Source organism: Phyllobates terribilis, unplaced genomic scaffold, assembly GCF_046119375.1.
Source record: "Phyllobates terribilis strain yellow unplaced genomic scaffold, ASM4611937v1 Scaffold_14__1_contigs__length_39327217, whole genome shotgun sequence".
Classification (NCBI taxonomy): domain Eukaryota; kingdom Metazoa; phylum Chordata; class Amphibia; order Anura; family Dendrobatidae; genus Phyllobates; species Phyllobates terribilis.
Genome location: NW_027362774.1, coordinates 18,174,055 through 18,663,222, shown reverse-complemented (window position 1 = coordinate 18,663,222; position 489,168 = coordinate 18,174,055). Strand labels below are relative to the sequence as shown.

Genomic DNA, 489,168 nt, shown 5'->3' with positions numbered 1-489,168 from the left:
AGAGCAGTATTATAGTAGTTATATTCTTGTACATAGGAGCAGTATTATAGTAGTTATATTCTTGTACATTAGAGCAGTATTATAGTAGTTATATTCTTGTACATAGGAGCAGTATTATAGTTGTTATATTTTTGTACATAGGAGGCAGTATTATAGTAGTTATATTCTAGTACATAAGGGCAGTATTCTAGTAGTTATATTCTTGTACATAGGAGCAGTATTATAGTAGATATATTCTTGTACATAGGGGGCAGTATTATAGTAGTTACATTCTTGTACATAGGAGCAGTATTATAGTAGCTATATTCTTATACATAGGGGGCAGTATTATAATAGTTATACTCTTGTACATAGGGGGCAGTATTATAGTAGTTCTATTCTTGTACATAGGGGGCAGTATTATAGTAGTTATATTCTTTTACATAGGAGCAGTATTATAGTAGTTATATTCTTGTACATAGGTGCAGTATTATAGTAGTTATATTCTTGTACATAGTGGGCAGTATTATAGTAGTTATATTCTTGTACATAGGGGCAGTACTATAGTAGCTATATTCTTGTACATAGGAGCAGTTTTATAGTAGTTATATTCTTGTACATAGGAACAGTATTATAGTAGTTATATTCTTGTACATAGGTGCAGTATTATAGTAGTTATATCATAGTACATAGGAGCAGTTTTATAGTAGTTATATTCTTGTACATAGGGGGCAGTATTATAGTAGTTATATTCTTGTACATAGGTGCAGTATTATAGTAGTTATATTCCTGTACATAGGAGCAGTATTATAGTAGCTATATTCTTGTACATAGGAGCAGTATTATAGTAGTTATATTCTTGTACATAGGAGCAGTATTATAGTAGTTATATTGTTGAACATAGGGGGCAGTATTATAGTAGTTATATTCTTGTACATAGGAGCAGTATTATAGTAGTTATATTCTTGTATATAGGAGCAGTATTATAGTGGTTATATTCTTGTACATAGGAGCAGTATTATAGTAGTTATATTCTTGTATATAGGGGCAGTATTATAGTAGTTATATTCTTGTACATAGGAGCAGTATTATAGTAGTTATATTATTGTACATAAGGGGCAGTATTATAGTAGTTATATTATTGCACATAGGGGCAGTATTATAGTAGGTATATTCTTGTACATTAGAGAAGTATTATAGTAGTTATATTATTGTACATAGGAGCAGTATTATAGTAGTAATATTCTTGTACATAGGAGCAGTATTATAGTAGTTATATTATTGTACATAGGAGCAGTATTATAGTAGTTATATTCTTGTACATAGGAGCAGTATTATAGTTGTTATATTGTACATTAGAGCAGTATTATAGTAGTTATATTCTTGCACATAGGTGCAGTATTATAGTATTTATATTCGTGTACATTAGAGCAGTATTAAAGTACTTATATTTTTGTACATAGGGGCATTATTATAGCAGTTATATTCTTGTACATTAGAGCAGTATTATAGTAGTTATATTCTTGTACATTAGAGCAGTATTATAGTAGTTATATTCTTGTACATAGGAGCAGTATTATAGTAGTTATATTCTTGTACATTAGAGCAGTATTATAGTAGTTATATTCTTGTACATAGGAGCAGTATTATAGTAGTTATATTCTTGTACATAGGAGGCAGTATTATAGTAGTTATATTCTAGTACATAAGGGCAGTATTCTAGTAGTTATATTCTTGTACATAGGAGCAGTATTATAGTAGATATATTCTTGTACATAGGGGGCAGTATTATAGTAGTTACATTCTTGTACATAGGAGCAGTATTATAGTAGCTATATTCTTATACATAGGGGGCAGTATTATAATAGTTATACTCTAGTACATAGGGGGCAGTATTATAGTAGTTCTATTCTTGTACATAGGGGGCAGTATTATAGTAGTTATATTCTTTTACATAGGAGCAGTATTATAGTAGTTATATTCTTGTACATAGGTGCAGTATTATAGTAGTTATATTCTTGTACATAGTGGGCAGTATTATAGTAGTTATATTCTTGTACATAGGGGCAGTACTATAGTAGCTATATTCTTGTACATAGGAGCAGTTTTATAGTAGTTATATTCTTGTACATAGGAGCAGTATTATAGTAGTTATATTCTTGTACATAGGTGCAGTATTATAGTAGTTATATCATAGTACATAGGAGCAGATTTATAGTAGTTATATTCTTGTACATAGGGGGCAGTATTATAGTAGTTATATTCTTGTACATAGGTGCAGTATTATAGTAGTTATATTCCTGTACATAGGAGCAGTATTATAGTAGTTATATTCTTGTACATAGTAGCAGTATTATAGTAGTTATATTGTTGAACATAGGGGGCAGTATTATAGTAGTTATATTCTTGTACATAGGAGCAGTATTATAGTAGTTATATTCTTGTATATAGGAGCAGTATTATAGTGGTTATATTCTTGTACATAGGAGCAGTATTATAGTAGTTATATTCTTGTATATAGGGGCAGTATTATAGTAGTTATATTCTTGTACATAGGAGCAGTATTATAGTAGTTATATTATTGTACATAGGGGGCAGTATTATAGTAGTTATATTATTGCACATAGGGGCAGTATTATAGTAGGTATATTCTTGTACATTAGAGAAGTATTATAGTAGTTATATTATTGTACATAGGAGCAGTATTATAGTAGTTATATTCTTGTACATAGGAGCAGTATTATAGTAGTTATATTATTGTACATAGGAGCAGTATTATAGTAGTTATATTCTTGTACATAGGAGCAGTATTATAGTTGTTATATTGTACATTAGAGCAGTATTATAGTAGTTATATTCTTGCACATAGGTGCAGTATTATAGTATTTATATTCGTGTACATTAGAGCAGTATTAAAGTGCTTATATTTTTGTACATAGGGGCATTATTATAGCAGTTATATTCTTGTACATTGGAGCAGTATTATAGTAGTTATATTCCTGTACATTAGAGCAGTATTATAGTAGTTATATTCTTGTACATAGGAGCAGTTTTATAGTAGTTATATTCTTGTACATTAGAGCAGTATTATAGTAGTTATATTCTTGTACATAGGAGCAGTATTATAGTAGTTATATTCTTGTACATAGGAGGCATTATTATAGTAGTTACATTCTTGTACATAGGAGCAGTATTATAGAAAGTTATATTCTAGTACATAAGGGCAGTATTCTAGTAGTTATATTCTTGTACATAGGAGCAGTATTATAGTAGTTATATTCTTGTACATAGGGGGCAGTATTATAGTAGTTACATTCTTGTACATAGGAGCAGTATTATAGTAGCTATATTCTTATACATAGGGGGCAGTATTATAATAGTTATACTCTTGTACATAGGGGGCAGTATTATAGTAGTTCTATTCTTGTACATAGGGGGCAGTATTATAGTAGTTATATTCTTTTACATAGGAGCAGTATTATAGTAGTTATATTCTTGTACATAGGTGCAGTATTATAGTAGTTATATTCTTGTACATAGGGGGCAGTATTATAGTAGTTATATTCTTGTACATAGGTGCAGTATTATAGTAGTTATATCATAGTACATAGGAGCAGTTTTATAGTAGTTATATTCTTGTACATAGGGGGCAGTATTATAGTAGTTATATTCTTGTACATAGGTGCAGTATTATAGTAGTTATATTCTTGTACATAGGTGCAGTATTATAGTAGTTGTTATGCACACGCCCGGGCTAAGCGGCGTGTGCGTGGGATTGGTAGTGATTCCACTGGACCGTGCCGGAGAGTGAATGCCTGGAGGGGCGTGACTAAGTATTCACCCGATCCGACCAGGGTCGCACGACGGCATACGACGCCAGTGCACCAAGGAGGAACCGAGCAGAGGGACCAGGTGCTACTCCAGGACAGACCCCGGACACGGCTGTTGACCCACACAGGGGAATACAGGAACAGGCTGGTAGGCTGGCACACAGACTGGTATGCAGGCAGGCGGGTATGCAGGCAGGGGGGTAAAGGCAAGCACAGCTAGAGTGCAGACAGGGAGGCACTAGCAGGTAGGAACACAGGCGGGATAGGACCCAGTACACACCGGGACTCAGGAACAATACAGGCAGAGGGTTACAGGCAAGCACAGCTAGAGTGCCGACAAGGCTGAGCAGGGAGGACAGGGCTCTGTTCACACGGAACAGACAGGAAGGGAAAGACAGAGCCAGATACTCACACAGTACTTGCAGAGACAATAAGCAGGAGTTAGGTACGAGTTCAGACTCTGCAGAAAAAGGAAGGGAACGGACATAGAGGCAAAACAGGTAAAGGACAGGAGAGAGTTCAGACTGGAACTGAGTGTACGGAGGAGACCGACACTGCAGAGGGATACAGGAGCGGGTCTGGGAATACGGCCCCCAGAGAGGCGGAACGAACAGGCAAGGAGCGTGTTCAGACAGGACAGACCAGACGCAGGAGCGGGTCTAGGAAATCGGCCACTAGAAGGCGGAACGAACAGGCAAGGAGCGTGTTCAGACAGGACAGACCAGACGCAGGAGCGGGTCTAGGAAATCGGCCACTAGAAGGCGAGAGGAACAGGCTAGGAGCGTGTTCAGACAGGACAGACAAGAGAACACAGAAAGGAGTCAGTTCAGACACGGGAGCTGAAACCGCAAAGCAGGAGACATACAGGACTCAGTTCAGACACGGGAGCTGATACCGCAAAGCAGGAGACATACAGGACTCAGTTCAGACACGGGAGCTGATACCGCAAAGCAGGAGACATACAGGACTCAGTTCAGACACGGGAACTGATACAAAAAGCAGGAGACAAGAGACGGGACCTGGCACCTTCAGAGTGCAAGCACACACTGAAGGAAACACTATGCTCAGGCAGGGATAGAAGGGAGCTGCTGAGCTATATACCAAGTGACAGACAGCAATAGGCTGAGGACGCACAAGGGGTGTGACCCACAGCAGGTACAAAAGGCAGGAAGTGATCGGGCGCCGCCCTTAAGCAGCAGAAACAGACACAAACAGACAGCATGGAGGGAAGCCAGAGAGACATTCTGGACAGGAGATCAAGTGCGCCCTCTTGCACAGTGGGAGATGGACCACCATGCAAGGACGCCGCCAGGTATGTTACAGTACCTCCCCCCTTACGCCCCCTCTTCTTCAGGCCTGCCAGAATCTTCCGCAGGGAATTCGAGGGCCAGTCGTTCACTGGGTTGGAGGGGGACAGAGACTTAAGGGTAATCTCTGCTTCGAGGTACATCTTGTCAAGCTCACAGGAAGAAATAGACGGGTTATCAGGTACATAATGAGGAAAAGTCACTGTCTCTTTGTTATCTGGTGGTACCCCGGAGGATTCAGGAAACAACTGGAGGTCCTCCGCCGGGTCAGAAGAGTGCAGAGGCTCAGAGAAAACAACTGCTTCAGAGTACACTAGGTCGGACTCACTGGAGGAAGCAGGCGAGGTATCGGGTACCGAGTATAGGAAAGTCTCTGTCCATTCACCACCAGGTGGCACCCCGAAGGGTTCTGGAGACAGCTGGCGGTCCTCCGCCTGGTCAGAGGGGTGTAGAGACTCACGGGTAACCTCTGCTTCAGAGTACACTAGGTCGGACTCACTGGACGAAGCAAGCGAGGTATCAGATCCAGGATATAGGAAAGTCTCTGTCCATTCACCACCAGGTGGCACCCCGAAGGATTCTGAACACAACTGGAGGTCCTCCGCCTGGTCGGAGGGGTGTAGAGACTCAGGAGTAACCTCTGCTTCGGAGTACACTAGGTTGGACTCACTGGACGAAGCGAGCGAGGTATCAGGTACAGAGTATAAGAGAGTCTCTGTCCTTTCGCTACCAGGTAGCACCCCGAAGGGTTCAGGAGACAACTGGAGATCCTCCGCCTGGTCGGAGGGGTGTAGAGACTCGGAGGTAACTACCACTTTGGGGTACCCATTGTCAGGCTCACAGGACGAAGCGGACAAAGTATTGAGTACCGGGTGTAGAGAAGTCTCTCTCCATTTGTCATCGAGTGGTATCCCGGAGGGTTCAGGAGGCAACAGGGGATCCTCCGCCAGGTAGTAGAGGTGCACAGACTCTGAGGTAACCACAGCTTTGGAGCATCCTTGGACATGCACACCGGTTAAAGAGAAAGAAGCATCTGATGCCGGGTGCAGGAAGTTCTCCTGTGTGGAGTCTGGATGGGCAGAAGTCTCTTCGGCCAGGAGAACTGGTGCACTACCCACGCACATTACCCATTGGGGTTTCTCCGGGATACAGGGAGATGAAGCTTCAGTAGGGACTTCAAGGTTGGGGTCAGGAGGTCTCAGGGAGGACAGACCCTGGCGTGACGGCTTGCCTCTAAGTCTAGCACGTCTGGACTGCCTCTTGAGGTTGAGAGAAGTATTCCGGAAAGCGTAGTCACCCTGTGAGGATTCTGGGTGGGCAGTAGTCTCATTGGGCTGGAGGACTATTGCGCTACCCACACACATTACCCGTCGGGGCTGCTCCGGGATATTGGGAAGTGAAGCTTCAGCAGGGGCTTCAGAGTTAGGGTCCTCGAAGACCATACGAAAGGCCACCAGGAAGGCCTGCAGGTCAAGGATGACAGGATCCCATGCTTCCCATAGGGGGGTGACCCATTTCAAGGCATCACCCGCTAGGTAGTCAATCATAAAGGCCACTTTAGCCCAATCGGAAGGAAAATAGAGAGGGTAGGCCTTAAAGTGTAGCATGCATTGCTCCACAAATGCACGACACTGTCTTGGATCCCCATAGTAACGTGGCGGATCCGCAGGAACGAGGGCTGATAGATCCATCTGGACGGGTGCGTAACTCGCCTGGAACTCAGCTAAAGGGGGAAAAAAAATTTATTTATTTTATTTTAATGCATGTATTCGCTGGAAAAACTTCTCAAAGAGCGAAGGCCGTGGGGCTCAACGGGAACCATGGCCTGAGCATGCTGTTATGCACACGCCCGGGCTAAGCGGCGTGTGCGTGGGATTGGTAGTGATTCCACTGGACCGTGCCGGAGAGTGAATGCCTGGAGGGGCGTGACTAAGTATTCACCCGATCCGACCAGGGTCGCACGACGGCATACGACGCCAGTGCACCAAGGAGGAACCGAGCAGAGGGACCAGGTGCTACTCCAGGACAGACCCCGGACACGGCTGTTGACCCACACAGGGGAATACAGGAACAGGCTGGTAGGCTGGCACACAGACTGGTATGCAGGCAGGCGGGTATGCAGGCAGGGGGGTAAAGGCAAGCACAGCTAGAGTGCAGACAGGGAGGCACTAGCAGGTAGGAACACAGGCGGGATAGGACCCAGTACACACCGGGACTCAGGAACAATACAGGCAGAGGGTTACAGGCAAGCACAGCTAGAGTGCCGACAAGGCTGAGCAGGGAGGACAGGGCTCTGTTCACACGGAACAGACAGGAAGGGAAAGACAGAGCCAGATACTCACACAGTACTTGCAGAGACAATAAGCAGGAGTTAGGTACGAGTTCAGACTCTGCAGAAAAAGGAAGGGAACGGACATAGAGGCAAAACAGGTAAAGGACAGGAGAGAGTTCAGACTGGAACTGAGTGTACGGAGGAGACCGACACTGCAGAGGGATACAGGAGCGGGTCTGGGAATACGGCCCCCAGAGAGGCGGAACGAACAGGCAAGGAGCGTGTTCAGACAGGACAGACCAGACGCAGGAGCGGGTCTAGGAAATCGGCCACTAGAAGGCGGAACGAACAGGCAAGGAGCGTGTTCAGACAGGACAGACCAGACACAGGAGCGGGTCTAGGAAATCGGCCACTAGAAGGCGAGAGGAACAGGCTAGGAGCGTGTTCAGACAGGACAGACAAGAGAACACAGAAAGGAGTCAGTTCAGACACGGGAGCTGAAACCGCAAAGCAGGAGACATACAGGACTCAGTTCAGACACGGGAGCTGATACCGCAAAGCAGGAGACATACAGGACTCAGTTCAGACACGGGAGCTGATACCGCAAAGCAGGAGACATACAGGACTCAGTTCAGACACGGGAGCTGATACCGCAAAGCAGGAGACATACAGGACTCAGTTCAGACACGGGAACTGATACAAAAAGCAGGAGACAAGAGACGGGACCTGGCACCTTCAGAGTGCAAGCACACACTGAAGGAAACACTATGCTCAGGCAGGGATAGAAGGGAGCTGCTGAGCTATATACCAAGTGACAGACAGCAATAGGCTGAGGACGCACAAGGGGTGTGACCCACAGCAGGTACAAAAGGCAGGAAGTGATCGGGCGCCGCCCTTAAGCAGCAGAAACAGACACAAACAGACAGCATGGAGGGAAGCCAGAGAGACATTCTGGACAGGAGATCAAGTGCGCCCTCTTGCACAGTGGGAGATGGACCACCATGCAAGGACGCCGCCAGGTATGTTACAGTAGTTATATCATAGTACATAGGAGCAGTTTTATAGTAGCTATATTCTTGTACATAGGAGCAGTTTTATAGTAGTTATATTCTTGTACATAGGAGCAGTATTATAGTAGTTATATTCTTGTACATAGGTGCAGTATTATAGTAGTTATATTCTTGTACATAGGTGCAGTATTATAGTAGTTATATTCCTGTACATAGGAGCAGTATTATAGTAGCTATATTCTTGTACATAGGAGCAGTATTATAGTAGTTATATTCTTGTACATAGGAGCAGTATTATAGTAGTTATATTGTTGAACATAGGGGGCAGTATTATAGTGGTTGTATTCTTGTACATAGGAGCAGTATTATAGTAGTTATATTCTTGTATATAGGAGCAGTATTATAGTGGTTATATTCTTGTACATAGGAGCAGTATTATAGTAATTATATTCTTGTATATAGGGGCAGTATTATAGTAGTTATATTCTTGTACATAGGAGCAGTATTATAGTAGTTATATTCTTGTACATAGGGGGCAGTATTATAGTAGTTATATTATGGCACATAGGGGCAGTATTATAGTAGGTATATTCTTGTACATTAGAGAAGTATTATAGTAGTTATATTATTGTACATAGGAGCAGTATTATAGTAGTTATATTCTTGTACATATGAGCAGTATTATAGTAGTTATATTATTGTACATAGGAGCAGTATTATAGTAGTTATATTCTTGTACATAGGAGCAGTATTATAGTAGTTATATTCTTGTACATTAGAGCAGTATTATAGTAGTTATATTCTTGCACATAAGTGCAGTATTATAGTATTTATATTCGTGTACATCAGAGCAGTATTAAAGTACTTATATTTTTGTACATAGGGGCATTATTATAGTAGTTATATTCTTGTACATTAGAGCAGTATTATAGTAGTTATATTCTTGTACATTAGAGCAGTATTATAGTAGTTATATTTTTGTACATTAGAGCAGTATTATAGTAGTTATATTCTTGTACATAGGAGCAGTATTATAGTAGTTATATTCTTGTACATAGGAGGCAGTATTATAGTAGTTATATTCTAGTACATAAGGGCAGTATTCTAGTAGTTATATTCTTGTACATAGGAGCAGTATTATAGTAGTTATATTCTTGTACATAGGGGGCAGTATTATAGTAGTTCTATTATTGTACATAGGAGCAATATTATAGTAGTTATATTCTTGTACATAAGAGCAGTATTATAGTAGTTATATTATTGTACATAGGAGCAGTTTTATAGTAGTTATATTCTTGCAAACAGGGAGCAGTATTATAGTAGTTATATTCTTGTACATAGGAACAGTATTATAGTAGTTATATTCTTGTACATTAGAGCAGTATTATAGTAGTTATATTCTTGTACATAGGAGCAGTATTATAGTAGTTATATTCTTGTACATAGGAGGCAGTATTATAGTAGTTATATTCTAGTACATAAGGGCAGTATTCTAGTAGTTATATTCTTACACATAGGAGCAGTATTATAGTATTTGTATTCTTGTACATAGGGGGCAGTATTATAGTAGTTATATTATTGTACATAGGAGCAATATTATAGTAGTTATATTCTTGTACATTAGAGCAGTATTATAGTAGTTATATTATTGTACATAGGAGCAGTTTTATAGTTGTTATATTGTACATAGGGAGCAGTATTATAGTAGTTATATTCTTGTACACAGGGAGCAGTATTATAGTAGTTATATTCTTGTACACAGGGAGCAGTATTATAGTAGTTATATTCTTGTACATAGGGGGCAGTATTATAGTAGTTATATTCTTGTACATAGGGGGCAGTATTATAGTAGTTATATTATTGTACGTAGGAGCAGTATTATATTAATTATATTATTGTACATAGGAGCAATATTATAGTATTTATATTCTTGTACATTAGAGCAGTATTATAGTAGTTATATTATTGTACATAGGAGCAGTATTATAGTAGTTATATTCTTGTACATAGGGGGCAGTATTATAGTAGTTATATTCTTGTACATAGGGGCAGTATTATAGTAGTTATATTCTTGTACATATGGACAGTATTATAGTAGTTATATTCTTGTACATAGGGGGCAGTATTATAGTAGTTACATTCTTGTACATATGGGCAGTATTATAGTAGTTATATTCTTATACATAGGGGGCAGTATTATAGTAGTTATACTCTTGTACATAGGGGGCAGTATTATAGTAGTTCTATTCTTGCACTTAGGGGGCAGTATTATAGTAGTTATATTCTTTTACATAGGAGCAGTATTATAGTAGTTATATTCTTGAACATAGGTGCAGTATTATAGTAGTTACATTCTTGTATATAGGAGCAGGTTTATAGTAGTTATATTCTTGTACATAGGGGGCAGTATTATAGTAGTTATATTCTTGTACATAGGAGCAGTATTATAGTAGTTATATTCTTGTACATAGGTGCAGTATTATAGTAGTTATATTATAGTACATAGGAGCAGTTTTATAGTAGTTATATTCTTGTACATAGGGGGCAGTATTATAGTAGTTATATTCTTGTACATAGGTGCAGTATTATAGTAGTTATATTCCTGTACATAGGAGCAGTATTATAGTAGTTATATTCTTGTACATAGGAGCAGTATTATAGTAGTTATATTCTTGTACATAGGAGGCAGTATTATAGTAGTTATATTCTTGTATATAGGAATCAGTATTATAGTAGTTATATTCTTGTACATAGGAGCAGTATTATAGTATTTATATTCTTGTACATAGGAGCAGTATTATAGTAGTTATATTATTGTACATAGGAGCTGTATTATAGTAGTTATATTCTTGTACATAGGAGCAGTATTATAGTAGTTATATTCTTGTACATAGGAGCAGTATTATAGTAGTTATATTATTGTACATAGGGGGCAGTATTATGGTAGTTATATTATTGTACATAGGGGGCAGTATTATAGTAGTTATATTCTTGTACATTAAAGAAGTATTATAGTAGTTATATTCTTGTACATAGGGAGCAGTATTATAGTAGTTATTTTCTTGTACATTAGAGCAGTATTATAGTAGTTATATTCTTGTACATAGGGGGCAGTATTATAGTAGTTATATTCTTGTATATAGGTGCAGTATTATAGTAGTTATATTCTTGTACATAGGGGTAGTATTATAGTAGTTATATTCTTGTACATAGGAGCAGTATTATAGTAGTTATATTCTTGTACATAGGGAGCAGTATTATAGTAGTTATATTCTTGTATATAGGAGTAGTATTATAGTAGTTATATTCTTGTACATAGGGGCAGTATTATAGTAGTTATATTCTTGTACACAGGGGGCAGTATTATAGTAGTTATATTCTTGTACATAGGAGGCAGTATTATAGTAGTTATATTCTTGTATATAGGGGAAGTATTATAGTAGTTATATTCTTGTTCATAGGTGCAGTATTATAGTAGTTATATTCTTGTACATAGCGCAGTATTCTAGTAGTTATATTCTTGTACATTAGAGCAGTATTATAGTAGTTAAATTCTTGTACATAGGTGCAGTATTATAGTATTTATATTCGTGTACATTAGAGCAGTATTATAGTAGTTATATTCTTGTACATAGGGTCAGTATTATAGTATTTATATTCTTGTACATTAGAGCAGTATTATAGTAGTTATATTATTGTACATAGGAGCAGTATTATAGTAGTTATATTCTTGTACATAGGGGGCAGTATTATAGTAGTTATATTCTTGTACATAGGGGCAGTATTATAGTAGTTATATTCTTGTACATATGGACAGTATTATAGTAGTTATATTCTTGTACATAGGGGGCAGTATTATAGTAGTTACATTCTTGTACATATGGGCAGTATTATAGTAGTTATATTCTTATACATAGGGGGCAGTATTATAGTAGTTATACTCTTGTACATAGGGGGCAGTATTATAGTAGTTCTATTCTTGCACTTAGGGGGCAGTATTATAGTAGTTATATTCTTTTACATAGGAGCAGAATTATAGTAGTTATATTCTTGAACATAGGTGCAGTATTATAGTAGTTATATTCTTGTATATAGGAGCAGGTTTATAGTAGTTATATTCTTGTACATAGGGGGCAGTATTATAGTAGTTATATTCTTGTACATAGGAGCAGTATTATAGTAGTTATATTCTTGTACATAGGTGCAGTATTATAGTAGTTATATTATAGTACATAGGAGCAGTTTTATAGTAGTTATATTCTTGTACATAGGGGGCAGTATTATAGTAGTTATATTCTTGTACATAGGTGCAGTATTATAGTAGTTATATTCCTGTACATAGGAGCAGTATTATAGTAGTTATATTCTTGTACATAGGAGCAGTATTATAGTAGTTATATTCTTGTACATAGGAGGCAGTATTATAGTAGTTATATTCTTGTATATAGGAATCAGTATTATAGTAGTTATATTCTTGTACATAGGAGCAGTATTATAGTATTTATATTCTTGTACATAGGAGCAGTATTATAGTAGTTATATTATTGTACATAGGAGCTGTATTATAGTAGTTATATTCTTGTACATAGGAGCAGTATTATAGTAGTTATATTCTTGTACATAGGAGCAGTATTATAGTAGTTATATTATTGTACATAGGGGGCAGTATTATAGTAGTTATATTATTGTACATAGGGGCAGTATTATAGTAGTTATATTCTTGTACATTAAAGAAGTATTATAGTAGTTATATTCTTGTACATAGGGAGCAGTATTATAGTAGTTATTTTCTTGTACATTAGAGCAGTATTATAGTAGTTATATTCTTGTACATAGGGGGCAGTATTATAGTAGTTATATTCTTGTATATAGGTGCAGTATTATAGTAGTTATATTCTTGTACATAGGGGTAGTATTATAGTAGTTATATTCTTGTACATAGGAGCAGTATTATAGTAGTTATATTCTTGTACATAGGGAGCAGTATTATAGTAGTTATATTCTTGTATATAGGAGTAGTATTATAGTAGTTATATTCTTGTACATAGGGGCAGTATTATAGTAGTTATATTCTTGTACACAGGGGGCAGTATTATAGTAGTTATATTCTTGTACATAGGAGGCAGTATTATAGTAGTTATATTCTTGTATATAGGGGAAGTATTATAGTAGCTATATTCTTGTTCATAGGTGCAGTATTATAGTAGCTATATTCTTGTACATAGGTGCAGTATTATAGTAGTTATATTATAGTACATAGGAGCAGTTTTATAGTAGTTATATTCTTGTACATAGGGGGCAGTATTATAGTAGTTATATTCTTGTACATAGGTGCAGTATTATAGTAGTTATATTCCTGTACATAGGAGCAGTATTATAGTAGTTATATTCTTGTACATAGGAGCAGTATTATAGTAGTTATATTCTTGTACATAGGAGGCAGTATTATAGTAGTTATATTCTTGTATATAGGAATCAGTATTATAGTAGTTATATTCTTGTACATAGGAGCAGTATTATAGTATTTATATTCTTGTACATAGGAGCAGTATTATAGTAGTTATATTATTGTACATAGGAGCTGTATTATAGTAGTTATATTCTTGTACATAGGAGCAGTATTATAGTAGTTATATTCTTGTACATAGGAGCAGTATTAAAGTAGTTATATTATTGTACATAGGGGGCAGTATTATAGTAGTTATATTATTGTACATAGGGGCAGTATTATAGTAGTTATATTCTTGTACATTAAAGAAGTATTATAGTAGTTATATTCTTGTACATAGGGAGCAGTATTATAGTAGTTATTTTCTTGTACATTAGAGCAGTATTATAGTAGTTATATTCTTGTACATAGGGGGCAGTATTATAGTAGTTATATTCTTGTATATAGGTACAGTATTATAGTAGTTATATTCTTGTACATAGGGGTAGTATTATAGTAGTTATATTCTTGTACATAGGAGCAGTATTATAGTAGTTATATTCTTGTACATAGGGAGCAGTATTATAGTAGTTATATTCTTGTATATAGGAGTAGTATTATAGTAGTTATATTCTTGTACATAGGGGCAGTATTATAGTAGTTATATTCTTGTACACAGGGGGCAGTATTATAGTAGTTATATTCTTGTACATAGGAGGCAGTATTATAGTAGTTATATTCTTGTATATAGGGGAAGTATTATAGTAGCTATATTCTTGTTCATAGGTGCAGTATTATAGTAGTTATATTCTTGTACATAGCGCAGTATTATTGTAGTTATATTCTTGTACATTAGAGCAGTATTATAGTAGTTAAATTCTTGTACATAGGTGCAGTATTATAGTATTTATATTCGTGTACATTAGAGCAGTATTATAGTAGTTATATTCTTGTACATAGGGTCAGTATTATAGTATTTATATTCTTGTACATTAGAGCAGTATTATAGTAGTTATATTCTTGTACATTAGAGCAGTATTATAGTAGTTATATTATTGTACATGGGAACAGTATTATAGTAGTTACAGTGGTGGCCAAAAGTATTGGCACCCCTGCAATTCTGTCAGATAATACTCAGTTTCTTCCTGAAAATGATTGCAATCACAAATTCTTTGGTCTTATTATCTTCATTTAATTTGTCTTCAATGAAAAAAAACACAAAAAGAATTGTCCTAAAGCCAAATTGGATATAATTCCACACCAAACCTAAAAAAGGGGGTGGACAAAAGTATTGGCACTGTTTGAAAAATCCTGTGATGCTTCTGTAATTCGTGTAATTAACAGCACCTGTAACTTACCTGTGGCACCTAACAGGTGTTGGCAATAACTAAATCACACTTGCAGCCAGTTAATATGGATTAAAGTTGACTTAACCTCTGTCCTGTGTCCTTGTGTGACCACATTGAGCATGGAGAAAAGAAAGAAGACCAAAGAACTGTCTGAGGACTTGAGAAACCAAATTGTGAGGAAGCATGAGCAATCTCAAGGCTACAAGTCCATCTCCAAAGGCCTAAATGTTCCTGTGTCTTCCGTGCGCAGTGTCATCAAGAAGTGTAAAGCCCATGGCACTGTGGCTAACCTCCCTAGATGTGGACGGAAAAGAAAAATTGACGAGAGATTTCAACGCAAGATTGTGCGGATGGTGGATAAAGAACCTCGACTAACATCCAAACAAGTTCAAGCTGCCCTGCAGTCCGAGGATACAACAGTGTCAACCCGTACTATCCGTCGGCGTCTGAATGAAAAGGGACTGTATGGTAGGATACCCAGGAAGACCCCACTTCTTACCCAGAGACATGAAAAAGCCAGGCTGGAGTTTGCCAAAACTTACCTGAGAAAGCCTAAAACGTTTAGGAAGAATGTTCTCTGGTCAGATGAGACAAAAGTAGAGCTTTTTGGGAAAAAGCATCAACATAGAGTGTACAGGAAAAAAAAAGAGGCATTCAAAGAAAAGAACACGGTCCCTACAGTCAAACATGGCGGAGGTTCCCTGATGTTTTGGGGTTGCTTTTCTGCCTCTGGCACTGGACTGCTTGACCGTGTGCATGGCATTATGAAGTCTGAAGACTACCAACAAATTTTGCAGCATAATGTAGGGCCCAGTGTGAGAAAGCTGGGTCTCCCTCAGAGGTCATGGGTCTTCCAGCAGGACAATGACCCAAAACACACTTCCAAAAGCTGGAGACTTCTAAGGTGGCCAGCAATGAGTCCAGACCTGAATCCCATAGAACACCTGTGGAGAGATCTCAAAATGGCAGTTTGGAGAAGGCACCCTTCAAATATCAGGGACCTGGAGCAGTTTGCCAAAGAAGAATGGTCTACAATTCCCGCAGAGCATTGTAAGAAACTCATTGATGGTTACCGGAAGCGGTTGTTCGCAGTTATTTTGGCTAAAGGTTGTGCAACCAAGTATTAGGCTGAGGGTGCCAATACTTTTGTCCGGCCCATTTTTGGAGTTTTGTGTGAAATGATCAATGATTAGATTTTTGCTTCATTCTCTTTTGTGTTTTTTCCTTGCAAGCAAATTAAATGAAGATAATAAGACCAAAGAATTTGTGATTGCAATCATTTTCAGGAAGAAACTGAGTATTATCTGACAGAATTGCAGGGGTGCCAATACTTTTGGCCACCACTGTATATTCTTGTACATTAGAGCAGTATTATAGTAGTTATATTCTTGTATACAGGGGAAGAATTATAGTAGTTATATTCTAGTACATAAGGGCAGTATTATAGTAGTTATATTCTTGTACATAGGAGCAGTATTATAGTAGTTATATTATTGTACATAGTAGCAGTTTTATAGTAGTTTTATTCTTGTACATAGGGGGCAGTATTATAGTAGTTATATTCTTGTACATAGGGGCAGTATTATAGTAGTTATATTCTTGTACATAGGGGGGCAGTATTATAGTAGTTATATTCTTGTACATAGGGGCAGTATTATAGTAGTTATATTATTGTACATAGTAGCAGTTTTATAGTAGTTTTATTCTTGTACATAGGGGGCAGTATTATAGTAGTTATATTCTTGTACATAGGAGCAGTATTATAGTAGTTATATTCTTGTACATAGGGGGCAGTATTATAGTACATATATTCTTGTACATAGGGGCAGTATTATAGTAGTTATATTCTTGAACATTAGAGAAGTATTATAGTAGTTATATTCTTGTACATAGGAGCAGTATTATAGTAGTTATATTCTTGTACATAGGGGGCAGTATTATAATAGTTATATTCTTGTACATAGGGGCAGTATTATAGTAGTTATATTCCTGTACATAGGTGCAGTATTATAGTAGTTATATTATTGTACATAGGAGCAGTTTTATAGTAGTTATATTATTGTACATAGGAGCAGTTTTATAGTAGTTATATTCTTGTACATAGGGGGCAGTATTATAGTAGTTATATTCTTGTACATAGGAGCAGTATTATAGTAGTTATATTCTTGTACATAGGAGCAGTATTATAGTAGTTATATTATTGTACATAGGGGGCAGTATTATAGTAGTTATATTATAGTACATAGGGGCAGTATTATAGTAGTTATATTATTGTACATAGGAGCAGTATTATAGTAGTTATATTCCTGTACATAGGAGCAGTATTATAGTAGTTATATTCTTGTACATAGGAGCAGTATTATAGTAGTTCTATTCTTGTACATAGGAGCAGTATTATAGTAGTTATATTCTTGTACATAGGGGGCAGTATTATATTAGTTATATTCTTGTACATAGGGGGCAGTATTATAGTAGTTATATTATTGTACATAGGAGCAGTATTATAGTAGTTATATTCCTGTACATAGGAGCAGTATTATAGTAGTTCTATTCTTGTACATAGGAGCAGTATTATAGTAGTTATATTCCTGTACATAGGTGCAGTATTATAGTAGTTATATTATTGTACATAGGAGCAGTTTTATAGTAGTTATATTATTGTACATAGGAGCAGTTTTATAGTAGTTATATTCTTGTACATAGGGGGCAGTATTATAGTAGTTATATTCTTGTACATAGGAGCAGTATTATAGTAGTTATATTCTTGTACATAGGAGCAGTATTATAGTAGTTATATTATTGTACATAGGGGCAGTATTATAGTAGTTATATTATAGTACATAGGGGCAGTATTATATTAGTTATATTCTTGTACATTAGAGAAGTATTATAGTAGTTATATTCTTGTACATAGGAGCAGTATTATAGTAGTTATATTCTTTTACATAGGGGCAGTATTATAGTAGTTATATTCTTGTACATAGGAGCTGTATTATAGTAGCTATATTCTTGTACATTAGAGCAGTATTATAGTAGTTATATTATTGTACATAGGAGCAGTATTATAGTAGTTATATTCCTGTACATAGGGGCAGTATTATAGTAGTTATATTATTGTACATAGGAGCAGTTTTATAGTAGTTATATTCTTGTACATAGGGGGCAGTATTATAGTAGTTATATTCTTGTACATAGGTGCAGTATTATAGTAGTTATATTCTTGTACATAGGGGGCAGTATTATAGTAGTTATATTATTGTACATAGGAGCAGTTTTATAGTAGTTATATTCTTGTACATAGGGGGCAGTATTATAGTAGTTATATTCTTGTATATAGGTGCAGTATTATAGTAGTTATATTCCTGTACATAGGAGCAGTATTATAGTAGTTATATTCTTGTACATAGGAGCAGTATTATAGTAGTTATATTCTTGTACATAGGAGCAGTATTATAGTAGTTATATTATTGTACATAGGGGGCAGTATTATAGTAGTTATATTCATGTACATAGGAGCAGTATTATAGTAGTTATATTATTGTACATAGGGGGCAGTATTATAGTAGTTATATTATAGTACATAGGGGCAGTATTATAGTAGTTATATTCTTGTACATTAGAGAAGTATTATAGTAGTTATATTATTGTACATATGAGCAGTATTATAGTAGTTATATTCTTTTACATAGGGGCAGTATTATAGTAGTTATATTCTTGTACACAGGGGGCAGTATTATAGTAGTTATATTCTTGTACATAGGAGCAGTATTATAGTAGTTATATTCTTGTACACAGGGGGCAGTATTATAGTAGTTATATTCTTGTACATAGGAGCAGTATTATAGTAGTTATATTCTTGTACATAGCTGCAGTATTATAGTAGTTATATTCTTGTATATAGATGCAGTATTATAGTAGTTATATTCTTGTACATAGGGGTAGTATTATAGTAGTTATATTCTTGTACACAGGGGGCAGTATTATAGTAGTTATATTCTTGTACATAGGAGCAGTATTATAGTAGTTATATTCTTGTACATAGCTGCAGTATTATAGTAGTTATATTCTTGTATATAGATGCAGTATTATAGTAGTTATATTCTTGTACATGGGGTAGTATTATAGTAGTTTTATTCTTGTATATAGGAGTAGTATTATAGTAGTTATATTATTGTACATAGGGGCAGTATTATAGTAGTTATATTCTTGTACACATTAGAGCAGTATTATAGTAGTTATATTCTTGTACATTAGAGCAGTATTATAGTAGTTATATTCTTGTACATTAGAGCAGTATTATAGTAGTTATATTATTGTACATAGGAACAGTATTATAGTAGTTATATTCTTGTACATTAGAGCAGTATTATAGTAGTGATATTCTTGTATACAGGGGAAGAATTATAGTAGTTATATTCTAGTACATAATGGCAGTATTATTGACGCGCCCCTGGGCCTGAGTCGTGCGGCATCGCGCGCACGGGGGCTTACCCGGAGCCGGATCAGATAGGGGTAGTAGTCTCGTGGCGGTGACCCGGTCCGTGCCCAGGGAGTCAAACTGAGTGGCAGTATTTAGCAGTAGATGTTAGAATGTTCGACTACGCCACCCATGGATTGCGGTTATGAAACCGCCGCTGCAGGGCAGACAGCTGAGGCTGGTGTTGTTTGTGCAGCTGAAGATGGGATGACTCCCCACGGGAGGAGTATTGCCTCAGGGCAGCTATTGTAGAGTTGATGATGGGGGTGATGGTGCGGATGTCCCAGTACTGGTGGTGCAGGTGCGACGACGAAACACGGAGTCTGGTAGTGCAGTTTCAAAAGCTTTACTCACAGTTGTTGCTCCGGTCACTTTGGCCAGCAGTGACCAACCGAGCCGTGCTGCGTCCACCAGGTACGGGACTCGGCCAACTCCCAGGCAGTTCCGGAGCGTGGTCCTGAGCTCCCCTCTCCTCCTTCCTACTGGCCGTCCCCACCAGGGATCCACCTTTGTCCGGCTCCCTCGGGCCTTCTGGTGGTGAAACTTTTCCCGGCTTCCCTGACCCTATACGTGGTGTGCCTTCCTGGTGGATGTGGTGAGGGGTCGTGCCAAGACTTGACCACGACCTCCGGTTCCTGGTTAAGGATAATTGGCCTCCACCAGTTTGGGATCCGGTACCCTGTTCTGCCAACCCTTCACCCGTTTTCGTTCTCTTGTGGGATCTCAGGGTTCCCTCTATGCTTGCGTCTCTGGGCCTTTCTTTGTGTTTCTCCTCTTCTCTGTTCCTTCTTCTTCTTCCTTCTCTCTCTCCCTCTCTCAGCTTCAGGCCTCCACTCCAGGCCTGGCTCTGGAGCTGGGCCCAGACTGAGCCACAGCTCCCTGTCAGCCCTCTCTGGCTGAGCTCCTCTCTGAACAGACCCTGATCCTAGATGGTGCCCACCTTTTATACTCCCTCTGACACCCGAGCCCTGGTGACAATGCAACCAATGGGCTCCTACCTATGCCCAGAGTCCCTCCCTTGTCTGCTCCTACACCACTGGGATGTTCCTTCCCCCCCCACTCCAGCCAGGGACAGACGCTGTCGTACCTGCACAACTATCTGGTGGGAGTACTGTTGTTCTGTCCCCCGGAAATGGGGTGTATGTGGTGCATGCAGCTAACTGAGCTCTGTTCCACACTCCATCCTTACCCGGGAGTGGAATACCACACCTCTGGTTCGAGGTGCAATACCCCTGTAGCAGCCGAGTCCTCGGGGTGTTACATTCCCCCCTGGTTAATCACAGCACGTCCTCGGACTGGAAAAGAGCAAAAGCAAATTAAGACATACAAAAATTTTTAAAGTGTACACTCACATGTAAGACATATTAACTATGAACTCATCCCTTTATGGGAGGTACTCTGTTCTTCTTTTAACGTTACAGGTATAAACATTACGGAAACATTATTAGACTTTCTTCACACTTATAAAATACTATAAACTCTGTTAGCATAATATAAAACTTTTTCATATAAAACATTCTTGACCAACACGTTCTTGATCTCTGGTCACCGTGCAACTTATGACCAGGTAAAGGGCAACAGTCACTAATCTTATAGTAGAAAAAACAGTTCCTTATAAAACCAGTAGGGGGCGCTTCAAGAAGCGCAACTATTTACAGGGTGGCCGCTCTCAGTCCTCGGCCAGTGGGGATAAGGGAGTGGCTGCTCACAGTCCTCAGCCTGATTAGGAATAGGGGCACACAGGTAACAGTTCCTTTTGATAACTCCACACTAGTCCCAACGGGGACCACACTTCAATTAGCAGCAGTTCACATAACAGTTCTTGTAACAGTTCTGGTACCCTGACGGGTAACTATATACAGCTCCTTTGTTTATGCTACTTCCCTTCAGTAGCGGTGTCCTCTTCGTGCTCCTTCCTGAGGGTAGTCTTCAGACCCGTCCGGGTCCTCTTGATCTTCCTCATACCGTATCTCCTCCTCAGTCAGCCGGTGTACGTGGAGGGCGTACGGTCCTTTGGCACACTGATGCCGGGTGAAGGTGACCTCATCACCCGGGTAGAGGTCACGACCACGGTGTCCCTCCGGCAGGTGGCTCTCAACATCCCTGCGGGTGACAAAGACGTCGCCGGGGGTTCGGTGGTCTCGTATAAAGCCCCAGCCATGCTCCAGCTGGAACTTTATTACGGTCCCGGTGGCGCGGGGACCATGGGCCGTACGGGGGTTTCGTCGGGCCCGGCGTTTCTGCTCCGCGCTTTGGACCTGCAGCCGTTCCTCGCGGATCCGCCTCTCTCGCCGTTCTCTCCCAAAGACCTCTAGCTGTTGACGGCAGCACTCCTCACGCTGGGCTGCGGCCGCCCGGGTCTCTTGGGTGAATCCCATGAGGTTTTCACCGGTGGGGTCCCATGCAAATTGGGCCTCCTCCAACGGGAGCGGGACAATTTTGGCGGGTGCCGGTGCCGGGATCAAAGGCTCGCACAGGGGTCGTTCCTTCCGGAGTCGGGGGTTGACGTACTCCGGTGGCCACACGAAGGGCAGCCCGTCCGGGCTGGTATGTTGTGCAAACAGATCTTCGCCCAGGGGCAGCACTGTGGAGGTCGAGGGCGCTGTGGGGGCAGCGGCGCCCGGAGGTACTTGGCCTTGCGTCCAGGCCGGAGGCATCCTCTTTGGATCCAGGTATGGCACCTTTGGGGAAGATGGCGCTGGAGGGGCAGCGGCGCCCGGATTCACCAGGCCTTGCGACCAGGCCGGTGGCGCTGTGGAGGTAGAGGGCGCTGTGGAGACGGCGGCGCCCGGGGGTACTCGGCCCTGAGACCAGGCCGGTGGTACTTCCTGCTTCGCCGCGCTCAGGGTTGAGGCGCGTGACGTGACAGGGGGCGTGGCCGCGGCTCCTGCCGCTTGAGGCCTAGCTGGAAGCAGTGGCGGTGCAGCGACGGGCGTGGTAGGTGGGACTTCGGGCTCTGCGACGGTTAGCCGGGGCAGGCTTACGGCTACTGGGCACGGGGTGATGACGTCCCCATTACCTGCTTCCATCCCTGCGGCTCCCTCCGCGGCGTCGTCTCCGGCCTTCGTCCCTCCTGCACCATCCTCAGGGGCAGACATACTCCACGTTGCGGGTGGCGTCCTCTGCTGGCGGGTTCCAGCCTGCTGGACCATCTCCCTTCTCCACTCGGCCAGTGCTTCTTGCTGCACTCGGGCCATCTTCCGGGCCAAGGCCTCCAGCGCGGTCTGTGCACGCTCCCGATCTCTGGGGAGCTGTGCCAGGATCTCCACCAGGCCTTCTGGGGTGGCAGCCTGCAACAGGTTCCGGACCACAGGGTCGGTGCTGCTCGACTCTTCCTCCATCTCCGGGTGCGATCTGTCCAGACTCCTCCAGGCCGCACCCATCTTCTCTGTTTTGTTCCCTATCCGCCCCCATTGAGGGTGGTCCCGGGGCAACTTAGTGACAGTCAGTTCCAGGGGCAGCCCTCCCACGCTGATCGACATTTCCATTCTCACAGTCTCTGCTGGTGGGGGCGGTCCCTGCTTTTGGCGCCATTCCTGGACCTGGCCCACGATGGGAGGTGGCCTCTTGCCACCCTCTGGCATGCCCATAATGGCGTCCGCTCTGCCAGGGTGGGAAATCGTCTCAGATGGCGGGAATCGTCTCTTTATGGCGGGAAACTCCGTGGATGGCGGGCAAAGGCTGCAGATGGCGGGCAAACGGCGGGAAATTACCCGAGATGGCGTCCGATGGCGGGGACCCTCTGGAATTGGCGGGAGACTTCTTCTTACGGTACATGTGAATTTTTCTTCAGGTACGCAGTACCCGGTGGTTGCGGGCACGTAATCCTGCCGACTACGCCAAAAGTTGACGCGCCCCTGGGCCTGAGTCGTGCGGCATCGCGCGCACGGGGGCTTACCCGGAGCCGGATCAGATAGGGGTAGTAGTCTCGTGGCGGTGACCCGGTCCGTGCCCAGGGAGTCAAACTGAGTGGCAGTATTTAGCAGTAGATGTTAGAATGTTCGACTACGCCACCCGTGGATTGCGGTTATGAAACCGCCGCTGCAGGGCAGACCGCTGAGGCTGGTGTTGTTTGTGCAGCTGAAGATGGGATGACTCCCCACGGGAGGAGTATTGCCTCAGGGCAGCTATTGTAGAGTTGATGATGGGGGTGATGGTGCGGATGTCCCAGTACTGGTGGTGCAGGTGCGACGACGAAACACGGAGTCTGGTAGTGCAGTTTCAAAAGCTTTACTCACAGTTGTTGCTCCGGTCACTTTGGCCAGCAGTGACCACCCGAGCCGTGCTGCGTCCACCAGGTACGGGACTCGGCCAACTCCCAGGCAGTTCCGGAGCGTGGTCCTGAGCTCCCCTCTCCTCCTTCCTACTGGCCGTCCCCACCAGGGATCCACCTTTGTCCGGCTCCCTCGGGCCTTCTGGTGGTGAAACCTTTCCCGGCTTCCCTGACCCTATACGTGGTGTGCCTTCCTGGTGGATGTGGTGAGGGGTCGTGCCAAGACTTGACCACGACCTCCGGTTCCTGGCTAAGGATAATTGGCCTCCACCAGTTTGGGATCCGGTATCCTGTTCTGCCAACCCTTCACCCGTTTTCGTTCTCTTGTGGGATCTCAGGGTTCCCTCTATGCTTGCGTCTCTGGGCCTTTCTTTGTGTTTCTCCTCTTCTCTGTTCCTTCTTCTTCTTCCTTCTCTCTCTCCCTCTCTCAGCTTCAGGCCTCCACTCCAGGCCTGGCTCTGGAGCTGGGCCCAGACTGAGCCACAGCTCCCTGTCAGCCCTCTCTGGCTGAGCTCCTCTCTGAACAGACCCTGATCCTAGATGGTGCCCACCTTTTATACTCCCTCTGACACCCGAGCCCTGGTGACAATGCAACCAATGGGCTCCTACCTATGCCCAGAGTCCCTCCCTTGTCTGCTCCTACACCACTGGGATGTTCCTCCCCCCCCCCACTCCAGCCAGGGACAGACGCTGTCGTACCTGCACAACTATCTGGTGGGAGTACCGTTGTTCTGTCCCCCGGAAATGGGGTGTATGTGGTGCATGCAGCTAACTGAGCTCTGTTCCACACTCCATCCTTACCCGGGAGTGGAATACCACACCTCTGGTTCGAGGTGCAATACCCCTGTAGCAGCCGAGTCCTCGGGGTGCTACATTATAGTAGTTATATTCTTGTACATAGTAGCAGTTTTATAGTAGTTTTATTCTTGTACATAGGGGACAGTATTATAGTAGTTATATTCTTGCACATAGGAGCAGTATTATAGTAGTTATATTCTTGTACATTAGAGAAGTATTATAGTAGTTATATTATTGTACATAGGAGCAGTATTATAGTAGTTATATTCTTTTACATAGGGGCAGTATTATAGTAGTTATATTCTTGTACATAGGAGCTGTATTATAGTAGCTATATTCTTGTACATTAGAGCAGTATTATAGTAGTTATATTATTGTACATAGGAGCAGTATTATAGTAGTTATATTCCTGTACATAGGTGCAGTATTATAGTAGTTATATTATTGTACATAGGAGCAGTTTTATAGTAGTTATATTCTTGTACATAGGGGGCAGTATTATAGTAGTTATATTCGTTTACATAGGTGCAGTATTATAGTAGTTATATTCCTGTACATAGGAGCAGTATTATAGTAGTTATATTCTTGTACATAGGAGCAGTATTATAGTAGTTATATTCTTGTACATAGGAGCAGTATTATAGTTGTTATATTATTGTACATAGGGGGCAGTATTATAGTAGTTATATTCTTGTACATAGGAGCAGTATTATAGTAGTTATATTATTGTACATAGGGGGCAGTATTATAGTAGTTATATTATAGTACATAGGGGCAGTATTATAGTAGTTATATTCTTGTACATTAGAGAAGTATTATAGTAGTTATATTATTGTACATAGGAGCAGTATTATAGTAGTTATATTCTTTTACATAGGGGCAGTATTATAGTAGTTATATTCTTGTACATAGGAGCTTTATTATAGTAGCTATATTCTTGTACATTAGAGCAGTATTATAGTTGTTATATTATTGTACATAGGAGCAGTATTATATTAGTTATATTATTGTACATAGGGGCAGTATTATAGTAGTTATATTCTTGTACATAGGAGCAGTATTATAGTAGTTATATTATTGTACATAGGGGGCAGTATTATAGTAGTTATATTCTTGTACATAGTGGCAGTATTATAGTAGTTATATTCTTGTACATAGGAGCAGTATTATAGTAGTTATATTCTTGTACATAGGAGCAGTATTATAGTAGTTATATTCTTGTATATAGGTGCAGTATTATAGTAGTTATATTCTTGTATATAGGTGCAGTATTATAGTAGTTATATTCTTGTACATAGGGGGCAGTATTATAGTAGTTATATTCTTGTATATAGGAGTAGTATTATAGTAGTTATATTCTTGTACATAGGGGCAGTATTATAGTAGTTATATTCTTGTACACAGGGGGCAGTATTATAGTAGTTATATTCTTGTACATAGGAGCAGTATTATAGTAGTTATATTCTTGTACATAGCTGCAGTATTATAGTAGTTATATTCTTGTATATAGATGCAGTATTATAGTAGTTATATTCTTTTACATAGGGGTAGTATTATATTAGTTTTATTCTTGTATATAGGAGTGGTATTATAGTAGTTATATTCTTGTACATAGGGGCAGTATTATAGTAGTTATATTCTTGTACACAGGGGGCAGTATTATAGTAGTTATATTCTTGTACATAGGAGCAGTATTATAGTAGTTATATTCTTGTACACAGGGGGCAGTATTATAGTAGTTATATTCTTGTACATAGGAGCAGTATTATAGTAGTTATATTCTTGTACATAGGGGGCAGTATTATAGTAGATATATTCTTGTACATAGGAGCAGTAGTATAGTAGTTATATTCTTGTACATAGGGAGCAGTATTATAGTAGTTATATTCTTGTACATAGGAGCAGTATTATAGTAGTTATATTCTTGTACACAGGGGGCAGTATTATAGTAGTTATATTCTTGTACATAGCAGCAGTATTATAGTAGTTATATTCTTGTATATAGGAGCAGTATTATAGTAGTTATATTCTTGTACATAGGGGCAGTATTATAGTAGTTATATTCGTGTACACAGGGGGCAGTATTATAGTAGTTATATTCTTGTACATAGGGGGCAGTATTATAGTAGTTATATTCTTGTACATAGGGGCAGTATTATAGTAGTTATATTCTTGTAGATAGGAGCAGTATTATAGTAGTTATATTTTTGTATATAGGGGCAGTATTATAGTAGTTATATTCTTGTACATAGGAGCAGTATTATAGTAGTTATATTCTTGTACATAGGAGCAGTATTATAGTAGTTATATTTTTGTATACAGGGGCAGTATTATAGTAGTTATATTCTTGTGCATAGGAGCAGTATTATAGTAGTTATATTCTTGTACATAGGTGCAGTACTATAGTAGTTATATTCTTCTACATAGGGGGCAGTATTATAGTAGTTATATTCTTGTACATAGCGGGCAGTATTATAGTAGTTATATTATTGCACATAGGAGCAGTTTTATAGTAGTTATATTCTTGTACATAGGAGGCAGTATTATCAGTATTATAGTAGTTATATTCTTGTACATAGGTGCAGTATTATAGTAGCTATATTCTTGTACATAGGGGCAGTATTATAGTAGTTATATTCCTGTACATAGGGGCAGTATTATAGTAGTTATATTCCTGTACATAGGAGCAGTATTATAGTAGTTATATTCTTGTACATAGGAGCAGTATTATAGCAGTTATATTCTTGTACATGGTGGCAGTATTATAGCAGTTATATTCTTGTACATAGGGGGCAGTATTATAGTATTTATATTCTTGTACTTAGGAGGCAGTATTATAGTAGTTATATTCTTGTACATGGTGGCAGTATTATAGCAGTTATATTCTTGTACATAGGAGCAGTATTATAGTAGTTATATTCTTGTACATAGGAGCAGTATTATAGTAGTTATATTCCTGTACATAGAGGCAGTATTATAGTAGTTATATTCCTGTACATAGGGGCAGTATTATAGTAGTTATATTCTTGTACATAGGAGCAGTATTATAGTAGTTATATTCTTGTACATGGTGGCAGTATTATAGCAGTTATATTCTTGTACATGGTGGCAGTATTATAGAGTTATATTCTTGTACATAGGGGGCAGTATTATAGTAGTTATATTCTTGTACATAGGAGCAGGATTATAGTAGTTATATTCTTGTACATAGGAGCAGTATTATAGTAGTTATATTCTTTTACATAGGGAGCAGTATTATAGTAGTTATATTCCTGTACATAGCAGCAGTATTATAGTAGTTATATTCTTTTACATAGGGAGCAGTATTATAGTAGTTATGTTCTTTTACATAGGGGCAGTATTATAGTAGTTATATTCTTGTACATAGGAGCAGTATTATAGTAGTTATATTCTTGTACATAAGGGGCAGTATTATAGTAGTTATATTCTTGTACATAGGGGGCAGTATTGTAGTAGTTATATTCTTGTACATAGGAGCAGTATTATAGTAGTTATATTCTTGTACATAGGGGCAGTATTATAGTAGTTATATTCTTGTACATAGGGGGCAGTATTATAGTAGTTATATTCTTGTACATAGGGGGCAGTATTATAGCAGTTATATTCTTGTACATAGGGGGCAGTATTATAGTAGTTATATTCTTGTACATAGAGGGCAGTGTTATAGTAGTTATATTCTTGTATATAGGGGGCAGTATTATAGTAGTTATATTCTTGTACATAGGAGCAGTATTATAGTAGTTATATTCTTGTACATAGGGGCAGTATTATAGTAGTTATATTCTTGTACATAGGGGGCAGTATTATAGTAGTTATATTCTTGTACATAGGGGGCAGTATTATAGTAGTTATATTCTTGTATATAGGGGGCAGTATTATAGTAGTTATATTCTTGTACATAGGAGCAGTATTATAGTAGTTATATTCTTGTACATAGGGGGCAGTGTTATAGTAGTTATATTCTTGTATATAGGGGGCAGTATTATAGTAGTTATATTCTTGTACATAGGAGCAGTATTATAGTAGTTATATTCTTGTACATAGGGGCAGTATTATAGTAGTTATATTCTTGTACATAGAGGGCAGTGTTATAGTAGTTATATTCTTGTACATAGGGGGCAGTATTATAGTAGTTATATTCTTGTACATAGGAGCAGTATTATAGTAGTTATATTCTTGTACATAGGAGCAGTATTATAGTAGTTATATTCTTGTACATGGGAGCAGTATTATAGTAGTTATATTCTTGTACATAGGGGGCAGTATTATAGTAGTTATATTCTTGTACATAGGAGCAGTATTATAGTAGTTATATTCTTGTACATGGGAGCAGTATTATAGTAGTTATATTCTTGTACATAGGGGGCAGTATTATAGTAGTTATATTCTTGTACATAGGGGGCAGTATTATAGTAGTTATATTCTTGTACATAGGGGGCAGTATTATAGTAGTTATATTCTTGTACATAGGGGGCAGTATTATAGTAGTTATATTCTTGTACATAGGGGGCAGTATTATAGTAGTTATATTCTTGTACATAGGAGCAGTATTATAGCAGTTATATTCTTGTACATAGGGGGCAGTATTATAGCAGTTATATTCTTGTACATAGGGGGCAGTATTATAGTAGTTATATTCTTGTACATAGGGGGCAGTATTATAGTAGTTATATTCTTGTACATAGGAGCAGTATTATAGTAGTTATATTCTTGTACATAGGGGCAGTATTATAGTAGTTATATTCTTGTACATAGGGGGCAGTATTATAGTAGTTATATTCTTGTACATAGGGGGCAGTATTATAGTAGTTATATTCTTGTACATAGGGGGCAGTATTATAGCAGTTATATTCTTGTACATAGGGGGCAGTATTATAGTAGTTATATTCTTGTACATAGGGGGCAGTATTATAGTTACAACCTGTCTTGTTAATACATTTAGATATGATTAGGAGTTTATTTTTGTCATCCATGCAGTCATATTGTCATGTTAAAATATATTTTTGTCCATTTCCTTCCTTTATCTCCCAGTTTGTCCAGTTCTCCCTGTCTGACATCTTCTCCGTGAAATATTCTACATAACAACATAGAATTTTAGGGAATGTTAGGACTTTAGTGACAGGTTACAGCTACAATGACGAGACTATTACTCTGGTTGGGTTCAGTTGTTCATTATTTGGACACATTTCCTTCCTCTTATTACAGTATTATATGTGGCAAACTCGTCCCTGCAGTTTTCTTTCTTGTCCATTCAGTAGATTTACTTCTAATGTATATGGCCTGTTTTACACTGGAAATAGACTTTAGTTTTTTGTGCAGTTTTTTTTTGGATAATGCAAAGTAACTCGTATGGGGTTACTCAATATTTTTCTTTGAATCCATTTCTCTTTGGCTCTAAAAACTGCATGAAAAATTGCACCAAAAATGTAAAAGCTGCATATTCTTAGGTTATATTCAGGGGTCCATGTGTGTTTTTGCAGACTGAAAATATGTATGTATTAAAAACCGGTGGCCTCTTCTTGCCGGCAGTTTTTAGCAAAGCCTCATACATTGAATTTTCAGCTTGTTAAAGGATTGGGGAAATTTTTCATGCATTGACTTTCTCGTCTTGCTGAGATTCCTCCTGTGCAGTCTTTTCTTCCAGCATTTACATTTATGTTACATGTTTCCCCTGCTTTTTAAGCCACAACCTAATGCCAGATTTTACCGTTAGGCTATGTTCACACGTTGCATTTTTGCACATTTTTTTTCTGCAGGTAAAACCTGCTCTCTTGGTAGTAAAGAAGCTTCTTACAAACAACAGGTTTTTCTGCATTTTTGCAACTTTTTGTGGTTCTGCTACATTTTTTTTTTAGCACAGGTGAAACGTATCATTTGTTGACAGTACATTTAGCAAAGTTTGTTTCATTCACCCAAAATTTGTCAAAAACACATGGTTGCATTTTTTGAGTTTTTTTGCACTTCCTCATTGCTCTGTATGGTGAAAAAATTCTGCAAAAACTCTGAAATAAATGACATACTGCAGATTAAAAAGACGCAAATTTTTCTAATTGAGTCAGGGAGAAAAAAACAAGCGTTTGCATGAGATTTCTGAATTTTTTGATGTTACTGTACAAATCAGCTTTTAATTTGCATAAAAAAACAGCTAAAAAACCACTGCAAAACAGCAACGTGTCGACATAGTCTTGGATATGTGCACAAAGGTTTTTTAAGAAGTTCTTTGGAGTAGGTTCGCTTGAAAAAAAATTCTGAAAAATTGCCTAAAACGTTTGAAAAAAAAAAGTATTCTTTTTTATTTTCAGGTTTAGATTTTGAAAAACAGCTGTTGGGAAAAAAAAAGAAAGTGCATGTTCTTGCTGTAATTTGCTTTAAAACGCTGTCCAATTAAAAGGCTGCAAAAACACTTTAGGAAAAAAAAACTGTTCCAAATTCTTCAGAAAATGAAAAACTACTCCAAAAACTCTCCTAAATATTTCTTGACCATCTAATTAAAACTCTGTGTTTAAAAAATGTTGCATTTCACTGAGATAGCGGAGTAACGTTGCGTTAAACTTTTACAAAGTCGCAAAGGATGAATTCGCCTGAAAATATCTGGATGATGAAAATCACACCCAAATGATAGAGAAAACCCAAAAACCGGTGAGGACTGAAATACTGGTGTAAAAAAATTGCACGATGGCCTTGATGAATTACGCACAAATATAAAAATGTTTAAAACCCAAACTTAAAGAAAGCGCAAAAAAATGAAGAATTTCCTTTTTTTCAAGCTTTTTTCACTTTTTTTCTGCTGCTGTCATGAACGTTGTCTTCAGTTTCAGAGTAATTTTCGATACTTTTCTGTGCCTGTTCTATAATGCAGAAATGCATGTGATGATCAGGCAACTGTCCGGACAAATTGATGCCGGATTATTTCAGTTTTATTTTAATATAATTTCATTTTCAATTGAGTAAAAATGTATAAAATGATGAAATCTGAGGCTTCTTGTCGGGGACAGCGTGTTCATGGTATGTATCGTCCTGTTATCTGTGTTTGGCACAGATTTTGTTTTTGGCTGGAGAAAGTTGGAACACACGGAGGATTGCACAATGGGGGGGTGTAACGCAAAATGTTGGATTCCTGGACATGAAATGAAGGGTCACCTGCTGCTGAAGTATCGCTGTGACCTGCTGTGTACCATATTAACATACACGTGATACCTAGTAAGCACACATCCACATGGGATGGAGATGCTATGTATTTCTAGCAGTTTACAGAAGCAGCAAAGTGGGTGAGATATGACCAAAAATCATCAACGGGCAGCAGAATTTTTTTTCCATAGGAGTTGCCTTTCAGTACGGACTTTTAAATCCACAGAATTTCATTTTCTGATGTGAAAAGAGCACAAATCTGGAGCAGATTTTCCTCAATAAAATGCATTTTGAAAATCCACAATGGCAAAAAAAAAAAAGGCTGCGGATTTCTATGCTGAAAAGTTTCAGGATTTTGCACATTTTACCCTTTAAATTTTAGAAATTTAAGTAGTACTGGGAGATCTGACACTACAGATGCAAAATGATTTACTCAAAGTGAAAAAAAAAAAGAAGCAAGTCTTCATCTTATGGGCTCATTCACATGTCAGGTTTTTTTTCATGTACGAGGAAAACTGACCGAATTTTATCACTGATTTAGTTCCGAGTTTAATTAGTTTTTCTCCTACGTGAAAAAAAAAAAAGTTTCTCCACCTTCTCCTATCTAACAGTCTATGAAAATGTGACCGCACACAGACAGTCCGTTTTTTTTCATGGACCCACAGACTTGCATTACCGGTTTTAAACTGACACTTGGATCAAAATCAGACATGTCTCTGTGATTTTGCGCGGACCACTTGATGTGCGAAAAATCATAGTTGTGTGAATGAATCCATTCACTATGAAAAACACAAATAACACTCGTTTGCCAGAAACGGACGTCTGAATGAGCCCTTAGGGTAGAGGTCAAACCAAGTCCTGCAATATGGCTGGAAACTGTGGCAGATTTTATTTTTTAAGCAAATACTTGATTTTGTAGGAGAACAGCTGTTCCATGGGAAAAACTGAGTGTCAAGTCTCGGAAGCTCGGATTTGCAAGTAAGAAATCTGCAAAATTAAATTATTTTATTAGCAGTTTAAAGGGAACCTGTCAGGTGATTCATGCTGCCCAAACCCCGAGCTTGGTGACTGCAGCCAGATATATGCTCCATCTTCACTCTAAAAAGCCCCAGCCGGCTCTTCCCAGCGCTGCGAGAGGTGATTGACAGGTGAAGATAGCGATAGATTGGTCAATCATCTGCAGCAGCGCTGGGAATAGCCGGCCAGGGGCTGTGCAAGATTAGTCTCATCTATGCCTTTAGTACCTGGAAGGAACTTTAATGTAAATTTTCTCTGAACCCCGAACATTTCAGAGAACAATAAACCTGGCAGCAGTTGTGCACCAGTATAATTCATACTGCCTGCGGTTTGGGCAGGATGATTCACGCTGCCTGCGGTTTGGGCAGGATGATTCATGCTGCCTGCGGTTTGAGCAGGATGATTCATGATGCCTGCGGTTTGGGCACGATGATTCACTCTGCCTGCGGTTTGGGCAGGATGATTCATGGTGTCTGCAGTTTGGGCACAATAATTCACTCTGCCTGCGGTTTGGGCAGGATGATTCACGCTGGCTGCGGTTTGGGCAGGATGATTCACTCTGCCTATGGTTTGAGCACGATGATTCACGCTGCCTGCGGTTTGGGCACGATGATTCATGCTGGCTGTGGTTTGGGCAGGATGATTCACTCTACCTGCGGTTTTGGCAGGATGATTCACTATGCCTGCGGTTTGGGCAGGATGATTCATGCTGGCTGCGGTTTGGGCAGGATGATTCACTCTACCTGCGGTTTGGGCAGGATGATTCACTCTGCCTATGGTTTGAGCAGGATAATTCATGCTGCCTGCAGTTTGGGCAGGATGATTCACTCTGCCTGTGGTTTGGGCAGGATGATTCACGCTGCCTGCGGTTTGGGCACGATGATTCATGCTGGCTGTGGTTTGGGCAGGATGATTCACTCTACCTGCGGTTTGGGCAGGATGATTCACTATGCCTGCGGTTTGGGCACGATGATTCATGCTGGCTGTGGTTTGGGCAGGATGATTCACTCTGCCTGTGGTTTGGGCAGGATGATTCACGCTGCCTGCGGTTTGGGCAGGATGATTCATGCTGGCTGCGGTTTGGGCAGGATGATTCACTCTACCTGCGGTTTGGGCAGGATGATTCACTCTGCCTATGGTTTGAGCAGGATAATTCATGCTGCCTGCAGTTTGGGCAGGATGATTCACTCTGCCTGTGGTTTGGGCAGGATGATTCACGCTGCCTGCGGTTTGGGCAGGATTATTCATGCTGGCTGCGGTTTGGGCAGGATGATTCACTCTACCTGCGGTTTGTGCAGGATGATTCACTATGCCTGCGGTTTGGGCAGGATGATTCATGCTGCCTGCGGTTTGGGCACGATGATTCACTATGCCTGCGGTTTGGGCACGATGATTCATGATGCCTGCGGTTTGGGCACGATGATTCATGCTGCCTGCGGTTTGGGCACGATGATTCACTATGCCTGCGGTTTGGGCACGATGATTCACTATGCCTGCGGTTTGGGCACGATGATTCACTATGCCTGCGGTTTGGGCACGATGATTCATGCTGCCTGCGGTTTGGGCAGGATGATTCATGCTGGCTGCGGTTTGGGCAGGACGATTCACGCTGCCTTCGGTTTGAGCAGGATGATTCATGATGCCTGCGGTTTGGGCACGATGATTCACTCTGCCTGCGGTTTGGGCACGATGATTCACGCTGCCTGCGGTTTGGGCACGATGATTCATGCTGGCTGTGGTTTGGGCAGGATGATTCACTCTACCTGCGGTTTGGGCAGGATGATTCACTATGCCTGCGGTTTGGGCACGATGATTCATGCTGGCTGTGGTTTGGGCAGGATGATTCACTCTGCCTGTGGTTTGGGCAGGATGATTCACGCTGCCTGCGGTTTGGGCAGGATGATTCATGCTGGCTGCGGTTTGGGCAGGATGATTCACTCTACCTGCGGTTTGGGCAGGATGATTCACTCTGCCTATGGTTTGAGCAGGATAATTCATGCTGCCTGCAGTTTGGGCAGGATGATTCACTCTGCCTGTGGTTTGGGCAGGATGATTCACGCTGCCTGCGGTTTGGGCAGGATGATTCATGCTGGCTGCGGTTTGGGCAGGATGATTCACTCTACCTGCGGTTTGTGCAGGATGATTCACTATGCCTGCGGTTTGGGCAGGATGATTCATGCTGCCTGCAGTTTGGGCACGATGATTCATGCTGCCTGCGGTTTGGGCACGATGATTCACTATGCCTGCGGTTTGGGCACGATGATTCATGATGCCTGCGGTTTGGGCACGATGATTCATGCTGCCTGCGGTTTGGGCACGATGATTCACTATGCCTGCGGTTTGGGCACGATGATTCACTATGCCTGCGGTTTGGGCACGATGATTCACTATGCCTGTGGTTTGGGCACGATGATTCATGCTGCCTGCGGTTTGGGCAGGATGATTCATGCTGGCTGCGGTTTGGGCAGGACGATTCACGCTGCCTTCGGTTTGAGCAGGATGATTCATGATGCCTGCGGTTTGGGCACGATGATTCACTCTGCCTGCGGTTTGGGCACGATGATTCACGCTGCCTGCGGTTTGGGCAGGATGATTCATGCTGCCTGCGGTTTGGGCAGGATGATTCATGCTGGCTGCGGTTTGGGCAGGACGATTCACGCTGCCTTCGGTTTGAGCAGGATGATTCATGATGCCTGCGGTTTGGGCACGATGATTCACTATGCCTGCGGTTTGGGCACGATGATTCACGCTGCCTGCGGTTTGGGCAGGATGATTCATGCTGCCTGCGGTTTGGGCAGGACGATTCACGCTGCCTTCGGTTTGAGCAGGATGATTCATGATGCCTGCGGTTTGGGCACGATGATTCACTCTGCCTGCGGTTTGGGCAGGATGATTCATGGTGTCTGCAGTTTGGGCACAATAATTCACTCTGCCTGCGGTTTGGGCAGGATGATTCACGCTGGCTGCGGTTTGGGCAGGATGATTCACTCTGCCTATGGTTTGAGCAGGATGATTCACGCTGCCTGCGGTTTGGGCACGATGATTCATGCTGGCTGTGGTTTGGGCAGGATGATTCACTCTACCTGCGGTTTTGGCAGGATGATTCACTATGCCTGCGGTTTGGGCAGGATGATTCATGCTGGCTGCGGTTTGGGCAGGATGATTCACTCTACCTGCGGTTTGGGCAGGATGATTCACTCTGCCTATGGTTTGAGCAGGATAACTCATGCTGCCTGCAGTTTGGGCAGGATGATTCACTCTGCCTGTGGTTTGGGCAGGATGATTCACGCTGCCTGCGGTTTGGGCACGATGATTCATGCTGGCTGTGGTTTGGGCAGGATGATTCACTCTACCTGCGGTTTTGGCAGGATGATTCACTATGCCTGCGGTTTGGGCAGGATGATTCATGCTGGCTGCGGTTTGGGCAGGATGATTCACTCTACCTGCGGTTTGGGCAGGATGATTCACTCTGCCTATGGTTTGAGCAGGATAATTCATGCTGCCTGCAGTTTGGGCAGGATGATTCACTCTGCCTGTGGTTTGGGCAGGATGATTCACGCTGCCTGCGGTTTGGGCAGGATGATTCATGCTGGCTGCGGTTTGGGCAGGATGATTCACTCTACCTGCGGTTTGGGCAGGATGATTCATGCTGCCTGCGGTTTGGGCACGATGATTCATGCTGCCTGCGGTTTGGGCACAATGATTCACTATGCCTGCGGTTTGGGCAGGATGATTCATGCTGCCTGCGGTTTGGGCACGATGATTCATGCTGCCTGCGGTTTGGGCACGATGATTCACTATGCCTGCGGTTTGGGCACGATGATTCATGATGCCTGCGGTTTGGGCACGATGATTCATGCTGTCTGCGGTTTGGGCACGATGATTCACTATGCCTGCGGTTTGGGCACGATGATTCACTATGCCTGCGGTTTGGGCACGATGATTCACTATGCCTGCGGTTTGGGCACGATGATTCATGCTGCCTGCGGTTTGGGCAGGATGATTCATGCTGGCTGCGGTTTGGGCACGATGATTCATGCTGGCTGCGGTTTGGGCAGGATGATTCACCTGACAGGTCCCCTTTAAACACTGCTGCAGTTTTTTTTGGATATTAGCAGCAGATAACGTTCAGCATCTGCACACAGAAGATACACGGGCGGCTGGTTAATCTTTATCTAGTATATCTCTCTTGGCCTCGTGATTCTGGGGGAGAACGGAGAGTGATGTACAGAAGCAAACACATGACTGCCCTGCGTAATCGGCGCCCAGATGGCATTACACCAGGATAAATAAACTGGTGCAAAGCAAGGAGACTGCTACCCTCACCTCCAGTCTATTTCCAAATCATCCCCAGTTCCCCTTCACCCCACCTTTTTGGGGTAGACATGATATTTTGATCCCCTCTTATTGCAATGTTGATGCGACCAAAAAAAAACGTAATTCTGTGGTTCTGATTTTCATTACATGTCGGATTAATTTATTTTATATTGTGATAGGTCAGACTTTTTCGAATGCAGCGATGCCAAATATGTGCAATTTTTTTTAAATTGCTTAATATTTAATGGGGCAGAAGGGTGGGGGAGGGGTGATTTAAACTTTTAGATTTTATTTCATATTTTTTGAAACATTATTTTTAAATTTCTAAAGTATTTGTTAGTGCCCTTAGGAGACTTAAACCTGCATTCATCCGATCACTTGTACTATACACATGTCTATAAGAGAGAAGAGGGGGTGATCCGAAGCCGTCAATAAAAGGGACCAATCTCTGTTCAAGATACTAGATACACATCCACAATCAGGGCAAAACGTGGACACAAAAGAATCCATTTGCCACTATAAGCAGACTTACAAACCCTAAAAACTCAAAGCACTTTTTTTTTTTATTTCAGTGCTGGAGCCTTGTTACTGACAAGTTTTTCTTTATTACAATCTTGTGCTGCCATCTAATGGCCACATCTTGTATTACTATCTCATTTCACTACTGCAATATTGAAATATTATAGTCTATTGAACAAGCGATCAAACAGGTTTACAAAAGTACAGTAAAAAAAACAAACAAAAAAGTATTGCAAAATAAAAACAAAACATACAAATTTGAATAGCCTCATTTTTCCCCAGTTGAAATAAAAAAAAAACATATTTGGTGCTGACGTGTCCATAAAAGTCTGGCGTATGAAAATATTAAATTATTTAACCTACTGTATCATCAGGACATCAGAAAGAAAGAGAATGTAAATGTCACAATTGCTTTTTTACGGTAGCTGTACCCCTGTGTCACGGGTGTGTCAGATGTAACGGACAGTCGCTCTGCATCTGGCTGCAGAAGGTCACTGCATTTGCCATTGCAGACGTCTTCTCAATCCTTCTCACTTTTGGACCCAGCTGCAACCTCCCTCCTGATCTGATTGACACACTCTGGTCTGGGTGTTTATAAACTCTCAGTCTGCTTCAGGGAGTCGCCAGTGATATTCACATTTTCCCTTGTGAAGGCTTGGATCTATAGCAGTCGGCTAGCTTCCTCTCTGGTGCCCTTGGAGGACATTTGGTGTTCTCTCTGGTGTCTGCTCAAGCTAAGTTTTTCCCCCTTTGTTTGTCTCCCTTGTTGTCTTTAGTTTATAGTGGGGACTGACCTCTGCTCCCCCCCCCCATCCAGGGCCTAGCTCTAGGGATTTACAGGGCTTAAGTTTCCTGCTTGGCGATTGGTGTGGAACCAATATAGGTATGGAAGGGTAGGCCGGGTGTTATTAGATCAGTCTAGGGGTCTCCACTCCCCCTTTCTCTAGTGTCTGGGCTCCCTTCCCCTCATCCCTTTGTGTTCACTTAGTCTTTACTACACTGTGCGTGACATTCTGCCAAAGAAGCAATAAAAACTGATCAAAATGTATATACTGCAAAATGGTACTGTTAAAAACTACAGTTCACCATGTAAAAAAAACAAACCACCTCACAACTCCTTTAACTGAAAAATAAAAGTTAAGGGTCTCAGAAAATGGTGGCACAAACCACATTTTTTACTTAAAAAATAAAAAAAAAAGTTTTTATTTTTTTTGACCACTAAAATAATTATATAAGAAAACTACACAAGTTTGGTCTCGCCGTAATCATACCCACCTGGAGAATTGTGTTGTCAGATCATTTCTGCTGCAAAACAAACATCGTAAAAACAAAACCCAAAAAGACAATGGCGTGATTGCATTTTTTTTGAGACTTCACTGCACTTAAAATTTTTTATTACATGGTAAAATGAACGGTGTCATTCAAAAGTACAACTTCCACTGCAATAAACAGAACCTCATCCCACTATACAGACAGGATGATAAAAAAAAAGTTATGGCCCTTGGAAGAAGGGGAGGAAAAATGTAAATGAAAAAATGAACATTTTATGATTATTAAGATTATAATGGGACCAGTCTGCACTCTCTCCCCCTGCACTGTCTCTCTTGTACTTTCTCCCTCTCCCCCTGCACTGTCTCCCTCTCCCCCTGCACTGTCTCCCTCTCCCCCTGCACTGTCTCCCTCTCCCCTTGCACTGTCTCCCTCTCCCCTTGGACTGTCTCCCTCTCCCCTTGCACTGTCTCCCTCTCCCCTTGCACTGTCTCCCTCTCCCCTGCACAGTCTCCCTCTCCCCTGCACAGTCTCCTTCTCCCCCTGCACAGTCTCCCTCTCCCCCTGCACTGTCTCCTTCTCCCCCTGCACTGTCTCCTTCTCCCCCTGCACTGTCTCCTTCTCCCCCTGCACTGTCTCCTTCTCCCCCTGCACTGTCTCCTTCTCCCTCTGCACTGTCTCCTTCTCCCTCTGCACTGTCTCCCTTTCCCCTGCACTGTCTCCCTTGTACTTTCTCCCTCTCCCCCTGCACTGTCTCCCTCTCCCCCTGCACTGTCTTTCTTGTACGGTCTCCCTCTCCCCCTGCACTGTCTTTCTTGTACTGTCTCCCTCTCCCCCTGCACTGTCTCCCTCTCCCCCTGCACTGTCTTCCTTGTACTTTCTCCCTCTCCCCCTGCACTGTCTCCCTTGTACTTTCTCCCTCTCCCCCCTGCACTGTCTCCGTGGACTGTCTCCCTCTCCCCCCTGCACTGTCTCCCTTGTACTGTCTCCCTCTCTCCCTGCACTGTCTCCCTTGTACTGTCTCCCTCTCCCCTGCACTGTTTCCCTCTCACCTTGTACTTTCTCCCTCTCCCCTGCACTGTCTCCCTTGTACTTTCTCCCTCTCCCCTGCACTGTCTCCCTCTCCCCCTGCACTATTTCCCTTGTACTTTCTCCCTCTCCCCCTGCACTGTCTCCCTCTCCCCCTGCACTGTCTTTCTTGTACGGTCTCCCTCTCCCCCTGTACTGTCTTTCTTGTACTGTCTCCCTCTCCCTTTGCACAGTCTCCCTCTCCCCCTGCAGTGTCTCCCTCTCCCCCTGCACTGTCTTCCTTGTACTTTCTCCCTCTCCCCCTGCACTGTCTCCCTCTCCCCCTGCACTGTCTTCCTTGTACTTTCTCCCTCTCCCCCTGCACTGTCTCCCTCTCCCCCTGCACTGTCTCCCTTGTACTTTCTCCCTCTCCCCCCTGCACTGTCTCCCTTGTACTGTCTCCCTCTCTCCCTGCACGGTCTCCCTTGTACTGTCTCCCTCTCCCCCTGCACTGTCTTCCTTGTACTTTCTCCCTCTCCTCCTGCACTGTCTCCCTCTCTCCCTGCACTGTCTCCCTTGTACTTTCTCCCTCTTCCCCTGCACTGTCTCCCTTGTACTTTCTCCCTCTCCCCCTGCACTGTCTCCTTCTCCCCCTGCACTGTGTCCTTCTCCCCCTGCACTGTGTCCTTCTCCCCCTGCACTGTCTCCCTTGTACTTTCTCCCTCTCCCCCTGCACTGTCTCCCTTGTACTTTCTCCCTCTCCCCCTGCACTGTCTCCTTCTCCCCCTGCACTGTCTCCTTCTCCCCCTGCACTGTGTCCTTCTCCCCCTGCACTGTGTCCTTCTCCCCCTGCACTGTCTCTTTCTCCCTCTGCGCTGTCTCCTTCTCCCCCTGCACTGTCTCCTTCTCCCCCTGCACTGTCTCCTTCTCCCTCTGCACTGTCTCCTTCTCCCTCTGCACTGTCTCCTTCTCCCTCTGCACTGTCTCCCTTTCCCCTGCACTGTCTCCCTTGTACTGTCTCCCTCTCCCCTGCACAGTCTCCTTCTCCCCCTGCACAGTCTCCCTCTCCCCCTGCACTGTCTCCTTCTCCCCCTGCACTGTCTCCTTCTCCCCCTGCACTGTCTCCTTCTCCCCCTGGACTGTCTCCTTCTCCCCCTGGACTGTCTCCTTCTCCCCCTGCACTGTCTCCTTCTCCCTCTGCACTGTCTCCTTCTCCCTCTGCACTGTCTCCCTTTCCCCTGCACTGTCTCCCTTGTACTTTCTCCCTCTCCCCCTGCACTGTCTCCCTCTCCCCCTGCACTGTCTTTCTTGTACGGTCTCCCTCTCCCCCTGCACTGTCTTTCTTGTACTGTCTCCCTCTCCCCCTGCACTGTCTTCCTTGTACTTTCTCCCTCTCCCCCTGCACTGTCTCCCTTGTACTTTCTCCCTCTCCCCCCTGCACTGTCTCCGTGGACTGTCTCCCTCTCCTCCCTGCACTGTCTCCTTGTACTGTCTCCCTCTCTCCCTGCACTGTCTCCCTTGTACTGTCTCCCTCTCCCCTGCACTGTTTCCCTCTCACCTTGTATTTTCTCCCTCTCCCCTGTACTTTCTCCCTCTCCCTTGTACTTTCTCCCTCTCCCCTGCACTGTCTCCCTCTCCCCCTGCACTATTTCCCTTGTACTTTCTCCCTCTCCCCCTGCACTGTCTCCCTCTCCCCCTGCACTGTCTTTCTTGTACGGTCTCCCTCTCCCCCTGCACTGTCTTTCTTGTACTGTCTCCCTCTCCCCCTGCACTGTCTCCCTCTCCCCCTGCAGTGTCTCCCTCTCCCCCTGCACTGTCTTCCTTGTACTTTCTCCCTCTCCCCCTGCACTGTCTTCCTTGTACTTTCTCCCTCTCCCCCTGCACTGGCTCCCTTGTACTTTCTCCCTCTCCCCCCTGCACTGGCTCCCTTGTACTTTCTCCCTCTCCCCCCTGCACTGTCTCCCTTGTACTGTCTCCCTCTCTCCCTGCACGGCCTCCCTTGTACTGTCTCCCTCTCCCCCTGCACTGTCTTCCTTGTACTTTCTCCCTCTCCTCCTGCACTCTCTCCCTCTCCCCCTGCACTGTCTCCCTTGTACTTTCTCCCTCTCCCCCTGCACTGTCTCCCTTGTACTTTCTCCCTCTCTCCCTGCACGGTCTCCCCTGCACTGTCTCCCTCTCCCCCTGCACTGTCTCCCTCTCCCCCTGCACTGTCTTCCTTGTACTTTCTCCCTCTCCCCCTGCACTGTCTCCCTCTCCCCCTGCACTGTCTCCCTTGTACTGTCTCCTTCTCCCCCTGCACTGTCTCCCTTGCACTTTCTCCCTCTCCCCCTGCACTGTCTCCCTTGTACTTTCTTCCTCTCCCTCTGCACTGTCTCCCTCTCCCCTGCACTGTCTCCCTCTCCCCTGCACTGTCTCCCTCTCCTCCTGCACTGTCTCCCTTGTACGGTCTCCCTTCCCCCCCTGCACTGTCTCCCTCTCCCCCGGCACTGTCTCGCTTGTACTTTCTCCCTCTCCCCTTGTACTGTCTCCCTCTCCCCTGCACTGTCTCCCTCTCCCTTGCACTGTCTCCCTTGTACAGTCTCCCTCTCCCCCTGCACTGTCTCCCTTGTACTGTCTCCCTCTCCCCCTGCACTGTCTCCCTCTCCCCTGCACTGTCTCCCTTGTACTTTCTCCCTCTCTCCCTGCACTGTCTCCCTTGTACTTTCTCCCTCTCCCCTGCACTGTGTCCCTTGTACTTTCTCCCTCTCCCCCTGCACTGTCTCCCTCTCTCCCTGCACTGTCTCCCCCTGCACTGTCTCCCTCTCTCCCTGCACTGTCTCCCTTGTACTTTCTCCCTCTCCCCCTGCACTGTCTCCCTTGTACTTTCTCCCTCTCCCCCCTGCACTGTCTCCCTTGTACTTTCTCCCTCTCCCCCTGCACTGTCTCCCTCTCTCCCTGCACTGTCTCCCTTGTACTTTCTCCCTCTCCCCCTGCACTGTCTCCCTTGTACTTTCTCCCTCTCTCCCTGCACGGTCTCCCCTGCACTGTCTCCCTCTCCCCCTGCACTGTCTCCCTCTCTCCCTGCACTGTCTCCCTTGTACTTTCTCCCTCTCCCCCTGCACTGTCTCCCTCTCTCCCTGCACTGTCTCCCCCTGCACTGTCTCCCTCTCTCCCTGCACTGTCTCCCTTGCACTTTCTCCCTCTCCCCCTGCACTGTCTCCCTTGTACTTTCTCCCTCTCCCTCTGCACTGTCTCCCTCTCCCCTGCACTGTCTCCCTCTCCCCTGCACTGTCTGCCTCTCCTCCTGCACTGTCTCCCTTGTACGGTCTCCCTCTCCCCCTGCACTGGCTCCCTCTCCCCCGGCACTGTCTCCCTTGTACTGTCTCCCTCTCTCCCTGCACGGTCTCCCTTGTACTGTCTCCCTCTCCCCCTGCACTGTCTTCCTTGTACTTTCTCCCTCTCCTCCTGCACTCTCTCCCTCTCCCCCTGCACTGTCTCCCTTGTACTTTCTCCCTCTCCCCCTGCACTGTCTCCCTTGTACTTTCTCCCTCTCTCCCTGCACGGTCTCCCCTGCACTGTCTCCCTCTCCCCCTGCACTGTCTCCCTCTCCCCCTGCACTGTCTTCCTTGTACTTTCTCCCTCTCCCCCTGCACTGTCTCCCTCTCCCCCTGCACTGTCTCCCTTGTACTGTCTCCTTCTCCCCCTGCACTGTCTCCCTTGCACTTTCTCCCTCTCCCCCTGCACTGTCTCCCTTGTACTTTCTTCCTCTCCCTCTGCACTGTCTCCCTCTCCCCTGCACTGTCTCCCTCTCCCCTGCACTGTCTCCCTCTCCTCCTGCACTGTCTCCCTTGTACGGTCTCCCTTCCCCCCCTGCACTGTCTCCCTCTCCCCCGGCACTGTCTCGCTTGTACTTTCTCCCTCTCCCCTTGTACTGTCTCCCTCTCCCCTGCACTGTCTCCCTCTCCCTTGCACTGTCTCCCTTGTACAGTCTCCCTCTCCCCCTGCACTGTCTCCCTTGTACTGTCTCCCTCTCCCCCTGCACTGTCTCCCTCTCCCCTGCACTGTCTCCCTTGTACTTTCTCCCTCTCTCCCTGCACTGTCTCCCTTGTACTTTCTCCCTCTCCCCTGCACTGTGTCCCTTGTACTTTCTCCCTCTCCCCCTGCACTGTCTCCCTCTCTCCCTGCACTGTCTCCCTCTCTCCCTGCACTGTCTCCCTTGTACTTTCTCCCTCTCCCCCTGCACTGTCTCCCTTGTACTTTCTCCCTCTCCCCCCTGCACTGTCTCCCTTGTACTTTCTCCCTCTCCCCCTGCACTGTCTCCCTCTCTCCCTGCACTGTCTCCCTTGTACTTTCTCCCTCTCCCCCTGCACTGTCTCCCTTGTACTTTCTCCCTCTCTCCCTGCACGGTCTCCCCTGCACTGTCTCCCTCTCCCCCTGCACTGTCTCCCTCTCTCCCTGCACTGTCTCCCTTGTACTTTCTCCCTCTCCCCCTGCACTGTCTCCCTCTCTCCCTGCACTGTCTCCCCCTGCACTGTCTCCCTCTCTCCCTGCACTGTCTCCCTTGCACTTTCTCCCTCTCCCCCTGCACTGTCTCCCTTGTACTTTCTCCCTCTCCCTCTGCACTGTCTCCCTCTCCCCTGCACTGTCTCCCTCTCCCCTGCACTGTCTCCCTCTCCCTTGCACTGTCTCCCTTGTACAGTCTCCCTCTCCCCCTGCACTGTCTCCCTTGTACTGTCTCCCTCTCCCCCTGCACTGTCTCCCTCTCCCCTGCACTGTCTCCCTCTCCCCTGCACTGTCTCCCTTGTACTTTCTCCCTCTCCCCCTGCACTGTCTCCCTTGTACTTTCTCCCTCTCTCCCTGCACTGTCTCCCTTGTACTTTCTCCCTCTCCCCTGCACTGTGTCCCTTGTACTTTCTCCCTCTCCCCCTGCTCTGTCTCCCTCTCTCCCTGCACTGTCTCCCCCTGCACTGTCTCCCTCTCTCCCTGCACTGTCTCCCTTGTACTTTCTCCCTCTCCCCCTGCACTGTCTCCCTTGTACTTTCTCCCTCTCCCCCTGCACTGTCTCCCTCTCTCCCTGCACTGTCTCCCTTGTACTTTCTCCCTCTCCCCCTGCACTGTCTCCTTTGTACTTTCTCCCTCTCCCCCTGCACTGTCTCCCTCTCTCCCTGCACAGTCTCCCTTGTGCTTTCTCCCTCTCCCCCTGCACTGTCTCCCTCTCTCCCTGCACAGTCTCCCTTGTACTTTCTCCCTCTCCCCCTGCACTGTCTCCTTTGTACTTTCTCCCTCTCCCCCTGCACTGTCTCCCTCTCTCCCTGCACAGTCTCCCTTGTACTTTCTCCCTCTCCCCCTGCACTGTCTTCTGCACCGTCTCTTTTACTGTCACTTCCACATTATGAGCAGTAGGTGGCGTAAGTCGCCCAGTGTCCCATTACGCATGCGTCCTCCGCCGTAGGCCACGCGTGCGCAGTGCGGTATCAGCTACAGCGAGGAGGAGAGGAGGTGCTGGATTCTCTCGCGAGGAAGGACGCCATTATCGCCCACAAAACACCACGAGAACTCGCCCCCAAACGGTAACTGGGGACCAGCGATAGAGCTGCCGGCTCATGGGGCTCCCGAGGCTTCCCTGCCGCCCTCCCCGGCTCCCCAGAGTCCGCCCGCCGCTCCCGGGGACCAGGAAAGAGCAGGGAGGAGGGCGGGAAAGCAGGCCTGAGGCGGGGGGGCAGTGTGTGAGGAGAGATGTGGCCGAGGCCTGGTGCTCAGCCCTCACAGCCGCCTCCGAGGACAGAGGCCGCCGTCGTGCGTAGGAAAGCGGGGAAGAAGCCCGTGTGTGGGCGGGAAACGCCTCCGGTGTGGGGGATGGAGCGTCCGCCACGGAGCGGTCTCTCATAGTAACCGCTCACCCATAGTAACCGGTGACTGCCGCGTGTGGTCACCCATAGTAACCGCTCACCCATAGCAACCTGTGATTGCTGTGTGTGGTCACCCATAGCAACCGGTGACTGCCGCGTGTGGTCACCCATAGTAACCGCTCACCCATAGCAAACTGTGATTGCCGCGTGTGGTCACCCATAGTAACCACTCACCCATAGCAACCGGTGACTGCCGCGTGTGGTCACCCATAGTAACCGCTCACCCATAGCAACCTGTGATTGCTGTGTGTGGTCACCCATAGCAACCTGTGATTGCCGCGTGTGGTCACCCATAGTAACCGGTGACTGCCGCGTGTGGTCACCCATAGTAACCGCTCACCCATAGCAACCGGTGACTGCTGCGTGTGGTCACCCATAGTAACCGCTCACCCATAGCAACCTGTGATTGCTGCGTGTGGTCACCCATAGTAACCGCTCACCCATAGCAACCTGTGATTGCCGTGTGTGGTCACCCATAGTAACCACTCACCCATAGCAACTGGTGACTGCCGCGTGTGGTCACTCATAGCAACCAGACAAATATGGTTCAGTCACCAGTAGCAACCAACATCTAGCAGCTGTCGCCTTTAGCAACCATTCATGTAGCAGCTCTAGCGCTGTTGCCCTTAGCAACCAGTCATGTAGCAGCTCTAGCGCTGTTGCCCTTAGCAACCAGTCATGTAGCAGCTCTAGCGCTGTTGCCCTTAGCAACCAGTCATGTAGCAGCTCTAGCGCTGTTGCCCTTAGCAACCAGTCATGTAGCAGCTCTAGCGCTGTTGCCCTTAGCAACCAGTCATGTAGCAGCTCTAGCGCTGTTGCCCTTAGCAGCCAGTCATGTAGCAGCTCTAGCGCTTTCGCCCTTAGCAACCATTCATGTAGCAGCTCTAGCGCTGTTGCCCTTAGCAACCAGTCATCTAGCAGCTCTAGCACTGTTGCCCTTAGCAACCAGTCATGTAGCAGCTCTAGCGCTGTCGCCCTTAGCAACCATTCATGTAGCAGCTCTAGCTCTGTCGCCCTTAGCAACCAGTCATGTAGCAGCTCTAGCGCTGTCGCCCTTAGCAACCATTTATGTAGCAGCTCTAGCGCTGTCGCCCTTAGCAACCATTCATGTAGCAGCTCTAGCGCTGTCGCCCTTAGCAACCATTCATGTAGCAGCTCTAGCTCTGTCGCCCTTAGCAACCAGTCATGTAGCAGCTCTAGCGCTGTCGCCCTTAGTAACCAGTCATGTAGCAGCTCTAGCTCTGTCGCCGCCTTTAACAACCAATCCATTCCAGCTCTCAAAGACACTTAGAAAATGAAGTCAGTGGTCAGATTGGTTGCTAGAGGTAACCATTTTTCTGTGCTTCAGTCTTGAGAAGTCTCTTGGTGACTGATTCATATTTGGTTGTCAACATTTGCATTGGAAGCCGCCTCCAAGGAATATAACTGAATTTAGGGAAGGGCAGCGCAACATGCAGATCCCAAAGGCTCGTTGTGCTGTTACCTCTACATTATCATTGTGGTCGTGCTGCAATGGAAGTTGGGTGCCACCTTTCTTTGTTTTTATTTTGTTTTTCTGCTGTAAAGCCCCAATTGATCAAGACAGGCATTTTGTTTCAGGGCTGTGGAGTTGATAAGCCAAACCTCCGACTCCTCAATTTTCATGACTCCGACTCCCTCATACACTTTAGGAGTCGGAGTTGGTCCATTTTATACTGACTCCGACTCCACAGCCCTGTTTTGTATGCCAGGCAAAAGTCATTGAGACGTGAGCAAGAGGCAAAAATGAGGCCGGTCAGTGGCCGGTGTGCGTCTGTCATAAGTTGGGCAGCTTTTGTGGTGCAAATGATGGATTTCTTGAATGTTCTTAGCCACGCCCAATCCTGCCTAAGCTCCACCCTCATTTGAAAGCATGGGCAGAGGTATCAGGGACTGGTGTAAATGGCAAAAAGTTACTAATTTTGCGACCTTTCAAGAACTTTTAGGTTATGTTCACATGTTGCATTTTTGCAGTGTTTTTTTTATGCAAATTTTCAGCTGCGTTTACAGTACCAGGAAAGTCTGAGATTTCAGAAATCTCATGCTCGCGCCTTGTTTTTTTTTTTTTTTTTTACTGTTTTGCAAAATGCAGCATTTCACTTCTTTCAGCATTTGCAGTTTTTTTTCACCGATATAAAGCAATGGGTAGTGCAAAAAACGCAGGTATCAGGTTTTTCTACATTTTTTGTGCCAAAACCTGCTGAAGTTTAAGTAGATTATTTTTTTGCACTAAACTTTATCAGCATTCACAAGAAACAGATGAACACTGACAAAAACACAGCAAAAATGGCACACAAAACGCGGAAAACCTGCTTTTTTTGAGGTTGCTTTTTTAATGCCAAGAGAGCAGGTTTTGCCTGCAGAAAAGAACGCAACTTGCGAAGATATCTTTGGGCTATGTTCACATGTTGTGTTTTTGCAGCATTTTTTTCCTGCAGGCAAAGCCTGCTCTCTTGGCATTAAAAAAACAACCTAAAAAAAAGCAGGTTTTGATGAGTTTGTGCTGCGTTTTTGTCACGGTACATTTGTCTCTTATGCTGATAAAGTTTAGTGCTTAAAAAAAACTGATTAAACTTCCCCAAAAACACAGCAAAACCAGATACCTGTGTTTTCTGCTGCAGTTTTTGCCCTACCCATTGCTTTCATTGTGTGAAAAACACTGAAAAAGTGCTGAAAGAAGTGACATGCTACTTACAAACGCAGTTCTTCGACGAAATAGTCAGGAAAAAAAGCAAAGTGTGTGCATGAGATTACTGAAATCTCATAGAATTTGCTGGTACTGTAAAACGCCGCTGAAAATTTGCATAAAAACGCTGCAAAAATGCAACATGTGAAGATAGCCTAACACCTGACCTCTGGCAAAATTGCTTGATGATTTAAGATCTGAGGCAATATTTGTGATGTGACATAAAGTCTCATACAAGACTCACAACCAAAAATAATCCTAATTGTCTACTATGTTATAGTTGTGATTTGTGTGTTAAGAATAATAACCAGTTCACACCCGGGTTGCACGTACGTAGCATGCAGTAGTGGCTTGCGTTGTGGTCTCTGAAGACGAAGTTGTGTGTGTCTTGCAATAAATATCTAGCCAGTTACAGTCGTGAGGACGTTGCCGATCTTTGGATGGGAGACTTGCAAAGAGACCTTGTGATCTTCATAACATACCGCTGAAATCATGGGGAGCCCTGAACTTAAATGGCGCAACAGCAAGTAGCCGACAGCTAACAGCATTTATGGTTAGTGTCCCCAGTCTAAAGCAACCATCGCTCCACCATACCGCTGCACGACCAGCTCTACGCTCACCTACTGTATCCTCACCCATCCCTTGTAGACTGTGAGCCCTCACGGGCAGGGTCCTCGCTGCACGACCAGCTCTACCCTCACCTACTGTATCCTCACCCATCCCTTGTAGACTGTGAGCCCTCGCGGGCAGGGTCCTCGCTCCACCATACCGCTGCACGACCAGCTCTACCCTCACCTACTGTATCCTCACCCATCCCCTGTAGACTGTGAGCCCTCGCGGGCAGGGTCCTCGCTCCACCATACCGCTGCACGACCAGCTCTACCCTCACCTACTGTATCCTCACCCATCCCTTGTAGACTGTGAGCCCTCGCGGGCAGGGTCCCCGCTCCACCATACCGCTGCACGACCAGCTCTACCCTCACCTACTGTATCCTCACCCATCCCTCATAGACTGTGAGCCCTCGCGGGCAGGGTCCCCGCTCCACCATACCGCTGCACGACCAGCTCTCCCCTCACCTACTGTATCCACACCCATCCCTTGTAGACTGTGAGCCCTCGCGGGCAGGGTCCTCGCTCCACCATACCAGTGCACGACCAGCTCTGCCCTCACCTACTGTATCCTCACCCATCCCTTGTAGACTGTGAGCCCTCGCGGGCAGGGTCCCCGCTCCACCATACCGCTGCACGACCAGCTCTCCCCTCACCTACTGTATTCACACCCATCCCTTGTAGACTGTGAGCCCTCGCAGGCAGGGTCCTCGCTCCACCATACCACTGCACGACCAGCTCTACCCTCACCTACTGTATCCACACCCATCCCTTGTAGACTGTGAGCCCTCGCGGGCAGGGTCCTCGCTCCACCATACCGCTGCACGACCAGCTCTCCCCTCACCTACTGTATCCACACCCATCCCTTGTAGACTGTGAGCCCTCGCGGGCAGGGTCCTCGCTCCACCATACCGCTGCACGACCAGCTCTACCCTCACCTACTGTATCCTCACCCATCCCTCATAGACTGTGAGCCCTCGCGGGCAGGGTCCCCGCTCCACCATACCGCTGCACGACCAGCTCTACCCTCACCTACTGTATCCTCACCCATCCCTCGTAGACTGTGAGCCCTCGCGGGCTGGGTCCTCGCTCCACCATACCGCTGCACGACCAGCTCTACCCTCACCTACTGTATCCTCACCCATCCCTTGTAGACTGAGCCCTCGCGGGCAGGGTCCTCGCTCCACCCTACCGCTGCACGGCCAGCTCTGCCCTCACCTACTGTATCCTCACCCATCCCTTCTAGATTGTGAGCCCTCACGGGCAGGGTCCTCGCTCCACCATACCGCTGCACGGCCAGCTCTACCCTCACCTACTGTATCCTCACCCATCCCCTGTAGACTGTGAGCCCTCGCGGGCAGGGTCCTCGCTCCACCATACCGCTGCATGGCCAGCTCTACCCTCACCTACTGTATCCTCACCCATCCCTTGTAGACTGTGAGCCCTCGCGGGCAGGGTCCTCGCTCCACCATACCGCTGCACGGCCAGCTCTACCCTCACCTACTGTATCCTCACCCATCCCTTCTAGATTGTGAGCCCTCGCGGGCAGGGTCCTCGCTCCACCATACCGCTGCACGGCCAGCTCTACCCTCACCTACTGTATCCTCACCCATCCCCTGTAGACTGTGAGCCCTCGCGGGCAGGGTCCTCGCTCCACCATACCGCTGCATGGCCAGCTCTACCCTCACCTACTGTATCCTCACCCATCCCTTGTAGACTGTGAGCCCTCGCGGGCAGGGTCCTCGCTCCACCATACCGCTGCACGGCCAGCTCTACCCTCACCTACTGTATCCTCACCCATCCCTTGTAGGCTGTGAGCCCTCGCGGGCAGGGTCCTCGTTCCACCATACCGCTGCACGACCAGCTCTACCCTCACCTACTGTATCCTCACCCATCCCTTGTAGACTGTGAGCCCTCGCGGGCAGGGTCCTCGCTCCACCATACCGCTGCATGACCAGCTCTACCCTCACCTACTGTATCCTCACCCATCCCTTGTAGGCTGTGAGCCCTCGCGGGCAGGGTCCTCGTTCCACCATACCGCTGCATGACCAGCTCTACCCTCACCTACTGTATCCTCACCCATCCCTTGTAGACTGTGAGCCCTCGCGGGCAGGGTCCTCGCTCCACCATACCGCTGCACGGCCAGCTCTACCCTCACCTACTGTATCCTCACCCATCCCTTGTAGGCTGTGAGCCCTCGCGGGCAGGGTCCTCGTTCCACCATACCGCTGCACGACCAGCTCTGCCCTCACCTACTGTATCCTCACCCATCCCTTGTAGACTGTGAGCCCTCGCGGGCAGGGTCCTCGCTCCACCATACCGCTGCATGACCAGCCGTACCCTCACCTACTGTATCCTCACCCATCCCTTGTAGATTGTGAGCCCTCGCGGGCAGGGTCCTCGCTCCACCATACCGCTGCATGACCAGCCGTACCCTCACCTACTGTATCCTCACCCATCCCTTGTAGACTGTGAGCCCTCGCGGGCAGGGTCCTCGCTCCACCATACCGCTGTACGACCAGCTCTACCCTCACCTACTGTATCCTCACCCATCCCTTGTAGATTGTGAGCCCTCGCGGGCAGGGTCCTCGCTCCTCCTGGATCAGTCGCCGTCACGTTTTGCTAGAGATCATTGTAATTGTTTATGTATGTAAAGCGCGATGGTATAAATGGCACTATAATAATAGATAATAATAATAAAGACTCTAAGGGTATGTGCGCACGATCAGTATTTTGTGCAGAAATTTCTGCAGCTTTTCTGCACCTCTTGGCAGCAAAAACTCTGCGGAAATTCCACACGTTTTTGCCAGTGCATTACATAGGAAAATACAGGCAAAAACGCACAAAGAAATTGACATGCTGCAGATTCAAACTCACATGAAATCCTGTCCGGAAAATTCCTGATCATGTGGACAAATCTTCAAAATTCTCATAGGCAATGCTGGCATAAGGATTAACATGCATTTTTTGGGCCAATTCTGTGCGGAAATAAAACACATAAAAAATGACTCACCGTGTGCACATAGCCTGCCCCCCCTCCTTCTGGTGTGTATAGGGGTCTCCTGACTCCCCTCCCAACAGATGATGTTGGGGGTCATAAGGATCATGCAGTCGGCATTTCAACGGCCAATCATTTTGTCTTTAGGGAAGATAAGCCTCTGCCAGAGAGGAGTTTGGCAGTGTCTTTTTCCTCTCTTCTCATTAAAAACACATGAACGCTGGGCTGAGTGTCAGGAGAGATAGCTGTCTGCCAAACGAATGTCCTGCTGACAGCTATCTCCAGTGTCTGGACAGCTTAATGCTCATTTTCTGAGTAATATAAGTGCATGCATTAAGGCCTGAACTTTCCGCAGCGGAGGCTTCTAGAACCGGGCCCACGACTTAGATGTAATATTAGTGCAGAAATACACTCACTATAGGTTTTTTTTTTTTTTTGCTTTTTTCTTAAGCCCACTACTGGAGTGGGTACAAATAAAAGGAAGAGCAGTTAGAATCTGTTCACATCTGCTTTAGGAAATTATGTCTCTGTTCCGTTCAGAAATGGATTTCACGCATCTCGGATGCGAATGGCAATCAAAGGGCTCTCTTGACTAATAATATTGTCTGTCATTTTAGGGGAAATCTAGCAAAGAGCATAAATGTAATTCATGAGATGTCCCTGCGCTCACAGCAGCTACTTTGTCATCTGTACTTGTGATACATTTTAGCAATATCTAGTTTGGAGCCAGCACATCTGCAGTAGAGGAGTGTCACTGAAGAGCACATTCCTGCGCTGAGATGACATAGACTGGAGGCTTTACACTCTTATTGGTCAGGGTAATATAAAACCTGTTGATTCTGTCTGGGTTTTGATGATTTGGAGAGATCTCAGCCCGGAATCTCATAAGATACAGAACACCTGCAGCTTCCTATTCACAGTATTCTCAGTCTGGAGGTGCGAAATGTTTGACTTATTGCTGCCGAGGGCTCAGGGCCGAGATCTGTGTCTGATTAGACGTCCGTTTCTCTGAATTGCTGGGATTTCAGCTGGAATATTTTCCTGGAAGTCATCTCTCTGTGATATAATCTCAGAATAACTAAAGGATGTACATCTTGGTGGAAGTCTGAAAATCCAATCCTTTATTTCTTAAATATTATCTGGAGCTAATCTTAAATTTGACTACGCAAAATGCTTCAAAAAACAAGGCAGACCTTTTATTATAGGCTCCAAAGCCCCATATTTCCCACCCTGTTCTTATAATGTAGCGTATGATCATCTGTGTCCAATCTCAAATTACATTGCAGAGATCCCTGGGAAGTGTGTTTTAGTTGGACGGACGGTGACACGTGCGGTGTTGCACTTGGCAGTCGGTGTCTGGTAGCTTAATATTCAGAGTGAAAACAATTACTGAAGAATGCATAGATCTTTTATTTAGACCTGCTGCGGATACATTGAGCTGCGATATCTCCAGGCCGCCCAGAATATACTATAGCACCACAGCAATCAATGGAAACGGCAGGTGTAATTCGATAAAGGTACCAGATGTGGAACGTACAATTCTTTGCTCCAGATTAAATTCCTACTGCGCACCTGCTTAGAGGAATTGCACAGCAGAGTTATTCGTACTGTCGATCTCCTGCTCCTACCATGCATTGCCCATTTGATGCTGGGAGTCATAGTTTGACATCGGGTGCAGACCACAGCTTTAGGCCAGGTTAAAACAGCGGAATTGTGCACTGCAAATCCCCATAAAAAGTAGATGAGATCTTCAAAATATGCACTTGAAATTGCCTGCATGAAAATGTGAGCAGATTTTGTTGCAGTAAAGTTGTGGATGTTAACTTTTAATTTCATCATTCAGTGAACAAGATGTCCATACGCACTAGGTGAAGAAACCAGACGTCCGTGCTCTGTGTATAGAGAGCGGCTGCTGTAGCCGTGCCTCCTGCACTGACTGACAGCCGGCCCTAATGCTGTACTGCTGTCAGTCAGTGCGCGTGGAGCGGCTACAGCTGCCTCTTTCTATACACAGAGCAGTGACTGAATTCATGCCAGCGCCGCCCCCATGACTGAAACCGGAACGCTACCGGGAGGAATAAAGTGGGAGGTCTAAGCGCTGGTGCCGGGCAGGTTCAAAATGCTACGAATAAACTTGCAAAATACTCAGCACTCAAAATATTCAGAAGTGATGCTTTTATTTATAATGCAATCTAACAACATTTTATAATGATCAGTATGGACTGTTGTCACTGGTATGTCAGATGTAACAGACAGTCTGCACCTGGCTGCAGAAGATCTCTCTTCGTCAGACGCCTTCTTACATCTGTCTTACTTTAGGACCCAGCGGCTACCTCCCTCCTGCTCTGATTGACACCCTGGCCTGGATGTTTAAATACTTTGTTTGCAACAGGGAGGCGCCGGTGATATTCACACATGTTCCCTTGTGAAGGCTTGGAGCTATTGCAGTCTGCTTACTTTCTCTCTGGTGCTTTGGAGGATATTTGGCGTAATCTCTCTGAAGTCGGCTCAAGCAAAGTTTCTCCCCCCTGTGTTTGTCTCTTTTGTTGTCTTTAATTTATAGTGGGGACTGACCAGTGCTCACCCCCCCCTTCCCTAGCCAGGGCCTAGCTCTAGGGATTTACAGGGCTTAGGTTTCTTGTTTGGCAATTGGTGAGGAACCAATATAGGGACGGTAGGGGAGACAGGGTGATATTAGATCAGCCTAGGGGTCTCCACTCCCCCTTTCCCTAGTGTCTGGGCTCCCTTCCCCTCTTCCCTTTGTGTTGCACTTAGTCTTTCCTACACTGTGCGTGACAACTGTACAAGGATGTCATCCGTGTGCGATATGTGTTTTCCACCGAGCCATAGACTTGTTTTGTAATTTTTGATCCATGATACCAGAGAAAAACGTTCATGAGAATAGCACAATAGATTATAATGGGATCGTGTTCTAGCCGTGAGAAAATGGGCGCAGCACGGACGTGTGATTAAGGCCTTAGGCTGATTTTCTTAAAGGAAGAACGTTTTATTTATTAAGAAGGAGAAGTTCTTGTTTTTAGTTGGACTTTAAGTCTTGTTTGACTCCATTACATTTTTGGTCACTGCACAACATATCTGGAATATATCTAAACTACAAGTTATGGTTTATATCTCAGAAATCTTCCCCCACGGTATCCAGCTGCGATGATCAACAACCTTCATAGGGTTCGGATCCATCCACCATCATCCTAACACGTTTGAAGTCCTCCCAATCCCTGATATCTGTGTAACTCCATAAACTGGGCCAGATGGCTCGTCCCAAAATCATCTCAAATTCCTGAGCTCTCTTGTGGTGTCTGTCATAAAGTTTTGAAAAGTTTTGAAGAGCTTTCAGAAGTTCGGTCTTCCAGACTTGCTGGTCGTGGTGTTCCTGTTTGTGGATGGGTTATTCCAATGGGAATGTCTTACAGAAAGGTAAAGGAATGTGTTTGTCCATCCACAAGTTGTAATTGCAAACTTGGGAGACAGTGATCAACAGATGTGCTAGAGGTTAGTTTTCTATTTATGGGATGTGCAATAGTGTATTTCAATAAGGGGCGATGCACCAATCTGCTGACCATCAGTAGTGCAAGCTGCAGATCTGAGGGACTTCTGCTGCTTATTCCACCACAAATGTCAGTTTTTTTCACCAGGAAAATCGATCACATAAACATATTAGTCTTCCCTCACATACACATTTCAGGTGCCTTTTTTTCCAAAATTGTTTGGATCATAAATACTATTTAAATGGAATATGTTCATATGTAGACATTTTTTTCTACATGCTTCTTATGTTTTAGCTGTTCTAAAGAGTAGTGTATGGAAAAAATGCATGAAAAACACCTAGAGCAGGCTGCATTTTTAAGAAGTGACACAGACCCAGCAAAGTGCATCGAAAGTGTTGAAAAGCCCCCGGAAGCACGCTCTGTCAGGTACTTTATACCTCCCTGACGACTTCCTGCAAACATCTGGCTGCAGGATTTATTGACAGCTTTATGTGTGAAACCGTTGTTTCTTCACACCATAATCGGATTTTCACATTTTAACCTGAATTTTGACATATAGTTACACCTAATCATGTGTCTTGCAAGCATGTACAGACCAAAAGTTTGGACTTCTCATTTAAAGATTTTTCTGTATTTTCATGACTATGAAAATTGTACATTCACACTGATGGCATCAAAACTATGAATTAACACATGTGGAATTATATACTTAACAAAAAAGTGTGAAACAACTGAAAATATGTCTTATATTCTAGGTTCTTCAAAGTAGCCACCTTTTGCTTTGATGACTGCTTTGCACACTCTTGGCATTCTCTTGATGAGCTTCAAGAGGTAGTCACCGGAAATGGTCTTCCAACAATCTTGAAGGAGTTCCCAGAGATGCTTAGCACTTGTTGGCCCTTTTGCCTTCACTCTGCGGTCCAGCTCACCCCAAACCATCTCGATTGGGTTCAGGTCTGGTGACTGTGGAGGCCAGGTCATCTGGCGTAGCCCCCCATCACTCTCCTTCTTGGTCAAATAGCCCTTACACAGCCTGGAGGTGTTTGGGGTCATTGTCCTGTTGAAAAATAAATGATGGTCCAACTAAACGCAAACCGGATGGAATAGCATGCCGCTACAAGATGCTGTGGTACCATGCTGGTTCAGTCTGCCTTCAATTTTGAATAAATCCCCAACAGTGTCACCAGCAAAGCCCCCAACACCATCACACCTCCTCCTCCATGCTTCACGGTGGGAACCAGGCATGTAGAGTCCATCCGTTCACCTTTTCTGCGTCGCACAAAGACACGGTGGTTGGAACCAAAGATCTCAAATTTGGACTCATCAGAGCAAAGCACAGATTTCCACTGGTCTAATGTCCATTCCTTGTGTTCTTTAGCCCAAACAAGTCTCTTCTGCTTGTTGCCCGTCCTTAGCAGTGGTTTCCTAGCAGCTATTTTACCATGAAGGTCTGCTGCACAAAGTCTCCTCTTAACAGTTGTTGTAGAGATGTGTCTGCTGCTAGAACTCTGTGTGGCATTGACCTGGTCTCTAATCTGAGCTGCTGTTAACCTGTGATTTCTGAGGCTGGTGACTCGGATGAACTTATCCTCAGAAGCAGAGGTGACTCTTGGTCTTCCTTTCCTGGGGCGGTCCTCATGTGAGCCAGTTTCTTTGTAGCGCTTGATGGTTTTTGCAACTGCACTTGGGGACACATTCAAAGTTTTCCCAATTTTTCGCACTGACTGACCTTCATTTCTTAAAGTAATGATGGCCACTCGTTTTTCTTTACTTAGCTGCTTTTTTCTTGCCATAATACAAATTCTAACAGTCTATTCAGTAGGACTATCAGCTGTGTATCCACCTGACTTCTGCACAACACAACTGATGGTCCCAACCCCATTTATAAGGCAAGAAATCCCACTTATTAAACCTGACAGGGCACACCTGTGAAGTGAAGACCATTTCCGGTGACTACCTCTTGAAGCTCATCAAGAGAATGCCAAGAGGGTGCAAAGCAGTCATCAAAGCAAAAGGTGGCTACTGTGAAGAATCTAGAATATAAGACATATTTTCAGTTGTTTCACACTTTTTTGTTAAGTATATAATTCCACATGTGGTAATTCATAGTTTTGATGCCTTCAGTGTGAATGTACAATTTTCATAGTCATGAAAGTACAGAAAAATATTTAAATGAGAAGGTGTGTCCAAACTTTTGGTCTGTACTATATATATATATATATATATTTTTTATTTTTTTATTTATTTATTTATTTATTTTTTCTATGAAAAAAAAATTAATTTCCTCTATAGCTCTGCTTAATTAAAATATTTCCAGGTGATGTATTTCCAAATTATAGGGTATCTGTAGCATAGAAACCTATCTGAAGAATTTAATTAAAGCTGTTTCATGTAGACTTTGTAATCCCCAGCAATCTCCATAGGAAGCAGTTCTTCACCGCCAGATATCATATGGGACCAAAACTAACAATTTCTGGGCAGTTCTTTTTCATTTTGCCCTCCTTCACCTCCCGGAATAACTCTTACATGTTCATAAAAAAAAATTAGAAAAATGAAATGGGATCTTTTTGTAAGGCTAAACAGACTCTGGGCTTACCGAAGCCTCAGTTTTTCATTAGAGGATGTCAGCATTGATCCTCTGGTCTTGAGACCACAGAGGTGAGGAACATTTCGGGTGTCTGGTACCGTACCCAGTCTGGTCACACACAAAGCACAGGGGAACAGGCAACACTTTTGGCTATTGAGAAATTTCTACTTCATGTGGATGAGTGCTTAGTTTCTGCTCATAAAAAAGTACTGTTCTTTTGCATCCAAAGCATTAATTAAAATTGTGGAAATAAGATAATGGCTTTTGTAATACGGAGCATTATGCTTGCACGCAGGTGTGTATGCGTATGCATTCAATACAGACCCATGTAAGTGAATTGACCAGTTCACAGGAGCGATTTAAAAAAGCACAATGAACTAGAATTGTCAATTTTACACACATGGTAATTTCACTTGTACTGAATTATATACCCATCCTCAATAGTTTGTGAACTTGGTCTTAAAGTGGTTGTTGCATCTTCTTTTTTTTTTCAGGAGCACATTGCTTTTCTGCTTCTTGGTTCCTACTTGGTTGGGGGTGTGTGTGCGTGCCCCTCTGTATTTGACAGTTTGGACTAGTGTTTTTTGACATTATAGCACCACTTGTTCGTACTGTGCAGTTTCCCATGTTGCAAGCAGAGGTATCTTTACCTCTGCAGCACAGAAGTGTCATGCTCCTGAATTCGATCCCTTGAGTTTGTGTTCTGTGGTCGGCTTCTGTTTCTGCCGGGCCACAGGAGACGCACCTTTTCTCTGGGTGTCTGGGCTCTGCTTTTCTGGCTGCAGTCTGCTTAGCTCACACAGGTGTTTTCATTTGTGTGCCGATCACCTTTTGGGTGCAGCTTTATATTCTGTCCCCCTGCTGGCATTTCCTGCTGGTGACAGATTCATTTGAATGTTCTGATATTCTATTGATGTTTATAGCTAGTCTGTGAGATTCCAGCTAAGGGTTTTCGCTTTTCTGTTTCTTTGCTATACTTTGCACCTATCTTCTGTTTATCATTAGGAAGTAGACAATATATTTGTTAACAGTACTTGCTTCATTCTGTCTTTGGTATTTTGTTATTTACTTTACTCACTCTGGGATCTTTCTATTACAGCACACTTCTCTTCTTGTAGGTAATTCACACTCTGTTCTGCCCTCGGTTTATTTAGAAGGAACATGAAGCAACTCTTTGGCCTTTTAAGCAGATTAGGCCAGAGCTGCCATCTCCTATTCTATTGTTAGGTCTATCTCTGCACTCGCAGGCTCAACTAAGGACTGTGGAGTCAGGATATGTAGTCTGTACAGGAACCGGCAGGGTCAATTGCAGTTTTTAGTGTATAACCTATTTTCCCGAGTGAGTTGCTGCACAGACATTGCTATTCTAGGAGCTGTTAGGAGCATTCAGGGTGAGCCGTTGTCGAGTGAGGTCGCCATCGCATTATCTTAGGGTGCCAACCAGGGTCAGAGTATGGCTTTTACCAGGCTGAACAGGGATCTGTCCTGTTCAGGTACATGACCCCCTGGTATGTAAGCTACCTATGTGCTTGTGCAGTCATAACAAGAAGGAGCGCAGGAGCACTGAACCTACCCGGCGGGAGCACTGAAGCTACCCTGCGGGAGCACTGAAGCTACCCTGCGGGAGCACTGAAGCTACCCTGCGGGAGCATTGAAGCTACCCTGCGGGAGCACTGAAGCTACCCTGCGGGAGCACTGAAGCTACCCGGCGGGAGCACTGAAGCTACCCGGCGGGAGCACTGAAACTACCCGGCGGGAGCACTGAAGCTACCCGGCGGGAGCACTGAAGCTACCCTGCGGGAGCACTGAAGCTACCCGATCCAGTGATCCTGCCATCTTCAGAGCTTGCAAGTGCCTGCTATCTGCCTAGGAAACTGACCACCTCTAATAGACTACAGGGGTAGCCGGTAACCTAGTCATCAAGCTGTCAACTATAGAATAAAAATAATTCTGTTTTCTGAGAACGGAGATGATTTTTAATAAGAAGTAGATTGCAAAGTTGCTTTGCATTTTTACCCATTTAACAACAAGAAAAAACACCTTTTTTTGACAGATATTCATTATTTTTATTTACTTTGGGGGAGCGGTATATTTTTGTATTAACCCTTTGATACATTTATTGATGCACAGCTCACTTTTGCTCCTTTGACTTACCACGCGCAGTATTAAAGATGGTTTACATGGTCACATCTGAGGTCCGTGCATCATTCGCCTCTTTTTTCCCCACCAAAATGAAAACTGGAGGAGGTAGGAAAACCTTTCCATCGCTGAATGGTTTCCCTCTGTCCATGAGCGCCCGGACCTCAGAGGCCGTCATGTAACGGGCCCGAGTATATTACTATGTGAGTGAGCTAGATGGATGCAGTATGAGTTGGAGATGGATTTGGCGTCCTGAAGTTTGGCCGGCAATTCCAGCAGCAAGTTATCTGCAAATAAAATAATGATTTATCTGCTGCGGTAAAGTTCTGACCTTCAGGGAATCATCAGAGGAAACCGGGCTCCTAGTATCGTGGAAGTACCATGGATTGGAGTGACAAGCGGACATTTTGCTGCTGTGATAAAGCTTAATTCAATTTGGCTGTCTTTTTTCCTCTTATTAAACATATTTGTTGTACTAAATTATTAACCCATTAGTGACCAAACACGGTCTTAACGGCAGGCGGCACCAGTCCCTATTCTGCAGCAATTTCCTCTGATATTGCAGTTTGTAACCACCTCTCTCTTCTGGTTTTCAGCATAGAAACCTAGGCAATGCCCCCTGTTTCCTTTTAGACATGGCAGTCCTATTCCAAGTGTTTTCCCAGAATAGCAGAGATCAGATTTACCTAAAAGTTACAAAAAGTTCATAGGTGATCTGAGGACAAATGATGTAGAAAAAAAAAAGTGGAAACAATTCCATACATGATACTTTTTCTTGTGTAAACATTTCATAAAAGCAAATGACCTACTTGTAATAGCTATTCACACAACTGTAATAATCTGAATATTTCAGCAGGTTATTTTAGTATGAAATTTGAATATTATATAAAAAAAAATAAAATCATGATATATGGGTGAAATTTAGTATAACTTTTATTCTAATCATTGAAATCCCTGTTGTTTGTATGTACAGGAGTCCAGCGCGCAGTCCTGATCTGCATGCAGAGATAGCTGTCAATCACTGTCACACAGGCATGGCTGTCAATCATCGGTTAGGACCACCCAATGGACTGAGCCATACAAACAGGGATTTCAATGAATGAAATGCAAGTTTCACGTAAACTTTTCCCACAAACCTGTCGGCTCCTCCTGTGCTAAAACATGTCGCCTGTAGATCAAGAGACCCTTTAAGAAAAAGTCTTAAAAATCACACAATAGTTTATATGTACCCCTAAACATAATATTACTTCTCCCACATGCCAGGGTGTTTCCCAGGACTGAGATATTGATAATCAGATTGGTAGGGGGTCTAACATCGAACTCCCCCCATTTGTCATGCCACATTATACAGAGCTGATTGATGGTGGTGTCGGGTCCCTAATGATAAGATTCTGATGACTGATCCTAAGGACAGTTCATCAATATCTCAGTCGCAAACAACTCCTGTAAAGCTCGGCCATTACACGGTTAAATAATGGTTCTGGACGGCGTTGTCTATAAACATCAGGATCGTCTTTTTCCTTCAGGCGGTCTGTGTTCTTCTTGAGCTGCAGCTGCCGATGTTACACCAGGAGGTTCTGGGGGTCTGCACCGTACCGTCAATGCACATTACCTGGGTGGGGAGTGAAACCTATCCATGTAAGCGAAATAAATGTATTTTGAACGTCGCTTGTGAGCTTTGATGCTAATTACACAAGAGTGGATGCATTTCTCCAGTAATGAGGTTCATCCGATAGCCAGATCTCGCCTTTCCAGTTACCCCTGGAACTGAACACATTCACCCCACTCGCCTGTCTCCACAGAATTACACTTATATACAAAACGCTTTTTAATCTTCCAGGAAGGTTTGTAGCGATATCAATTAATTCGCCAAATAAAACAAATCGGCAAAAATAGGAAATTAATTTTTTTCTTCTTCTATTAATTAAAGTACAATCCCTTGAATCGCGGACGGCGCTGGCTCACAGTTGTACAGACGCGTTACATGAAAGCAGAGATACTCTCTGCGTCAGTAACAGCCGGCTTTTATTCCAAGCTAAATAACATCTGATTTGTACAGATCTGTGTTTTCAGCTATTGACCTTTTCACGGTACATGATCATTTCTCCGGTTCTCTGCTTTGCCGCCACAGGGCAGAGCTTTCAGTTCTTGCATTAAGGATGCTAAGAGCAAATACAATTGATACGTCAACACCGAGATCTATTCTTACTGACTGTGACGTTTCCTTTTGACTTTGTGACGGGCCAAACACATTGATTTTTAATATTTTTCGATGGTTTTAAATTGTTTGCAGATGCCATGGTTTCAAAATTGCAATAGATTATATGTCGGTGGTTGGACGATAACTACTGATTTAATTTTTTTAAGCAAAGCACAAGGGGCTCGGGTTAGGTATTTGCAAACTGTAGAAGTGAACATTCAAGTAAACCATTCTGAAGAATTGTTGGTATAAGGCTTTGTGCACATGGCAAAACCATGTACATTACTGCATACATATGACAGACCACTGTATAGCGCCTGTAGGGCAGGATATTTATGCTGTACAGTATGTGACTATATGTGGACTATACTGATACCTGCTCACCTATCAGACAACCGATGTTCCTCTATCCTGCTAACAGTGCCCCCGATTGGTCTCCTATACGGCTCCTGGTTCCTCTATGATGGTGGGGAGCTTCAGGTGACCACTGCAGCCAATCAGTGGCTGAAGATTGTTGTGGGGACACTTGTCAATAGCATTGATGAGCTTTTTTTTTTTTTTTTTTTTTATTGTTTGTTTTATTTTTTTAGGAGGATTATGGGCCCATTTTTAAACTAATAAAAATTAGTGGACAATTCCTTTAACGGTGGCATCGTTTTGTGAGTAACGCCAAATCTCTGAAATAAACTTCAGTCTTGTTGGAAGTATAAGAAAGGACTCCTACTTTTACTTCCAGCTGGATGCATTGCTGGCTTTGGCTCATTAAATGGCTTTAAAAGCTGCAGTGTTGTTTTCTTCCCAGTAAGCTCTGTGCGTGAAATAAGGGTACATTCACACAGAGTACCGTATTTTTGCGGACTATTAGACGCACCGGACCATAAAGACGCACCTAGGTTTTAGAGGAGGAAAATAGAAAGAAAATGTAAGCTAAAAATGTGGTCATGATGCCCTGTTAAGGGGGAGGGGGTCTGCTACTGACACTGTTGTAGGGATAATGTCCCCCAATTCTGTTAATATCCCCCATCCTGGTACATATGGCCCCCTCCTTCCTGTTATATGTGGCCCTCATCCCCATCCTGATAGGCATGGCACCCCTCATCCCCATCCTGGTATGCTTGCCCCCCTCATCCCTCTTCCTGGTATGTATGCCACCCTTCATGCCTCATCCTGGTATGTATGGCCCCCTTCATGCCTCATCCTGGTATGTATGGCTCCCTTCATACCTCATCCTGGTATGTATGGCCCCCTTCATCCCTCTTCCTGCTATGTATGGCACCCCTCATCCCTCTTCCTGGTATGTATTGCACCCTTCATCCTGGTATGTATGTCCCACCTCCTCCCTCTTCCTGGTATGCTTGGCCCCCCTGATTCCCATCACGCTGCACACAAAAAAATGACTATACTCACCTCCTCTCTGCCCCAGTGCTGCGTCCTGCTCTGCTGCTGACAGGGATCTCCCTGTGTGAGCCGCGCATGACGTAACTGCTATGTGCCCTCACACTGTGAGATGCTGAGCCGGAATAGTCACTGCTCCCCACGCCGGGACTGTGTGCATGGGGAGCAGTGACCATTCACTCTCCTTAATAGCGACGGAAGCAATGGGAGTGGGTTGTAGTGAATATTCATGGTCTCTAATAGCGGGCACACAGACCGCAGAGCCGCTGCAGGAGCCGCGCTGGAGGTACAGTGTGCACGCTATTAAGGAGAGTGAATGGTCACTGCTCCCCATGCATACGGTCCCGGCGTGGGGAGCAGTGACTATTCCGGCACAGCATCTCACAGTGTGAGGGTACATGGCAGTTGCGCGGATCACACAGTGAGATCCCTGTCGCTGACAGAGCAGGATGCAGCGCTGGAGGAGAGAAGAGGTGAGTACAATTGTTTATTTTTTTTGTGTGCTGCGTGATGGGGATCACGGGGTGCCAAGCATACCAGGATGAGGGATGAAGGGTGCCATACATACCAGGATGAGGGATGAAGGGTGCCATACATACCAGGATGAGGGATGAAGGGGGCCATACATACCAGGATGAGGGATGAAGGGTGTCCTACAAACCAGGATGAGGAATTGGGTGCCATACATACCAGGATGAGGGATAAAGAGTGCCATACATACCAGGATGAGGGATAAAGGGTGCCATACATACCAGGATGAGGGATAAAGGGTGCCATACATACCAGGATGAGGGATAAAGGGTGCCATACATACGAGGATGAGGGATGAAGGGTGCCATGCATACCAGGATGAGGGATGAAGGGTGCCATACATACCAGGATGAGGGATAAAGAGTGCCATACATACCAGGATGAGGGATGAAGGGTGCCATACATACCAGGAGCTGCGCTGCAAGTACAGTTTGTTCGCTATTAAGGAAAATGAATATTCACTGCTCTGCACGGGCATGGGAAGCAGTGAATATTCATTTTCTTTAGCAGCGGGCACAGTGTAGGCTGCAGCAGGTGGCTACTGCCTCCTGTGCCCCGCTTCTCCACCGCTGCCGCTCCCCTCACATCCCCCACCACCCACAGCCACAGTATACAGTACAGACCAAAACTTTGGACACATCTTCTCATTTAAAGATTTTTCTGTATTTTCAGGACTATGAAAATTGTACATTCACACTAAAGGCATCAAAACTATGAATTACCACATGTGGAATTATATACTTAACAAAAAAGTGTGAAACAACTGAAAATATGTCTTATATTCTAGGTTCTTCACAGTAGCCACCTTTTGCTTTGATGACTGCTTTGCGCACTCTTGGCATTCTCTTGATGAGCTTCAAGAGGTAGTCACCGGAAATGGTTTTCACTTCACAGGTTTGCCCTGTCAGGTTTAATAAGTGGGATTTCTTGCCTTATAAATGGGGTTGGGACCATCATTTGTGTTGTGCAGAAGTCTGGTGGATACACAGCTGATAGTCCTACTGAATAGACTGTTAGAATTTGTAGTATGGCAAGAAAAAAGCAGCAAAGTAAAGAAAAACGAGTGGCCATCATTACTTTAAGAAATGAAGGTCAGTCAGTGCGAAAAATTGGGCAAACTTTGAATGTGTCCCCAAGTGCAGTTGCAAAAACCATCAAGTGCTATAAAGAAACTGTCTCACATGAGGACCGCCCCAAGAAAGGAAGACCAAGAGTCACCTCTGCTTCTGAGGATAAGTTTATCCGAGTCACCAGCCTCAGAAATCGCAGGTTAACAGAAGCTCAGATTAGAGACCAGGTCAATGCCACACAGAGTTCTAGCAGCAGACACATCTCTACAACAACTGTTAAGAGGAGACTTTGTGCAGCCGGCCTTCATGGTAAAATAGCTGCTAGGAAAGCACTGCTAAGGGCAGGCAACAAGCAGAAGAGACTTGTTTGGGCTAAAGAACACAAGGAATGGACATTAGACCAGTGGAAATCTGTGCTTTGCTCTGATGAGTCCAAATTTGAGATCTTTGGTTCCAACCACCGTGTCTTTGTGCGGCGCAGAAAAGGTGAACGGATGGACTCTACATGCCTGATTCCCACCGTGAAGCATGGAGGAGGAGGTGTGATGGTGTGGGGGGGGCTTTGCTGGTGACACTGTTGGGGATTTATTCAAAATTGAAGGTATACTGAACCAGCATGGCTACCACAGCATCTTGCAGCGGCATGCTATTCCATCCGGTTTGCGTTTAGTTGGACCATCATTTATTTTTCAACAGGACAATGACCCCAAACACACCTCCAGGCTGTGTAAGGGCTATTTGACCAAGAGGGAGAGTGATGGGGGGCTACGCCAGATGACCTGGCCTCCACAGTCACCAGACCTGAACCCAATCGAGATGGTTTGGGGTGAGCTGGACCGCAGAGTGAAGGCAAAAGGGCCAACAAGTGCTAAGCATCTCTGGGAACTCCTTCAAGATTGTTGGAAGACCATTTCCGGTGACTCCCTCTTGAAGCTCATCAAGAGAATGCCAAGAGTGTGCAAAGCCGTCATCAAAGCAAAAGGGGGCTACTGTGAAGACCCTAGAATATAAGACATATTTTCAGTTGTTTCACACTTTTTTGTTAAATATATAATTCCACATGTGGTAATTCATAGTTTTGATGCCTTCAGTGTGAATGTACAATTTTCATAGTCATGAAAATACAGGAAAATCTTTAAATGAGAAGATGTGTCCAAACTTTTGGTCTGTACTGTATCTATCTATATATATATATATATATAATATATATATATTACATACACACACACACACAGGGTGGTCCACAAGTAGGTGGACAGAAAGTGTAATACGGTTATGAAGGGGAGATTTATCAAACACTAAATTGCAGCCGCCTGTCTGGATCATCCTCCAATAAACCATGAATTAGACGTGGACGATCAGCTTCCACCCAATAGATTTCAGGATTCACATGATAGAAGCTTGTGAAATTCCCAATTCCAGAGAGGCTCTTCTGTGGACTTTTTTGGACTCTGAACAAGTGTTTCAGCAACAAGTTGTTTATTATCTTCTGTACAGACTGTTTTGGGTCGACCAGTTTTTGGAGCATTAAGGCTGTGTGCCCACGATGCGTTTTTGGTGCATATTTGCAGTGCGTAAACGCTCCAGAAAAGCATTGCATACCTTATCCCATGACTTCCTATGACATTCTGCAAGTTCTGTGCACATGGTCCGTATTTTTTCTGCGCAGATTTTACTCGCACAAAAAATACGGACATGACCAATTGTGCGTTTCTGCATGCGGATTTGCCTATACAGTGCTTTGGAAAAACGCATCAAATACGCGTCAAAAATGCATGTAAAAACCACATGCGTTTTTCTGCCAAGGAGATGCAGAAATACTCAGGAAAATTTCTGCTTCATTTCTGCATCTTTGGCACTAAGTCTAAGGATTGAGCCGGTGGCATTGAATTTGTCACGAATGCAGTAAATGGTTTGTCTCTTTGGTGCTTCAGTACCAAATGTTTCAATCCAATTTGCTCTAACGGTTTCAGCATTTTGAGATTTCCAATACTCTGTTAAAATCCATTTTCTTTGATCTGTTTTTACATTATTTGCCATTATGTGTTATCTGAATTATCTGAAAAGAAAACAGATTTGGGGGAGATCTATCTGTGAAACTGGCTCAGTTTCCCTTAGCAACCAATCAGACTCCACCTTTCATTTTCCAAAGAGTCTGTGAGGAATGAAAAGTGGAATCTGATTGGTTGTTAAGGGCAACTGAGCCAGTTTCACTTTACACCATGTTTGATAAATCTCCCCCTTCATAACCTTATTACACTTTCTGTCCACCTACTTTTGGACCACCATATATATATATATATATATAATCTCTATCCAGAAGACATTCGGGAGGAATGACAATACGGTTTATTCGCAACATGTTCCGAAGTTGAACCATCAGAGGAATCGCTGTATACTGTTGTTGTTTGGCTATAGCATGGCAACATTGACTCCCAATGAATGTGAGAGCCGGACGATGAAGAAGAATAGGATCAGTATTAGGTGCCGGAGATTCTTGGTCCTCGCACATATAGAAAAATAAAATATATAAAGAAGAATAAGTGGAACTTTGCTTTTTTATTAAAAACTGTGCGCCCAAGGTCATAATCGTATTTCAGCAAGGTGCAGCATAATAGTGTTGGCCTGAAGTTTCCGCCTTACCTCATCCTCTAATCACTTTTGACTTGGACTCGGTGCTTTCTGTTTTATGTTCTGCAGTTCATTTTCGGTACAAATGAGTAAAAAGCAACAACTTCTATTTAATGTTGAGGAGAACATAAGTTGTGAGCTCCATAGAACAAGCTTTCCTTCTCGTTAAAGTGAGATCCAGGCCCAGCTAAAAATGATATTTACATGTTTTATCAACTGTCCCGTAGGAATGAGTAAAGACGTAAATCTTGTCCTTTTATTAGATAAAATATCTGATTGGAAACGCAGGACCGGGGGTGATCCGCTGATCGCTCATGTGAATGGGTTCATGTGACACAGGACCGGGGGTGATCCGCTGATCGCTCTTGTGAATGGGTTCATGTGACACAGGACCGGGGGTGATCCGCTGATCGCTCATGTGAATGGGTTCATGTGACACAGGACCGGGGGTGATCTGCTGATTGCTCATGTGAATGGGTTCATGTGACACAGGACCGGGGGTGATCCGCTGATCGCTCATGTGAATGGGTTCATGTGACACAGGACCGGGGGTGATCCGCTGATTGCTCATGTGAATGGGTTCATGTGACACAGGACCGGGGGTGATCCGCTGATCGCTCATGTGAATGGGTTCATGTGACACAGGACCGGGGGTGATCCGCTGATCGCTCATGTGAATGGGTTCATGTGACACAGGACCGGGGGTGATCCGCTGATTGCTCTTGTGAATGGGTTCATGTGACACAGGACCGGGGGTGATCCGCTGATCGCTCATGTGAATGGGTTCATGTGACACAGGACCGGGGGTGATCCGCTGATCGCTCATGTGAATGGGTTCATGTGACACAGGACCGGGGGTGATCTGCTGATTGCTCATGTGAATGGGTTCATGTGACACAGGACCGGGGGTGATCCGCTGATCGCTCATGTGAGTGGGTTCATGTGACACAGGACCGGGGGTGATCCGCTGATTGCTCATGTGAATGGGTTCATGTGACACAGGACCGGGGGTGATCCGCTGATCGCTCATGTGAATGGGTTCATGTGACACAGGACCGGGGGTGATCCGCTGATCGCTCATGTGAATGGGTTCATGTGACACAGGACCGGGGGTGATCCGCTGATTGCTCTTGTGAATGGGTTCATGTGACACAGGACCGGGGGTGATCCGCTGATTGCTCATGTGAATGGGTTCATGTGACACAGGACCGGGGGTGATCCGCTGATTGCTCATGTGAATGGGTTCATGTGACACAGGACCGGGGGTGATCCGCTGATTGCTCATGTGAATGGGTTCATGTGACACAGGACCGGGGGTGATCCGCTGATTGCTCATGTGAATGGGTTCATGTGACACAGGACCGGGGGTGATCCGCTGATTGCTCATGTGAATGGGTTCATGTGACACTGGACCGGGGGTGATCTGCTGATTGCTCATGTGAATGGGTTCATGTGACACTGGACCGGGGGTGATCTGCTGATTGCTCATGTGAATGGGTTCATGTGACACAGGACCGGGGGTGATCTGCTGATCGCTCTTGTGAATGGGTTCATCTGACACAGGACCGGGGGTGATCCGCTGATTGCTCATGTGAATGGGTTCATGTGACACAGGACCGGGGGTGATCCGCTGATCGCTCATGTGAATGGGTTCATGTGACACAGGACCGGGGGTGATCCGCTGATCGCTCATGTGAATGGGTTCATGTGACACAGGACCGGGGGTGATCTGCTGATCGCTCATGTGAATAGGTTCATGTGACACAGGACCGGGTGTGATCTGCTGATCGCTCGCTCATGTGAATGGGTTCATGTGACACAGGACCGGGGGTGATCCGCTGATCGCTCATGTGAATGGGTTCATGTGACACAGGACCGGGGGTGATCTGCTGATCGCTCATGTGAATGGGTTCATGTGACACAGGACCGGGGGTGATCCGCTGATTGCTCATGTGAATGGGTTCATGTGACACAGGACTGGGGGTGATCCGCTGATCGCTCGCTCATGTGAATGGGTTCATGTGACACAGGACCGGGGGTGATCCGCTGATCGCTCTTGTGAATGGGTTCATGTGACACAGGACCGGGGGTGATCCGCTGATCGCTCATGTGAATGGGTTCATGTGACACAGGACTGGGGGTGATCCGCTGATCGCTCTTGTGAATGGGTTCATGTGACACAGGACTGGGGGTGATCCGCTGATCGCTCTTGTGAATGGGTTCATGTGACACAGGACCGGGTGTGATCTGCTGATCGCTCATGTGAATGGGTTCATGTGACACAGGACCGGGGGTGATCCGCTGATCGCTCATGTGAATGGGTTCATGTGACACAGGGCCGGGTGTGATCCGCTGATCGCTCATGTGAATGGGTTCATGTGACACAGGACCGGGGGTGATCCGCTGATCGCTCATGTGAATGGGTTCATCTGACACAACTGCTTTAATAAAGCGTGACTTGGTTGCTTTTGGTACATTGTACCCTGGACCTCGTTCGCTGCTTTTTGGTTCATTTCTAGTATAAGCATTGTGCAGTATGAATCCAATTGTTGCATTTTCCTGTTGACCAATTATATTCGGGATTTGTTGTGGTCTAATATTATCTTCCATACCCAAACAACGCCTACCCTAAGTACAGACATATTATAGATATGCCTCATAGAATATGTCACAGTCCATTGATTTTCTGCCTTAAATCCTTTTTCCTCCCATCAGCCATGTTTAGGTGATGCAGGTGTTATTTCCACATACTCTGGTCACCTTGTTCCTTTTTGATGCCATTAATTACTGTGTTACCAAACTCAAGGGAAATGTTTTGTTTCCATTCCCCCATAGGAATAATGATCTGCAAAACAAAGCTTAGCTCGGCTCGCTGTCTGTCTGCTCCATTTGCTGTTCATGCTGGCAAGTTGTTTCTCAGAAGGTATTAGACCTCCTGATTTGCTTCATTTCACAGTGTGATAGTAAGAGAACATCTGCTCTGCATGTATGGTGCATTTATATTAAACCTTTCTGCATTTGATCAGCAGCGATGGCGAGTATGCTGCTCATTCTTCATCGTTCTGTGTCAGCAAACCTTATCTGTATCATGAGAGCAGCCAGCTACCAGACCATGGATGTGAAATGCAAACCCCCAGACCCCTAACTCTTCATTTTAGCAACGCTCTAAACGCCTTTAGATCTGTACAACCATTCATATACCTGACACTGCATCCACGCAGCCCCCTATAAGCTAATACATCTATGCAGCCTCTGTACAACCAACGTTGCGTCTGTGCGGCCCCTGTACACCTAACATTGCACCCATGCAGCTCCTGTCCAACTAACGTGGCATCTGTGCAGCCCCCTGTAACCTAACGCATCCATATTGCCCTTGTACACCTAACATTGCATTCCTGCAGCCCTCTCACATCCGTGCAGTCCCCTGTACACCTAATGTTGCATCCCTGCAGCCCTCTCATATCCATGCTGCCCCCTGTACACCTAACGTGGCATTCGTGCAGCCCTCTCACATCCGTGCAGCCCCCTGTACATCTAAGGTTGCATCCCTGCAGCCCTCTCACATCCGTGCAGCCCCCTGTACACCTAACGTTGCATCCCTGCTGCCCTCTCGCATCCGTGCAGCCCCCTGTACACCTAACGTTGCATCCCTGCAGCCCTCTCACATCCGTGCAGCCCCATGTACATCTAAGGTTGCATCCCTGCAGCCCTCTCACATCCGTGCAGCCCCCTGTACACCTAACGTTGCATCCCTGCAGCCCTCTCGCATCCATGCAGCCCCCTGTACACCTAACGTTGCATCCCTGCAGCCCTCTCACATCCATGCAGCCCCATGTACACCTGACGTTGCATCCCTGCAGCCCTCTCACATCCGTGCAGCCCCCTGTACACCTAACGTTGCATCGCTGCAGCCCTCTCACATCTGTGCAGCCCCCTGTACACCTAACGTTGCATCCCTGCAGCCCTCTCACATCCGTGCAGCCCCCTGTACACCTAACGTGGCATTCGTGCAGCCCTCTCACATCCGTGCAGCCCCCTGTACACCTAACGTTGCATCCCTGCAGCCCTCTCACATCCGTGCAGCCCCCTGTACACCTAACGTTGCATCGCTGCAGCCCTCTCACATCTGTGCAGCCCCCTGTACACCTAACGTTGCATCGCTGCAGCCCTCTCACATCCGTGCAGCCCCCTGTACACCTAACGTTGCATCCCTGCAGCCCTCTCACATCCGTGCAGCCCCTTGTACACCTAACGTTGCATCGCTGCAGCCCTCTCACATCTGTGCAGCCCCCTGTACACCTAACGTTGCATCCCTGCAGCCCTCTCACATCCGTGCAGCCCCCTGTACACCTAACGTGGCATTCGTGCAGCCCCCTGTAACACTAACGCTGCATGCGCTTTTTTAGTGCTAAGCCATTTTGATCTCAATAGGGAATAACTGTAGTAAAAATGCTTCTTCCCCCGTGGATGCTACAGCTACAGTCATACCTAAATGTTAGATTGGTGGGGTCTGAATGCTGGGACCATCACCGCCAGGACTCGGCACTAGAGATGAGCATATTAATTTGCATGAAAATGAATTTTATTTGAATTTTGCAAAAATTAGTTTTTACCAGAATGTTTTTTTTTATATTTCCTTCCTTGCAAAATCAGCAAGATGGCGGCTAATACTCGACGCTGCCTCCTGTTTGTCCCTTTGCCCCCGCAGCCCTCCCATCAGGTCCTCTGTACCTCTTATTTTCCCCTTTATTTGTCGCACACATCCACTTTGGCCGCTTGACTTCACGCTATGTCTTCCAGTGCGTCTGGGCTTCTGACGTCCCTGCGCCCTATGACATCTGAGGGCTAGGCGTATCAGAAGCCACAGCCTGGAGCCAAGTGGCCAAAGAGGATGAGGAAAGGATGGCCGATGTGACAGGTGAGTATCATTTGTATCTATCCCTTGTAATAACATCCTACATTTAGTATGCTCTAGGGGCAGGAGAAGACCCCAGAGCATAATGAGGAGCATTCAATAATTCACATTAATTAATTTAGCTGTGAATCGACTTTCCCTTTAAAATCCGTGTGATATTCTGAATCTGAATCTCCTCTCTTCTGGGCACAGAAACAGCCAAGTGAGTGGGAAGCCAGGAACAATTGTAACAATTAGTTTCTGTGTTTTTGAAGTTTCTCATTTAGACACATGAAGTAATTTGCAAAAAAACTGATGTGTGACAAGCTGTTTATTCCACTAGATGGCGCCATAGCTGCTCTTCTCTATGATGCTTTTTTGTTGTGCTACCTAATGTTTGTGAAGTATGGCAACAAAGAATCCTCTGCATCTAAACATTTGCTAGTGATTTCCACAAAACATCGAATAGGTAAAACTCCCAAATCCTTTTAATGACCCAAATCATTTTTTTCCTGAGAGGCTCTTTAAATTTTAAGTCATTTTTTTTTTTTTTTTTTTCTTCTTCTGTGCTTCCCACTAATTCTTAGTATGAGATCATGGACGGCTTTGATGAGTACCAGTCCTCATCCCTTAAGAGCATAACAATATGTGCATCCAGAAAACGGGTGAAAGGCTGCACAAAGTTTTGTTTGGAATCTTTATTATTATCATTTTTACTTTTCCCCAAAAAATTACACACCATAAAATGCTCCGAACACTTAATTTAAAATCTGATTTTTTTTTTTCTTTCTTTATTTAATTACAATAGTGCGGATGTTTTATGTGCGTTGCCTCTTTGAACCCCTCTTATCCTCTGCCATTTTTTTTTTTTTTTCTTCATTACTTTTAATGAAAGGTCTCTGGGGTTCCTGGCAAAAGCTGCAAAGCTGTTCTGATAGCAGTAAATAGCCGAGGTTTGCACAGCTTTGTGCTGTCATTTAATAAGAGGTGAGTCTAATTACTTTTGCAAAAAAAAAAAAAAAATCACTGGATATTTCCTGGAAGATTATCATACATTTTGGATTATTACAAGGGGGTTTCACACATCTTGTTTTTTTTTGGGGGGGGGGGGGAGAAATGCCATTGCAGTTTTTGGAGCAGTTTTTGCCAGGAGTGGATTAAGTGGGAAGGAGAAGTCCTTTCTTTATATTTCCCAAAACTGGCGACACAAACTACATTTCCACTAAAATTTCTACATTTTGAGCTGTGTTTTTTTTTCCAGCAGAAAAATAAAAACTGAGTGGCCAGATGATAGCCAATTCTGTCTCAGTGAAATGGTTAACCAGGGTCCCTACTTTTTTAAGGCAGTGATGGGGTTAATATCTGAATTTCCTAAAACAGTGAAGAGAATCCCCATTGGACCAGGGCAATGCCAGGGTTCATTTTAGAATCTCTTGTTAGTGAAAAGCAAGGAAGGGGTTAATTTTAGGATCCCTGTTGGTTGAAGGCCGTGAAGGGATTAATCCTTGGTGAAGAGCAATGAGACATATTATCAGAGGAGTGCTGTCCATGGTTTCAACAGATAGCACTCAGCCATGTCATTCTATGGGGCTGTGCACATGTCCAACTATTTCCTCGGACCGAGTAAACCTAGAAAAAAAGATCACAGCATGCACAATTTGCCCAAGACTTGGATGGAACTCGCCCATCCAACTCTATGGGTCCGTGGAAAAAAATCGGGCTGCACTCGGATGACATCCGAATGCAGTCCGATATTCAAGGACTGACATAATCAGAGTCTGATTAGAATAATTCTTGGGTGGAGAGAACACGGTGGTGTGTCCGTAGCCTGCCTCACCTCTGAAGGACCCGGCAGTGTCCTGTAGTATCAGACTGATAACTGATCGTCCTGCGCTCAGCATAGAGGATGGAGATGATGGCACCGATCGAGCACAGAGATTCAAGAACACTCTGCCTGATCATTAATCGAGGGGCATCTGCACAGGACGACCGCGCAGCTTGGAAGGATCAGTGTTCTCTGGTTCCTGTCGATATTCCATAAACCTCTGTATCTTTGCTACTGTTAATCCCAATGTAAACTTCTAAATATTCCGACTACTTTGGATTTTCCTCTACATCGTAGTGAGTCCTCCGCCTTGGCTTCATTGGCTCGCAGGTCCATGTCAGAGGGGGGCATTTGTGTATTTTCCTGTCTGTATGAGATACACAACAAGCTCAGACTTTCCACAGAGCTTTTGATGTCTGCTGATTTATTGGACAAGCGTTAGTGAAATCTATTACTTGTTACATTTATTATGGCAGGATTTTTTTTTCTCTTTTAAATTAATCCCTAATGTGGAATAAAATAACAACAAAAAAAAGATTCCGTCTCCGCGTCTGTTTCCAGTTAAGTAACTTTGTGCGAGTGGTATCTGGACTGTGTCCGCCGTATACAGCTCCATTGAGTAAGTCAAGAGAATTTCTAGGGGGCCAGGCTGCTTTCTTTAAGAGCAAATTCGAGTAGCGTGGCCGACCATGCCGTGGTGGGGTACCTGATACACCTGTTATCACTCTGGCCCTGTTATTTCATCAAGTCGTACAGCAATCGCCTCTTTGATCAGCTTCAAATACGATTATGTGATATATTTGGCAGCACTTTAAGCTGCAGGATCTGGCGTTAAGTGGGGTAGTGTCAGCAGCAGGCTGATTTATCAGCCAAAAAAGCAATCTTTGGAATTGGGTAATTAATGACGTTATGTAGAAATATAGAGGTTGTGCCTCATGAAATGGACCTGGGAATGGAAAGTGTTCGGCCTTTATAGATGTCACAATCCAGATGGGATGTGTAATTAAAAGGTAACTGCTCTTTAAGCATAATTCATTAGTATGTGTGAATATAAGAACCTCTGTGATATATCTTATCCGAGAATTCTGCTTCTTTCTCCACTTATGAGACACTTCGCCCCAACTCATCGTCCACTCTGAAAAAACAGCGCAACTCCATTTTATCTTTGCTAGCGCAAACTATTATACTGTATAGAGAGGGGGAGGAGGAAGAAGAAAACAAGCAGAGGGAGACACAGAAAGATCATGCTGAGCTTTCTAACAAGTCTTCTACCTCTCCCCAGAACTGGATTCACATCTACACAGCACAGTACTGCTGTATAACGGCTTCCATGCTGCTAACTAAGAAAATAAGAATAGGAAGACTGGTCTGAGCTTTCTAACAAGTCTTCTACCTCTCCCCAGAACTGGATTCACATCTACACAGCACAGTACTGCTGTATAACGGCTTCCATGCTGCTAACTAAGAAAATAAGAACAGGAAGACTGGTCTGAGCTTTCTAACAAGTCTTCTACCTCTCCCCAGAACTGGATTCACATCTACACAGCACAGTACTGCTGTATAACGGCTTCCATGCTGCTAACTAAGAAAATAAGAATAGGAAGACTGGTCTGAGCTTTCTAACAAGTCTTCTACCTCTCCCCAGAACTGGATTCACATCTACACAGCACAGTACTGCTGTATAACGGCTTCCATGCTGCTAACTAAGAAAATAAGAACAGGAAGACTGGTCTGAGCTTTCTAACAAGTCTTCTACCTCTCCCCAGAACTGGATTCACATCTACACAGCACAGTACTGCTGTATAACGGCTTCCATGCTGCTAACTAAGAAAATAAGAATAGGAAGACTGGTCTGAGCTTTCTAACAAGTCTTCTACCTCTCCCCAGAACTGGATTCACATCTACACAGCACAGTACTGCTGTATAGCGGCTTCCATTCTGCTAACTAAGAAAATAAGAACAGGAAGACTGGTCTCTTCTTACTAGCTCAGATTCAATTGCAAATTAAAAGATAGAGGGGAAAATTGGTGAAAAATGTAGGATATAAGTTCCGATAATGCTGAGAAATAGCGTTATCCCTCATGTACACGTGACAGCGTATTCTGAAAAGTTACTTGAAAGTACAATTACTTTTGGCTGACTCACATTTGTTCTACCGTCTCTTGTCTGGTATCCAGAGAATTAAACCCATTATGTTTTTTTTTTCATATCAGAGTACGGTTTTTAACTGTTCTTATTTTTGAGGTCTGTGGAAAATAACAAATTGTACCATTTCATATAAGTAACAAAGCCGTCGTTGCGATAGAAACATTACAGTGATTTTTTGGTTCCTCCCTGGCTGAGGATTTGGCGCTTGGTTTCGTGTGCTAGACAGCTGTTCGGGAGTGAGTGAGTGCGCCCCGGCAGAATGCGGGTAATCTCTCTTCACAGAAGAGGAGCTCGCATTAAACCTCAGAGCCAGTTCTCCTCGTTCTTTCTTGTTATCTCCTGGTGCCAGTTTCTTCTCCTTGCCAGCGTAAGGCGGCTGAAAATCCCGTGTCCTGGAAGCTGCTCGCTTGCTGTTGCCAGTAACCAATTGGCCTGAAGTTTGTGTTAGCAGAAATCATTTTATCGGGTAAATATTAGGAGTCGGATAATTATATATATATACATACACACACATACATACAGCTCTGGCAAAAATTAAGAGACTGCTGCCCAGTTTTCTCTACATGTCTGACTTCCATTCCAGTGTCAGTTGAATTCCAACCACCGTCCACCTCATTCTACTTGATGTGCTTCTGATTAGGTGATCACCGGAACCAAATCTTATGTAACGAGGGAAAGTATAAAAAACACTGCTGTGATCTTCACAATCCACTTGGAATAGGACAAAACAAGTGCTAGGAATAGCCCAAAAGTAATTAGAATGAAAAAATAACTTTTCACCATGCCAAAGGAGTTGAAAAGAAAAGTCTTGAGTGAGGAAAAGAAGGGCTCAATTCTGGCTTTACTAGCAGAGGGATACAGTGAGCGTCTTGTTGCCTCCATCCTTAAAATTTTGAAGACGGCCGTCCATTACAACGAGGTCAAGCAGCAGACATTGGGGACAACAAAGCTACAGACCGGCAGAGGGCGAAAGTGACTCTCCACTGACCGGGATGACCGTCATCTTATTCCAATGTCACTCAGCAACCGCAGGATGACATCAAGTGACCTACAAAAGGAATGGCAGCCGGGGTGAAGTACACGGCAAGAACAGTTGGTAACGGGCTCCTAGAGGCCTCGAGTCATGTAAAGCTAGAAAAAGCCTTTCATCAAAGAGAAGCAAAGGAGAGCCAGGCTGAAGAGTGCCAAAGACCATAAGGATTGGACCATAGAGGACTGGAGTAAGGTCATCTTCTCTGATGAGTCTAATTTTCAGCTTTGCCCAACACCTGGTCGTCTAATGGTTAGACGGAGACCTGGAGAGGCATACAAGCCACAGTGTCTGCACCCACTGTGAAATATGGTGGAGGATCGATGATGATCTGGGGATGCTTCAGCGAGGCTGGAATTGGGCGAAGGACGTATGAATCAAGCCGCATACAAGGTTATCCTTGAAAAACACTTGCTTCCTTCTGCTCAGGCAATGTTCCCCAACTCTGAGGACTGGTTTCTCCAGCAGGACAATGCCCCATGCCACACAGCTAGGTCAATCAATGTGTGGATGAAGGAGCACCACATCAAGACCCTGTCATGGCCGCCCAATCTCCAGACCTGAACCCCATGGAAAACCTCTGGAATGTGATCAAGAGGAAGATGGATGGTCACAAGCCATCAAACAAAGAAGAACTGCAGGAGCGGCATAAGGTCACCCAAAAGCCGTGTGAAAGACTGGTGGAAAGCAGCCAAGACGCATGAGAGCTGGGATTAAAAATCATGGTTATTCCACCAAATATTGATTTCTGAACTCTTCCTGAGTTAAAACATGAGGATTGTTGTTTCTAAATGAATAAGAACTTGTTTTCTTTGCATTATTTGAGGTCTGAAAGCACGGTTTCTTTTTTATTATTTTGACGATTTCTCATTTGCTGCAAATAAATACAAAATTTTTAGCTTTGAATTTCGGAGACATGTCGTCAGTGGTTTATAGAATAAAACAACAATGTACATTTTACTCAAAAATATACCTAGAAAGAGAAAAATCTGAGAAAATGAAAATTTTGCAGTGGTATATATATATATATATATATATATATATATATATATATATATATATATATAAACAGAAAAAACTGACCGGCACTTCCAAAACAAGAAATAGGTGTGAACAGGTGCTTATTAGGAGCAGATATCTCCATATACAACTAACAGACAAAGTAGCATTCTGTAACGCTAAGTATGCGAACATGAAATATATGAAACATGAATACCATTACACCTGTAGAAAATAGAAATAAATTAGAAATCTTAGCGCATAAATTGGCCAATTCATGTGTACCTGGTAGCCGCGATAAGGCGTTTCTCAAAATACCAGGAACCCATCAATGTGAATTCCTCTCTTAAGAGACATCCATCTGCTTGTGTGTGGGATAATAAGATCCTGCTGTAATTAAAATCGCCTGTGGCATAGAGGCAGAGTGCTCAGTCAAAGCTTATATATATATATATATATATATATATATATATATATATAGAAACAGAAAAAACTGACCGGCAGCCATCTCCATATACAACTAACAAACAAAGTAGCACTCTGTAACGCTAAGTATGTGAACATGAAATATATGAAACTTGAACAGCATTACTGCTGTAGAAAATAGAAATAAATAAGAAATCACATTGACAGGGTCCTGGTATTTTGAGAAACGCCTTATCGCGGCTACCAGGTACACATGAATTGGCCAATTTATGCGCTAAGATTTCTCATTTCTATTTTCTACAGCAGTAATGCTATTCATATTTCATATATTTCATATTCGCATACTTAGCTTTACAGAGTGCTACTTTGCTTGTTACACATTATATAAATATACATATATACATATAAATTAGTATAAAAATATTGGCCATTGAAAACATACAGCTGCTCCACCCCGAGCATAAGAGACCGCTGTCCGCTGAGTGTATTTGGGGGAGTCGGGAGAGAGCTGTCGGCCAAGTGTTCTTGTGCTAGCGAACATCTCCACGTGATTTATCGCAAGCGTGCGCTAATCAGTTCCATTTTATGGACAAAAATAGGTCACGTAAAAGCAGGCGGAAATTTGTGCATCCGTTGGGATCTGGCCTATTAATGAGATAACTTCAAGTAGCTCTTGTGTAGGAGTTTACAGCTTATTTGATAACTTTTGTAGCACGGTAGCAGGTATCAGGTTTTGCTGCTTTTTTGTGAAAAAAAGCAGGTACAGCAGTATGTGAAACCCTTTTATTTTTATGATTTTTCCTAAGGTTAAAACCATAAGATCTTGGTGTCATCACATGAGATTTGCAGTACAGTTTAATTAAATTAGTGATGCATTAAAGTAAACATTGGCTGATCAAGGTGTGAAATTGAATATTACCTGAGCAGCTTATGGGAAAACCAAAGTGTGAAAGTAAACAGTGTCCTACAAACTCTGCACTGCCAATGTATTAGGTAAACTGTTCTTGATCAGTTCACATCCCCCAGCTGTTACATTTGTAATTGTGTATTTTTTCATTAACTCATTTGAAATTTTTTTGTTCAGAATGGTCACTAAAAACCCTTTTCCACTAAATAACTTGATCAAATTGCCCTTTTTGTGATCTTTAACTAACAGAGATGAGTCATTGTGTTTATGTGACAATATGTTAAAGTGCATCATTATTTTTTTTTACACTTCTATATGATGGATATACATGGATGTTGGATTTGGTGTAAATGAAATATTATTTAACTATTTGTATTTTTTTCTCTTCTCACAGAATCAACGAGAACTTTTGTGCTGTGTTGCAGCAAGGAACGATTTATAAATGATGTCAGGACAGGACCTGGCGGAAGTGGTCCAGATAGCGGTAGAAGATTTGCAATCTGATCATCACCCTGGTGGGTTATTATCTCTGATTAATGGGGCATGTACAGAATGTATGAGATGTGTCCATGTCACTTTCTACCTACAGGACAATTGGGTGAAGTCTAAAATATATAAATCTTAACTTGACGTTTTCATCATACAAAGGTGTGAGCTGCAGCGCCATCTTTTTTTCAAGAGAACATTCACACACGGCTTAATTTTTGTGGATTTTTCACTGGGTTTTGTTGCAGCTTTACAAAGTGTAAATTACACAGTAGAAATCTGCAGCGTAAATTGACTTGATGCTGATTTCAAATATTTTTAATCAACCTATATTACTAAATAGTCAACCCCAAAACAAAACCAGTTTTTACAAATAGAATAAAATAGTATACTTTTATTGAGTTACAAAATGGTTAAAACAGTAATTCTAATAGGTGTACAATCAATGAAGATCACAAGAGGGTACAATACATCATCTTAGCCAGCAGGGTAAAGTAAATAAATAGATATGCCACAGCAAGTTAGTATGTCATAAAAATGTCGAGAAACCAGAAATCCCATAGAGCAAGTGCTCAAAAGGGGTGTATGGTGCACTACTGGTGCCAAGTTATAAGGCTCTGAAGCTGTAAAAGGAACTTACCCATGGCGTGGATGAATGACCGACTGTGAGCGTCGCCCCGACGCGCGTTTCGCGTGGTGTGCTTCCTCGAGGGGGGCACCTTATAACTATCTATTAGAATTACTGTTTTAACCATTTTGTAACTCAATAAAGTATACTATTTTATTCTATTTGTAAAAACTGGTAGTGTTTTGGGGTTGACTATTTAGTAATATAGGTTGATTAATGATGTGTGTTATAGTACACCCCTTCCATACATGGCATTATGAGTATTAAGTACACCCATAGCGTTTGGTTCTATGTTTATAGATTTCAAATATTTGTACATTTTTTTTTCTGCTGTTTTTTTTTACTCAGAGTTCGGATGAAATTTATTAAATTGCTTGTGCAGGAATTGTAGAAGGGGCCGATCGCTGCGTGCACACTATGTCTTAGGCGAGACTTCAAAGTTGGATATGGGCAGGAAGAACACTTGTACCTACTTCTACTATTTGTGAATATTCTCGGCACTTGTTCCATATCAAATAAACTACATCCGCGGTTTAATTTTCTTTGGAGCACTGGCTGCCGGCACATTTGTATTTAACATCCAGATATAACTCGTTACGGTTCCCTTAGTTTACCCATAAACCATTGTTCAGATTGATGTTTATTAGCCACTAAAGCGACTTTTTTTTCCACTTTCAGTTTATTTGTAAGTTGATTAAAGTGACTTGTGTGCAGTTCAGACCATCCACTGTAGCCTTCACCACGTCTCCCCGCAGCATGTCAATGGCCTTGTCTCATTTCCCTGCCTGCTTTTAAGACGTCTCAAAGATTTGTGATGCAAGCCCTTATCTCATTCCCAAGCAGCCATTTCAATGTAATTTCAAAATCCGCATTATCTGTCGGCGCAGCTGTAGGAAGAAGCCCGGTATGAGAAGGAGAGGTGTCATCACCCCCTATATTTTGGGGGGGGGTAACCTTGTTTGGTGCAAATGGAACAGTTGATGTCTCTATAGTTATTTAAGATTTTCAGAAGTTTAAGAAAAAATATTTTAAGAAACCGTAATGGAAGAAAATTCAAAATTATCCACTTTTTTTTTTTTGTCCTCAGGTGAAGCTTTTATTTTGCCCTGACATACCCTTTAATAAGTTGTCTTCAAAACCTCCCATTTTTATTGTTTTAAAGTCATGGCCGAAAGTGTTGGCACCCTTGAAATTGTTCCAGAAAATGAAATATTTTTCGCAGAAAATGATTGCAATTTCACACGTTTTGTTGTACACAGGTTTATTTCCTTTTGTGTGTATCAGAACAACACAAAAAAACTGAGAGAAAAAGGCAATTTGGACAGAATTTCTCACAAAACCCCCAAAAATGGGCCGGACAAAATTGTTGGCACCATCTACTTAATATTTGGTTGCACCCTTTGTCATAAATAACTGCAATCAGTCGCTTCCTATAACCATCAGCTTCTTACTCCTCAGCTGGGATCTTGGACTCTTCTTACAATCTGCTCCAGGTCTCATATGTGAAGACGTCTTCTCCCAACAGTAATTGTAAGATCTCTCCACAGGTGATCAATGGGATTTAGATCCGGACTCATTGCTGCCACTTCAGAACTCTCCAGCTCTTTGTTTCCATCCATTTATGGGAACTTCTTGAAGTATGTTTGGGGTCATTGTACTTCTGGAAGACCCACGACCTAGGACGCACACCCAGCTTTCTGACACTGGGTACTACATTGCTACCCAAAATTCTTTGGTAATATTCAGATTTCATGATGCCTTGCTCTCAGCTACGGCACCCAGTGCCAGAGGCAGCAAAACAAACCCAACACATCTTTGAACCTCCACCATATCTGACTGTGGGTACTGTGTTCTTTTCTTTGTAAGCCTCATTCTGTTTTCGGTAAACAGTAGAATGATGTGCTTTACCAGACAGATCTATCTTGGTCTCATCAGTCCACAAGACGCTTTCCCAGAAGGATTTTGGCTACTCACGTCATGTACATTTTGGCAAACTGCTGTCTAGCTTTCTCTGTGTCATCTGTGGGGTCCTCTGGGGTCTTCTGCCATAGCATTTCATTTCATTCACATGCGGATGGATCGTTCACGCCTATACTGATGCACCCTGAGCCTGCAGGACAGCTTGAATTTCTTTGGACCTTGATTGGGGCTTATCCACCATCCGGACTATCCTGCGTTGCAACCTTTTATAAATTTTTCTCTGTCGTCCACGTCCAGGGAGATTAGCTACAGTCCCATGGGTTGTAAACCTCTTCATTATGTTGCGCACCGTGGACAAAGGAACATCAAGATCTCTGGAGATGGACTTGTAACTTTGAGATTGTTGATACTGTTTTACAATTTTGGCTCTCAAGTCCTCAGACACTTCTCTTCTCCTCTCACTGTTCTCCACGCTTAGTGGACACAGACACAATGCAAAGATTGATGCAACTTTTCCCCTTTTTATCTGGTTTCAGGTGTGATTTTCCTATTGCCCACACCTGTTACTTGCCGCAGGTGAGTGTGAACGAGCATCACATGCTGGAAACAAAGTTGTTTGCCGACGGTTTTGTGTGAAATTATTTTCAATTTGCCCTTTTTTTTTTCTCTGTTTTTTTTTTTTGTGTTGTTCCAATACACACAAAGGAAATAAACATGGGAATAACAAAACAGGTGTAATTGCAATAATTTTCTGCGAGAAATATTTCGTTTTCTGTAACAATTTCAAGGGTGCCAACACTTTCGGCCATGACTGTATATACATCTCTCCCATTGCACAGTGAGTCGAGAACCAGCCATATCATTTGTCTTTTGACCGGCAACGCTCTTCCTCGTCTACCACGTTAACATGCGGCTCCAGTTCACCCGAATTGTCCAGATTCAATGGGGATAAAAGTGATTGAATTTTCATCTCACCCCGAAAGAAAAAAAAAGTCAACTCAAACATTTTCTGGTTTTGTCGACTTGATGTAAATTAAATGGAATTCCATCAAAATCCATAGGATTGACCTGTAGAAGCGCTGATGTCTGCTGATACATCCATGTCAGCCACTGTCTGATCTCGACGTGCGGTCACCGACTGTCTGATCGCATTGTCTTCACTTGTATATTCGCTCGTTGGCCGGGGGGCCAGATGAGCGGTCGCTTGAGGAGAAACAACAGACGCTTGGATTTTGAGCAGATGCTTGCAAGAATCATTTCTTCTTTCTAGGTTTTGTATACTGTTTACTAATTGATCAGTCTTAGCCAACAGGATCGGCCTCGTCTAGAGCCAGAAGAATGTCTTATCGCACGCCATCACCCCACCCGTTCTGTCATCTGTAAGACGTGGCGTGTGTTTACAAGCTGCCTCAGGACACATGGGGTCAGGGTATGGGGGTCCGGGTATGGACGCTGCAGGCTGACCCCGCTCCCCGTCCTTCTGTCATGATAACCCTTTCATTTTCTTGATTTATTTATCCTTTTATTCTTATTTTACAGTTGTTCTAGAGAATCATGAAGTCACGGAGGACGACCTGTCGCCTTCCCTGAAACGACAGCGCATAGAAATCAACTGTCAGGATCCATCCATAAAGGTTTTTAGTCTTCAGCACATCTTCCCTTCCCTTACATTTGCCTCTATGGCAATAACTATCTCATCAGGTCGGCTACAGGAAAGTGCGACTCCAGAAACACTTGAGTGGTCCGCGCTATCCATTGTAGTGAATGGGAGTTATGGAGGAGCCCCGCTTTCCTGTGGCCGGCACAGATTGATGAATATTATTAGCTTTTCAGATGGGAGTGCCTCTATAAAGTCATAAAATCAGTATATGTACAGATGTCTCTGCAAGAGATGACGTCTATTACTCGGTCGGCCTTTATTTTTCTAGCCATGGGATACTACATTTCTGCAGTAGGGTGGCCTGAGATTCAAGAAACATTTGTGTTTTTTTAATTATGGTCTTTAATGGGTCTTTAATGACCTATCCCTGTTCTCTTTTCTGGCTTCAGGTTGAAGGAAAATGCAAGTTCATCAAGTTCAACCTATAATCTAACATGTTGATCCCGAAGAAGGCAAAAACTCCCATGATGCCGATGCTAATTGCCCAATATTATGGAGAAAAATAATTTCCTGACTCCAGATATGGCAATCAGACCAATTCCCTGGATCAACGTCTCATAGGATCCAAATTGCTAGGCAGGTTTCACACATGCATAGAGGGAGGACGGGACCTCAATGTACAGACCGGCCGCAGGTCTCCTGACCCCAGTCCAGCAGTTTTATAAGGTCAGGAGACCTGCGGCCAGTCCGTGTATCCCGGTGCATACTCAGACCGCGATTCATGGATGTGTGAGATCGGCCTTATTACTTTCTATTAATATAGTTATTTTTTGTCTCTTCCCACTTTTGGCCACTAGATGGCAAACATGCTATTTTTCAGAGGCTTATGCTTTGGAATTACCTTTCTGATGCAAGTGGTTTCTACGCCGAGGTCAGGGATGAAATTCCTTTCTTTACCTACATTTTTCTGTCAGCGAGTCCGTAAAAAAAAAAAAAATGAAAGTGAATTATGCCCCAGCTTAATCTCAGAACAGCCTATATTTCTGAAAATTAGACATCTGGATTATACAAATATAATATTTTAATATAGGTTTTTATTTTCACGGCGTTGCAGGAAGCATACTATGACTTACACTTGTAAATATTCTTAATCTGGGCATTAAAGCGTTCAGTTCCTATGTGATAAACGTTACGTTCTGCTGGGAGGCCATAAGGGATAGATGCAGAGAGATCCATAGGTCGCTGATGGAGCTTCATCTGTAGTTTTGGGTGAAATCTTTTGCAATCTGCTAAACTGAGGTATTAGTCTGCAGTGACTGGGAGCGATGTATGTTTTTTCTCCAAAAGCAGTGACAACCTTCAAAGTTTCTTCCGAAAAAGGGCCAGGACACGCTCGCTCCTGAGTCCTTCATACCCTGAGCTGAGAATTCACAAGTGATACGAACACAGGGAAACCCCTCTAAACAACCACGTCTTACAGTAGATTGCCCCCTATCAGAATTTTTTTTGCAAAGGGTTTTCAGTTCCTCAATATTTGCATACATTGCCCTCTCACCCCTTGCAATTTTTTCTCTACAAGTTAGGCAAGTCATCTGAAAGGGGATTCACATCACCTTTATTTTCTGTTCCCTCCTGGAAGTTTACGTTCTGATTTTGCTTTTTTTTTTTCCTTTCCAGTCCTTTCTGTTCTCCATCAACCAAACGATCTGCCTGCGACTGGACAGCATCGAGTCCAAGCTGCAAGTTCTCGAGGCGACTTGTAAGTCCTTAGAGGAGAAGCTGGACCTGATCATGAACAAACAGCCCACCCCAATCCAAGTGCCCATGGTGGCCGGGTCGCCCCTAGGAGCCACTCAGACGTGGAACAAAGTCCGATGGTAGGAAAACAACTATAAGTCTGTAAAAGTGTATTATTGGATAAGTTCTACCTAGCGAGGCCGGAGCTCGCATGGTCCATGTCTTATTGTGTACCATCTTATAGACACTCGTTCTGGACTATTTTTTTCCCCTTAGTATGTGACATTTTGGATCTAATATAGTATGAACCATGTATAAATCTTATTGTTGGGTCTCATTCTCCTAAGCTTGCCTGATAACGCCTACATATTACACAGCACCGCACAAAAGTGTAATAGAAACCCTGTGTAACTTGGCTGAAAATTAAACCTTAAATATTTCTCTAGGAAACGTTCTTTATATGAGAAATATCTATCTGTACCAATCCCAAAATACTGTTTTTACATGCGGTGCATAATTTGAGACTCTTCTCATCTATGTCCTGTAAGGAAATCGTCAGATGGGGTTTAATTACCTAGAAGGAGAAAAAAACGGCAGGACCAAATATTGAATGGGACTATTCCCAGACATGTACCAAATATATGACGCCATATGGGAGCACAGTGGCGTACGTTAGCTATTGATTCCTATAGTTAAAAAAAAAAATTAAATTGAAATTATAATACGTTTTTTATACTCTGTAGGGAAGCACAGCAGACTGCACATAATATAAAAACCAGTGTGCCGATACATATACCAGCCCAGGACACGTTGCACAGAGGCCTATGGATATCCTGGCAGCTTCAGCACAGTGCGTACAAGCTAAAAGAAAGGAGCTTGTACACACTGCACCACTGACTGACTGCAGCAGCAGCGGCGGCTGCTCCCATTGACATCGAGCTGTAAAAAAAAAAAAAAGAAAAAAAAAAGGCAATATTAGGGGAATGGCGGGGCAATTTTAATAAATAGTAAAGGACAAAAATGTATTTTTTTTACATTTTTTTTTACAAATCCTTTCCAGTTATACCCATCAATGAATATAGGAGTGACCCTTAAATACCTGGTCTGTAGAACGAAATACCATCTTTATGCATTAATTTTAAATATGAGACGCTAAAAAGACCAGGGGTATATCAAGTGATAGATCAGGACAAAGGCTGTTTTAAGGCAAGCGGAGCGTTTAATGTGCTCCATCATGAAAGATTGAGCCTCTAAAGCCAAAATTACTGTAACTCTCGCTGCTGGTTTCCCCTAAGGGTCCGTACAGAAATCTATGTACATAAAGCCATTGTCCTCAGCCATGCTGGTATTTTGTAAGTCCATAGACACTTCAGATATTATTTTTTTTGTATATAAATACCCGTTCATGTCCTGACATTGTCCAGTAAAGAGACGTTCATTACCTGTATTTACTGTTAATTCTTTGCCTTACGGGCAAAGTCCTGTAAGTACAGAGAGGCCTCTTCTATCACTTCACTCGGATCAGCCTTTAATAATAATAATGCAGGAGGGATCCTCGTCCAAGACGTAGAAATTACCGACATGTCAGAGACACGTGCAGCTTCTGTATTACCTTATTAGAGGGATATAAGAGGGAGAATGACACAACAATGTTCCCCTTCCTCCCAAAATAATAATCCAAACTTTCCTAGAAGTGACATGAAAGAGGCCGGCCGCTGGTAAGAGGAGCACACATCGCCTCCATCCTGTGACAGCCATTGTGTGCCCCAACTAGAACATTAGTAGGACACAAAACCAGGTCACCCGGGCAGATTCGTATGACGAATCAGCTTCCCCCTTCTAGGGGAGATCTTTTAAAATGAATTTAAATGTCAAAGCCGTCATTTTTAGGTACAATTGTTGCTGCTTGTGCCGAGTTCCTCGGCCGTACATACTGCTGAACAATGGAATGTCTGATCCATATGATACATTGTATTGCACAGTAATGTAACTGGACGTGTAATCATTTCCTGCTATCTCTGATTGTGTATCTGTGCATTCATTTCCAGCGCACCCCTCCCTTCCTGTACGTGTCAGGGGAGAGCTTTTAGTTTTGGATTTGGCCCCAGCTTGTTCGCCTCCTCAGGGCATTTGTAAATTCAGCTTGTATTTCAACTAACAAAATAATAAAAAATCCAAACACGATTTGTAAAGCGAAATGCTTTACTAATAACTTCTCTTAATACCAAGAAAAGCGTCTGACAATATGTAACGCACCCGGGCAGGTGGGCGCAGCGAGCGGCTCTGAGAATTGGGTTTTTGCAGCCGTCGTTGTATAGGATCAGCTGGGTTTTGATGTAAGCTTCGGATCCTGCCAATTTGTAACTCTCGAGCTCCCGGTTAGCTGATACTCTCTCAATACATTGTATCCGGGTTGCAGATGTGCAATTATATTCCTTGTTTAATTTAGATGCGACTCATTGCCCTCAAGGAAAAACGCTTAAGCCACAGCTGAGCTCTGCAGATCGTCGCATCCAATCTGCCTGGTGCATTTACCCATGAGGACGGCCATGTCCAGGTGCTACGTGGCCCATATATGTCTTTGGGGACGTGCCGCGGTCTAGAGACTACCATCATGGCTGAGTGCATGGTCCACATTCTCACGAGCTTTGGTTCCTAGACCCTCGGTGTTATCCGCAGCCCTTTCCATCATCTATGTAATTGGCAGGTCGGCTACTCACACATTGATGGGGATCTGCTTGAGAGCCGTTCTTCTGAAGTTTTACAAGTTTGTGTATAAGCAGATCCAGACACTTGAAGCATTATTCATTTTATGAGCAGAAAGACATCAGTTCAGGATCTGCTGGGAAATGGGATGAAATAATGATTTATTCATTTATTTTTCCTGGTCGTCAGCTATTGTTCACTACTGGCAACTATTTTCCATAGGTTCAGTCCTTGCTGCCTGGTTATGGTTTATTGCCCATCTCCTAGAAGATCGTACATTGCACGTGACCACATAAAAGAAAATACGAGAGTCAAATGCAGGTCACGGCGGTCACTAACGGCCCTGTAAAAGCGTCCCACGTCATTAAACCGTGCCGTTTAATTGCAGCATCTTTACACCCTCGTTTATTTCTCTTCCCCTTGTGTGTGATAGGAACAAATAATGTTTTATATGCTTTACAGCCGACCAATGAAATGCCATTATGGTTCTGTGAACTGTTTTCACAAGATTTTCCCATCCCCAATGACCCGCACAGTTGTCCCCATGCTATATATTGAGGAGGCGCTGCATAAAACCTATCGGGGAGGTTTGTTATGCTAAGTGCATCAGAATTCTGGGGCAATTTGTGCCGTTTAGGGGGATGTCAATTTTGGCAAAAGTTAAAGCATCCAATAGGCGGTGAAAGTTTGGACTGAACAGTCCAGAAATGCCCCATATTTACCAAACAGCGGGAGCCACTTTGTTAAACTTAGGGCATTTTTAGACTGTCTGCTCTAAGTTGACTGTCTAAATATTGACTGCAGTTTTTCTTCTGCCCGGTGGGCGGTGTGTCCACCCATCCAGAGCTGCAATGTCACTATGATGAAAGTACGCCATAACCTCCACAACATGTGATGTCGCTCCTCCTGGACCTTAACCAGGTCACCTTTGGGCCATTTTCCCATTTTCTAACCAGGCATATTTTGGGGATTTTTCATACATGCAGTTTTAAGAGCTCTAATTTTTTTTTCTTGTATGGATATTCAAATAATTCTAGCTTTTTTTTTTTAATATATATTTTGTGATAAATTAGGCCTAATTTTTGTTATTTTCACATTTATTTTTATTATTATTTTTATTGATTAAGGCTGAGTTCACACGATGCGTTTTTCATGCGTTTCCGCGGCGTTTTTGCAGTTGCGTAAACGCCGCGGAAACGCATGAAAAACGCATGGTAGAAGGGAAGCAATGTTCCCCAATGGAAATCCGCATGTGCTGTGCCCATGATGCGGATTTTTCCGCAGCGTAAACGCTGCGGTCAAAAATCCGCAGCATGTCAATTAATTTTGCGGAAACGCTGCTCTTTTGCCGCCATTGACTTGCATTAGACCGCATGGAATCCGCATCACTGTATATGTTGATGCGCTTTTCATGCGGTCTAATGTGCGGATGGTACCCGGGTGTGGAGGAGAGGACTCTCATCCAGACCCAGGTACCATTAAAAAAAAAAGAATAAAATAAAAAATACATATATTCTCACCTTCTGACGGCCCGCGCTGCATCCTGCCGGCTTCCCGGGCACTTCGCGGTTGAATGAAGAAGGACCTTCGCTGACGTCAGAGTCATGTGACGGGTCACGTGACGCTGACGTCGGAAGGTCCTAAAGTCTTCACTGCCGGCAGCCGGGACCGATGAAGCAGGACACCGGGGACCATCAGAGGGTAACGTATAGATTTATTTTTTATTTTTTGACATTCACACACTATATAAATCCATGCCGGTTGCATGGATTTATATAGTGTGAAGTTGACAAGCACTTTCCAAGTGATGCTAAAATCGCTTGGGAAGTGCTTGTCAACCCGCATGCGGAAATGAAAGTGAAGACCGCTTCATTTCCGCATGTCCCTGGCAGGAAACCGCATGTACAATCCGCATGCGTTTTTTCCTGCCAGAGAGATGCAGAAACGCTCAGGAAAAAATCCTGAGCATTTCTGCATCGTGTGCACATACCCTAAGACTGGCAGCAGCTCTTTTTTTATTTATTTATTATTATTCTTCTTCTTATTATTTTATTTTTACTTATTTATTTTCCTGGCAGGTGCGGGTCTAGTAACAGTGATTCAGACCGGCAGCATCTCTTTATTTATTTATTTATTTATTTATTTATTATTATTTTTAGATTTTTACTTATTTATTTATTTCCCCGACAGGTACAGGCCTAGTAACAGTGATTCAGACCGGCAGCATCTCTTTATTTATTTATTTATTATTATTATTATTATTATTATTATTATTTTTACTTACTTATTTATTTCCCCGACAGGTACAGGCCTAGTAACAGTGATTCAGACTTGCAGAAGCTCTTTTTTTTTATTTTTTTTTTATTATTATTTTTATTATTTTTTTCTGCCTCATTCATTCATTCATTCATTCATTCATTTTACATAGGTTGCCCCCCCCCAAAAGGTCAAAAATTGAATACAGTTTTCTTTATCTGTAGAAATGAATAAGAGGAACACTAATCTTCCAGCGCTTGGTTATCTGCTTCTGTGCTGAGCTATTCCCTGTGTTTGACCTAACTGGCCTGATGGAGCCTGAACTTGACCATTATTGTGCTAAGACTGCTCTTCACCTTCTGATATTGACCTTGAATCTGATGTGCACCTGTCCTTTGCTTTCCCAGATCTGTCCACACTACGTCTGGGGACTTTCCTGTGGATCAGAACATGGATAGCTGAAAAAATAAAGCCCACAGCTCCAGGATAGCCATCCATATAGTGGTCATTAGAGCTGTTTTCTGCTCTGTAACCCTGCGCCCCTTCCACTATGTGCATAGCAGCATTCAGCATGTTGGGGGAGATTGCATTTGCGGACAGGCTGTGCTGGACCTTGTAGTGAGAGGACCGCCAGACTCGTAGGTGCTCGTGTCAGCTCTGGAGAATTTGGGCTCCTCCTATGCAGTTTGGATGTAATGAGGCTTTCCTGGCCGCCCGGCCGCCCGCTCTTCTCTTCGGAGGCCAGCCCTAAACTTTATTAGGATTGTGTAAACAATTAAATTCATTTTTCCATTTTTTTTTTTTCCTTTCTTTCATGGTCCTTTTATTTGAGAGCTGAGTGACAATGACGGGCCCATAAAACGAAAATGTGCTCTCCTGCCATAGTGCAGAGTGATGGATCCAGTGACTAACCTCCTCTGTGTCCTCCCCGGGAACAGCTGGCATTGTCTCCCATGGAGAGAGAGTGTTGTAGACAATTTATCTGGCAGTGATGACGAGAGATAAACCGCAGGGGGGAAATGTGTTTTACTTAAAGATGCTTTCAGCTCTAATAAAACTCTTTAAGAGGAGAAATTGGTTGATTGTAACGCGTTTCACTACAGACTCGCCTGGAAAAGCCACTTTCTGCTGGGTCCGAGCCAACAGCACGGTCCAGCGAAAAGCTCGACTCTCCTGATTCTTGTAGATTTTAGCACTCGTCAGACTTTAGAAAGTGCCGGACCTTAATCTGATGGACGTCCACACTCCTTGGCTATCCATAGGGGTGTTGATATGGCTCTTACGTCTTCGGTTCGGGCTCTATTGCTGCGCGTTGCTTGGCTATGAAGGTGCAGCTGTGATGAGTGATAACCTTGGGAGATGATGGGTGCTGTTGTCCGAATAACAGCTCTTGTCCACCCTGGATAAAACACTGTTATGATTGCCTTCATGATCAGTTCAGTACAGACTTTTTTTAATCTTACATGGGGTAATATAGTATACAGTTATATGAAAAAGTTTGGGCACCCCTATTAATCTTAAGCTTAATGTTTTATAAAAATTGGTGTTTTTGCAACAGCTATTTCAGTTTGATATATGTAATAACTGTTGGACACAGTAATGTTTCTGCCTTGAAATGAGGTTTATTGTACTAACAGAAAATGTGCAATCTGCATTAAAAAAAAAATTTGACAGGTGCATAAGTATGGGCACCCTTATCATTTTCTTGTTTTAAATACTCCTACCTACTTTTTACTGACTTACTAAAGCACTTTTTTTGGTTTTCTAACCTCATTGAGCTTTGAACTTCATAGCCAGGTGTCTGCAATCATGAGAAAAGCTACTTAAAGTGGCCACTTGCAAGTTGTTCTCCTGTTTGAATCTCCTCTGAAGAGTGGCATCATGGGCTCCTCAAAACTACTGTCAAATGATCTGAAAACAAAGATTATTCAACATAGTTGTTCAGGGGAAGGATACAAAAAGCTGTCTCAGAGATTTAACCTGTCAGTTTCCACTGTGAGGAACATAGTAAGGAAATGGAAGAACACAGGGACAGTTCTTGTTAAGGCCAGAAGTGGCAGGCCAAGAAAAACATCAGAAAGGCAGAGAAGAAGAATGGTGAGATCAGTCAAGGACAATCCTCAGACCACCTCCAGAGAGCTGCAGCATCAACTTGCTGCAGATGGTGTCACTGTGCATCGGTCAACTATACAACGCACTTTGCACAAGGAGAAGCTGTATGGGAGAGTGATGCGAAAGAAGCCGTTTCTGCAAGCACGCCACAGACAGAGTCGGCTGAGGTATGCAAAAGCACATTTGGAGAAGCCAATTTCTTTTTGAAAGAAGGTCCTGTGGACTGATGAAACCAAGATTGAGTTGTTTGGTCATACAAAAAGGCGTTATGCATGGCGGCAAAAAAACACAGCATTCCAAGAAAAACACTTGCTACCCACAGTAAAATTTGGTGGAGGTTCCATCATGCTTTGGGGCTGTGTGGTCAATGCCGGCACCGGGAATCTTGTTAAAGTTGAGGGACGCATGGATTCCACTCAGTATCAGCAGATTCTTGACAATAATGTTCAAGAATCAGTGACAAAGTTGAAGTTACGCAGGGGATGGATCTTTCAGCAAGACAATGATCCAAAACACCGCTCCAAATCTACTCAGGCATTCATGCAGAGGAACAATTACAATGTTCTGGAATGGCCATCCCAGTCCCCAGACCTGAATATCATTGAACATCTGTGGGATCATTTGAAGAGGGCTGTCCATGCTCCGCGACCATCAAACTTAACTGAACTGGAATTGTTTTGTAAAGAGGAATGGTCAAAAATACCTTCATCCAGGATCCAGGAAATCATTAAAAGCTACAGGAAGCGACTAGAGGCAAAAGGAGGATCTACTAAATATTAATGACACTTTTCTGGTGAGGTGCCCATACTTATGCACCTGTCACATTTTGTTTGAATGCAGATTGCACATTTTCTATTAGTACAATAAACCTCATTTCAAGGCAGAAACATTACTGTGTCCAACAGTTATTACATAGATCAAACTGAAAGAGCTGCTGCAAAAACACCAATTTTTATAAAACATTAAGCTTAAGATTAATAGGGGTGCCCAAACTTTTTCATATAACTGTATAAGCACGTCCCGCAGTTTGGGGTTGTTAAAGGGGGTCTCTGGTTGTTGGCCAATCCAATGATTGTTGGACCATCCAGCAAATGAGGTATTTGATGGGTTACCTTCACTGTTTACATCCATATATTAACAGCTCAGAAAGAGTTATAATGTCAGCCTTTTCATCCACTTAAAACAGAATATTCCCATTATCACAGAATATTAGGTTTTTGTTTTTAGCATCGCTGATCCCTTAAATGACACGCACCCGAGTGACACAGCTTCCTACATGGGAACCATTACTTAAATTGTGGGCTGTATTCTGTGTAATTGGATGCTTTGGTTGGATCGCTTTCCTTTACTACTTTGTCCCATATGTGAACTTTAGCTCTAAATCGTTCTCTAATCCAATAGGATGTTGCATTACTGGGAAGGGTCTGTAACGATCGAGAGGCCCCTATGACGACACCGACGGTATAAGCCAGATCTGCTGTTTGTATTGACCCCCTGAAGATCGTGAACCTTTTTACTCTGTTTTTTTTCTCTTCTTCGTTATATTAATGATCATTTCTGATTTTTTTGTAATTTTTTTTTTTTTATTTTCTTGGCCCTTTAGTGGATTCCAAGTTTTGAGAACAATCTCATTTAGTTGGGCGTAAAAGGATGGCGCGGAGAGCTTCGCCTGTGAGTCAGAGCGATACGGCCATGTGTAATCTCTGCGAGATTATATAGAACAAACAGGAGATTTCAATTCTTAGAAGTGGGACAGGATTGTGCTTGGCAGAAAGTCAACTGCTTACTATCCGTTAGAAAATCAGATTCCTTGGAAATTAAAGGCATATTCTTCTTATTCTGCAGAATTTTCTATTCTTTCGTCCACTCGCGTTGCAGAGATTTGTGCTCTCTAAACTTGGAAGGGACCACCACACCAGGACAATCCATCCTAGCGTGCTTAAAGGGGTAACTGTGGCTGTTTTCAGAGACCGAGTCTGTGTGCAGAATCAGCAGTCCGCCAATACATGTACTCTTCGCGTCGGGTGCTGTATCTGTGTTTATCCCCCACTGCGACAAATGTAAGCCATTTAAAAGTAGCTTTAAGTTTTATAAGTCACTACTTAAAACTAATTGATCAATATTTTTTATTTTGCCTCATAACTCCTTGAGTAGACTGCTTATAAAATGGACAATATCCTTAAAATCTGAGCCAAAATTTGCATGTCACGTGTGTATTTTGTCTTGGATGTCAATGTGGATTTCACTGTTTGCAGACTTTGCAGAATATCAGTGGTGGAAAAAAGAAAATAGTTTTGTTTTTTTTCTTTTTTGCCTTTTGGGGGTGAACCCATGAAGTGAGATTAAAGGAGGACGAATGATGAATTGCATTGGACACAATCAGTGAGCGGTTTGATCATCGCAGCGGTTACGTTCATTTTCTCATTATCGTGCTTGGCCTTTATGATAGAAATCCCAGGGTGTGGATACCTCTGTAATGAGGAGATAAACATAATCACTTTTTTTGGATTGGTTTATCTCTCTAATTGCATGTTGATATCTCTCCGCTATTTCTTTGCTTTAACACATTACACGGCCAGTAAAAATCTGCTTTTATGTGATTTTTGCTGAACGTCTCCATCCAAAACCCCTGAATTTTCCGTCTTTAAGGCAGATGACCCATTCATCAGGTATCCTCTCCGTCCTATACATGTGAAATACGAAGCCGTGTTTTATAGAGGAAAGAGAATTTGCAGATTTTGACACCATAAAGCGCCCACGTGTTTATTTCTTTCTTCAATAGTAAATAAAAGCCTTCCACAAAGTCAGTAATGGTATTGCAATGTGTTCTCCGGCATTCCTCCTCCGACTGCTGAAGAGATTTAAAGGGTATTTTAGGTCACTCTGCGCGAACGCTTCCCTTCCTTGCTGCAGATCGTCAGCGTTTCCCTGATATCTCAGGCATTTTCCTCCAAGCGATGTGATTTCCTCCTTTTGGATCGGTTCAGGAACCATTGAAGCTATTTTTTTGTTGCACGGCAGGCTTTTATTCCCAGTAAAGGTCATTAAGGGTCAGAGCTGCTCCGCCTGGGAGTTTTGCATGGTTTTCTCCATGCTAAACAAGATTATCCACATCATTTGGAAAAATTGTGTTTTTCGAGATTTCTTCCTGACATTTAAAGGAGTTTTGTATCATATAGCATCAGAGTTTTGTGGAATTACCTTTACTGAAATGTGTTTTTGTTTCCTTCGCTCCAGGACATTCCTGGTACAGGACAAGCCCTTCTGACCAATAAACATTTCTGCTTTCTCTCACAAAAAAAGAGAATCGTTTCTTTTCTAGTCAAACAAGGTAAAAGGTTTATATCCAGTTTATAACTTGATTGATTGCTGTGGGTCTGAGAATCCCGAGAATAGGGCTCCGCCGCTCTATTCATATTCTGTGTGACGGCCGGGCTGTCTCGTTCTCGGTAGCAGTGAATCTGAGCATGCCCAGTGGTCAGACCTTAGAAATCAGTATGTTTTAAGGGATAACTTATAATATTGGCATCAACCCTTTAAATCGACTTTTGAGTAACTCCTTCCCAATATTTTCCAGAGTTGCCTTTATCTGCCATCGGCTGTTGACGGTGCCTTTATCTGCATCGACTGCTGACGGTGCCTTTATCTGCATCGGCTACTGACGGTGCCTTTATCTGCATCGGCTGTTGACGGTACTTTTTATCTGCATCGGCTGCTGACAGTGCCTTTATCTGCATCAGCTGTTGACGGTACTTTTTATCTGCATCGGCTGTTGACGGTGCCTTTATCTGCATCGGCTGTTGACGGTGCCTTTATCTGCATCGGCTGCTGACGGTGCCTTTATCTGCATCGGCTGCTGACGGTGCCTTTATCTGCATCGGCTGCTGACGGTGCCTTTATCTGCATCGGCTGCTGACGGTGCCTTTATCTGCATCGGCTGCTGACGGTGCCTTTATCTGCATCGGCTGCTGACGGTGCCTTTATCTGCATCGGCTGCTGAAGGTGCCTTTATCTGCATCGGCTGCTGACGGTGCCTTTATCTGCATCGGCTGCTGACGGTGCCTTTATCTGCATCGGCTGCTGACGGTGCCTTTATCTGCATCGGCTGCTGACGGTGCCTTTATCTGCATCGGCTGCTGACGGTGCCTTTATCTGCATCGGCTGCTGACGGTGCCTTTATCTGCATCGGCTGCTGACGGTGCCTTTATCTGCATCGGCTGCTGACGGTGCCTTTATCTGCATCGGCTGCTGACGGTGCCTTTATCTGCATCGCTGTTGACGGTGCTTTTTATCTTACTCGTCTGTGTCGAGCCCTGGTTCTCCCAGGAGTGAAACGGATGTGACAAGAATATTGTAGATTTACTTTGGCCGAAATGTTTATTTAGCCGAAAGGAGGGAACGATTATTACATCCATTATCTCGTTGTGACATTCGCTTTAAATCCCCTTGTACAATCTGCACTGGATCTGCCGTTCCCTGCTCTTATATCATCTGTTTGTGTAGCGGCAGCCGCGGTGGTGTGAAAGTGTTTGTGGGGGCGGCAGAATCTCCGCGTACAGCTCACACCCTCCACATACTGAGGGTCATCGCTGCCCAGACAGATTCCCAGGACCTCTCGTTACGTCCCAATTACCACAATCATTACTATTATTCCCGTTATACAGAACACTTTTGTTAGCTGCAGTTGCTTTCTGTTCAGCTCTTACAATTGTTTTCTCTTTTTCACTGCTGGTAAATATTGGATCGTCCAAACCATGACGTCAGAAACCAGAACATCGCTGGACTTGTGATCCTGAACCCAGAGCCCGCGAGCCTGAGATTAATATCTGATTCACACGGCACATTACTGTAGAGTCTGATTAGAACTGTGGCACTGTTAAAGGGATTGTCTTATAAAGACATCATAGGGTCAGGGGTCCCCAGTCAGGTGCCTTATTTTGAAAGGGTCTTTCTTTTAACAGATACTACTGCAGATAGTAATTTTTGGGACCCATGTATGATATTCGCAGGGTGACAGGGAGGTCATGGCCACTGATAACACAGGATGAACCAATCACAGTAGTCAATTTCACAGCTCTCCTCCTCCTGTACCATGACTCATAACTCCTCTATATACAGTAGATAACGTAGGATCCACCATTCACAATAGGTGATATCACAGCTCACCTCCTCCTCCTCCTGTACAATGACTGATAACACCTCTATATACAGTAGATAACACAGGATCTACCATTCACAATAGGTGATGTCACAGCTCACCTCCTCCTCCTGTACAATAACTGACAACACTTTTATATACAGTAGGTAACACGGGATCCACCATTCACAATAGGTGATATCACAGCTCACCTCCTCCTGTACAGTGACTGATAACACCTCTATATACAGTAGATAACACAGAATCTGCCATTCACAATAGGTGATGTCACAGCTCACCTCCTCCTGTATAATGACTGATAACACCTCTATATACAGTAGATAACACAGGATCCACCATTCACAATAGGTGATATCACAGCTCACCTCCTCCTCCTCCTCCTGTACAATGACTGACAACACTTTTATATACAGTAGGTAACACGGGATCCACCATTCACAATAGTCGAGGTCACAACTCACCTCCTCCTCCTCCTGTATAATTACTGATACCTCTATATACAGCAGATATCACAGGATCCACCATTCACAATAGTCGAGATCACAACTCACCTCCTCCTCCTCCTGTATGACTGATACCTCTATATACAGCAGATATCACTGGATCCACCATTCACAATAGGTGATGTCACAGCTCACCTCCTCCTCCTCCTCCTGTATAATGACTGATACCTCTATATACACCAGATATCACAGGATCCACCATTCACAATAGTCGAGGTCACAACTCACCTCCTCCTCCTCCTGTATGACTGATACCTCTATATACAGTAGATATCACAGGATCCACCATTCACAATAGGTGATGTCACAGCTCACCTCCTCCTCCTCCTGTATAATTACTGATACCTCTATATACAGCAGATATCACAGGATCCACCATTCACAATAGTCGAGATCACAACTCACCTCCTCCTCCTCCTGTATGACTGATACCTCTATATACAGCAGATATCACTGGATCCACCATTCACAATAGGTGATGTCACAGCTCACCTCCTCCTCCTGTATAATGACTGATACCTCTATATACACCAGATATCACAGGATCCACCATTCACAATAGTCGAGGTCACAACTCACCTCCTCCTCCTCCTGTATAATGACTGATACCTCTATATACAGCAGATATCACAGGATCGACCATTCACAATAGTCGAGGTCACAGCTCACCTCCTCCTCCTCCTGTATGACTGATACCTCTATATACAGCAGATATCACAGGATCCACCATTCACAATAGTCGAGGTCACAACTCACCTCCTCCTCCTCCTGTATAATGACTGATACCTCTATATACAGCAGATATCACAGGATCCACCATTCACAATAGTCGAGATCACAACTCACCTCCTCCTCCTCCTGTATGACTGATACCTCTATATACAGCAGATATCACTGGATCCACCATTCACAATAGGTGATGTCACAGCTCACCTCCTCCTCCTCCTGTATAATGACTGATAACTTCTCTATATACAGCAGATATCACTGGATCCACCATTCACAATAGGTGATGTCACAGCTCACCTCCTCCTCCTCCTGTATAATGACTGATAACTTCTCTATATACAGCAGATATCACTGGATCCACCATTCACAATAGTTGAGGTCACAGCTCACCTCCTCCTCCTCCTCCTGTATAATGACTGATACCTCTATATACAGCAGATATCACAGGATCCACCATTCACAATAGTTGAGGTCACAGCTCACCTCCTCCTCCCTTCACAGTGATCTTTGCACACGCTCATTCATGCTTCAATACAGAATATGGGCTCAAAGTGTTAATTGTGACTAAAGTAGCTGTGGATTTCCTGAAACAGAAATATATATTTAAAAAAAAAAAACAGCGGCCGGTGTAAAAATATGAAAAAATCATTTATTTATAATGCAGATTGTGAAATGGGAACAAAACATTGCACTTTTTTTTTAATACTTGTAACTCAAAAACCTGATTAAACAATACTTGATTATCTGCTAATGATGATGATTCCCTTGAAGACTTTACTCCTCACATGATACAATGGAGGCTGACCGAAAGCCGCTTTTGATTACATTTTTTTGTGAATATTTTATTTATTCTGTTTTTGCTTATACCATAAAAATGTATCAAACCATAACAACGCCTGATTTTTGGCTTCTCTGTAGCCACTTCTGACAAACAGAAAGGATTTCATGCATCTCAATCCCAGCGTCTCTTTTGTCCTTCGTCAGACTAGAAAAATACCATTAATCAGCAAAAAGAAAAAAAATACATGGCTGAAAAATTATCTGTCTACCCCCCCCAAAAAAAAAATCTGCTGCGAATCTGTACTTTTGAGGGAGAAAATAATTTAAACACAGGCAGATGGAATAGTTTGGATAGGGTTTTGTACGGCTTGAACGTGGCCCAATTTATATGCAAGTATGCAGCGTTGTATAAAATATGTAGGGTGCACGAGGGGAGGGTGAAATTAGGTCATGAACACTCAGATACCTGGAATCCGAAATGTGAGAGGAGAGGAGTTCAGGCCAGAATTGTACATTGTTCCTTATGGCAGTATCCCGGCTCGGGGAGACGTGACTTCACAGGCCTTTATACTGCTAGCGTAAGCATTTACATCGGAGTGTTTAATATAGCCTTACAGTACATTTCAGCGGTATAACGTAAGCATTCTTTGCACTACTCGGTCCATGGGGACGATGAGCAAATACAGGAACCAAAACTATTTTATACAAAGCATATTTGCTGATTGAGCTTAAAATTGAAAGAAGCCGAGGAAAGGGTTAAGGCCCCCATACACATTAGACTAAAATCGTCTGAACCTCGGGATCGGGTGACAGTCTGATGTTTATGGCAGTCTCCCGATTCTCTCCGCCAACAGCATCCCATCATTGGAAATTTGATGTAGAGATAAGCAGCTGCTAGAGGATTCTGGTGGAGGAGTCTGGAGGAGGAGAACAGAGGAGGCTGGAGCAGGAGGTCAGCAGAGTCTGGAAAAGCAGGACAGGAGGGACAGAGGAATTTGGAGGAATACAGAGGATTTTGGAGGAGATAGGAGGACAGATATCTGGAGGAGGACAACGGAGACTGGAGGGAGGGGGGTAAAGGTGTCTGCGGTAGGAGAAGAGAGGACAGACATTTCTGGAGGAGGGAGGACAGAGGAATGAGGAGGAGGGAGGACAGAGGAATGAGGAGGAGGGAGGACATAAGTCTGGAAGAAGAGAAGGAAAGCCGAGTCTGGAGAAAGAGTGAGGACAGAGAAGTTTGGAGGAGGACAGAGGAGATTGGAGTCTGGAGGAGGACAGAGGAGTCTGGAGCTGGGAGGAGGATAAAGGAATCTGGGGAAGGAGGACAGAGGAAATAGGAAGAGGGAGGACAGAGGAGTCTCGAGGAAGAGAAGAAAAGCAGGGTCTGGAGGAAGAGGGGGACAGAGAAGTTTGGAGGAGGATGGAAGAGACTGAAGTAGGAAAAAAGAGGACCGAGGAGTCTGGAGGAGGACAGAGGAGATTGGAAGAGGAAGAGGGACTACAGAGGAGTCTGGAGGAGGCGGGAGGACAGAGGAGTCTGGAGGAGGCGGGAGGACAGAGAAGTCTGGAGGAGGCTGGAGGACAGAGGATGCGGGAGGACAGAGGAGTTGGGAGGACAGAGGAGGCGGGAGGACAGGAGTCTGGAGGAGGCGGGAGGACAGAGGATTCTGAAGGAGGGAGGACAGAGGAGTTTGAAGGAGGCTTGAGGACAGAGGAGTTTGAAGGAGGCGGGAGGACAGAGGAGTCTGGAGGAGGCGGGAGGACCGAGGAGTCTGGAGGAGGAGGACAGAGGGTTCTGGCAGGATTAGATCGCTCATAGACTTTTTGGTGGTCACACTGTACTTTTCACCATGATCAGTATGTATGACCCATGGAAACGTTCCAGGTAGGTGGGATCAACACCTTTAAGTATAAATAATGATTATTTGGTACCTCCATCCTTCTTTTTTTAAATTTGCAAATTAACAATAACATTTTTTTTTTTTTTGCTTTTGTGATATAAACTTACCCAAGCATATTATGACCGCCAAGAGGTCAAAAGGAACCTCCCGGGGACATTATAACTATAGCTCCTATGGATGCCATTAAAGAGAAAAACAGCCCCTGTGTCTCCATATTAGTCACTGTAGGAGCTTACGTGGGTCTGCCAATACCCCGCAGGCACACGGAAATACATTTTTTAGTTATACCAATATTAGAGGGAGGTTCTGATCATAGTTTCCCCTTTTAAGAAAAAAAAAAATCAAAACCAGTCGACCGCTACCTGACCTTGTAAATCATCATATTATGAGTCAATTCTGCTCCGGAAATGCATAAGATCTTACAGTTTTCAATCTGGTGTTTTTAAGAAGCGCGTTAACATCCAAGAAAATATGTGGTTTCAAGAGTTTGGAGATTACGTTAGTCTTGAAATCAGAGCAAATTGCTGTTTTATTATCAAGGAAGTTGATTTAATGGCGAGTTGCAAATACGTTGACGGTTCCATGGAGTATATTAAAGTTTCACAAGTTGGAGTTTGTTTCATTTTATAGCATCAGATATTTGTCAAACATTTCCATAAAACACCTTTTACAAGCGTTTCTCTTTGTGGCCTTATTATTAGTGGAACCCGAAGCGCGTCCATGTCATAACGCAGTTCTGAGTGCAGAATTACCGACCCCCAAAGTCAAAAGAGACTGAACTCCATGCACAGATCAAGGCCAGGGGGAGCAGATGCCAGAAAGAGAATTGTGTGTCCGTATGATGTATGTGTTTTGTGAGCTTTGGCGTAATCTATCTTTCTCCATGGAACGGCTCTATAAGCCCCGCTTTATGTCCTTTTCTTACACATCTCCTCCTGCCCGGAGCCAGCCACACATTTGTAATATTCAACATCAGTCAGGAAATATGTTTTTAATTTGTCTGTAGTGCATTGTAATCAGCAGAGTTCCAGCCTTTTACCTCATCATTGTGGTTCCTTATATTACGTTGTGGTTCAGAATTAACCATTTGGGTACCAGCCCCGTATAAAGGTCCTGTAGGGTATGTGGTTGACCCTAAATCAGTCTAGTTCCGGCTTATCTGTTAGTAACGATAATATTGTTTTTAATTTTCTGTAATCCAAAAACATCAGATTTGGAACCCAATTATTGCCCTATTTTACAGGACAGAAGAAGTGGCACTGTGCAGTGTATATATACAGGACAGGAGGAGTGGTACTGTGCAGTGTATATATACAGGACAGGAGGAGTGGTACTGTGCAGTGTATATATACAGGACAGGAGGAGTGGTACTGTGCAGTGTATATATACAGGACAGGAGGAGTGGTACTGTGCAGTGTATATATACAGGACAGGAGGAGGGGTACTGTGCAGTGTATATATACAGGACAGGAGGAGGGGTACTGTGCAGTGTATATATACAGGACAGGAGGAGTGGTACTGTGCAGTGTATATATACAGGACAGGAGGAGTGGTGCTGTGCAGTGTATATATACAGGACAGGAAGAGTGGTGCTGTGCAGTGTATATATACAGGACAGGAGGAGTGGTACTGTGCAGTGTATATATACAGGACAGGAGGAATGGTACCGTGCAGTGTATATATACAGGAGGAGTGGTACTGTGCAGTGTATATATACAGGAGGAGTGGTACTGTGCAGTGTATATATACAGGAGGAGTGGTACTGTGCAGTGTATATATACAGGACAGGAGGAGTGGTAATGTGCGATGTATATATACAGGACAGGAGGAGTGGTACTGTGCAGTGTATATATACAGGACAGGAGGAGTGGTACCGTGCAGTGTATATATACAGGACAGGAGGAGTGGTACTGTGCAGTGTATATATACAGGACAGGAGGAGTGGTACCGTACAGTGTATATATACAGGAGGAGTGGTACTGTGCAGTGTATATATACAGGAGGAGTGGTACTGTGCAGTGTATATATACAGGAGGAGTGGTACTGTGCAGTGTATATATACAGGACAGGAGAAGTGGTACTGTGCAGTGTATATATACAGGACAGGAGGAGTGGTACTGTGCAGTGTATATATACAGGACAGGAGGAGTGGTACTGTGCAGTGTATATATACAGGACAGGAGGAGTGGTACCGTGCAGTGTATATATACAGGACAGGAGGAGTGGTACCGTGCAGTGTATATATACAGGACAGGAGGAGTGGTACCGTGCAGTGTATATATACAGGACAGGAGGAGTGGTACTGTGCAGTGTATATATACAGGACAGGAGGAGTGGTACCGTGCAGTGTATATATACAGGACAGGAGGAGTGGTACTGTGCAGTGTATATATATAGGACAGGAGGAGTGGTACCGTGCAGTGTATATATACAGGACAGGAGGAGTGGTACTGTGCAGTGTATATATACAGGACAGGAGGAGTGGTACTGTGCAGTGTATATATACAGGACAGGAGGAGTGGTACCGTGCAGTGTATATATACAGGACAGGAGGAGTGGTACCGTGCAGTGTATATATACAGGACAGGAGGAGTGGTACCGTGCAGTGTATATATACAGGACAGGAGGAGTGGTACTGTGCAGTGTATATATACAGGACAGGAAGAGTGGTACTGTGCAGTGTATATATACAGGACAGGAGGAGTGGTACTGTGCAGTGTATATATACAGGACAGGAGGAGTGGTAATGTGCAGTGTGTATTTACAGGACAGGAGGAGTGGTACCGTGCAGTGTATATATACAGAACAGGAGGAGTGGTACTGTGCAGTGTATATATACACAACAGGAGGAGTGGTACTGTGCAGTGTATATATACAGGACAGAAGGAGTGGTACTGTGCAGTGTATATATACAGGACAGGAGGAGTGGTACTGAGCAGTGTATATATACAGGACAGGAGGAGTGGTACTGTGCAGTGTATATATACAGGAGGAGTGGTACTGTGCAGTGTATATATACAGGACAGGAGGAGTGGTACTGTGCAGTGTATATATACAGGGCAGGAGGAGTGGTACTGTGCAGTGTATATATACAGGACAGGAGGAGTGGTAATGTGCGGTGTATATATACAGGACAGGAGAAGTGGTACTGTGCGGTGTATATATACAGGACAGGAGGAGTGGTGCTGTGCAGTGTATATACACAGGACAGGAGGAGTGGTACTGTGCAGTGTATATATACAGGACAGGAGGAGTGGTACTGTGCAGTGTATATATACAGGACAGGCGTAGTGGTACTGTGCAGTGTATATATACAGGACAGGAGGAGTGGTACTGTGCGGTGTATATATACAGGACAGGAGGAGTGGTGCTGTGCAGTGTATATACACAGGACAGGAGGAGTGGTACTGTGCAGTGTATATATACAGGACAGGAGGAGTGGTACTGTGCAGTGTATATATACAGGACAGGAGGAGTGGTACTGTGCAGTGTATATATACAGGACAGGAGGAGTGGTACTGTGCAGTGTATATATACAGGACAGGAGGAGTGGTACTGTGCAGTGTATATATACAGGACAGGAGGAGTGGTACTGTGCAGTGTATATATACAGGACAGGAGGAGTGGTACTGTGCAGTGTATATATACAGGAGGAGTGGTACTGTGCAGTGTATATATACAGGAGGAGTGGTACCGTGCAGTGTATACATACAGGACAGGAGGAGTGGTACTGTGCAGTGTATATATACAGAACAGGAGGAGTGGTACTGTGCAGTGTATATATACAGGACAGGAGGAGTGGTACTGTGCAGTGTATATATACAGGACAGGAGGAGGGGTACTGTGCAGTGTATACATACAGGACAGGAGGAGTGGTACTGTGCGGTGTATATATATACAGGACAGGAGGAGTGGTACTGTGCAGTGTATATATACAGGACAGGAGGAGTGGTACTGTGCAGTGTATATATACAGGACAGGAGGAGTGGTACTGTGCAGTGTATATATACAGGACAGGAGGAGTGGTAATGTGCAGTGTATATATACAGGACAGGAGGAGTGTTACTGTGCAGTGTATATATACAGGACAGGAGGAGTGGTACTGTGCAGTGTATACATACAGGACAGGAGGAGTGGTACTGTGCAGTGTATATATACAGGACAGGAGGAGTGGTACTGTGCAGTGTATATATACAGGACAGGAGGAGTGGTACTGTGCAGTGTATATATACAGGACAGGAGGAGTGGTACTGTGCAGTGTATATATACAGGACAGGAGGAGGGGTACTGTGCAGTGTATATATACAGGAGGAGTGGTACTGTGCAGTGTATATATACAGGACAGGAGGAGTGGTACTGTGCAGTGTATATATACAGGACAGGAGGAGTGGTACTATGCAGTGTATATATACAGGACAGGAGGAGTGGTACTGTGCAGTGTATATATACAGGACAGGAGGAGTGGTACTGTGCAGTGTATATATACAGGACAGGAGGAGTGGTGCTGTACAGTGTATATATACAGGACAGGAGGAGTGGTACTGTGCAGTGTATATATACAGGACAGGAGGAGTGGTACTGTGCAGTGTATATATACAGGACAGGAGGAGTGGTACTGTGCAGTGTATATATACAGGACAGGAGGAGTGGTACTGTGCAGTGTATATATACAGGACAGGAGGAGTGGTACTGTGCAGTGTATATATACAGGACAGGAGGAGTGGTACTGTGCAGTGTATATATACAGGACAGGAGGAGGGGTACTGTGCAGTGTATACATACAGGACAGGAGGAGTGGTACTGTGCGGTGTATATATATACAGGACAGGAGGAGTGGTACTGTGCAGTGTATATATACAGGACAGGAGGAGTGGTACTGTGCAGTGTATATATACAGGACAGGAGGAGTGGTACTGTGCAGTGTATATATACAGGACAGGAGGAGTGGTAATGTGCAGTGTATACATACAGGACAGGAGGAGTGTTACTGTGCAGTGTATATATACAGGACAGGAGGAGTGGTACTGTGCAGTGTATACATACAGGACAGGAGGAGTGGTACTGTGCAGTGTATATATACAGGACAGAAGAAGTGGCACTGTGCAGTGTATATATACAGGACAGGAGGAGTGTTACTGTGCAGTGTATATATACAGGACAGGAGGAGTGGTACTGTGCAGTGTATATATACAGGACAGGAGGAGTGGTACTGTGCAGTGTATATATACAGGACAGGAGGAGTGGTACTGTGCAGTGTATACATACAGGACAGGAGGAGTGGTACTGTGCAGTGTATACATACAGGACAGGAGGAGTGGTACTGTGCAGTGTATATATACAGGACAGGTGGAGTGGTACTGTGCAGTGTATATATACAGGACAGAAGGAGTGGTACTGTGCAGTGTATACATACAGGACAGGAGGAGTGGTAATGTGCAGTGTATATATACAGGACAGGAGGAGTGGTATTGTGCAGTGTATATATACAGGACAGGAGAAGTGGTACTCTGCAGTGTATATATACAGGACAGGAGAAGTGGTACTGTGCAGTGTATATATACAGGACAGGAGGAGTGGTACTGTGCAGAGTATATATACAGGACAGGAGGAGGGGTACTGTGCTGTGTATATATACAGGACAGGAGGAGGGGTACTGTGCAGTGTATATATACAGGAGGAGTGGTGCTGTGCAGTGTATATATACAGGACAGGAGGAGGGGTACTGTGCAGTGTATATATACAGGACAGGAGGAGTGGTGCTGTGCAGTGTGTATATACAGGACAGGAGGAGTGGTACTGTGCAGTGTATATATACAGGACAGGAGGAGTGGTACCGTGCAGTGTATATATACAGGACAGGAGGAGGGGCACTGTACAGTGTATATATACAGGACAGGAGGAGTGGTACCGTGCAGTGTATATATACAGGACAGGAGGAGTGGTACTGTGCAGTGTATATATACAGGACAGGAGGAGTGATACTGTACAGTGTATATATACAGGATAGGAGGAGTGGTACTGTGCAGTGTGTATATACAGGACAGGAGGAGCGGTACTGTGCAGTGTATATATATACAGGACAGGAGGAGTGGTACTGTGCAGTGTATATATACAGGACAGGAGGAGTGGTACTGTGCAGTGTATATATATACAGGACAGGAGGAGTGGTACTGTGCAGTGTATATATACAGGACAGGAGGAGTGGTACTGTGCAGTGTATATATACAGGACAGGAGGAGTGGTACCGTGCAGTGTATATATACAGGACAGGAGGAGTGGTACTGTGCAGTGTATATATACAGGACAGGAGGAGTGATACTGTACAGTGTATATATACAGGACAGGAGGAGTGGTACCGTGCAGTGTATATATACAGGACAGGAGGAGTGATACTGTACAGTGTATATATACAGGACAGGAGGAGTGATACTGTACAGTGTATATATACAGGATAGGAGGAGTGGTACTGTGCAGTGTGTATATACAGGACAGGAGGAGCGGTACTGTGCAGTGTATATATACAGGACAGGAGGAGTGGTACTGTGCAGTGTATATATACAGGACAGGAGGAGGGGTACTGTGCAGTGTATACATACAGGACAGGAGGAGTGGTACTGTGCGGTGTATATATATACAGGACAGGAGGAGTGGTACTGTGCAGTGTATATATACAGGACAGGAGGAGTGGTACTGTGCAGTGTATATATACAGGACAGGAGGAGTGGTACTGTGCAGTGTATATATACAGGACAGGAGGAGTGGTAATGTGCAGTGTATATATACAGGACAGGAGGAGTGTTACTGTGCAGTGTATATATACAGGACAGGAGGAGTGGTACTGTGCAGTGTATACATACAGGACAGGAGGAGTGGTACTGTGCAGTGTATATATACAGGACAGAAGAAGTGGCACTGTGCAGTGTATATATACAGGAAAGGAGGAGTGTTACTGTGCAGTGTATATATACAGGACAGGAGGAGTGGTACTGTGCAGTGTATATATACAGGACAGGAGGAGTGGTACTGTGCAGTGTATATATACAGGACAGGAGGAGTGGTACTGTGCAGTGTATACATACAGGACAGGAGGAGTGGTACTGTGCAGTGTATATATACAGGACAGGTGGAGTGGTACTGTGCAGTGTATATATACAGGACAGGTGGAGTGGTACTGTGCAGTGTATATATACAGGACAGGAGGAGTGGTACTGTGCAGTGTATATATACAGGACAGGAGGAGTGGTACTGTGCAGTGTATATATACAGGACAGGAGGAGTGGTACTGTGCAGTGTATATATACAGGACAGGAGGAGTGGTACTGTGCAGTGTATATATACAGGACAGGAGGAGTGGTACTGTGCAGTGTATATATACAGGACAGGAGGAGTGGTACTGTGCAGTGTATATATACAGGACAGGAGGAGTGGTACTGTGCAGTGTATATATACAGGACAGGAGGAGTGGTAATGTGCAGTGTATACATACAGGACAGGAGGAGTGTTACTGTGCAGTGTATATATACAGGACAGGAGGAGTGGTACTGTGCAGTGTATACATACAGGACAGGAGGAGTGGTACTGTGCAGTGTATATATACAGGACAGAAGAAGTGGCACTGTGCAGTGTATATATACAGGACAGGAGGAGTGTTACTGTGCAGTGTATATATACAGGACAGGAGGAGTGGTACTGTGCAGTGTATATATACAGGACAGGAGAAGTGGTACCGTGCAGTGTATATATACAGGACAGAAGGAGTGGTACTGTGCAGTGTATATATACAGAACAGGAGGAGTGGTACTGTGCAGTGTATATATACAGGACAGGAGGAGTGGTACTGTGCAGTGTATATATACAGGACAGGAGGAGGGGTACTGTGCAGTGTATACATACAGGACAGGAGGAGTGGTACTGTGCGGTGTATATATATACAGGACAGGAGGAGTGGTACTGTGCAGTGTATATATACAGGACAGGAGGAGTGGTACTGTGCAGTGTATATATACAGGACAGGAGGAGTGGTACTGTGCAGTGTATATATACAGGACAGGAGGAGTGGTAATGTGCAGTTTATACATACAGGACAGGAGGAGTGTTACTGTGCAGTGTATATATACAGGACAGGAGTAGTGGTACTGTGCAGTGTATACATACAGGACAGGATGAGTGGTACTGTGCAGTGTATATATACAGGACAGAAGAAGTGGCACTGTGCAGTGTATATATACAGGACAGGAGGAGTGTTACTGTGCAGTGTATATATACAGGACAGGAGGAGTGGTACTGTGCAGTGTATATATACAGGACAGGAGGAGTGGTACTGTGCAGTGTATATATACAGGACAGGAGGAGTGGTACTGTGCAGTGTATACATACAGGACAGGAGGAGTGGTACTGTGCAGTGTATACATACAGGACAGGAGGAGTGGTACTGTGCAGTGTATATATACAGGACAGGTGGAGTGGTACTGTGCAGTGTATATATACAGGACAGAAGGAGTGGTACTGTGCAGTGTATACATACAGGACAGGAGGAGTGGTAATGTGCAGTGTATATATACAGGACAGGAGGAGTGGTATTGTGCAGTGTATATATACAGGACAGGAGAAGTGGTACTCTGCAGTGTATATATACAGGACAGGAGAAGTGGTACTGTGCAGTGTATATATACAGGACAGGAGGAGTGGTACTGTGCAGAGTATATATACAGGACAGGAGGAGGGGTACTGTGCTGTGTATATATACAGGACAGGAGGAGGGGTACTGTGCAGTGTATATATACAGGAGGAGTGGTGCTGTGCAGTGTATATATACAGGACAGGAGGAGGGGTACTGTGCAGTGTATATATACAGGACAGGAGGAGTGGTGCTGTGCAGTGTGTATATACAGGACAGGAGGAGTGGTACTGTGCAGTGTATATATACAGGACAGGAGGAGTGGTACCGTGCAGTGTATATATACAGGACAGGAGGAGGGGCACTGTACAGTGTATATATACAGGACAGGAGGAGTGGTACCGTGCAGTGTATATATACAGGACAGGAGGAGTGGTACTGTGCAGTGTATATATACAGGACAGGAGGAGTGATACTGTACAGTGTATATATACAGGATAGGAGGAGTGGTACTGTGCAGTGTGTATATACAGGACAGGAGGAGCGGTACTGTGCAGTGTATATATATACAGGACAGGAGGAGTGGTACTGTGCAGTGTATATATACAGGACAGGAGGAGTGGTACTGTGCAGTGTATATATATACAGGACAGGAGGAGTGGTACTGTGCAGTGTATATATACAGGACAGGAGGAGTGGTACTGTGCAGTGTATATATACAGGACAGGAGGAGTGGTACCGTGCAGTGTATATATACAGGACAGGAGGAGTGGTACTGTGCAGTGTATATATACAGGACAGGAGGAGTGATACTGTACAGTGTATATATACAGGACAGGAGGAGTGGTACCGTGCAGTGTATATATACAGGACAGGAGGAGTGATACTGTACAGTGTATATATACAGGACAGGAGGAGTGATACTGTACAGTGTATATATACAGGATAGGAGGAGTGGTACTGTGCAGTGTGTATATACAGGACAGGAGGAGCGGTACTGTGCAGTGTATATATACAGGACAGGAGGAGGGGTACTGTGCAGTGTATATATACAGGACAGGAGGAGTGGTACTGTGCAGTGTATATATACAGGACAGGAGGAGTGGTACCGTGCAGTGTACATATACAGGACAGGAGGAGTGATACTGTACAGTGTATATATACAGGATAGGAGGAGTGGTACTGTGCAGTGTGTATATACAGGACAGGAGGAGCGGTACTGTGCAGTGTATATATATACAGGACAGGAGGAGTGGTACTGTGCAGTGTATATATACAGGACAGGAGGAGTGGTACTGTGCAGTGTATATATATACAGGACAGGAGGAGTGGTACTGTGCAGTGTATATATACAGGACAGGAGGAGTGGTACTGTGCAGTGTATATATACAGGACAGGAGGAGTGGTACCGTGCAGTGTATATATACAGGACAGGAGGAGTGGTACTGTGCAGTGTATATATACAGGACAGGAGGAGGGGTACTGTGCAGTGTATATATACAGGACAGGAGGAGTGGTACTGTGCAGTGTATATATACAGGACAGGAGGAGTGGTACCGTGCAGTGTATATATACAGGACAGGAGGAGTGATACTGTACAGTGTATATATACAGGATAGGAGGAGTGGTACTGTGCAGTGTGTATATACAGGACAGGAGGAGCGGTACTGTGCAGTGTATATATATACAGGACAGGAGGAGTGGTACTGTGCAGTGTATATATACAGGACAGGAGGAGTGGTACTGTGCAGTGTATATATATACAGGACAGGAGGAGTGGTACTGTGCAGTGTATATATACAGGGCAGGAGGAGTGGTACTGTGCAGTGTATATATACAGGACAGGAGGAGTGGTACTGTGCAGTGTATATATACAGGACAGGAGAAGTGTTACTGTGCTGTGTATATATACATGACAGGAGGAGTGGTACTGTGCAGTGTATATATACAGGACAGGAGGAGTGGTGCTGTGCAGTGTATATATACAGGACAGGAGGAGTGATGCTGTGCAGTGTATATATACAGGACAGGAGGAGTGGTACTGTGCAGTGTATATATACAGGACAGGAGAAGTGTTACTGTGCTGTGTATATATACATGACAGGAGGAGTGGTACTGTGCAGTGTATATATACAGGACAGGAGGAGTGGTGCTGTGCAGTGTATATACAGTACAGACCAAAAGTTTGGACACGCCTTCTCATTTAAAGATTTTTCTGTATTTTCTTGACTATGAAAATTGTACATTCACACTGAAGGCATCAAAACTATGAATTAACACATGTGGAATTATATACTTAACAAAAAAGTGTGAAACAACTGAAAATATGTCTTATATTCTAGGTTCTTCACAGTAGCCACCTTTTGCTTTGATGACTTCTTTGCACACTCTTGGCATTCTCTTGATGAGCTTCAAGAGGTAGTCACCGGAAATGGTCTTCCAACAATCTTGAAGGAGTTCCCAGAGATGCTTAGCACTTGTTGGCCCTTTTGCCTTCACTCTGCGGTCCAGCTCACCCCAAACCATCTCGATTTGGTTCAGGTCTGGTGACTGTGGAGGCCAGGTCATCTGGCGTAGCACCCCATCACTCTCCTCCTTGGTCAAATAGCCCTTACACAGCCTGGAGGTGTGTTTGGGGTCATTGTCCTGTTGAAAAATAAATGATGGTCCAACTAAACGCAAACCGGATGGAATAGCATGCCGCTGCAAGATGCTGTGGTAGCCATGCTGGTTCAGTATGCCTTCAATTTTGAATAAATCCCCAACAGTGTCACCAGCAAAGCCCCCCCACACCATCACACCTCCTCCTCCATGCTTCACGGTGGGAGCCAGGCATGTAGAGTCCATCCGTTCACCTTTTCTGCGTCACACAAAGACACGGTGGTTGGAACCAAAGATCTCAAATTTGGACTCATCAGACCAAAGCACAGATTTCCACTGGTCTAATGTCCATTCCTTGTGTTCTTTAGCCCAAACAAGTCTCTTCTGCTTGTTGTCTGTCCTTAGCAGTGGTTTCCTAGCTGCTATTTTACCATGAAGGCCTGCTGCACAAAGTCTCCTCTTAACAGTTGTTGTAGAGATGTGTCTGCTGCTAGAACTCTGTGTGGCATTGACCTGGTCTCTAATCTGAGCTGCTGTTAACCTGCGATTTCTGAGGCTGGTGACTCGGATAAACTTATCCTCAGAAGCAGAGGTGACTCTTGGTCTTCCTTTCCTGGGGCGGTCCTCATGTGAGCCAGTTTCTTTGTAGCGCTTGATGGTTTTTGCAACTGCACTTGGGGACACTTTCAAAGTTTGCCCAATTTTTCGCACTGACTGACCTTCATTTCTTAAAGTAATGATGGCCACTCGTTTTTCTTTACTTAGCTGCTTTTCTCTTGCCAGAATACAAATTCTAACAGTCTATTCAGTAGGACTATCAGCTGTGTATCCACCTGACTTCTTCACAACACAACTGATGGTCCCAACCCCATTTATAAGGCAATAAATCCCACTTATTAAACCTGACAGGGCACACCTGTGAAATGAAAACCATTTCCGGTGACTACCTCTTGAAGCTCATCAAGAGAATGCCACAGTCACCAGACCTGAACCAAATCGAGATGGTTTGGGGTGAGCTGGACCGCAGAGTGAAGGCAAAAGGGCCAACAAGTGCTAAGCATCTCTGGGAACTCCTTCAAGATTGTTGGAAGACTATTTCCGGTGACTACCTCTTGAAGCTCATCAAGAGAATGCCAAGAGTGTGCAAAGCAGTCATCAAAGCAAAAGGTGGCTACTGTGAAGAACCTAGAATATAAGACATATTTTCAGTTGTTTCACACTTTTTTGTTAAGTATATAATTCCACATGTGGTAATTCATAGTTTTGATGCCTTCAGTGTGAATGTACAATTTTCATAGTCATGAAAATACAGAAAAATCTTTAAATGAGAAGGTGTGTCCAAACTTTTGGTCTGTACTGTATACTGTACAGGAGCGTTGGTACTGTCGAGTGTATATATACTGTACAGGAGCGGTGGTACTGTCGAGTGTATATATACTGTACAGGAGCGGTGGCACTGTCGAGTGTATATATACTGTACAGGAACGGTGGTACTGTCGAGTGTATATATACTGTACAGGAGCTGTGGTACTGTCGAGTGTGTATATACTGTACAGGAGCGGTGTTACTGTCGAGTGTATATATACTGTACAGGAGCGGTGGTACTGTCGAGTGTATATATGCTGTACAGGAGTGGTGGTACTGTCGAGTGTATATATAGTGTACGGGAGCGGTGGTACTCTCGAGTGTATATATAGTGTACGGGAGCGGTGGTACTGTCGAGTGTATATATAATGTACAGGAGCGGTGGTACTGTCGAGTGTATATATACTGTACAGGAGCGGTGGTACTGTCGAGTGTATATATACAGTATATTGTACGGGAGTGGTGGTACTGTCGAGTGTATATATAGTGTACAGAAGCGGTGGTGTTGTCGAGTGTATATATACTGTACAGGAGCGTTGGTACTGTCGAGTGTATATATACTGTACAGGAGTGGTGGTACTGTCGAGTGTATATATACTGTACAGGAGCGGTGGTACTGTCGAGTGTATATATACTGTACAGGAGTGGTTGTACTGTCGAGTGTATATATAGTGTACAGGAGCGGTGGTACTGTCGAGTGTATATATACTGTACAGGAGCGGTGGTACTGTCGAGTGTATATATACTGTACAGGAGCGGTGTTACTGTCGAGTGTATATATACTGTACAGGAGCGGTGGTACTGTCGAGTGTATATATGCTGTACAGGAGCGGTGGTACTGTCGAGTGTATATATGCTGTACAGGAGCGGTGGTACTGTCGAGTGTATATATGCTGTACAGGAGCGGTGGTACTGTCGAGTGTATATATGCTGTACAGGAGCGGTGGTACTGTGCAGTGTATATATACTGTACAGGAGCGGTGGTACTGTCGAGTGTATATATGCTGTACAGGAGCGGTGGTACTGTCGAGTGTATATATACTGTACAGGAGCGGTGGTACTGTCGAGTGTATATATACTGTACAGGAGCGGTGGTGTTGTCGAGTGTATATATACTGTACAGGAGCTGTGGTGTTGTCGAGTGTATATATACTGTACAGGAGCGGTGGTACTGTCGAGTGTATATATACTGTACAGGAGCGGTGGTACTGTCGAGTGTATATATGCTGTACAGGAGTGGTGGTACTGTCGAGTGTATATATACTGTACAGGAGCGGTGGTACTGTCGAGTGTATATATACTGTACAGGAGCGGTGGTACTGTCGAGTGTATATATACTGTACAGGAGCGGTGGTACTGTCGAGTGTATATATACTGTACAGGAGCGGTGGTACTGTCGAGTGTATATTTACTGTACAGGAGCGGTGGTACTGTCGAGTGTATATATACTGTACAGGAGCGGTGGTACTGTCGAGTGTATATATAGTGTACAGGAGCAGTGGTACTGTGCAGTGTATATATAGTGTACAGGAGCGGTGGTACTGTCGAGTGTATATATACTGTACAGGAGCGGTGTTACTGTCGAGTGTATATATACTGTACAGGAGCGTTGGTACTGTCGAGTGTATATATACTGTACAGGAGCGGTGTTACTGTCGAGTGTATATATACTGTACAGGAGCGGTGTTACTGTCGAGTGTATATATACTGTACGGGAGTGGTGGTACTGTCGAGTGTATATATAGTGTATGGGAGCGGTGGTACTGTCGAGTGTATATATACTGTACGGGAGCGGTGGTACTGTCGAGTGTATATATAGTGTACGGGAGCGGTGGTACTGTCGAGTGTATATATAATGTACAGGATCGGTGGTACTGTCGAGTGTATATATACTGTACAGGAGCGGTGGTACTGTCGAGTGTATATATACAGTATATTGTACGGGAGTGGTGGTACTGTCGAGTGTATATATAGTGTACAAAAGCGGTGGTGTTGTCGAGTGTATATATACTGTACAGCAGCGTTGGTACTGTCGAGTGTATATATACTGTACAGGAGCGGTGGTACTGTCGAGTGTATATATACTGTACGGGAGCGGTGGTACTGTCGAGTGTATATATAGTGTACGGGAGCAGTGGTACTGTGCAGTGTATATATAGTGTACAGGAGCGGTGGTACTGTCGAGTGTATATATAGTGTACAGGAGCGGTGGTACTGTCGAGTGTATATATACTGTACAGGAGCGTTGGTACTGTCGAGTGTATATATACTGTACAGGAGCGGTGTTACTGTCGAGTGTATATATACTGTACAGGAGCGGTGGTACTGTCGAGTGTATATATGCTGTACAGGACTGGTGGTACTGTCGAGTGTATATATAGTGTATGGGAGCGGTGGTACTGTCGAGTGTATATATACTGTACGGGAGCGGTGGTACTGTCGAGTGTATATATAGTGTACATGAGCGGTGGTACTGTCGAGTGTATATATAATGTACAGGAGCGGTGGTACTGTCGAGTGTATATATACTGTACAGGAGCGGTGGTACTGTCGAGTGTATATATACAGTATATTGTACGGGAGTGGTGGTACTGTCGAGTGTATATATAGTGTACAGAAGCGGTGGTGTTGTCGAGTGTATATATACTGTACAGGAGCGTTGGTACTGTCGAGTGTATATATACTGTACAGGAGTGGTGGTACTGTCGAGTGTATATATACTGTACAGGAGCGGTGGTACTGTCGAGTGTATATATACTGTACAGGAGTGGTTGTACTGTCGAGTGTATATATAGTGTACAGGAGCGGTGGTACTGTCGAGTGTATATATACTGTACAGGAGCGGTGGTACTGTCGAGTGTATATATACTGTACAGGAGCGGTGTTACTGTCGAGTGTATATATACTGTACAGGAGCGGTGGTACTGTCGAGTGTATATATGCTTTACAGGAGCGGTGGTACTGTCGAGTGTATATATGCTGTACAGGAGCGGTGGTACTGTCGAGTGTATATATGCTGTACAGGAGCGGTGGTACTGTGCAGTGTATATATACTGTACAGGAGCGGTGGTACTGTCGAGTGTATATATGCTGTACAGGAGCGGTGGTACTGTCGAGTGTATATATACTGTACAGGAGCGGTGGTACTGTCGAGTGTATATATACTGTACAGGAGCGGTGGTGTTGTCGAGTGTATATATACTGTACAGGAGCTGTGGTGTTGTCGAGTGTATATATACTGTACAGGAGCGGTGGTACTGTCGAGTGTAAATATACTGTACAGGAGCGGTGGTACTGTCGAGTGTATATATGCTGTACAGGAGTGGTGGTACTGTCGAGTGTATATATACTGTACAGGAGCGGTGGTACTGTCGAGTGTATATATACTGTACAGGAGCGGTGGTACTGTCGAGTGTATATATACTGTACAGGAGCGGTGGTACTGTCGAGTGTATATATACTGTACAGGAGCGGTGGTACTGTCGAGTGTATATTTACTGTACAGGAGCGGTGGTATTGTCGAGTGTATATATACTGTACGGGAGCGGTGGTACTGTCGAGTGTATATATAGTGTACAGGAGCAGTGGTACTGTGCAGTGTATATATAGTGTACAGGAGCGGTGGTACTGTCGAGTGTATATATACTGTACAGGAGCGGTGTTACTGTCGAGTGTATATATACTGTACAGGAGCGTTGGTACTGTCGAGTGTATATATACTGTACAGGAGCGGTGTTCCTGTCGAGTGTATATATACTGTACAGGAGCGGTGTTACTGTCGAGTGTATATATACTGTACAGGAGTGGTGGTACTGTCGAGTGTATATATAGTGTATGGGAGCGGTGGTACTGTCGAGTGTATATATACTGTACGGGAGCGGTGGTACTGTCGAGTGTATATATAGTGTACGGGAGCGGTGGTACTGTCGAGTGTATATATACTGTACAGGAGCGGTGGTACTGTCGAGTGTATATATACAGTATATTGTACGTTAGTGGTGGTACTGTCGAGTGTATATATAGTGTACAGAAGCGGTGGTGTTGTCGAGTGTATATATACTGTACAGCAGCGTTGGTACTGTCGAGTGTATATATACTGTACAGGAGCGGTGGTACTGTCGAGTGTATATATACTGTACAGGAGTGGTGGTACTGTCGAGTGTATATATACTGTACAGGAGCGGTGGTGTTGTCGAGTGTATATATACTGTACAGGAGCTGTGGTGTTGTCGAGTGTATATATACTGTACAGGAGCGGTGGTACTGTCGAGTGTATATATACTGTACAGGAGCGGTGGTACTGTCGAGTGTATATATACTGTACAGGAGCGGTGGTACTGTCGAGTGTATATATGCTGTACAGGAGTGGTGGTACTGTCGAGTGTATATATACTGTACAGGAGCGGTGGTACTGTCGAGTGTATATATACTGTACAGGAGCGGTGGTACTGTCGAGTGTATATATACTGTACAGGAGTGGTGGTACTGTCGAGTGTATATTTACTGTACAGGAGCGGTGGTACTGTCGAGTGTATATATACTGTACGGGAGCGGTGGTACTGTCGAGTGTATATATAGTGTACGGGAGCAGTGGTACTGTGCAGTGTATATATAGTGTACAGGAGCGGTGGTACTGTCGAGTGTATATATAGTGTACAGGAGCGGTGGTACTGTCGTGTGTATATATACTGTACAGGAGCGTTGGTACTGTCGAGTGTATATATACTGTACAGGAGCGGTGTTACTGTCGAGTGTATATATACTGTACAGGAGCGGTGGTACTGTCGAGTGTATATATGCTGTGCAGGACTGGTGGTACTGTCGAGTGTATATATAGTGTATGGGAGCGGTGGTACTGTCGAGTGTATATATACTGTACGGGAGCGGTGGTACTGTCGAGTGTATATATAGTGTACATGAGCGGTGGTACTGTCGAGTGTATATATACAGTATATTGTACGGGAGTGGTGGTACTGTCGAGTGTATATATAGTGTACAGAAGCGGTGGTGTTGTCGAGTGTATATATACTGTACAGGAGCGTTGGTACTGTCGAGTGTATATATACTGTACAGGAGCGGTGGTACTGTCGAGTGTATATATACTGTACAGGAGTGGTGGTACTGTCGAGTGTATATATACTGTACAGGAGCGGTGGTACTGTCGAGTGTATATATACTGTACAGGAGCGGTGGTACTGTCGAGTGTATATATAGTGTACAGGAGCGGTGGTACTGTCGAGTGTATATATACTGTACAGGAGCGGTGGTACTGTCGAGTGTATATATAGTGTACAGGAGCGGTGGTACTGTCGAGTGTATATATAGTGTACAGGAGCGGTGGTACTGTCGAGTGTATATATGCTGTACAGGAGCGGTGGTACTGTCGAGTGTATATATACTGTACAGGAGCGGTGGTACTGTCGAGTGTATATATGCTGTACAGTAGCGGTAGTACTGTCGACTGTATATATACTGTACAGGAGCGGTGGTACTGTCGATTGTATATATGCTGTACAGGAGCGGTGGTACTGTCGAGTGTATATATACTGTACAGGAGCGGTGGTACTGTGCAGTGTATATATAGTGTACAGGAGCGGTGGTACTGTCGAGTGTATATATACTGTACAGGAGCGGTGGTACTGTCGAGTGTATATATACTGTACAGGAGCGGTGGTACTGTCGAGTGTATATATGCTGTACAGGAGCGGTGGTACTGTCGAGTGTATATATACTGTACAGGAGCGGTGGTGTTGTCGAGTGTATATATGCTGTACAGGAGTGGTGGTACTGTCGAGTGTATATATAGTGTACGGGAGCGGTGGTACTGTCGAGTGTATATATACTGTACAGGAGTGGTGGTACTGTCGAGTGTATATATAGTGTACGGGAGCGGTGGTACTGTCGAGTGTATATATACTGTACGGGAGCGGTGGTACTGTCGAGTGTATATATACAGTATATTGTACGGGAGTGGTGGTACTGTCGAGTGTATATATAGTGTACAGAAGCGGTGGTGTTGAGTGTATATATACTGTACAGGAGCGTTGGTGCTGTCGAGTGTATATATACTGTACAGGAGCGGTGGTACTGTCGAGTGTATATATACTGTACAGGAGTGGTGGTACTGTCGAGTGTATATATACTGTACAGGAGCGGTGGTACTGTCGAGTGTATATATACTGTACAGGAGTGGTGGTCCTGTCGAGTGTATATATACTGTACAGGAGCGGTGGTACTGTCGAGTGTATATATACTGTACAGGAGTGGTGGTACTGTCGAGTGTATATATAGTGTACAGGAGCGGTGGTACAGTCGAGTGTATATATACTGTACAGGTGCGGTGGTACTGTCGAGTGTATATATACTGTACAGGAGCGGTGGTACTGTCGAGTGTATATATACTGTACAGGAGCAGTGGTACTGTCGAGTGTATATATGCTGTACAGGAGCGGTGGTACTGTCGAGTGTATATATACTGTACAGGAGCGGTGGTACTGTCGAGTGTATATATGCTGTACAGTAGCGGTAGTACTGTCGACTGTATATATACTGTACAGGAGCGGTGGTACTGTCGAGTGTATATATGCTGTACAGGAGCGGTGGTACTGTCGAGTGTATATATACTGTACAGGAGCGGTGGTACTGTGCAGTGTATATATAGTGTACAGGAGCGGTGGTACTGTCGAGTGTATATATACTGTACAGGAGCGGTGGTACTGTCGAGTGTATATATACTGTACAGGAGCGGTGGTACTGTCGAGTGTATATATACTGTACAGGAGCGGTGGTACTGTTGAGTGTATATATACTGTACAGGAGCGGTGGTACTGTCGAGTGTATATATAGTGTACAGGAGCGGTGGTACTGTCAAGTGTATATATACTGTACAGGAGCGGTGGTACTGTCGAGTGTATATATGCTGTACAGGAGCGGTGGTACTGTGCAGTGTATATATACTGTACAGGAGCGGTGGTACTGTCGAGAGTATATATGGTGTACAGGAGCGGTGGTACTGTCGAGTGTATATATACTGTACAGGAGCGGTGATACTGTCGAGTGTATATATACTGTACAGGAGCGGTGGTGTTGTCGAGTGTATATATACTGTACAGGAGCTGTGGTGTTGTCGAGTGTATATATACTGTACAGGAGCGGTGGTACTGTCAAGTGTATATATACTGTACAGGAGCGGTGGTACTGTCGAGTGTATATATGCTGTACAGGAGCGGTGGTACTGTCGAGTGTATATATACTGTACAGGAGCGGTGGTACTGTGCAGTGTATATATACTGTACAGGAGCGGTGGTACTGTCGAGTGTATATATACTGTACAGGAGCGGTGGTACTGTCGAGTGTATATATACTGTACAGGAGCGGTGGTACTGTTGAGTGTATATATACTGTACAGGAGCGGTGGTACTGTCGAGTGTATATATAGTGTACAGGAGCGGTGGTACTGTCAAGTGTATATATACTGTACAGGAGCGGTGGTACTGTCGAGTGTATATATGCTGTACAGGAGCGGTGGTACTGTGCAGTGTATATATACTGTACAGGAGCGGTGGTACTGTCGAGTGTATATATGGTGTACAGGAGCGGTGGTACTGTCAAGTGTATATATACTGTACAGGAGCGGTGGTACTGTCGAGTGTATATATGCTGTACAGGAGCGGTGGTACTGTGCAGTGTATATATACTGTACAGGAGCGGTGGTACTGTCGAGTGTATATATGCTGTACAGGAGCGGTGGTACTGTGCAGTGTATATATACTGTACAGGAGCGGTGGTACTGTCGAGTGTTTATATGGTGTACAGGAGCGGTGGTACTGTCGAGTGTATATATACTGTACAGGAGCGGTGATACTGTCGAGTGTATATATACTGTACAGGAGCGGTGGTGTTGTCGAGTGTATATATACTGTACAGGAGCTGTGGTGTTGTCGAGTGTATATATACTGTACAGGAGCGGTGGTACTGTCGAGTGTATATATACTGTACAGGAGCGGTGGTACTGTCGAGTGTATATATGCTGTACAGGAGTGGTGGTACTGTCGAGTGTATATATACTGTACAGGAGCAGTGGTACTGTCGCGTGTATATATACTGTACAGGAGTGGTGGTACTGTCGAGTGTATATATACTGTACAGGAGCGGTGGTACTGTCGAGTGTATATATACTGTACAGGAGCGGTGGTGTCGAGTGTATATATACTGTACAGGAGCGGTGGTACTGTCGAGTGTATATATGCTGTACAGGAGCGGTGGTACTGTCGATTGTATATATACCGTACAGGAGCGGTGGTACTGTCGAGTGTATATATACTGTACAGGAGCGGTGGTACTGTCGAGTGTATATATACTGTACGGGAGCGGTGGTACTGTCGAGTGTATATATAGTGTACATGAGCGGTGGTACTGTCGAGTGTATATATACAGTATATTGTACGGGAGTGGTGGTACTGTCGAGTGTATATATAGTGTACAGAAGCGGTGGTGTTGTCGAGTGTATATATACTGTACAGGAGCGTTGGTACTGTCGAGTGTATATATACTGTACAGGAGCGGTGGTACTGTCGAGTGTATATATACTGTACAGGAGTGGTGGTACTGTCGAGTGTATATATACTGTACAGGAGCGGTGGTACTGTCGAGTGTATATATACTGTACAGGAGCGGTGGTACTGTCGAGTGTATATATAGTGTACAGGAGCGGTGGTACTGTCGAGTGTATATATACTGTACAGGAGCGGTGGTACTGTCGAGTGTATATATAGTGTACAGGAGCGGTGGTACTGTCGAGTGTATATATAGTGTACAGGAGCGGTGGTACTGTCGAGTGTATATATGCTGTACAGGAGCGGTGGTACTGTCGAGTGTATATATACTGTACAGGAGCGGTGGTACTGTGCAGTGTATATATAGTGTACAGGAGCGGTGGTACTGTCGAGTGTATATATACTGTACAGGAGCGGTGGTACTGTCGAGTGTATATATACTGTACAGGAGCGGTGGTACTGTCGAGTGTATATATACTGTACAGGAGCGGTGGTACTGTTGAGTGTATATATACTGTACAGGAGCGGTGGTACTGTCGAGTGTATATATAGTGTACAGGAGCGGTGGTACTGTGCAGTGTATATATACTGTACAGGAGCGGTGGTACTGTCGAGTGTATATATGCTGTACAGGAGCGGTGGTACTGTCGAGTGTATATATACTGTACAGGAGCGGTGGTGTTGTCGAGTGTATATATGCTGTACAGGAGTGGTGGTACTGTCGAGTGTATATATAGTGTACGGGAGCGGTGGTACTGTCGAGTGTATATATACTGTACAGGAGTGGTGGTACTGTCGAGTGTATATATAGTGTACGGGAGCGGTGGTACTGTCGAGTGTATATATACTGTACGGGAGCTGTGGTACTGTCGAGTGTATATATAGTGTACGGGAGCGGTGGTACTGTCGAGTGTATATATACTGTACAGGAGCGGTGGTACTGTCGAGTGTATATATACAGTATATTGTACGGGAGTGGTGGTACTGTCGAGTGTATATATAGTGTACAGAAGCGGTGGTGTTGAGTGTATATATACTGTACAGGAGCGTTGGTGCTGTCGAGTGTATATATACTGTACAGGAGCGGTGGTACTGTCGAGTGTATATATACTGTACAGGAGTGGTGGTACTGTCGAGTGTATATATACTGTACAGGAGCGGTGGTACTGTCGAGTGTATATATACTGTACAGGAGTGGTGGTCCTGTCGAGTGTATATATACTGTACAGGAGCGGTGGTACTGTCGAGTGTATATATGCTGTACAGGAGCGGTGGTACTGTGCAGTGTATATATACTGTACAGGAGCGGTGGTACTGTCGAGAGTATATATGGTGTACAGGAGCGGTGGTACTGTCGAGTGTATATATACTGTACAGGAGCGGTGATACTGTCGAGTGTATATATACTGTACAGGAGCGGTGGTGTTGTCGAGTGTATATATACTGTACAGGAGCTGTGGTGTTGTCGAGTGTATATATACTGTACAGGAGCGGTGGTACTGTCAAGTGTATATATACTGTACAGGAGCGGTGGTACTGTCGAGTGTATATATGCTGTACAGGAGCGGTGGTACTGTCGAGTGTATATATACTGTACAGGAGCGGTGGTACTGTGCAGTGTATATATACTGTACAGGAGCGGTGGTACTGTCGAGTGTATATATACTGTACAGGAGCGGTGGTACTGTCGAGTGTATATATACTGTACAGGAGCGGTGGTACTGTTGAGTGTATATATACTGTACAGGAGCGGTGGTACTGTCGAGTGTATATATAGTGTACAGGAGCGGTGGTACTGTCAAGTGTATATATACTGTACAGGAGCGGTGGTACTGTCGAGTGTATATATGCTGTACAGGAGCGGTGGTACTGTGCAGTGTATATATACTGTACAGGAGCGGTGGTACTGTCGAGTGTATATATGGTGTACAGGAGCGGTGGTACTGTCAAGTGTATATATACTGTACAGGAGCGGTGGTACTGTCGAGTGTATATATGCTGTACAGGAGCGGTGGTACTGTGCAGTGTATATATACTGTACAGGAGCGGTGGTACTGTCGAGTGTATATATGCTGTACAGGAGCGGTGGTACTGTGCAGTGTATATATACTGTACAGGAGCGGTGGTACTGTCGAGTGTTTATATGGTGTACAGGAGCGGTGGTACTGTCGAGTGTATATATACTGTACAGGAGCGGTGATACTGTCGAGTGTATATATACTGTACAGGAGCGGTGGTGTTGTCGAGTGTATATATACTGTACAGGAGCTGTGGTGTTGTCGAGTGTATATATACTGTACAGGAGCGGTGGTACTGTCGAGTGTATATATACTGTACAGGAGCGGTGGTACTGTCGAGTGTATATATGCTGTACAGGAGTGGTGGTACTGTCGAGTGTATATATACTGTACAGGAGCAGTGGTACTGTCGCGTGTATATATACTGTACAGGAGTGGTGGTACTGTCGAGTGTATATATACTGTACAGGAGCGGTGGTACTGTCGAGTGTATATATACTGTACAGGAGCGGTGGTGTCGAGTGTATATATACTGTACAGGAGCGGTGGTACTGTCGAGTGTATATATGCTGTACAGGAGCGGTGGTACTGTCGATTGTATATATACCGTACAGGAGCGGTGGTACTGTCGAGTGTATATATACTGTACAGGAGCGGTGGTACTGTCGAGTGTATATATACTGTACGGGAGCGGTGGTACTGTCGAGTGTATATATAGTGTACATGAGCGGTGGTACTGTCGAGTGTATATATACAGTATATTGTACGGGAGTGGTGGTACTGTCGAGTGTATATATAGTGTACAGAAGCGGTGGTGTTGTCGAGTGTATATATACTGTACAGGAGCGTTGGTACTGTCGAGTGTATATATACTGTACAGGAGCGGTGGTACTGTCGAGTGTATATATACTGTACAGGAGTGGTGGTACTGTCGAGTGTATATATACTGTACAGGAGCGGTGGTACTGTCGAGTGTATATATACTGTACAGGAGCGGTGGTACTGTCGAGTGTATATATAGTGTACAGGAGCGGTGGTACTGTCGAGTGTATATATACTGTACAGGAGCGGTGGTACTGTCGAGTGTATATATAGTGTACAGGAGCGGTGGTACTGTCGAGTGTATATATAGTGTACAGGAGCGGTGGTACTGTCGAGTGTATATATGCTGTACAGGAGCGGTGGTACTGTCGAGTGTATATATACTGTACAGGAGCGGTGGTACTGTGCAGTGTATATATAGTGTACAGGAGCGGTGGTACTGTCGAGTGTATATATACTGTACAGGAGCGGTGGTACTGTCGAGTGTATATATACTGTACAGGAGCGGTGGTACTGTCGAGTGTATATATACTGTACAGGAGCGGTGGTACTGTTGAGTGTATATATACTGTACAGGAGCGGTGGTACTGTCGAGTGTATATATAGTGTACAGGAGCGGTGGTACTGTGCAGTGTATATATACTGTACAGGAGCGGTGGTACTGTCGAGTGTATATATGCTGTACAGGAGCGGTGGTACTGTCGAGTGTATATATACTGTACAGGAGCGGTGGTGTTGTCGAGTGTATATATGCTGTACAGGAGTGGTGGTACTGTCGAGTGTATATATAGTGTACGGGAGCGGTGGTACTGTCGAGTGTATATATACTGTACAGGAGTGGTGGTACTGTCGAGTGTATATATAGTGTACGGGAGCGGTGGTACTGTCGAGTGTATATATACTGTACGGGAGCTGTGGTACTGTCGAGTGTATATATAGTGTACGGGAGCGGTGGTACTGTCGAGTGTATATATACTGTACAGGAGCGGTGGTACTGTCGAGTGTATATATACAGTATATTGTACGGGAGTGGTGGTACTGTCGAGTGTATATATAGTGTACAGAAGCGGTGGTGTTGAGTGTATATATACTGTACAGGAGCGTTGGTGCTGTCGAGTGTATATATACTGTACAGGAGCGGTGGTACTGTCGAGTGTATATATACTGTACAGGAGTGGTGGTACTGTCGAGTGTATATATACTGTACAGGAGCGGTGGTACTGTCGAGTGTATATATACTGTACAGGAGTGGTGGTCCTGTCGAGTGTATATATACTGTACAGGAGCGGTGGTACTGTCGAGTGTATATATACTGTACAGGAGTGGTGGTACTGTCGAGTGTATATATAGTGTACAGGAGCGGTGGTACAGTCGAGTGTATATATACTGTACAGGTGCGGTGGTACTGTCGAGTGTATATATACTGTACAGGAGCGGTGGTACTGTCGAGTGTATATATACTGTACAGGAGCAGTGGTACTGTCGAGTGTATATATGCTGTACAGGAGCGGTGGTACTGTCGAGTGTATATATACTGTACAGGAGCGGTGGTACTGTCGAGTGTATATATGCTGTACAGTAGCGGTAGTACTGTCGACTGTATATATACTGTACAGGAGCGGTGGTACTGTCGAGTGTATATATGCTGTACAGGAGCGGTGGTACTGTCGAGTGTATATATACTGTACAGGAGCGGTGGTACTGTTGAGTGTATATATACTGTACAGGAGCGGTGGTACTGTCGAGTGTATATATAGTGTACAGGAGCGGTGGTACTGTCAAGTGTATATATACTGTACAGGAGCGGTGGTACTGTCGAGTGTATATATGCTGTACAGGAGCGGTGGTACTGTGCAGTGTATATATACTGTACAGGAGCGGTGGTACTGTCGAGAGTATATATGGTGTACAGGAGCGGTGGTACTGTCGAGTGTATATATACTGTACAGGAGCGGTGATACTGTCGAGTGTATATATACTGTACAGGAGCGGTGGTGTTGTCGAGTGTATATATACTGTACAGGAGCTGTGGTGTTGTCGAGTGTATATATACTGTACAGGAGCGGTGGTACTGTCAAGTGTATATATACTGTACAGGAGCGGTGGTACTGTCGAGTGTATATATGCTGTACAGGAGCGGTGGTACTGTCGAGTGTATATATACTGTACAGGAGCGGTGGTACTGTGCAGTGTATATATACTGTACAGGAGCGGTGGTACTGTCGAGTGTATATATACTGTACAGGAGCGGTGGTACTGTCGAGTGTATATATACTGTACAGGAGCGGTGGTACTGTTGAGTGTATATATACTGTACAGGAGCGGTGGTACTGTCGAGTGTATATATAGTGTACAGGAGCGGTGGTACTGTCAAGTGTATATATACTGTACAGGAGCGGTGGTACTGTCGAGTGTATATATGCTGTACAGGAGCGGTGGTACTGTGCAGTGTATATATACTGTACAGGAGCGGTGGTACTGTCGAGAGTATATATGGTGTACAGGAGCGGTGGTACTGTCGAGTGTATATATACTGTACAGGAGCGGTGATACTGTCGAGTGTATATATACTGTACAGGAGCGGTGGTGTTGTCGAGTGTATATATACTGTACAGGAGCTGTGGTGTTGTCGAGTGTATATATACTGTACAGGAGCGGTGGTACTGTCAAGTGTATATATACTGTACAGGAGCGGTGGTACTGTCGAGTGTATATATGCTGTACAGGAGCGGTGGTACTGTCGAGTGTATATATACTGTACAGGAGCGGTGGTACTGTGCAGTGTATATATACTGTACAGGAGCGGTGGTACTGTCGAGTGTATATATACTGTACAGGAGCGGTGGTACTGTCGAGTGTATATATACTGTACAGGAGCGGTGGTACTGTTGAGTGTATATATACTGTACAGGAGCGGTGGTACTGTCGAGTGTATATATAGTGTACAGGAGCGGTGGTACTGTCAAGTGTATATATACTGTACAGGAGCGGTGGTACTGTCGAGTGTATATATGCTGTACAGGAGCGGTGGTACTGTGCAGTGTATATATACTGTACAGGAGCGGTGGTACTGTCGAGTGTATATATGGTGTACAGGAGCGGTGGTACTGTCAAGTGTATATATACTGTACAGGAGCGGTGGTACTGTCGAGTGTATATATGCTGTACAGGAGCGGTGGTACTGTGCAGTGTATATATACTGTACAGGAGCGGTGGTACTGTCGAGTGTATATATGCTGTACAGGAGCGGTGGTACTGTGCAGTGTATATATACTGTACAGGAGCGGTGGTACTGTCGAGTGTTTATATGGTGTACAGGAGCGGTGGTACTGTCGAGTGTATATATACTGTACAGGAGCGGTGATACTGTCGAGTGTATATATACTGTACAGGAGCGGTGGTGTTGTCGAGTGTATATATACTGTACAGGAGCTGTGGTGTTGTCGAGTGTATATATACTGTACAGGAGCGGTGGTACTGTCGAGTGTATATATACTGTACAGGAGCGGTGGTACTGTCGAGTGTATATATGCTGTACAGGAGTGGTGGTACTGTCGAGTGTATATATACTGTACAGGAGCAGTGGTACTGTCGCGTGTATATATACTGTACAGGAGTGGTGGTACTGTCGAGTGTATATATACTGTACAGGAGCGGTGGTACTGTCGAGTGTATATATACTGTACAGGAGCGGTGGTACTGTCGAGTGTATATATACTGTACAGGAGCGGTGGTACTGTCGAGTGTATATATGCTGTACAGGAGCGGTGGTACTGTCGATTGTATATATACCGTACAGGAGCGGTGGTACTGTCGAGTGTATATATACTGTACAGGAGCGGTGGTACTGTCGAGTGTATATATACTGTACAGGAGCGGTGGTACTGTCGAGTGTATATATACCGTACAGGAGCGGTGGTACTGTCGAGTGTATATATACTGTACAGGAGCGGTGGTACTGTCGAGTGTATATATACTGTACAGGAGCGGTGGTGTCGAGTGTATATATACTGTACAGGAGCGGTGGTACTGTCGAGTGTATATATAGTGTACAGGAGCGGTGGTACTGTCAAGTGTATATATACTGTACAGGAGCGGTGGTACTGTCGAGTGTATATATGCTGTACAGGAGCGGTGGTACTGTGCAGTGTATATATACTGTACAGGAGCGGTGGTACTGTCGAGTGTATATATGGTGTACAGGAGCGGTGGTACTGTCAAGTGTATATATACTGTACAGGAGCGGTGGTACTGTCGAGTGTATATATGCTGTACAGGAGCGGTGGTACTGTGCAGTGTATATATACTGTACAGGAGCGGTGGTACTGTCGAGTGTATATATGCTGTACAGGAGCGGTGGTACTGTGCAGTGTATATATACTGTACAGGAGCGGTGGTACTGTCGAGTGTTTATATGGTGTACAGGAGCGGTGGTACTGTCGAGTGTATATATACTGTACAGGAGCGGTGATACTGTCGAGTGTATATATACTGTACAGGAGCGGTGGTGTTGTCGAGTGTATATATACTGTACAGGAGCTGTGGTGTTGTCGAGTGTATATATACTGTACAGGAGCGGTGGTACTGTCGAGTGTATATATACTGTACAGGAGCGGTGGTACTGTCGAGTGTATATATGCTGTACAGGAGTGGTGGTACTGTCGAGTGTATATATACTGTACAGGAGCAGTGGTACTGTCGCGTGTATATATACTGTACAGGAGTGGTGGTACTGTCGAGTGTATATATACTGTACAGGAGCGGTGGTACTGTCGAGTGTATATATACTGTACAGGAGCGGTGGTGTCGAGTGTATATATACTGTACAGGAGCGGTGGTACTGTCGAGTGTATATATGCTGTACAGGAGCGGTGGTACTGTCGATTGTATATATACCGTACAGGAGCGGTGGTACTGTCGAGTGTATATATACTGTACAGGAGCGGTGGTACTGTCGAGTGTATATATACTGTACAGGAGCGGTGGTACTGTCGAGTGTATATATACCGTACAGGAGCGGTGGTACTGTCGAGTGTATATATACTGTACAGGAGCGGTGGTACTGTCGAGTGTATATATACTGTACAGGAGCGGTGGTGTCGAGTGTATATATACTGTACAGGAGCGGTGGTACTGTCGAGTGTATATATGCTGTACAGGAGCGGTGGTACTGTCGCGTGTATATACTGTACAGGAGCGGTGGTACTGTCGAGTGTATATATACTGTACGGGAGCGGTGGTACTGTCGAGTGTATATATAGTGTACGAGAGCGGTGGTACTGTGCAGTGTATATATACTGTACGGGAGCGGTGGTACTGTCGAGTGTATATATACTGTACAGGAGCGGTGGTACTGTCGAGTGTATATATACTGTACAGGAGCGGTGGTACTGTCGAGTGTATATATACTGTACAGGAGCGGTGGTACTGTCGAGTGTATATATACTGTACAGGAGCGGTGGTACTGTCGAGTGTATATATACTGTACAGGAGCGGTGGTACTGTCGAGTGTATATATACTGTACAGGAGCGGTGGTACTGTCGAGTGTATATATGCTGTACAGGAGCGGTGGTACTGTCGATTGTATATATACTGTACAGGAGCGGTGATACTGTCGAGTGTATATATACTGTACAGGAGCGGTGGTACTGTCGAGTGTATATATACTGTACAGGAGCGGTGGTACTGTCGAGTGTATATATACTGTACAGGAGCGGTGGTACTGTCGAGTGTATATATGCTGTACAGGAGCGGTGGTACTGTCGAGTGTATATATGCTGTACTGGAGCGGTGGTACTATTCAGTGCATATATACAGGTGCGGTGGTACTGTCGAGTGTATATATACTGTACAGGAGCGGTGGTACTGTCGAGTGTATATATACTGTACAGGAGCGGTGGTACTGTCGAGTGTATATATACTGTACAGGAGCGGTGGTACTATTCAGTGCATATATACAGGTGCGGTGGTACTGTCGAGTGTATATATACTGTACAGGAGCGGTGGTACTGTCGAGTGTATATATACTGTACTGGAGCGGTGGTACTGTCGAGTGTATATATACTGTACAGGAGCGGTGGTACTGTCTAGTGTATATATACTGTACAGGAGCGGTGGTACTGTCGAGTGTATATATACTGTACAGGAGCGGTGGTACTGTCGAGTGTATATATACTGTACAGGAGCGGTGGTACTGTCGAGTGTATATATGCTGTACAGGAGCGGTGGTACTGTCGATTGTATATATACTGTACAGGAGCGGTGGTACTGTCGAGTGTATATATACTGTACAGGAGCGGTGGTACTGTCGAGTGTATATATACTGTACAGGAGCGGTGGTACTGTCGAGTGTATATATGCTGTACAGGAGCGGTGGTACTGTCGAGTGTATATATGCTGTACAGGAGCGGTGGTACTGTCGAGTGTATATATACTGTACAGGAGCGGTGGTACTGTCGAGTGTATATATACTGTACAGGAGCGGTGGTACTGTCGATTGTATATATACTGTACAGGAGCGGTGGTACTGTCGAGTGTATATATACTGTACGGGAGCGGTGGTACTGTCGAGTGTATATATAGTGTACAGGAGCGGTGGTACTGTGCAGTGTATATATACTGTACAGGAGCGGTGGTACTGTCGAGTGTATATATACTGTACAGGAGCAGTGGTGTTGTCGAGTGTATATATACTGTACGGGAGCGGTGGTACTGTGCAGTGTATATATACTGTACAGGAGCGGTGGTACTGTCGAGTGTATATATACTGTACAGGAGCGGTGGTGTTGTCGAGTGTATATATGCTGTACAGGAGCGGTGGTACTGTCGAGTGTATATATGCTGTACTGGAGCGGTGGTACTATTCAGTGCATATATACAGGTGCGGTGGTACTGTCGAGTGTATATATGCTGTACTGGAGCGGTGGTACTGTATTGGAGCCTCTTCCCTGCTATAATTTGGCTTTTCCCCGCTCTGTTCGGTGGTCCGTTACTTGCCCGGCCGTGCAGGAATCCCCCTTTCGGCCTTTATTACGGGGCCTATGTGGTTGTGCTGTTTCGCTCCTCTTCTGCGATTCCGCTGCCGACCTATTAACATTAGAAATCGGGCAGAATTCCCTGCGGCCCTGTTTCTCTGAGTGACGGGCTCTTAGCTCTTAGCTCTTGGCGTGTAGTATTGTTATTTTATAGGCTTCTTCTTAAAATAAACAGACAGATTTCAGACCAATACATGGCGTACAGCTTTCCAGTTGCATTTTCTCGGCATGTTTCTCTTAACGGGGGAACGTGGGAAGTCACCATGAAGCCAACGTGAGGCCGGGGCTGGTGTTAGAGCCGGGCTGATGTGTATTTTAGGCTGTCGGCTCCGTTGACAGCACGTCAATACTTCTCTGTATTACAGAGGTGTGTAGATACCCCAAGGCTGTTCATTTTTTTTTTGTGTGTTATTGCTTGTTTTGTAAGTAGCAGATATAGAAAAACCTCAGAAATCATTGCAGCTGTAAAGCGTCCAGGGCTCTTGTGATGCCGACACCTTTGCAGCAATGGCTACAATGACTTGGTAATTATCATTAATGAATCCCTTGTTGGTGTAACCTCGGCATGTGTGGGGTTGAGGAGGGTAGATCGTAGCAGGAGGGATCTCTCAGCAGCCTGCAGAATAATAACACTCAGGAAAAGTCGTGACACTGTCCAGGCGCACCTCTTCATTCAAGTTTCCGCCATCGCCCAGCCAAACAATCCCACAGAGAACGGGGCTTTACTGTAAATTACGCTTGGAAAAAAAGAGGAGTAAACTCTTTTAAAGAGATCTGTGTCATTTATCAGAAGGGTTAAATACTATCACTAGGATGAAAAAATATATATTTTTTTTCCTTGTCCAACCTTTTGCTTGCCAGAGCACCCTCAATACTTTTTTATGGCTTCCTCCGAGACACCAAATAAACTATTAATCAGAAATGAATGTTGGAAGCGTGACATCCCCCCCCCCCCCTTTCATTTTTAAGTGTAGAAGCAGAGCCAGCAGTGGTGCATCTGGCGCAAGGAGACAGCGGGAGGGTTCACGCAGGGTCAGACACAAAAAAAATGATTTTCTCCTGCCAGCACAGCCCAGGATATAAAATTTTGTCATTTTATGAATGCCCACTGTGACCATGCCAACCTTAAAACAACTCGCCTCAAAGGGGAATTAACTTCGACAGATCCTGTTCAAACAGCTTCCTTATTGGTTGGCACGGCTGGTCGAGCGGCGGTTAATCACCTCCATATACTTGTCAGCCGGATCAAAGCCCCTCTGTGTGCAGCTCCAGCCAGCGGGATCACTGTCCGTCCCCGCACACACCACGGCATAGATGCCTTTTGTAGCTGCGGAAAAATGACCAAATGTGCTTCAATAAACTCCTGCTTCAACCATTTTCATGTGCACAGGTTTATAAATGTTTTATAAGTGTTAATTATCCAGGGAGAGTGTGAGGACACCGAGCGCAAGAAAGTTCACATTTGTTTTGTTTTTTTTTTTCTTCTGTCTTAAAGGAAAAGGAGTTTTCAATTAAAAAGTTGAAAATATATATATTTTTTTCTTCATATTTTATACCATTTGTTATGCACACGCCCGGACTGACTGGCGTGTACGTGATTAGTGATCCCACTGTACCATAAACCGAGGAGTGCCTGGAGGGGCGTAACTAAGTATCAGCCCGATCCGACCAAGGTCGCACGGCGGCTCAATCGACTCCGTGCACCAGGGAGGAACCAAGCAGAGGGACCAGGTGCTACTCCAGGTCAGACCCCGGACACGGCTGTTGACCCACACCGGGTAATGCAGGAACAGGCAGGTTAGGCTGGCATAAAGACAGGTGGGTATTGGCAGGCACGGCTTGTATGCAGACTGGGAGGTACTAGCAGGTTGGAGTGCAGGCTGGATAGGGTCCAGTACAGACTGGGAAACTGGAACAGAGCCGCAGATGCAGTAGACAAGCAGAGCAGAGCGAAACCGCTGGTGCGGTGAGCAAGCAGAGCAGAGCGAAACCGCAGGTGCGGTGCACAAGGCAGAGCAGAGCGAAACCGCCGGAGCGGTGGACAAGGCAGAGCAGAGTGAAACCGCCGGAGCGGTGGACAAGGCAGAGCAGAGTGAAACCGCCGGAGCGGTGGACAAGGCAGAGCAGAGTGAAACCGCCGGAGCGGTGGACAAGGCAGAGGAGAGAGGAACCGCCGGAGCGGTGGGCAAGCAGAGCAGAGCGAAACCGCAGATGCGGTGGACAAGGCAGAGCAGAGAGGAACCGCCGGAGCGGTGGACAAGGCAGAGCAGAGAGGAACCGCCAGAGCGGTGGACAAGGCAGAGCAGAGAGGAACCGCCGGAGCGGTGGACAAGGCAGAGCAGAGCGAAACCGTTGGTGCGGTGAGCAAGCAGAGTATAGCGAAACCACAGGTGCGGTGGACAAGGCAGAGCAGAGAGGAACCGCCGGAGCGGTGGGCAAGGCAGAACAGAGGGAAACCGCTGCCGCGGTGAGCAAGCAGAGCAGAACAGGGCTGAAGGTGCAGGCAGAGAGGACAGGGCTCTGTTCACATGGAACAGACTGGAAAATACAGAACGATGGTTAGAACACAGGAGGTAGATACGGAGGGAGGGAAAAGGGACAAGCAGAACCAGATACACACAAGGTACTTACAATGAAGTAGCGAGTGCACTCTAAACTCACAAACAGAAGTACAGAGACAATGAGTTGGAGTTAGGTGCAGGTTCAGACACTGCAGGAAAAGGGAAGGTACGGACATAGAGACAAACAGGTAACAGGCTAGGAGACAGTTCAGACAGGAACTGACACTGCAACGAGATACAGGAACGAGCCTGGGTATACAGCCCCCAGGATGGCAGAAACAGACTAGAAGTCACAGATACAGGTAACAGGCCTGGGTATGCGGCCCCCATTGTGGCAGACAGACTAGAGTCAGGACAGGACCTGGCAACTAACAGTTGCACAGAACACAGACTGTAAGAAAATGTTGCTCAGGCACCTCCTACTGGGTGGAGGGGGTTTAAGTATCCAGTGACTCAAAGCAATAGGCTGGGGACGCATTAGTAGTGCGCCCACTGCAGCTATAAGAATTAGGAAGTAACGGGGCCGCCGCCCTAAGCAATCAGACAAGAGACATGCACACAGCATGAACTGGAGCAAGGTTTGCAGGCTGGACTGATGGGTAAGATTGCGGTCTTGCATGGTGGGAGGTGGTGCACTATGCAAGCACGCCGCCAGGGATGTTACACCATTAAAAGTAAAATTAAATATTTGAAAGAAAATAAAACATTTAGTCTTGGGCTACATGGCGACTTTGGCCGCGATTTTTGATAGTTGACCGAAGTTCGCTGGTTGTCGCTGCTACGTCGCAGCACCATACAGGTGACTGGGTCGCATGGCGCCTACAACAACTGTGTCTGTTTTTTTTTGCAGGTTGCTTGTCGCAGTACCCTCAGGGTTGCAATGTGGCCTCACTCACTTGTATTATGCTGCGATGTAGCAGCGACACCCAGTTTAGTTCTCTGTCGCCGCCTTTAATGTCAGAATCTGTGATTGCCTTTCACGCTACAGGAACTGCGTTCCTCTGCATACAGAGCTCCCCCTAGTTGCAGCAACAAATTACCTGAATTTTTTTTTTTTTGCTTATTTTTTCGTGTGAGGCACCAGGAAAGCTTTGCCTTATATGAAACATTAACAGACCCAATCACTTGTCTTGGAAATGGCACATATAGAAAAACCTCAGAAATTATTGCAGACGCTAAGTGTTCAGGGCTCTTGTAATGCAGACGCTCTTGACTATTTATGAGCCACATCCCAGAGCAGAGCGAAACAGGCAGAGACACAGATGGTACTGCTGCTTTCTAGTAAGGGTTTATCTTACCTGGATTCACGGCTTTACTGCTTAGTGCTGCATTATAATATCATCCATACTGTTCTAGTTTTCTAGTAGCATTTTATCTCTCCTCAGATTTGGATTTACATCTACGCTGCTCAGTATTTTTTTAAATTGTCCTCTGTGCTGCTGCTTTCTAGTGGTTTATCTCATCCCGGATCTTGATTTGCACTTATATTGCTCATTACTGCTGTATAATGCCCTTCATTCTGCTTCTTTCTAGTAAGAGTTTTTTCTTACCCCAGATCTGGATTCACATCAACTCTGCTCAGTGCAGCTGTATATTGTCCTTCATTCTACTGCTTTTTAGTAAGTGTTTTATCTCACCCCAAATCTGGATTCACATTGACAATTCTCAGTGCAGCTGTATAATGTTTTTCATTCTGCTGCTTTCTAATAAGAGTTTTTTCTTACCCCAGATCTGGATTCACATCAACACTGCTCAGTGCAGCTGTATATTATCCTTCATTCTACTGCTTTCTATTAAGTATTTTATCTCACCTCAGATCTGGATTCACATCAGCACTTCTCAATGCAGCTGTATAATGTCCTTCTTGGTGCTGGTGCTTCTGAATATGACCTACATAAAGACAGGAGAGTAGAAATCCCTCGTGTATGTGCAATTAGTAGTAGCTAGTCTTCACCCACTAGCTCAGAGACAACTGAATACTAAGGCTAGAGCCTTCAGAGGGGAAAGCTGGGGAAAAGATGCATGATACAAGTCTTGTAATGGCCAGAAATAGTGTTATCCCTCGTGTATGTGCAATTAGTAGTAGCTAGTCTTCACCCACTAGCTCAGAGACAACTGAATACTAAGGCTAGAGCCTTCAGAGGGGAAATCTGGGGAAAAAATGCATGATACAAGTCATGTAATGGCCAGAAATAGTGTTATCCCTCGTGTATGTGCAATTAGTAGTAGCTAGTCTTCACCCACTAGCTCAGAGACAACTGAATACTAAGGCTAGAGCCTTCAGAGGGGAAAACTGGGGAAAAAATGCATGATACAAGTCTTGTAATGGCCAGAAATAGTGTTATCCCTCGTGTATGTGCAATTAGTAGTAGCTAGTCTTCACCCACTAGCTCAGAGACAACTGGATACTAAGGCTAGAGCCTTCAGAGGGGAAAACTGGGGAAAAAATGCATGATACAAGTCATGTAATGGCCAGAAATAGTGTTATTCTTCATGTACACACATGGCAGTAAAGATGAGCGAACACTAGATGAGACTGCTGAGAACGACCTCCTACCTGCCGGCATCCCCGTCTCCTCTCCCTTTGTATGGTGACGTTGCACCATGCCGAGGCGCTGGTGATGGCGGCAGGTAGTAGGCGGTCTGTTAGGTCCCGTCTGGCTCCGCTGATACTGCTGTTTTTGCTGGTCCAGGATCCTGCGGATAGATTCGTCATTTCTCAAGCGGCTGCCTATTCTACTATAGACCTGGGACGGGCTTTAAGTCTTCTGTGTAAACCTCATTTATCGTGATGAGTTCATACGAGCGTGATTTTTTTTCTTCAGGAGATTATCCTGATGTGATTTTTATCAATTGTGACAAGTGTAGATTGGATTAAGTTGAAGGTATTGTGCGCGTTGACTGTGTCATAGCTTATTATCTTATTTTCAGGGCTTATCAGATGAACCTTATATGTGGCTGATTTCAGGTCTTGATAGCTATTATCCTAAGAAAACATTAATAAAAGTTAATGTACTGCTGGCCGCAGACGGGAAACTGGCTCCATACTGCAGGGTGTAGCCCCATAATATCTGTCGTGATGGGAAATGGACAGTGAATATGACCGCTATTTTGGCTGTCATGATTAATCTGCGCTAACTGGCCAAGTTCTCCAGATCTGGATCCTGGCTAGGCCGGCTGTGTGCAGAGCGTCCTATCATTTCCTTTATCCAGTATCGTATGGGATTTTTTTTCTTTGGGTCTCGGAGTTTGAACCAGAAATTCATGCAAACTTATCACGTTGGATCCTCTCCCAGTGCATTCATGTGGACGGGGTCTGTATGAATCACCATCGATGATATTGAGACAATAAATATCCTATTGACTATTGAGCTAAGATGTCAATTTTTTTTATTAAACTCAAAGCCGGATTTCCTCTTTTTAAAATATTTCATGAGAACATTGCTGATTGCTTGCACCCCTTTAATTTCAGTTAAAGGGATTGCCCCAAATTTGGTTTTCAGGAGTTCCCCAGGCTCTTGATTCCTTCTCGCTGGGGGGGGGCCTTGCCTGCTTTTTTCTCTGCAGCATCAGAGGAGCACAGTGGTACAAAAGCTGAGCAGCGCTTACAAGCTGTGTAACAAAGAGCTTGTAATAACTGCACTCCTTGCCTACGAAATCAGCCACCCCTGAAAGGCTACAGAGGTGGCCGCCAACCGTGGCAACGAGCAGTAAACCATAAAACTTAAAAAATCTTTCTGTTCTTGAGAGGTAAATTGCAAAGTTTTTCCAACTTCGCCCATTTTAAGAATTGAGAATAACCCTTTTTAGGGAATCTGGAATTCGATTCATCCTACCTTTTTCTGAGGTCAGCATAAGGTATTGACTTTAGCATGGGGGTCACTTACTTTTATTGATGCAGTAGCTTTCATAAAACCTATATAGTCCATTGATGATGTGAAAGTCGTGGACAACCCCTTTAAATTCAGTGGAAAGTTAAAAAAAAAAGTTTTTTAAAATATGAAAAAAAAACCCACAAAGGTTCAAATCAACCCCCTTTTTGCCCCATTGAAAATAAAGCAATTAAAAAAAACCCACAAACACATATTTTGTATCACTGCTTTCAGAAATATCCGATCTATCAAAATCTAAAAATAAAATAAAATGTTTGGTAAGCGAGGTAACGAAAAAGAAATTCAAAATGGCAAAATTGTGTTTTGGTGGTCACCGCAACATTGCAATAAAATGCAATAAAAAGACTATCAAAACATCGTATCTATCCCAAAATAGTATTAAAAAAAATAACCACAGATCCCGAAAAATGAAAACGTTACGGGTATCGGAAAATGGGGACAAAAGCAAAATTTTTATTTACAATTTTATTTTCACCACTTAAAAAAAAAAAAAAGAAAGACTGCGCGTGCTTGATATCTGCGTACTTGTACTGACCCTAGAGAATCAGTTTTACCGTATAGTGATCATGGTAAATAAAAACAAAACAAAACACAATTGTGAAATTGCAATTTTTTTTTTTGCAATTTCACCGCACTTGGATTTTTTTCCCTTGTTTTCCAGTACATTAAGTGGTAAAATGAGTGGAGTCATTCATTTTATTGTTTTTTTGGTCCATTGTCGCAGTTAGCACAATGCGTGATGAAAGGAATGCAGCCGGGGAAGAGGGGCATGTGGGGCGCAGCGCCGCGCCAGGCCTCTCCCGACAGTCTCCGGCTTTGGGGCGCAGCGCCGCGCCAGGCCTCTCCCGACAGTCTCCGGCTTTGGGGCGCAGCGCCGCGCCAGGCCTCTCCCGACAGTCTCCGGCTTTGGGGCGCAGCGCCGCGCCAGGCCTCTCCCGACAGTCTCCGGCTTTGGGGCGCAGCGCCGCGCCAGGCCTCTCCCGACAGTCTCCGGCTTTGGGGCGCAGCGCCGCGCCAGGCCTCTCCCGACAGTCTCCTGCTTTGGGGCGCAGCGCCGCGCCAGGCCTCTCCCGACAGTCTCCGGCTTTGGGGCGCAGCGCCGCGCCAGGCCTCTCCCGACAGTCTCCGGCTTTGGGGCGCAGCGCCGCGCCAGGCCTCTCCCGACAGTCTCCTGCTTTGGGGCGCAGCGCCGCGCCAGGCCTCTCCCGACAGTCTCCGGCTTTGGGGCGCAGCGCCGTGCCAGGCCTCTCCCGACAGTCTCCGGCTTTGGGGCGCAGCACCATGCCAGGCCTCTCCTGACAGTCTCCGGCTTTGGGGCGCAGCACCATGCCAGGCCTCTCCCGACAGTCTCCGGCTTTGGGGCGCAGCGCCGCGCCAGGCCTCTCCCGACAGTCTCCGGCTTTGGGGCGCAGCGCCGCGCCAGGCCTCTCCCGAAGTCTCTGGCTTTGGGGCGCAGTGCCGCGCCAGGCCTCTCCCGACAGTCTCCGGCTTCGGGGCACAGCGCCGCGCCAGGCCTCTCCCGACAGTCTCCGGCTTCGGGGCGCAGCGCCGCGCCAGGCCTCTCCCGACAGTCTCCGGCTTTGGGGCGCAGCGCCTCGCCAGGCCTCTCCAGACAGTCTCCGGCTTTGGGGCGCAGCGCCGCGCCAGGCCTCTCCCGACAGTCTCCGGCTTTGGGGCGCAGCGCCATGCCAGGCCTCTCCCGACAGTCTCCGGCTTTGGGGCACAGCGCCGCGCCAGGCCTCTCCCGACAGTCTCTGGCTTTGGGGCGCAGCACCGCGCCAGGCCTCTCCCGATAGTCTCCGGCTTTGGGGCGCAGCGCCATGCCAGGCCTCTCCCGACAGTCTCCGGCTTTGGGGCGCAGCACCGCGCCAGGCCTCTCCCGATAGTCTCCGGCTTTGGGGCGCAGCACCGCGCCAGGCCTCTCCCGATAGTCTCCGGCTTTGGGGCGCAGCGCCATGCCAGGCCTCTCCCGACAGTCTCCGGCTTTGGGGCGCAGTGCCGTGCCAGGCCTCTCCCGACAGTCTTCGGCTTTGGGGCGCAGCGCCGCGCCAGGCCTCTCCCGACAGTCTCCGGCCTTGGGACGCAGCGCTGCGCCAGGCCTCTCCCGACAGTCTCCGGCTTTGGGGCGCAGCGCCGCGCCAGGCCTCTCCCGACAGTCTCCTGCTTTGGGGCGCAGCGCCGCGCCAGGCCTCTCCCGACAGTCTCCGGCTTTGGGGCGCAGCGCCGCGCCAGGCCTCTCCCGACAGTCTCCGGCTGCAAACGGAAAACCTCCTTGAGGCTTTCACTGCAGATTTAGTCGTAAAATCCTTTAAGTTTTCCTTTTAGTAATCTCATATGAACAAGCCATAATTTATCGCTGACAAAGCAGAGACTCCAGCCAATATATTTCCTCTGGTTACGGGATTCCTTGGGGTGTTACCACTTTCCATTTTAATAAAAAATGAACCAGTTACTCTCATGTGTGAAGCGAGAAATCAGATTTGTTGTATATTAGTTCCTAATGTCTAGTGTCAAAGGGCTTTCTAGTTTTCAGAACATATATATAATATATACATGTATCCAACATTTATATGAAGTGTATATAAGAAACCTCATGACTCCTGTCTTGGATTTCCGTCGCCTTAAACCCCACATGTCTACGCAGGTCTGTATTTGTATTACTGTGGTACTTTTGGCCTGGTGTTACCCACAATATGGCATAGGAAAAAATTATATATTTATAGCGTATGTCATAGCAGAAATATTAAAATCCATAAAGACATCTCGAGAGAGGGACACACCACCCTCACATTGAACATAATGGGATTAATTATAACTGGGGAAGTGAGAAACTAATTATAACTTGGTAAGTGAGTGAGAGCTGACAATTCAACTCCCATTGAAGTAGGGAACTCATGTAGCGACCAGGTAATTACCACAGGAGATCTAAGACTAGGACTTGTTTACTCAGAGGCAGAGAAGTACATTTCTGAGGCAAAAATTCCTGTGTCTGAGACACTTTGGAGCCAGTGATCAGTAATGAATATTGTGGTTTGCATTGATCCAATATTTATGGGAGACATGTTCTTCCCTTCGCTATGATCACTCACATCACCGTAAGACTATTCTAACCCCTCCAACTTAATAACTCTGAGATGTATGATGCTATCCATGCCATGTTTCATCTCTATATAAAGGTAAAATCGCGATTGGAAACTGTCACGGGTGTGCCAGATGTGACAGACAGTTGCTCTGCATCTGGCTGCAGAAAGTCACTGCATTTGGCATTTTTGACGTCTTCCTAAATCCTTCTCACTTTTGGATCCAGCAGCAACCTCCCTCCTGCTCTGATTGAGACGCCTGATTTGGGTGTTTATAAACTCTGTCTGCTGCAGGGAGGCGCCAGTGATATTCACATTTTCCCTTGTGAAGGTTTGGAGCTACAGCAGTTGGCTAGCTTCCTCTCTGGTGCCCTTGGAAGTTGTTTGGTGTTATCTTTCTGGTGTCTGCTCAAGCTAAGTTTTCCCCCTTTGTTTGTCTCCCTAGTTGTCTTTAGTTTATAGTGGGGACTGACCAGTTCTCACCCCCTCCCTATCTAGGGCCTAGCTCTAGGGATATATAGGGCTTAGGTTTCCTACTCGGCGATTGGTATGGAACCAATATAGGGACGGTAGGGTAGGCAGGGTGTCATTAGATCTCCCTAGGGTTCTCCACTCCCCCTTTCCCTAGTGTCTGAGCTTCCTTCCCCTTATTCCTTCGTGTTGCACTTAGTCTTTCCCACACTGTGCGTGACAGAATATAACAACAATATGTACCGCCTGGGACCTCCAGGGGCGAAGATATCCTGAAAGTTGGGGATCTCATAAACTTCTAAAAGACCTAGCACATCCCACAACCAGCCATCTTATGAGCTCATCAAGGGGAGGTATGAGGGCGTAACCTTGAGCTAATAAAAATGAGAGTTTGGGCTTTTGGCATTGTTCATTCTGGAAGACACAGTTCACTATGAGAGTTTTCCACTTTTCTAATCGGAGCCTTGCTCCATAAAAATAAGTCATCCCTACAACATCAGGTTTAGTTATTTTCTTTCGTTATTCTTTTTAATTTGATATAATTGTGTATACCGTATTGTTTTGTTCCCAGTTTATATCATCTTTGTATATTTTTTATAAACTCTACTTACTTTTCCGGATTAAATATATAAAATTTAATAGGTCTGTTCCTCTTGCTCTGCAAACCGCACCCCTAAAGCCATACGCTACCTGTAACTGGTGTCTAATTGACCTGTATACACGATTTTTGATCGTAGTAGTTCCTTTTGTTATTGTGGAGTTGGCAGTGACCGTACCGGGGTGTATGTGTGTATGTGTATATATATATATATATATATATATATACCGTATATTCCGGCGTATAAGACGACCCGGCGTATAAGACGACCCCAGACTAGACAGAAGATTTTTCAGTCTTCAAAAGTCGTCTTATACGCCGGAATATACGGTATATATATATATATATATATATATATATATATATATATATATATATATATATATATATATATATAATATATTCCATGAGCTTGAATCAAAAGTGTATGTACCATACTCTCGCTGTGAGTTTTCCAATAATCGGCCCAGTAGTGGAAGCTGCCTCGGCCTCGTCCATTACTCGTCAAATCAATTGCCTAATTGCCCTGACGATCGGAGGCAGCAGAGTTGCGCCTCCCTGACAGATTGGTGACACTGATGAGATCTGCGTGATCTCTCCGGTGTTATCCATGACAGACTGATGGCAGCGGTGGGATTTGCGTGATCTCTCCGGCGTTATGCTTGACGAACTGGTGGCAGCGGTGGGATATCACAGGGCATTAGTGATCTGGGGTGAGCAGTCACTAAAAACTTGCACAGTCCCTGTGAGGATTCAGTGCAGAGTTTTGAAGATCAGATTCAGAGTTTGCGTTCATACCTGGGGCAATACTGTACATGTTACATACCTCCCCTCTCTTTTTTTCTGTTTTATCTTTTATTTGGCGAGTGACTGCTAAGATTCCAGCTGCTTATAAGAAGGACGCCGTAAAATAATAATTAAAAAAAAAAACTGAAAAAAATAAATAAAATAAAGTTAAGACACTCAATTCTTATAAATTGCAGATCAGCAGAGTGCGCCGTAATCATTTCTAGTTAATTTGCGTCTTGAGAGTGCTGCCCTTTTCCGTGCACTAGACACGGAGCGTCCTGTTGTGTCTCCTGGGTTCCCGTATCCAGTTCTGGATCCTGAACGGCAGAATCACATCCAATAGTGCTGGCACTGACGATGGACACAGGAGCCCAGAAGACGGAGCAGGACGCCCTGTGTCTAGTGCGGAGATATAAGCCCCCGCGGCACACACCGTGGCTGCCCCTTTCTGCTATTTACAAATTTACAACGCGAGTAATTTAGAAACATGATTATTGTTCAGACTCCTGGATTATTAGAGCTGCATTTAATATTTATGGGTAAAATTTTATTATATATTTTTTTTCTCCCTGAAGTTTGGAAAGGAGGAGAAAAAAAAAAGTCCAAAAACTTGTCAATTGAGTGAAGGATCTGTTGTCAATAAAGTTGATCTTGGGCTTACCTCTGTGGCTTGCCGTAGTTATTTTTCCACCTTGTATGCCAGTGTTTTTATGTGGAAGAAAGTAGACTATAATACTCTGCGGTGAGCACTCGGAAACTGAAGCCCGACCAGTTCCCCTGCTAAGATGTTTGTTTTGGGGGCAGCGATCGGAGTGCTGGAATATATTGTGACATATGCTAAACTTCTGCAAAGTGATAAGACCGAGCGTAAAAATCCGGGAACTGACACAACTTTGGCTCTGCTTCATACTCTTAAAATTGTCGGTAATTTAACTGAGAAACTCCGATTCCACTCAAGGGCAGCACGAATATCACTACGTTATGTCCAGGCCTCTCCTAGTTGGGCCCTTTCTCAGCCATTTCTTTCCCTGTTTGGCTGAAGTGCGTCCACTTGACCCTTGCGATTGAGGAAAATAATTGATGACCATTTACCGTCCTTATAGAAACTGTATTATGTCTGATGGAGAAACTATACGTAATCCCGCTGATTGGGCATGCCCCATAACTGGCTGAGGTTTCCTGGCATGGAAGTAGATCTTTAGCACCCCCCCCGGAGCACACCGGGCGAGATGTCGTCCCTTTACGCAGGTTCTGAATGCACATTACTGTATACCAATTCTCCATCGTGTGCGATCCCTAAACTTTCACGTCACTTTTTTTTTCTTATAGTGTTGTGCCTCAGACAACGGTAATCCTGAATAACGAAAGACAGAACTCGATGGTGAGCAAACTGGAGAGTCAGGAGGAGTCAATGAACAGAGCGACAGAAAGCCTGGAAAATATGCTCAATAGGTAACGTCGAAGTTTTAAGGCTCAGTGATAAAGAGCACCGATATAGCACAAGCCGATCAGAGCTCTTTTAAGGCCGATAGTAACTGTATGGAGGCAGAACGAAAGCTAATGTGATCGCTCTGTCCTCATCCAGTCAGCCGGTATCTGCAGCACATCACCTGTTTACACGGTGCGATGTGCTGCCGATAGCGATGGGGGGGCATAAACTATCTAATCAGCTGACCGACAAGTGTTTTGTTTGTTCTTTAGCTGATTACCCAGGCTCGTTAATGGGAGGATAATTATTGTCTTTCAGACAATTATCGGCCATTTGTAAAGAGCTTTTACTTTTGAATCCATCTATTACGAGTTTAACATTTTACAAGAAGCTCCCGAAAAATTGTTTCACAATTTTTCCTTTTACATTATTTTGACACCAATTCATCCCCTCTCGTCCTTCAGAATATTAGCAGACATGTCTCATTTTATATTTGATGTCAGTTTTGCAGCAAGTTGCAAATGACAATGGTGCCGTAAAAGTGACCTATATCGGTGCTCATACACCTCATGAGCCACCGGGTGTTAAAGATGTCGTCTGATTTATGTCCCAGTGCCAGCGGACGGAGACACAACACTATCGTGGTGAAGGTCCCCGCTCCCGAAGACAGCCACAATGAGGACGACAGCGGGTCCGAAGCCAGCGACACCTTATCCAACTGTGGTCAGTCAGGAAACTCCAACGTGGGGAACAACGTGACCCTTATCACCCTCAACGCTGAAGGTACGTGACCTGCTCTGTGCCATCACTGTGGGGTCAGGACAGATCAGCAGATTTACCTGCCTCCTCCTTGCTGTGCGCACAATTTATGCTTCCCCCCTGTCAGATAATGCAATGTTTAATCCACGGTCTGTGTAATCATATCATTATTCTGCAAGGTCTGTCCGACACTGATTTGAGAATACTAAAGCCAGGCATACTTCGCCTTTTACCTCCCCTGCAGATGAAGCACCGTAAGCGATGTCTGCTCCGTTCAGATGTCGCTGTCATTAAAGAAACATCCGATGACAACGCTCTCACCTGACCGCAGGGGGCGCTGGATGCGAGTATACCTCTGCTTATTATTATGAAGCCATCCATGCATGTTGGGGTGGGATAATCCCCCTATAGCATTTTATTATAATCAGTCAGACCAACAGGCTTGAGCGTACAGAGGACAGACACCTCCGCACACATCTGTCCTAACTTGTTTTCCCGCTGTTGGATGGCGGGCATCTCTTACCCCGGGGACTCCCGGTATAATTATTTCCAATAATAGACCATTACAGGAAGGAATTTCTAGATGTAGATAATTGTACAGCACAGGATCACTCGTATTCTTGCCCCCTGTCACACCGATCGTGTGATATCATTATTTCTTGCCATGGTTTTATAGTCGTGATTATATACAGTGGGGAAAATAAGTATTTCATCCACTGCCAATTTTGCAAGTTTTCCCACCTACAAAGAATGGAGAGGTCTGTAATTTTTATCGTAGGTCACTTCACCTGTGAGAGATAGAATATAAAAATAAAAAACAGAAAATCACATTGTATGATTTTTACAGAATTAATTTGCATTTTATTGCAGGAAATAAGTATTTGATACAATAGAAAAACAGAACTTAATATTTGGTGCAGAAACCTTTGTTACAATTACAGAGGTCAGACGTTTCCTGTAGATCTTGATCCGGTTTGCACACACTGCGGCAGGGATTTTGGCCCCCTCCTCCATACAGATCTTCTCCAGATCTTTCAGGTTTCGGGGCCGTCACTGGGCAACATTGAGTTTCAGCTCCCTCCAAAGATTTTCTATTGGGTTCAGGGCTGGAGACTGGCTAGACCACTCCAGGACCTTGAGATGCTTCTTACGGAGCCACTCCTTAGTTGCCCTGACTGTGTGTTTCAGGTCTTTGTCTTGCTGGAAGACCCAGCCATGACCCATCTTCAATGCTCTTACTGAGGGAAGGAGGTTGTGGGCCAAAATCTTGCAGTACATGACCCCATTCATCCTCCCTTCAATACGGTGCAGTCGTCCTGTCCCCTTTGCAGAAAAGCACCCCCAAAGTATAATGTTTCCCCCTCCATGCTTCCCGGTTGGGACGGTGTTCTTGGGGTTGTACTCATCCTTCTTCTTCCTCCAAACACGGCGCGTGGAGTTGATGTCAAAAAGTTCTATTTTGGTCTCATCTGACCACATGACCTTCTCCCATGCCTCCTCTGGATCATCCAGATGGTCATTGGTGAACTTTAAACGGGCCTGGACATGTGCTGGCGAGAGCAGGGGGACCATGTGTGCCCTGCAGGATTGTAATCCATGACGGCGTAGTGTGTTACTAACGGTAATGTGTGAGACTGTGGTCCCAGCTCCCTTCAGGTCATTGACCAGGTCCTCCCGTGTAGTTCTGGGCTGATTCCTGACCTTTCTCAGAATCATCCTTACCCCACAATGCACGATCCTGCATGGAGCCCCAAACCGAGGAAGATTGACGTCATCTTGTGTTTCTTCCATTTTCTAATAATTGTGCCAACAGTTGTTGCTTTCTCACCAATCTGCTGCCTATTGTCCTGTAGTCCATCCCATCCTTGTTCAGGTCTACAATTTTGTCCCTGGTGTCCTTAGACAGCTGTTTGGTCTTGGCCGTGGTGGAGAGGTTGGAGTGTGATTGATTGAGTGTGTGGACAGGTGTTTTTTATACAGGTAACGAGTTCAAACAAGTGCAATTAATGCAGGTAATGAGTGCAGAGTAGGAGGCTTCTTACAGAAAAACTATCAGGTCTGTGAGAGGCAGAATTGTCGCTGGTTGGTTGGTGATCAAATACTTATTTCATGCAATAAAATTCTGTAACAATCATACAATGTGATTTTCTGGATTTTTTTTAGATTCTGTCTCTCACAGGTGAAGTGACCTACGATAAAGATTACAGATCTCTCCATTCTGTGTAGGAGGGAAAACTTGTAAAATCGTCAGCGTATCAAATACTTATTCTCCCCACTGTATCTGCATGGATCACTCCTAGAGCCATTGGACAGAGCTCGGCCGTATTTTGCTTACATTTCTTTCATGTGGGCGTGAGTTTTGTGATTGCCGCTCGGCCCCCCTGGCCGGAGGAAGTGTCTTGTATTCGCTTTCCCACTCGTATTTGATGCGTCCAGACCGCACTTGGCTGGAGAGTTGTCGGGTTTGGTTTCTGTCAGAAGATACAAAAAATGCAATGTTTGACTGATTTTGGCCTTGGGTAACGAGTACATTGTAAACATGGCAGCCTGCGGACGCGCTCGCTCTCCTCCTGCCGGGTATAAAGCACAAAATGCCTGAAAGTTTATATCTACACGTTGGGGGTGTCGAATGCGTTTGGCGGTTACTGGAAGTTTTCGAGAGCGATCCCCGTGGCTGGTTGCGTTGCTGATCATGCCAGGACATTGGCACAAGTTACTCTTCTCAAAACAAACACTTGTGTTGGCAAAGATCTGCAGGAAATTCGCATCGGGACGTTCTTCTTGTTTTGCAGTTAGGTCAGCCGCTTACTGCTTTTAATTCTCTTAGAACGTGTGAGAGGCTTCTGCGCGTTACGACTATATATCATAATTTGTGCAAATTAGCAAATTCTCTGGCAGCGGCTTCCTAAGGATCCTGGTGTTTCCTCGCTTTTCCACTTTCTTAATTTTGGACCTCCTCCATTGTATATTAAGGCAGACAGTATACTGGATGTAAGGCGTGATTTCACAAGGAGTTGGTGGGGGGGGACGTAAAGACAAATCTGAAAGTTGTTTGTCCGTGATGTGTGTGATTTCTGAATAAACTATTGGCGTTATTTACCACCTTTCCAAGCAGACAACTGTTTTCAGCCAGTATTTTCCACAACTGGAAGACATTACTCAAGCTTCAATAGCGTGACCTAGGATCGGTGAGAAAGTCTGCGACGTACGGTGAATCTGCCGGAAGAAGCGAACGCGATAATCAGCAGGATTTCCAGCAAAGTCAGAGCGCTTATCACAGTGCAGCTCATTATACGGGTCAAGCGCCGTACGAAAGAATCAGATTTTCCAGCATTAATCATGATGATCCTCTAGTCCTGTCTCTCAGATAATAAGACAAAAAAAAAAAATCCCTCCTCGAAGAGCAGACAGAATCTGCCAAGCCGTCCACTTCTTAGAAGGACATCGGTGGCCTCTTCAGACGTTATCTGCTGACACGAGACAAGCCGCTTTTCTGGGCTGGGGACGGATTTGTTTTCATTTGCAGTGACGGACTCGGTCATGAAGCCAAGTCGGCCTTGATTTTGCATAACTTGTGGTAAATCCACACGTTCCAGTGCTCTGGGGCTTTTCCATTTAGAAAAGACTTTGAAGTCTTCCCTGGATTGTTTTTAATAAAAGCATGGGAATTTCTAGTCCCTTGTCACTTCCGGCCCCGTCCATGGCCTCCGCGCAGACCTCCCCGAGTATTTATTTTTCTTTCGGAGTCGGGTTAGACACTGCCTGATGTTCTCATAGGGAGAAAGCCAGACCCTCGACGTGAGAGGGAGACGCACGCTCCGACAGAAAGCTCAAGAAGGGTCAGACCAGTGACTTTTTTTTTTTTTTTCTTTTCTGGAATTTCGGGAAGTGTAAAATTAGCCTTGTAAATATTGTGTTATCACAGGAATGTTTATAGAGTGCAATTAACATGCGTCTATTTATTTAAATTGGTGTGAAGCTTTATGATTACCATGATTAAAAAGAACAATGTATTTAAAGACCCCGCAACGATGACCGACATCTTCACATCAGAGCACCGGTGTGACAACGCCCTGGTAAAGGTGCACTAGTGAGACATATTGTTCAGCCAAGAAAGGCCGATTTGGGCCATTTTCTAGTGACCAGCACGTCCATAACATATACCCATCAACAGTATCGGACTGGGTTGTCAAAGGCCCACCAGTAACATTGATTCTTGGGGCCCACTGTTCAGCTACATGCAAAAATAACCTGACCCTACTACACAAATTTACTTTTGCTTCTATGTAATATTAACTTGGCTAGCTTGTTTAATAAATGATTAGATTACACCTTTTTCTGCAGATTGTGAATCAAGTGTAATAGCACTACTCATTAGTACTCCTTCACGGGGGTGGCCTACCGGAGGATTCTCCGCTTCCCCTGTGGGCCAGTCTGCGCCTTTTGCAAAAGTTGGTGGATTTTTATTTTTTTTTTCTTGAGTTGTTGGGTGCTGTAGTTGAAAAGATGTTTGTGACGAAACTGTGGATGCAAACCCATAGATCCCGACAGAATCGATGACCAACACGACAACCTTCACACGCCAACCATGGACCACAAGTTACCCAGAGATCCACAATGTAGGGGACAACGTACGTCAGATCGTTAGCTCATCTAAGAAGATTCCTCATGCAATAATAAAAAAAAACAGGTAACCCCAAAGACTGGAAGTCTCTTCCAGGTGCACGGACCACATTGTGACATGATGGCTGGTCGCCGGCGGTTAGATTTGAGGATGGACGCACGGCCCGGCCGTCTCGCCACATTGCTCCCTTTTGCTCATACAATAGTTACCCGGTCCGAAGGATGGACGCACGGCCCGGCCGTCTCCGCCACATTGCTCCCTTTTGCTCATACAATAGTTCCCCGGTCCGGAGGATGGACGCACGGCCCCGCCGTCTCCGCCACATTGCTCCCTTTTGCTCATACAATAGTTCCCCGGTCCGGAGGATGGATGCACGGCCCGGCCGTCTCCGCCACATTGCTCCCTTTTGCTCATACAATAGTTCCCCGGTCCGGAGGATGGACGCACGGCCCGGCCGTCTCCGCCACATTGCTCCCGTTTGCTCATACAATAGTTCCCCGGTCCGGAGGATGGACGCACGGCCCGGCCGTCTCCGCCACATTGCTCCCTTTTGCTCATACAATAGTTCCCCAGTCCGGAGGATGGACGCACGGCCCGGCCGTCTCCGCCACATTACTCCCTTTTGCTCATACAATAGTTCCCCGGTCCGGATGATGGACGCACGGCCCGGCTGTCTCCGCCACATTGCTCCCTTTTGCTCATACAATAGTTCCCCGGTCCGGAGGATGGACGCACGGCCCGGCCGTCTCCGCCACATTGCTCCCTTTTGCTCATACAATAGTTCCCCGGTCCGGAGGATGGACGCACGGCCCCGCCGTCTCCGCCACATTGCTCCCTTTTGCTCATACAATAGTTCCCCGGTCCGGAGGATGGACGCACGGCCCCGCCGCCTCCGCGACATTGCTCCCTTTTGCTCATACAATAGTTCCCCGGTCCGGAGGATGGATGCACGGCCCGGCCGTCTCCGCCACATTGCTCCCTTTTGCTCATACAATAGTTCCCCGGTCCGGAGGATGGACGCACGGCCCCGCCGTCTCCGCCACATTGCTCCCTTTTGCTCATACAATAGTTCCCCGGTCCGTAGGATGGATGCACGGCCCGGCCGTCTCCGCCACATTGCTCCCTTTTGCTCATACAATAGTTCCCCGGTCCGGAGGATGGACGCACGGCCCGGCCGTCTCCGCCACATTGCTCCCTTTTGCTCATACAATAGTTCCCCGGTCCGGAGGATGGACGCACGGCCCGGCCGTCTCCGCCACATTGCTCCCTTTTGCTCATACAATAGTTCCCCGGTCCGGAGGATGGACGCACGGCCCGGCCGTCTCCGCCACATTGCTCCCTTTTGCTCATACAATAGTTCCCCGGTCCGGAGGATGGACGCACGGCCCGGCTGTCTCCGCCACATTGCTCCCTTTTGCTCATACAATAGTTCCCCGGTCCGGAGGATGGACGCACGGCCCGGCCGTCTCCGCCACATTGCTCCCTTTTGCTCATACAATAGTTCCCCGGTCCGGAGGATGGACGCACGGCCCGGCCGTCTCCGCCACATTGCTCCCTTTTGCTCATACAATAGTTCCCCGGTCCGGAGGATGGACGCACGGCCCGGCTGTCTCCGCCACATTGCTTCCTTTTGCTCATACAATAGTTCCCCGGTCCGGAGGATGGACGCACGGCCCGGTCGTCTCCGCCACATTGCTCCCTTTTGCTCATACAATAGTTCCCCGGTCCGGAGGATGGACGCACGGCCCGGCCGTCTCCGCCACATTGCTCCCTTTTGCTCATACAATAGTTCCCCGGTCCGGAGGATGGACGCACGGCCCGGCCGTCTCCGCCACATTGCTCCCTTTTGCTCATACAATAGTTCCCCGGTCCGGAGGATGGACGCACGGCCCGGCCGTCTCCGCCACATTACTCCCTTTTGCTCATACAATATTTCCCCGGTCCGGAGGATGGACGCACGGCCCGGCCGTCTCCGCCACATTGCTCCCTTTTGCTCATACAATAGTTCCCCGGTCCGGAGGATGGACGCACGGCCCGGCCGTCTCCGCCACATTGCTCCCTTTTGCTCATACAATAGTTCCCCGGTCCGGCGGATGGACGCACGGCCTGGCCGTCTCCGCCACATTGCTCCCTTTTGCTCATACAATAGTTCCCCGGTCCGGAGGATGGACGCACGGCCCGGCTGTCTCCGCCACATTGCTCCCTTTTGCTCATACAATAGTTCCCCGGTCCGGAGGATGGACGCACGGCCCGGCCGTCTCCGCCACATTACTCCCTTTTGCTCATACAATAGTTCCCCGGTCCGGAGGATGGACGCACGGCCCGGCCGTCTCCGCCACATTGCTCCCTTTTGCTCATACAATAGTTCCCCGGTCCGGAGGATGGACGCACGGCCCGGCCGTCTCCGCCACATTGCTCCCTTTTGCTCATACAATAGTTCCCCGGTCCGGAGGATGGACGCACGGCCCGGCCGTCTCCGCCACATTGCTCCCTTTTGCTCATACAATAGTTCCCCGGTCCGGAGGATGGACGCACGGCCCGGCCGTCTCCGCCACATTACTCCCTTTTGCTCATACAATAGTTCCCCGGTCCGGAGGATGGACGCACGGCCCGGCCGTCTCCGCCACATTGCTCCCTTTTGCTCATACAATAGTTCCCCGGTCCGGAGGATGGACGCACGGCCCGGCCGTCTCCGCCACATTGCTCCCTTTTGCTCATACAATAGTTCCCCGGTCCGGAGGATGGACGCACGGCCCGGCCGTCTCCGCCACATTGCTCCCTTTTGCTCATACAATAGTTTCCCGGTCCGGAGGATGGACGCACGGCCCGGCCGTCTCCGCCACATTGCTCCCTTTTGCTCATACAATAGTTCCCCGGTCCGGAGGATGGACGCACGGCCCGGCCGTCTCCGCCACATTGCTCCCTTTTGCTCATACAATAGTTCCCCGGTCCGGAGGATGGACGCACGACCCCGCCGTCTCCGCCACATTGCTCCCTTTTGCTCATACAATAGTTCCCCGGTCCGGAGGATGGACGCACGGCCCGGCCGTCTCCGCCACATTGCTCCCTTTTGCTCATACAATAGTTCCCCGGTCCGCTCTGTGGCCCCTCGTTTTTTTTTTTTGGAGTAGGAAGTTTTTAATGCAGTGGAAATATTTGCTATGGTCTGCTCCGTGTGCATGGTTACTTGGCACGTCGTTATTCTGCACAGATGTTTCTGGCCTTTTATGTGCTCACTTCATATGTAAATGTCGAGGAACCTGCCAATCCATTAATATTTCTTGGGAACGGTTTCCTTTTGGATGCCTGTAACAATCGGCTATGAAATATCTATTCGGAGACTTATGAGCAATTACTCGTCTACTAGTAATAAAGCGAGCACCGCCGGCCGCTCAGATCGGATTAGAGAAAAGCAACGGGGCTGCCGAGAAGCGTTAAATGGCAGCTGCGGACAACACGGGGGTTATGATGAGCTGCGTCCACCGAGGTGCGATCCATCCGGATTATACAGACCACCACATTAATCCCCTCACGGGTGTATCCCTGCACGGATTCGAGGAGGCCTTACACTAAAGCCTCTGTCGTTGCAGAAGGCCGCCGTAACGACACAGGACGGCGTCCAACTGGCAAACGCCATCGCCGTCAGTCCCAGGTGTTTTTGGTGACTTCATTCCCTTTATGCTAGAAATGAAATAATACGCAGTCGTCAACACCTAAACCCCTGTAGTTTCTTTTAGGGCAAAACGACACAAGGGGGGCACTGAAAACCTGTGCATCTGGTCATCATCTGATCGCACTAATTGGGGCTGCTATAATAAAAAGCATGTAGTGGCCCAATGTTTTCACCATAAAATGTGATAAAATCGACATAAAATGTTGAATATTTTTTCACATCAGAGTAAAATGTCCTGAAATTCCCATTAGATTGGCCATCGATCTATAGGGGGGCCGCAGGGAGAATGTGGTCATGATATTTGGTCATAATTGTCTGATATTTTTGTGTCTAGATAGACTATTTGTTAGATTTTCCTATGTATCACGCTGCACACAGTAGCCATTCCTGCTTTCTTTGACTATAGATGTGAAGTAATACTCCCCAAAAAGCTCCTCTCCAAATCCTAAATGTACAGAACCCCCCCCTTCTTTCCCGTGTCCTAGGACAGAGGGGTCGCGGATGGCTCATCCCTGCATACAACGTGGGGAACACCGGTTAGGGATAACGGGGGCTCAGAGGACGATCCATTGCCAGAACTTCCCGACCCTAAAGGACTAAGTGTTTGCCTTGTCCAGATCGGCAGCCGGCAGGTGCTTTATTAAGGATTATTGCAGCCAGTCCTCTGCGGGTGATGGATGCGCTCCGTCACTTTGGGCTCCTGCTGTGAAGGACCTCGTTTTTTGGCTCATATAATTTACTCCACTTTCTATTCTCATTTTTGCCTGCAGCTTTATTGCAGTCCCCGATTATTTACATTGAATCATTTGCCAATGCAATTTGTAACCTTTCGTGTCCTCTGGAGCAAATTACATCACTTTGGTTCCTAATTTTATCAGATCCTGTCCAGGGGTCAGCGGTTTGCACGCAAAGTTAAGTAATCCCACGTGCATCTGGATCCGCTGTGCGTTTAATTGGGAGCTTAAATGTACACAAACCAGTCCCCATCGCTCGTCCTGGGTGCCTGTCCGTACCCCTCTACTCAACCAGCCGATGTTATTTCACATCTGTGCATCCGTGACAGGCGGCCGTGCCTCCGCTGCTGACTCACCAGCTTTGATTGACATGTCAATTGCTATGGTCTTACATTGATTAATCATCTGTCACCGTCAATACTCCTGCCTCCTCTGCCCGGGGCCAACGTACGAGAGATTTTATGGCCGATTCCATTCTCCATATATAATAATCATACTTAGAATTCTGCCGCTCGTCTTCTTATCCAGATGTTACGTTCTAGGTCTTTTTTTTTAAATTTTTTATTGTAAGCCGGTAGTAATTCTTGCCCAATAAGCTTACAGTGTTTATAGGCGCTGTAAATAGCTGATCTCAGAGGGGAGACGTAGGAAGAATTGTCAGGGCGGGGCGCACAATTTACAGCCATAAATGACACTTTCCAAACCCTTGTCCAAATCATTTACATTTAGTGCTGTCTGAGATGCAACTTTAACACCGGGGCTTCTGCTTCCTTGGCTTTTTTTCCTGCACTTTTCTGGGAGCAGGAGCTTTGTGGACTCATGTATATATCATGTATAAGATCAGAAGCAAAATACAAATTATGTATATATACGATATATATGTGATATGTATTTTGCTGCTGATCTTGAACCGCACAGTACTTAGGATTCTTGTAATGCTCAAATAATATTTGGCAGCGCATTACAGTGACGGTCATCACTAACATTAATAAGCCAATAGACCTATCAATATATTTTCACATCTTTTTCTCTCATTTAGGTATTTAAATAACTTGTTTTTCATGATAATTTTTTTTAATTTTTCATATGCACATATTCCCAAATGTGTTTTTCTTATTTTTTCAAGATAAGATGCACTTTAAATTGCGTTCTCCCCTGTTGTCTGTCTACTTAGGAAGCAACACTGATTGACAATCAATTTCACATGCTGCTGTGCAAATGGAATAGACAATACATGGAAATTATTGGCAATTATCAAGACACCCTCAATAAAGGAGTGGTTCGGCAGGTGGGGACCACAGACTACATCTCAGTACCAATGCTTTCTGGCTGATGTTTTGGTCACTTTTGAATGTTGGTTTTGCTTTCACACTTGTGGTAGCATGAGACAGACTCTACAACCCACAGAAGTTGCTCAGGTGGTGCAGCTCATCCAGGATGGCACATCAATGCGAGCTGTGGCTAGAAGGTTTGCTGTGTCTGTCAGCGTAGTGTCCAGAGGCTGGAGGCGCTACCAGGAGACAGGCCAGTGCACCAGGAGACGTGGAGGGGACCGTAGGATGGCAACAGCCCAGCAGCAGGACCGCTACCTCCGCCTTTGTGCAAGGAGGAGCACTGCCAGAGCCCTGCAAAATGACCTCCAGCTGGCCACAAATGTGCATGTGTCTGCACAAACGGTTAGAAACCGACTCCATGAGGTTGGTATGAGGGCCCGACGTCCACAGATGGGGGTTGTGCTCACAGCCCAACACCGTGCAGGACGCTTGGCATTTGCCACAGAACACCAGGATTGGCAAAGTCGCCACTGGCGCCCTGTGCTCTTCACAGATGTAAGCAGGGTCACACTGAGCACATGTGACAGACGTGACAGAGTCTGGAGACGCCGTGGAGAGCGATCTGCTGCCTGCAACATCCTTCAGCATGACCGGTTTGGCAGTGGGTCAGTAATGGTGTGGAGTAGCATTTCTTTGGAGGTCCGCACAGCCCCCTCCATGTGCTCGCCAGAGGTAGCCTGACTGCCATTAGGTACCGAGATGAGATCCTCAGACCCCTTGTGAGACCATATGCTGGTGCGGTTGGCCCTGGGTTCCTCCTAATGCAGGACAATGCCAGACCTCATGTGGCTGGAGTGTGTCAGCAGTTCCTGCAAGATGAAGGCATTGAAGCTATAGACTGGCCCGCCCGTTCCCCAGACATGAATCCGATAGAGCACATCGGTGACATCATGTCTCGCTCCATCCACCAACGACACGTTGCACCACAGACTGTCCAGGAGTTGGCGGATGCTTTAGTCCAGGTCTGGGAGGAGATCCCACAGGAGACCATCCACAACCTCATCAGGAGCATGCCCAGGCGTTGTAGGGAGGTCATACAGGCACGTGGAGGCCACACACAATACTCAGCCTCATCAGGAGCATGCCCAGGCGTTGTAGGGAGGTCATACAGGCACGTGGAGGCCACACACAATACTCAGCCTCATCAGGAGCATGCCCAGGCGTTGTAGGGAGGTCATACAGGTACGTGGAGGCCACACACAATACTCAGCCTCATCAGGAGCATGCCCAGGCGTTGTAGGGAGGTCATACAGGCACGTGGAGGCCACACACAATACTCAGCCTCATCAGGAGCATGCCCAGGCATTGTAGGGAGGTCATACAGGTACGTGGAGGCCACACACAATACTCAGCCTCATCAGGAGCATGCCCAGGCGTTGTAGGGAGGTCATACAGGCACGTGGAGGCCACACACAATACTCAGCCTCATCAGGAGCATGCCCAGGCGTTGTAGGGAGGTCATACAGGCACGTGGAGGCCACACACAATACTCAGCCTCATCAGGAGCATGCCCAGGTGTTGTAGGGAGGACATACAGGCACGTGGAGGCCACACACAATACTGAGCCTCATCAGGAGCATGTCCAGGCGTTGTATGGAGGTCATACAGGTACGTGGAGGCCACACACAATACTCAGCCTCATCAGGAGCATGCCCAGGCGTTGTAGGGAGGTCATACAGGCACGTGGAGGCCACACACAATACTCAGCCTCATCAGGAGCATGCCCAGGTGTTGTAGGGAGGACATACAGGCACGTGGAGGCCACACACAATACTGAGCCTCATCAGGAGCATGCCCAGGCGGTGTAGGGAGGTCATACAGGCACGTGGAGGCCACACACAATACTCAGCCTCATCAGGAGCATGCCCAGGCATTGTAGGGAGGTCATACAGGCACGTGGAGGCCACACACAATACTCAGCCTCATCAAGAGCATACCGAGGCATTGTAGGGAGGACATACAGGCTCGTGGAGGCCACACACAATACTCAGCCTCATCAGGAGCATGCCCAGGCGTTGTAGGGAGGTCATACAGGCACGTGGAGGCCACACACAATGCTCAGCCTCATCAGGAGCATGCCCAGGCGTTGTAGGGAGGACATACAGGCACGTGGAGGCCACACACAATACTCAGCCTCATCAGGAGCATGCCCAGGCGTTGTAGGGAGGTCATACAGGCACGTGGAGGCCACACACAATACTCAGCCTGATCAGGAGCATGCCCAGGCGTTGTAGGGAGGTCATACAGGCACGTGGAGGCCACACACAATACTCAGCGTCATCAGGAGCATGCCCATGCGTTGTAGGGAGGTCATACAGGCACGTGGAGGCCGTACACAATACTCAGCGTCATCAGGAGCATGCCCATGCGTTGTAGGGAGGTCATACAGGCACGTGGAGGCCGCACACAATACTCAGCCTCATCAGGAGCATGCCCAGGCGTTGTAGGGAGGTCATACAGGCACGTGGAGGCCACACACAATACTGAGCCTCATCAGGAGCATGCCCAGGCGTTGTAGGGAGGTCATACAGGCACGTGGAGGCCACACACAATACTGAGACTCATCAGGAGCATGCCCAGGCGTTGTAGGGAGGTCATACAGGCACGTGGAGGCCACACACAATACTCAGCCTCATCAGGAGCATGCCCAGGTGTTGTAGGGAGGTCATACAGGCACGTGGAGGCCACACACAATACTCAGCCTCATCAGGAGCATGCCCAGGTGTTGTATGGAGGTCATACAGGCACGTGGAGGCCACACACAATACTGAGCCTCATCAGGAGCATGCCCAGGCGTTCTAGGGAGGTCATACAGGCTCGTGGAGGCCACACACAATACTCAGCCTGATCAGGAGCATGCCCAGGTGTTGTAGGGAGGTCATACAGGCACGTGGAGGCCACACACAATACTGAGCCTCATCAGGAGCATGCCCAGGCGGTGTAGGGAGGTCATACAGGCACGTGGAGGCCACACACAATACTGAGCCTCATCAGGAGCATGCCCAGGCGTTCTAGGGAGGTCATACAGGCTCGTGGAGGCCACACACAATACTCAGCCTGATCAGGAGCATGCCCAGGTGTTGTAGGGAGGTCATACAGGCACGTGGAGGCCACACACAATACTGAGCCTCATCAGGAGCATGCCCAGGCGTTGTAGGGAGGTCAAACAGGCACGTGGAGGCCACACACAATACTCAGCCTCATCAGGAGCATGCCCAGGCGTTGTAGGGAGGTCATACAGGCACGTGGAGGCCACACACAATACTCAGCCTGATCAGGAGCATGCCCAGGTGTTGTAGGGAGGTCATACAGGCACGTGGAGGCCACACACAATACTCAGCCTCATCAGGAGCATGCCCAGGCGTTGTAGGGAGGTCATACAGGCACGTGGAGGCCACACACAATACTCAGCCTCATCAGGAGCATGCCCAGGCGTTGTAGGGAGGTCATACAGGCACGTGGAGGCCACACACAATACTCAGCCTCATCAGGAGCATGCCCAGGCGTTGTAGGGAGGACATACAGGCACGTGGAGGCCACACACAATACTCAGCCTCATCAGGAGCATGCCCAGGCGTTGTAGGGAGGTCATACAGGCACGTGGAGGCCACACACAATACTGAGCCTCATCAGGAGCATGCCCAAGCGTTATAGGGAGGTCATACAGGCACGTGGAGGCCACACACAATACTGAGCCTCATCAGGAGCATGCCCAGGCGTTGTAGGGAGGTCATACAGGCACGTGGAGGCCACACACAATACTGAGCCTCATCAGGAGCATGCCCAGGCGTTGTAGAGAGGTCATACAGGCACGTGGAGGCCACACACAATACTGAGCCTCATCAGGAGCATGCCCAGGCATTGTAGATAGGTCATACAGGCACATGGAGGCCACACACAATACTGAGCCTCATCAGGAGCATGCCCAGGCTTTGTAGGGAGGTCATACAGGCACGTGGAGGCCACACACAATACTCCGCCTCATCAGGAGCATGCCCAGGCGTTGTAGGGAGGTCATACAGGCACGTGGAGGCCACACACAATACTCAGCCTGATCAGGAGCATGCCCAGGTGTTGTAGGGAGGTCATACAGGCACGTGGAGGCCACACACAATACTGAGCCTCATCAGGAGCATGCCCAGGCGGTGTAGGGAGGTCATACAGGCACGTGGAGGCCACACACAATACTGAGCCTCATCAGGAGCATGCCCAGGCGTTCTAGGGAGGTCATACAGGCTCGTGGAGGCCACACACAATACTCAGCCTCATCAGGAGCATGCCCAGGTGTTGTAGGGAGGTCATACAGGCACGTGGAGGCCACACACAATACTGAGCCTCATCAGGAGCATGCCCAGGCGTTGTAGGGAGGTCAAACAGGCACGTGGAGGCCACACACAATACTCAGCCTCATCAGGAGCATGCCCAGGCGTTGTAGGGAGGTCATACAGGCACGTGGAGGCCACACACAATACTCAGCCTGATCAGGAGCATGCCCAGGTGTTGTAGGGAGGTCATACAGGCACGTGGAGGCCACACACAATACTCAGCCTCATCAGGAGCATGCCCAGGTGTTGTAGGGAGGTCATACAGGCACGTGGAGGCCACACACAATACTGAGCCTCATCAGGAGCATGCCCAGGCATTGTAGGGAGGTCATACAGGCACGTGGAGGCCACACACAATACTCAGCCCCATCAGGAGCATGCCCAGGCGTTGTAGGGAGGTCATACAGGCACGTGGAGGCCACACACAATACTCAGCCTCATCAGGAGCATGCCCAGGCGTTGTAGGGAGGACATACAGGCACGTGGAGGCCACACACAATACTCAGCCTCATCGGGAGCATGCCCAGGCGTTGTAGGGAGGTCATACAGGCACGTGGAGGCCACACACAATACTGAGCCTCATCAGGAGCATGCCCAAGCGTTATAGGGAGGTCATACAGGCACGTGGAGGCCACACACAATACTGAGCCTCATCAGGAGCATGCCCAGGCGTTGTAGGGAGGTCATACAGGCACGTGGAGGCCACACACAATACTGAGCCTCATCAGGAGCATGCCCAGGCGTTGTAGAGAGGTCATGGAGGCCACACACAATACTGAGCCTCATCAGGAGCATGCCCAGGCATTGTAGATAGGTCATACAGGCACATGGAGGCCACACACAATACTCAGCCTCATCAGGAGCATGCCCAGGCTTTGTAGGGAGGTCATACAGGCACGTGGAGGCCACACACAATACTCAGCCTCACCAGGAGCATGCCCAGGCGTTGTAGGGAGGTGATTCAGGCACGTGGAGGCCACACACAATACTCAGCCTCATCAGGAGCATGCCCAGGCGTTGTAGGGAGGTAATACAGGCACGTGGAGGCCACACACAATAGTCAGCCTCACCAGGAGCATGCCCAGGCGTTATAGGGAGGTCATACAGGCACGTGGAGGCCACACACAATACTCAGCCTCATCAGGAGCATGCCCAGGCGTTGTAGGGAGGTCATACAGGCACGTGGAGGCCACACACAATACTCAGCCTCATCAGGAGCATGCCCAGGCGTTGTACTGAGGTCATACAGGCACGTGGAGGCCACACACAATACTCAGCCTCATCAGGAGCATGCCCAGGCATTATATGGAGGTCATACAGGCACGTGGAGGCCACACACAATACTCAGCCTCATCAGGAGCATGCCCAGGCGTTGTAGGGAGGTCATACAGGCACGTGGAGACAACACACAATACTCCGCCTCATCAGGAGCATGCCCAGGCGTTGTAGGAAGGTCATACAGGCACGTGGAGGCCACACACAATACTCAGCCTCATCAGGAGCGTGCCCAGGCGTTGTATGGAGGTCATACAGGCACGTGGAGGCCACACACAATACTCAGCCTCATCAGGAGCATGCCCAGGCGTTGTACTGAGGTCATACAGGCACGTGGAGGCCACACACAATACTCAGCCTCATCAGGAGCATGCCCAGGCATTGTAGGCAGGTCATACAGGCACGTGGAGACAACACACAATACTCAGCCTCATCAGGAGCATGCCCAGGCATTGTAGGGAGGTCATACAGGCACGTGGAGGCCACACACAATACTCAGCCTCATCAGGAGCATGCCCAGGCGTTGTAGGGAGGTCATACAGGCACGTGGAGGCCACACACAATACTCAGCCTCTTCAGGAGCATGCCCAGGCATTGTAGGGAGGTCATACAGGCACGTGGAGGCCACACACAATACTCAGCCTCATCAGGAGCATGCCCAGGCATTGTATGGAGGTCATACAGGCACGTGGAGGCCACACACAATACTCAGCCTCATCAGGAGCATGCCCAGGCGTTGTAGGGAGGTCATACAGGCACGTGGAGGCCACACACAATACTCCGCCTCATCAGGAGCATGCCCAGGCGTTGTAGGAAGGTCATACAGGCACGTGGAGGCCACACACAATACTCAGCCTCATCAGGAGCATGCCCAGGCATTGTAGGGAGGTCATACAGGCACGTGGAGGCCACACACAATACTCAGCCTCATCAGGAGCATGCCCAGGCGTTGTAGGGAGGTCATACAGGCACGTGGAGGCCACACACAATACTCAGCCTCATCAGGAGCATGCCCAGGCGTTGTAGGGAGGTCATACAGGCACGTGGAGGCCACACACAATACTCAGCCTCATCAGGAGCATGCCCAGGCATTGTAGGGAGGTCATACAGGCACATGGAGGCCACACACAATACTCAGCCTCATCAGGAGCATGCCCAGGCGTTGTAGGGAGGTCATACAGGCACGTGGAGGCCACACGCAATACTCAGCCTCATCAGAAGCATGCCCAGGCGTTGTAGGGAAGTCATACAGGCACGTGGAGGCCACACACAATACTCAGCCTCATCAGGAGCATGCCCAGGCGTTGTAGGGAGGTCATACAGGCTCGTGGAGGCCACACACAATACTCAGCCTCATCAGGAGCATGCCCAGGCGTTGTAGGGAGGTCACACAGGCACGTGGAGGTCACACACAATACTCAGCCTCATCAGGAGCATGCCCAGGCATTGTAGGGAGGTCATACAGGCTCGTGGAGGCCACACACAATACTCAGCCTCATCAGGAGCATGCCCAGGCGTTGTAGGGAGGTCACACAGGCACGTGGAGGTCACACACAATACTCAGCCTCATCATGAGCATGCCCAGGCGTTGTAGGGAGGTCATACAGGCACGTGGAGGCCACACACAATACTCAGCCTCATGAGGAGCATGCCCGGGCGTTGTAGGGAGGTCATACAGGCACGCGGAGGCCACACACAATACTCAGCCTCATCAGGAGCATGCCCAGGTGTTGTAGGGAGGTCATACAGGCACGTGGAGGCCACACACAATACTCAGCCTCATCAGGAGCATGCCCAGGCGTTGTAGGGAGGTCATACAGACACGTGGAGACAACACACAATACTGAGCCTCATCAGGAGCATGCCCAGGAGTTGTAGGGAGGTCATACAGGCACATGGAGGCCACACACAATACTCAGCCTCATCAGGAGCATGCCCAGGCGTAGTAGGGAGGTCATACAGGCACGTGGAGGCCACACAGAATACTGAGCCTCATCAGGAGCATGCCCAGGCGTTGTAGGGAGGTCATACAGGCACGTGGAGGCCACACACAATAGTCAGCCTCACCAGGAGCATGCCCAGGCGTTATAGGGAGGTCATACAGGCACGTGGAGGCCACACACAATACTCAGCCTCATCAGGAGCATGCCCAGGCGTTGTAGGGAGGTCATACAGGCACGTGGAGGCCACACACAATACTCAGCCTCATCAGGAGCATGCCCAGGCGTTGTACTGAGGTCATACAGGCACGTGGAGGCCACACACAATACTCAGCCTCATCAGGAGCATGCCCAGGCATTATATGGAGGTCATACAGGCACGTGGAGGCCACACACAATACTCAGCCTCATCAGGAGCATGCCCAGGCGTTGTAGGGAGGTCATACAGGCACGTGGAGACAACACACAATACTCCGCCTCATCAGGAGCATGCCCAGGCGTTGTAGGAAGGTCATACAGGCACGTGGAGGCCACACACAATACTCAGCCTCATCAGGAGCGTGCCCAGGCGTTGTATGGAGGTCATACAGGCACGTGGAGGCCACACACAATACTCAGCCTCATCAGGAGCATGCCCAGGCGTTGTACTGAGGTCATACAGGCACGTGGAGGCCACACACAATACTCAGCCTCATCAGGAGCATGCCCAGGCATTGTAGGCAGGTCATACAGGCACGTGGAGACAACACACAATACTCAGCCTCATCAGGAGCATGCCCAGGCATTGTAGGGAGGTCATACAGGCACGTGGAGGCCACACACAATACTCAGCCTCATCAGGAGCATGTCCAGGCGTTGTAGGGAGGTCATACAGGCACGTGGAGGCCACACACAATACTCAGCCTCTTCAGGAGCATGCCCAGGCGTTGTACTGAGGTCATACAGGCACGTGGAGGCCACACACAATACTCAGCCTCATCAGGAGCATGCCCAGGCGTTGTAGGGAGGTCATACAGGCACGTGGAGGCCACACACAATACTCAGCCTCTTCAGGAGCATGCCCAGGCGTTGTACTGAGGTCATACAGGCACGTGGAGGCCACACACAATACTCAGCCTCATCAGGAGCATGCCCAGGCGTTGTAGGGAGGTCATACAGGCACGTGGAGGCCACACACAATACTCAGCCTCATCAGGAGCATGCCCAGGCGTTGTAGGCAGGTCATACAGGCACGTGGAGACAACACACAATACTCAGCCTCATCAGGAGCATGCCCAGGCATTGTAGGGAGGTCATACAGGCACGTGGAGGCCACACACAATACTCAGCCTCATCAGGAGCATGCCCAGGCATTGTATGGAGGTCATACAGGCACGTGGAGGCCACACACAATACTCAGCCTCATCAGGAGCATGCCCAGGCGTTGTAGGGAGGTCATACAGGCACGTGGAGGCCACACACAATACTCCGCCTCATCAGGAGCATGCCCAGGCGTTGTAGGAAGGTCATACAGGCACGTGGAGGCCACACACAATACTCAGCCTCATCAGGAGCATGCCCAGGCATTGTAGGGAGGTCATACAGGCACGTGGAGGCCACACACAATACTCAGCCTCATCAGGAGCATGCCCAGGCGTTGTAGGGAGGTCATACAGGCACGTGGAGGCCACACACAATACTCAGCCTCATCAGGAGCATGCCCAGGCGTTGTAGGGAGGTCATACAGGCACGTGGAGGCCACACACAATACTCAGCCTCATCAGGAGCATGCCCAGGCATTGTAGGGAGGTCATACAGGCACATGGAGGCCACACACAATACTCAGCCTCATCAGGAGCATGCCCAGGCGTTGTAGGGAGGTCATACAGGCACGTGGAGGCCACACGCAATACTCAGCCTCATCAGAAGCATGCCCAGGCGTTGTAGGGAAGTCATACAGGCACGTGGAGGCCACACACAATACTCAGCCTCATCAGGAGCATGCCCAGGCGTTGTAGGGAGGTCATACAGGCTCGTGGAGGCCACACACAATACTCAGCCTCATCAGGAGCATGCCCAGGCGTTGTAGGGAGGTCACACAGGCACGTGGAGGTCACACACAATACTCAGCCTCATCAGGAGCATGCCCAGGCATTGTAGGGAGGTCATACAGGCTCGTGGAGGCCACACACAATACTCAGCCTCATCAGGAGCATGCCCAGGCGTTGTAGGGAGGTCACACAGGCACGTGGAGGTCACACACAATACTCAGCCTCATCATGAGCATGCCCAGGCGTTGTAGGGAGGTCATACAGGCACGTGGAGGCCACACACAATACTCAGCCTCATGAGGAGCATGCCCGGGCGTTGTAGGGAGGTCATACAGGCACGCGGAGGCCACACACAATACTCAGCCTCATCAGGAGCATGCCCAGGTGTTGTAGGGAGGTCATACAGGCACGTGGAGGCCACACACAATACTCAGCCTCATCAGGAGCATGCCCAGGCGTTGTAGGGAGGTCATACAGACACGTGGAGACAACACACAATACTGAGCCTCATCAGGAGCATGCCCAGGAGTTGTAGGGAGGTCATACAGGCACATGGAGGCCACACACAATACTCAGCCTCATCAGGAGCATGCCCAGGCGTAGTAGGGAGGTCATACAGGCACGTGGAGGCCACACAGAATACTGAGCCTCATCAGGAGCATGCCCAGGCGTTGTAGGGAGGTCATACAGGCACGTGGAGGCCACACACAATACTCAGCCTCATCAGGAGCATGCCCAGGCGTTGTAGGGAGGTCATACAAGCACGTGGAGGCCACACACAATACTCAGCCTCATCAGGAGCATGCCCAGGCGTTGTAGGGAGGTCATACAGGCACGTGGAGGCCACACACAATACTCAGCCTCATCAGGAGCATGCCCAGGCATTGTAGGCAGGTCATACAGGCACGTGGAGGCCACACACAATACTCAGCCTCATCAGGAGCATGCCCAGGCATTGTATGGAGGTCATACAGGCACGTGGAGGCCACACACAATACTCAGCCTCATCAGGAGCATGCCCAGGCGTTGTAGGGAGGTCATACAGGCACGTGGAGGCCACACACAATACTCCGCCTCATCAGGAGCATGCCCAGGCGTTGTAGGGAGGTCATACAGGCACGTGGAGGCCACACGCAATACTCAGCCTCATCAGAAGCATGCCCAGGCGTTGTAGGGAAGTCATACAGGCACGTGGAGGCCACACACAATACTCAGCCTCATCAGGAGCATGCCCAGGCATTGTAGGGAGGTCATACAGGCACGTGGAGGCCACACGCAATACTCAGCCTCATCAGAAGCATGCCCAGGCATTGTAGGGAAGTCATACAGGCACGTGGAGGCCACACACAATACTCAGCCTCATCAGGAGCATGCCCAGGCATTGTAGGGAGGTCATACAGGCACGTGGAGGCCACACACAATACTCAGCCTCATCAGGAGCATGCCCAGGCGTTGTAGGGAGGTCATACAGGCACGTGGAGGCCACACACAATACTCAGCCTCATCAGGAGCATGCCCAGGCGTTGTAGGGAGGTCATACAGGCACGTGGAGGCCACACACAATACTCAGCCTCATCAGGAGCATGCCCAGGCGTTGTAGGGAGGTCATACAGGCACGCGGAGGCCACACACAATACTCAGCCTCATCAGGAGCATGCCCAGGTGTTGTAGGGAGGTCATACAGGCACGTGGAGGCCACACACAATACTCAGCCTCATCAGGAGCATGCCCAGGCGTTGTAGGGAGGTCATACAGACACGTGGAGACAACACACAATACTGAGCCTCATCAGGAGCATGCCCAGGAGTTGTAGGGAGGTCATACAGGCACATGGAGGCCACACACAATACTCAGCCTCATCAGGAGCATGCCCAGGCGTAGTAGGGAGGTCATACAGGCACGTGGAGGCCACACAGAATACTGAGCCTCATCAGGAGCATGCCCAGGCGTTGTAGGGAGGTCATACAGGCACGTGGAGGCCACACACAATACTCAGCCTCATCAGGAGCATGCCCAGGCGTTGTAGGGAGGTCATACAAGCACGTGGAGGCCACACACAATACTCAGCCTCATCAGGAGCATGCCCAGGCGTTGTAGGGAGGTCATACAGGCACGTGGAGGCCACACACAATACTCAGCCTCATCAGGAGCATGCCCAGGCATTGTAGGCAGGTCATACAGGCACGTGGAGGCCACACACAATACTCAGCCTCATCAGGAGCATGCCCAGGCATTGTATGGAGGTCATACAGGCACGTGGAGGCCACACACAATACTCAGCCTCATCAGGAGCATGCCCAGGCGTTGTAGGGAGGTCATACAGGCACGTGGAGGCCACACACAATACTCCGCCTCATCAGGAGCATGCCCAGGCGTTGTAGGGAGGTCATACAGGCACGTGGAGGCCACACGCAATACTCAGCCTCATCAGAAGCATGCCCAGGCGTTGTAGGGAAGTCATACAGGCACGTGGAGGCCACACACAATACTCAGCCTCATCAGGAGCATGCCCAGGCATTGTAGGGAGGTCATACAGGCACGTGGAGGCCACACGCAATACTCAGCCTCATCAGAAGCATGCCCAGGCATTGTAGGGAAGTCATACAGGCACGTGGAGGCCACACACAATACTCAGCCTCATCAGGAGCCTGCCCAGGCATTGTAGGGAGGTCATACAGGCACGTGGAGGCCACACACAATACTCAGCCTCATCAGGAGCATGCCCAGGCGTTGTAGGGAGGTCATACAGGCACGTGGAGGCCACACACAATACTCAGCCTCATCAGGAGCATGCCCAGGCGTTGTAGGGAGGTCATACAGGCACGTGGAGGCCACACACAATACTCAGCCTCATCAGGAGCATGCCCAGGCGTTGTAGGGAGGTCATACAGGCACGTGGAGGCCACACACAATACTCAGCCTCATCAGGAGCATGCCCAGGCGTTGTAGGGAGGTCATACAGGCACGTGGAGGCCACACACAATACTCAGCCTCATCAGGAGCATGCCCAGGCATTGTAGGGAGGTCATACAGGCACATGGAGGCCACACACAATACTCACCCTCATCAGGAGCATGCCCAGGCGTTGTAGGGAGGTCTTACAGGCACGTGGAGGCCACACACAATACTCAGCCTCATCAGGAGCATGCCCAGGCGTTGTAGGGAGGTCATACAGGCACATGGAGGCCACACACAATACTCAGCCTCATCATGAGCATGCCCAGGCGTTGTAGGGAGGTCATACAGGCACGTGGAGGCCACACACAATACTCAGCCTCATCAGGAGCATGCCCAGGCGTTGTAGGGAGGTCATACAGGCACGTGGAGGCCACACACAATACTCAGCCTCATCAGGAGCATGCCCAGGCATTGTAGGGAGGTCATACAGGCACATGGAGGCCACGCACAATACTCAGCCTCATCAGGAGCATGCCCAGGCGTTGTAAGGAGGTCATACAGGCTCGTGGAGGCCACACACAATACCCAGCCTCATCAGGAGCATGCCCAGGCGTTGTAGGGAGGTCACACAGGCACGTGGAGGTCACACACAATACTCAGCCTCATCAGGAGCATGCCCAGGCATTGTAGGGAGGTCATACAGGCTCGTGGAGGCCACACACAATACTCAGCCTCATCACTAGCATGCCCAGGCGTTGTAGGGAGGTCACACAGGCACGTGGAGGTCACACACAATACTCAGCCTCATCATGAGCATGCCCAGGCGTTGTAGGGAGGTCATACAGGCACGTGGAGGCCACACACAATACTCAGCCTCATGAGGAGCATGCCCAGGCGTTGTAGGGAGGTCATACAGGCACGCGGAGGCCACACACAATACTCAGCCTCATCAGGAGCATGCCCAGGTGTTGTAGGGAGGTCATACAGGCACGTGGAGGCCACACACAATACTCAGCCTCATCAGGAGCATGCCCAGGCGTTGTAGGGAGGTCATACAGACACGTGGAGGCCACACACAATACTCAGCCTCATCAGGAGCATGCCCAGGCGTTGTAGGGAGGTCATACAGGCACGTGGAGGCCACACACAATACTCAGCCTCATCAGGAGCATGCCCAGGCGTTGTAGGGAGGTCATACAGGCACGTGGAGGCCACACACAATACTCAGCCTCATCAGGAGCATGCCCAGGCGTTGTAGGGAGGTCATACAGGCACGTGGAGGCCACACACAATACTGAGCCTCATCAGGAGCATGCCCAGGCGTTGTAGGGAGGTCATACAGGCACGTGGAGGCCACACACAATACTGAGCCTCATCAGGAGCATGCCCAGGCGTTGTAGGGAGGTCATACAGGCACGTGGAGGCCACACACAATACTCAGCCTCATCAGGAGCATGCCCAGGCGTTGTAGGGAGGTCATACAGGCACGTGGAGGCCACACACAATACTCAGCCTCATCAGGAGCATGCCCAGGCGTTGTAGGCAGGTCATACAGGCACGTGGAGACAACACACAATACTCAGCCTCATCAGGAGCATGCCCAGGCATTGTAGGGAGGTCATACAGGCACGTGGAGGCCACACACAATACTCAGCCTCATCAGGAGCATGCCCAGGCATTGTATGGAGGTCATACAGGCACGTGGAGGCCACACACAATACTCAGCCTCATCAGGAGCATGCCCAGGCGTTGTAGGGAGGTCATACAGGCACGTGGAGGCCACACACAATACTCCGCCTCATCAGGAGCATGCCCAGGCGTTGTAGGAAGGTCATACAGGCACGTGGAGGCCACACACAATACTCAGCCTTATCAGGAGCATGCCCAGGCATTGTAGGGAGGTCATACAGGCACGTGGAGGCCACACACAATACTCAGCCTCATCAGGAGCATGCCCAGGCGTTGTAGGGAGGTCATGCACGTGGAGGCCACACACAATACTCAGCCTCATCAGGAGCATGCCCAGGCGTTGTAGGGAGGTCATACAGGCACGTGGAGGCCACACACAATACTCAGCCTCATCAGGAGCATGCCCAGGCATTGTAGGGAGGTCATACAGGCACATGGAGGCCACACACAATACTCAGCCTCATCAGGAGCATGCCCAGGCGTTGTAGGGAGGTCATACAGGCACGTGGAGGCCACACGCAATACTCAGCCTCATCAGAAGCATGCCCAGGCGTTGTAGGGAAGTCATACAGGCACGTGGAGGCCACACACAATACTCAGCCTCATCAGGAGCATGCCCAGGCGTTGTAGGGAGGTCATACAGGCTCGTGGAGGCCACACACAATACTCAGCCTCATCAGGAGCATGCCCAGGCGTTGTAGGGAGGTCACACAGGCACGTGGAGGTCACACACAATACTCAGCCTCATCATGAGCATGCCCAGGCGTTGTAGGGAGGTCATACAGGCACGTGGAGGCCACACACAATACTCAGCCTCATGAGGAGCATGCCCGAGCGTTGTAGGGAGGTCATACAGGCACGCGGAGGCCACACACAATACTCAGCCTCATCAGGAGCATGCCCAGGTGTTGTAGGGAGGTCATACAGGCACGTGGAGGCCACACACAATACTCAGCCTCATCAGGAGCATGCCCAGGCGTTGTAGGGAGGTCATACAGACACGTGGAGACAACACACAATACTGAGCCTCATCAGGAGCATGCCCAGGAGTTGTAGGGAGGTCATACAGGCACATGGAGGCCACACACAATACTCAGCCTCATCAGGAGCATGCCCAGGCGTAGTAGGGAGGTCATACAGGCACGTGGAGGCCACACAGAATACTGAGCCTCATCAGGAGCATGCCCAGGCGTTGTAGGGAGGTCATACAGGCACGTGGAGGCCACACACAATAGTCAGCCTCACCAGGAGCATGCCCAGGCGTTATAGGGAGGTCATACAGGCACGTGGAGGCCACACACAATACTCAGCCTCATCAGGAGCATGCCCAGGCGTTGTAGGGAGGTCATACAGGCACGTGGAGGCCACACACAATACTCAGCCTCATCAGGAGCATGCCCAGGCGTTGTACTGAGGTCATACAGGCACGTGGAGGCCACACACAATACTCAGCCTCATCAGGAGCATGCCCAGGCATTATATGGAGGTCATACAGGCACGTGGAGGCCACACACAATACTCAGCCTCATCAGGAGCATGCCCAGGCGTTGTAGGGAGGTCATACAGGCACGTGGAGACAACACACAATACTCCGCCTCATCAGGAGCATGCCCAGGCGTTGTAGGAAGGTCATACAGGCACGTGGAGGCCACACACAATACTCAGCCTCATCAGGAGCGTGCCCAGGCGTTGTATGGAGGTCATACAGGCACGTGGAGGCCACACACAATACTCAGCCTCATCAGGAGCATGCCCAGGCGTTGTACTGAGGTCATACAGGCACGTGGAGGCCACACACAATACTCAGCCTCATCAGGAGCATGCCCAGGCATTGTAGGCAGGTCATACAGGCACGTGGAGACAACACACAATACTCAGCCTCATCAGGAGCATGCCCAGGCATTGTAGGGAGGTCATACAGGCACGTGGAGGCCACACACAATACTCAGCCTCATCAGGAGCATGCCCAGGCGTTGTAGGGAGGTCATACAGGCACGTGGAGGCCACACACAATACTCAGCCTCTTCAGGAGCATGCCCAGGCGTTGTACTGAGGTCATACAGGCACGTGGAGGCCACACACAATACTCAGCCTCATCAGGAGCATGCCCAGGCGTTGTAGGGAGGTCATACAGGCACGTGGAGGCCACACACAATACTCAGCCTCATCAGGAGCATGCCCAGGCGTTGTAGGCAGGTCATACAGGCACGTGGAGACAACACACAATACTCAGCCTCATCAGGAGCATGCCCAGGCATTGTAGGGAGGTCATACAGGCACGTGGAGGCCACACACAATACTCAGCCTCATCAGGAGCATGCCCAGGCATTGTATGGAGGTCATACAGGCACGTGGAGGCCACACACAATACTCAGCCTCATCAGGAGCATGCCCAGGCGTTGTAGGGAGGTCATACAGGCACGTGGAGGCCACACACAATACTCCGCCTCATCAGGAGCATGCCCAGGCGTTGTAGGAAGGTCATACAGGCACGTGGAGGCCACACACAATACTCAGCCTCATCAGGAGCATGCCCAGGCATTGTAGGGAGGTCATACAGGCACGTGGAGGCCACACACAATACTCAGCCTCATCAGGAGCATGCCCAGGCGTTGTAGGGAGGTCATACAGGCACGTGGAGGCCACACACAATACTCAGCCTCATCAGGAGCATGCCCAGGCGTTGTAGGGAGGTCATACAGGCACGTGGAGGCCACACACAATACTCAGCCTCATCAGTAGCATGCCCAGGCATTGTAGGGAGGTCATACAGGCACATGGAGGCCACACACATTACTCAGCCTCATCAGGAGCATGCCCAGGCGTTGTAGGGAGGTCATACAGGCACGTGGAGGCCACACGCAATACTCAGCCTCATCAGAAGCATGCCCAGGCGTTGTAGGGAAGTCATACAGGCACGTGGAGGCCACACACAATACTCAGCCTCATCAGGAGCATGCCCAGGCGTTGTAGGGAGGTCATACAGGCTCGTGGAGGCCACACACAATACTCAGCCTCATCAGGAGCATGCCCAGGCGTTGTAGGGAGGTCACACAGGCACGTGGAGGTCACACACAATACTCAGCCTCATCAGGAGCATGCCCAGGCATTGTAGGGAGGTCATACAGGCTCGTGGAGGCCACACACAATACTCAGCCTCATCAGGAGCATGCCCAGGCGTTGTAGGGAGGTCACACAGGCACGTGGAGGTCACACACAATACTCAGCCTCATCATGAGCATGCCCAGGCGTTGTAGGGAGGTCATACAGGCACGTGGAGGCCACACACAATACTCAGCCTCATGAGGAGCATGCCCGGGCGTTGTAGGGAGGTCATACAGGCACGCGGAGGCCACACACAATACTCAGCCTCATCAGGAGCATGCCCAGGTGTTGTAGGGAGGTCATACAGGCACGTGGAGGCCACACACAATACTCAGCCTCATCAGGAGCATGCCCAGGCGTTGTAGGGAGGTCATACAGACACGTGGAGACAACACACAATACTGAGCCTCATCAGGAGCATGCCCAGGAGTTGTAGGGAGGTCATACAGGCACATGGAGGCCACACACAATACTCAGCCTCATCAGGAGCATGCCCAGGCGTAGTAGGGAGGTCATACAGGCACGTGGAGGCCACACAGAATACTGAGCCTCATCAGGAGCATGCCCAGGCGTTGTAGGGAGGTCATACAGGCACGTGGAGGCCACACACAATACTCAGCCTCATCAGGAGCATGCCCAGGCGTTGTAGGGAGGTCATACAAGCACGTGGAGGCCACACACAATACTCAGCCTCATCAGGAGCATGCCCAGGCGTTGTAGGGAGGTCATACAGGCACGTGGAGGCCACACACAATACTCAGCCTCATCAGGAGCATGCCCAGGCATTGTAGGCAGGTCATACAGGCACGTGGAGGCCACACACAATACTCAGCCTCATCAGGAGCATGCCCAGGCATTGTATGGAGGTCATACAGGCACGTGGAGGCCACACACAATACTCAGCCTCATCAGGAGCATGCCCAGGCGTTGTAGGGAGGTCATACAGGCACGTGGAGGCCACACACAATACTCCGCCTCATCAGGAGCATGCCCAGGCGTTGTAGGGAGGTCATACAGGCACGTGGAGGCCACACGCAATACTCAGCCTCATCAGAAGCATGCCCAGGCGTTGTAGGGAAGTCATACAGGCACGTGGAGGCCACACACAATACTCAGCCTCATCAGGAGCATGCCCAGGCATTGTAGGGAGGTCATACAGGCACGTGGAGGCCACACGCAATACTCAGCCTCATCAGAAGCATGCCCAGGCATTGTAGGGAAGTCATACAGGCACGTGGAGGCCACACACAATACTCAGCCTCATCAGGAGCATGCCCAGGCATTGTAGGGAGGTCATACAGGCACGTGGAGGCCACACACAATACTCAGCCTCATCAGGAGCATGCCCAGGCGTTGTAGGGAGGTCATACAGGCACGTGGAGGCCACACACAATACTCAGCCTCATCAGGAGCATGCCCAGGCGTTGTAGGGAGGTCATACAGGCACGTGGAGGCCACACACAATACTCAGCCTCATCAGGAGCATGCCCAGGCGTTGTAGGGAGGTCATACAGGCACGCGGAGGCCACACACAATACTCAGCCTCATCAGGAGCATGCCCAGGCGTTGTAGGGAGGTCATACAGGCACGCGGAGGCCACACACAATACTCAGCCTCATCAGGAGCATGCCCAGGTGTTGTAGGGAGGTCATACAGGCACGTGGAGGCCACACACAATACTCAGCCTCATCAGGAGCATGCCCAGGCGTTGTAGGGAGGTCATACAGACACGTGGAGACAACACACAATACTGAGCCTCATCAGGAGCATGCCCAGGAGTTGTAGGGAGGTCATACAGGCACATGGAGGCCACACACAATACTCAGCCTCATCAGGAGCATGCCCAGGCGTAGTAGGGAGGTCATACAGGCACGTGGAGGCCACACAGAATACTGAGCCTCATCAGGAGCATGCCCAGGCGTTGTAGGGAGGTCATACAGGCACGTGGAGGCCACACACAATACTCAGCCTCATCAGGAGCATGCCCAGGCGTTGTAGGGAGGTCATACAAGCACGTGGAGGCCACACACAATACTCAGCCTCATCAGGAGCATGCCCAGGCGTTGTAGGGAGGTCATACAGGCACGTGGAGGCCACACACAATACTCAGCCTCATCAGGAGCATGCCCAGGCATTGTAGGCAGGTCATACAGGCACGTGGAGGCCACACACAATACTCAGCCTCATCAGGAGCATGCCCAGGCATTGTATGGAGGTCATACAGGCACGTGGAGGCCACACACAATACTCAGCCTCATCAGGAGCATGCCCAGGCGTTGTAGGGAGGTCATACAGGCACGTGGAGGCCACACACAATACTCCGCCTCATCAGGAGCATGCCCAGGCGTTGTAGGGAGGTCATACAGGCACGTGGAGGCCACACGCAATACTCAGCCTCATCAGAAGCATGCCCAGGCGTTGTAGGGAAGTCATACAGGCACGTGGAGGCCACACACAATACTCAGCCTCATCAGGAGCATGCCCAGGCATTGTAGGGAGGTCATACAGGCACGTGGAGGCCACACGCAATACTCAGCCTCATCAGAAGCATGCCCAGGCATTGTAGGGAAGTCATACAGGCACGTGGAGGCCACACACAATACTCAGCCTCATCAGGAGCATGCCCAGGCATTGTAGGGAGGTCATACAGGCACGTGGAGGCCACACACAATACTCAGCCTCATCAGGAGCATGCCCAGGCGTTGTAGGGAGGTCATACAGGCACGTGGAGGCCACACACAATACTCAGCCTCATCAGGAGCATGCCCAGGCGTTGTAGGGAGGTCATACAGGCACGTGGAGGCCACACACAATACTCAGCCTCATCAGGAGCATGCCCAGGCGTTGTAGGGAGGTCATACAGGCACGTGGAGGCCACACACAATACTCAGCCTCATCAGGAGCATGCCCAGGCATTGTAGGGAGGTCATACAGGCACATGGAGGCCACACACAATACTCACCCTCATCAGGAGCATGCCCAGGCGTTGTAGGGAGGTCTTACAGGCACGTGGAGGCCACACACAATACTCAGCCTCATCAGGAGCATGCCCAGGCGTTGTAGGGAGGTCATACAGGCACATGGAGGCCACACACAATACTCAGCCTCATCATGAGCATGCCCAGGCGTTGTAGGGAGGTCATACAGGCACGTGGAGGCCACACACAATACTCAGCCTCATCAGGAGCATGCCCAGGCGTTGTAGGGAGGTCATACAGGCACGTGGAGGCCACACACAATACTCAGCCTCATCAGGAGCATGCCCAGGCATTGTAGGGAGGTCATACAGGCACATGGAGGCCACGCACAATACTCAGCCTCATCAGGAGCATGCCCAGGCGTTGTAGGGAGGTCATACAGGCTCGTGGAGGCCACACACAATACCCAGCCTCATCAGGAGCATGCCCAGGCGTTGTAGGGAGGTCACACAGGCACGTGGAGGTCACACACAATACTCAGCCTCATCAGGAGCATGCCCAGGCATTGTAGGGAGGTCATACAGGCTCGTGGAGGCCACACACAATACTCAGCCTCATCACTAGCATGCCCAGGCGTTGTAGGGAGGTCACACAGGCACGTGGAGGTCACACACAATACTCAGCCTCATCATGAGCATGCCCAGGCGTTGTAGGGAGGTCATACAGGCACGTGGAGGCCACACACAATACTCAGCCTCATGAGGAGCATGCCCAGGCGTTGTAGGGAGGTCATACAGGCACGCGGAGGCCACACACAATACTCAGCCTCATCAGGAGCATGCCCAGGTGTTGTAGGGAGGTCATACAGGCACGTGGAGGCCACACACAATACTCAGCCTCATCAGGAGCATGCCCAGGCGTTGTAGGGAGGTCATACAGACACGTGGAGACAACACACAATACTGAGCCTCATCAGGAGCATGCCCAGGCGTTGTAGGGAGGTCATACAGGCACATGGAGGCCACACACAATACTCAGCCTCATCAGGAGCATGCCCAGGCGTAGTAGGGAGGTCATACAGGCACATGGAGGCCACACAGAATACTGAGCCTCATCAGGAGCATGCCCAGGCGTTGTAGGGAGGTCATACAGGCACGTGGAGGCCACACACAATACTCAGCCTCATCAGGAGCATGCCCAGGCGTTGTAGGGAGGTCATACAAGCACGTGGAGGCCACACACAATACTCAGCCTCATCAGGAGCATGCCCAGGCGTTGTAGGGAGGTCATACAGGCACGTGGAGGCCACACACAATACTCAGCCTCATCAGGAGCATGCCCAGGCGTTGTAGGGAGGTCATACAGGCACGTGGAGGCCACACACAATACTCAGCCTCATCAGGAGCATGCCCAGGCGTTGTAGGGAGGTCATACAGGCACGTGGAGGCCACACACAATACTCAGCCTCATCAGGAGCATGCCCAGGCGTTGTAGGGAGGTCATACAGGCACGTGGAGGCCACACACAATACTGAGCCTCATCAGGAGCATGCCCAGGCGTTGTAGGGAGGTCATACAGGCACGTGGAGGCCACACACAATACTGAGCCTCATCAGGAGCATGCCCAGGCGTTGTAGGGACGTCATACAGGCACGTGGAGGCCACACACAATACTCAGCCTCATCAGGAGCATGCCCAGGCATTGTAGGGAGGTCATACAGGCACGTGGAGGCCACACACAATACTCAGCCTCATCAGGAGCATGCCCAGGCGTTGTAGGGCGGTCATACAGGCACGTGGAGGCCACACACAATACTCAGCCTCATCAGGAGCATGCCCAGGCGTTGTAGGGAGGTCATACAGGCACGTGGAGGCCACACACAATACTCAGCCTCATCAGGAGCATGCCCAGGCGTTGTAGGGAGGTCATACAGGCACGTGGAGGCCACACACAATACTCAGCCTCATCAGGAGCATGCCCAGGCGTTGTAGGGAGGTCATACAGGCACGTGGAGGCCACACACAATACTCAGCCTCATCAGGAGCATGCCCAGGCGTTGTAGGGAGGTCATACAGGCACGTGGAGGCCACACACAATACTCAGCCTCATCAGGAGCATGCCCAGGCGTTGTAGGGAGGTCATACAGGCACGTGGAGGCCACACACAATACTCAGCCTCATCAGGAGCATGCCCAGGCGTTGTAGGGAGGTCATACAGGCACGTGGAGGCCACACACAATACTCAGCCTCATCAGGAGCATGCCCAGGCGTTGTAGGGATTTCATACAGGCACGTGGAGGCCACACACAATACTCAGCCTCATCAGGAGCATGCCCAGGCTTTGTAGGGAGGTCATACAGGCACGTGGAGGCCACACACAATACTCAGCCTCATCAGGAGCATGCCCAGGCGTTGTAGGGAGGTCATACAGGCACGTGGAGGCCACACACAATGCTCAGCCTCATCAGGAGCATGCCCAGGCGTTGTAGGGAGGTCATACAGGCACGTGGAGGCCACACACAATACTCAGCCTCATTGTGACTGGTTTTAAGGACATTTCATCAAAGTTGGATCGGCCTGTAGTGTGTTTTTCCACTTTAATTTTGGGGGTGACTCCAAATCCAGGCCTCCATTGGTTAATAAATGTGATTTCCATTGATGATTTTTGTGTGATTTTGTTGTCAGCACATTCAGCTTTCTACAGAAGAAAGTATTCAATGAGAAGATTTCATTCATTCACATCTAGGATGTGGTATTTCAGTGCTCCCTGTATTTTTTTTGAGCAGTGTGTATATATATATATAGATAGATAAGATAGATATAAAATATATATTTTTTTATTATTATTTATTTTATTTTTTTCTTGGGCAGTGGCTGTGCTAGAAAGTGTGGATTGGACTTGCGGAGCGGATACTTTCTTCTTCTTTATTTATCTATTTATTCATTCAAATTGTATCAAAATGTATTTATTCTACATTATTTAGACACCATTTCATCCTCAAATTATATCTATATTTTTTATTGCTGATTTTCCTGTAACTTGAGGCTGCTGTATCAGTCCCATTTACAGGGAAAAGTCAGCCCCCTGAGGTGACTGTAGATGTGAACTAGGTCTTCAAGGGTCTCCTGGCAGCCAGTTAATCCCGTGATCGCGGGGACTATTACCTTTTCTTGAGCTGTATGCGCCGCATCTACTTTGCCTTCTCTCAGTGGAGTCCGGCCATCTCTGACCGCTCGCTCCTGCAAGTATGGGATGAAAGTGGAGACCTTAGGGAACCTATGTGCTCCTTGCAGCTATTCAATCCAAGATTTTGGAAGTCCCATGCGCTGAATATTCTACAATCCGAGGGAACGGAGATAGAATAAAACTTGACATTTATTTCTTTCATCCTAAAAAAAAATGCCCAAGTTTCCTCCACGATTTGACTTTCATTGGCCTAAATCAAGCAAATAGCAATGATCCCGACACTGCAGGAGAACAGGACTGAATTTTGGACCGTTATTCATTTTTCTGGTGGAATGAGGTTATCCCAATGATTTACATACAAATATAAATACTCTTATCTTTATCGGTGTATAGTAAATTCTCATGAACGAGAGGAGGATTCACAGCCATAAACAAGGAGGAGCTCAGGAATCCCCGCCGTACTCCTGTACTGAGCAGCAGGAGCCGGGCTGGGAAAGAAGCAGAGGACTGATCCAGGGTACACACCAATGGAGAGATAACCCAGCCCATGTCTCTCCGGGGGTAACTCTCAACATCCTCATCAGCCCACCAAATAAATGAAATCATTGTTTCCTTATCTGCAGTCATAGTTACAGTGGTGTGAAAAAGTGTTCGCCCCCTTCCTGATTTCTTATTCTTTTGCATGTTTGTCACCTAAATGTTTCAGATCACAAAACGAGTTTAAATATTAGACAAAGATAACACAATAAAACACAAAGTGCAGTTTTTAAATGAAGGTCTTTATTATAAAGGAAAATAGAAATCCAGACCTACAGGGCCCTGTGTGAAAAAGTGTTTGCCCCCCCCCCCTTTCTGATTTCTTATTCTTTTGCATGTTTGTCACCTAAATGTTTCAAATCACAAAACAAATTTAAATATTTGACAAAGATAACACAAGAAAACACAAAGTGCAGTTTTTAAATGTAAATCTTAATTATTAAGGGAAGAAGAAATCCAGGGCAGCACAGTGGCTCAGTGGTTAGTACTGTACGGCCCCTCCTGGGAAGGTTCACCACTGTTCCTTGTTTTTGCTATTTGTGGATAATGGCTCTCACTGTGGTTCGCTGGAGTCCCAAAGCTTTAGAAATGCCTTTATAACCTTTTCCAGACTGATAGATCTCAATTACTTTGTTTCTCATTTGTTCCTGAATTTCTTTGGATCGCAGCATGATGTCTAGCTTTTGAGGATCTTTTGGTGTACTAAACTTTGCCAGGCAGGTCCTATTTAAGCAATTTCTTGATTGAGATCAGGTGTGGCAGTAATCAGCCTTTGTGTGGCAAGAGAAACTGTACTCAGCTTCCCAAAGATGTGATAAACCACAGTTAATTTATGTTTTAAGGGGGAGGGCAATCACTTTCTCACACAGGGCCCTGTAGGTTTGGATTTCTCTTTCCCTTAATAAAAAAAACCCTTCATTTAAAAACTGTATTATTAGTATTGCTTCTATATGGCCTGAATGGTCCCAATTACACAGAGTCCTGATAGTAGAAGACGACTCACCGATGTGTTTCAGTATATACTTGTCATAGAGCCCCCTAGTGGACACATTTTCATGAGACAATTGAAAAAATTGCATGGCTTTCCCAGACTATAAACTTTCATTAGGCAGCTGTAGTTTATTACAAATTCATGTTTTTTCTTTCTTTCTTCTAATAACCAGTTGTTGTTTTTTTCCTGTAAATTGTTCTCGATGTGACCTGAGATATTCATCTTCTTCTAATACCAGCTGTCACCTGCAGGGGGAGCTGTAAATCTCTGTTTGAGTCAGATCCTGATCAGTTGCTGTGAAATCACAGCTGTGCTACAAAACTATGGTCCTCTGCATTAAAAAAGAAAAAAAAGAGCTAAAATTAGTTGATCCCCAAAGAATTCCGAACGATAATCAGTTTCATTCTTGTTTATAAGCCGAGATGTGTGTGCGAAGATTCAGTTACAGTATAAACACAGTAACGGAGAGAAACAGTCTGGATGAGGAGTACACAAGTATATACAGAAACACGCAGGGCGCATCTCCCCACCTCGTCCGTTACTGCCAGAGATTACATGGGGAGATTTTCTATCAAATGCTGGTTATTTCCTGTTTAATCCAGTGTTGTGGAACTACAACTCCCATCATGCCAAAACAGCAGTAGATGTATAGTGTTATAGCTCGTGGATTAGTCTTGTATAGTGCCAGAATAGACTAACCAAATGTAACCCTGCTGCAAATGTATGTGTGTGCCATTATTAGAAGGGCTTTTCTGCAGGTGTATACATGAAAAGGACTGTGTGTGTGTAATGTATGTACAGAGTGACTGCACCAGCAGAATAGTGAGTGCAGCTCTGGAGTATAATACAGGATGTAACTCAGGAGCAGTAATGTAATGTATGTACACAGTGACTGCACCAGCAGAATAGTGAGTGCAGCTCTGGAGTATAATACAGGATGTAACTCAGGAGCAGTAATGTAATGTATGTACACAGTGACTGCACCAGCAGAATAGTGAGTGCAGCTCTGGAGTATAATACAGGATGTAACTCAGGATCAGTAATGTAATGTATGTACACAGTGACTGCACCAGCAGAATAGTGAGTGCAGCTCTGGAGTATAATACAGGATGTAACTCAGGATCAGTAATGTAATGTATGTACACTGTGACTGCACCAGCAGAATAGTGAGTGCAGCTCTGGAGTATAATACAGGATGTAACTCAGGATCAGTAATGTAATGTATGTACACAGTGACTGCACCATCAGAATAGTGAGTGCAGCTCTGGAATATAATACAGGATGTAACTCAGGATCAGTAATGTAATGTATGTACACAGTGACTGCACCAGCAGAATAGTGAGTGCAGCTCTGGAGTATAATACAGGATGTAACTCAGGATCAGTAATGTAATGTATGTACACAGTGACTGCACCAGCAGAATGGTGAGTGCAGCTCTGGGGTATAATACACGATGTAACTCAGGATCAGTAATGTAATGTATGTACACAGTGACTCCACCAGCAGAATAGTGAGTGCAGCTCTGGAGTATAATACAGGATGTAACTCAGGATCAGTAATGTAATGTATGTACACAGTGACTGCACCAGCAGAATAGTGAGTGCAGCTCTGGAGTATAATACAGGATGTAACTCAGGATCAGTAATGTAATGTATGTACACAGTGACTGCACAAGCAGAATAGTGAGTGCAGCTCTGGAGTATAATACAGGAGGTAACTCAGGATCAGTAATGTAATGTATGTACACAGTGACTGCACCAGCAGAATAGTGAGTGCAGCTCTGGGGTATAATACAGGATGTAACTCAGGATCAGTAATGTAATATATGTACACAGTGACTGCACCAGCAGAATAGTGAGTGCAGCTCTGGAGTATAATACAGGAGGTAACTCAGGATCAGTAATGTAATGTATGTACACAGTGATTGCACCAGCAGAATAGTGAGAGCAGCTCTGGAGTATAATACAGGATGTAACTCAGGATCAGTAATGTAATGTATGTACACAGTGACTCCACCAGCAGAATAGAGAGAGCAGCTCTGGAGTATAATACAGGATGTAACTCAGGATCAGTAATGCAATGTATGTACACAGTGACTCCACCAGCAGAATAGTGAGTGCAGCTCTGGAGTATAATACAGGATGTAACTCAGGATCAGTAATGTAATGTATGTACACAGTGACTCCACCAGCAGAATAGTGAGTGCAGCTCTGGAGTATAATACAGGAGGTAACTCAGGATCAGTAATGTAATGTATGTACACAGTGACTGCACCAGCAGAATAGTGAGTGCAGCTCTGGAGTATAATACAGGAGGTAACTCAGGATCAGTAATGTAATGTATGTACACAGTGACTGCACCAGCAGAATAGTGAGTGCAGCTCTGGAGTATAATACAGGAGGTAACTCAGGATCAGTAATGTAATGCATGTACTTAGTGACTGCAGCTCTAGAGTATAATACAGGATGTAACTCAGGATCAGTAATGTAATGTATGTACACAGTGACTGCACAAGCAGAATAGTGAGTGCAGCTCTGGAGTATAATACAGGATGTAACTCAGGATCAGTAATGTAATGTATGTACACAGTGACTGCACCAGCAGAATAGCGAGTGCAGCTCTGGAGTATAATACAGGAGGCAACTCAGGATCAGTAATGTAATAAATGTACACAGTGACTGCACCAGCAGATTAGTGAGTGCAGCTCTGGCGTATAATACAGGATGTAACTCAGGATCAGTAATGTAATGTATGTACACAGTGACTGCACCAGCAGAATAGTGAATGCAGCTCTGGAGTATAATACAGAATGTAACTCATGATCAGTAATGTAATGTATGTACACAGTGACTGCACCAGCAGAATAGTGAGTGCAGCTCTGGAGTATAATACCGGATGTAACTCAGGATCAGTAATGTATGTACACAGTGACTGCACCAGCAGAATAGTGAGTGCAGCTCTGGGGTATAATACAGGATGTAACTCCGGATCAGTAATGTAATGTATGTACACAGTGACTGCACCAGCAGAATAGTGAGTGCAGCTCTGGAGTATAATACAGGATGTAACTCAGGATCAGTAATGTAATGTATGTACACAGTGACTGCACAAACAGAATAGTGAGTGCAGCTCTGGAGTATAATACAGGAGGTAACTCAGGATCAGTAATGTAATGCATGTGCGCAGTGACTGCACAAGCAGAATAGTGAGTGCAGCTCTGGAGTATAATACAGGAGGTAACTCAGGATCAGTAATGTAATGTATGTACACAGTGACTGCACCAGCAGAATAGTGAGTGCCGCTCTGGAGTATAATACAGGAGGTAACTCAGGATCAGTAATGTAATGTATGTACACAGTGACTGCACAAGCAGAATAATGAGTGCAGCTCTGGAGTATAATACAGGAGGTAACTCAGGATCAGTAATGTAATGTATGTACACAGTGACTGCACCACCAGAATAGTGAGTGCAGCTCTGGAGTATAATACAGGATGTAACTCAGGATCAGTAATGTAATGTATGCACACAGTGACTGCACCAGCAGAATAGTGAGTGCAGCTCTGGAGTATAATACAGGAGGTAACTCAGGATCAGTAATGTAATGTATGTACACAGTGACTGCACCAGCAGAATAGTGAGTGCAGCTCTGGAGTATAATACAGGAGGTAACTCGGGATCAGTAATGTAATATATGTACACAGTGACTTTACCAGCAGAATAGTGAGTGCAGCTCTGGAGTATAATACAGGATGTAACTCAGGATCAGTAATATATGTACACAGTGACTGCACCAGCAGAATAGTGAGTGCAGCTCTGGAGTATAATACAGGATGTAACTCAGGATCAGTAATGTAATGTATGTACACAGTGACTGCACAAGCAGAATAGTGAGTGCAGCTCTGGAGTATAATACAGGAGGTAACTCAGGATCAGTAATGTAATGCATGTACACAGTGACTGCACCAGCAGAATAGTGAGTGCCGCTCTGGAGTATAATACAGGAGGTAACTCAGGATCAGTAATGTAATGCATGTACACAGTGACTGCACAAGCAGAATAATGAGTGCAGCTCTGGAGTATAATACAGGAGGTAACTCAGGATCAGTAATGTAATGTATGTACACAGTGACTGCACCACCAGAATAGTGAGTGCAGCTCTGGAGTATAATACAGGATGTAACTCAGGATCAGTAATGTAATGTATGCACACAGTGACTGCACCAGCAGAATAGTGAGTGCAGCTCTGGAGTATAATACAGGAGGTAACTCAGGATCAGTAATGTAATGTATGTACACAGTGACTGCTCCAGCAGAATAGTGAGTGCAGCTCTGGAGTATAATACAGGAGGTAACTCAGGATCAGTAATGTAATATATGTACACAGTGACTTTACCAGCAGAATAGTGAGTGCAGCTCTGGAGTATAATACAGCATGTAACTCAGGATCAGTAATGTAATGTATGTACACAGTGTCTGCACCAGCAGAATAGTGAGTGCAGCTCTGGAGTATAATACAGGAGGTAACTCAGGATCAGTAATGTAATGTATGTACACAATGACTGCACCAGCACAATAGTGAGTGCAGCTCTGGAGTATAATACAGGATGTAACTCAGGATCAGTAATGTAATGTATGTACACAGTGACTGCACCAGCAGAATAGTGAGTGCAGCTCTGGAGTATAATACAGGATGTAACTCAGGATCAGTAATGTAATGTATGTACACAATGACTGCACCAGCACAATAGTGAGTGCAGCTCTGGAGTATAATACAGGATGTAACTCAGGATCAGTAATGTAATGTATGTACACAGTGTCTGCACCAGCAGAATAGTGAGTGCAGCTCTGGAGTATAATACAGGAGGTAACTCAGGATCAGTAATGTAATGTATGTGCACAGTGACTGCACCAGCACAATAGTGAGTGCAGCTCTGGAGTATAATACAGGATGTAACTCAGGATCAGTAATGTAATGTATGTACACAGTGACTGCACCAGCAGAACAGTGAGTGCAGCTCTGGAGTATAATACAGGATATAACTCAGGATCAGTAATGTAATGTATGTACACAGTGACTGCACCAGCAGAATAGCGAGTGCAGCTCTGGAGTATAATACAGGATGTAACTCTGGATCAGTAATGTAATGTATGTACACAGTGACTGCACCAGCAGAATAGTGAGTGCAGCTCTGGGGTATAATACAGGATGTAACTCAGGATCAGTAATGTAATGTATGTACACAGTGGCTGCACCAGCAGAATAGTGAGTGCAGCTCTGGAGTATAATACAGGATGTAACTCAGGATCAGTAATGTAATGTATGTACACTGTGACTGCACCAGCAGAATAGTGAGTGCAGCTCTGGGGTATAAAACAGGATGTAACTCAGGATCAGTAATGTAATGTATGTACACAGTGACTGCACCAGCAGAATAGTGAGTGCAGCTCTGGGGTATAATACAGGATGTAACTCAGGATCAGTAATGTAATGTATGTACACAGTGACTCCACCAGCAGAATAGTGAGTGCAGCTCTGGAGTATAATACAGGATGTAACTCAGGATCAGTAATGTATGTACACCGTGACTGCACCAACAGAATAGTGAGTGCAGCTCTGGAGTATAATACAGGATGTAACTCAGGATCAGTAATGTAATGTATGTACACAGTGACTGCACCAGCAGAATAGTGAGTGCCGCTCTGGAGTATAATACAGGAGGTAACTCAGGATCAGTAATGTAATGCATGTACACAGTGACTGCACAAGCAGAATAATGAGTGCAGCTCTGGAGTATAATACAGGATGTAACTCAGGATCAGTAATGTAATGTATGTACACAGTGACTGCACAAGCAGAATAGTGAGTGCAGCTCTGGAGTATAATACAGGAGGTAACTCAGGATCAGTAATGTAATGCATGTACACAGTGACTGCACCAGCAGAATAGTGAGTGCCGCTCTGGAGTATAATACAGGAGGTAACTCAGGATCAGTAATGTAATGCATGTACACAGTGACTGCACAAGCAGAATAATGAGTGCAGCTCTGGAGTATAATACAGGAGGTAACTCAGGATCAGTAATGTAATGTATGTACACAGTGACTGCACCACCAGAATAGTGAGTGCAGCTCTGGAGTATAATACAGGATGTAACTCAGGATCAGTAATGTAATGTATGCACACAGTGACTGCACCAGCAGAATAGTGAGTGCAGCTCTGGAGTATAATACAGGAGGTAACTCAGGATCAGTAATGTAATGTATGTACACAGTGACTGCTCCAGCAGAATAGTGAGTGCAGCTCTGGAGTATAATACAGGAGGTAACTCAGGATCAGTAATGTAATATATGTACACAGTGACTTTACCAGCAGAATAGTGAGTGCAGCTCTGGAGTATAATACAGCATGTAACTCAGGATCAGTAATGTAATGTATGTACACAGTGTCTGCACCAGCAGAATAGTGAGTGCAGCTCTGGAGTATAATACAGGAGGTAACTCAGGATCAGTAATGTAATGTATGTACACAATGACTGCACCAGCACAATAGTGAGTGCAGCTCTGGAGTATAATACAGGATGTAACTCAGGATCAGTAATGTAATGTATGTACACAGTGACTGCACCAGCAGAATAGTGAGTGCAGCTCTGGAGTATAATACAGGATGTAACTCAGGATCAGTAATGTAATGTATGTACACAATGACTGCACCAGCACAATAGTGAGTGCAGCTCTGGAGTATAATACAGGATGTAACTCAGGATCAGTAATGTAATGTATGTACACAGTGTCTGCACCAGCAGAATAGTGAGTGCAGCTCTGGAGTATAATACAGGAGGTAACTCAGGATCAGTAATGTAATGTATGTGCACAGTGACTGCACCAGCACAATAGTGAGTGCAGCTCTGGAGTATAATACAGGATGTAACTCAGGATCAGTAATGTAATGTATGTACACAGTGACTGCACCAGCAGAACAGTGAGTGCAGCTCTGGAGTATAATACAGGATATAACTCAGGATCAGTAATGTAATGTATGTACACAGTGACTGCACCAGCAGAATAGCGAGTGCAGCTCTGGAGTATAATACAGGATGTAACTCTGGATCAGTAATGTAATGTATGTACACAGTGACTGCACCAGCAGAATAGTGAGTGCAGCTCTGGGGTATAATACAGGATGTAACTCAGGATCAGTAATGTAATGTATGTACACAGTGGCTGCACCAGCAGAATAGTGAGTGCAGCTCTGGAGTATAATACAGGATGTAACTCAGGATCAGTAATGTAATGTATGTACACTGTGACTGCACCAGCAGAATAGTGAGTGCAGCTCTGGGGTATAAAACAGGATGTAACTCAGGATCAGTAATGTAATGTATGTACACAGTGACTGCACCAGCAGAATAGTGAGTGCAGCTCTGGGGTATAATACAGGATGTAACTCAGGATCAGTAATGTAATGTATGTACACAGTGACTCCACCAGCAGAATAGTGAGTGCAGCTCTGGAGTATAATACAGGATGTAACTCAGGATCAGTAATGTATGTACACCGTGACTGCACCAACAGAATAGTGAGTGCAGCTCTGGAGTATAATACAGGATGTAACTCAGGATCAGTAATGTAATGTATGTACACAGTGACTGCACAAGCAGAATAGTGATTGCTGCTCTGGAGTATAATACAGGAGGTAACTCAGGATCAGTAATGTAATTCATGTACACAGTGACTGCACAAGCAGAATAGTGAATGCAGCTCTGGGGTATAATACAGGATGTAACTCAGGATCAGTAATGTAATGTATGTACACAGTGACTGCACCAGCAGAATAGTGAGTGCAGCTCTGGAGTATAATACAGGAGGTATCTCAGGATCAGTAATGTAATTCATGTACACAGTGAGTCCACCAGCAGAATAGTGAGAGCAGCTCTGGAGTATAATACAGGATGTAACTCAGGATCAGTAATGTAATGTATGTACACAGTGACTGCACCAGCAGAATAGTGAGTGCAGCTCTGGAGTATAATACAGGAGGTATCTCAGGATCAGTAATGTAATGTATGTACACAGTGACTCCACCAGCAGAATAGTGAGTGCAGCTCTGGAGTATAATACAGGATGTAACTCAGGATCAGTAATGTATGTACACAGTGACTGCACCAGCAGAATAGTGAGTGCAGCTCTGGGGTATAATACAGGAGGTAACTCCGGATCAGTAATGTAATGTATGTACACAGTGACTGCACCAGCAGAATAGTGAGTGCAGCTCTGGGGTATAATACAGGAGGTAACTCAGGATCAGTAATGTATGTACACAGTGACTGCACCAGCAGAATAGTGAGTGCAGCTCTGGAGTATAATACAGGATGTAACTCAGGATCAGTAATGTAATGTATGTACACAGTGACTGCACCAGCAGAATAGTGAGTGCAGCTCTGGAGTATAATACAGGAGGTAACTCAGGATCAGTAATGTAATGCATGTACACAGTGACTGCAGCTCTAGAGTATAATACAGGAGGTAACTCAGGATCAGTAATGTAATGCATGTACACAGTGACTGCACCAGCAGAATAGTGAGTGCAGCTCTGGAGTATAATACAGGAGGTAACTCAGGATCAGTAATGTAATGTATGTACACAGTGACTGCACCAGCAGAATAGTGAGTGCAGCTCTGGAGTATAATACAGGAGGTAACTCAGGATCAGTAATGTAATGCATGTACACAGTGACTGTAGCTCTAGAGTATAATACAGGAGGTAACTCAGGATCAGTAATGTAATGTATGTACACAGTGACTGCACCAGCAGAATAGTGAGTGCAGCTCTGGAGTGTAATACAGGAGGTAACTCAGGATCAGTAATGTAATAAATGTACACAGTGACTGCACCAGCAGAATAGTGAATGCAGCTCTGGAGTTTAATACAGGATGTAACTCATGATCAGTAATGTAATGTATGTACACAGTGACTGCACCAGCAGAATAGTGAGTGCAACTCTGGAGTATAATACAGGAGGTAACTCAGGATCAGTAATGTAATGTATGTACACAGTGACTGCACCAGCAGAATAGTGAGTGCAGCTCTGGAGTATAATACAGGATGTAACTCAGGATCAGTAATGTAATGTATGTACACAGTGATTGCACCAGCAGAATAGTGAGTGCAGCTCTGGAGTTTAATACAGGATGTAACTCAGGATCAATAATGTAATGTATGTACACAGTGACTACACCAGCAGAATAGTGAGTGCAGCTCTGGAGTATAATACCGGATGTAACTCAGGATCAGTAATATATGTACACAGTGACTGCACCAGCAGAATAGTGAGTGCAGCTCTGGAGTATAATACAGGATGTAACTCAGGATCAGTAATGTAATGTATGTACACAGTGACTGCACAAGCAGAATAGTGAGTGCAGCTCTGGAGTATAATACAGGAGGTAACTCAGGATCAGTAATGTAATGCATGTACGCAGTGACTGCACAAGCAGAATAGTGAGTGCAGCTCTGGAGTATAATACAGGAGGTAACTCAGGATCAGTAATGTAATGCATGTACACAGTGACTGCACCAGCAGAATAGTGAGTGCCACTCTGGAGTATAATACAGGAGGTAACTCAGGATCAGTAATGTAATGTATGTACACAGTGACTGCACAAGCAGAATAATGAGTGCAGCTCTGGAGTATAATACAGGAGGTAACTCAGGATCAGTAATGTAATGTTTGTACACAGTGACTGCACAAGCAGAATAATGAGTGCAGCTCTGGAGTATAATACAGGAGGTAACTCAGGATCAGTAATGTAATGTATGTACACAGTGACTGCACCACCAGAATAGTGAGTGCAGCTCTGGAGTATAATACAGGATGTAACTCAGGATCAGTAATGTAATGTATGTACACAATGACTGCACCAGCACAATAGTGAGTGCAGCTCTGGAGTATAATACAGGAGGTAAGTCAGGATCAGTAATGTAATGTATGTACACAGTGACTGCACCAGCAGAATAGTGAGTGCAGCTCTGGAGTATAATACAGGAGGTAACTCAGGATCAGTAATGTAATGTATGTACACAGTGACTGCACCAGCAGAATAGTGAGTGCAGCTCTGGAGTATAATACAGGATGTAACTCAGGATCAGTATTGTAATGTATGTACACAGTGACTGCACCAGCAGAATAGTGAGTGCAGCTCTGGAGTATAATACAGGAGGTAACTCAGGATCAGTAATGTAATGCATGTACACAGTGACTGCAGCTCTAGAGTATAATACAGGAGGTAACTCAGGATCAGTAATGTAATGCATGTACACAGTGACTGCACCAGCAGAATAGTGAGTGCAGCTCTGGAGTATAATACAGGAGGTAACTCAGGATCAGTAATGTAATGTATGTACACAGTGACTGCACCAGCAGAATAGTGAGTGCAGCTCTGGAGTATAATACAGGAGGTAACTCAGGATCAGTAATGTAATGTATGTACACAGTGACTGCACCACCAGAATAGTGAGTGCAGCTCTGGAGTATAATACAGGATGTAACTCAGGATCAGTAATGTAATGTATGTACACAATGACTGCACAAGCAGAATAATGAGTGCAGCTCTGGAGTATAATACAGGAGGTAACTCAGGATCAGTAATGTAATGTTTGTACACAGTGACTGCTCAAGCAGAATAATGAGTGCAGCTCTGGAGTATAATACAGGAGGTAACTCAGGATCAGTAATGTAATGTATGTACACAGTGACTGCACCACCAGAATAGTGAGTGCAGCTCTGGAGTATAATACAGGATGTAACTCAGGATCAGTAATGTAATGTATGTACACAATGACTGCACCAGCAGAATAGTGAGTGCAGCTCTGGAGTATAATACAGGATATAACTCAGGATCAGTAATGTAATGTATGTACACAGTGACTGCACCAGCAGAATAGCGAGTGCAGCTCTGGAGTATAATACAGGATGTAACTCTGGATCAGTAATGTAATGTATGTACACAGTGACTGCACCAGCAGAATAGTGAGTGCAGCTCTGGGGTATAATACAGGATGTAACTCAGGATCAGTAATGTAATGTATGTACACAGTGACTGCACTATCAGAATAGTGAGTGCAGCTCTGGAGTATAATACTGGAGGTAACTCAGGATCAGTAATGTAATGTATGTACACAGTGACTGCACCAGCAGAATAGTGAGTGCAGCTCTGGAGTATAATACAGGATGTAACTCAGGATCAGTAATGTAATGTATGTACACAATGACTGCACCAGCACAATAGTGAGTGCAGCTCTGGAGTATAATACAGGATGTAACTCAGGATCAGTAATGTAATGTATGTACACAGTGACTGCACTAGCAGAATAGTGAGTGCAGCTCTGGAGTATAATACAGGATGTAACTCAGAATCAGTAATGTAATGTATGTACACAGTGACTGCACCAGCAGAATAGTGAGTGCAGCTGTGTAGTATAATACAGGATGTAACTCAGGATCAGTAATGTAATGTATGTACACAGTGACTGCACCAGCAGAATAGTGAGTGCAGCTCTGGAGTATAATACAGGATGTAACTCAGGATCAGTAATGTAATGTATGTACACAATGACTGCACCAGCACAACAGTGAGTGCAGCTCTCGAGTATAATACAGGATGTAACTCAGGATCAGTAATGTAATGTATATACACAGTGACTGCACTAGCAGAATAGTGAGTGCAGCTCTGGAGTATAATACAGGATGTAACTCAGAATCAGTAATGTAATGTATGTACAGAGTGACTGCACCAGCAGAATAGTGAGTGCAGCTCTGGAGTATAATACAGGATGTAACTCAGGATCAGTAATGTAATGTATGTACACAGTGACTGCACCAGCAGAATAGTGAGTGCAGCTCTGGAGTATAATACAGGGTGTAACTCAGGATCAGTAATTTAATGTATGTACACAGTGACTGCACCAGCAGAATAGTGAGTGCAGCTCTGGAGTACAATACAAGATGTAACTCAGGATCAGTAATGTAATGTATGTACACAGTGTCAAGCAGCGGTTGCAAAAGCTGACAAAATTTTAGGATGTTTTAAAAGAAAGATAAAAGGCCACCATATGGGATCCAGTTTTGGGCTCCACATTTTAAAAAGGATATTCAGAAATTAGAATCAGTTCAATGGCGGCAACGAGATTATTACACGGGATGGAGGCCTCTCCTATATTACTCGGGATGGAGGCCTCTCCTATATTACACGGGATGGAGGCCTCTCCTATATTACACGGGATGGAGGCCTCTCCTATATTACACGGGATGGAGGCCTCTCCTATATTACACGGGATGGAGGCCTCTCCTATATTACACGGGATGGAGGCCTCTCCTATATTACACGGGATGGAGTTCTCTCCTATATTACTCGGGATGGAGGCCTCTCCTATATTACACGGGATGGAGGCCTCTCCTATATTACACGGGATGGAGGCCTCTCCTATATTACATGGGATGGAGGCCTCTCCTATATTACACGGGATGGAGGCCTCTCCTATATTACACGGGATGGAGGCCTCTCCTATATTACACGGGATGGAGGCCTCCTATATTACACGGGATGGAGACCTCTCCTATATTACACGGGATGGAGGCCTCTCCTATATTACACGGGATGGAGGCCTCTCCTATATTACACGGGATGGAGGCCTCTCCTATATTACACGGGATGGAGGCCTCTCCTATATTACACGGGATGGAGGCCTCTTCTATATTACACGGGATGGAGGCCTCTCCTATATTACACGGGATGGAGGCCTCTCCTATATTACACGGGATGGAGGCCTCTCCTATATTACACGGGATGGAGGCCTCTCCTATATTACACGGGATGGAGGCCTCTCCTATATTACACGGGATGGAGGCCTCTCCTATATTACACGGGATGGAGGCCTCTTCTATATTACACGGGATGGAGGCCTCTCCTATATTACACGGGATGGAGGCCTCTCCTATATTACACGGGATGGAGGCCTCTCCTATATTACACGGGATGGAGGCCTCTCCTATATTACACGGGATGGAGGCCTCTCCTATATTACACGGGATGGAGGCCTCTCCTATATTACACGGGATGGAGGCCTCTCCTATATTACACGGGATGGAGGCCTCTCCTATATTACACGGGATGGAGGCCTCTCCTATATTACACGGGATGGAGGCCTCTCCTATATTACACGGGATGGAGGCCTCTCCTATATTACACGGGATGGAGGCCTCTCCTATATTACACGGGATGGAGGCCTCTCCTATATTACACGGGATGGAGGCCTCTCCTATATTACACGGGATGGAGGCCTCTCCTATATTACACGGGATGGAGGCCTCTCCTATATTACACGGGATGGAGGCCTCTCCTATATTACACAGGATGGAGGCCTCATATGATGAGAGGTTGAAAAAGTTGATCTTGTTTAGCTTAGAAAAAAGGCTCCTCAGCGGAGATCTCATTTACATGTATAAATATATGTGTGGTCAGTACAAAGGACGTCACAGGACTTATTTCTTTGAAAGACCATACTAAGGACCAGGGGCGCTCATTATTTGGGGAAGAAAGGCGATTCCGGCAGCTAAACAGGAAAGGGTTCTTTACAGTCAGAGCAGTCAGGTAGTGATGGCTGACACTATAACAGCTTTATACAGGGGCCGACACTATAACAGCTTTATACAAGGGCTGGAGGATTTCCTCGATACACATAACATTGTGGGTTATAGTTAAATTAGTAACAAAATGTACAATTGATGGAGGAAGGTTGAACTTGATGGAGGAGGTCTTTCTTCAGCCTGTGTAACTATGTAGCAGTGCAGCTCTGGAGTATAATCTATGTAACTATGTAGCAGTGCAGCTCTGGAGTATAATCTATGTAACTATGTAGCAGTGCAGCTCTGGAGTATAATCTATGTAACTATGTAGCAGTGCAGCTCTGGAGTATAATCTATGTAACTATGTAGCAGTGCAGCTCTGGAGTATAATCTATGTAACTATGTAGCAGTGCAGCTCTGGAGTATAATCTATGTAACTATGTAGCAGTGCAGCTCTGGAGTATAATCTATGTAACTATGTAGCAGTGCAGCTCTGGAGTATAATCTATGTAACTATGTAGCAGTGCAGCTCTGGAGTATAATCTATGTAACTATGTAGCAGTGCAGCTCTGGAGTATAATCTATGTAACTATGTAGCAGTGCAGCTCTGGAGTATAATCCAGGACATGTCATGTGTTTTCATAGTGACTCATCTTTAATGGTGATGGATTCTGAATGGTTTAATGCTGATCAGGGGTGAACTTGTGCTTTATATAGGATTATATAAATACTTCTTTGCTCGCTGTGGACGGACCGTTTGTGTTTGTCGTTGGAGAGATTATTATCTGCTCTGATCCTGACCTAGTGCTTATTGGGCCAAAGATTAGAGAAGATTTATGGTCGTCTCTTTCACTGTAGTTGCCTGTGTAGCTTCAAAATCAAAGCATTTTGACCCCTATCATAAAGAAACAGCCTGGATTTGTTTAATGGCTGTGTACGTTTATGCAGAGACTAAGTTCGTTTATGTTACAAATGTGCGAGTTTATTTTATCTGATTGCTCAATATTTTATTTCACGTTCCGGCGCTCCATTGTCTTTTATAGAAGTCATATGTCTTGGGAGTTTCAGAAATCCTTTGTCGGCTCAGACAGTGTTTTTTTTTTTTTTTATAATACCGAGTTGTTATAAATATCCAGGTAGATTAAAATGTCTAATGATTCTGCTATAAACAGTTCAAAGTGCGAAGCTGTGACTTCAGCGAGAACCGAGACCACCTCAGAGTTTTCTTATTGTAGCCGTGGAGTTCGGTGTCAGATAAATGATAATTGGACTGTACAGCCGTACATCTGGAGACTTTACATGTGAACTGTACTTTCAGCAAAACTGCATGAATCAATAGTACAAGGGAATATAAGAAACTTTGTAACCGAAGTTCAACAAAACGATATGCAGGACCCTGATCCGGTTGGTAGTCCATGGCCATCAGACAAAATCCCTGCGAACCTCCTACTACCTGTGGTGTCCGCTGTGGCTCTTCTGATTAGAAGACACATGTGATGTCATGACTACGCATTGTGATACAATTTAGCTTGCCGTTCTCCTCATAAGACCCTCCGACGATGTGGGCAGTTTGCTTGGCCCTGGTCCAGCTGCCACAGACTACCAACATGGCCACTGCAGGGTCCCGAAAGTCGTTTCACTTATCTCTATTTGTACTATTTCTTGTCATAAAATTCTGCTTCTATCTCCACTTATGAGCCACTTTTTCTCCTGCCTCCTGAAATCATCATTCACACTGGGAAAAAAAAGAAAGAAAATGTCTTAACTCCGTCTTTCTAAGTCACTACCAACAGAATGAGGTGTCAGGTTACAGCTATTATACTAAGGAGGAGTTGAGGAGCAGAGTGAGAAAACAAGCAGGGGGAGACACAGAAAGATCGTGCTGAGCTTTCTGACAAGTCTTTTATCTCACCCTAGATGTGTATTCACAGCTACACTGCTCATTACTGCTGTATAATGTCCTCCATGCTGCTGCTTTTGCACATCAACTATATAGAGGCAGGAGAGCAGTAATCCCTCACGTCATAGCCACCAGTCTCCCCCCACTAGCTCAGAGACAATCTCTGTGCTGCACTGTTGAGGTCGTTCTCAGTACTGCACCTCAGCTTCTATTGAAGTGAATATGAGCTGAGCTGCAGTACTCGAGAACGGCCATTGCACAGTGTACAGCGCTGTGCCTCCGGGCATTTAGGGCAGTTCATTGCAGTTCATTGTATGGCGGTCTTTCCTTGGTGTAGGTGCGGAGTTCCGGCTCTATGCTCACCGCTGAGATAAGATTGCGGATAGCAGAAGCCGTTCCAACTCTTCAGTCCATTGTATCTGGTCCTGATGTATAATTTTATGCCATATCACAGAATCTACAAGTTTACCATATTTTCCCAGAATAGCTGATTACACCCCCTGTCCCCACCCCGGGGAGAAATAAATAATGCGCAGGATGCGTCCTCTCCATGATCCTACTGGCCGCGTCCACTGAAGTGCGGAATAACAGATGTTGTGTGTACAAGGCAGGAAGGGATGGCAGATCCCCAGCAAGGGTCACGTCTGCTCTTCAGGTTACTCAGCCACTATGCAAACAATTGTGCTTGTTCTGTGCGCGGACAAAGATCGTATTGATGAGGATCGGTCAGCGGAGTCATTGTACAGTGCCCACCAAGAAATGTGGGAGGAAGACACTACAGGGCTCGTACTTCGGATCTGTCGTGTTGCTTGGTTCATGTCTTAGTATATTTCTTCTCTTGGACACCACGTATGATAGACATGAAACGCAGTAAACATATCTGGAGTGTTCTGAATTATGAGAGTTGTGAAACGCTCATCTGTTCCATAATCTGTAGTTCAGAGAGTCATATCTGCAGTCACCCCTCTGTGTATCGCTCTGCTGGGACACAGTGCATCCCTTTTATTCTATAAGGAGTAAAATCAGATATTTATCACACATGCATTAATCGGCCATAATATTCACACCAGCTTCATAATATTGGGTTCCCCCACAAGATCCGTTGAATACCAGGAACCACCAACCCTCCCACAAAACCCTCCGTATACCGTGAACACCCCACTAGACCTGCCGTATACTGGGAACCCCCCCACAAGACCCGCCGTATACCGGGAACACCCCACAAGACCCGCCGTATACCGGGAACACCCCACAAGACCCGCCGTATACCGGGAACACCCCACAAGACCCGCCGTATACCGGGAACACCCCACAAGACCCGCCGTATACCGGGAACACCCCACAAGACCCGCCGTATACCGGGAACACCCCACAAGACCCGCCGTATACCGGGAACACCCCACAAGACCCGCTGTATACCGGGAACACCCCCCAAGAGCCGCCGTATACCGGGAACACCCAACAAGACCTGCTGTATACCGTGAACACCCCACAAGACCCGCTGTATACCACGAACACCCCCCAAGATCCGCCGTATACCGGGAACATCCAACAAGACCTGCCGTATACCGGGAACACCCCACAAGACCCGCTGTATACCGGGAACACCCCCCAAGATCCGCCATATACCGGGAACACCCAACAAGACCTGCCGTATACCGGTAACACCCCACAAGAACCGCCCTATACCGGGAACACCCCACAAGACCTGTCGTATACCGGTAACACCCCACAAGACCCGCCGTATACCGGGAACACCCCACAAGACCCGTTGTATACCGGGAACACCCCACAAGACCCGCTGTATACCGGGAACACCCCCCAAGATCCGCCGTATACCGGGAACACCCAACAAGACCTGCCGTATACCGGTAACACCCCACAAGAACCGCCCTATACCGGGAACACCCCACAAGACCCGCCGTATACCGGGAACACCCCACAAGACCCGTCGTATACCGGGAACACCCCACAAGACCCGTCGTATACCGGGAACACCCCACAAGACCCGTCGTATACCGGGAACACCCCACAAGACCCGCCGTATACCGGGAACACCCCACAAGACCCGTCGTACACCGGGAACACCCCACAAGACCCGCCGTATACCGGGAACACCCCACAAGACCCGCCGTATACCGGGAACACCCCACAAGACCCGCCGTATACCGGGAAAACCTCACAAGACCCGCTGTATACTGGGAACACCGCACTAGACCCGCCGTATACCGGGAACACCGCACTAGACCTGCTGTATACTGAGAACACCGCACAATGGCCTTGTATATTTCTCCCCTTTACCAATCACTTGAGGAACGCACTGCAGATTCATTATCACAATGGATGATTCTCTGCTCATCGCTGTACAGTCAGATATCGGTGAAATGTTCTGACAGTGAATACCGGACTCGCATCTCAGAGACACTTTGCAGATTTTTTCCCCGGATGCGAATCTTTGCTTTGTGGAATTAACATCTTAGGACGAGTAAACTGTTACTTGGCAACAAAGCAAAACCGATCCCCGAACAGCGGCCGGACTTCATGAAAGTTGTTCATAAAACCAGCAAAGCCTTGGGAGGAATGTGTGATCAGCGTGCAAACGTCTGGGCCCGGGGGGCACACAGAGCCCCTCTCTTCTCCGAGAAATCTCAGAACTATTGTCTAAAAGATACAGACTCAGTTCACAGGTTGTGAAATGTCTGTGGCTGTAATAGGGCTGTTAATGTTACAGTATATAATGTGTACCCAGCAGATGTCACAGACTGTATTTGGGCATTATTATGTATTTATATCTAACATTTAAAACGAATAATTTTAAAAGAAAAGCCTCTGCCATATTCATTATGTATCTTCTCAGCTTGTGAAATTAGACATGAACGTGTTTACTTGTAGCAAAGGACTTTATTTTGGTCAATATGTCACGTTCTCTTGTGCATTTTCCCTGCAGATTTGTAATGTAATTAAATCTATGACGCAACACATTCTCGACACATCAGGATTTTACACTTTGCAGTCGAACATTTGCGCAATAAAATAAGCTATAAAAGTCCCGTGTAATGCTGTAAGCTAAAATATATATATATATATGTGTGTGTGTGTGTGTGTGTATGTGTGTGTATATATATATATATATATATATATATATATATATATATATATATATATATATATATATATATATATACATATACACTGCTCAAAAAAATACAGGGAACACTGAAATACCCATCCTAGATCTGAATGAATGAAATCTTCTCATTGAATACTTTGTTCTGTAGAAAGCTGAATGTGCTGAGAACAAAATCACACAAAAATCATCAACGGAAATCACATTTATTAACCAATGGAGGCCTGGATTTGGAGTCACCCCCAAAATTAAAGTGGAAAAACACACTACAGGCCGATCCAACTGTGATGTAATGTCCTTAAAACAAGTCAAAATGAGGCTGAGTATTGTGTGTGGCCTCCACGTGCCTGTATGACCCCCCTACAACGCCTGGGCATGCTCCTGATGAGGCTGAGTATTGTGTGTGGCCTCCACGTGCCTGTATGACCTCCCTACAACGCCTGGGCATGCTCCTGATGAGGCCGAGTATTGTGTGTGGCCTCCACGTGCCTGTATGACCTCCCTACAACGCCTGGGCATGCTCCTGATGAGGCTGAGTATTGTGTGTGGCCCCCACGTGCCTGTATGACCTCCCTACAACGCCTGGGCATGCTCCTGATGAGGCTGAGTATTGTGTGTGGCCTCCACGTGCCTGTATGACCTCCCTACAACGCCTGGGCATGCTCCTGATGAGGCTGAGTATTGTGTGTGGCCTCCACGTGTCTGTATGACCTCCCTACAACGCCTGGGCATGCTCCTGATGAGGCTGAGTATTGTGTGTGACCTCCACGTGCCTGTATGACCCCCCTACAACGCCTGGGCATGCTCCTGATGAGGCTGAGTATTGTGTGTGGCCTCCACGTGCCTGTATGTCCTCCCTACAACGCCTGGGCATGCTCCTGATGAGGCTGAGTATTGTGTGTGGCCTCCACGTGCCTGTATGACCTCCCTACAACGCCTGGACATGCTCCTGATGAGGCTGAGTATTGTGTGTGGCCTCCACGTGCCTGTATGACCTCCCTACAACGCCTGGGCATGCTCCTGATGAGGCTGAGTATTGTGTGTGGCCTCCACGTGCCTGTATGACCTCCCCACAACGCCTGGGCATGCTCCTGATGAGGCTGAGTATTGTGTGTGGCCTCCATGTGCCTGTATGACCTCCCTACAACGCCTGGGCATGCTCCTGATGAGGCTCAGTATTGTGTGTGGCCTCCACGTGCCTGTATGACCTCCCTACAACGCCTGGGCATGCTCCTGATGAGGCTGAGTATTGTGTGTGGCCTCCACGTGCCTGTATGACCTCCCTACAACGCCTGGGCATGCTCCTGATGAGGCTGAGTATTGTGTGTGGCCTCCATGTGCCTGTATGACCTCCCTACAACGCCTGGGCATGCTCCTGATGAGGCTCAGTATTGTGTGTGGCCTCCACGTGCCTGTATGACCTCCATACAACGCCTGGGCATGCTCCTGATGAGGCTGAGTATTGTGTGTGGCCTCCACGTGCCTGCATGACCTCCCTACAACGCCTGGGCATGCTCCTGATGAGGCTGAGTATTGTGTGTGACCTCCACATGCCTGTATGACCTCCCTACAACGCCTGGGCATACTCCTGATGAGGCTGAGTATTGTATGTGGCCTCCATGTGCCTGTATGACCTCCCTACAACGCCTGGGCATGCTCCTGATGAGGCTGAGTATTGTGTGTGACCTCCACATGCCTGTATGACCTCCCTACAACGCCTGGGCATGCTCCTGATGAGGCAGAGTATTGTGTGTGGCCTCCACGTGCCTGTATGACCTCCCTACAATGCCTGGGCATGCTCCTGATGAGGCGGAGTATTGTGTGTGGCCTCCACGTGCCTGTATGACCTCCCTACACCGCCTGGGCATGCTCCTGATGAGGCTGAGTATTGTGTGTGGCCTCCACGTGCCTGTATGACCTCCCTACAATGCCTGGGCATGCTCCTGATGAGGCTGAGTATTGTGTGTGGCCTCCACGTGCCTGTATGACCCCCCTACAACGCCTGGGCATGCTCCTTATGAGGCTGAGTATTGTGTGTGGCCTCCACGTGCCTGTATGACCTCCCTACAACGCCTGGGCATGCTCCTGATGAGGCGGAGTATTGTGTGTGGCCTCCACGTGCCTGTATGACCTCCCTACAACGCCTGGGCATGCTCCTGATGAGGCTGAGTATTGTGTGTGGCCTCCACGTGCCTGTATGACCTCCCTACAATGCCTGGGCATGCTCCTGATGAGGCTGAGTATTGTGTGTGGCCTCCACGAGCCTGTATGACCTCCCTACAAAGCCTGGGCATGCTCCTGATGAGGCTCAGTATTGTGTGTGGCCTCCACGTGCCTGTATGACCTCCCTACAACGCCTGGGCATGCTCCTGATGAGTCTGAGTATTGTGTGTGGCCTCCACGTGCCTGTATGACCTCCCTACAACGCCTGGGCATGCTCCTGATGAGGCTGAGTATTGTGTGTGGCCTCCACGTGCCTGTATGACCTCCCTACAACGCCTGGGCATGCTCATGATGAGGCTGAGTATTGTGTGTGGCCTCCACGTGCCTGTATGACCCCCCCTACAACGCCTGGGCATGCTGCTGATGAGGCTGAGTATTGTGTGTGGCCTCCACGTGCCTGTATGACCCCCCCTACAACGCCTGGGCATGCTCCTGATGAGGCTGAGTATTGTGTGTGGCCTCCACGTGCCTGTATGTCCTCCCTACAACGCCTGGGCATGCTCCTGATGAGGCTGAGTATTGTGTGTGGCCTCCACGTGCCTGTATCACCTCCCTACAACGCCTGGGCATGCTCCTGATGAGGCTCAGTATTGTGTGTGGCCTCCACGTGCCTGTATGACCTCCCTACAACGCCTGGGCATGCTCCTGATAAGGCTGAGTATTGTGTGTGGCCTCCACGCGCCTGTATGACCTCCCTACAACGCCTGGGCATGCTCCTGATGACGCTGAGTATTGTGTGTGGCCTCCACGTGCCTGTATGACCTCCCTACAACGCCTGGGCATGCTCCTGATGAGGCTGATTATTGTGTGTGGCCTCCACGTGCCTGTATGACCTCCCTACAATGCCTGGGCATGCTCCTGATGAGGCTGAGTATTGTGTGTGGCCTCCACGTGCCTGTATGACCTCCCTACAATGCCTGGGCATGCTCCTGATGAGGCTGAGTATTGTGTGTGGCCTCCACGTGCCTGCATGACCTCCCTACAACGCCTGGGCATGCTCCTGATGAGTCTCAGTATTGTGTGTGGCCTCCACGTGCCTGTATGACCTCCCTACAACGCCTGGGCATGCTCCTGATGAGGCTGAGTATTGTCTGTGACCTCCACGTGCCTGTATGACCTCCCTACAACGCCTGGGCATGCTCCTGATGAGGCTGAGTATTGTGTGTGGCCTCCACGTGCCTGTATGACCTCCCTACAACGCCTGGGCATGCTCCTGATGAGGCTGAGTATTGTGTGTGGCCTCCACGTGCCTGTATGACCTCCCTACAACGCCTGGGCATGCTCCTGATGAGGCTGAGTATTGTGTGTGGCCTCCACGTGCCTGCATGACCTCCCTACAACGCCTGGGCATGCTCCTGATGAGGCTGAGTATTGTCTGTGACCTCCACGTGCCTGTATGACCTGCCTACAACGCCTGGGCATGCTCCTGATGAGGCTGAGTATTGTGTGTGGCCTCCACGTGCCTGTATGACCTCCCTACAACGCCTGGGCATGCTCCTGATGAGGCTGAGTATTGTGTGTGGCCTCCACGTGCCTGTATGACCTCCCTACAACGCCTGGGCATGCTCCTGATGAGGCTGAGTATTGTGTGCGGCCTCCACGTGCCTGTATGACCTTCCTACAACGCCTGGGCATGCTCCTGATGAGGCTGAGTATTGTGTGTGGCCTCCACGTGCCTGTATGACCTTCCTACAACGCCTGGGCATGCTCCTGATGAGGCTGAGTATTGTGTGTGGCCTACACGTGCCTGTATGACCCCCCCCTACAACGCCTGGGCATGCTCCAGATGAGGCTGAGTATTGTGTGTGGCCTCCACGTGCCTGTATCACCTCCCTACAACGCCTGGGCATGCTCCTGATGAGGCTGAGTATTGTGTGTGGCCTCCACGTGCCTGTATGACCCCCCCCTACAACGCCTGGGCATGCTCCTGATGAGGCTGAGTATTGTGTGTGGCCTCCACGAGCCTGTATGACCTCCCTACAAAGCCTGGGCATGCTCCTGATGAGGCTCAGTATTGTGTGTGGCCTCCACGTGCCTGTATGACCTCCCTACAACGCCTGGGCATGCTCCTGATGAGTCTGAGTATTGTGTGTGGCCTCCACGTGCCTGTATGACCTCCCTACAACGCCTGGGCATGCTCCTGATGAGGCTGAGTATTGTGTGTGGCCTCCACGTGCCTGTATGACCTCCCTACAACGCCTGGGCATGCTCATGATGAGGCTGAGTATTGTGTGTGGCCTCCACGTGCCTGTATGACCCCCCCTACAACGCCTGGGCATGCTGCTGATGAGGCTGAGTATTGTGTGTGGCCTCCACGTGCCTGTATGACCCCCCCTACAACGCCTGGGCATGCTCCTGATGAGGCTGAGTATTGTGTGTGGCCTCCACGTGCCTGTATGTCCTCCCTACAACGCCTGGGCATGCTCCTGATGAGGCTGAGTATTGTGTGTGGCCTCCACGTGCCTGTATCACCTCCCTACAACGCCTGGGCATGCTCCTGATGAGGCTCAGTATTGTGTGTGGCCTCCACGTGCCTGTATGACCTCCCTACAACGCCTGGGCATGCTCCTGATAAGGCTGAGTATTGTGTGTGGCCTCCACGCGCCTGTATGACCTCCCTACAACGCCTGGGCATGCTCCTGATGACGCTGAGTATTGTGTGTGGCCTCCACGTGCCTGTATGACCTCCCTACAACGCCTGGGCATGCTCCTGATGAGGCTGATTATTGTGTGTGGCCTCCACGTGCCTGTATGACCTCCCTACAATGCCTGGGCATGCTCCTGATGAGGCTGAGTATTGTGTGTGGCCTCCACGTGCCTGTATGACCTCCCTACAATGCCTGGGCATGCTCCTGATGAGGCTGAGTATTGTGTGCGGCCTCCACGTGCCTGTATGACCTTCCTACAACGCCTGGGCATGCTCCTGATGAGGCTGAGTATTGTGTGCGGCCTCCACGTGCCTGTATGACCTTCCTACAACGCCTGGGCATGCTCCTGATGAGGCTGAGTATTGTGTGTGGCCTCCACGCGCCTGTATGACCTCCCTACGACGCCTGGGCATGCTCCTGATGACGCTGAGTATTGTGTGTGGCCTCCACGTGCCTGTATGACCTCCCTACAACGCCTGGGCATGCTCCTGATGAGGCTGAGTATTGTGTGTGGCCTCCACGTGCCTGCATGACCTCCCTACAACGCCTGGGCATGCTCCTGATGAGGCTGAGTATTGTCTGTGACCTCCACGTGCCTGTATGACCTGCCTACAACGCCTGGGCATGCTCCTGATGAGGCTGAGTATTGTGTGTGGCCTCCACGTGCCTGTATGACCTCCCTACAACGCCTGGGCATGCTCCTGATGAGGCTGAGTATTGTGTGTGGCCTCCACGTGCCTGTATGACCTCCCTACAACGCCTGGGCATGCTCCTGATGAGGCTGAGTATTGTGTGCGGCCTCCACGTGCCTGTATGACCTCCCTACAACGCCTGGGCATGCTCCTGATGAGGCTGAGTATTGTGTGTGGCCTCCACGTGCCTGTATGACCTCCCTACAATGCCTGGGCATGCTCCTGATGACGCTGAGTATTGTGTGTGGCCTCCACGTGCCTGTATGACCTCCCTACAACGCCTGGGCATGCTCCTGATAAGGCTGAGTATTGTGTGTGGCCTCCACGCGCCTGTATGACCTCCCTACAATGCCTGGGCATGCTCCTGATGACGCTGAGTATTGTGTGTGGCCTCCACGTGCCTGTATGACCTCCCTACAACGCCTGGGCATGCTCCTGATGAGGCTGATTATTGTGTGTGGCCTCCACGTGCCTGTATCACCTCCCTACAATGCCTGGGCATGCTCCTGATGAGGCTGAGTATTGTGTGTGGCCTCCACGTGCCTGTATGACCTCCCTACAACGCCTGGGCATGCTCCTGATGAGGCTGAGTATTGTGTGTGGCCTCCACGTGCCTGCATGACCTCCCTACAACGCCTGGGCATACTCCTGATGAGGCTGAGTATTGTCTGTGACCTCCACGTGCCTGTATGACCTCCCTACAACGCCTGGGCATGCTCCTGATGAGGCTGAGTATTGTGTGTGGCCTCCACGTGCCTGTATGACCTCCCTACAACGCCTGGGCATGCTCCTGATGAGGCTGAGTATTGTGTGTGGCCTCCACGTGCCTGTATGACCTCCCTACAATGCCAGGGCATGCTCCTGATGAGGCTGAGTATTGTGTGTGGCCTCCACGTGCCTGTATGACCTCCCTACAACGCCTGGGCATGCTCCTGATGAGGCTGAGTATTGTGTGTGGCCTCCACGTGCCTGTATGACCTCCCTACAATGCCAGGGCATGCTCCTGATGAGGCTGAGTATTGTGTGCGGCCTCCACGTGCCTGTATGACCTTCCTACAATGCCTGGGCATGCTCCTGATGAGGCTGAGTATTGTGTGTGGCCTCCACGCGCCTGTATGACCTCCCTACGACGCCTGGGCATGCTCCTGATGACGCTGAGTATTGTGTGTGGCCTCCACGTGCCTGTATGACCTCCCTACAACACCTGGGCATGCTCCTGATGAGGCTGAGTATTGTGTGTGGCCTCCACGTGCCTGCATGACCTCCCTACAACGCCTGGGCATGCTCCTGATGAGGCTGAGTATTGTGTGTGGCCTCCACGTGCCTGCATGACCTCCCTACAACGCCTGGGCATGCTCCTGATGAGGCTGAGTATTGTCTGTGACCTCCACGTGCCTGTATGACCTGCCTACAACGCCTGGGCATGCTCCTGATGAGGCTGAGTATTGTGTGTGGCCTCCACGTGCCTGTATGACCTCCCTACAACGCCTGGGCATGCTCCTGATGAGGCTGAGTATTGTGTGTGGCCTCCACGTGCCTGTATGACCTCCCTACAACGCCTGGGCATGCTCCTGATGAGGCTGAGTATTGTGTGCGGCCTCCACGTGCCTGTATGACCTTCCTACAACGCCTGGGCATGCTCCTGATGAGGCTGAGTATTGTGTGTGGCCTCCACGTGCCTGTATGACCTTCCTACAACGCCTGGGCATGCTCCTGATGAGGCTGAGTATTGTGTGCGGCCTCCACATGCCTGTATGACCTCCCTACAACGCCTGGGCATGCTCCTGATGAGGCTGAGTATTGTGTGTGGCCTCCACGTGCCTGTATGACCTCCCTACAATGCCTGGGCATGCTCCTGATGACGCTGAGTATTGTGTGTGGCCTCCACGTGCCTGTATGACCTCCCTACAACGCCTGGGCATGCTCCTGATGAGGCTGAGTATTGTGTGTGGCCTCCACGTGCCTGCATGACCTCCCTACAACGCCTGGGCATGCTCCTGATGAGGCTGAGTATTGTCTGTGACCTCCACGTGCCTGTATGACCTGCCTACAACGCCTGGGCATGCTCCTGATGAGGCTGAGTATTGTGTGTGGCCTCCACGTGCCTGTATGACCTCCCTACAACGCCTGGGCATGCTCCTGATGAGGCTGAGTATTGTGTGTGGCCTCCACGTGCCTGTATGACCTCCCTACAACGCCTGGGCATGCTCCTGATGAGGCTGAGTATTGTGTGCGGCCTCCACGTGCCTGTATGACCTCCCTACAACGCCTGGGCATGCTCCTGATGAGGCTGAGTATTGTGTGTGGCCTCCACGTGCCTGTATGACCTCCCTACAATGCCTGGGCATGCTCCTGATGACGCTGAGTATTGTGTGTGGCCTCCACGTGCCTGTATGACCTCCCTACAACGCCTGGGCATGCTCCTGATAAGGCTGAGTATTGTGTGTGGCCTCCACGCGCCTGTATGACCTCCCTACAATGCTTGGGCATGCTCCTGATGACGCTGAGTATTGTGTGTGGCCTCCACGTGCCTGTATGACCTCCCTACAACGCCTGGGCATGCTCCTGATGAGGCTGATTATTGTGTGTGGCCTCCACGTGCCTGTATGACCTCCCTACAATGCCTGGGCATGCTCCTGATGAGGCTGAGTATTGTGTGTGGCCTCCACGTGCCTGTATGACCTCCCTACAACGCCTGGGCATGCTCCTGATGAGGCTGAGTATTGTGTGTGGCCTCCACGTGCCTGTATGACCTCCCTACAACGCCTGGGCATGCTCCTGATGAGGCTCAGTATTGTGTGTGGCCTCCACGTGCCTGTATGACCTCCCTACAACGCCTGGGCATGCTCCTGATGAGGCTGAGTATTGTGTGCGGCCTCCACGTGCCTGTATGACCTCCCTACAACGCCTGGGCATGCTCCTGATGAGGCTGAGTATTGTGTGTGGCCTCCACTTGCCTGTATGACCCCCCCTACAACGCCTGGGCATGCTCCTGATGAGGCTGTGTATTGTGTGTGGCCTCCACGTGCCTGTATGACCTCCCTACAACGCCTGGGCATGCTCCTGATGAGACTGAGTATTGTGTGTGGCCTCCACGTGCCTGTATGATCTCCCTACAACGCCTGGGCATGCTCCTGATGAGGCTGAGTATTGTGTGTGGCCTCCACGTGCCTGTATGACCCCCCCCCCTGCAACGCCTGGGCATGCTCCTGATGAGGCTGAGTATTGTGTGTGGCCTCCACGTGCCTGTATGACCTCCCTACAACGCCTGGGCATGCTCCTGATGAGGCTGAGTATTGTGTATGGCCTCCAAGTGCCTGTATGACCTCCCTACAACGCCTGGGCATGCTGCTGATGAGGCTGAGTATTGTGTGTGGCCTCCACTTGCCTGTATGACCTCCCTACAACGCCTGGGCATGCTCCTGATGAGGCTGAGTATTGTGTGTGGCCTTCCCGTGCCTGTATGACCCCCCCTACAACGCCTGGGCATGCTCCTGATGAGGCTGAGTATTGTGTGTGGCCTCCACGTGCCTGTATGACCCCCCCTACAACGCCTGGGCATGCTTCTGATGAGGCTGAGTATTGTGTGTGGCCTCCACATGCCTGTATGATCTCCCTACAACGCCTGGGCATGCTCCTGATGAGGCTGAGTATTGTGTGTGGCCTCCACGTGACTGTATGACCTCTCTACAATGCCTGGGCATGCTCCTGATCAGGCTCAGTATTGTGTGTGGCCTCCACGTGCTTGTATGACCTCCCTACAACGCCTGGGCATGCACCTGATGAGGCTGAGTATTGTGTGTGGCCTCCACGTGCCTGTATGACCTCTCTACAACGCCTGGGCATGCTCCTGATGAGGCTCAGTATTGTGTGTGGCCTCCACGTGCCTGTATGACCTCTCTACAACGCCTGGGCATGCTCCTGATGAGGCTCAGTATTGTGTGTGGCCTCCACGTGCCTGTATGACCTCTCTACAATGCCTGGGCATGCTCCTGATCAGGCTCAGTTTTGTGTGTGGCCTCCACGTGCCTGTATGACCTCCCTACAACTCCTGGGCATGCTCCTGATGAGGCTCAGTATTGTGTGTGGCCTCCACGTGCCTGTATGACCCCCCCAACAACGCCTGGGCATGCTCCTGATGAGGCTGAGTATTGTGTGTGGCCTCCACGTGCCTGTATAACCCCCCCTACAACGCCTGGGCATGCTCCTGATGAGGCTGAGTATTGTGTGTGGCCTCCACTTGCCTGTATGATCTCCCTACAACGCCTGGGCATGCTCCTGATGAGGCTGAGTATTGTGTGTGGCCTCCACGTGCCTGTATGACCTCCCTACAACGCCTGGGCATGCTCCTGATGAGGCTCAGTATTGTGTGTGGCCTCCACGTGCCTGTATGACCTCTCTACAACGCCTGGGCATGCTCCTGATCAGGCTCAGTATTGTGTGTGGCCTCCACGTGCCTGTATGACCTCCCTACAACTCCTGGGCATGCTCCTGATGAGGCTGAGTATTGTGTGTGGCCTCCACGTGCCTGTATGACCTCCCTTCAACGCCTGGGCATGCTCCTGATGAGGCTGAGTATTGTGTGTGGCCTCCACGTGCCTGTATGACCTCCCTACAACGCCTGGGCATGCTCCTGATGAGGCTCAGTATTGTGTGTGGCCTCCATGTGCCTGTATGACCTCTCTACAACGCCTGGGCATGCTCCTGATGAGGCTGAGTATTGTGTGTGGCCTCCACGTGCCTGTATGACCTCTCTACAACGCCTGGGCATGCTCCTGATCAGGCTCAGTATTGTGTGTGGCCTCCACGTGCCTGTATGACCTCCCTACAACGCCTGGGCATGCTCCTGATGAGGCTGAGTATTGTGTGTGGCCTCCACGTGCCTGTATGACCCCCCCTACAACGCCTGGGCATGCTCCTGATGAGGCTGAGTATTGTGTGTGGCCTCCACGTGCCTGTATGACCTCCCTACAATGCCTGGGCATGCTCCTGATTAGGCTCAGTATTGTGTGTGGCCTCCACGTGCCTGTATGACCTCCCTACAACGCCTGGGCATGCTCCTGATGAGGCTCAGTATTGTGTGTGGCCTCCACGTGCCTGTATGACCTCTCTACAACGCCTGGGCATGCTCCTGATCAGGCTCAGTATTGTGTGTGGCCTCCACGTGCCTGTATGACCTCCCTTCAACGCCTGGGCATGCTCCTGATGAGGCTGAGTATTGTGTGTGGCCTCCACGTGCCTGTATGACCTCCCTTCAACGTCTGGGCATGCTCCTGATGAGGCTGAGTATTGTGTGTGGCCTCCACGTGCCTGTATGACCTCCCTACAACGTCTGGGCATGCTCCTGATGAGGCTGAGTATTGTGTGTGGCCTCCACGTGCCTGTATGACCTCCCTACAACGCCTGGGCATGCTCCTGATGAGGCTGAGTATTGTGTGTGGCCTCCACGTGCCTGTATGACCCCCCCTACAACGCCTGGGCATGCTCCTGATGAGGCTCAGTATTGTGTGTGGCCTCCACGTGCCTGTATGACCTCCCTACAATGCCTGGGCATGCTCCTGATCAGGCTCAGTATTGTGTGTGGCCTCCACGTGCCTGTATGACCTCCCTACAACGCCTGGGCATGCTCCTGATGAGGCTCAGTATTGTGTGTGGCCTCCACGTGCCTGTATGACCTCTCTACAACGCCTGGGCATGCTCCTGATCAGGCTCAGTATTGTGTGTGGCCTCCACGTGCCTGTATGACCTCCCTACAACGCCTGGACATGCTCCTGATGACGCTGAGTATTGTGTGTGGCCTCCACGTGCCTGTATGACCTCCCTTCAACGCCTGGGCATGCTCCTGATGAGGCTGAGTATTGTGTGTGGCCTCCACGTGCCTGTATGACCTCCCTACAACGCCTGGGCATGCTCCTGATGAGGCTGAGTATTGTGTGTGGCCTCCACGTGCCTGTATGACCCCCCCTACAACGCCTGGGCATGCTCCTGATGAGGCTCAGTATTGTGTGTGGCCTCCACGTGCCTGTATGACCTCTCTACAACGCCTGAGGATGCTCCTGATCAGGCTCAGTATTGTGTGTGGCCTCCACGTGCCTGTATGACCTCCCTACAACGCCTGGACATGCTCCTGATGAGGCTGAGTATTGTGTGTGGCCTCCACGTGCCTGTATGACCTCCCTTCAACGCCTGGGCATGCTCCTGATGAGGCTGAGTATTGTGTGTGGCCTCCACGTGCCTGTATGACCTCCCTACAACGCCTGGGCATGCTCCTGATGAGGCTGAGTATTGTGTGTGGTCTCCACGTGCCTGTATGACCTCCCTACAACGCCTGGGCATGCTCCTGATGAGGCTGAGTATTGTGTGTGGCCTCCACGTGCCTGTATGACCCCCCCTACAATGCCTGGGCATGCTCCTGATGAGGCTCAGTATTGTGTGTGGCCTCCACGTGCCTGTATGACCTCCCTACAACGCCTGGGCATGCTCTTGATGAGGCTGAGGATTGTGTGTGGCCTCCACGTGCCTGTATGACCTCCCTACAATGCCTGGGCATGCTCTTGATGAGGATGAGGCTGAGGATTGTGTGTGGCCTCCACGTGCCTGTATGACCTCCCTGCAACGCCTGGGCATGCTCCTGATGAGGTTGCGGATGGTCTCCTGTGGGATCTCCTCCCAGACCTGGACTAAAGCATCCGCCAACTCCTGTACAGTCTGTGGTGCAACGTGACGTTGGTGGATGGAGTGAGACATGTTGTCCCAGATGTGCTCAATCGGATTCAGGTCTGGGGAACGGGCGGCCAGTCCATAGCTTCAATGCCTTCATCTTGCAGGAACTGCTGACACACTCCAGCCACATGAGGTCTGGCATTGTCCTGCATTAGGAGGAACCCAGGGCCAACAGCACCAGCATTTGGTCTCACAAGGGGTCTGAGGATCTCATCTCGGTACCTAATGGCAGTCAGGCTACCTCTGGCGAGCACATGGAGGGGGTTGTGCGGACCTCCAAAGAAATGCTACCCCACACCATTACTGACCCACTGCCAAACCGGTCATGCTGAAGGATGTTGCAGGCAGCAGATCGCTCTCCACGGCGTCTCCAGACTCTGTCACATCTGTCACATGTGCTCAGTGTGAACCTGCTTTCATCTGTGAAGAGAACAGGGCGCCAGTGGCGACTTTGCCAGTCCTGGTGTTCTGTGGCAAATGCCAAGCGTCCTGCACGGTGTTGGGCTGTGAGCACAACCCCCATCTGTGGACTTCGGGCCCTCATACCACCCTCATGGAGTTGGTTTCTAACTATTTGTGCAGACACATGCACATTTGTGGCCTGCTGGAGGTCATTTTGCAGGGCTCTGGCAGTGCTCCTCCTGTTCCTTTTTGCACAAAGGCGGAGGTAGCGGTCCTGCTGCTGGGTTGTTGCCCTCCTACGGCCCCCTCCACATCTCCTGGTGTACTGGCCTGTCTCCTGGTAGCGCCTCCAGCCTCTGGACACTACGCTGACAGACACAGCAAACCTTCTAGCCACAGCTCGCATTGATGTGCCATCCTGGATGAGCCGCACTACCTGAGCAACTTTTGTGGGTTGTAGAGTCCGCCTCATGCTACCACGTGTGTGAAAGCAAAACCAACATTCAAAAGTGACCAAAACATCAGCCAGAAAGCATTGGTACTGAGATGTGGCCTGTGGTCCCCACCTGCAGAACCACTCCTTTATTGAGGGTGCCTTGATAATTGCCAATAATTTCCATCTATTGTCTATTCCATTTGCACAACAACATGTGAAATTGATTGTCAATCAGTGTTGCTTCCTAAGTGGACAGTTTGATTTCACAGAAGTTTGATTCACTTGGAGTTATATTCTGTTGTTTAAGTGTTCCCTTTATTTTTTTTGAGCAGCGTATAATATCGAGAGAGCTAGCCTGGACAGCAAGTGCAGTCATCGTTTCCTTCTCCACTTTATAGAGAGCATTAAACTGTGAATCCCCTTACTGGAAATGTGCTGAAGCACTTTGTGTGTTTCTGTGTGTGTACTTAAGTCTGCAGCTTACCTGCAGCGGCGTGTATCCTCTGCGGGAGAACACACACCTGAGTGATTGGCACTTTTAATATGATCTGTCATCTGTTCCTGGCCGGAGCGTAAACCCCTCGCAGCAACGAGTCCCACCCTCACCAAGATATTCAGATTATTTTATTTGGGGAGACGGCTTTAAATACAAAAGTGAAAATCCTCGCCCCCGGGTCCTGCCATTGTCTCCTTCATGTAAAAATAGCAAAATATGTAATTTCTATGTACATAACGTGGATCTAGGGTCTGCGATCTATGTATTATCATGTGGCAGCTGCTTTGCTGCACTTTATCAGCTGCTTCTGGGTCTGTGACGTCTGCGGCTTTGGGGATTATGAACTGATGATGTTGCTTACTCCAACTCTTCACTCTAAGTTGGTCATACCCCTCCATTGCAGAGGGGTTGATGCACATGGCCACTCGGCATTAGTGCCCGTATTGATGTACGAGTGTGACGACACAGCATTTATTCTTAATTATGCCAGACATATTTTGCAGTAGGTCAAGAGACATAAGCCATTATTCATATGAGCCTGAATGTTGACTCTTGAATTGATATTTGTTGACTACCTTTTGTATCTGTCCCTGCTTCTAATTGTTCTGCTATCCTTGAGGGACAAAGGCACAGGTTAATTGAACAATTGATGTTTGTTAATTTGGTTAATGCCTGCTGATTACCTATTGTATTAGTCCATGAAGCTTGTTGTTCTGCATACATTGAAGGACAAAATATGCATGTTATTTGAACAATCAAACAATGAGAGATGACCTCCTCCCACCTTCCCCCAAAACCTGTGAATAATGCCCCGAATAAAAGCCATGGACTATAAAAGAGGGATCTGTCTCTGTTTCCAGAGACTCTACATGACAGTAGCCAAGGAACCATGGCTCCAACCGGAGGAATACAGATTTGATTCGCTGCCTATCACTGAACCCATGGAGACATTTGGAGAACCCAGGTTGGGACAATCAGGTCACCCGGCCTGATACCTCACTGTACTCTGTCAGCTTCCTAAGCTTGCCGCTACCTCCTCTGTGGGTGTCCGCCAAAAGCCCCGAAGTCGCAGATGTTCTATTTCCCGTTGAGCCAACGGAAGGGTGAGACTCATTTGCACCATCTTGTGTACTTGCTGGGACTGTACTATATGTTATTGTCTGTTGGTGGTTCAATAAAGTATTGCCGCAGTGTGTTACCCTCACCCTGTGATGTCTGAGTAGTATTCTGCCCACGAGGAACGAGAACGGGCGTTCAGCGGGATGAGCCCTGGTCCATGCGGTCTTTGTAAAGACAGCCGGGCCGGCGGACGAGAGCAGCCACTGACCCTCGTGTCTCCACAACGAGTGTCTATTGTGGATCATACAGCTGCAGATAAGGCTTCTTATTGCCTTAAATGACCCAGCGTGATAAAAGGGCCGGCCAGGTGGAGTCTCCCGGCAGATCATCCGTCACGCTGATTTATCGAGCTTTGATTCTGTTCATCATCACATTGGAAAATCTAGTGTGAGAATTTGGTCTTCTCTGACCGATCACCTCCAATACTCTTCATCGTTTCCGCTTAGAACTTGCGGATTGTTCCAGCTTTGTGGAGCTCACGGAGCAACCTGCGAATCAAGAATTCAGGTTATTGACTAATAAATAACCTGCAGATCGGGCCGGGGTGGCTTGTTCTGCAGGTTTCCCTTCATGGATTACAACTCTGCTTCCATGCCAAACATCGGTGGGGGATTTGAGGAATGAAATCGATAGATTTATGATTGTATTCCTACGTTCGGGCGCCAGCATCTTGTAATGTGGTTGTTGTGCAGCTGTGTATCCAGATGTATGCGAGGCTTATCACAGTCATCTATTATGGAGGCTTACCGTACCTATTCCTACGCACCTCTCGGCTTTCCTGGGGGGCTTTTTACTTAAAGGGGCATCACCCTAAAAGATATGAAGCAATCACGATACAGTTGCAGAGCTCCTTTCACGGTGGCTCCAATTATAAGTCTCATCTTTTTCATCGGCTCACATCTTTATTCAATCTACGTAAGTGGAAGTTGATTTTCTGCCGCTCATGGATTCAATATAAATAACAATTTCTATTGTCCGGAGATTATTAAATGTTCTATCCAGTGAGAATTTACTGCCAGCAATTACAATGAAGTCTTTTTTTAGGTTATTGGGCTTTTTTTTTTTTATTATTATTTACCACTGGGTACACATGTGAAACCTAATCCCCCGCCAGGAAACATTTCTCTGACTACCAAGTCTTGATATTCGGTTTTGCCACGTCCAGAGGCCCCATTGTCTTGTTACATTTTACTCCACTGTTGGAAAATGTATTTTATTGGTAATATGTATTGGAGAATGGCAACGGTTGAATACAATTTTCCAATAAATTTTAATGTTACTCACTCACTATGGAGAATAGAAACAGCTGTTTAACCATATATGAAAGTAATCTGTGAGTTATACTCAGCGGTCTAAACGAGAGAGGTTGTACAGTCCACTCGGGCTGCAACTTACTGTAGATGCACAGAGTAAATCCAAGACACAGCACGTGGCGCAGGACGTGGTACTATGCCGCTACATGCAGCACAAGATATACAGTCATGGCCAAAAGTTTTGAGAATGACACCAAAATGATATTTTCACATGATCTGCTGGCCTCTGGTTTTTATTACTGTTTGTCTGATGTTTATATCACATACAGAAATATAATTGCAATCATATTATGAGTACCAATAGGTTATATTGACAGTTAGAATGAGGTAATGCAGCAAGTCAATATTTGCAGTGTTGCCCCTTCTTCTTCAAGACCTCTGTAATTCTCCCTGGCATGCTCTCAATCAACTTTTGGACCAAATCCTGACTGATAGCAGTCCATTCTTGCATAATCAATGCTTGCATTTTGCCAGAATTTGTTGGTTTTTGTTTGTCCACCCGTCTCTTGATGATTGACCACAAGTTCTCAATGGGATTAAGATCTGGGGAGTTTCCAGGCCATGGACCCAAAATCTCTATGTTTTGTTCCATGAGCCATTTAGTTATCACCTTTGCTTTATGGCAAGGTGCTCCATCATGCTGGAAAAGGCATTGTTGGGCGCCAAACCGCTCTTGGACGGTTGGGAGAAGTTGCTCTTGGAGGACATTCTGGTACCATTCTTTATTCATGGCTGTGTTTTTAGGCAAGACTGTGAGTGAGCCGATTCCCTTGGCTGAGAAGCAACCCCACACATGAATGGTTTCAGGATGCTTTACAGTTGGCATGAGACAAGACTGGTGGTAGCGCTCACCTCTTCTTCTCCGAATAAGCTGTTTTCCAGATGTCCCAAACAATCGAAAAGGGGATTCATCAGAGAAAATGACTTTGCCCCAGTCCTCAGCCGTCCACTCCCTGTACCTTTTGCAGAATATCAGTCGGTCCCTGATGTTTTTTCTGGAGAGAAGTGGCTTCTTTTGCTGCCCTCCTTGAAACCAGCCCTTGCTCAAAGAGTCTCCGCCTCACAGTGCGTGCAGAAGCACTCACACCAGCCTGCTGCCATTCCTGAGCAAGCTCAGCACTGCTGGTAGTCCCATCCCGCAGCTGAAACAGTTTTAAGATACGGTCCTGGCGCTTGCTGGTCTTTCTTGGGTGCCCTGGAGCCTTTTTGACAACAATGGAAGCTCTCTCTTTGAAGTTCTTGATGATGCGATAGATTGTTGACTGAGGTGCAATCTTTGTAGCTGCGATACTCTTCCCTGCCATTTTTGTGCAGTGCAATGATGGCTGCACGTGTTTCTTTAGAGATAACCATGGTTAACTGAAGAGAAACAATGATACCAAGAACCAGCCTCCTTTTAAAGTGTCCAGTGATGTCATTCTTACTTAATCATGACTGATTGATCGCCAGCCCTGTCCTCATCAACACCCACACCTGTGTTAATGGATCAATCACTAAAACAATGTAAGCTGCTCCTTTTAAGGCAGGACTGCAATGATGTTGAAATGTGTTTTGGGGGTTAAAGTTCATTTTCTGGGCAAATATTGACTTTGCAAGTACAGTAATTGCTGTTAAGCTGATCACTCTTTGACATTCAGGGGTATATGCAAATTGCCATTACAAAAAATGAAGCAGTAAACTTTGGAAAAATTACTATTTGTCTCACTCTCAATACTTTTGGCCATGACTGTATGTGTGTATATATATATATATATATATATATATATATATATATATATATATATATATAAAACAGGAGCAGATAACTACATCCAGAATTCAGGTCAGGAGAAATGGTACTCTGCAGTGTATAAAGGGCTGTGCAAAAGGTTTAGGCAGATGTAGAAAAAAAATGCTGCACATTGAGAAGCTTCCAAATATAGAAGGTTTAATAATTTGTTCTTATCAATTATCAAAATGCAAAGTGAATGAAAAAAAGAAAAATATAAATCCCATCCGTATCTGATGACCTCCTGTCACCTCCATCATCCGTATCTGGTGACCGCCTGTCGCCTCCATCATCAGTATCTGGTGACCGCTCGTCACCTCAATCATCAGTATCTGGTGACCGCCCGTCACCTCCATCATCAGTATCTGGTGACCGCCTGTCGCCTCCATCATCAGTATCTGGTGACCGCCCGCCACCTCCATCATCAGCATCTGGTGACCGCCCGTCTCCTCCGTCATCAGTATCTGGTGACTGCCCGTCTCCTCCGTCATCAGTATCTGGTGACCGCCTGTCACCTCCGTCATCAGTATCTGGTGACCGCCCGTCTCCTCCATCGTCAGTATCTGGTTACTGCCCGTCGTCTCCATCATCAGTACCTGGTGACGGCACGTCGCCTCCATCGTCAGTATCTGGTGACCGCCTTTCGCCTCCACTGTCAGTATCTGGTGACTGCCCGTCGCCTCCATCATCATTATCTGGTGACCTCCCGTCGCCTCCTTCATCAGTATCTGGTGACCGCCCTTTGCCTCCTTCATCAGTACCTGGTGACTGCCCGTCGCCTCCATCGTCAGTATCTGGTGACCGCTCATCGCCTCCTTCATCAGTACCTGGTGACTGCCCGTCGCCTCCATCGTCAGTATCTGGTGGCCGCCCGTCGCCTCCATCGTCAGTATCTGGTGACCGCCTGTCGCCTCCATCATCAGTATCTGGTGACCGCCCGTCGCCTCCTTCATCAGTATCTGGTGACCGCCTGTCACCTCCATCATCAGTATCTGGTGACCGCCCACCACCTCCATCATCCGCATCTGGTGACCGCCCGTCTCCGCCGTCATCAGTATCTGGTGACTGCCCGTCTCCTCCATCGTCAGTATCTGGTGACAGCACGTCGCCTCCATCGCCAGTATCTGCTGACCTCTTGTCGCCTCCATCGTCAGTATCTGGTAACCGCCTTTCGCCTCCACTGTCAGTATCTGGTGACTGCCCGTCGCCTCCATCATCATTATCTGGTGACCTCCCGTCGCCTCCTTCATCAGTATCTGGTGACCGCCCTTCGCCTCCTTCATCAGTACCTGGTGACTGCCCGTCGCCTCCATCGTCAGTATCTGGTGACCGCTCATCGCCTCCTTCATCAGTATCTGGTGACTGCCCGTCTCCTCCATCATCAGTACCTGGTGACTGCCCGTCGCCTCCTTCATCAGTACCTGGTGACTGCCCGTCGCCTCCATCGTCAGTATCTGGTGACCGCCCGTCGCCTCCATCGTCAGTATCTGGTGACCGCCTGTCGCCTCCATCATCAGTACCTGGTGACCGCCCGTCGCCTCCTTCATCAGTATCTGGTGACCGCCTGTCGCCTCCATCAGTACCTGGTGACCGCCCGTCGTCTCCTTCATCAGTATCTGGTGACCGCCTGTCGCCTCCATCGTCAGTATCTGGTGACCGCCCGTCGCCTCCATCGTCAGTATCTGGTGACCGCCCGTCGCCTTCATCGTCAGTATCTGGTGACCGCCCGTCGCCTCCATCGTCAGTACCTGGTGACCGCCCGTCGCCTCCTTCATCAGTACCTGGTGACCGCCTGTCGCCTCCATCGTTAGTATCTGGTGACCGCCCGTCGCCTCCATCGTCAGTATCTGGTGACCGCCCATCGCCTCCTTCATCAGTATCTGGTGACCCCCGTCTCCTCCATCATCAGTACCTGGTGACTGCCCGTCGCCTCCTTCATCAGTACCTGGTGACTGCCCATCGCTTCCATCGTCAGTATCTGGTGACCGCCCGTCGCCTCCATCGTCAGTATCTGGTGACCGCCTGTCGCCTCCATCATCAGTACCTGGTGACCGCCCGTCGCCTCCTTCATCAGTATCTGGTGACCGCCTGTCGCCTCCATCGTCAGTATCTGGTGACCGCCCGTCGCCTCCTTCATCAGTATCTGGTGACCGCCTGTCACCTCCATCGTCCGTATCTGGTGACCGCCCGTCACCTCCATCATCCGTATCTGGTGACTGCCTGTCACCTCCATCATCAGTATCTGGTGACCGCCTGTCTCCTCCTTCATCAGTATCTGGTGACTGCCCGTCGCCTCCTTCATCAGTATCTGGTGACCGTCCGTCTCCTCCATCATCAGTATCTGGTGACCAGCTGTCGCCTCCATCATCTGTACCTGGTGACCGCCCGTCGCCTCCATCGTCATTATCTGTTGACCGCCCATCACCTCCATCATCATTATCTGGTGACCGCCTGTCACCTCCATCGTCCGTATCTGGTGACCGCCCGTCACTTCCATCATCCGTATCTGGTGACTGCCTGTCACCTCCATCATCAGTATCTGGTGACTGCCTGTCGCCTCCATCGTCAGTATCTGGTGACCGCCTGTCGCCTCCTTCATCAGTATCTGGTGACCGCCTGTCGCCTCCATCGTCAGTATCTGGTGACCGCCCGTCGCCTCCTTCATCAGTATCTGGTGACCGCCTGTCACCTCCATCATCCGTATCTGGTGACTGCCTGTCACCTCCATCATCAGTATCTGGTGACCGCCCATCGCTTCCATCATCAGTATCTGGTGACCGCCTGTCTCCTCCTTCATCAGTATCTGGTGACCGCCCGTCGCCTCCTTCTTCAGTATCTGGTGACCGTCCGTCTCCTCCATCATCAGTATCTGGTGACCAGCTGTCGCCTCCATCATCTGTACCTGGTGACCGCCCGTCGCCTCCATCGTCATTATCTGTTGACCGCTCGTCACCTCCATCACTTCTTCTCGTTTCTTGCACACAGGTTATGGAGGATCTCGGCAAGAGGTGTTTCAAATACCTTCGAGAACCTCCCCCAGATCTTCTGTGTATGAGGCTTGTGCGGATCCTTCTGTCTCTTCATCTGATCCCAGGGATCTGTGGGGCCGGATCATTGCGTCCAGGACTTTTTAATGATATTGGCTGGATGTTAGGGGTCGTCTTCCAGGTGCAGAACAAATTTGGAGCCAATTTGATGCCTCCTGATGGTATTACATGATGGGTAAGTATCTGCCTGGATTACTCACATTGAGGAGACCATTAATCTTGGCTAAATCCCCAACCCAATTTTCTGAATTGCAGTCATAAACTTGCAGGACCCTCCACCGTGCATCATTGCTCCTGCAGACCCTCATTATTCTGCCGCTGTTCAGTGCTAAGGAAACAAACTGCTTCTGTTACAGTTGTATATTTCACATTCTGATTCTTCAGTTTCGAGACCTGCTGCTATTTCTTTGCACCCTGACTTTCTTTTCATACGTAGTTGAGTCGCTTGTCCCTGTTGTCTTGTAGAAGTTATACCTTTTTGGCTGCACTTCTTCCATGAAGATAACTTCTAGCCAGACTTCTTCGCAGTAGATGGGTGTTGCTTAGTCCCACAAGTTTCTGCTAGTTCTGAGCTGATGGCACTGCTGGACATCTTCAGATATTGAAGTGAAGTAATGCGACGTGTTTGCTTGGCCTATGATTTGGTCTGTGGTCGTCAACGTGGCCCATTTCTTGGTGCTTTTTCAAAAGAGCTTGAAGAGCACATTGTAAAATCCAAGTTTGCTGTGATATCGTAGCTTGGGAGAGACCTTGCTGATGCAGTATAACTACCTTGTGACTTGTTGCTCAGTCTTGCCATGGTATATGACCTGTTACATGAGAGAAGAACAAGTAGTCCTGGAAGTGATGATCCGGCTCCGGATCCCTGATCTCACATCATCCCGTCTGTGTTGGATCACATGAAGAGACGGAAGGATCCGCACAAGCCTCATACACACAACATCTGGGGTCAGTTCACCAAATCCTGATGGCATTTCCATTTTTTTCTTTTGTTCATTCTCTTTTTCATTTTGTTAATATATAAAAATATACTATTAACACTTTTATTTCTTAAAACTTCGTACTGTGCAGTCCACGTGCCTAAAACTTTTGCACAGTACAGTATGTATAGGTATGTAATGGGGCTTGGTGTTTGGTTTCCATTTCCACTGGAATATATACAGTATATACTTTTCAGCTATATTTTTTCTGCACCTCCATGGCCTCATTTCTGTTTTACGCAGCATTGCCTAACGGTCCCCTAAAGAATTGGCCAACCATATAGTCTTGTGTGTACGGAGGTCTCCAGATTCCCCCGGATCGCAGATGTCTGGTGAGGAAGAACTGAGCTTTTTAGGATTTTAACATGACTGATCCTTTGTTCTTTAGGGAGATCAGGCGCCTCTTGAAGTTTCTGGCTGCAGCTTTTTCTTCTCTCCCTACTAAAAAGCACATACATTTTTTTTTCTAAATGAGAGACCTGCAGGCGGTGATCCATCATGCCCAATTCTTCTTTTCCCTTGAGATCTGTCTTTGGGGTACATTATAAGGATCCCAATACCTGCTAGATGTTTGGGTGATCCCATAGAAATGTGATGGTTTGGCATGGATTTACCTAATGTGTATGAGAACCTTATAGGGTTATTCTCACCCAGTAGATTTTTGGCATCTGTTCAGTTCATGCCCAATAGATAAGGGTCCCAATGGGGCTCTCTCGAGAAAGGGCGTCCATTGTGCACCGCTGCCTGTGGGGAGCACGTTGGTGCACCGGATTCAAGATGGCCAGTTGTCTGTGATCCTTGGCCGCTGGACAAGAGCCCTGAGACTTCATCCCGCATCTGTGGCTCTTATGATTAGCCGGCCTGGGGCGATGTCACAAGTTCACCGATGACATCACACCGGTCCGGCATCGACCTCGGATGTCTGGAGGTAAAAGGAGGTTCTCGGGGCTCCCGTCCAACGGCCAGAAATCACTGGATACTGGTCTGGGTCCTGCCAACCAATTCACACCATCTTTAGTAGCCACACATGCCCATCTTGCCAGTTACTTCCAAAATCCTTTGTTTTACCATTGAACAGGATAGGAATAATCTTATCTTGTCTTTAGACATCCCCACTGGTGATAATGACATAAATATGAGTTTGGGAATTGTCATGTTTCTGATAAATCGTGACCCGTATCACAGCTTTACGACATGTTGACGCTGGCCATCGCCTCGTTTAGTCTCACATTACAATCTTATTTTTGCTTTTATTACAGAATTTTATTATGACTTTGATCTCCTTTTTAAGTTTCCTTTATAAATTCCTCTCGTAAATGGAAAATTGTTTTGAATAGCAAATGTTTTGTATGCGGCCGCTATAATTGGGCAAAGCATAAGAAATACATTCTGTGCGCTGTATTTAATCTGACTTAATGAACAAAAGTGCACACGGCTTCCGGGATCTCACTGGAAAATGTCTGGATCGCAGCTCGGCGTATTCAGTTGTCACGGCTGACAGCATCGGGGACCCTCAGCGCCACGGTCTCCCTCTCGGGAACGTTGGCCCGGAGCTGCAGAAAGGGAAAGATCTGGATGCACTTCAGTCAGTGGCAGATTATTAATGATAAAAAGGAAGACTGTGTCAGTGACAGAGCTTAATAAAGAAAATACCTTAAAGTGATTTCCATCCCTTCCCCCCCCCCCCTTGTCTGTTTCCTTGCAAGTTGCATTTATCTCTGGCCAAACCGTTATAGATCCAAGGAAATGGTTGAAGCTTCCAAGGCACTGCGCTGTGCGGAGAGCAGCCCGGCAATTGTCAAGTCAGGGCTGAATAGTAGCCCGAGAATAGAAATGGAGGGGGGGGGGAGCTTTGAAAAATGCAAAATTTTACCTTTTCATTCCTTGTTACTTCTTTCAAATTTTTCTAGAACCAAACAAGTACTTTAATATTACAAAGAAGTGCACGAGCAATTAAGTGTTCTGCCAAGTGTCACAGCACGGTGCGGATTCGGTGGTCCTCAGTCCCAGGCTTGGATTGATGCTTATGGCAAACGATTGTCTTCTGCTACTGTTCTCCCCCCCCCCTGTTCTGTTGACTTTGATAACAGTGAAGTGTAAATTCTCCCCATAAAGTGCTCAACCCTTTTGAACCTTTGTAACATTATTGGAAAATGAATCTGTAAAGCCGGTGGAAGTCATCTTTTTTTTTTTTTGTTCCTTCTTTCTTGTATAAATCCCTAATCCGCTCGCAAATCAGCCAAAGATATTATTTAATTGCTCAGGAGACTGGGCTTATTTTTCTAAGCCAGGAACGAACTGTTTTGATAATATTAATGCAGCTCGGTGTCTCAGTAATACAGCTACCAGGAGCGGTCATATTCTCCGCCGAGGCCGAATAGCACCTAGATCTGTAATAAAAATAAACATCCCGGCTGCAATAATAAAGCGCCACGATTCCTGGAATAGTTTTCTTGGCAGGTGGCGTCATCTGGCTCTATCCTTGGTGAATGATGGAGAATTAGCAGAAAAAAAAGGGGTGAAAATCCACCTTTTAGAGATTTTAAGTGAAAAGGTATGGGCGAACATTATTATATCCGGCCAGTTTACTCGCGTGAATCTTCCACATAGAGAATAATACATGGATTATACAGGAGGGGACGGAACAGGAGGACAGGAGAAAGTTCATATTGCTGCTATTTTCAGTCTTGGTCAATTATTTTAGTTTTGTTTGATGGGAAAAAAAAAATAAGAGAACGTCCCCCCAGGGTATGATCCGGCCTTTAGTACATCAGGGTTTGGTAATTGCGTTTCTTAATCTGACTTCATGAATCCGCATTCCTTGGTCCACAGTTTCTGGACTGGTCAGGGGGGAAGGGGGGCCCTTAAGTGTTTGGCCACACCAAGGGTGCACCGAGCGAGCGCCTGTGCTTGGTGTGAATAGTCATTCCTCTGCTGACAGACTCACTGTCATTGGCTTTCCTGGGTCTTCAAATTTGATGTCCTGTCCATGAATTTTAGAATGATGGGCGTCCCCCAAGGAACCATATCAGGCCTTTTTGTCTCTTCTTTTTTTTGCAGTGTCAAAAGCTCTGTTCACACTAGAACACACCTCAAACTCTGGCCCGCGGGCCTAATCTGGTCAGTAGGGTGATTATATTTGGCCCGTGGTGCCGGCATCGCCCCCCATTAAACTGTATGGAGGACTATGTGGGGCCCATTATACTGTATGGAGGACTATGTGGGGCCCATTATACTGTATGGAGGACTATGTGGGGCCCATTATACTGTATGGAGGACTATGTGGGGCCCATTATACTGTATGGAGGACTATGTGGGGCCATTTTTCTGTATGAAGTACTATGTGGAGCCCATAATACTGTATGGAGGACTATGTGGTGACCATTATTCTGTATGAAGGACTCTGTGGGGCCCATTATACTGTATGGAGGGCTATGTGGGCCCATTACACTGTATGGAGGACTATGTGGGGCCATTATACTGTATGGAGGACTATGTGAGGCCCATTATTCTGTATGGAGGACTATGTGGGCCCATTACACTGTATGGAGGACTATGTGGGGCCCTCTATCTATTTATTATTATTATTATTATTATTATTATAGCGTCATTTATTCCATGACGCTTTACATGTGAAAAAAAGGGGTATACATACAAAAGCAATTACAATGATCTTTAACAAAACGTGACGGTGACTGGTACAGGAGGAGTGAGGACCCTGCCCGTGAGGGCTCACAATCTACAAGGGATGGGTGAGGATACAGTAGGTGAGGGTAGAGCTGGCCGTGCAGCGGTATGGTGGAGCGAGGACCCTGCCTGCGAGGCCTCACAGTCTACAAGGGATGGGTGAGGATACAGTAGGTGAGGGTAGAGCTGGTCGTGCAGCGGTATGGTGGAGCGAGGACCCTGCCCGCGAGGGCTCACAGTCTACAAGGGATGGGTGAGGGTAGAGATGGTCGTGCAGCGGTATGGTGGAGTGAGGACCCTGCCCGTGAGGGCTCACAGCCTACAAGGGATGGGTGAGGATACAGTAGGTGAGGGTAGAGCTGGTCGTGCAGCGGTATGGTGGAGAGAGGACCCTGCCCGCGAGGGCTCACAATCTACAAGGGATGGGAGAGGATACAGTAGGTGAGGGTAGAGCTGGTCATGCAGCGGTATGGTCGAGCGGTGGTTACTGCTGGTTGTAGGCTTGTCGGAAGAGGTAGGTCTTCAGGTTCCTTTTGAAGGCTTCCATGGTAGGCGAGAGTCTGATGTGTTGGGGTAGAGAGTTCCAGAGTAGGGGGATGCACAGGAGAAATCTTGTATGCGATTGTGGGAAGAGGAGATAAGAGGGGAGTAGAGAAGGAGATCTTGTGAGGATCGGAGGTTGCGTGCAGGTATGTACTGGGAGACTAGGTCACAGATGTATGGAGGAGACAGGTTGTGAATGGCTTTGTATGTCATGGTTAGGGTTTTGAACTGGAGTCTCTGGGCAATGGGGAGCCAGTGAAGAGATTGACAGAGGAGAGGCCGGGGAATAGCGGGGGGACAGGTGGATTAGTCGGGCAGCAGAGTTTAGGATAGATTGGAGGGATGCGGGAGTGTTAGACTGTGTGCCCACTATGGGTTTTTTAAGCGTTTCTGATGCGGCAATTCCGCTGCAGAAACGTTTAAAAGACGCTTGGTAGAAGGCCTGCCATGTTCCCCAATGATAATCCGCATGTGCTGTGCACATGCTGCGGAAATTTCCGCTGCGGAAAAATACGCAGCACTACCAATTATTTTGCGGAAGCGCTGCGTTTTCACCCCCATTGACTTGCATTGGAACGCATGGATTATGCATCACTGCATCTGTACTTGTGGAATCCATGCGTTTCAATGTGCTTATGGTACCCGGGTCTGGAGAAGAGGAGACTCTCCTCCGGACCCGGGTACCATAGAACCTGTAAAAAAAAAAAGAATAAAATTAAAAATAAACATTATACTTGCCTTCTGATGGCCCCCTTGTGCTTGTCTCCGCTTGCCGGCAGATCGCGGTGGACTCAAGGACCTGCCATGACGTCATTTAGTCATGTGACGGGTCACGCGACCGCTGACGTCGGCAGGTCCTTAAATCTACCGCGAGCTGCCGGCAAGCGGAGACAAGCACACTGGGGGCCATCAGAAGGTAAGTATATATTTCTTTTTTTATTTTTTTACCATTCTTTTACGGTCACACTATATATGCCGGTTGCATGGATTTATATAGTGTGACCAAGTTGTCAAGCACTTTCCAAGTGATGCTAAAATCACTTGGAAAGCGCTTGACAACCTGCATGCGGAAATGCATGTGAAGAACGCTTCACTTCCGCTTGTCCCTGGCAGGAAAATCGCATGTACAATCCGCATGTACAATCTGCATGCGTTTTTTCTGCCAGGGAGATGCAGAAACGCTCAGGAAAAAATCCGGAGCATTTCTGCATCGTGGGCACATAGCCTTAGAGGGGAGGCCACAGAGCAGGAGGTTGCAGTAGTGGAGGCGGGAGATGATGAGGGCGTGCACTAGTGTTTTTGCAGATTCGTGGTTGAGGAATGTGCGGATCCGGGAGATATTTTTGAATTGGAGTCGGCAGGAAGTGGAAAGGGCTTGGATATGTGGTCTGAAGGAGAGATCAGAGTCGAGGGTTACCCCAAGGCCGCGAGCTTGAGGGACTGGGGAGAGTGAACAGCCATTGACATTGATAGATAGGTCAGTTGGGGGAGGGGGGGTGAAGAATGAGATGGCGGAAGGATGATGAATTCTGTTTTGTCCATGTTAAGTTTTAGAAATCTATCAGAGAAGAAGGATGAGATGGCGGACTGACATTGTGGGATTTTAGGGAGGTGATATCGGGTCCAGAGGGGTAGATCTGTGTGTCATCAGCATAGAGGTGTTAATGAAAGCCATGAGACTCTATGAGCTGTCCCAGGCCGAAGGTGTAGATGGAGAAGAGCAGGGGTCCTAGAATTGAACCTTGGGGGACACAGATAGGGGGCGAGATGAGGAGGTGGTGTGTGAGTGGGAGACACTGAATGTCCGGTCTGTTAGGTATGAGGAGATCCAGGATAGGGCCAAGTCTGTGATGCCGAGAGATGAGAGAGTCTGGAGTAAGAGGGAATGGTCCACTGTGTCAAAGGCAGATGACAGGTCCAGGAGGAGGAGGACAGAGTAGTGTCGCTTGGATTTGGCGGTTAGTAGGTCGTTGGTGACTTTGGTCAGGGCAATTTCAGTAGAATGGTGCGGTCGGAAGCCAGATGGGAGGCGGTCAAAGAGGGAGCAGGAGGAGAGGTGGGAGGACAGTTCAGAATGGACGTGTTGTTCTAGTAGTTTTGAGGCAAAGGGGAGGAGTGATATGGGGCGGTAGCTGGTCAGAGAGGATGGGTCAAGGGAGGGCTTTTTGAGGATGGGTGTGATTGAGGCATGTTTGAAGCATGAGGGGAAGACACCAATTGTTAGTGACAGGTTGGAAAGGTGGGTTAGGGTTGGGATGAAGATAGTGGTAAGGTTAAGGATGGGTCAAGTTCACAGGTGGTGAGGTGTGATTTGGAGAGTAAGGAGTAAAGTTGATCTCCCAAAATGGTGGAGAAGCTGTTTTTAGGGGAATAGGATTGAGTAGGTATGAGGAGGGGCTGGGGGGACTTTAGGCAAAATCTTTGTCTGATGGTGTCAATCTTCTGCTTGAAGAATGAGGCAAAGTCTTTGGTTGAGATTAAAGGAGAGGGTGGAGGTGCTGGGGGACGAAGGAGAGAATTGAAAGTGTTAAATATCTGTTTAGGGTTGTTAGACAGGGAGGATATGAGAGATGAAAAGTAGGTTTGTTTTGCTGTAGTGAGTGCGGACTTGAAGATAGTGAGGGATTGTTTGAATGCGATGAAGTGCTCATTGGAGTGAGACCTTTTACATCTACGCTCAGCAACCCTGGAGGCCCGTCGCAGTTCTTTAGTAAGTTTGGTGTGCCAGGGTTGTCTGTTGATGCGAGCTTTGGAATGTGTGAGGGGGGCGATCGAGTCGAGAGCTGCAGCTGTTGTGGTGTTATATAGAGCGGCAGCAACATCTGCATTGTGTAAGGAACAAATGTCTGTGAGAGGGAGAAGGGATTCAGAGAGTGAGTGTAGGTCAAGGTGTTTGAGGTTTCTGCGAGGGTGTGCAAGTTTGTGGAGTGGGGATTGTGCGCCTGGAGAGGAGAGAGAAGAGAATGTAAGTAGGTTGTGGTCTTTGAGAGGGAGAGGAGAGTTAGAGAGGTTAGATAGGGAACAGAGGCGGGTGAAGATGAGGTCCAGTGTGTGGCCATCTTTATGAGTAGCTGCAGAAGACCATTGAGCAAGGCCGAAGGAGGAAGTGAGGGATAGGAGCTTAGAGACACCTGAGAGGGAAGTGTTGATGGGCCCGGGAACTGGCACCTTCTTATGCTGCAGCCGCCATATAGAAGACGGAGAAAACAATGTAATATTGTATACAGCGTATGGGTGTTACTGCAGCTAAAAGAGAAGATCATAGAAATACCTCAGATCCTTAACTATAATCCCATTATCTGAAAATACTTAAATACAAGGACTTACGTCCCATTCTACATAATAGGACTTCACTTAACGGATAAAAGCGTTTTAGCAAACTGTGAAAGCCGGTGATCTGTTGGCTGATTACTGTGTTCTCCAGAAGAAAGTTTCAGTAATTACTCTTTAAAGTGTCTTGTGTTGTGGTATACCCGGCGACACCTGAGACGCGCAGACCTACGAGACGTCTCCAGGCCGATAAGTAGTTGTAATTTGCGCACTCTCTCATTTGCTCACCCGTACTAGACGCACTTGACAGCCGTGCCGTCTCACGCTCATTATCTCTCCTTATTGTTCCAAATAGATTTTCATTATCCGGAGTCTCTGCCTTTGAAGAGGCAATAGCGGCCAATATGGAGAGCGGTTCACAGAAAGATCTTATTACGCTATCAGAGGAATTTCGCTGGGCTTACATTACATGTCTACATTAATAACTTTACCCAATTAATCATGATTACTGTTATTATACAATACCTAGAAAAAACATACCAGAAGGCTTCGTTAATGCATGACTTTGTGGCAGAGCTGAGAGCCGGGACGCTGAAGGGTGCCGTATAATAAAATACCCCGGACCACGTTACTTTAGATGAGCAGATACCTTATCTAATGCTATTATACACCTAGGAATTTGGAGCCTTAATGATTGACGGAGCACGCATTGAAATTCACTTATTTTTTTTTTTTAATAGTACGCTTTTTGTGTAACGTTTTTTTGTTGAAATTTAATAGGAAATTATAGTTTTCTAATCTATATCCAGTCGCACTTCTGGCTTTCCGTGTCATTCATGGACCGTAAATTATTGGCCAGACAGAACTCTTTGTCCCAAGAATCTGCCATTGTAGGTGTAAGATTGGAACTTTAAAACTACTTTGCAGAATATATTAAGGAGGTAGCTCAGAAACCAAGTTCTCTTAAAAAGTCCCCAAAGGCTATGAACGACTTTTTAAAATTAGTTTACACCCCCCCCCCCCAAATGAAATGTACTTTTTTCATCTTTACCTTCTAAGTCTCTGCAAGCGCCACAACTAATGTGTCTGAGAGGCAGTGTTACATGATTTATCTGTTCTGCCTACTACTTACAAAACCCTTTGTCGCACATTATTTGTCTTTCACTCCCTCCTGCTCTGTATTAAAACATATCAGATGGCAGCTGTAAAGATAGTCCCCATTTAGTTCTTCAGTCAGTCTCCTTCCCCCTCTGGCAGCTTGAAATATAATGCTCATTAAGTTCTCCAGTCATTCTTCTTTTTCCTTTTGGCAACTATTATTATGGTCTCCCATCAGTTTTCTCCGCCCTCTGGCATCAGTCTCTTTTCCACTCTGGCAACTATTAAAGGGTTATTTCCAAAAAAGTCAAGTTATCCCCAATCCATAGGATAGGTTGTCAGGATGGAAAGGATACTAAGGATTTTACAGGGGGATTTTACATTTACAGCTGCAAGAGGAGGAACGAGACTGAGTATGTGCAATGCCGCCCCATTCAAGAGATCGGCTGCAGAGCCCCTTTCTTGGATTTCCTGACCTCGAGAATTCAGGGGTGCAAGTGGACAGGCCGAAGGGATCAGTAAGTTACTTGATTTTTGTGTAAATAACTGTTTAATCTACTCTTTAGTAGGTTCTCCAACCAGCTTACTTCCCCCTCTTGCAGCTGTTAATATTGTTCATAGTATGTTCCCTAGCCAGTCTGCTACCCCACTCGCAGCTATAAATATTGACCCCTGTATTTTCACCCAATGGTCTTTTCCCCCCTGTGGCAACTCTATTGTCCATAGTAAATTCAATAATCAGTTTCTTTCCCCCTTTTGTAGATGTAAATGTAGCCCCCAGTAAATCCCTCAGTCTCCTTTTTCCCCTTCTAGAACGTTCCTCCAACCAGTCTCCTTCCATGCAGCTGTAAATATAATTTCAGTCAATAAATGGACTCCATTAAATTCCCCAGTCAGTCCTCTTCCCCCTCTTGCAGCTATAAATATTGTCCATAGTAAGTTCCCTAGCTAGTCTCCTACCCCCTCTTGCACCTATAAATATTGACTCCAGTAAGTTCCCCAGTCAGTCCTCTTCCCCCTCTTGCAGCTATAAACATTGTCCATAGTAAGTTCCCTAGCTAATCTCCTACCCCCTCTTGCACCTATAAATATTGACTCCAGTAAGTTCCCCAGTCAGTCCCCTTCCCTCTTTTGCAGCTGTAAATATTGACCACACTCAGTCTCCTTCCCCCTCTGATACCTATAAATATTGGCTATAGTAAGTCTCCTAGTCAGTCTCCTTCCCCCTCTTGCAGCAATATATAATCCCTATTAATAGATACCCATCCTGTGCCTTTCTGACTACATCACACTCCAATAGACAGTGCATCGAATCCTCAGGTCCCTGGTAACGTAGCGATTAATGGTGATGCATTCGGTCCAGAATATAGACAGTTAAGTGCCCCCATATGAATGAGGTCTCAGGAAAGTAGCCGAATAATGATCTTTTATTGATTTATTGCCCTATTTTTGGGTATCTCCGGTAAAGACCCTCAGTGAGTTAGAAACGTGAGACCTCATGGATGATGACTGGGCAATGACTAGGGATTTCGGTAGGTTTCAGCAGCGCAGACTGTGCCTTTATATAAGCGGAGTTCTCCATCCGGTCAGTTTGTGCCTATCCTGAAATAAACCTTGTTTAATTGACATATATATTCGCACATGGAAGAGAGATTACGCCTCGCTCTCCGGCCGATTAATCTCCGCATAGAAGTGGAGTCCAACTTTCTCCACCTGTTGACAACTTCTTCCTTCTCCTTGAGGTTCCCTGTCTTGGTGGAGGGATCTTGTTGCAGATTACGTCCCAGTAAGGAATACAGAGCATTGTCTGCAACCGCGGAGCAGACTGGAGCTTGTTTGGGTGTAACCAAGGAAATGCTGCAAACTCTCAGCGGCGCTGTAATATAAGACCTCACCGGATTGCAAGGAGGATTTTCTATAGATGTTCGTTTATATCTGTGAGGACGGCTGGGATCACTGAATGTGGCCCTAAGGAGTCGTCCGTGTATCTGCGCGGGGAGGAGAGAGCGCTGGTGAAATCAGACTGCTTAGGTCAGCGCTGATGGATCCGACACAGATCTAGCCACAGAAAACACAGCAGATTCTGCTCTTTTTTGGCTGCGGGATGAGGTTTCTCATTGAAACTTTAGTTCTAATCCCCCCGAGAAAGAAGGATAGATGAGTGAGAGGAGACTTTCCCCATTGCAGGATCCATGAATACTCTTGTCATCAGCGGATTTATAGATAAAATGCTTCCGGTAGATGGTAGACCACATAGTCAGAAGCTGAGCAGCGTTACACCACATCATCGATCAGCTTCTTCCATAGCAAGCGTAGGGGTTATTAGTACCGCCATACAGTTGGCAGAGCGCCACTTGTGGCTGCTTTTATCCTTGGCTTCAGAAGTAATGCTCAGATGGTGGGATAGTAAGTTGAAAATATTGCAATGTTCACAGCGGCCACTAGATGTCAGCACAGCAGATAAAGTAAGGCATCTCATTTTACAGCCTGCAGGAAAGCGAATGTCATCTCTCCGTGCTGATTTGTAGGCTGATGGTCAGTGACAATGACAGGTCCGTTCTGGCGGAGCCACGTGATGCACATGTGCATATGACGCCAGCGCTCAGGACCAAAGCTCAGCATAGTAAGATCTGTAATAGCAAAGGACATTAAGCTGAGATGTGATACCGCCTGCTGAGCCGCTGCATCCACCCCACTGTCTGATCATTTCTGTGGACTTGCTGTATCTAAGCCATGGATGATACTGTGCTCATGTGTCAGTATATCTAATCTTATCATGTGTAATATTTTCTGCTCAGCTACCGTATCTAAGCGTATCATGTGATAGTTTCTATTGTGCTTCAGTATCTAAGCTATCATGTGTACACAGTCTATAGAGCTGTCTGTTCAATGCTATCATGTGCGATATTGTATGCCTCACTGTATGTAAGACAGTCACATATGGTACGGTCTGCCGGTCTGTATCTCAGCCTAGAACGTGTGATACTCTCTACCAGGCTGTATCTCAGCCTATCGCATGTGGTACAGTCTGCCGGTCTGTATCTCAGCCTAGAACGTGTGATACTCTCTACCAGGCTGTATCTCAGCCTATCACATGTGGTACAGTCTGTTGAGCTGTATCTCAGCCTAGAATGTGTGATACTCTCTACCAGGCTGTATCTCAGCCTATCACATGTGGTACAGTCTGTTGAGCTGTATCTCAGCCTAGAACGTGTGATACTCTCTACCAGGCTGTATCCCAACCTATCACATGTGGTACAGTCTGCTGGGGTGTATCTCAGCCTATCATGTATGGTATGGTCTTTTGGGCTGTATCTCGGCCTATAATGTGTGATACTCTCTACCAGGCTGTATCTTAGCCTATCACATGTGGTATGGTCTGCCGGGGTGTATCTCAGCCTATCACATGTGGTATGGTCTGCCGGGGTGTATCTCAGCCTATCACATGTGGTATGGTCTGCCGGGGTGTATCTCAGCCTATCACATGTGGTATGGTCTGCCGGGGTGTATCTCAGCCTATCACATGTGGTATGGTCTGCCGGGGTGTATCTCAGCCTATCACATGTGGTATGGTCTGCCGGGGTGTATCTCAGCCTATCACATGTGGTATGGTCTGCCGGGGTGTATCTCAGCCTATCACATGTGGTATGGTCTGCCAGGATGTATCTCAGCCTATCACATGTGGTATGGTCTGCCGGGGTGTATCTCAGCCTATCACATGTGGTATGGTCTGCCAGGATGTATCTCAGCCTATCACGTGTGGTACGGTCTGCCAGGATGTATCTCAGCCTATAACATGTGATGCTCTCTACCAGGCTGTATCTCAGCCTATCACATATGGTACTGTCTGCTGGGGGTGTATCTCAGCCTATCACGTGTAGTACGGTCTGCTGAGTTGTATCTCAGCCTATCACATGTGGTACAGTGTGCCGGGGTGTATCTCAGCCGATCACGTGATGCCGTTTGCCCTATTACTTCCATCCCGTTTGTTCATTTTAATGCCATTCCTTTTCCCACCCGTCCGTCCTGTAGCTGATGGCTCTGACACCCTGGCGCCCGCCTGCAGGCAGTTTGGTAGTCGGGCTTATGCCTAGACCCTGTAGACACTTGCAGCCCCCCGGACAGACGCCACCCATCCGTCCTGTAGCTGATGGCTCTGACACCCTGGCGCCCGCCTGCAGGCAGTTTGGTAGTCGGGCTTATGCCTAGACTCTGTAGACACTTGCAGCCCCCCGGACAGACACCACCCGTCCGTCCTGTAGCTGATGGCTCTGACACCCTGGCGCCCGCCTACAGGCAGTTTGGTAGTCGGGCTTATGCCTAGACCCTGTAGACATTTGCAGCCCCCCGGACAGATGCCACCCGTCCGTCCTGTAGCTGATGGCTCTGACACCCTGGCACCCGCCTGCAGGCAGTTTGGTAGTCGGGCTTATGCCTAGACCCTGTAGACACTTGCAGCCCCCCGGACAGATGCTACCTGTCCGTCCTGTAGCTGCATGGCTCTGACACCCTGGCGCCCGTCTGCAGGCAGTTTGGTAGTCGGGCTTATGCCTAGACCCTGTAGACATTTGCAGCCCCCCGGACAGATGCCACCCGTCCGTCCTGTAGCTGATGGCTCTGACACCCTGGCGCCCGCCTGCAGGCAGTTTGGTAGTCGGGCTTATGCCTAGACCCTGTAGACATTTGCAGCCCCCCGGACAGGCGCCACCCGTCCGTCCTGTAGCTGCATGGCTCTGACACCCTGGCGCCCGCCTGCAGGCAGTTTGGTAGTCGGGCTTATGCCTAGACCCTGTAGACATTTGCAGCCCCCCGGACAGGCGCCACCCGTCCGTCCTGTAGCTGCATGGCTCTCACACCCTGGCGCCCGCCTGCAGGCAGTTTGGTAGTCGGGCTTATGCCTAGACCCTGTAGACATTTGCAGCCTCCTGGACAGACGCCACCCGAGTGCTGTATTCCTGTACGGTGGGTGCGGCACTGATGGCAGGACTGGCGACGCTCTCCGCTCCTCACATTATAAAATCTCCTCGCACTTTTATACTCTTCCAGCTCGGCTTTCATAGCTCAGGAATCTCTCAGATGACGGGAGATTTTATTACCCGGTAAGATGCCATTTACACTCCTCACCGGCCACTATTTTTAAGTTCCTTCCTCCCAAATTCAGTAGTAATAGGAGAGTAACCAAGAAAAAGCCACAGGTTCCATCAACATTGCACGGCTCTGTTTACTCCTCCGGCATCCAGATTAAACCCTCTATTTACTCCGCAGCTTCATACTTTCCATATTTAAGGGAGTCGTCGACATTTTCCAATTGGAAATCTGGATGGAAAAGTAAATTCCTCCTCCATTCTGCCCATGAGCAGGTAGACGGCTGTTACCGGGCCTGGCAGGCACCTCACCCCGTGGGTTGGGTTGGCGCATGTGAGGCATTAGCCGTGATTCATTGCCCCATGCAAGAGACAGACCTGAAATATGGATTTTTAAATTACAGCCTTCGTTTTGGACGGCTTTCGACAAATCACAATTGCCTTGTCAGGATCTGTGTATCCGCCTGTCTTCAGCTTGTCCGTTCTCAGCCAGAAAGACTTTATAATTCAGTCACCGCTGCCATTCTGTAAACGGGTCAGACAGTCTCTGGCAAAAGAGAAGCAATTTATTAATATGATTCGGTAATTCAGTTTGCAGAGCAGCAAAGTCGATGTTATTTTAATAGGTTTTTGGAAGGTGAAATGGTTTATTTGCAGTCCTGAGGACGACGCTCTGTAAGTGACAGAAAAGCCAGCTAAAACCTAATATTTCCACCAGGGAACGACACAGCCTGATGAGAGTTGTGTTCCCGATAGAGATAATTACTGATTGTATCACTTCTTTATGAGAATACTACTCTGCTGGTACAAAGTTGACATGCGTCCGATACGTACAGTAGTGGTAGTGTTCGCCCCCTTCCTGATTTCTTCTTCTTTTGCATGTTTGCCACACTTAAATGTTTCAGATTACAGAACAAATATAAATATCAGACAAAGATAACACAAGTAAACAGTTTTTAAATGAAGGTCTTTTTTATTAAGGGAAAAAGAAATCCAAACCTACAGGGCCCTGTGTGAAACAGTGATTCCCCGCCTCCCACAAAACATAAATTAACTGTGGTTTATCACATCTTTGGGAAGCTGAGTTTAATTTCCCTAGCCACACACAGGCCTGATTACTGCCACATCTGTTCTCAATCAAGAAATCACTTTAATAGGACCTGCCTGACAAAGTAAAGTAGACCAAAAGATCCTCAAAAGCTAGACATCATGCTGTGATTCAGGAGCAAATGAGAAACAAAGTAATTGGGATCTATCAGTCTGGGAAAAGGTTATAAAGCCATTTCTAAAGCTTTGGGACTCCAGCGAACCACAGTGAGAGCCATTATCCACAAATAGCAAAAACATGGAACAGTGGTGAACCTTAACAGGAGGGGCCGGCCGACCAAAATTACCCCGAGCGCAGCGACGACTCATCCAAGAGGTCACAAAAGACCCCACAGCAACATCCAGAGAACTGCAGGCCTTACTTTCCTCAGTTAAGATCACTGTTCATGACTCCACCATAAGAAAGAGACTGGGCAATAATGGCAGCATGGCAGAGTTCCAAGACGAAAACCACTGCTGAGCAAAAAGAACATAAAGGCTTGTCTCAGTTTTGCCAAAAAACGTCTTGATCATCGCCAAGACTTTTGGGAAAATACTCTGTGGACTGACAAAACAAAAATTGAACTTTGGAAGGTGTACGTCCCATTACATCTGGCGTAGAAATAACAAAGCATTTCAGAAAAGGAACATCATACCAACAGTAAAATGTGGTGGTAGTGGGATGTTCTGGGGCTCTTTTGCTAATTCAGAACCTGGAAGACTTGCTGTGGTAAATGGAACCATGAATTCTGCTGTCTACCAAAAAAATCCTGAAGGAAAATGTCTGGCCATCTGTCTGTGACCTCAAGCTGAAGCGCACTTGGGTTATGCTGCAGAACAATGATCCAAAACACACCAGCAAGTCCACCTCTGAAAGGCTTAAGAAAAACAAAATTAAGACTGGAGTGACCTAGTCAAAGTCCTGACCTTAATCCGATTGGGATGCTGTGACATGACCTTAAGAAGGCGGTTTATACTCGGAAACGCTCCTATGTGGCTGAATTACAGCAATTCCAACCAGTTATTAGGTTTAGAGGCCAATCACTTTTTCACACAGGGCCCTGTAGGTTTGGATTTCTATTTTCCTTTATAATAAAGACTTTCAATTACAAACGGCACTTTGTGTTTTCTTGTGTTATCTTTGTCTAATATTTACATTTGTTTTGGGATCTGAAACATTTATAATGAAGGAGATGGGACATAAATGATGTAAACTTTACTCACCTGGATCTTTTTATGTGCTGTGTTCAAAGCAATAGAGGGATTCCTGCGGAGACAAAGCTAGCAGCTTACATAGTAGGTGCCTGCTGACGAGCCTCCCGCATCTATCAGCCTCTGCTGCGGTCAGGCGCTCGCTCCCTGCCTCCCTCCCGGGGATCGCGGCGATGCCTGCTGCACAAGCTCCGGCTTTCCTGCTCTGCTTTATGTTACCCTTGATTGGCTCCACAATAATAAATACCACTTGATTTTCAGATTACTGTTGTATTTTCTCTCTCATTTCATCTGTCAAGATACTAGAAGGTTTGACGCATGAACTTCATGTCCATTATTTGCTTTTCCGGTGTTTAATCCCGATCCTGTCATCTTGACATTGATCGCTATGAAAGCGGCTTTTAGTGTTTGCAGTTTTTTTTTTGCTCAGACAAAAGCATCCATCAGAGGGCACCACTGAGTCCTGGAAAGCATCAGCTCCCCCTATCTGTAGCTGTAAGACATTGCTGCTATCATCTCTGTGATTGGTCTGGTCTGACGAGGTTCATCCTGCAGGATTATTATGTGGGATTACAACAATGATGCCGAGCCTGGAATATGCAGTCTGTATGGGAGGATGTTATAGGACCAGGCGGCAGACAAGTCTCTGAAAACGCGAGTCTGTGGCTCCTCAGTGATGATGGTGGTCCCACAGGAAAGACCCTCACTGTTGTAACATTACAGCAGTGTGAACCGTATGGAGGGGGCCACACTGTAACATTACAGCAGTGTTATCTGTATGGGGGGCCGCAATGTAGCATTTCAGCACTATTATATGTACAGGGGGGCTGCACTGTTACATTACAGCAGTGTTATATAATAACATATTGCATATACCATATATAATAATATTGCAGCAGTTTTCTAGTATAAGGGGCCGTGGTGTAACATTACAGCAGTGTTATATGTACGGGGGGCTGCATCGTAACATTACAGTATTGATTCTGTGCAGCGCTGTCGCATTACCTCTTGATCTGTCATGTTCTGCAGATTTCGATATGTTAAAGGGGAATTCCCATCTCCAAGATCCTATCCCAATATGTAGTAGATGTAGTAATAATAATAATATTAGCATTTAGAAATGTAGTATAGTTCTTCTGATTAGCTATGTCACTTACCGCATGTGCAGGGCATTGCAGTAGCTTAGGTATCCATGGTTACGACCACTAATTACTAATGATTACCTAAGCTACTGCAATGCCCTGCACATGAGGGAGGCAACATAGCTAATCAGAAGAACTATGCTACATTTTTCATTGGGAGGTATTTGCTATTATTATTATTGGAATAGTATCTTGGAGATGGGAATACTCCTTTATCGCTTCGGATGCTGCACAGAAGCATTTCTGACAACTTTGCTGTGTTTTTTTTTTTTATTTTAGAGGATTTCCCAAATGGCACGTGGCTTGGAGACGAGAATAATGCCGAGATGCGAGTGAGAAGCCCGGTGACCGCCGCGGACATGCTGCACATCAGCACCAACTGCCGGACAGCGGAGAAGATGGCGCTGACGCTGCTCGACTACCTGTTTCACCGCGAGGTGCAAGCGGTCTCCAACCTGTCAGGACAAGGGAAACACGGGAAAAAGCAGCTGGATCCGCTGATGATTTACGGCATCCGCTGTGAGTAGCACCTTACATTTGTATCATCGCTCACTTTTTGAGAATGTATCATTTTACACTGTTACAAAACAGTCGAGGAAGCGGAGACGAGGCCCAGAATCTGCAGAGTATCCGGGAATCCCTCGCCCCAGAATCTGCAGAGTATCCGGGAATCCCTCGCCCCAGAATCTGCAGAGTATCCGGGAATCCCTCGCCCCAGAATCTGCAGAGTATCCTGGAATCCCTCGCCCCAGAATCTGCAGAGTATCCGGGAATCCCTCGCCCCAGAATCTGCAGAGTATCCTGGAATCCCTCGCCCCAGAATCTGCAGAGTATCTGGGAATCCCTCGCCCCAGAATCTGCAGAGTATCTGGGAATCCCTCGCCCCAGAATCTGCAGATTATCCGGGAATCCCTCGCCCCAGAATCTGCAGAGTATCCGGGAATCCCTCGCCCCAGAATCTGCAGAGTATCCGGGAATCCCTCGCCCCAGAATCTGCAGAGTATCCTGGAATCCCTCGCCCCAGAATCTGCAGAGTATCTGGGAATCCCTCGCCCCAGAATCTGCAGAGTATCCTGGAATCCCTCGCCCCAGAATCTGCAGAGTATCCGGGAATCCCTCGCCCCAGAATCTGCAGAGTATCTGGGAATCCCTCACCCCAGAATCTGCAGATTATCCGGGAATCCCTCGCCCCAGAATCTGCAGAGTATCCTGGAATCCCTCGCCCCAGAATCTGCAGAGTATCCGGGAATCCCTCGCCCCAGAATCTGCAGAGTATCCGGGAATCCCTCGCCCCAGAATCTGCAGAGTATCTGGGAATCCCTCACCCCAGAATCTGCAGATTATCCGGGAATCCCTCGCCCCAGAATCTGCAGAGTATCCGGGAATCCCTCGCCCCAGAATCTGCAGAGTATCCGGGAATCCCTCGCCCCAGAATCTGCAGAGTATCCGGGAATCCCTCGCCCCAGAATCTGCAGAGTATCCGGGAATCCCTCGCCCCAGAATCTGCAGAGTATCCGGGAATCCTTCGCCCCCCTCCCCCAGTTACCAGCGTTCATTTATGGGGTTTATTTATTTGTTTTAATGTGTGAAAATGGGCAGAATGAGCTGTGTCCTCGTCTCCTTGCATCTCCTGTAGTAGTTTCCAGCCCGAGGGTCACGTATAGGATGTGCAGCTCTGCAGTCTGGGTGGGAGTCAGCTCAGGTCAATGTCAGTTCTGCATCTTTCGGGTCTTGCCCCGCTCCTCTGTCTATTCTCAGTTTAAGGCTCTGGGGCTTTTAGTGGGTTGAAAGCTGGAAGAGGCTTAATCCACGAGGAAGGGTCCCAACCTCCATAGTCCATGACTAATGATTTCCCACCCAGATTGCAGCACACACCGCTTTTCATCCTGACTGGAGACCTCTTTAAGGAGCCGTAAGTACTTCCCGTCATGCTGTAAATAAAGCCGGCCTGTGTCTTTCACTTAAAGGCACCGTTCCCAGCTGCCGATCTTCCCGGGCTTCGGATCTTCTACATAAATGCAGCATTTTTTGTTGCGCAGGATTAGACGATTTTCTTGCTCCAGTTGTTTTTGTATAAAGCTGAAGCAAACAAAATGGAACAACGAAAACAAGCAATTTGTACTTTGGCGTTTGTAGCCTGCACATAATCAGGACTCGCTTCCCTGTTTTCCTGTTTTTCTTCATCCCTACCTATTACACAGGATTGCCAGATACTTATGTAACCTGTCAGGCCAGCGCTCCACGGTGACCATGAGCTGCAGGAAAATCCCGGTGACCGTGACCAAGAGCGTGTTATTTACCATAGAATATTATTATTATTGTACAATAAACTTTATTAAGAAATTGCCGGATAGAGCAGAGGCGTAAAGCAAATAAAGGAGACAGTGGGACACACAATGTATCACCAGGATGTAGCGGCATACAGATATGCTGGTCAAAATGCAATTAAATCCAGCAATAAAGCGAGAAAATCATCTGCCTTCCCTGTGTCTGGTTCTGCCAATGGAAACCTAAAGAATGGGCCTGGGACAATCCAAAGGGAAGAAAAGAAAGAGGGTCAGTCAGGGGGCACCCGGCTCACCTACCCCAAAATTTTACAAATTTAATGAGGTGGCCCCCGCGTATATAGAGGCTGCCCCTGTCTATATAGAGGCAGCCCCCGCAGGTATAGAAGCGACCCCCGCAGGTATAGAGGCAGCCCCTGTCTATATAGAGGCAGCCACCGTATATATAGAGGCAGCCCCCAAATATATAAAGGCAGACCCTGTCCTGTCTATATAGAGGCAGCCCCCGTATATATAGAGGCGACCCCTGTCTATATAGAGGCAGCCCCCGCAGGTATAGAGGCAGCCCCCGCATGTATAGAGGCAGCCCCCGCAGTTATAGAGTTTGCCCCTGTCTATATAGAGGCAGCCCCCGCGTGTATAGAGGCAGCCCCCGAATGTATAGAGGCAGCCCCCGCATGTATAGAGGCAGCCTGTCACGCTGTCTCTGTATACTGGAGGTAAGGGGCCTAAGCTGACCCTAAGCTGGGGCCCTGACTAATCCCTCAACCTGGAGGTACTGTTGAAGGTACAGAGGTCCAGGCCGCCAGCGTAACCCCTACCTCCTGAGGATCCCTGCACCTAAGTAATCTAGTCCTGAGAAGGACCCCGATCACAACAAAAGGGAACAAGAAATAATATGCCCAAACACAGTATATAGACGAACGAGACAGTACAAGGGAAAAACCAAAACCACCTTGCATACAACTACTAAACTACAACAGAGGGAAAACCAACGGGAAAGGAGATAAATGATAAAGCGAGGAAAGGGAAAAACACTTCCAAATACACTTATCTCAGCAACTCCAAACACCACGATCCGCTCTGTCAGTCTGAATGAAATGCTTTCACCGACACCTCCCAAACAGACCAGCAGGTATATGAAGGAGTCTCACTACAGAAGTATTGATTGCAGCTGGGCGAGGCTGGACCTCATCTAGCCCAGAGAGAGAGAATTAACTCCCTCACTGCCGAGAAACACAAAGCACCAACAAGTCAGCTGCGAGAAGTCAGGCTGTGTACTCGTGACGATCTTCGTGGCAACACACCCGTGACAGTACCCCCCCTTCTACGAGGGGCCTCTGGACCCTCAGGGCCAGGTTTATCCGGGTGAGTCGTGTGGAAGGCCCGAACTAATCGGTCTGCGTTAATATCCGACGCAGGAACCCACATCCTCTCCTCAGGACCATACCCCTTCCAATGAACCAGGTACTGAAGGGACCGGCGATTAAAGCGTGAATCAATGACCCTCGATACCTGGAACTCCAAGTTACCATTGACAACCAATGGAGGGGGAGGTAAAGGTGACGGTACCACCGGCGCCACATACCTCTTAAGCAATGATCTGTGAAACACGTTGTGAATTTTAAACGTAGGGGGGAGGTCAAGACGGAATGCCACCGGATTAATAATAGAACTGATTCTGTACGGCCCGATGAACCTGGGACCCAGTTTCCAGGAGGGAACCTTAAGTTTTATATTCCTGGTAGACAACCATACCCGATCGTTCACACTTAGGTCCGGACCAGACACTCTCCTCCTATCAGCCATACGTTTGTATCGGTTCCCCATAGTATTCAGATTCTTCAGCACCCCTCTCCATACTGAAGCGAGTGATGAGGAAAATCGTTCCTCCTCAGGAACCCCCGAAGAGCCCCCCCTACTGAAAGTACAAAACTGGGGGTGAAAACCATATGCCCCAAAAAACGGGGACTTACCAGTGGACTCGCTCCGCCTATTATTAAGAGCAAACTCTGCCAGAGGTAAGAAAGAAGCCCAGTCCTCCTGGTTCTCTGACACAAAACACCGGAGATATGTCTCCAAGCTCTGGTTCATACGTTCCGTCTGACCATTGGTCTGAGGATGAAAAGCCGATGAGAATGACAACTGCATCCCCCGCCGTGCACAAAACGCCTTCCAGAACTTAGACACAAACTGAGACCCCCGATCAGACACCACCTCGGAGGGTACCCCGTGAAGCCTCACAATCTCCCCAATGAACACCTGCGCAAGAGTTTTAGCATTAGGGAGAGCCGGAAGAGCGATAAAATGTGCCATCTTGCTGAACCTGTCCACTACAACGAGTATGACCGTTTTACCCGAAGACGGAGGGAGGTCCGTAATAAAGTCCATAGACAGATGAGTCCAAGGACGCTCCGGGATCTTCAAAGGTAAGAGGGCCCCAGACGGACGGGTATGTGAGGTCTTAGAGCGCGCACAAACCCCACAGGACGCGACAAAAGTTACCACCTCCTTATGTAAGTTAGGCCACCAAAACCGACGCGAGAGGAGATCCACAGTTGCTTTACTCCCCGGGTGTCCTGCAAAAACTGAGTTATGGTGTGCCTCGATCACCTTTTGTCGCAACTGATCTGGAACAAACAGTCTCCCTGGAGGTCCAACAGGGGCGTCCCCCTGAGCCTCCAATACCTCCTCCTCCAGCTCAGAGCATACTGCCGAAACTACCACCCCCTCCTGAAGGATAGGAATCGGGTCGTCAGTATTCCCGGCCCCCGGGAAACTACGAGATAAGGCATCCGCCTTTACATTTTTTGACCCAGGACGATATGTAACGACAAAATTAAACCTGGTAAAAAACAATGACCACCTAGCTTGTCTGGGATTCAGACGTTTCGCGGACTCCAGATATAGCAGGTTCTTGTGATCGGTGATGACGGTGACCGGATGAACTGCCCCCTCCAAAAAATGGCGCCACTCCTCAAAAGCTAACTTAATGGCCAGGAGTTCCCTATTGCCGACATCGTAATTCCTCTCAGCGGACGACAATTTTTTAGAAAAAAAGGCGCACGGATGCCACTTACCAGGGGACGAACCCTGTGACAATACTGCTCCCACCCCTACCTCGGAAGCGTCTACCTCTACAATGAATGGCTGAGACGCATCAGGTTGAATGAGTATGGGTGCCGAGGCAAAACATTTTCTCAAAGAGGAGAATGCTTGACAAGCCTTGTCAGACCACCTAGAAAAATCCGTCCCCTTTTTAGTCATGTCTGTGAGAGGCTTAACCATGGACGAGAAATTCCGAATGAACTTCCGGTAATAATTAGCAAACCCCAGGAACCGTTGTAGTGCCTTAAGATTCTCTGGCCGATCCCACTCAAGAACTGCCCGCACTTTCCCAGGGTCCATACGAAAACCGGACGCTGAAACCAGGAAGCCTAAAAACTGGAGCTCCTGTACGGCGAACACACACTTTTCCTACTTGGCATACAGTTTATTATCCCGCAAGATCTGTAACACCTGCCTAACGTGCTCCTGATGAGACACCAGATCCGGCGAGTAAATTAAGATATCATCCAGATATATGACAACAAACTGTCCCACCAGGCGGCGAAAAATGTCATTAACAAAGTGTTGAAACACCGCCGGGGCATTAGTCAGACCGAATGGCATGACAAGGTTCTCATAATGCCCCTCCGGAGTGTTAAACGCCGTCTTCCACTCATCCCCCTCCTTCATCCTAATCAGATTGTACGCCCCCCTGAGATCCAACTTAGAGAACCATTTGGCGCCCGCGATCTGATTAAAGAGATCGGGAATAAGTGGGAGCGGATACGGATCTCGGACCGTAATCCGATTAAGTTCACGGAAATCCAGGCAAGGGCGTAGGCCTCCATCTTTCTTCTTAACAAAGAAGAACCCCGCAGCCACCGGTGAAGATGAAGGTCTAATATGCCCCTTAGCCAGACTTTCTGAAATATAATCCTTCATGGCCTGCCTCTCAGGACCAGAAAGGTTATACAACCTAGCTTTTGGTAACTTGGCCTCAGGGAGCAGTTTTACAGAACAGTCATACACACGATGAGGAGGTAGTTCCTGACACCCTTTCTCCGAGAATACATCCTCAAAGTCCACCAGAAATGGAGGTAATATCCAAGGAGTAACCGCACCAATGACCGTGTTCATGCAGTTTTTATTACAGAATTTACTCCATTGGCTTATCTCCCTGGTTTGCCAATTAATAACCGGGTTATGCTTAGCTAACCAAGGAAGGCCCAACACAATAGGAGTGGGAAGACCCTCCAACACGTAGCAAGACAACAGTTCTTTATGTATTGCCCCCACTTGAAGTTTTACGTCATGCACAGCTTGCAAAAAACTTCCCTGACCGAGAGGCCTGGCATCGATCGAGAATATGGGGATGGGTTTAGCCAACTCACTCAACCGCATACCTTGAACCCGGGCAAACCGAGCATCAACCAGATTAGCCCCGGCCCCACTATCCAGAAGAACAGATATCCTCTCAGTTCTCGTACCCACCACCACCTCCGCCGGTACGAGAAACTGAGACGAACCTAGGGACGAAATACCTACTCCCAGATTGCCGTCCACCACACAACCTGGGATCAACAGTTTTCCGACGACTCTTCACTCTGCAAGGGACGGGATGGACACCCCCCAATAAAATGTCCCTTTCTCCCGCAGAAGAAACACCTTCCTGCCTTATGGCGCACCACCAGTCCCCTCCCCCGAAATGATGTCCCTCCTAATTGCATAGGCTCCTCTGAACTGACCAGGGGAACCACCATATGAGGGGACCTTGTAGGAGGTGGAGTCATCACAGGGGGTAGAGTTATCCCGCACCTCTCCCGAAGCCGTCTCTCCACGCGAATAGCAAGGGCCATAGCGGCTTCCAGTGACACGGGAGAGTCATACTGTGCCAACACATCCTGTAATTTGTCGGATAAACCATGACAAAACTGGCTCCTAAGAGCCGGGTCATTCCACTGGGTGTCCGTGGCCCACCTACGGAACTCCGAACAGAATTCCTCCGCCGGACGATCTCCCTGCTGGATCCTACGTAACTTAGACTCAGCAAGGGAGATCCGATCTGGGTCATCATATACGAGTCCCAGAGCCGCGAAAAACCTATCCACTGACTGGAGAGCCGGGGAACCCGGGAGAAGAGAGAACGCCCAAGATTGTGGGTCCCCTTGTAGGAGCGAGATGACAATTCCCACCCTTTGTTCTTCACTCCCCGATGACCGAGGCCGCAGCCGAAAGTACAATTTGCATGCCTCCCGGAAAACAAAAAACTTGTCCCGCCCCCCAGTGAACCTGTCAGGGAGAGCTACTTTAGGTTCTGGTCCGGCTTGCTCCTGAGGATGCCAAACCTTGGACCTAACGTCCGCCAGCTCCATGGACAAACTCTGCAATTGCCGAGCTAGACCGGCTACTGGATCCATGGTAGCTGGAGAAAAACTAAGTGGGTCGGTGAAAATGTCACGCTGTCTCTGTATACTGGAGGTAAGGGGCCTAAGCTGACCCTAAGCTGGGGCCCTGACTAATCCCTCAACCTGGAGGTACTGTTGAAGGTACAGAGGTCCAGGCCGCCAGCGTAACCCCTACCTCCTGAAGATCCCTGCACCTCAGTAATCTAGTCCTGAGAAGGACCCCGATCACAACCAAAGGGAACAAGAAATAATATGCCCAAACACAGTATATAGACGAACGAGACAGTACAAGGGAAAAACCAAAACCACCTTGCATACAACTACTAAACTACAACAGAGGGAAAACCAACGGGAAAGGAGATAAATGATAAAGCGAGGAAAGGGAAAAACACTTCCAAATACACTTATCTCAGCAACTCCAAACACCACGATCCGCTCTGTCAGTCTGAATGAAATGCTTTCACCGACACCTCCCAAACAGACCAGCAGGTATATGAAGGAGTCTCACTACAGAAGTATTGATTGCAGCTGGGCGAGGCTGGACCTCATCTAGCCCAGAGAGAGAGAATTAACTCCCTCACTGCCGAGAAACACAAAGCACCAACAAGTCAGCTGCGAGAAGTCAGGCTGTGTACTCGTGACGATCTTCGTGGCAACACACCCGTGACACAGCCCCCGCATGTATAGAGGCAGCCCCCGCAGGTATAGAGGCAGCCCCTGTCTATATAGAGACAGCCCCCGCAGGTATAGAGTTTGCCCCTGTCTATATAGAGGCAGCCCCCACGTGTATAGAGGCAGCCCCCGCATGTATAGAGGCAGCCCCCGCATGTATAGAGGCAGCCCCCGCAGGTATAGAGGCAGCCCCCGCAGGTATAGAGGCAGCCACCGTATATATAGAGGCAGCCCCCGTATATATAAAGGCAACCCTTGTCTATATAGAGGCAACCGCTGTCTATATAGAGGCAGACCCACTTATATATAAAGGCAGACCCTGTCTATATAGAGGCCGACCCACTTATATATAAAGGCAGACCCTGTCTATATCGAGGCAGACCCACTTATATATAAAGGCAGACCCTGTCTATATCGAGGCAGACCCACTTATATATAAAGGCAGACCCTGTCTATATAGAGGCAGCCCCACGTATATAAAGGCAGCCCCCGTATATATAAAGGCAGCCCCCGTATATATAAAGGCTGACCCTGTCTATATAGAGGCAGCCCCTCGTATATAAAGGCAGTCCCTGTATATATAAAGGCAGACCCTGTCTATATAGAGGCAGCCCCAATCTATATAAAGGCAGACCCTGTCTATATAGAGGCAGCCCCCGTATATATAAAGGCAGCCCTCGTCTATATAGAGGCAGCCCCTGCGTATGTAGATTCAGCCCCCGTATATATAAAGGCAGACCCTGTCTATATAGAGGCAGCCCCTGCGTATATAGAGGCAGCCCCCGTATATATAAAGGCAGACCCCGTATATATAGAGGCAGCCCCCGTATATATAAATGCAGCCCCTGTCTATATAGAGGCAGCCCCCATATATATAAAGGCAGACCCTGTCTATATAGAGGCAGCCCCCATATATATAAAGGCAGACCCTGTCTATATAGAGGCAGCCCCCGTATATATAAAGGCAGACCCTGTCTATATAGAGGCAGCCCCTGCGTATATAGAGGCAGCCCCCGTATATATAAATGCAGCCCCTGTCTATATAGAGGCAGCCCCCATATATATAAAGGCAGACCCTGTCTATATAGAGGCAGCCCCTGCGTATGTAGAGGCAGCCCCCGTATATATAAAGGCAGACCCTGTCTATATAGAGGCAGCCCCCGTATATATAAATGCAGCCCCTGTCTATATAGAGGCAGCCCCCATATATATAAAGGCAGACCCTGTCTATATAGAGGCAGCCCCCATCTATATAAAGGCAGCCCCTGTATATATAAAGGCAGCCCCTGTCTATATAGAGGCAGCCCCCATCTATATAGAGGCAGCCCCCGTATATATAAAGGCAGCCCCTGTCTATATAGAGGCAGCCCCCATCTATATAGAGGCAGCCCCCGTATATATAAAGGCAGCCCCTGTCTATATAGAGGCAGCCCCCGTATATATAAAGGCAGCCCCTATCTATATAGAGGCAGCCCCCGTATATATAAAGGCAACCCCTGTCTATATAGAGGCAGCCCCCGTATATATAAAGGCAACCCCTGTCTATATAGAGGCAGCCCCCGTATATATAAAGGCAACCCCTGTCTATATAGAGGCAGCCCCCGTATATATAAAGGCAACCCCTGTCTATATAGAGGCGGCTCCCGCGTATATAGACGCGGCTCCCGCGTATATAGAGGCGGCCCTCGCGTATATAGAGGCGGCTCCCGCGTATATAGAGGCGGCTCCCGCGTATGTAGAGGTTGTCCTCGCGTATACAAGAGGCGGCTCCCGCGTATATGAACACACTTTTTAAAAGCAAGGATCATTGCCGATTTCCATTCTGGCGTTTCTATAAAGACCCGATGCCTTCCTACACACTTCTGGGCAATAAGCAAAGACTCAGTTAGTAATGGCCGCTCTGATGTCACCAAGTTATGTTCAGGGTCCATAAATTAAAGGCAGGTGGCAGGGTCCTCTGTGATAAGCATCCCCATAATGTCATGCAGGAATCTAACCACCTGGGCTCAGTATTCCCTAAACCCCGGGCAGCTCCACAGTAGAGGAAAAAACCTCTCCGGACCCTGCAACTCTCGGGACTCACATCCGGGAACTGAGGCTGCTCCCTACACATCCTGGCAGTGGTATAATATGTAGGATGTGGAGTTGTGTAGTCAGGAGAGAACAATTTTGGATCCACCATCCACACAAAATCCACAATAGGAGATGTCACAGCTCACCTCCTCCCCCTCCTGTTCAATGACTGATAACACCTCTATATACAGCAGATAACGCAGGATTCACCATTCACAATAGATGATGTCACAGCTCACCTCCTCCTCCTCCTGTACAATGACTGATAACACCTCTATATACAGTAGAAAACACAGGATCCACAATTCACAATAGGTGATGTCACAGCTCACCTCCTCCTCCTCCTGTACAATGACTGATAACACCTCTATATAGAGTAGATAACACGGGATCCACCACTTATAAGTAGGTGATGGCACAGCTCACCTCCTCATCCTCTCTGAAGAATGATCTCTGCACAGGTCACAGACCATGCCCACAACAGTCTCCCATGGGCGTCCATTAGCGGTATCTCCAGACTACAAGCTCTTATGGTCGGTCAGTCTCCCCTTCCCCTGCACATAAACTGTCCTGGCAGAGATCAGTGCCCATCTGACCTTCATCCTATGAGGATCACCTGCTGTAGAATCTATACTGATCTATGGATGATATTAGATTACTATGGCGGGCTGATTATATAGACAGTAATTACACGGGCTGATTACGTTTCCTGCTTTCCTGGATCTGGTGCCTTCCCGCAGGACGGGTGTGTTGTGCCTCCAGCTCTCGCTCACCTAAATATTTCCATTGCTCGTCTGTTTTACGAGTGTTCATTATCGAGGACTCAGAAACGCTTCTAACAGCGAAGCCAGGATGTGTCTTTTTACGACGCTTGGAAGAGTAATATGAACAGATAGAAATGTAACAAACGTTCTGTGTATTCCCTTCCTTTATAACACGGACATTAATGTGGGGAGTCACTGATCACATCTCTTTCACGATGGGACAATACAGCCACTGAAACTTTGTATCAGAACAAGGTCGGAACACATCTGCCAAAGTAAAAGAATACGGAAGAGCGGACCGTTTCTGCTTGTTCCACCGAGCCGTGTCTGAACACCACCTAGGAATAGTCGTGATAGAAAGAGTCCGCACTACGTCTGCCGTCTCGGCACGAGCTGCATTTCCCTTTCGGCTGTAAGACAGCTCAGTAGCTAATAAAAACACTTCGCTATAAGTTTACTCTGCTGTTCTGCGGTGTCTTGAAAGTCTTTTTTAAAAATAAGGCTCCTCCGTATTGGGCGTACGTCAGCTTGTACCTATTATTACCTCTGCTTCAGTGAGAAGCGCTCTGCTCCTCCGGAGGCATCTGTACAGATGAATATGCATCATTATTTGACCCTTTTTATGGATATTTTCTCTCTCAAGTCCTCAGTCATATAGTCAGGAATTCTGCATAATGCTTTTTTTTTTTTGCCTCTGGCAGGTTTTTCAGTGCTCGTCACTCATCGCAGCAGCTGCCATTAGCAGGGCCGGGGGGCACTAACGTGTATTATTCGTGCATGAATTATATCATTAGCGGAACTTTATTCCTGGAAATCTAAAGTCTAAGTGATTTGTAACATGATAAATGCAGCTACACAAAAAAAAAAAAAATCCCCAGCAAATGCTTGAGTCGTCCACAACATGTTAAAGACTCGTTTAGCTGTATCTCATTTTTATCTGTTCCTGGAAGTCGCCCGTGACAACCATTACTAAAGGCATTCTGCCAAAATAAACCTCCATGAGGTCAATAGTTATACCCCATACATAATCTAGTCATTATATCAGCCCGGGGAATCGTTTTAGTACACAGTCATGGCCCGAAAGTGTTGGCACCCTTGAAATTGTTCCAGAAAATGAAATGTTTCTCCCAGACAATTATTGCACTTACACATGTTTTGTTATACACGGGTTGATTTCCTTTGTGTGTATTGGGACAACACAAAAAAAAACTGGGAAATTGGACATAATTTCAAACGAAACGCCAAAAATGGGCCAGACGCAATTGTTGGCGCCTTTCCAAAATTGTGGGTAAACAACTTTGTTTCAAGCATGTGATACTTGTTCACACTCATCTGTGGCAAGTAACAGGGGTGGGCAATATGAAAAATCACACCTGAAACCAGATAAAAAGGGTAGAAGTTGCCTCAATTTTTGCATTGTGTGTATGTGTGTGTCACACTAAGTGAGGAGAAGAGAACTGTCTGAGGACTTGAGAACCAAAGTTGTTGAAAAATATCAACAATCTCAAGGTTACAAGTCCATCTCCAGAGATCTTGATGTTCCTTTGTTCACCGTGCGCAACATAATTAAGAAGTTTCCAACCCATGGCACTGTAGCTAATCTCCCTGGACGTGGACAGCAGAGAAAAATTGATGAAAGGTTGTAACGTTGGCTGGTCCGGATGGTGGATAAGCCCCAATCAAGTGCCAAAGAAATTCAAGCTGTCCTGCAGGTACAGGGAGCATCAGTGTCAGCGCGAACTATCCGTCCACCTGTGAATGAAATTAAACACTATGTCAGGAGACCCCGGAGGACCTCACTGCTGACAGACAGACATAAAAAAGCTAGACTGCAGTTTGCCAAAATGTACATGAGTAAGCCAAAATCCTTCTGGAAAAGTGTCTTCTGATCAGATGAGACCAAGATAGAGCTGTTTGATAATGTACATCATTCTACTTTTTACCGAACACGGAATGAGGACTACAAAGAAATGAACACAATACCTACAGTCAGATATGGTGGAGGGTCACAGATGTTTTGGGGTTGTTTTGCTGCCTCTGGCCCTAGGTGCCTTGACCGTGGGCAAGACATCATGAAACCTGAAGATTACCAAAGGACTTTGATTGGCAATGTAGCGCCCACTGTCAGAAAGCTGGGTGTGCGTCCTAGATCATGGGTCTTCCAGCAGGACAATGACCCCAAATACTCTTCAAGAAGGCCCCAGAAATGGATGGAAACAAAGCGCTGGAGAGATCTGAAATGACAGCAATGAGTACCCACTTTCCATCTTTCTCCTGGGGAGATGTTATGGAAATCCTTGTACTGTAGATTGGATATGGAGGACAGGTAGTCGCCCGCACATTATTAGTACAGCGCTCATCATCAATTCCGGTTTCTGATTTCCTCTGCTCTTGTTGTATCCCTTCATTATTAGTGTAAATCGACATTTTGGGCGGCAGATGAGCACTGACAGCCGTTAACCAAGAGACACGATTTATTGTAAATTATCCGACTCATCTGTTCCATGGAAAAATTATCTCCAATAAAGCGCGGAAAGAAGTGTTTATTGCAGCTGAATTTCAGCAGGATATTTCCTCCGCCTCCGAGGCCTGCGCCCCATTAACAGTCTCCTTCTCTTTACTTTAAGGCTGAAGATGTCGTCGTGACTCCGGCCGGCTGTGAATACAGTCTCCAGCATTCCCACGACTAAATCCGCAGTCCTTTTTGCAGCTGCAAATTTGTAGATTTTCTGCTCTCTTTCCATCCAGACTCGCTGGTATCGCAGAGAAGAGTCGTGCTGTAGCCTGCCATTGGTGAAGCCATCTGTACTGACATTTGTACTTGTCTGCTATTCTATAGGACCTGGTATAAATCCATGACCCCACTGGCTGACCCATGGCCACCCTCCAGCACCCCTATGACCACCTCCTATACCCTCCTCTGGACGCCCTCACACGCTAAACACACGGACTTCCTAATTGTGAACATCTGACGCCAGGCATTGCCCATAAATCTGCCAGGAGGACTCTTTATTCCTCCCTCCAAATGAAAGCTTGTTTACCTTCAGCGATTTCACGTTCCGTATCCATTTCACCGCAGGAGAATTTCCGTTTTATATTTTCAGGATCCACAATGATGGGATTGTGTCTGTGATGGTGGCAGGATCTCTGGCACATAATGCTCTCTGGTCACTGATGCTACAAATAACTAATTACTGCGAGCGTAACAAAATGTGTTCTCATACAGGAACTGCGGCGTGCCAGGACCGCGTTTCCACAAGGATTATATTGTCACAGTCATCAGCCCAACATGTTAAATATTTACAGACTCGATGAACCTCACTCTGGTCAGGGGATACTACAAACCCCACTGACAGCGGCCCCCCCGAGCATATCTCACTTGTCAGGCCATAAATCGCTCGACTAGTGCTATTCTGAGTCAGAAAGGGCGTATTCACACTGGATATTATCTGTATACACAAGCTCAGTGTTTATAGACTGCTGGTAACAGAATACATGCTAATAAAATCCGTTCTTTGCAACTGTGGATTTCCACTTGCAATGTATATAACCCACTCAGGCCATTGGGATCAGGGTTTGTACCTACGAGTTTTCTAGTGGCAGACACTTCAGGTGACGCTCTCTTTGGGGTTTTTTTTTGTTTCCGGAAGCGTTTTTGCAGCTTTTTGATTGGACAGTGCCTAGTGACATGCACTTTTCTTTTGTGTATCTTGGAGTAAACTTTTTTGTCTTTTGGAATAGATATTAGTGGACAGATTTCCAAGCCTTCATCCTGACCGTGGTCTCTTATCAGATGTGCAGTGGTGCTTAAAAGTTTGTGAACCCTTCAGAATTTTAAAAGTAGCTTTAGAGAACCAAATGAAACAAATTGGTCAAAGTAGTCTTTTCCCGTGAACTTCTGACCTCAGGACCCGTACGTTTCTATAGGATTAAGGTCAGGACTTCGACTTTGCCGATCTAAAACTTTACCTTTTATTCTTCAACATACTTTTGTAGAACGATTTATGGCTTTGCGTCGTTTATCTTGCTGCTGCATGAGATTCAGCTCATGGTGGACAGACGTCCGGACATTTATTTCCCTTTAGATTCATTGTTTCATCAATGATGGCGGCCGTCCTGGCCCGGATGCAGCAAAACAGACGTGTTTCACCAATGGTATGGGCTCTTTATGCTGTAATGCAGGGGTTTCATGTATAAAAATAACGTGCGTCGGGGTAATCTCCTTCAGATAATACGACAGTGACCCGAAACGCGTTATTTTTAGGTATTGAATTCATTTTATTCCCCAGGACCGGCCATCCATATAAAGTGTATGGGGAGGGGATGTCTTGACTCTCCCAATGTAGATGTTGATGGAAAGAAGGATCGGACATGTTAGATGACCTGCAGATTGTCAGAGCAGGTGACATGGGGGATGTAATGGCGTAGTCCGGCGATGTCATAGTCCGGCCTCTGGATTGCTCAGTAGTTTCTGCAGGGTCTGGTCCTGATTTCTATACCTGGAGCGAGTCCGTAGGAAGAAACCTTTCTTATTGCATTAAACTGCTCCGTGTCAATCACAACTTCCTTGACTTCAGTTTATGAAGCTGCAGTTCACCGGGTACAGCCATAAAATACCCCTGAGCGATCTTGAATTGAGGGACCTCTGCCAGAATAAATCATACGTAGTATTTCTAACAAAACATCTGGACGGAGGCCAAGGCATTTGCAATTCACAAGAGTTTCTTGTATGAAAGGCTGAATATTTTGAGTCTTCCCTCCGTCCTTCCCACCGAAGGTGTTGTTTTCCCCAATGGGAGCGATTCTTATTTTGTTAGGCCGTATCACACTAATGCGCTTGAACCCCGGGCCGACTTAGAAAGTCTGCAGGGACAGAGGTTTCCTTCTGCGGCCGCTCATCTGTCAGGCAGGCGGGTGGAGTGCGGGTCACTGTCAGCCTGCGGCGTTATGGGCCAAAATGCGTTGTGTGAGGATGTGGTGGAGTCGTTTCCTCTGCTTGTTGGTGTTAGTTGTCCTGTGATGAGGTGCTTGTATCGGGGGCATTCTGCTTCATGTTTCACCATGTGGTAATGTCGTCATATCGCCACTACGATATGTTCACACAGAAAAAAATATACATCTTAAAGATATAACGAGTATTTGATCCGGATTTAGGGCAGATTTTCAGTTTGTAATTTGGTCAAAATTAATCTCCATGCCGCCTCCTGACGCGTTTCGCCATGCAGAATCTGCCTGGAAATCTTAAAATAACTTGCCACTTATTGTAGGTTTGTTTTGTTTTTTTAAATGTCATTTAAGGAAAATTCAGATTTTTCTTGTGGAAAATAATAATATAATAATGAAAAACTGAACGTACTTTCAGAGTATATTCACATAGAGATTATTTTTTTACATGGATGTTTGTGCAGATTTCATGTGAAAAAAGACTCTGGAATATAATATAAATATCTCTCTTTGCCGCGGTCGCAGCCTTCGGGACTATGACACCAGCGGAGTCCAAATCTCCCAAACGCGTCTATTGTGCGGAAAATAAAGCGTCCCGGTAATTCTAGGTTCAGTTTTGATTCCAAAAAGATGCAGAATTTGCTTGTTGAAACTTTGTCGCAAAAAAAACCAACATTTTATAAAGTGTGTTCATAAAGGATAAAAAGATTGTGCTGTTTTAGCATAGCCCTACTAATGGACCCGGCTGTGGAAACGGCTATGTTGGGGAAAGCGGCTGATTGCGCCTCCCCATATTCCTTCATTTGTAGCAATGAGTTTGTCTTTCTCAGTCGGATCGGTCAGCGGCTCCGGCCACGGCCACCTACAGAGCAGGATCGGTCAGCGGCTCCGGCCACCTACAGAGCAGCATCGGTCAGCGGCTCCGGCCACCTACAGAGCAGGATCGGTCAGCGGCTCCGGCCACCTACAGAGCAGGATCGGTCAGCGGCTCCGGCCACCTACAGAGCAGGATCGGTCAGCGGCTCCGGCCACCTACAGAGCAGTATCGGTCAGCGGCTCCGGCCACCTACAGAGCAGGATCGGTCAGCGGCTCCGGCCACCTACAGAGCAGGATCGGTCAGCGGCTCCGGCCACCTACAGAGCAGGATCGGTCAGCGGTTCCCGCCACCTACAGAGCAGGATCGGTCAGCGGCTCCGGCCACCTACAGAGCAGGATCGGTCAGCGGTTCCCGCCACCTACAGAGCAGGATCGGTCAGCGGCTCCGGCCACCTACAGAGCAGGATCGGTCAGCGGCTCCGGCCACCTACAGAGCAGGATCGGTCAGCGGCTCCGGCCACCTACAGAGCAGGGAGCTCCTCATAGGGAAAGGTTATTGACATCTGAGGAGGAGACGTTTTCTTGAAAATCCATTCAATCACAGCATATGGAGAAATGCTTCTAGCTGGATTTCAGATTAATCTTCTAGAAAGTTATCTGGGATCTGCAGAACAGATCTAGCGTTGGTGGCGGGATATGCGCCCGCTGCGGACTGTCAGCATGGACTTCATCCCAAGCTCTAAACCGAGTACAAATTGTCAATCTCGCGTCCCAATAAATCTTAATGATTGAATATTTGGAGACTTCAGCGTCTTTCTAGATCCAGACGACTCTTAATTTACTCATCTATTTAGCTGCTTTGCGTTGTTTTTACATTCACTTACGGAGTCTTTGGGGTCAGATTTGGACATCATCGTTATAGTACATGGCAACGGTACTGCCGTGCATGCAGCTCTCAATATCCAGTAACAACAGGACTTAGTCTGTGTCTATTACCATAAAGGACTTGTAATTTAAAGGAATTGTCCAGGATTAGAATAAAGAGGCTGCTTTTGCTTAGATCAGCGTCGCACCTGTCCATGGTGGATGTCTGAAATTACAGCTCTGCTTCACTGAAGATAATGTCTGTTCTGCCAATCATTGAGCACAATAGGGTCCCGCCTCACTCGGTGATTGGCTGAGCGGCATTTCCTGTGTGCCGTGATGTCACCAACAAGAAAATACCAGCAGTGGAGTGGGAGCAGCCGTGATGTCACCAACAAGAAAATACCAGCAGTGGAGTGGGAGCAGCCGTGATGTCACCAGCAAGAAAATACCAGCAGTGGAGTGGGAGCAGCAGGCTATCGGTCAGCTCAGAATTGCTCCTTTTATTATTTTTTTTTTTTAAACCACTTTGAGCCTCTCGACAAAAGTTTCCAGTCTGGACAACCCCTTTAAATCATCCACAGTAAACAGATGTATTCCTATCAGTGCACGGCATGGCGTTATCCTCCATCACATCTCCCATCAGACCCGGAAAGTCTCTCCTTTTAGTATTTCCGAGGCAGATCTCTTGTCAGGTCCAACGCTGGGACTTATTTCTCGTGGACCCGGCTCACATTCTGTGCAGAATAGAAAGCATTGATGCCATGCACAGTTCTCTCCGCAGCAGATCTCAACCTTCCTCTCGTCGTCTTCAGGTTTCAGCTTTTTTCAAGCCTTTGCCAATTGTGACACCCTGGCGTTGCTCGCAGGTCTTAAGACTTGTCCCGTATGTTCTTGCCATTCTGTCCCACCTTTCTCTGGAGTGGTTATTATAACAGGGTGTCTGTTGTAATGTTCCATTAGGCAGAAACGTCTCCAGCGTGGTGACTGGCCAAAAGTCAGAGCCGGCCAAAGAAAAACAGAAAAAAGGTGCCATAAGGAGATGAGGCTGAAGGAGAGTCTTGACAGCTAGAGACAGTTCGGAAACTCAGGAGATCAAACACCCGGCGTCTCGCCCGCCCGCATCACCTTTCCTCACCTTCTATAGCACAGCAGCTCGCAGGACAGGACCTAACATAAGGCCAGGTCACAAGATGGGAGGCAGGAGGACCGGAAGGGGCGGCGTTTGCCAAAATCATTATTCTGCTTCAATTGAGTGGATTATATAGGATTAGAGAATTATAGACACAACCATGGAAAAAAAACAGCGCTGCTCTAGGTCATGGTTCTGAAACAGAACTGTAATACCAGACACCGCCCATGGCAGAGAGGGGCGCTGTCTCTGGAACGCGCGCCGCTGGATATATCTGTGCACAGTTTGGGGGTCACGTTGTTTCCTTGCAGTCTTCTGCGGCAGTGTGATCTTGGTTACTAATTGGCTAGAGATTGTCTTCATGTGTCGGGGGTTAATTTGCTTCCGCACCGTTATTGTCTGTTCTTTGTGTTCCCTTCTGTTTCCACTGGAATTACAGTTAGGAAAAAAAAGCCCTAAAATATTATCAAAAGAAGCGACTGTTCTTACATTTTGCCAAGTGTTCTCCCCATATTCATTGCTTTACTCCTCAGCGATAAGTTACAGCAGATCAATGCAATAAAGCAGAAATGTCTGGCTATAAAGGAGCGTCGGGTCATTGTGCTCCAGTATCAAACTTAAAGGGTTTATCCCCAATTTACTGCGGATATCAATGCAGAAGGAAAGTGGTTCCTTTTCTCTGAAGAAATGGGACTCTGCAGTATTAAAGGGGCTGTCGGCTTTTAGAAAATCTTCGTCCCCAGCTGCAGTTGATTATACAGTAAGAACCCGCGCCCTACTCACCGTCCCCGGGTCCAGCATCGAGTCTCTGGCGTTGCTCCCGGTGTCCAGTATTGGCTGCGGCGCTGATGTTAGTGAGCAAAGCAGTTCTGCTTTTGTAGACAGCCTTCTTCAAGGCGCTGAGCTCACTGATTGGCTGTCTTGCTTTTCGCTGAGCTCACTGATTGGCTGTCTTGCTTTTCGCTGAGCTCACTGATTGGCTGTCTTGCTGTTGACGTTGATTAAGCGCTGCTGCCTTTACCGAGCACTGGGAGCAGCGACAGAGACTCCGCACTGGACACAGAGGCCATGAGGGGACTACCCCTTTAAGTTTAGTTTCAACCAGTTGTGGGATCAGTCAGTTCTGTATTATAACAATGTAGATATTATTGTGCAGCTTTAAATACTGGAGAAATGTCCAATAAGCAATAGGGTTACGGACGGAGGGAAGAAAAACCGCTTGTCCTCACATCTTCTCTAGTGTATGAGATAAGAGCAGATAAGTTGCCTGTGTCCCTGGAGACTTACGGGCACATACTTATATAATAGTTTTAATAAATACTGTAAATTGCAAAGTTTATACTTAATAGATATTGATACAAATAGTTTTTGCATTGTGAGAAAGGTGTATTTGTCATCCTGCAGTGTGCCGGCTCGCTGTGCCCTGCACTATGGATATATGTATATACATGGAGGTAATACAGTAAGCTCGCACACTTCTCTTCATGACTCACGGGGGATGAGTCAACCTCAGGTTCTTTGCCGAATCTCTCACCGGGTGCTTAGTCCGAATTATCACAGAAATGGGGTCTGTTCGTGGCTTTCTGCCGCAGCTGTAGACGACTCCAGATATACAGTGGGTACGGAAAGTATTCAGACCCCTTTTAAATTTTTCACTCTTTGTTTCATTGCAGCCATTTGGAAAAAATCTAAAAAGTTCATTTTTTTTCTCATTAATGTACACTCTGCACCGCATCTTGATTGAAAAAAAACAGAAATGTAGAAATTTTTGCAAATTTATTAAAAAAAGTAAAACTGAAATATCACATGGTCATAAGTATTCAGACCCTTTGCTCAGACACTCATATTTAAGTCACACGCTGTCCATTTCCTTGTGATCCTCCTTGAGATGGTTCTACTCCTTCATTGGAGTCCAGCTGTGTTTAATTAAAATGATAGGACTTGATTTGGAAAGGCACACACCTGTCTATATAAGACCTCACAGCTCACAGTGCATGTCAGACCCAATGAGAATCATGAGCTCAAAGGAACTGCCCAAGGAGCTCAGAGACAGAATTGTGGCAAGGCACAGATCTGGCCAAGGTTACAAAAGAATGTCTGCGTTACTCAAGGCTCCTAAGAGCAAAGTGGCCTCCATAATCCTTAAATGGAAGAAGTTTGGGACCACCAGAAGTCTTCCTAGACCTGGCCGTCCAGCCAAACTGAGCAATCGTGGGAGAAGAGCCTTGGTGAGAGAGGTAAAGAAGAACCCCAAGATCACTGTGGCTGAGCTCCAGAGATGCAGTAGGGAGATGGGAGAAAGTTCCACAAAGTCAACTATCACTGCAGCCCTCCACCAGTCGGGCCTTTATGTCAGAGTGGCCCGACGGTAGCCTCTCCTCAGTTCAAGACATATGAAAGTCCGCATAGAGTTTGCTCAAAAACACATGAAGGACTCCCAGACTATGAGAAATAAGATTATCTGGTTTGATGAGACGAAGATAGAACTTTTTGGTGATAATTCTAAGTGGTATGTGTGGAGAAAACCAGGCACTGCTCCTCACCTGCCCAATACAATCCCAACAGTAAAACATGGTGGTGGCTTCATCATGCTATGGGGGTGTTTTTCAGCTGCAGGGACAGGACGACTGGTTGCAATTGAAGGAAACATGAATGCAGCCAAGTACAGAGATATCCTGAATGAAAACCTCTTCCAGAGTGCTCTGGACCTCAGACTTGGCCGAAGGTTCACCTTCCAACAAGACAATGACCCTAAGCACACAGCTAAAATAACAAAGGAGTGGCTTCAGAACAACTCTGTGACCATTCTTGACTGGCCCAGCCAGAGCCCTGACCTAAACCCAATTGAGCATCTCTGGAGAGACCTGAAAATGGCTGTCCACCAACGTTCACCATCCAACCTGACGGAACTGGAGAGGATCTGCAAGGAAGAATGGCAGAGGATCCCCAAATCCAGGTGTGAAAAACTTGTTGCATCATTCCCAAGAAGACTTAGGCTATGTGCCCACGATGCAGAAATGCTGCATATTTTTTCCGCTTCTCCCTGGCAGGAAAAACGCATGCGGTTTTTACATGCGTTTTTCTCGCCAAGTAGAAGCGTTTGTCAAGTGTTTTTGCATGCATTTCTGCATGCGGGTAATCAAGCACTTTTCCAAGCGATTTTAGCATCACTTGGAAAAGTGCTTGACAACTTGTTCACACTTTATAAATCCATGCAACCGGCATGAATTTATAGTAGTGTGACCAAGTTAGTTAAAAAAAAAAATGAATAAGAATGGTAAAAAATAAAAAAAAAGATTATACTTACCTTCCAATGTCCTCCCGGTGTTTTCTCCGCTGCATCCGGTGTCTTGGGCGGCTCGCGGTGGTGTGAAGGACCTGCGGTGACGTCATTGAGTCATGTGACAGGTCACATGACTCAATGACGTCATGGCAGGTCCTTCACAACACCGCGAGCCATGCAGCAGACCAGACGGAGGGGAGAAAACACCGGGAAGACACCAGAAGATGAGTATAATCTTTATTTTTTATTTTAAATTCTTTTTTTTACAGGTTCTATGGTACCCGGGTCTGGAGGAGAGTCTCCTCTCCTCCAGACCTGGGTATCATCCGCACATTGAACCGTGTGATATCCGCATGTGCAGATGCATTGATGCGGATGTCACGCTGTCCAATGCAAGTCAATGTCGGCGATTACGCTGCGTGTCCGCAAAATTAATGGACATGCTGCGTATTTTTCCGCAATGATAATCCGCAGCGGAAATTTCCGCAGCATGTGCACATGCGGATTATCATTCGGGACCATGGGGCACGTATTACCAAGCGTTTTTTAAGCGTTTTCGCTGTGGAAATTCCGCGGCAAAAACGCTAGAAAAAATGCATAGTGGGCACGCAGCCTTATGGCTGTACTAGCTCAGGGTGCTTCTACTCAATACTGAGCAAAGGGTCTGAATACTTATGACCATCTGATATTTCAGTTTTTCTTTTTTAATAAATTTGCAAAAATTTCTACATTTCTGTTTTTTTTTCAGTCAAGATGGGGTGCAGAGTGTACTTTAATCAGAAAAAATGAAGTTTTTAGAATTTACCAAATGTATGCAATGAAACGTGTGTGTTTATATATATATATATATATATATATATATATATATATATATATATATATATATACGCACTGCTCAAAAAAATAAAGGGAACACTTAAACAACAGAATATAACTCCAAGTAAATCAAACTTCTGTGAAATCAAACTGTCCACTTAGGAAGCAACAGTGATTGACAATCAATTTCACATGCTGTTATGCAAATGGAATAGACAATAGATGGAAATTATTGGCAATTATCAAGACACCCTCAATAAAGGAGTGGTTCTGCAGCTGGGGACCACAGACCACATCTCAGTACCAATGCTTTCTGGCTGATGTTTTGGTCACTTTTGAATGTTGGTTGTGCTTTCACACTCGTGGTAGCATGAGGCGGACTCTACAACCCACAGAAGTTGCTCAGGTAGTGCAGCTCATCCAGGATGGCACATCAATGCGAGCTGTGGCAAGAAGGTTTGCTGCGTCTGTCAGCGTAGTGTCCAGAGGCTGGAGGCGCTACCAGGAGACAGGCCAGTACACCAGGAGACGTGGAGGGGGCCGTAGGAGGGCAACAACCCAGCAGCAGGACCGCTACCTCCGCCTTTGTGCAAGGAGGATCAGGAGGAGCACTGCCAGAGCCCTGCAAAATGACCTCCAGCAGGCCACAAATGTGCATGTGTCTGCACAAACGGTTAGAAACCGACTCCATGAGGGTGGTATGAAGGCCCGACGTCCACAGATGGGGGTTGTGCTCAAAGCCCAACACCGTGCAGAACACTTGGCATTTGCCACAGAACACCAGGATTGGCAAAGTCGCCACTGGCGCCTTGTGCTCTTCACAGATGTAAGCAAGTTCACACTGAGCACATGTGACAGACGTGGAGAGCGATCTGCTGCCTGCAACATCCTTCAGCATGGCCGGTTTGGCAGTGGCTCAGTAATGGTGTGGGGTGGCATTTCTTTGGAGGGCTGTGATGTGCTCGCCAGAGGTAGCCTGACTGCCATTAGGTACCGAGATGAGATCCTCAGACCCCTTGTGAGACCATATGCTGGTGCGGTTGGCCCTGGGTTCCTCCTAATGCAGGACAATGCCAGACCTCATGTGGCTGGAGTATGCCAGCAGTTCCTGCAAGATGAAGGCATTGAAGCTATGGACTGGCCGCCCGTTCCCCAGACCTGAATCCGATTGAGCACATCTGGGACATCATGTCTCGCTCCATCCACCAACGTTGCACCACAGACTGTCCAGGAGTTGGCGGATGCTTTAGTCCAGGTCTGGGAGGAGATCCCACAGGAGACCATCGGCACCCTTATCAGGAGCATGCCCAGGCGTTGTAGGGAGGTCACACAGGCACGTGGAGGCCACACACAATACTCAGCCTCATCAGGAGTATGCCCAGGCGTTGTAGGGAGGTCACACAGGCACGTGGAGGCCACACACAATACTCAGCCTCATCAGGCGCATGCCCAGGCGTTGAAGGGAGGTCATACAGGCACGTGGAGGCCACACACAATACTCAGCCTCATCAGGAGCATGCCCAGGCATTGTAGGGAGGTCATACAGGCACGTGGAGGCCACACACAATACTCAGCCTCATCAGGAGCATGCCCAGGCATTGTAGGGAGGTCATACAGGCACGTGGAGGCCACACACAATACTGAGCCTCATCAGGAGCATGCCCAGGCGTTGTAGGGAGGTCATACAGGCACGTGGAGGCCACACACAATACTCAGCCTCATCAGGAGCATGCCCAGGCGTTGTAGGGAGGTCATACAGGCACGTGGAGGCCACACACAATACTCAGCCTCATCAGGAGCATGCCCAGGCGTTGTAGGGAGGTCATACAGGCACGTGGAGGCCACACACAATACTCAGCCTCATCAGGAGCATGACCAGGCGTTGTAGGGAGGTCATACAGGCACGTGGAGGCCACACACAATACTCAGCCTCATCAGGAGCATGACCAGGCGTTGTAGGGAGGTCATACAGGCACGTGGAGGCCACACACAATACTCAGCCTCATCAGGAGCATGCCCAGGCATTGTAGGGAGGTCATACAGGCACGTGGAGGCCACACACAATACTCAGCCTCATCAGGAGCATGCCCAGGCGTTGTAGGGGGGGTCATACAGGCACGTGGAGGCCACACACAATACTCAGCCTCATCAGGAGCATGCCCAGGCGTTGTAGGGAGGTCATACTGCCACGTGGAGGCCAGACACAATACTCAGCCTCATCAGGAGCATGCCCAGGCGTTGTAGGGAGGTCATACAAGCACGTGGAGGCCACACACAATACTCAGCCTCATCCGGAGCATGCGCAGGCGTTGTAGGGAGGTCATACAGGCACATGGAGGCCACACACAATACTCAGCCTCATCAGGAGCATGCCCAGGCGTTGTAGGGAGGTCATAGAGGCACGTGGAGGCCACACACAATACTCAGCCTCATCAGGAGCATGCCCAGGCGTTGAAGGGAGGTCATACAGGCACGTGGAGGCCACACACAATACTCACCCTCATCAGGAGCATGCCCAGGCATTGTAGGGAGGTCATACAGGCACGTGGAGGCCACACACAATACTCACCCTCATCAGGAGCATGCCCAGGCGTTGTAGGGAGGTCATACAGGCACGTGGAGGCCACACACAATACTCAGCCTCATCAGGAGCATGCCCAGGCGTTGTAGGGAGGTCATACAGGCACGTGGAGGCCACACACAATACTCAGCCTCATCAGGAGCATGCCCAGGCGTTGTAGGGAGGTCATACAGGCACGTGGAGGCCACACACAATACTCAGCCTCATCAGGAGCATGCCCAGGCGTTGTAGGGAGGTCATACAGGCACGTGGAGGCCACACACAATACTCAGCCTCATCAGGACCATGCCCAGGCGTTGTAGGGAGGTCATACAAGCACGTGGAGGCCACACACAATACTCAGCCTCATCAGGAGCATACCCAGGCGTTGTAGGGAGGTCATACAGGCACGTGGAGGCCACACACAATATTCAGCCTCATCAGGAGCATGCCCAGGCGTTGTAGGGAGGTCATACAGGCACGTGGAGGCCACACACAATACTCAGCCTCATCAGGAGCATGCCCAGGCGTTGTAGGGAGGTCATACAGGCACGTGGAGGCCACACACAATACTCAGCCTCATCAGGAGCATGCCCAGGCGTTGTAGGGAGGTCATACAGGCACTTGGAGGCCACACACAATACTCAGCCTCATCAGGAGCATGCCCAGGCGTTGTAGGGAGGGCATACAGGCACGTGGAGGCCACACACAATACTCAGCCTCATCAGGAGCATGCCCAGGCGTTGTAGGGAGGTCATACAGGCACGTGGAGGCCACACACAATACTCAGCCTCATCAGGAGCATGCCCAGGCGTTGTAGGGAGGTCATACAGGCACGTGGAGGCCACACACAATACTCAGCCTCATCAGGAGCATGCCCAGGCATTGTAGGGAGGTCATACAGGCACGTGGATCTCATCTTGGTACCTAATGGCAGTCAGGCTACCTCTGGCGAGCACATGGAGGGCTGTGTGGCCCTCCAAAGAAATGCCACCCCACACCATTAGTGACCCACTGCCCACCCGGTCATGCTGAAGGATATTGCAGGCGGCAGATCGCTCTCCACGGCGTCTCCAGACTCTGTCACCTCTGTCACATGTGCTCAGTGTGAACCTGTTTTCATCTGTGAAGAGCACAGGGCGCCAGTGGCGACTTTGCCAATCCTGGTGTTCTGTGGCAAATGCCAAGCGTCCTGCATGGTGTTGGGCTGTGAGCACAACTCCCATCTGTGGACATCGGGCCCTCATACCACCCTCACGGAGTCGGTTTATAACCGTTTGTGCAGGCACATGCACATTTGTGGCCTGCTGGAGGTCATTTTTCAGGGCTCTGGCAGTGTTCCTCCTGTACCTCCTTGCACAAAGGCGGAGGTAGCGGTCCTGCTGCTAGGTTGTTGCCCTCCTACGGCCCCCTCCACGTCTCCTGGTGTACTGGCCTGTCTCCTGGTAGCGCCTTCAGCCTCTGGACACTACGCTGACAGACACAGCAAACCTTCTTGCCACAGCTTGCATTGATGTGCCATCCTGGATGAGCTGCACTACCTGAGCAACTTCTGTGGGTTGTAGAGTCAGTCTCATGCTACCACGAGTGTGAAAGCACAACCAACATTCAAAAGTGACCAAAACATAAGCCAGAAAGCATTGGTACTGAGATGTGGTCTGTGGTCCCCACCTGCAGAACCACTCCTTTATTGAGGGTGTCTTGAGAATTGCCAATAATTTCCATCTATTGTCTATTCCATTTGCACAGCAGCATGTGAAATTGATTGTCAATCAGTGTTGCTTCCTAAGTGGACAGTTTGATTTCACAGAAGTTTCATTTACTTGGAGTTATGTTCTGTGGTTTGTCTTCCCTTTATTTTTTGAGCAGAGTATATATACTTGGTTCTTGTCTCATTAGCTTACACATAGTTCTCTGAATCGCGCGCTCTGTGCTGCAGATGTTGGCACTTTTTGGTATGGATTCCCAGATATATGAAGGTTGCTGGATTCCAGATCATCACACGGGGTCAGTCGTCTTCATTCCTTCAGGAAGAAGCTTTAGAGTTACAACACTTAGGTGAAATGTCCTATTTAAGCTTCTTTCAAGAACCTTCATTTACAAAGCCACAAGGACCCTTGGAGGAGCTGAAAGTCTTGTTGGTGATTCATAGCCTTGTTTGTCTTGGCGTCCGGTGTGAAGGTTTCTTGCCATCCAGATGGATTTCTGAGATGCTCTGGAAAGGGCTTATGTAACAGGATGTCTAGGGAGCATTTAATAAAATATGTAACTGTATAAATAAGAATCTGCATGTGCACACACTTCTGTTTGTCTTGTAGGTGCCTCAGTCAATGCCTATTTATCTCTGACTCAAAAAACGACTTATCCTCTTATTAAAAGGTGGAATCTGTAGAGACATTCCCGGCTTGTGTAGGAAGGAGTGAGGCTGGAATCTTACAGGCTTAGTCCGAGCCTTCTGTGACTGCCGGCCATTCGCACATTGCTTTTTCCATTGTTTTTCCTTTTAAGATGTCTCTTTAGGCTTTGTCATGTTCAATAGGATATTAAATAATCGGTAAAGCCAAACCGTCCCCGTATAAGGCACTTCAGTAAGAGTCGTCATTGTTGGGAACGGTTTTATATCGTTGCTGTAAAGCTTAATATCTGTAGATTTGTTCTTTGGTGTTACCAATCATTTCCTCTGTGCTGTCGCCTCACCATTTCTGTGAATGGGCATTTTTTTTATTTATTTTTTTTTAATCCAACTTCCTATAAAAATATTTTCATGAATAAAACTGAGCCCTGACTGTACAATATTGGATGGTTACACCGCGCTCAACACTCTTGAAAATTTGGCTTGGTGAGACGGTGCATGATGCCAGATCTACTTTGATTTTTTTAAAAAGTTGCAAAAAGTAATAGAATTGTTGTTTTTTTTTTTAAATCTGAGAAATGATTATAGTCATAAGTTTAACACCAAATTATCCAAAATTGTACAAGTCTGAAATAACAGCAACTCCATTAATGATGCACAACGTGATGTAGATTTAGTGGCCGTCTCATCGCCCGGAGGCCGCGCTCTTCACATTCGGTGTTTTATTGCTCGACGCCCGGTGAGAGTTTCCGTGGAATGAAGCTGCACAGCTTGAATTGTAATTTGCCGCCAGACAGAAATGATACCTTGGGGTTTACAAGTCTCTTCAATAAAATGACAAATAACTTGCGCTCATGTTGGCAACGGGCGAACGATTCATCACAGCCGCACCTTGCTTCATGGCTCCGGGATGGGACTACCGTCTCTAGCTTTAGGAAGCGGCTTCTTGGCGATATATAGGCGGTGGAAAAGATCAAGTGCAAAGGAGTGTGCAGTGCTTTATGTATCCGGCATATGTATTTGTGCACATTAGTCCTCGTAAGTCCAGGATAACACAGCTGCTAAAATCCTGTTAGTCTCTCTTCTGCACGTTGCAATGCAAATGCCAAATATTTTTAGCCTTCGATTGACTTGTCTGTGCTTCTTACAAAGTGGGATTTTAATAATGGAGCTTGTTATAAGATAAGGGTTTTACCCGGCCGATTATTATCTAACAAACCTTACACCCCCCCCTAATAAAGGGAATGCATCTGTTTCCATCTGTGCTCCCCCTGTGTGTATTGCTGCTGTGCCTGAGATATGGCCCCTTCTTCCCTGTATATAAATTTTAGTAATTTTATAACCAACTGGGTGTGTCCTAGACAAGAGATGAAGACTCCACCCATTTGCCAAAAAGAGACTAGATCTATAACCAGGAAAGATGAGGCGTAGAAACAAATGAAAAACAACCCCGGATTCACGAGGACAGCGACATTCACACCAGGTAAAGAAATGACATATTAATGGCACACGACGGGTCCTCGGTAAGACATTATTGGATTCTAGCAGTGTCTGAGGGTTAGTGTTCTTTTGGTTTTTGGCACTGGGTCACTTTCTCTGACGCCAGCAGAATTTACCTTCACCCGCATTGCCTCTGCCTTTACCCCAACACCATTGGTAATTATAAAGTGAGAGTGATCATAATTGCATCCATCATTCCTTTGTCTTTGCTAATCGCTTGCAGAGCTTCCCCGCTTTGGTGGATACATTGAGGCATTGGCTGGCTCGCCGCATTTCACATATGTGTGTAGATTTCAAGGTTTGATTCTCAACCAAATGACTGAAGAGTCCATGTGTTTTGTGTTATCAGAGTGGATCTGGTCATCACATGGACAGTAAAAGTGTCATTAGTGGTAGAGTCGTCCTCACTTCTTTGTCTCTGCATCTTTTCTGCGGTTTTGCGATGTCACCGGAGAACCTGCACTTGGTCGTAGACGACAGCAATGTTCTGCTTACTGGCCATGTTAAGGGAAGCTCCACATATAACACCGTCAGGGGGTCCAGGTGCTGATTGCAATTCCCAACCTGTTGTCCAGCTGATAAAAATAAGTCTAAAAGGTATCTGAATGATATAAAATAGGAAAAGAATGAGTACGCGCCCTCATTTAAGCCAGCGAGGACCAGGGAAGCATCAGAACGAGTGCTGCGGGGGATTGGTGAGGGGTAATAGTGATGTTTTCTTTCTTTTTAATTCTATACCAGTCATATCTATTCTTATCAGCTGGACGACTCCTTTAACGTTGTATGAAATTATGAGACTAGCCATGTTGATATAGGGAAAATATATATTCTTGTACCGTGTTAGCCAGTAGATAGAAAAATATTTCGATTTGAGAGTCCTCAGTGGTTGATACTTTTTAATGGCTAACTGAAAAGATGGTAACAAATTGCAAGCTTTCGAGACTACTCAGGCCTCTTCATCAGGCATAGTATGATACTATACATAGTACATAGTATATACTATGCCTGATGAAGAGACCTGAGTAGTCTGGAAAGCTTGCAATTTGTTACCATCTTATACTATGCCTGATGAAGAGACCCGAGTAGTCTGGAAAGCTTGCAATTTGTTACCATCTTATACTATGCCTGATGAAGAGACCTGAGCAGTCTGGAAAGCTTGCAATTTGTTACCATCTTATACTATGCCTGATGAAGAGACCCGAGTTGTCTTGAAAGCTTGCAATTTGTTACCATCTTTTCAGTTAGCCATTAAAAGGCATCAACCACTGAGGACTCTCAAATCTAAATATTTTTCAGACTAGCCAGTGATTCTCGTAACAAAGAAACATTAATTCTATATTATTCCTGTAGTTCATAGCTTATTGGCGAGAAGACTAAACCAATAACCTTTTCTGTCACGTGTGTTTTCCTACGTGGCTCACAATATCGTCGGCTCCGTCTCTTTGCACTTTTTCTGTACAGCTTTCATTCCCCGTTGATGATACTTCACTATAGACTGAGCTTGGGGCCGTTTGTTTGTGAAGTGATAATCCTCTGATTAAATCCCAGTGAATCCCATTTTTGGCCCAATAAAATCCTGCGCAGTTGTGGTCAATTTTACTGTAATTGTATAACCGAAATGTTGTCTCCTGTCCAAGCAGCCGAGTAATGACTGTCCCGATATCGGCTGCGGGCTCAACCGTCTCCTGGGTACGACCGTCTGCCTGGACCATGCCAGGAACAGTTACCAGCTGTATTACGGGGGGGCGTTCTTCCCGTATATTACTAACTCATGCAGCAGCAATTTATTGGACGGGCCCTGGAAAACATGGCCGGTATGACATGCAATAAGAAAACATCTTGCCAAAAAGAAACCCCCTCTGCATTGCTTCTCTGTCCTCCTTCCTCATTTGGTGGGGGATGTCATGTGAGCACTGCAGCCAATCGGTAATCACTGCCAACTCTCTAGCTCAGATGTAATGTGACAGCTGCGACCTGTCTTTGGCCACTGATTGTTTGCAGTGGTAACATGACTTTTCTTCTCCCGTAGAGACCGGTTGAGGATATGCGAAGCAGTGCAGAGGAATGGCAGGGTCCTGCACATGACTGTCTGTCTTCTTTTTTTTTTCTTTGTATGGACCGCTATGGGCGCATTTTATACGCCAGCCCTTTAAAAGAGAAGAAAACACCATAAATGAGCAACAACAGATTCTCATCCTCTGCAAGCTAATAACATTTCTCATTAAGCAGAGACCTGAGACATTGATGCTTCGACTGCGCAATAAATGAGATTAATTCCTGAAAATACCTTAATAATTGCACGCTGCTTCCTCTGCCGACTGCTGGTGATAGGCGGTCTGTTGTAAGCCGCGTGTTTATTATTATCTTAGGTCATTATATGGGAGGGCCGGCAATCATCGTGTGGGTCTGAGCACGAGCGACCATGACAGAAGTTGGACGGCGCTTGGGGAGTGAAATACTATAAGCCAATGTTTGCTGGTCGGACCTGTAATGAAGTGATGGGAGCGCTCGTAACCCCACAGAGGCCAGAACAGGCTTATTCTTCTGTGTATACCGAGCGTGTGAAGCCTCGCTGGTTTGTTTACAGCTGCAGCGCCCCCCGGGGCTCAGTAATGATGTCCCCATCCACCTATCAAACATCCTCATTCTTTCTACATATATCAAGCCTGACCTTTCCCTGCACATCGTCCCCCTCCCTGTCTGCTGCCTAATTGAGCCCAGAAATAAGGCCAGACAATCTGGAAATGGCGTTAGATAATGGAAATCGTCATTAATGCCAGGTACCGCTGAGCTGCAACACTGAGGAAATGAGAGCTTTTATCAAATGACAATGTGTTATTACATTACCACTATATATATATATATATATATATATATATATATATATATATATATATATATATATATATATATATATATATATATATATATATATATATACATAGTTTATGTATTACTACGGAGCAGGCATTCATTAGCACTTTCGATCCTGCTCATGTTAGTCCATCATTGGTACATGGAAGTGAAGCATAAAATATGGGTGACAGATTTAAGGCTCATGCATTCCCCGATTATTATAGGTTTGCGCACTAAAGGGGCTTCCATAGAGATGCATGAGGCCTCTACTGTATTCCAGATGTCTATAATTTTATGTGGATGGTGTACTCCATCGGACACTACTGTAAGTAGGTATTCCCCTGGAGAAGCATGGCCTCCGTCGGCTCCGTGCCAGTGTTCATGAGCCCGAAGACCCTTTGTCTTTGCAGCAATCAAACGGTAATTGTCATTTTAACAAACCATATATATATATAAATGAATCGTACCAGCGATTATAAGAAACTGTGTAAAATATCTGATCAGATAAATGTTTTTGCTTCTCCACTTATGAGCCCCTTCTTCTTCCCCTCCCTCCTGAAACTGTCATCCATTCTGAAAGCTTCTAATCTCCGTCCTGCTCAAAAAGGAATCTGTCTCCGGGTTTCTTTGCTGTGGAATCCCGAGAGCAGCATGATGTAGAGGCTGAGACCCTGATTCCAGGGATGTGTCACTTACCGGGCTGCTTGCTGTCTTTTTAATACGATCCCTGTTTTCTCTGCTACAGATCTAGCAGTGCTCAGAATGCTGAGTCTCTATAACTCCACCCGCACCACTGATTGGCTGCTTTCTGTGTACACTGTATATTGACAGAAAGCTGCCACTCAGTAGTGGAGGCGGGGTTACACCGAGCCGGACTAGAAGGTATGAGACCCCCTAGTCATGTAATGACGATAATATCCTGCTGATAAAACACTGTTTGTTCGTTTTTTAAACTACAAGAAGCAGCCCAGTAAGTGACACATGGCTGGAATCAGAGTCTCTGCCTCTACATCATGCTGCTCTCAGATTACATAATAAAAAAAATCGCTGACAGATTCCTTTTAAGAGAAGACAGACAGCCAGATGCAGAATAGATGCTCAATAAAAGATACGATGTATCTGAAACATTTTGTCACAATATATGACTTTTTTTGCATTTAACGTGAGTGCTGCCTTCTCACTTGATATATGGACTCCTTTCTTGGTGGGTTTGGACATGTACCCCGTTGAAGTTGTGCACCCCTCCAGCTATTGGGCCAGGTGTGGTTTTACCCCATTATTCCTGTGGGATCAGATTACAGCTTCTCTATAAAGAAGGGGGGGATCAGAGAAAAGGAGAGATAGAGGGCTGTTGTTTTCTAGTGGTTTATCTTACCCCAGTGCTGGACTCACAGCCACACTGCTCAGTATAATGTCCTCCATGCTGCTGCTGCTTCTTCTGAACATTTCTTATATAGAGACAAGAGAGCAGGATTCCCTCCATGTCTGTGTGCTGTGTATGGAGTCATCATAACAGCCTTCCATAACCCACCAGCTCTGAGACAACTGAGAATTATCCATAAAGCCTGGAAAAGGGAAACTGCAGAAAATGTAAGAAACAAGTCCTATAATGGTCAGAATCAGTGTTATCCCTCATGTCCACACAGCCGCTTATTCTGAATATACAGATACTCCAGAATAGGACGAGCAGGATGGATTCATCCAGCTCTCTGCCGTCACCGCAGCAGACCGCTCCTCTCTTGTATACATGGCATTGTCTCATGGTCACCGTTATTGGCTGTGATAAGTAATATCTGAAGGCACCTGGATCCGACCACCCCAGAAATATCAAATGTCACCAGCTTGGGGTGAATGCAGCGAGTGGAAACAGGCCCAGCTGGCAGGAGGTTAGTTTGGCCGGACCTATATCTTGATAAGATGGGAACAGTTTAGTTGTTACTTTCTTTCCAGGCTCTTGTCATGTTAGTGAAGATTTCAGTTCTGCGGATAATGTGGAACAGTCTAATGCTCAAAGCCTGTTTCTTATAATACAACTTTCAGAATCAACAAGCAACGTATTTTATGATTTCATATCACTGAAACCAAAGATAATTGTGGCCAATTATGGGGATTGTAAGAGAAGACGATCCGGGGTGTAAAGCGTATCTGCCATCCCCTCCCCACGTCCAAATATGAATGTTTAATGAGCGAAACATGCGCTGCTAATCGTGTGATGTTACAGCCCATAAAGCATTTATATATGTTGTCATGATCCTTGTTAGAGCCGCTTAAGCCCTTCTTATTAATTTACTGTCCTGGTGGGATTTGAGGAATGAATCTCGTTTACCATGAAATAAAAGGGACACGGTTGGTTTAGGGTCTTAAAAAAAAAGGGGCTGGAATCCATTGAGCCCTTTCCCAGACTCTTATATAACCAGCGATGATGTTTGTCCGATGGTTGCTCTTATTTATCCGTCGTTATGTAGTTGGTTCAGGTGGAGTCGTTCTCGTGATTGGGACTGTACTGAGATGGGAAGACTGAAATTTACTTTTTACTACGTGGTAAAGGCTAGGGATCAATCCCACCAGGTCCCAGGATAGTAATCCTACTACATTAATCCCTTACAATTTTGGTTTTAATTCGCAGGAAGCTGGAGAGTTCCTTCCCTTGTTATCTTGCATTAGTATCTGCAATAAGATACACTGTATTAATCTGCAGCAGATTGTAACAACTGGCGATACATTGTTCTGGAACATACTTGTATTCTTTTTTTTTTTTCCTTTTTCCTTGTGTAGGAGTGCTTTCTTATTTGTGTAGGAGTGCTTTCTTATTTGTGTAGGAGTGCTTTCTTATTTGTGTAGGAGTGCTTTCTTATTTGTGTAGGAGTGCTTTCTTATTTGTGTAGGAGTGCTTTCTTATTTGTGTAGGAGTGCTTTCTTATTTGTGTAGGAGTGCTTTCTTATTTGTGTAGGAGTGCTTTCTTTTTATCATCTCATTGGTTTCTATATACATTTATTCCTCTGTATTTGCAATAGTATGGCCTTTAAGAGCATGTTCCCATATACTCATCTGTTGCAGGTTTTCTGTAGTAGAAAAAAAAAAAAAAAGCCTAAATTTTATTCCAAACATTAAGATGACAATTGAGGGTTTTGGGCGCTCCTGAACCCCTCATTCCCATTCAGAAGTCCTTCTGTGTTTCTCTTCTCTTAGAGCCACCAGGAACGTCTTGTCCCGATGGCGTGTTGACCTGCGGCACATTGGACGTGACGTGACATGAGTTGTAGTTTTCTATCAGATTTGTGGCCACTGGCACAGAGAGTTCATGACAGATCTACTGCAGTTGAGCTTTAGAGTATTACGACTAGTTTTAGACCAAGAATGATCTTCCAGTAAGTCGGCCCCACGCGATTTAACTGCGGCCGTTGTGCTGAGCACAGGGGGCTGAACGCACTTTCTAGTTCCATCTCTTCATCCTTAATAGCAGCTTTTGCTTTCTCCTTTTCCATTTGTTTTGGCGCTTAGGATGTAACATTTACCAGCACGGTACCTTTAGCAGGCAAAATGTTTAAAGCTTCCAAAGAAACAGCGTAAAGATCCCAAAAACCCGGATGATTTAAGAATATGCCTCCAGGCTGCCAAGGAGTGAGCTGTCAGAAGCTGTAGTTTATTTCAGCAGGTTTCACGGCTACACGCCCTTGTGGTGCTGGGACGGTGTGCTGCTACAAAGGGGTCGGGGGAAGGGAGATCGGCCGCGTCACTTGCTATAAGATGGCGAGCGCTGCGAATTACCTTACTCAAAACTGTAATGGTGGAGACCTTGCACATTCATTATTTCAGGCGATTCCTGCTACGTGTCGGCGGGAGTCTGAGGTTGCTTGCAATGGTGTTATAACTTTGGCTCATTGAACCATTGCTCTTGCTGTTTCAGGCAGGGGCTACATGGAGACTGTGGCCCTGACACAGGTCACGCAGCCAAACATCTCTACATGCTACATTGCAGCATAATACAGGTATATGGGATCATGACAAGCCCGACATGAAAGGTCCAACTGCAACGACACCCCATTCATTTGCATTATGCCATGACCCTATTCACTTGCATTATGCCATGCATTATGCCATGACCCCATTGACTTGCATTATGTTATGCATTATGCCATGACCCCATTCACTTGCATTATGCCATGACCCCATTCACTTGCATTATGTCATGACCCCATTCACTTGCATTATGCCATGACCCCATTCACTTGCATTATGCCATGCATTATGCCATGACCTTATTCACTTGCATTATGCCATGCATTATGCCATGACCCCATTGACTTGCATTATGCCATGCATTATGCCATGACCCCATTGACTTGCATTATGCCATGACCCCATTCACTTGCATTATGTCATTCGTTATGCCATGACCCCATTGACTTGCATTATGCCATGACCCCATTGACTTGCATTATGCCATGCATTATGCCATGAACCCATTGACTTGCATTATGCCATGACCCCATTCACTTGCATTATGTCATTCGTTATGCCATGACCCCATTGACTTGCATTATGCCATGACCCCATTCACTTGCATTATGCCATGACCCCATTCACTTGCATTATGTCATTCGTTATGCCATGACCCCATTGACTTGCATTATGCCATGACCCCATTGACTTGCATTATGCCATGACCCCATTCACTTGCATTATGCCATGACCCCATTCACTTGCATTATGCCATGACCCCAATCACTTGCATTATGCCATGACCCCATTGACTTGCATTATGCCATGACCGCATTCACTTGCATTATGCCATGACCCCATTCACTTGCATTATGCCATGACCCCAATCACTTGCATTATGCCATGACCCCATTGACTTGCATTATGCCATGACCCCATTCACTTGCATTATGCCATGACCCCAATCACTTGCATTATGCCATGACCCCATTGACTTGCATTATGCCATGACCCCATTGACTTGCATTATGCCATGACCCCATTGACTTGCATTATGCCATACAGTGATCTTTGGCCACATTACCTGTGTCACAACCAATGCCGTGTATTCCCAGTCTTAGACATTCTTCGACATCTCCTCTCATGTTTGCCCCTTGTTCGGTACAGATGACGGCGTGTTACAGTTTTGTTCTTTCTCATCGCAGGTCACCTTTTCCACAAGTTCAGAATTACAGAATCGGATTGGTATAGGATCAAACAGAGCATCGATTCTAAGTGCCGCACAGCCTGGCGCAGGAAACAGAGAGGGCAAAGCCTGGCAGTGAAGAGCTTCTCCAGACGAACGCCATCGAATTCATCGTACAATGCCACAGGTGAGCGGCCGCCGGGCACAATATGAGATATTATATGTTTCTGCTGGTCACAATATTAGAGAATTCAGGGTTGGTAGATTAGTTCCGCTCATTTACAAAGATCATCTCACTCTGAAGGAGGCGGCAGCGGCGGTCTCAGTGGGCACAATGTAAGTGTAATGTCATTTGCCATTTCCTTTGCGTCGTTGAACGCTTGCTGACAGTTTCCTCTCCAGAGTATTAATTGATCACCAGCTTATAGGTATATTGCCAGAAGCTGAATTTATCTACAGTCAGTGTACGTCATTATCGCGGGCGATGGTGCTAGGACGTGACGGCGCTACGTCCTCCTGACCACATTTCAGCATTATGAGCACAGGTGACCGCCATCACCTCCTTGCTGATACGTTTCGTGCAGGATCCCGCTGTTTACTTGCTTCGTCCTCGGTCTGCTGAGTTGTGGAAGAGCTGAACATCCTATATTGAAAGCAGCAATTTGGAGCCTTTCCCAGATACAAGGGGAGCAGAATTTATTCCCTGCACCGGACTTTTGGCTGCACAGAATAACCACTGTATCTTCAGCATCGGAAGCCAAAATCTGATTTTAATGGAAAAATTCAATGTGATTTAATTCCAGGAGACTGAAATGGAAATACGTGAAATGTTCATTGTTACAATCTCCGGGTTATTAGAGTCACTGGATCTGAAGGTCTCGTATCATCCGAGTGTTAGACTGTGCGCTATCAGACGGGTATATGTGCCAACAGTGGCGTAACTAGAATCTGATGGGCCCCGGTGCAAAATTTGGACTGGGTCCCCCCCCCCCCATCCTGATTGTATATTTATTTATATATGTCCCTCATCCTGGTATACAGTCCTGCTCATCGTTATTGGCACCCATGAAGTGTAAGTACATAATGTGGAATATCTCCTGAACAAAAAAAATGAATCAAAATCAATCAATCAAATGAAACAATGGAGGGAAAAATAGAAAAACCTAAAGCCGCGGTCACTGGTATTGGCACCTTTACATTAATTTACTATGGAAGCACATTGTGACTCGCCTGTGTTAAATCACAAAAGAGATTCTCCTGTGATTAATTGTTGGTGCCCATGTGACATGAATTAGCCAATGAATGATTGCTTCAGTGTTTTAAAAAGCCACATGGTAGGCCCTGTTCCTTTGTCACAATGGTGAAGACAAAGGAACTGTCTGAGGATATCAGAACTGCTATTATTAGCAAACACAAGACTTCCAAAGGGTATCAGGCCATCTCCAAAGACCTTGGTATCCCAGTTTCAACAGTGCACAATGTTATTAAGCAGTTTGCCAAGCATGGAACCATCAAGAACCTCCCTAGACGTGGGGGAAAGAGGAAAATTGACAAGAGATGTCTTTGTAAGGTTGGTGTAAATGGTGGAAAAAACACCACATCAAATATTCAAAGACCTGAAGGCCAACCTGGAACAGTCTGGGGTCATGGTTTCAACAAGTACCATACGCCGCACCCTAAACCAAGCAGAGCTTTGTGGGTGAAGGCCCAGTAAGAAACCATTGCTGAAGAAAAGACATAAAAAGGAAAAACTGATCTTTGCCAAAGAGTACCTTGACAAACCACAATCCTTCTGGGAAAATGTTCTGTGGATAGATGAAACAAAAATAGAGTTTTTTGGCAATGCAAAGCAACAGTTTATTTACAGACTGCACAATGAAGCTTATAAGGAAAATAACACCTTACCAACAGTTAAGCATGGTGAAGGATCCATAATGCTGCGGGGTTGCTTTGCTGCGTCTGGTACTGGAGGTCTTGACCGTATCACATGAATCATGGAATCAGAGAATTATCAAGAGATTTTAAAGCAAAATGTCCTACCCAGTGTAATATACTTGGTTTGAGTAGAAGATCATGGGTCCTCCAGCAAGACAATGACCCAAACAACACATCCAAAAGTACACAGGACTGGTTGAAAAAGAAAAATGGACTGTTTTAAAATGTCCAGCAATGAGTCCTGACCTCAATCCCATTGAAAATCTTTGGGATGAGCTGAAATCTGCCATTGGGAAAAAAGAACCTGCAAACATTCAAGAACCTGAACAAACCGCAAAGGATGATGGGAGAAAACTGCAGCTGAGAAGAGCAAGAAGCTTATAGATGGCGACAAGAAACGTGTGGAGGCTGCCAGCAATGACAAAGGGGGGGCAACCAAGTATTAATTAGGGGGGCAACCAAGTATTAATTAGGGGGGCAACCAAGTATTAATTAGGGGGGCAACCAAGTATTAATTAGGGGCCACCAAGTATTAATTAGGAGGGCAACCAAGTATTAATTAGGGGCCACCAAGTATTAATTAGGAGGGCAACCAAGTATTAATTAGGGGCCACCAAGTATTAATTAGGGGGGCAACCAAGTATTAATTAGGGGCCACCAAGTATTAATTAGGGGGGCAACCAAGTATTAATTAGGAGGGCAACCAAGTATTAATTAGGGGCCACCAAGTATTAATTAGGGCAACCAAGTATTAATTAGGAGGGCAATCAAGTATTAATTAGGAGGGCAACCAAGTATTAATTAGGGCAATCAAGTATTAATTAGGGGGGCAACCAAGTATTAATTAGGAGGGCAATCAAGTATTAATTAGGAGGGCAACCAAGTATTAATTAGGAGGGCAACCAAGTATTAATTAGGAGGGCAACCAAGTATTAATTAGGAGGGCAACCAAGTATTAATTAGGGGGGCAACCAAGTGTTAATTAGGGGGGCAACCAAGTATTAATTAGAAGGGCAATCAAGTATTAATTAGGGGGGCAACCAAGTATTAATTAGGAGGGCAACCAAGTATTAATTAGGGGGGCAACCAAGTATTAATTAGGGGGGCAACCAAGTATTAATTAGGGGCCTTTATTGCTGCACATGCTGCTTATTCTGTTTGTTCTTTGAAATTGCAACATGAAAGTTGAAAAACAATGTTTTATTGTTGTATAACTTTGGGTCACTAATTAAAAAATCCTGAGGATATAACTTTGGTACATTTCCATTTATTTCTGAAGATATTGTACAGTCTATGAAAAAAATGAAGGGGTGCTAATAATGGTGAGCAGCACTGTATATATCCCCCATCCTGGTATATGTCCCTTATCTAGTGGCCATACAACTTAGATATCCGGCAGCTGAATTTCATCAGGTAGCGAGGCCTCCGGACATAATGTGAACAGTGTCAGTCCGCTTCACCTCCTATGGGGCCACATTATTGTGGGCTTGTTATAATCCATCATGCTGAGTCCTTCGTTACCCGACATTTGTCATCCAAGGAGGGGCGGGATACACATTAGATAGTCGGCCAGCTTACATCTGTAGTGTTTGGGCACATTTACATTAAGATGATGTGATCACTTTCACAGTGTATTTGGCAGCTGAAGTGACCTCCTCCGGGGCAGTGACGCAGGGGTGAAGTATCCCACCATTGGGCCTGTGGTTTGGGAGCCGCCAGTTGTGATCCCGCTGTGACATGAGCTATCATGCCTGTTTATGTGAGATAATTTTGGCCGGGAGCTGAAATCAACTCTTGTTTTCCCACTGCAGCCCCAATGTGTGCGGAGCGCCCTCTGCAGGTGGAGTAGAGCATGCAGTACACCCCACCTGAATGTCAGCATCCCATGTATTCACACGGCCTGGACTTCTGGCTTATGGACTGGTATTACAGCTCTTTCCCTTTGTATCACATCTACAAGACAAAAAATGTCATGAAATCAACTTAGAAAGTATAGAAGGATGTTATGACTTTGGGCGTTATCACACTTCGCTACATGCGTCTGCAGATGGAGCAGATTGAAGAGAGATGTAGAGGCCTATTAATCAGTGAATGAACAAGAGGATCATATAAGGAGGACGATAAATGGATTATGCTGAATACCAAATTACTCAGATAGCAGCGCCCCAATCTAATCCTCACAGCTGATCTGTGCCCCCAAATGCAGAACACAAGGGGTATAAGCAGAAAAGCAGGTACTCACCCACCGGACCACACCGCTCCTGTGCATTGCTGATGGTAGGGAGTGTCACATGACCACTGCAGCCAATCACTGGCCACTGATCAGCTGCAGCCTTGATGTTCCGCCTGATGTGGAAAGAACAGTCTCTCTTCTGCAAGCAGAATGGACCTGATCCATCTCCTCGATCCTCTGCTTGTATAGCAAGTGATCTGCGGGTGCTCCCGGGGCCGTGTCTATCAGTCTCCGTGGCCTGTCAGTCATTCCTGGACAGCCGTCTCCTTGCAATTCTCGCCTTCTGGCTTTTCATTGCTAAAATTATTTATGACCATTACTTGGACATTATCACCATTAATAAGAATGCAGGAAATCTAGATGCTTGCGAACGCTGTGATGCAACCGGGATCCGTGTCTTCCCATCACAATATCTCCTGTCAGACTGACATAATCTCCCACAAATCTTGTTAAGTGGATTAAGCATCGAATGGAAAATATTCACTGCGGGTTACCTTGGAAGACGCCGACGCAACGTAGTAAGTCACTCAAGATGTGAATGTGACAGCACATTTCCTATAAAGGAGAAGTCGCTCTGTGTAGGCAACTACAAGACCCAGCACACCCATATACAATACTAGATGGTGACCCGATTCTAACTCATCGGGTATTCTAGCATATGTCTCCCGACCCTCCTTTATAATGCCCCATGCAGGAAGTCACATCCCCCCTATATAATACCCCATGCAGGATGTCACTTGTTCCCCCATATAATGCCCCATGCAGGAGGTCACTTGTTCCCCCATATAATGCCCCATGTAGGATGTCACCTCTCACCCCATATAATGCCCCATGCAGGCTGTCACATCCCCCCTATATAATACCCCATGCAGGATGTCACCTCTCCCCCATATAATGCCCCACGTAGGATGTCACCTCTCCCCCCATATAATGGGCCATGCAGGATGTCACCTCTCCCCCCATATAATGCCCCATGAAGGCTGTCACATCCCCCCTATATAATACCCCATGCAGGATGTCACATCCCCCCTATATAATACCCCATGCAGGATGTCACCTCTCCCCCATATAATGCCCCATGTAGGATGTCACCTCTCCCCTATATAATGCCCTATGCAGGATGTCACCTCTCCCCCATATAATGCCCCATGTAGGATGTCCCCTCTCCCCCCATATAATGGCCCATGCAGGATGTCACCTCTCCCCCCATATAATGCCCCATGCAGGCTGTCACATCCCCCCTATATAATAACGGCCGCCATGTTTTTCTGAAATTCCGCGTCGCTGATTGGCCGCGGCCGGACCAATCAGCGACCCGGGATTTCCAGGACAGACAGACAGACAGAAAGACAGACAGACAGACGGGATAAGACAATTATATAGATAGATGTTTTCTTCAGTTGCAAAACTTAGCAGACGTACTGGCATCATTTTTACCCCCCTGCTTTGTTGTCTTTGTGGAATTGCAGAATGTAAATTCCTGGTGTAAGTCAGAACCAAACATTTTAGGTTTCAGTGATACTCGTGCCGCATTTTCCACTAGCGTCTTAGAAGATCCCGCCAGCTCCTCAATATCCGCTGACTGACAACTGGGAGCATGCGGATGAAAACGCTGCATACATTTGACGAGAACTCTGGCCGCCCTTTAACCTCCTCGCAGAATGAAGCGCGGCTGCCTTTTCTAAACATCTTTTTTTTATATATTTCTGGTCACTGCGATACTCACTGTGTAGAATTTCAACCATTTACTATAATTCCTAAAACTTCCAAAAAAAAACCAAACGACAAAAACAATGAAAAAAAAAAGCTCCAGACCGCAGGAGAGGAGCCAGAGGCTGATGGATGTTGTCGGCTTCACTGCGAGATGAACGATGCCTTGATTTCACATTTGGCGACGGTACTGTTTGTGACGGATGTGTCTCTCATCTGCAGAAAGGTGATACCGCAGCCTCGGAGACACTGTGCTTCTAGACAAACCCAAAAAAACATTGCCTCCGTACCGGATAGTTCATGCATCACAAATGGCTAAAACACATTTGGTTATGTGAAAATCTGCGATCGGATTGAAGCCTCTTACAACAAGTGTTCTGCATGGAGGGCGCGCCGTCCCCGGAACTTCACGTCTGCTGATGATTGCAGGACTGATCAGGTGCGATACCTGCAGATATCCTCGCTACTGAGTAATAAGCTCTTCTAAAAACAGTGCGTGAACATGTCAGAGACATAAACCTCTTCTAAAAACAGTACGTGAACATGTCCGAGACATAACGCTCTTCTAAAAACAGTACGTGAACATGTCAGAGACATAAACCTCTTCTAAAAACAGTACGTGAACATGTCAGAGACATAAACCTCTTCTAAAAACAGTACGTGAACATGTCCGAGTCATAACGCTCTTCTAAAAACAGTACGTGAACATGTCAGAGACATAAACCTCTTCTAAAAACAGTACGTGAACATGTCAGAGACATAAACCTCTTCTAAAAACAGTACGTGAACATGTCCGAGACATAACGCTCTTCTAAAAACAGTACGTGAACATGTCCGAGACATAAACCTCTTCTAAAAACAGTACGTGAACATGTCCTAGACATAAACCTCTTCTAAAAACAGTACGTGAACATGTCAGAGACATAAACCTCTTCTAAAAACAGTACGTGAACATGTCCGAGTCATAACGCTCTTCTAAAAACAGTACGTGAACATGTCAGAGACATAAACCTCTTCTAAAAACAGTACGTGAACATGTCCGAGACATAACGCTCTTCTAAAAACAGTACGTGAACATGTCCGAGACATAAACCTCTTCTAAAAACAGTACGTGAACATGTCCTAGACATAAACCTCTTCTAAAAACAGTACGTGAACATGTCAGAGACATAAATCCTTTTTGGGCTGATCACTACTATGGAACTAATATGGGGGGTAAATATAGTCTGATGGTTTCCCTTCCCCATTGGGACTGTGTACAGTCTCAGTCTTCAGATTAGTAAAAGAATGTGCAACTACAAACAATAATTGGGGCCGTATGTGACTGTTCATCAGCTCCATCTCTGTGCGGCACAACACACCAGATACTCAGAATTTGGAGCGTTCTCTTACCGGCGTTATAAGCTTTATTTCTTTGGTCTGTGGCGCCCTACGCTTCTGTGACGTTTTACAAATATTCATTTAGAGAATTACCTTTTTGGATTTCACTAATGTAAAACACATCTTATTATTAGATTTAAAACAGAGAAGTGGAACCTGGAAAGCTGAATTGAGTATTTCCTCCACGCGGCTAAAGATTGCACATTAAGATCTGTCTGGTTTGAACTTTCGTTGACTTTTCTTGTCCATTTATCGCTGGAGGGGTCCGAACAGTGGACCAGTAATACGACTACACAAACGATTAAATGTTACTTAAGACACTGGCTGTAAAATCGTGGCCGGTTAGAAGACGTCCGCGCGCGACATTCCGAGAAATAGGAGCTGTTTATTCAGCAATGGACGCTATACCTAGACATGGGCCGCCTGTCGGATAGACCTCGATCAAGGCATTAATAGGTCAAGGCTTATTTGACGGTAACATGGCTGACTACTCAGCAGAGATTTTTATTACCTTTCAGCTTCATTTAGAACTGAATAAAAAAAAAAAGCAGCGGTTGAGGCCGGACTTGGCATGTACAAACACGGCTCGTCGTTATAATAGATTGGTACAATATGTTTTCAGCTTTTGATTGGCAAACGTTTGTTTGTAATGTTTTTTCTACGCGTTTGACCCGTCAAGCCACATTAGCTCTGAAATTCCATTTACGGAGGAGAGAAGGAGGAAAAATAATAAAATGTAGACTGCTGGGTTTTTGTAGAGAAGTCATATTTTTTTGTGTGGTCCATTTTTTTTTTTTTTTGTGTGTTTTCAAAGGTGAATATTCCTATTTGATGTATTTGGGGGGGAAAAGTCGAAGTTGGTCAATTGTTGAAAAATTACTAATGTGTCCTTTTAAGTGTTAAAAGCAACCAAAGATTACTAAATGAACATCTGAAAGTTTAGTAAATGAATTGTACGGAGAAGTTTAGCAGATTTCTCGTATAGTTTGTGCTCCACTTTTCAGTATCTCTGCTAGCTGTGCTTGTGTAGGACCGGCGGCGGGCAATGCACCTGTGAGGTGGAGTGGAAAACTGAATGCTGAAATTATATTACAAAGCTGCAGAATTTTACATAATACACATAAAATCTTCATTTTCAGGATAGGGCAATTTTTTTTTGGGCCATTTTTGTTTTTTTATACGGATGTCGAGAAGGGGTTAAGAATGTAGTGAAGTATCAACGAATCATAGAATCCTAGAATGTTAGAGTTGTAGGGGACCTCCGGGGTCATTGCATACAACCCCCCGGCTCAATGCAGGAGTCACTAGATCATCTCAGACAGATGTCTGTCCAGCCTCTGATTGAAGACGTCCAATGAAGGAGAACTCACCACCTCTCGTGGCCGCCTGTTCCTCTCATTGATCACCTAACTGTCAAAACGTTTTTTTCTAATATCTAATCTGTGTCTTCTCCGACTCAATTTCATCCCATTGCTTCTGGTGTTTCCATGTGCAAATGAGAATAAGAATGATCCCTCTGCACTGTGACGGGCCTTCAGATATTTGTAGACAGCTATTAAGTCTCCTCTTAGCCTTCTTTTTTGTAAGCTAAACATTCCCAGATCCTTTAATTGTTCCTCGTAGGACATAGTTTGCAGACCGGTCACCATCCTGGTCGCTCTTCTCTGAACTTGCTCTATTCTTTTTTTTAAAATGTGGTGCCCAGAACTGGACACAGTTTCCAGATGAGGTCTGACCAAAGAGGAGTAGAGGGGGGATAATGACTTCACGTGATCTAGACTCTATACTTCTGTTTATACATCCCAGAATTGTATTTGCCTTTTTTGCTGCTGCATCACACTGTTGACTCATGTGCAGTCTGTGATCTATTAGTATACCCAACTCTTTTTTGACACGTGCTGTTGCTTAGTTCTATTCCTCCCATTCTGTACATGTCATTTTTGTTTTTCTTGCCCAGGTGTAGGACTTTGCATTTCTCTCTGTTAAATACCATTCTGCTGTTTGCTGCACAATTGTTCAAGCTTATCTAGATCCTTCTGAATCCTTTCTCTGTCTTCTCTAGTATTAGCTATCCCTCTTAGCTTTACATCGTCTGCAAATTTGATTAGTTTACCTTCAGTTCCCTTATCTAGATCATTAATAAAAATGTTGAATAACACTTGGGCCTGGACAGAGCCTTGTGGTCCCCTCTGGAAACACTCTTCCAATTGGATATGCCACCATTTATTACCACTCTTTGAGTACGATTTATTGAGCCAGTTATGAATCCACCTAACCGTAGCCTTGTCAATCCCATACGTAGTCATTTTTTCAATAAGGATAATATGAGATACTTTATTAAATGCTTTACTAAAGTCATAATATACTACATCTACCGCATTTCCCTTATCCACCCAGTCAGTGATTCCATCATAGAGGCAAATTAGATTAGTCTGGCATGACTTGTTTGGTACAAACCCATGCTGGCTCTGGTTAATTACTGTATTATTATCTTAGTACTTACAATACAGGCTGTTTAACAATTTGTTCAGAAATATTTCCTGGTATAGAAGTAAGGCTCACTGGCCTGTAACTTCCTGGCTCCATCTTCTTCTTCGGTTATATTAATTTACAGTACAGACCAAAAGTTTGGACACACCTTCTCATTTAAAGAGTTTCCTGTATTTTCTTGGCTATGAAAATTGTACATTCACACTGAAGGCATCAAAACTATGAATTAACACATGTGGAATTATATACTTAACAAAAAAGTGTGAAACAACTGAAAATATGTCTTATATTCTAGGTTCTTCACAGTAGCCACCTTTTGCTTTGATGACTGCTTTGCACACTCTTGGCATTCTCTTGATGAGCTTCAAGAGGTAGTCACCGGAAATGGTCTTCCAACAATCTTGAAGGAGTTCCCAGAGATGCTTAGCACTTGTTGGCCCTTTTGCCTTCACTCTGCGGTCCAGCTCACCCCAAACCATCTCGATTGGGTTCAGGTCTGGTGACTGTGGAGGCCAGGTCATCTGGCGTAGCCCCCCATCACTCTCCTTCTTGGTCAAATAGCCCTTACACAGCCTGGAGGTGTGCTTGGGGTCATTGTCCAGTTGAAAAATAAATGATGGTCCAACTAAACGCAAACCGGATGGAATAGCATGCCGCTGCAAGATGCTGTGGTAGCCATGCTGGTTCAGTATGCCTTCAATTTTGAATAAATCCCCAACAGTGTCACCAGCAAAGCCCCCCCACACCATCACACCTCCTCCTCCATGCTTCACGGTGGGAACCAGGCATGTAGAGTCCATCCGTTCACCTTTTCTGCGTCGCACAAAGACACGGTGGTTGGAACCAAAGATCTCAAATTTGGACTCATCAGACCAAAGCACAGATTTCCACTGGTCTAATGTCCATTCCTTGTGTTCTTTAGCCCAAACAAGTCTCTTCTGCTTGTTGCCTGTCCTTAGCAGTGGTTTCCTAGCAGCTATTTTACCATGAAGGCCGGCTGCACAAAGTCTCCTCTTAACAGTTGTTGTAGAGATGTGTCTGCTGCTAGAACTCTGTGTGGCATTGACCTGGTCTCTAATCTGAGCTGCTGTTAACCTGTGATTTCTGAGGCTGGTGACTCGGATAAACTTATCCTCAGAAGCAGAGGTGACTCTTGGTCTTCCTTTCCTGGGGCGGTCCTCATGTGAGCCAGTTTCTTTGTAGCGCTTGATGGTTTTTGCAACTGCACTTGGGGACACTTTCAAAGTTTGCCCAATTTTTCGCACTGACTGACCTTCATTTCCTAAAGTAATGATGGCCACTCGTTTTTCTTTACTTAGCTGTTTTTTTCTTGCCATAATACAAATTCTAACAGTCTATTCAGTAGGACTATCAGCTGTGTATCCACCAGACTTCTGCACAACACAACTGATTGTCCCAACCCCATTTATAAGGCAAGAAATCCCACTTATTAACCCTGACAGGGCACACCTGTGAAGTGAAGACCATTTCCGGTGACTACCTCCTGAAGCTCATCAAGAGAATGCCAAGAGTGTGCAAAGCAGTCATCAAAGCAAAAGGTGGCCACTGTGAAGAACCTAGAATATAAGACATATTTTCAGTTGTTTCACACTTTTTTGTGAAGTATATAATTCCACATGTGGTAATTCATAGTTTTGATGCCTTCAGTGTGAATGTACAATTTTCATAGCCAAGAAAATACAGGAAACTCTTTAAATGAGAAGGTGTGTCCAAACTTTTGGTCTGTACTGTATATATCATATTAATTCAATACAATTTCATCCCTTCTAAAAAAAACCAAAACCATATACTTTCTTTTAACATGAGGCCCAATGGATGATGGATGTGGACTACTGGCATCTGTCGGGTGTAAAGTTTAACGTTTATTTTATATTTTACACCATACAACGAGTGATGTGTCAAGTTTAGATATCTACATGACTAAATAGTTTGTAAGCCGTCCTTTACTATTTCTCCATTGACCTCTTTGCTGTATAAGCATTGCGGTAGAGATCGACAGTCTTCTTAGCGGATGTATTAATCACTGGCTTTGTGGCAAAATTCTATCCGGAAAAAGTCACTGATTTTGGAGCATGAACCATTTGTTCAGAACTCGGCAACTTTTTTCCGCCACTTTCTAACTTTTTCTTAAAAGTGAGTGTGATTTAGCAGCCTGGCCGATGGAAATCTGCAGCAGTCATGGCTTGAGGCAGATGGAAAGTTTGGTGTTTCTTACTTTCACCAGGCTTTCGTTCTGATAAGTCTTTCCTATACCACTCAGACTGGTTTTCTCAGGTGTAGACTTGGTGATATTGCCATCCTGGCATGGGATAATGTTACAGTAACTCGGTGAGATCCATTGGTCATATAGATGGAGAGATGGGTTGTTAGAGCTTTATTACCCGGCCATTCTCATCACTATCAGGTAGACGTTTTGTTGCAGGACTGTGCCGAGCGCGGTCCGGACCCTCAGTCCTCTTCTCTACCACACAACCTGGATGCCTTTTTTTCCTTTCTGTCAAGAGTCCGAGGATATAATTTGATGGTCCTGAATACTTGTATTTCGGTTTCCACTATAGGTGGAATAAAACATCTGAGCTCCCTCTTTTGCACTGAAGAACTGGAACAGATTGTCGGGATCACAGAAACGTTGCGTCTCAGTATTTCCTCTGGCACGATGATTTGGAAACGTTGCACTTGGTTGTGCAAGAGTCTGCGAGCGCTGCAGATTGTTCTGCGCTTTCTACAGCCAGCTTCCAATCTCCACAGCATATGGGCTCTTGCTTTATTTTTCTCCTCCCGAGGGCTGCGAGCCTGGCCCTGTCACTATGTGTTAGCTGCCAGCCTTTTCTTACCATGGCGATTCAGATCATCGGTCATTTCGACTAACGTTTTTTCCTGTCCCTTAGTTAGGATTCCTGAGGTCATATTGAACTTTTGCTGCAAAATTCAAAGCTTTTTTTTCCCTTTACAGTTCAATAAGTTTTGCAGTTGTTAAAGGCTCCAGGTTTTGGTCTACAGATGAACTGTGAAGCCGCAGTAAAACCGGATATCGTGCCAAATCGCTCTTCCAAGCCTGCATAACAAATTACTTTGATTGTTTAACTCTGATATTTTCCTACGGGATTTTTTATGTGCTGGATGGAGCTCATGGCTTGTAATTATCTGGCCCCTTTCTATTGTCACCCACATGTCCCTTACGACACTACGTAAATCGTTACCGCTGCCTGGTGTCAACATAGCACAAAAAGAAATGATCAAAATGTTATTAGTAATAATAACTTATTACATGAGATTGCCCGGGGCTAGGTGTGCCAGGTTGGTCCCATTACTGTTCCCTATAAGTAATGTGAAACTTTTTGTAAATCATTTGCTTTAACAAACATTGCTCGGCCACATCTAAAATTGTAAAGAAAAATAAGTGGATAAAACATTAAGGACCGCGCACCTTACCGAGCAGGTGTGGGGGCCCCGGCAATGAACGATAAGGGTGGGTGAAGTTAGAGGAAAATAACAGCGAAATGACTACTGTCTGAACAGTGCTGTAACTAACCAGGTGTGAGGATGTTGCCAGATTCCACTGGAAGACCAACCGTGGTACCAGGTCAAGAAGATGTGACAAGTTGTGTTCTATAACGGTGAGATCACGTCCTCATTGTCTCATCGACCTTGGAGAACCAGGGACCTAACGGACGAGGATCCTGGGCGTTCAAGAGCTGCATTAATCACTTGTATATCTTTGGGTATCACTGACATAGTAAGAGTAACCAGGGACCTAACGGATGTGTAACTGGGCATTCAAGAGCTGCATTAATCACTTGTATATCTTTGGGTATCACTGAGTAGTTTGGGTGCAAGTGCAGAGATAATCTGTTGGGCACTATCCTGGGGAAAGCAGATGGACTCGAGACGGTTAGAGTGTCTGGAACATGGTACCTTCTCCTCCAAATGTCTCCAGCGTGTGGAAGGACTGGATGGTTGTAGATTGTGTAGGCGAGAAAGCACAAAAAATTATAAAAGCCATCCCACCGCCACAAGGCGTACTCAATTCAGGATGGTCCCTTACAGTAGTGACTCGCCATGTGCCAGCGGGACCTGATGGATCGGTGACTGGTCCTCCAGCAATCCTGTGCGGTGACTGCAGAGACAAGAGCTGAGAGCCATGCTTTCCCCATAGAGACACTGACACTTCTCTGCGGAGAAACTCTGAAGACATTCACCCACTGGTGCAGAAACTCTGAAGACATTCACCCACTGGTGCAGAAACTCTGAAGACATTCACCCACTGGTGCAGAAACTCTGAAGACATTCACCCACTGGTGCAGAAACTCTGAAGACATTCACCCAATGGTGCAGAAACTCTGAAGACATTCACCCACTGGTGCAGAAACTCTGAAGACATTCACCCACTGGTGCAGAAACTCTGAAGACATTCACCCACTGGTGCAGAAACTCTGAAGACATTCACCCACTGGTGCAGAAACTCTGAAGACATCCACCCACCGGTGCAGAAACTCTGAAGACATTCACCCACCGGTGCAGAAACTCTGAAGACATTCACCCACCGGTGCAGAAACTCTGAAGACATTCACCCACCGGTGCAGAAACTCTGAAGACATTCACCCACCGGTGCAGAAACTCTGAAGACATTCACCCACCGGTGCAGAAACTCTGAAGACATTCACCCACTGGTGCAGAAACTCTGAAGACATTCACCCACTGGTAGGTGCAGAAACTCTGAAGACATTCACCCACCGGTGCAGAAACTCTGAAGGCATTCACCCACTGGTGCAGAAACTCTGAAGACATTCACCCACTGGTGCAGAAACTCTGAAGACATTCACCCACCGGTGCAGAAACTCTGAAGGCATTCACCCACTGGTGCAGAAACTCTGAAGACATTCACCCACTGGTGCAGAAACTCTGAAGACATTCACCCACCGGTGCAGAAACTCTGAAGGCATTCACCCACCGGTGCAGAAACTCTGAAGGCATTCACCCACCGGTGCAGAAACTCTGAAGACATTCACCCACTGGTGCAGAAACTCTGAAGACATTCACCCACTGGTGCAGAAACTCTGAAGACATTCACCCACTGGTGCAGAAACTCTGAAGACATTCACCCACCGGTGCAGAAACTCTGAAGGCATTCACCCACTGGTGCAGAAACTCTGAAGACATTCACCCACTGGTGCAGAAACTCTGAAGACATTCACCCACTGGTGCAGAAACTCTGAAGACATTCACCCACTGGTGCAGAAACTCTGAAGACATTCACCCACCGGTGCAGAAACTCTGAAGACATTCACCCACTGGTGCAGAAACTCTGAAGACATTCACCCACCGGTGCAGAAACTCTGAAGGCATTCACCCACTGGTGCAGAAACTCTGAAGACATTCACCCACTGGTGCAGAAACTCTGAAGACATTCACCCACTGGTGCAGAAACTCTGAAGACATTCACCCACTGGTGCAGAAACTCTGAAGACATTCACCCACCGGTGCAGAAACTCTGAAGACATTCACCCACTGGTGCAGAAACTCTGAAGACATTCACCCACTGGTGCAGAAACTCTGAAGACATTCACCCACTGGTGCAGAAACTCTGAAGACATTCACCCACCGGTGCAGAAACTCTGAAGGCATTCACCCACTGGTGCGGAAACTCTGAAGACATTCACCCACTGGTGCAGAAACTCTGAAGACATTCACCCACTGGTGCAGAAACTCTGAAGACATTCACCCACTGGTGCAGAAACTCTGAAGACATTCACCCACTGGTGCAGAAACTCTGAAGGCATTCACCCACCGGTGCAGAAACTCTGAAGACATTCACCCACCGGTGCAGAAACTCTGAAGGCATTCACCCACTGGTGCAGAAACTCTGAAGACATTCACCCACTGGTGCAGAAACTCTGAAGACATTCACCCACTGGTGCAGAAACTCTGAAGACATTCACCCACTGGTGCAGAAACTCTGAAGACATTCACCCACCGGTGCAGAAACTCTGAAGGCATTCACCCACCGGTGCAGAAACTCTGAAGGCATTCACCCACCGGTGCAGAAACTCTGAAGGCATTCACCCACCGGTGCAGATTCCTCCTATTCACAGTTTCTTCTTCTCACCATTTAATCCGAGTTACTGCCCTGAGCGATATGTATATAGATGTGCTCCGGTATGATATATGACCTTATCAATGATGTAATCCCACCCTCCATGTCATAGCCTCGCTGTTTTAATGATCGGCTTAGTAAATGGCTCTTTTTACTGCCTGCGCCCATCTTCCTGCAGAGTAGCATTAGGCAGGAATGCTGCGGCCATAACTCACACCGCGGAGCGGAGTATTGTGACCCGTACACAGGATATTGGAATGAATTACTCCCCGCTTGGAGGACGGCTGATGCCTTGCACAGGACACCTGACTTCCATCAGCCAGTGGCCCCTATATCATCTCTTCTGTTTCGTGTTGCACCTTTATCCTGGAGGGGCTGTCATTATAATATACGACACTGTCAGGGCTGCACAGAGGCTGACGAGCCGCTCCGGACAAGTCTCTGTCATCTGCTCTTAGAAAATATATTCCTCCCAATTGTGCTGTTATTTTCCACCTATACATGTGTTATTCAGATCCCCTTATATGTGTCTGTGATTTGCCTGATGAGGCCGGCATCTTTATTGTAGCAGAAGCATAATAATGTGTTTTTGTTACCATCTGTCTCATCTGGTTCTTGGGATGTGACGTGTTATTATCTGACATGTCTGCGTCTTCGATGTACAATATATGTGTGAGGTTGGGATTTTAACAAGCAAAAGATCTTCAAATATTTCTCATTTTCTAATGATTGATTCAAGGTGTGGATGAAGAGCTTTGGAAAAAAGCCTAAGGAACCTGGCCCCCCGGGGTGAGGAATGTTAGTAATGGGGTTACAGGGGGAGAGACCAATTCCACCTTATTGGCAGGTTGGAGCATGATTGTGAAGATCTCAGCCCGGTGCAAGTGTTACAGGAAGGAAGAAATGCTGCGGAGCCGGGACTGGAAACTCATCGAGGTCGAGGTTCATAAATGTAAAACCTGACTAAGGGTGACGATCCCTGGATTGTGCATAAAACACATACAAATCCTCTACCCATTGTCTGACCGACCTTCCACGAGTCAATCCAATCAGTGGACCAACCAGCGGCACTAAACGGCCGATTATTAGTAAATGTTTGTGGTTTATTAGCCGCTGTACACCGCAGACTGCAGGAAACGCTGCTCACTGAACCTTCTGGAAAAGATCAGTAAAAATGTTTCCTAATCCTGTCTATGCGTGTAATGTAGTGTAAGTGTATTAATATACTTTACCGTTCACCGTCTTCCCTGGTTTCCAGCGTCGCTCTAGTCCTCCTCTAGGAGCTGTTTTCTTGGAGTGCCAGAACAAGAAACCATGGACTTACGGTGAGAAGGCGACTCCCAGTCTACGGATAAATCCCTGTGTGATTCATCCGGAGAGTCAGAATTTAAGTCCCGATTTGGAAGAGGATTGGAGCTGCGCTGGAAACGGGAGGAGATGGCGAACGATGCATAAATAAAGCAATTACACTGCATGACATAGATAGTTGTTGGGAGCGCTTCAAGATCACTGATTAACAATTATCTTTCGGTGTAAATACATCTGAATTACAGAAGCTGAGGCCATTGGCCCTTACAGCCTGGGCACCTCGCAACCTTAATACCACATGTGATGTTCAAGGAGGCCACCAGCCGGTGCACCCAGAAAGAGGTGGCCATCGGTTCTCTCCTCTAATGTCTATATGACTTATGGCCAAGCAAGAGGGAGCCCCATACTTTACATGAGGGAGGTAAGATCCACATCTGAGACATAATAGGAATACCCCTTTAATGCCTTTCTTCTGGGACCCCTCTACTGTAAGACACAGCAGTGCGGATCTGTGCGTTACACAACTTGGAGCTTTAGGATGTGACATCCTGCGGGAAGGGTGGATTTTATAATGAGCCAAACGGGAATCTCCAAGGAGCTATCAGTGGTGATTCGGCTTTATGACGGTGTTTGATGGTTCTTTGTCATGCAGATGTATGATGCAACTCACTAGCTGCACTTAACGCCACTTCACAGTTGCTGGGCACCAGTAATTTTAATAAAACATGCTGCAAATTAATAAAACATTTTGGGACTGCAGTCACCATTAGCCTAGCCACTGCCCTTGGATCTGTTCTACGTGTCACAAAACAGTATTACTAATGGAAAAATCCACCATAAATATGGTGCAAATATCACAACCCAACATAGTTACCATTGTAGTGGATTGAAGAGTCATAACACAAGGGTAAAATTGTTTGAAAAGAGGTGATTTTTATATACTTTCGATATCTGAACTCGATAAAAATATTGAAAAAATTCCATCACATACATTTTTTTTTTACAAATACTGACTCCATAGGCTTTTTCTTGCACCATACTTTGACCCTTTTGCTTGACTTTTGGTGGATGATTTTGGTGTCATTAGATTGGTTAGGAATGTTTTTTTTCATGGTGAAGAAGCAGAGAAAAGGAATTCCTTCCATACTTTTCTCAAGACGATGCTCTAGTGTATTGCACTGATGTTCCTGGGCTGATGAAAACTTGATTTAAAACAATTTTCATAAACCCAAATTTTGCACACCTGTTTAATTGGAGGCTTCTGCCGATTGACTGTCAGTGATGTGAATCTTATTACTTTTTGTGTGTTGTCCTTTTCCCCTTGCAGACGGTGTGCAGAACACAGTGTCGTCCTCCAGTGACCTGCAGCAGACGCCCCCCCAGGCCCTGCACTACGCCCTGGCCAATGCCCAGCAGGTGCAGTTCCACCAGATTGGAGAGGACGGGCAGGTCCAGGTGGTAAGTCTCGACTTATTTGTTCATTTTACTCCTTCGTCTCCCTGAGGGTGAAAAAAAAATGGCAGTGTGGGACAGAAGAGGCCTTGACATGTACAGGCACATAAACCATAGACATGTCGAGATCGAGGGTGCGCACCGTGAAGGTTGTAAATTCAGTGAACAATCCGTCCAATAAAGAGAAGTTTATTTCCTCTGGCGACTGATTTTTCCCAGAGAATTTATATTATCTTGGCTAATGTCAGCGATGGAGCGATGACCCGTCATTTCACAGTTGATAGCTGGAGCTTGGAGCAGAGTCGCATTGATTTAAGTCTTGTGCAGAGATCACAAAGTCTCATGCAGAGAAGTGAAATGAATGAACGATTATTTATGAGGTTATGGAGTCTCTTCTGAGACAGACCTGGCCGCTTTCATTTCCTTCCACAAAGCCTCATAGACTTAAGTGCTCGTTACCACCGATAGAAAGTCAGGTACAAGTGTAGTGAACGACTGCCGCAGCCTCTGGAGTGTAGATAGAAAGTCAGGTACAAGTATAGTGAACGACTGCCGCAGCCTCTGGAGTGTAGATAGAAAGTCAGGTACAAGTGCAGTGAACAACTGCCGCAGCCTCTGGAGTGTAGATAGAAAGTCAGGTACAAGTGCAGTGAACAACTGCCGCAGCCTCTGGAGTGTAGATAGAAAGTCAGGTACAAGTGTAGTGAACGACTGCCGCAGCCTCTGGAGTGTAGATAGAAAGTCAGGTACAAGTGTAGTGAACGACTGCCGCAGCCTCTGGAGTGTAGATAGAAAGTCAGGTACAAGTGTAGTGAACGACTGCCGCAGCCTCTGGAGTGTAGATAGAAAGTCAGGTACAAGTGTAGTGAACGACTGCCGCAGCCTCTGGAGTGTAGATAGAAAGTCAGGTACAAGTATAGTGAACGACTGCCGCAGCCTCTGGAGTGTAGATAGAAAGTCAGGTACAAGTATAGTGAACGACTGCCGCAGCCTCTGGAGTGTAGATAGAAAGTCAGGTACAAGTGTAGTGAACGACTGCCGCTGCCTCTGGAGTGTAGATAGAAAGTCAGGTACAAGTATAGTGAACGACTGCCGCAGCCTCTGGAGTGTAGATAGAAAGTCAGGTACAAGTATAGTGAACGACTGCCGCAGCCTCTGGAGTGTAGATAGAAAGTCAGGTACAAGTATAGTGAACGACTGCCGCAGCCTCTGGAGTGTAGATAGAAAGTCAGGTACAAGTATAGTGAACGACTGCCGCAGCCTCTGGAGTGTAGATAGAAAGTCAGGTACAAGTATAGTGAACGACTGCCGCAGCCTCTGGAGTGTAGATAGAAAGTCAGGTACAAGTGTAGTGAACGACTGCCGCAGCCTCTGGAGTGTAGATAGAAAGTCAGGTACAAGTGTAGTGAACGACTGCCGCAGCCTCTGGAGTGTAGATAGAAAGTCAGGTACAAGTATAGTGAACGACTGCCGCAGCCTCTGCACTGTAGATAGAAAGTCAGGTACAAGTGTAGTGAACGACTGCCGCAGCCTCTGGAGTGTAGATAGAAAGTCAGGTACAAGTGTAGTGAACGACTGCCGCAGCCTCTGGACTGTAGATAGAAAGTCAGGTACAAGTGTAGTGAACGACTGCCGCAGCCTCTGGAGTGTAGATAGAAAGTCAGGTACAAGTTTAGTGAACGACTGCCGCAGCCTCTGGACTGTAGATAGAAAGTCAGGTACAAGTGCAGTGAACGACTTCCGCTGCCTCTGGAGTGTAGATAGAAAGTCAGGTACAAGTTTAGTGAACGACTGCCGCAGCCTCTGGAGTGTAGATAGAAAGTCAGGTACAAGTATAGTGAACGACTGCCGCAGCCTCTGGAGTGTAGATAGAAAGTCAGGTACAAGTATAGTGAACGACTGCCGCAGCCTCTGGAGTGTAGATAGAAAGTCAGGTACAAGTGTAGTGAACGACTGCCGCAGCCTCTGGAGTGTAGATAGAAAGTCAGGTACAAGTGTAGTGAACGACTGCCGCAGCCTCTGGAGTGTAGATAGAAAGTCAGGTACAAGTATAGTGAACGACTGCCGCAGCCTCTGGAGTGTAGATAGAAAGTCAGGTACAAGTGTAGTGAACGACTGCCGCTGCCTCTGGAGTGTAGATAGAAAGTCAGGTACAAGTATAGTGAACGACTGCCGCAGCCTCTGGAGTGTAGATAGAAAGTCAGGTACAAGTATAGTGAACGACTGCCGCAGCCTCTGGAGTGTAGATAGAAAGTCAGGTACAAGTATAGTGAACGACTGCCGCAGCCTCTGGAGTGTAGATAGAAAGTCAGGTACAAGTTTAGTGAACGACTGCCGCTGCCTCTGGAGTGTAGATGTACAGAGCTGCGAAAACAACAACTCATTATCATTATGGCGTTCAATAGGAACATCATGGGCGAAGACTGGAGGAATTGTCTGGATGCTTTACCATTCTGAAAGTGAGAATGATATTTTCTCAATATTCCCAAATGCAAATATTTATAGCCACTAGTATGTGGGTGATTCACACGGTGCAATTATATACACCCTGTGCGTGTACAGCATATACACCCTGTGCGTGTACAGCGTATGCACCCTGTGCGTGTACAGCATATACACCCTGTGCGTGAACAGCGTATGCTCCCTGTGCGTGTACAGCATATACACCCTGTGCGTGTACAGCGTATGCACCCTGTGCGTGTACAGCATATACACCCTGTGCGTGAACAGCTTATGCTCCCTGTGCGTGTACAGCATATACACCCTGTGCGTGAACAGCGTATGCACCCTGTGCGTGTACAGCATATACACCCTGTGCGTGAACAGCGTATGCACCCTGTGCGTGTACAGCATATACACCCTGTGCGTGTACAGCGTATGCACCCTGTGCGTGTACAGCATATACACCCTGTGCGTGAACAGCGTATGCTCCCTGTGCGTGTACAGCGTATGCACCCTGTGCATGTACAGCGTATACACCCTGTGCGTGAACAGCGTATGCACCCTGTGCGTGTACAGCGTATGCTCCCTGTGCGTGTACAGCTTATGCTCCCTGTGCGTGTACAGCATATACACCCTGTGCGTGAACAGCGTATGCACCCTGTGCGTGTACAGCGTATGCACCCTGTGCGTGTACAGCATATACACCCTGTGCGTGAACAGCGTATGCACCCTGTGCGTGAACAGCGTATGCACCCTGTGCGTGTACAGCTTATGCATCCTGTGCGTGTACAGCGTATGCTCCCTGTGCGTGTACAGCGTATGCTCCCTGTGCGTGTACAGCGTATGCACCCTGTGCGTGTACAGCGTATGCACCCTGTGCGTGAACAGCGTATGCACCCTGTGCGTGTACAGCGTATGCTCCCTGTGCGTGTACAGCGTATGCTCCCTGTGCGTGTACAGCGTATGCTCCCTGTGCGTGTACAGCATATACACCCTGTGCGTGAACAGCGTATGCACCCTGTGCGTGTACAGCTTATGCTCCCTGTGCGTGTACAGCGTATGCTCCCTGTGCGTGTACAGCTTATGCTCCCTGTGCGTGAACAGCGTATGCACCCTGTGCGTGTACAGCGTATGCACCCTGTGCGTGTACAGCGTATGCACCCTGTGCGTGTACAGCGTATGCACCCTGTGCGTGTACAGCGTATGCACCCTGTGCGTGTACAGCGTATGCACCCTGTGCGTGTACAGCGTATGCACCCTGTGCGTGTACAGCTTATGCTCCCTGTGCGTGTACAGCGTATGCTCCCTGTGCGTGTACAGCTTATGCTCCCTGTGCGTGTACAGCGTATGCTCCCTGTGCGTGTACAGCTTATGCTCCCTGTGCGTGAACAGCGTATGCACCCTGTGCGTGTACAGCGTATGCACCCTGTGCGTGTACAGCTTATGCTCCCTGTGCGTGTACAGCGTATGCTCCCTGTGCGTGTACAGCTTATGCTCCCTGTGCGTGTACAGCTTATGCTCCCTGTGCGTGTACAGCGTATGCACCCTGTGCGTGTACAGCGTATGCACCCTGTGCGTGTACAGCGTATGCACCCTGTGCGTGTACAGCGTATGCACCCTGTGCGTGTACAGCGTATGCACCCTGTGCGTGTACAGCTTATGCTCCCTGTGCGTGTACAGCGTATGCACCCTGTGCGTGTACAGCGTATGCACCCTGTGCGTGTACAGCGTATGCACCCTGTGCGTGTACAGCTTATGCTCCCTGTGCGTGTACAGCTTATGCTCCCTGTGCGTGTACAGCTTATGCTCCCTGTGCGTGTACAGCTTATGCACCCTGTGCGTGTACAGCTTTTGCACCCTGTGCGTGTACAGCGTATGCACCCTGTGCGTGTACAGCTTATGCTCCCTGTGCGTGTACAGCTTATGCTCCCTGTGCGTGTACAGCTTATGCTCCCTGTGCGTGTACAGCGTATGCACCCTGTGCGTGAACAGCGTATGCTCCCTGTGCGTGTACAGCGTATGCTCCCTGTGCGTGTACAGCGTATGCTCCCTGTGCGTGTACAGCTTATGCTCCCTGTGCGTGTACAGCTTATGCTCCCTGTGCGTGTACAGCGTATGCTCCCTGTGCGTGTACAGCGTATGCACCCTGTGCGTGTACAGCGTATGCTCCCTGTGCGTGTACAGCTTATGCTCCCTGTGCGTGTACAGCTTATGCTCCCTGTGCGTGTACAGCGTATGCTCCCTGTGCGTGTACAGCGTATGCACCCTGTGCGTGAACAGCGTATGCACCCTGTGCGTGTACAGCGTATGCTCCCTGTGCGTGTACAGCGTATGCTCCCTGTGCGTGTACAGCTTATGCTCCCTGTGCGTGTACAGCTTATGCTCCCTGTGCGTGAACAGCGTATGCACCCTGTGCGTGTACAGCTTTTGCTCCCTGTGCGTGTACAGCGTGTGCTCCCTGTGCGTGTACAGCGTATGCACCCTGTGCGTGTACAGCGTATGCACCCTGTGCGTGTACAGCTTTTGCTCCCTGTGCGTGTACAGTGTATGCTCCCTGTGCGTGTACAGCGTATGCACCCTGTGCGTGTACAGCTTTTGCTCCCTGTGCGTGTACAGCGTATGCTCCCTGTGCGTGTACAGCGTATGCACCCTGTGCGTGAACAGCGTATGCACCCTGTGCGTGAACAGCGTATGCACCCTGTGCGTGTACAGCTTATGCTCCCTGTGCGTGTACAGCTTATGCTCCCTGTGCGTGTACAGTGTATGCTCCCTGTGCGTGTACAGCTTATGCTCCCTGTGCGTGTACAGCGTATGCACCCTGTGCGTGTACAGCTTATGCTCCCTGTGCGTGTACAGCTTATGCTCCCTGTGTGTGTACAGCTTATGCTCCCTGTGCGTGAACAGCGTATGCACCCTGTGCGTGTACAGCTTTTGCTCCCTGTGCGTGTACAGCGTATGCTCCCTGTGCGTGTACAGCGTATGCACCCTGTGCGTGAACAGCGTATGCTCCCTGTGCGTGAACAGCTTATGCTCCCTGTGCGTGTACAGCTTATGCTCCCTGTGCGTGTACAGCTTATGCTCCCTGTGCGTGAACAGCGTATGCACCCTGTGCGTGTACAGCTTTTGCTCCCTGTGCGTGTACAGCGTATGCACCCTGTGCGTGTACAGCGTATGCACCCTGTGCGTGAACAGCGTATGCACCCTGTGCGTGTACAGCTTATGCACCCTGTGCGTGAACAGCGTATGCACCCTGTGCGTGTACAGCTTATGCTCCCTGTTCGTGTACAGCTTATGCTCCCTGTGCGTGTACAGCTTATGCTCCCTGTGCGTGTACAGCGTATGCTCCCTGTGCGTGTACAGCGTATGCACCCTGTGCGTGTACAGCGTATGCTCCCTGTGCGTGTACAGCTTATGCTCCCTGTGCGTGTACAGCTTATGCTCCCTGTGCGTGTACAGCGTATACACCCTGTGCGTGAACAGCGTATGCACCCTGTGCGTGAACAGCGTATGCACCCTGTGCGTGTACAGCGTATGCTCCCTGTGCGTGTACAGCGTATGCTCCCTGTGCGTGTACAGCTTATGCTCCCTGTGCGTGAACAGCGTATGCACCCTGTGCGTGAACAGCTTTTGCTCCCTGTGCGTGTACAGCGTATGCTCCCTGTGCGTGTACAGCGTATGCACCCTGTGCGTGTACAGCTTTTGCTCCCTGTGCGTGTACAGTGTATGCTCCCTGTGCGTGTACAGTGTATGCTCCCTGTGCGTGTACAGCTTTTGCTCCCTGTGCGTGTACAGCTTTTGCACCCTGTGCGTGTACAGCGTATGCACCCTGTGCGTGTACAGCGTATGCACCCTGTGCGTGAACAGCGTATGCTCCCTGTGCGTGTACAGCGTATGCTCCCTGTGCGTGTACAGCTTATGCTCCCTGTGCGTGTACAGCGTATGCACCCTGTGCGTGTACAGCGTATGCACCCTGTGCGTGTACAGCGTATGCACCCTGTGCGTGTACAGCTTATGCTCCCTGTGCGTGTACAGCGTATGCTCCCTGTGCGTGTACAGCGTATGCACCCTGTGCGTGTACAGCGTATGCACCCTGTGCGTGTACAGCGTATGCACCCTGTGCGTGTACAGCTTTTGCTCCCTGTGCGTGTACAGCTTTTGCACCCTGTGCGTGTACAGCGTATGCACCCTGTGCGTGAACAGCGTATGCTCCCTGTGCGTGTACAGCGTATGCACCCTGTGCGTGTACAGCTTTTGCACCCTGTGCGTGTACAGCTTTTGCACCCTGTGCGTGTACAGCGTATGCACCCTGTGCGTGTACAGCGTATGCTCCCTGTGCGTGTACAGCGTATGCACCCTGTGCGTGTACAGCGTATGCTCCCTGTGCGTGTACAGCGTATGCTCCCTGTGCGTGTACAGCTTATGCTCCCTGTGCGTGTACAGCGTATGCACCCTGTGCGTGTACAGCGTATGCACCCTGTGCGTGTACAGCTTATGCTCCCTGTGCGTGTACAGCGTATGCTCCCTGTGCGTGTACAGCGTATGCACCCTGTGCGTGTACAGCGTATGTACCCTGTGCGTGTACAGCGTATGCACCCTGTGCGTGTACAGCGTATGCTCCCTGTGCGTGTACAGTGTGTGCACCCTGTGCGTGTACAGCGTATGCACCCTGTGCGTGTACAGCGTATGCACCCTGTGGTGTACAGCGTATGCACCCTGTGGTGTACAGCGTATGCACCCTGTGCGTGTACAGCGTGTGCTCCCTGTGCGTGTACAGCGTGTGCACCCTGTGCGTGTACAGCGTATGCACCCTGTGCGTGTACAGCGTATACACCCTGTGCGTGAACAGCGTATGCACCCTGTGCGTGAACAGCGTATGCACCCTGTGCGTGTACAGCGTATGCTCCCTGTGCGTGTACAGCGTATGCTCCCTGTGCGTGTACAGCGTATGCTCCCTGTGCGTGTACAGCGTATGCTCCCTGTGCGTGTACAGCGTATGCTCCCTGTGCGTGTACAGCTTTTGCTCCCTGTGCGTGTACAGCGTATGCTCCCTGTGCGTGTACAGCGTATGCTCCCTGTGCGTGTAGAGCTTATGCTCCCTGTGCGTGTACAGCGTATGCACCCTGTGCGTGTACAGCGTATGCACCCTGTGCGTGTACAGCGTATGCTCCCTGTGCGTGTACAGCGTATGCACCCTGTGCGTGTACAGCGTATGCACCCTGTGCGTGTACAGCGTATGCACCCTGTGCGTGTACAGCGTATGCACCCTGTGCGTGTACAGCTTTTGCTCCCTGTGCGTGTACAGCTTTTGCACCCTGTGCGTGTACAGCGTATGCACCCTGTGCGTGAACAGCGTATGCTCCCTGTGCGTGTACAGCGTATGCACCCTGTGCGTGTACAGCTTTTGCTCCCTGTGCGTGTACAGCTTTTGCACCCTGTGCGTGTACAGCGTATGCACCCTGTGCGTGTACAGCGTATGCTCCCTGTGCGTGTACAGCGTATGCTCCCTGTGCGTGTACAGCGTATGCACCCTGTGCGTGAACAGCGTATGCTCCCTGTGCGTGTACAGCGTATGCTCCCTGTGCGTGTACAGCGTATGCTCCCTGTGCGTGTACAGCGTATGCACCCTGTGCGTGTACAGCGTATGCACCCTGTGCGTGTACAGCTTATGCTCCCTGTGCGTGTACAGCGTATGCTCCCTGTGCGTGTACAGCGTATGCACCCTGTGCGTGTACAGCGTATGCACCCTGTGCGTGTACAGCGTATGCACCCTGTGCGTGTACAGCGTATGCTCCCTGTGCGTGTACAGCGTATGCTCCCTGTGCGTGTACAGCGTGTGCACCCTGTGCGTGTACAGCGTGTGCACCCTGTGCGTGTACAGCGTATGCACCCTGTGGTGTACAGCGTATGCACCCTGTGCGTGTACAGCGTATACACCCTGTGCGTGTACAGCGTATGCTCCCTGTGCGTGTACAGCGTGTGCACCCTGTGCGTGTACAGCGTGTGCACCCTGTGCGTGTACAGCGTGTGCACCCTGTGCGTGAACAGCGTATGCACCCTGTGCGTGAACAGCGTATGCACCCTGTGCGTGTACAGCGTATGCTCCCTGTGCGTGTACAGCGTATGCTCCCTGTGCGTGTACAGCTTATGCTCCCTGTGCGTGAACAGCGTATGCACCCTGTGCGTGTACAGCTTTTGCTCCCTGTGCGTGTACAGCGTATGCTCCCTGTGCGTGTTCAGCGTATGCTCCCTGTGCGTGTACAGCTTATGCTCCCTGTGCGTGTACAGCGTATGCACCCTGTGCGTGTACAGCGTATGCACCCTGTGCGTGTACAGCTTATGCTCCCTGTGCGTGTACAGCGTATGCTCCCTGTGCGTGTACAGCGTATGCACCCTGTGCGTGTACAGCGTATGCACCCTGTGCGTGTACAGCGTATGCACCCTGTGCGTGTACAGCGTATGCACCCTGTGCGTGTACAGCGTATGCTCCCTGTGCGTGTACAGCTTTTGCACCCTGTGCGTGTACAGCGTATGCACCCTGTGCGTGTACAGCGTATGCACCCTGTGCGTGTACAGCTTTTGCTCCCTGTGCGTGTACAGCTTTTGCACCCTGTGCGTGTACAGCGTATGCACCCTGTGCGTGTACAGCGTATGCTCCCTGTGCGTGTACAGCGTATGCTCCCTGTGCGTGTACAGCGTATGCTCCCTGTGCGTGTACAGCGTATGCACCCTGTGCGTGTACAGCGTATGCACCCTGTGCGTGTACAGCTTTTGCTCCCTGTGCGTGTACAGCGTATGCACCCTGTGCGTGTACAGCGTATGCTCCCTGTGCGTGTACAGCTTTTGCACCCTGTGCGTGTACAGCGTATGCACCCTGTGCGTGTACAGCGTATGCACCCTGTGCGTGTACAGCTTTTGCTCCCTGTGCGTGTACAGCTTTTGCTCCCTGTGCGTGTACAGCTTTTGCACCCTGTGCGTGTACAGCGTATGCACCCTGTGCGTGTACAGCGTATGCACCCTGTGCGTGAACAGCGTATGCTCCCTGTGCGTGTACAGCTTATGCTCCCTGTGCGTGTACAGCGTATGCACCCTGTGCGTGTACAGCGTATGCACCCTGTGCGTGTACAGCTTATGCACCCTGTGCGTGTACAGCGTATGCACCCTGTGCGTGTACAGCTTATGCACCCTGTGCGTGTACAGCGTATGCTCCCTGTGCGTGTACAGCGTGTGCACCCTGTGCGTGTACAGCGTGTGCACCCTGTGCGTGTACAGCGTATGCACCCTGTGCGTGTACAGCGTATGCACCCTGTGGTGTACAGCGTATGCACCCTGTGCGTGTACAGCGTATACACCCTGTGCGTGTACAGCATATGCTCCCTGTGCGTGTCCGGCGTATGCACACTGTGCGGGTACTCATCCTGAGAACTATGGATGCAAACTAGCATCAGCCCAAGAGAGGAGTTGACCGAGAGCGTCAGAGATGAGATTTCCATAACTAATGAACTATCAGTCAAGCATCCACAGAGGTGGTGTAAAAATGGAGACTAGGTTCCTAACAAGGGTAATACCAGAAGCGTGACAATTCTGCAGCAATATGACTGCAAAGCAAAGTCCACGTGGTTGCGATGTGATTTGCTGTCGAGGGTCTTACTTGCACGTCCAGGTATAGTATTGTGGGCAGTCGGAGTCCTTACCCAAATTTGAGCAAAGGCAAGGGACGGCACGTGTCGTTGCAGCCAGTGGTACATTGTGGAAGACTCGGAGTTAATTCCCCCCATTCTTTTACAGACTGCAGGGAATGGAGGGAAAGTGTCTCTTATCAAGTCTGAATGAAGTTTGGGCTGGAAACTTTCCCTGGATTCCCTATTGTCAGTTTGATAACTTTAGTCTGTTTTGTTTTGCCCCTTCTGAATAGGATGACTTCCGTCCAGAGGAAATGAAGCTGTTTGATATAGAGGGAGCTTTGAAATTCACAGGCAATTGTAAAATAAAGTCGTCAGAGGCTTCTTGACTGAATTCCAAATTCAGCCTCTTAATCTTCCCTCGGTGCAGCATTTTTATTTCTTTCAAAACAAAGTTCAGTGGGAAAATTAGGATTTTAGTTGTTGAAAAGCCAGAAGTAACTACAACATCTGTACCGTCCCCCCACTAGAAGTATCTACAATATCTGTACCGTCCCCCCACTAGAGGTATCTACAATATCTGTACCGTCCCCCCACTAGAAGTATCTACAATATCTGTACCGTTCCCCCACTAGAGGTATCTACAATATCTGTACCGTCCCCCCACTAGAAGTATCTTCTACATCTGTACCGTCCCCCCACTAGAAGTATCTACAACATCTGTACCGTCCCCCCACTAGAAGTATCTACTACATCTGTACCGTCCCCCCAATAGAAGTATCTACAACATCTGTACCGTCTCCCCACTAGAAGTATCTACAACATCTGTACCGTCCCCCCACTAGAAGTATCTACAACATCTGTACCGTCTCCCCACTAGAAGTATCTACAACATCTGTACCGTCCCCCCACTAGAAGTATCTACTACATCTGTACCGTCCCCCCACTAGAAGTATCTACTACATCTGTACCGTCCCCCCACTAGAAGTATCTGCTACATCTGTACCATCCCCCCACTAGAAGTATCTATATCTGTGCCGTCCCCCCACTAGAAGTATCTGCTACATCTGAACCGTCCCCTGACTAGAAGTATCTACAACATCTGTACCGTCCCCCCACTAGAAGTATCTGCTACATCTGTACCGTCCCCCCCACTAGAAGTATCTACAATATCTGTACCGTCCCCCCCACTAGAAGTATCTGCTACATCTGTACCGTCCCCCCACTAGAAGTATCTGCTACATCTGTACCGTCCCCCCCACTAGAAGTATCTACAATATCTGTACCGTCCCCCCACTAGAAGTATCTACAACGTCTGTACCGTCCACCCACTAGAAGTATCTACAACATCTGTACCGTCCCCCCACTAGAAGTATCTGCTACATCTGTACCGTCCCCCCCACTAGAAGTATCTACAATATCTGTACCGTCCCCCCCACTAGAAGTAACTGCTACATCTGTACCGTCCCCCCCACTAGAAGTATCTGCTACATCTGAACCGTCCCCTGACTAGAAGTATCTACAACATCTGTACCGTCCCCCCACTAGAAGTATCTACAACATCTGTACCGTCCCCCCACTAGAAGTATCTGCTACATCTGTACCGTCCCCCCCACTAGAAGTATCTACAATATCTGTACCGTCCCCCCCACTAGAAGTATCTGCTACATCTGTACCGTCCCCCCACTAGAAGTATCTGCTACATCTGTACCGTCCCCCCCACTAGAAGTATCTACAATATCTGTACCGTCCCCCCACTAGAAGTATCTACAACATCTGTACCGTCCCCCCCACTAGAAGTATCTACAACATCTGTACCGTCCCCCCACTAGAAGTATCTGCTACATCTGTACCGTCCCCCCCACTAGAAGTATCTACAATATCTGTACCGTCCCCCTCACTAGAAGTAACTGCTACATCTGTACCGTCCCCCCCACTAGAAGTATCTGCTACATCTGAACCGTCCCCTCACTAGAAGTATCTACAATATCTGTACCGTCCCCCCACTAGAAGTATCTACTACATCTGTACCGTCCCCCCACTAGAAGTATCTACAACATCTGTACCATCCCCCCACTAGAAGTATCTACAACATCTGTACCGTCCCCCCACTAGAAGTATCTACTACATCTGTACCGTCCCCCCACTAGAAGTATCTACTACATCTGTACCGTCCCCCCACTAGAAGTATCTACAACATCTGTATCGTCTCCCCCACTAGAGGTATCTACAACATCTGTACCGTCCCCCCACTGGAAGTATCTACAACATCTGCACCGTCCCCCCACTAGAAGTATCTACAACATCTGTACTGTCTCCCCACTAGAAGTATCTACTACATCTGTACCGTCCCCCCACTAGAAGTATCTATATCTGTGCCGTCCCCCCACTAGAAGTATCTACAACATCTGTACCGTCCCCCCACTAGAAGTATCTATATCTGTGCCGTCCCCCCACTAGAAGTATCTACTACATCTGTACCGTCTCCCCACTAGAAGTATCTACTACATCTGTACCGTCTCCCCACTAGAAGTATCTACAATATCTGTACCGTCTCCCCACTAGAAGTATCTACAACATCTGTACTGTCCCCCCACTAGAAGTATCTATATCTGTGCCGTCCCCCCACTAGAAGTATCTACAACATCTGTACCGTCTCCCCACTAGAAGTATCTACAACATCTGTACTGTCCCCCCACTAGATGTATCTACAACATCTGTACTGTCCCCCCACTAGAAGTATCTACAACAGCTGTACCGTCCCCCCACTAGAAGTATCTACAACAACTGTAACATCCCCCCACTAGAAGTATCTATATCTGTACCGTTCCCCCACTAGAAGTATCTACAACATCTGTACCGTCCCCCCACTAGAAGTATCTGCTACATCTGAACCGTCCCCTGACTAGAAGTATCTACAACATCTGTACCGTCCCCCCACTAGAAGTATCTACAACATCTGTACCGTCCCCCCACTAGAAGTATCTGCTACATCTGTACCGTCCCCCCCACTAGAAGTATCTACAATATCTGTACCGTCCCCCCCACTAGAAGTATCTGCTACATCTGTACCGTCCCCCCACTAGAAGTATCTGCTACATCTGTAACGTCCCCCCCACTAGAAGTATCTACAATATCTGTACCGTCCCCCCACTAGAAGTATCTACAACATCTGTACCGTCCCCCCACTAGAAGTATCTACAACATCTGTACCGTCCCCCCACTAGAAGTATCTACAAGATCTGTACTGTCTCCCCACTAGAAGTATCTACAACATCTGTACCGTCTCCCCACTAGAAGTATCTACAACATCTGTACCGTCTCCCCACTAGAAGTATCTACTACATCTGTACCGTCCCCCCACTAGAAGTATCTACTACATCTGTACCGTCCCCCCACTAGAAGTATCTACTACATCTGTACCGTCCCCCCACTAGAAGTATCTATATCTGTGCCGTCCCCCCACTAGAAGTATCTACTACATCTGTACCGTCTCCCCACTAGAAGTATCTACAATATCTGTACCGTCTCCCCACTAGAAGTATCTACAACATCTGTACTGTCCCCCCACTGGAAGTATCTATATCTGTGCCGTCCCCCCACTAGAAGTATCTACAACATCTGTACCGTCTCCCCACTAGAAGTATCTACAACATCTGTACTGTCCCCCCACTAGAAGTATCTACAACAACTGTAAAGTCTCCCCCACTAGAAGTATCTACAACAGCTGTACCGTCCCCCCACTAGAAGTATCTACAACAACTGTAACATCCCCCCACTAGAAGTATCTATATCTGTACCGTTCCCCCACTAGAAGTATCTACAACATCTGTACCGTCCCCCCACTAGAAGTTTCTACAACAACTGTACCATCCCCCCACTAGAAGTATCTATATCTGTACCGTCCCCCCACTAGAAGTATCTACAACATCTGTACCATCCCCCCACTAGAAGTATCTACAACATCTGTATTATCCCCCCACTAGAAGTATCTACAATATCTGTATTATCCCCCCACTAGAAGTATCTACAACTTCTCTATTATCCCCCCACTAGAAGTATCTACTACATCTGTACCGTCCCCCACTAGAAGTATCTACTACATCTGTACCGGCCCCCCACTAGAAGTATCTACAACATCTGTACCGTCCCCCCACTAGAAGTATCTAGTACATCTGTCCCGTCTCCTCCACTAGAAGTATCTACAACATCTGTACCGTCCCCCCACTAGAAGTATCTACTACATCTGTACCCCCCCACTAGAAGTATCTACAACATCTGTACTGTCCCCCCACTAGAAGTATCTATATCTGTACCATCCCCCCACTAGAAGTATCTACAACATCTGTACCGTCCACCCACTAGAAGTATCTATATCTGTGCCGTCCCCCCACTAGAAGTATCTACAACATCTGTACCGTCCCCCCACTAGAAGTATCTACAACATCTGTATCGTCTCCCCCACTAGAGGTATCTATATCTGTACCGTCCCCCCCACTAGAAGTATCTACAACATCTGTACCGTCCCCCACTAGAAGTATCTACAACATCTGTACCGTCCCCCCACTAGAAGTATCTACAACATCTGTGCCGTCCCCCCACTAGAAGTATCTACAACATCTGTACCGTCCCCCCACTAGAAGTATCTACAACATCTGTACCGTCCCCCACTAGAAGTATCTGCTACATCTGTACCGTCCCCTCACTAGAAGTATCTACAACATCTGTACCGTCCCCCCACTAGAAGTATCTACTACATCTGTACCGTCCCCCCACTAGAAGTATCTACTACATCTGTACCGTCCCCCCACTAGAAATATCTACAACATCTGTACCGTCCCCCCACTAGAAGTATCTATATCTGTACCATCCCTCCACTAGAAGTATCTACAACATCTGTACCGTCCCCCCACTAGAAGTATCTATATCTGTGCCGTCCCCCCACTAGAAGTATCTACAACATCTGTACCGTCTCCCCCACTAGAGGTATCTACATCTGTACCGTCTCCCCCACTAGAAGTATCTATATCTGTACCATCCCCCCACTAGAAGTATCTACAACATCTGTATCGTCTCCTCCACTAGAAGTATCTACAACATCTGTACCGTCCCCTCACTAGAAGTATCTACAACATCTGTACCGTCCCCCCACTAGAAGTATCTATATCTGTACCATCCCCCCACTAGAAGTATCTACAACATCTGTACCGTCCCCCCTCTAGAAGTATCTATATCTGTGCCTTCCCCCCACTAGAAGTATCTACAACATCTGTACCGTCCCCCCACTAGAAATATCTACAACATCTGTATCGTCTCCCCCACTACAGGTATCTATATCTGTACCGTCCCCCCACTAGGAGTATCTACAACATCTGTATCGTCTCCCCCACTAGGAGTATCTACAACATCTGTATCGTCTCCCCCACTAGAAGTATCTACCACATCTGTATCGTCTCCCCCACTAGAAGTATCTACAACATCTGTACCGTCCCCCACTAGAAGTATCTACTACATCTGTACCGTCCCCTCACTAGAAGTATCTACAACATCTGTACCATCCCCCCACTAAAAGTATCTATATCTGTGCCGTCCCCCCACTAGAAGTATCTGCAACATCTGTACCGTCCCCCCACTAGAAGTATCTACAACATCTGTACCGTCCCCCACTAGAAGTATCTATATCTGTACCGTCCCCCCACTAGAAGTATCTACTACATCTGTACCGTCCCCCCACTAGAGGTATCTACTACATCTGTATCGTCTCCCCCACTAGAAGCATCTGCTACATCTCTACCGTCCCCCCACTAGAGGTATCTACTACATCTGTATCGTCTCCCCCACTAGAAGTATCTACTACATCTGTACCGTCCCCCCACTAGGAGTATCTACAACATCTGTACCGTCCCCCCAGTAGAAGTATCTACTACATCTGTACCGTCCCCCCACTAGAAGTATCTACTACATCTGTACCGTCCCCCCACTAGAAGTATCTTCTACATCTGTACCGTCCCCCCCACTAGAAGTATCTACTACCTCTGTTCCGTCCCCCCCACTAGAAGTATCTACTACCTCTGTACCGTCCCCCCACTAGAAGTATCTTCTACATCTGTATCGTCTCCCCCACTAGAACTATCTACAACATCTGTACCGTCCCACCACTAGAAATATCTACAACATCTGTACCGTCCCCCCACTAGAAGTATCTATATCTGTGCCGTCCCCCCACTAGAAGTATCTACAACATCTGTACCGTCCCCCCACTAGAAGTATCTACAACATCTGTACTGTCCCCCCCACTAGAGGTATCTACTACATCTGTATCGTCCCCTCACTAGAAGTATCTACTACATCTGTATCGTCCTCTCACTAGAAGTATCTACTACATCTGTACCGTCCCCCCACTAGAAGTATCTGCTACATCTGTATCGTCCCCCCACTAGAAGTATCTATATCTGTACCGTCCCCCCACTAGAAGTATCTACAACATCTGTATCGTCTCCCCCACTAGAAGTATCTACTACATCTGTACCGTCCCCCCACTAGAAGTATCTACTATATCTGTACCGTCCCCCCACTAGAAGTATCTACTACATCTGTACCGTCCCCCCACTAGAAGTATCTACTACATCTGTACCGTCTCCCCACTAGAAGTATCTACTACATCTGTACCGTCCCCCCACTAGAAGTATCTTCTACATCTGTACCGTCCCCCCACTAGAAGTATCTACAACATCTGTACCGTCCCCCCCACTAGAAGTATCTACTACCTCTGTACCGTCCCCCCACTAGAAGTATCTTCAACATCTGTACCGTCCCCCCACTAGAAGTATCTTCTACATCTGTATCGTCTCCCCCACTAGAAGTATCTACATCTGTATCGTCCCCCCACTAGAAGTATCTGCAACATCTGTACCGTCCCCCCACTAGAAGTATCTATATCTGTGCCGTCCCCCCACTAGAAGTATCTACTACATCTGTACCGTCCCCCCACTAGAAGTATCTTCTACATCTGTATCGTCTCCCCGACTAGAAGTATCTACAACATCTGTACCGTCCCCCCACTAGAAGTATCTTCTACATCTGTATCGTCTCCCCCACTAGAAGTATCTACAACATCTGTATCGTCCCCCCACTAGAAGTATCTGCAACATCTGTACCGTCCCCCCACTAGAAGTATCTATATCTGTGCCGTCCCCCCACTAGAAGTATCTACAACATCTGTACCGTCCCCCCACTAGAAGTATCTACAACATCTGTACCGTCCCCCCCACTAGAGGTATCTACTACATCTGTATCGTCCCCTCACTAGAAGTATCTACAACATCTGTACCATCCCCCCCACTAGAGGTATCTACTACATCTTTATCGTCCCCTCACTAGAAGTATCTACTACATCTGTACCGTCCCCCCACTAGAAGTATTTGCTACATCTGTATCGTCCCCCCACTAGAAGTATCTATATCTGTGCCGTCCCCCCACTAGAAGTATCTACAACATCTGTACCGTCCCCCCACTAGAAGTATCTACAACATCTGTATCGTCTCCCCCACTAGAAGTATCTACTACATCTGTACCGTCCCCCCACTAGAAGTATCTACAATATCTGTATCGTCTCCCCCACTAGAAGTATCTACTACATCTGTACCGTCCCTTCACTAGAGGTATCTACTACATCTGTATCGTCTCCCCCACTAGAAGTATCTACTACATCTGTACCGTCCCCCCACTAGAAGTATCTATATCTGTACCGTCCCCCCACTAGAAGTATCTACTACATCTGTACCGTCCCCCCACTAGAAGTATCTACTACATCTGTACCATCCCCCCACTAGAAGTATCTACAACATCTGTACCGTTCCCCCACTAGAAGTATCTACAACATCTGTACCGTCCCCCCCACTAGAAGTATCTACTACATCTGTACGGTCCCCCCACTAGAAGTATCTACAACATCTGTATCGTCTCCACCACTAGAAGTATCTACAACATCTGTACCATCCCCCCACTAGAAGTATCTACTACATCTGTATCGTCTCCCCACTAGAAGTATCTACAACATCTGTACCATCCCCCCACTAGAAGTATCTACTACATCTGTACGGTCCCCCCACTAGAAGTATCTACAACATCTGTATCGTCTCCCCCACTAGAAGTATCTACTACATCTGTACCGTCCCCCCACTAGAAGTATCTACAACATCTGTACCGTTTCCCCACTAGAAGTATCTACAACATCTGTACCGTCCCCCCACTAGAAGTGTCTACAACATCTGTACCGTCCACCCCACTAGAAGTATCTACTACATCTGTACCGTCCCCCCACTAGAAGTATCTACATCTGTACCGTCACCCCACTAGAAGTATCTTCTACATCTGTACCGTCCCCCCGCTAGAAGTATCTTCTACATCTGTACCGTCCCCCCACTAGAAGTATCTACTACATCTACACCGTCCCCCCACTAGAAGTATCTACAACATCTGAACCGTCCCCTCACTAGAAGTATCTACTACATCTGTACCCCCCTCACTAGAAGTATCTACTACATCTGTAGCCCCCCACTAGAAGTATCTACAATATCTGTACCCCCCCCACTAGAAGTATCTACAATATCTGTACCGTCCCCCCACTAGAAGTATCTACAACATCTGTACCGTCCCCCCACTAGAAGTATCTACATCTGTACCATCCCCCCACTAGAAGTATCTATATCTGTACCTTCCCCCCACTAGAAGTATCTACAACATCTGTACCGTCCCCCCACTAGAAGTATCTACATCTGTACCATCCCCCCACTAGAAGTATCTATATCTGTACCTTCCCCCCACTAGAAGTATGTACTACATCTGTACCGTCCCCCCACTGGAAGTTTCTACAACATCTGTACCGTCTCCCCCACTAGAAGTATGTACTACATCTGTACCGTCCCCCCACTGGAAGTTTCTACAACATCTGTACCGTTCCCCCACTAGAAGTTTCTACAACATCTGAACCGTCCCCCCACTAGAAGTATCTACAACATCTGTACCGTCTCCCCCACTAGAAGTATCTACTACATCTGTACCGTCCCCCCACTAGAAGTATCTACAACATCTGTACCGTCCCCCTACTAGAATTATCTACAACATCTGTACCGTCCCCCCACTAGGAGTATCTACAACATCTGTACCATCCCCCCACTAGAAGTATCTACAACATCTGTACCGTCCCCCCACTAGAGGTATCTACTACATCTGTATCGTCTCCCCCACTAGAAGTATCTACAACATCTGTACCGTCTCCCCCACTAGAAGTATCTACAATATCTGTACCGTCCCCCACTAGAAGTATCTACAACATCTCTACCGTCTCCCCCACTAGAAGTATCTACAATATCTGTACCGTCCCCACTAGAAGTATCTACAACATCTGTACCGTCCCCCCACTAGAAGTATCTACAACATCTGTACCGTCCCCCCACTAGAAGTATCTACAACATCTGTACCGTCCCCCCACTAGAAGTATCTATATCTGTGCCGCCCCCCCCACTAGAAGTACCTACTACATCTGTAAAGTCTCCCCCACTAGAAGTATCTATATCTGTACTGTCCCCCCCGCTAGAAGTATCTACAACATCTGTACCGTCCCCCCACTAGAAGTATCTACAACATCTGTACCGTCCCCCCACTAGAAGTATCTTCTACATCTGTACCGTCCCCCCACTAGAAGTATCTACAACATCTGTACCGTCCCCCCGCTAGAAGTATCTACAACATCTGTACCGTCCCCCCACTAGAAGTATCTACAACATCTGTACCGTCCCCCCACTAGAAGTATCTACTACATCTGTACCGTCCCCCCACTAGAAGTATCTACAACATCTGTGTCGTCTCCCCCACTAGAGGTATCTACTACATCTGTATCATCCCCCCACTAGAAGTATCTACAACATCTGTACCGTCCCCCCACTAGAAGTATCTACAACATCTGTACCGTCCCCCCACTAGAAGTATCTACTACATCTGTACCGTCCCCTCACTAGGAGTATCTACAACATCTGTACCGTCCCCCCCACTAGAAGTATTTTCTACATCTGTATCGTCTCCCCCACTAGAAGTATCTACTACATCTGTACCGTCCCCCCACTAGGAGTATCTATAACATCTGTACCGTCCCCCCCACTAGAAGTATCTTCTACATCTGTATCGTCTCCCCCACTAGAAGTATCTACAACATCTGTACTGTCCCCCACTAGAAGTATCTACTACATCTGTACCGTCCCCTCACTAGAAGTATCTACAACATCTGTACCATCCCCCCACTAAAAGTATCTATATCTGTACCCTCCCCCCACTAGAAGTATCTACAACATCTGTACCGTCCCCCCACTAGAAGTATCTACTACATCTGTATCGTCTCCCCCACTAGAAGTATCTACAACATCTGTACCGTCCCCCACTAGAAGTATCTACTACATCTGTACCGTCCCCCCACTAGAAGTATCTACAACATCTGTACCGTCCCCCCACTAGAAGTATCTACAACATCTGTACCGTCCCCCCACTAGCAGTATCTACAACATCTGTACCGTCTCCCCCACTAGAAGTATCTACTACATCTGTATCGTCTCCCCACTAGAAGTATCTACAACATCTGTACCGTCCCCCACTAGAAGTATCTACTACATCTGTACCGTCCCCCACTAGAAGTATCTACTACATCTGTACCATCCCCCCACTAGAAGTATCTACAACATCTGTACCGTCCCCCCACTAGCAGTATCTACAACATCTGTACCGTCTCCCCCACTAGAAGTATCTACTACATCTGTACCGTCCCCCCACTAGAAGTATCTACTACATCTGTACGGTCCCCCCACTAGAAGTATCTACAACATCTGTACCGTCCCCCCACTAGCAGTATCTACAACATCTGTACCATCCCCCCCACTAGAAGTATCTTCTACATCTGTATCGTCTCCCCCACTAGAAGTATCTACAACATCTGTACCGTCCCCCCCACTAGAAGTATCTTCTACATCTGTATCGTCTCCCCCACTAGAAGTATCTACAACATCTGTACCGTCTCCCCCACTAGAAGTATCTACTACATCTGTACCGTCCTCCACTAGAAGTATCTACTACATCTGTACCATCCCCCCACTAGAAGTATCTACAACATCTGTACCGTCCCCCCACTAGCAGTATCTACAACATCTGTACCGTCTCCCCCACTAGAAGTATCTACTACATCTGTACCGTCCCCCCACTAGAAGTATCTACAACATCTGTACCGTCCCCCCACTAGAAGTATCTACAACATCTGTACCGTCCCCCCACTAGAAGTATCTACAACATCTGTATCGTCTCCCCCACTAGAAGTATCTACATCTGTACCGTCCCCCACTAGAAGTATCTACAACATCTGTACCGTCCCCCCACTAGAAGTATCTACTACATCTGTATCGTCTCCCCCACCAGAAGTATCTACAACATCTGTACCGTCCCCCCATTAGAAGTATCTTCTACATCTGTAAAGTCTCCCCCACTAGAAGTATCTATATCTGTACCATCCCCCCACTAGAAGTATCTACAACATCTGTATCGTCTCCACCACTAGAAGTATCTACAACATCTGTACCGTCCCCCCACTAGAAGTATCTACTACATCTGTACCGTCCCCCCACTAGCAGTATCTACAACATCTGTACCGTCTCCCCCACTAGGAGTATCTACAACATCTGTACCGTCCCCCCCACTAGAAGTATCTTCTACATCTGTATCGTCTCCCCCACTAGAAGTATCTACAACATCTGTACCGTCCCCCCACTAGAAGTATCTACTACATCTGTACCGTCCCCCCACTAGAAGTATCTTCTACATCTGTACCGTCCCCCCCACTAGAAATATCTACAACATCTGTACCGTCCCCCCCACTAGCAGTATCTACAACATCTGTACCGTCTCCCCCACTAGGAGTATCTACAACATCTGTACCTTCCCCACCACTAGAAGTATCTTCTACATCTGTATCGTCTCCCCCACTAGAAGTATCTACAACATCTGTACCTTCCCCCCACTAGAAGTATCTACTACATCTGTACCGTCCCCCCACTAGAAGTATCTTCTACATCTGTACCGTCTCCCCCACTAGGAGTATCTACAACATCTGTACCGTCCCCCCACTAGAAATATCTGCAACATCTGTACCGTCCCCCCCACTAGAAGTATCTTCTACATCTGTACCGTCCCCCCACTAGAAGTATCTACAACATCTGTACCGTCCCCCCACTAGAAGTATCTTCTACATCTGTATCGTCTCCCCCACTAGAAGTATCTACAACATCTGTACCGTCCCCCCCACTAGAAGTATCTTCTACATCTGTATCGTCTCCCCCACTTGAAGTATCTACAACATCTGTACCGTCCCCCACTAGAAGTATCTACAATATCTGTACCGTGCCCCACTAGAAGTATCTACAACATCTGTACCGTCCCCCCTCTAGAACTATCTACAATATCTGTACCGTCCCCCCCACTAGAAGTATCTACATCTGTACCGTCCCCCCACTAGAAGTATCTACAATATCTGTACCGTCCCCCCCCACTAGAAGTATCTACATCTGTACCGTCCCCCCACTAGAAGTATCTACTACATCTTTATCGTCTCCCCCACTAGAAGTATCTATGTTTGTACCTTCCCCCACTAGAAGTATCTACAACATCTATACCGTCCCCCACTAGAAGTATCTACAACATCTGTACCGTCCCCCCACTAGAAGTATCTACAACAGCTATACCGTCCCCCACTAGAAGTATCTACAACATCTGTACCGTCCCCCCACTAGAAGTATCTACAACATCTATACCGTCCCCCACTAGAAGTATCTACAACATCTGTACCGTCCCCCCACTAGAAGTATCTACAACATCTGTACCGTCCCCCCACTAGAAGTATCTACTACATCTGTACCGTCTCCCCACTAGAAGTATCTACAACATCTGTACCGTCCCCCACTAGAAGTATCTACAACATCTGTACTGTCTCCACCACTAGAAGTATCTACAACATCTGTACCGTCCCCCCACTAGAAGTATCTACAACATCTATACCGTCCCCCCACTAGAAGTATCTACAACATCTGTAAAGTCTCCCCCACTAGAAGTATCTATATCTGTACCATCCCCCCACTAGAAGTATCTACAACATCTGTATCGTCTCCACCACTAGAAGTATCTACAACATCTGTACCGTCCCCCCACTAGAAGTATCTACTACATCTGTACCGTCCCCCCACTAGAAGTATCTACAAGATCTGTATCGTCCCCCACTAGAAGTATCTACTACATCTGTACCATCCCCCCACTAGAAGTATCTTCTACATCTGTATCGTCTCCCCCACTAGAAGTATCTACAACATCTGTACCGTCCCCCCCACTAGAAGTATCTTCTACATCTGTATCGTCTCCCCCACTTGAAGTATCTACAACATCTGTACCGTCCCCCACTAGAAGTATCTACAATATCTGTACCGTGCCCCCTCTAGAAGTATCTACAATATCTGTACCGTCCCCCCCACTAGAAGTATCTACATCTGTACCGTCCCCCCACTAGAAGTATCTACAATATCTGTACCGTCCCCCCCCACTAGAAGTATCTACATCTGTACCGTCCCCCCACTAGAAGTATCTACTACATCTTTATCGTCTCCCCCACTAGAAGTATCTATATTTGTACCGTCCCCCACTAGAAGTATCTACAACATCTGTACCGTCCCCCCACTAGAAGTATCTACAACATCTGTACCGTCCCCCCACTAGAAGTATCTACTACATCTGTACCGTCCCCCCACTAGAAGTATCTACAACATCTGTACCGTCCCCCCACTAGAAGTATCTACTACATCTGTACCGTCCCCCCACTAGAAGTATCTACAACATCTGTACCGTCCCCCACTAGAAGTATCTACAACATCTGTACTGTCTCCACCACTAGAAGTATCTACAACATCTGTACCGTCCCCCCACTAGAAGTATCTACAACATCTATACCGTCCCCCCACTAGAAGTATCTACAACATCTGTAAAGTCTCCCCCACTAGAAGTATCTATATCTGTACCATCCCCCCACTAGAAGTATCTACAACATCTGTATCGTCTCCACCACTAGAAGTATCTACAACATCTGTACCGTCCCCCCACTAGAAGTATCTACTACATCTGTACCGTCCCCCTACTAGAAGTATCTACAAGATCTGTATCGTCCCCCACTAGAAGTATCTACTACATCTGTACCATCCCCCCACTAGAAGTATCTACAACATCTGTAAAGTCTCCCCCACTAGAAGTATCTACAACATCTGTACCGTCCCCCCACTAGAAGTATCTACAACATCTGTACCGTCCCCCCACTAGAAGTATCTACAACATCTGTACCGTCCCCCCACTAGAAGTATCTACAACATCTGTAAAGTCTCCCCCACTAGAAGTTTCTGCTTCATCTGTACCGTCCCCCCCACTAGAAGTATCTACAACATCTGTACCATCCCCCCACTAGCAGTATCTCCAACATCTGTACCGTCCCCCACTAGAAGTATCTACAACATCTGTATCGTCTCCCCCACTAGAAGTATCTGCTACATCTGTACCATCCCCCCACTAGAAGTATCTACAACATCCTGTATTATACTCCAGAGCTGCACTCACTATTCTGCTGGTGCAGTCACTGTGTACATACATTACATTACTGATCCTGAGTTACATCCTGTATTATACTCCAGAGCTGCTCTCACTATTCTGCTGGTGCAGTCACTGTGTACATACATTACATTACTGATCCTGAGTTACATCCTGTATTATACCCCAGAGCTGCCCTCACTATTCTGCTGGTGCAGTCACTGTGTACATACATTACATTACTGATCCTGAGTTATATCCTGTATTATACTCCAGAGCTGCACTCACTATTCTGCTGGTGCACTCACTGTGTACATACATTACATTACTGATCCTGAGTTACCTCCTGTATTATACTCCAGAGCTGCTCTCACTATTCTGCTGGTGCAGTCACTGTGTACATACATTACATTACTGATCCTGAGTTACATCCTGTATTATACTCCAGAGCTGCGCTCGCTATTCTGCTGGTGCAGTCACTGTGTACATACATTACATTACTGATCCTGAGTTACATCCTGTATTATACTCCAGAGCTGCACTCACTATTCTGCTGGTGCAGTCACTGTGTACATACATTACATTACTGATCCTGAGTTACATCCTGTATTATACCCCAGAGCTGCACTCACTATTCTGCTGGTGCAGTCACTGTGTACATATATTACATTACTGATCCTGAGTTACATCCTGTATTATACTCCAGAGCTGCACTCACTATTCTGCTGGTTCAGTCACTGTGTACATACATTACATTACTGATCCTGAGTTACATCTTGTATTATCCTCCAGAGCTGCACTCACTATTCTGCTGGTGCAGTCACTGTGTACATACATTACATTACTGATCCTGAGTTACATCCTGTATTATACTCCAGAGCTGCACTCACTATACTGCTTGTGCAGTCACTGTGTACATACATTACATTACTGATCCTGAGTTACCTCCTGTATTATACTCCAGAGCTGCACTCACTATTCTGCTGGTGCACTCACTGTGTACATACATTACATTACTGATCCTGAGTTACCTCCTGTTTTATATCCCAGAGCTGCACTCACTATTCTGCTGGTGCAGTCACTGTGTATATACATTACATTACTGATCCTGAGTTACCTCCTGTATTATACTCCAGAGCTGCACTCACTATTCTGCTGGTGCAGTCACTGTGTACATACATTACATTACTGATCCTGAGTTACATCCTGTATTATACTCCAGAGCTGCACTCACTATTCTGCTGGTGCAGTCACTATGTACATACATTACATTACTGATCCTGAGTTACCTCCTGTATTATACTCCGGAGCTGCACTCACTATTCTGCTGGTGCAGTCACTGTGTACATACATTACATTACTGATCCTGAGTTACCTCCTGTATTATACTCCAGAGCAGTACTCACTATTCTGCTGGTGCAGTCACTGTGTACATACATTACATTACTGATCCTGAGTTACATCCTGTATTATAATCCAGAGCTGCACTCACTATTCTGCTGGTGCAGTCACTATGTACATACATTACATTACTGATCCTGAGTTACATCCTGTATTATAATCCAGAGCTGCACTCACTATTCTGCTGGTGCAGTCACTATGTACATACATTACATTACTGATCCTGAGTTACATCCTGTATTATACTCCAGAGCTGCACTCACTATTCTGCTGGTGCAGTCACTGTGTACATACATTACATTACTAATCCTGAGTTACATCCTGTATTATACTCCAGAGCTGCACTCACTATTCTGCTGGTACAGTCACTGTGTACATACATTACATTACTGATCCTGAGTTACCTCCTGTATTATAATCCAGAGCTGCACTCACTATTCTGCTGGTGCAGTCACTGTGTACATACATTACATTACTGATCCTGAGTTACATCCTGTATTATAATCCAGAGCTGCACTCACTATTCTGCTGGTGTAGTCACTATGTACATACATTACATTACTGATCCTGAGTTACATCCTGTATTATAATCCAGAGCTGCACTCACTATTCTGCTGGTGCAGTCACTATGTACATACATTACATTACTGATCCTGAGTTACATCCTGTATTATACTCCAGAGCTGCACTCACTATTCTGCTGGTGCAGTCACTGTGTACATACATTACATTACTAATCCTGAGTTACATCCTGTATTATACTCCAGAGCTGCACTCACTATTCTGCTGGTACAGTCACTGTGTACATACATTACTGATCCTGAGTTACCTCCTGTATTATAATCCAGAGCTGCACTCACTATTCTGCTGGTGCAGTCACTATGTACATACATTACATTACTGATCCTGAGTTACCACCTGTATTATACTCCAGAGCTGCACTCACTATTCTGCTGGTGCAGTCACTGTGTACATACATTACATTACTGATCCTGAGTTACATCCTGTATTATACTCCAGAGCTGCACTCACTATTCTGCTGGTGCAGTCACTGTGTACATACATTACATTACTGATCCTGAGTTACCTCCTGTATTATACCCCAGAGCTGCACTCACTATTCTGCTGGTGCAGTCACTGTGTGCATACATTACATTACTGATCCTGAGTTACCTCCTGTATTATACTCCAGAGCTGCACTCACTATTCCGCTGGTGCAGTCACTGTGTGCATACATTACTGATCCTGAGTTACCTCCTGTATTATACTCCAGAGCTGCACTCACTATTCTGCTGGTGCAGTCACTGTGTACATACATTACATTACTGATCCTGAGTTACATCCTGTATTATACTCCAGAGCTTCACTCACTATTCTGCTGGTGCAGTCACTGTGTACATACATTACTGATCCTGAGTTACATCCTGTATTATACTCCAGAGCTGCACTCACTATTCTGCTGGTGCAGTCGCTGTGTAAATACATTACATCACTGATCCTGAGTTACATCCTGTATTATACTCCAGAGCTGCACTCACTATTCTGCTGGTGCAGTCACTGTGTACATACATTACTGATCCTGAGTTACCTCCTGTATTATACTCCAGAGCTGCACTCACTATTCTGCTGGTGCAGTCACTGTGTACATACATTACATTACTGATCCTGAGTTACATCCTGTATTATACTCCAGAGCTGCACTCACTATTCTGCTGGTGCAGTCACTGTGTACATACATTACTGATCCTGAGTTACCTCCTGTATTATACTCCAGAGCTGCACTCACTATTCTGCTGGTGCAGTCGCTGTGTAAATACATTACATCACTGATCCTGAGTTACATCCTGTATTATACTCCAGAGCTGCACTCACTATTCTGCTGGTGCAGTCACTGTGTACATACATTACTGATCCTGAGTTACATCCTGTATTATACTCCAGAGCTGCACTCACTATTCTGCTGGTCCAGTCACTGTGTACATACATTACATCACTGATCCTGAGTTACCTCCTGTATTATACTCCAGAGCTGCACTCACTATTCTGCTGGTGCAGTCACTGTGTACATACATTACATTACTGATCCTGAGTTACCTCCTGTATTATACTCCAGAGCTGCACTCACTATTCTGCTGGTGCAGTCACTGTGTACATACATTACATTACTGATCCTGAGTTACATCCTGTATTATACTCCAGAGCTGCACTCACTATTCTGCTGGTGCAGTCACTGTGTACATACATTACATTACTGATCCTGAGTTACCTCCTGTATTATACCCCAGAGCTGCACTCACTATTCTTCTGGTGCAGTCACTGTGTACATACATTACTGATCCTGAGTTACATCCTGTATTATACTCCAGAGCTGCACTCACTATACTGCTGGTGCAGTCACTGTGTACATACATTACATTACTGATCCTGAGTTACCTCCTGTATTATACTCTAGAGCTGCACTCACTATTCTGCTGGTGCAGTCACTGTGTACATACATTACATTACTGATCCTGAGTTACCTCCTGTATTATACTCCAGAGCTGCACTCACTATTCTGCTGGTGCAGTCACTGTGTACATACATTACATTACTGATCCTGAGTTACCTCCTGTATTATACTCCAGAGCTGCACTCACTATTCTGCTGGTGCAGTCGCTGTGTACCTTACATATATGTAAGCTTTCAGACTGTATCCAATGACCAGGGGCAGAATTATGATTGCTGCTCTGAGTATAATAGATAAGAAATTTATAAGATGCAATGCTATCAGTCCTTGTTCTTCCTGTAGCAGTGTGACATATATGTGGTGTCTTTTTGCTTTCTCACATCGTCCCCTGTTTCCTGCAGGGTCATCTGCACATCGCTCAGGTGCCGCAGGGAGAGCAGGTCCAGATCACGCAGGACAGCGAGGTAATTTACCGCATTTACTGTGCAAAACTGTTCAGAAAATCATGAATTTTCAGTCTTCCTCTGTCCATAAAAAGCCGTCAGTGAGGCGGCCGCTGCCACGTTACCGTCCCGGCGCTGCTTCTCGGCTCTGTTTTGTGATCTCCAGTACATGCCGAGAACAGCGCTGAAACCATCAGAACTTATTTGTGTTTCTGATATTGGTCAGAAAACTGATGACATTACAGGAAAATGAAATATTTCAGCTCCTGCGGTTTTTACAGACCTGTTTCATATCTCGCAGTTTGCAAGTTTTGTCATTTCTAAGTTTCCAATGAGCCGTAGAGTAATGGGCGGATTTCAAGGATCTGCTGGGTTTCTACCCGTGAACGTGCAGTCTCAGGACAATGGAGGGGAAGGTGTTACATAGCGAGGTGGTTTCTCTATATTGCTCTATTGGCAGCCAATGCCTAACTCACTTTACAGCTGTGAGCATTTAAAGGGGCAGCGAAGATAGCGAAATTCACGAGACAGACTTACATTTAAAGGGGCAGCGAAGATAGCGAAATTCACGAGACAGACTTATATTTAAAGGGGCAGCGAAGATGGCGGAATTCACGAGACAGACTTATATTTAAAGGGGCAGCGAAGATGGCGGAATTCACGAGACAGACTTATATTTAAAGGGGCAGCGAAGATGGCGGAATTCGCGAGACAGACTTGCATTTAAAGGGACAGCGAAGATGGTGGAATTCACGAGACAGACTTGCATTTAAAGGGGCAGCGAAGATGGCGAAATTCACGAGACAGACTTGTATTTAAAGGGGCAGCGAAGATAGCGAAATTCACGAGACAGACTTACATTTAAAGGGGCAGCGAAGATGGCGAAATTCACGAGACAGACTTGCATTTAAAGGGGCAGCGAAGATGGCGAAATTCACGAGACAGACTTACATTTAAAGGGGCAGTGAAGATGGCGAAATTCACGAGACAGACTTACATTTAAAGGGGCAGCGAAGATAGCGAAATTCACAAGACAGACTTGCATTTAAAGGGGCAGCGAAGATGGCGAAATTCACGAGACAGACTTGCATTTAAAGGGGCAGCGAAGATGGCGAAATTCACGAGACAGACTTGCATTTAAAGGGGCAGTTAAGATAGCGAAATTCACGAGACAGACTTACATTTAAAGGGGCAGTGAAGATGGCGAAATTCACGAGACAGACTTACATTTAAAGGGGCAGCGAAGATAGCGAAATTCACAAGACACTTGCATTTAAAGGGGCAGCGAAGATGGCGAAATTCACGACACAGACTTACATTTAAAGGGGCAGCGAAGATGGCGAAATTCACGAGACAGACTTGCATTTAAAGGGGCAGCGAAGATGGCGAAATTCACGAGACAGACTTGTATTTAAAGGGGCAGCGAAGATAGCGAAATTCACGAGACAGACTTACATTTAAAGGGGCAGCGAAGATGGCGAAATTCACGAGACAGACTTGCATTTAAAGGGGCAGCGAAGATGGCGAAATTCACGAGACAGACTTACATTTAAAGGGGCAGTGAAGATGGCGAAATTCACGAGACAGACTTACATTTAAAGGGGCAGCGAAGATAGCGAAATTCACAAGACAGACTTGCATTTAAAGGGGCAGCGAAGATGGCGAAATTCACGAGACAGACTTGCATTTAAAGGGGCAGCGAAGATGGCGAAATTCACGAGACAGACTTGCATTTAAAGGGGCAGTTAAGATAGCGAAATTCACGAGACAGACTTACATTTAAAGGGGCAGTGAAGATGGCGAAATTCACGAGACATACTTACATTTAAAGGGGCAGCGAAGATAGCGAAATTCACAAGACAGACTTGCATTTAAAGGGGCAGCGAAGATGGCGAAATTCACGACACAGACTTACATTTAAAGGGGCAGCGAAGATGGCGAAATTCACGAGACAGACTTGCATTTAAAGGGGCAGTTAAGATAGCGAAATTCACGAGACAGACTTACATTTCAAGGGGCAGCGAAGATAGCGAAATTCACGAGACAGACTTACTAAGACTGTCTAATTCTCAGATTACGTGAACCTAACATCAGAAAATGCAGCGGATATCTCCTTCTGGATTAGAAATGTGCTTCTTTCCATTGTCGTAAGTTTATGCCACTTGTTGGTTACTTAGCAATAGAAATTTGCACCTTGCATTATACCACACCCCTTTGGCTAAAAGGGCACACAACATATCTAAAGTCTTACAGCCATGTTGAATCCGTGTCATCTTTGCTTCTATGTGAAATAGAAGGGGGGTCTTCCAGCTTGGGACATTTGTGGCACATCGACAGGTCATGCCATGAACGTCAGGACAGATGTGGGTCCGACCGCTGGGACCGGCATCTATGATGAACAATAGAAAAGAATGGAAAGATGCTCCCCGTTCCCAACCTCCATAAATAAAATCCTGGACCCCATCTTCCAGACCCTTATAACATATCATGTCCACATGCCATGAATGTCTCCATAGGAAATGCCCCCCTGAGAGTAAATTCTTCTCTATAGGAACCTCACAGAATACAAAAGAAGGTAAAAATGAGTAAAATCTGTGAATCGTTAGTCTGACAGATGACACTGGAGGTGTCGCCCCGATGCCCTCGTTTCTTGTCGGCTGATTCCTGCCACCGGTAATGATGATTTTATGCAGACGGATGAGCTGCTACCTGCAGAGACCGCCCTCTCGTGGGGAGCGGCGTGCACAGATGGTGACCCCCCTTGGCTGTTTTTGCCCTTTGTTTTTCTGAAAATCATCAGTTATATGTCTTTATGAAGCTTTCTGCGATTCGCTGAAAGGATGATAAATTGCTCAGCGGCTCCCAGAAATTCTTGTGTTGCTCCTGCACCAGTCGCCGATCCTTCAATCTCTATGAGGACGGCCCGCGGCTGCCATGAAGTCCTTTAAATATGGGACTGAGGAGCTTTACTGGTTATTAGATGTCATAAAGTAGATTGACATTGGCGCAATGTTTGCTGATTCCACATCTAACATCCGTGTGTGTTTTACAGGGGAACCTACAGATCCATCAGGTCCACGTGGGTCAGGACGGGCAGGTACCATTCACATTCACATGTTTCCTTACAGTTGTATCATCGCTGATCTCCTCTCACACACAATCACCAACCAGACATAAATTCCATGTGTGACACAAAGCTGTTTATAATGAGGACTCTGGATAATTTTGGGTATGAGTTATACTCCTACAGACCAGGAATTCCGCTTTTTTTTTTTTATAAGTTGCTTAAGTGGTGAAGAGGGAAGGGGCGAGACCCCGCGCCAAGCTTACATTCCCTCATTATCTAAACAGATAAAATATTTTAAGAGAAGGGGCGAGAAATTGATATGATACGAGAAAAAGGAAAAGTTTAAAAAACTATTAAACTAGTCTTATCACTCACCTACCTCAGCACAGAGTATTTCAGGAGAGGATCTTTTGGGAGGTCAGAGACTATCAGGGGCTGAGGTTTCTTCCCATAAACTAGCGGTAATGATGGTGGGAACGAGCGCACTAATTACACACTGGTTTGCTAATTATTGGCTCCTATAAAGGGGTCTTTACTAGTGTTGAGCCACCCCCGTAGTGTTCGAGTTCGGTTCGGTTCGTCGAACACCTTCGAACACCGTTAAAACCAATGGCAGGCAAACAAAAACACATAGAAACACATAGAAAACACCTTCAAAGGTGTCCAAAAGCTGACAAACTGCTCAGAAGACACAACTAACACATGGAAAAGTGACAAGTACATATAGTCATGCGAAAATAAAAGAGGTGGAGGAGTAAAAGGAGGGGGAGACACAGATATAGGCATGTCATGCCCTTCTAAAATCCAAAAAGTGAGAAGCTGACACGGCCAGTCCGCTCCTGCCCGTGCCACCTCCGTGTCGCCGGGTTTGTGCCAGAGCCGCGGTGAACCCTGACGGCCAGCCCCCCTCTCCTAATACTGGTGCCTGTCCGCTGGTGGGTCGAGCCCCCCGCGGTGGGGGGGGAGTAACATCTGCAGAAGAAAGACCATCTTCCAGCCAAACTAACATGTCTACTTCTTTTCGTGGACAATGTGATAAGATCCCTTTCTTACGGCCACGCCAATCGCTACAAATTCCAGATGAGGCACAAAAACAGCAGGTGCTTCAGCGGGTATCAAGTGCTCCTTCAAGTGGGCTCTCCTCCACATCAACTTCAACATCACAAATACTCCAGTCCTCAAAGGTGTCACCCCAATCGCACTTGCTTCCTCACAGCTCCCAAGTCTCCAGCTGCCCGTCTGAGTATGAGGTAGAACAGATGGTTGAGTCTGCAGAGCTGTTTACTCATACTATAGCCTGGGAAACGGAGGTCTGCTCCAGAGCTTTTGTTAATCCAGACGAGGAAATGATCTGCACTGATGCCCAGAATCTTTATAAGTCGGATCCAGGACCAGATGAAGAAGGTTCTGACCATAATGTAGACCCTCGTTCCCAAACTGTAACTCCTGTTGGTGGAGACAATGATGAAGACGATGATGAGACTCAAATACCTGATTGGAGCGACGACTTGACTTTTCGGTCAGGGCAGGAAGAGGTTGGCTTTGAGGACGACGGGTGTGATAACGCACAGGGTGATGATGACAAGGTTGGAGATCCCACTTACTGTCAACCCACAGTCAGCCAGTCGATGAGGTCACCCGGGCCTTTGCCTGGCCTTTGGGATGTCGCGGTGGTCGGCTCCCTGGCCCGTACCCTGGGGTCACTCTTTAAAAGGGTGGATAATTGTTAATTTTATAAGAGTTTGTGACACCACCTGTGGTATCTGGTGAGAAGCACCAGCGCTGCAGCAGTCCACTGAGGCCCGTGATAAGGCAGCTCGATGGTATAGCTCCCCACAGGTGGAGCTAGGTCTCAGGGCAGCATATGCAGGGGGAATGCAGGACAGGCGAGACCCAGCTGGGTCAGAGCAAGAACGGAAACGGACACGGTAGTCACTTCAGTACCTTTTACTGGAGGAAATTCAGGCACATCCTGGAGCACTGTAGGGTGAAGGGTGCATATCAGGATCCTCCCCAATGAGCGGGTGTAGGGCCTCCTGTTTCTTGCCTCTGCGCAGTAAGTTTCTGACCTGCCTGGAGCTAGGCCTAACTTTGTCTCTGTCCTGCGCTGGCTGACCTTGTGGTAGGGCCTTCTCTTGAAGTTCACGCTCCCAGTATGCGGGGCCTAAGCGTCTCCTGGCTCTGTTACGTATCAGCACCTTAGCGATCCTGGGACTTGTAGTTCTCCAGGGATTCCGGTTATGCCTTACTGGGTCATAGAGATCCCGGTAAGCTCGGATCCGGTGTCCGGTAAATGCTTCGGGGTGAGCTGGTTAAGCTCCTCTGCCCCTTATGTACTAACTCGCCACTCGCCTTCGGCCTACTCGGGCCCTCAATAGGCTATACACACTAACGGCAGCTTGCCGCGCTTCACCGATCTTATGACGCCGGCACACCTTAAGCTCTATCTGGGCTCCCTGAATCTAGCTAGCAGGAGCCTCGTGCTCCACTGCTGAACTATTAACTGAGTTCTCTAGACTAGACTGAGCTCCACTGCAGACTGACCTCTCTTAGGCTTCTCTACTGCAGGAACTCTTCAGAGGAACTGAACTGCCTAGCTCCACCTTCCCTATTTATATCCCTAACGGGCTCCCTCTGCTGGTCTGAGGTGGAAGGTGGAGATGTGTGAATGTTTATGGGGGCCTCTTGTGGAGGATTCCATCAATACACTCTTCTAGGATCTGTGATACCAAGCGCAGCGGGGCGTCACAGATGCTATTGACGACGAGGTTAGGTTGCGCCTTCCTGGACAGAGACGTAGTACTGGAAGCACGTCAACAACTGCATCCTCAACCACAACTCCGCCTCTGACCACAAGTCGTAGTGGCTCTTCAGGTCGCATGGGCTCTAAGCCTTGCATAGCCTGGGCATTTATTCAGATCGATAAGGATGACCCAACTCGTGTTATCTGTAACATTTGTCAGCAAAAGCTAAGTAGAGGCCAAAAAATCCATAGTTTGAGTACTTCATGCATGTACCGTCACATGGATATGAAGCATAAGTTGCAGTGGGAAGCTCAGTGTGCTACAATGCGGCCTAGCCGGCCGGGCCAACCACCGTCTTCCATATCTTGTGCATCCGCAGCCTCTTCATCCTCTGTGACTGGGGGGACAGCAGTCACACATGTTTTTGGACGCAGACCTGCCACCTCTTTACCTGCAACAGCCAGTGTGATTGGCAGGTCGTCAGTTCATTGGGAAGTGGAAACACCTGCTAGTGTTGAGAGCTCTCTGACATCGAGAGCACCACCTTTGGATCAAGGCAACCTAACATGTCCGCCTGCATCTTCCTCACAGACCGGCAGTTTGCCAGGGACACCCTACTCAACACCGTCTAAGCACAATAGCCAGCCCTCGGTCCCTCAGATGTGGACAAGTAAAAGACCATTTCCTCCTAGCCATGAGAAAGCTAAGAGGTTGAATTTCACCATCTGCAAGCTCTTGGCTACAGAAATGCTGCCTTTCCGCCTGGTGGACACAGAGGATTTTCGAGACCTTATGTCCGTCGCAGTGCCCCAGTACCAGATGCCCAGTCGGCACTACTTCTCAAAGAAAGGTGTGCCTGCGCTCCACCAGCATGTCGCACACAACATCACCGCTTCTTTGAGAAACTCTGTGTGTGACAGGGTGCATTTCACCACAGACACTTGGACGAGTAGGCATGGACAGGGGCGTTACATGTCGCTGACTGGGCACTGGGTAACTATGGTGACAGCAGGACAAGGGGCTGCTGTCCAAGTCTTGCCGTCCCCACGAGTTGTGCGTCAATCCTCTTTATCTCGAAGTTCCTCCACTGCTTCTGCCTCCTCAACCTCCTCTCGGTCCTCCACCTGCACCCAAAGCCTGTCTGGTAATGCCACCTGCTTTCTAACTGCGCACCTCCTTACTATGCTGGCAGTAGGGCTCAACGGCATCAGTGTTTACTTTGAAATGTCTGGGAAATGTGAGTCACACAGCTGAGGAGTTGTGGTCAGCTCTGGAGAACCAATTTCATGAATGGTTGTCTCCACTGGACCTGAAACCAGGGAAGGCCGTGTGCGACAATGCTGCAAACCTGGGTGCGGCCCTTCGCCGGGGCAATGTTACACACGTGCCTTGTATGGCTCACGTGTTGAACCTGGTTGTCCATAAATTTTTAGCCCACTATCCCAGACTAGATGGCCTTCTGCAGAGGGCACGGTCGCTGTGTGCTCACTTCCGCCGTTCGCATCCCACAGCTCAACGACTTACATCTCTACAGAAGTCGTTGGGCCTGCCAGTTCACCGGCTGAAATGCGATGTGCCGACACGGTGAAATTCAACTCTGCACATGTTGCAGCGACTGTGGCAGCACCGACAAGCCCTGGTGCAATAGTTTCTGACGTATAGCCTGGGCCAACGAGATCCAGAGGTGGGGCAAATCACACAGCAGGAGTGGTCTCAGATCAGGGACCTATGAAGTTGACGCGCCCCCTGGGCCGTGGGGTACCCGGAGCCGGGCCGGTAGACGCTGGGGGTTGTAGTCACTGTGGCGGTGACCCGGTCCGTGACCCAGGGCGGTCAATCCAACGGTAATTTGTATATATGGATTTTATAATGTCCGACTACGCCACCTGTGGAGTGCGGCCAAAGGGGCCGCCGCTGCGGAACAGTCCTCTGAAGCTGGTGGTTTTGCTGCAATGGTATTATTACTCACCACAGGAAGAGTGTAGCTTCAGGGCAGTGTGGGTGGATGATGGTGGTTGTAGTGCAGGGAGTCAGTAATGAACACAGAGTCCGTGTGATGCAGTCCCAAGATCTTTACTCACAGTTGTTGCAGTCCAGATTACAGGTACCAGAGCAATCTCACCCGTCGTGCTGTGCGTACTCAGTGAGGGGCTCAGTCCAACCCCAGATAGCTCCGGAGTACTTAGCAGGACCCCCTTCTGTGTGTCCTTTCTCTGGCCTTCTCCCTGCACCTCACACCCAGTGACACTTCTATCCGGTATCCTCGGGCCTTGGCGGGCGACTTGTGTTCCGTCCCCTGGGTCCTATGTGGCTACCTTCTTAGTGAGACTGGTGTGGACTTTTGCCTGCAGTACATGAAATGCTGCAGCCTCCGGTTTCTAGTTGAGCCTTGCTGTTTCTCCGCTAGTTCAAGGACCGGTTCCCCTTATCTGGCCTGACCCCTCTACCTCCTGGTAGCAGCGGGCATACGGGTGGCCTTCTGCACGGCCCATACCCCTAGGGTCCCTTTGGTTCCTGGAGCCTTCCTGCTCCCACTCCTCTCTTCTCTCCTTCAGTCCTGGGCCTCCCAGGCTAGGCCTGCCTCCGGAGCAGAGCTCATGCCGAGCCTCTGCTCCTGTCACTTTTCCTCCTCTGACTGGCTTGCTCTTTCTAAGATGGCTTCCTATTTATACTCTCCCTGTCATGTGCTCCCCTAAGCTGCTCCCCTAAGCACCCACTACATAGGATCCTCCCACCAGCTAGGGACCTGGGACTGTGCTCTCCCTTAGGAGCAATCTCGCCCTAACCCCACTGCGGGTATGTGTTGGATGCAGGTGTTAGGGTCCCGAGCCATACGCCTTCCTTACCTGAGGGTGAGATACCACACCTCTGGGTGAGATGCAGTACCTCTGTGGTGACTGCACCCTCAGGGGCACCACACACCCTTCTGCACAGTTTTGAAATGGCGACGAAGATGTTTAGTGCTGACGACGATGCCATTATCAGCATGACTATTCCGGTGATTTACATGCTGGAGCACACATTAAACAGAATTCAGAGTCAGGTGGTGGGACAAGAGGAGGTGGAGGAAGTAGAGGAGGAGTCGTATGCAGAAGGGATAACATCTCCAAGGTCCAGACGGTTGGCAGCACCAAGGAGGCAGGCATGTGAGGGTGGGGGAGAGGGATTAACCAGGGCGCATGGTAGCAGCCAAACTGTTGAGGAAGGTGCAGGAGCCGAGGAAGAAGTGGAGGATGAACTGGCGATGGGCATGGAAGACTCATCAGATGAGGGAGACCTTGATCACATTTCTGTTGTGCGAGGTTGGGGGGAGAGGGCAGAGGAAAGAAGCATGATTCTTACCTCGCTACCAACACAACAAGGACTTGGTCCTCCTGGATGCGCAAGACACATGAGTGCCTTCTTGCTGCACTACCTGCAACATGACCCTCAGATTGCAGAATTCGAAGTAATCTCGACTACTGGGTTGCCACACTCTTAGATCCCCGGTACAAAAGTAAATTTGCCGAAATAATTCCTGCCATAAAAAGGGATTGACGCATGCAGGAGTATCTGCAGACTCTGTTGCAGAATCTTACATGTGCTTTTCCACAAAACACCAGTGGTGCACGAAGTGAATCTCACAGTTCTAACTTGCCAACCGTGGGACCGTCAAGTGTTCAGCACTCAAACCGTAACAGAACCACAGTATCTGCTGGTAACATCAATTTTGCGGAATCGTTTCACCACTTTTTTAGACCATCCTTTGCAAGGCCACAGGAGACAAGAAGTCTGACCCATAGTCAACGCCTAGAGACGATGGTACAGGAGTATCTCCAAGTAAACATTGAAGCCATGACTGTGTCACTGGACCCTTGCTCTTTTTGGGCTTCCAATCTGGATAAATGGCCGGAGCTAGCCACTTACCCCTTGGAGATCTAGTCGTGCCCCGCAGCCAGCGTTCTGTCTGAACGTGTGTTCAGCGCTGCTGGTGGTGTGCTGACAGATAAGCGCACGCGGCTCTCCACTGATAATGTAGACAGACTCACGTTCATAAAGATGAACAAATCATGGATTCGCAAGGACTTTTCTAATCCTGTGTTATCCTGGGGAGAGTAAAAGCTTGATGATTGGTTAAAATCACCCTACCAACCGTTTTAAGCAACTGTGGGGCAATTGATGCCACTTAACCCTAGAACGCATGACCATAAAAATCTACACTTTCATATACCTGGGGCCTTTTAGGCCCGTGTGCAAATAACATTGAATAACTCAAACTCAAATGACAAACAACTATATACATGAAGAATACCTAGAGTTTCAAAATTCTAACTAAAGTAATCTTGCAGAAAATAGAAAACAATTAACAGGGCGGGACTGCGAGGCCCCAGTTATGCGTTCTAGGGTTAAGTGGGGTCTGTGCCACAATTTTGGGAAAAAATGGAAACTCTTTTTGGAGTCCCCTTGCTGTGTCTTACGTGACGTTGGCATCGTCAATTCCAGGTGGGTTGGGTCGCTCCCCCCCCCCCTTTTAACTGTAAGAAACTACATACACTATGGCTTGGGGTAACACAGATGATTGAGTCTGAAGAGCTGTTTACTCAGAGGTCTGCTCCAAATCTTCAGTGTCTGCTAGTCAGCGTAGAATTTTTAACTGCATCTAGCCTAGGCAATACTTTGGGCGTAGTAGCCCAGCTGCGAAGCAAGCTGCACCGCCTGTGTATCTAATAAGAATTTTTAAATGCATCTAGCCTAGGCAGACTGTGGGAACCCCCACCAAACCCAGACGCTCAGCCCCCCTACCGCCCCCCTTTCCTTGACAATACAATAATGTAACTCTTACAACTGGATGGGTGAGGATCGGTCACAGCTTTATTAACTCTTTATACTCATTCCATTAGAAAGACATTTTATTTCTAAAATAATTCAGCTTGTTGCAGCATGCCCTGGGTCTCCACTCCGGCAACTTGGCCAACAAGTGTAACTCTCCAACATGTCCTTTCTATTTCCAGGCCACGGAGGATCCAGCGTACTCGTTTGCAGGACTCTGACCCCCACCCATCACTCTTAATGCTTGTTCCACTCCTGGAGTCCTGACAGGAATATGTCCAGTCCAATATCCATTAAGTGAACACCGTCGGGCCGTATGAGGCCTGCTTTATCTCCTTCCAGTTGTCGGTGTCGTACCACTACACCGCCTCTGTCTCTTCTAAATTTTGCCATCCGAATATTTATTACCCGCCTTGTCCGTTCGATGGCCGTGATGTCTCGCGCACCTTGCCATACCGCTATCGGCACAATCTCTGACCATACTATAGCTAGTTTTGTGAAAAATTCTCTGAAGCGCTCAGTGTCTAGTTTCATTATTGCCATTAGTTATGCGCTCTTGTGATGACCTAGGTTGTTTCCCCCGGCCTGTATAACTAAGATGACCAGACATCTTGCCTCTCTCCCTACCTTGATTACCTCCATTAGTACCTGTGGCCATAGCAGGCCTGTAATACCTCTCCAGTTGAAATATGTGTTATGAAACTCTAATTTCCTCCCGCCTGGGCGGACTTTCGCCCTTTTTTCTGGCCAATATATATACGAGTGGCCTATCACCCACACTGTTGGCTTAGCGTCACCTGTAAAAGAAACAAACCACGTTAGGATAACAAGTCCGGTCTTATGTATCTTGCCAAACACGTGGATCACCATCTCTCTATCCTCTGAACTTCCGTTTCTGACAGTCCTGCTCTTGCTGCTTCTGTGGCCGCACCTATGCGGAATGAGTGTGTCCCGTAATCTTTGGGGTGGTTCCCTGCCGATGTTATGCATTTATTAAATATAGCTTGGAACTGGTATCTTGATAATGCCGTCCCATCAATGTGTGATAGGAACAAATTACTTTGTGATCTGATGGTTAGATATGGTTTTACTATTGTTACCCGACTCAGTGTACCGTTTGTGGGTTGTAGAAGTACCCAAGTGCCCCTGCCCGCTGGAACCATTTTCGATTTGTGTATGCGTAGACGTATTGCATTATTGCCTATGACTACGTCCTGGTGTAATAAGCCTCCACTGGTGGTAATTTTGGATTGAGGGACTAATTCACTTATGCATAGAGCCCCGAAGAAGGCGATCACAAATGCAGTAGACAGCAGTGTTGCTTCAAATTGTGAGTGTCATGTTAATGGTGTTAGGGATAAGATGTGAGAAATCAGTTTTAGTGACACGGGACGGGACGTCTACACTCCTGACTTGGCTGACCCCTTTTCCACCCTTTTATGGATTGTCTGATGATGAATCTTTGTCACATCTCCCCAATTCAGTAGTTGGAAGTGAAATGCTACTCCGGTCAGACACCGCTGCGCTGACGCCCCTGATATGCCCCTCATCATTAGCTGGTGGAGAAATTCTATGGTGACTTGTGATCTGGCTTGTTCACATTGGTCAACCCGTCTGCCTGCTACTAGTCGTGTCCACTCTTCCCATGGCTTACCGTATGCTTGCCACGTCGACGGGGCAACTGACGCTCTGATTAATGGCATCAACTATTCGCCACTAGATCCCATAGGGAGGGTGGGCAACTGTTGTCCCGATGGGTGGGCATTGTGGAAGAGCTTTGTGAAAATCTGCCAATTGAATTGTTATAAAGCGTTAGCAGCAGCTTTAGACCCCTCAGCATAGTGGCTAGCGCGGACCCATACATTGTGTTTTAGGCACAGGAATGCTAGCCGGCATAGTAGGCCTAGCACTGGGAGAGACGATGATGCCATCTTATTAATGCAGTGCGCTAAGCTGGTGTTTTTTGTTATGAAGCGTATATTTTTGTAAGCCAGGAGCGCGCCCCATATTTCTATTGCTACCACTATTGGGAAGAAAAATTATTTTCAGGGCTAGATGCAGCGAAAAATTATTATTAATTGAAAAGCTGGTGGAGCTTGGTATAGATGGCCTAATACAATGAGTCCCACACACTGCTAGAAGCCCAAATATTTTTTCAGAGTTAGATGCAGAAAAAAAATATATTCAGTTTGCAACCTGATGGAGGTCAGTATAGATGGACTAATAGAATGATGCTATGCCCAAAAGATTTTACTTCACTAGGTGCAGTAAAAAAATTGGTATTCTATACACAGGTGGTATATCTTGCAACACAGATAGGCTACTCCACTGACTAACACACTCTGCAATAGGCCAAAAAGGATTAGCTTTGCTAGATTCAGCCAAATGCTGTGAAAAAAACTTGCACAGCACTGGCACAGACCTGCCTGGCAAAAACTGATAGGAACTGATGTAACCTAGTCCTGAAAAGGACTGCAATTACAATTAGTCTTTACTCCCACAATCTATCTATTTAAGAGCACAGACCTGCCTGATAAAAGTCGTAGGAAATGCTGTAACCTAGTCCTTAAAAGGACTGCAATCACAACTATTCCCTACTCCCAAGCTATCTGTAGATTTGTGTGAAAATTGGCTTGAAATTAACAAGGTATAGCGCACACAGCAACAGCGGTGCCGTCTAACACGCAGCTGCAGCAGTGAGAAAATGGTGGCGACGGGGAAAATGGCTTGGTCTTATAGGGCAAGGACATGTGACATACACTGCCAATGACACATGCCCTTGCTTGTGTGAAAAAAAGCACTTCGCTCCGTGTGTGCGCTGCTGATAGGCTGACAGATTGCACCTCCCCACTGCAAATGCGGGAAAGAGAAAAAAAAATGGAGATCTTCATTGTTCCTGCAGAGATCCATCCCCTGCCCTCCCCCCGCCCCGCTGTACACTCAAACTGCGGATTAACATTAATTTTCATCATTACTGAGAAAAAATCCAGTTATGATTTTGGTGCACGAACAGTTATCTAACATAACCTCGAACAGCCGAATTTTTCTCAAATTGTTCGTGTTCGCCGAACGGCTCGAACACCGCCCAAAACAGCTCGAATTTGAGATTTGCGAACAGTTCGAGTAGAACAACGCTCATCTCTAGTCTTTACTGAGTGGGAGGAGCGGGGTCTCGTGCTGCACAGTTTTTTAGGAGCCAGCGACCGGTGCCGTCATTTATAGGTTCCATGGTAATCCTGATTTGTACAATATATACAATATGTTAAAGGGTTTTCAGACATCACTTCCATACCCAAGAAAAAAAAGCTTTTCTCAGAAAATATTGTAATGGTGCTGAGAGCTGTTCACCAAGGACTGGAGATGAGCACAACTCAGGGGAAAGAGCAGCCGATGTCTGAAGTTCATCAGAAAGTTACCGAAGCAATTCAGGGTGAGCTGTAAGGGACAGTCCCCGGGGTGGTATAGAGCGCTGCACAATGTACTGACCCACCAGACTGCGTTGTGTGAGATTCTACTGCTTCATTATGACATTTAACAGGTATCGGGGTCCAGGAGGTTATAATATTTAGTAGAGATGTATATAAGGCTGAAGCAATTCCACCAGGTCCAAAATACGTATATTAAGACATATGGAGAGAATAGGTGTTCAGCACTAGTGTTGAGCCACCCCCGTAGTGTTCGAGTTCGGTTCGGTTCGTCGAACACCCGTGTGTTCGCCGAACTGTTCGTCGAACACCTTCGAACACCGTTAAAACCAATGGCAGGCAAACAAAAACACATAGAAACACATAGAAAACACCTTCAAAGGTGTCCAAAAGCTGACAAACTGCTCAGAAGACACAACTAACACATGGAAAAGTGACAAGTACATATAGTCATGCGAAAAGAAAAGAGGTGGAGGAGTAAAAGGAGGGGGAGACACAGATATAGGCATGTCATGCCCTTCTAAAATCCAAAAAGTGAGAAGCCGAGACGGCCAGTCCGCTCCTGCCCGTGCCACCTCCGTGTCGCCGGGTTTGTGCCAGAGCCGCGGTGAACCCTGACGGCCAGCCCCCCTCTCCCAATACTGGTGCCTGTCCGCTGGTGGGTCGAGAGAGCCCCCCTGTGGTGGAGGCAGCTCTAAGCTTTTTAATTTAAATTGTCCCTCTAATTTGAATGAATACACTTTAAATCCATTTACAAGGATCTATTGGAGGGCAAGTCTCATGCCAGCAGCCGCGGTAATTCCAGCTCCAGTAGCGTCCACTAAAGCTGCTGCAGTTAAAAAGCTTTTATAAGGATCGAGCTCGGCTGTCCACCGCAAGGCATCCTACTGCCAGTCCCAGCCCCTATGCCTTGGGGTGCCTCCTGATGCTCTTCACTAAGTATCCCGTGGTCCCGAAGCATTTCCTTTGAAAAAATTAAGTGTCCAAACTACAGGTGGTGTAGCTTGCTTAACAGCCGGGATAATCCGCTGACTAGCAGACACTGCTACTAGGCACAAAGTATTTCCTGGGCTAGATGCAGTTAAAAATTTGTAAGTAGATACTCTCGTTGGATGCTGAGAAAGCATTCCATAGAGTCTCCTGGCACGCCATATATGATTCTCTTAAAAAGCTTGGGGTAGGGGTCTAGGGGACCCTTTTATAGCCAAAATCACGGCCCTGTATCACAATACGTCACCTAGGCTGAAGATAAATGGAACTGTAGCACCGAGGGCTCGGTTGCTACAGACGTATTGCACCTCACCCAGAGGTGTGATATCTCACTCTCAGATAAGGATGGAGTGTGGATCAGGACCCGACACCTGCATGCATTACACCACATTGCCGTGGGGCAGGGCGACCAATATGCCCCTGAGATGGGCACGACAGTCCCTGTCCCTGGCTGGAGTGGGGGGAGGGAACACTGAGGAAGGGGAACCCTGCAGTGCAGGAGCAGGGAGGAAGCAGTTCCTGGGTGCATTGAGAAGGGAGTATAAAAGGTGGGCACCATCTTAGTTCAGTGCAGAGAAGTCTGAGCAGAAGTGGCAGGGAGCAGGGGCTCTGCATGAGCTCTGCTCCGGAGGCGGGCCTAGTAACAGAGGCCCAGGCCTGGAAGAGGGAGAAGGAAGGAAGAGGAGCGGAGAAGGCTCCAGGAACGAGGAATGAAGGGATCCCAGGGGTGCGGACGGGCGAGTCGCCACCGCACGCCCGAATCCACCTGCGTGGAGGGGTTAGGCCAAAGGGGGAGACCGGTCCCCGAACTAGTGGAGGCAGGAAACGACCCTCAGCTAGAAACCGGAGGCTCTGACATTTTATGTGGCGCAGCCCCTTGCTCCACCCGCTAGGAAGGCACCACATAGGGTCAGGGAAACTGGCGCCAAGTTTACCAAGAGGAGGCCCGAGGCAGCCGGACAGAAGTGTTGGTAAGAAAGGCCAGACAAAGGACACACAAAGGGGGTCCTGTGAAGCGCTCCAAAGTTATCTGGGAGTTGTCTGAGCCCCTCACCTGGTGAGCACAGTACGACGTGGGCAGCCGTTACCTGCAGACGTGGTCTGGATAATAAGAACTGTGAGTAAAGGCCCTGAACTGCATCACTGACTCCGTGTCGTTACTGCTGCTGCCCTGCACCATCACCCCCATCCTCCGCATACACTGCCCTGAGGCTATACTCCTCCCGTGGGGAGTTATGCTACGCTCTGCTGCACCCACAACACCAGCCTTAGCGGTCTGCCCTGTAGCGGCGGTTCACTCTGACCGCAATCCACGGGTGGCGTAGTCGGACATTTAAACATCAAAACCACATAAATAGTTCCGCCACTGGTTTGACCACCCTGAGCCACGGAACCGGATTGCCGCCACGAAGACTACAACCACCAGCATCCACCAAAAAGGGTCCGGCTCCGGGTGTCCCAAGGCCCAGGGGGTGCGTCAGAACATTTTCATCACCTTTCACAATCACCAATGGGACAAGGCAGGGATGTCCTCTGTCCCCTCTCTTATACATCCTAGTGACGGAGCACCTGCTCTCATCAATTCGCCATAACCCCAATATTAGGTGGATTGAGGTGGGAGGCACCGAGTACAAGTGCTCTCTATTTGCTGATGATGTCCTAGTATATATCACTCAATCACATATATCCATCCATGCTGTTATGGCTGAAATAGATCACTTTGTTACATGGTAAAATTTTAAAATCAATGCAGCGAAGTCTGAGGCCCTCGATGTCTCCCTCCCCAAATCCATATAGGATTCCATCCAGTCCAACTTTCCCTTTGCCTGGCCCTCACAGGGTATCAAATACTTAGGAATTCCTATTCATAGAGACCTCTCCCATCTATGTTATCTTAATTTTGGGCCCTTTATTGAACAATTCCATACAGACCACGGTTGGCAAGTTAGAACTGTAAGATTCACTACGTGAACCACTGGTGTTTTGTGGAAAAGCACATGTACACCGCGTTCCAAATTATTATGCAAAAAGTGTTTAGGAGTGATAAGGGAAGAATTTGTTTGTTTGTCAGTTAAACTCATTGATGGTGATGTGTGTCAGGGCTCTTTATATCACTGTAAGCAATTGCAGACACCTGTGCTAATTAGTTTGGCAGGTGTGTCCAATGAAAGGCAAGACTACTTAAGAAGGCTCTCTCACATTATTAAGCAGCCTACATTTTCTGCCAAAATGGGAAAGAAAAAGGATGTGTCGGCTGCTGAGAAGCAACAAATTGTGGAGTGTTTAGGTCAAGGCATGACTACAATCAACATTGTGCGATGATCAGGATGAAGTGTCTTGGCAATCAAGAAGTATGTCGCTGATTCACAGTACACACGTGTGCGTGCTGATAAGGGCAAATTGAGGACTCTTTCCTACAGGCAATTACGTCAGGTTGAAAGAGCAGCGGCAAAAAAGCCTTGTCATAGCAGCAGACAAGTTTTTGAAGCTGCTTGTGCCTCCAACGTCCCCCGAACAACAAGATGCAGGGTCCTTCAGAGGTTTGCAGCTGTGCATACGCCATCCTGTCGACCTCCTCTATCCACTTCACACATGCAGAAACGGCTCCAGTGGGCCAAACATTACATGAAGACTGATTTCAAAACTGTTTTGTTCACGGATGAGTGCCGTGCAGCGCTCGATGGTCCAGATGAATGGAGTGGAGGATGGCTGGTTGATGGACACCCCACGCAAACACGGCTACAGCGCCAACAAGGAGGAGGTGGAGTAATGTTTTGGGCTGGAATCATGGGGAGAGAGATTGTCGGCCCCTTTAGGATCCCTGAAGGCGCTAAAGATGAACTCCATAATGTATGTGGATTTTCTCAAACAGCACTTCCTGCCATGGTTCAAGAAGAAGAACCGTGTATTTCACAGCAAGATCATTTTTCTGCATGATAATGCACCATCTCATGCTGCACATAAAACATCTGCATCTCTGGCTGATATGGGCATAAAAGGGGACAAACTTATGGTGTGACCCCCATGCTCCCCTGACCTCTACCCCATTCAGAACCTTTGGAGCATCATTAAAAGGAGTGTCTATGATGGCGGGAGGCAGTTCACATCTAAGCAACAGCTCTGGGAGGGTATTCTGTCCTCATGCAAAACAATTGAAGCAGAAACCATCCAAAACCTGACAAATTCAATGGACGAGAGAGTTCAGAAGCTCCTTTCGAACAAGGGGTCCTATGTGAAAATGTAACATCACCTAGAATAAAGTTTTGAGTTGAAAACTGTTTGATTTCAGTTTCTAACAACCTGCTAATGCTTATAATTTCAAAAATGACCATTTTTTTGGTCTTTATTAAAATGAAAAGGTTGATCGAAAAGTTTGGGGGATCTAAGAGTGTGGCAACCCAGTAGTCATGATTACTTCGAATTCTGACAATATGAGGGTCATGCTGCAGGTAGTGCAGCAAGAAGGCACTTATGTGTCTTGCGCATCTCGGAGCCCCAAAATTATTTTCCGGGCTAGATGCAGCTAAAAATTATTTTTAATTTTAAATCTGGTGAAGCTTATTATAGATGGCCTAATAGGATCAGTGCTGCACACTGCTACAAAGCCCAAATTATTTTCCAGTCAAGATACAGATAAACATGATTAGTAATTTGAAAGCTTAAAACGGTTGGTAGGGTGATTTTAACCAATCATCAAGCTTTTACTCTCCCCAGGATGACACAGGGGTAGAAAAGTCGTTTCGGATCCATGATTTGTTCATCTTTATGAACGTGAGTCTGTCTACATTATCAGTGGAGAGCCGCGTGCGCTTATCTGTCAGCACACCACCAGCAGCGCTGAACACACGTTCAGACAGAACGCTGGCTGCGGGGCATGACAAGATCTCCAAGGCGTAAGTGGCTAGCTCCGGCCATTTATCCAGATTGGAAGCCCAAAAAGAGCAAGGGTCCAGTGACACAGTCGTGGCTTCAATGTTTACTTGGAGATACTCCTGTACCATCGTCTCTAGGCGTTGACTATGTGTCAGACTTCTTGTCTCCTGTGGCCTTGCAAAGGATGGGCTAAAAAAGTGGTGAAATGATTCCGCAAAATTGATGTTACCAGCAGATACTGTGGTTCTGTTACGGTTTGAGTGCTGAACACTTGACGGTCCCACGGTTGGCAAGTTGGAACTGTGAGATTCACTACGTGCACCACTGGTATTTTGTGGAAAAGCACATGTAAGTTTCTGCAACAGTCTCTGCTGATACTCCTGCATGCGTGCATCCCTTTCTATGGCAGGAATAATTTCTGCAAATTTACTTTTGTACCGGGGATCTAACAGTGTGGCAACCCAGTAGTCAGGATTATTTCTAATTCTCACAATTCGAGGGTCATGTTGCAGGTAGTGCAGCAAGAAGGCACTCATGTGTGTTGCGCATCCAGGAGGACCAAGTCCCTGTTGTGTTGGTGGCAAGGTAACAATCATGCTTCCTTCCTCTGTCCTCTCCCCCCAACCTCGCACAACAGAAATGTGATCAAGGTCTCCCTCATCTGATGAGTCTTTCATCAGTTCGTCCTCCACTTCTTCCTGGGCTCCTGCACCTTCCTCACTAGTTTGGCTGCTACCATGCGCCCTGGTAAAACCATCTCCCCCACCCTCACATGCCTGCCGCCTTGGTGCTGCCGACCGTCTGGACCTTGCAGATGTTAGCCCTTCCGCATACAACTCCTCCTCCTCTACTTCCTCCACCTCCTCTTGTGCCACCACCTGACTCCGAATTCTGTTTAACATGTGCTCCAGCATGTAAATCACCGGAATAGTCATGCTGATAATGGCATCGTCAGCACTAAACATCTTCGTCGCCATTTCAAAACTGTGCAGAAGGGTGCATAGGTCCCTGATCTGAGACCACTCCTCCAGCGTGATTTGCCCCACCTCTGAATCTCGTTGGCCCAGGCTATACGTCAGGACGTATTGCACCAGGGCTTGTCGGTGCTGCCACAGTCGCTGCAACATGTGCAGAGTTGAATTCCACCGGGTAGGCACATCGCATTTTAGCCGGTGAAGTGGCAGGCCCAACGACTTCTGTAGAGATGTAAGTCGCTGAGCTGCGGGATGCGAACGGCGGAAGTGAGCACACAGCGACCGTGCCCTCTGCAGAAGGCCATCTAGTCTGGGATAGTGGGCTAAAAATTGCTGGACAACCAGGTTCAACACGTGAGCCATACAAGGCACGTGTGTGACATTGCCCCGGCGAAGGGCCGCACCCAGGTTTGCAGCATTGTCGCACACGGCCTTCCCTGGTTTCAGGTCCAGTGGAGACAACCATTCATGAAATTGGTTCTCCAGAGCTGACCACAACTCCTCAGCTGTGTGACTCACATTTCCCAGACATTTCAATGTAAAAACCGCCTGATGACGTTGAGCCCTACTGCCAGCATAGTAAGGAGGTGTGCAGGATCCCTTCTGCGCAGTTAGAAAGCTTGTGGCATGACCAGACAGGCTTTGGGTGCAGGTGGAAGACCGAGAGGAGGTTGAGGAGGCAGAAGCAGTGGTGGAACTTTGACATAAAGAGGATTGACGCACAACTCGTGGGGACGGCAAGACTTGGACAGCAGCCCCTTGTCCTGCTGTCACCATAGTTACCCAGTGCCCAGTCAGCGACATGTAACGCCCCTGTCCATGCCTACTCGTCCAAGTGTCTGTGGTGAAATGCACCCTGTCACACACAGAGTTTCTCAAAGAAGCGGTGATGTTGTGTGCGACATGCTGGTGGAGCGCAGGCACACCTTTCTTTGAGAAGTAGTGCCGACTGGGCATCTGGTACTGGGGCACTGCGACGGACATAAGGTCTCGAAAATCCTCTGTGTCCACCAGGCGGAAAGGCAGCATTTCTGTAGCCAAGAGCTTGCAGATGGTGAAATTCAACCTCTTAGCTTTCTCATGGCTAGGAGGAAATGGTCTTTTACTTGTCCACATCTGAGGGACCGAGGGCTGGCTATTGTGCTTAGACGGGGTTGATAAGGGTGTCCCCGGCAAACTGCCGGTCTGTGAGGAAGATGCAGGCGGACATGTTAGGTTGCCTTGATCCAAAGGTGGTGCTCTCGATGTCAGAGAGCTCTCAACACCAGCAGGTGTTTCCACTTCCCAATGAACTGACGACCTGCCAATCACACTGGCTGTTGCAGGTAAAGAGGTGGCAGGTCTGCGCCCCAAAACAGGTGTGACTGCTGTCCCCCCAGTCACAGAGGATGAAGAGGCCGCGGATGCACAAGATATGGCAGACGGTGGTTGGCCCGGCCGGCTAGACCGCATTGTAGCACACTGAGCTTCCCACTGCAACTTATGCTTCATGTCCATGTGCCGGTTCATGCATGAAGTACTCAAACTATGTATTTTTTGGCCTCTACTTTATCGATCTGAAAAAATGCCCAGGCTATGCAAGGCTTAGCACCCATGCGACCTGAAGAGCCACCACGACTTGTGGTGAGAGGCAGAGTTGTGTTTGAGGATGCAGTTGTTGACGTGCTTCCAGTACTACGTCTCTGTCCAGGAAGGCGCAACCTGACCTCGTCGTCACTAGCATCTTCCTCCACCTCCTCTGCTGACCTCATCTCTTGGCTGACTGTGGGTTGACAGTAAGTGGGATCTCCGACCTCATCATCATCACCCTGTGCGTTATCACACCCGTCGTCCTCAGAGCCAACCTGTTCCTGCCCTGACAAAAAACTAAAGTTGTCGCTCCAATCAGGTATTTGAGTCTTATCATCGTCTTCCTCATTGTCTCCACCAACAGGAGTTACAGTTTGGGAATGAGGGTCTACATTATGGTCAGAACCTTCTGCGTCTGGTCCTGGATCCGACTCATAAAGATTCTGGGCATCAGTGCAGATCATTTCCTCGTCTGGATTCACAGAAGCGCTGGAGTCGACCTCTGATTCCCAGGCTATAGTATGAGTAAACAGCTCTGCAGACTCAACCATCTGTTCTACCTCATACTCAGACGGGCAGCTGGAGATTTGGGAGCTGTGAGGAAGCAAGTCCGATTTGGGTGACACCTTTGAGGACTGGAGTATTTGTGATGTTGAAGTTGATGTGGAGGAGAGCCCACTTAAAGGAGCACTTGATATCCGTTGAAGCACCTGCTGTTTTTGTGCCTCATCTGGAATTTGTAGCGATTGGCGTGGCCGTAAGAAAGGGATCTTATCACATTGTCCGCTAAAAGAAGTAGACATTTTAGTTTGGCTGGAAGATGGTCTTTCTTCTGCACCTACCCCACGGACACAACCTTTTTTCCCCTTCCCAACACGCCTATTCCCCTTTCCACCAGCAGCAGGCCTTTTTCCACTCATTTTGGTGGTTAATTCACAACTCTGGAGTTGTTTGCACAAAAAAACAATGGATGGTAACCGAGCAGAGCTGAGTGGCCAAACTGTGGTATTAGGCCAAAACTATTGGCTGGGTTAGATGCAGAAAAAAATTATTTTTAATTTGCAACCTGATGGAGGTCAGTATAGATGGACTAATAGACCAAGTCCCACACACCGCTAGAAGCCCAAATATTTTTTCAGAGCTAGATGCAGAAAATTTTTTTATTCAATTTGCAACCTGATGGAGGTCAGTATAGATGGACTAATAGACCAAGTCCCACACACTGCTAGAAGCCCAAATATTTTTTCAGAGCTAGATGCAGAAAAAAATTATTTTTAATTTGCAACCTGATGGAGGTCAGTATAGATGGACTAATAGACCAAGTCCCACACACCGCTAGAAGCCCAAATATTTTTTCAGAGCTAGATGCAGAAAAAAATTATATTCAATTTGCAACCTGCTGGAGGTCAGTATAGAAGGACTAATAGAACAAGTCCCACACACTGCTAGAAGCCCAAATATTTTTTCAGAGCTAAATGAAGAAAAAAATTATTTTTAATTTGCAACCTGATGGAGGTCAGTATAGATGGACTAATAGACCAAGTCCCACACACCGCTAGAAGCCCAAATATTTTTTCAGAGCTAGATGCAGAAAAAAATTATATTCAGTTTGCAACCTGATGGAGGTCAGTATAGATGGACTAATAGAATGATGCTATGCCCAAAAGATTTTACTTCACTAGGTGCAGTAAAAAAATTGGTATTCTATACACAGGTGGTATATCTTGCAACACAGATAGGCTACTCCACTGACTAACACACTCTGCAATAGGCCAAAAAGGATTAGCTTTGCTAGATTCAGCCAAATGCTGTGAAAAAAACTTGCACAGCACTGGCACAGACCTGCCTGGCAAAAACTGATAGGAACTGATGTAACCTAGTCCTGAAAAGGACTGCAATTACAATTAGTCATTACTCCCACAACCTATCTATTTAAGAGCACAGACCTGCCTGATAAAAGTCGTAGGAAATGCTGTAACCTAGTCCTTAAAAGGACTGCAATCACAACTATTCCCTACTCCCAAGCTATCTGTATATTTGTGCGAAAATTGGCTTGAAATTAACAAGGTATAGCGCACACAGCAACAGCGGTGCCGTCTAACACGCAGCTGCAGCAGTGAGAAAATGGTGGCGACGGGGAAAATGGCTTGGTCTTATAGGGCAAGGACATGTGACATACACTGCCAATCACACATGCCCTTGCTTGTGTGAAAAAAAGCACTTCGCTCCGTGTGTGCGCTGCTGATAGGCTGACAGATTGCACCTCCCCACTGCAAATGCGGGAAAGAGAAAAAAAAATGGAGATCTTCATTGTTCCTGCAGAGATCCATCCCCTGCCCCTCCCCCCGCCCCGCTGTACACTCAAACTGCGGATTAACATTAATTTTCATCATTACTGAGAAAAAATCCAGTTATGATTTTGGTGCACGAACAGTTATCGAACATAACCTCGAACAGCCGAATTTTTCTCAAATTGTTCGTGTTCGCCGACCGGCTCGAACACCGCCCAAAACAGCTCGAATTTGAGATTGGCAAACAGTTCGAGTAGAACAACGCTCATCTCTATTCAGCACCTCTATCACCTCGGACTAGAGAGGCCTCTCTGCTCCCGTGATGTCTTCTTGTTACTTTCATTCTCCTGGCATAGGAGGGTTGTCTACGTGCCAGGTCTTATAAAGTTGAAATCAGAAGTTTACATACACTATATAAATAGGCACATATGTATGTTTTTCTCAATATCTGACATGAAATCAGAATAAACCTTTCCCGTTTTAGGTCGATTAGGATTAACATAATTTTTAATATTTGCCAAATGCCAGAATAATGAGAGAGAGAGAATGTTTTAAGGCATTTTTATTACTTACTGCAAAGTCAAATGTTTACATACACTAAGATTACTAAGGTAATTAGAGACACACCTGTGGATGTATTTTAATGCACACCTGAAACACACTGATTCTTTGTGTAGCAGCATGGGAAAGTCTAAAGAAGTCAGCCTGATATCAGGAAGAGAATTGTGGACTTGCACAAGTCTGGCTCATCCTTGGGTACAATTTCAAGATACCTGAAGGTATCTGTACAAACAATTATATGCAAGTACAAACAAGATGGGAATGTCCAGCTATCATACCGCTCAGGAAGGAGACGGGTTCTGTGTCCCAGAGATGAACGTGCTTTGGTCGGACATGTGCACATCAACTCAAGGACAAAAGCAAAAGACCTTGTGAAGATGATGGCGGAAGATGGTAAGATTGTGTCAATATCCACAGTGAAACGAGCACTGTATCAACATGGGCTGAAAGGCCACTCTGTCAGGAAGAAGCCATTACTCCAAAAGAAACAGAAAAAAGCCAGATTAATGTTTGCAAATGCACACAGGAACAAAGACCTTAATTTTTGTAGACATGTCCTGTGGTCTGATGAAACTAAAATTGAACTTTTTGGGCATAATGACCATCGTTACGTTTGGAGGAAAAAGGGAGAAGCTTGGAAACCTAAAAACACCATCCCAACTGTGAAACACGGGGGTGGCAGCATCATGTTGTGGGGTTGTTTTGCTGCAGGAGGGACTGGTGCACTTCACAAAATAGATGGAATCATGAGAAAAGAAGATTATGTGGCAATACTGAAGCAACATCTCAAGACATCAGCCAGGAAGATAAAGCTTGAGCGGAATTGGGTCTTCCAAATGGACAATGACCCGAAGCATACTGCCAAAATGGTAGCAAAGTGGCTTAAGGATAACAAAGTCAATGTTTTGGAGCGGCCATCACAAAGCCCTGATCTCAATCCTATTGAAACTTTATAGGCAAAGCTGAAAAGGCTGCGAGCGCCGAGCAAGGCGACCTCCAAACCTGGATCAGGTACTCCAGAGCAAGGCGACCTCCAAACCTGGATCAGGTACTCCAGTTTTGTCAGGAGGAATCGGCCCAAATTCCCACCAACTATTGTGAGAAGCTGTGGAAGGAGATCCCAAACGTGTGACCCAAGTCATTCAGTTTAAGGGCAATGGGAGCAAATACTGAGGAAATGTATGGAAACTTCTGACTTTGCAGTAAGTAATAAAAATGCCTTAAAACATTCTCTCTCTCTCATTATTCTGGCATTTGGCAAATATTAAAATGATGGTAAAATCCTCATTGTCCTAAAACCGGAAAGGTTTATTCTCATTTCGGAGCCGCCTGTGCCTTGTCATATATCAGAGCCGCCTGTGCCTTGTCATATATCGGAGCCGCCTGTACCGGGTCATATATCGGAGCCGCCTGTACCGGGTCATATATCGGAGCCGCCTGTACCGGGTCGTATATCGGAGCCGCCTGTGCCTGGTCGTATATCAGAGCCGCCTGTGCCGGGTCGTATATCAGAGCCGCCTGTGCCGGGTCGTATATCAGAGCCGCCTGTGCCGGGTCGTATATCAGAGCCGCCTGTGCCTGGTCGTATATCGGAGCCGCCTGTACCGGGTCGTATATCGGAGCCGCCTGTGCCTGGTCGTATATCAGAGCCGCCTGTGCCGGGTCGTATATCAGAGCCGCCTGTGCCCGGTCGTATATCTGAGCCGCCTGTGCCGGGTCGTATATCGGAGCCGCCTGTGCCTGGTCGTATATCGGAGCCGCCTGTGCCGGGTCGTATATCAGAGCCGCCTGTGCCAGGTCGTATATCAGAGCCGCCTGTGCCCGGTCGTATATCGGAGCCGCCTGTACCGGGTCGTATATCGGAGCCGCCTGTGCCTGGTCGTATATCGGAGCCGCCTGTGCCTGGTCGTATATCGGAGCCGCCTGTGCCGGGTCGTATATCGGAGCCGCCTGTGCCCGGTCGTATATCGGAGCCGCCTGTGCCCGGTCGTATATCGGAGCCGCCTGTGCCCGGTCGTATATCGGAGCCGCCTGTGCCGGGTCGTATATCGGAGCCGCCTGTGCCTGGTCGTATATCGGAGCCGCCTGTGCCGGGTCGTATATCGGAGCCGCCTGTGCCGGGTCGTATATCGGAGCCGCCTGTGCCTGGTCGTATATCGGAGCCGCCTGTGCCCGGTCGTATATCGGAGCCGCCTGTGCCCGGTCGTATATCGGAGCCGCCTGTGCCCGGTCGTATATCGGAGCCGCCTGTGCCCGGTCGTATATCGGAGCCGCCTGTGCCCGGTCGTATATCGGAGCCGCCTGTGCCCGGTCGTATATCGGAGCCGCCTGTGCCTGGTCGTATATCGAAGCCGCCTGTGCCCGGTCGTATATCGGAGCCGCCTGTGCCGGGTCGTATATCGGAGCCGCCTGTGCCGGGTCGTATATCGGAGCCGATTGTGCCCGGTCGTATATCGGAGCCGCCTGTGCCGGGTCGTATATTGGAGCCGCCTGTGCCTGGTCGTATATCGGAGCCGCCTGTGCCTGGTCGTATATCGGAGCCGCCTGTGCCCGGTCGTATATCGGAGCCGCCTGTGCCCGGTCGTATATCGGAGCCGCCTATGTCGGGTCGTATATCGGAGCCGCCTGTGCCTGGTCGTATATCGGAGCCCCTTGTGCCTGGTCGTATATCGGAGCCGCCTGTGCCTGGTCGTATATCGGAGCCGCCTGTGCCTGGTCGTATATCGGAGCCGCCTGTGCCTGGTCGTATATCGGAGCCGCCTGTGCCGGGTCGTATATCTGAGCCGCCTGTGCCCGGTCGTATAACGGAGCCGCCTGTGCCCGGTCGTATATCGGAGCCGCCTGTGCCGGGTCGTATATCGGAGCCGCCTGTGCCCGGTCGTATATCGGAGCCGCCTATGTCGGGTCGTATATCGGAGCCGCCTGTGCCTGGTCGTATATCGGAGCCCCTTGTGCCTGGTCGTATATCGGAGCCGCCTGTGCCTGGTCGTATATCGGAGCCCCTTGTGCCTGGTCGTATATCGGAGCCGCCTGTGCCCGGTCGTATATCGGAGCCGCCTGTATCGGGTCGTATATCGGAGCCGCCTGTGCCCGGTCGTATATCGGAGCCGCCTATGTCGGGTCGTATATCGGAGCCGCCTGTGCCCGGTCGTATATCGGAGCCGCCTATGTCGGGTCGTATATCGGAGCCGCCTGTGCCTGGTCGTATATCGGAGCCCCTTGTGCCTGGTCGTATATCGGAGCCGCCGCTGATCTTGACACTGTTCCTCCTACTTACAGACATATCTCTGGAAAGATCCAGGTGCAGGAATCTGTGATCTTCAGAGTCATCACTCGGAGTTACAATCTCCTTCTTCTTCCTTTTTTGTGATTTATTCCTGTCTTGTCATTAGATTCACTATGGGGCTGACTTGGTAAGTGGCAGTGAGGTCTCAGCCATGTCATCCTGTGACCGCCATCCTTACTTGTGGCTGCCGGCAGACAGAGTCCAGGAGGCTCCAAACAATAGTTATTTCGGATTTGGCCTCCACACTTTGTATATGTGTTCGGGGGATTATAGGTGCACACTGACCCCCCTATGAGGACATTGGTGGCATAGGGGATAGTTCATTCCTTTTCAGATGGACCGAATCGGAATTGTTTGGTAAAATTAAGGGACTATTATTATTTATTAAAGAGAATACTGTTCATTCAGCGGTATAGGATATAATACACGTGGATGTGACTATGGAGAAAGCCCTGTGATCTGAGCCCGCAGATACCTGGTGTTAGTCTCAGGTGATCTCGCCGCTTGTGCTTTCTTCTGGCTGTAAATATTTAGGGTGATTCCAGTTTTCTGAGATGTTTTTGGACTCTTTCCCAGTGCTTGTAATTACCATAAAGATCATAACGGGAAGGGACAATATCCCTTTAACAGCGTCTGTGTCAGATATATAAATAGCAGCCGGTGCTGGGAGCTTTCTGAGCCGCCTTTATGTGTCGGGGCTTTGATGTCAAACTATAAAACCACAAGACCCGCTGCTGTTGTAAGTTCGGCCGCTCAACCAGATTCAGCACTCGATAGCTTTTCCAGCAAACATGTAAAAAAAAAAAAAGACAACAAAAATGCCGTCTATAGAAATATCGTTGTGATGATCGATTTGATGCTGCAATCGCAAACACTCTGGAAAGTTGTCATTGTGAAAGCCCAAGATCATCCGTCATTTCCATGTTACAACTATAGGAAAGATTAGAGGAAAAGCTCCTAATTATGGTATAATTGGTGCTCGTCTCATTGCAGAAGGGATCGGAGACTCCACCACTTCTGTACACAACAAGGACGCTGCTACTTGCATGAAGTTTGTGCTCAAAAAGAATCCAGACGGCCAATTCATTATTTAATTTTTTAGCACTTATTGGTTACAAGATGGGATTGGGAATTCTTTCACCTAATGACCAGGAGTTGCTATACTGTAAAAACCGTACTATAACCAAAGCTGCCAGAGAAGAAAGGCAGGTGAAGACACTACTACATGGTCCGTGGTGCTTGGAGTTTAAAGAGTTACCGTCAGGGAAGTTTTATTGTATACATGAAACAGGCAACTTAGTAATATGTTTCTTATCAGATAAATCGGATTCTTTCTCCTCCTGAATTGATCTTTCACTCCAAATCCATGGGTAAAATCTATATTCAGCGAATACAGACATTCCCATTACTGATATAGAAGATTACAGTTGGTGCTCATGAAGTTGTATGGAGGAGGTGGATCTATATTCAGTGAATACAGACATTCCCATTACTGATATAGAAGATAATAGTTGGTGCTCATGAAGTTCTATGGAGGAGGTGGATCTATGTTCAGTGAATACAGACATTCCCATTACTGGTATAGATTACAGTTGGTGCTCATGAAGTTCTATGGAAAAGATGGATCTATGTTCAGTGAATATAGACTTTCCCATTACTGATATAGAAGATTACAGTTGGTGCTCATGAAGTTCTATGGAGAAGATGGATCTATGTTCAGTGAATACAGACATTCCCATTACTGATATAGAAGATTACAGTTGGTGCTCATGAAGTTGTATGGAGGAGGTGGATCTATATTCAGTGAATACAGACATTCCCATTACTGATATAGAAGATAATAGTTGGTGCTCATGAAGTTCTATGGAGGAGGTGGATCTATGTTCAGTGAATACAGACATTCCCATTACTGGTATAGATTACAGTTGGTGCTCATGAAGTTCTATGGAAAAGATGGATCTATGTTCAGTGAATATAGACTTTCCCATTACTGATATAGAAGATTACAGTTGGTGCTCATGAAGTTCTATGGAGAAGATGGATCTATGTTCAGTGAATACAGACATTCCCATTACTGGTATAGATTACAGTTGGTGCTCATGAAGTTGTGTGGAGGAGGTGGATCTATATTCAGTGAATTCAGACATTCCCATTACTGATATAGAAGATAATAGTTGGTGCTCATGAAGTTCTATGGAGAAGATGGATCTATGTTCAGTGAATACAGACATTCCCATTACTGATATAGAAGATAATAGTTGGTGCTCATGAAGTTCTATGGAGGAGATGGATCTATGTTCAGTGAATACAGACATTCCCATTACTGATATAGAAGATTACAGTTGGTGCTCATGAAGTTCTATGGAGGATGAGATGAGTGCAGACACACATTCTGCTGCAAGTTCTCTTGAAACCACAGTTACATTTGTCCATAGAACTTCACGAGCACCAACTGCCACCTCCTATCTTAGTAGTGGGAAAATCACATTGACATCACATATGTTTGAATCGCTCCCGTGTGCTTGATTTGCGACTGACAGCTTTAATACATGTGAGGAATGCTTAAGAAACAAGCATTCAAAGCTGTCAAACAGACTCAAATCACGCACACGGGAGTGATTCAACCATATCACCGAGCACGCTGAAGATACTCGGTACTCGCCCGAGCATGCTCGTCCAAAGGGTTAACCGAACATACTCGCTCATCACTACTGAAGACAGATTTTACTTGTGAATGTAGAATTTTGAGACTGAATGAGGAGTCTAAGAAGAGAAAGAAGCAGATTCCACTTCTCAGATATATCACAGAGTTTCTTATTTTCACTGTAATCTCGTTTCCTCCCTGTGATCTCTATCTGGCTGCGTCTGGTTTCTGTGACCAGTAGAGGGCGCTGGAATGTAGTTCTCCATCCGCGCTATTTATTCTCATACAGCGGAGACCTGACACATTCCTGCCCCGTCCCAATCATTGTTTGTTGATGAGAGGATTATTTCATTTCTTCAGTGTTTGCAACAAAAACACATAATAAAGTAAACCCGGCATTCCTATCATAGCAGCGACGCTCCTTCTGTGAGGGTGACATTGGCAGCTTGCTACACTGTAAATGAATCCTTAATACCCGGGCAATATTATTCTGTGGGGTCATAAGTCCCCGCTGTGACCTAGACCCTCCGTAACATTGCTCTACCTGTGCGCCGCTCATTAGCATCCTTCTCTTTGGGTATGTGGGAAGAGTAAGAAAAAAGGCACAAGGCTGAAGTCCCTAAAGGTGGAGAAAATAAAATGTCATCTAACAATATAAAAGTCATTGACATCTGTCCAGAAAAGCCGTAAAGCCTGCAATCTGGTGACTATGTACAAGGTTCACAAGTCTCAGTGTCTTATTCAGAGGAATACCGAAAGGAAAAAAACCTTGGTACACAGGAGGGTGAGAGTTAGGTACGAAACTGAATCATGAGGATTTCTACAGGGGGTTGCCGGGAGTTTCGTGAGGGGTGGACATGGAAGATTAGTGCGAAGACATGTGAACGCTGCCCGCTGTCTTGAGGTTTTAAGCCAATCATTTTTCCATGTGTTGCGTACGGACCAACAAATCAGAACTTCCGGCTCAGTAGCTTAAGCTCCTGCCTGCAATGTTAAGGTTGTGGGTTTGAGCCCTGGGGAGACTCACAGAAATAAAAAAAATAAAAATAACATCCATGAGAGGTGGGGAGTTGTCCTTCAATGGAAGTTTTCTAACGGGCTGGACAGACATCTGTCTGAGATGGTTTAGTGACTCCTGCATTGAGCCGGGGGGGTTGACATGATGACCCTGGAGGTCCCCTCCAGCGAGAACATTCTAGGATTCTATGACCACTGAATATTGAGCCCGTAACTTTATAATTTGAGGCCGGTGGACTTCAGTGACACAGGGTCATTGTTTTTGCTTACAGAAGATGACGTGACAAGTGGATTGGGACCCATGAAACCTAAAAAGGAGAATGGCCTCAGGGTAGTTGGACCTGGTGATGCTGGTCACTCACGCATCATGTGCAGCACAGCTCCGGCAGATGCCAGTGCGCTAGGAAACGGTGTCTTCTTGGACTTTAGTGGCACATTACCTAATGTAATACGCAAAGACACTTTACCCATTAGGTGGTGAAAGAAGAAGGGGGTGATAATAAGGAGGGAGATCAATAATTTATGTATGGAAGCGATTATTTGCTGAGGATGAAAGAAGACGCGTGTGTAAGGCCATCAGGGATCTATAGAGGAAAGCACAATCCTTGTAGGTGCCGGCCAGAGGGGCTCCATTCAGGTTTATTTTTATCCACTCGTTCCCCTTTAATTCCTGAAACCCTGCACTTCCGGGCCAGCTGCGAGCAGATATAGAGGGCCGGTCCTCGGATACAGCACATCTGCTTTGAATAATCAACACAAGGAAACAAACAGGATTGTTAGAAAGAAAAAAAAGAGGGAAAATGAAAAAGTAAACATTGTACAGCTGGAAATGCAGCCCTCGTACCTTCATTTTCAGAAGGGAAATAGATAATTAAGGATCATTTAGAGCGTGATTGTATTTTTACAAGACTCAGAGATGTTCCAGAGTTAATTGCTGAGGAAACAGTAAATGATTCTTCCCAAGACAAAATCCATCAGGAGACGAATCCAGCTCTCTACTCTGACTGAATGGTAACAGTGTAGGTGTATCTTCACCTATAGTCGTCCCCAGCAAAGCCAAAATGTGCCCGAGACTTATTGATTTCATTTGGTGCGGCTTCCAGAGACTGATTCTTGAGCTGCTCTTCCATTGACTTTCCCATAAGGCTATGTTCAAACTAGGTGGTTTTTTTTTATGCGTTTTTTTAATGCAAATTTTCAGCTGCGTTTTACCAGCAAAGTCTATGAGATTTCAGAAATCTCATCTACACAGATTGGTTTTTGTGTCATCAATATTTTGTGCTTGTAACATCCCTGGCGGCGTGCTGGCATGGCTTACCACCTCCCACCACGCAAGACCGCCATCTTACCTATCAATCCAGGCTGCACACTTTGCTCCAGTACCTGCTGTGTCTCTTGTCTGATTGCTTTGGGCGGTGGCGTGGCTACTGCCTGATTCTTATAGTTACTGTGTGCGCACTCCTAATGCCTCCCCAGCCTATTGCTGTGAGTCACTGGATACTTAAACCCCCTCCACCCAGTAGGGGGTGCCTGAGCAACACTTTCATTCAGTGTGTTCTGTGCAACTGAGTTGCCAGGTCCTGTCCTGTATCTTGTCTGTTCCCGCCACCCTGGGGGCTGTATACCCAGGCCTGGTACCTGTATCTGTGACTTCTCGTCTGTTCCGCCACCCTGGGGGCTGTATACCCAGGCCTGTTGCCTGTATCTGTGACTTCAAGTCTGTTTCCGCCACCCTGGGGGCTGAGTTCCCAGGCTCGTTCCTGTATCTTGTTCCTGGTTCAGTTCCTGTCTGAACAGTGTCCTAGCCCATTACCTGTTTGTCTCTGTCTGAACCTTCCCTTTTCCTGCAGTGGCTGAACCTGCACCTAACTCCTACTCGTTGTCTCTGTACTTCTGTTTGTGAGTGTTGTGTCCACTCGCTAGTTCATTGTAAGTACCTTGTGTGTATCTGGTTCTGCTTGTGCCGTTTCCTTGCCTCCATATCTACCTGCTATGTTCTTACTATCTTCCTGTATTTTCCAGTCTGTTCCATGTGAACTGAGCCCTTTCCTGTCTGCCTGCACCTTCTGCTCTGCTCTGCTTGTTGACCGCACTTGCGGTTCCGCTCTGCTCTGCTTGTTCGCCGCACCTGCGGTTTCGCTCCGCTCTGCTTGTTCACCGCACCTGCGGTCTTGTTCTGCTCTGCTCTGCTTGTTCACCGCACCTGTGGTTCCGCTCTGCTCTGCTTGTTCACCGCACCTGCTGTTCCGCTCTGCTCTGCTTGTACACCTCTCCTGCTGTTCCGCTCTGCTCTGCTTGTTCACCGCACCTGCGGTTCCGCTCTGCTCTGCTTGTTCACCGCACCTGCGGTTCCGCTCTGCTCTTGTTCACTGCACCTGCGGTTCCGCTCCGCTCTGCTCTGCTTGTTCACGCACCTGCGGTTTCGCTCTGCTTTGCTTGTTCACCGCACCTGCAGTCTTGTTCTGCTCTGCTCTGCTTGTTCACCGCACCTGCAGTTCCACTCTGCTCTGCTTGTTCACCGCACCTGCAGTTCCCCTCTGCTCTGCTTGTTCACCGCACCTGCAGTTCCCCTCTGCTCTGCTTGTTCACCGCACCTGCGGTTTTGCTCTGCTCTGCTTGTTCACCGCACCTGCGGTTTTGCTCTGCTCTGCTTGTTCACCGCACCTGCGGTTTTGCTCTGCTCTGCTTGTTCACCGCACCTGCGGTTTTGCTCTGCTCTGCTTGTTCACCGCACCTGCGGTTTTGCTCTGCTCTGCTTGTTCACCGCACCTGCGCTTTCGCTCTGCTCTGTTTGTTCACCGCATCGGCGGTTCTGTTTTGCTTGTTCACCGCATTGGCGGTTTCGCTCTGCTCTGCTTGTTCACCGCATCTGTGGTTTCGCTCTGCTCTGCCCCACTTGTCCTCCGCGCCTGCGGTTCTGCTCTGCGGTTCTGCTCTGCTTGTTCACCGAACCTGCGGTTCCGCTCTGCTCTGCTTGTTCACCGCACCTGCAGTTCCCCTCTGCTCTGCTTGTTCACCGCACCTGCGGTTTTGCTCTGCTCTGCTTGTTCACCGCACCTGCGGTTTTGCTCTGCTCTGCTTGTTCACCGCACCTGCGGTTTTGCTCCGCTCTGCTTGTTCACCGTACCTGCGGTTTCGCTCTGCTTGTTCACCGCATTGGCGGTTTTGCTCTGCTCTGCTTGTTCACCGCATCTGCGGTTTTGCTCTGCTCTGCTTGTTCACCGCATCTGCGGTTTTGCTCTGCTCTGCTTGTTCACCGCATCTGCGTTTTTTCTCTGCTCTGCCCCACTTGTCCTCCGCGCCTGCGGTTCTGCTCTGCTAGTCCACCGCACCTGCGGTTCCGCTCTGCTCTGCTTGTTCACCGCACCTGCAGTTCCCCTCTGCTCTGCTTGTTCACCGCACCTGCAGTTCCATTCTGCTCTGCTTGTTCACCGCACCTGCGGTTCCATTCTGCTCTGCTTGTTCACCGCACCTGCGGTTTTGCTCTGCTCTGCTTGTTCACCGCACCTGCGGTTTTGCTCCGCTCTGCTTGTTCACCGCACCTGCGGTTTCGCTCTGCTTGTTCACCGCATTGGCGGTTTTGCAATGCTCTGCTTGTTCACCGCATTGGCGGTTTTGCTCTGCTCTGCTTGTTCACCGCATCTGCGGTTTCTCTCTGCTCTGCTGTCCACCGCACCTGCGGTTTCGCTCTGCTCTGCCCCACTTGTCCTCCGCACCTGCGGTTCTGCTCTGCTAGTCCACCGCACCTGCGGCTCCGTTCCTGTGTCCCAGTCTGTACTGGTCCCTATCCTCCCTGCGTTCCTACCTGCCAGTAGCCGCCTGTCTGCATGCCAGCCGTGCCTGCCAGTGCCCACCGGTCTGCATGCCAGCCTAACCTGCCTGTTCCTGCATTCCCCGGTGTGGGTCAACAGCTGTGACCGGGGTCTGACCTGGAGTAGCACCAGGTCCCTCTGCTCGGTTCCTCCCTGGTTCATGGAGTCGACTGAGCCACCGTGTGACCTTGGTCGGACCAAGTTGATACTTAGTTACGCCCCTCCAGGCACTCCTCGGTTCATGGTCCAGTGGGATCACTAATCACGCACACGCCAGTCAGTCCGGGCGCGAGCGTAACAGTGCTTTGCATGTTTTTTTGCACAATAGAGCATGTCACTTCTTTCAGTGTTGTTTCTGCGTTTTTCACCCATTGAAAGTAATGGGTGATGAAAAACGCTGAAAAATCACATAGTGTGAACATAGCTATCAGGTTTTTCTGAATTTTTAGTGAAAAAATGCAAGTACAGCAGTATGTAAAACTCATTGTGCTTTTACCAACTTTTCTTGGTCACCTGAGATGGCAGTTTGGAATAGGACAATTAAATTAGCGATGTATACCGTGTAAACATTGGCTGAGCTAGGTGTGAGATTGAACAATACCTGTGGCCCATGGAGGTGTGAAATTGAACAATCCCTGAGCAACTCAATGGCAGACCATAGTGTGAAAATAAAGTGTCCTACAAACTCCATGCACTGCCAATGTCTTAGAAAAACGATTCCTGAATAATTCACCTTCCCCAGTGTTATAGTTGTAATTCTGGTTAATATGGTTTCACATATGTCTTGCATTGGTGACCTGTGTTCATGCTTCCGTAGTGGAAGCAAAGCTGAACTTTGGGATCCTGAAAAACGCACCAAAACCTGAGTTTTTGACACAGCTTCTTTCCTGCCAAGAGATCAGGTTTTGCTGCAGAAAAAAAAAATGCTGAAAAAACGCCTAGTGTGAATATAGCCCAAGAGTCTGGATGTGGTCACCCGAAATTGTTTCTGATATTTTGCATACCTGGCAAGCTGCTAAATAAGACAGAGACTATCTTTTAATTAATGTACGTAACGGGAGTGAACCCTACGAGGCGGCACCAGAGGCCATTCTCCTGACGCATTCTTTGTCCCGCTCACCGCCACTTTTATTGCTTTTTGTGAAAAGTCGAGAGAATGTTTTCATTTTCATATCATATACTTGGCTACAATTAGTGTTTTCCAGAATAATAGTTCATTAATCTCTGCTGGGCGATAACTCGATTTGGCAGCTTTTAGGGGGGATTTATGAGATTTTGGGAATGATGGACAGAAGTAATGAAATGTGTGGACAGCGTTCTGGGTGCAAGAGGTAGGAAACTGGAAAACAAAGCCAATGGAGAACGCATGGAGGCCCTGGAGAATTACTTCTTGTGCTTTCATCTAGTACTTGGGCCAATGTGTTTCTGTGATTGTGTCATTATCTGTGCGTCCATCTGTTTCTGTCAGCAGTAAAGCATTTACCCTCCGACCGGCTGAGACACAGAATCCATATAGTGAACGATGGATGTGACCAGGTGTAAGGTGCATCTATTAGTGTCTAACAATAACGTCAGTGTGTCCGGTGCGTGCGGTGACCGTTTTCACACGTAGCAAAGCACACCCATTATAATCTATGGGGCTGCGCACATGTCCGTGTGACCCACATGTTAGCATGTCCTTTTTTTTTCCCCGCAGCACGGATGTCAATGCGTCCCGCACATGGATGACATGAAGTGTGACAACCGTGCACCATCCATGTGACACGTACCGTAACTGGATGCAGAATAGAAATGACAGGTGTTTAGGTGTAAGAAGTGCAAAGATAGAGATATATATGGGGTAGATAATACAGTTGAAACCAGAAGTTTCCATCCACTTTATATAAAGACACATCTGCATGTTTTTCTCAATATCGGACATGAAATCAGAATAAACCTTTCCCGTTTTAGGACAATTAGGATTTTACCATAATGTTTAATATTTGCCAAATGCCGGAATAATGAGAGAGAGAGAAGGTTTTCAGGCATTTTTATTACTTAATACAAAGTCAGAAGTTTCCATACATTTCATCAGTATTTGGTACCATTGCCCTTACACTGAATGACTTGGGTCAAATGTTTGGGATCTCCTTCCACAAGCTTCTTGGTGGGAATTTGGGCCGATTCCTCCTGACAAAACTGGAGTACCTGATCCAGGTTTGGAGGTCGCTTTGCTCGGCGCTCGCAGCCTTTTCAAATTTGCCCATAAATTTTCAATAGGATTGAGATCAGGGCTTTGTGATGGCCGCTCCAAAACATTGACTTGTTATCCTTAAGCCACTTTATTACCATTTTGGCAGTATGCTTCGGGTCATTGTCCATTTGGAATACCCATTTCCGCCCAAGCTTTAACTTCCTGGCCGATGTCTTGAGATGTTGCTTTAGTATTGCCACATAATCTTCTTTTCTCATGATGCCATCTATTTTGTGAAGTGCACCAGTCCCTCCTGCAGCAAAACAACCCCACAACATGATGCTGCCACCCCCGTGTTTCACAGTTGGGATGGTGTTCTTAGGCTTCCAAGCTTTTCCCTTTTTCCTCCAAACGTAACGATGGTCATTATGCCCAAAAAGTTCAATTTTAGTTTCATCAGACCAGAGGACATGTCTCCAAAAATGTAGGTCTTTGTTCCTTTATGCATTTGGAAACATTAATCTGTCTTTTTTATCTTTCTTTTGGAGTAATGGCTTCTTCCTGGCAGAGTGGCCTTTCAGCCCATGTTGATACAGTGCTCGTTTCACTGTGGATATTGACACAATCTTACCAGCTTCCACCATCATCTTCACATGATTTCTTTGCTTTTGTCCTTGGGTTGATATGCACATGTCAGACCAAAGCACGTTCATCTCTGGGACACAGAACCCGTCTCATTCCTGAGCGGTATGATGATTGGACATTCCCATCTTGTTTGTACTTGTACATAATTGTTTGTACAGATAAACGAGGCACCTTCAGGTATCTTGAAATTATACCCAAGGATGAGCCAGACTTGTGCAAGTCCACAATTTTCTTCCTGATATCTTGGCTTATTTCTTTAGACTTTCCCATTATGCTACAGAAAGAAGCAGTGTGTTTCAGGTGTGCATTAAAATACACCCACAGGTGTGTCTCTAATTAACTCAGATGTTGCCAAAAAACTATTAGAAGCTTCCAAACACATGACATCATCATATGATCATATGGGCCGTCCAGAATTGTTTAAAGGCATAGTAATCTTAGTGTATGGGAACTTCTGACTTTGTAGTAAGTAATAAAAATGCCTAAAAACGTTCTCTCTCTCTTATTATTCCGGCATTTGGCAAATATTAAGAATGATGGTAATCCTAATTGTCCTAAAACGGGAAAGGTTTATTCTGATTTCATGTCAGATATTGAGAAAAACATGAATGTGTCTTTTTATATAGTGTATGGAAACTTCTGGTTTCAACGGTAGATAGATAGATCTCTGTAAGATATATAATTAGTGCTTTGCGTGTATAGTTTACTGTGCTTGTATTAAGCTAACAAATTATTTAAAAAAACGACGTGGGGCCCATCCTATTTTTCATAACCAGCAGAGGTAAAGCAGACAGCTGTCGCCTGATATTATCAGGCTGAGAAGGTCCATGGTTATTGGACCCTTTCCAGCCTAAATATACCAGCCCCAAGCCACCCTAGAATTGGCGCATCAGGCCGAAATTCATGGGTCTTTAAAACCACAGAAGCGATTATCTTTGAAAATGGTGGGATTTTTTTTAAGCAAAATTAGTAGAGCATAAAAGAAACTGAATATATGTAAAATTGTCATTATCATAATAAACGGTGCAAAAATAGCATGGAAATTAAAGTGGTGTTTAAGAAAATAAACATTCAGAATCGGTGTTTTCATTCCACCTCTCAAAAAGTGTGATAAAAAGTGATGAAAAGTCCTAGGTACCCAAAAATGGGACCAATGAAAACCACATCTTGTCACTCAAAAAATAAGACTTCATATAGTTCTGTGGAAACAATGTTAAATGTATAATTTTCACGATGACACAATAAACAAGTTATTTTTCTTCCAAATGTGCATTGTTTGTACAAAAGTAATAAAACATAAAACTATATCAATTTGCTATTACCAGTTAAAAGCATAAAGTTTAAAATGTTAAAAACTACAGAATTGCTTTTTTTTCCACACAAACAGCTAATTAAACTAATATGTAAAATAAGGTTACTAGAATGCGACAATGGAAAAATGTGAAGACATTAAGGCAAAATTAGGACTCCTCTTTTAAGGGTTAAAAGCTGATTTTATGGGAACATTCTCACTTTTTAAAGTTGGTTGTAGAGTAGATCCAGGTCACTTCTTTTCTGTTTGTCTTTTTAAACCTGAAGCAGGTAAAAGATGCTCAGAAGCCTGAACATGTGAACAGTGAGTCGTTTTTCCATAGACATGCATATGTTTATTCTTTTGAGTGTTTTCTGAGCACTTTTTCAAATGGGTCTCGGGAGGAATCCACCTGAAAAAGTCATTGTTACTTATCCTGGTGGTGGAACCTCTGTGCTGCGGTGCAAGGAGGGACCCAGAGGGGCGTAACTAGGTATCAACTCGGACCGACCAAGGTCGTACGGCGGCTCAATCGACTCCGTGACCAGGGAAGGACCGAGCAGAGGGACCAGGTGCTACTCTGGGGACCGACCTTGTATGAGAGCAGGTGACTCCCACAGGTCAGAAGGCAGGGACTGACCGGTACAGCAGATGAGCACGGCAGGCAGGCTGACGGGTGATCCGGGCAGACGGACTGGCAGGCACGGCAGGTAACAGGCAGGAGCCTCCAGGTAGGCTGGCTGGTAGGCAAGGCAGGTAACAGGCAGGTGCTTCTAGGTAAGCGGGTTGGCAGGCACGGCAGGTAACAGGCAGGTGCTTTCAGGTAAGCAGGTGGGCAGAGCCCATAGACAGACTGGCGGACTGGCAGTAGGCAGACTGTCGGGCTGGAGAGTAGACAAGCAGATGGACTAGACTAGTAGTCCGGATGGCGGACTGGACTTGTAGTCTGGCTGGCGGGCTGGACTTGTAGTCTGGCTGGCGGGCTGGACTGGTACTCAGAAGGCAGGGACTGACCAGTACAGCAGATGAGCACGGCAGGCAGGCTGACGGGTGATCTGGGCAGACGGACTGGCAGGCAGGAGCCTCCAGGTAGGCTGGCTGGTAGGCACGGCAGGTAACAGGCAGGTGCTTCTAGGTAGGCGGGTTGGCAGGCACGGCAGGTAACAGGCAGGTGCTTTCAGGTAAGCAGGTGGGCAGAGCCCATAGACAGACTGGCGGACTGGCAGTAGGCAGACTGTCGGGCTGGAGAGTAGACAAGCAGATGGACTAGACTAGAAGTCCGGATGGCGGACTGGACTTGTAGTCTGGCTGGCGGGCTGGACTTGTAGTCTGGCTGGCGGGTTGGATTTGTAGTCTGGCTTGCGGGCTGGACTTGTAGTCTGGCTGGCGGGCTGGACTTGTAGTCTGGCTGGCGGGCTGGACTTGTAGTCTGGCTGGCGGGCAGGACTTGTAGTCTGGCTGGCGGGCTGGACTTGTAGTCTGGCTGGCGGGCTGGACTTGTAGTCTGGCTGGCGGGCTGGACTTGTAGTCTGGCTGGCGGGCAGGATTTGTAGTCTGGCTGGCGGGCTGGACTTGTAGTCTGGCTGGCGGGCTGGACTTGTAGTCTGGCTGGCGGGCTGGACTGGTACTCAGGCTAGCAGCGGGACCTGAGGGCTGAAGCAGAGTATCACACACAAAGCTACAACCTTGCACGGGCACCTCCATATTGGAGGAGGTGCCTTTTACAGGGGAAGTCCTCCGGCCATTGGCCGGGGACTTTTTAGGACGGCGCGCGGCCCCTTTAAGAGGGCGGGAGCGCACGCCCTAAGCACAAGGCCAGGGAAGCTGCGTGCACCAGTAGCAGCTGCAGGGAGGCCAGAAGATGCCAGAGCTGGACCGCGGTGGTAAGGGGGACGGCGTCTCTGCCGGGCAGGAGGCAGAGACGCCGATGCTACAGTCATTGTGTGTACATACCCTAAATGTTTTTACTTCAGCCCAATGCCTGGCAGGATAAAATTGGAAACATTATAAATGATAGTGAATATAAAGCGCATAACTATATGATCTCAGTGACAAAACCACGAAGAAGAATTGGGACCTTCAAGTACGGGAACCATCATAATAGTCACTTGATTTCCACAGATCCTGTGTGTCTGAGCACATTAACTACCTGCTTCTGGCTATCCAGCATTATTACCAAAGTCTGAGCTTTTCCGCTGATGATGTAACTAAACTCTCACAGACCTGGTTACCTGGAATATCCTTTACTACAGATTCTCACAGGACGGACATTTGCACTTCATCCTTAGGCTATGTTCACACGTTGTGTTTTTGCTGCGTTTTTCAAGATCCACCACAGAAACATGAACACAGGTCACCAATGCAAGACATATGTGAAACCATAAAACCATTTTTGGAAAAAGGGCCATTTGATCAAATTATTTAGTGGAAAAAGGTTTTTATGTCTGAAAAAATAGTAACTATTCTGAAAAAAAGTTCAGAAGAGTTCATGAAAAAATACACAATTACAAATGTAACAGCTGGGGAGGTGAATTGGTCTGGCATAGTTTACCTAAGACATTGGCAGTGCATTGAGTTTGTAAGACACTGTTTACTTTCACACTTTGGTTGGCCTTTGAGTTGATCAGATATTGTTCAATTTCACACCTTGGTCGGCCAATGTTTACTTTTTCACGCATCACTAATTTAATTAAACTGTACTAATCTTAACTGCCATTCTCAGGTGAGAACACCAAGACATTATGGTTTAAACTTGTGAAAATCACAAAAATAAATGCATTTCACATACTGCTGTATTTGCTTTTTTTTCCACTAAAAACGCAGCAAAACCTGATACCTGTGTTTTTTTGCTTCGCTTTCTATGGGTGAAAAAAAACGCTTAAAAAAGTGACATGCATCAGTTTTCCTATTCAGTCAGGAAAAAAAAAAACCAATGAGTGTGCATGAAATTTCTGAAATCTCACAGGTTTTGATGGTGCTGTAAATCACAGCTTTTAATTTTATTGCATAAATTTGCATTAAGAAAAAAAAAAAACTCAACTTAAAGATGCAACGTGTGAACATAGCCTTATGACGGGATGGGGCGGAGCGGGTGCACAGTCGCTGTGTTCTTCTTCACATGTGGCTGAACTTTTTCCCTTCACATTTGATGGAATGTTCTTGTTTAGAAAACTAATCTCCTTTGATCAATTAAAATCCTGTCAGTTGCTGAGAATCTCCCGCTGCATTTATGTAAAACCCTCATACATTTAAGGAAACATTTATTAATATATCTTTACAAAAAAAAAAAATAGAAAAGAAAACATGTCAGCAAGTGGTGATGATTTAAGGCAGAGTTTTTGGTCCTCACATTCCATAAATATGAGGAAGATTGTGAAGAAAAACAATTTGTGTCCTGCGGAGCGGAGATAAGACTTGTCCCGAGTCCATGTCTGGTTCTGGTGACATCAGGAATGCAGAAATCTGCTCAGAAATGGACGGAGCTCTTCAGCCTCTACTTATGTTTGCTACAGACAATTTATAACTATTTTATCCTATCACTTTTTTTTTTTTTTTTTTTTTTTCATGCGGAGGGAAAAAACAATAGGGTAAAGTAGCTATAAATCCCTCTTCGCATGGATACATGGACGTCTTAGAATCTGATCTATGAAGATCCTTGTCTCATCTGGTTGTAAGATTGTGGGGTGGTGTTATAAAGGGAGAGGTAGGAGCACAAAGCTGCTATGAGGTGTCGGTCCAACCTTCAAAAACCACATTGAGAGATGTAATTAGTCCAGTGCGGACCCCAGCCAGCTTCCTGCCCTTCTCCCTTTGATTGACAGGTCTCTCTGCATCGGACTAATCACATCTTTGCAGTTTTCTCTGTTCCTGACTTGTGCCATGCCGCCAGGGACTGATTTCCGCTGCCCATAAGTCTTGGCTACGTGCCCTCCGGACGGCTTTATCCTGCTGGTCTCCACGTAATATTTCAAGGAATAAAAGTGACAGGACCACGACGAGGCAGGGAATTTAATGTTCTGATGCTTGATAGAAATTCTGAGAATTTAGTGTTAGATTTCCGACCAAAGCAGCTGCCGGCACGGACCCCCAGCCCTGCGCCATAACCCATAAGTGCGGGCTGTAAATTACGGGACATCTCTATCTGCGGTCTGTGCAATAACAATATCTGTGGACATATCACTGAGCGTCTTGCCAGGGATGAAGACTTTTTGGCACTTATCGGACAGCCATGACTTATTTTTCTGCCTGTGCTTGCCAGCTGCTCTTCATATTCTCTTCTGTTCTCGGGGAGATGGGATGAGCAGGCTGCCGCCGCCGCTCGGCATTCATGGATGTAATGCATATCACAAATGCAGCCATGTCAAGTAACGCCGACAACCCGTGTCCAAGAGAAGAATCGCACGTGAAATTGGGGTCTCGCAGGGGCCGTTTCTGCACTTTCCACCGTCTAGTATGACTGGAGTTGTTTATCTATAATACCCAGTGAAAATTCAGGGCAGTTAGTTCTCCGTCCCTCAGCTGCAGGTTTTACAGAGCTGTCACCATTTCTACGTCTGTGTTTTTCCTTCCCGTCAGACATTCTTCAGTCTTGTCGGCTGCCTTTCCTCCTCAAGCCCGATGCCTGCACCTGAGATGTCTTTTGTAATTTAGAGTAGCTTTGCCCTCCGAGCCTTTCCCGGTGAAACAACATATCATCCGCGGGGCCTCTGCTGGTCCCAATGAAATCTTAGCCATCTTTCTCTTGTCAGGCCGCCTCTCCAAAGCTTTCAGCAACGTGACCGAGGCTGCGGAGGTGCCGAAATACATCGCCTTTGTTCCATGATAAAAGATTGCAGCCCGTCTGCTGAATTCCCAGAGAAAAGTTACCTTGCTCAGTCTTGACATTTCTAGTTTTCTTAATTAATCGCAGAAACGGAATAGTGGCCCCCCCAAAAGTAAAATTAACTAAATCAGCAAATACCCACCCTCCCCAGGTCCATCACTAGCTCTCAGCTGCTACTCCAGTCTCAGTGTTCTGACAGTTGTGGTGACGTCACGTCGACAGCTCACATCACCGCTGCAGCCAATTACTGAGCTCAAGTCGAGGTAGACAGCAGGTTACACTGAGCTCAGTGATTGGCTGCAGCGGTGATGTGAGCTGTCGATGTGACGTCACTGCTGCAGGCAAAACACTTGAAACCGGAGCAGCGGTGGAAAGCCAACACTGGACCCAGGGAGGGGGGGGGGGGCACTGTGTGATTTTGTTATTTTACAGTATGTTTGGGGTCCCCTTTTCTAAAAGTGGGAAACCCCTTTAAGACAGGGTGGAGCTGGAGATTTGTTGCTCATGGATGCTTGGTGTAGCAGGAATATAACTGATAACAAGTTACACGGTCACTAAACTGTCTCAGTAATTGCCGTCCGGTTGAACAGGGACGCAGTCATCCGACGTCTCACAAGACGGTCCCAGGTTACATTTTAGTATTCTTATCTTCCTTCACTTCTGGGAGCTGTACGTTACCAGCGTCCATAGGACACAGCGTGAGATCAGTACGTCTTCATCTACATCCTGTGAGAGTCCCCAGTAATCAGCCCAACATGTGGCGGATTATCAGATAATGTAGCTCATCCATTGGTAATCTGCTACCGCAGATGCTGTTGTTATTAGGGGTCTGTTTACACTGCACGATGACCAGGATTATTCCGCTCCTTCACCATAATCGTACAGTCTGAACGTGCTGCCGATCTCATGACGAATGAGTAAAAGGTTGCACGTCTGAACGTGCTGCCGATCTCATGACGAATGAGTAAAATGTCGCACGTCTGAACGTGCTGCCGATCTCATGACGAATGAGTAAAACGTCGCACGTCTGATCGTGCTGCCGATCTCATGACGAATGAGTAAAACGTCGCACGTCTGAACGTGCTGCCGATCTCATGACGAATGAGTAAAACGTCGCACGTCTGAACGTGCTGCTGATCTCATGACGAATGAGTAAAACGTCGCACGTCTGAACGTGCTGCCGATCTCATGACGAATGAGTAAAACGTCGCACGTCTGAACGTGCTGCCGATCTCATGACGAATGAGTAAAACGTCGCACGTCTGAACGTGCTGCCGATCTCATGACGAATGAGTAAAACGACGCACAAAAGATCATTGTTGTCGACAGCACATGGTCCTGTGTAAACGGCACTCGTGCTGCTGAGAACAATGCAGCCCACACGAATTGAGTGATCTAGGGGTCTGCGGGTGTAAATGGGCTAATAATGGCCGCCTATTGGCAAACAAGTTGCTGATCGGTGGTTTGGTGCCGTCAGTGGGTTCTTTAGTCTTTTCCATCAGTTTCCTCCGCAGTTTGTACATTAGGACACTTAGATCCCTGATGTGGGGGGACACACATTCATCGTCTCCTAGCTTTTCTCTCTGCTCAATAAGCCAACGCGTCGTATTTTCTAGATTAGCATGGAAGACAGTGACATGTCTTGGCTGCGGAGCGGGCATGTTTGGCTGACCTCTTCAGCCCACTTTCCTCTCTGCTGTAACATTTCAGGATTATATTAGATCCAGTTTTGTATATTTACACAAGTCTGTCCCAGGCTTTCATTTTATTGTGGTGCCTTTCACCTCTGTATAAGGCCAGATCCATGAAATACTGTTTTCTTCCATCCACCCAGTTTTAAAGGGGACTATTGGTGTAATAGTGTGGCTGAGAACTCTGCCACGCGTTCCCCCATTTCTGATTTATGGGGTGTCGGGAAGTGACATGCCATAGTGGGAGGCTATTGAGACTTGATTGGGACCATACTTACGGTGTGTGGCTCGGCCTCTGTGATTGTCACTGATGAGAGTAGTTATCCTGACCTTACTGCGGTGTGTGGCTCGGCCTCCGTGATTGTCACTGATGAGAGTAGTTGTCCTGACCTTACTGCGGTGTGTGGCTCGGCCTCCGTGATTGTCACTGATGAGAGTAGTTGTCCTGACCTTACTGCGGTGTGTGGCTCGGCCTCCTTGATTGTCACTGATGAGAGTAGTTGTCCTGGCGCAGGCTTTGAGGGGGCGTTTGGCTTATTCACAGTTTTTTGTGATGTTTCTCTGTCGCGCCAAGCTGCAATACTGCCCATATTCTGTTTCTGGAGGGATGGAGGCTATCCTGTGTCTGGCTGTGAATGCCATTGGCCTGGCAGCTGGATCACATGCATCTTTTCCAGGTTTTTGCTGACGGCAGTAACTGTGTTGCTTTGTGACTTCATCGTGATCCTTGCACATGGCTGGTGAAGCATCTGTGGACGCACAGCTGGGCAGCACCTGTACAGATCCCGGTCAATGACTCATGTGTATGGCTGACTGTGCTAATCAAGTCCGGGCCCTACCTGTCAGCACTCCCCTAACGAATACATGATTCCTCTCCGCTGAATCTGCAAAAGTCGTCCAAAGGATTATCCTACAAAAGCAGCCGATAATCTCTGAACCCTCACCTGGTGGCAGAGGCTTAGTGAAATGTCTCTCCTCTGCTCTCCGACCAGTGGGATCAGAAGTCCCAGCGCCGTCCCATTAGTAGAGGATGACGTTACTCACATTATTGCCATTATTACTCTATGTATACAAGCACCCTAAGCCAGAGGCATGGGGTGGACGTGCACATTTAGTTGTGCGATCCTAGTGACCTGTTACATTGTGTTACATGTGATTTGTTATCTCTACGGGTTCCTTTAGTTGCTTCATTGACTGTGATTTGTAAAAATATTGACATAAGACAACATAGAAATTGGTATTCGGCTATGTGTACACAGGGTTTTGGAGCAGACACTCTCAAAACTTGGAGTTTCCTCTGTTTCTATCGTCCTATACAGGGGATTTTCAGCAGATTTTGTGATGTCCTTTCCTGCGCTGATTCTGGCAGTGCTCGTCTTCCTGCGCAGAGCGCGCCCTAGGCCGCTGCCTTATGCCATATCTCATTCTGCTGGAGCTCAGCACAAATGTCACAGCCATTTATCCCTAGAGATCAATCGCTCCAGCAACGTGTAGGTTTAGGAAATTGGCTGCAACCTGATGCCTCCCATCTACCAGGCTGTGTGGGGTGGTGGATGTGAGTTGTAGCCCCCCAACATCTGATCTGTGTTGCGGAAAGCAGCTCTGCTACATCCACGTGGGGGCTACACAAATAATCCCCCTGCCTCCTCTGTATTCAGCAGTGACGGGCTGTGTGTGATGAGAGCGCAGGGGTCGCTTCAGTGGGGGAATTAACCAGTGTAACATAACGCTGCCCTCAGTACAGTATCCTGACCCGGGATCGGCTGAGCTCGCACGTTATAACCCCTCTGGGTAACGGGGGGCAATCTAGGTGGCCGATGTGGGGGCTGTACGTGTATTACCTTACAAAGATACAATATACTGGAGAGAATGGAGTAAAGTGCGATCATGGAGAAAAAGAAGTAGTGCAGCAGTTAAGGCCTTGTCCTATCCCACCACCTGTGCTAGAATATATGGGGGACCGCTCTGTCCGTCCTTTACCTGTCTCGCCCCATAATTGAGGGTGAGCGTGCTATATCTGTTGGCTCAGGGTGTGATGGTGCCGCAGATGCGACATCTCTCCCGCGATGGGCCCGTAGAGACCCGGCTGCCTGTAGAGACCCCACTGTGACTACAGGGGGCACTATGATGGGGCACAGTAGTGACAGCCTATACACTCACAGTGTAACCAGAGCAATATCAGAGGCGAAGAGCCTCGGGGGGCAGAAGAATCCCACAAAAGACAAGTTCAGAGGTCGTTCTTCCCTGTATGGACATGTTGGTACCTGGGCTGAATGTGAACGCAATCATGTAGACGTGTCCTTCAGCTCTGACATTATGATGAATTTATTTCTCTCAGGACATTTTTCCTTTCGTTTATCACCGGTGGTAATTACCGCTGTCAGGAAGAAAACACAACACATTCCTGTGACTACCATCGCGCTCCGCCGCTCACTTACTGCTCATGGTGGTCCCCGGTCAGACCTCCAGTGATCACTGAGCCTCCTCCCCTGCTCAGCGAGCAACGGGCGGCCATTTATCACACCCGTCTAAAAGTAGAGTGGTCTTTGTTGCCCCTAGCAACCAATCAGAGCTGAGCTTGGGGAAATGACAGTCATGCGGTGGTCGGTTGCTATGGGCAACAGACAGTTTTGATAAGTGATATCTGTTACTTATAGAGAAATAATAACGTTCCAGTGTAAATTATCACAGAACACATGTGAGCCGTTATTGTGCTGACGGCAAGTCTGGTGCCTCATGTGGACCTCTTAGTGTCTCCCAGCCATATTGTCCTATCTGGTCTGAACCTGGATAGTGCACGTGGTGTATGCCAAGGCAACAGTCCGATGCCCGGCGGGTATCACGTATGAGTCCCATTAATTAGGATCGGAAGTCTGCAATATACTGTTGTCCGATGGCTGCATCTGCAACTGTACCGCCCAGCATGCACTGGCGTCTGTCCATGTGCAGCATGCAATGACGTCTGTCCATGTGAAGCATGCAATGACGTCTGTCCATGTGCAGCATGCACTGGCGTCTGTCCATGTGCAGCATGCAATGACGTCTGTCCATGTGCAGCATGCAATGACGTCTGTCCATGTGCAGCATGCAATGACGTCTGTCCATGTGCAGCATGCACTGGCGTCTGTCCATGTGCAGCATGCAATGACGTCTGTCCATGTGCAGCATGCAATGACGTCTGTCCATGTGCAGCATGCACTGGCGTCTGTCCATGTGCAGCATGCAATGACGTCTGTCCATGTGCAGCATGCAATGACGTCTGTCCATGTGCAGCATGCAATGGCGTCTGTCCATGTGCAGCATGCACTGGCGTCTGTCCATGTGCAGCATGCACTGGCGTCTGTCCATGTGCAGCATGCAATGACGTCTGTTCATGTGCAGCATGCACTGGCGTCTGTCCATGTGCAGCATGCAATGACGTCTGTCCATGTGCAGCATGCAATGACGTCTGTCCATGTGCAGCATGCAATGACGTCTGTCCATGTGCAGCATGCACTGGCGTCTGTCCATGTGCAGCATGCAATGACGTCTGTCCATGTGCAGCATGCACTGGCGTCTGTCCATGTGCAGCATGCAATGACGTCTGTCCATGTGTAGCATGCAATGGCGTCTGTCCATGTGCAGCATGCACTGGCGTCTGTCCATGTGCAGCATGCAATGACGTCTGTTCATGTGCAGCATGCACTGGCGTCTGTCCATGTGCAGCATGCAATGACGTCTGTCCATGTGCAGCATGCAATGACGTCTGTCCATGTGCAGCATGCAATGACGTCTGTCCACCCATCATGTACAGATCCCATCAATTAAGGCAGGACATGAGCATAATAACAGATGCCAGATGGTTGTCGTTGCAACTGCACTGCCCGCCATGCGCTAGCATCTGGGATGTAAGCTTAAACAAGCCCTTTAAATAGGTGCTGTGTCCCTAGGACATCGGGGGTGGCTCTGACTGTTGGGACCAGTAGTGAGAATGAGCGGTCCCGAGCACTCCCCTTGGAGATGTACCAGACCCATCCTTGCTCTTGTCCATGTATTTTATGTTTTTGGGCAGGTGAATATTGGGCAGATCTGTGCTATAAGTGGGTTTTTCACGTTATGGCAGAAGTGGGGTCACCACAAAGGCCAGCGTTTGGTTGTGTAGGCATTTCGGGTGTCAACAGTACGGGACCAAGGAGCACCAGGATGGACCAGTGAGGAGGATGATTATCTACGGGTAACTATTTTCTTTAGATATTTGTAACCAGTCCAAGCCCTGTTACATGTAGTCCTGATAGTCTGGACCTCTGTTTCGTACCTAGCGCCATCTGACTGTCCCGTGCAGAGTTTGAGGTTCTTAGTGGATGTGCGAGGATGTTGCTGCCATTATTTGCTGGTGCACTATGAGGCGGTATAAATGTCAGCTGCATGTGACGCTGGCGCTGCCGACATTCACACCTTCTGTTTCTCCACAAGATGAATAAACATAATGCGCACATTGTTCTGGGACAGGATTTATGGCAAATCAACATGTCGTTATTTTAATTACATAGGAACAAACTCATTATCGCAGGTTTTTGACAGGAAATGACTTTTGCATTTAACGAATAATTAGAATCTGTACTGATCCAGCCGCGGAGCGTCCTGCACTCATTGTGATGAGCTCACCTGCTGACAGGTCAGATAACCCCCATCCACCCTGATCCCGGGACCCTCGCTCCAGATAGCCCCCATCCGCCTTGATCCCGAGACCCTCGCTCCAGATAGCCCCCATCCGCCCTGATCCCGAGACCCTCGCTCCAGATAGCCCCCATCCGCCCTGATCCTGGGACCCTCGCTCCAGATAGCCCCCTATCCGCCCTGATCCTGGGACCCTCGCTCCAGATAGCCCTCATCCTCCCTGATCCCGAGACCCTTGCTCCAGATAGCCCCCATCCGCCCTGAACCCAGGACCCTCGCTCCAGATAGCCCTCATCCGCCCTGATCCTGGGACCCTCGCTCTAGATAGCCCCCATCCGCCCTGATCCCGAGACCCTCGCTCCAGATAGCCCCCATCCGCCCTGATCCTGGGACCCTCGCTCCAGATAGCCCCCATCCTCCCTGATCCCGAGACCCTTGCTCCAGATAGCCCCCATCCGCCCTGAACCCGGGACCCTCGCTCCAGATAGCCCTCATCCGCCCTGATCCTGGGACCCTCGCTCCAGATAGCCCCCATCCTCCCTGATCCCGAGACCCTTGCTCCAGATAGCCCCCATCCGCCCTGAACCCGGGACCCTCGCTCCAGATAGCCCTCATCCGCCCTGATCCTGGGACCCTCGCTCCAGATAGCCCCCATCCGCCCTGATCCCGAGACCCTCGCTCCAGATAGCCCCCATCCGCCCTGATCCCGGGACCCTCGCTCCAGATAGCCCCCTATCCGCCCTGATCCCGGGACCCTCGCTCCAGATAGCCCCCCCATCCGCCTTGATTCCGGGACCCTCGCTCCAGATAGCCCCCCATCCGCCCTGATCCCGGGACCCTCGCTCCAGATGGGACCCTCGCTCCAGATAGCCCCCCATCCGCCATGATCCCGGGACCCTCGCTCCAGATAGCCCCCCATCCGCCCTGATCCCGGGACCCTCTCTCCAGATAGCTCCCATCCGCCCTGATCCCGGGACCCTCGCTCCAGATGGGACCCTCGCTCCAGATAGCCCCCCATCCGCCCTGATCCCGGGACCCTCTCTCCAGATAGCTCCCATCCGCCCTGATCCCGGGACCCTCGCTCCAGTCACTACGTCTGTGTCCTGTTGGGTTTCTTGCTGTTGGTGCGGGGGGTCCGTGTATCGCGCTCCTGTGTTTTTTCCTTGCTCTATGACAGTCGCCCCGTCCTGCAGAGCTTCCTCCCTCACATCTGTATGTAATATGTCTGCGCTTCATGTGTGGCGTGTTTGAGTCTGCTGCTTTGGAGCAGTACCCTAGATGTAAACCATGAGCAGAGCTTCACATGTTTCCCTTAAATATATTTTTATAAAATTAAGTGGAATATTAAAGCCACCTTTCCATTGCTGAGCTTTCCGTGGCTGTATATAATCCTCCATAGTTTCCTCCGCTGGATGGCAAGTAGATTGTAAGCTTCGGTGAACAAGTGCATGAGAGGCATTAGTGTCACCCCAGTATTATACTGCTCCATCCACACAAGTCAGGGCTGCGGCTCATTAAAGATAGGACTTTTGTGTGTGCTTTATTCGGCCGCGTTGAATCATAGGATTCTGCCATTAGATAAACATCATTTATTCTTCCCGACTGTTTATGTGATGCGTCTATTCTCTAAACTATCCGCAGTTTATTTTACTTGTGTTTAGATAAATTGCTATTTGCCTCACAACATCCGCTGTCCCAATGATCGACTGAACGGACAGATATGAGAGGAGTCTGGTATAAAGGACAATGGCCATGCCAGTCCTGGCACCAGTAGTGCACACAGTAGTTCGCTGATGAATATGTCCTCACCTCTGCTGCCGCTAATGTAGCCTGACCTAATTCTCTGACTATTTGAAGGGCGGCCAATCTTGGCTTCTGTCTCCACAACTGGATTTGTACAGCGCTGCCACTAGATGACCCGCTTACTGGCAGTCAATTATCACTGTCCTTTTAATCCAACTTTTTAAAAAATGTTTTTGTGTTGCCATATAATCCTACTGTCATGGGTATACTGCGACAGAGAGGGGTCAGAAGACCGCGGTGTCTGGTTTCACGTACTCCTGCACTGGTTAGAACTCCATCATATTAAACAGTACAGGTTTTCTCCTTGCTGGTAGGGAAGGGGTTAATCTGTAAAGTTGAGAGCTCCTGAAGCTTTCCTGCTTTGTTGGTCTCAGCTGTTCAGTGTTGGCCACTCCCCTCTAGCAATCAGGAATTGCCAATGTTAATTCATTCTGCCTGGTTCTGGAGTTGGAGGTGTTGGTTGTTTGAAGAGGCATTTGGAGATTGTTCAGGAGATTGTTGCTTGGTGATTTGTCTGTGTGCATATCCTCATCCTCTCCTATTTAGTTTTTCCTCCCCTTTACTTCCCAGTTTTCCACTCTGTTGTTTGTGAATAAATTTTTGTATGATTGGTATTTTCATTTATCCCTGTAGTCTGTTTTGTGTATTCTTATACACTGCTACTCCCCACTTCCCTGGGTAGGGGAGGGGACAGATAAGGGCTGATTTAGGAGCTCCGCAAGGCACGTGACCCCGGCGTCTTCACCATCAGAAGTAATGCAGGGAATAGACTAGGGCGCTCCTAGCTTGAGGGAGAAGGAAGGAGCCCCGGGATATCCTGCAACAGTGCCGTGACATTTGCAGTCAATTGAGGGCTAATTCTGAGACCAGTCCATCATGTACTGCCTGCAGCCTTCCCTTGTGCCGGTCCCGTGTTATAATCTAAGCGGTTCTTGGAGTTGGGGTGTATGATTTTCAGCCCCAGACTCTTTCTTTCGTGACCTACTTCTCATGACATTTTTGCTCATACTTTGCTTTAGTCATCCTTTGTTTTCTCTCACATTGGTCTGACTCATCGGCACACAGACGGCATGCAGCAAACGAACATGTGTATCCCTTTAGAGCAGATGAGCGATGCTCAGCACTTGCACCATTAAGTACCCTCCGTTGCAGCTCTGTTTTTCCCCTCAATAAGTGATCTGTCTGAAAGATTTTATTCATTAGTCAGAAAAACCTCAGAATGATCTGATGATGTAGATTGCTCAGGAAGCGTAGCACTAGCTGGCAACCATGTCTATATGGCACGGTGCCGGGCATTGCGGGAAATCTCCATCATCTCGGGAATGTCAGAGCAATGCGCTGACATGGAGGATCAGGGAGATTATACTTAATTTTTTTTTGGAGGGGGAAAGGAGGGTTGTAATTTTTTTTTTTTCCATTTTGAGTTTTAAAATCAATTAAAAGCCCATTAAAAAACTCTAAAGAAACGCCGGTTTATTCTTAGGGTATGGGCACACGTTCAGTGTTTGCAGCAGAAAAAAACGCAGCAAATACTGATGTGTTGGCAGGAAAAATGCATAATAAAATTCATGTGTTTTTTTTGACTCCTTTCTTTGCATGCGTTTTTCCCATTCATTAGAATAGGTGAATAAACGCCGCAGATATGAAACTGCTTCAAATCTCCAAGGAAAAAGTAAGCAATGTGTGCACGAGACTCAGGAATCTCATGCACTTTGCTGGTACAAGGAAATGCAGTTTTTGTGAGAAATCTGAGCAGAAAAAATGTGATAAAAGTGCAGCAAATACTTAATGTGTGCACAGACCCTCGCTGCAGATTCAGAACAATCACTTGCTTCCCCTTTGGTTCTGTTATAATTGTGAGTCTCGTTCATCCTGGTGTTAGTGTAGAGAGCGAGCTCCAGCCGAATGTATCTGGTATCGTCCTTCCACTGCCGATTGATTCCTAATCCAGACATGGTGCTGAGAGAGTCCCAGGTTAAGTGCTATCCTACTGCACTCGCAGTGATCCGGAACCAGTCTCTAGTGATCAGTGGCAGCTCCCTGGAGGCGGAGTGTCAGGGAGATCTATGCCCCGCCCAGAGATCTTAACAGCTCATCTACATATAAAGAAAATCTGATTTCTCTGGAATAAAACATCGGATTGCAGATATCAAGATATCTTTATATTCAGCTTCCTATGCCCTGCGTGGCCATACAGACGGCTTAGGAGGGTAGATCCTACTGACAGATTCCCTTTAACACACCACTTATTGAATCCATCTTTATCTGTGCTACCTGGTTTATCCACCTACCCGTCTTTCAGTCATTCACCCAAATACAATCTCTGCTCCTTCCCAGTGCAGGAGCATTACATCAAGCCGGATAAATAGCTGAAGAACTGTGTGCTTAAATGTCAGAGAGTTAATGCATCACATTGTTATAATCGTACGTTACAGCAGAACAATAAGGAGTTAAAACCGCTGAGGGTCAGATAGCAGATACACGAATATCCCCCCCCATTAGTCACTCTTCACCATGGGAAACCCCAACACATATGGGCTTTCTGATGAGTAAATAGAAAACTGTTCCAGACACATCAAAGAAGCAGTGAAGTACACAGTTTTGACTCTTCCATGTGTTTGTCCATTTTCCAGTCATCCTCACGTGTTTGGTGACTTCTGTCTGTGGACCTACACCACACCGCATCACTCATATAGCACGGCAATGATAAGAGCAGTGACCACGAGCACCAGATGTCACCTGGCCACAGATAGGACTCGCCAAGGGGCTCTAAGCCGGGTTTTATATCACAGGACGATATAAGTGAGGGATCTACAGTACAGACCAAAAGTTTGGACACACCTTCTCATTTAAAGATTTTTCTGTATTTTCATGACTATGAAAATTGTACATTCACATTGAAGGCATCAAAACTATGAATTAACACATGTGGAATTATATACTTAACAAAAAAGTGTGAAACCACTGAAAATATGTCTTATATTCTAGGGTCTTCAAAGTAGCCACCTTTTGCTTTGCACTCTTGGCATTCTCTTGATGAGCTTCAAGAGGTAGTCACCGGAAATGGTCTTCCAACAATCTTGAAGGAGTTCCCAGAGATGCTTAGCACTTGTTGACCCTTTTGCCTTCAGTCTGCGGTCCAGCTCACCCCAAACCATCTCGATTGGGTTCAGGTCTGGTGACTGTGGAGGCCAGGTCATCTGGCGTAGCCCCCCATCACTCTCCTTCTTGGTCAAATAGCCCTTACACAGCCTGGAGGTGTTTGGGGTCATTGTCCTGTTGAAAAATAAATGATGGTCCAACTAAACGCAAACCGGATGGAATAGCATGCCGCTGCAAGATGCTGTGGTAGCCATGCTGGTTCAGTATGCCTTCAATTTTGAATAAATCCCCAACAGTGTCACCAGCAAAACCCCCCCCACACCATCACACCTCCTCCTCCATGCTTCACAGTGGGAACCAGGCATGTAGAGTCCATCCGTTCACCTTTTCTGCGTCGGACAAAGACACGGTGGTTGGAACCAAAGATCTCAAATTTGGACTCATCAGACCAAAGCACAGATTTCCACTGGTCTAATGTCCATTCCTTGTGTTCTTTAGCCCAAACTAGTCTCTTCTGCTTGTTGCCTGTCCTTAGCAGTGGTTTCCTAGCAGCTATTTTACCATGAAGGCCTGCTGCACAAAGTCTCCTCTTAACAGTTGTTGTAGAGATGTGTCTGCTGCTAGAACTCTGTGTGGCATTGACCTGGTCTCTAATCTGAGCTGCTGTTAACCTGCGATTTCTGAGGCTGATGACTCGGATAAACTTATCCTCAGAAGCAGAGGTGACTCTTGGTCTTCCTTTCCTGGGGCGGTCCTCATGTGAGCCAGTTTCTTTGTAGCGCTTGATGGTTTTTGCAACTGCACTTGGGGACACATTCAAAGTTTGCCCAATTTTTCGGACTGACTGACCTTCATTTCTTAAAGTAATGATGACCACTCGTTTTTCTTTACTTAGCTGCTTTTTTCTTGCCATAATACAAATTCTAACAGTCTATTCAGTAGGACTATCAGCTGTGTATCCACCAGACTTCTGCACAACACAACTGATGGTCCCAACCCCATTTATAAGGCAAGAAATCCCACTTATTAACCCTGACAGGGCACGCCTGTGAAGTGAAGACCATTTCCGGTGACTACCTCCTGAAGCTCATCAAGAGAATGCCAAGAGTGTGCAAAGCAGTCATCAAAGCCAAAGGTGGCTACTGTGAAGAACCTAGAATATAAGACATATTTTCAGTTGTTTCACACTTTTTTGTTAAGTATATAATTCCACATGTGGTAATTCATAGTTTTGACGCCTTCAGTGTGAATGTACAATTTTCATAGTCATGAAAATACAGAAGAATCTTTAAATGAGAAGGTGTGTTTTGGTCTGTACTGTATATCTGGTGGTTCAGAATATAGATACAATTATTATCAAAAATACCTTCTTTCCACTGGTGAACAGATAACCTTTATTATGTCATATCAAAAAATATCTACTCGATATTAAAGCAAACACTTGTACACCTTGTGAAGCAGCTTCGTCACGGGGTAAGCGGATGTTGCTCTAGCTCCTTACCTTCTGAAGAAGCCATTGAAAGCATCTTTCACTCTAGTTTCGCTCGGCCCTGGTTTCTTGCCTTATTAGAGGAGCTGAATATACCTTAGATTATTCTTGTATAGGCTGTTATATCATGCAGATGGTAAGTTTATAGGACAGATACAATTCAGCCTTCCTGTGAGACCAGGACCAGGATAAGGAGTTGCACACATCGCTTTTAAGGCGGTGAGTTATGGAAGGCTTCCCTGTTTACGACGCTTTTTGGTTGCAGACATCAGCTGGGCTCCTCTGAGCTATTAATATTGAGGTTAATTTATACCCCCTGAAACAATTATTGTGCCCGACAAAAGCCCTACAGAATCTGTCTACAGCCTTAATCATCATGTTTGTCTTGGATAGATTTCTTCAAAGGGCTTACTCGGAACATTTGCTTGTTTATCTCGCGTTGCCAAAAAAGCTCGAAACATTGGCTCTGCGCTTGGAGTTATAATTAAGCTTTGCAACTTTCAGATTATTTTTTTCCAGTACTTTGGTGCAGAATTTCTTTACCAATAAAAAAAAGCCTCAGTATTTTCCAGTCCATCTTAAAATTAGTTTACAGCTCTGTGGCTTTGGTCCTTGGTTTTATGTTACGGGATAACTGGAAGTGCTGATTTCTCCACTGATAAAAGAAAATATGTGAAAGTGAATAACAGCTGGCTACCGGCAGTATAGATGACCGCTCACATGCTATTTAAGGCAGACGTGTGTCCATTTACAATTGTAGGCTTCAGTGGTGGATGGAGTAATTTCCAAAAGAAGGAACACAATTCATCAATATCAGCATTGTTCACGCCCGTCTTAAGGAGATGTGCTGGAGTCAGACTCTCTCGATTCATGAAGAGGCGCATGACTCTTCATGAATCAGGAGGGTCGGACTTGAGGATTACACCTTCGTGTGCGTCTCACCACAAGTCCTACTCCAGTCCCTGCAGAATTAAGATTTGTGGTCTTGAAAACGTATGAATTTTAACGACAGCGGTCGTCACACCAACTCTGCCCGCTTTGTTGGAGCTTGCCAAAAATGACGAGAGAATGCTAAACTTCACAAAAATTTTAGCACAACCTCGAGTTGCGCCAAAAATGATGAAACTTTTCAAAACTTTTTACACCAAAATGCTGTCGTTAAAGCTTTGATGAATCGTGCCCACAGTGTTTTCCAGCCATCCATGCCATCAGGGATTTCTCTCCCCAGTGTAGAGAACATCTTGAAGTGCCAATGGGCGGCCATGGCAGCCGGGGAACCTGCATAAGGCCGCTATCACCATCATCATCATCATCTTGATTCTGTCATAATTCAAACTTTCTAGAAGACAGTGATTTGTACTATATAGTGCAGTACGGAAGTATTGTAGAATTTAGTGTTGCATTATAACATATAGTACAAGCGATCAAAATGTTTAACTTTTCTCAGCTAACGTTAAATGAAAAAAAAAAGTATATCCGGTACTGCCGCATTCATGAAAGTCTGATGTGTGACAAAATAAAAATACAAAGCGCCAAAAATGCCATCTTCGATTGCCACTCCTCTGCCAACAAATGCAATAAAGTGATCTTCCTATGTAGCCCCAAATGGTATCATTATCAGCTACAGAACCTTGATCTCACATCATCCAATCTGTCTCATGAAGACACTGAAGATCTGGGGGAAGTTCTCCACGATATTTGGAACAACCTCCTGCCAAGATACTTCATAACCTGTGAACAAGTGACGAGGAGAAATGATGGAGGTGACGGGCGGTCACCAGATACTCATGATGGAGGTGACGGGCGGTCACCAGATACTCATGATGGAGGTGACGGGCGGTCACCAGATACTCATGATGGAGGTGACGGGCGGTCACCAGATACTCATGATGGAGGTGACGGGCGGTCACCAGATACTGATGATGGAGGTGACAGGCTGTCACCAGATACTGTTGATGGAGGAGACGGGCGGTCACCAGATACTGATGATGGAGGTGACGGGCGGTCACCAGATACTCATGATGGAGGTGACGGGCGGTCACCAGATACTGATGATGGAGGTGACAGGCTGTCACCAGATACTGTTGATGGAGGAGACGGGCGGTCACCAGATACTGATGATGGAGGTGACAGGCTGTCACCAGATACTGATGATGGAGGAGACGGGCGGTCACCAGATACTGATGATGGAGGTGACGGGCGGTCACCAGATACTCATGCTGGAGGTGACGGGCGGTCACCAGATACTCATGATGGAGGTGACGGGCGGTCACCAGATACTCATGCTGGAGGTGACGGGCGGTCACCAGATACTGATGATGGAGGTGACGGGCGGTTACCAGATACTGATGATGGAGGTGACAGGCTGTCACCAGATACTGTTGATGGAGGAGACGGGTGGTCACCAGATACTGATGGGATTTACATTTCTCTTTTATTTATTAACTTTATATTTTGTTAAATGATAAAAATAAGCTATTTATATAACAGTTGTAAAAAATTCTTACTTTGTAGAATTTTTTTCACACCTGGTAAAAGCCAGTGTGTGTATATAAGTGTATATGTATATATATATATATATATATATATATATATATATATATATATATATGCATAGATAGATATCTGCGTATATACACAGCGGGTGAAGTAAGTATTGAACACTTAACCAATTTTCGAGGTAAATATATGTCTAAAGATGCTATTGACATGAAATTATCACTAGATGTCTGTAATAGCATATCCAATCCACACAGGCAAAGAAATCAAGCCATAGATGTCCATAAATTATGTGTAATAATGAGAAATGACACAGGGAAAAAGTATTGAACACGCTTACTGACATGTAATTAATACTTGGTACAAAAGCCTTTGTTGGTGATGAAGCTTCAAGATGCCTCCTGTATGGAGAAACTAGTCACAGGCATTGCTTAGGTGTGATTTTGGCCCATTCTTCCACATAAACACTCTTCACATCCGGAAGCTTCTGTGGCTCCTTCTATGAACTCTGAGCTTTAGCTCCTTCCATACCTTTTCTATTGGATTCAGGTCCAGTGATCGGCTCCGCCATTCTAGCAGCTTTATTGTCTTTCTCTGTCACCAGTTGAGAGTTTCCTTGGCCGTGTGTTTGGGATCATTGTCTTCCTGAAATGTCCACCCTCGTTTCATCTTCATCATCCTGGTAGATGGCTGCAGATTTTTACCAAGAATGTCTCAGTACGTTTGTGCATTCATCCTTTCTTCAATTATATGATTTTAGCCAGTGCTGTATGCTGAAAAACAGCCCAACACCATGATGTTTCCACCTCCAAACTTCACTGTTGGGATGGTGTTTTAACATTGTGTGTATTGTGGCATCTAAAATGTTACATTTTGGTCTCATCTGACCAGACTATATTCTCCCGGTATTTCCCCGGCTTGTCTAAATGTTGTTGAGCAAGCTGTAAACACGATTCAACATGCTTTATGTTTAGCAATGGAGGTTGCATGGTGAGCGTTCATACAGGCCATGAGCGTGCACACATGTCATGGATGTTGCGTGGTGAGTGTGTATACAAGCCATGGAGAGTGAGTGCATTACTTATTGTTTTCTTTGATACAGTTGTACCTGCTGATTCCAGGTCTTTCTGTAGCTCTCCACAGGTGTCCTTGGCTCTTGGACAACTCTTCTGATAATTCTTTTCACTCCTCTGTCTGAAATCTTGCAGGGAGCACCTGGTCGTCGTCGGTTTATGGTGAAATTATGTAATTTCCACTTCCAGATTCCCCAGCAGCACTAATTAGATTCTTCAGTAGTTTCGAAATTCTTCTGTAACCAATGCGATCAGTATGTTTTGCAACAATAAGGTTGCAAAGGTATTAAGACAGCTCACTGATTTTACCCTTCATGAGATGTTTCTTGTGTGACACCTTGGAAATGAGACACCTTTTTTATCGGTCATCAGTTGAACCAGCTGATATTATTTGTCACTAAGTGGCAAGATTTCCTTCTAATTGCTGATGGATTTCAGCTGGTGTCAGGACTTTCCATGGCTTTTTGCTCCACTCTTTCTTCATGTGTTCAGTACTTTTTCCCTGTGTCATTTCTCATTATTACACTTAATTTATGGACATCTATGGTTTTATTTCTTTGCCTGTGTGGATTGGATGAGATGTTACAGACATCTGGTGAGAATTTCATGTCAATAGCACCTTTAGAAATAGATTTACTTAGAAAATTTGTGACGTGTTCAATACTTATTTCACCCGCTATATATAGGTGTGTGTGTGTGTGTGTATATACAGTTGATAGTTTATTTTTTTTTAAGATTGGGAATTTTAATACTTTCCCGTCAGATTGATTTTACATTCTTATTTTTGAGCCTTTGTTTTCCTTCCCTTCTTCCAAGAGCCATATTGTCTTTATTTTTCAGTCGACATTGCTATATAAGGGCTATTCTTTACATGGGACGAGATGTAGCTTTCAATATATCACCATTCAATTAACCTAGTAGTGCCAAATTCTGTGAAATACGATGCAATTACTCACGGACTGGCTGTGAGTCTCCTGGCCTGAGCCTGGCATCTTTATATACAGTGGGGGAAATAAGTATTTGATCCCTCGCTGTTTTTGTAAGTTTGCCCACTGACAAAGACATGAACAGTCTATAATTTTAAGGGTAGGTTAATTTTAACATTGAGAGATAGAATATCCCCCCCCAAAAAAAATCAAGAAAATCAGTGTATAAATTAGATAATTTTTTTTGCGTTTTGCAGTGAGAAATAAGTATTTGATCCCCTACAAACCATTATGAGTTCTGACTCCTACAGACCAGTTAGACGCTCCTAATCAACTCATTACCTGCATTAAAGACAGCTGTCTTACATAGTCACCTGTATAAAAGACTCCTGTCCACAGACTCAATTAATCAGTCAGACTCTAACCTCTACAACATGGGCAAGACCAAATTGCTTTCTAAGGATGTCAGGGACAAGATCCCAAAGCTGCAATACGCTACAAAACCATAAGACGCTGAGAGATAAGGAGACAACTGTTGGTGCAGTAGTAAGAAAATGGACGAAATACAAAATGGCTGTCAATCGATATTGATCTGGGGCACCATGCAAAATCTCCCCTCATGGGGTATCCTTGATCATGAGGAAGGTGAGAGATCAGCCTAAAACTACACGGGCGGAACTTGTTAATGATCTCCAGGCAGCTGGGACCACAGTCACCAAGAAAGCCATTGGTAACACATTACGCCTTAAAGGTTTAAAATCCTGCAGTGCCCGCAAGGTCCCCCTGCTCAAGAAGGCACATGTGAAGACCCTTCTGAAGTTTGCCAATGAACACCTGGATGATTCTGTGAGTTATTGAGAGAAGGTGCTGTGGTGAGATGGGAAAAGAATTGAGCTCTTTGGCAGTAACTCAACTCGTCGTGTTTGGAGGAAGAAGAAGGATGAGTACAACCCCAAGAACATCGTCCCAACTGTGAAGCATGGTGGGGGAAATGTTATTCTTTGGGGGTGCTTTTCTGTAAAGGGGACATGACGACTGTACTGAAGGAAAGATGGATGGGGTCATGTATCGCGAGATTTTGGTCAGCAACCTCCTTCCCTCAGTAAGAGCATTGAAGATGGGTCGTGGCTGGGTTTTCCAGCAAGACAATGACCCAAAACTTACAGCCAAGGCAACAAAGGAGTGGCTCAAAAAGAAGCACAGTAAGGTCATGGAGTGGCCTAGCCAGTCTCCAGACCTTAATCCTATAGAAAACTTATGGAGGGAGTTGAAGCTCCGAGTTGCCAAGCGACAGCCTCAAAATCTTAATGATTTAGAGATGATCTGCAAAGAGGAGTGGACCAAAACTCCTCCTGACATGTGCGCAACCCTCATCATCAACTACGGACAACGTCTGACTGCTGTGCTGCCAACAAGGGTTTTGCCACCAAGTATTAAGTGTTGTTTGCCAGAGGGATCAAATACTTATTTCTCACTGCAAAATGCAAAAAAAATATCTAATTTATACAATGTGATTTTCTTGATTTTTTTGTTGGGGATATTCTATCTCTCAATGTTAAAATTAACCTACCCTTAAAATTATAGACTGTTCATGTCTTTGTCAGTGGGCAAACTTACAAAAACAGCGAGGGATCAAATACTTATTTCCCCCACTGTATGCCTATAGTCCAGGTCAGGGGACCAGCGGCCGATCCGTGCATTGTGGTCCGTACTAGGACCGTGTTTCACAGACGTCTGAAATTGGCCTTACTGGAGCAAAGTAACAAATTGACAGAAGTGCAGCGATAGTGAATGATCCTTCCATTCACCATTCTCCTGATATGTTCCATGTCCAGCTTCCCACAATATTGGCATTTCAGGGTCTTTTCCTTCCAACTTTGATTGCACCTTAAACCACAATTACAATTAGCAGCTTCTCCAGAGTGATAAAAGAGAAGACCCCAGACCGAAAAGTTACATAGTTGGACGCTCCTGTAATACTCTGCCACAGCTTTAATTTTGATTAATGGCATATTGAACGTAATTTTCCATCCTGGGGTAAGAAGAGAAGCGGCTTCCTTGAATTTAGTGACACAGAAATTAGTTGCATAAATAAAAATGGAATTTGCCTAACTACTGTGGAGTTCTGATGGATGGGGGGCACTTAAGGGATTACGTCTGAGGTTCGACTCTTAATGCGGAGCAGATGCTTGTGCTGAGGTGAGATCACCATTGTTGTTCCCGATTAGTTGTTTTTTTCTCAAGTATCGGAGATGAAGCTCCCAGATTACAGCAGAATACTGGGATCTCCTGACTAAGCACATCGAGCGCGGCCACAGCATTCATTCCACTATGATTCACCGGCCGGCTGTATATTTACAGCTTCATCAAATTCAGTCATTCTATAGTAAGCAGATGAAAAAGGAAGAATCCTGTGTCAGCCGCAACGGGACTGTGTGCTTAAAGCTGCTCCAGGCTCCTTCACAGAATACTAAAGCTTTATGTGCAAAATGTTAATGAAATGAATGGAGATTTAGTAAAGCTAGTAGCAATAGTGGGGCTGGGATGTAGGCTAGACTTAGTTTGCTGCTGATATACATTAGGCCCCTTTCACATTATTGATACAGGAGAAAAGATAAGGGGCATAGGATATATAAGTTTATTAAATAATTACTTATTAACAATGAGTATCACATAGTAATCAAACACTTAAATGACACATAATAAATACATACATAGAAAAGGTCACAGCTTGGGTGATCAGGTGTATATGGTCAGGAGTATACAGCGTACATCAAGGCCATTAGTAATTTGAGAAGCTAATAGAACGGGGATAGGGGGAGGGGGGAAAAGGAGGCAAGGCATATACCAATAGATATAAGTCATGGGCTATAGTAGTAAGTAATCCAAGACATAGTGTCAACTGGAATGACAGACGCCCATAGAGACAGTGGGAAATGCCTTACCTAGAATGTAAAGAGCCTCTTGAGAAAGCATGTGTGCTGAGGGCGAAACGCGCGTTGAGGCATTTCCTTCCACGGAACCCTTCTCATTATCAGCTTTACTTTACATTCTAGGTAAGGGCTGTAATGGCATCCATTTAACACATACTGTATATATGTATCCATTAATCAGAAGCCGTTATAGTCTGGAGGTGATGGATGCGACTGAATCCGTTGCCGCCTCCATTTAACTTTGTAGATTGGGAACTTCTGTGTTAAATTGAGTCAACATTACTTATGTGAACAGGACCTTACCCCACGTTGATGTCGCTATCCAGAGGTGATATTATCCCTTCTCTCTAGTTTGAAAATGTCAACATGTATTAATTGCCTAAAAGTGACGCTCCAACTTGGCACCACAGTCAAAAATATTGATCTTTAAAAAAATATATAATGCTGAGCTACAGACGCTAAAAAGTCTTAATTTGCACAGCTCCTGCATATCTCCTATGGAAGTAATGTATGTAATTGTGATTTCTAATAATCCGCAGTATGGAACAAGAGCGCACACAATAAGCAGATTTACTGTATAGACAATCGATCATCCCGTAATCTATAAAAGATTTAGAAGTGAATCTGATTATGATCCCTATCATCTTCTGAAGACACAACCAATTTGTGTAATTGTTCATCTCTCCTGTGGTGGCACTGCCGTTTTTCTTTATACCAAGTCAACAGTTTGTTATTGGGGGAAAGAAGCCATTGCCCCTTTATCTCATCCACTAGTCACAATGTCAGGATCAGCTTTTCCATCTATTCTTGTCTGTAATATATTTCTCACCATCCCATGAAGGTAAAGATCCCCTCCTGGCAGAGCGGCGGTGAGTTCCTCTGGAGGTTCCTGAGCTCGGTCATCGGAGAACTGACAGCCGTAACAGCCGTAAATCCCAGAAAAGGAATATTTTGTTCCGTGTACTTTTATCATCTCTCACACGTTCTCCCCTTTCATTTAATCTCTGAGTTCTGACATCTCCTGAGCTCCGGCTGGTATTTCAGCAGAAATTGCCACATATATCATTGTTGAGCAGTTAAGCCAACGAAATGGTAAAGCTGCTGGGCTTTAATTGGCCAAGGTTACGATATGTTGCACTCCCTTCAGAAGTAAGATTTTTAAGTAATAATCTGTAATGCTGTTCTCTCTTTGACACATAATAGATGACTTCTCAGGATGACAACCAGAACCAACACTTAGGACTGACCCCAACCATTATCTGACAGAGGCTATTGGGCCTTGTTGTGTCAAAGTAGCTGGAGAGACATAAACTACCAGGTCGTCGTACAAAGATGAAGGGAAACAATATTACAATAAGTTCACACAGTTAATGGGGTTTTCCACCTTTTGGAAACATTTGTTTCTTAAATGCATGAAAATAGGGGCTAAAAATCATTTTTGCATTTGGGTTTCATAAAAAAAAATGTTGCATTGTTCTCCTTCTATATCCTCCGTATCGCACTGCAGAATGAGTAACCTCAGAATCTGTCAGGGAGTTCACCAAATATCGCTACAAAAATAGTGTCCTTTAAAATTGATTGCTGATAATTTAAATGATTTTATTAGTCCTGCGTCTTGTTCCCATCTTATTTTTTTTCTTCTTAATTTCTGGGTCATTTTTTATTGGCGCATATCTTCACGGCTGGATCAGGGGGATGTACCTGCGGGGCCATGTATGGAGGGACTGCCTACAATTAGTGACACCCTCCCCAGTGATCTCTCTGTGTGATCGGAGGTGATCACACAACATTTTATTGCACGGACTTCTTTCCCAGCTAATCCAGAACGTGTTTGCGTGAAGCTTTCAGACTATAAATATTTCAGATACTCGGGGGTCCGTAGGCGGCCAATGTCCCGACCCTCGTTCGGTTCACATGGGATCTCTGTACTTGGTTAAGCCCTTTCCTTTTGCCCACTCTTGTGTTGGATTGGAGGTCATCTGAAGCTGTGAAAGAAATGGCCGTCCCTGTGTTTCCTATTAATGAGCTGGTTGGGAATAGTCTTCTGACCTCGTCTCCTGACACAGAGCTGTGCAGCCAGCTGGATCCTGGGCTGCACATTTTCACAGGCTTCTATGTCTGGCCTTGAATTAGCTTTGACATTTTCCTGCTTTATAGGAGATTAACTTTCCTCAGTTAAAAATGACGACGATGAAACAAATGTTTTTCTTTTAATGTAGGGTTAAGTGGATGTGTGCGGCTGATGAGAGAGCTTCGGGTGAGGGCTTCGGGTGAGGGCTTCGGGTGAGGGCTTCGGGTGAGGGCTTCGGGTGAGGGCTCCGGGTGAGGGCTTCGGGTGAGGGCTTCGGGTGAGGGCTCCGGGTGAGGGCTCCGGGTGAGAGCTTCGGGTGAGGGCTTCGGGTGAGGGCTTCGGGTGAGGGCTTCGGGTGAGGGCTTCGGGTGAGGGCTTCGGGTGAGGGCTTCGGGTGAGAGCTTCGGGTGACTGCTTCGGGTGAGGGCTTCGGGTGAGGGCTTCGGGTGAGGGCTCCGGGTGAGGGCTCCGGGTGAGAGCTTCGGGTGAGGGCTTCGGGTGAGGGCTCCGGGTGAGGGCTCCGGGTGAGGGCTCCGGGTGAGGGCTCCGGGTGAGGGCTTCGGGTGAGGGCTTCGGGTGAGGGCTCCGGGTGAGGGCTTCGGGTGAGAGCTTCGGGTGAGGGCTCCGGGTGAGGGCTCCGGGTGAGAGCTTGGGGTGAGGGCTTCGGGTGAGAGCTTCGGGTGAGGGCTCCGGGTGAGGGCTCCGGGTGAGAGCTTGGGGTGAGGGCTTCGGGTGGCATTGATCTGAGATGCCTGTGCCGGGAATATTTGTTGGCTGGAATGAACTGTCACACTTTGTCACCACGTTTGATACATTTGCTGGTGACACGCTTCTTCTGCTGCTTCATCTAGCTGCTATATGGAAGCAGATTTCATGCATGAGGTTGCAGATTAGAGAATAGACATCATTATTCTGGTCCTCAGTGGAAGTTGCCATTAGTTTACAGGTCTGCTTAGTGTAATACATGTGGATTAGATAGACCTGACCCAGTGCCGGGCTGCATGCCCCGAGGAAATAAACAGAAATGTTTCTCATTGTGGAGGTAGATGGGGAAGGGCAGGATACGGATCCCCACCTAGTAAGTGACAGCCTATTGATGTATCGGGGGCCCTGGGACCCTCATACAGGACTATGGCCTCCTAAATCCACAGGTCCTCCTGGTAATGAGCGGCCTATGATATCATTAAGTAAATTGCTGCATAATGGAGATTTGTGTTATGACTGAAAACAGCTTTTTATCTCCGCTCTGTAACCTCTTGTTCTTGGGAAACAATGCAGCAGGGTCGCCTTTTTGTAGCTCAGATTCTGGCAGTCTGTGCTGGACATATGGAGGAAATTACCCAATTAACCCTATCACTGTCATCAGGGCCAGGATGACCGCTCTGAAGGTTTCCTGTGACATCACTGCTTATGTGCAGTTCATATATTATAGATATATAGATGGTATGCAGCTGTCAGCCATGGAAAGCCAGGCGATGAGCTCCTGGCCGGGCACAGGGGAGGCCTGGACTTTACAGTAGCGGTGGTCACTTTTCTGCCCTTTGCTTCTCAGCACTCTGCCCCCCTCTCTGTAACGTTACGGGGTCTCCATGTGGTTGAGTTGCTGCGGTTTCTTCCACTTTTTAGTAATAACCTCTCACAGGTAATGGGAGAAGGTTTGGGAAGGAAGACATTTCACAAACTGGCTCGTTCCACCCGTGGTTACAGGGTCACGCTGGTATCAGGGAGTTCTTTACCACCAGCCATTGCAGGACCCCCAGAATAAGACTATGAACAGCCTCAGGTGAGATGCTGCGATGTCAGGGGTGCGGGAGACACAACACTTTATTGCACCTCATGTACATCACTGATAACGTGTATCACTCGCATGTTCCGCCCAGCAGCGGTTCCAGGGTATTGGTAAATGAAGCCAATTGTCAGCCAAAATCACTGCGAATAATATAAGAAATTAATACATCAAAAAATGAATCATGGCACCACCAAGCAAAATATTATATGATGTGGCTATATGAGGTACAGTATAAGGCTATTTACACAAAATATAGCCAAAAAAGGGGCATAATGAAATATCAATCTTTATTAAGTCACAATGTAGACGAGAAATTAAAAAAAAAAAGGCACAGTGAGCAAAAGAGGGTAGATATAATAAGTATAGCAGCAGAAGTACATTACAGTAAATAGCTGATAGAACAAATGTCCAACAGACCAGAAGTGTAATATAGGGGTGCAAGGTACAAAGACAGGTAGGTAAATATGTTTTAAAGGGGCAAATCCATGCACACACCTGTATTCATCTCCTCCTGCTGGAATGGCGCCAGGTCCCTACGCATGTTTTGGCGTTCGCCTTCGTCAGGGGAGTGGCATCAGATCTGCTGGAGACATAATATATAGTAGCCCAGACCAATAAACATGTGCCAGGTATAATATAGACCTGGATTGCGTGCAACTCATGGAGTCAATCTTAAGTCCGAACCCGCATCACCCAATGGGCCGGAACGAGCTCCCGGTCACGTGACTAAATCCGGTCCGGGCTCAGATGTAGTCAAGGGGAGCGGCGAGGCCCGCAGATCGGAACGGTTCATGCGCTCAGTGCCCATGCTGCGTGGTATTTAATGAAGCAGGTCTGGGGTAACCCTAAAAGAACCAAATGGAAAATCAGAAAATGCATATGATATGGATATACGGAGATTGTTCAACAATTGTACAAGCAATGTTTCATAACTGCTGCCCAATATATATAACAGAAGATCTGTGTATGGTAGCCCATTGAATACAAAACCACATTTTACACCCAATTTGAGTGACATTTTGCACAGCTCATCTCCAGAGTAAAAATACTGCGAACATTAAAACTCAAAATCCCCCCCCCCCTTCCTCCACAAGATTTGGCCCCCAAATTTAGGCTCTATAGAAATAAAGGAGAAAATGAGTGTCTGTGTGCTGAGTGCAAAACCACAGTTTTTGCCCAAAAAGTCTTAAAGAATTAAAGCGACAGCGCCCAAAGAGTCGCTCTTAAAGAGGCAGCAACCATATAGTCGCTAAGGTGGGGCAACCTGATAAGTCCCTCTAAAGTCTGTAATAATAGCAACGGCTGTTGCAGAAGTAACTGGGGCCTCATTTATGAGAGTTGCCTCACAGCAAGAGCGTTCTGGTTGCCTTTAGTAACCAGAGTGCAGCTTTCAATATTGAAGATGCTGATGTAACGTGAAAGCTGAGCTCTGATTGGTTGCTGTGGACAACTAGAACAGTCTGACTGTGAGGCAGTTTTCGTAACTGAAATTTGAGATCCTTCAAGACACTTATTTTCTACTTTAGATATATATAGATTCACCGATTAGAGCTCTGATCAGTGTGAGGTGATTACTAAGGGTCATAATACTAAGGACTGATTTTTTTTTTAAAATGCTGCCCAAAAAGTGACCACCTATTAAGCAAGTTAATCCAAAAGCTAAGAAAGAAAAATTTCTGAAACAGCTGAGAAAAGTGAACAACGCGAGTCCTGGCTTGAAAGTAAACGGATAAGACAGGTTGAATCAAGGGAAGCTGAAACATCTGAACAACGGGAACGTCTTCAGGAGAAATGGATGAGACAGGCCGAATCAAGGGAAGCTGAAACATCTGAACAACGGGAACGTCTTCAGGAGAAATGGATGAGACAGGCCGAATCAAGGGAAGCTGAAACATCTGAACAACGGGAACGTCTTCAGGAGAAATGGATGAGACAGGCTGAATCAAGGGAAGCTGAAACATCTGAACAACGGGAACGTCTTCAGGAGAAATGGATGAGACAGGCCGAATCAAGGGAAGCTGAAACATCTGAACAACGGGAACGTCTTCAGGAGAAATGGATGAGACAGGCCGAATCAAGGGAAGCTGAAACATCTGAACAACGGGAACGTCTTCAGGAGAAATGGATGAGACAGGCCGAATCAAGGGAAGCTGAAACATCTGAACAACGGGAACGTCTTCAGGAGAAATGGATGAGACAGGCCGAATCAAGGGAAGCTGAAACATCTGAACAACGGGAACGTCTTCAGGAGAAATGGATGAGACAGGCCGAATCAAGGGAAGCTGAAACATCTGAACAACGGGAACGTCTTCAGGAGAAATGGATGAGACAGGCCGAATCAAGGGAAGCTGAAACATCTGAACAACGGGAACGTCTTCAGGAGAAATGGATGAGACAGGCCGAATCAAGGGAAGCTGAAACATCTGAACAACGGGAACGTCTTCAGGAGAAATGGATGAGACAGGCCAAATCAAGGGAAGCTGAAACATCTGAACAACGGGAACGTCTTCAGGAGAAATGGATGAGACAGGCCGAATCAAGGGAAGCTGAAACATCTGAACAACGGGAACGTCTTCAGGAGAAATGGATGAGACAGGCTGAATCAAGGGAAGCTGAAACATCTGAACAACGTGAACGTCTTCAGGAGAAATGGATAAGACAGGCTGAATCAAAAGCAGCTGAAACATCTGAACAACGGGAACGTCTTCAGGAGAAATGGATAAGACAGGCTGAATCAAAGGCAGCTGAAACATCTGAACAACGGGAACGTCTTCAGGAGAAATGGATAAGACAGGCTGAATCAAGGGAAGCTGAAACATCTGAACAACGGGAACGTCTTCAGGAGAAATGGATGAGACAGGCCAAATCAAGGGAAGCTGAAACATCTGAACAACGGGAACGTCTTCAGGAGAAATGGATGAGACAGGCTGAATCAAGGGAAGCTGAAACATCTGAACAACGTGAACGTCTTCAGGAGAAATGGATAAGACAGGCTGAATCAAAAGCAGCTGAAACATCTGAACAACGGGAACGTCTTCAGGAGAAATGGATAAGACAGGCTGAATCAAAGGCAGCTGAAACATCTGAACAACGGGAACGTCTTCAGGAGAAATGGATAAGACAGGCTGAATCAAAGGCAGCTGAAACATCTGAACAACGGGAACGTCTTCAGGAGAAATGGATAAGACAGGCTGAATCAAAGGCAGCTGTAACATCTGAACAACGGGAACGTCTTCAGGAGAAACGGATGAGACAGGCTGACTCAAGGGAAGCTGAAACATCTGAACAACGGGAACGTCTTCAGGAGAAACGGATGAGACAGGCTGACTCAAGGGAAGCTGAAACATCTGAACAACGGGAACGTCTTCAGGAGAAACGGATGAGACAGGCTGACTCAAGGGAAGCTGAAACATCTGAACAACGGGAACGTCTTCAGGAGAAACGGATGAGACAGGCTGACTCAAGGGAAGCTGAAACATCTGAACAATGGGAACATCTTCAGGAGAAACGGATGAGACAGGCTGAATCAAAGAAAGCTGAAACATCTGAACAACGGGAACGTCTTCAGGAGAAACGGATGAGACAGGCTGACTCAAGGGAAGCTGAAACATCTGAACAACGAGAACGTCTTCAGGAGAAACGGATGAGACAGGCTGACTCAAGGGAAGCTGAAACATCTGAACAACGGGAACGTCTTCAGGAGAAACGGATGAGACAGGCTGACTCAAGGGAAGCTGAAACATCTGAACAACGGGAACGTCTTCAGGAGAAACGGATGAGACAGGCTGACTCAAGGGAAGCTGAAACATCTGAACAATGGGAACATCTTCAGGAGAAACGGATGAGACAGGCTGAATCAAAGAAAGCTGAAACATCTGACCAATGGGAACGTCTTCAGGAGAAAAAGATGAGACAGGCTGAATCAAAGGCAGCTGCAACATTTGAACAATGGGAAAGTTGTCTTCAGGAGAAACGGATGAGACAAGCTGAATCAAGGGAAGCTGAAACATCCGAACAACTTGAACGGCGTCTTCAGGAGAAACAGATAAAACAGGCTGAATCAAGGGAAGCTGAAACATATGAACGAGAACGTCGTCTTCAGGAGAATCGGATGAGGTAGGCTGAAGCAAGGGAAGCTGAAACATATGAACAAAGGATGAATGTCGTCAAATGACCGCTTACTTATGCAAAGACTTAAGCAGACTGACTTGAGTTTGGAAACGTTTGTCAGCATTAATTTGGAGAGCCCGTGTTTTTTACATAGTCAACTCTACGTTGCTTGCTCTAGGGTGGGTAACCCCAAAAATCTTTTCATATATGCACCTGAAGGTAAAAAGAAAAACATTTACCAAAAAGCACTACAATAGACAGCTGTATATCTGTAAGTCAATGTTACTCATTTGTCCGTTAACTACTGATGGGTTACACTGATGGGTTTTTTATGTGTTTTGTGGAAGGAGAGTAAACTTTAATATTTAATAAAAATGTGTTCAAAACTGAATTGTTGTTCGCCTCAGTGTTACGACAAATTTGTAAAAATAAACAACTGTTAACATCAAACTAACAAAAAAAAAGAAGAGTTGGAAAAAAAAATCTTTAAACACTAAAGATGTCAATCGCAGGGTGAAACTGAAAATTGAATCGTAGCAAGCGTAACCAACAATTTAAGATATCATTTTCCGCGAGTAAAGCCGCTGGCATTTTGCAAGTAATACATGTAATAAATCTAGAAATACATACATATGTTTGTGACCATGTACGTGAATTTCATATGTGAAACATACAAATTTGGTGAATAAAAAAATTACTAATTAATAAATGTGAGGACAAGATTTTTTTGAACATGAAATAAAAAAAATCTTGTCCTCAAAGCCAAAAAATGTAGAAGCCGAATGCTGTTTTCTTTTCACATTTTAGTTGTCATGTGGAGACCTGAAGAATGAGGGCACTAATAAATGCCTACGGGGGGCTTTTAGTGGCAGATATAAGGCCTGCTGGGACCCCTAACATGGGCGGTAGGAAAGTCCTACCATATAATCCGGGATTCACAACTTGCTCGCTTCTCACTTTCGTTACTTTCTTCTTGATATTACAATTCATTTGCTGCCTCATAACCTTGAATGCAACATAAAGTTTTCCAGACCAAAAATATACAGCCAGTTCTGTTCCTATAAAACTCTTCCAGGTAAAATGTTCCTTCTGTGCGTTCCAAGACCAAAAATGTACCGTAAGATGGAAAGCCCGGGGAGGAGTCCCATCACAGAAAGCCATTCTCAACCGACACAAAGTCCCTTCTAGTGAGCATGGGAGTAATGATGTTTGTGAAGGGGTTAAAAGTAGATGCTATGCAATAAAGTGTGAAGCAGATGAGTTCTGCTGAATGCAGGAAGCAGTGGGATATACTGGGCTGCATTATATTGTGCTTGGCTGGAACTGCCTGGGAGGGACATGAGTAAATTTGACAGATTTCTTCTTCTGTCTTGAGTCATTTCCTCTATGGTGACTTCTGTTATATCACAAGTAATCTCACAACTGTCAGACTGACGGAGATCAGGCTCCAGTAACACTGGAAAGAGCACAACATGGGGCACGGCAGGTATATCGACGACGCGCGGCAGGTATATCGACGACGCACGGCAGGTATATCGACGACGCACGGCAGGTATATCGACGACATAGACCATATCTAAAGCTGGTACTGTACAGTATGGAAGACTCTCTCAATGTATTCTCCTAACACTGGCCATATCATCGCTGTGACACACAGTCACAGTATCAGTGAAATCGTCCCTGAGAAGTGGTGACCATGTCCCTGTCCGGGGATATCACGTGTGGAATCACGTTCCAGATGCCGCCCAGCAATGTCTGACTCCCAACCATCTGTGCACCCCACATCGGACTGATTGAATTCATCTCTACATGTAACTGCTGCAGGAGACGAACGCTGGACGTTAAGTGGAAGCCTGGAAAATTCTAACTCAATTACAGCAGATATCACAAATATGTGTATTTAACAAAATTCAATTACATCTGGTATTTGGCTCGGTGGTTAATTTCAATGAGTAATATGCCTCGTTTTGTGCTCTCAGACATATTAATTGATTCAGCCTGTCCCTCACCTTTTTATGATGACAAATGATGGGGATGTCTTGTGGCGGGGACATGCTGCAGGCAGTCAGGTCTGTTACATTGTACCTGAGGAAGTTTCTTCTGCACTCACATCTCTACTGACTGTTGTAGTCGGAGCACTCAACATATAAAAGTTTGTGAAATTACGATTTACAAAGAAAATTCTTTACTACTTTACTATTTCTTACTACTTCGCTTTTATTGACTTCAGGCAGTTTGGTTGCAGCTCCTCATACTTCCCCAGCAGCTGTACCTGTGTTGTAATGGCTGTGGTGGCTGTATACATGATTTCCTGGGAGTCTATGATCACCGTCACTAAATAATGAAATAACAATCATCATTAGTACAGCAGTTCTCTAAAGACCCCAGATGCGTGCGCACCACTGTCTATAGGACAGAGAAACTATTAGATAACATGATCAAGCCCAAAATGTATCCTTGTCTGTCTCAGGAAGTGATGTTTATTCTAAGAAGGAAGCACGATATAATAGAAAACTCCCCACAAAGTAGCCACACGCAGTGTGCTAGAGCCACACCAGAACCAAACTGCTGCGGGTGCCAGGTGGGTGGTCTCAGGAAACCAAGGGTTAACCCTAATAACCTTCTTAAGAAAGCCTGACAATGATAAGTCCTGATAAGATATTGCTGCCTGTGGATGGGGAGCTCTGGGTGTAATACACAGTGAGATAATGTGTGTAAATATTTATCCACAGGAAGAGTGTGCTACAAGCTGGGGATGGAGGGGCTTCCTCCATTACTGCAGTCCTAACCACTTACTGTATTATAGACCTGAATGACTTAGCACCATCCCTCTAATTGTCAGATCACTGCAATAAAACACCTTGGCCTCTAAGCTTGCACTCAACCAAGTAACACCTCTCTGCCGCCTTGTAAGTAATTAGGAGAATTTTTAATGAGATGCTAAGACCTCACTCCGCAGCTAACTGGAAAAATGCACTCAATCATCCAGCAAGAGTCCGGAGAAAACAACCTGCCAAATAACTCTGATTCCGGACCAGGAATAAAATGACATATCTGTAAGAAATATGATTGTTACAGATAGGAAGAAATATCTGCTGTAAAATTAGTAAATGCAACAAACTGAAAAGAACAAGAGTAAAGAACGGATAAAGTCTGCAGATGCCTGATAAAGCACGTGGTGCTGCATATCTGCCCAATCACCTAAAGGTTTTTTTTTTTTAGACCGCAGGAATGCTAAAAACGGTTTCCCCCCAATATGATTTTATAGGGGAGGTTGAGGATGCTAAAACTGTACCAACTAAATGCCCCCCTTGGAACAGAATACCATGTTTTATGCTGGAGGAGCTTCTGGGGACCTCTGATCTGGCTCAGCCCCTTCCTGAGGCCTATAATCTCCTGCACTCCTCAGGCTGCATTATACATGCCAATTCTGGCTCGCAGGCCAAATCTGGTTTGCTGTGTAATTATATTTGGCGCATAAGAAAATACCAAATGTCTACTAAAACTGGCACGCCGGTAGACAGCGCATGCACCGCTAATACTACAATTCTCGCTTTTCTGGTCCGGCACGCTCCCTGAATAATACAAGTCCGTTTACAACACGCCCCATAGTAATGCGCTCCCCAGGTATAATGCAATTCCTGGCCGGCATTCACCTGAGCCGGAGGTTCCCTCCTCTTCTCCTCCCCTTGTGCTCTCCTATACATATCAGCACGTCTACTACCCTCTATCTCCTCCACAAGCCGGGCACAGGTCTGCCATCGAGCCGTTGCGCTCATGCCATGATTTAATATCATTTTAAATAACCACAAATGGAGAAGAATGGCCTGGGAAGGGTATGTGGTCTAACCCAGGAAGGCTTAAAGGGCAAAGCCCCTCTAGAAGTGACCCCTCTCTAGTAGATCAATAAAACTTAGTTTGTATTGTACTACATTAAAATAGTTATTTTATACTGTAATGAATTAAAATGACAATCCTAATTTGCCAGAAATAGATTAAATTATACAGGCATATTGAATAATCAAAACTATTTATGGCAAACTAGGATTGGCATTTTAATTAATTATCCCATAAAATAACCATTTTAATGTAGCTAAGTTTCATTGACCTGCTAGAGATGAGTAATTTCTACCGGGGCTTTGTCCTTTTTGGATCATGTCATGATTTATTTTATTGCTCTATTTCATGTATTCTCCATTTTTGAGGAAAAAAAGAGGTTACCATTGAAATGTAACTCAGAAAGCTACAAATAGAGAAAAAAACATAAGAATTTTTTTAAAGTTTTATTTAAGAAACTAATCCCAGAGATGTATTTGTGACATGTATTTCTCATGTGTTGATCAAATTAAAGGGAATCAGGGATCGGGCTTTCTACAGATGATTTATGTTTTTGGGGTAAAGCAGAGATTGGGTCCTTTTTACATTGGGTTTGGTTATCTTCTCGAGTGCTTCATTTCTGGTCGGGGGTACTCCTGTTTATACACAAGCAGTTTCAGTTCCCCACTATATTAACCCCTCAGGTCTGTCTGCTGGGAATTGTGAATAATCACAGGGTCATATGAATTTTTTTTTTTTTACAGATTATTATTTTTTTGCACAAGGAAAGTTAATCATCTAATGCCTGTAAATCTACAGATGTCCCAGCATACTCTATTGGATTGTTAGTTATCGAATATCTTCCAGTGCACAATATACTATATATTAGTTGGAAATGTGCTTACAATTCTGAAAAAGTTTGGGGTGGATGATTGGCAGCGATGGTTGGCAGCACCTTTATGTGTAAGGTTCTGGGAGCATGGAGGCAGATGTCAGTGGGCAAAGTAGTTGGTGTTCAAGATGGAAGTTTCAATTCTCAGTCTTTATACAGACCTTAGTACTTGTATGGGAGCCGTATACGTACGTATCTTTTTACTTTTCTTTTCATAAGTCAATAATGTAAAATAAGAAACTTTGTAGTCAATAATACATGTAAAATAAAACACTTTGTAATATATGTTATTAGAGAAATCAGCTTCTTTCTCTTTCTGAACTGATCATTCATTCTCAAAATTCACAAGCAAAATCTGTCTTCAGTGAATACAGATTTTCCCATTACTGAGAAATGACAGTTAGTGCTCGTAAAGTTCTATGTAGAACTTGTAAGACTATGTGTGCACGTTGAGTATTTGATTGCAGAAATTTCTGCAAGGTTTCTGCATCTCTTGGCAGCAAAAACCTAATCCCATTAGCCGTAATTCCCATACAAATATCAAGTACCCTTTCTGGGGCCACTGAGGGCTGCTATCTTTAGCCTAGGAAGGGGCCATTAGGCCAACATGTTCCCTGGCTATTAATAACAGCGCACTGCTGTTTGGTTAGCCTTTAGGGTACATCCCCACAATCAGAAACCAGCAGCACTGCGTTCTATTTCTGCACTTGTTTTGTCGGTACATGCAGATCCACCGCATGTTTTGAAATTTCAATTGGTCAAAATCTGCAGCTGAGACTAGCGTCTCGGCTACAGAAATTGACATGCTGCGAGTCAGTTTACGCAGCATCAAAAACAAGCGCAGTGGGCATGGTATTTCTTATAAATTAAATAAAATGAAAAATTTAATTAAAAAAATGGCGTGGGCTCCCGCGTTATTTTCATAACCAGCAGAGGGAAAGCTGACTACTGGGGGCTGATATTGCTAGCCAGGGAAGGGGCCATTAGGCCAATATGTTTCATGGCTATTAATAATAACCCACAGTTGTTTCCTTAGCCTTTACTGTCTAGATCACAGCGGGCCCCAGAAAAAAATTGACATAGGGTCCCCCTATAAAATCTAACCAGCAAAAGCTAAACAGACAGCTGTGAGCTGATACTTATAGCCAGGAAAGAGACCATTGATATTGGCCCCCTCCGAGGCTAATAATATCAGCCCTCAGTGGCCCCAGAAATGGGGCATCCATAAGATGCGGCAAATCTGGCACTTAGCCTCACTCTTCCCACTTGCCCTTGTGTGGTGGCAATTGGTGTCATAGGGTTGGGGTTCATGTCAGCCTTCTATTGGCAGCTGACACGAAGCCCAGGTTAGTAATGGAGGGCATCTATAAGACACCCCCATTACCAACCCCATAGTAAAGGTTTTGAAATAAACACATGGCCTGAAAAAATCCTTTATTTGAAATAAAAGTCCACACGGTTTTAATCATTTATTTAAAAATAAAAAACTCAGTATAGTCACCTAACAACTAATCCCCTGAAGCCAATGTCCCTTGTAAAAAAACTGAAAATAAAAAACATCAAAAATACTCACCTAACACCTGATCCGCTGAAGCCATTGTCAGCTGTAAAAAAAATTAAATAAAAAACAACCATATTCCTCACCTGTCCTGATGACATAATCCAGAGTGTCCCACGAAGATCTGGGTCACTTCTAGAGCAGTCACATCAGCAATCACTGATGTGACTGTTCTAGAGGACAGCAGGCTATACACTGACACAGGAGTGTAATCATTCCTATGTCAGTGTATAGCGCTGAGCTGCCAGGAGAGACGTCACCGGAGTTATATCAGCTTGATGAACTCCAGTGACCTTACGGCACCACAACTGCATGAGAATTTTGTCACACAGCATCGGTGCAGTAAGTGAGGTCACTGGAGCTCATCAGCTGATTGAACTCCGGTGACCTCTCTCCCGGCAGCTCAGCGCTATGCACTGCCGGGAGCGGTCACGCTCCTCTCAGTGTATAGAGTGCTGCTGGGTGATCGGATTACCGTGGGACACTCGGGATTACGGCGGATAGGTGAGTATAATGTGTTTTTTATTTTAACATTCATTTATTTTAACTTTTTTTTTTTTTTACACTGCAAGCACAGATGCCAGCTGATGACAGCTCCCATCAGCAGCGCCTGCTCTCGCTAGGCTGATGGGAGGAGCAGTCTCCCGACACCTGTGACCCACGGTCAATTCTTTGTGCGTTTTGGCAGTGTTTTTGACCCATTGACTTCAATTGAGTCAGTCAAATATGCCGCAAAAATCCGCAGCAAATATTTTTATACCTGCTTTTTTGCTGCGGATTTGACTGACAAAGTTGAAGTCAATGGGTGAAAAACGCACAAAGAATTGACATGCTGCAGATTTAAACGCAATGCAAATCCTGACATGTAAATTGCTGATCATGTGCACAGCACTTCAGGATTGTCATTACATTAGCTGGCACAAGGATTCCCTAGCGGTTTTTGGCCCATTTCCAAAAACGCACCGTGTGTGCACACAGCCTAATTGTGAGGACTTGTAGCAGAAATGTCTCTTGCTTCTCCTCAATTGCATCTTGGTAACTTCTCCACTGAATGCAGATTTTACCGATGATTTGAGAGTGAAAGATCCGTCCAGGAGAAGAAAGAAGGTAAGATATATTACAGACTAGCTTATACTTGTGTGTACTATTGAGTTATAAAATAGGCGGTTACTCTTTAAGTTTATGAGTAAATGTTTAACATTTGATAAAAGAATATCATGTTCATTCTGGAAAGCGCAGCCCAGAACATGTCAAGCTCTAAATAATCACAACCTATCTGATCTGAGGCTTTTACTAGATTTTCAGCGCTGTGAATAGAACTTGCATTTGCCACAAACCTCCTTATCTTCAAACTACTAATGTAACAAGTCATTAAAAAGATTCAAATCATTAAAGTTTTGTGGAATCTACAATAGCGGCTATTCAGAGGCCAATTACCATCCCTGTAAGATAATTAATAACTGCGTGCTAGGCAAAGGCCTAACTAGAGATGGAAATTGTTTAGCAGCAGGCTGTAATGTTTAATCCTCTTGGATAATTAACAAGCTTCCAATTAAATACTTTCACTTCTTCACCAAAATTAGTTTTCCTTTGTAATAAAAACTTCTTTATCTGTCCAGTTGAGATGCTGATAGGCTTCCTGCAATTCTGTAACATATATGATGCAGATTTCGATGATTGAGTCTCCTGATAAGCAGAAGAATATTTGTGCATTGGCAACTTGGATCCTTTGATAGAGTGTAATCTCTTATGGTCAGTGGGATTGTCTCTCTCTCCTGTAGAGTGTAAGCTCTTATGGTCAGTGGGGTCCTCTCTCTCTCCTGTAGAGTTTCATCTCTTATGATCAGTGAGGTCCTCTCTCTCTCCTGTAGAGTGTAATCTCTTATGGTCAGTGGGATCGTCTCTCTCTCCTGTAGAGTGTAAGCTCTTATGGTCAGTGGGGTCCTCTCTCTCCTGTAGAGTGTAAGCTCTTATGATCAGTGGGGTCCTCTCTCTCTCTCTCTCCTGTAGAGTGTAAGCTCTTATGGTCAGTGGCGTCCTCTCTCCTGTAGAGTGTAAGCTCTTATGGTCAGTGGGGTCCTCTCTCTCCTGTAGTGTGTAAGCTCTTATGATCAGTGAGGTCCTCTCTCTCTCCTGTAGAGTGTAATCTCTTATGGTCAGTGGGATCGTCTCTCTCTCCTGTAGAGTGTAAGCTCTTATGGTCAGTGGGGTCCTCTCTCTCCTGTAGAGTGTAAGCTCTTATGATCAGTGGGGTCTTCTCACTGTCTCCTGTAGAGTGTAAGCTCTTATGGTCAGTGGGGTCCTCTCTCTCCTGTAGAGTGTAAGCTCTTATGGTCAGTGGGGTCCTCTCTCTCCTGTAGTGTGTAAGCTCTTATGGTCAGTGGGGTCCTCTCTCTCTCCTGTAGAGTGTAACCTCTTATGGTCAGTGGGGTCCTCTCTCTCTCCTGTAGAGTGTAAGCTCTTATGGTCAGTGGGGTCCTCTCTCTCCTGTAGAGTGTAAGCTCTTATGGTCAGTGGGGTCCTCTCTCTCTCTCCTGTAGAGTGTAAGCTCTTATGGTCAGTGGGGTCCTATCTCTCCTGTAGAGTGTAAGCTCTTATTGTCAGTGGGGTTCTCTCTCTCCTGTAGTGTGTAATCTCTTATGGTCAGTGGGGTCCTGTCTCTCCTGTAGAGTGTAAGCTCTTATGGTCAGTGGGGTCCTCTCTCTCCTGTAGAGTGTAACCTCTTATGGTCAGTGGGGTCCTCTCTCTCTCCTGTAGAGTGTAAGCTCTTATGGTCAGTGGGGTCCTCTCTCTCTCCTGTAGAGTGTAAGCTCTTATGGTCAGTGGGGTCCTCTCTCTCTCCTGTAGAGTGTAAGCTCTTATGGTCAGTGGGGTCCTCTCTCTCTCCTGTAGAGTGTAAGCTCTTATGGTCAGTGGGGTTCTCTCTCGTGTAGAGTGTAAGATCTTATGGTCAGTAGGGTCCTCTCTCTCCTGTCGAGTGTAAGCTCTTATTGTCAGTGGGGTCCTCTCTCTCCTGTAGAGTGTAAGCTCTTATGGTCAGTGGGGTACTCTCTCTCTCCTATAGAGTGTAAGCTCTTATGGTCAGTGGGGTCCTCTCTCTCTCCTGTAGAGTGTAAGTGACGCGCCCCCTGGGCCATGTTGTTAGGGATACCCGGAGCCGGATCAGATGGGGGTTGTAGTCTCCGAGTGGCTGTGACCCGGTCCGTGCCCAGGGTGTCAAGCTCAGAGTGTGGCAGTCCTACAGATGTTATTAGTTCTTTGTGTCGACTACGCCACCCGTTGATTTGCGGTCAAAAGGCCGCCGCTGCAGCAGGGTCCGCTGAGGCTGTTGGTATGTGTGCAGCTTTGGTAGTATAACCCCCAACGGGAGGGGTATAGCCTCAGGGGGTCAGCCGTGGAGGATGGTGGTTGTGAAGGTGCAGCAAAGAGACTCAGAGGCATAAAATGCAGTTCCAGGGTTTTACTTACTGGTGTTGCTCGGGTCACTGTGTACAGCAGTGACCACCCGAGCCGTGCTGCGTCCACCAGGTCCTGGACTCGGTCAACTCCCAGGCAACTCCGGAGTGTGGTCCTGAGCTCCTTTCTGACTCTCCCTTCTTCTGGCCGTTCCCACCAGGGATCCACCTAAGTCCGGCTCCCTCGGGCCTCTTGTTGGTCAAGCCTCCTCTGGGCTCCCTGACCCTATTCTTGGTCTGCCTTCCGGGTGGATTTAGTGGGTGGTCGTGGCAGATCCTGCCCACGACCTCCGGTCTCTGGCTAAGGTGTGCTGTAGCCTCTGCCAGCTTGGGATCCGGTACCCTTTTGCCGACCCTTCACCCTTTTGTCCTTATTTTGGGATCTTGGGGTCCCCTCTGCGCCTCTGGGTCTCTCTTCCTTCTCCTCTGCTCTGCTTCTCAGGCTCTCAGACAGACTGTCTGACTGGCTGACTGACAACTGACTGACGTCTCACAGACTGACCCTGATCTAAGATGGTGCCCACCTTATATACTCCCTCTGTGTTAGCTCAGGTGACCAGCACCCAATGAGCTCCTAGCTTTACACAGGCTGCTCCCCCTATCTGCCCCTACACTACTGGGATGTTCCACCCCCGTCCCACTCCAGCCAGGAACAGACACTGTCGTACCTGCACATTTCTCTAGTGGGAGTACCATCGGTCTGTTCCCCGGAAATGGGATGTGTGTAGTGTATGCAGCTAACTGAGCTCAGTTCCACACTCCATCCTTACCCGGGAGTGGAATATCACACCTCTGGGTTGAGGTGCAATACCCCTGTAGCAGCCGAATCCTCAGGGTGCTACATTCCCCCCTGGTAAATCACAGCACGTCCTCGGGCTGTAAAATATAAACATCCAAAACATACAATTTTTTTTTTTTTTTTTTTAACCGCTTCCCGACCGCCCACTGTACATAAACGTCCGCGCTGCCTGGGGTCTGTGCAGCGCGGACGTTTAAAAACGGTGGGTGGTCTCGCAGCGCTCAGAACCCCCAGGGTCCTGCGAGAGCGGTGCAGAGCGATAGCTCTGACAGGGAACATCATCGGAACCTGATTGGATCAGGTCCCAGTGATGTTAACCCTTTGCTGTCTTCTATATGCCGCGATGTATAGTGATCGCAGCATATAGAAGACAGCAGGAGGAGAGGGGGTGGTATACTTACCTCTCCGAAGACCCCTGATACCTTCAAGGACCTTGGGTTGCTATGGCAGCTGGAGGTCACATGACCGCCTCCAGCTCTGCCATATATGGTGTCCTGCCAGCGTCAGCCTGCAGCTGAAGCCTGGCAGGACACACTGACTGTGTGAAGATCTCATATAATGTAATATATGTCTATTACATTACATGAGATCAGCGATCAGAAAAATAAAAATTATTGTCCCATACAGGGACTAAGTAAAAATGTAAAAAAAAAGTAAAAAAAAATGTTTTAAAACTGTTAAAAAAAAAAATACTAAATAAATTAAAATAAATAAATAAAATATTAAACCGATAAATCCGTATATTTATGCAAAAATAAAAAAAGTACACATATTTGGTATCGCCGCGTCCGAAACAACCTGAGCTATAAAACTGTTACACTAATTAACTCCTTCTGTGCACACCGTAATAAAAATAAATAAAAAACGGAGCAAAAAACTATACTTTTTCCTCATATCGCCAAACAAAAAGAGGAAAAAAATGCGATCAAAAAGCAAAATGGAAATAAAAATGGTACCACTGAAAACGTCATCTTGTTCCGCAAAAAAAAAGCTGCCATACAGCTCCATCAGCCGAAAAATAAAAAAGTTATAGCGCTCAGAATAAAGCAATGCAAAAAAAATATTTTTTTCTATAAAATTGTTTTATTGTGTAAAAGCGCCAAAACATAAAAAAAAATACAGTAAGTGTAGTATCGCTGTAAGCGTACTGACCCGAAGAATAACGCTGCCTGATCACTTTTACCACACGCAGAACGGCCTAAAAAAAAACCTCAAAAAACAATTCCTGAATTGTTTGTTTTTGTTAATTTTACCTTCCAAAAAACGGAATAGAAAGCGATCAAAAAATGTCACGTACCCAAAAATGGTACCAATAAAAAGGTCAACTCGTCCCGCAAAAAACAAGCCGTTACATGACTCTGTCGGCCGAAATATGGAAAAATTATAGCTCTCAAAATATGGTGATGCAAAAACTAGATTTTGCAAAAAAAAGCGTCTTTTAGTGTGTGACAGCTGTCAGTCATAAAAACCCGATATCAATCTGGTATCTCTGTAATCGCACCGACCCGAAGAATAAAGTAATCACATCACTTATACTACACGGGGACCGGCGTAAAAAATAAATAAAACCAATTCTTCACCTGCTACTGATTTGTTTATTATGTCTCCCAAAGATCGCAGTAAGGCTCTGCTCACATTTATCCTGCTCTCTGCGCTGAGCACTTACGCCAGAGTTTCCGTGTAAATCTCTGAAATACGTGATTCAGACGGAACCCATGATGGAAGATTCCCTGTAATGAGGCAGATATAGGCCACTGTGGATGCCGTCTGGCCTGTGATCCCACGGTGTCATTTGTTTTAGGCGTGCATAAAAGTGCGGTTGGCCACAGTTTTGTGCACTTCTGAAAAAAAGGACACCGCTAAACAGAGGCCAGACGGAGTCCAGAGTAACTCTGCTGCCTCATTATAGTGAATGGATCCCGCAGGGGTTTCATCTGAATTACATCACTTGGAAATTTAGATGGAAACCCCGATGTAAGTGCTCAGCATAGAGCGCCGGATAAATGTTACGTAAAATGTTCCCAATAAAAGCTTCAACTCAGTCCTCAAAAAAAGCTAGTCCCCACTCAGGTCCGTCATCTGTTAAAAATATAAGGGACTTCCAAGTTACTGGTAGCAGAAAGGCTCTGGAAAAGCGAAATGGCCCTTGCCCCCCAAAAGAAATTCAGAAAATTTTGTGCTCCCAAATCCAAATGCCTATTCTACAATAATTTGTTCTCCAATTGTCAAATAGCGCTCCGTCCCCCCCAGATCTCGTCTTATGGCTAAGCGGTACGATACAGCCACATATGGGGTATTGACACTTTTAGAAGAAATTGTGTGACACATTTCGGCTCCATTTTTACCCATTGCCCTGTGTGAAAATGTAAAATCTGAGGGTAAAACATTTTTTTGTGGTAAAAATATAATTATGTTTTCTTCACTGCCCAATGGTATCAATTTTAAAATTAAAAAATACTCACTACTTCCCTAGATGAATTCCTTGAGAGGTGTAGTTTACAAAATGGGGTCACTTGTGGGGGTTTCTGCTGTTTCGGCATGTCAGCGACTCTTCAAATGTGACACGGTGTCTGCTGCCTATCCCAGCCAACATAGCGCTCCTTTCTCTTCCGAACCCTGCCGTACACCAAAGCAGTGGTTTTCCCCCACATATGGGGTATCGGCATACTCAGGAGAAATTGCACAACAAATTTCATGGTGCAATTTATCCTGTTACCCTTATGATAATGCAAAATTAGGGAATGAAAAACATTTTTTGTGGGAAAAATGTGAAAATTGTATTTTTATGGCTCAATATTATAAACTTCTGTGAAGCACCTGGAGGTGCAAGGTGCTCACCACACATCTAGATAAGTTCCCTAAGGGGTCTAGTTTCCAAAATGGTGTCACTTGTGGGGGGTTTCCACTGTTTAGGCACATCAGGGGCTCCCCAAATGCAACATGGCGTCCCCTAATTATTCAAACAAATTTTACATTCAAAAAGTCAAATGGCGCTCCTTCCCTTCCGGACCCTGCCGTGCCCAAACAGTGGTTTGCCTCCACATATGGGGTATCAGCGTGTTCAGGAGAAATTGCACAACAAACTTCATGGTGCAATTTATCCTATTACCCTTATGATAATGCAAAATTAAGGGATGAAAAACGTTTTTGTGGGAAAAATGTGAAAATTTTATGTTTACAGCTCAATATTATAAACTTCTGTGAAGCACCTGGGGGTTCAAGGTGCTCACCACACATCTAGATAAGTTCCCTAAGGGGTCTAGTTTCCAAAATGGTGTCACTTGTGGGGGTTTCCACTGTTTAGGCACATCAGGGGCTCCCCAAATGCAACATGGCGTCCCCTAATTATTCAAACAAATTTTACATTCAAAAAGTCAAATGGCGCTCCTTCCCTTCCGAGCCCTGCCGTGCGCCCAAACAGTGGTTTGCCTCCACATATGGGCTATCGGCGTGCTCATGAGAAATTGCACAAAAAATTTTGGGGTCCATTTTTTCCTGTTACCCCTGTGAAAATAAAAAAAATTGGGTCTAAAGTAACATTTTTGTGAAAAAAGTTAAATGTTAATTTTTTTCTTCCACATTCCAAAAATTCCTGTGAAGCACCTGAAGGGTTAATAAAGTTCTTGAATGTGGTTTTGAGCACCTTGAGGGGTGCAGTTTTTAGAATGGTGTCACTTTTGGGTATTTTCTGTCATAAAGACCCCTCAAAGTGACTTCAAATATGATGTGGTCCCTAAAAAAATGTTTTTGTAAATTTTGTTTGAAAAATGAGAAATCGCTGGTCAACTTTTAACCCTTATAGCTCCCTAACAAAAAAAAATTTTGGTTCCAAAATTGTGCTGATGTAAAGTAGGCATGTGGGAAATGTTATTTATTAACTATTTTGTGTGACATATCTCTCTGATTTAAGGGCATGAAAATTCAAAGTTTGAAAATTGCAACATTTTCTAAATTTTCGCCAAATTTCCGATTTTTTCACAAATAAACGCAAGTGATATCGAAGAAATTTTACCACTATCCTGAAGTACAATATGTCACGAAAAAACATTCTCAGAATCAGGGGGATCCGTTGAAGCGTTCCAGAGAAATTACCTCATAAAGTGACAGTGGTCAGAATTGAAAAAATTGGCCTGGTCACGAAGGCAAAAACAGGCTCTGGTGCGAAGTGGTTAAACATAAACATAGAAAACATCATATATATATATCAGCAATAAACTTTTCATATAAATAACATTCTTGTTTCTGGTTCCTCCGGTCACGGTGCAACTTGTGACTGGGTAAAGTGCGACAGTCTCTCTTGGAATAAAACAGTTCCCTATAAAACCGGTAGGGGGCGCTTTAGGAAGCGCAACTATATACAAGGGAAATATGGCCGCTCTCAGTCCTCGGCCAGGTATTAGGGAGGAATGACCGCTCTCAGTCCTCGGTCAGTGGGAATAGGGACACACGGGTTTCAGTTCAATCTGCTGGTCCCAACGGGGACTATATTTTAACTAGAACAGTTCTTATACCCTGACGGGTAACTATGTACAGTCTCTCTCTACCGTACTTCAACGACGGCGTCCTCCTGCTCTTTCTTGTTGGTTGGTTTCAGTTTCAGACCCGTCCGGGTCCTCTTGCTCCTCCTCACACCGCAGCTCCTCCTCCGTCAGGCGATGCACATGGAGGGCGTAGGGTCCTTTGGCACACTTGTGCCGGGTGAAGGTGACCTCGTCCCCTACATACAGGTCACGACCTCTGTGTCCCTCCGGCAGATGGCTTTCTACGTCTCTGCGGGTCACAAAGACGTCGCCGGGGGTATGATGGTCTCTAATGAAGCCCCACCCATGCTGCATGTTGAATTTTATCACAGTCCCGGTGGAAGGGGGACCATGAGCTGCACGGGGATTCCTCCTGGTCCGGCTCTTCTGCTCCGCGCTCCTTATCTGCGCTTGCTGTTCCCGGACGCGCCTCTCTCTCCGCTCCCTCTCGAAGACCTCGAGCTGCTGCCGGCAGCACTCTGCACGCTCCGCTGCGGCCGCCCGAGTCTCCTGAGTGAACCCCATGAGGTCTTCTCCAGTGGGGTCCCACTCGAACTGTGCCTCCTCCAGCGGGGGCGAGGTCCTCCTTGCGGGCTTCGGAACCGGAATCAGGGGTTCATCTAGGGGTCTCTCTTTCCGGAGTCGGGGATGGTGAAACTCCGGTGGCCATATGAAGGGCTGCCCATCCGGGCACGTATGCTGGGCGAACAGGTCCTCACCCAGGTGCGGTACTTTAGGTGCTATGGGCGCGGTGGTGGTAGCGGCGCCCGGGTTGACCAGGCCTTGCGACCAGGCTTGGGGCACGCTAAAGGAAAAGGGCACCGTAAGAACGGCGGCGCCCGTGGTTACTCGGCCCTGCGGCCAGGCCGGTGGGGGCGCTGTTGGAATAGCGGCGCCTGGGGGTACTAGGCCTTGCGACCAGGCCGGTGGTATTTCCTGCTTGGCCACGCTCGAGGTCGAGGCGTGTGACGTCACAGGGGTCGCGGCCGCGGCTTCCGGTTGAGGCCTAGTCTGCGGCGGTGACGATGCAGCGACGGGCACGGCAGGGGGAATTTCGGGCTCTGCGACGGGGAGCTGGGGCAGGCGCGCGGTTTCCCGGCTCGGGGTAGAGACGTCCCCTTTACCTGCCTCCGTCCGTTCAGCTCCCTCCTCGGCGCCGTCTCCTGCCTTCATTCCTCCTGCGCCATCCTCAGAGGCGGTCTGTCTCCTCGTCTCGGGCGGCGTGCTCCGCTGACGGGTTCCGGTCTGCTGGGCCATCTCTCGGCTCCACTCCGCCAACGTCTCCCGCTGCACCCGGGCCATCCTCCGTGCGAGGCCCTCCAGCGCGGTCTGTGCACACTCCCGGTCTCGGGGGAGCTGTGCTAGGATCTCCAGCAGGCCTTCTGGAGTGGCGACCTGCAACAGGCTCCTGACCACTGGGTCGGTGCTGCCTGACTCTCCCTCCATCTCCGGGTAGGCTCTCTCTGGACTCTCTTCCAGACGTCTTGTCTCCGGGTGCGCTCTCTCCAGACTGCTCCAGGCGACACCCATCTTTGCTCTCTTGTTCTGTCTCCGCCCACATTGAGGGTGGTCCCGGGGCAACTTTGTGATTGTCAGTTCCAGGGGCAGTTCTCTCACGCTGATGGACATCTCCAGCATCACAGTCTCTGTTGGTGGGGGCGGTTTCCGCTTTTGGCGCCATTCCTTGACCTGGCCCACGATGGGAGGTGGCCTTTTGCCACCCTCTGGCACGCCCATAATGGCGTCCGCTCTTTCAAGGCGGGAAATCTTTGGAAATGGCGGGAATCGTCTCCCAGTGGCGGGAAACTCCATGGATGGCGGGAAAAAGCTGCAAATGGCGGACAACCGGCGGGAAACGACCTGTGATGGGGTCCGTTGGCGGGGACCCTCCGGAACCGGCGGGAGACTTCTTTTTGAGGTAACGGTGAACTTTTCTTCAGGCACGCAGTACCCGGTTGTTGCGGGCACGTTATCCTGCCGACTACGCCAAAGTTGACGCGCCCCCTGGGCCATGTTGTTAGGGATACCCGGAGCCGGATCAGATGGGGGTTGTAGTCTCCGAGTGGCTGTGACCCGGTCCGTGCCCAGGGTGTCAAGCTCAGAGTGTGGCAGTCCTACAGATGTTATTAGTTCTTTGTGTCGACTACGCCACCCGTTGATTTGCGGTCAAAAGGCCGCCGCTGCAGCAGGGTCCGCTGAGGCTGTTGGTATGTGTGCAGCTTTGGTAGTATAACCCCCAACGGGAGGGGTATAGCCTCAGGGGGTCAGCCGTGGAGGATGGTGGCTGTGAAGGTGCAGCAAAGAGACTCAGAGACATAAAATGCAGTTCCAGGGTTTTACTTACTGGTGTTGCTCGGGTCACTGTGTACAGCAGTGACCACCCGAGCCGTGCTGCGTCCACCAGGTCCTGGACTCGGTCAACTCCCAGGCAACTCCGGAGTGTGGTCCTGAGCTCCTTTCTGACTCTCCCTTCTTCTGGCCGTTCCCACCAGGGATCCACCTAAGTCCGGCTCCCTCGGGCCTCTTGTTGGTCAAACCTCCTCTGGGCTCCCTGACCCTATTCTTGGTCTGCCTTCCGGGTGGATTTAGTGGGTGGTCGTGGCAGATCCTGCCCACGACCTCCGGTCTCTGGCTAAGGTGTGCTGTAGCCTCTGCCAGCTTGGGATCCGGTACCCTTTTGCCGACCCTTCACCCTTTTGTCCTTATTTTGGGATCTTGGGGTCCCCTCTGCGCCTCTGGGTCTCTCTTCCTTCTCCTCTGCTCTGCTTCTCAGGCTCTCAGACAGACTGTCTGACTGGCTGACTGACAACTGACTGACGTCTCACAGACTGACCCTGATCTAAGATGGTGCCCACCTTATATACTCCCTCTATGTGTGAGCTCAGGTGACCAGCACCCAATGAGCTCCTAGCTTTACCCAGGCTGCTCCCCCATCTGCCCCTACACTACTGGGATGTTCCACCCCCCTCCCACTCCAGCCAGGAACAGACACTGTCGTACCTGCACATTTCTCTAGTGGGAGTACCATCGGTCTGTTCCCCGGAAATGGGATGTGTGTAGTGCATGCAGCTAACTGAGCTCAGTTCCACACTCCATCCTTACCCGGGAGTGGAATATCACACCTCTGGGTTGAGGTGCAATACCCCTGTAGCAGCCGAATCCTCAGGGTGCTACATAAGCTCTTATGGTCAGTGGGGTCCTCTCTTTCTCTACTGTAGAGTGTAAGCTCTTATGATCAATGGGGTCCTCTCTCTCCTGTAGAGTGTAAGCTCTAATGGTCAGTGGGGTCCTCTCTCTCCTGTAGAGTGTAAGCTCTTATGGTCAATGTGGTCCTCTCTCTCCTGTAGAGTGTAAGCTCTTATGGTCAGTGGGGTTCTCTCTCCTGTCGAGTGTAAGCTCTTATGGTCAGTGGGGTCCTCTCTCTCCTGTCGAGTGTAAGCTCTTATGGTCAATGGGGTCCTCTCTCTCCTGTAGAGTGTAAGCTCTTATGGTCAGTGGGGTCCTCTCTCTCCTGTAGAGTGTAAGCTCTTATGGTCAATGGGGTCCTCTCTCTCCTGTAGAGTGTAAGCTCTTATGGTCAGTGGGGTCCTCTCTCTCCTGTAGAGTGTAACCTCTTATGGTCAGTGGGGTCCTCTCTCTCTCCTGTAGAGTGTAAGCTCTTATGGTCAGTGGGGTCCTCTCTCTCTCCTGTAGAGTGTAAGCTCTTATGGTCAGTGGGGTCCTCTCTCTCCTGTAGAGTGTAAGTTCTTATGGTCAGTGGGGTCCTCTCTCTCCTGTAGAGTGTAAGCTCTTATGGTCAATGTGGTCCTCTCCTTTAGAGTGTAAGCTCTTATGGTCAGTGGGGTCCTCTCTCTCCTGTAGAGTGTAACCTCTTATGGTCAATGTGGTCCTCTCTCTCCTGTAGAGTGTAAGCTCTTATGGTCAGTGGGGTCCTCTCTCTCTCCTGTAGAGTGTAACCTCTTATGGTCAGTGGGGTCCTCTCTCTCTCCTGTGGAGTGTAAGCTCTTATGGTCAGTGGGGTCCTCTCTCTCTCCTGTAGAGTGTAAGCTCTTATGGTCAGTGGGGTCCTCTCTCCTGTAGAGTGTAAGCTCTTATGGTCAGCGAGGTCCTCTCTCTCCTGTAGTGTAAGCTCTTATGATCAGTGAGGTCCTCTCTCTCCTGTAGAGTGTAAGCTCTTATGGTCAGTGGGGTCCTCTCTCTCCTGTAGAGTGTAAGCTCTTATGGTCAGTGGGGTCCTCTCTCTCTCCTGTAGAGTGTAAGCTCTTATGGTCAGTGGGGTCCTCTCTCCTGTAGAGTGTAAGCTCTTATGGTCAGTGGGGTTCTCTCTCTCCTGTAGAGTGTAAGCTCTTATGGTCAGTGGGGTCCTCTCTCTCCTGTAGAGTGTAAGCTCTTATGGTCAGTGGGGTCCTCTCTCTCTCCTGTAGAGTGTAAGCTCTTATGGTCAGTGGGGTCCTCTCTCTCTCTCCTGTAGAGTGTAAGCTCTTATGGTCAGTGGCGTCCTCTCTCTCCTGTAGAGTGTAAGCTCTTATGGTCAGTGGGGTCCTCTCTCTCCTGTAGAGTGTAAGCTCTTATGGTCAGTGGGGTCCTCTCTCTCCTGTAGAGTGTAAGCTCTTATGGTCAGCGGGGTCCTCTCTCTCCTGTAGTATAAGCTCTTATGATCAGTGAGGTCCTCTCTCTCCTGTAGAGTGTAAGCACTTATGGTCAATGTGGTCCTCTCTCTCCTGTAGAGTGTAAGCTCTTATGGTCAGTGGGGTCCTCTCTCTCCTGTAGAGTGTAAGTTCTTATGGTCAGTGGGGTCCTCTCTCTCCTGTAGAGTGTAAGCTCTTATGGTCAATGTGGTCCTCTCCTTTAGAGTGTAAGCTCTTATGGTCAATGTGGTCCTCTCTCTCCTGTAGAGTGTAAGCTCTTATGGTCAATGGGGTCCTCTCTCTCCTGTAGAGTGTAAGCTCTTATGGTCAGTGGGGTCCTCTCTCTCTCCTGTAGAGTGTAAGCTCTTATGGTCAGTGGGGTCCTCTCTCTCCTGTAGAGTGTAAGCTCTTATGGTCAGCGGGGTCCTCTCTCTCCTGTAGTATAAGCTCTTATGATCAGTGAGGTCCTCTCTCTCCTGTAGAGTGTAAGCACTTATGGTCAATGTGGTCCTCTCTCTCCTGTAGAGTGTAAGCTCTTATGGTCAGTGGGGTCCTCTCTCTCTCCTGTAGAGTGTAACCTCTTATGGTCAATGTGGTCCTCTCTCTCCTGTAGAGTGTAAGCTCTTATGGTCAGTGGGGTCCTCTCTCTCTCCTGTAGAGTGTAACCTCTTATGGTCAGTGGGGTCCTCTCTCTCTCCTGTGGAGTGTAAGCTCTTATGGTCAGTGGGGTCCTCTCTCTCTCCTGTAGAGTGTAAGCTCTTATGGTCAGTGGGGTCCTCTCTCCTGTAGAGTGTAAGCTCTTATGGTCAGCGAGGTCCTCTCTCTCCTGTAGTGTAAGCTCTTATGATCAGTGAGGTCCTCTCTCTCCTGTAGAGTGTAAGCTCTTATGGTCAGTGGGGTCCTCTCTCTCCTGTAGAGTGTAAGCTCTTATGGTCAGTGGGGTCCTCTCTCTCTCCTGTAGAGTGTAAGCTCTTATGGTCAGTGGGGTCCTCTCTCCTGTAGAGTGTAAGCTCTTATGGTCAGTGGGGTTCTCTCTCTCCTGTAGAGTGTAAGCTCTTATGGTCAGTGGGGTCCTCTCTCTCCTGTAGAGTGTAAGCTCTTATGGTCAGTGGGGTCCTCTCTCTCTCCTGTAGAGTGTAAGCTCTTATGGTCAGTGGGGTCCTCTCTCTCTCTCCTGTAGAGTGTAAGCTCTTATGGTCAGTGGCGTCCTCTCTCTCCTGTAGAGTGTAAGCTCTTATGGTCAGTGGGGTCCTCTCTCTCCTGTAGAGTGTAAGCTCTTATGGTCAGTGGGGTCCTCTCTCTCCTGTAGAGTGTAAGCTCTTATGGTCAGCGGGGTCCTCTCTCTCCTGTAGTATAAGCTCTTATGATCAGTGAGGTCCTCTCTCTCCTGTAGAGTGTAAGCACTTATGGTCAATGTGGTCCTCTCTCTCCTGTAGAGTGTAAGCTCTTATGGTCAGTGGGGTCCTCTCTCTCTCCTGTAGAGTGTAACCTCTTATGGTCAATGTGGTCCTCTCTCTCCTGTAGAGTGTAACCTCTTATGGTCAGTGGGGTCCTCTCTCTCTCCTGTAGAGTGTAACCTCTTATGGTCAGTGGGGTCCTCTCTCTCTCCTGTGGAGTGTAAGCTCTTATGGTCAGTGGGGTCCTCTCTCTCTCCTGTAGAGTGTAAGCTCTTATGGTCAGTGGGGTCCTCTCTCCTGTAGAGTGTAAGCTCTTATGGTCAGCGGGGTCCTCTCTCTCCTGTAGTGTAAGCTCTTATGATCAGTGAGGTCCTCTCTCTCCTGTAGAGTGTAAGCTCTTATGGTCAGTGGGGTCCTCTCTCTCTCCTGTAGAGTGTAAGCTCTTATGGTCAGTGGGGTCCTCTCTCTCTCTCCTGTAGAGTGTAAGCTCTTATGGTCAGTGGCGTCCTCTCTCTCCTGTAGAGTGTAAGCTCCTATGGTCAGTGGGGTCCTCTCTCTCCTGTAGAGTGTAAGCTCTTATGGTCAGCGGGGTCCTCTCTCTCCTGTAGTGTAAGCTCTTATGATCAGTGAGGTCCTCTCTCTCTCCTGTAGAGTGTAAGCTCTTATGGTCAGTGGGGTCCTCTCTCTCTCCTGTAGAGTGTAAGCTCTTATGGTCAGTGGGGACCTCTCTCTCTCTCCTGTAGAGTGTAAGCTCTTATGGTCAGTGGGGTCCACTCTCTCCTGTAGAGTGTAACCTCTTATGGTCAGTCGGGTCCTCTCTCTCCTGTAGAGTGTAAGCTCTTATGGTCAGCGGGGTCCTCTCTCTACTGTAGTGTAAGCTCTTATGATCAGTGAGGTCCTCTCTCTCTCCTGTAGAGTGTAAGCTCTTATGGTCAGTGGGGTCCTCTCTCTCTCCTGTAGAGTGTAAGCTCTTATGGTCAGTGGGGTCCTCTCTCTCCTGTGGAGTGTAAGCTCTTATGGTCAGTGGGGTCCTCTGTCTCTCCTGTAGAGTGTAAGCTCTTATGGTCAGTGGGGACCTCTCTCTCTCTCCTGTAGAGTGTAAGCTCTTATCGTCAGTGGGGTCCACTCTCTCCTGTAGAGTGTAAGCTCTTATGGTCAGTGGGGTCCTCTCTCTCTCCTGTAGAGTGTAAGCTCTTATGGTCAGTGGAGTCCTCTCTCTCTCCTGTAGAGTGTAAGCTCTTATGGTCAGTGGGGTCCTCTCTCTCTCCTGTAGAGTGTAACCTCTTATGGTCAGTGGGGTCCTCTCTCTCTCCTGTGGAGTGTAAGCTCTTATGGTCAGTGGCGTCCTCTCTCTCCTGTAGAGTGTAAGCTCTTATGGTCAGTGGGGTCCTCTCTCTCCTGTAGAGTGTAAGCTCTTATGGTCAATGGGGTCCTCTCCTGTAGAGTGTAAGCTCTTATGGTCAGTGGGGTCCTCTCTCTCCTGTAGAGTGTAACCTCTTATGGTCAGTGGGGTCCTCTCTCTCTCCTGTAGAGTGTAAGCTCTTATGGTCAGTGGGGTCCTCTCTCTCTCCTGTAGAGTGTAAGCTCTTATGGTCAGTGGGGTCCTCTCTCTCCTGTAGAGTGTAAGTTCTTATGGTCAGTGGGGTCCTCTCTCTCCTGTAGAGTGTAAGCTCTTATGGTCAATGTGGTCCTCTCTCTCCTTTAGAGTGTAAGCTCTTATGGTCAATGTGGTCCTCTCTCTCCTGTAGAGTGTAAGCTCTTATGGTCAATGGGGTCCTCTCTCTCCTGTAGAGTGTAAGCTCTTATGGTCAGTGGGGTCCTCTCTCTCTCCTGTAGAGTGTAACCTCTTATGGTCAATGTGGTCCTCTCTCTCCTGTAGAGTGTAAGCTCTTATGGTCAGTGGGGTCCTCTCTCTCTCCTGTAGAGTGTAACCTCTTATGGTCAGTGGGGTCCTCTCTCTCTCCTGTGGAGTGTAAGCTCTTATGGTCAGTGGGGTCCTCTCTCTCTCCTGTAGAGTGTAAGCTCTTATGGTCAATGGGGTCCTCTCTCTCCTGTAGAGTGTAAGCTCTTATGGTCATCGAGGTCCACTCTCTCCTGTAGTGTAAGCTCTTATGATCAGTGAGGTCCTCTCTCTCCTGTAGAGTGTAAGCACTTATGGTCAATGTGGTCCTCTCTCTCCTGTAGAGTGTAAGCTCTTATGGTCAGTGGGGTCCTCTCTCTCTCCTGTAGAGTGTAACCTCTTATGGTCAATGTGGTCCTCTCTCTCCTGTAGAGTGTAAGCTCTTATGGTCAGTGGGGTCCTCTCTCTCTCCTGTAGAGTGTAACCTGTTATGGTCAGTGGGGTTCTCTCTCCTGTCGAGTGTAAGCTCTTATGGTCAGTGGGGTCCTCTCTCTCCTGTCGAGTGTAAGCTCTTATGGTCAATGGGGTCCTCTCTCTCCTGTAGAGTGTAAGCTCTTATGGTCAGTGGGGTCCTCTCTCTCCTGTAGAGTGTAAGCTCTTATGGTCAATGGGGTCCTCTCTCTCCTGTAGAGTGTAAGCTCTTATGGTCAGTGGGGTCCTCTCTCTCCTGTAGAGTGTAACCTCTTATGGTCAGTGGGGTCCTCTCTCTCTCCTGTAGAGTGTAAGCTCTTATGGTCAGTGGGGTCCTCTCTCTCTCCTGTAGAGTGTAAGCTCTTATGGTCAGTGGGGTCCTCTCTCTCCTGTAGAGTGTAAGTTCTTATGGTCAGTGGGGTCCTCTCTCTCCTGTAGAGTGTAAGCTCTTATGGTCAATGTGGTCCTCTCTCTCCTTTAGAGTGTAAGCTCTTATGGTCAATGTGGTCCTCTCTCTCCTGTAGAGTGTAAGCTCTTATGGTCAATGGGGTCCTCTCTCTCCTGTAGAGTGTAAGCTCTTATGGTCAGTGGGGTCCTCTCTCTCTCCTGTAGAGTGTAAGCTCTTATGGTCAGTGGGGTCCTCTCTCTCTCCTGTAGAGTGTAAGCTCTTATGGTCAGTGGGGTCCTCTCTCTCCTGTAGAGTGTAAGCTCTTATGGTCAATGTGTTCCTCTCTCTCCTTTAGAGTGTAAGCTCTTATGGTCAATGTGGTCCTCTCTCTCCTGTAGAGTGTAAGCTCTTATGGTCAATGGGGTCCTCTCTCTCCTGTAGAGTGTAAGCTCTTATGGTCAGTGGGGTCCTCTCTCTCTCCTGTAGAGTGTAAGCTCTTATGGTCAGCGGGGTCCTCTCTCTCCTGTAGTATAAGCTCTTATGATCAGTGAGGTCCTCTCTCTCCTGTAGAGTGTAAGCACTTATGGTCAATGTGGTCCTCTCTCTCCTGTAGAGTGTAAGCTCTTATGGTCAGTGGGGTCCTCTCTCTCTCCTGTAGAGTGTAACCTCTTATGGTCAATGTGGTCCTCTCTCTCCTGTAGAGTGTAAGCTCTTATGGTCAGTGGGATCCTCTCTCTCTCCTGTAGAGTGTAACCTCTTATGGTCAGTGGGGTCCTCTCTCTCTCCTGTGGAGTGTAAGCTCTTATGGTCAGTGGGGTCCTCTCTCTCTTCTGTAGAGTGTAAGCTCTTATGGTCAGTGGGGTCCTCTCTCCTGTAGAGTGTAAGCTCTTATGGTCAGCGAGGTCCTCTCTCTCCTGTAGTGTAAGCTCTTATGATCAGTGAGGTCCTCTCTCTCCTGTAGAGTGTAAGCTCTTATGGTCAGTGGGGTCCTCTCTCTCCTATAGAGTGTAAGCTCTTATGGTCAGTGGGGTCCTCTCTCTCTCCTGTAGAGTGTAAGCTCTTATGGTCAGTGGGGTCCTCTCTCCTGTAGAGTGTAAGCTCTTATGGTCAGTGGGGTTCTCTCTCTCCTGTAGAGTGTAAGCTCTTATGGTCAGTTGGGTCCTCTCTCTCCTGTAGAGTGTAAGCTCTTATGGTCAGTGGGGTCCTCTCTCTCTCCTGTAGAGTGTAAGCTCTTATGGTCAGTGGGGTCCTCTCTCTCTCTCCTGTAGAGTGTAAGCTCTTATGGTCAGTGGGGTCCTCTCTCTCCTGTAGAGTGTAAGCTCTTATGGTCAGTGGGGTCCTCTCTCTCTCTCCTGTAGAGTGTAAGCTCTTATGGTCAGTGGCGTCCTCTCTCTCCTGTAGAGTGTAAGCTCTTATGGTCAGTGGGGTCCTCTCTCTCCTGTAGAGTGTAAGCTCTTATGGTCAGTGGCGTCCTCTCTCTCCTGTAGAGTGTAAGCTCTTATGGTCAGCGGGGTCCTCTCTCTCCTGTAGTGTAAGCTCTTATGATCAGTGAGGTCCTCTCTCTCTCCTGTAGAGTGTAAACTCTTATGGTCAGTGGGGTCCTCTCTCTCTCCTGTAGAGTGTAAGCTCTTATGGTCAGTGGGGACCTCTCTCTCTCTCCTGTAGAGTGTAAGCTCTTATGGTCAGTGGGGTCCACTCTCTCCTGTAGAGTGTAAGCTCTTATGGTCAGTCGGGTCCTCTCTCTCCTGTAGAGTGTAAGCTCTTATGGTCAGCGGGGTCCTCTCTCTACTGTAGTGTAAGCTCTTATGATCAGTGAGGTCCTCTCTCTCTCCTGTAGAGTGTAAGCTCTTATGGTCAGTGGGGTACTTTCTCTCTCCTATAGAGTGTAAGCTCTTATGGTCAGTGGGGTCCTCTCTCTCTCCTGTAGAGTGTAAGCTCTTATGGTCAGTGGGGTCCTCTCCCTCCTGTGGAGTGTAAGCTCTTATGGTCAGTGGGGTCCTCTGTCTCTCCTGTAGAGTGTAAGCTCTTATGGTCAGTGGGGACCTCTCTCTCTCTCCTGTAGAGTGTAAGCTCTTATCGTCAGTGGGGTCCACTCTCTCCTGTAGAGTGTAAGCTCTTATGGTCAGTGGGGTCCTCTCTCTCTCTCCTGTAAAGACTTTTGCGAGTTTTCAAAGTGTTTTTTTTTTTTTTTACTCTAGTTTTCTGGCATAAAAGCTTTGCTGAATCGGCCCCTAAGAGTCCAGCAGTTGACGTGCTCTCCTTAGAATGGGTTGGATGTGCGCACTGTTATATGTACACTGATTTGACTTTTTACAATTATCATAAATATTTTTCATCTCCCATTTTGATACCCATTGATCTCTTACAAACGACTGCTATATTGTTTAGAAACAGCAGTTAGTTACATGTCAGAATCTGCTGACGTCGCCCCTTCATGTATCACTATAATAGCAGAACGGAATGAGCCTCATTCTTGCGATACAATGACAGCGGAGTATCTGAGCCTTATTGTCTTTATATCAAGAATGTGATAAAAGCAGCGATGCTGTGACATCAGATCTGCCTTTCCTGCTCATAGGGATTGTTTATAGGAATCTACAAACTGTTTGAATAATGCATCAGAACTCATCTGTATCGGATTTAGTGAGTACTTAGTAACATTGAATCTGAGCATGAGGAATCGTAGTTTGGGTGCCAGCACCTCTTGCAGAACATAGTCCTGATCAGCGAGGTGACTGCATCGACTGCAATCATTTTCTGTCAACAGATGTAATAAATGATCTATATAAACACATTCTAATATTTACACTGCGATAAAACCCCAAATGATCATAGATTATAAGAGGAATTACATCCTTCCGCCAGAGCAGCTGTCTTTATTGGATCCACTAACACCCCCACCGTGTCATGGACGCGCTCTTTTCCCACCGCCATTAATTCTTCTTCATGCAAAGCTCTGGAGCGGTGCAGGCTCTGAATCTGCTTTTTCAGCAGGAAGGTGAAGTTATTTAACTTATTGCATTATTTGGATCTCTTTTGTTTTGGAAAATGTTTAATGTCTTGGCAGCAGGTTTTCTGTATGGAATCTGAAGGCTCCAAATAAAAAATAAGATTGCTATTTTCTGTATCGCTGGTTGTAGACTCAGGGACTGCTCATACTAAATCACATAAATATGATGGTAAACCCTGGTGACATCAAACATTGTGCTTGACAAGTGGATGAATCGCATGTAGCCTTTATTGGCTTATATGGTTTAATTTTCCTTGGATATACAGTTGTGCTCAAAAGTTTACATATCCCGACAGAATTTTTGCTTTCTTGGCCTTGTTTCAGTGAATATGAATGATCACAAAAAAACCTTTTCTCCACTCATGGTTATTGGTTGGGTGAAACCATTTATTGTCAAACTACTGTTTTTTCTCTTTTTAAATCTTAATGAGAACCAAAAACATCCAAATGACCCTGATCAAAACTTCACATACCCCAGTTCTTAATACAGTGTATTGCCCCCTCTAACATCAATGACAGCTTGAAGTCTTTTGTGGTAGTTGTGGATGAGGTTGTTTATTTTCTCAGATGGTAAAGCTGCCCATTCTTCTTGGCAAAAAGCCTCCTGTTCCTGTAAATTCCTGGGCTGTCTAGCATGAACTGCGCGCTTCAGATCTCCCCAGAGTGGCTCAATGATATTGAGGTCAGGAGACTGAGATGGCCACTCCAGAACCTTCACTTTGTTCTGCTGTAGCCAATGACAGGTCGACTTGGCCTTGTGTTTTGGATCGTTGTCATGTTGGAACGTCCCATGCGCAGCTTCTGGGCTGATGATTGCAAATTTGCCTCCAGTATTTGCTGATAACGTGCTGCATTCATCTTTCCTTCAACTTTTACGTAGTTTCCTGTGCCTTTTGTAGCTCACACATCACATCAGTGATCTACCTCCGTGCTTTACTGTAGGAATGGTGTTCCTTTCATCATCGGCCTTGTTGACCTCTCTCCAAATGTAACGTTTATGGTTGTGGCCAAAAAGTAAAATTTTGGTCTCATCACTCCAAATTACCTTGTTCCAGACGTTTTGAGGGTCATCTCTGTGCTGTTTGGCGTATTGTAGGCGAGATACTTTGTGGCATTTGCTCAGTACTGGCTTTCTTCTGGCGACTCGACCGTGCAGCCCATTTTTCTTCTAGTGCCTCCATATTGTGCATCTTGAAACAGCCACACACGCTAGTTTTCAGAGTCCTGAATTTCAACTGATGTTATTCGTGGGTTTTTCTTTGCATCCTGAACAATTTCCTGGCATTTGTGGCCGAAATTTTTGTTGGTCTACCTGACCGTGGTTTAGTTTTTACAGAGCCCCTGATTTTCCATTTGTTAATCACAGTTTGAACGCTGCTGACTGGCATTATCAATTCCTTGGATATTTTTTTTGTATCCCTTTCCTGTGTTATACAGTTCAACTACCTTTTCCCGTAGATCCTTTGACAATTATTTTGCTTTCCCTATGACTCACAATCCAGAAACGTCAGTGGCTGGATGAAAGATGCAAGAGTCTGTCTGGATCCCAGAAACTCACTCAGCTTTTATGCACACACACTGATTACAAGCAAACAGGTCACAGGTGAGGATGTTACCTTTAGTAGCCATTCAAACCCATTTGTGTCAAATTCTGTGCATGTTATCAGGCCAAAATCACCAGGGTATGGGAACTATTGATCAGGGTCATTTGGATGGTTTTGGTTGTCATTAAGATTTAAAAAGAGAAAACACAGTAGTTTGACAATAAATGGCTTCACCCATCCAATAACCATGAGTGGAGAAAAAGGTTTTTTGTTTTCATTCATATTCTCTGAAACAAGGTCTAGAAAGGAAAAATTCTGCCGGGGTATGTAAACTTTTGAGCACAACTGTAGCTTCTATATCCCCTGTCTGCATAATACTACTAATACTTTACCCAAATTATATCCTGATACCATTTTACTGCCATTTAATCCAACGTGCACTGCGATCATTGGCCCCGGTTCCCACTCTAGTAGCGGTAAGGGACATTTTATCACGTAGCGCCTCCGGCCTGAGTAAGATGGACGGTTTGCACTGAGTAGGGCAGAGACTTTCTAGACTTTGGCCTATTCTCTTGCCAATGACATGTGTCAATTAAACCGCACAAGACGGGCATTGGTGGGTATTCTGCCGGCACACAGTACTTTAACATTTTTTAGAGTTTCCTCTTTGGAGACTTTTGCCTAGAACGGGCATCATTGTAGATAGGATGGGACAAAGTGCAGCTGTCTTCATCCAAAAGAAATATCTCAGCAAAGGACGAGGCACACAATGCAGAACATGACACAATCCATTGTCATCCAATGATCAGAAATACCGAGGGTGACGGCAGCCGTATAAAAGCCGGTGACATAGTACTTGTAAGGGTGTGTTTGTCCACCCCATGCAGCACTGGGGAGTGTGCTGTCCAAACTGGCTTTTAAGTGTCATTCCGAGACATGTGTCCTGTCATGGTGGTTGTCAGATTGGATGTTTTTGATTTGAGTTAGGTGCAAATGTGTTAATGTTCTTCAGTATTCGGCAGATACTTTAATGATTCATGATTTAGTTGAAGGTTCTCACAAGATTTGGATTCAGAGATTTATAAATTATTCCTTTTACTTCATCCATGACTTTGCCTTTACTTTATAATAGTCTGCTGACCGGATGGAGATCTCTGCAGGTTATGGATGAGAGGGCTGTAGTTGACGTGGACCCATCCAGAATGCTGAACTTCTAGAGTTTATTTGGAAGCTGAATGTAGCAGGAAATTCCTCTCGTCCTTTCTTACCGTGCATAGACATAGCACTGTGCTATAAATTGTGATTATTTTAGCCTTCTCCTCTCACAGATGCATCTTTACTGCGGCCTCTATTCCCCCCTGATTATTTATATTCGCATTATCTGTCTCTTTGGCTACTTCTTTTCCCCGCGGTCTCTTCAGCGCAGCCACAGAACTTGACTCCTAGACAGCCATTTTTGTACCCTGAGGATCACTCGACGTGTGAGGGAATTCCTTTCATGTTTATTAAGGAGAAAGAGGATAAATTGGGGACTTTGCGCTTCTGTCCATGACATTTTCCTCAGATTGGTTGCAGTCAGGGTAAGTCCCTTTTTTTAGGGTGGAATGTCTTCTCCCCTCCATTTAATGGCGCTTTAGTGTGCTGGTAACTGTGAACTGGGCAGCCCGGTGAGATGTTCTGTTGTGTAGCTGGCCGTAGCTTGACTGACAAACAGATGTGCTTCCTTCACTTTTTTTTTTTTTTTTCTTTCTTTTTGGAAGTTGTGCACCAGTTTCACATTTTCCCTGGTGGGCAGTAAAGTGAGTAACGTTGCTGGCAGCTATGGGGGGGAAAACAGATGTGTACTCTAAGAAAGTAATCATCTCAGACTCAGAGCTTTCATTGAAGTCTGCTTTAAATTCACACCCCATATTACTCTCCTATTGTCTGCAGGATGAAAAAAAAAAAAAACCCATAGCAAAAACTAAGGGAATTAAAAAAAAAACAAAACGCAGTGATTGGAAAGCCTCATGTGTCTCGAGGTAACGCTGCATATTCTCGTTCGAAAGGAAAGAACTTTGGCTGGCCCAGAGTCTTGGCTTTCCTGCCGCAGATCAGGAGTCCAGCTCTAACTGTTTGGACTCTCATGCCTGGAGCCAATAGCAGCTGGAAGCTCTGCAGACGGGTCATACTCGGAAAGGGAGGCCAGGAAAAAAATGCTTTATTATTTTGAAATTATGTTGTAGGAACGGCATTATGATGATTCAGATCACATCCAAGGGTCGTTTGGAACAGTAACGAGGAATGATAAGAGGTTGAATGTCATATGAGTGGACCTGGTGTTTACAGACATGCTCCCATATCCATCCAAATGGCAAAACAAGGTCCTGCAAATTAAAATGTAGACCAAGAAAGGGTCCTATATTGAAATTCAGGTGTATCAGAAGCAGTTTGTGGCAAATGTGGAGAAACTTTCAGCCTGCAGTCAGGTCCAAGTGTAGTCTTGTATTCATGCTTCATGGTATATTGAATATTTATTCATTGCATTTGCAAATGTGTGAGTCAAATTTATCAACATTTCATTGCATATAATACTTTTCTTAGTACCAATGCCAAAACTTAAAATAACATGAATAGGGGTGTGAATAACCTTTTGGCTCTAAGCATAACATATTTATAAATGCATTTTTATGCAAAAGTAGCAAGAAAGTTCCATTTTGTAGAGAATTTATAGCCCTCTTAAAAAAAGGCTTGGAACACTTATATTTATGTTGCAGCTCTAATTTTTAACATGCATTTAAGAAAAAAACACTATTTGCACAAAATTCAACTTTATTGTGCAACATTTTGACACACTGGTCTTCTGGTCTTACTAACATTCGCAGGTGTATTACATGAAAACTTGATCTGGCGTAATTTGTGCAAATTTTATAATCTAAAATGCAATACTTGATAAAGTTGGACTTCTTGAGTTGAAGTGAGTACACTAAAGATTTGGCAAAAATGATAACATTTTTACTAAATGCGGGTGGCTAGTTCTACTTTTGATCACTTAACAACATAGAAGGGACATCCTGGAAATTAAAAATAAAATGATCTTGCTATTAAGACCCTCAGCTGGAAGCGCACACATGAAATAAAGATAGACTCTAGTAACGTGTGTGGTTACTGGAGATTATGAAGCTTGTATGCAAGACTGTGAAGCATGGCTCCAAGCAGCGGTGTGTGCAGTGAATGTGGACCGTCGCTCCTGATTATCAGGACACTGAATCAATGCAGAAAACATAAGGTCACATTGCCCTTCATGTATCCACACAACGTGACTTTATAAATACTATTTGTCACATCTGAAGACCTGCACAATTTACTCAGAGAATATATACACTGCTCAAAAAAATAAAGGGAGCACTTAAACAACAGAATATAACTCCAAGTAAATCAAACTTCTGTGAAATCAAACTGTCCACTTAGGAAGCAAAACTGATTGACAATCAATTTCACATGCTGTTGTGGAAATGGAACAGACAATAGATGGAAATTATTGGCAATTATCAAGACACCCTCAATAAAGGAGTGGTTCGGCAGGTGGGGACCACAGACCACATTTCAGTACCAATGCTTTCTGGCTGATGTTTTGGTCACTTTTGAAAGTTGGTTGTGCTTTCACACTAGTGGTAGCATGAGATGGACTCTACAACCCACAGAAGTTGCTCAGGTAGTGCAGCTCATCCAGGATGGCACATCAATGCGAGCTGTGGCAAGAAGGTTTGCTGTGTCTGTCAGCGTAGTGTCCAGAGGCTGGAGGCGCTACCAGGAGACAGGCCAGTACACCAGGAGACGTGGAGGGGGCCGTAGAAGGGCAACAACCCAGCAGCAGGACCGCTACCTCCGCCTTTGTGCAAGGAGGATCAGGAGGAGCACTGCCAGAGCCCTGCAAAATGACCTCCAGCAGACCACAAATGTGCATGTGTCTGCACAAATGGTTAGAAACCGACTCCATGAGGGTGGTATGAGGGCCCGACGTCCACAGATGGGGGTTGTGCTCAAAGCCCAACACCGTGCAGGACGCTTGGCATTTGCCACAGAACACCAGGATTGGCAAAGTGGCCACTGGCGCCCTGTGCTCTTCACAGATTAAAGCAGATTCACACTGTGCACATGTGACAGACGTGACAGAGTCTGGAGACGCCGTGGAGAGCGATCTGCTGCCTGCAACATCCTTCAGCATGACCTGTTTGGCAGTGGGTCAGTAATGGTGTGGGGTGGCATTTCTTTGGAGGGCCGCACAGCCCGCCATGTGCTCGCCAGAGGTAGCCCGACTGCCATTAGGTACCGAGATGAGATCCTCAGACGCCTTGTGAGACCATATGCTGGTGCGGTTGGCCCGGGGTTCCTCCTAATGCAGGACAATGCCAGACCTCATGTGGCTGGAGTGTGTCAGCAGTTCCTGCAAGAATTGAAGCTATGGACTGGCCGCCCGTTCCCCAGACCTGAATCCGATTGAGCACATCTGGGACATCATGTCTCGCTCCATCCACCAACGTCACGTTGCACCACAGACTGTCCAGGAGTTGGCACGTGGAGGCCACACACAATACTGAGCCTCATCAGGAGCATGCCCAGGCGTTGTAGTGAGGTCATACAGGCACGTGGAGGCCACACACAATACTCAGCCTCATCAGGAGCATGCCCAGGCGTTGTAGGGAGGTCATACAGGCACGTGGAGGCCACACACAATACTCAGCCTCATCAAGAGCATGCCCAGGCATTGTAGGGGGGTCATACAGGCACGTGGAGGCCACACACAATACTCAGCCTCATCAGGAGCATGCCCAGGCGTTGTAGGGAGGTCATACAGGCACGTGGAGGCCACACACAATACTCAGCCTCATCAGGAGCATGCCCAGGCGTTGTAGGGAGGTCATACAGGCACGTGGAGGCCACACACAATACTCAGCCTCATCAGGAGCATGCCCAGGCGTTGTAGGGAGGTCATACAGGCACGTGGAGGCCACGCACAATACTCAGCCTCATCAGGAGCATGCCCAGGCGTTGTAGGGAGGTCATACAGGCACGTGGAGGCCACACACAATACTCAGCCTCATCAGGAGCATGCCCAGGCGTTGTAGGGAGGTCATACAGGCACGTGGAGGCCGCACACAATACTGAGCCTCATCAGGAGCATGCCCAGGCGTTGTAGGGAGGTCATACAGGCACGTGGAGGTCACACACAATACTCAGCCTCATCAGGAGCATGCCCAGGCGTTGTAGGGGAGTCATACAGGCACGTGGAGGCCACACACAATACTGAGCCTCATTAGGAGCATGCCCAGGCGTTGTAGGGAGGTGATACAGGCACGTGGAGGCCACACACAATACTCAGCCTCATCAGGAGCATGCCCAGGCGTTGTAGGGAGGTCATACAGGCACGTGGAGGCCACACACAATACTCAGCCTCATCAGGAGCATGCCCAGGCATTGTAGGGAGGTCATATAGGCACGTGGAGGCCACACACAATACTCAGCCTCATCAGGAGCATGCCCAGGCGTTGTAGGGAGGTCATACAGGCACGTGGAGGCCACACACAATACTCACCCTCATCAGGAGCATGCCCAGGCGTTGTAGGGAGGTCATACAGGCACGTGGAGGCCACACACAATACTCAGCCTCATCAGGAGCATGCCCAGGCGTTGTAGGGAGGTCATACAGGCACGTGGAGGCCACACACAATACTCAGCCTCATCAGGAGCATGCCCAGGCGTTGTAGGGAGGTCATACAGGCACGTGGAGGTCACACACAATACTCAGCCTCATCAGGAGCATGCCCAGGCGTTGTAGGGAGGTCATACAGGCACGTGGAGGCCACACACAATACTCAGCCTCATCAGGAGCATGCCCAGGAGTTGTAGGGAGGTCATACAGGCACGTGGAGGCCACACACAATACTCAGCCTCATCAGGAGCATGCCCAGGCATTGTAGGGAGGTCATACAGGCACGTGGAGGCCACACACAATACTCAGCCTCATCAGGAGCATGCCCAGGCGTTGTAGGGAGGTGATACAGGCACGTGGAGGCCACACACAATACTCAGCCTCATCAGGAGCATGCCCAGGGGTTGTAGGGAGGTCATACAGGCACGTGGAGGTCACACTCAATACTTAGGCTCATCAGGAGGATTCCCAGGCGTTGTAGGGAGGTCATACAGGCACGTGGAGGCCACACACAATACTCAGCCTCATCAGGAGCATGCCCAGGCGTTGTAGGGGGGGGTCATACAGGCACGTGGAGGCCACACACAATACTCAGCCTCATCAGGAGCATGCCCAGGCGTTGTAGGGAGGTGATACAGGCACGTGGAGGCCACACACAATACTCAGCCTCATCTGGAGCATGCCCAGGCGTTGTAGGGGGGGGTCATACAGGCACGTGTAGGCCACACACAATACTCAGCCTCATCAGGAGCGTGCCCAGGCGTTGTAGGAAGGTCATACAGGCACGTGGAGGCCACACACAATACTCAGCCTCATCAGGAGCATGCCCAGGCGTTGTAGGAAGGTCATACAGGCACGTGGAGGCCGCACACAATACTCAGCCTCATCAGGAGCGTGTCCAGGCGTTGTAGGGAGGTCATACAGGCACGTGGAGGCCACACACAATACTCAGCTTCATCAGGAGCATGCCCAGGCGTTGTAGGGAGGTCATACAGGCATGTGGAGGCCACACACAATACTCAGCCTCATCAGGAGCATGCCCAGGCGTTGTAGGGAGGTCATACAGGCATGTGGAGGCCACACACAATACTCAGCCTCATCAGGAGCGTGCCCAGGCGTTGTAGGGAGGTCATACAGGCATGTGGAGGCCACACACAATACTCAGCCTCATCAGGGTCATGCCCAGGCGTTGTAGGGAGGTCATACAGGCATGTGGAGGCCACACACAATACTCAGCCTCATCAGGAGCATGCCCAGGCGTTGTAGGGAGGTCATACAGGCATGTGGAGGCCACACACAATACTCAGCCTCATCAGGAGCGTGCCCAGGCGTTGTAGGGAGGTCATACAGGCACGTGGAGGCCACACACAATACTCAGCCTCATTGTGACTTGTTTTAAGGACATTACATCACAGTTGGATCAGCCTGTAGTGTGTTTTTCCACTTTAATTTTGGGGGTGACTCCAAATCCAGGCCTCCATTGGTTAATAAATGTGATTTCCATTGATGATTTTTGTGTGATTTTGTTGTCAGCACATTCAGCTTTATACAGAACAAAGTATTCAATGAGAAGATTTCATTCACTCAGATCTAGGAGGGGGGATTTCAGCGTTCCCTTTATTTTTTTGAAAGCGTATATATATCTATAAACAATTGATGACATCGCTGGGTGGTTCATGGAGCTCTGCTTAGTTATCGGGTCATCCAATGGACAGTGGGAAATCTCTTCCTGAAAGTCGCATTTTCCATTTTTGCCTAGGGAAAGACTGGGATATATTGTATATGTTACTGTAAAAGTCAGAAGGCCGGGAAAACCTAGGATTTACCGGTCAATCTGGACATTTACCGAGGCCGTCGGTAAAAGCTCAAAATGAAAAGTAAAATTGGACTTTTACCTGTGAAGTCTTGGTAAATCTTAACATTTACCGTCGAGCGTGGTAAAAGTCAGAAATATCAGGTGTGAAGATGGAACATCTGACTTTAACCAAGCGCAGTCGGTAAATGTGCACATTTACCACGGCTTCTTGGTAAATGTAGCTGAGAAGGGTGTAATAAAAAGTGTAAGCCACCGCGGGAAAGGTGTCTGATTAGGCAGATACGGCGAGGAAATGGAGGACACAGTGTTCAAAGTTTTTATAAATGTAATAAGAGTAAATGGGGAAAATATGGTAATAACAATGAACAAAATCTGCTATCCTGTAAGGTATCTGCTACCCTGTAACGTATGTACGTTCTATATATACAGATGTCAATTCTGACTATCCTATGATTATTGCAGTAGGAACTCCCCACCCACTAGGGTCATCCCGCCCTCTGGCCGGTCCCCTCTTCTCCGCCACTTAACGATCACTACTTACCAGAGGCTTCCCAGGTCTCGTCGGCCGGCCGCATCCTCCTTCTTCCGGGTCACATGACTGCATACGTCACCACGAAAGTGACAGGTGCATAAGTCATGTGACACGAGTTGTGCCACATGACATACGCATGCGTCACTTGCGTGGTGACGTATGCAGTCATGTGACCCGGAAGGAGAACGCGGACGACGAGACCTGGGAAACCTCCGGTAAATAGCAATTTAGCTTTATACCTGTCTGCCCTGCACACTCGCACCATCCATGCCTTCCGATGATGTATGAAACATGCATTATCGGAAGGCACGGATATATCCGACAGATATCGGGATTATCTGTATCCGTACAGCCCGTTATCCGCTCGGATAACGGGTCTGGACGGATCTATCCGCTTATCCCTGGTCACAATTACAGAATTACATAGTTTTGAAGTTGCGTTATTCTTGTATTTGCGGTAATTTGTCATTTTTGAGAAGTATTTTCCTACATAAATGTTTTCTATTTGCATTTTTCTATTTGTATTTGTTCATTTGCATTTTGAAGAATAAAAATATTTCTAACGATTAAGGCCTTCATCAGAGTCGGAAATTGCGTTTAGTTAACTTTTACCACCATCATCTGCTGGTAAGAGTCAGAATTCTGTGACTCAAAGTTACTTTTACCAACACATGCTGGTAAATGTAAAGATTTACCAATTCGCCCAGGTAAAAGTCCAAAATCGTTCGTTTATATGGAATACATCTGACTTTTACCAACGCTGTTGAGAAATGTTAAGATTTACCAAGACTTCACCGGTAAAAGTCCAATTTTACTTTTCATTTTGAGCTTTTACTGACAGCCTCGGTAAATGTCCAGATTGACCGGTAAATCCTAGGTTTTCCCGGCCTTCTGTCTTTTACAGTAACATATATACTATTAGAAGATGATTGTTAGGTTGTATCATATTTGGTTCAGAATTGTGTAATAATTGGAGTACTGCGCTGTTGTCTGAATGGTATTAGCCTGTGGATATGCATATAAAAAGGGCTTACATTTTACAACAGGAACTAAAGACATCAGAGAGTGCAGCTGTATGGGGACTGCACAGATGTTACTGTCCACTGGTGAGACTTCATGTGTCTCTCAGTAATTGTGGCTGAGCAGCGCTTTTTACAGTAGCAGGAAGATGACACGATAGTTCTGAATTAAAGTTGTAATTAAGAGGTGCACATGGTCACAGCAGACGCTTCTGGGATCATATCTGGCAGTATGGCCTCCAGCATTAGGGGCACAACTACAGGGATGACACTCGGACCCTGGACGCCGATGACACTCGGACTCTGGACGCCGATGACACTCGGACCCTGGACTCCGATGACACTCGGACCCTGGACTCCGATGACACTCGGACCCTGGACTCCGATGACACTCGGACCCTGGACGCCGATGACACTCGGACCCTGGACGCCGATGACACTCGGACCCTGGACGCCGATGACACTCGGACCCTGGACGCCGATGACACTCGGACCCTGGACGCCGATGACACTCGGACCCTGGACGCCGATGACACTCGGACCCTGGACGCCGATGACACTCGGACCCTGGACGCCGATGACACTCGGACCCTGGACGCCGATGACACTCGGACCCTGGACGCCGATGACACTCGGACCCTGGACGCCGATGACACTCGGACCCTGGACTCCGATGACACTCGGACCCTGAACGCCGATGACACTCTGATCATTTTTTTGCATTTGTGACAAAACCCTGACATCTGAATAGGCCTTACAGGGATGACTGATTACTGTGGGCTTCGGACATTCATTTATCGTTTTGGAGGCCGTTGTTCGGTTACTATTTTGTTTCCCTAGTTTCTTTTATCCAATATGGAGACCGTAGCGCTGCTGCAGATTACATGAAGTAACATTGATTATTTTGCTACTTTTCCTCTCCAAATTTCCACCTGGCTTGAAAGAAACAAAAACTTCCAAAGGTTGCAGATCTCTGTAGACATTTCCTTGTAATTAATCTTGGAGATTTGGCAGGGAGACACAGTAGAATAAAGGAGCAGAGTTTTATTGACATCTGCAAGGGAACCCCAGTGTGAATAGACTGATGAGTTGTTAGCTGCTCTTGTACTCCTATGGGGAAGGACTAAGTCTTTAGAAATGTTGCTCACAGCGTCTGTCTCTGCAGGTTAAGAGCAACGTCACTGTTACTTTAGTTATTATTCTGCATCCCTATTTGCATTGGCAAAATTAGCATCAGATCCAAAAACACTGAACAGGTGCAAAGCTTTCTATTTTTATTCTTTATATTCCACTTCTGGCTTACAAATACTGATGAAAAATACCGCACTTTTGCCCCGTAAAGGTGGACAATCTTAATAACTTGATTGGCATCTAATGGAATAGGAATGCTTAAAAAATGGTTGACTCCATCAGTCAGTTGTTACAGGCCACACCGAATGAGAAGCGTCAGCCGGAGCAGTGAGATGTTTACATGTCAGACAGCTGAATTCTTCGATTTTTGGTTAATGGCCATACATTTGAGAGTTCCCACCAGCTGAGACACTGTGAGTCATCTACAAGTAGCAGAATGTGACTCATTCCCTCAGTGTTATCTGCACATTATAAGCTCGGAGGTTATGTCTTTCCTCGACTTCCTGCACAATCTGAGATGTCCCAGGGAAATCATGTTATTTGGTGGCTTTTATCAGTGAGTCATTTGTTCTGCAGATTGGTACATTTATGGGATGTGGATATCAAAGGAAGCGTATGCATGTGTGTAAACTGTCGGCGGACTGGTCAGACATGTTTAGACTCTTTTCTTCATTCCACTTGTTTATCTAAAAGATTGAATAAAGTTCTTGGCTGCAGAACCTCCTCCAGGCACAAAGCGCGATGTTACCTCCGATCACGGTTGGGACGCCATAGACATAACAATTTTTCGGTGAATTTTTCTGTTTATCATTTGTCTTTATGGTGAAATTACCAGGGTTTTCTGTTTACTAGTTCACACAGCTAAGACTGAGCCCTGGAGCTGTAGGGATGTGCACATCTCTTCTCCAAGGAAACCAAACCATTCTGCCTCTGATATAATGCTACATGTCATCTTCCCCTTGTACATTACTTGGCTGTGTATCTGGTGCATTGTGCAAGTATCAAACACTGGAGACAAGAAATAGAGGAAAAGATGGAACCTAATTGCCTCAATTAGGGTATAAATATATATACAGTACAGACCAAGAGTTTGGACACACCTTCTCATTTAATGATTTTTCTGTATTTTCATGACTATAAAAATTGTACATTCACACTGAAGGCATCAAAACTATGAATTACCACATGTGGAATTATATACTTAACAAAAAAGTGTGAAACAACTGAAAATATGTCTTATATTCTAGGTTCTTCAAAGTAGCCACCTTTTGCTTTGATGACTGCTTTGCACACTCTTGGCATTCTCTTGATGAGCTTCAAGAGGTAGTCACCAGAAATGGTTTTCACTTCACAGGTGTGCCCTGTCAGGTTTAATAAGTGGGAATTCTTGCCTTATAAATGGGGTTGGGACCATCAGTTGTGTTGTGCAGAAGTCAGGTGGATACACAGCTGATAGTCCTACTGAATAGACTGTTAGAATTTGTATTATGGCAAGAAAAAAGCAGCTAAGTAAAGAAAAACGAGTGGCCATCATTACTTTAAGAAATGAAGGTCAGGCAGTCTGAAAAATTGGGCAAACTTTGAATGTGTCCCCAAGTGCAGTTGCAAAAACCATCAAGCTCTACAAAGAAACTGGCTCACATGAGGACCGCCCCAGGAAAGGAAGACCAAGAGTCACCTATGCTTCTGAGGATAAGTTTATCCGAGTCACCAGCCTCAGAAATCGCAGGTTAACAGCAGCTCAGATTAGAGACCAGGTCAATGCCACACAGAGTTCTAGCAGCAGACACATCTCTTCAACAACTGTTAAGAGGAGACTTTGTGCAGCAGGCCTTCATGGTAAAATAGCTGCTAGGAAACCACTGCTAAGGACAGGCAACAAGCAGAAGAGACTTGTTTGGGCTAAAGAACACAAGGAATGGACATTAGACCAGTGGAAATCTGTGCTTTGGTCTGATGAGTCCAAATTTGAGATCTTTGGTTCCAACCACCGTGTCTTTGTGCGACGCAGAAAAGGTGAACGGATGGACTCTACATGCCTGGCTCCCACCGTGAAGCATGGAGGAGGAGGTGTGATGGTGTGGGGGGCTTTGCTGGTGACACTGTTGGGGATTTATTCAAAATTGAAGGCATACTGAACCAGCATGGCTACCACAGCATCTTTCAGCGGCATGCTATTCCATCCGGTTTGCGTTTAGTTGGACCATCATTTATTTTTCAACAGGACAATAACCCCAAACACACCTCCAGGCTGTGTAAGGGCTATTTGACCAAGAAGGAGAGTGATGGGGGGCTACTCCAGATGACCTGGCCTCCACAGTCACCAGACCTGAACCCAATCGAGATGGTTTGGGGTGAGCTGGACCGCAGAGTGAAGGCAAAAGGGCCAACAAGTGCTAAGCATCTCTGGGAACTCCTTCAAGATTGTTGGAAGACCATTTCCGGTGACTACCTCTTGAAGCTCATCAAGAGAATGCCAAGAGTGTGCAAAGCAGTCATCAAAGCAAAAGGTGGCTACTTTGAAGAACCTAGAATATAACACATATTTTCAGTTGTTTCACACTTTTTTGTTAAGTATATAATTCCACATGTGGTAATTCATAGTTTTGATGCCTTCAGTGTGAATGTACAATTTTCAAAGTCATGAAAATACAGAAAAATCTTTAAATGAGAAGGTGTGTCCAAACTTTTGGTCTGTACTGTACATTGCTGTGTATTGAAAAGGTAAGATTGGGGACGTATGAGTTGATCTCATAAAAAATTGCATCAGTGAATCCTCTTTTCCCTTCCAAATCATGAAAACATTGTCAATGTATCTTTTCCAATATATGGAGCATTTTAGGAAAAGCGGATGGACATATACATAGGTCTCCTCAAAAGTGCCATAAAAATATTGGCATATGGAGGTGCCACGTTGGACCCCATGGCGGTCCCAGGTTTTTGTATAAAGAATTGATCAGCAAATAGGAAAAAAAATGTTAGAATTAGTGTAAGTAGCATTGTGCAAAACTTCTTTTGTAGTGGGGCTTATTTTTCAAGGAAACTATGCACCGCCTCAATGCCCCTTTGGTGGTCAATGCAGGTATAAAGACTATTAATGTCCATCGTAACGAGAATACATTCAGGGCGATCGGTCCAAGTGCATGTAGACTTGTGAAAAAACTAGTTGTCCTTTAAAAAAAGATGGTATGTTAGGTAGAAGGGGGTTAGGATTTTCTCATGGCAAGGGATGAAAAAATTGAGCTGGTAGATGCCACTATGGGGCGGCCTGATGGTCTAGTGAGATTCTTATGAATCTTAGGGAGTATGTAGAAGACTGGGATTATGGAGTGAGAATTAATCAGAAACTCATTTAGTTTTAAATCGATAACTGCCTGTTTTTTTTTTATAGATCCACAAATTGCCATATATCTCTTGCTAATTCAAAAGTAGGATCCCTGTCAACTGTGATGTACGTGGCTCTATCACTTCATTGTGCCTGAATTATTGATATATAGTGTGTTTTATCCATAATAACAGTAGAACCCCATTTATCAGCAGGTTTTACGATGTGTTTATTCTCCTTTAAATCTTGTAATTCATTTTTTTCGGACGGTGTAAAATTACGCTGGATCCATAAAAATTTGTGTTAACGTCCTTTTTTACAAGTGAGACGTATGTTTCAACTGGGTGATAGTACTTTCAATCATCCACGGGTCTATGTGTGCAGAAATTGAGCTGTTTCAGTCTAAATTGTTCCTGTCAAGAACTATCAATGGGAGACGGTATGTTATCCCGTACCCCAGAATCTTGGTCCATAAAATGGAAAAAACTGTGAAGTTCTTGAGCTAACGTAAATGGGTTAAATGAAGGTGTGGGACAACAAGAAAGACCTTTCTGAAGAATGGTTAGCTCAGCTGGGGAGAGGCAGTAGGAGGAAATATTGTATACACTTTGATTCTCCCTACCTGTGAACGTGTTCGGATTCGTGTATTCTCGGCTGCGGTATTGTCTGTTGCCCCTTCCTCGCCTGTGGTATTGTCTGTTGCCCCTTCCTCGCCAGCATCTGAATGTTTTCCCTCGCCTCTGATCTAAAAAAAGGAAGGGTGGTATGAGAATTGAATTAATTTTCTGAACTTGGAAGCTGAAGAGTTGCCACGTCGGTATGTGCGTCCCTCTCTTTGATGGTTGATGTCCCTCCATTTGTAGACCTGGTTGCGGTGGTAATCCTCCATGTTGCGAAGAAATTTAGATCTCTTTCTCTTTTGTAGTTGGGTTCTGAAGTCTTCAATTGCTTTTTTCAGTTTTCTGTTGGATGCTATCGAGTTTCTCAGTTGTTAGAGTACTACTTAACTGCTGATCAATAGAGTCAATTTGTTTGCCGATTTCAGTGATCTCTTTCTGTAGATATTAAATAGTTAACTAATTATGTCCATAGAACATTTGTTCAAGATACCTTCGAATTTTTCACAAAAGTCAGGTTTCTCTTGAAATAGAGTGGGTACTAGAGAAACACGAAGTCATCGTGGTATCCGTTTAATTTTGTGATATTCAGCAAGAGTTACTTAATGCAACTCTAGTGTGTTCTCTTTTTTTCTTAGTTCTCTCTCCGGGTCCCTTGACCGAATCTCCCAATAACCTTCAAGGTTATAGAGACAGTCATAAATAGACTTGTCTGGTGAGTCTTAGTATTGTTCAAAATGTTGGTGTGAATAACCTTCACACAGGATAAGTTACTTGAAAAGGGGAAAAAAAGCAATATACATTTTTTTTTTTCCATATATAACAATAGTTTCTAGAACAAGTGGCAGACCCAAAACACGGCCCCGGACGTAGTAAGTAGAATATACAGTGCCTACAAGTAGTATTCAACCCCCTGCAGATTTAGCTGGTTTGTTAAGATGCAAATAAGTTAGAGCCTTCAAACTGCAAACGAGAGTAGGTTTTATGAACAGAAGCATAAATCTTACAAACCAAAAAGTTATGTTGCTCAGTTGAATTTTATTAAATTTTAAACATAAAAGTGTGGGTCAATTATTATACAACCCCTATGTTTAATATTTTGTGGAATAACCCTTGTTGCAATTACAGCTAATAATCGTCTATTATAAGACCTGATCAGGCCGGCACAGGTCTGTGGAGTTATCTTGGCCCACTCCTCCATGCAGATCTTCTCCAAGTTATCTAGGTTCTTTGGGTGTCTCATGTGGACTTTATTCTTGAGCTCCTTCCACAAGTTTTCAATTGGGTTAAGGTCAGGAGACTGACTAGGCCACTCCAACGCCTTGACTTTTTCCCTCTTGAACTAGGCCTTGGTTTTCTTGGCTGTGTGCTTTGGGTCGTTGTCTTGTTGGAAGATGAAATTACGACCAATCTTAAGATCCTTGATGGAGGAGCGGAGGTTCTTGGCCAAAATCTCCAGGTAGGCCGTGCTATCCATCTTCCCATGGATGCGGACCAGATGGCCAGGCCCCTTGGCTGAGAAACAGCCCCACAGCATGATGCTGCCACCACCATGCTTGACTGTAGGGATGGTATTCTTGGGGTCGTATGCAGTGCCATCCAGTCTCCAAACGTCACGTGTGTGGTTGGCACCAAAGATCTCGATCTTGGTCTCATCAGACCATAGAACCTTGAACCAGTCTGTCTCAGAGTCCTCCAAGTGATCATGAGCAAACTGTAGACGAGCCTTGACATGACGCTTTGAAAGTAAAGGTACCTTACGGGCTTGTCTGGAACGGAGACCATTGCGGTGGAGTACGTTATTGGTATTGACTGAAACCAATGTCCCCACTGCCATGAGATCTTCCCGGAGCTCCTTCCTTGTTGTCCTTGGGTTAGCCTTGACTCTTCGGACAAGCCTGGCCTCGGCACGGGAGGACACTTTCAAAGGCTGTCCAGGCCGTGGAAGGCTAACAGTAGTTCCATAAGCCTTCCACTTACGGATGATGCTCCCAACAGTGGAGACAGGTAGGCCCAACTCCTTGGAAAGGGTTTTGTACCCCTTGCCAGCCTTGTGACCCTCCACGATCTTGTCTCTGATGGCCTTGGAATGCTCCTTTGTCTTTCCCATGTTGACCATGTCTGAGTGCTGTTCACAAGTTTGGTGAGGGTCTTAAATAGTCAGAAAAGGCTGGCAAAAGAGATCTTTAATCCACACATGTGAAGCTCATTATTCTTGGTGCCTGAACTACTTCTTAATACTTTAGGGGGACCAAACAGAATTCTTGTGGTTTGAGGGGTTGAATAATAAATGACACTCTGAATTAACTTTTAACGTTTTAAAAAAAAAATAAATAAAAAAAAAATAATTTGCTGCAGTGCATTTCCCACTTCCAGGCTGATCTACAGGACAAATGTCACAATGCCAAGTTAATTCCGCATGTGTCAACCAGCTAAATCTGCAGGGGGTTGAATACTACTTGTAGGCACTGTAGTTGTCGTTGTGGTCTGCGTGAGTGCCGCAACTAGTCAGAATGCATAAGGAGCAATGGAAAGGGAGGGAAAAAGGGCATAAGTGCTAAGTGAGAACAATAAGAGGGAACAGGAAAGAGGACCCAGGGGTACATAAAGCTAGCCGGGGAAAAAAAGAAGGGGAAAATATCATATCAGATCAAAAGATAAGATGAAAGGATGTATAAAGGAGGAAAAGACAAAAAGGGGATAAAGCAGGAAGAGTGTCATACCAGAAGCGAGATGCTGGGAAAGGAAGTTGTTTCTGCGCTCTCTGAAGTCACGACAAACCATTAGTATGGATACAAATGTAGGTTTATTGTCTACGCGTTTCAGAGTCCTCCGACTCCTTCCTCAGGACAAACAGTATGTTGGCGCTATATAAATAAAAAGATTATTCTTATCAAGTAGGAAAAAAGGAGGGGAGGGGAATCAAAAGAGGAAAATGTATCTTATAGAGCCAAGAAATACACCTGAAATCAGGTTGAATGTTCATTGTGTGATCTAAAAGAAATGAAATGAACAAAGATTATGCACTTATACATCACCAGTAATAAAACTACATATACATCCATATATATGAACATGTAAATAACAGGAATATCTTCAGTGATAGAAGACCTTGTATTCTCCATGCATACCCAATGGTTGAAGTGTCTGGAGTGTGAATATCCAATATGCCTCTTTCCTTAAGTATTCTGACTCTATCTCCGCCCCGTCTGGGAAGGGAAACATTCTCCAGTATTTGGTACTTACGTTGGGCTACAGTATGACCTGCAGAGGCAAAGTGCGATGGAACGGGTAACAGAAGTCGCTTACAACGAATAGTGGACTTGTGCTGCGAGATGCGTTCGTTTGTTTCTTGCCTTTTTTCCTATGAAGAAACAAATGGGAAATCATATGAGAAAGTAACACAATTTACTCCAATAAAAAACCTCACTAAGAGTCAAACAAATGCCTCAAAAAATTCCTATTGACTTAACATTGAGCCTGCAATGTTTTGTGCTGCAAAAAAGCAGGGGAAATGCCAAGAAAATGCTGCATGTTTGCTGAAGACCACCATTATCATTTCCAGAAGAAACACTGCCTTTTTCCTAATTTTTCCATGGGTTTTTATCCAAAATTCTTTGGCCGACTGTAAGTCAATAAGGAAATATAAAACTTCATTTTCACTTATGGTGCCGGTTTTAGGTCTTTTTTCCCCCCAAAAAAAATACATGAAAATCATATGATTATTTTATTTTTACATAAACAAAAATGGAAAAAAACGCCCTACACAAAGAGTTTTGCAAGAAGCCTGAGTAAATGAGATAAGGTGACAGCTGATGTTTGGGTCCTTGCAGGTGCAGGACACTGCGTGTTTAGACTTGCACGTCCATGGGGCAGTGAATACGCTGTATACACCATCCGACTGCTTTAAGAGCTATTAAATAGCATGAGGGATAATATAAAGCTCTGGGTACAGATTTTTTCTTTCCACTTCCCATAACGTAATGTTAATATTCAAGTGTTATATTTTGGAGCGCGGAATACATATCACACATCATAAGGATCTGACAAAGTGCTGGGGCGTACCCTGCCATTAACTCATTACATGCTCATGCAAAGACATAAAAGATGGTGGCAGCTCCTAAATGACTTTGCAACATGTGCTGTTCTCATTTGATCTCAATTTAGTCTTTTAATTAAAGTCATAATCCCTCCATCCTTTAAATAAATGTCTGTCCTGAGACTCAAAGCTTCAGAAAAATGAACAAATTCCCCAAAATGTGTGACTGTCATGGGAACATTTCTGCTCTTACGTCACATCATTTGTAAACACAACTTCTGCTTTTGTTGTAACTTGCTGATGTAATGCACACGCCCGGGCTGAGTGGCGTGTGCGTGTATATGTAGTGATTCCACTGGACCGTGCCAGAGAGTGAATGCCTGGAGGGGCGTAACTAAGTATCCACCCGATCCGACCAGGGTCGCACGACGGCATACAACGCCAGTGCACCAAGGAGGAACCGAGCAGAGGGACCAGGTGCTACTCCAGGACAGACCTCGGACACGGGTGTTGACCCACACAGGGGAATACAGGAACAGGCAGGCTAGGCTGGCACACAGACTGCTGGGCATAGGCAGACACGGCTGGTATGCAGACTGGCGGATGCTGGCAAGCACGACTGGTATGCTGGCAGGGAGGTACTGGCAGGTACGACAGGTTGGAGCACCGAGTGGATAGGACCCAGTACAGACTGGAACTCATGAACAGAACCGCAGACGCGGTGGACAAACAGCAGAGTGAGGCCGCCCAGAGCGGCGAGCAAGAGCAGAACAAGACGAGACCGCCTGGAGCGGTGAGCGAGAGAAGAGCAGGACAAGGCCGCCTGGAGCGGTGAGCGAGAGAGGAGCAGGACGAGACTGCCGAAGCAGCGAGCAAAGGGTCAGAGCAGAGCGAGACTGCCGGAGCAGCGAGCAAAGGGTCAGAGCAGAGCGAGACTGTCGGAGCAGCGAGCAAAGGGTCAGAGCAGAGCGAGACTGCCGGAGCAGCGAGCAAAGGGTCAGAGCAGAGCGAGACTGCCGGAGCAGCGAGCAAAGGGAGAGCAGAGGGGACAGGGCTCTGTTCACACGGAACAGACTGGAAGGGAAAGGCAGAACCAGGTACACACAGGATACTTGCAATGAAATAGCGAGTGGGCCACAAACCCACAAACGGGAGTACAGGGACAACAAGTAGGAGTTAGGTACGGGATCAGATTCTGCAGGAAAAGGGAAGGTACGGACATAGAGAAAAACAGGTAACAGGCTAGGAGAGTATTCAGACAAGAACAGACACAGCAGCAAGATACAGGAGCAGGTCTAGGTATGTGGTCCCAAGAAGGCGGAAAGAACAGGCTAGGAGCTTGTTCAGACAGGAACAGGCAAGATACAGGAACGGGTCTAGGTATGCGGCCCCTAGAAGGCGGAAAGAACAGGCTAGGAGCTTGTTCAGACAGGAACAGGCAAGATACAGGAACGGGTCTAGGTATGCGGCCCCTAGAAGGCGGAAAGAACAGGCTAGGAGTGTGTTCACACTGGCCTGGAAATACAGCCTCCAGGATAGGCAGAAGACAACAGACTAGAAGATAGTTCAGACAGGACACAGTTCAGACACGGGAACTGATACCGCAAGGCAGGAAACATAGACAGGACCTGGCACGTCAGTGACAGAAGTCAACTGACAGAACACAATGCTCAGGCATGGATTCCAGGGAGGAGCTGGGTTAAATACCAGGTGACAGACAGCAATAGGCTGAGGACGCACAAGGGGTGTGCCTGCAGCAGCTACAAGAAGCAGGAAGTGATCGGGCGCCGCCCTTAAGCAGCAGAAACAGAGGCAAGCAGACAGCATGGAGGGAAGCCAGGCTAGCAGACTGGACTGGAGATCAAGTGCGCGCTCTTGCACAGTGGGAGATGGACCACTATGCAAGGATGCCGCCAGGTATGTTACAGCTGATAATGGTGTGTGACCCTGTAACATCCCTGGCGGCGTGTTTGCATGGCTTATCACAATCTTACCTATCAGGCCAGGCTGCACACTTTGCTCCAGTACCTGCTGTTTGTATGTCTCTTGTCTGCTGGCTTAGGGCGGCGGCGCTGTTACTTCTTGATTCTTAAAGCTACAGTGTGCGCAGTCCTAATGTGTCCCCAGCCTATTGCTGTGAGTCACTGGATACTTAAACCCCCTCCACCCAGTAGGAGGTGCCTGAGCAACACTTTAAATCTGTATGTTCCTTGCAACTTAGTTGCCAGGTCCTGTCCTGTATCTAGTCTGTTTCTGCCACCCTGGGGGCTGTATACCCAGGCCTGGTACCTGTACCTGTGACTTCTAGTCAGTTTTCGCCAACCTGGGGGCTGAGTTCCCAAGCTCGTTCCTGTATCTTCTTCCTGGTTCAAATCCTGTCTGAACAGTGTCCTAGTCCGTTACCTGTTTGTCTCTATGTCTGTACCTCCCCCTTTTCCTGCAGTATCTGAACCTGCACCTAACTCCTACTCATTGTCTCTGTACTTCTGTTTGTGAGTTTTGTGTCCACTCGCTTCTTCATTGCAAGTACCTTGTGTGTATCTGGTTCTGCTCGTTCTGTTTCCCTGCCTCCTTATCTAACTCCTGTGTTCCAGCTATCTTCTTGTGTTTTCCAGTCTGTTCCATGTGAACAGAGCCCTGTCCTGTCTACCGCATCTGCGGTTTTGCTCTGCTCTGCTTGTTCACCACATCTGCGGGTTTTGCTTTGCTCTGCTTGTTCACCGCGCCTGCGGTTTTGCTCTGCTCTGCTTGTTCACCGCGCCTGCGGGTTTTGCTGTGCTTTGCTTGTTCACTGCATCTGCGGTTTTGCTCTGCTTGTTCACCACATCTGCGGGTTTTGCTTATCTCTGCTTGTTTACCGCACCTGCGGTTTTGCTCTGCTCTGCTTGTTCACCGCATCTGCGGGTTTTGCTTTGCTCTGCTTGTTCACCGCACCTGCTGGTTTTGCTCTGCTTTGCTTGTTCACCGCGTCTGCGGTTTTGCTTTGCTTGTTCACCGCATCTGCGGTTTTCCTCTGCTTGTTCACCGCACCTGCGGGTTTTGCTCCGCTCTGCTTGTCTACCGCACCTGCGGCTCCGTTCCTGTATCCCAGTCTGAACTGGTCCCTATCCTGCCTACGTTACTACCTGCCAGTACCCGCCTGTCTGCATGTCAGCTGTGCCTGCCTTTCTCCACCTGTCTGCATGCCTGCCAGTGCCCACCTGTCTGCATACCAGCTGTGCCTGTCAATATCCACCTGTCTGCATACCAGCCGTGCCTGCCAGTACCCACCTGTCAATATGCCAGTTTAACCTGCCTGTTCCTGCATTCCCCGGGGTGGGTCAACAGCTGTGACTGGGGTCTGACCCTGGTCCCTCTGCTCGGTTCCTCCTTGGTTCACGGAGTCGACTGAGCTGCCGTGTGACCTTGGTCGGACCGGGTTGATACTTAGTTACGCCCCTCCAGGCACTCCTCGGTTCATGGTCCAGTGGGATCACTAATCACGCTCACGTCAGTCAGTCCGGGTGCGAGCGTAACAGACCCCTTGGTGCAGGATGGGTGATGCGGTCCTGTAGCTGGCACTCTTTGGCTCATCTTCATCATGTTACTGCAGTTGATCTGTAAGAAGGATGAGGCCTGGTCTGTAAGGATGATTGTCATATTCCTATGAAGTTACATGGCTTAGATGCAGATTAATATACAGCTCTGGCAAAAATTAAGAGACCACTGCAAAATTTTCATTTTCTCAGATTTTTCTCTTTCTAGGTATATTTTTGAGTAAAATGTACATTGTTGTTTTATTCTATAAACTACTGACGACATGTCTCCGAAATTCGAAGCTAAAAGTTTTGTATTTATTTGCAGCAAATGAGAAATCGTCAAAATAATAAAAAAGAAACCGTGCTTTCAGACCTCAAATAATGCAAAGAAAACAAGTTCTTATTCATTTAGAAACAACAATCCTCATGTTTTAACTCAGGAAGAGTTCAGAAATCAATATTTGGTGGAATAACCATGATTTTTAATCCCAGCTCTCATGCGTCTTGGCTGCTTTCCTCCAGTCTTTCACGCTGCTTTTGGGTGACCTTATGCCGCTCCTGCAGTTCTTCTGTGTTTGATAGCTTGTGACCGTCCATCTTCCTCTTGATCACATTCCAGAGGTTTTCCATGGGGTTCAGGTCTGGAGATTGGGCGGCCATGACAGGGTCTTGATGTGGTGCTCCTTCATCCACACATTGATTGACCTAGCTGTGTGGCATGGGGCATTGTCCTGCTGGAGAAACCAGTCCTCAGAGTTGGGGAACATTGCCTGAGCAGAAGGAAGCAAGTGTTTTTCAAGGATAACCTTGTATGCGGCTTGATTCATACGTCCTTCGCAAACATTAAGCTGCCCAATTCCAGCCTCGCTGAAGCATCCCCAGATCATCACTGATCCTCCACCAGATTTCACAGTGGGTGCAGACACTGTGGCTTGTATACCTCTCCAGGTCTCCGTCTAACCATTAGACGACCAGGTGTTGGGCAAAGCTGAAAATTAGATTCATCAGAGAAGATGACCTTACTCCAGTCCTCTATGGTCCAATCCTTATGGTCTTTGGCACTCTTCAGCCTGGCTCTCCTTTGCTTCTCTTTGATGAAAGGCTTTTTCTAGCTTTACATGACTCGAGGCCTCTAGGAGCCCGTTACCAACTGTTCTTGCCGTGTACTTCACCCCAGCGGCCATTCCTTTTGTAGGTCACTTCATGTCATCCTGCGGTTGCTGAGTGACATTGGAATAAGATGACGGTCATCCCGGTCAGTGGAGAGTCGCTTTCTCCCTCTGCCGGTCTGTAGCTTTGTTGTCCCCAATGTCTGCTGCTTGACCTTGTTGTAATGGACGGCTGTCTTCGAAATTTTAAGGATGGAGGCAATATGATGCTCACTGTATCCCTCTGCTAGTAAAGCCAGAATTGAGCCCTTCTTTTCCTCACTCAACACTTTTCTTTTCAACTCCTTTGGCATGGTGAAAAGTTATTTTTTCATTCTAATTACTTTTGGGCTATTCCTAGCACTTGTTTTGCCATCCAGCTTGTCCTATTGCAAGAGGATTGTGAAGACCACAGCAGTGTTTTTTATACTTTACATAAGATTTGGTTCCGGTGATCACCTAATCAGAAGCACATTAAGTAGAATGAGGTGGACGGTGGTTGGAATTCAACTGACACTGGAATGGAAGTCAGACATGTAGAGAAAACTGGGCAGCGCTCTCATAATTTTTGCCAGAGCTGTATGTCGGCTGCCACCACTAGCTAGGTAATATAGGTATTGTTTGCTGACTGCTCCTGTGACGTCCGCTCCTTGCATTTCTTTGCATTTCTAATTATTACCTCTCCAAAAAGAAAGTGGGTAAATTCTAGAGGAATCCATAAAGGTTATGTGTGCCTTTTCACACTTATAAAATCTCCTTTCTGCCACTTCGTCTGACCCTTTATTTCCAGGATTGTAGCTTGGTGGATGCCTACTGTTCTTACACCTATTACAAGACTTGAATGCACTGTTTTCCCCGCTACCTCTGTGGATTTTTTAAGAAAGTCTGTGATTCAAAGTAACGTCAAATAAAGAGGTTTCAGGAGAACATAAGAAACTCCTGGTTCCTGCCCTGGAAACATCGTTCAGGACTAAGTAGTGAATGTCCGAACATTTTGTAGGCTAAGCAAACAGCAGTCCGCTTTCTCCAATAAACTGACTAGTGGTGTCATCTCTGTGATCTGATTCTTCCTGTCTGATCGTTTCATTGTCTTCCTGTTAAAGGGGTTTTCCAAGTAAATTAAAAAACTTTCCACAGGCAGCAATATTGCTATAAAATAAGTAATATGCATACTCATTCTTCTTCTCTGTGTTGATAGTGGAGGCTGTGTGTCCTCTGGGTACAGAACATATTATACATAGTATAGAAGCTTCCAGAAGACCTTTACAAGATGTCTTTCCAGCTCTCAGTGAAACCATTATCAAAGTGGCAGCGTTGTGATGATCAAATGTTGATGCAATAGTGACCACAAGTCACGGCCAGCGGCTGTCTCCACCAGCAGGCTCCTTTCATTGCCCTCAGTGTGGAAACAACCCGAAGGCCGAACATAAGCTACAGTCAGACATTTAATAATGACTTAGTCATACCCACTGTGGGACGCACTCAACCACATGGTGCACAATGACTTGTTTTCATTTTTTAACTTTAGCAAGAAAATGTGCCCACCAAAAATCTCTGCAATCTGAAAAGTTTTTTAATTCTTCAGATAAGTTATTCATGCCAGGGATTAAATGGAGCGATTTACTCTCACTCCTGGGTGGTCTCCTGCGCTGTCCTCTGCATTCAGCTTCCCCAGCCATGTGGTGTGTGATCAGTATGTACCAGAAGCGTCACAGCTGAAGTTGTCCGTGACATGGTTTTACATTTATATAATTGTGCGACTGCTGATATAAGTAAATCTTTACCGTTTAATATACTATTTACACAGCAGTAATCGATGCCCGCTGAGCACTCTAATAGATCTCTAACAGATCAGTGCACACAGGCTGAAATGGTTCTCGGCAGAGAGAGTCCTGTTTACACAAGATAATGCATCAAGAGTGATGATTTTTTGCGCCGCACAAAAAAAAGAATTCATCCGGTGAACGAGCTTGTTCACTGGGTGATCGGCAGCCTGTTTACATTGAAAGATAATTATGAAACATTAAAGCGCCACTCCAGTGTTTTTTATGGTTTTTTTTCAGAGGTGGAGTGGTGCTTTAAATCTAAGCCCCCTGCCCTCGGTCATATAGTCATCGTCCGGTGTCTTCACCGTTTCTTTGGCGCCGCTCCGGTCCCCTCGCCGCACCATCTAGTGACAGAAGCTTCTAGCTGACCCGAAGTCGGAAGCTACATCACACGCTCTCAATACAAGTCTATGAGAGCCTGAGCGAGGCCGGACTGAGGCTCCCATACACTTCTATTGAAAAGTGACCTCAACGAGACACTGGAGTTGTGAGCAGGTCACTCTTCACCGGAGACCGACCGGAATGACGCTGGAAACGGATGAAAACACCGGAAGGTGAGTCTCAGACAGGGGGCAGGGGACTTACATTTAAAGCACCACTTTAAAAAACGCGTTAAAAAAACAATAAAAAGTGGTGCTTTAACAATGTTTATCATGCACAATCTGTCAGTGTAAATGCAATTTAGAGGTTCGTGTACATGAGCAGATAATCTTTTAAACGATGAACAGACGCAATCGTAACTCACAACGAGCAAACAATGTCCGAGAAGTGTTTACACAGGACGAATCATGAAGGAAATGGTTGAATAGTAGCTGCTAAGGATTTGGTATCGACATTGGTCTACTGGTTATTAATCACTCTCTAATGAGACTGTACCTCGTTGACCTCTAATAGACCTTTGCTTCTTCCTACATGAGGCCAGAATCTTCGGTAATGAGTCAGCCTCGTCTTTATTTGTGTATGTGATCGTGCTCCTTGCAGCGGTTTACATGGTAACATTGTAGTTTCGTCTTGCTGATATATTTATTGTATGACAGCAAGTGACTTTTGGTGTACGCAAAGCACCTGCATAATGTTTCTACACTTTCCTCTGTAGAGAAACTGTGCGGGTACGTGAAATATTAAGAGAATTGTGTATAGCTGAAGGCTAAGGCGCCGCAGGTACATAATTCACAGCGATAATAAAATCTTTATGAATCAGGAATAAAATTATAGACAAGAAAATAGATCGCATAGTTTTCTCAAAACGGTCACGTTCTCGTAAGCTGCGTCCTGCAGAGTCTGGGGTCCGCATGAGAGCATCACTCTATTAAATCTATATCACTCTCCTTTAATATACCTCTTAGCTGATTTGAGAGTCCGTGTGGCTGCCCTACATGCCGGAGAAGGTTGACTTGGTCTATGGACCATGAAGAGGACAAGAACTCAAGGATCATCACTATTAGCCTAAGTATTGCTAATTGTAAGTCACAGCGGGGCTAACAGGTACGGCTAAGGCTACATGCTGTGCTGCCGGAGATGCTGGCTGATAAACTGCACTTTCATGTAAGCAAATATGATTGATCTACAAAGAAGCTGCTGTTTGTAAGACGTCCACATTTCCTTACATTACATGCAATGTAGCAGTGGCTTAGTATAATCGCTAGATGCACGGTGATGAAGTTGCCATGTGGCTCCAGCCTAAATAGGAGTAGTGATTTCCCAATCTATTATTGTGGAAACCCTAAAGATGTTCTCACCCCCTATTCCTACCTCAGTAAAGCGTGTTGGTGATCTAGTAGATCATAGTTACATGGATATAATGATCCCTTCATCTCCACACTTCTTAAAGTTGCAATGTTTCTATGTCAGCAAGCATCCGCTCTTCAGATTCTGTTCTTAGAAATCTGATCAATTATCCAAAAAAAAAAAAAAAACTGTCTACAAGTTAATTACAGGAAGAGATTGAAAAGTTGTGTAAATGTTCAAAAACAGCAGCAGCAGCAGCGAGCGAACGCCAGGGCAGGGAGCGTCGAGGACAGGGACGCTGCCATTCATGTAAGCCGCGGGCTGAGACATCGTCTGTGGTCTCCCAGTATCGTCTGCATGAGACGCATCGAGCAAAGCTTGTGGGTCGTTATATGTTGTAATATGTATGAACCTTATAATCTTTACAGGATCTCCCGTCACTTTTCCCAACTGGAAAGAATGTGTAAATGGATGTCACGAATGTAATTTATAGGACATTAAGCTTTAGGTCGATGGCAGTAGGGATTTTAGGACTGAGTAATGCAGTTATTCTTTTTTCTTTTTTGCTTTCCTAGCAGAAGTCTGAGAGTGACAGACAGATGTGTGCGAAGCATCTGCGTTTCAATTAAAAGCAGCACTCAGTGACTCATCAAAGAGCAGCTTTAATTTTTTGCCTCTAGGCCGAATCCAGACTCCCCCCAATTCCCTAATTCTTAATTACAGTTGACATTAAAATCCTTTCTTGGGCCAGTCACCCATTGTTTTCATGGTCTGAGTTAAATCAGCTGAAGGATGAACCTTCTGGAATTTCCCATCCTCTCCTGGGCGGGATGTGGGATGAGGACGGACGGTTCCCACCTTTTGAGCCGGGCTGCCAGGTCCAGTCTGCTGCTGAGGTGAGAGCTTCTGGATGAAGGATGATTTACGGCGATGCTAAAGTGACGTCAAATGGATCGAGCGGCCGCGGTCGGGCTTTAGGAATGCAGAGTCACATGTTAGGCGGCACATATGGCTCCTTGTGAACGCTGGGTACAGACGTGTGCCGTCAGGTGCATCGGCTGCACACGTTGTAAATTGCAGGTTCTTACCGTCTGGCTGTGTCATTGTGATTAATACCGTGCACGTCGCTGATATTCGGGTGCACCTATCTCACTTGCTTGTCCTGCATGCTGCAAAACTTACCATAAAGTGACCAGTGTAGAGTGCAGCCATCATGGTCAGTCATATCCGCTCGCTGTCCAGAGCTGCTCTACCAAAACAAGAGCGTCCTATGAAATGGGGGTCGCCTAATGCAAAACACAGGCGGACACAAAAAAATATTCTGCACTCATACAACATGTGTCACCAATCATCCAGAGCCATTATATCATAAGCACAAACCATTGTATGTACAGTACCATGTATGTCTCAGGGAAAACCTCTCCTACCGGCCCCTCCAAAACATTTCAATGCCAAAGACCAGAGAGCGATATCTCAGGCAGATTATGCTGTTCACGACTGAGGCCGATCATCTCTGGTCCAATACATGGGAGTCAAAAAGTCACCACCGCCGGTAGGGATCAGGCGGAACTGGAAACACCCCAAAAATAATAATAGCTGGAACATCCAATCACTTCTGCAATGCTTTATGGTGGAGCTAGGTCAGATATATTTCTTCACTGTACATTGCAGAGTTTTAGCTTCTCAACAAACATTGAGCAATGTATAAGAACGATGGATAGCGAGACTGATGGATAACCCTGCCCTAGGACACTACAGGCCACTCCGCTTCATATCGTGCTCATTAAGAGAAACACCCTGGTAATATAGATCAGGTATCAGCACCGTAAAGGAGACGTATAGAAAAACATCTTCTTTATACAGCTCTTTCCCCCTGCTGCTGATTTATGTCAGGTCAGGGGGACGGGGCTGATAAATACTTTACACAGAGGTCCACCACCCACTTGATGTATCGATGTGACCGCATGTACACATTTTGGGATCTGCTATAATGGAGTTAAATATTATTAATGAGAGCTTTCCCAGACAGATACGATGACGATTTCAAAGCTTCACTATAAAGCTCCCCTGTGGGTTACAAATCTCACTGTCTTACTAATCAGCTTCCTCTTCATTCCTTCCTCACCAAGTCACCATGACCTTATATATGAAAACGGTTCTACTTGGAACTTTCCTCAAGAACAATCTGTCACAGACAGAAAATCTTCTATTTATTGATCTAATTTGCAGATCTGCCATGTTTTCTGATATGTTATATCTTTGTCACTAGAGGCTTTGGGGCATATATGAGATGCCTATAGAAAGGGGTTGATCTCATAGGTTGCCTACAGTGCTGATTCCAGGGGCAGACTGGGGTCTTTATAATGTACTTTGTAGGAGAGCGGCGGCTGTCACTCGCAGAACTCCCTCCGTGTAGGAGAGCGGCGGCTGTCACTCGCAGAACTCCCTCCTTGTAGGAGAGCGGCGGCTGTCACTCGCAGAACTTCCTCCGTGTAGGAGAGCGGCGGCTGTCACTCGCAGAACTCCCTCAGTGTAGGAGAGCGGCGGCTGTCACTCGCAGAACTCCCTCCGTGTAGGAGAGCGGCGGCTGTCACTCGCAGAACTCCCTCCGTGTAGGAGAGCGGCGGCTGTCACTCGCAGAACTCCCTCCGTGTAGGAGAGCGGCTGCTGTCACTCGCAGAACTCCCTCCGTGTAGGAGAGCGGCGGCTGTCACTCGCAGAACTCCCTCCGTGTAGGAGAGCGGCGGCTGTCACTCGCAGAACTCCCTCCGTGTAGGAGAGCGGCGGCTGTCACTCGCTGAACTCCCTCCGTGTAGGAGAGCGGCGGCTGTCACTCGCAGAACTCCCTCCGTGTAGGAGAGTGGCGGCTGTCACTCGCAGAACTCCCTCCGTGTAGGAGAGCGGCGGCTGTCACTCGCAGACCTACCTCCGTGTAGGAGAGCGGCGGCTGTCACTCGCAGACCTCCCTCCGTGTAGGAGAGCGGCTGCTGTCACTCGCAGACCTCCCTCCGTGTAGGAGAGCGGCTGCTGTCACTCGCAGAACTCCCTCCGTGTAGGAGAGCGGCGGCTGTCACTCGCAGAACTCCCTCCGTGTAGGAGAGCGGCGGCTGTCACTCGCAGAACTCCCTCCGTGTAGGAGAGCGGCGGCTGTCACTCACAGAACTCCCTCCGTGTAGGAGAGCGGCGGCTGTCACTCGCAGAACTCCCTCCGTGTAGGAGAGCGGCGGCTGTCACTCGCAGACCTCCCTCTGTGTAGGAGAGCGGCTGCTGTCACTCGCAGAACTCCCTCCGTGTAGGAGAGCGGCTGCTGTCACTCGCAGAACTCCCTCCGTGTAGGAGAGCGGCTGCTGTCACTCGCAGAACTCCCTCCGTGTAGGAGAGCGGCGGCTGTCACTCGCAGAACTCCCTCCGTGTAGGAGAGCGGCGGCTGTCACTCGCAGAACTCCCTCCGTGTAGGAGAGCGGCGGCTGTCACTCGCAGAACTCCCTCCGTGTAGGAGAGCGGCGGCTGTCACTCGCAAAACTCCCTCTGTGTAGGAGAGCGGCGGCTGTCACTCGCAGAACTCCCTCCTGGCACTAGTGCCATTGTAATCCCAAATCCTTTATGGCCATGAAAGAGTGTAAACTCCAGCCTTGTATAACATCTTCTCTCTGGTCTCTAAAACTTAAATGTATTTAGTTGGAAAACCTCTATTCAGCTGTAGAGCAGGTGATTGATCTCTGCTCCATTCACTTGGGCCTGATAGAATGGCTCCGTCAGTCCCATAGAGGTGAATAGAGTGGAGGTGGCATGTGATCACAACACCTGGATCCACACAGAGGACGTCTCAGGATTGGTGGAGCTCTCAGTGGGACCCCCAGTGATCATACATTTTTCATCAATCCTGTGGATAGGTGATAAGTATAGTTAGCGGGAAAGCCTCTTTAACAGGAGCTTGTCTGTTGGACAATTTCTCTCAGCATTCTCCATCCTGCTTCGTTTGACAGACATATCGCTCAGGGTGTAGGACTCAGAGTGAGGAAATGCTCAGGGTGTAGGGCTCAGAGTGAGGAAATGCGCAGGGTGTAGGGCTCAGAGTGAGGAAATGCTCAGGGTGTAGGGCTCAGAGAGAGGAAATGCTCAGGGTGTAGGGCTCAGAGTGAGGAAATGCTCAGGGTATAGGGCTCAGAGTGAGGAAATGCTCAGGGTGTAGGGCTCAGAGTGAGGAAATGCTCAGGGTGTAGGGCTCAGAGTGAGGAAATGCTCAGGGTATAGGGCTCACAGTGAGGAAATGCTCAGGATATAGGGCTCAGAGTGAGGAAATGCTCAGGGTATAGGGCTCAGAGTGAGGAAATGCTCAGGGTGTAGGGCTCAGAGTGAGGAAATGCTCAGGGTGTAGGGCTCAGGGTATAGGGCTCAGGGTGAGGAAATGCTCAGGGTGTAGGGCTCAGAGTGAGGAAATGCTCAGGGTGTAGGGCTCAGAGTGAGGAAATGCTCAGGGTATAGGGCTCAGAGTGAGGAAATGCTCAGGGTGTAGGGCTCAGAGTGAGGAAATGCTCAGGGTGTAGGGCTCAGAGTGAGGAAATGCTCAGGGTGTAGGGCTCAGGGTGTAGGGCTCAGAGTGAGGAAATGCTCAGGGTGTAGGGCTCAGAGTGAGGAAATGCTCAGGGTGTAGGGCTCAGAGTGAGGAAATGCTCAGAGTGTAGAGCTCAGAGTGAGGAAATGCTCAGGGTGTAGGGCTCAGGGTATAGGGCTCAGAGTGAGGAAATGCTCAGGGTGTAGGGCTCAGAGTGAGGAAATGCTCAGGGTGTAGGGCTCAGAGTGAGGAAATGCTCAGGGTGTAGGGCTCAGAGTGAGGAAATGCTCAGGGTGTAGGGCTCAGAGTGAGGAAATGCTCAGGGTGTAGGGCTCAGAGTGAGGAAATGCTCAGGGTGTAGGGCTCAGGGTATAGGGCTCAGAGTGAGGAAATGCTCAGGGTATAGGGCTCAGAGTGAGGAAATGCTCAGGGTATAGGGCTCAGAGTGAGGAAATGCTCAGGGTATAGGGCTCAGAGTGAGGAAATGCTCAGGGTGTAGGGCTCAGAGTGAGGAAATGCTCAGGGTGTAGGGCTCAGAGTGAGGAAATGCTCAGGGTGTAGGGCTCAGAGTGAGGAAATGCTCAGGGTGTAGGGCTCAGAGTGAGGAAATTCTCAGGGTGTAGGGCTCAGAGTGAGGAAATGCTCAGGGTATAGGGCTCAGAGTGAGGAAATGCTCAGGGTATAGGGCTCAGAGTGAGGAAATGCTCAGGGTGTAGGGCTCAGAGTGAGGAAATGCTCAGGGTGTAGGGCTCAGAGTGAGGAAATGCTCAGGGTGTAGAGCTCAGGGTATAGGGCTCAGGGTGAGGAAATGCTCAGGGTGTAGGGCTCAGAGTGAGGAAATGCTCAGGGTATAGGGCTCAGAGTGAGGAAATGCTCAGGGTGTAGGGTTCAGAGTGAGGAAATGCTCAGGGTGTAGGGCTCAGAGTGAGGAAATGCTCAGGGTGTAGGGCTCAGAGTGAGGAAATGCTCAGGGTGTAGGGCTCAGAGTGAGGAAATGCTCAGGGTATAGGGCTCAGAGTGAGGAAATGCTCAGGGTGTAGGGCTCAGAGTGAGGAAATGCTCAGAGTGTAGAGCTCAGAGTGAGGAAATGCTCAGGGTGTAGGGCTCAGGGTATAGGGCTCAGAGTGAGGAAATGCTCAGGGTGTAGGGCTCAGGGTATAGGGCTCAGAGTGAGGAAATGCTCAGGGTGTAGGGCTCAGAGTGAGGAAATGCTCAGGGTGTAGGGCTCAGAGTGAGGAAATGCTCAGGGTGTAGGACTCAGAGTGAGGAAATGCTCAGGGTGTAGGGCTCAGGGTATAGGGCTCAGTGAGGAAATGCTCAGGGTATAGGGCTCAGAGTGAGGAAATGCTCAGGGTGTAGGGCTCAGAGTGAGGAAATGCTCGGTGTAGGGCTCAGAGTGAGGAAATGCTCAGGGTATAGGGCTCAAAGTGAGGAAATGCTCAGGGTATAGGGCTCAGAGTGAGGAAATGCTCAGGGTGTAGGGCTCAGAGTGAGGAAATGCTCAGGGTATAGGGCTCAGAGTGAGGAAATGCTCAGGGTATAGGGCTCAGAGTGAGGAAATGCTCAGGGTATGGGGCTCAGAGTGAGGAAATGCTCAGGGTGTGGGGCTCAGAGTGAGGAAATGCTCAGGGTGTAGGGCTCAGTGAGGAAATGCTCAGGGTGTAGGGCTCAGAGTGAGGAAATGCTCAGGGTGTAGAGCTCAGAGTGAGGAAATGCTCAGGGTGTAGAGCTCAGAGTGAGGAAATGCTCAGGGTGTAGGGCTCAGAGTGAGGAAATGCTCGGTGTAGGGCTCAGAGTGAGGAAATGCTCAGGGTATAGGGCTCAGAGTGAGGAAATGCTCAGGGTGTAGAGCTCAGAGTGAGGAAATGCTCAGGGTGTAGGGCTCAGGGTGTAGGGCTCAGAGTGAGGAAATGCTCAGGGTGTAGGGCTCAGAGTGAGGAAATGCTCAGGGTGTAGGGCTCAGAGTGAGGAAATGCTCAGGGTATAGGGCTCAGAGTGAGGAAATGCTCAGGGTGTAGGGCTCAGAGTGAGGAAATGCTCAGGGTGTAGGGCTCAGAGTGAGGAAATGCTCAGGGTATAGGGCTCAGAGTGAGGAAATGCTCAGGGTGTAGGGCTCAGAGTGAGGAAATGCTCAGGGTGTAGGGCTCAGGGTATAGGGCTCAGAGTGAGGAAATGCTCAGGGTATAGGGCTCAGAGTGAGGAAATGCTCAGGGTATAGGGCTCAGAGTGAGGAAATGCTCAGGGTGTAGGGCTCAGAGTGAGGAAATGCTCAGGGTGTAGGGCTCAGAGTGAGGAAATGCTCAGGGTATAGGGCTCAGAGTGAGGAAATGCTCAGGGTATAGGGCTCAGAGTGAGGAAATGCTCAGGGTGTAGGGCTCAGAGTGAGGAAATGCTCAGGGTATAGGGCTCAGAGTGAGGAAATGCTCAGGGTATGGGGCTCAGAGTGAGGAAATGCTCAGGGTGTGGGGCTCAGAGTGAGGAAATGCTCAGGGTGTAGGGCTCAGTGAGGAAATGCTCAGGGTGTAGGGCTCAGAGTGAGGAAATACTCAGGGTGTAGGGCTCAGAGTGAGGAAATGCTCGGTGTAGGGCTCAGAGTGAGGAAATGCTCAGGGTGTAGGGCTCAGAGTGAGGAAATGCTCAGGGTGTAGGGCTCAGAGTGAGGAAATGCTCAGGGTGTAGGGCTCAGAGTGAGGAAATGCTCAGGGTATAGGGCTCAGAGTGAGGAAATGCTCAGGGTATAGGGCTCAGAGTGAGGAAATGCTCAGGGTGTAGGGCTCAGAGTGAGGAAATGCTCAGGGTGTAGGGCTCAGAGTGAGGAAATGCTCAGGGTGTAGGGCTCAGAGTGAGGAAATGCTCAGGGTGTAGGGCTCAGGGTATAGGGCTCAGAGTGAGGAAATGCTCAGGGTGTAGGGCTCAGAGTGAGGAAATGCTCAGGGTATAGGGCTCAGAGTGAGGAAATGCTCAGGGTGTAGGGCTCAGAGTGAGGAAATGCTCAGGGTGTAGGGCTCAGAGTGAGGAAATGCTCAGGGTGTAGGGCTCAGAGTGAGGAAATTCTCAGGGTGTAGGGCTCAGAGTGAGGAAATGCTCAGGGTGTAGGGCTCAGAGAGGAAATGCTCAGGGTGTAGGGCTCAGAGTGAGGAAATTCTCAGGGTGTAGGGCTCAGAGTGAGGAAATGCTCAGGGTGTAGGGCTCAGAGTGAGGAAATGCTCAGGGTGTAGGGCTCAGAGTGAGGAAATGCTCAGGGTGTAGGGCTCAGAGTGAGGAAATGCTCAGGGTGTAGGGCTCAGAGTGAGGAAATGCTCAGGGTATAGGGCTCAGAGTGAGGAAATGCTCAGGGTGTAGGGCTCAGAGTGAGGAAATTCTCAGGGTGTAGGGCTAAGAGTGAGGAAATGCTCAGGGTATAGGGCTCAGAGTGAGGAAATGCTCAGGGTATAGGGCTCAGAGTGAGGAAATGCTCAGGGTATAGGGCTCAGAGTGAGGAAATGCTCAGGGTGTAGGGCTCAGAGTGAGGAAATGCTCAGGGTGTAGAGCTCAGGGTATAGGGCTCAGGGTGAGGAAATGCTCAGGGTGTAGGGCTCAGAGTGAGGAAATGCTCAGGGTGTAGGACTCAGAGTGAGGAAATGCTCAGGGTATAGGGCTCAGAGTGAGGAAATGCTCAGGGTGTAGGGCTCAGAGTGAGGAAATGCTCAGGGTGTAGGGCTCAGAGTGAGGAAATGCTCAGGGTGTAGGGCTCAGTGTATAGGGCTCAGTGAGGAAATGCTCAGGGTATAGGGCTCAGAGTGAGGAAATGCTCAGGGTGTAGGGCTCAGAGTGAGGAAATGCTCAGGGTATAGGGCTCAAAGTGAGGAAATGCTCAGGGTATAGGGCTCAGAGTGAGGAAATGCTCAGGGTGTAGGGCTCAGAGAGAGGAAATGCTCAGGGTATAGGGCTCAGAGTGAGGAAATGCTCAGGGTATAGGGCTCAGAGTGAGGAAATGCTCAGGGTATGGGGCTCAGAGTGAGGAAATGCTCAGGGTGTGGGGCTCAGAGTGAGGAAATGCTCAGGGTGTAGGGCTCAGTGAGGAAATGCTCAGGGTGTAGGGCTCAGAGTGAGGAAATGCTCAGGGTGTAGAGCTCAGAGTGAGGAAATGCTCAGGGTGTAGAGCTCAGAGTGAGGAAATGCTCAGGGTGTAGAGCTCAGAGTGAGGAAATGCTCAGGGTGTAGGGCTCAGAGTGAGGAAATGCTCGGTGTAGGGCTCAGAGTGAGGAAATGCTCAGGGTATAGGGCTCAGAGTGAGGAAATGCTCAGGGTGTAGGGCTCAGAGTGAGGAAATGCTCAGGGTGTAGGGCTCAGGGTGTAGGGCTCAGAGTGAGGAAATGCTCAGGGTGTAGGGCTCAGAGTGAGGAAATGCTCAGGGTGTAGGGCTCAGAGTGAGGAAATGCTCAGGGTATAGGGCTCAGAGTGAGGAAATGCTCAGGGTGTAGGGCTCAGAGTGAGGAAATGCTCAGTGTGTAGGGCTCAGGGTATAGGGCTCAGAGTGAGGAAATGCTCAGGGTATAGGGCTCAGAGTGAGGAAATACTCAGGGTATAGGGCTCAGAGTGAGGAAATGCTCAGGGTGTAGGGCTCAGAGTGAGGAAATGCTCAGGGTGTAGGGCTCAGAGTGAGGAAATGCTCAGGGTATAGGGCTCAGAGTGAGGAAATGCTCAGGGTATAGGGCTCAGAGTGAGGAAATGCTCAGGGTATAGGGCTCAGAGTGAGGAAATGCTCAGGGTATAGGGCTCAGAGTGAGGAAATGCTCAGGGTATAGGGCTCAGAGTGAGGAAATGCTCAGGGTGTGGGGCTCAGAGTGAGGAAATGCTCAGGGTGTAGGGCTCAGAGTGAGGAAATGCTCAGGGTGTAGAGCTCAGAGTGAGGAAATGCTCAGGGTGTAGGGCTCAGAGTGAGGAAATGCTCGGTGTAGGGCTCAGAGTGAGGAAATGCTCAGGGTGTAGGGCTCAGAGTGAGGAAATGCTCAGGGTGTAGGGCTCAGAGTGAGGAAATGCTCAGGGTGTAGGGCTCAGAGTGAGGAAATGCTCAGGGTATAGGGCTCAGAGTGAGGAAATGCTCAGGGTATAGGGCTCAGTGAGGAAATGCTCAGGGTGTAGGGCTCAGAGTGAGGAAATGCTCAGGGTGTAGGGCTCAGAGTGAGGAAATGCTCAGGGTGTAGGGCTCAGAGTGATGAAATGCTCAGGGTGTAGGGCTCAGGGTATAGGGCTCAGAGTGAGGAAATGCTCAGGGTGTAGGGCTCAGAGTGAGGAAATGCTCAGGGTGTAGGGCTCAGAGTGAGGAAATGCTCAGGGTATAGGGCTCAGAGTGAGGAAATGCTCAGGGTGTAGGGCTCAGAGTGAGGAAATTCTCAGGGTGTAGGGCTCAGAGTGAGGAAATGCTCAGGGTATAGGGCTCAGAGTGAGAAAATGCTCAGGGTATAGGGCTCAGAGTGAGGAAATGCTCAGGGTATAGGGCTCAGAGTGAGGAAATGCTCAGGGTGTAGGGCTCAGAGTGAGGAAATGCTCAGGGTGTAGAGCTCAGGGTATAGGGCTCAGGGTGAGGAAATGCTCAGGGTGTAGGGCTCAGAGTGAGGAAATGCTCAGGGTGTAGGGCTCAGAGTGAGGAAATGCTCGGTGTAGGGCTCAGAGTGAGGAAATGCTCAGGGTGTAGGGCTCAGAGTGAGGAAATGCTCAGGGTGTAGGGCTCAGAGTGAGGAAATGCTCAGGGTATTGGGCTCAGAGTGAGGAAATGCTCAGGGTGTAGGGCTCAGAGTGAGGAAATGCTCATGGTGTAGAGCTCAGAGTGAGGAAATGCTCAGGGTGTAGGGCTCAGGGTATAGGGCTCAGAGTGAGGAAATGCTCATGGTGTAGGGCTCAGGGTATAGGGCTCAGAGTGAGGAAATGCTCAGGGTGTAGGGCTCAGAGTGAGGAAATGCTCAGGGTGTAGGACTCAGAGTGAGGAAATGCTCAGGGTGTAGGGCTCAGAGTGAGGAAATGCTCAGAGTGAGGAAATGCTCAGGGTATAGGGCTCAGAGTGAGGAAATGCTCAGGGTGTAGGGCTCAGAGTGAGGAAATGCTCAGGGTGTAGGGCTCAGAGTGAGGAAATGCTCAGGGTATAGGACTCAGAGTGAGGAAATGCTCAGGGTATGGGGCTCAGAGTGAGTAAATGCTCAGGGTGTGGGGCTCAGAGTGAGCAAATGCTCAGGGTGTAGGGCTCAGTGAGGAAATGCTCAGGGTGTAGGGCTCAGAGTGAGGAAATGCTCAGGGTATAGGGCTCAGAGTGAGGAAATGCTCAGGGTATAGGGCTCAGAGTGAAGAAATTCTCAGGGTGTAGGGCTCAGAGTGAGGAAATGCTCAGGTTGTAGGGCTCAGAGTGAGGAAATGCTCAGGGTATGGGGCTCAGAGTGAGTAAATGCTCAGGGTGTGGGGCTCAGAGTGAGGAAATGCTCAGGGTGTAGGGCTCAGTGAGGAAATGCTCAGGGTGTAGGGCTCAGAGTGAGGAAATGCTCAGGGTGTGGGGCTCAGAGTGAGGAAATGCTCAGGGTGTAGGGCTCAGAGTGAGGAAATGCTCAGGGTGTAGAGCTCAGAGTGAGGAAATGCTCAGGGTGTAGGGCTCAGAGTGAGGAAATGCTCGGTGTAGGGCTCAGAGTGAGGAAATGCTCAGGGTGTAGGGCTCAGAGTGAGGAAATGCTCAGGGTGTAGGGCTCAGAGTGAGGAAATGCTCAGGGTGTAGGGCTCAGAGTGAGGAAATGCTCAGGGTATAGGGCTCAGAGTGAGGAAATGCTCAGGGTATAGGGCTCAGTGAGGAAATGCTCAGGGTGTAGGGCTCAGAGTGAGGAAATGCTCAGGGTGTAGGGCTCAGAGTGAGGAAATGCTCAGGGTGTAGGGCTCAGAGTGATGAAATGCTCAGGGTGTAGGGCTCAGGGTATAGGGCTCAGAGTGAGGAAATGCTCAGGGTGTAGGGCTCAGAGTGAGGAAGTGCTCAGGGTGTAGGGCTCAGAGTGAGGAAATGCTCAGGGTATAGGGCTCAGAGTGAGGAAATGCTCAGGGTGTAGGGCTCAGAGTGAGGAAATTCTCAGGGTGTAGGGCTCAGAGTGAGGAAATGCTCAGGGTATAGGGCTCAGAGTGAGGAAATGCTCAGGGTATAGGGCTCAGAGTGAGGAAATGCTCAGGGTATAGGGCTCAGAGTGAGGAAATGCTCAGGGTGTAGGGCTCAGAGTGAGGAAATGCTCAGGGTGTAGAGCTCAGGGTATAGGGCTCAGGGTGAGGAAATGCTCAGGGTGTAGGGCTCAGAGTGAGGAAATGCTCAGGGTGTAGGGCTCAGAGTGAGGAAATGCTCAGGGTGTAGAGCTCAGGGTATAGGGCTCAGGGTGAGGAAATGCTCAGGGTGTAGGGCTCAGAGTGAGGAAATGCTCAGGGTGTAGGGCTCAGAGTGAGGAAATGCTCAGGGTATAGGGCTCAGAGTGAGGAAATGCTCAGGGTGTAGGGCTCAGAGTGAGGAAATGCTCATGGTGTAGAGCTCAGAGTGAGGAAATGCTCAGGGTGTAGGGCTCAGGGTATAGGGCTCAGAGTGAGGAAATGCTCATGGTGTAGGGCTCAGGGTATAGGGCTCAGATTGAGGAAATGCTCAGGGTGTAGGGCTCAGAGTGAGGAAATGCTCAGGGTGTAGGGCTCAGAGTGAGGAAATGCTCAGGGTGTAGGACTCAGAGTGAGGAAATGCTCAGGGTGTAGGGCTCAGAGTGAGGAAATGCTCAGGGTATAGGACTCAGAGTGAGGAAATGCTCAGGGTGTAGGGCTCAGAGTGAGGAAATGCTCAGGGTATAGGGCTCAGAGTGAGGAAATGCTCAGGGTATGGGGCTCAGAGTGAGTAAATGCTCAGGGTGTGGGGCTCAGAGTGAGGAAATGCTCAGGGTGTAGGGCTCAGAGTGAGGAAATGCTCAGGGTATAGGGCTCAGGGTGAGGAAATGCTCAGGGTATAGGGCTCAGAGTGAAGAAATGCTCAGGGTGTAGGGCTCAGAGTGAGGAAATGCTCAGGGTTTAGGGCTCAGAGTGAGGAAATGCTCAGGGTATAGGGCTCAGAGTGAAGAAATGCTCAGGGTGTAGGGCTCAGAGTGAGGAAATGCTCAGGTTGTAGGGCTCAGAGTTAGGAAATGCTCAGGGTATGGGGCTCAGAGTGAGTAAATGCTCAGGGTGTGGGGCTCAGAGTGAGGAAATGCTCAGGGTGTAGGGCTCAGTGAGGAAATGCTCAGGGTGTAGGGCTCAGAGTGAGGAAATGCTCAGGGTGTGGGGCTCAGAGTGAGGAAATGCTCAGGGTGTAGGGCTCAGAGTGAGGAAATGCTCAGGGTGTGGGGCTCAGAGTGAGGAAATGCTCAGGGTGTAGGGCTCAGAGTGAGGAAATGCTCAGGGTGTAGAGCTCAGAGTGAGGAAATGCTCAGGGTGTAGGGCTCAGAGTGAGGAAATGCTCGGTGTAGGGCTCAGAGTGAGGAAATGCTCAGGGTGTAGGGCTCAGAGTGAGGAAATGCTCAGGGTGTAGGGCTCAGAGTGAGGAAATGCTCAGGGTGTAGGGCTCAGAGTGAGGAAATGCTCAGGGTATAGGGCTCAGAGTGAGGAAATGCTCAGGGTATAGGGCTCAGTGAGGAAATGCTCAGGGTGTAGGGCTCAGAGTGAGGAAATGCTCAGGGTGTAGGGCTCAGAGTGAGGAAATGCTCAGGGTGTAGGGCTCAGAGTGATGAAATGCTCAGGGTGTAGGGCTCAGGGTATAGGGCTCAGAGTGAGGAAATGCTCAGGGTGTAGGGCTCAGAGTGAGGAAGTGCTCAGGGTGTAGGGCTCAGAGTGAGGAAATGCTCAGGGTATAGGGCTCAGAGTGAGGAAATGCTCAGGGTGTAGGGCTCAGAGTGAGGAAATTCTCAGGGTGTAGGGCTCAGAGTGAGGAAATGCTCAGGGTATAGGGCTCAGAGTGAGGAAATGCTCAGGGTATAGGGCTCAGAGTGAGGAAATGCTCAGGGTATAGGGCTCAGAGTGAGGAAATGCTCAGGGTGTAGGGCTCAGAGTGAGGAAATGCTCAGGGTGTAGAGCTCAGGGTATAGGGGTCAGGGTGAGGAAATGCTCAGGGTGTAGGGCTCAGAGTGAGGAAATGCTCAGGGTGTAGGGCTCAGAGTGAGGAAATGCTCAGGGTGTAGGGCTCAGAGTGAGGAAATGCTCAGGGTATAGGGCTCAGAGTGAGGAAATGCTCAGGGTGTAGGGCTCAGAGTGAGGAAATGCTCATGGTGTAGAGCTCAGAGTGAGGAAATGCTCAGGGTGTAGGGCTCAGGGTATAGGGCTCAGAGTGAGGAAATGCTCATGGTGTAGGGCTCAGAGTGAGGAAATGCTCAGGGTATAGGGCTCAGAGTGAGGAAATGCTCAGGGTGTAGGGCTCAGAGTGAGGAAATGCTCATGGTGTAGAGCTCAGAGTGAGGAAATGCTCAGGGTGTAGGGCTCAGGGTATAGGGCTCAGAGTGAGGAAATGCTCATGGTGTAGGGCTCAGGGTATAGGGCTCAGAGTGAGGAAATGCTCAGGGTGTAGGGCTCAGAGTGAGGAAATGCTCAGGGTGTAGGGCTCAGAGTGAGGAAATGCTCAGGGTGTAGGACTCAGAGTGAGGAAATGCTCAGGGTGTAGGGCTCAGAGTGAGGAAATGCTCAGGGTATAGGGCTCAGAGTGAGGAAATGCTCAGGGTGTAGGGCTCAGAGTGAGGAAATGCTCAGGGTATGGGGCTCAGAGTGAGTAAATGCTCAGGGTGTGGGGCTCAGAGTGAGGAAATGCTCAGGGTGTAGGACTCAGAGTGAGGAAATGCTCAGGGTGTAGGGCTCAGAGTGAGGAAATGCTCAGGGTATGGGGCTCAGAGTGAGTAAATGCTCAGGGTGTGGGGCTCAGAGTGAGGAAATGCTCAGGGTGTAGGGCTCAGTGAGGAAATGCTCAGGGTGTAGGGCTCAGAGTGAGGAAATGCTCAGGGTGTAGGGCTCAGAGTGAGGAAATGCTCAGGGTTTAGGGCTCAGAGTGAGGAAATGCTCAGGGTATAGGGCTCAGAGTGAAGAAATGCTCAGGGTGTAGGGCTCAGAGTGAGGAAATGCTCAGGTTGTAGGGCTCAGAGTTAGGAAATGCTCAGGGTATGGGGCTCAGAGTGAGTAAATGCTCAGGGTGTGGGGCTCAGAGTGAGGAAATGCTCAGGGTGTAGGGCTCAGTGAGGAAATGCTCAGGGTGTAGGGCTCAGAGTGAGGAAATGCTCAGGGTATAGGGCTCAGAGTGAGGAAATGCTCAGGGTGTAGGGCTCAGAGTGAGGAAATGCTCGGTGTAGGGCTCAGAGTGAGGAAATGCTCAGGGTGTAGGGCTCAGAGTGAGGAAATGCTCAGGGTGTAGGGCTCAGAGTGAGGAAATGCTCAGGGTGTAGGGCTCAGAGTGAGGAAATGCTCAGGGTGTAGGGCTCAGAGTGAGGAAATGCTCAGGGTATAGGGCTCAGAGTGAGGAAATGCTCAGGGTATAGGGCTCAGAGTGAGGAAATGCTCAGGGTGTAGGGCTCAGAGTGAGGAAATGCTCAGGGTGTAGGGCTCAGAGTGAGGAAATGCTCAGGGAACTCATCTATATAAGATTATCCCCTTTAATTTTCTGTTGGCCTCTCTGTCGACTTTGACGCTGTTAAATACACGACATTCCCAGAATTTATACTGAACCTCTGGCTTTTCCATCCAGCTCTTCATTCATCAACGCTTAAAACAACTGCGTTGACTTTGAAATTGTTATTTTCTTGCATATATAAGAAGCAAAGCAACATGTGAGGTGTCCAGAGTGTCCAGAAATTGTTAATATACTAGTAGAGGGATATCCTGACGGGTTCTCAAAATGCAGAAAATCAATAAACAAATAAAGACGACCAGCGATAACACGAAGTTCCCTGAACTTAAAATGTCTCTTTTTTTTCCATCAAACTACAAAATGTTGCTGTATCATTATGTTCTGCTGCCTGCGAGCTAGGGGACACTACATCTTCACACTTTCCAAAAAGGCAAACATTTTTTTTGATAATCTCCACAAATCTGATCAACGAACACAGCATCCAACCTAGGAGACAAGTCACCAGATGGACGATCTGCCTTGATGTGATGCCCAGCCGGTTAATTGTAAGAAGATGCTACAAGTTAATCTCAGCCAGATTCCATTCTTGCACATTTGGTAACCTGGCAAAAAAAAAAAAAAACCTCACTAAATACTTCCACATAATTCTGGAGATAATTTATAAATCAATCTGAGGCCATAATATAAAGAGCTGGATGAACTAGCAGCACATTGCTGATATGGGTCACAATCTTTAGGCTAACTGAGGCTCTTTCCGAGGGGTGGGGGGGGGGGGGTCACAACGGTAACATTTTGTCCAGATGATGCCTTGGCCCCGCAGCCAATCCTGAGGTCAGCCGAGTGAATCTGATGGACAGAAAGGTCCTTGGTGTCCGCAGTGATTCAGTATCTGCAGCCAGACGGCGGGCGGCGTGTGACTCAGAGCGGCTCTAAACACGGTGTGGTTTCTCCTGAACACCACTCTGCGATGTGTCACACTCTGCCTCACAAAGAATGCTTCTCTGGCCTCGACCCATGGATAATCCACTTCATAAATGGCCCTAACATATACTGAACTGCTCAATTGGACTCTGGCACAGTTTGCTAACAAATTCCTTTTCCAGATATTGGTAATGATCTCCGGTTACAAGCGCTGGCACTGGATGCAGAGAGTATTTTTTTTTTTTTATTAAATGAATTACTTATCTGTGCAGGAACAGTTAAGAATTTCTGTAATCCTTGAACTGGTTAAAAAAAAATGTGCACATTGACTAATTTCTCCTAAATGTGACCATATGCCGGTACATTGAGCATTTCCAGATTACATGTGTCGTTATGAGCAAATATTAGTGAGTCACTAAACATTGTGATTACGGCCATAACCCCGAATATAAACCAAAAATTGTACCAGGCGCGAGGTGTTGGCTCTTTTTTTGTTGTATCTACACCTCCCCAATGAAAATAATTGAATTTCTATCAAGCTCTGAGGCAATGCAGGGTGAAGGGATCGAAGCGCTGGTGGAACATATGATATTATTATTATTTATTATTATAGCGCCATTTATTCCATGGCGCTTTACATGTGAAAAAGGGGTATAATACAAGAACAATTACAATAATCTTGAACACAATGTGACAGCGACTGGTACAGGAGGAGCGAGGACCCTGCCCGCGAGGGCTCACAATCTACGAATACGTTTTATCATCACAATCACAAGTTCCAAAAAAAGTTGAGACGCTGTGTAAAATGTAAAGAAGACCCCAGGACTGTGGCAAATCCTACTTTAGAAAAAATGGGCACGGTTCCTCTCCTAAAATGCCAGTAATTGTCTCCTCCCTTCCCAGTCATTTACAGACTGTTGTAAAGAAAAAGAGGGAAAATGTCCAACGTTCACCTTCTGATCTATGTTTCCTGTGAGTAAAATAAGACGATGAGAGTTGCAGATCATTGCATTCTTGCTTTCTTTACTTTTTACACAGCGACCTAACTTTTTTTTTTTTTTGCATTCGTGTTGCCATTATACAGGCACCAAAACCCTTTTTTATGTTGCCTATACACTTACAATTGTGGAATTCTTTGTTTTGTTTGAGGCACTATTCCTAAAAAGAAAAGGTAAGAACTCGTCCACTTCACTCCGTCAATATTCCTGCACCGAATCACAGGATAAAATACATAAATAACATATATATTCAATTGCTCATCTGAAAAGACTCTTCTCTCATGTAACCAGGAAACATTTACTGTAAAAAAATAATAATAATCTTGGTTACTGAAGAAGTAGAAGTAAAATGAGCGACTCAGCTGAAAAGAACACCGTCCTGATGTGTAAGACGGAGGATTAACCTTGGGATGGGAATGTTGACTTCATTCTGGGTGAAACATTTGCTGAGATTGATGGAAATCAAACACTGAACAGATTCCTTTTTTTTCAGATTTCTAAAGTAGATGATATTACTCTATTGTTATTTTATCACGTTTTCTCAGTTGTAATTCCGCCAGTAGATTCCCCCCCTGTACACCGCGTCCCGGCAGTCCATGGACAGAGGATCTTACTTTTCTCACTGGCTGGAAACTAGGGAGGGTCTGACTCGGCCTTTACACTACAGAACATCCCGGCCTTTCCTGTTGGGGTTTCGGTAGTTATAAGGTCCGCATCTTAGATTTCAGCACCTAATATAAATGTATGTCACGCCAAGCTGAGTATTACAAGCATGTGTGTAATATTGAGGTGGGAGTCACAGATCATCTGCGTGATAGCCAACAAGTCAGAAAAATGAGGTGAACCGAGAGTCTCCAGCATAGAGGCCAACTATTTCCAGGAAAAATGGCTTAAAGTTAAGTACACGTGACATGAAAAGGCCTAGTTCACGTTCTCTAATGTGAGATGACCCCTGGATACAGCACCATAAGGACATACTTGGAGAAAAGGGGGGCTTCCACACTCAGTACCGTACTATCTCCTTCACATTCCTTGGAGGACAGAAGACCGACCTGTAATGTTGAACGCTATTTATTAGCATCTTCTCTTCATCGATGACGGAGTATGGTCATTTTAAGCCCCATCTTCCTCTCCATGGGTCCCGCAGCAGCCAAGTGAATTACCTTGCTGGTACGGTTAACTCCAGTTACTTGTGTAAAGTCGGTGGGTACTTTGGAGTGATGTCCCATAAGTTTCCTTTGTTGCTTCTTATTTCTTTGTGTAATATGAACGCTGTTTTTTTCAGCCAGAAGAGACCAACGATTCCTCATCACCTACTCAGAGCAGTTAATCTGTTTCAGATGCTTCTGGTGAAAAACCAAGAGGAAGCATTTCACGCAGTCCTGTGATTCTTTTCCTAAATAAGTCTTCCTCAGGCGTTAGCCGTTCACCTCACCAGCCCAGGAGTCCGTCCGAAATTAGAAAATAGGAATTATCCTTTGGAAGGAAAAATTAGCCCTTTTTTCAATATTTTGGTTGAGTAAAGGCTGCGGTTCTATCTTATTGGATTAAGCATGAAATTCTGTGCTGGAGTTGCTCCAACTTCCAGAGTAAATATCCTATGATATAAATCTATGGATTAAGCTTAAATTAATATTAGATTTTTATTTTTTTAATATGGTAATGGTTTTATCAGCCAGGTTATATGCGTCTGCAGTAGTGAAATAAATTGTCAGGTCATTTGCAGTAAAGATTCAGTTTTAGAATTTTCTAAGTTTATTGCTACATTGATTTGTTTTCGTGAAACTTGTCTTTTAATAATACCTTAAGTATACAAGCTCGGAGAATCCAGCGACGGCCGTCAGAGCTATTAATGGCTGCTGGGTAGTGTTTTACGGCGGTCATCTTGGAGGATCCAGCGACGGCCGTCAGAGCTATTAATGGCTGCTGGGTAGTGTTTTACGGCGGTCATCTTGGAGGATCCAGCGACGGCCGTCAGAGCTATTAATGGCTGCTGGGTAGTGTTTTACGGCGGTCATCTCGGAGGATCCAGCGACGGCCGTCAGAGCTATTAATGGCTGCTGGGTAGTGTTTTACGGCGGTCATCTCGGAGGATCCAGCGATGGCCGTCAGAGCTATTAATGGCTGCTGGGTAGTGTTTTACGGCGGTCATCTCGGAGGATCCAGCGACGGCCGTCAGAGCTATTAATGGCTGCTGGGTAGTGTTTTACGGCGGTCATCTTGGAGGATCCAGCGACGGCCGTCAGAGCTATTAATGGCTGCTGGGTAGTGTTTTACGACGGTCATCTCGGAGGATCCAGCGACGGCCGTCAGAGCTATTAATGGCTGCTGGGTAGTGTTTTACGGCGGTCATCTCGGAGGATCCAGCGACGGCCGTCAGAGCTATTAATGGCTGCTGGGTAGTGTTTTACGACGGTCATCTCGGAGGATCCAGCGACGGCCGTCAGAGCTATTAATGGCTGCTGGGTAGTGTTTTACGGCGGTCATCTCGGAGGATCCAGCGACGGCCATCAGAGCTATTAATGGCTGCTGGGTAGTGTTTTACGGCGGTCATCTCGGAGGATCCAGCGACGGCCGTCAGAGCTATTAATGGCTGCTGGGTAGTGTTTTACGGCGGTCATCTCGGAGGATCCAGCGACGGCCGTTAGAGCTATTAATGGCTGCTGGGTAGTGTTTTACGGCGGTCATTTAAAGAACCTTTACTGGAGCGCCACCTGCTCTGGGTATCATGGCAGTGGCTGCAGACCCGAGGACCTGCTCGCCAATCTTTCAGCCCATTAGATACTGCTGCCAGTGGTGACCGTGGGGTCAGCCGTGACAGAAGACACCCCTTCTATCAGACTATTGCCCTAAAAGTAAGGGATAAAGGAAATAGGGAGATTCTCCGCAACCCTAAAAGTGGCAATTTTCACATTGTGTCATGCCCACAACAGTGCATTTTGGCCCATAGTTATAATGGGGTCACATCAGCACGGCCTCAGCACATGGCCGGGCTTATTCTCTTGCTGGATATACTTTTACATTTAAATATTAATTACGTCTGAATGTTTGTATCATGACATCAGTGCGGTCTGTGCGCCCCCCGCTGACCCGCACACATCAATCAAGCAACAATTTGATGCAGTTGTAGCAATATCGGCCTGAAGAGAAGACACGGGGGGCCGGTGTTTATCTTATATTAAATACTTGCGCTAGGAATGTTCAGTAGCGAGTCAGGACGCCGCGGCGCTCCAAGCCAAACACATATGGAACTGGCAGAGACTTTTGATAATGAGTCAATACAAACGTTTGAACTTTTCATTCCCTGCAAAATATATTTTATGTCCAAGCTTTTTTTTTTTTTTTTTTTTTTTTAATGATTCCTTTCCACCATTATTTTTCTCCATCCCGTCGATAATGTTCTTTTGTCTCCGTAAATTTTTTTTATTCTCTTTTAGATAATAATCTTCACCTATTTCTAGTATTCTGCTATATTTCTTGCTTAGCTATATTGTTGCAGTCAGTTTGTTGTGAAGGTGGCAGCTGGACTCATGAATTATGCTGAAGGCTATAAGTGGCCATTGAGTCCAACCCCAAAAGTCATTTAATACCTTTTTATCCCTTAGAAAGTATCCACCATCAGTAACTACTCCGGTAGTTCGTTCATGCTTTTCCTGTCCGATTTTACTCAGCGTTTCCTCTCTATTCTTCCATCATCCTTGTTTGTTTTTTTTTTAATGGTTTTCCATCATTTTTCTCACTTGCAAGACGTAACGTACGATTGAAGCAAAGAAACCTGGTTTTGTCATATTTTATGGGTTCTGTTTTGGCTGTCTGTTCTAGCAGCTCTGGATACACATGCCACTCAGTGTTTCCTGGCCATTTCAGAAGGCTCAGTGGTTGTCTGCTCCGGAATTCCACCCCGTAATCATTACTGCGGTATGCTTATTTGGCTGGCACTGAGTATACAATAGTCTTCTGGGGCCTCTCCTAAATTCCTGCTTTACCTCTTCAGCGCTGGAATGGATCAGCAGAGGGCATTCATCCTCCAGTTCAGAATATAAAACTCTTTAAGATCATCCAATAATTTAGGATCTATAATAATGCTGTTACTGGTATTTAACCATTTCTCACTTGTTTCAGGTCCTCCAGGGAGCACAACTCATCGCTGTTGCCTCTGCCGACCCCACGTCTGGCAGTGTCAATGGCTCCCCCATTCAGGGCAATGATATCCAGGTCCAGTATGTCCAACTTGCACCAGTTAGTGAGGCCTCGACAACAGATCAGGTATGTAACTGTTCATAATATCTGCTTCATACAAAGGGTTAATGTGTCTCTGAAGCAGTATATGGTATAACCGGCATTTACTGCCGCCTCACCCTCCACGATTACAGTGGGGTCTGTTTACACCGGACACACTTTTAAACACATGTAATTTTGGAAACATTGTAACAGAGAAAGTACAAATCTTCTGCGCCTCTGCTGACCCCTCCGCATGGTAAGTTACACAGGGGGTGAGCTAGGCATTGGAGGGTAATAAAAGCCCTTGAGAGAAATCACATGGCTTAAACATTATGATTCATATATGAAACATAGATATAATGAGGGGGGTCCTGAGTAATAGATGGGGAGAGCTCACTGCATAGAACTCTCTCTCAGAAGGGTCCCAGGGATTTTGCCCAAAACTAAGACAACTCTCTGGGTTACGACTCCAGTTACCCGGGTACCACGTTAGCCACCTTTACTACACTTGTGAGGCTGATGAGCCATGAAAAGAGGACACAGAGTAATTCCTCCCCTCAGCAATTTCTATTACAGCATCTAAACTCCATTTATCTAGTACTGTATCACACAGAAAATCCATTTACTATAGGTGAAAATCCATGTACTATAGGCGAAAATCCATTTACTATAGGCGAAAATCCATTTACTATAGGTGAAAATCCATTTACTATAGGTGAAAATCCATTTACTATAGGTGAAAATCCATGTACTATAGGTGAAAATCCATTTACTATAGGTGAAAATCCATTTACTATAGGCGAAAATCCATTTACTATAGGTGAAAATCCATGTACTATAGGTGAAAATCCATTTACTATAGGTGAAAATCCATTTACTATAGGTGAAAATCCATTTACTATAGGTGCTGACCTGGTGATCAGCTGATTAATGCAAGTCCATCTAATGACCCCCCCCTAACCTCCAGATCCCCTATATACATGAGATGACTTCTTTAAAGGATAAATACCAAAAGTGCTATATTAATAGATTTTTAAAGAGCACGAACATGCAGAAATGTATTATTCATGTCCTAATACTTGGGAGTGCAATTATTGCCTGAAATGAGCTCCTCTCTGTAATTGTTCCTATGGGTCGGTAACAAACAAGAGCTGCGATAATGAGATCTGATTTTCTTAGCTATGACCGTATATAACTTTTGCTTTTGGGTTGGTCTTGTTTCTCTAACCTCCACCGCAATCCTTTCTTCCTACCTTTCGCTTCTGCCTTCAGAGAGCAATCATTTTAGTATTCTTTGTAGACCATACAAGTGTTGTCTTAAAGCTGCCATTTGTAAATGTCACTGTTTTTGGGATACATAGCCTATGAGAATGGTATTTTGGGGAGGGATACTAGAGAGTGGGGGGTGAATATAAAACAGTTTCACTATTCTTTTTTTTTTTTTTACATCTATCTAGTGGTATGAATTCTAAAATGTTACATTGTTCTCTTAATTATTTATCCATTGTACATTGACATGCAAAGTTTGGTCCATGTCGGCTTTCTTTTCATTGTATCGGAGTGGAGCACAGTCTAGTATATAGTGCGCTGTCCTATATACAGAGGGAGGTATACAGTAAAAGACCGTATCCCGCATAGCATGGGTTGTGGTTACATTTACATACACAGTGGCAGAGATAAACGTCTGGAAATACCCCAATGTACACTTACACCGTAATAAAAAAAAATTGGAAAAAAATTAAACTTTTTAGAGTCCGTTAGATATTTTGCCTGATGATGCTGACGATGAGCTTCCCCCACCCTCTAACCTTACAACAATGGAGAATGATATTGTGCTACTCATTATTATTGTATTCTGCACCTGGAATTAATAGAAGACTAGGGAGGTTCAGAAATAGAAATTACGCTGGTGATAACTGACAAGTGATGAGAAGGATCAATCAGAAGAATAAGAGGAAGCCAGTGATATTGGGCCCATAATCCTATCAGATGCTCATTTATCTGATCAGAATATTCTGATCACATAGTTAAACCTCCTCCTCTGGGGTCTGACATTTTAATGAATAGGAATTAGATGGAATTTGTAACAAAAAAAAAATCTGGAATGTAGAAGTTTAATTCCTGAGGACTGGAGCATATATTCATCTCCCGCGGCTCAGATATAGAATAACCGCCCCAAACCTGCCGCTCAGTGGGGTCACTAATAAAGGTTTGATCAATGCCAGCAATGACTTTGATGATGCCAAGACCCGGACTCTGCCGCTTCTGTATTTAATTTTAAACACCTTCTATTCCCTAAAAAAAATAAATTCAAGTAAAAGCAAAGATCCTCCAAGAATCTGCAGGGACTCCCAGCACTGGTCCTGACCCGGCCAGCCGCGGTGCTTTTCCCTTATTATATTGTCAGTCTAGTCAAGGGAGTACAGTGCCGTTACTAAAGGTAAAAAGAGTACATCGCTGTGTCCAGGAAGATTCACCAGGATCCTGTGCGGTCCCAGCCAGAAACGCCTAAGGAAGTGCTCAGGTGTCGCTGACCTGACAGACCACCATCACAACCTCTCCGAATAATGAATGCTTTATTTAATTCAATGCACAACGACTGCTATAATGATTAATCCCCAGTCGAGTCTCTTTCTGCCTGAGAGTAAATAACTGTTGATATTGTTCTGTACTCGCTATATCAACATGTCTGGGATGATTATTTGGTCTACGATAAATACAAATTTTTTATGTTATTGTTTTATTCCTACATTAGTTGATGATGATCTTATCTACAGTTTATAACATCTATACCGCCAGAGGAACAGAAAGTCCCCCCCGTACTCGGCCCAGTGGGTGGGCTGCATCTCGAGCAGATCCAGGCTGCCACCTAACAACATTCGTACATTTGCTCCCTAGTCATTATAGGAACGAGGCGCGGCCGTATTTCCCCATTACATTTGGTTGAGACCCTGTGTATTCACTGCCGTCTGATTACATTTGTGGATATTTTTTTCAGGCGGTGGAGCCTCTGCAATCTGCACTACAGCCGGAAATGCACATCGAACATGAATCCATTCAGATCCAGTGACTGGACGGCGGGCACAACAAGAACATTCTGCCCATGTGTGACCTGCCACCACCCGGTCATCGGACAGGACCAGACTGCAGTATACAGGACGAGATGAGACGCAGAACTCTTGTCAATCATTTATCTTCTAATGATGCAATTTTGTTATTTTGCTTCATGGTTTCTCTCGTGGCCAGTTCTTTTCTGTTACATGGCCGTTCACACTGTAAATCCACCACCAGCCGCACTCTCCTCTCCTGAACAACCATGAAGATGTCACCTACTCACTACTCAACTCTTGGTCATGAACCATTCAGGAGAGCAAAGACCAAAATAATAAAATATATATACATCTGGATGGAAAAAAAAAGTTGCCCCAAAGGTGTCCACATGCTATGATTACCTGCAATGTGATTATGGCGGCCGGGGGACCCTACAGCGCACCACAACTAGGGGGACCTGGGCTCTCTCTCTCCCAGGCACTTGTACTCCTTTGGTTTTTAGATGAGTGATTGCCAGATCTCTGATCAAATGTCAATGTTCCTGCCATAAGATTCCCCTGTGGTTTGCAGTGTTCTTCTCACCCAAAATCTGGAGGGTCATCAATTTGTGGAAGTGAGAGGACCATTAAACCTACACTACCAGCTGCTCTTCATAGATCCATAGGTAAATGTGAAGCGTGATTCCCAGCCGAGCGGTCACTTCGTCTGTAATCAATACTGACATCTTGGACTTCACCGTTACATATATATACTGCCATGGATAAGTGTTGTGGTACTTTAGCATAAAAGAGCTTATATTTTAGATTTATTGGTTCTTTCAAAGTCTCCACAAATCTCAAGAACATCAGAGGCTGTTAAATATCTACTGAGATGTTCTCCGATCAAGACAGGATGACCCCCCAAAGCGTTTTCAGCTGTGCCGGAGGCTGATGACATGTTACTGGTAGGGGTTTACCTAATAATAATTAGGAGGAATGACATATTTAGAGTTATGATTTCTGTAACCCTGGAATAAAATGGGCTGTATAAGATTGGGAAAAAAAAACAAGCATGGCTGCTTAATTCCAAAGACGGCATTTTGGTGTTAAACAAGTGCTCTCACAAAACTTTCTATTGCCTAATCCTATGTAAATGTATATGTAGTCTGGTGTGAGTGCGGCAGATTTACCCACCGATCGCCATCGGTTATACTCCTCCGAGTCATGAGATTGCTATTCCGGCTCGCCGGATCACACCGAGGCGGAAGTCATTTTTATAATGTAAGCCTATGGGGCCTCGTTCTCAGCCTCGTTCTCACGCCCCATAGACTTATATTGTCACATATAGAGCCCAGTGTGAGCCAGCGAGTCGGAGTAATGTCACCCCTGAAGAGGACAGGAGCGGAGCTGGAAACCGGAGAAGATGGCAATCGGGGGAGTAAATTACCCCAGTTACAGAAGATTAGGCAGTAGGTTTTGTGGCAGCATTTCTTTAATAAATAAGGTTGAGATGTAATACCAGACACAACCCACAGACAAGAGGAGCGCCGTTTCCACTAGAACGTAGCCATGTTTTTTAGTCTCATCCAACACCTTTCACAAACTGATAATACAATTAATTATACTTTGAGTTGAAAAGGTTAAAAAAATGTTAGCATGAGAGATGAGTTTATTTTTTGATTTGGTTTTTGTTTTTTTTTAGAATTTGCGTCCATAATCATTTCCATAGCATCTGATGGCACATGTATAACAGACTAATGATCGATATACTCTGTCCGGCTGAGGTGCTGGTGACAATGATGATCAATGAACATGAGTGTTACGTACACAGATGTAAGCCTAACGCGCAGAACTGGTGTGAACTGCGCCTACAGCCAGTGTCATTAATGTATCCCTACAGCAAGCCGATAATGTACCCCAAGGAGCATCTGCAGCCTGAACCCAAGTCACTGATGCTCTGTATTATGTGAAACGTCTTATTTTACAGGTGACTTTGCCAAGGTCAAGAACAGGAAACAGCGGCCTCCATGTTAGGATACAAACCATTTGTATCTCACTTCTGTGGTCACATTATCAATAATGTTTGGACATCAGGAGCCTTAATAAATATGTATTTATGAGCAATGTGTGTGAGCGACGTGATGAGTGTGAGCGACGTGATGAGTGTGAGCGACGTGATGAGTGTGAGCGACGTGATGAGTGTGAGCGGCGTGATGAGTGTGAGCGACGTGATGAGTGTGAGCGACGTGATGTGTGTGGGCGACTTGATGTGTGTGGGCGACGTGAGGTGTGTGGGCGACGTGAGGTGTGTGAGCGACGTGAGGTGTGTGAGCGACGTGATGAGTGTGAGCGACGTGATGAGTGTGAGCGACGTGATGAGTGTGAGCGGCGTGATGAGTGTGAGCGACGTGATGAGTGTGAGCGACGTGATGAGTGTGAGCGACGTGATGAGTGTGAGCGACGTGATGAGTGTGAGCGGCGTGATGAGTGTGAGCGACGTGATGAGTGTGAGCGACGTGATGTGTGTGGGCGACTTGATGTGTGTGGGCGACGTGAGGTGTGTGGGCGACGTGAGGTGTGTGAGCGACGTGAGGTGTGTGAGCGACGTGATGTGTGAGCGACGTGATGTGTGTGAGCGACGTGATGTGTGTGAGCGACGTGATGAGTGTGAGCGACGTGATGAGTGTGAGCGACGTGAGGTGTGTGAGCGACGTGAGGTGTGTGAGCGACGTGATGTGTGGGAGCGACGTGAGGTGTGGGAGCGACGTGAGGTGTGGGAGCGACGTGAGGTGTGGGAGCGACGTGAGGTGTGGGAGCGACGTGAGGTGTGGGAGCGACGTGATGTGTGGGAGCGACGTGATGTGTGTGAGCGACTTGATGTGTGTGAGCGACTTGATGTGTGTGAGCGACGTGATGTGTGTGAGCCGGCAGCACGGTCACGAGGAGCTCACCCGCAGGGGCTGTGTTTATTTCCAGGCAGGCTCTGTGGTTGACATATGATGAAGCCAGCAGGCACTTGGTAATGTTATCATGTTAGTACAACCACAGGCGCCTTATTGTAAGGACTGAAGACTGCACATGGAGCTGTTCACACATGGTGACGAGGGCAGTAGCTTGGGGGCCCCAGGTCTGCTTAATAGACACAACATTAATGGAGGTTAAATATTTAGTAAGAATATGTAAGGCGTTGATCACAAACACCACGGTGCAGCCTAAATCCATAAGGAGCTGGGAACAATCTGCTGCCCCTTCCGTCCCAGCATGGTGACCACGTCTGACTGTTTCTATCTTACATAAGGAGAGTAATCATTATTGCAGATTGCTCTCCTGACACAATTCTGTCTATCGCAGCCCTGCACATGATCGGATGGCGACAGTCGGCAAGTACAGCGTGGATCATCATGTCCGGTTTGACGCTCGGTGTCTTGGTTTACAGGACAAGATGATGCTCGTAACCACTCTGTGCAGGGAACGGATCCTTCAACTTAACATTTTCAAGTTGGCAACAATGTTTTACAGTTCTGTAATTGTCGCTGAACTTCTCAATAGCAATCATATCCCAACCACCAAATAGAGGAAGCGTATAAATATACCCAATCATATATTTTCGGCTGCGCTGTGTCAGAAGAACATTGCTCTTGTTGTCAGGACTGAAACGCCTTAGTAATGTGAGACGTCTCAGTGGAATGAACAGGATAGATCTTACTGGTAGTGTAGAGCATTTTTTTGGTCCAAGGGCCACACCACATTGTCATACTGAACTAATCCCAAGGGCCATAAAAAAATGTAAAAGGGGTACTAATATGAATACCTCAACAGAACCAACGTAAGTACATTAATGCCTCCTCAGAAGCATGTTGAAGGATTTGGAGAGTTTCTGCTCCAGTGTGAACACACACAAACGTACACTGAGGTTTTTGGAGCAGAAACTCAATCAAATCCTCCTCATAATCTCAAAACTAAGTTTTGAATACTTTTCAGTTTTAACATGAAGCAAGTTATGGATTGTTGCTACATGTATACACTCCCTGACAGAAGTTCTGTCGCTTATCCATGTTATGTAAATAAAAGCTTATAACCTGATGTTAAATTCATCCATTGGTTTTATAAATTACTCTTTTGAAAGCTGAAACCCTCCCAAATTTGGTTTAGGTTAAGAAAATAAATTGGCATCAATGCTGAAATATTGATCATTTAATGAACACAGAATGGTCAGATTTTGGCAAGACAAAAGTTTTGTCGCCCACAGAAAGTAATGTGATATTCAAACAAATAATTATCTTAAAATACAAATATATGTTGCATAACTTTGGTGAATGGAGTTGTGCTGTTATTAGAGTCATATTTAATATTTTGTGTGACTTCCATGAAGGACGGCATCCATGCGGTTCAACAATGATTCATACAGTTTATTAATGAAGTCATCAGGAATAGCAGAGAATGCCGTCTTACATGCCTCCCAGAGGTCATCTAGATTCTTTGGTTTTGTCTTCCAAGCTTCCTCTTTCATCCTACCCCAAACACGCTCAATGATGTTCATGTCTGGTGACGGGGCTGGCCAGTCCTTGAGCACCTATAGGGAGAGAGAAGCAAGAAAGTCTACAAGGTAGATGAACTTCCCAGTACAAGCTGATGGGTGACCACCAGTAGATGACGTGATGTTCACCCCCAGAATCGGGTTATTTCTGACTCATGGGCAGCTTTATTTCCTACGTTGCTCTCTGATTTCTCTTCCATAATGGTTTACAACTGTTGAGTCTTAATGAATTTATGCTATCTGTGTGCTCATTGTGTCCTCCACAATAAATCATTTGATTTTCTGAATGAGACTGAAAGAATTAAGCAACAACATTCCTAAAACACATTTTACGTCAGAAGTGATTTTGCAAGTGCTGGGAACGCTGCTTTCATGAGCGAGGAATGTTCCCCGGCATCTACACTCCACAAAGAGCAAGTCCCTAAATGAGAAGGGATCCAGACAGATGTGTTCTCCATTCTCAGCCAAATATTATCACCATCTATCTCCCCTTTACTGGAATATTGCAAAAATGTAACTATAGTGGATGCAGAGGCTGCAATTGCCCAGGAGAACACAAAATGTTTCTTTGGCCCCATATAAGACGGACCAATTCTATTCATCATGACCCATGATAGTTGGAGATTTGCATTGGGGCTCATGAGCTTCACTATACCACACTGGAAAATACAATGGTCAGAACAAATGGTACAAATACAGAAATCCAAATCACAAAGAAGCAGAGCAGAGGGATTAGACGGAAGAAATCATGTGCTGGAAAGTAGATCCCCGATTGGTGGGGTACGCAAACAATGAATGATGATCAGGTGTTTAGAACATCTAGGACAAAATGTTTCTTACAGATGGAGCGGGACAGTTACACTTCCTAGTGTCCGCTACATTTATACCTGTTTGACACAAGATGTATGGCTAGTGAATCTCCTCTAGGTGCCAGTGTGCACGCTATGGTTAATAAGTAGCATTATAGTTCTGTTAATTGTTCTTGATAACACATGTAACAATACACATTGTATCCAGTTATACTCAAGTGTTTATACCTCTGTGACAGTGAGACTCCTGAAGCCACAAGACATTTCCATCATTCGGATCTATCATTTACCTAACAACAAAGGGACAGAATCGGGACTGGCAAACTGGTGGAACCAGGACTTGAGATGGACTAACAGCCTGACAAAACCACCTGCCACTTTAATATGTCCCCACCGCTCTTCAGCTTTTAGGCAGTGAACTCCATACTACAGAACGGCAATGGATTAAATTGTATTTGATTCAGTGATTACAGAGAAACATATTAGAATCAGTAGGAGCCAAAAGCCCTTCACTTCTAGGAAAGCAACACCCAGCAAGGTTTTCCTGACGCGAGTACTGTGGCCTTGCTAGATGTTGCTTCTGGCTCCTACTGATTCTAATGTTTTATGTACTTATGTGTTGAACCAAATACAATTTAATCCAACGCCCTGTATTATAATGCATGGCTGAGGAGTGGTTGGGAATATTCTGTACAGTACAATGCAGAGGTTGAAACGCACATCGGGAATCACCAATAATGAGGGAATAAAGGAGGAAGAGAGAAGGCAGAAGTGCTAACCTGATGGTGTCACGCTGGGCGCAGAACAACCCTGGGAGCAGAACAACCCTGGGCGCAGAACAACGCTGGGAGCAGAACAACCCTGGGAGCTGAAGAACCCTGGGAGCAGAACAACCCTGGGAGCAGAACAACCCTGGGAGCTGAAGAACCCTGGGAGCAGAACAACCCTGGGAGCAGAACAACCCTGGGAGCAGAGCAACCCTGGGAGCAGAACAACCCTGGGCGCAGAACAACCCTGGGAGCAGAACAACCCTGGGAGCAGAACAACCCTGGGCGCAGAACAACCCTGGGAGCAGAACAACCCTGGGAGCAGAACAACCCTGGGCGCAGAGCAACCCTGGGAGCAGAACAACCCTGGGCGCAGAACAACCCTGGGAGCAGAACAACCCTGGGAGCAGAACAGCCCTGGGAGCTGAACAGCCCTGGGAGCAGAACAACCCTGGGAGCTTTATATAACGGTGTGTGATGCAGACTAAGGACCCACCAGAATCCAGACAGCCATCCGATGGGGTCTCGGAAAAAGTGCGAGTGCAACAGTGACCCCCCAACTACATGGTGCCTCCTCCCAATACTGTAAAAAGTCACATACAGAGGAATCAGGCAGAAAAGGTTCCTTAATTAAGAATAGTGAGACACGTTTCAGAGTCTTGACTGATTCCTACATCAGGCATAGCTTACAGAACAAAGAGGCAAGTTTATATAGATCCAAAAACTACAGGAGGAGAAATTAGAGGTAGACACAAAAACAGGCATCTAAAAATAAACTAAAATACTTATCTAGAAAAGTACGATGTCTACAATCACAATTCTATTATATAGAGAGAGGAGCGGTGGGGGGTAGACATATAAAGGCGGTTCTTGGTTATGACAGTCCTTATATGTTACTAGATCTATACTTAGTAGCTCATATTAGGCCTGATGCTGTAACCCCTCCAAATACCAGTATTGGCTCACCATGTTGGCTAATCCAATGGCAGTACCGTCCCTATAAATCTATCTGTGGGTTATATCCACCAGACCCGATTCCCTCGTAGAACGCAGCATTACTGTCCATCCAGAACTCAGAACAGATGAATGTTTTTATGCTTTTTTATGAATACAGAATATTACACAGAAGAAATTTTATGCCTTTTGTCTTAAGCCAAATGTTTTTTATTAGCACTGACGACGATCAATGCTATTATACAATTATTATGCTGGGACATTGAGTAACGACTGTTTTATAGAAGTTTCTATTGTGCACGATATTCAGGGTTTATCAAGCGTACAGCCTGAGGAGCCCTAGTGAATGTTTTGACGACTCTCTGTCGGGACAATGAGCTCACACCCTGGACCTGTGAAGGTTGTTGACTTTACGGATATTTAACCTGGAGTTAATAAAATGTAGTTTAGTGAAATCGGACTAGCTTAAGGTCCTGCCGAACGTGTATAAAGCTTCACATCGGGGAGACAGAAGCCAGGAAAAACCCACAGGAGGTGGTGAGAACGTGGCTTCAATTTAAGAAAAGTGATACGAGCAGAAGTTTTCCAGACATTAGTAAAAATGTCTCAGTCAGCTGATTCCTTGTGTTTGGAAATAAAATCTCACATGACGTGCCGGGGACAGAATGACAAGCTAGTAGCTCCACAAATATATGGTTATATATCAAGAAGGGGGGACGCCATCTTGTTCAGCAATTATCACGAGAACGGCGCTTAACGTTGCGATGAAACCTTTCATCAGGATTAAACTGTACCGCTGCTTGTGTGTATCGGGATGGCGAATAATATGGCACTTCTGTGAGTTGATAAAGCTTAGCGCACTAGGTCACTCAGGCCAGATAGCGGTGTACATCCGTGGTATACGCCCAGAGTGTTTCCTGACAGATACACCCAACAGATGCCGCTCATGGGCTCAACCCTATCTCTATACTGAAAACACGGTTTCCAGTCTTGATTCCAGTGGTGTCAATAGCACATTCTTTTGGCTGCCAAACATGGGTCTATGGATGTGTTCAGCATTTACGCTTGACTGATTTCTCGCCTCGTACGATGGGCATTGCATGGCGCTTCCAGTTTATGATGAGAGATGGAGTGGCGATGACCGGAAGTGATGTGGCTAAGGGTCATTCTCTGATCTGCACTGACCATGTTTGCCTATGCCGGACTCCGCGCTGAAAACTGGTCATTGTCAGGGTGCCTGTTCTGTATTCTGATACCCCGAAAATAACCTCTATTGTGTTCTGCAGGCGGCTGAAATGTATGTGGGAAGTTATGAGACATGTCTACCCAGAATGAGATTTATACCGTATACCAACATACAGAAAAGACCAATCATCCTTAACCTACAAGTCTTGGATGAACCCTACAAAAAAAAAGACATTGCCAACTTCCATTACTAACTCAAAGAAGACTGGATGCCGAGTTGGCACCTGATGTCGATCATTTCTGAATAAGAAGAAAATAGTTTGTCATCTCTTATGTAAGGAGTGACAGATCTTAAAGCGGTTCTGTATCCAAATTTCACAATACCATCTATTAGTAAGTAGATCTCATAGACCTGATGGGGCTGGCATATTTACTTTGAAAATTCATGTCAGAATGGCTGTATAATCCTGATTAGAAGATGAGCATTTTATGAGTCTGACTATGTCATATAATAGTTCATGAGTCTAATGTATTCACTCTCTGACCACCGAGCCTGCGTATTTGCTATAGATTTTAGCTGCGTATTTTACTCAATTGAAGTCAATGGGTCAAAAACGCGGCAGAAACAATCAAAGAATTGACTGCGGGTGACAGGCGTCGGCTGATGAGAAGCTACTACTCCCATCAGCCTATGGCTGCTGCCACTGACAATAGCGACAGCAGGTGCTGCTGATGGGAGCTGTCATCAGCTGGTGTCTGTGCTCGCAGTGAAAAAAAAATAAAAGTTAAAATAAATTAATGTAAAATAAAAACACCTTATACTCACCTATCCGCCGTAATCCTGATGTCCTACGGCAATCTGATCACCCAGCAGCATTCTATACACTGACAGGAGCACGATCGCTCCCGGCAGTGTAAAGCACTGAGCTGCCGGGAGAGAGGTCACATGGAGTTCATCAGCTGATGAGCAGCTCCGGTGACCTCTCACTTATGGCACCGGTGCTACGTGAGAATTTTCTCACACAGCATCGGTGCAGTAAATGAAGTCACCGGAGCTCATCAGCTGATAATCAGCTGATGAACTCATGTGACCTCACTCCCGGCAGCTCTGCGCTATACACTGACAGGAGTGGTTACACTCCTGTCAGTGTATAGAGTGCTGTCTTCTAGAGCAGTCACATCAGTGATTGCTGGTGTGACTGCACTAGAAGTGACCCAGATCTTCGTGGGACACTCTGGATTATGTCATTACATCGGACAGGTGAGGGATATGGTTGTTTTTTATTTATTTTTACAGGGGACAATGGCTTCAGCGGATTAGGCGTTAGGTGAGTATTTTTGTTGTTTATTATTTTCAGGTTTTTTTTACAGGGGACAATGGCTTCAACGGATTAGGCATTAGGTGAGTATACAGTGTTTTTTTTATTTGTAAATAAATGATCAAAACTGTGTGGACCTTTATTTCAAATAAAGTTTTTTCAGACCGTGTGTTTATTTCAAAACCTTGACTATGAGGTTAGTAATGGGGGCGTCTTATTGACGCTGCCAATGTCAGCTGCCAATACAAGGCTGACATGAACCACAACCCTATTACCCTACTTGCCACCGCACCAGGGCAAGTGGGAAGAGCGAGGCTAAGTGCCTGAATTGGCACATCTTATGGATGCGCCATTTCTGGGGCCGCTGAGGGCTGATATTATTAGCCTCAGAGGAGGCCAGGATCCATGACCCCTTCCCTGGCTATTAATATCAGCTCACAGCTGTCTGTTTAGCCTTTGCTGGTTAGATTTTATAGGGGGACCATACGTCAATTTTTTTTCTGGAGTCCCTCTGTAATCTAGCCAGTAAACTCTAAGCAAACAGCTATGAGAACATCTTTGGCTAATGGCCCCTTCCCTGGCTGGTAATATCAGCCCCCCAGCGGTTGGCTTTCCCTAAGCTGGTTATGAAAATGACATGGGAGCCCACGCCATTTTTTTTATTTAATTCTTCATTTTCTTTAATTTATAAGAAATCCCACGCCCACTGTACTTGTTTTTCATGCTGGGTAAACTCACCCGCAGCACATCAATTTCTGTAGCGGAGACACTAGTCTTCGCTGCACATCTTGACCGATTGAAATTTCATTAAATGAGCTGGATCTGCGTGTACTGATAAAACAAGTGCGACATTTGAATGCTACGTTTTGAATGCAGCGAAAATACGCTGTGTCGAAAGCGCTGCTGTTTGCTGATCGTGGGGATGTAGCGGCTAACCAAACAGCTGTGAGCTGTTATTAATAGCCAGGGAACATGTTGGCCTAATGGCTCCTCCCTAGGCTAAAAATAGCAGCCCTTAGATGCCCCAGAAATGACACTTCATATTTGAATGGGATTAGAGCTAATGGGATTAGGGTTTATGGGATTAGGTGTCGCTGACACCAAGCCCTTTGTTTAGTGATGAAGAGGTGTCAACCAGACAACTTCATTACTAATCCTGTAAGTAAAGAGTTAAATAGAGAATAAAACACTTTATTTGAAATACAACAGACATATTCTTTAATCATTTAAATTAACCAATATACTCACCCCAGGTAATCACCGGATGGTAATCCTAGGGTTAAAGCGATGTCCCACTTTCATTTTTTTAAATTATCTTTATTTAGCTCCTAAAAGCATTCATTGCTATAGAAAAACGCATAAAAAAAGGCATGCAAAAATGCACAAAAATCGAGGCAAAAAACACACGTTTTTTTCAGCAGAATTTTTGCTGCCAAGAGGTGCAGAAACCTTGCAGAAATTTCTGCAATCAAATACTGAACGTGCACACAGACTAAGATGGTTTACTCAAGCTAGTCTTTTTTAAGGAGAATTAGTACTTTCCCCACCAACCACCACAAGGAACATAAAGTAACTATATACGGAGAACGCCTTCAATGTTCATCTAAGAATAAGAAAATAAAGAACAGAGAAACTTGATGGAAGCCAGACGAAATTCAACACTGGATCCATGGGACGGGTCTCCAAGACGGATGCAATGTGTTATCTTCTGTTCATCATGAGTCTTTATACTTAATGATGTCCTTTCATGTTACTGACGCTTTATGCCATCGATATGACGGACTAAATTCTTTTAATCACGGAATTAAGGGAGGGGTAGATCCCGTTTTTTTTTTTAGCTTCTTGACATTTTGTGGAATTTGAAAAATGTGAATAAAAGGCGTTTGTTCTTTTTATTCGCTCTTTTTATGGTTTAGAAGAGTAAAGGTCCCGGAGATGGTAATTCCATTGTCTGTAATTTAATTATTACAATAATCATGTCTCGGATGAGAAAAATGAATCCTAACGTCTTTGTTTTAAAGATGGGGAAAAAAAAAAACCCTCCCCAGCCGCCGATGAAAAATCAGACACAATCTACGTCCAACTTACAGAGAATCTTAGACCTAAATGTTTTTCTCTTTGATGCGAACTCTCCTCTGGGTGTTGAGCTGCGGGTGAAGATCAAGGTTATCAACCATGTTTTTCTAGTAAACTGGGAGCTGGTAAATAGCTGGTGTTTGGGAGTCTGGGGGTCTCCCCAAATCTGTGTGTCATGAGAGCAGCAGCAATCCATATACACACAGGGTCAACAGCATTATCTGCACAAAGACTGAAATCATGGCAATCCGACAATACTCACATCCCGAGGCTCTGTGCTTGGTCCTCAGACAGTCTCCGTACGAGCCAGCCTCATTGGATCACATGATAAGCACCATCGCAGGAGGCCAGGTTGTACAGAAACACACAGGGGAGGGGAAGTAATATATATATATATATATATATATATATATATATATATATATATATATATTACAGGTGGATTTCACAGGAAAATCATCAGCAAAATGTGCACAATTTGGTGCGGATTTTCCTGCCTAATCTTGAGGAACTGCTGCAGAAATTTTCATCCCCAATTAGGGAAGGAGGGGGCTGGCTTAGCTGTTGATCTGGGACGTATATCCCCAATTAGGGAAGGAGGGGGCTGGCTTAGCTGTTGATCTGGGACGTATATCCCCAATTAGGGAAGGAGGGGGCTGGCTTAGCTGTTGATCTGGGCCGTACAGACAGCTCCTTTTATCTGGTAGCTGACACAGAGAGGTGGAGGACGCTCTCTGCC

At 46.8% G+C, this 489,168-nt stretch overlaps 1 protein-coding gene across 1 annotated transcript; it reads left to right on the top strand.

The window, feature by feature from the left end:
- The first annotated feature begins 45,414 nt into the window (after positions 1 to 45,414).
- BANP (BTG3 associated nuclear protein) lies at positions 45,415 to 479,130 on the top strand. The gene is made up of 13 exons (XM_073659719.1): positions 45,415 to 45,551; positions 80,884 to 81,004; positions 85,063 to 85,157; positions 86,801 to 87,000; positions 146,740 to 146,862; positions 147,453 to 147,622; positions 240,755 to 240,994; positions 277,996 to 278,163; positions 296,475 to 296,605; positions 325,561 to 325,623; positions 328,655 to 328,699; positions 473,655 to 473,798; positions 476,752 to 479,130. Exons 2-13 carry the CDS (start codon positions 80,932 to 80,934, stop codon positions 476,821 to 476,823), a joined length of 1,524 nt encoding a protein of 507 aa, XP_073515820.1. The 5' UTR covers positions 45,415 to 45,551; positions 80,884 to 80,931; the 3' UTR covers positions 476,824 to 479,130.
- Positions 479,131 to 489,168: the final 10,038 nt, after the last annotated feature.

Bases quoted from the DNA above. Each gene is read 5' to 3' on its own strand.
- BANP (XM_073659719.1), top strand. From the start codon at position 80,932: ATGATGTCAGGACAGGACCTGGCGGAAGTGGTCCAGATAGCGGTAGAA. The intron at 240,995-277,995 runs GTGAGTAGCACC...TTCTCATCGCAG, and splicing joins GATGATTTACGGCATCCGCT to GTCACCTTTTCCACAAGTTC. The intron at 278,164-296,474 runs GTGAGCGGCCGC...TTCCCCTTGCAG, and splicing joins TTCATCGTACAATGCCACAG to ACGGTGTGCAGAACACAGTG.